The sequence below is a fragment of the Myotis daubentonii genome, chromosome 6 (genome assembly GCF_963259705.1).
Source record: "Myotis daubentonii chromosome 6, mMyoDau2.1, whole genome shotgun sequence".
Classification (NCBI taxonomy): Eukaryota; Metazoa; Chordata; class Mammalia; order Chiroptera; family Vespertilionidae; genus Myotis; species Myotis daubentonii.
In genome coordinates this window covers 24659669-25236384 of record NC_081845.1, presented here as the reverse complement: position 1 = coordinate 25236384, position 576716 = coordinate 24659669, and the positions used below count along the sequence as shown (strand labels likewise).

At 40.4% G+C, this 576716-nt stretch overlaps 5 protein-coding genes, 3 long non-coding RNA genes, 1 other non-coding gene and 1 pseudogene across 25 annotated transcripts; 5 read left to right on the top strand and 5 right to left on the bottom strand.

Moving 5' to 3' along the window:
• Positions 1-32895: 32895 nt before the first annotated feature.
• IL20RA (interleukin 20 receptor subunit alpha) lies at positions 32896-63251 on the top strand. The gene is made up of 7 exons (XM_059700444.1): positions 32896-33208; positions 50464-50599; positions 55127-55305; positions 56491-56666; positions 57217-57361; positions 60235-60374; positions 62366-63251. Exons 2-7 carry the CDS (start codon positions 50523-50525, stop codon positions 63155-63157), a joined length of 1509 nt encoding a protein of 502 aa, XP_059556427.1. The 5' UTR covers positions 32896-33208; positions 50464-50522; the 3' UTR covers positions 63158-63251.
• Positions 63252-74845: 11594 nt separating this feature from the next.
• Positions 74846-77733, bottom strand: LOC132236925 (uncharacterized). The gene is made up of 3 exons (XR_009453414.1): positions 77221-77733; positions 77078-77162; positions 74846-77002 (listed from the first exon to the last, which is right to left on the bottom strand). It is a non-coding gene; the product is annotated as an uncharacterized LOC132236925 (long non-coding RNA).
• Positions 77734-128342: 50609 nt separating this feature from the next.
• SLC35D3 (solute carrier family 35 member D3) lies at positions 128343-132525 on the bottom strand. Its single transcript, XM_059700442.1, has 2 exons — positions 131081-132525; positions 128343-130111 (listed from the first exon to the last, which is right to left on the bottom strand). Exons 1-2 carry the CDS (start codon positions 131517-131519, stop codon positions 129285-129287), a joined length of 1266 nt encoding a protein of 421 aa, XP_059556425.1. The 5' UTR covers positions 131520-132525; the 3' UTR covers positions 128343-129284.
• A 5145-nt stretch (positions 132526-137670) lies between these two features.
• On the bottom strand, positions 137671-203111 carry PEX7 (peroxisomal biogenesis factor 7). Of its 2 annotated transcripts, XM_059700440.1 has the most exons (10): positions 202883-203111; positions 201295-201352; positions 200288-200438; positions 187873-187950; positions 187386-187494; positions 179742-179848; positions 177993-178106; positions 176553-176608; positions 155612-155711; positions 138879-139338 (listed from the first exon to the last, which is right to left on the bottom strand). In XM_059700440.1, exons 1-10 carry the CDS (start codon positions 203010-203012, stop codon positions 139270-139272), a joined length of 972 nt encoding a protein of 323 aa, XP_059556423.1. In that variant the 5' UTR covers positions 203013-203111; the 3' UTR covers positions 138879-139269. The 2 variants fall into 2 exon arrangements, with proteins under 2 accessions (XP_059556424.1, XP_059556423.1); XM_059700441.1 differs by lacking the exon at positions 155612-155711 and having other exon boundaries at positions 137671-139338.
• LOC132237876 (U12 minor spliceosomal RNA) lies at positions 171389-171533 on the top strand. Its single transcript, XR_009453673.1, has one exon. It is a non-coding gene; the product is annotated as a U12 minor spliceosomal RNA (small nuclear RNA).
• A 22369-nt stretch (positions 203112-225480) lies between the features above and the next one.
• Positions 225481-403395, top strand: MAP3K5 (mitogen-activated protein kinase kinase kinase 5). Of its 5 annotated transcripts, none has more exons than XM_059700425.1 (30): positions 225481-226177; positions 281997-282136; positions 292935-292958; positions 298588-298781; positions 300657-300825; positions 302327-302433; positions 304225-304395; positions 318479-318591; positions 323452-323611; positions 325723-325876; positions 334761-334868; positions 342319-342368; positions 344959-345054; positions 347663-347744; positions 352828-352961; positions 359544-359671; positions 360095-360231; positions 366238-366343; positions 370940-371097; positions 374119-374296; positions 375081-375101; positions 376147-376327; positions 376419-376587; positions 381573-381758; positions 385012-385117; positions 392896-393139; positions 399257-399369; positions 400051-400160; positions 401662-401738; positions 402411-403395. In XM_059700425.1, exons 1-30 carry the CDS (start codon positions 225730-225732, stop codon positions 402481-402483), a joined length of 4137 nt encoding a protein of 1378 aa, XP_059556408.1. In that variant the 5' UTR covers positions 225481-225729; the 3' UTR covers positions 402484-403395. The 5 variants fall into 5 exon arrangements, with proteins under 5 accessions (XP_059556408.1, XP_059556409.1, XP_059556407.1 ...); XM_059700426.1 differs by having other exon boundaries at positions 225483-226177; positions 376150-376327; XM_059700424.1 differs by lacking the exon at positions 292935-292958 and having other exon boundaries at positions 225589-226177; positions 376150-376327.
• LOC132237805 (small nucleolar RNA SNORA1) lies at positions 356383-356487 on the top strand (annotated as a pseudogene).
• LOC132236922 (uncharacterized) lies at positions 369131-376507 on the bottom strand. The gene is made up of 3 exons (XR_009453413.1): positions 376376-376507; positions 376155-376282; positions 369131-369675 (listed from the first exon to the last, which is right to left on the bottom strand). It is a non-coding gene; the product is annotated as an uncharacterized LOC132236922 (long non-coding RNA).
• Positions 377227-409983, bottom strand: LOC132236921 (uncharacterized). 3 transcript variants are annotated; one of them, XR_009453411.1, is made up of 3 exons: positions 409846-409983; positions 406968-407090; positions 377227-377370 (listed from the first exon to the last, which is right to left on the bottom strand). It is a non-coding gene; the product is annotated as an uncharacterized LOC132236921 (long non-coding RNA). The 3 variants fall into 3 exon arrangements; XR_009453412.1 differs by lacking the exon at positions 377227-377370 and adding an exon at positions 403782-404506; XR_009453410.1 differs by lacking the exon at positions 377227-377370 and having other exon boundaries at positions 406966-407090.
• A 349-nt stretch (positions 409984-410332) lies between these two features.
• Positions 410333-552953, top strand: MAP7 (microtubule associated protein 7). Of its 10 annotated transcripts, none has more exons than XM_059700432.1 (18): positions 410333-410511; positions 496012-496113; positions 500501-500578; positions 513511-513674; positions 515450-515567; positions 519056-519166; positions 524370-524483; positions 529139-529290; positions 532899-533014; positions 533326-533609; positions 536120-536342; positions 537425-537596; positions 537844-537945; positions 538533-538583; positions 538691-538748; positions 541565-541667; positions 549499-549722; positions 551503-552953. In XM_059700432.1, the coding sequence occupies exons 1-18, from the start codon at positions 410439-410441 to the stop codon at positions 551511-551513; spliced, it is 2256 nt and encodes a 751-aa protein (XP_059556415.1). In that variant the 5' UTR covers positions 410333-410438; the 3' UTR covers positions 551514-552953. The 10 variants fall into 10 exon arrangements, with proteins under 10 accessions (XP_059556415.1, XP_059556421.1, XP_059556413.1 ...); XM_059700430.1 differs by lacking the exon at positions 410333-410511 and adding an exon at positions 425897-426171 and having other exon boundaries at positions 541568-541667; XM_059700428.1 differs by lacking the exon at positions 410333-410511 and adding an exon at positions 425901-426171.
• Positions 552954-576716: the final 23763 nt, after the last annotated feature.

The window sequence follows — 576716 nt, the reverse complement described above, 5'->3', positions numbered from 1 at the left end:
GGTTAAGACCCAAACATAGTGTGATGATTAAATTTAATGTGGTGTTTTGGATGGGATCCAGAAACAGAAAACAGGACATTAGGTAAAAACTAAAAAAATCTGAATAAAGTATAGACTTCAGTTAATAATAATGTATCAATATTGGTTCATTAATTGTGACAAGTATACCCTACTAATGTAAGATGTTAATAATAGGTGAAACTAGGTATGGGATATACAGGAAATCTCTGTACTATCTTCAAAAAATGTTTGGTAAATTTAACAATATTTTAATATATAGAGTATTTTTTAAGTTGAGTAAATGAAAAATATTGAATAAGTGATAGTACATGTTGTAGTTGAATATTGAAAACATTGGGAAAACTGTAGTCAATGACTGAAATTTGGGAACACTGGTTTTGAGTATAACGAGGAACATCTGAACTATCTGCTGAGCACGCATTCTTCCCCACCAGTGTGAGGGGAAGACGTGTGATCCAACCACAGCAATCTCACCCTGTAGGTTACAATTTCAGATGATCCTTATGCAGCACTAACTAGAAGAGTCTTTCATCACCACCCTGAGAATAAGCAGAGTCTGACCACCAAAAGCAGAGCTGAAACTTCTTTCTCTGGAGGAAACTGGGGTTTCTTGGTGTCTGGGTTCTCAGGGGATTTCTTTGGTGAGAAGTCACTATTAACACCCAGACTCTGGTTTACCACAGGGGTGTGGCTCTTCAGAAGCCTGTGTCTTTCAGCAGTCCCCTTAGCATACTTGAGCCCTTATCTACACAGACAAGACCCCTCACCGTAGAAGTAGGGAGACGGAATTGCGGACCGTGCCCACTGATGCCCCAACCTCAAAGGCCCCCTACCGTTTGTCTTCCAGCCTGTTCCCAATCATCTAGGGGTTGTAGCACTTGTCCCTTCCTAACTTCAAATCCAAGATTCCAAAGTGAGAGAAGAGAGTGCCAATACTCCTCATCTATGCATGAAGGACGACAAGAAAGAGTTGGTGTATATTAGTGGTCTGGGTCTTTATATGAGAATCATCTGGAGGGCTTGTTACAACACAGGCCACTGGACCCACCTCTTGAGTTCCGGTGCAATATAGGGACAATAATTTACATGTGCAATAAGTCCCCAAATACTGCTGATGCTGCTGGTTGGAGAGCCACACTTTGAGAACCACTGGTTTAAAAGACCTCGAGGGCATCTTTCTGTTTTCATATTTATTAAACCCATGTAACTAAGACTCATGTGATGATAAGAATTACCTAGGAATTTGGTTAAATATACAGATAAGCAGGCCCCACCCCAAGGATCAGGCTCCACTGACTCAGAATTAAAAGGAGAGCACTTCAGGTTATTCTCGTGATCAGAGGAGTTTGGGAAACTTTATTATATCAAAACTTAGTGTACAATCAGTACATATGGTCTCAGGTTGAAACAGGACATGGTGGGGAGATCATGGACATTGATGGGTAGCATGAAAGCCCCAGGAGAAATGGGTAAAGCTGGAGGGGGTGCGAAGGGATCATCAGGGTCACAGTCTTGTCTTGACCCTTGCCCACAATGTGCAAAGCACTGCAGAAATCATCTCAATCACTTAGCATGCTTATACATTATCAATACTATCGAGGGAGGGCAGAAGGTCAAAGGGAAATAATAGAAGGTCATCAAATGTTTCATTCATTTATTGTTTTGAATGTACTTGGTTTCCCCAAACACATGCCAACATATCAGCGGAAAGGCCTTCATTAATTTTTACATCCTATCTTACATGTATAGCATTCAGGGACAAAGCTGGTCTGATGAGTAACTAGAGCATATGGCTTCTAGAGCTTGTAATGGCCAAGGAGACCATATGTCCAGGTTTTCCAGATAATTCACTACTATCCCAGCTTCCTATGCAGTCCTCACCCCCATTCTCTCTCAGAAGTGTCCTAGTTTGGATGATAAATTGTATTATGTATGTAAAATAGATAAATTACGTACAACTCTAATATTTCACATGTCCATGGATATATAATCACAGTCACTTATTTTTGTTTAATATCTTATACATTAAAAGGTATTTCTATAAAGTAAGTTAGAGGTTACTATACCCAGTGTGCAGTTTTGGAAACATAGGCTCAGAGAGGCAAAATGACCTGACCAATATCACAAAGCTCTTAGAGGCAGAATAGGAACCTCTTCTAAACCATAGCCCAATGGGTTTCTTCCAAAATAGTATTATTTGAAGGTGAAGTGGTCCTTCTCTTTAAACTATATTATCCACATGTCCCAGAAAATAAAATTTTGTTATTAAGATGTTCATTCCTTTTAATCTTTTAATATCAGTGATATGAGTCCCTTTTAAAATAAAAATATTCTAAGCCTCTTTCAACTAATACATTAGTGGGGTTAAACAAAGGGGTAGTAGAAAGCTAGGCCTAGTCGAGTAGGTAACGAAGGGCATGCCATAAAATGGTAATGGAAGGAAAGACCAGTGAGTAGGGAGATGGGCCCTCTCAAAGGTTTTTGTTGAGGGGAGTTGTAGGGCAAGGAGGGCATCATAATTCCACCTCTCAGTTTTACCTGTGTGGTCCCCAGCTATGCTAGCTTGTTCAAAATAAACAGAAACTAATATTAATTCTGGCTGAAAGCAAACTGAAAAATTAAAATTAAAAAAAGGAAGCAAAGTGAGGCTTTAATTTTGGCCTACATTCTCCTCTTAGATAAATTAAGGGGCAAAAAGAAATCTCTCCTTATAGAGAAAGATCTTAGCCAGTGATGGCATCCCAAGATGCCCCATTTAGAAGAGCATTTTCAAAATGCTACCATCCAATAAAGAAGTTTATTTAGGCTCGGCCAGCAGAACTCAGTGGTTGAGCATCGACCAGCAGGTCACAGTTCAATTCCTGGTCAGGGCATATGCCCGGGTTGCAGGCTCGATCTCAAGTAGGGAGCATGCAGGAGGCGACTGATCAATGATTCTCTCTCATCATTGATGTTTTTATCTCTCTCTCCCTCTCTCCCTCCCTCTCTGAAATAAAATATATATTTTTTAAAAGAAATTTATTCAGAATGAGACTAATAATCTTCCTGGAGGTATTTCTCTCTTTCTTCTCTGAAAGGCAGGATTGTGGGCCATGTCATTGTCCCTCATGGTGACGCCCCTTCTTTTCCACAGCATGGGGTGGGGTTTGCTCCATTAAACAAGAAACTCAAGGAGAAGGCCGTTAGAAAATTGGAAAGAGTGGCAGCTAGAGAGCAGATGCTCCTGCCTTATAAATTAGTAGGAGATTATGCATGGACAGCTGTACCATATAAATGCCCAGTTTTTATACCACACCATGACCCACTGTGTTTATCATATGGTCCAGCATCTGGTCAATTCTGTCCCCAACTTCCATATATCTATTCAAATCAAGCATTGGCTGGGGATTTATTTATGTATACGACTCAATCTCAATCAGAATACCCTCCTGAGGTCTCGACTTGCAGTGTGGCAGAGAAAAACCCAGCAAGTCCTTTGTGTTGCAACTGTAAGTTCCTCATTCCCCTGGAAGATCCTTTTATTTTCACAAGGCATAGGAGGTAAGTAGTGGCCAAATGGGGAATACACACACACACACACACACACACACACACACACACACACATAAAGATATAGATATAGAATTCTCAAAGTCTTTATATACCAAGAGAACCATATACCTATACTCTAGAATAAGGTAGATGTAATGTCTTATATGCCTTGGTTAATTAAGATAAAAAGAAAAGAGATTTCCCTGTGTTTTAAAAATCTTGGCCTTAACCTGAGGATACATACAAGTTTTCTAAGTTTCTTTCCTTTGTAAAGGCATCTTTTCCAAGAAGAAAATCCATTCATTGATTTCTTGCCTTTGGATGTTTTGCTTTAGATGTCTTTATCCGTTTCTTTTCTATGGGACCCAAGTCATGTGGGCCCTTCTTTGTGGTACAGTCAAAAGGATACTCTGATCTTCCTCTCACGACACACATCAAAACAAATTTTAGATTAATCAAAGAATTAAATTGAAAAACTCAAACGAAAAAGAAACTTAGGAGAAAATCCTTTACCAATTTTTTTTTATCTCTGGGTGGTAAAAAGTTTTAGATCATAAAAACAATGGAAGTAGTTGTCATAGAAAAAGACAGATTTTACCCCATAACATTTTAAATCTTCAAATTTAGCATAAACTGAATTAAAAACCAAAAAGGCAAGGTGTGATTTTTTTTCTTTGCAACAGATAATGAACAGAGTTAATAACCTTAATAGATGAAAGAGCTCTTAGGGATCAACACAAGAAACACCAAAGCAACTGATAAATAGGAAAAAGACATAAATAAACAGTTCTCAAAAGAGGAAATACAAATCGTCAGTAAATTGTTTTATTGTTCAACTCATTAGTAAAGTTAAAATCTTAAATTAAAATAAAGTACCATTTTATATCATCCTATATAATAAAAGGCTAATATGAAAATTGTCCCCACGGGTGGGAGTTCGGCCAACCGGGAGTTAGATGTGCGCTGACCACCAAGGGCAGTGTGGAACATGGCAGGTGTCAGTGACATGGTGCTGGCAGCGGGCGGCAGTGGAGGTGCTGCTGGCCTCGGTGTGCCCTGATGAGAGTGAGACCACGGTGGGATGGTGGAGTAGGTGAGCGGGCGGTGCCAGGCCAAGGCCGGTTGCCCCACAGATCTGCCCTGATTGCTGGCCAGGCCTAGGGACCCTGCCTGTGCACAAATTTTGTGCACCGGGCCTCTAGTCAACTATAAAAAGATTAAATTGTAGTACCAACAATGGGATAAGGTTGATAAGTCAGGACAACCAATTTGGCTTTAAAGTATTTGTATCTTTTGAATCAGTAATTGATTTACTGGGTCTCTATACTAAGTGTGAAAATTTCAAAACACAAATATAAATTCAGGCACAATGAGATTTGCTGTAGTAATAGCAAAAGAAAGGGTGGAAACAATCTAAATGCTCAATTATAGAGAAATGGTAAAGTATATTAGGATGTGTTCATTAGGCTATTATATTTTCATTAAAGTCATTCTTACAAGAATTTGTAATGCATAAGAAGGTGGAATAAATTCACATTTCTCTTGCCTAATTAATGTGACACCTTTTCCATACACTAGATTTGCATAAAGTGTTTGGTCTATGTAATGTTATCAAACTGAAGGGATCAGGAAATGCTACCCCAAACCATGCCACTGTGGCAGGAAGATAATTTTGAGCTAACGGAAATTAAGAATCAACAGACAGCCTGGTCGGCATGGCTCAGTGGTTGAGCATCAACCTATGAACCAGGAGTTGCGGGCTCAATCCTCAGTGTGGGGTGGGGAGGAGGCAGCCAATCAATGATTCTCTCTCATCATTAATGTTTCTATCTCTCCCTCTCATCTTCCTCTCTGAAATCAATAAAAATCTATTTTTTTTTTAAAGAATCAACAGACTCAGGAAGAGTTCTCTGCCCTCCCTTTATCTGCCTACATGCAGGCATAAAAATGCCTTTGTGAAAGTGGTGTAAGTTTTCCTTGCTCTCCTGTACCAGGATGAAGAAAGGCACACTTATCACCACAAACAAGAGTCAGCACCAAGACAAGTGCGTAAACAAATGTTACTCAAATAAACTTCCTCTTCCATAAGTTCTCCCATATATTTCCTATTTACTTCCCCACAATTTATAGGCCTTGAAGCCCAAATTCTCTTTCCTTTGTTAAAATGTTATATAAGCTCCCAAATCTAACTATGCTTTGGAATTTCACTTCTCTGTGAACTCCTGTGCATGTAAAAATATTAATACATTTGTACTCCTTCACTCCTGTTAACCTGTCTTTTGTCAGATAAATTCACAGGCCCCAGACACTGAACGTTAGAGGGTAGAGGAAAATTTTTCCTGCTCAATAGTTTCTGGCACATAGAAATTCCTTCATGACTCTTATGTATTATCGTCATTCTCTTTTAATCCTTGAAACAACTCTGTGAAGTTGGCATTGTTTTACTCATCTCATCAAAAAAGGAAGCAAGGCTCAGTGAGGCCAAGCCCCGTGTCTAACTGAACTGCTGTTCAAACACAGATGGGTCAGGCTCCACAGACCACGTTCTTCCCAACACACTATGATCCCAAGACAAGAAGATTCACCAAGACTCATCATGAAATTAAACAATATTCCACATTAAAAAGTTGTTTTCAGTTGTATGGAGGGGGGCATTTTGGACTTCAGGGTAGGTATGGAAATTAAGTATGACACTGATTGGTACAAAGGGGGATTGTTTAAGATCTTCAGACTATTCAAAATAAAGCAACAAAAGAAAGTACTATCGTGCTACAGCAATACATGCAAAAAGAGAGTTTTTTTAAAGGGCCAAAATATTTGCAGTAGAATGATATGCCTTTCTCTCTATGACTTCATCCAACTAAAAAAACACTACTGATATCTGGAGGCAAACATGCCTATAAATTGCAAACCTGAAACTCTAAACCTGGACACTGAAGCATGTCATTGAGTGGAATGCTAAAAATGTGACCCAGCTGTTAACTCCACATGCTACGAACAGGGGTGTCTCAAAATCGCTCACCTAGTGACCTATAAACAGCAGTGATGCAAGAAAAAGTAACCATGATGATAAATGCATTCTCTCTATTAGATTTTGTTACCTCCCTTTTCCTTTATTTTTGAGACATCATCCCTTTGACCACACTGCAGACTTATGTTAGTATGCAGCTTATGTCAGTATGGGGCTGCTGCAAGGTGTGTCTCTGCTTGGTACAGAAAGCAGTCATTTAAGACTTTAAAGTGATGTGGAAAATATTTAAGAATTAGAGGGAAAGAACCACCATGCAGAGGCATTAAGTTCAAAGATTTGGTTTTTAAAAATGCAAAGGAGGTAAGGGAAATGAGCTGCCTCCTTTTTCCCATGATTTTATCTCATACTAACCTTATTTAGGTACTCTGTGTGCCAGCATGTCAGTAAACATGACACATTTGAAATTGCACACCTTGAATTTGAAGTACATTATTCAATGGCATACTATAAAGGTGATCACAGCTGTTTCTCCACATTCTTCAAAACATAGGTGTGCCAACACGGCCCACCTAGAGGCTTTTAAATATTGATGGTGCAAAAAAAAACACATTAACTTGGTTTTATGTAATTGGGCACTGTTGAGATTTGGCAAGGCTTCAGATTTTACTGCTAATCAAAGCTACAAATTGAGCCTTCCCTTAACATCAATTTCTCCACCTCACTCCTCCACCAAAACCCCACTTTTCCAACATAATAAACAGTTGAACCCCTGATAAATAATTAACCACTTGTATAAGATGGCTTTCTCATCAACCTAGAATACAGATGATACAAATGTCTTCCAGTATTATGGGGTGGCACACCCATTTTCATCAAACATGTATGAGATCATTCTCTCTGACCTCTTCTCATTCCCAGGCAAAGTAGTGTGGGGGAGGGGGGCAGGGCAGGGGGAGCATGTAAAACAAGGAGAAAAAAATTCACCTTTCCAAGTGCTGGGTGCTTTTAAACCCAACATTATACACTTGCCACACAGAAAAGAGAAAAGGAGGGAAGGGGAAAATGGAAGTTCTCTTGTCAAGAAAACTGTCCTGATGAGTGAGATGTCAGGCAGTAAGAGCAGTTGAAGACACCAAAAGCAGTGATTTGGGTTTTATTCTGTTTTGTTGGTTTTTAGTTACTGGCTTTAAATCACAATGAAATTTCAAATATAGATGACATTTGACTTTTAAAACTAAACAAATGATCTTTCTAATATCATCTGAAGAGAAAATACTACCTTCTGATACAAGGCTAGTGACTATATGCTATTGTTACGTGATTTACACATAGGAATCTGTGATTAATACTGAAACACATCTACCTACACATGCAGACACGATCACATGCACATGTACACATGTGTACAAACATATGCAATGTTTCTGCTGCTCTCTTACCAGGATTTCAGAGAGAGTTCCATTTTTTAAAAAAAATATATTTTATTGAGTTTTTACAGAGAGGAAGGGAGAGGGATAGAGAGTTAGAAACATCAATGAGAGAGAAACATTGATCAGCTGCCTCCTGCACACCCCCAGCTAGGGATGTGCCCACAATCAAGGTACATGCCCTTGATCGGAATCGAACCTGGGACCCTTCAGTCTGCAGGCCGACGCTCTATCCACTGAGCCAAACCAGTCAGGGCAGGGATTTCCATTTAATCTCATTTGAGGTCTGGTGGGGGTTAGGGAATGAGAGAGGAAGTCACTGGTCCCATGGGAAACTGAGCTTGGGTGCAACCTCTCACACTGGAAATAAGAAGCCACCCAGGACCCAGCTAACTCCTCTGAACTGAAGTGCCATCCTGAAGAGCTAAGAAATATGAAATTAAGCTTACTATCATTCTAATGATAGATGTGTTTGAGCGTATTTTCCTTGAAAAGTTGTGATCTCAATATGAGGTCTAAATATGGTAACACAAGGGTGTTGACCAAAACATGTTGAGTAAAAATAGCGTTTCTTCACACACAGTGGTGCCTATTCTATTTTGTAAGCTGCAGACGTACTTTCTTCAAGCTAACCTGTCAATTTATCTGAGTGTATGGAAGGAATACAGCACTCCTGGCTTAGAATAAGGAATTTATGGACTGAAGATAGCGAAGGGGGCTCAGCTTTTGCCTCTTTGTAGACACACAGCGCACTACTGACCTCCCGTGGCTGTATTTCAAGGTGCCATCTTCACTTAACACCAGCTTCCTTTGAGGGTCAAACAGCAACTGCCGGAGAGGTCCCTGAACAAGATGTTCCCTGTGCCCCTGTGTCATCTTCGGGAAGCTGGTGGTCACTGTTGTTGAATGTGGAAGTGCTGAGCTAATAAGCCCAGCTTTGCTCTGCTTGAAAGCCACAGTCCACATCTTTTGAGTTGCCCAAGCTTTCACCCACAGCACAACTTCTGTATTTTGTTTGTTTACATTCATTGAGCACCTATTATATTTGGGTGTTCTGACAGATGTTTAACCTAAATTGTCTCATTTAATCATTGCAGTAATTATTATCCCCATGTTATAAATGAGATAATTGAAGTTCAAAGAACATAAAAAGGGATTGTGAAAAAATAATTCACATCTTCTTCCCCATCTTCAAGGTCTGCTAACATCTCCACGAAGGTTTCATAACTGCCTGGCATACAGAAACCATACCCATTCAGAACGTTAGTGCTCAGCATATTCTGCTTCGTATTACTTTTAGGTGTTTGGTAAGAACTTTGGGTGGTGTCTGGATGGGAAGGGTGTGGGTCTGTAAATCCAGAACAGAACATCTTCCAGGGGCTGAATCTGCACATGTAGGAGAGGACAACAGTGATGGCTGAAAGTTGCCAGTTGCTCACTGAGTGTTGGGGATGGGACATCTCAAATGCTTTACATGTTCTATTGTTTGAATCTTTATACCAACCCCACAATGTAGGTATGTAGGTATTATTAATATCCCTGTTTCACAGGTGAAAATAAGGCACTGAGCAGTTAATTAAAAGTCATTATGGGTTGAATTGTGTCTCCAAAATATTCATATGTTGAAGTCTTAACCAATATATCAGAATGTGATCTTATTTGAAAATAGGGTCATTGCTGATGTAATTTGTTAAGATGGGGGTTATACTGCAGGAAGGCGGGCCATTCATCCATTATGAGTGTGTCCCTATAGAAAGAACACGTTGTGAAGACACACACACACACACACACACACACACACACGCATAGCATGTAAAGACTGGAGTTATATTGCTATCAAGGAACACCAAAGATTGACAGAAAACCACAAGAAGCTAGGAGAAAGTCATGAAACAGATCCTCTCTCACAGTCCTGTGAACAGATTATTTTAACTCTTCCTTTCCAACTGGATGTTTCTTATTGTTATTGCCTAGTTTCTATGATTAATAAAAGTGGCAAGAGTGGGCATCCTTGTTTTGTTCCTGATCTTAGAGGAAAAGCTTTCACTATTGAGTATATTTGCTATGGGTTTTTTCCTAAATGGCTTTTATTATGGTGAGGTAATTTCCTTCTATTCCTAGTTTGAGTGATTTTATCATTAAAGGCTGTTTTGAATTTTGTCAAATGCTTTTCTGCACCCATTGAGATGATCATGTGGGCTTTTTTCTTTATTCTGTTAATGTGGTGAACAGGCATACCTTGTTTTATTGCACTTTACTTCATTACACTTTACATATATTGCATTTTCTACAAATTGAAGGCAAGACCTTACACCAATAAAAAGATTACAACTCACTTTATTATTTTGATACTCACTGTAGTTCAGTGGTCTGGAACTGAACCCACAATATTTCCAAGGTATGCCTGTATTACATGGATAGAAATATCCTTGCACTATAGAAATAAAATGCATTTGTTCGTGGTGTTCAATTCTTTTTTAAAAAAAAAAATATTTTTATTGATTTCAGAGAGGAAGGGAGAGGGAGAGATAGAAAATCAATGATGAGAGAGAATCATTGATCAGCTGCCTCCTGCATGCCCCCTTCTAGGGATTGAACCACAACCCGGTATGTGCCCTGACAGGAAATCCAACAGTGACCTCCTGGATCAAGGGTTGATGCTCAACCACTGAGCCACACTGACTGGGCAGTGTTTAATCCTTTTACTATGCTGCTAAATTCAACTTGTTAGTATTTTGTTAAGGATTTTTGAATCAATGTTTGTAAGGGATATAAGTCTGTGGTTTTCTTTCTTAAAGTGTCTGTCTTTGGCATCAGAGCAATGCTGGACTTATAGAATAAATTAATAAGCATTCCCTCCTTTTCAATTTTTTTTTTAAATGTTTGAGAAGAACTGATACTCATTCTTTAAATGTTTGGTGGAATTCATCTGAGAATTTTGATTACTGATTCAATCTCTTTACTATTCAGATTTTCTATTTCTTTGTGACTCAGTCCTGATAGGTTTGTGTGGTGTTTTTTGTTTGTTTGTTTTTGGAATTTCTTCATTTCATCTAGGTTAGATGACAAAATAATGTTCTTCTTTGTCTCTTTGTACTGATGTAAAGTCTGATATTAGCTTAGCTACCCTGCTGGAGGCAAAGATCAAGAAGTAATTAACATATAAATGTGAGCAGTCTGTCAGAAGGCTGATGGACTTTGATATTCAGCAAGGGCTGAGAATCAGCATTGTATTACCCTGCTGCTGGCTGAATGGCTGAAGGAAATCCCCTAACCTGATAATCCTTTATTGTTTACCAAACATTACCATTGATGTCTGTTTGCTTTGCTAAAGGGCAAATGTATATTCTAGTAAATAAAAAGCTATGGGTCCGGAGATTCAGAGAGCCATTCCACTAGAGAAGTGTCCCCCAAAGCCTTCCAAATTTATATTTTTTATCTAGTATATCCATTTGTGTGTGGCCCCTTCTCCAGATTCTGAATCCTTGCTGCAAAAGGTTGCGGCACTACCACTGCTCTCTTTTGTTACTATTTGTATGGAACATCTTTTCCCATCCTTTCACTTTCAATTTATTTGTGTCTGGATTTAAAGTGAGTCTCTTATAAATAGCATAGTGTTGGATGGTGTGTTTTTATTCATTCTGCCAATCTCTGTATGAAGATTTTAATCTGTTTATTGGAGATTTTAATCCATTTGCATTGAAGTAGCTACTGATAAGAAGGAACTTACTTCTGTCACTTCCCTATTTGTGTACTATACACCCTATCATTTTTTTGTCCCTCATTTCTTATATAACTGTCTTATTTAGTCTTTAGTTTATTTTTGGCAGTGAAACACTTTTCTTTCTCATTTCTTCTTGTGTGTATTCTATAACTATTTTGTTTGTAGTTACCATGGAAATTACATTTAACATTTAAAGTTATTATAACATTCTAATTTAAATTTATACCAGTTTAACTTCAATAACATATAAAAACTGTTCCTTTACAGTTCTAGCCCCACCCCTTCTGATTGTTGATGCCACAAAATTACATCTTTATACACTGTGTGTCCAAATATATAAACTAATGTTTCTTCTAAATACATTAGTCTCCTAAATATCTTTTAATAGATACTGGATTGTTTCCAGTTTGGAGCTATGACAAATAAATCTGCTATGACCATATGTCTTTGTATGCACATATGTTTTCATTTCTCTTAGGAGTAGTAGAATGTCTGAGTTTATGGTAAGTATATGGTTAACTTTTAAAGGAACTGCCAAACTATTTTCCATAGTGATATAACTTTACACATTTCAACCAAGAGTGTGAGAGAGTTCTGGTTGTCCCATATCCTCCTCAGGAATAGCTGACATTGCCATTTTTTCTATTGTAGCCATTCTAATGGATGTGTAGTGGTACCTTGTGTCTTTAGATTGCATCTCCCTAATGATTAATGATGCTGAGTGTGTTCGTACATGCTTATTTGCCGCACCTTCTTTGGTATATCTCACTTTCAATCTCTGATCTATCAATTCCATTTAATTCTGGTGACTCTCTGAGCATCTCTTCTGGATTTTCCCCCCATAATTCTTTTCTTTCTAATGTGATTTAAATTCTACTTATTACCTGGATCAAGCCTTGATTCAAACTTTTGTGGGTCAGCAGTGATGGCGAACCTTTTGAGCTCGGCGTGTCAGCATTTTGAAAAACCCTAACTTAACTCTGGTGCCGTGTCACATATAGACATTTTTTGATATTTGCAACCATAGTAAAACAAAGACTTATATTTTTGATATTTATTTCATATATTTAAATGCCATTTAACAAAGAAAAATCAACCAAAAAAATGAGTTCGCGTGTCACCTCTGACACGCGTGTCATAGGTTCGCCATCACTGCTCTAGAGTAGAAGAAATTAGATGTTTGTAGTAAACTGGGCGGGAGGTGGGGAGGAGTAAATAACTCTTTTTTACAAAAAGAGTTGACGCAGTCTCTGATATTAATGGGAACTATTTCTTTACTTCCTGTGAAGCAGGCTGTTCTCTGTCCCTTTAACTGGTCAATCTAGGAAGAATAACTAGACATTCTCACTCGCACTCTGCCCTTCTTCCTCTTGGGAGTGAGTCAGTCTGAGAGCAGGAACTCAGCTCGGCTCCATGGAGTCTGCCACCGCCCAGCATTGCTCAGGCCATGGGGAAGATAGCCTGCCTGTGGCTTCATAGTGAGTCCATTTGGCTCCCAGATGATGCTACACCCTCCACTTTAGACTCATCGGTAATGAAGGTGTTACTTGTACTTCAATATTTGCCTTCTGGTTTCCTTTTTCAACTAATTTAGAACTTATACAAAAAGAGGGCATTATCTTTTGAGGACCTCACCAACTGGCAGCCTAAATAGAATCTGCAATCAGCAGAGGCTCAAAGAATTTTTTTCCCTCTTGCTGAATACTGCACAGCCTCTGCCGCTGCTCAGAATATGGTCTGCAGAATAGCAGCGTGCCTATTACCTGGGTGCTTGTGACATGTGCACTACATTGGGCTCCAACCACACTAACTGCAGTGGAATCTGCATTTCAATAGGACCCAGAGGTGATTCATACATACATTAAAGTTTGGGTAGCAAGGCTCTAGAGAGCTAGTAGCAAATATTAACAAGGGCAAGCATTGCTTTCTCCCAATTCAATGTTACATTATAAGTTTAATTTGCAGTTATTTCATTGTTTTTTTTAAATCATTTTAATTAACTTATGAATTATGTTTAGGATCGTACCTTACAACAAATTTCTTTGTGAACTTTTGCAATAGTAATAAAATGGTATAAATATAAAACAATTGTGGAAGTTCATAGGACAACTTGCATTTTAAAAGGACAGTAAAATACTTTACATAATAGAAAAATAGATGAATTATATTAAACAGATTTATGTTTGTTTTCTACAGTATCTTGGTTTCCAGTCCATAGTTTAGTTTTGCTGAACACAGAGGGCCATCAACGCTCCTCCAAGTGGAATAAACACTTTCTTATGAGTCTTTATGAGAGTCTCATTTATAGTTTTGGCCATGATTCACCACATTTGACAGAATAGGATGAGAAGCAAAGGGAAATGTGACTCATTTCTTCTTTTCAACAGAATGTCAGCCTTACCACATATATTTCAAGATCATCTTGTTGTAAGATAATAAGACCTTATGTTTGTGTGGTGTGCTACCATGAGCAAAGTGTCTTCCCATTTATTATCTTGTCTCATCCTCCCCCTAACTGGCAAGGTGGGTGACATTAAGCTTCTTCTACAATGGGGATGGTCAGGCACACTGAGGTTGACTTGCCTGAGATGCAAAGTGGTAAAGGGCAGAGCAAGAAAGGGTGGACAGTCCATTATTCTGACTCCAGGCCCCCAGTTATCTCCAGATGGGACCTAGGTTTGAATGTGCTCTGCTCCATAGAACTAGAATCTGGTTATGAGTATACAAAGACTAACAATGATAGAATAACTAGCATGTCCTGACACTGCTTTAAATGTTTTACCTTTGAAAATTTACTGACAGTTTACAAGTATTAACATTGAATTCTCACAACAACCCAATAATGTAGTTAATTTCATTATTCCCCTTATACAGATAATACGTATCCATATATGCCCTTGGCTTTGGGTTCTAAGAAAAACTATCAATACAATGTCAAAAATTATCTTCTATGAAATTACAAACTTTAATTATCTTTATTACTAGAATAAGTACATCAGTTTGGGTAATACATGACTTTAGACATGAAATGACATACATTCAATGGTGTACTGGTAAATATCTCAAAACCAGATTTCTGGGAGAAAAGGCCCAATTTGTAGATCTTTCCAATTTCTGTGGTGTAACTATTTCCATTATGGCCAGTTTCAAGCTACCAGATTGACATCACTCAACCTGGATCTGGGAAAATATATGCACAATCAACTCTTACAAACTGGTTCTGACATATTATTGGTCCAGGGTCATGTATAACCCATATTTAAGCTGGTATTCTACAGATTCTTGAGTAAGCCTAAATTGCTTTGATTTTAAAAATATGTTATAGGAATTCTGACAAGTTTTTTTTGTTTTGTTTTAAATTTTGTTTTATCTGACAAGTTTTTGAATTCCTAATAATTTTTTCAAATGTTTTTCAGAGTGAGTTATACTGATAGTTTTTTGACAGCATGAAGACTGGACATAAGCTACTAAGTCAAGGGTTGCCAAACATTTTTGTAATGGGCCAGTACTATATGGCCTAAATACGTATGTCCCCCCAAACAAATTTATATGCTGAAAATCTAATGCCCATGGTGATGGTATTAGGAAGTGGGGCCTTTGGGAGATGATCAGTCATGAAGGTGGTGCTGCCCTCATGAATGTGGTCAGTGACCTTACAAAAGAAACTGTGAAATCTAGCTCACCCCTTCCACCATGTAAGGACACCTGGATACATCTGCCACTGGGAAGAGCCCTCACTTGACTGTGTTAACCTCTGATCTTGGACTTTCAGCCTCCAAACCTATGAGAAATAAATTTCTGTTGTTTCTAAGACACCAAGTCTGTGGTGTTTTGTTATGGCAGCTCGAATGGACTAAGGCAGCAAGATAGGAAATGTTTTAGGCTCTGCAGGCCACATACTGCCTCTGGCACATAATCTTTGTTTTTACAATCCTTTAAAAATACAAATATTATCCTTAGCTCTTGGGCTAGACAAAAATAGCTTGATTGTACCCAGAGACTAGATTTGGTCCACAAGTTAGAGTCTGCTGATCCCTTCTCGAAACGTTGAGAAAGCACACAGGGGAAAGAAATGAGAATGGTCACATGGTCAGATATTCCTGCTCTATACTGCATCAGTAATTTTTGAAAGAAGGCAGGTCACAGCCTTCTACTTTACAGCATTATATGGGTTAAATGAATTAATTCCTGAGAGCTCTTCTTAAAGTATAATGTTTCAACAACCATAGGAAATAGGATTATCCTAAATTGCCCATGAAATACGGCAACTATAATCCCAGTTTAATAGAATGTGTACCCAGAGCACAAAGTACCAGCTCTTTAAATGGAAGTCCCAACAACAAAGGAAAACCAAAACAGTTAGATCATTATTATAAAAGCTCTGTTGTTCTAAGCCACCCTTGAGGCAACAGCCAGGCCTCCTGGCATTGAATAACAGTTGCAACCTCAGCGTGACTTAGCACTAGTTAGGGTGCTGACATTGTATGTAGTTGGTGCTCAGTTTATACTGAATGAATGAATGAATAATCATATCTGCCGGAAGCCAGTTCCAGCATGTCAGCAGGGATGAATCATCTGGAAATGGCTGAGGGCATTTCCCCAAATCTCAGGATGCATTAAAATAATTGCTTACTGCCACACAGCTAAGGGCATCTCAGTCTACATGTTATTGCCTCCTACTGGCCAAACACCTAAACAGCCGTAGGCAGTTTCCCCAACCTGACAATGGATTCTATATACCTAACCCTACCCTTTGATGTGTATATCTGCCTTGCCTTAGGACAATTTTATGTTAATAAAAAGCAAGGGGTCCTGAGACAAGGGAGAACTTAGTTTCTTTAGCCAAGCTCCTCTGGCCCCTCAAATGCCTTTCAAAATTATGTTTCATCTCTGGACTCTTGATTAATCTGTGCACAGCGCCTTCTCCAGATTCCTGAACCCTTCTAGATGCTGGATTAAGACCACTGGCATTAATATCCAATAGCTAAGCCCCCACCTTCTGTGAATCACAGCTCCCCCAAATCACAGTTCTAAACCATCTACTCAGTCAGCCACCTGCCTATCCCGACACCAACAGGATGTTTAGAGATGTTTCCCTGGGTCAGTGATGAGAAAAATGAAGAGAACACCATGTATAAGATATCCAACCATTCATATTTGTTAAATAAATATCTGATTTTCTTTACATTCTCAAAGTCAAAATATTATAATTATATTCCACTGATAGTTATTTTTTAAATAAATAAATAAATGGAAGAAATCTCACTTTTGAACTGACTGTGAAATCCAATCTGACAATAAGGAGGTGTGTCCCATGAGCTGGGTTGATATGAGAACATCCGAGGACAGAGGTGATATTAAGCTCCACTTCTCTTTCATTATTATTTAATGTTCAGACAATGTGTCGTTATTTGCAAATGCTTTATAACCAAGAAACACTTTATGACCAAGGTTTTAGAGTTTTAAATTTTGAGGTCTAAATCAAAACCCATTTATTTCAATTGTACTGTCTCAGAAACCCCCCACCTTCACTCTTTAGAGTGAGCTGGGACTCCCCTTTTTAACTTCAAATAGGAATAGTACTATGTACTTGAAATATGTTTCTACTTCTTTGTATTGAGTAAAGTTTCCTACTATATGGACAATGAGTGAAAAGATGATAGATTGAAGAATCTAGTTTCAGAGAAGGCAAACTTTCCCCCCAGATGTCAGAGAGAAAAACTGTGCTTTTTAGCTCTCAATAAAAACTAGGAAATGGAATTTGGCACTGAATTATAACATGTGCTAGAATCCAAAGAGACACCATACAGTCCCACTGAACATAGGAGCTAAAATAATTAGGGAAGCTTATATTGAAATAAATAGAAAGGGATCTTCATAGACCAATTCAAACTGGTCGGTATATTTTTACAGAGTTATGAAATCATGCAGCATTCAGTTATAGTTCACATTTATTCATCTCTAATGAAGCCATGTCATAACCAGGAAATTCACTTCCAGTAAAAGAAGGATGGAAATGCCACAAAATAGTGATATTTAAATGAAATGAATCTAGAATTTCTAAAAAATCAACTCTGATGGATTAAAAGAAATGAAATTAAGATGCTTCTAACCTTACATAATTGATTCTAAAATACGTAGCACTAGATTTATATTACCAAATTTCACAGTATATATAAAAACTATACTAGTGCCCATCTTTACCATTCCACTGTGAAATTAAATAATAGCAACTGTCAATGCTCAGTGATTTTGTCCATATAAATTAGCCATTTTCTGAATTATCTACAGCAACACTTTACTAACAGACTCATTTTATTCTCTGCTATTCTCTATATATGGAACATCTTCCTTGCCATCCCCTGGTAGCCCCAAGAAAATAAATTAATTTACAAATTAATCTAAGCCTGTGTTTCCCAAACTTTGTTCCAAGCAATACTATTGTTGTAAGATGTTCTATTAAAAAAGAGGTTCGTCATCAAGTAAATTTGAATACACACTGTCTGATTCCACTCGTGGTAATGCACAATGTGCCTTGGATTTTAAAATTTCTGAGAAGATTGTCAGTAAAGAAACCTATTTGACCATGGATAGTTTTGAGTTTTTCCCCTCATGTAACACCCCACGTTTACAGAATACTTTTGGGGGAAAACTTCTATAAATAAACTATGAGAGAGAAAAAAACAACAACTAATAATAAATTCCAAAGATACACCTCAAAGCCAAACTTTAGAGTACCAGAATCTCATACACCCAACCCTGGGCCCTGAGGCTTGTGCCAACTCATTCCATACTTTGACATGCCTTGCCCCAGCACCACAAGGCCTCTCCCCTTTAAACAATGCTGATAAGTAACTAGGGTGGGCTGTTGGAGAACTAGAGGGGAGAGGCCTGATGGGCATTTCCTGTCAGTTACCATTCAGTTACCAGGGTGCATTAAAAAATTAGATTATCAGGGAAAGAGGAAAATAAAGGGGAATCTGGTCATTCTGCCTCACACTTTCCCTTTCTGCCTTTAAAGATGACTAGGTGACCCAGTATAACTGCTGTATATTTTCTCCTGTGACTTAGCTAAGTCTGCAAACTGAAACTCAGTAGACAACTTGATAGGATACAAGGCAGCAAACATTTAAATATCATTACTTACAGACATGCTGCATGAGATCACAGATATATTCTCATAGAACAACAAGATCAATTTGAAGCAAGAAAAGTCACAAACATCCTTTTTATTATTATTATGCTAGGCAAGGTGTAAAAAGAAAGTGCTGATTCAATGAAACAGAAAAGGACTCAGATATTCTCATATTTCTTTTCTGAGTCTGGATTTGAGCGGGGCCATTCCATCTGATTGTAATTCCTGTAGATAAGCAGATGTTCAGGCAGCACAACAAGAATTATAATAATCGATGTGGGATGTTCCTAAGATGTGAGTTAATGCTTTCAAACCCATAAAGCTTGCGATTTTATTGAGATGAACCACATTACAGACCCACATGCAAGCATGTGCTCATCAAAATTACCTCAACTGAATCAAGAGCTCAGCTCATTTGTACCCCCTGACCTGTTGGAACTGACCTGTGAGATGCATCCTCAAATCAATTTCTTCCTCCTAAGGATTAAAATTGATATAGAAAAATATAGACAACCAGCAGTGATGCTTTTTCAGGTTCAGATTTCTTGAGCTAAAACAAATATGGGGGTTGGAGAGTTGGGGGTGGGTGGAGGGATTAAGCAAAAAAAGAAAAAAGAGAACTCATGGACTTGGACAATAGTGTGGTGATTGCAGGGGGTGGTGGATGGGGGCACAGAGGGATAAATGGTGAAAAATAAAATAAATTTTAAAGTAAAATAAAACATATATGGGAAACAAGGTAAAGTGCACTGCCAAAAGGAAGAGATGTTAAATTATAATTCGTTGCTTCCCTAATGTTTCAAAGGATACTTCCAGAGATGACTAGGTAAGAGAAAGGAGGGGAGACAAATGGAAAAATTTATAACAATAAACTGATATCCACCTATTGTACACAATTGATTGAGAATTGGCTTTGGTCCTAGCAAGCAGACTCTAAGCTGGGATTCTGGAGATAGACTGACCACTGACCAGTTTGCAATAAGGACACCACAAAGGGTGCTAAGTGGAGAAGTGATATGCTGGCATTTTCTAGGGGACAAGTGTCAAAACATTTAACCGTGGTGAAGTGGGGTAGGATAACATGAAGGCAATGCACAGGCTCAGGCGTTTGAGAGGTACAGTGGACATCATTGCTATCAGCGCTATGGAGTAGGGGAAACCTGATCAATCTAGGGGACTGGCTTCACTGCAGAAGTGACTGTAGTTCAAGCAGACAATGAAGGGTGAATGTGTATGTGAAGGGGACGAAGGGATGGTTACAGAAGCTTCCAGCCAAAGGAAGAAGCATCTGCAGAAGCTCTGATGAGGAAAAGTGCCTGGCAAGGACAGGAACTGAGAAATGGCCAATAGATCTCTAGGCAGTGGAGAAGAAACAAGGTGAAGGATGGTGCCAGGTGAGGCTGGAGAAACAGGTAGGGGCCAAATCACAGCCATGGTGGAGTCCACGGTTCTTATCATAAGAGTAATGAGACACAGTTCTTGTAGCAAGAAAGCTACAAGATAAATTTGCCTTAAAAAAAATTCTCTTTGGCTAGCTGCGAACCGACGGGAGAGAGCCAACATGGGCATGCAGCAAACAGCCTCTTCAAGGCGGCTGCAGGAGCTGGCATGGGGGTGCGGTGGCACTCACTAGAGGCTTATTTACTCACCGTGCTACCAAAACCATGTGGGAGATTTCCCTTTAGTTTAAAATCTTAATTTCTATTTAAACACTAGAATACGAGCTCCACAGTAAAGGGGACGTTATGTGGTGTGGCACTGCTGTGTCCCCAGCTCCTAACGCAGAGTTCAGTAATTAGAAGGTGGTACTCAGTAAATAATTGTTGAATCATTGAATTTTAAAGGAAGTACTCCTACTGGGAGTATAGAGAGTTCCTATGATCATTCATACCTTGATACGAATGGTGAATGTGAGCACATGCCCCAAGGGGGCAGGGAAGAAGTAATGGGGAAGCAGGCTGTGGCAACTTGCTTGCTTCATTACATTGACATTTATATTTTAAGTATGGGAGATGAACAGGTAATGCCTTAGGTTGAAAATCTTACAGGGACTGGCTAAAGATATAATTCTGAGTCAAACTGTAATCTTGTGTGGTTAAGAAGTTCTTTCAAAATGACAGCAACTTTTATGTTTTGGTCATTAAACCTTGTTTTTCATTTCTTGGTTTCTTTTTTTTTCCAGTGGAAGGATTTTGGTGTTATCTTTGAATGTAATCTAAACTACCTGTGAAACCCCAGTGATTTCCAGTCCTTGCTTACAGGTCTGGGCCTGCAGAAGAGTCAGTCACTCTTGACTGAAAGGTAAATGGCTCCGTGTTCCTTCTGAGCACTGTTCTAGGGTGGAGAGTAAAACTGAGATCACTCATCTCCTCTAAACCTTTCTGTGCTGCTCAGATCTGAAAATCAATTTTATGGAGGAAAAGTAAGTGATCCCCTATTGAGGAGGCCTGCACCCTGTGTCGGGGTTGTAAACTGGGACGCTGCATACTCATGTGTGGATAGGCCTGCAGGACACCCAGACTCAGAAGCATGAGAACAGTGACATCCAGTGGCTGGCTGGGCACACTTCTGAGGGGCCAGGCACACAGGAGTAGAAGGAACGGAGCTCACACCGCTCTGGATCCTGACTTTCTGCTTCTGTCCTTCGACGCCCGGGAACCCTTTGAAACTCCAGGAAGATTCTGAACTCAGACTAACCAGGCTCTACCAATATCCTTCCATATTCTCTCCTGGGCTTTTCCTTTCAGGACAATCATCTCTCTCTAGAGTTGCACTGTTTTAAATTGCATCATAAATGTTAATAAATGCTAATGTTCAACATCTGAGAAAATGCAAAATTACATTGTAATTTTAAAAATAAAGTTCAGAGGGAAGGCGGGGGTGGGGGTTGGTAAGAGAGCAACCAAAATACTTGTACGCATGCATATAAGCATAACCAGTGGACACAGACAATAGGGGGGTGAGGGCCTGTGCTGGGAGGCAGAAGTGGGCTGGGAGAGGTCAATGAGGGGAAAAGGAGACATATGTAATACTTTCAACAATAAAGAATTTAAAAATAAATGAATAAATAATCAAGTTCTTATTTCAAAAAATAAAAAAATAAAGTTTGTCATTCATCCAATACATGTTTATTGTGTACCTGCTAGGTGCCAGCAGTGAGCAAAGGAGGTATTCTGACCCTCTTGGAGGTTCCATTCTTATTGGAGAAGACAAACAGTAATGTATACAAACATGTATGCACGCACACCTATAGACATCCCTTAATGCCAAGTCATGGTAAATGCTAAAAAGAAAAGTGAAACAGGTAAGGGCATAGAATTTGACAAAGGGATTGGTGCTATTTTGAATGGTGATCTTAAAAGGTCTCTCTGAGGACATTTGAACAAAAACCTGAATTGAGGGGTCAGATCACGTATATATCGGGATGAACATTCCAAACACAGAGAAAAGCAAGTGATAAAGATAACTATTGTGTGAAATCAAGATTCCAGAGGAAATTAAAGATAAGATTGTATGGAGTTACATAAAAATAATCTATCTATAATAATAAAAGCATAATATGCAAATCAACCCAATGGCCAAACAGCGGAAGGACCATTCAGATGACCTTCCGGACAAAGCCCGGGCTGCGAAGGCCTACTCTTGCACAAATCTCATGCATTGGACCTCTAGTTATATAGAAAAGCAATTTAATTCTATTTCTAAAGATGAAAAGAAGTTATGAGCCTAAGCTCAACTTTCATATTTTAGACAGGAGAGTACATACATTAATTACGGTCAAGCTTTAGAAATTCAGACCCACAGTAAAAATAGTGTCATATAATTACAAAATGCCACTATTTACAAATAATTTATTTCAAGGCAAACGCAAAGAGTCAAGAATGTGGATAGTAGCATACTCTTCAGATCTAAATTCCTTAGATTACCCAGCAGGGGGAACTATGCTACAACACAGTAAAGCCAAACTACCTCCAGATTTGGACCGAAGTAGATTATTAGTGTTGTAGTATTGTCTTTCTTACCAGAAAACAGGACTCTTTAGTTTCTTTTCACATACTCTGGCTAATTAGCATGTCTGGCAGATGCAACCACCAGCTGAATTATTACAGCAACAGTTGTTGCATTGAGAACTATTTTGGTGATCATGCATGCCAAAGTCATTCAACATTTGCAAGGATTTTCATCTTCTTTATTACCACTATTCTTTATAGTACTGATTGGAGTAAATTCTGTGTCTATTTATAAACCCTTCCAGAAGTCATTGTTTTTATTAAGAGTACTGTTTCCATTTTCCATAGTAGTTCTCAGTCTCACAACAGAAAGAAGTGATCAAAACAACATCACAAATCCCTTACTTAAAAATGCTCTTGCCCTAGTGCAGGGGTCCTCAAACTACGGCCCGTGGGCCACATGCAAATACAAATATTGTATTTGTTCCTTTTTTTTTTTTTTACTTCAAAATAAGATATGTGCAGTGTGCATAGGAATTTGTTCATAGTTTTTTTTAAAACTATAGTCCGGCCCTCCAACAGTCTGAGGGACAGTGAACTGTCCCCCTGTTTAAAAAGTTTGAGGACCCCTGCCCTAGTGGTTTGGCTCAGTGGATAGAGTGCCAGTCTGCAGACTGAAGGGTCCCAGGTTCGATTCTGGTCAAGGGCACATTCCCGGGTTGCTGGCTTGATCCCCAGTGTGGGGCATGCAGAAGGCAGCTGATCAATGATTCTCTGTCATCATTGATGTTTCTATCTCTCTCTCCCTCTCCCTTCCTATCTGAAATCAATAAAAAAATATTTTTAAAAAATATTTTTCTTAAAAATTTGCCTAGTATCCAGAATATAGAGAGAATATTCTATACATATTCTTCTAAAATTGTTCCAGTTTTGCCTTCACATTTAGTGACTGATCGGTGTGTTAGGGCTGCCATAACGAAGTGGCTTAACTGACAGGGATTTATTGTCTCACAGTTCTGGACACCGGAGATCTGAAATCAGGGTGTTGGCAGGGCTGGTTCCCTTTGAGGGCTGTGAGGGGAACTCTGTTCCATGCCTCTCCCTAGCTTCTGGTGCTTATTGGCAATCTTTGTGTTCCTGGGCTTGTAGATGCATGACCCCAATCTCTGCCTTTCTGTTCACATGGCATTCTCCCCATGTGCATATTTGCATCCAAATTTTTCCCTTTTTTAAGGACACGAGTTATATGGATTACAGACCCACTCTACTCCAGTATAACCTCATCCTAACTTAACTAATTACATGGGCAACAACTCTATTTCCAAATAAGGTCACTTTCTGAGCAACTGGGAGTTAGGACCTCAGCATATGAACTTGAGGGAGAGGGGATATCGTTTAACCCATAACAACTCTTAAATGCACCTTATTTTTGTATGTGGTGTGAAATAAGGTAAATACCCAATTTTCCATAATTCACTGAAAATCCCATTCTTTGCCCACTAATCTAAAATACCCCCTTTGTCATTTACCCAACGTCCATAAATGTTGGACTCTATCTATTGTTTCATTAATCTTTTAGTCTATCACATTTTCTTACTGTAACTTTATAACAAGTCTTCCCCAGACTCCCTTGCTCCTCACATTTGCAAGGGAGTTAGACTTGGAGTCATATGTTCCCACTCAAAGGATAATAAAACTAACCTTCCCCAAAGCCAGATGTTTGCAATCCAGGGCAGGGACTTTCCCCTTTGCCTTCCTGCGATGAGAATTCATTGATTTTCCAAAGTACTTGTTGACATTAGGGAGACAGTTTCCCTCCCTTTCTCAGAAAGTGAGAGTGGCAGCTAAGCAGTGAGCGGCCTGTAAAAACTTCCACATTCCTGATTTGGGGCTTCCTTGGCTGTGGTGCATGCACAGCATCCATGTGGCTCTCATCACATCACTGAGAGAAAAGAATGGAGCCTGGAGGACTGATACAGTTACTGCTGCATGTCAGCAGTTCTCAACTGGTGTGCTGCACTGCTGTGCTGCACTGGTGTGCTGCACTGCTGTGCTGCGAGAATTTTTAAAACATGCAATACCTACTTTGTCAGCGTCAATCACCTCCTTTCCCTTCATTTGTGAAATACAAAATAAAAAAAAAATGACAGCATCCAACACAATAGTTGTCTGGTGTGACTGAATCATATTATACCTATTTTTTTGTCAGATTGGCAAAAAAAATTTTTGGTGTGCCACAGGATTCTAGTAATTAGTTTATGTGTGCCATGAGATGAAAAAGGTATAACTCTGATCTCTGTCCTAGAAACCTCATGTTTGCTTTCAGCATAAAAATGAACAAATGTCGGTACTGAAAACATATCACAGAACACTCCCAGCAATAAAAAAAAAAAAATGATAAAAACTACTGATACATGTAACAACATGAAGGAACCTCAATGACATTCTGTTAAACAGAAAAATGCAGACACAAAAGAATACATACTGTATGGTTCCATTAATTGGAGGGTAAAGAAGAGTCAAAATGAATCAAGTGGTAATGGAAGTCAAAATAGTGATCCCTATATTAGAGAGGTCTGAGAAGGAGAGTGAGGGAATCTTCTGGAAATCTATCCTATCTAATAAAAGAGAAACATGGTAATTAGCGTACGACAGCTACACTTCCCATTGGCTAATCAGGGTGATATGCAAATTAACTGCCAGCCAAGATGGCGGCCGGCAGCCAGGCAGCTTGAAACTAACATGAGGCTTGCTTGCTTCAGTGACGGTGGAAACCAATGTTCCCCACCGGCCTTGCCGGCCTCTGAGCCTGCAGTTTGAAACATTGTAACAAATATAGAAACTAAACAAAACCCCAGAAACCTGCTTTCAGCCAGCCGGGATCTCAGAGCTGGAGTTATACATTGTTTCAATTATAGAACCGAAACAAACCAGATACCTGCTTTCAGCAGTGGAGGCCTAAGAGCTGGAGCCTCAGAGCTAAAGCTGGCCCAGAATAAAAAAAAAAGAAAAGAAAAAAAGGAGCGGTTGGGAGCTTCAGTCATCCACCAGCCTGAAAACAGCCCTCAGCCCCTCACCCAGACTGGCCAGGCACCCCAGTAGGGACCCCCACCCTGATTCAGGACACCCTTCAGGGCAAACCAGCCAGCCCCCACACGTGCACCAGGCCTCTATCCTATATAGTAAAAGGGTAATATGCCTCCCGGCACCGGGATCAGCGTGACAGGGGGCAGCGCCCAAACCCCCTGATCGCCCTGCGGCTCTGTGTGTGACGGGGGTGGGGCCACAACCTATCGGCCCTGCTCTGTTCGTGACAGGGGAAAGCGCCCCAACCCCCTGATCAGCCCTGCTCTGTGCCTGATAGGGGGGAGCTCCCCAACCCCCTGATCGCCCTGCGGCTCTGTGTGTGACAGGGTGCGGCGCCCCAACCCCGATTGGCCCTGCTCTGTGTGTGACAGGGTGCGGTGCCCCAACCCCCCACCCCACAGGCCCTGCTCTGTGTGTGACGGGGTAGAGCCATAACCTCCCCATCGGCCCTGCCCTGAGTGTCACAGGGTGTGGCACCCCAACCCCCTGATCTGCCCTGCTCTGTGTGTGACAGGGTGAGGCACCCCAACTCCCTGATCTGCCCTGCTCTGTGTGTGACAGGGGGCGGTGCCCCAACTCCCCTATCGGCCCTACTCTGTGAGTGACAGGGGGGATCCCCCCAACCCCCTGATCGGCCCTGCTCTGTGCGTGACAGGGGGAGCTCCCCAACCCCCTGATAGGCCCTGCTCTGTGCGTGACAGGGTATGGAGCCCCAACCCCCCTGATGGGCCCTGCTCTGTGAGTGACAGGGGGCAGCACCCCAACCCCCTGATTGGCCCTGCTCTGTGCGTGACAGGGGGTGGCGCCACAACCTCCCCATCGACCCTGCCTTGAGTGTGAAAGGGGGCGGTGCCCCAACCCCCCAATCAGCCCTACCCTGATCGTGATTGAGGGTGGCATCACAACCTCCCGATCCACCCTGCTCTGTGCATGACAGGGGCGGCGCCCCAACTCCCCAATTGGCCCTGCTCTGAGCCCGACCAGGGGCTGCACCTAGGGATTGGGCCTGCCCTCTGCCACCCGGGAGCAGGCCTAAGCCAGCAGATCGTTATCTCCTGAGGGGTCCCAGACTGTGAGAGGGCACAGGCCAGGCTGAGGGACCCCCCCCTTCCCCCCGAGTGCACAAATTTTAGTGTACCGGGCCTCTAGTACTAATAATAAAGGAATATGCAAATTGTCTGGGACACTGTCACAGTAACAGTAATGACTGAACAGCAGGCTGCGTGGGGCGACAGGCTGGCAGGGGGGTTAGTGAGGGACAACCAAACAACTGAACATCAGGCTGCGTGGGGCGACAGGCTGGCAGGGGGGTTAGTGAGGGACAACCAAACGACTGAACAGCAGGCTGCGTGGGGCGACCAGGCTGGCAGGGGGAGCAGTTGCGGGTGACCAGGCTGGGGGTGACCAGGCAAGTAGGGAGGAGCAGCTGGGGGCGACCAGGCCAGCAAGGGTGGGCAGTTGGGGCGATCAGGCCAGCAGGCAGAGGTGGTTAGGGGTGATTAGGCTGGCAGGCAGGTGAGCAGTTAGGAGCCAGTGGTCCCAGATGGTCAGAGGGATATCCGACTGCCGGTTTAGGGCCTAAACCGGCAGTCGGATATCCGTCAAGGGGTCCTGGATTGGAGAGGGTGCAGGCTGGGCTGAGGGGACCCCCCACCCTGCACAAATTTCATGTACTGGGCCTCTAGTATTCTATATTCTGAAGTTGGTAACATGGCTGTGTATATATGAAAAGCTTAAGATGGGTGTGTTTTATGCATTTTGTTTTATGTATACTATGCTTTAATAAAAACAAAAATACTTAAAATAAAACCAAGCCTGTTGTTCTGTGGGAACTAGAAAGTGTATAAGCACAAAACATAGAAGATACTCACATAAGAGCAAAATAAGGGCACTTGCACTACTAGCAAAAAGACAAAGTAATTAAGATGGGGTGGTATTGGAATAATAATAGACAGGACAATGGAACATAGTATAGTCTATAAACAGACCTATTCCTGTGTGACATTTAGTTTATGAAGAAGATGGAACTAAAGAGCTTCAGAGAAAGGAAGGTTTTTCAGGAAGAAGTGCAGGTCAATAGGGTTTTAAAACTTAAACCCCTACTTTATATTATATATAAAAATAAATTCTAGGTACATCCTAATTTGAAATGTGAAAAATAAAACAGTAAAACTTTTAGGAGATAACTTAGAAGAATATCTTCATAACTTGAGGTTGAGATAAGATTTTTTTTTTTTAATGGGACAATAGATATAATGATCATAAAAGAAGTAATTGTTAAGTTAGAGTAATTACACTTAAGAACTTCGTTTATTACTCTAGTGAGTAGAAAAGCAAGCCATAACAAGAGGAAAAGTATCTGCAACATATATAACTGCCAAAAGCCTCATATGCAGCATGTGTAACAAATTCCTTCAAACAAATTAAAAATAAAAAGACAATCTAACAGAAAAAAATAGGCAAGAAACTTGATCAGATCACAACACAAATGGATAATAAAATTACAAAAAAGTTCTAAATGTCATTAATCATCAGAAAAATGAAAATTACAATGAGATACCACTACATACCCTCTAAAATGGTTAAAATCATGAAGCTTGAAAATACCAAGTGTTGGCAAGAATGTGGAAGACAAACACTCATTATAGCTGATGAGCAGGTATGTTGTTTCTACTACTTTGGCAAACAGGTTTGGCATTATTAAGGTAAAATTATGTCTCTCCTATGATCCAGCAATAAGACTTCTGGTATGTATCTGGCAGAAACTTGTGCACTTATGCAAGAGACACAATGAGCATTTCAAAACAGCACTATTGTTATTAGCTCCAAACCAGAAACAATCTAAAGTCATCCAAAATGGAATGAATAAATAAATTGTGGCATAGTCATACTTCACAGCAGTACACTACACACAACTATAAGCAACACCATAGATGACTCTCATAGCATAAAGTTGAGTGAGAGAAACCAGGTATAAGGGAATGCACACTGATTTGGCAAAGAAATGAAGGGTTCGGAGAGGGGCCTCTGGAGGGTTAGCGCCGTTCATTCTTAACTTGAGTGATGCTTATCAATGCTTTCTTTCACTTTGGGATAACTCATTGAGCTATATATAACATCTATCTTTGTGCATTTTTCTCTCTGTGTATTATACTTCACAATTACAAAATCTTTTAAAATGTATGAACCACTTCTCAAAAAATGGAAAAAAGTTGAGAAACATATGATGAGATAGCATTCCATAGGATTTTAAATATTAGATATTATTTGGACTTAAGCAGACAACATAATATAAAAAATTGCTTGTGGCCTCAAATATCCACAGGGGAGGGCAGAGTAGACTAAAAGGATTGAAGAAGTCTCAGTACTGGATGCTTATTATCTCTCAAAATTTCTCAAATTTGTCCCGACGCCCAATTCTTTTCAGAGAACTGTACCTTGCCAACTCTTCCCCTCTAACTGCCACCTGCCCCCTAACTTTCAGGTTTACTTTTGGAGCAGTCACCTTAGCACATTCTGAACCTGTCCTTGCAATATTTGAGTGCCCAGAAATGAGTATCTGTCACCATTCACCACGGAGTTTACGATATGGAAATCACACCAATGCTGCACTCTCTTAAATTAATAAATACGGTATATACATCTCAACATGTGTGCTATTTCACAGTTCACCCCTCAAAAGTATCTGCTTTATTCTCTTAAGTGCAAAAAGCATATAAGGAAGCCATTAAAAACACAGACTTTGGAATTAGATTAACCAGGATTCAGTTCCAGTTCTGTTACTTATTAAGTGAATGAACTGTCCAAGCATGTTTCCTCATTTTGTAACTCGGGGTAACATGTAATTCACAGAACTGTTTTAAGGATCTGAGAAGGCAGTAAATGTGAAATACCTGGCTCAAAGTAGGAAATCAGTAACTTCAGATGATGATGATGATGATGATGATGATGATGATGATGGAGGAGGAGGACGAGGAGGAAGAAAAGAGGATAATTTTGCATTATTAATATTATTCCTGGAAACCATTTAGAGTTAAACTGGAATAGGAAAAGTTTGTATTTTTTGTTTGTGGTATTAGTGTTGGGATTGGGGGTGGGAGGTATTGAAGAATGGCCTTTCTGATCAGAGAGCCCTAAAATCTATATATTGGGCTCCAAAAATTAAGATCTCAGCATGGTAAATCATGCTGAAGGATTATAATCTTTATGAGTAGAAGAAAATATCCATTTAAATGTGCTGAGTCATTTCAAGAATCCCCTGAAGGGTATAGCAGGATTTATACTAGGAAGTTCACAGGGTGGGTAAGAATTTAAAGGGACAAAGGAAAGTCCCTGAGGTGAGTTCTGGGTCACAGGTAAAGACAAAAGAAAAGTCACAACTGCATTCTTTAATTGAATGCATGGAAAACACCAATTGAACACCTAGCAGTTGCTCAAGTCACACTCAGCTTAGGAAAACCACAGGCATGCTGAGTGCAGAGTGGTGAGTTTAACAAGAATGAGACCCGTGAAATTCTGACTGCTGTCTGCCAAGTGAAAGGGGAACCTGAGGACCAAGGGACAGAGGGAAGGAGGAACACACAGAAGACTACTGGCTCGGAAGCAAGGGGGAAGCAAGGGGTAGCCCACTTATGGGGAAAGAACTCCAAGTCCCAGGTACCCTACCCACTTCCACTTCCTAGTGGGAGGGAACAACGAACTGTTACTACTCAAGTTAAGAAGCGTCAGGGAGAAGGGATGAAGGGCCATGCATATGTCTGCTTTAACCCCTTTAGGGCCATGAACTATTCATGTTTGAACAGAAATGCATACAGGTCCTAAAGCTTAGATACCAAATAATAATTGGCCCAAAATATATTTGTGGCAAATATGAATCATATTTAATCCACTAGACTTAAAATGATAATGATGGAGCTAAACTAATGTAATTTACAGTTAGTAAGAACAGAAACTCAAGAGAATGCTGAAACGTGAAAATTGAACTGGAACAACCTGAATTCCCGGGTTTTTGTCTCGATGGTTTCAAAGAATGAAGCCATGGACGAAAGGTGATAGGCGAAAAGTACAGAAACATTGCAAGCAGACACTACCTCTAAAACCTAATTCTAAACCTAAGACTCTGTCCCTCCTGGACAGACAGGGGGGCCCCTGAGAAGGGTGACCGCTGCTTTCTTTGTCTTGAGCCATTAAATAGGCTGCACTTCTTTGTCTAAACCTGACCTCTTCTTATTGGTCATTCTGCTAGACAGAATTCGTTTTAAAGCTCAAAGCCCACGTGGTGTCCACACCTTCTCTCCCCCTTATCTTGTTGGAGTCACTTTTGATTTATCTTATAGCTCTCCCAGTTGTGTTGGCAGAGAAAACCTTATCTTATGGCCCTCCCAGATACTCAGGTCAGGGCTACTTTTGGCCTAATTTATGGTCTCAGGCCCAAGATCCCCTTGGTTTATGGCTGTCTTAATAGCACGGGCCAGGTCTATTTCTATTTGCCTATGCCATTTCTCTATCCTCCGCGCAAGTCAGATAAACACCCTGGCATCTTCCAGTCTCTATTATGTATTCCTCTCCCATAGACCCCTTTCATTCCTAAAACGTTCTAAACCTGCCTAAACTACCTAGCTAACCCTTTCAATGCTGATGATGTACTAATAACCCCTAGAGTCTTTCCTAAGACGTTCAATCCTTCCTAAAGTCTTAGTGAACCAGTAAGAGTCCAGCCAGGAAAACAGACGAATTTACTTTAACAAAAGAATTTGCCATGAGGAATTGGTTAAACGGGTGTTGGAGAACTAAAAGAAAAAAGTAAAAAGGGGCTTCTGAAACTGAGACACAGAGTAACTACAGAAAGCAGTTCTAGGGCTGAAGGAACAAAGGGAAGACGAGGGGGTTACATCCTGGAAGAGGAGGCCAGGAAACTGGAACTCAGACCTCTGGGAATGGGGCCCGGCCAGCCATCGCTGGTATCTCTGAGGCAGTGCAACAAGGCTGATGTTGGCTACACAGGAAGAAACGGGAAACTGGCAGCTGCTCCCGCCAAAATACAGACCCTGTGGGATATTGCTGACAAGAACAGCAAATAGGAAGCTGTAAGTCTCTGCTCCTCCTCTCCCTTTCAGCGCCCCCTATTGGCTGAACCTAAAGGACCCGCTGACAAGAAATGTAGTTTGCAGTCTTAGGTTCTGCATCACAAAGCCAAGTCCCGGCCAAAGGGACAACCTGACCTGGATTCATCCTGTTCCCAATTCTTTCTGGGAAGAGGGCGGTAGCATATTTAGGGGACTCTGAAAATCTCGACCAACCTCTCACTCCCTCCCACCAAAAAAAATAAAATCTTTTTTTCAATCACTGAAGATTCTTTTTTTTTCTAAGATAAAAGTAGTTGATCTAATTTTAGGCTCATTTCTCTTTATTTGTACATCTGAAAACAGGTATTTGTGAGGGAAAGAGATGTAACACATCTGAAGTAAATCGTTTATTCTACTTTCAGGATGTGCCCAATCTTTACAACTCCTTTCAAAGACTGGAGCCGAGCCTGCTCTCAGGTTTTCCTCATGCTATTTCAACACGTTTCTTAATTGCAACCCCTGCCCTTGCCCTCCCACTATAAAGACCATGGGACCTAGAATCAGCCTGTTTGGAAGTCCCCACGACACTGCTCACGAACTTGGGAGACTTCATCCAGGCTGACACCTCACTTTCTGAGCCTCCCTCTCCTCATCTGTAAAATGGGACAATCCCTAATTGCAGTGGCGAGGATTAAATGAAATAAAAATACAATGCATGGCGGAGTGCCTGACAGTATAAATAATCCATTTCACTCTTCTTCCAGCACCCATCTTTAACATTTCAAAAGTTTTAGGGAGGTGACCATGAGGCATCCCAGAATCACTTTTCACGGTGCGGGCCTCCACTTTGCTGGAGTGAGGTGTTACCTGGCCTCCGTGGCTGGGAAGATAAACTCTCACACGCTCAGAACTTTAACAATGAGTGGCTGGGGACCAGGAACCGCCTGGACCCTCCCCTCTCCCTGGTATCCCGCTCGGGGCTGCGGCGGGACGCGGGTGGGGCGCGGACCTGGCACCGCCTCCCTGGGCGCTGGGCCTCCAGGAGCGCCGGCGCAGCCGGAGCCGCGGGTCCAAGGCGCAGAGGGGAAGCCGCGCGGACGCCAGCTGCGGCCCGAGGGGACGTACGACGCTGCTGGTCGCCCGCAGAGATGTGACCCGGCCACGCCGCCTCTGTCGGGCTCCCGAACCCCAGCGAACCTGGCGGCCAGAAGGGCCCCGGCGCCCGGCCGCGCGGCCCAGGCGCTGCTGCTGCCGCGGCTGCTGCTGCTGCTCACGGCCGCGCCGTGGGGACGCGCAGGTAGGTGCATGGCCCCCGGGCGCCGCCTGACTCCGGACCCGGTCGTGGCCCAGTCGAGTCCGTCCCGTCCGCGGGTTTTGCGCTCCCGCCCGCGGGGTTTTGCGCTCCCGCCCGCGGGGTTTGCTTTTCCGGGAGCCGAGCGGGAGGCGCGCGGTCTGCGCGGGGAGCCCCAGGGAGAAACTCACCGCCGTCACTCCCGGGCTTGGTTCTGGGTCAAGTTTGCCCGACGCCGCGTTTCACACTTTCTCTGGCGGGGGTTGCCGTCGGGTGGAGGAAGCTGGTGCGGTTACCACCGCTCATAACTTGCAGTCGGAGACGGTGACCCTGCGGAACGCCCTCGCCCGCCCCCCGCGCCCGCGCCGGTACCGGGCGGACTGCGCGCTTTGGCCCCCGGACCTGCGGGACCTGTGCGCTTAAACAGGGAACTCCCCGCAGCTAGAGGTGGTCTGCGCTTTATGTCACCCCAGTAAATACAATAAAAAAGAAAACGAAAAATAGAAAAACCTCCCAGAAAGGGTCTGATCCGAAGGAACGGGGTCTAGAAAAAAAGCAATGTTTTAAAAGTTAAGATCCACTCTCCTGGGCACGTCAATTTTTCCTTTTCCGGTACGACCATGAAAGGAGATATGCTGTGCATTTTGATTTTCTGGGAAGAGCTTACCTTGTGTTTTCGGTTTTGTTTTTAAGTTTAAACTCTACCAGCTGGACTCCAGTAACCAGATGATTCACTAACATTTCTGTTTTTCTTCTGTATTTCTGGTAGAGAGAAAAAAATTATTTTTCTGGGTGTCCCTTTTTATTAACATAGAATGTTACATTAGTTTTAGATGTACAACATGATGATTCCACATTTGTATACGTTGCTAAATAATCACCACGTAAGCCTATTACCGTCTATCACCACACAGCGTTATTGCAGTGTTATTGATGACAGTCCCATGATGGACATTTCATCCCCATGACTTGTTTTATAACTAGAAGTTCGTACCTCCATCCTCTTCATCCATTTCGCCCACCCCCCAACCCTCCTCCCTTTGGCAACCACCAGTCTGTTCTCTGTATCTATGAGTTCAGTTTTGTTTTGTTTGTTCATTTGTTTTGCTTTTAAAAATTCCATATGTAAGTGAAATCATACAATATTTTTATTTACTTAGCATAATATCCTCAAGGTCCATCCAGATTGTTACAAATAGTAAGATTTCGTTCTTTTTTATGGCCGAGTAGTATTCCATTACATACACCCTGCATCTTCTTTATCCATCAATGGACACAGGTTGTTACCATATCTTGGCTATCGTCAATAATTCTGCTATGAACATAGGGGCACTTATATCTTTTCGAATAAATACCCAGAAGTGGAGTTGCTAGATTATATGGTAGCTCTGTCTTTTATTTTTTGAAGAATTTTTGTGCTGTTTCCCATAGTGGCTGCACCAATTTACATTCCCACCAACAGTGCACGAGGGCTCCATTTTCTCCACATCCTCATTAACAATTGTTATTTCTTTTTTTTTTTCTTTTTGTTATGCTTACATGCATGCATACAAGTCCTTTGGTTGATCTCTTACCCCCCTCCCTCCTGCCCCCCCAACCCTCCCCGGCCTTCCCACTGCAGTTTGACAATCTGTTTGAGGCAGCTCTGCCTCTGTATTATTGTTCAAAAGTTTATAATGGTCTCTATTATCCATGAATGAGTGAGATCATGTGGTATTTTTCCTTCATTGACTGGCTTATTTCACTTAGCATAATGCTCTCCAGTTCCATCCATGCTGTTGCAAATGGTAAGAGTTCCTTCCTTTTTAGAGCAGCATAGTATTCCATCGTGTAGATGTACCACAGTTTTCTAATCCATTCATCTACTGATGGGCACTTAGGCTGTTTCCAGATCTTAGCTATGGTGAATTGTGCTGCTATGAACATAGGGGTGCATATATCCTTTCTGATTGGTGTTTCTGGTTTCTTGGGATATATTCCTAGAAGTGGGATCACAGAGTCAAATGGGAGTTCCAACAATTGTTATTTCTTGTCTTTTTTATAATGACCATTCTGACAGATAGGAGGTGTTATCGCATTGTGGTTTTGATTTGCATTTCCATGATGATTAGTGAGGTTGAGCATCTTTTCATGTGCCTGTTGGCCAATTGTATGTCTTCTTTGGAAAAATGTCTGTTCAGATCCTCTGCCCATTTTTTAATCAGATTGCTTGTTTTATTTTTTTTATTTTTTTATATTTTTTTCCCTTTATTGAATAAGGTATTACAAATGTGTCCTTATCCCCCCAATGTCCCCTCATCCCCCCAATCCTGTCCTCACCCTCACCCCCTGTTGGCCACATCCATCACTTATGCTTATCTGCATCCATACAAGTCCTTTGGTTGATCTTCCCCCCTCACCCCCACCCTCCCCTGCCTTCCCTCTGAGTTTTGAGCATCTGATCGATGCTTCTCTGTCTCTACATCTGTTTTTGTTCATCGGTTTATGTTGTTCATTATATTCCACAAATGAGTGAGAGTATGTGATATTTATCTTTCTCTGACTGACTTATTTCACTTAGCTTAGTGCTCTCCAGCTCCATCCATGCTGTTGCAAATGGCAGGAGTTCCTTCCTTTTTATAGCAGCGTAGTATTCCATTGTGTAGATGTGCCACAGTTTTTTAATCCATTCATCTGCTGATGGGCACTTAGGCTGATTCCAAATCTTAGCTATTGTAAATTGTGCTGCTATGAACATAGGGATGCATATATCCTTTCTGATTGGTGTTTCTGGTTTCTTGGGATATATTCCTAGAAGTGGGATCACTGGGTCAAATGGAAGTTCCATTTTTAGTTTTTTGAGGAAACTCCATACTGTTCTCCACAGTGGCTGCACCAGTCTGCATTCCCACCAGTAGTGAACGAGGGTTCCTTTTTCTCCGCATCCTCGCCAGCATTTGTCATTTGTTGATTTGTTGATGATAGCCATTCTGACAGGTGTGAGATGGTACCTCATTGTCGTTTTGATTTGCATCTCTCGGATGATTAGTGACTTTGAGCATGTTCTCACATGTCTCTTGGCTTTCTGAATGTCCTCTTTCAAAAAGTGTCTATTAGGTACGTTGCCCATTTTTTGATTGGGTTGTTTATCTTCCTTTTGTTAAATTGTATGAGTTCCCTATAAATGTTGGAGATTAAACCTTTATCGGAGATATCATTGGCAAATATGTTCTCCCATGCAGTGGGTTTTCTTGTTGTTTTGTTGATGGTTTCTTTTGCTGTGCAGAAGCTTTTTATTTTGATGTAGTCCCATTTGTTTATTTTCCATTTAGTTTCCATTGCCCGAGGAGCTGTGTCAGTGAAGAAATTCCTTCGGCATATATCTGAGATTTTGCTACCTGTGTGCTTGTTTTATTTTTTTGCATTTGTTTGTTTGTTATTGAATTGTGTGCGTTGTTTATTGTATATTTTTTATATTAATCCCTTATCGGGTATTTGATTTGCAAATATTTTCTCCCATTTAGGTTGCCTTTTCACTTTGTTAATAATTTCCTTTGTTGTGCAAAGTTTTTTTTAGTTTGATGTAGTCCCACTGGTTTAGTTTTACTTATGTTTCCCTTGTCTTTAGTGTCAGGTCCAAAAAAAACATCAAGATTGGTGTCAAAGAGCTCACGTTGTGTGTTTTTCTAGAAGTTACATTCAAGTCTTTAATCCATTTGAGTTAATTTTTGTGTGCAGCATAAGATAATGAACCAGTTTCATTCTTTTCCATGCGGCTATCTAGTTTTCTCAACAACATTTCTTGAAAAAAGCTATCCTTTCCCCATTGTATGTTCTTGACTCCTTTGTCATAAAACAATTGACCATATATGTGTGGGTTTATTTCTGGGCTCTCCATTCTGTTCCATCTATAATAATAAAAGTGTAATATGCAAATTGACTGAACGGCCGATGAACAGCCGAACAGTGGAACAACCGTCTGGACGACCACGTTATGACATCCACTAGCACCAGGCCAGCCAAGGCAGGTGCTATGCGATTGGTTGGGGGCCCCGCCATTACCCCATGATCGCCCTGCAGCGGGAGGTCCAGGCCACTGGCCGGCAGATCAATCAATCAGGGGCTCCTGGACTGCAAGAGCACGCTGGCTGGGCTGAGGGACCCCTCCTCCACAAGTGCATGAATTTCGTGCACCAGGCCTCTAGTTGATCTAGAGCAGTGGTTCTCAGCCTTCCTAATGCTGTGACCCTTTAATACAGTTCCTCATGTTGTGGTGACCCCCAACCATAAAATTATTTTCATTGCTACTTCATAACTGTAATTTTGCTACTGTTATGAATTGTAATGTAAATATCTGATATGCAGGATGTATTTTCATTGCTACAAATTGAACATAATTAAAGCATAGTGATTAATCACAAAAACAATATGTAATTATATATGTGTTTTCCAATGGTCTTAGGCGACCCCTGTGAAAGGGTCGTTCAACCCCCAAAGGGGTCGTGACCCACAGATTGAGAACCGCTGATCTAGAGTCTGTTTTTATGCCAAATGCCATACTATTTTGATTATTATAGCTTTGTAATATAGTTTGAAATCAGGAAGCATGATACCTTCAGCCTTGTTCTTCTTTTTCAAGATTGCTTTGGCTATTTGGGATCTTTTGTGGTTTCATACAAATTTTAGATTTGTTTATTCTATTTTTCTGAAAAATGCCATTATGATTTTGATAGGGATTGCATTGAATCTGTAGATTGCTTTGAGTAACATGACATTTAAACAATATTAATTCTTCTAGTCCATTAGCATGGAATAGCTTTCCATTTCTTTGTGTCCTCTTTAATTTCTTTCTTTGATTTCTTATAATTTTCAGTGTACAGCTCTTTTACTTCCTTGGCTAAATTTATTCCTAGGTTTGATCCAATTGGGAATGGATTGTTTCCCTAGTTTCTCTTCCTGCTAGTTCATTGTTAGTGTATACATTTTGAATATTAATTTTGTACCCTGCAACTTTGTTTTTTGGTTCTAACAGTTTTTTGTGTTTTTTTCTTTTTTGATGGATCCTTTAGGGTTTTCTATCTATAAAATCATGTCATCCACAAATAATAAATTTTACTTCTTCCTGTCCAATTTGGAAGCTTGTTATTTCTTTTTCTGTCCAATTGTTGTGGCTAGGCTTTCCAATGATATGTTGAATAAAAGTCTCAAGAACGATGCTTGAGATTATTTCAGTCTTCCTAAATTTATTGAGACTTGTTCTATGGCCTGATCTATATGATCTGTCCTGGAGGAGGTCCCATGTGCACTTGAGAAAAATGTGCATTCTGCTGCTTTTGGGTGGAATGCTCTGTACACAGCTGTTAAATGTATGTGTTCTAATGTATTGTTTAAGGCTCATGTTTCTTTATTGATTTTTCTGTCTGGATGATAAATCCATTGATGTGAGTGGGGTATTAAAGTCCCCTACTAATATTGTGTTGCTGTTAATTTCTCCCTTTATGTCTCCTAATATTTGCTTTATATATTTAAGTGCTCCTATGTTGGGTATGTAAATACAGTTGACTTTGAACAAAATTTCCAAATCTTTCCGAAATCCCCAAAGAGGGAAAAAATATAGAGTTTATTATGTCTATGAACAACTGAACCTACCTTTAGTTTTGGAGCTTTAGAATACAGTCTAAATATTACTACTACACTTATGCTTATTTAAACTAATATGCTATAATAAACACAGTGAGGGTATTTGTTGACCTGTCTCTTCTGATATTAAAAACAGCAGCATTGGATATTTTATTTTACTGAGACATTATTCTAGGACATACTTAATATACACATATGATTCCAGTTTAACTAATTAAACTTTTTTAAAATTATTTTTTAAACTTTGTATTTGAACTAATTTGAGTCTTACAGAAAAGTTGCAGAAATAGTATAAAGTTCCCATAAATCACTCACCTAGTTTCCTCCAATTTCCACATCTTATGTAACCATTGTACAATGTTCAGAACCAGCAAATTAACAGTGGTTTAGTATATTTACTAAACTGTGGACCTTGCATGAATTTCACCAATTTTCCAACCAATGCCCCTTTTCTGTTCCAGGATCCACTCCAGGATCCCACATTACATTAATTGTCATGCCTCCTTCGTCTCCTCCCATCTGTGACAGTTCCTCGGCCTTTCTTTGCTTCCAGGCCCTTGACACTTTTGAAGAAATCTAGTCACCTTTTCCTTAGAATGTCCCTCAATTTGGGTTTGACGTTTCCTCATGATCAGAGTGAGGTTATTTCTTTTGAACAAGAATGCCATCCATATTATGTTGTCTTTCCCAGTGCAGCATACCAAAGCATTTATGGTATCAATATGTGATTTTTACTGGTGATATTAACCTTGATCACTTGGTTAATTAAGGTGGTGTCTGGAGGGTTTCTCACTGTAGAGTTCATATTTTCCACTTTGTGATTAATAAATCCTTGTGAGAAAATACTTTGAGATCATACAGATATCTTGTTTCTCTTCCAACTTATTTATACCCACTAATTTTAGTATCCACCAGTGAACGTTGACTGCACTAACTATTATGAGTAATGGTGATTTTTTTTTATTTCCCTCTTTCCTTCTCCATATTAATTGGAATTCTGTTGCCAGGAAAAGCTGTTAACTTCTCCCCCACATATTTATCTATTTGATTGTTTAAATGTGTCAATAAGGACTCATTAACATTTACTTTATTCTTTGAGTTATAATCCAATACAATTATATCTGCTGCTCAAATTGTTCCAGCTTTAGCTATTAAAAGCTCTTTTAGTTTGGCTCCTCCTGCCTCTACTTCTCTGAGGGGTACCTTGCCTGCAAAATCCTCACTCTTGCTTCAACAAGGATTCTACTCATACTATGGCTACCTATCCATATAATTCCAAGCCAGCCCTCCTCCTCCATTTTAGATTAAAATATATAGGTTGTAAAAGATCCACTAAGCTACCTACTAAATGCTCTATCTTGTTATTTTAAAAATTGGCTCATAGCTTTTAAGCACAAAATAGAATATCACATGCAGTTCAGGAGCAAATAATATAGGGAAATGAGGTGTTTGAGGTGAATGATCAGATTTAATGGAAAAGAATTACCTTCATACCCCATGCATCAATTCTGAGTTTTTAAAAGTTAAAATATAACTTGATACAATATGATTTTAAAATAATCTTATTTTGAGCACTTTTTGTTTATTCATTCATACAATGCCATTCATTCATTTATACAATATCACTCATTCATATATTTCAGGAACTGTTCTAGGCATTCAGAAGAACAAGAAAACAAGGTCTCTTTCTTCATGGAGCCTTTAGTCTCAGACAGGTTAATACATCTATATATAGAAAAGCCTAAGTGACTGTTACAACAGGACAACTGGATGACCAAACAGCCGGCCAGTAGCCATGATGCACACTGACCACCAGAGGGCAGACGCTCAATGCAGGACCTGCCCCCTGGTGGTCAGTGCACTCCCACAGCCAACCTTCCATGGCCTCTCCCCCCGGCCAGCCCTGATTGGCCCCAATTGGGACTGGGTGAGATGGCCATTATCAGCCCCGATCACCACCTGTGCACAGATTCGTGCACTACACCTCTAGTTGAAGTATAAATACCAGAATTGAGTAAACCAAGTTTATTTAGAAGCACAGAACAAGGCAACTGATCTCATTTAAGGGTTAGGCAGGGCTTCCTATGAAAAGGGTCCCTTAAACTGAGACTTATAAAAAGTGCTGGTGTGTGTGTGTTGGGGAGGCGGGGGGGGGGGGGGGGGGCGGGAATGCCAATATATGTCACATCACATCACATCCACTTTACTTGAGGAGAAACTGTGCATTGAAAAGAAATGATATATCCAAGTAAATGTCTTACTATAAATAAATACTTCAAAGGCTTTTAGGAAAACACATAAATTCAATTAATAGTCATGGATAGGCTGCCATCTAGCCACATTATGCAAAATATTTATAATTCAGTGTAAATTTATATCTTTTCATTTAAAATATTTGCAAGAAAATAAAGCTAAATTCTGCTTTAATCATATTCTATCCATAAATTACTAGGTAGTTAGTATTCCTTTTTAACACATACATTTCTTTCCTATAAAACCACAGATCGGCAAACAAAACCTGACAAGGTGCAAAATGCCTTAAAAGGATGGTATTTCTGAGGGTGGTACCAAGTAGGTAGGAGTAAGAACCTTTGGCAGCCTCAAAGAATCATTGTGGTCTGCGGCTCCTTACAATACTGAGTCAAACCACAAATAATTATCAAAAAGCACATATGTTACAGCTGTGGTTTGCTAAGTTAGAGTTGGTGTCCTACGTGCTATTTCCCACTTCCTGAATAAATACAGTCCTTCGAAGGCTCTGTTTGCTTTAATGAGCATGAGCAAAGGGAATATCTTAATTGATTGATTCTCCTTTGTTGTCAGTCTTTGGCTCTTCTACACGGGTGGTCTATCCATTGTTGCTCTGCTTTTCTCTTGACCAATGTTTTTGTTGTATATTTTTTACATCTTTATGGCAAGAAAGTACCTCAAGAGCTGATCTTCAGCAAGGCCTATGTGGAAGTCCTGTTCATTTCATTACCTTTAGTAATACAACGTTATCAAGGTACTAGAGGCCCATTGCACGAAGAGATTCATGCAATAGGCCTTCCCTTCCCCTGGCTCTCGGCACCGGTTTTCCTCCAGCACCCGGGACCCAGGCCTTTGCTCTGGCCGGAGCCTTCCGTCTTCGCGGCTCTAGCCAGAGCCTTCAGTCTTCACGGCTCCAGATGGAGCCTTCAGTCTTCGCTCCGCTGCTTCGCCCCTACGTATGCAAATTAACCGCCATCTTTGTTGGGTTAATTTGCATACTCTCCTGATTGGCTGGTGAGCATAGTGGAGGGATGGTTAATTTACATGTTTGTCTATTATTAGGTAAGATAATTCAACCCTGAAGAGGTCTGATTCTACTCCCAGTCTCCTTCAAAACATCAAAGCATCTACTTGTCACTACAGAGAAAAGTTAGCCTATTAAAAACTATTTCACCTTTCTGACAGTGTTTTTGATGGCTACTGTATACTTCCATCCTCATCTTGTTGATTGGAAGTCTGAGATCACATGACCAACCTCATTTCTCTCAAAATCGCAATTAACAATGAACAGAAGGCAATACTGTTACTTATTTTCAAGTCGCCACTAGATAATTTCTTCCAAGTCTCTATGAAATAATTATTATTAAACATCTTACTTTTTCTATTAATTTTTTCTCACATTTTTACCTTGTTGATTTTTATCTTTGAAAATTTCAAATGATGAAGGTGTTATGGAATAATTAACATTACTTCTGTGAAGATAAAAAGTTGTGAAAATGATTTGAAAAATAAACTGGATGATGTATATCAATATTTAATAAACACCTACTGATTGAATTTGGAGTTCCCAACTGCTATTCTTTCCAGTACTTTAGTAGCTCCAATTAGTCTTTGACTCTGTTCATTCTTTTATGTTTTTCCTTCGGAAGCAAGTTATCAAGTTGTAGATACTCCAATCCACATTCCAATTTACTTTTCCACAGTTACTATGATATGCATTACAGTCAAGACACTTTGGAAATAGAAAAATGTGGAGAAAATCAAGTCCCTGCCCTCAAAAAGCTAATTTTCAAAAGGCAAGGGAAGGGAAGACATTCATAAAGAGATGACTAAGGTAGTAGGACTGGTTTTGTAACAAACAGTAGGTCTGACATATACAAATTAATGATGGTATCTTCAAAATAGGTATTTTAGGAGGCTATGCAAAAAAATCTCACAACAATGAATTTCTTAAACTCCTTTTTTCAGAGTTACAGGTAGACCCTGGTATACCTTGGCCAAAATAACCCTTTAAGTGGCAAATCTTCATCTTTGATATATGGATTTAATTTCAAAAGCATTCAGAGGCACTTCCAACGAACTTGGGCAATTAAACGGGGAAATGCTATGTTGGGCAAAAACGAGGTGTGACTATAAAGTAATGAAATGGAATTTTTTACATGTTTGTTAAATACCTCCAAAGATAATTGCAGCTGAAGGGAAGCATGCCTCAAATGCCATGAGCTGAGCAGTACCATGGGTGTAATCATGAACATTCCCAAGGGTACTCTTTGATGGGTAAACTCCAATACATTTATTTTAAAAAGTAGTCTCTCTTAAAGCCCTACATGCTATCAAGCATCATCTGCAATCTATATATATATATATATATATATATATATATATATATATATATATATATATATATATATATATAAAAAGCCAGCGTCTGGAACAACCAGAACAACCGATGACCAGTCGCTATGATGCCCACTGTGGCCAGCGAACTGGCCTGATCTGGGGTGGGGCCAGCCAGCCAACCTCCCCCCAATCAGCTCCACCCCCAATGGGCCCCCACCAACCTGATTGGCCCACAGCCCTTCCCCCTGGCCAGCTCCACCCCCAATCAGCCCCCCCACACCAATCGGGGGTGGGGCTGGCTGGCCAACCTCCCCCAGCCCCATTCGGGGGCGGGGCCAGCTGGCCCAAAACCCCTCCCCATGACCAGCCCCATCCCTAATCAGCCCCTCCACCCCAATCGAGGGTGGGGCCTGCCAGCAGGTCACCCACGGTCCCTCCCCCCCAGCTGGCCCAGCCCTGATCGGGCCCTGATCGGGGCAGGCCTGCTGGCCAACCTCCTGCCATCTCCTCCTCCTGACAGGCCCGCCCCGATCCGCCGATTGGGGCTGGGCCGGCCGGCCCCCACCCATGCACGAATTCATGCTCCGGGCCTCTAGCATTCAATAACAAGCTATAACAAAAGGAAAAATTAACACTGAGAGGGGACACTAAGCTAAATGATGGGACTTACAAGATATAACTAACAATTGTTACTTGGAAGTTCATTAAATGGACATCTCCTTGTGGACCCTTCACAGCTTTGTTATAACAGGCCATTGTAAGTACCCACAATTCAAGGGGACACACTCAAGTATCCCTCTATTGCTCAAGCCCATACTCTGGTCAGCGAGCTCAAAGGGAACCCAGAGGTCCTGACCCAAAGTGTGGCCAAGACCAGACTGTTACCTAGATGACTGTTGTCAGTAATGCCTACTTTCTTCAGTGGAGACTGTGTATACCAGTGATGGCGAACCTATGACACCTCTGACACGCGAACTCATTTTTTTGGTTGATTTTTCTTTGTTAAATGGCATTTAAATATTTAAAATAAATATCAAAAATATAAATCTTTTTTATACTATGGTTGCAAATATCAAAAAATTTCTATATGTGACATGGCACTAGAGTTAAGTTAGGGCTTTTCAAAATGCTGACACGCTGAGCTCAAAAGGTTCGCCATCACTGGTGTATACCCTACATAGCACCACAGTATCATCATATTTTAGTTGCTAAAATAGTACAAGCCAGTATTCATTAAATGGATGCACACCTGGAGGAACAAGGGGTCTTTAAAGTCCAAAAGATAGTATAGGAGGAGAACACCAAAATTGTAAAGGCACACAACAGCAGGGCAAGTTAAGATATTGCAAGTAATTTGGTGTGGCTGTGAACATGGCGCATTTGGCAGAATTGCAAAAGGAGTGTTCAGACAAGCCCATGAAGAATCTTGTGTTTCAAACCAAAGCTGTAATGGTACAGCATTCTCAGAAGAAACTACGTGTGTCAATCAAACAGCTTTATGATTTGGGATGTGAAATCAATGGATTATCAGAGAGAATCAAAGTTATACTTTCTGGCCCTGAACCTGTGTGTGTGTGTTGCGGGGCGGGGGGGGGGGGGGGGGGGAATGCTATTGTTACCCATACATTGGCCCTTGACTCCTGATATCAATGTGGTTGTAACATATTTTCACTCCTGTGTTCATTAAATTATCTTATCAGTACAGGCAGGTTGGAAAAATGACTTACCTCAATCGGAATGTTTATTCATTCCTTCTCTATGTTTTCCAAACTTGAAACAAACACTGTGCCTACAAACTGCAAAGATTTAAAAACCACAAGAAGGTACTAGTTGCCAATTCTTTTTCTTTCTCAAATGTTCTATTTTGCCCCTTTGAAAAAGTGCTAATTCTATTTTTTTATCACGGCTTTGCATCATCAAAACAGGTAAAACCTTGATAAATCCTCACCTGTTCATTGAGCTTTCACAGCATAGCAGCTCTGCTCCGTTAGGAGGTCCTGTTGTTTCTACTTTGTAAATAGAGCTCTGAGCTGCCCACCCATCCCCATGTCCACAGCCAGCATCTGGGGGCAAGCTCAGCCCGCCTCACTGGGGCAGCTGGAGTTATGGTGCTACTGGTCTCTCCAGTTCTAGTCTTGCCCCCATCCAGTCTTTTCTCCCTTCAGCAGTGAAGTAATTCATTGGAACTAAAAATAGGCCATGGCTTCTCCTGATGATAAGGCTTCAATACTCCCCCACTAAATTTCAGTACTCGCCACACCAAATTACCTGCAATATCCTAACTTGCCCTGCTGTTGTGTGCCTTTAAATCCTCCTATACTATCTTTTAGACAAAAGACCCCTTGTTCCTCCAGGTGTGCATCCATTTAATGAATACTGGCTTGAACTATTTTAGCAATAAATTTCAGGTGTAATCTAGCTTCCTTCCCAGGGCTCACAAAGAAGGGGATCTAGCCCATCTGTACTTCTTCCATTTCATCTTGGCCACTCTCCTCCTTTTTCATGGTGGGGCTGCCCCTGGATGATATTTCGATTGATTGACGGGATGATTCAAAACTGATAGCTCTTCTGCCTGTGCAATCGGAAAGATAATGTTGATCCACATAAAGAATGTGCAGGACTAAAAAGCTGGGATATTCTTTCCCTAGAAATAGTGTATAAAACAGTAATATCTATTAGGAAATATTTCTATGAAAGCTATTTACTACTCTCAGTGTATTTGCAATGACCTTAACTAAGAATTTACTGAAATCCTTATCAGTGTATTTACAATGACCTTAACTAAGAATTTGTCTTTTTTTTTAAAAATCCAAAACATTGTTGCTGTGATCTTTACTTGCTACTGAAAGTCTAATAAGTATCCAGTCTTCTCACTAGGTTTTTTATTTTCTTTATAAATAAAATGTTGACCTATTAAGAGGACACCTTTTCAAGATTGTTAAGGCAGGAGTCATTTATAACATGATTGGGAATGGAAGGGCCATATTTTTTTCTTCCAGTTTAATTTCATTTTTTTAATTTAATTTTTTTTATTTTAGTGACTAAACTATCTTAGTTTCTCTTATTTTTAGAATCTTTGTTTTATTAGCTATCTATTGCTGTGTAACAAGGTACCTCAAAACTTAGCAGCTGAATACAATAAGCATTATCTTGGAGAGTTTCCGAAGAGGAGTCTAGTGATGGCTTGGTTGGGTGGTTCTGGCTCAGGGTCTCTCATGAGAGTATTAGAGGCCCAGTGCACGAAATTCGTGCACTGGAGTGGGGTCTCTCAGCGCCCATCTTGGGGATGCCCAACTGATGGCTCCCTGTAGAAAGCGGGCCTAAGCCAACAGATGGACATCCTTAGCACTGCCGTGGATGCAGGAGAGGCTCCCGCTACCACCGCTGCACTCGCCAGCCATGAGCCCAGCTTCTGGCTGAGAGTGCTCCCCCTGTGTGAGCACATTGACCACCAGGGGCAGCTCCTGTGTTTAGCGTCTACCCCCTGGTGGTCATTGCGCATCTTAGTGACCAGTCCTTCCATCGTTAGGTCGACTTGCATATTAGCCTTTCATTAGATAGGATAGTCACGTGATAGGTTGGGGCTACAGTCATCTGAAGGACCCACTTCTAAGCTCACCATTATGCCTCTTGGAAGGAGGCCTCAGTGTCTTTTATAACCTAATCTTGGAAATGATATACCATCATCTCTGTCATATGCTATTGGTCATACAGACCAACCCAGAAACAGTGTGGGAGGGGACTAGACAGTCTGGGAATGCCAGCTGGTGGGAGTAACTGAGTGCCATCTTGGAGGCGGACTATCAAAATTGTGGTGATACATGTGATTTACCCACAATGTGGACTTGGCAGGGGAAATGTATACACATTTCACAATTTCTTTCCAAAATATAGAATGGCATGATGAAAATATTGCTTAATGTTTTAATAGTATGTTCACATTATTAATTCCCTTTATTTAACCTATTATTACCACAGTTTGCCAACATTTTAATAACTGGCATAGCATTTCTAGAGGATTATTTAAATAATTACAAAACATTAAACAAAATGTCTGTTGGATCAATGAATATTAATGATTGGCAGCACATTCTAGAATACAGTTCATTTCAGAAAAGCAATTTGCTTTGTTTCCTCATGACAGTGATCATGAAATTTGAATTAAATTAAAATGAGCAATCCTTGCCCTAACCGGTTTGGCTCAGTGGATAGGGCGTCCGCCTGCGGACTGAAAGTTCCCAGGTTCAATTCCGGTCAAGGACATGTACCTTGGTTGTGGGCACATCCCCAGTAGGGAGTGTGTGGGAGGCAGCTGGTCGATGTTTCTCTCTCATCGATGTTTCTAACTCTCTATCCCTCTCTCCTCCTCTCTCTGAAAAATTAATAAAATATATTTTTTTAAAAAAATGAGCAATCCTTTTTTAAAATTGTTAAGTTATTTCTTAAAACTTTTTGGTATGTTTTAGGCATCTTGAGAGTTCTGCTGATTGTTTACTTATTTTAAAAGATGAACAGAAACCAATGTTATAGAAGATAAAGATTTGTATAGATTAAACAGTGAGAAAATATGCCTAACTTATGTTTTATATTTCCAAACTCAAGTTGCCACAAACCAGACTACTCTAGTTCCTATCCGATAGTTCTGTGGAACCATGCGTTGGTAATACCTTATATCTGTGATATTATAATGCATAGCCTACTTTCATTTTAATTCTTACAATATGCTAACCACTCCTCACATGTTAGTATCAACTAAACATGTAGAACCACGTGTAGCATTTTATTTTAATATATTTATATATTATTTTTTAAATCTTCATCTGAGGATATTTTTTATTGATTTTTAGAGAGGGTGGAACAGAATGGAAAAGACAGAAATATCAATGTGCGAGAAACACATCGATTGGTTGCCTCCTGCACGTGCCCTGACCAGGATTCAGGCCAGGGAGGAGCCTGCAACCGAGATACATGCCCTTGACCAGAATCGAACCCAGAACCCTCTGGTCCACAGGCTGAAACTCTATACCCTAAGCCAAACCGGCTAGGGCACATGTAGCATTTTATATCTGGAAAGATCCTTAGGATTTTTATATTAAAAGTGTTTCTCACTTTTGAAAGGTTGGGAAATACTATACTCCATGCTGCTGCCATCCCATATCCTCTGTCTCATCCTCAAAAATATGATTAAAATTTCAAACCTTGCGATAGCACAGAGCAGTATTAAGTCATTGACCATTACTCACCGAATATAACCTCAAGAAAAAGCCAGTACCAGTTGATATAGTATTCGTTCCGAAGACTTAGAAGAATAAAAATCAAAGAAGGGCATCGGGCAGGTTGTGTCATTTTGAGATCTTCTTTACTCCTCCTACACATACCCACACAGTGATCCGTTGATAGTGCTTCTCTGGGCATTTAATTTTCTTCTTAAAAAAATGAAACGAAGTTATTAAAAAATGATCAAAGTTAAAAGTAGAAGTCATTACAAATATAACACATGCACACACAAACACACTCAACTGTCTGTATTTTGGTTACCCTGCCACATTAAAGAGATTATTTAGGTTTAGCATCAGGGTCATATAAAAAGTTTAAAGTAAAATTTTTTTCTTTCTTTCCATTTGGCTTGTGAAATTAAAATGCATTGTATAGAGTTAGTCTTAGCCAAGGATTAACACAAGCATAAAGCTAATTCCTTTCTCTGACATGAATTCCAATTTATGTATATAGGAATTATGGGACTTGAGCCAAGACTGGACTAGGCCGCAGTAACTTAGCTAAATTTTATTTCCTAATTTTGATTTTCAGTATTGAAATCTGATTCTTTCGAAGTTCATTGACTAGAATATGCATATTTGTGATGGGATAAGTTTTTCATAAAATTTGATTATTACTCAGTATACTTTATGATCTCTCCAATAGTTTAAATTAATATTTTTATTATTACATGTTACCACTGAATTTCTTCACTTATTTTAACTCACGGGTCTTCCTTGTTTTCTTTTATAAGAGATTATCCTTCACTTTCCTTTTGCCCTTTTCTAATTGTTTTGGAGTTTCTCAATTCTTTATCCTTTCTGTACAGAGGATTTCTACAAATTCATCCTCCAGATACAGTTTTTCTTAGATCACAGTTATGTGAGCTTATCAGTGTTTGATTAAATAAATTGTCTTCTTTTCCTGGTTTCTTTTCTAATCCTTGCTTTATACATACTTGTTAGTAAAGCTAATCAGTTCTAAAACTCTGGTCTTTCAGCAGCATCAATTCTAAATTTTCTTTCTATATCTAATAATGGGATTATTTAGTTATCTGCTGGTGCATAACCAACTACCCCCAAATAGTGGTTTGAAACCATTATTTCTCACAATTCTGAGTGTTAACAGGGGCAACAGCTGGATGGTTCTTTTTCTGGTCTTCTTCCAAGTCTCTCCTGCAGCTTCCGTGGAGCTGGAACGCCCACAGTGATTCTCCTGGCCCCGTGATTGGAAAGCTGGGCTCAGCCGGGACAACTGAACCTCTCCCTCATCACATGGCCTCTCCACATGGAGTTCCCAGCAGGGTAGCCCCACTTCTACATGGCAGCTCAGGGCTTCCCAAAGGCAAAAGTGGAGGCTCTGCCCTAACTGGTTTGGCTCAGTGAGTAGAGCGTCGGCCTGCAGACTGAAGGTCCTGGGTTCGATTCTGGGTCAGGGCACATGCCTAGGTTGCAGGCTCGATTCCCAGTAGGGTGCGTGCAAGAGGCAGCCAATCAATGATTCTTTCTCATCATTGATGTTTCTGTCTCTCTCTCCTTTCCTCTCTGAAATCAATAAAAATATATTTTATTTTTTTAAAAAAAAATAGTGGAAGCTGCCAGGCCTTAAGTCTTAGCCCCAGAGTCACTTCTGCCACAATCTGTGGGTTGAAGTGAGTCCGTGTCCGCTCAGGTTCAGTTTGGGAGGAAATACACAGGGCGCCAGTACCGGAAGGCCCTACTGAACGCCACTACCAGAGGGGTTATGTTTTCTTCTTTCTTCACTAAGACCTTGATTTCTCTCTACTCCTGTTTCAGTTCCCTGTGTCCCTGGTGGTGTGCCTAAGCCTGTAAATGTCACCTTCTTATCCATAAACATGAAGAATGTCCTCCGGTGGGGTCCACCCAAGGGGCTACAAGGAGTAGAAGTGACTTACACTGTGCAGTATTTCATGTAAGTTGGTACTTTTCCTTTTGACTGATTTATAAACACAAGACTCAGACTCCTATTAACTGTGTGAAGATTCGCCATCTTTTGTATTAAATAAGTATTTGAAAAGAAAAAAATTAGATGTTTCATGTTAAATTTTTCTTGCTATGCTTTGTTAGGTTAAATTAGAAAACAGTTTCTTCATGGAGACAGGAGCACTGGATGCTGGGGCAAGGGGGAATTATTTAAATGGAGAAAAGAAGTTGGTCAAAAGACTATTCTGTGGCTGAGCAAATAAAGAAATCCATAATCTTTGAAATATCTAAACTTACTGGAATTATGCACATTTTAAGTGAAACTGAGCATAGAATTATGTACAACTAGCTGTTCCTGTTGAAGATAGTAGTGAGTGGACATTTTTACTTTTCACCTCTCCCTCAAAACTCATTGAAAGCAAGAAAGAATGCAAATCAGACAGACAATGTCCAACTTCAAAACAACCAAGGAAATGGTCACAACCCCCAAGCCACAGACTATGAGGTGTATAAGCCAAATACTGTGAAATCTGAAAGAAAACCGCCCAGAAGCTGGAAGTAAACCTATACCTCCTCAAACTCCAACAGCAAAAAAATAATTTCATAAGAATAAATGTCACAGTACTCAGAGGCTTAAGTCTAAGGATGTGGAATCTAAGGATTTCCACCCCCAGAAATTAAGGAAATGTCCCCATGGAGCCCCAGGTTGGTGCCACAGGATGTCAGAGAAGGAGGGAGAGGGATAGAGAGTTAGAAACATCAATGAGAGAGAAACATCGATCAGCTGCCTCCTACACACCTCCTACTGGGGATATGCCCGCAACCAAGGTACATGCCCTTGACCGGAATCAAACCTGGGATCTTTCAGTCGACAAAAGGGAACTTTGGTCAACGCTCTATCCACTGAGCCAAACCAGTTAGGGCACATCATTGATGTTTCTATTGCTCTCTCTCTCTCTCTCTCTCTCTCTCTCTCTCTCTCTCTCTCTCTCCCTTCCTCTCTAAAACCAATAAAAAATATATTTTAAAAATAAATAAAAATAGTTGGCCCCATTCAAAGAGCAGTAGTCCCAAAGAAACCAGCACAGTACCTATCCATAATCATTGGAAGAGAGAAAGAGGAAAAAAGAACACAAGTGAAAAATTTCTGAAAAGTTTTCTCATGGAAGTAGGAAAAAAATTCATACAAATAATTGCCCATAATTTGAGCCCATAAGCAACATGTTTCTCATGGCAAAGCTTAAAGAAGAAGTTGCAATCTCTTCCAAAAGAAGAGATTCTGAGACCACAGGAAGAACTTTTTTTTTTAAAAGCAAGTGGGCAGAGCTTAGGGAAAAGATGTAAAATAAAAATATTAAATATACTTTAAAAACCTATTATAGCCCGGCTGGCGTGGCTCAGTGTTTAAGCGTCAACCTATGAACCAGGAGATCAAGATTCCATTCCCGGTCAGGGTATATTCCTGGGTTGCAGGCTCATTCCCCAGTGTGGGGCATACAGGAGGCAGTCGATCAATGGTTCTCTCTCATCACTGATGTTTCTATCTCCCTCTCCCTCTGCCTACCTCACTGAAATCAGTAAGAATTAAAAAAGAACAAAAAAACTATTATAGCTGTTAGGAATAGTTGACCAGGTAATAATGATAATAATCTGGCATTGCATATCATAAATGCATGCTATATCCAGCAAAATATAATAAAAATAATAGCAAGACATATCCTGGTGAACTTATTGAACTTTAAGAAAATGAAATGATTTCTGGCCATCCTAGCAAAAGCAGGACTCAAGTCGGGTGGGGGGATGAAGTGATTTCTCTCTGGCAGCACTCAGCACTCAGCAGAAAACAGTGCCATATCTTCTGAGGGGAAAATAGGTGAGGCCCAAGACTCTTACCAAGTTCAACAGATGTCTTTTCAAGTAGGTGGGAATTCAGGATATCATTCCCCTGAGACCTTCTTGGGGGGTGGGGAACCGCTAACTAAAGATAATAACCATCTGACATAGAAAAAAAAGATGAACCTAGACAAAGAAATTAGTAATGACAGGATAATGGCATAAAGACTAGTAGCATGCATTGCAACAATGTAAATTTAGAACTAAGACCACATAGTGATGGGAAATATGGTTCTTGAAATTTCTCATATATATTTGAACCTAAACAATAATAGAACAAATCAGAAGGTGGGCAGAAACTGTAAGTGAACTGATATTCATAGCAGAAAACCATTAAATATGATCTAAAATGAAGTGACTTCATTTTAATGACTAAGCTCTCAGTATTTTTCGAGAAACCATTTTCTTAATTTAAATGATATTTTAAGAACCAATATATCTTGTGGTAATGAGACATTTGAACTATAGCAATTCCTTTAATTTCTTATTTTATATTAAAGTTTAAGTCAAGTTAAATTTACTACTTTTATTAAAACTACACATGTGGTATAATCTAGTTTTTATCTATATATTCAGCTATCTAACTATCCTTCTGGTTATGTAATCATGATGAGATGTCCAGAATCATGTATACCAAATATTTCAGGGTAATGGGTTTCCAGCTGATTTATTTCTCTCTTGATTCTGTTTTTCTGATTAGTTGAGTTTTTTTTTTTTAATGTACCATAGTTACAAAATAGAATAAAGTCATTTTTTTGTCTTTGAAAAAAAATTCCGACCTCCAAAGGCAATGGAGGACTTCAACTGCTATTCCTGAGCAAATTGAACTAGACCTTCATTCTCATTTCCGAGGCGTTTCCCAGGAGCTGAGTTTAGGAAAAAGACATCACTGTGCAAAGGGAAAAGTTTCAGGAGCACGCCCTTGCCTCCTTTTCCATTAGGTGGAGCAAAGAGCTTGCTCTGTCCTTTGTATGTCTCCGTGATTCAGAAAAGGATTTTTTAAAACGGGCAGATTCATCACTGCTCTCTGACAGCAGATAAATTGGATTGTGCAACTTTTGAAAAAGAATATATATAGATATAAAAAAAAGGTGGACAGGAATACAGGGTGGTATATGCCACTGATAGAGCTCCAAGCTCAGCTGGAGTCAGACAGTCCTGGGTTCATAGCCAGGCTGTGAGCCTTGCTGGGTAACTTTGGGCAGATTACATATTATACTTTTTTTTAAATATATTTTATTGATTTTTTACAGAGAGGAAAGGAGAGGGATAGAGAGTTAGAAACATCGATGAGAGAGAAACATCGATTAGCTGCCTCCTGAACACTCCCTACTGGGTATGTGCCCGCAACCAAGGTACATTCCCTTGGGTCCGCAGGCCGACGCTCTATCCACTGAGCCAAACTGGTTAGGGCTACATATTATACTTTTGAGTGAAGTTTGTTTCCAAATAAAAGATGAAATTTGAACAAAAGTTTAAAATATATCTGCCAAAAGAATTTAATGCAAAAATATATAGGGAAGCACTGAAAGCTCAAGCTTTGCATCCCAGGAAAGTGGTTCAAATCCCAGGTATGCCCTTACTGGTGATATGAACTTGAGCATTTGGTTTCCTTATCTCTCTGGGCTTCAGTTTTCTCATCTGTGAAATGGGTTACCACTGTTACAACCTTTTGTCCCAGACAGAAAGAGGCATCATCCTTAATTCCTCCCTTATATGCCCTCAATCACCACGTCCTGTGTCCTGATATTTCTTCCTTTGTCCTATTGGTTCCATGGCCACCATCCTTGTCTGAGCCACCTGCATCTTCCACCTGGAGTATCCTCCCAGCTCCTCTCCAGGCTGCCTCTCCTAACCCTTTGCATTCTCCGTGCTACCACCAGAGTTATCTTTCTAAAACCCTAACATGCTGCTTTAATCTTTTCAGTATCCTCTCCTGCAAACCTGTCTCTTTTCCCGGCTCATCTCTTATCACTAAATATACCTTAGTCTCTCCCACCTAATAATATTCCCCCCTCCCTATTTACTATGGGTGTTATGCTTTTAATAAAGGAAAGGAAAAATCAGAGTGAACATCCTAGTTAATATCATCATCGCTATAATTGAAAATGCAGATTGAGGCATGCACTTCAGTCTAGTGACTTTTCCCCAAACCCTTGATGGCAAGTAGATTTTTTAATTTTATGAGAATGTCAAGGTAATTTTTCTTCCAAGAAAAAAGATGGCTAATTTTTCTTAAAACAACCCATCAAACTGACCTAAGTATGCATGGTGGACTACAAAACTTACATAGATATAATTTATTAGAAGAGTTGATCACACAATATGTAAAATTTTACTGTAGCCCAAGAATAATAATAAAATCTATGCTTTCAAAATATACTGTGAATTATAATTCACAGAAAAGAAAGGTGATTACAGAAACTCTGACTCATGTTCCTGACAGCTAATGAAAAAAATTGCCAGCAGCAAAAGCAGATTCCTTTTTATCTCAATGACAGGCACTTCTGTTGTTCTGAAGAGAAGGTCTTAAGTTCCATTCAGGTTTATATAATGACTGTTTTTTCCTATTGTAAAGCACAGAGGGCACTTCATTATTAATTCACAGTTTCCTTCTCTGCAGATATGGGCAAAAGAAATGGCTGAACAAATCCGAATGCAGAAATATCAATAGGACCCACTGTGATCTCTCTGCTGAAACTTCTGACTATGAACATCAATATTATGCCAAAGTTAAGGCCATTTGGGGATCTGATTGTTCCAAATGGGCAGAAACTGGACGGTTCTATCCTTTATTAGAAAGTAAGTAATACAATTGTCTGTTAAACACGAATTAATATCACACTCACCTGACCTCCTGGTGTTGCCAGGTTCAATCTCATAGACAGCTCTGCCCGAGGAGCCAGTGCTCAGCTTGGCTCTGTTCTGCACTCTGTCCGTCAGCTGGTGGAGTGACCCAAGGTGCTTCTCCCCACTGCATCCCAGAGTCTTGTCTTTAGAATGCAAGCTGTGGCGAAGTGACCTCCAAGATCTCTCCCAGATCCCAAATTGACGCTAAATGTCAATACTATCAAATTTTGATTTGATTTTAACATTTAGTGGAGACTATGTAATTTGTGGAACAACTGACAGATCTGTTTTTAATGTTGTGGGTTTCAAAACCGTCAAATATGTCCACAAGGATGATTACAGGTTATTCTGATCACCAAAGTAAGTCTTTTCTTTGTGGTGTGACTTGGTGGTGTGATGATGCAATTTCTAGCTGTAACTCAGAATCAAGACAACATCTTGCTGGTGTTTGCTTTTTCATTGTTCCGTGCCCTGATCTGTAGCTGACTCGGGTACAGGACTCACTCAGAGGTGCCATATGAAATTTACAAGTTCTCCTTAGGTCCTGAAACTGGAGCCTTTCTTCAGATTCCCTTCGAGCTCAGAAGTCAGCAAACTATGCCCTCAACCAAATGCAGCAGCACCACCCCCTTTCTGTTTTTCTACAGGCTGAGCGCTAAGAATGGGTTTTACATTGATATAAATAATAGTTGCAACAGAGATCCTATCTGGACCTTTATGGTTAAACTTTGCTAACCTCTGTTCTAGATCATTCCAATCACATCTCCAAAGGTTTTTAGCAGTGCTTCATTCCTTTGTGTCTGCTTTTTGCCATGTGTCCAATCATATTAATGTTATTTATCACCGATTTTTCAAGTCATGGCAGTGTTATAAATAGTTTTCATTGTATTTGCCATCATCAAGTACTATTTATCCATGTGACTGGGAACTCCTCAACTGACTGTTTTAACATTGTGTCCGCGTACAGGAAATTCTCATTTCAAGTTTCTGCATGCCTTGGGCCCACCTTGGAGCATTCTGAGGCATCTCAAATAAGAGAGTTGGACGGAGAGTTTTTGTCCCAGGAGGATTAGACTGTAGTTTTATCCAAGGTGATTTCTACATCTGAACATAATTCCCTCTCCTCTCCCCTTTAAGCACAAATTGGCCCACCAGGCGTTACTTTGACTCCTGGTGAGAAATCCATTTCTGTGGTTCTGACGGCTCCAGAGAAGTGGAAGAAAAATTCAGAAGAAAGTTCCATTTCCATGCAACAAATATACTCGAATCTGAAGTACAATGTGTCCATCCATAATACTAAATCAAACAGAACGGTAAGTCTGAAATGGAACAGGGCACATAATCTGGGTCCCTTTTTGCAGTTAATGCTAAAGCAAGCAGCCCTGCCGCTTTAATTCTCTGCATGTGAAAATGCGAAGATGTGGTATTCAAAAGAGATGCCATCCAAGGTACAATTGAAGCTATGTGGAAACTTAGGAAACTTCAGAATTCCTGTACAGAAACTTTCTATTAATGGACATGATATTGCTATCGGAGTAGTTATTGACGGAGAAGCTTTTACTTGCATAACATCTGTCAGTCACTCTCGAAGAAAGAAAAAGGTATTAGCAAGAACACAGGACAAAGCTGAATGAGAAATCCATCCTTACGTTATTATTTAGCATTGTACTGGGATTGTTTCAGTTCCTGGGTATTGCCGAGCTAGAGGAAAGGGGTATTTTGAAGCTGTTGCTGAAAAGAAAGCTTGTAGGTATAGTCAAGGATTTCATGGTATCTGGGTCTTTTATTTCCTTGTAGAGTTATTTGTCTGGGGTGGTACTAGAACTCTTTGCTGTAACTGATGTTTGCCATTCCCTAACCTAGTGGTCTCAGTGTGTGACCAACCACACGCTGGTGCTCAGCTGGCTAGAGCCGGACACTCTGTACTGCATCCACGTGGGGTCCTTCGTCCCAGGGCCTCCTCGCCTTGCTCAGCCTTCTGAGAAGCAGTGTGTCAGTACTTTGAAAGGTAAGCTTTTAAACACCTCAGCTGCTCTGAGGAAGGAAGTCTGATGAAACTAGAAGAAAGTGTGGCAGTGTAGACAAGGTATTGGCAAATCTGTTTCTACCAGAAACAGGTTGAGGCAAAGGCAGAAACAGCTGTCCCCAGAAATGCATTGAGCAACCCGGGACACTGCCATTGAACTTGGCCAACGTTAGGGAGTGTTTTCACCCCTCGGGGGACCTCAGCACCAGGCCTGGCACTTGCTGCCAGCAAGCCACTGCCTTGGGAAATAACAATGGGGAACTTTTACACACATCTTTTTTCTTTTTCAAAATGATAATCATTCCGGTCCGTAGAAGTTCTGTGGTCTTCAAGCACATCAGACAATTAATTGTATTGCTAGAAACAAAGCATTATCATAAAAACACTTTTTAAGACAGAATCCTTTGCTCCCCCTCAGAAATACAAATTACAGGCTCCATGTTTACATATCGCTGACTGGCTGGTCTGGGATCTACAAACCAGTACTTATGGCCTCTCTCTTAGAGTTGCTTCTCTCTCCTTTCTTTCTTTTCTTTTTTTCTTTTCTTTTTTTTTTTTTTTGTCTCCTTCTCATGTCTGAACGTGGCTGCCAAGGAACTGTGAGTGAAGAGTCTCCTTTCTGTTGGGAGACATGGAGTTAGGACCTTAGCATTTGTATAATCATTCTTCCTCCAGGGTGAGAGGACCTTGTATTCAAAACCTGAAAATTGAAAATAAATCCTAAAGTTGACCTTCACTTACTGGCTCTTCATCCATTATTCTTCTGTTTCTCTCTTCCAAACGTGCTGGCCTAAGACAAATGTCATAGCATTTCCCCCAAGCCTTGGTTCCATCCCCAGCTATGGGACAGGGATGGTGACAGACCCCTGCTCTCCTCCTCCTTCACGCCTCCCACATGTCATGATAAAAATGTCCCAAGGAATACAAAGGGAATTTTTTTAGTACAAATAAAAAGTGAAAAGCTTTCTTTTTAAATCTCTATCCTTGCCATAGCGTTCCCTTTAAAATAAAAGGTTCTCTACCACGTGTCAAATTAAACTAAAATGCTAAGCAAGCAAAAGGCAACACAAAGCAGATTGAAGAAATTATTTTGGTATTTGGATAAAGTGCTCTGTTTACTAATAGCTTGATCAGTGGCCAAATGCTAGGAATGCATTTCCAGTGGAAGTCATTTAAGCAGTTGGCAGAGTTAAGCAACTAGAGTAGAGATTAAATTAAATACTTCCCAGTAAACAGATGGAGCAACTTTCTAACCAGTTTAGGAAAGGTAACAAAAGAGCAAGGAGGCACCATTTCAGGTCCTGAGGTTTTCCAGGATCTCCCAGCTGTTAAATCACCCCAGCTACCTTTCCAAGATAACGCTTTGACAACCTCCTTTTAAAAGAATCGGGCCCTAGCTGTTTTGGCTCACTAAGTAGAGCATCCGCGTAAGGACTGAAGGGTCCCTGGTTCAATTCCAGTCAAGGGCACATGCCCAGGTTGCAAACTTGATTCCCAGTAGGGGGTGAGCAGGAGGCAGCTGATCAATGATTCTCTCTCATCATTGATGTTTCTATCTCTCCTTCTCCCTTCCGCTCTGAAATCAATAAAAAGATGTATTTTTAAAAATCAGTATTATCTCTTTTGGGACTATTCTTTGGAAAATATTTCTGTTCCCCATAGTCCCCCAATCCCTACAAATACAGATAGGGTTTCTTTGTTTATTGTAACCAACATGTGCTGATGTACACGAAGTGCCACCAGTCACTGTTGGCCTGGCTCCTTTTAATTAGTGCAAGTTCCGTCCTAGATCAGGGATTGTATCCAGAGGACTGGACTGAGTTGTAGCCTAAAGTAGGAGCAGATGATGCTCAGTCACCTGCAACATCTGCATTGTGGTGTTGGCATCTTTCTATGTGGAAGCTGATGACAGATGTGCTCTTCAGGAATTGGTCAGGGTAGAAGAACCTGCAGTTGGAGCCCTGTTTTACTGGGCTTTACTCAAGTTTAACTAATTTAAATGCTAATCTCATTTTAAAAATACCTTCACAGAAATATCTAGAATAATGTTTTACCAATACCTAGGTTCCAATTTGGTTTTGCCAAATTGACTCATAAAATTAACCATCCCAACTTCCAATTACCCCACAGGAGCTTAACAAATATAAGTTAGTCACAATAATCCCCGTTCTGATCAATGGTGGGCCAGGACTACTTTTCTTAAAACTATTCACCAGGTCTTTTCATTCCCTATGGACTTTTACTCATCATGAACCCATAACACATCAAAACCTGGAAAGGAGTTACTGCCATTCTCAGCACACACCAGCTCAGCCACCTTCCTACAAACATCCCCAAACTCCAGACGTACCCAGAAAAGTCTGAGCAACCAGCACGAGGGTAGTTCTGTTGGTCACGTAGGAGGTGATGCCATATATCCCTGTCGTCTACTGAATATATGAAAAAGACTGAGTCAAATGAGTGGCATAGAAAAGTGGGACTGCTTAGTGGGATCATTACAAGAGGGTTTTGTTGTTCGATTTGGAGTGCTGTGAGTTGCCTGAATTTTAGATACATTTACCTTCAAGTATAAAAACCAACATGAATATCATAGCCAGACATAAAATGTTGGAATATACACTGACCTGGGTTGCTAACGCATCCTTGCTGTAAAGATTTGAGACAGTCCTTAAGACTATCTATCGTCAGAGACAGTAGGAATTCTGAGACCCCTTATTACATTGTTATAAATGAGAAAACTGAATTCGTACATGTAAGTGATTATGCCCAAAGCTTCTTGACATTGCCCATGTTTTCCCACCACACCAAGTTACAACAATGTACTCTCCCCCGCCCCCCCTTTTTTTTTTTAACAGATCAAACATCAGCATTGAAAATTAAAATCATCTTCTGGTATGTTTTGCCCATATCTGTTACCCTGTTTATCTTTTCTGTGATGGGCTTCTCTGCGTACAGATATATCCATGTTGGCAAAGAGAAACACCCAGCAAATCTGGTGAGTGCTTAGTGTGGCCGGACTCATTATAGCAACACATCTCCAGGAAGCTGGAAAGGAGGCTCTGTAACTAATACCATTCCTTTTAGGGGCAGAGTGAGTTTAAAGGTAAAGAGCTAATAAATTTAAAAAAACACACACACACTTTTCTCTACTAGATTAACTCACTAACATAACCAAAGAGAAAGATTCTTTAGCATTAACAAAGATTTTAGGTTTCATGACCAGATTAGACTAGGTCTTGAGGTACGAGATAAATGAGGTCATGATCCATGCCCTTCAAGTCTAGTTGGGGACAAGAATTTCAGAATGATATGACTATGATGAAAGCAGGCACTGGGGATGGTGGGGTACAGGGGAGGCACTGAAACCCTGCATGGGGACCAGGAGAAGTTCATGCCTGGGCTTGGTTATAAAAGGTGAGTAAGAGTTAGGGACCTACTACTGGCAGAAGAAACAGCAGGGGAAAGGCGGATAGCTGTTTGGGAAACCACATGGTATTGTTAAATCATAAGGTTCCTGATGAGGAGCTATGAAAGCTGCTACCAGAGAGTAGGTGGTAAGGCCAGGTAATGAGAGAATTGGGCTGTTATTCCAAGAAGGTTGGGCTTTATTCTATTGGCAAAGAAATCTCTGTAGGGTTTTACCTTGGTGATGTCACGGTCGATATTGTGTTTTAGATCCAACTGGATAGTGGGTCTAAGACAACATTAGGGGGATTGAGACTAGAAGAAACAAGTAAAGTAACTAGGAGACTGGCAGTTTTCCAAAGGAGAGAAGATGAGAGTCTAAGAGAAGAGAGTGGGATGGAGGGCTGGGCTGGAGACCAGGACATGGGAGGGAAGCACATTTAGGGGGGAAATGGCCAGGATCTCATCACTCATAGTAAGGAGAAGCAAGGAGTAAAAGGAATTAACCTTATCCTCTGGACCATGCACTGAAGGGTTTTGAAATGCTGAGCATATTTTAACAATAAAAATTATTTCTTTGGGAATTATTAAAAATATGTTCACATGTACACAATACATACATGTATTCCTGTTAGTTCAGTTTAAAAATAGTTCTATGAATCTGCCTGCACTTAAGGTTCAGAATTAGCTTTTTAAAGGCATAGGGAGACCTTTCCTGGAAGGGAAATTCACAAAATTGACCACACATTACTTTTTACAAAAAAAAAAAATTGTAAAAGAATAAAATTAAAGGATTTATTTTATAATGTTAAATGAAATCACATCATAGATTAGACAATGAGGATTGTAACATAGCTCATCATTGGCAATCTAAACAGGCACCTCCCACATATCCCCAGCAACATTTTAACCTGAAACAAGTTTTCCTGGCATTAGGTAGAGTTTTTCTGTCTGCCATAAACTGGCAAATGGATTTCCCTTTTTGACTTTATTATAGCATGATTCCTTTGGTGTTTGGGGGAAGTAAGTAGAACCATCCCTGCTCATGTTCTTATCTGCTTTTTACAACCAGTTTTCATGCCCACCCATATTTCATGTCTGGACTGCATCCAAAAAGGGCTAGGAGCCCAGGTAACCACAGCTTATTAACAAATACATAATAAACTATAATTAACAAAGCAATTTCAAAACCTCCATCTCACTTAGTTCTCACCACCTTTTATGTGGCACAAAATCTCATTTTTCAGAATTAAAAATCAAGGCTCAAGAAATTAAATAACATCCTAAATTTCCTCAGCCAGTTAGAGGAGGGGGCAGTCACACCCTTATATTTGACCTGGACAGATACCCACCCAGTGAACCACTTTTCACTTCATATGCATTTTGTATGTCTTGGTCTCTTCCATACGCATTTTGTGTGAATGAGGTTTTCTCTATATTCCAAGCGTAACTTTCACTTCCATGAGTTGGTAAGAATAGATCTTTAAAACCATCTGATGACAGTATAAGTTCTACTTAACAGCTGTTTTTAATATCTGTCAAAAGTGAAAAGGTGAAAACCATTCTCTTCTTTCTTTATAGATTTTGATTTATAGAAACGAACTTGACAAAGGATTCTTTGTACCTGCTGAACAAATTGTGATTAACTTTATCACACTCAATATTTTGGAGGATTCTAAATTTTCTCATAAGGATATAAGTGTCGTGGAAAAAAGCAATGATGTATGGGATCTGGGTGAGCCCAGCAAGGACCAAGAGCCCCATCAGGAGGAAATGGAGGTGATGCACTTAGGGTATGCTTCCCATTCGGTGGACATTGTCGATGACACTGAGGAAAGCTCCAAAGGGACTTCCCTGACCCAGCAAGAGTCCCTCGGCAGAACAATACCCACAGATAAAATAGTCATCGAGTATGAATATAATGTGAGGACCACTGACCTTTCTGTGGGGCCTGGAGACCAAGAGCTCGGTTGGCAGGAGGAGATGTTCCTACAAGGAAAATTATTTGAGCCACAGGCAGCTTTGGCCAACTGGGGCCCACAAACACTACTGTATTCATATACCCCTCAACTCAGAGACTTGCACCACCGGCCAGAGGAGCACGTGGACACAGAAGAGGAGCCAGAAGAAGAGCCATCGACCACACTGGTGGATTGGGACCCTCGCACTGGCAGGCTGTGTATACCTTCCTTATTTGGCTTTGCACATGAGTCAGAAGGATATGAACATCCTGCGTACAAGGAGCTCACAGATGAGGGCCTTTTGTCTAGAATTTATGAGGACCAGGCTCCCGGCAAGCCACTTGAAGAAGATGAAACCTATCTGACGCAATTTTTGGAGGAGTGGGGATTGTATGTACAAATGGAAGACTAACGCCCACACCTCCCTCTCTGCCTAACCCCTACTGTTACAAGGCACATGAGTGCAAACATCTGAGTGCCCAAACAATAAAGTGTCTGGGATAAAAGAGGTTTGCCTATATTTTTGTTTGTCAGTGAGAACAACTTATTTCCTCTTTCCTCTTAGCACTTGTTTCATTCTGTCTCACATCGTGGTTGGTTCATGCCGGTGGGCCTCTTACGGTGATGGCGGGCACCTGGAGTACAGTGGCTGACCCACTGCTTTGTACCAGTAATATTTGCCGAATGTTTGTCAAATTAGATGCAGAATGTATTCAGGGGGGTGTACTCTGGCCCGTTGTTATTTTCAAATAAGCACATTTATACAATTATTTTTTGGACACTTAAATGTATAACACTGTAAAAATGTTTCATTATATAAATACTACTTTTTTAGAATTTGGTTTATTGTTAGAAAAATGATATATTTAAAATATACGAATATCACAAAGTGGGTGGTAAGTTGGTCACACTTAAGGACCCCAATGCATCATTAAATCATAATAATACATGTTCAAAATAAATGAGTAGGCACAGATCTGCTTGCTATCACAAGCTTTGGGCTACTTTAAGTAGTCATATTAATACTTTATTAATATGTTTTCACTTGAACATAGATGGACCTTGAGAATATTATGCTAAGTGAAATAAATCAGCCAGTAAAAGCAAGAATCATGTGATTTCAAATGTAAACATAAATTGTTATTATTTTGTAGTTAGGAAATATCCCCTCAATAACTTAGTAGGGGTTTCTAGGAGGGGGCTAGCCTGAAAGAAAATTTTATAATAGAACTAGAGGCCCGATGCATGAAAATTCATGCAAGAATAGGCCTTTCTTCCCCCGGCTGCCGGCACCAGCTTCCCTCCAGCACCCAGAACCCAGGCTGCTTCCCTCCTCCAGCCACCTGCAGGCACCCAGGACCCAGGCTGGATTTCCTCAGGCTGCCTGTAGGCATCCGGGACCCAGGCTGGCTTTCCTAGGACTGGGCTGGTTTTCCTCTGGCCCCAGCTTCATCAGGAAGGATGTCCAGAATGATGTCCGGTCTAATTAGCATATTACCCTTTTATTATTATAGACTAGAGCAGTGATGGCAAACCTTTTGAGCTCGGTGTGTCAGCATTTTGAAAAACCCTAACTTAACTCTGGTGCCATGTCACATATAGAAATTTTTTGATATTTGTAACCATAGTATAAAAAAGATTTATATTTTTGATATTTATTTTAAATATTTAAATGCCATTTAACAAAGAAAAATCAACCAAAAAAATGAGCTTGCGTGTCACTTCTGACACGCGTGTAATAGGTTCACCATCACTGGACTAGAGGCTCGGTGCATGAAATTCATGCACGGGGAGTGGAGCAGTCCCTCAGCCTGGCGTGCACCCTCTCGCAATCCGGATCCCGAGAGGGTATCTGACTGCTGGTGGATAAGGCCTAAACTGGCAGTCGGACATCCCTCTTGAAATTCGGACCACTGGCTCCTAACCGCTTACCTGCCTGCCTGCCTCATTGCCCCTAACCACTCTGCCTGCCTGCCTGATCACCCCTAACTGCTCAACTGCCTGCCTGATCACCCCTAACAGCCTCTGCCTCGGCTCCTGCCACCGTGGCTTCATCCAGAAGGACATCCAGAATGATGTCTGGAAGGTCATTCAGCTGTCTGGTCTAATTATCATATTATGCTTTTATTATTATTGATATTACATTTATTCCTAGAAATGTTTTCATTAAATTTACTAGAGGCCAGGTGCATGAATTTGTGCACCTGTGGGGTCCCTCAGACTGGCTTGCGCCCTCTCGCAATCTGGGACCCCTTGGGGGATGTAGCAGTGCATGAAGCAGCAGGCAGCCAGGGAGGAGCCCAAGCCCGGGCCAGGCGCCACACTGCTCCCGCTGTGGAAGTGCACTGACCACCAGGAGGCAGCTCCTGCTTTGAGCATCTGCCCCCTGGTGGTCAGTGCACATCATAGCGACCGGTCATTCAGTCGACGGGTTGCAATGGTCGCTTAGGCTTTTACATATATAGATTGGGGTGGCATTGGTTAATATGATAATACTAGAGGCCCGGTGCATGAAAATTCATGCACATGGGGGTCCCTCAGCCCAGCCTGCACCCGCTCACAGTCTGGGACCCTAGTGGGATGCCCACCTTCTGGCTTATGCCTGCTCCCCGAGAACAGATGATCTAAAAGATATAATCATATCCTTGGGTAAGAATTTTTTAAAAAGGTAATGGTTGCATGAAAATTCACTGCCAGAGGGGCTGAGGGGACTGGGGGACTCCGGTGGGGCTGAGGGGACTGGGCACTGCCATTTTGTGGCTGTGGGTGCTGCCATCTTGTGAGGGTGTGATGGTCAATTAGCATATTCCCTCTTTATTATATGGGATAGGTTTCAAGTGTACATTTCTATGATACACAATCTGTATACTGCATTGTGTTCCCATTACCCAAAGTCAAATCATCTTCTGTCACAATATATTTGGCCCTCTTTACCCTTTACTCCCCTCCACCCGCTTCCCTCTGGTAACCACCACACTGTTGTCTATGTCTATGAGTTTCAGTTTTATATCTCACATATGAATGAAATCATATGATTCTTAGCTTTTTCTGATTGACTTATGTCACTTAGCATAATATTCTCAAGGTCTATTCATGTTGTCACAAATGGCAGGATTTTATCCTTTCGTATAACTGAGTAGTATTCCACTGTATATATGTACCACATCTTCTTTACCCAATCTTCTATCGAAAGGCACTTTGCTGAAAGTTTTTTGATGACTGCTTCAATTTCCTCCATAGTTATCGGCCTATTTAGATTTTTTTATTCTTACTGATTGAGTTTTGGAAGGTCATATTTTTCTAGAAATATGTCCATTTCTTCTAGGTTGACCTGTTTGTTGGAATAGAGTTGCTCACAGTATTTTTTTTTTCAATTCTTTGTATTTCTGTGGGGTCTGTTGTTATTTCACCTCTTTCATTTCAGATTTTGTTTATTTGGGTCCCCTCTCTTTGCTTCTTGGTGAGCCTGGCTAGAGGTTCATCAATCTTGTTTAGCCTTTCAAAGAACCAGCTCTTGGTTTCATTGATCTTTTGTATTTTTTTTTTTTTTTGGTCTCTATGTCATTTATTTCCACTCTGATCTTTATTATTTCCTTCCTTCCGCTCACTCTGGGCTTTTCTTGTTGCTCTATTTCTAAATCTTTAAGTTGTAGAGTTAGATAATTTATTATCAGTTTTTCTTGTTTTTTGAGATAGACCTATAATGCTATGAACTTCCCTCTCAGAACTGCTTTCACTGTGTCCCATAGATTTTGGATTGTTGTGTTTACATTGTCATTTGTTTCCAAGATATTTTTTATTTTTTCTTTGATCTATTTGGTAACCTAATCATTGTTTGATAACATGCTATTTAGCCTCCAAGTGTTTGAATTTTTGTGATTGTTTTTATTGTAGTTTATTTCTAATATTATGCCATTGTGATCTGAGAAGATGCTTGATATGCTTTCAATCTTCTTGAACTTGAAGACTCTGCCTATGTCCCAATATGTGGTCTATCTTTGAAAATGTTCCATGTGCACTTGAAAAGAATGAATATTCTGTAGCTTTGGGGTGGAATGTTCTGAAGATGTCAATTAAGTTCATATGATCTAGTGAGTCATTTAGGATGGCTGTTTCTTTGCTGATTTTTTGTCTAGAGGATTTATCCAGTCAAGTCAATGGAATATTAAAGTCCCCTGCTATGTATGATTGTATTGCTGTCAATCTCCCCCTTCATCTATTCCAGAAGTTGTCTTATGTATTTGGGTGCTCCTGCATCGGATGCATCTATGTTTACCAGAGTTATATCCTCTTGTTGTATCGATCCCTTTAGTATTATGAAGTGGCCTTCCTTGTCTCTTGTTACAGCCTTCACTTTTAGGTCTATTTTGTCATATATAAGTACCACTACCCCAGCTTTTTTTTTTTCATTTCCATTTGCCTGAAAAATATTTTTTCATCCCTTCACTTTCAGTCTGTGTGAGTCCCTTGTTCTGAGCTGGGTCTCTTGTAGACAGCATATATATGTGTCATGTTTTCTTATCTATTCAGCCACTCTATGTCTTTTGATTGGAGTATTTAGTCCATTTATGTTTAAGGTTATTATTGATAAGTACTTGTTTGTAGCCATTTTTCTTCTTTATGCCTGTCTTCCTTCTCCCCTTTCTATTCTTTTTACAACAGTTCCTTTAGCATTTCTTGCATTGCTGGCTTGGTAGTGATAAACTCCCTTAGCCTTTTTTGTCTGCAAAGCTCCTGATTTCCCCTTCAATTTTGAATGATAGCCTTGCTGGATAGAGTATTCTTGGGTTCAGTCCCTTGCTTTGCATCACTTTGTATACTTCATTCCATTCCCTTCTGGCCTGGTGTGTTTCTGTTGAGAAATAATTTGATAATCTAATATGAGATGCTTGTAGGTAACTCTGTATTTCACTCTTGTAGCCTTTAAGATTCTCTCTTTGTCGTTAACGTTTGCCATTGTAATTATGACGTGTCTTGGTGTGGGTCTTTTGGGGTTCATCTTGTTTGGGACTCTTTGTACTTGTGTGACTTTTTCTTTCCCATATCAGGGAAGTTTTCTGTTATTTTTTTCTTCAAATAGGTTCTCTAATCCTTGCTGCTCTTCTTGTCCTTCTGGCACCCCTATTATACATATGTTACTTCATTTCATGTTGTCCCAAAGCTCCCTTAGGCTCTCCTCCTGATAATTTTTTTCTCCAATTGCTGTGCAGATTGGGCTTGTTTTTCTGCCCTATCTTCTAACTCACTAATTCAGTCCTCCACTTTTCCTAGTCTACTGTTGAAACCTTCCATCATGTTTTTTATTGTAGCTATATCACTTTTGATTTCCTCTTGCTTCTTACATAGGTTGTTGATTTTCTTGCCCATCTAGTTTATGAACTGTATGACCATTACTCTGAATTCTTTTTCTGACATATTGCATGCATCTGTTTCATTAATTCCTTTGGTGGGGGCAGTTTCCCCTTTTCTTTCCTTTGGGGGTTGTTTCTTTGTCTCCCCATTTTTGCTATCACTGAAGGGTCCAGGCACCGAGTTGCGCAGGGCCTAAGCCACAACAGTGGGCTTCACAGGAGCATTGCACATGCCAAAAGTCACAGGCGAGCTGGGAAGCCAGGGCACATGGCCGCTGAGGGTCAGCAGGAGCCACATGTGCACCAAGAGTCATGGGGGAGCCCAGACACGTGGGACCAGTGCTGCTGTGACAGGTCAGTGGGAGGGGAATGTGCTCCGGGACTTGGGAGCCTGCAGCCAGGAGGACTGTAGTCTTGGTGTCCTTGGGTCTGCAGCTGCAGTAGCAGGTCTTTGTCCAGAGTGGCTGTAGGTCCCCAGTTTGCATTTGATGCCAGTCTGGGTGGTGGTGAGGCTGGGCTTCTAATTACAGCAGTTCTGCCCTTCAATATGGTGCAGTTTCTGTGCCGGCACCACTGGCTGCCCAGGAGTGCTTGCAGCGGTAGCGGGGGCTTCTTGTCTAAGAGAGCCCAGTGCACCAGCCCCCAAAAGTCCTGCAGGATCTAACTGTCCTTCACTCACACACACACACTGCACATGTCCACACACTCCCCTTTCGGTCCCTCACTCTCTTACACTCTCTCCCTCACTGCCATCCTTCCAGCCGCCATCTTCTATCTCCCAAAAGGCACTTTGGTTGTCTCCATATTTTAGACACTGTGAATAATGCTGCAATGAACATAGGGGTACAATATATCTTTGTAAATAAATATTTTCAAGTTTTTTTGTTAGATACTCATCGGAGAGATTACTGGGTCATATAGTAACTTTATTCTTAATTTCTTTTAGGAATTGCCATACTGTTTTCCATAGTGACTGTACCAGCAGTGAGTGAGAGTTCCTTTTTCTCCACAACCTCTCCAACACTTGTTATTACCTGTCTTATTAATAATAGCCATTCTAACTGGTGTGAGGTGGTATCTCATTGTAGTTTTGATTTGATTTTCCCAATAGCTAGTGAAGTTTAACATCTTTTCATGTATCTATTGGTCATTTGTATGATTTCTTGGGAGAAGTGTCTGTTCAAGTCCTCTGCCCATTTTTTTAATTGGATTGTTTGTTTGGTATTGAATTATGATCATCAAAACAGCATGAATTGGCAGAAAAACAGACACAGACCACTGGAACAGAATTGAGAGGCCAGAAATAAATGCATATCTATAAGAGCAAATATTTTTGACAAAGGAGCCAAAAAACACATAATGGAGAAAAGAAAGCCTCTTCAATTAATGGTGCTAGGAAAATTTGAAAGCCACATGTGAAAGAATGAAACCAGATTACAGTTTGTCCCCACAAAACATTATTTCAAAATGGATCAAAGACCTAAATTTAAGATCTGAAACAATAAATTACTCAGAAAAAAAAAACATAGGTACTAAATGTATGGGCTTTGGTCTTAGAGAACATATTATGAATTTGACCCTGAAGGCAAGGGAAGTAAAGACAAAAATAAATAAATGGGACTATATCAAACTAAAAGTCTTCTGCACAGCAAAAGAAACTGCCAACAACACAAACATGCAACCAACCAAATGAGAGATGATATTTGCAAATAAAATTTCCAACAAGGGGTTAATATCCAAAATATATGGAAATGTGTTTTTTAAAGACATTTACATAGTCTATAAACTAGACCGTGTTTAGCAGTTGAACAATGTGTGACTATTATATTGTTCTATTAGAATGGACAATGTCTCAAAAACTAGTTGGAATATGTATGAATGGAAATTCTTCATCCACATAATCTTAAAATCATAAATAAACAAGGACATACAAAAGCAATAAATTAAATGAAAATCTAAGGTTAAGTGTATTAAAAACGTGACATAATTTGCTGCAGAAACTAAAATGTAGCATAAAACAATGCCTTCCTAGTTAAATTCTAGTAACTATTCCAAGGTCCTTCACCATTCGCTTAGAAAATTCAGTTCTACAATCACACTGCATTAAAATATGACAAAATCAATTAAGTTGAACCGTATGAAATTGTTGCTATTTGACTGTTTTTGACCTGCAAAAAAAAAGCAATTTCATTAGTTACTTTAATATATATTTGTTTTAATCATGAACTCATAGCCCATTGAGGCTCTTTCAGGAAAACAGATATCCATATTTCCTTAGTTATATTTTTGGCACAGGCAGACAACCCTGGTAGGAGAGATGGATTCTGGAGTCATGGTCTTTTGAGATTGTCCACAAATACAAACAGTTTCTGATCTAATGATTTCATTTGCAGCATAATTATATTAACTAGAGTGTTCTGTTCTTCTCAATCTTTGTAAAAATGATTCTGCTAGTTCTGAAGAACAGATTTGTAATACTAACTGTAAAAAATAGATCAGAGTGGGAAAGAATGAGGTACTGAGAGCAAAAAGAAAATAAAGTGATTGATGATGGTTTGGTTTATTCATTTCATTCACAAAATATTGATTGAGTGCCTACTATGTCTTATAGTGTCTTCATCTACGAAACAGGGATGACCACTCTCTCAGGGTTGTTTTGAGGATAAAAGAGTTAGAATATGGAAGGCACTTAGAACAGTGCCTGGCACATAGTGAGTGCTATGTAGTGTTTGCTGTCATCATTATCAATAGCCAGAGCATATGCTTAGCACCAGAAAGAGAAGCCATTTAGACATAGGACTGTTTAGATTCAAAAGCAGACTTTGCCTCACTTTGTTTTTCTTACCTGGAAATACAATAGTAATTTACTTGCCACTATATGCCTTCAGATTGAAATCTATCAGTGGTTGAGTAAAGAGACTCTAATTCTGAGTTGCTTTTACATCTCTTGTTCGCCTAAGCATGTCAGAAGTATTGAGCATTTTTAAACTGTTGTTGCTTCAGTACTTTGCAGTATACGCAAGCAAACACACATCTTGAAATGAATAGGTATTTCTTATAGGGGAAGGTAACACATTCTTAGATGTAGTATATCCTTACGGGTGGTAGCTGCCGGGCATTCTGTCACCTCTGTGGCCAGGGCCTCAGCAGCTCCAAGAAGTCGTCTTCTGGGACCTCATCGATTCCATCCCTAGGCCTGAGGTCCAAGAGAAGCTGGGAAGTTGAGTTTTCAGAATCTTTGACAAGTACTCTTCATCCTCTTACTGGCTTTTTGTCAGCTCTAGGGTGTTCATACCTCTTTCTCGTGAAAACTATTAGTGACTCTTTTCTTGCATTCCGTAAACTCTAAACAACTGGGTGAATGAAAATTACTGCCTCTGCAGAGTGGTCAGAGGACTATCAAGTGGTCATTTATCTCCCTCCAAGCTGTTGGACTCCGCTGTGCTTCATTCCTACTCCCTGTCCTCTTAGTCTTCAGGATCTGTAGTGACGGGTGCTTGAAGGCAACCTTGGCTTTCACTATAATTCCTGAAGGCTTCCCACCAAGTCAGAGGATGGACATAAGGCTCATAGTTATGTTTTCACTCACAGGTCACAGAGACTTCCCTTGGAAGTCAGAAGCAAGTATATTTATGGTTATATTCTATTTACAAAACTTCTTAATTTCCAAAGTTTTATGTCTAAAATTTCAAACAGGTAAGAACTGTTGGCAAATTGGTTCATTGAGTTTCCAGGGTGAGGGGCATGTGCTAAAAACCTTGGCCTTGCTGACAACTGCCAGTATTCAAAGAGGGAATACCGGAGGCCTGGCAGGAAATGAGAACATGTGATTCACACAGACCTCTGAAATGCAAGCACCATCTCCTGCTCACAGGTAAAGTGAGTGAATAAATAATAAGATCGTGCCCTAGCCAATTTGGCTTAGTGGATAGAGCGTCGGCCTGGGAATCGATGGGTCTCTTTCACATCAATATTTCTGTCTCTCTGTCTCTCCTCTCCCTTCCACTCTCTTTAAAAATCAATGGAAAAATATCCTCGGATGAGGATTAACAAAAAAATAAATAAATAATAGATCATAAGCAGGCAGGCAGTCCTACTGACAAAAATTACATAGTGTAAACAAGTCTCTTTCTTATGAAGCCACTGATAGTTGAGCTCTGCTAACTGATCCTATTGTTCAAGGATTGGGAGTTTTAAATGCTGGGCCTTTACACTTCAGCTATCTGTTCCTTTCTGTAATAAGCTCACCTTGGTTACAAATGGTTAGTGACCATTAGCAAATAGAACATGTTTGCTTTTCCTAAGTCCCATATTTCCTGCCAGCTTGTTGCCACCAGCTTCCAAAATGAAAAGTTTGTGAAATTGCAGATGAAAACACTTTCAGGTAGAAACACCTCTAATCTGGGCAGAATGAACTTTAAACATTTAACTTTACCAAAAGAAATATAACAGAAGTATAATTTAGACATTTGCTAACATTTCTTCTTAGCAACCCACATTATCTAAATCCTTAATCTCAAGAATCTGGAGTGGATGTTCCAGATGTTCATTGTAAGCATCACATTTTAACAAAGGCTTCAACCAACTGGAAAACATCTCAAAGAGGGTCTGTAGCCAGGACGAAGGGGAAGTGTGGAGGGAATCCAGGATTCAGTAAAGCCCTGAGAGTTGCCATACCCAAAGGAAGTTCCTATGAATGAGGACATGTGTTTGTTGCTTCGAAGAATGGAATTAGGACACTAATTAGGACACTATTTGGGAGTTGCTAGAGTTCAGTTCCAAGGGAGGAAGGCTTTCTATAATTAAGTGGTAGCTCAGTTCTTACCCATATGAGGTACTGAGTTCCCTGCCCCAAGAAGGGTTCAAACATAGGCTGGTTTCTGCTGCGGCTTTTACAGAGAGAATTCCTCCTCTGTGGAACAGATGGTCCTAAGGTCTCTTACACCACTAAATGTCAACCATGAAAAAAACAGTATTTGAAATCATCTTTATTTCCCCTTTTCCCTTTTTCTTTTTCTTTCAGGCTGTTCACTAGTTAATAACTCATGCTCTGTTGTTGTTGTTGTTTAAATAAATTGCCACTGACCTACCTCCGTGGATAGCTAAGAGGAGCCAAGTAGTGCTCTTTCTTGAATCTGATAAACAGGAACTTAGAAATTCTCACGTGGATTACTTAGCATGAGATAGACAGTTCTGAGCTCGCACCCTTACAAAAATCATTTGAAGTCTAGAAATGTCATCTTTTTTTTTTTTTTTTTAATTTCCCCTTTTCATGCTACCTTGCCTAAGCAAGTCCCTTTCATTATCCTTTTCCTTAATGAAGTTTTGGGTTGTCAGAAAAGGGAATACTGCAGACAAATAAGGCTCAAAGTCATCTTGTTTCCATAAATCTCTTCTGACTCAGAGCAGAACTAGACATTACTGGAACAACTGTGTATCAGAGGAGTGCAAATTAATAATAGATTAGGAGCAGTCTACATTGGAAAACATTGCCCATATCACCCTTCAATCTGAATAATATTGTTTGTTCTCATCCCAGTTACCCAGAAAACCCCAAGGCAGTTAACATTGGAATGGAGGTTTCTTTGCTGGCGGTATCAGAGTAAGCTGTTAAATATAACTTAGCCAGCACCTCATTTCTTACTGCACTCAAGGTCTCAGGTGTGCCTAAATCCAAAAATCATATCTTTGTGCTTTTCCAATGGGTAGAAAAAAGTGAAAATGGCATGCAAGGAGGTGGGAGGGAAGGGGGATATCTTCACATCCCCAGGACCTTGCACAGTGTGCAGCACGCAACTTGAATTTGTCATGAACAAACAAATGCATTGAAAAACAGGAGCAAAGACATAGGCATTTAGGTACACACTATACTTCATTGGGAAAGGAATGTGAATGACTAAAAATATTTCCATATGTAAGGATTTCTAGAATGTAAACTCCATGAAGCCAGGGATTTTTATCTTTTTTTCCCCACTGATATGTTCCCAGCACCTAAAACAGTGTCTATCATATAGTAGTTGCTCAATAAATATTTGCTGAGGATATGTAGGAATACATGAATCTTAAAAATTATATAAATTAGTGCCCAAAAATAAACCCACACAAATGTATTTAACGGATCTTTGATCAAGGCACAAAGGCAATTCAATGGACAAAGGATCATATATTCAACAAATGGTGTTGGAACAATTAAATATCCATATGCAAAAAAAAAAAAAAAAAGATTCTAGACAAAGACCTTCCTCCTTTTACAAACATTTACTTAAAATGGATTGTAGATCTAAATTTAAACTATAAAACATCCAGAAGAAAACAGAATAAGTGACCTTGGGTTTGGCAATGTTTTTTTTTTAGCTATACCACCAAAAGCACAATGCAGAAAGGGGTTCATGGCCAAGGATGGGTTAAATGCCAAATCTCTGAAATGTATGGGTACTTGCACTGGGAAGAGACGGCCAGAAAGAAGGTGGCTGGGCAGAGTCAACCAGGAGGAGCCTGGAAACAGAGGAGGGCAGAGGGCAGGTAAAGACCAGGAGCCTGTGGCAGTTATAAGGCCTTTGGGTTACACTTTCATGACAATGGGAAGCCATTAGTTTTATGCAGGTGACTGATAGGATTTGATGCAATCAATAAATGTCAGTTAACTCTGAATCTGAATGACATTTTGATGGTAGATAGTGGGCGCTTTCACTTTAAAAAAGAGAGCGCAGAAGGAGAAAATGAGTTGTTTGGTTTGGGGGAGGGGGTGCTTTTGTTTTTTATTTTTTTTCTTTTCTTGGGAGTTTGGAGTAAAGCATGAGTTTATTCTGAGGAAGACTAACTTTGAGTCCCTCCTCACGTGGAGATGCCAAGGCGATGGTTGGGAATATATGTCGAAGGATTGGGGGAAAGGCTAAAACTCAAGAATTCACCACTCTCATAAATTAGAATCGGAGGGAGAATTAGCCGAGGGATAGTACAGACTACAAAGAAGGGAAGCCAAAGACAGAGTCACGGGAAGTGCAGGCATTTAGGGAGAGCAAAGGAACAATGTGGAAAGATAGGAGGGAATGGGGAAATTACAACTTTGGTCAAGCCCCAGATAACCTCTAGCTAAGGAATAGAAAACCTAAAGTGAGAAATTTCTGGAGATACAGCAACAAAAATGAAGACTTGAGGTCAAAGGAATAATATAAAGAATTCAGTAGAAGCAATACTGTGTCTTCTGTGTTGCCAAAACCAGGTGCATGGAAGGAGCCAGTTAAGGCCATGGGAAGAGCTACGGTCAAAAAGAAATTGGGTTCCAGAAAATTTGTCTTACAAAAATACTTGAGGAAATGCCCAAGCATATAACTATAAGATGTCCATCAGTGTGCACTTACCATAGCAAAGATTTTTAAATCATTTGAATCTCCAACAATAAAAGCTTAATTAAATTAACTTGATTGTACCCGTACCAAGCAAAATTTGGCAGCCATTAGAATAAGGGAACATGTTCACGTTATGTTAAGCAGGAACATATTAAAAAGTGATCAAATGTATCCCATGTTTACAAATATACATGTACATGTTTATAAATTTATACATATAAATTCTTAATTTTTCTTTCGCGTTCATGTTTTCTCATTTTCATCATGGACATATATTACTTGTGACATTTTAAAAAGAAAAGTGTGGAAAATCTATTACGAGTACATTCACTCTCACTGTTATCAGCATCACCCTCAGGAACAGAGAGGCCTCTAGGCTATCACTTCTGTAGAGACCGAAGCCTCATAGAAAAGTAGTAGGATGGAATGGTGAGAATTAAATGAATATTATCTCTCCAATAATGTTATAAGGACAGGCACAGTGGATAAGCTCAGGCAGGAACTTTCAAAAATGTAGTTGAAATAAGGAAGCAAAACCAGATGAATACAGCTGAAGATGACTAGGCCCACGGGATGTCTATCAGGCTGAAATCAGGGAACGGTAGCGTCTGTGACCCTAGAATAATAATAGCTCTTCGACTCAGTCACAGAAAAAGGAACTCATCAACCTTGTGAACCTTTACACTGTAATTTTAAATGCTTAAAAGAACCAAATTAAATTATGTAGTTGTAAAGTGTGATGAATTTTCTGAATATTTTAATACTGCTAGGTATAGAACAGATGTTCCCTTATGGAAGCCACGTTCGGTTTGTATAGAATCTGAAATACAAAAATGTAATTGTCTGAGCAGGTGTCCTTCAATAAGTCTGCCTTTTAAATGCCATTCGAGATTAGGTGGAAGGTATGCTAGAAAATCATTATTAAAGTTTCCAAGTTACAAGGATTTAGTAAAGACCCAATATGTCTGGCCCGGGTAGCTGGTAAGCATAAATATCTCTGTGTCACAAGTGTATTTCCAGGGAAAGTATGGGGCAGTGCCTAAGGATTCAGTTCTGAGACCCCCAGCTGAGGTTCAGAAAAGCCCAGAACTGATCTCAGAATGCCTAAACTCAGCCTGCCTTTGACAGAGAAGGCTCCAGGTTTAGTTCATACCTTGCCCTCAGTTCTGGAGCTACATCTGTGGTAGATGGTCTTCCTCTGCCTGCTGGAGTCCCACTGAGCTCTCAGGGTCAGAATTCTGAAAAGTCAAAGACTCCACTGAGAGTGAGAAAGAATCCTGAGCAGGCGCAGCCCCTGCCGCCTCCTCCCACCCCAACTCTGTGGATCTGTTTCCAGGGAGGTGGGTGATTCAGTGCAGGGCAAGGAGTGGAGGGAGGCAGCACACAGTAATTATGTCTTCCTTGAACTGCTGCAGGCAAAGCCCCTGACATTTATATCCAAAAATGGCTCATTCTGATCCCACAGTCTTCCCAGAGGAAAGTCTGTCAGGTCTTCATCACTTTCCATTAAGGGCAAGGATCTGTTCTTCACAGCAGATGGCATCATCAGTGGCCTGCCTTGCATTCAGAAATAGAATAGGGTTAGTCACTGCGCCTGGCACTGCCCACCCCAATCCTACTGCCCCCACATACCTCCTGTGCTGCCTCTCTTCAGTGCACATCTGCCCCCAGGGTCTGCTTCAGGCGGACCAAGTCTTCTCACAGTCAGGGCACCTGGCTGGGGCCAACAAGTCACTGCCTCTCCCTGCCCTCATGAGCTAGATTAGCACCCTTACCCAGCTAAATGCTTCCAGAATGTTCTCCCTACAAAGAAGTGACTGAAGTAGGATCCATTAATCTCAGAGTAAGTCCTCTGGGCAACTAGCCAGCAATACTTCCTGACAACTTTCAGGTTTGCAGAAATTTCAGATGCTTCAGAAGGATTCAGAGGAAATTAAAAACGTGGCTACTCCAACCCCAAGACATATACCTGGACCGAGAACACCCAGGGTAATTTTAGTTCAAACACTCATACTCTTGCAGCATGATGCTCATCAAACCAGAGATTTTGTAATGACGAAGTCTGCTATTTGAACTCACAAATTTGGCCGTCTGACTTAATTAGTTATGTTCCATATGCAAGGACATTCTTAGGAGTGTTTTTGGAAGCTGTTTTTTCTTGTGCGATTTGATTCTTGTTTTATTTTGTCTTTGTTCCTGCTTCAAAGCCAACTGAGATTTTATAGCTGATGTTTTCAGATGCATCCATCATGACTCATAACAATTTGATAAAGGATAAAACGCTTCTATTTCTCAGGTTTGCTTTAAAAATTAAACATTCAAATGAAAAAATTATATTATTCCAGTAGAAGTCACTGATTAAATTAGTGAAAATCGTTATTTTTCAGAGAAGCTCCATAAGACATCTAGATGGTTTTTTCCCCTTCATCCAACTCTGACCCAATTCAGAGCTTTTCTTTTAAGTGTATCTTGATTTAATTAACTGTTTACAAGTTGCATCTCAAAGATGAGCTTCATTTCTGAGTAAAAACCCTAAGGAAACTTCTGAGGGTCAAGAAGGCTTCAGGAGACCTTTGACTCCTGAGTTTGAACCGATGAGGCCTCCTTCCCTTTAGGGAATGCCAGGCTGCTACAGGCATAGTCCCTGGATCTGAGAGCAAGCAGAGTGCCTGTGAGTACACAGGGCCACTCCCAGTGCCCTGAGGTGTCACTGCCCGCCTCCCACCACACCCTCGGATCAGGAGGAGATGGAAAGGCTGCTCATCAGGAACTTTAGAAGATCTGATCCAATAAGACAATGTGGACTTTCCAATTGCCTTAAGAAAAACCCTGTTTGAAAGAGGATATATCTGGAGGATATATAGCTATCTGCTCAAGCACAAAGGACATCCGTAGATTTCCTCAGTCTTATCTTACCCCCTGAAGGGAGATGACTGAAAAAGGTCAACGTGATTTTATTTGGTTTCTATAAGTCAAATAAATTAATTATTCTTAAAGATCCACCATATTTTGGCACTGGGGACACCAGGACAAATGATGTGTGCCCTGCCCTCAAGGAACTTCCAAGAATTTCTCTGTACGCCATTCATTTAGAATGAGGTGTTTTATTCCCCAACAGAGAAAATCACTACTAAGTGGGTTTCACAGTTTTCTGCCCTTTTGTCAGTAATTCCAAGTCTTCATTTAAAATGTCAGAGGGGAAAAGGCAATGCCCTCTGGAGAGACCGGAGCCTCTAACTCTTTCTTCACACCAGCCGGAAATCTGAAAGATGTCTGTGACTTTTCCTTCTCCCTCACCCTTCACATCCAATCGGTCACCTTGAACTAGTCTTCCACATTCCTCATTTCCACTGCCAAGGTCCTAATTAGGGCTTCATTGCATCTCACCTGGAAGATTTTGAGTGCATTCTGGCTCCACCCTCTGTCAGTCTTATCTAGCACTTAACCACTCTCCAGACTCTATCATAACTGCCTTTTTCTATGTCAACCTTTATGCTAGATCATAAGCCCTTGAAGGCAGGCACTGAGTTTTTAACCTCTGTATCCTGGGCACCTGGCACAGTGAAAGGCTAATAGCAGTCACTCAGCCATGTTTGTGAAATGTATGCGAGGAAGGTAGAAGGACATATGTGGGCACTGAATGTCTCCAGATCGCTGTGAGTTTGCAGTTCCTCCTCTTCAGTTTTCTCTCCAACGTCAACAATCACTTTAGATGCTTTAGCAGCAATACTGCTTCTTATTCATTTATTTTTACTACCCTAATACATTGTTAGTTTTCATCTACTACGGGCCAGCAAACCAGACAATCAGTTTTTAGAGAGTGTATATATAAGTAAGGATGACTGGCTCTATCTGGGTCCCTCTTCTACAATTAGAGCAGCTAAGCTTCGGGGCACGGCGTTTTCCAGAGCTGTTTCAGCACCTTGAGAACTGGGTTCCACTGCTGGGTTGCAGACTGCAGAATTGTCAATACGCCTGAATTAAATTTTTCAGTTATCGGTGATTTTAATTTTTAATTTCATTTCAACAGGAATCTTTCAAATTTGCTTCTGGAAATGTACACAGCAAGACTCTCTTTTACTACATTTTTAAAATAACAAATATGAATCTTTAAAATGTTATTAAAATTTACCTCACTGAAAAATATTAATGTTGTTATTTTTATTTATATCTTTGCTGTTTAACTGTTTCAATCACAGTGTAATATGAAATGAGACAGCATCTAAAAAAATCCTTGTTAGGCTGGCCAGTGTGGCTCAGTGGTTGAGCATCGACCTATAAATCAGGAGGTCACGGTTTAATTCCCAGTCAGGGCACAGACCTGGGTTGATCCCCAGTGGGGGGTGTGCAGGAGATAGCCCATCAGTGATTCTCATCATCGATGTTTCCATCTCTCTCTCCCCCTCCTTTTCTCTCTGAAATCTATATCTATATATCTATCTATATCTATATCTATATCTATATCTATATCTATATCTATATCTATATCTATATCTATATATCTATATCTATCTATATATACATATATAGATATATTTTAATGTTCAGGTTAAAATGAATATAGAGTATCCTCAATTGTAATGCATGGACATTGTATTATTCTGTTAAAAATCTCTACCTAATTCTATTTTTATTGGGTTCTTTGTCAATGGAGAGCTGAGCAACACAGCCCTGACATACTTCTCAGCATAGAGCACTGATTTCTGCTTTTCCTTTTAAAACTGTGGTTGGTTATATTTGCAAGTGAAAATGCTGAACACCCTTGAAAAAAGCAGTTGAGCTTGGAATTGTAGCCAACTTCTCCTCCATAAAAGCACAGCCTACACCACCTCCTTTGAAATGACCTTCCACCTGAGCTCCTGCAGATATAAGCCTGGACAGCCAGGAACACGTGTGAACACCTGACATTGGATCAACAAATCCACAGGCAGGACTAAGCCAATTGGATACTTTTTCCTGGAAATGTAGAGCCAGGGCTCTGAGACAGAATTAATGGGTTGATGTTGAGCACTTGACCTGAAGGGATGGAAGTGAACTTGCTGGACTATACGCAACCTGGAAAAGCTCATTTAGAGAGAAAGGAAGCAAAGAGAAGCATTTTGAGGCTCTAGGAGAGACACAGAGTGTGACCTCAATCTATATAATTTGCAGGGTCTAGTGCAAAAGGCAAATGTGAAGCCCCTTTTCATAAGCAGGAAAAATGCCATTAAAGGTGCTAAAATGCAAGGATTTTTCTTTTAAAAATATTTCATGATTTATAAAATGTATAGGCATATATTAGTCAGCTCAGGCTGCCATAACAAAATACCACGTTTCTGGAGAATAGAGGTCCAAGATCAAGGTGCTGTCAGGGTTTCTGGTAAGACCTCTCTTTCTGACTTGCAGATGGCTGTCTTCTTGCTGTATCTCACATAACATTACTCTGTACAGAGATAGAGAAAGAGAGAGAGAGAGAGAGAGAGAGAGAGAGAGAGAGAGAGAGAGAGAGAGAGAGAATATCTAAGGACTCTTCCTCTTCTTATAAGGACACTAGTCCTATGGGATCAGAGCTCAACCATTATGACCTTATTTAACTTCAATTACCTCTCTAATGGCCCTATCTCCAAACACAGTCACACAGGTTAGGATCTCAACATATGACTTTGGGGTGGGTGGACATAATTCAGTCTTTAACAAGGGGTAACAGTGATACATAAGTAACAACATAAACTTACAAATTGAAGGAAATGATATTTTGGGTGTTATAATCTGAAATATGATAAGTAATATTTTATTATTATTCTAGATTGGTTGATTATAATATACTAGGGGCCCAGTGCACGAAATTCGTGCACTGGGTGTTGGGGGGGGGTGTCCCTTAGCCCAGCCTGCCCCCTCTCACATACTGGGAGCCCTCAGGCGTTGACCCCCATCACCCTCCAATCGCAGGATCGGCCCCTTGCCCAGGCCTGACGCCTCTGACAGAGGTGTCAGGCCTGCGCAGGGGACCCCCATCTCCCCCCGATCACTGGCTCTGGCCCCCACCCAGGCCTGAGGCCTCTGGCCCAGGAATCATGCCTGGGCAGGGGACCCCCATCTCCCTCTGATCGCTTGCTCCACCCCCCGCCCAAGCCTGACACCTCTGACCCAGGCTTCAGGCCTGGGCAAGGGGACCATCATATCCCCCCAATCCCCGGCTCAGCGCCCCGCCCAGGCCTGATGCCTCAGCCAGAGGAGTTGACCCTCATCACCCTCCGATCACCAATCATCGGTTCGGCCCCTTGACCAGGCCTGAGGCCTCCGGCAGAGGTGTCAGGCCTGGGCAGGGGACCCCCAGCTCCCCGCAGTTGCAGGCTCTGCCCCTACCCAGGCCTAACGCCTCTGGCTGAGGCGTCCGGCCCGGGCAGCGGGGACCCGCAGCTGCAGCGGCCCCATGATTGTGGTCTTCGCTTTAGGCCCAGACAAGGGACCCCTAGCTCCCAGGACTGCCAGCTTCGACCGTGCCCAGCTCCCATCGCTGGCTCCACCCCTACTTCCTGCTATCACTGGCCAGGGCGGAAAAGGCACCTGATCCTCCGATCATGGCTGGGGGGCAGGGCAAAGGCGGCCCCAGGGCCGCCTTTGCCCTGCCCCCCAGCTCTTAGCTCCCCCCTGGGTTTCCGATCACTGTCAGTGGCAGGGGGCTTCTTCCTGCTGTCCCTTTCACCTCCCTGCATTGTGCCTACATATGCAAATTAACCACCATCTTGTTGGCAGTTAACTGCCAATCTTAGTTGGCAGTTAATTTGCATATAGCCCTGGTTAGCCAATGAAAAGGGTATCGTCGTACGCCAATTACCATTTTTCTCTTTTATTAGTGTTGATTTCTGGATCACTTCCGCAAACATATTAGATCATTGAAACATATACTGTTAACTTCATTTTCAATTGGTATTGTGGAAAGTAACATGAGTTGCTCTTAGAAAATTCAAAATTACAAATAATGTTTTATCATTTTTCATTTTGAGGAAGATCTATCTGCTAATGCCACTGTTGCTGGAGCTGAAAAGAGTATTTTATAGGCTGTGAAAACATTAGGACAAACTTCTGATTAACTATTTTGAAATACAAATATTAGCACAGTTAGAACTGATGATTCTGGAAAAACATTTTTCCTAAAAAATAATTAACTCTTTATACAAATCAGTTTCATGTGTCTAAATTTAATTTTAAATATAAATTTGTACAATGGTATTTTAATATTTCCTCTTACATTTCCTGCACCTTACGGAGGTTATACAAAAAACTGACTTCATAATTTATATATTATTCAAACACCTGTTTTTACATCCTATCTCTGTATGTTCAATTACAAGAGAAAATTAATTTAAAAGTTATCTTCATTAATAATTGGTCCATCTGATGCTTCATATGAAAATAGTGTTCTTTTCCATAAAATGTGATGGGCTTTAAATTTAATTTCTATTTGTAAGCTTGTGGATACTTGTTTTTCAATGTTGTGGCAGTTTTCAAAACCCAAGATTTTTAAACTATGAAGAATTCTACTAACTCCCTGGTAGGCTTTATTGCAATGTCCGTGTGTGTGGTTTAATTTTTTAATAATTTACTGATGAAGATTTACCACCCGAGTGCCAACAGTTCCTAGCCAAAGATTAAGATTTGTGTTGATACCCCAGAGATGGACTCCAGGGACAGACTAGCAAACTAGCCTCTCGCCATGCCTCACATGGGGCCCCTCCTTTCTCACCAGGGTTATGGCTGCTGCTGCTACCCCTGCCATCACCATCATCACCACCAATCTGGCCCAGGTCTGGCCTTGGCATGTGCAGCCAGGCTAACTGCTACATGCACGTTGGCCGCTGCTCACCGTGCCACAGGACTAAGTCAATGTGTGTGTCTATGCTGTAGCTTCACATATCTCCTCCTCCCATGCATGTTCCACCAGACTTAACAGACAAGCTCCTCATCGGCCAGTTAGGCACCGTCCCTCAGGAATCCAAGCTGTGCTTGTATCATGTTCTTGGATGCCCATAAGATAGCCCTTTGTATTTTTACCAAAAAAATCCCCCATTGGGTAGATACTGCTGGATGCCCAGTCATTGCCCATTTTCTCTTCTTTGTTAAAAGAAAGTTATTCTTTCCAGGGGAGCCAAGTGCCAACTTCCCAAAACTCCTTACATCTAAAGTAATTAGCTAACTCAGAGTCAGTGAAAAATAATCACAAGTGTTCTAGAGATTTCTGGGAAATGTTTGCTTTCCTGATTCACAGTCTTCTTCTTCCTGCCAGGAATGCAGACATAGGCTGAAGATAAAAGAGCTATCATGAAGCAACAAGCAAGACAGAGTGGGAACATTGTTCTCTGATAACATCAAAAAGCAGTTACACCATCCCTACTGCCATCCTCTAAACTCTTTATATTAGAAGCATAAACTCGCTTGGTTAGGCACTGAGTCTGGTTTCTCTTACATGCAGCCAAATGCAATCTTAATTGAGATACTCCTTTACTTAAGTTAGCTTGGGTAGATTTTTGTTTCTTGTAACTTGCTGTTTGTGCTCCAACCATTTCCTATGAGACCATTTTGTGCACAAAGGCCTTCCCTTAAGTTGTTTTCACTCCTACCAACCAGTATCTGCAACTCACTGTTAGAAGGCTGCTTCGTAAGAGTCATAAGTGCATGGGAATTTACATTGACTGGCAGCTGTCCGTAACCCTCCCCCTAATTGGGTTATGGATAGCTCCCAATTAGGGTTGAGTCAGAGTTATGTCCTGTGGGACTTAAATATAACCCTCTTGCATGTCTGCACTCCCCCACCAGTTTCTTCTGGGGACATTTCCTAATAAACTACTTTTACATTAATCTTACTCTCAGGGTTCACTTCTGGGAAACCCAACCTAAGATGCAGTCCAAAAATGCCTGACTAGAATAGGTATTACCATGTGGTGTGGACTGAATGTTTGTTTCCCCTCAAAACTCCTTTGTTGAAACCCTAATCTTCAATTTGACAGGATTTGAAGGTTGGAACCCTTGATAAGTAATTAGGTAATAGGTGGACTACCATGATGGGATTAGTGCCCTTATAAAAAGAGGAAGTGAAGCAAAAAAATCTTTTTCTTTTTTTAATATTATTTTTTTATTGATTTCAGAGAGGAAGGGAAAGGGAGAGAGAGATAGAAACATTAATGATGAGAGAGAATCATTGATTGGCTGCCTCCCGCAGGCCCCAAACGGGATTGAGCCTGCAACCCAGGCATGTGCTCTGACCAGGAATCAAACCATGACCTCTTGGTCCCCAGGTCGACGCTCAACCACTGAGCCATGCTAGTCAGGCAAAACCTCTCTCTTTTTGTGTGCATATGCCAAGAAAAATCGATGTGAGGGCTTGACCAGGAGGAAGAATCCTCATTAAGAACCTGAACATTCTGGCACCCCATTCTCAGACTTCTAGCCCCCAGACCATGAAAAATAAATGTTTGTTGTTTGAGACACCCAGTCATTGGTAATTTATTATAGCAGCCTAAACTGACTAAGATACTAGGGATTTAAAAGCAATTTAAAATCCAATCAGTTTTGACATTTTTTGTGTATTCAAGGCTTCAATAGAAAGAAAGGCATCCTTCTTTGCAAAATGCATAAGCTCAGAAAAAAAAATCCCATCCCTCTTCCTATATCCCATCTGATAGCAGCCCAGGAATTTTTTGATAGTTGAACTATAATATGATACTTCAAAAAAATATTTATTTATTTGTTTAAAAATAATACAAAGATAATCACCGAAAGAAGAGAATGCCACTATCTTGATACCAAAAAAGATGAACAAAATACAAATATATGTTGGCCAACATGTTGATTTGGGGCTGTCTTCCACACCTCAGGGCAACTTTAGTGGGAGGAGCACTGCAGTATGGCGCTGACTCCAGGGGGACCACAATTTGTCACTCCCAACCTCCCAGCACTGTACTTTCCTCACCCTAAAGTGCTAATTATCTTGATAGTTTTTTTTGTTGGCCACATAAGACATGCATTTCAGAGCTGTAGCAGCTTTATTCACAGTGTGAATATCTTTTATCTTGATGCTATGAGTCGCCACTTTGATGTTAGCAGGGCTAGGGATTATTTTTAAAGACCTAAATCAGTACTTTCATTGAGAAAATTGAATCGTGCTGTCTTGTAAGCTCCAGATGAAAAGCTGAAACCCTTTCCAACAGCTCACTTCTGAGGGCTAAGTTCAGGGCAGACGGCTCAGTGTTCCTGATATGATTTGATTACCTGTCACTGCCAGATGCCCAGTCTGAGGTACGTGAAGAGAAGCACAGACAGACAGCTGTAGCTACAGAGTTTAGGAAACAGAGGTGCCCTTTCAATTCAATGACTGAAAAGCAAAATGCTCCTGCAGATTTTAAGAAAATACAATTTTTGAAAATGGGAGATGTCTTCCTATCTTAAGAGGTCTGTCTAAACACATTCCCTTCTGGCTCTTAGTTTTCACTGACTCTGACATCATGCTAGAGTTCTACCAAGCTGGGTTTAGGAAATACCTTTCTGGGGTTGGCACGTACAAAAGCTAAGTTATGACAAGAAGACATTAGGCAGCACGGATGCAGAGAGAGGGCACAAGAACTACACATATACTGCGAGTGTATGATTGCCTTGCAGGTGCCTCATATGCAGTATCCAAGGCCATTTTCAGCCCATCCCCACTCGGAATGGGTGAGTGGGTGGTATTCTCTAAAGGCAGCAGAGGTCAGATGGGGCTAGAGGACATAACAGGGCAGAGGCAGAGGGTTCAGGAGACACGTCTAAATAGAAAGGGCTGGGAAGAGGGTAGGGTGGGGCCCTGGCTGACGGACCAAAGACTGAAAACCAAACCTCATTTAGGAGCTGGGAAATGAGCTGGACGATGTATAGGAGCCTCCCCTAACCACGACCTCCCATCTCTACCCCGACTTCCTCCTTGAGTTCTGAATTGATTGGAAGACAAACTCAAACCTAAAGTCAATAACTGTTTTGTGCCTGAACTAGCTCACATACCAAATAAAAAGCAATTCTAAAATAAAGAATAATTAATAAATTAATAGAAGAGTTTCTGAGTACCTATTCCCAGATGTATTTTACCTATCTAATACTCTCTCCTGCTTTCCCATCAACATCTAGTTCAAAACTTAATGCCCTCCGTACCTCCTTAGATATGTGTATGTCATAGTAAAAACCAAACTATTAGGTTCAAATGCCTGCTTCACCATTTGCCAGCTGTGCAATTTCCAATAGATTGCATAATCTCTTTGTGACTAATTTTCTTCATCTGAATAATAGAGAATAAAACACTTTATAGCATTGTCAGAAAGATTAGTATGATAAGGCAAGGAAATCACTTGGAAAGTGCTCAATACATAATGAATACATCATAAACAGTGTGTATGTGTATGTGTTTTTTTAATGTGTTGTTTTCAACATTATACTTTGAAAGTTCTATAATATCACCATTATAAATGGAATGAGATTTTTAAAAACACACACTTTTCTTCGCTTGCATTCCTGTAAGGAAGTGTTGTACATTTATTTGAAAGAAATATTTTAATAAACTGATTGGGATTGATGGTAAAACCTCAAAATCAGGCTTTAGATGACAAGAATACTGTTCAGATTCAAGAAGCAAGTTGAGAAATTTGTTTAGCTTCTGAGAAAGGGGGAAGAGGAGAAAAGCCAAATGGGAAGTAGAACGAGAGAATGAAAGGAGAGAGCAACTCCCAAATTTCATGCCCAGGTTAACTAACCAGGAAGACACACAGGAGAGGGTATTCACAGCTAGACTGTCTGGCCTAGGAGAAAATTGTTCCTTTGGGATTTTGGAAAGGATTTTCATATAGTTTTGTGAAGCTCATTCATTTTGCAGAGGGACAAATGCCAGGACTGGACGAGCCATTTCTTCTAATCTACAAGCTGGGCAATCAACAAGATCATGTCTCCAGAAATACTGACCGGGCACCAGGAGCTATGAAACTACAGTCATGGGAAGGGGTACTAACTTAAGATATCCACTTCCAAATAGGCATGGCCACACATTTTGACTCAGTACTTCCCTACCTTTATTGTTTTCAGCCTTCCAGAGACCTATCACTTCAGGGAAGTTAAGGCAATTTAATATGTGCACACACTCCATTAGTCTGGGGTACACCTGGACTGTTTCAGTTTTTTCACCCTATGATATTTACTTTATTTTGGAACACAGGCTTAGCTTTTGGCAGTTTAATTCTCTTGCCATATCAGGAAGGCCAACTGGGAAAAATTAGCCTCTGTTATCCATTTATATCTAAAGTTTATCCGAGGTCAACAAGCCTGGTGATGCCATTTGGCATTAATTATATTCCATCAAGGCAAGAACTATAAAACTCATGAGACAGATATTAAATAGACTGTTTGCAAATGAAATTAAGATCTGCCCCAACTCAGTCACAAATCAGAGACTACAGATAAGACATTGAAGCCCAGAGGATATTTTATTTTACATGGTAGAAAGTATGGTGGTAAAGTTAGTCCAAACTTGTTACCTGTAATGCACAGGCATAGATCACTCCCTAGCCTCGGTCATTCCCCAAGTGTTGGGCAATGGGAACTGAGGCAACTTCATTCAAAGAATTACTTTCCTTTTTTTTTTTTTTTTGAGGTGTAAAGAGAAATTAGAACAATGGTAATGAAGATTACCAGAAAACTTTTTAACATAAAAAAAAAAAATCTTCTCCCCACCCTCTACACACACACACAGATTCACACAGAAGATACAATCAGTGATCCTACCAGTGATTAGGTGACTAATTGCTTGGCTTTTGTACACCAGCCAGATGCGCTGGAAAGGCAAGCTCTGGAAATTGAAGAGAGGGAGAGAGGGTGCCTTAGCATGTAGAAAAGGTACCCGAGTTGGGGAAGTCATCTAAAGGAGAAGTGGAGGTCGGAAAGGCCTAGTTCACAATCTGCCTGGTGTCCCTGTCTGCATCTTCCTGACCCTCATGCCCATCAGCTGAGAATCTCAAAGGGAACCTCCCCAGGGAGCTGAGCCACATAAAGGGCCAGTTTAAGGCACGAAAACAAATGCTGGTATGTACTATTTGTTCAGGACATTCTGTTATGCAATGAAGTCAAAAAATGGTATCACACATGATCACCTGTGGGTAAACAGTCTCTGGAGCTAACTTTGTGCGTTTTTTGGATTTCTGTTGCATCAGTTTTGAAAACTGGTTTAGCATACTCGGGGTAAAAATCTACATTAAGCAAATTCAATCTTAGCCATCTACATTTGAACAAAAAGAAAGCGAAATGAGTTAGCGCTTTTTTTGCATTTATAAAAATAATACAAGTGCATTGGATAAATACAGAAAATATAAGGAAGAAAATTTAAAAATCAACATTAATTCTAGCACCAAGGGAAAAACCCTATTAATATTTAAGTATTTACCCTCAAGTTTTTTTCTATTCATATGTTTAGAAATACTTATCGTTGTCCTATATTATATGCAGGTTTTACATTTGAAAGTATTTTAAAAGATAAGACATATATCTGGCATTAAGTTCAAAAGGCCATACAATGAAAATAAGACTCCAGCTACCAAACTGCATTTTCCAGAGGCACCTAGTGAACAGTTTATTTTAGACTAGAGGCCCAGTGCATGAAATCCGTACACTGGCAGGGTCCCTAGCAGCTGCCGGCTGCCAGCTGGGTACTTCCTCCCTTCCCCTGTCAGGCCCCTCCCCTTGGTCGAACTCCGGGAAGAACTCCCAGTCAAGGGGACAATTTGCATACTATGCTTTTATTATATAGGATTCTTCAGAGAGAGAGAGCACTGCCCTGATGACACCTTGATTTTGAACTTGTTGCCTTCAGAACTGTGAGAGAGAGAAAAAATGTCTGTTGTTTTAAGTCACCGAGTTTGTGGTACTTCCTTACAATAGGCCTAGGACATGAAAGACTCTCTTTATAATATATAAAATACTCTTATGGACTATTTTCTGTTTCTTAGTTTTATTGATATATACCTATTATCTATTTTATTAAAGTTTTAAAAATTTATTTTAATACTCTTTACTTTTCCTTCATTACTTATCTTTTCTGAATTTTCTTAGTAATCTGACAAATTCTTCTTTACAATGTTTTAATTTTAGAATGAATATAAGTCCTATTTTCTGTAAAACACAAATCTAGTCGTTTCTATATATACCGTGATTTCTTACTTAACGACAACAAAAATTCACAATATGGTTACTTTAAATAACGAAAGCTCCATTCATTTAAGATATGATTTGGATTTTAAAAGTTGATTTGCATTTACGAATTTACATTTATTCCAGAAAATTGCACCAATGTGTGTTTTTAAAACAATTATAGATCTTAAAGAATTATAAAAAGTTTGTATTGAGGGAAACTATAGTTTGAAATAATAATATAGTGTTATTGGTAATAATGCATGTTTCTTTGATTTCTGCATTATTTAAAATGTTTAAAAACTCTTTCCCATCATTTATTTCAAGACATTCTACCTAAAGGATGTTTCCATTCACCATCCATCCAGCCCAGTGCCCCAGCTTCAATCATAAGTGTTTTTCCAAAATCCTTCCCCACCTATCTCAAAGTCTTCCTATTTCTACATCATGAGTGTTTGGACTCCACCAATCCTTCACAGCCCCTCAAGAGTTTCTGACACCTTGAAGCCTTCAAGCCACCCTAGTTAGAAGTAATTTCTTCCCCCCCTAAACTTGTTTAAAGTCCATCTTATACTTATTATTTAATTGTGTAATAATGTTATCTTTTATCTATGTTTGGAGTTTGAACTAAGATTTATTAAGTCACATTTACTTGAGCAATATATCATGTTACATTGCATACTAAGATGTTTTTTAAAATCAGATTGGCAAATTCCACTTACTCCTCCTAAATTTGTTCTTCCAAGTTACCTGTTCCTTACATGGACCTGGCCTCACCTAAGACATGTCTGGAAAGGGGAATGCCCAGCACAGAAAGTGCACCTTTATGTAGGTCAGGGTTGGTCCCTACAGCGATTCCTCTGCATACTAGTTACGGTCATGAGCACCACAGTGCTGTTTGCCAACATGCTGCAAACAGGACTTTGCCAGTGTGAGGAAATAAGCACTGGGCACAGGGTCAGAAAGGCTGGGTTCAAGTTCTGACTCTGTTCTAATCTGTCACTTCTCTGGGCCCATTTCTTCATCTGCATAATGATGTTATTGCACTAGAGCCCTGCGACGATTTTGTTGTTTTAGTTTGTATTTTCTTTGCTTTGTTTTGTTTTTGTTTTGCTTTTATTGCAGCAGCAGTAAAGACTTCTTTAAAAATTAAAGTGGAGGGAGGGGCAATAATACATAACAGAGAAGCTTCCCTGGTAGAAGCTGGGAGAAAGGGCTGGAAGCCTGCCTCTGGATCCCCCCACCCGCAACCCCCCACGCCCCCACTGCAGCTCAGAAAGCTCTTCTCTGTCTTGAATCCCAGGGTAGTTCCTGAGAACACACTTTGAAAGCATTAAACTAGGTCAGGGTTTTCTAAGCTTTAGGCATCCATATACCAACTTGTGATTTTTGCCAGAATCAGCATCTACTATGTGCTATGTATTCATTCATTCATCCCATCAGCAAAGATGTATTGAGGCCCTGTTCTTTACTGGGGACTCAGCAAAATCAGGGCTCCTTTCCTGGGGGAGGAGGGTACAGATTACATTCGACAGAGCTGTATCTCATGCTGTTAGGAGTCCATACTCTAAATTTAGACAGATCTGGTTTGTCTGGATTCAGACAGTTCTGTCCCTTATACTTGTGTGAATTGGAGCAAGTTACACAACTTTTCTTTGCTTCAATTTGGTTTCCCATAAAATGGAACTCAATTAAACTCATAGAGTGGTTTGTGAAGATTAAGTGAGGAACTACATACAAAGCAGTTAGTCTAATACTCGGCACACAGCACTTACTAGTAATAATGACAGCTGTTATTTTTCTAATCTATTTCCCTTTTAAATTAAGTATTTCTTTACCCTCATTCTAAGCAAATAAATTTAATATACTAACCATGCATTTCTAACACACTTAAAGATATAACACAATTCCATTTAAAAATGTTCTTCACACTAAGAGTCAGTTCAGTAGCCCTTGGTAGGTGTGACCCATTTGGGAGGCATAGCTGCCCTCCTTTCTTCCAACTTGAGCAGCCATGCCCTGGTTGAATGCCACAGAAGGACCTCATTTTCCTTTGTGTATGGCTCTCACTCCTATCCATATTGAGAAAACAGTCATTAGGTGCCTAATTATTGCCTGGTTTCTATCTAGGGAACAGCTGGCACCCCTTTCTTCACCATCCAGATAATAATCAAAGCCACACTAAGGTGTGATGAAACCATATGCCAGGTCAAGCAGGTACCTTGACAAAGATAATAAACCAATTCATGGAAAGGTGATCACTCATGTCTATCATATACTGCTTAGGAAGGATTTTTCAGAGATAGAGGCGAGAGTGTGGTACTGAGAGTGAGGTTGGCAATGGGAGCTCCATGGTCAGGTGACAAGTCCACCCGTCTTCCCAGTGACCACACTCCCTCCACAAGGGCCTGGCTGCTGCCTATGAGAAGCCTGCAGTGTTCCTCTCTCCTCTCTCCATTGCCCCCGAGACAGAGCCTGGACTCTGCAAGGGTCAGGTCACTAGGAAACCCCAGGCTAAGGAACTTGCTAGCCTCCTATTATGCCAACACAGAAGTGCAGCCTTTTCTAAAAAACAGATACTTCCTAGGGCCTGCCTTTCCAACTCCCACTGCATCCAACTATGCACGAACTTTCTGTTACCATGAATTACCTGCCATCTACTAGTATTGAAAGATTGCTATGGCAACCACACCAAGGTAGAGAATCTTAGAAGTGAATGCAGACGTTTCCGGGTGACGGGGCTGTGGACAGACCTCTGTGTAATTCGGGAACTCTCTCTCTAGACACCTAGTTTCTGCTTCAACCTTAAACAGAGGCCACCCCCCCCCGCCACACACACACACATCCTCCAGGTACAGCTTGCATCCTGATTGGTGGCCGTATCCATGTAGAGTCAAAGACCTGCATTCTAGTCCCTGCTCTGTCTATTACCAGGTCTGTGACATTGAGCAAGTGTAACACCTCTTGGCCTTATTTTCCCCTTTTGTAAACTGAGGAGTGTGTTTGATGGGATTTCTAAGATCCTTTCCATAATAACTAGCATTTAATCAATCTGATTTCAACCGTCTCTCTACTTCATGGCAGCTCTTCAAATATTTAACTGCAGTATTCATGTCATCTCTTCCTCAGCAATGTCCCCCCTTCTTTTGCACACGTCCCCGTCATGCCTGGCTTCCAGATCCCTCTCTGCCCTGGTCACCCTCCTCTGGAAGGGGGCCAGCTCATCAGCTCGGTTCAGATAAGGGGCACAGCAGAGCTCGCCTGGGATTTCTTCCAGAGCACCTGCTCATTGCCAGAACCGAGACTGTCTGCCTCAATTAGAACATCTGGTCACCTTCCCTTGTCCCCCTAATCCTATTGCAAAACCACTGGCTTCACAGATACACAGGGTTAGATGTATAGTAATGGCTATTAGGGAAAAGACCAAAAAGGTACCTGCCGATGCATAACCTCATCTTTTCCAAGATATTCATTTAAAAAAGAAAAACACCAATAAAAATCCTTGTAATAAGAACTGTGATGATTCTCCCCAGCTTCTCATACAGCAACTTATTTCTGAAAGTAGTAGCAGAGAGAAAAACCATTTCTTCTTCTGTAGTTATAGAAAAAGCGCTAAGCCACTGAACACAGCCAAGAAGATACTGCTGCCACCTTGTGGTGACAGTTGTTATATAGCACCTGTCCATCAACAGGACTTAATGTTGAATCACTGAGTAAAAAAAAAAGGTATATTGGCTGATTTTCATACTAGGAGTGCCTAGACAGAGAAAATTAATGGAAATAGCACAATTGTCCAAGACTTCGCCCAGATTCTTTTCCCTCCTGTTTATTTCTCTCACCTCTCAGACCAAATGTGCTTACCAAGCCCCAGCAGCATGGTGTCCACTCCTAGGGTAGAGGCGGCAGAGCTGTGACTGCCCACCTGAGTCCCAGAGTGTCAGACGATTCCTGAACCATAGCAGCTTTCTCTCTCTCTCTCTCTCTCTCTCTCTCTCTCTCTCTCTCTCTCATTTCCTTGACCCTACCCAAGCGACGTAAGCAGTGGCAGATTTCTCTGTGATTCTCCTCATTCCCTCAAGCTAGTTTAACCCCATGGTCCAGTACTTAAATAACACCACTGTAGAGTAAACATATTTGTCCACAGTCTGCTAGGTGCAGCATGGGACCCCCTGAGGTCTGATTTCCATCTCTGCAGGGAAGATGAGCCACCTCCCTGCTTAGCATTATGGACATGTGATCGGTGTCATGTATGGTCTCCACCCAGAACTCTACCTAGAGATCTGTGTGCTTGGTGGAGGCTCTGGGGTACATGGCCAGGGCTCCAGGGTGGATGGGATGCATGGTCACAGATTCTGACGGTTGGTCTCTCTGGATTCCAAGATCCAGGTGCCTGTCTTCATGAGGATCTACGATACCAGCTTTTCCCCCTCAAAAATGTGTCCCCTTTCCTCCCCAGTGTCCTAGTGCAGGACCATAGAAGTGGAGGAGAAGCAACATCCAGGAAGCAGGGGTGTCTATCTAGTCTAGTGATAATCCCAGGGGCTGATTTCAGGAAGTTTGTCAACCTTAAAATAACTTACTTTCCCCATCACTAGCTCACAAGTGCTATGAGCTGGGGGCGGGGGGGGGGGGGGGGTAGGGGGGAAAGGTGCAAAGAAGAAGGAGGTAGTCAATCAGTAATGGAAAAGTGCTAAAGTAAGCTTCTTTTGCAGCACAAACTGATATTTACCTAAGTACCTTTCCCCGGCAGCCACAGAAAGAACTGTTGCTATCTTAAAAGAGAGAAAGGGGCCCACGTGTTCTGGTTATAGGACAATAAGGAGAAATCATGTGGGGTCAGGGGAGGAGGGGGAGGAATGACGGAAACATAAACCAAATGGAACACACTGAGTACTCGCTTCATGGTCGGTATGGAGCAGAAGATAGAGCCACCTACGCATCATAAACCTGTAGTTCATGAGAGGAGGGATTTGCAGACCAACCAGTAACCAAGTAGAGCTGCTTGGCCAATGCAAGCAGCTGACCGCTGTGTGTTACAGAGTCATCCATGCAGTGGGGCCCATGCCCAAGAATGCTGTACTAGTCCCTCCAGGGCAGTGGGACACAAGTCCCATGAAATACCTGAAAGAGTACCTGGAAAGATCCATACTGACCTGTGACTGCAGTTACCTTCGGGAGTGTAGCTGGGAAGATAGGAATAGAGATGGGTGGTTAATGGGAACATTAACCTATAATACGTTTTTTTTTTGTTTTTTTTTGCAAAGAGAATGTATTCATTTGTCATGTGTAATTTTAAAAATACATTAAAATATGTTACCAAAAACCAGCAGGAGGAGCATGAGCATAAGTTGCACACCTAGGTTCAGGTGTCAGCTCTATCTCTCGTTTACTAGTGTTGAGCTTTGGGTAAGTCACCAAAATGCTTGAGTCCCAGTTTCCTTGTCTATAAAATGGAAGCATTAAAACCTAATAATGGGGTTGTTGTGTTGACTGAGACGGTAATAGGATGTACTTGAAATTCAGTTGGTCCTAAATAAATAATTGAGAAAATGGAGAGATTATTGCTGAGACCAGAGGTAATGCAGGCTTATGAGGATGGTGGCAAACAAGACAAAAAAGGGGAAAGATGGGAGAAACATTTCAAAGACATGACAGAAAATAAGATGATTTGCCAACAAAGCTGAGGCTTACCACCCGAAGCCTCCTTCCCTGCACCCCTCGCCGTTCCTGGCCATCCTTCTGTTATGCTTTTTTCCTTCCTGGTGGCCAGCATGTTGCCGTTGTTTGAGAATATCAAGGACAAGATAGAAAAGATTATGGCAGTCCTGCCATCTCTAAGAGTCTATATCTTGGAACATATTTCTACTTAATATTATAGGGTATAGAGGTTTGTGGAATTTTACATATAGTGTTGCCTTTGCTAAATATTTTGGATCCTATTTATAATTTATCTGATATTTTGAACAGATAGGAAATTATAATCCATTTAACCATACACCATGACACATCATAGTTTCCAAAGGGAATATTTATACCAACAGAAGAAGCCTGTTATATACATTTTTAAACAATCACACTCAATCTGTTGGATGGTTGGATGGATGGATGGGCAAATAGGTAACTAAATGAATAAATGTTCTTGCTATCTATTATTAGATATAATTCACAGGTGACACCTAGGAAATTAAGTGGCAGGTGTATGTCTTTCGGCAATTAAGGATGTTGGACATTGTCCCTATTCTAATAATAGGCCTATGGGTGGGTCTGCATTTTGTGTTCTAAGCACACTTCCCCAAGGGCTTATTGGCACTTTCATTAGACTCTCTGCTTTCTCTCTAGTGACACATTTGAACAACATGGTGCCTTTGCTGACAGCGGCCAACGACCACGCTGATGCCTGTAATAACGAGAAAAATCTCTCTGGTGATACATTTCCTTGGTCCCATTTCCCTTAGGGATTATGACATTTATAGGTTGCTACTCAAAAGTGAGAGTATAGCCCAGCCAGTGTGGCTCAGTGGTGGAGCATCAACCCATGAACCAAGAGGTCACCAGTTCCATTCCTGGTCAGGGCACATGCAGAAGGCCGCCAATTGATGTTTCTCTCTCATCAATGTTTCTATCCCTCTCCCTTCCTCCCTTTCTAAAATAAATAAAACATTTTTAAAAAATAGCTCTCTCTCCAGGGAGTAAGCCAGTGCCTTTCCCCCCTCCCCCACTCCTGCCCCCCTCCCCCTGCTCTTCCCCTCCCCGCTCCAGAAAAAGAGTCAAAGTGTGTTTTCTTCTTCCACAATATCCCATAAACAAACAAACAAACAAACAAACAAATCTAGAAGCGCAGACACCCTACACACTTTGCACCGCTTACAACGTCAGTAAAAATTTTAAGGTATTAAGAGCAGTGACAAATTGTCAGTATTTCTACGAGGAAATTTTCAATCTAGAAGGACTTTTTTAAAGCAGTTTTCTATTTTGCCCTAACAAATTAACATAATAAAATAGCTGTTGTTTTATTATTCAAGCATTCCCAACTGATATATAAAGCCCAATTGACAAAAGCGAATTCTAATATCCAGGCTGAGAAACTCCACGGCATATGCTTCCTCTGTTCCCCATTCAGCAGAAGATCTCCATTGTCAACACTACCCTGTGTTCCTTGCTTTAGTGGCCACTTCCTGCAGCTGCCATGGGGCTGATTAGAAGGGGTAACGGCCTGTGGTGACAAACCCCAAGGGCATTACTCCAAGGCTTTGGGAAACAGAAGGAAATGCTTGGGATTCTAACTAGAGACCCGGGACCCACTAGTAGATAGTTCCAGCAGCCTCCAAGAGAAGAGGGTATGTCTGGGAGCAGCTCATCCCTTCACGTGTCATATTCCACACTCTCCATTAGGGTCCTCCTTTCACTTTATTTTTTTTTTTTTTTTTTTTTTAATTAAATCTTTATTGTTCAGATTATTACATTTGTTCCTTTTTTTTTCCCCCCCATAACTCCCCTCCTCCCAGTTCCCGCCCCACCCTCCGCCCTCACTCCCCACCCACTGTCCTCATCCATAGGTGCACGATTTTTGTCCAGTCTCTTCCCACATCTCCCACACCCCTTTCCCCCCCAAGAATAGTCAGTCCATTCCCTTTCTATGTCCCTGATTCTATTATAATCAACAGTTCATTCTGTTCATCAGATTATTTATTCACTTGATTCTTAGATTCACTTGTTGATAGATGCATATTTGTTGTTCATAATTTGTATCTTTACCTTTTTCTTCCTCTTCCTCTTCTTAAAGGATACCTTTCAGCATTTCATATAATCCTGGTTTGGTGGTGATGAACTCCTTTAGCTTTTCCTTATCTGTGAAGCTCTTTATCTGACCTTCAATTCTGAATGATAGCTTTGCTGGATAAAGTAATCTTGGTTGTAGGTTCTTGGTATTCATCACTTTGAATATTTCTTGCCACTCCCTTCTGGCCTGCAGAGTTTCTGTTGAGAAATCAGCTGACAGTCGTATGGGTATTCCCTTGTAGGTAACTGAGTTTCTTTCTCTTGCTGTTTTTAAGATTCTCTCTTTATCTTTTGCTCTTGGCATTTTAATTATGATGTGTCTTGGTGTGGTCCTCTTTGGATTCCTTTTGTTTGGGGTTCTCCGAGCTTCTTGGACCTGTAAGTCCATTTCTTTCACCAGGTGGGGGAAGTTTTCTGTCATTATTTCTTCAAATAGGTTTTCAATATCTTGCTCTCTCTCATCTTCTGGCACCCCTATAATTCTGATGTTGGTACGCTTGAAGCTGTCCCAGAGGCTCCTTACACTATCCTCGCATTTTTGGATTCTTTTTTCATTTTGCTTTTCCAGTTGGATGTTTTTTGCTTCCTCGCATTTCAAATCATTGACTTGATTCTTGCGCTCCTCTGGTCTGCTGTCGGGTGTCTGTATAATATTCATTATTTCAGTCTGTGTGTGCTTAATTTCTAGTTGGTTCCCCAATATAAGATCGAGGGTCTTATTAGTTTTCGTGTAGACCTCATTAAGTTTATCGGCAGCTTCTAAACAGTTCTTGAGAGACCTTAAAAGTGTGGTTCTGAACTCTATTTCTTCCATTGACAATTTTGTCCTGTTTCTTTGTCTCCGCATTTTGTTATGCTTCCTTGGTGCACCCCCTAGTGGTCTTTGTTCGCAGTCTTATAGATAAATCTTGATTGTTGTAGCTAATTCCAGGGAGGGTTTGACCTCCAGGCCAAGTGGCTATGAGAATCAGCTGTGTCAGCAGTGAGAGAACTTCTGTCCTCTAGGGAGGTGCTAATCTAGCCTTTGCCTGAGGCTATCCGGCAAATGCCTCTGTGCAGGGCTTGGGCGGGGCGGGTCGCACAGGATCAACAGGGTGGGCCGGGGAGAGCAGTTATGGCGGCTCTCAGTCCTGTCCCAAGGGGCTCTGCCTCTCTGAGTCCCAGCACCCGCTGCAAAGCTCGGAGAGAAAGCTGCACTGGCTCTGACCGAAGCCAGACAGTCCCGCTTCTCCCGTTTGAGTCTGGGTCCCTAAAGACTCACCCGGATCTGGTGCTCAGAGTCTGCGACTCCCTCCCGATTGAAAACAACAACCGCGCCCTCCGCCGCCAGCCCGCTCCGCGCACTCCGCACCTCAGAATTGGACTTCAGCACTGCGCCTCCTCTGAGTGTCCGTGTGCGTTTCTCTTTCCTCCTAGTTGTAGGACTTCCACTCAGCCAGCGTTCCTGTGGTTCTGGGTGATGTCCCTTCCGTTTTTTGGTTTCACTTTTGAAGTAGTTGTTCCTCCTCCTTTCACTTTAGAATAGTCTCTGTGCTTTATTGTTTGTCTCAATTACAAATCTGAGTGTTCAACCAAGACCCCATTATTAACAGCTAAGAATTTCCCCTGTGCATTGGGCCTACAATCACACCAGGGTGGAGTTATATTCTGGGAACTCAAGGCAAATAAGGTAAACTCCTGTCCTAAAAGTATTTAAAACAGTCAATTTTATACTCCCCACTGCCTCATATTTTTCTTTATTTTTTTTCTTCCTTCCTTCCTTCTTTTTGAATTTTTCATCATATAGCCCAGGGGTTTAGAATGCAGTCTCTGAGTCCACACTAGATTGAAACCCCCACTCTACTTTTTTTAAAAAAAATATTTTATTGTTTTTTTGCAGAGAGGAAGGGAGAGGGATAGAGAGTTAGAAACATCGATGAGAGAGAAACATCGATCAGCTGCCTCCGGCATACCCCGCACTGGGGATGTGCCTGCAACCCAGGTACATGCCCTTGACTGGAATCGAACCCGGGACCCTTGAGTCCGCAGGCCGACGCTCTATCCACTGAGCCAAACCAGTCAGGGCCGCACTCCACTTTTTTTTAGTATGTGATTTAGACAAGTTATTTAACATCATGGGCCTCCATTTTCTTATCTGCAAAGAAGGAGAAATGATAGCTCTTGCTTTGTAGAGGTGCTTAGAAGATGTTAAACGAATAGGACATGTTAGCTATTATTAATGATACATCGTTTTCTCTTGTACTGTCAACAGTGGCATTATCTTGTCTTTCATCTCCATAAAAATTATAACTGAGATCAGAAAGGCAACACTGGAACTGTCAATCAATGTCAGCAGGTAGCTGAAACATATTAATTGGAGTTCTGATTATTGCTTTAATTACTAGAGAGGTTGAATGTTTCTTTACACATGTATCGCCCCTCTGGTAGGGGGGCATTCAGAGTCCCTGGACGTGGGTGTTTCATATCGTACATTAGGGGCATCCAGGCAACTTCATTTTGTCTTTTTTAGTGAAGAGGAAGTTTGCATTTTCTTTGAAAATGGAATTACCTTCATTGTTCCCTCTGACTATAAGGATTAGTCATGTTCAGTACAGAATTTTTGGAAAATACAGTAAAGGATAGCCAAGAAAAAAAATCACTGAAAATATCAACTGAAATAATAACTGGGAGGATTTTCATATATATATCCCTCATGCATTTTTATGCACATATATTTAATAAAATAGTAAAGATAAAAGTTAACAATGGTGAGAACTTACCTTAGGCCAGACACTATTCCATAAAGTGCTATACATGTATACCTTAATTTTCACAATAACCCTGTGAGATGGACTACCAATAGTATCTCATTTTACAACAAAAGAGACCAAGCCACAGAAGAAAATACTGTAGGTAAAATGCCAGATCAGAGTACTCACTTTTTAATACTTTTCATGTTTGGTGCCAAGTTGCCCTCCAGAGACCTCCATCCATTAGGGTTTGAGAGTGTTTCCCCCACACTTTTGCCAAAACTGATAAAATTTTCATCAGTCTGAGAAGTGAAAATATCATTGTTTTTTTCAAATTTCTATTTCTTGATTAGTAGCTGAATATTTCTTTATTACTTAATTATCTTTTATAATACTTTTAATAATAGCCTTGTCCTCCTTTTTTCGAATGGAGTTTTTAAATTTTTCTTATTGATTATAATTTTGATTTGTGTATTAAAGTTAACCTTTTTATGTCTGATATTAGATGTTGAATATTTTCCTTAGTACTTAATGAACTTGGCAAAGGAGGGTTCTTTTTCCTCCTTCTCAATGCCAAAATTATATATTTCCTTAAGAAAAAACCACTAAGATTTTCATGCAACCACTGTGATGGGGACCATAAGACATTTTGGGGTGCTAGCAATCTGAATTTGTGCCAGTAACCTGCCTTCTCCTGCACACTCTTGCTAGCCGATAATTAACTCCATTTGTAAAAGAATGTAGGAGACTAACAGCCGGACTCTGTACCTAGTTAATCAGTGTCCCTAATGCACATTCCTGATAGCCTATAATGAAGTCACTGCCCCTTCCTTAATTATCTGGTCTTGCAAGAGCTATTTACCTAAATACTCCCAATTTACAAGGGCCATAAACCAAGGACGTAACAGCTTAACTAGAGGGAGGTCACTGGCGCCATGCAGGATGGACATTAGATACGATCTAAATTAACTATTCTAACTGACTGGGAGGGGGGGGGCTGGGGGGGGGGTGGCTGTGAGAGTCCACTACAGAAGCTTGGTAGTTAGGAAACAAAGAAACTCAGAAATACATAAAGGGAAAATCTCATTGTCTGCGTTGTTCAGGATTGGATCTTAGAGTCCCCTGAACCAGCAGGGCGGCTTTGAATAAAAGCTTTTCCTGAACCTCCTGAGTGTTCAACTGTCTTCCTCCACCCCTATTCCATAACAACTGTTACGTCTGATCAAATAATTGAATGGATGCCCCCTCCCCTGGGAACTGACCTTTAGGCCACTTCACAATGGACATTCCACTTGCTTAGACCACATTCCACCTGCTAAGACCGTTATCTCTCCCCTTCGGAGTTTCCCAGAATCCACACCTGCACAGCAAATTATCCGCCCAGAAAAAGCCCACCTAGAGTCCTTTAAAAACCTCTGACTCCCCGTCTTTGGGTGCTGGCGCCATTTGGGGGCTCAGCCCACCTGGTATCCAGATGACCTAATAAATTTATAATCCCTTACCAGTTTGGCCTCGAGCGTTCCTCCTTTGGTGATCCTAAAAACCACCACTTTATGCATACCAATAAAGGAAAGAAGACATTCCCTAACCAAACCAGGACAAAAAACTACTAAGCTGAAAACTTGGGTTTATAATAGTTTTAAAGACAGGGAAAAGGCAAATACCAGGCTAATAGAGAAACAATTTCACAGATGAGGAGTGGGAGGTTGAGTTATTGCATGACTTGGCCAGACTCACAGTAGAGGCAGGGAGGTTACAGGAGTCTCCCGGCTCCATGTTCCATTGTCCCATCAGACTGCACTTAAAACACACAAATTTAAAGATAAATCAGAACTGCAAAAGGGTGACCAAAAATATTGGGATGTGGGGTCCCTTCTGGGTGTGGGCCTGGTGTGACAGCACTGGTCGCTCACCCAGGCAGCCAACCCTGGCCTGGCTCCTCTTTCTCAATCGGAGCCCCCCCCCCCCCCCCCCCCCCCCCCCCGCTCCGTCCTGAGGATTGGTCTGCGCACACTTCCTCCGCTCCTCACCACCCCAGCCCACTACCACTAAGCTGGCTGAGATAAGCACAAGCCAACACAAGGAAAGACAAGCTGCCCTTCCATGTGAGGTCTGCGGAGAGTGCACCAGAAGTGCATTCCACTTAATTACTGGGAGAAATTCTCCAGGATTGCTTTGATACTATTCCCAGAACCAATAAGCAGGAACCTTTCATTTGCATGCAACGTGAAGATGCAAAAACAAATAACTTTGGTATTGTATTTTAACAGCTTAAACAGTTCTGTTTGTTTAGTTTACACAGATGAATAGCTTTCCAGAAATACACAGAAGAGCACTTCAGGGCCTGACAAACACATAACAATGACAGCTGCGGAAGTCACAGAGGAAGTACCATTTAGGTGGCATTTGTTAATGAGTTGTATTTTGGGAGAGAGAGAAAAAAGTTGTAAAAATAATGAAAGGCAAAGCCAAAATAAAAACCACTGCAATTCCAGGGAATACAGTTAACATTGTTGTACTTGGTCCATCATCCTTGCTCTGCTCATGTCTAACTGCCTACCACAAAAGCAGTGCTGAAAACTATGAAACTAATTTCCAAATATTTTCTTCAATTTTAAAGTTATTCAAAACAAGTTAACAGAAGAGTTTCATGAACTTGGAATTCAAGCAAAGATTTTTTTGTTTTGTTTTGTTAATTCTCACCCACGGATATTTTTCCATTGATTTTTTTTAAAGAATAATTCTTTATTGTTGAAAGCATAAGTATGTCCCTCACACACACACCCCGCCCTCCCCCTGCCCCTCCCCACTCCTTCCAGCCAGCCCTAGGCCCTCAAGGCCCCATTGTCTGTGCCCATGGGGCTCATGCATATATGTATATAAGGTTCTTGGTTGGTTACTTCCCACCCCACCCCCACCCCCCACCCAGCATGGAACAGAGTCCACTGATTTTTAAAGAGAGTGGAAGGGAGCAGGAGAGAGAGAAAAGAAACATGGATGTGAAAGAGATACATCAATTGGTTTCCTCCAGCTCCTGCCCTGACCCAGGCCAAGAACTGAGCCTGCAACCCACGTACATGCCCTTGACCAGAATCAAACCCGGACCCTTCAGTCCAGGGGGCTGATGCTCTATCCACTGAACTAGACCAGCCAGGGCTTAAACAAAGATTTTTAAAATTAATTGTATTTCTTTCTTTTCATCTATTCATTCAAAGATGGTCTTTAAAAATTAGCTTAGCTGCTTTTCCACCTTAACAAGCTAATCTTAACATGGATAATTTTGAATTATGTTGATAACAGTGTAAGCCTGATAGCGAACATTCCCTGAATTTATTCAGACCTATCGATTTAATCTGTCTGATCAAATCAATAGACTGATCAGAGAAATGGCCTGTTTCTGAATGACACTCAAAATGTTCGTGTTTTATTACACACAAAATGCAGATCCTTTGTAGTTTTGAAAGAGCTGAGAGATAGTATACTCTGGTTGAAAGATAACTGAACTGTATTATCCCAGGTCTGTGGACATTTTTATTTAATTTGAGGAGAGTAAGCAACATCTGCTGCTAAAACCGTGCTAATGACAGAAACCAGTGACACAGAATCAACCTGCCCACTATTTATCCTAACTCCTCTCATTTCTCCCCAACTGTATCTTTCCTATCTTCTCATCTTGACCTGTTTTATAAACCTCACATTCTAATTTTATTTCATTTCTTAACTGAAATCCTGAATAAAAATCAGCTCATCCAATAGACACAAGACAATAACCCTGGGATCTAAAACCTTGTGCTCACGCTGATGAGTCAGTGTCTAATTTATAACACAGAGGGACAGCCCCAGCCAAACCTGAATTAACTCCTGTGTGTCCTTTCAGTGCTTCCCTAGTTTCCTTGACTGGTGCTGCCTTCTTCCTGCTCACTGCCCTCCCTACACCCCTCTCCCAACCTTGTCATCCCAAACCTTCAAAAAGAGTTTTGTTTTGGGGGAAGAGATCAACCGAAGGACTTGTATGCATGCATATAAGCATAACCAATGGACATAAGACACTGGGGGGTAGGGGAGGCCGGGGGAAATGTCAAGGGGCGGGGGGAAGTTTTGTTTTTTTTTGTTTTTTTTTTACCAACTTTTTCATTTTGAAGACCTATCCAAATGGTCCTCAAAATAGGCACAGGTAGTTTTATGGAAATCAATTCCAAGATCCTCAGCATCTATAGGGGTTTTCCCCCCAAAACCATTTTACCTGAGAAAGAGTCTGTGATCCAGGTGTTCTGTTGGTTTTCTGTTTCCATCTCCCCTTACACAGGCACTTCTCTGTCACCTAAAAAAGTGAACGCACATCAGGACTCATCACTTAGGACTTAAAACCCTCTGAGGCATCCAAGATAGAATCAATTTTAAATAGTGGGGTTGGTGTTGGTATTGAGACCATGAATGACTCTAATGAGTGGCTAACAAATCCTTCTGCAAGTCAAATGGCTTCTGGTTCTTTTTAAGAGCTGACATAACATTAAAAATAATTTTTCATCATAGATTACTATGTAACTTTGTTAGGATGTATCTTGGGGAAGTGAATGGCTTTCCTACACCATTAAAACTCTTTCCATTAATCACCATCTACTTATTTAGTGAATAAAATTTCTCAACACATCTATAAAAAGGACAAATATAATGAGAATTGGATCTGAAACTTGTCTTTTTTAACCATAATTAATATTCATCAATGAATACATGAAATAACTTTTAAATACCTCATCTATCTCATTAAGAAATGCAGTTCCGCCGAAACCGGTTTGGCTCAGTGGATAGAGCGTCGGCCTGCGGACTGAAGGGTCCCAGGTTCGATTCCGGTCAAGGGCATGTGCCTGGGTTGCGGGCATATCCCCAGTAGGAGATGTGCAGGAGGCAGCTGATCGATGTTTCTCTCTCATCGATGTTTCTAACTCTCTATCTCTCTCCCTTCCTCTCTGTAAAAAATCAATAAAATATATTTAAAAAAAAAAGAAAGAAATGCAGTTCCAATATAATATTATTTTTATATTTAGTAACTATTAACATTTGTAGCATAATGATGCTGAGGACCCACTGAGTACTAATAATAATTGTAATGATAATTCCATTCCAGAGAAATATCTTTAAACATTTAGGTCCTGTAATGAAAAAATTAATTTCAACTGGTATGCATATTCTGTTTCAGAAAAATAATTAAAACTTTCAAGCATAGAAAACACTGGGATAAAATTTCTATAGGGGAATGGAATGGAAATATTATTTCAAAGAGGTTATGGAAAAAGGAGGATGATATAAAATGCGCACGTCTTTCTTATTACTATGGGATTTAGGCTCTGTTGACTACATTAATAATTACATACCGATTTTGTTTTAAATAAAATAAAAGTGGAAATTACATCATTTGCAACTGCACAAACTCAAGTTGAAAGTTTTTAGATATCAACCTACACATGTGCAAAGAATCAAAGAATACATAGCTTTTGAAAATTCTCTTTGAGGAGATATAAGCAAAAACGTTTGAAGACTACTGGTCTACCACATTCTACTCTACACCTTTTAAGCACCCCCCCTTGGCTCCCCGCTCACCGCCCCCAGCATTACCATCCAGAATGTTCTGCTTTCAGCTATGGTGCAGTGGTCAAGAGCATATGCTTTGGAGTCAGGAGGACCTATGTATAATATTGGGGGCTAGAGTGAGGCAGGCAAGGAACCCAGGGGGCAAAACTTGAGACACTCCCAGGTTCATGCAAGCATCAACCTGCCCTTGCACAAACCTTAGAGTTTGCCTCCTTAAATTTTGCCCTCTAGGAGCCTCTCTTGCCTCACCCTGGTATTTTCCACTATTATTGGGTGATCTCAATAAATTATTTAGCTTCTCTGAGCCTCAGTGTCCCTAATAATAAGCAGGAAAAATAACACTGCTTTACAGGGTTGCACTAGGATTAAAGTAGAGAACAGACAGAGTATTTAGCAAAGTGCTGCCTGTTATCACCAATCAATAGTAAATGTCTCTGCTATATTCCAACACTGATAAACCAATTCATAACAAGGCGATAATCACTGAAAGACTTAAAGGATTATCATTCACAGATGGTCCGATTTTAGAAGGCCCTTGGAGAGGCAATATTTTCACACTCGTGCACACACACACACACACACACAGACACACACACACAGATACCCCGAATAGCCAGGTGGCTGACAGGTAGAGGCTTCCCCTTTTCCTCTCTTCTGTCCTCTCCCACCACCCTCTTGCTCTGCTGAGACTGACATGTGCTCTCTCTGGGCTCAGGACTGTCTCTGTTTTTCAAAACAAACCTGAAAAGGACTTGGACTTTGCCTTCCTCTGCGATAAGCATAGATATAAGCACTTAGTCTGCATAATGCTTTAAACATAATACAATATAACCTAACCACCTGGTCTCCAAAATGTCATTATTAGTGAAAATATTAAAGTGTGCAGGGAGGGTTGGTTTCCACATGGGTGCGATGAATAATTTTGTGAGAAGCCTAGTGAAGATTTGATAAGTCTCCTTTCATCCCCTGCCTGTCTTAGTCCATTTGGGCTGCCTGCATAAAAAATACCACAGACCAGGTGGCTTATAAACGGTAGACATTTATTTCTCACAGTTCTGGAGGCTGGGAAGTCCAAGGTCAAGGCACCAGCAGATTCTGTGTCCAGTGAAAGCCTGCTTCCTTGTTCGTAGACTGCCTCTTCTTGGTAGAAGGGGACAAGGGAGCTCTCTGGGGTCTCTTTAGTAAGGGCACTAATCTCATTCATGAGGGCTGCATCCTCATGACCTAAACACCTTCCAAAACCCCCACCTCCTAATACCATCACACAGGCATTAGGGTTCAACATATAAATTCTGGGGGAACACAACCTCTCAGACCCTAGCACTGCCCACTGTTAGGGTGTGCCTGCAGGACCTGGCTCCTCCCTCAACATCTGGTTACCAACACTGAGTGTGGATTATGCAGGACACAGTTCCGGGGCTGGATAGGATGCAGAGGTGAGTCTCTTTGCTGATTACTTTCTAGCCTCACAACACCAAAACTGATATTTTTGTTTGTTTGCAAACAAACAATAATATACAGAGTCATGCCCAGAGTCACAGAGCTACTAAATGTTCACTCAAATATTTATTCATCAATAAATTTGAACTGCCTGGTGTATGCCAGGCAGCTGTGTGGGTGCAGAGGCTGCAGCAGAAACAAAGTATATTAAAAAATCCTTGCTCTCAAGATATATATTTTTTGGAGAGAAGTGAGATAAAGGAGGTGTCTCTCTTAATAATTGAAAACATAAACCCATAAGGTTCAGGCAGCCAGGGAGAGCCCAGCCTCTCTCTGCAGCTAGCTGTACCTAATGCTCCATGTATATTATTGTTTACAGGTGGCTCTGTAGATATTCTCCTGGAGGATATATAAATTACCTGAGGAAACCACACCAACTGATTGGCAATAATCTGAGGACAACATGAGAAAAATCCATAAATAAGCATAGGTATGAACGTAGCTGCTGAGAGTGTGGGCCCAAAGTGTGGTCAGAGGAGCAGGAGGGAGAGGCAGGGAAGGCCTCTTTGAAGGAGTGGAACTTGGATCAACGTGGGATAAAAACTGACGGGAAAGAGGGTATTACTAAGAACCTCCACTGCTACCTTGCCCACTCCCAGTATCTCCCCTCTCCATTATCCTCTCCCCTGTAAATTATCTCAATCTCAGCAGCCACCACAGCAGGTGACTGGGGCCTGGCCACAGCCTCTGAGACATTGATGGTTGTGTTTAATGGAAAGAAACAAAAAGAATTTGAAGAGATCTTAACTCTGTAGAAAAAAATGAGGCTTTGGGTGATCACCCTTTCATTCCCATTTTATTGGTAAAACACCCACTGAAAATAAAGCAATAGTAAATGCCAACTCTAAGGGGCTTCCTTTCACCTGGGCAAAGTGAATTTTTGTAATTGTAAGGTAGCTGTTTCTTACAGATATTGATCTCCACAAAAGGTACAAAATTTCCTCAGTATTGCATATTCCCACCCACCCACCCTCAATGATTTTCCATCGTCACAAGGTCATGGGATAAATATTCTTTTCCTTTTAAGTTAAGTTGATCTAGACTTTGATGTAGAATAACAATGAAGAGGCTTATTAATAAAGATAATTTTCACCACTTGCCCCTGTATTTTTATCTTCTATGCTTACGTTTCTGAGGAAAAAGAGAAGAGGTCAAAAATATGACTCGCACTTACTTGACTTCAAAGGAACAAAATCTTTGTTTCTGTGGGATTGGTCTGCCCCTGCTCAGCAGTGATTTCATTCTAATGGACACTCTGTTCTGTTTTTGCAATTTACATATGAATTCTAAATATTTTTCTTTGATGCATTTCCAAAGAAAGGGGCAGGCAAACATCTTTTTTCTTTTTCTTTTAGGGGTAATATTAACATCTCATTCTATACCAGTTCTCTAGCTGCCTCATTAAGTTTTTAAAGTCATCACCTTTGTTCTACCTGTGGAGGTTTACTAGAAGGCGGGGGGGAGGGAGGTTAGAACAAGATGAAGATGTTTTCCTCAGAGGAGAATTGTTCCAGGGTGAAAAGCTCTCAGGAATATATAATGTGTTTCAGAGGAATTAAGGAGGATAAAGCAAAGGCAGGGAGGAATCTGATGCTGTGAGTGTCAGACTCACTAGAGAGACTGACTGCTCACACATGACATGTTTCAGATCATTTGACACGGTCATGCAAGCAACAGAAAGTTATATGGTTTTTAGTCTTCAGGTAGCAGTGAAATGACAATGTGGGCGGATCAGGAGAAAAATGAACTTCTCATTTTTTTTATTAAAATTACTTTTGAGCTAGTTCTAGACTGTGGGGGAGTTGATAAGCCACCAAGTTCAAACACACATATACCTCCTTCCACCTCCACAGCCACAGCAAAGTTTTCTGCAGACTTGCTCTGGCCAACTCATCACTCACTCAGATTGCACTCATGGAGGGACTGGTGCGTGTGTTATGCCCAGGAAAACAGATGAAAGAACACATTTCCTGCCTCTAATGTAAAATTCAGACAGGTAGACAAACAATCACAACACAGAGCGGGAAGTCTACTGGTATGAGCAGAATTCTATGAGCCAGGTACCCAACCCAACTGGGGATGGTGTATGGAGGGGGGAAGCCTTCCCAGAGGGTCTGACAGTTGGCTGTGTTTTGAAATATGGACAGAAATTGTTCAGGAAAGCGGAAGGACATTCCTGACGATCCCAGCTGCATAATTCCAGGGCAAAGAGATGGGATGGAGCCCTACCTGGTTTGGTTCAATGGATAGAGAGTTGGCCTGCGGACTGAAGGGTCCCCGGTTCAATCCTGGCAAACGCACATGCTCTCAGTAGGTGGGTGAGCAGAAGGCAGCCAATCAATGATTCTGGCTCATCATTGATGTTTCTATCTTTCCCTTCCTCTCTGAAATCAATAAAAATATACTTTTTTAAAAAGCAAAGCTAAATGGAAAAATATCCTCGGGTGAGGATTAAATTTTTTTTAAAAAAAGATATGGAATGGAAAAGTTAAGTTTGGAAAAGAAAGCCGGGGCAATCACAAAAGGTCTTTGAGGCTATACTAACAGTTTGAACTTCATTCTGAAGTAGATGGGATTACTAGGGTCTTTAAGAAGGGAATAATCAGATCTAAATTCACAGCATTAGTAGTGGGCTTAGGGTGTCACCTCCTCTCTAAATGACTCAGATCAGGAAAACCAACAGGATAAAAGCAGGGCTAGAGCAGTGAGCATGAAGACAAAGAAACATACGTGACTCAAGAGTATTTGTAAGAAAGAGGTGTACCAAGTGTGTTGATGGATTGAATGCCAGTATAGAGTGAGAGATGAGGCAACAGCATAGATGGTCCAATTCAGAGCTCAGGAATAAGGGACTTCATAAAGGAGGAGGAAATAGAGGGAGTGGCAGTAGTAGGCACAGTTGATTGAGATGAGTTTAATCAATGGAGGCATCCCATGGGCAGTTAATATAGAGATCTAATGCTCAGGAGCCAGGGCAGGGTAGAAAGATACACTAGGGTCCCATTCAAGGGGTAGAAGTCACAGCTGGGGATGAGATGGTCGAGGAGAGACAGGGAGCCCTGGGGGATACCTGCATTTAAGGGACCCTGAGAAAGAGACTGAGAAGGAAGGGGCAGCTGGGCAGAATTAAAACCATAAGAGCCACGTAAAAGTAAAGGAGAGGAATGTTTTTTAGAGGCAGAGTGATCAAATGCCACAGAAAAGTAATATGATTTAGCTAAAGAAGGGATTTGGGTTTTGAAACCATGACATCCTTGAAGATCTCAGTGAAGAGTTTTAATGAAAGTGGTCGGAGGATAACCCAGATCTCATGCCGGGAGCCGGTCCATCCTTGCTGTTTCAAGGGACCTGGCATATATGGCATATGGTTCTTAATATGTTTGCTCACCTTCTTGGCGCTGTGTTTTAACCAAAGTCACCTCTCCGAGAAAGGTTGAATCCCCAGGTAGGGATTTTCCCCTGAAGTTAGGGAGGGAATAAAACCCCTCAACTAAGTGCCAGGCGGGTAATTAATCCCTTTAACTACGAACAATCATGCTTAAACTACATAATCTTTTCTCCCTGGAATGGAGATAAGAAACGCCCTAACCTTTGTAATAGAGATTGATAGGATTGAATCAACTGGTATAAATACAGTTGTAACAAGACAGAAACACTCAGAACTTAGAACAGAATCAAGAAGACAGAACCTACACGGAGCCTAGAGACAGAAGAACTTCGCTGGAGAGAGCATGCCGGAGGATCCTGGAGAGGGACTGGCCTCGGAGCCTAGAGACAGAGCCTAGCGGGAGAACATGGCAAGGGATCCTGGACTGAACCTGACTGCAGAAATTGGCAAGAAAACCTGACTAGAACCTGGTGACTGAACCTGACTGGAGGACCTGTACAGAACCTGACTGGAGATCCTAAGCAGAACCTCTCTGGAGATCGAGACCAGAACTTCGCTGGAGATCCAGAACAGAACTTTGCTGGAGATCCTGGCTAGAGATCCTGGCTAGGCTGCTGATCAACTGAACGCTGTCTCCGTGTCATTCCTTCTTCGCTGACTCCGTCCACACCTTTGGGGAACCCCTGGACCTGCTGGGGTTGGACCCCGGCATCTGGCGCCCGAACAGGGACCCCTAGGTTAGTGCCCCCGCACTCGGGACGGATAGGACTCCACCGTAGGAAGAAGGTGGATAGTCTTCGCCGACTCCGTCCACACCTTTGGGAACCCCTGGAACAGGATTCCCCTAGGTAAGCCCCCCTCCCCCATTGAGAACCCCCACACTCGGGACGGATCAGACTCCACCGTAGGAAGAGGGTGGATAGTCTTCGCCGAATCCGTCCACACCTTTGGGAACCCCTGGAACAGGATTCCCTTAGGTAAGCCCCCCCCATTGAGAACCCCACACTCGGGACAGATAGGACTCCACCAGGGTGCTACAGACCCCCCTATAGAGGATAAGTAGGGTAAGAAGGTGGATAGTACAGAACTTAGATTGAGAAGATGTGCCATACTGAGTCCAAAGAAAGAAGACTCTGTATTGATTCTTAGATTGAGAAGATGTGCCATACTGAGTCCAAAGAAAGAAGACTCTGTATTGATCTTTAGATTAAGAAGATGTGCCATACTGAGTCTAAAGAAAAAAGACTCCGTATTGATCTTTTAACATATATGCTTGTTAGCAGAGGAATTAAGGTTACTCCCAGTCAGACAGAACGTTTTATACAAGAAGTATGTCCAAGCTTTTCTGAGGAAGGAAAGGTGCCAGAAAGGTAAATGTAGAGGCATGGGAGAAGGTAGGACCAAGGAGCCTTATCCTTAACCCCACTGCAGCCTTTCCACCCCGGGAAAGTGCAGGATTGGCAAGCTCTCCCTGGGGTGATAGATCAGGACTCAGGTAATAGCAGAAAGCGCCAATCCTACTCTTAAAATGGATACAAGAGAGCATTTCAGGTTTTTCTTTTTAATGCTTGCTTTTAAAAAATAAAAAAGGGGGAATTTGCCGGGAGCCGGTCCATCCTTGCTGTTTCAAGGGACCTGGCATATATGGCATATGGTTCTTAATATGTTTGCTCACCTTCTTGGCGCTGTGTTTTAACCAAAGTCACCTCTCCGAGAAAGGTTGAATCCCCAGGTAGGGATTTTCCCCTGAAGTTAGGGAGGGAATAAAACCCCTCAACTAAGTGCCAGGCGGGTAATTAATCCCTTTAACTACGAACAATCATGCTTAAACTACATAATCTTTTCTCCCTGGAATGGAGATAAGAAACGCCCTAACCTTTGTAATAGAGATTGATAGGATTGAATCAACTGGTATAAATACAGTTGTAACAAGACAGAAACACTCAGAACTTAGAACAGAATCAAGAAGACAGAACCTACACGGAGCCTAGAGACAGAAGAACTTCGCTGGAGAGAGCATGCCGGAGGATCCTGGAGAGGGACTGGCCTCGGAGCCTAGAGACAGAGCCTAGCGGGAGAACATGGCAAGGGATCCTGGACTGAACCTGACTACAGAGATTGGCAGGAGAACCTGACTGGAACCTGGACACTGAACCTGACTGGAGAGCCTGGACAGAACCTGGCTGGAGAACCTAGCGAGGGAACATGGCTACAGAACCTCGCTGGAGATCCGAAGCAGAGCCTCTCTGGAGATCAAGACCAGAACTTGGCTGGAGATCCTGGCTAGGCTGCTGATCAACTGAACGCTGTCTCCGAGTCTTTCCCTCTTCGCCGACTCCGTCCATGCCTTTGGGGACCCCTGGACCTGCTGGGGTTGGACCCCGGCAATCTCAGGGACTGAAGACTAGATGGGAGAAGGGAAAGCAGAAACAGCAGCACACACTCGAATTTCAGGAAGCTTGATATCGAAAGCAAGTAGAAGGGACAGAAAATATAAGGTCAAAGGAGTGTGTGTGTGTGTGTGTGTGTGTGTGTGTGTGAGAGAGAGAGAGAGAGAGAGAGAGAGAGAGAGAGAGAGAGTTGGGGGGATGTGAGCTTTGCTTTAAGAATATGCCATCTCCTTTAATTTCCTGCCTGGTGAGAACTCTGGGACTAATCTAATACAATTCTCAAGTTTGAAACAAAAAAATACTGGTGTAGGAATTCATAAAATGGTTACCACATGTCAGAAGCTTTATGTATTTTTTTTTCTCTTTTATCACCCCAGCAAGTAACTGAGTCAGAAAGGTTGCCAGCATGTGAACAATAGAGTTGGAATTTGGTTCCAGATCTATCTGAATGTAACGCCCGGAGGCCCTGGGAGTGAAAGGGTCAGCCACTCTCTAGTAGTTTCATTTCTAGGAGCCTGTAGTGGTCCCTGTGAAAAGAAAGCTTTGGACTGTGAGGTGACAATCACAACTTGCTTATTCTCTCTGGTGCACTGCGCAGTCCAAACCCAAGTGTTCCAATTAAGGAGCAAACCATGTGAAAATCCATCTATTTGTTTTCTTGCCACCTTAACTCCCATCAACACACCTGAGCACACAATTCTATTATTTTCAAACTCTATTTTAAGTGTAGGAGGAATCAGGTTAGTTTTAGCACCATAATGGCTGGCTCAGCATGATGAAGGCCCATTACACTAAACACAAATGCTCTTCCCAGCTAATTTCAGAAGAGCTAGTCTGGTAAGGAGATCTTTCTTCTTTATACCAGTTGCTTGATATGTATTTTTAAATTTTAACTGATATGTAATATGCATTCACAATGTGTACACCCCCTAAGTATTTAGCTTGCTGAATTTTTACCAGATGAACCCATCCATGTAACCAGCACCCAGATGGCTGACTCTTTTTGAAAATTATTTGCTCTTTGTTTTCACAGTTATAAAGCTTACTTGGTAATTCAACTCTACCTCACAGTGAATTGAGAAGGGCTAGCTAATTATAGCTTTAACTGTAAAACACTTTGAAAACTTGAAGTAGAGAGCTGCTTAAATTGATTATACTGTCACATGGTTCCTACTTGAAGTATTTCACCTGAGAGAATGTCAAACTGTCCTCATTAACAGATCATGAGAGAGATATGTTTGAAATTCAATTTAAGGGAGACTTGTGAATTCTTCTTTTTTCAGCTCTTATTTATTTTATTTTTTCAGTGATCATGATAAATGAGACTAGAGCAAGGCCAAACAGCTATAACTTTCAAATAAACATTTTTAAAAATATACTATACATTAGTTATAAAATACAATGTTTTAATGTCAGAATTTACCTTTCAAAAATAAATACATCAAAAATAAAGACAAGTTGAACTTTAAGAAACTATTAATGTCTTGCCAAATTAAACTTATCCTGTGGTCGGCAAACTGTGGCTCGCGAGCCACATGCGGCTCTTTGGTCCCTTGAGTATGGCTCTTCCTAAGCCTTAGGAGTACCCTAATTAAGTTAATAACAATGTACCTACCTATATAGTTTAAGTTTTAAAAACTTGGCTCTCAAAAGAAATTTCAATCGTTGTACAGTTGATATTTGGCTCTGTTGACTAATGAGTTTGCCGACCACTGGTATAGGCTATAATGTAAAATAGTAGCTAACATAATTAGTTATTATTCTCTACACTCCAATACATCAGTGCTCTGTGCTATTTTATTTTTCTTTATTGATTAAGGTATTACATGTGTGTCCTTATCCCCTCATAGCCCCCCACCCACCCCCCACTCATGCCCTTACACCCTTGGTGTCTGTGTAAATTGGTTAGGCTTATATGCATGCATACAAGTCCTTTGGTTGATCTCGCCCCCTTACCCACACCCTCCCCTACCTTCCCTCTGAGGTTTAAAGGTCTGATCAATGGATACTTGTGAATTCTTTAAACTATTGACAGATTGTAACCCGAAATTTCCCTATTTACATTCTCCGAGTCGGCCTCTTTCCCTTCCCATAACTCTTTCTACATTCCTTCTGTAGCAATGGGAAATTTTGTGTTTGAAAGTAATAGTGGTCCCCAAAACCTCCGTCTTACACGCCATATGATTGGCTATCCCTGCTTCTCAGCCTCAATCCCTAGTTTGCAAGCACTGTTAATGATGCTTTGTACAGAGCAACACTCAGATTCCAACCTTCTCCAGACATAGGCCATCTTTCAGAGTCTCATCTTACTCTAGGTCATTTCTAATCTGAAAGGCCATGGTTTAAAACGGTTCAAGTGCCCAGCCGGTATGGCTCAGAGGTTGAGCATCAACCTATGAACCAGGAGGTCACAGTTCAATTCCCTGTCAGGGCAATGTACAGGTTGCGGACTCGATCCCCAATGGGGGGTGTGTAGAAGGCAGCCGATCAATGAGTCTCTATCATCATTGATGTTTCTATCTCTCTCTCCCTCTCTCTTCCTCTCTGAAATCAATAAAAATCTATTTTAAAAAACTAAAACAGTTCAAGTGGACTCATCTCAATGTAGGAGGAGTGAGCAGAAAAGCTACTGCCTCTTTGAGGATTATGTTTCTACCTCGGCAAGGGGAAGTGGGGGGGGCGGGGGAGAAACTTCTATGTGACAAGGACTCCAATGGTAAAATCTAATGAAGAGCAAGAAAAAAAGTTGACTAAAATGTGCAAGATTTTGATCCCAGAAAGTCTGTATGTTACTCCACAATGACACGAACCAAAGAATAATAATGCCTCTTGTAGCACGTGAAAGATATCTCATTAATATGACTTGTATTTACTCATGCTTTGTGTCCAGTCATTCCAGCATGGCTGGGAATTGCTGGAATCATTCGTCTCCTTTCCAGTAATTATTTTAATAAATCTAGTCATTTTATAACATTTCTGGGAAATGAGTTTTTTTTCCTACTTAGAAAGATAGTTTTCATTCCCAAATTATATACTTCCAACCTTCCAGGCTTAAAGACTTACCAAGAGAGTAAAATTTAGCCCAGCTTTGGTGGTTACTAACTTTATTCTGCCTTGGAGCAAACATCTATAGTTTGCAAATTAAAGGTCTGTTTTTTGGTTTTGTTTGTTTATTTTTTTTTGTTTTTTGGCACTGGCTTTTGGTACTACCTAATTTTGATTTGCCATAAAAGTTGTATAAATTCAAAAAGTCTCTTTTGAAATTTAAACCAATGTTGAAGATAATAAACAAATCAGCCATTTGATAAGGTTGAGTATCACTCAGAGAGAGTAACACCTTTTCTTTGATAATTCTAATAATAGCTTCAGGTGAAGACCAATCATAATCCATCCTAGAAAAGGTAAGACTTTTCCCCCATGAGCAGCTAACAAAACCATCACAAATGCTTCCCTACACAATGTTTCAAATTATGTTCTTATTATTGGCTTTATCAATTTGTACAGTCTCTGGAAAACATCATTTTACATATCTGACAATGAAAATTATTCTCTCAGCAAAGTGCAGCACCTCTCTTAAGCAAATTCATAAGAATGACATTAATAGAAGGAAACGAAAAAGGTTCTTGGGGATGACTGTAAATGAACAATGTAGGGATTTCATTGACCTTCTCAGAGAAGACAGTCTTTATACTACTTAACTAGTGGTATTATTAAGTATTTCAAATGCAAAATGTGAATATGTCTATTTTGCTAATTAAGATGTCTTTTCAACTCAAGTATCAGACACCTCATTTAAATAATTATCTAGTAGGTATATTGCACTTCTGTGTTGTATATTAAAAGTGTTCTATCAGGAGCAATTTTAGCCTGCTTCAGAATGTTTGTTAATTAAAAAATTTGGAGATTTATTTATTTATTTTTTAAAAAGTCTATTTTATTGATTTTTTTTTTTTACAGAGAGGAAGGGAGAGGGATAGAGAGTTAGAAACATCGATGAGAGAGAAACACCAATCAGCTGCCTTCTGCACACTCTCCACTGCCCGCAACCAAGGTACATGCCCTTGACTGGAATCGAACCTGGGACCCTTGAGTCCCCAGGCCGACGCTCTATCCACTGAGCCAAACAGGTTAGGGCAGATTTGGAGATTTAAATGGAGTACCTCCAGCTTTGGGAAAATCCTCAAAGTTGAGCCAATAAAAACTACAGCTCTTATTGTTCATCCAGAACGAACAGCATGTTCGAGCAGGCATTTGAATGCACCCTCAGCCGCACAGAAGTAGCTCCACGGAAGAGACCACTTTACTGCCCTTCCAGGGCTGGACTCTTCCTACTTGTCCAGCTTTGCTAGTCTCCCCAAGGACCTTTTTTCTGAATCTGAAAACAAAACAAAGTTTTTGACTCTAACTGTCCAGCTTACCTAACAATGACTTGCCCAGATTTAAGGATAACATAATTTGCAAGTAACAGATTAATGGTCAACATAATAAAAAGAGAAGGAGAGTTAACTGAATATCCATTTTAATATTCTGACAATACAATAACAGGAAATTCAGGAAGGATTTTCAATACATCATCTTTTTCAAGGTCTGTTACTAAAGGGCCAGTGAATTTCTTTATTATGACTGTTTCTTTGATTTTCATGATGAGTTTTTGAAATTCTGTTTTAAAAAATAGTTTCAATAACCAAAACCCATTCCAAGTGCACCAGAACAGATTCATGCATTGAGCAAGCATTTACTAAATGCCTACTAGGTGCTAGAAATCAGTTATGAGGAGCATAAAGATGAACAAATATAAATAAAGCTACAACAAATACACAAATATAAACAAAGCTACAACACAGAACAACAGGTGTTGAAGTAGACCCTTCTAGGCTCGGCTTGAGAAAGTTGGAAAGGCTCCTCACATATGGTAACTTTCTACCTAAATGAACTGTATTTCAAATACTTCTGTAAACCAAAACATTTATTTCTTTTGTTAGCTTCATTGTCACATGTTAAGCTTTAAAAAATTACCTGAGGAATACTCATCATTGTTAAAATAAAACAAAAAACCTTATCCCTGAAGCTCTTTTTTTTTTTTAATATATTTTATTGATTTTTTACAGAGGAAGGGAGAGAGATAGAGAGTTAGAAACATCGATGAGAGAGAAACATCGATCAGCTGCCTCCTGCACATCCCCTACTGGGGATATGCCCGCAACCCAGGTACATGCCCTTGACCGGAATCGAACCCGGGACCCTTCAGTCCGCAGGCCGACGCTCTATCCACTGAGCCAAACCGGTTTCGGCTCCCTGAAGCTCTTTGATCATCCCAATTTTTAAAGAGAAAAACTGAGGCCACCCTGCATAATAATAGGGACCGGCTGCCAAGCACATATTCATGGTTTGCAGTTCTTTATACAAGTCTTTATCTTCCTGCTAACACAACTGGAGGCCTCGCTAATTAAATCTGGTTTCTATTTCAGCATTTAGTCAACTGTCTTCTAAAGGGGGAAAAACTGCCTTAATTTTTCTTATTGAAACATTAAACTTAAGAATGCTCCTAAAGCCGAAACCGGTTTGGCTCAGTGGATAGAGCGTCGGCCTGCGGACTGAAGGGTCCCGGGTTTGATTCCGGTCAAGGGCATGTACCTGGGTTTCGGGCACATCCCCAGTAGGGGGTGTGCAGGAGGCAGCTGATCGATGTTTCTCTCTCATCGATGTTTCTAGCTCTCTATCTCTCTCCCTTCCTCTCTGTAAAAAATCAATAAAATATATTAAAAAAAAAAAAAGAATGCTCCTAAAAAAAAAAAAATGCTCCTAAATCCAGAACTTCTATTGGAATCTCATATAATTCCTCTAATTATGTGCACTTTCCCCCCTTGCATTTGAGTCTGTGACGACATATTTTCTTTTTACCATTGTGCTTTAATCAGAGGTTTCCTTGATTTTGACTTAGATTGTGTTTGCACTGGATACATACCCACATCACTGGTGCCCCTACAATGTACCTTAGACTTCTTCAGGGTCACCGATTCACTCCCAACACCAGCAAACTCTTCTGTTGTCCTTAAAAAGGATTCCTTTCTCAACAATAAGAAAACAACCCCATTAAAAAATGGGCCAAATAGCTAATCGACATCTTACCAAAGAAGACATACAGATGGAAAATAAGCATATGAAAAGATGCTCCAGATCATATGTCAAAAGGGAAATACAAATTAAAACAACAATATGATACCACTACATACCTATTATATGGCCAAAATCTAGAACACTGACAACACCAAACGCTAGCAAGGATATGTGGCAACAGAACTCTCAAACATTGCTCGTCAAAATGCAATATAGACAATTCAGCAGTTCATTATCAAACTAAACATACTCTTACCACATAATCCAGCAATCACACTCCTTGGTAACAGAGAAGTTAAAACTTTTGGGTCCATACAAAAACCTGCAGGTAGATTATTATAACCTCTTTATTCATAATTGCCAAAACTTGGAAGCAACCACAATGTCCTTCAGTGGGTGAATGGATAAATTGTGGTACATGCGGGCAATGGAATACCATTCAAAACTAAAAAGAAATGAGTTACCAAGCCATGAAAAGGCCTGGAAACTTACATGTATATTACTAAGTGAAAGAAGGCAATCTAAAAATTACTTGCTGTATGATTTCAACTATATGACATTCTGGAAAAGACAAACTATGGAGACAGTAAAAAGATCACTAGTTGCCATGGGTGGAGGTAGGGAATGAGAGGGAAAGGGATGAATAATAAATAAGAGCACAGAGGATTTTGGGGGCAGTGAACATAATCTGTATGATACCATGATAATGGATAGATATTATTAGATATTTATTCAAACTCAGAATGTATAACACCAAAAGTAAACGCTAATGTAATCTATGTACTTTGGGTGATAATGATGTATCAATATACTAGTATGTTCAGCAATTGTAACAAATGTACCGTCTGGTGGGGGAGAGAGGGGGCAGCTATGACTGTGTGGGGGCAGGATGAATATAGAAAAATCTCTGTACCTTCCTCTCAATTTTGCCATGAACCTAAAACTGCCTTAAAAAATAGGATTTTGTTTTGTTTTGTTTTTTACAAAGAAGGGATACCTCCCTGTTTTCTGCTCATTCACCCTCTGCTATGGCTCCTTCTTCCCTCACTCACTTGGTTCACTTTCTTGCTATCTCTTTTGCTTCATGTTATCTTTGGCTATTGATCAGCTTCTCTAAGATAAGTCATTGCTAACCTAGTAGCTGCTAACTGTTCTGTTCAGACCAACGTTCCCCCAAGCTCTGCATGACTGGTAACCCAGGATGTCCTCTATGATGGGGCCCCATTAGGGAAACTGCTGGCCTCCACTGGGCTCAGTCTAGTCATTTCCTAATTATTAGTTATATTGATTACCACACCCAGAGGGAGGACAGAAATCCTGGCTCAGATATTAACTCCACAATACAGAACAAATCTGTTCATCTGCCAGGAGCGCTTTCAATTCTGTTCAAAAGATTAAAGAAAAGCCAGGACAACTTCACCTTTTATTTTTTGTCTGACCTATTTTCTCCCTTCCCTGTCTGAATTGTTAACAATGTTCTATATTATTTTTCAAGACAAGCATCCTAGCCAAAAAAAAAAAAATTCTTTATGAACATTTTTATTGGATTGAGCCACAGCAAGTCTCCTAAAATTTGACTGCATGGAGCCTTGGGGCGCCAAGTGTGCTTGGCCAAGCTCTCCTTACTGAGTAGACTTCCTAACAGCCTGCACCGAGCCATCCTGCCTCCCTGCCTTTGCAGAGACTACGCAGCTGATCCCTTATCCCGCAGATTCAATTTACAGCATTTTATTTTCCAAGAATGGCACTATAGGGAAATCAGGCTAACCTATCAGGCCATCTTAAAAGGAGCTTATAACCCAATGGAGTTTCCAATTGAATGAGAAAACTGAAGTTGTGCTTTGATTTCATGACTTGGATTTCTTTTGCCAATCAGCAAGTACTTATTGAGTAGTAAACAATGTTCAAGGCACAGCATTGGGCAGGGGGAAGTAGAAAAGCAGATAGACAGTGGAATGCCTGCCTCAGTGTGGTGAACTGTCCAGGCTACTATCTCCCTTTCTGCAATCATCTCTCCATATAGTTATGGAATTAGAGGGGATGATATTTGCTTACAAAGTCATTCATCAAATACAAAAGGTAGTACCATCCTGTGATTACAGCAGTGCTCTGGAAGGCTTAAGTAATACTAGGCAAAGTTAATTTCCTTTTATACTATTGCAATGACAGTAAGTGCCTACAGAAATGGCCGCTTACCAAGTCAGTAATAACATTTATAAAATATATTGCAGATTTTGGAAGGCAGCCACTAGGTGAATTGCAAATGTAAACCTCTTCCCTATTTGCCTACCCAATTCATTTGAAAACTGAACATCATTTCTTAAAAATGGGGACCTAACAATTTGAACTGGGTTGCTTATTATGGGGTATTTTAAGGGTAACTGGGCACAGAAATTATTGATGAGAAAGAATGGTAGCCCTCTAGAGAATTGGGCAATCAGTGTGAAAGCATTCCATGTACAGCCAGGGATTTTGAATTTCAGTCATGACCTATGTAACTCCTACTCAGCCAAGGTAAGGTTTCTCTCCAGCAGAGATTTATAACTGGTGGCATTTTATTAAATCGCACAATAGATTAACATCCTAGGCTCATCATAATTGCATGGAAAGCCGGCCCCAAGAGCAACAGCACCTCTCATTTATTAAGAGATCTTGATACAAGGAAACACACACACACACACACACACACACACACACACACACACACACACACACCACATATGAATGAAGCCAAATAGCCAAACATAAAGCAAGAAATTTAGGTCACTGACCAGATACTCTAAATTAGGTACTCTGCACCGGGGTACAAGAACATCAAGATGAATGGGGGTTTAAAATTTTTCAACCTGGTGTTTTGGCATGAAATGTTTAGAATCAAAGGTTCTCTCTTCCATCACATCAAAAGAAAAGGTTGATCTAGAGGCAGGAATGGATCAAACACATTTGGAATTACATCACGTGGAGGGACAATATCAAAGGCATGCCCTTTGCTAATAAGTAATGATTCTTTCTGTTGCATCTTTATTTCATGGATTATTTTCAAAATAATCATATGACTGAGGTCAATCTATTATTACATTCTTGCAAGCTTCAAAGATCTACCAAACCATTGTATGATAAAGAAGGGACTTGAGAAAAATGATGGTTTCTATCCTTTTCTTTCTTTCTTTTTATTTTTTTAATCCTCACCCGAGGATATTTTTCCATTGATTTTTAGAGAGAGTGGAAAGAGAGAGGGAAAAACAGAGAGAAATATCGATGTGCGGAACACATCAGTTGGGCCTGGGACGAGCCTGCAACCGAGGCACATGTGTGCCCTTGACCGGAATCGAACCCGGGACCCTTCACTTCGCAGACCAATGCTCTATCCACTGAGCCAAACTGGCTAGGGCTAGCCTTTTGTTTCTGTGTTCTAAAATATTTTCTGCAGTGAAATAAAAGAAACAAAGGACAAATAAATATTATTAAGACAGGTAGGGAATTTATTGATTTTGCTCTTTTTAATATAGTTTATATATTCAATTGACTCTCAGCATAAACCACAAACTAATTTTTTAGTTCTTCAATAGATTATTGTTATTCATTGAAACTCAATCAGTTGTTAATGAAATATGTGAAAAGGCTGAATAATCATAGCTTACTCTTATATAGAGTACTGTGCTTTTAACAGCTCTGTAAATTAAAGGTAAAATTATGTAGCTGTACAGGGAGTACAGAGCCTTGGGCATTACTGATCACTAGCTTGGTATAGGTCCGGATGAGGGAGGGAAAGAGTTGAAGAAAGAGGGCAGAAAGAAGCCCTCAAAATCACTCTTTCTCAGGCAAATGTTTTTATCTGAATACTAGCTAAGCTACCAAAGTACAAGAGCTCAATACAAAAAGCTCATTCTCTCTCACAAGAGTCTGAAAGTAGGGATGGGACTGGAATGGTAGAAAGCCTCACTCCCAGCTTTCTTCTGCATGTGCTCTGACATTCCCGAGTTTCATCCTAGCTGGTCAGTGCCACATCCACAGTGGAGCCTGGGGATTGGAAAGAGAGAAAGGAAAGGATAACAGGTTCCTTTTACTTTTTACAAACAGTTTTATTAAGATATTAGAGGCCCCGTGCACAGAATTTGTGCAGTGGGGGCGTGGGGAGGAGGTCCCTCAGCCCAGCCTGGACCTCTTGCAGTCCAGGACCCCTCAGGGGGATGTCTGCCTACCAGCTTAGGCTCTCTCTGCGGGGTTCGGGCCTAAGCTGGCAGTCAGACATCCCTCTCGCAGTCCAGGATCCCTTGCTCCTTACCGCTGCCTGCTTGCTGCTCCTTACCACTTGGCTCGCTGCTCCTTAGCACTGCCACAGAGGCGGGAGAGGCTCCCACCACTGCTGCTGCGCTTGCCAGCCATTAGCAGGGCTTCTGGCTGAGCGGGACTCCCCCTGTGGGAGCGCACTGACCATCAGGGGGCAGCTCCTGCATTGAATGTCTGCCTCCTGGTGGTCATTGCGCATCATAGCAACTGGTTGTTCTGCTCATTCCGCTGTAATGGTTGCTTAGGCTTTTATTATATAGATAATTTATATACCAGACAATCCATTCCTTTAAAGTGTATAATTCAGTGGACTGTGGTACATTATATTATCAGTTTTAAAAACTGGCATAAAATATATTGGTATGGATTGAATGTGTCCCCCTGAATTTTGTATGTTGAGGCCTAATTCCTAATGAGGTAGTGCTTGAAAGTGGGGCTTTTGGAAAGAGATTGGATTTGGATGAGGTCATGGTGGTGGAGGCCAATATAAGGGAAAGAAAGGACCAGAGCTCTCTCTTGGCCATGTAAGGGCATAGTGAGAAGGTAACTGTCTGTAAGACAGGAAGCAGGTCCTTAACCAGAACCCAACCTTGCGGGCACCCTGATCTTGGACTTCCAGCCTCCTGGCCTATGAGAAATAAATGTTTGTTGTTTAAGCCACCTCTACAGAATTTAGTTATGGCAGCCTGAGCAGACTAAGACATTTATGCAACATAAATTTTCCATTTTAACCATTCTAAGTGTATAATTCAATAGCACTAATTATATTCACAATGTTATGTAATAATAACTGCCATTTCCAAAACTTTTTCATCAACAAGCAAGTTTCTTTAAACAAGTGATATATGGGCCTTGTCTTTAGCTGTTCCATTCACCTTCCATTGGCTGCAGCCACCTACAAGGAGACTTGGGAGTGTAGCCTGAGCTCAGAAGCCAGGTGCCAGCTGCAGAACATACACCCTGGTGCTAAAAGGAGGAAGGGAGAAGGTATGCCTGGAGAAAACTGCAGTGCCCACCAAATATATGTTCCTAAAAATCTCTCTTACTCACTTTGGCTGCTGTAACAAAATACCACAGGCTGTGTGGCTTAAATATAACAGACATTTATTTCTCACAGACCTGGAGTCTGGAAATCCAAGATCAAGGTGACAGCAGATCCCAGGCCTGGTGAGGACCAGCTTCCTGGTTTTCAGATGATCATCTTCTTTTTGTATCCTCATGTGACAGGGAGCAGAGGGAAGAGGCAAGCTCACAGGTCTTGTCATATAAAGTGAACTAACTCCATTTATGGGGGCTTCCCCCTCATAGCCTAATTACCTCCCAAAGGTACCATCATCAAATAACTTCACATTGGGGGTTAGGATTTCAACATGTGAATTTTGGGGAGAATACATTCTATCTAGGAACTGGTGAAGACGACTGCTCTTTTGCTTTAGAGAACAGTGTGATCACCCCTCCAGTTACTTCTTGAGTAAAATATTGGAAAAAATAAGGACCTGGGGGGCTTAAATCTACAGGAAGGGTGACTTTGGGAAAGGGGACTATTCTGAGTAAGAGGGGGCCCACCACAGAATAGCAGCCAGGGTCCAAGGAGAGAGAGGACTTGATATGGACTTTCAAGAAAAAAAATATGCAACTCGAGTTTTACCAAAGTATCTTTGCACCTCATTGGCTATGACCAGGGCCCATGACTATGCTGAACTAATTGAGTTTCCAATGGGAGGGAACCCTTTGATTGGATTGGCAGGAGTGAAACACTGAGGGTGGAAGGATGGAGTCAATACCATCTGAACACATGAACTCAGAAATGGGGAGGGGATAGTTCCCATGGGGGGTCTGGGACTCCATTTTACTAGTTGTGCATCCTGCTATTCTATGTTCTACTCTATTCTGTTCACAGGCTCTTTTCTGAACCCTGTCGTTTTATCTCAGGAGCAGGACAAAGCCGATACAGAGAAGAATATATGCAGAATCAGACATGCTTGTTATGTATGTAAGGGGTGGGGCCCAGGGACAGAGAGTGGCCAGGGAGAGGGAACAGGTTCAGCAGATGCTGTGATGAAGTCCAGCCTGGCTGATCTAAAATGATATCTAGAGACGGAGGCAACAGGTGAGTCAGGTCAGCAGTCATCACTAGAGGTTCACATTAAACCTATGGTTATCATAGCAGGTAGTTGGAACATGGAAAAAAATCCAGAAGATATTTCTGATGTAGCCCCCCAAGACAGAGAAGGGGGGGTATACTAATGACAACCACCATGGCACACCAATCTCATTGTGCATTGGCTCCTGCTCACAATGCACTTGGACTCAAAAGTTGTCCACACTCACATGCATATGTCACCATGCTTGAGTGCAGGAGTGGCCACCACTGAGCATGAGATGTGAGAGGGCAGGAGTTACAAGAAGGGCCAGTAGCTTTGGGTGCTTGTATTTTCTTTTGGAAATTTCCTTAGCAATGTCTAACTTCCCTTCACAACTTCCGTGTTTACAGAAATCAAGCTGTCTTTTCAAAAGTGTTCAATCAGGACTTCTAGTTCCAACTTCAACATGTAAAGAGCTTAGAAGTTGTTACTCCCATTCTTATAAGAAGAAAAAGATAAATTAAGAGAAAATCAGCAACTTTCCTAGGACCCATCAGAGAAAGGGGCAACATTCCCTCCCCTTGCCCCCCACCACCTCTGCCAAATCTGGATAAACAGGTGAATCCAGAAAGTTACAGCGAGACCTCCTTACCTGGGGGAGAAGCCACCAAGCTATACATTGGTATAAACACTCAAATGGCAAATATGATCAATTTCTGGAGGCTGAATATGGACTATTATCCAAGTGAGAAACTCCTGGGAGAGCCCACATTTTCACAGATTGACTTCCAGGAAACCTTGGAACTCTGGGAAAGAGTCGTCATTATGAAATACTAGAGGCGCGGTACACAAATTTATGCACAGGCGGGGTCCTGCTGGCCTGCGCCAATTGGTGGCAATTTGCATATTAGCCTTTTATTATATAGGATACCGAGAGGGTTCTCCATAAGAAGAACTACACTCTAGGGGAAAAGACTTCCCAGGGCCTTATCCCATCCTGGGGAAAGGGCACTTCTCCCACTCTACACCCCTCTGGCCTTCCTGTCTCATCTAAGGGCAGAAAAAAAGAAAGGCTAAGAAACACTCGTGAAAGTCACAGAACCAGGGACACAGGCTAAAAGACTGAGAAATAATAATAAGATTGTAGAACCCTTCCCATCCCCTACTCCCAGCACACCAACAAAGCTCCAGTATCGGAAGAGCTGCCCACGGCTGAGGCCCTTCACATGGTCCCACCCCCTTGTTCACATGCCCACTCCTGGCAGTTCACCTGGCTCCATCAGCTTGTTCACTGCCCACTTCCGGGTGTCCACATGGCCCCACCCCCTTGTTCACATGCCCACTCCTGGCAGTTCACCTGGCTCCATCAGCTTGTTCACTGCCCACTTCCGGGTGTCCACGTGGCCCCACCCCCTTGATCAGATGCCTACAGCTGCCTGAGCGTGGGGCCCCGCCCCCTTGTTCAAGTGTCCTCTTACCACGTGGCTCCACCCCCTTGAGACCTCAGTTGGTCTGTTTCTGGGGTGCCATCTCCCTGGTTGGCTGTCTGGCCCTGCTCTCCCACCTGTCAACAGTCCCTTTGCCAAAGTTGTTTCCAGACAATGGTTTGTGTGTGCCCTCTCTTTCCTGCTGGGACTGTGACAGCTGGGATTGAGAAGGAGACAGGACAGCAAAGGCCTGTCCAGAGTCCATGCAAGTGGTCCAGAAGGGACTGTGCAGTCCCTGCAAGGCTGGGGGAGGGAAGGGTGGTGAGGCAGGAGTGTTGACTAGGAAGTAGAATGCCCTCCTGGGAGGAGCAGCTGTGGCCCATTGTCCAGGTGAGGGTACTGCAGCACAGAGAGGGCAAGTGACTTCCTCGAGGGCAAAGAGCAGTTAAAGGGCAGAGCTAATGATAGAACCGAGTGGATTACAGCTGAAGGAGATGGAGGGTAACAAACTAAGCAGGAGTTCTTAAAGAGGCCCGAACTTCTTGGTTCCATTTCTCTGGTAAACTCTAACTGATACAGTGCCGGGACACGTTTGTTTACAGGAAGGAGTTAATCTGTTCGCAATAAATACAAACCCCCAGTTTTAACCAAAAGAGATTTTTTTTTCAGTGAAAAATAATCATTCTATCCATTTGCCTGACAGTGGTATTAACAAAAATATATATACTTCATTCAACTTTGCTGCTTTTCACTAATTCTCATTAATTAATTTCATTAAATAACGTAAACACTTATTCTTAAGAAGTCATTATAACCCTAGCCAACCATTTGATAACTGCAGTCATATGAGAGCTCCTACATCTTAACTATCTTCTAGAGGTGCCTATGGAAATGATCAATTGCCCGTGAAAACCAGTAAACCAGAAGCAGTCACAGACCACCACAACTGCACTTGCTAACCTGCTTGTCGAGTCAAACTGATGGAGCTGAAACTCCATTTCTGGCTCTGCTTTTTGTTTTGTTTAGATTTTTGGGAAATAAAGAAAAATTTAGGATGCCACCACCTGAGAGTCTCAGGTACATACTGGCAAATAATGAGAGTGCTTTTAGTGCCCAAGTACCTCTCCGGGATGGGGCTGGCCAGAAGACTCTGCTATTCCACCTCAAACTCCACTTGAACTGACGTCAGCTGGGGATGGCTTTCATTCTGCAGCATGAGGCAGTATTTTATTTTACTTTATAATGGTTTTCTTGGCTGGAAAACGAGAGTGTATTATTTGTGTTAAACTAATCCACCATGCTAATTTTGGAAGCTCCCAAGGGGGTGACCCCTACATACCAGATGCTAGACACCACGCATTGAAGGCAAACACAAGCTACACAGCAACAACAGAACCTCAATGTGTCTCCAACAAGTGTCTAACAATATGCCTTTTAGCAGATAGACTCAGACTTTATTTCGACAAATGTAAGATAGAAAAATATCAAGTGAATATAGCAGTTGCTCTTTCTGTAACAAGGTTTGGAATGTGCAATGCGATTTGCAAGGACTAGCTTAATAGGAAGGTTTTACTTCTGTTTGGGCTTCTTAATGCTGAATTCTATTTCAGCCATTGCATTTGCTTGAAAGAATATTGGACACAGTAAAACTGGTATTTAAAAAGGTCATGGCATTCAATAATAAATATTACAAAGCAGTGAACCAAAACAACTTTTAAAATATTTTTATAGTAATTACTAAAAGCCAACATGAAACTTGATGATTAAAGCTAAGAACTCATATTTTCAAAATAGCTTTGACATTTCTTACCAATATATAATAGAATAGTAGAACACTTATTGTTTAAAAACAAGTGAAGAAAATTAGAATTAGCATGATATTTCAGAGACTATAAATAGTAAACATCAATTCAGTGTATTTATATATCTTTTCAATAATATACTCTTTGCCCAGCTGGCCATAAAAAACTGTAGTTCTAGCATCAAAAATGTGCCCTTGGATGTAATCTTTGAGCTTATTACCTGCTGCCATCATTTCTACACTCCATCTTTGAGGGTGGTTGAGGGACTCAGTACATGCAGATATTTGGTTATGGTTATAATGTCAAAAAAATGTGCCGAGAGTCTGCAGCTGAACCCACTGTCTTGTTAAGCACCTTCATATTCTTTTGTCTTTGTTATGCCTCAGGTGAACTGACGCTAAATAATTCACACCAGTGCTAATTTTGTTGCTGTCAGTCTGGTTCAGATTCTTTCTTTGCTTCCCTGCCCCACTCCTCAAAGAATAAAACTGGGCAGCCCCTCATTAAAATATGTTGTCTCTAACATATAAAATAAGTATCTATGTACACATATACATACATGCGTTTCCTTTTCAAGGACTGGGTGACTCCTCATTTTCTATCAAATAATCCTTCTTCATATACTTGGTTCCCCTGACTAACCTCCACACTACCAGGTAAGCATCCTTCAGTGACCTCCTGCTGGCTTCTTCAGCGCTGTCTGCCATCTGCCAGGTACTAGCCGCCAGCGGGACTCCTCTGGGGCTGCCCCTCACCCCTTGCCCCCTTTGCTGAGCGGAGCCACCTGCTACCTTTCCACCTCCTGCCCCGCCAGCTACCTCCTCCGGCAGCTCCTCTATGACAAAAGGCAGCTGGTCTCCACCTGGCTGCGCCGCCTCTCCCTGCGGCTGCGTCTCCAGGTCCTCGTAGTTGCTTTGCTTTCTGGTCTCCAAGAATTTGACCACACAGTAAATGATGGAACCCAGGGTGTTCACCACGACCCCGGCAATGAAGAGAGAGGTGGGCGCCACGTCGCTGAAGGCCACCATGCCCACCGTGATGGTGGCGATGCTCTTCACCACGCCCACGAAGCTGGTGGTCACGGCCGAGTTGATGTAGGTGCAGTGCAGCGTGGTGAAGTTCATGGCGCAGCCGATCAGGACGCAGGCCACGAAGATGCAGACCATCGTGGGGTCCTTCCAGCCGGGGAAGGCCCAGACTTGGATAGCGTCGGTGCTGGCGAAGGACAGGACGACCAGCAGCGGGGTGGCGGAGATGGCGATGGCGTACTGCGCGGTGAGCGGCCCGTGCTGGGTGTCCGCGCTCGCCTTCTGGATGAGCACCAGGTAGGCGGCGTGCACCAGCACCGCCAGCACGCCGGTCACGTAGCCCATGGGGTCGCCGGTCAGGTCGCCGGCGCCTGGGGCGCAGGAAGAGGGCCGCAGAGCCGGGAAAGAGAAACAGAAGACACCGGGTTGGCGCGGGTGGCTCTCCACGGGGGAGACGCGTCGTCGGGTGGGAAAGTAGACGGGTGCCTGCCCCACCTCTGCCCCTGGGTGTAAAATGGTCAGTGCCCAATGCGAGGCGGGAGGAGAGGCGCCGTCCCTGCCGCGTCCCCAGGGCATTCTGTCTATCTCTGTCCCCGACAGATGCCCCGGAGAGCGCAGGTGCCCTCGGGGAGGCGGTGGCTCTCAGAGCCGACGCGGAGGGGGCCAGGTGTTTGGTATCCTTGCCCCTCCCTGGGTGCCAGAGGGAAAAGGGATCCCCAACTAGTAGCTTCTAACTCCGGCGGGCTGGGCGCGGGCCGAAGAACGGCCCTCTCGCCCCCAAAGCTTTCCAGCTCCCACCGGCTCACGTCTCATCCAGTCGGCCAGACCCACGCGGTCTCAGTGCAGCCCCTTCTGCCCCGCGCCCGCAGCCCCCGCGCGGCGCCGCCGGAGCCCTCCCACCAGCCCGGCGCTGCCAGCGCCCCCACCCCCACTCCAGCCCCGCGTGACCCAAGGAAGTTCACGGCCCCCTCCTTCCGGCGTGGTCTGGGATTCCAGCTCCCGGCTCCGGCGGCTCTCCCACCCCTCCCGGAGGAAGGAAGGGGTGACGGGGGCCGGGGTGGCGGGAAGGACGATACGGGGTGAGGCAGGGGCGGGGGTCGAAAGCCGGGACGGGGGCTGGGCGCTCTGAAAGGCGGGCCGGAGCTCTGGGGAAGGCTCCTCTGGGTCTCACAAGTCGCGCTTTTGAGCCCAGCGACACGTTCCAACTCTCCGCCGGTCTGTCTCAGCCGCCCCATCTGGAAGTGAGGACGCTGCACTAGCCATCCCTGCGGTCTCTGCCCGTGGGATGGGGTGGGGTGGGGTACGATGGGGTGGGAGGGGGTCGGCGCGCGTCCGCTCACCTGCCAGAGCCGCGCCGCAGGTGGTGATGAGCACGGCGGCGAGCACCCCCGGCGAGGGCGCGCCGTTCTTGAGGACCAGCACGCCGATGAGCATGGTGACCAGGGGCAGGCAGCGCTTGAAGACCACGTACATGGGCAGGCTGAGGCCGCGCAGCGACCAGAGCGTGAGGCTGGACTGCAGCGTGGAGAGCACGGTGACCCCCGCGAAGGAGCGCGCCAGGCTCAGGCCGAAGGGGGGCACCGCGATGAGCCCGAGGCGCCGCAGCAGCTCCAGGCTCAGCGCCGCCGTGGAGCTGGTCAGGCACTGCACCAGGGTCAGGAAGGAGAACCGGTAGCGGCTGAGGAGGAACTTGAGGAGGATGTTGAGGGAGCCCGAGAAGACCCCGTGCGCGATGGCCACCGAGATGCCCAGCAGGCGGCCCCGGCACAGCTGCCGCATCGCGCCCGCTCCGCGGCACCCGGCGGTGGAGGACCTGCGGGAGGAGAGCGGGGAGGAGAGCCGGGAGGCGCGCGGCGAGGGCGGCGCGGGTGCCAGCCCAGCGCCGTGGGCGAAGGGCAGGGGGCCCCACGGCACGGCAGGGGGCGCCGGCTCCCCCGCGGAGGACAGCTCCAGCCAGGCGTCCTCGCGGCTCGGTGGCTCCGCGTCCGACTGCCCCGCACTAGGCAGTGACGGGGGCGGAGGACTCCGAAAAGTGGCGGGGTGGGGGGGCTGGTCTGAGAGGAGTGGCGGGAATCCTAGCGACAGCAGTTGGTAAGGAGGTGACGAGCTGCAGTGGGTTGTGTCCCGCGCGGGGTTCACCGTCAGGGAGAACACTGAGCCTGGAAGCGCGGGCAGCTGCCGCCACAAGCGGACCGGACCCGCGGACCGGACCCGCGCCCCTCCGGCACCCAGCGCCCACGCCAGCGGGCTCTCGGGTGCTGCCCCCTCTCCCCCAGCAGGGTCAGCTGCTCCTGTTTGCCCCTTCTTCCCTGCTCCGAGTCAAGGGGATCCGGACACAGCTAGAGATTTTAGAAACCACAGCGCCCCAGGGGCGAACACCCGTTATTCGCTGCAACAAGTGACAGCGCCCCAGCCTCCTGCCCCCCGCGCTGCATGGTTTTCCTCCCACGGTCCCTGCCGGCCCACCAGGGAGGTCTGTGCCAGCGGGCGGCGGAGTTCCCTGATGCTGTAGATTCGGGCGCTGACGCCCCAACATGGAAGGGGAAACCAAGGCCCAGGACCGCTGTGTTTTCGGACGGGAAGGCTGGCCCGGTCCGGTCCCCGGCACCCGCACTCTGCGCGCGCCTTCCAGGGAGGGACCTGCAATTACGCGCACGGCTCTGGGGGAGCTGCCAGGGGCGCAGTGGCCCCGCGCAGCTGTGGAGCCTGGGGCGGGGGCAGGGGCACGTGTTCCAAGTGGAGCAAAGACGTGAAATTAGCGAAAGAGCAGAAACTAAGACTCTGGAGAAAGTAGCCAGTAAGGGTTCCAGAGGCGCCTGGGCGCCGGTGCCCCAGGGGTGAGCTGGGAGCGACCGACCCCGGCGGGGAGTGGGGTGGGTGGGGGCCGGGGGTGGGAGGAGAGAGCGTGGCGGGCTGGCCCTGGGATCACCGCGGAGCTGAGACTAGGTGTGAGCTTCCCCTGGGTCCCGGGGACCCACTGCAGCCTGCGGGCCGTGGCGAGCCGCTTTGGGCGAGCAGGACAACCCCTATCTCCCGCGCCAGGGCACCTCCGTGTCCCGCAGGACTTCCCACTCGGCTAAGAGAAAAAGAAAACTCATGTTCTGAAGCGCCAGACTTTTGTGACCCTTTTATCTGAACTTCCGTCCCTGGAAAGCAACGCCCAGACCCCGTCATTCGCTCAGAGGAGGTCATGGTTAAGAGCCAGGCACAGTTTAGTTTTCGCGCTCCTTGGACCCGGTCAGGGTTTGGGTGCCAGAGAGAGCTCGAGATGCTCTCCACCTCTCCTTTCGCTCTTTTCTCTGAACCAGCCACACCGCCCGCCCCTCCCTGCCCCTGGCCCCACGCAGCCGCATCCCAAACTCCTAACGTTTAAATCCATTTCTCTGGTGGTTCTTTTTTGTCCTCCATATTCCCACCTTTGTGCCGAACCCGACTCTTCCATCCCAGATGGAAACCGCGATTACCACGGCAGCAGAAAAAAGAAGTTACATCTGGGACTGGCAGCATCCCTGGGCCAGCTTTGCATGTGCTGGGAGCTCACTTCGGTGAGAGAGAACTGGCTCTCAAACCATCCTCCAGCGCCCGTGCTGAGCGCCTAGTGGGGAACCTCCCCGCCTCGCACAGGTGGGCACTCAAAGTGTTTGCGGATGACCCACTACTCTGCCAACTTTCCAGGAATAACACTGGAAAGCATCATAGGGAACCCCGTGCTCCCGGTGCCTAGGGAACTCTTGGTTTTTGTTGTTAACAGCTCTGGTTACATGGCTATTTCAAGGACTCTGCTTCTTTTTTTTTAAAGTGATAACTGTTCCTTCTTTAGGAAATAATGAAGTCTGAAGCAACAGTTTAAATTATGTGTGTGTGTAAGCATATATCCAAAGTTCACTCAGAAAAGAAAAAAACTGAAAATTAACTTTTAAAGCCATCAGCAAATAACAGATCTCTGCTTTTGGGGACCATTGCAATTAAAGGATGGTTGCTTTAAGCCATCTTAAGTGAACACAATAAAGAATTGTCTGCACAGACCTAGTTTTGGAATGATTCATTTCTGCCAGCAATTATAACTGCTTCCATTTGTGATACGAACATTAGGTAAAAGATTTGGGGCTGATTCAGCTCTCTTACCCTTCTCATTTAGGCAAGAATATTTAGCTTAATATTTGAAACCTACACTGGCATGAAACAGAGCACATTTTCTCTATTGCATAGAATTCTTTTCCATTAGGGCTCTCATTTTAAAAAATTAACACCATCTTCCACACCAGTTACTAGATAGGATCCCAAAGAAAAAATGAAATAAGAATACTGTATGTAGCAAGATAATTGAACAAGAATGGGGATTTGAAGATCAAAAAGCTATCAAGGTAGCAAGGATCTAGATTGGAGCTCTATTATCTTTGGAGCTACTCAATAAATATTGGTGGCATGACATGCACTCATTCAACATACAGAGCAAGTATGTGGTGCTATGCAGTGTTAGCTACAGAGGATTCAAGGATGAGCACTCATCCTAGTCCTTAAGATTCACAGGTGGAGGTGAGGCAGCACAAAGAGGCTCATGCCACAGTGGGGTCTTGTGGCAGAAACAGGAGAGCACTGAGGAGGGCAATACAATCAGCTTCACGGGGGGTGTCAGTAAGGCTCCCTGCAGAGGGAAATAGGGTCTTATTTCATTCTTTTCAGTAAGAAAATAACACATGCTCTTTATAGCATATAAAAGAAAAACAAACTTTATAAATAAGTGAACATGCTCTTTTTTTTTATGAACATGCTATTTTCAATATTCCCCACCCCCAACCCCATACCAACCCCACTACACAGCGCTGGCTAATGTTATGAGTTTGGTATGAGCCATTCAATTTTTTCTTGTATATATACTTACACATACATAAATCCCCTTTAAAAAATAAAATTAAAGTACAATACACATTTGCGTATAATTTGCTATTTTTTAAAAGCAGAGTGTGGTAACTAGCCTCCAAGATAATCCCCAAAAGATCTGCTTCCTGTTATTCACATCCTTGGTTAACCCCTTGCACGCTGTACCAGGGTTGGTCTGTGTAACCAACAGAATACAGCAGAAGTGATGGTGTCACTCCTGAGATTAGGTTATAAAGAACTGAGGCATCCATCTTGAACTTTTTTTTTTTTCTTGTATCACTCATTCTGGGAGAAGCCAGATGCCATGTTGCAGGAACACTCAGCCAATGGAGGGTCCCACAGGGTAAGTTTTTGAGGCCTGCTGATGACCATGTGAGTGACTCTGGAAGCTGATGCTTTAGCCCCAGTTGAACTTCAGATGTCTGTAGACCCAGGTGACAGCTTATCTGCAATGTCATAAGAAAACCTTAGCCAGAACAACTCGGCTAAGCCACTACTGGATTCCCAACCAATAGAAACTGTAAGATAAAAGAAATGTTTAAGGGGCTAAATTTTGGAATGATTTGTTACACAGAAATAGGTAACTATATACATATCAATAGAAATGTATTTTTCCATGTCAGGCCACATTGTTCTACCTTATACTTTTAAATGACTGCTCTATAGTATAACCTTTCTTCTGTAGACAGGTATCTAGGTTTTGCCAAAGATGTAGTGAATATCTTTGGAAATTGGTACTTAAGTACTTCTGTAATTATTTGTAGGGGTAGAGTGGGGAATAAGAGGAGGAAGGGAGGGCAGCAGAGGCAGGGAATTCTAAAAATGGAACTGTTGGGTCAATTGGTAATTTATATATCACATTGCCTTGCAAACAAGTATATAACAGTGCTTTTACTTTAACCACTATTGAATATTATCAATATTTTACATTTGCCAAACTGGTAAAATGGGATTTTAATTTGCATTTCTTTGTCAGCAGTAAGAAAAAGTCTGAATATCTTTTTGAAGTGTATTAGACATTATCATTTCTACATCTGTGAATCGTTTGTTGATAAAAGTGGACAAACTTCTTCTTAGTGACTGTGAAGAGCGCTTTATCAATCCTACATAACCATTAGATATACTGCAACTATATTCTTCCAATATGTCTTCTGTCTTTAAGCTTTGCTAATGATGTATTGAATATTTTAATTTTTGTATGTTGTCAATCTTTTTCTTTAGTCATTTCATATGACTTTCAAATAATGGCTAAGAATTTGCCAAGCCAAGAACAAGACAGTCCAAGCACATGGACTGCCTTGAGCAAACAGAGAAATGAAAACCTGCATATTTACACGAGGAGTTTGTGAGCATGCTGGAGTTGCTGAAGCACAAAGTGGGTGACAATGTGGAGAGAAGCATGCTGCAGAGGGGCAGGGGCTGGCCCTGAAGGACCGTAACTGTCTGCTTAGCGAGCTTGAACTTTTTCTTGTAGGCAATCCGGTAAGCAGAGAACAGTTTGACACTGAAATTTGGGCAATCAGATTGCCTTTTAGATCCGTCTCTGGCAGCTCTGTTGAAGAGGATGGCTCTGAGGGGACAGACCGAGAAACAGATGCATCACTTAGGAAACTGCTTCGATCGCCTAGAGAAGAGCTAACGATGGCCTGGACTGGGGCAGTGGTGGTCGAATGGCGGAGAAGAGACAGAATGGAGAAGTATTTAGGGGGCTAAAGGACAGGACTTAGTGACCTATTTGATGTGTCTTGAAGTGGAGAAGTGGGAAAAAGGGAAGGTGGTATTTAGGTCTTTAGCTTGAGCACCCAGGTGGACAGTGTTGGCAAAAGCAAAAGCAGGAAATGTGCAGGAAAAGCTGGTTCAGAGAGCAAGATGAGTTTGGTTGGAAGAACATGAGTGCAAAGGTTGTGGGAGGCCCAGGTGGGGAAGGCAGGAGATAAGATTTGGAAGTACCCAGTAATATATGGAAGTAAAAAACATTTACGTAGATTATTTCATTCAAAAAGAGGCCTGTTAAGTAAGAAATGAATGCGTTCATTTTTGGAAGAGCCAAGTCATAGCTAAGTTATGCAGTTTAAAAATGCCGAAGCAGGTGACAGACCTTGGGAGAGTCATTCCAGACCCAGGGTCAGCTTCTTAGCTCTTTAGTCTTGGAAACTCAACTTTGTCAGCTCTCTCAGGAATGATCAGGATAGAGTCACCAGAGGTCCACATCTTTACTGCTTCTCAGTGGGCCGATTTCTGCTATTCTGGGGAAAAGGAGGCCATGTGGCAGAACCATAGGTTTGAATCCAGTTATAGCAGATTTCAAATTCCAGCTCCACACTTCCTGGGTATTATGACCCCCGAGAGCCATAATTTCCTTGTCTGGAAAACTGGCAGGGCTTCCTTGCAGGGATGTTATGAAGATGAAAAGGGGTAACATACAGAAGGCATCTCACGTAGTGCCCAGATCACAGAAATGCTCAGGGACCCGTGTTCCCTTTCCCTGCACTCACTGTGGTGCTGTGCTGTCACTGCAGGTGCAGGAGCAGCTTGGGGAGGCACACAGGGTGAAAACCAAGAGCTCAGTAGCCAGAAAACAAATGCCTTTTTCCAACCTGGAGGGAATGACTCTTGTCCTCTTAAAATTCAGAGGCTGCTTGGCTTGTGGACTACCAAGAATTCAAAAATCTTGCCCATTCCCTTTTCAGAGAGAATCCAAGCTCCTTTCCTTCTAGTTTTCCAATTTAGTTTTTCCAATCCCATCTCTAGGGAACCCACTGGGCAATGTTCACTCACACTCGTTTATATGGAGAGTCTCCAAGAACCTAAGTATTATGAAGTTAGTATTCTAAACATCTCTAACATCCCCAATATAGAGGGGAAAAATAAATATTTAGAAAGGTGTTAAGTTTCTAAATCACAAATATTTGTCTCAAAAGATACATGGTAGATTATTTTAATAAAAGTCTCTTGTATAAGGAAAATAAGTAATTTCAATTAATTATAAGTATGATCTGGGTTAGGCATTTGTACAGGTCTATTATAAATTCTGCTGACAGAGAACACCCACAGTGAACCTGCTTTTATTGAACTGCACTTGGTGTGATGCCATTAGTTCCTGTAGAGGGAAGCAACAAGAAACAGCTCTATGAATCTCATCGTCGTGACAGCTCTAAGGATGTTTGCGCTCCTTGTTCCTTACCATACATTCATGTTAAGCAGTGTCCTCTTTATGGGGCTTCTCGAAAACAATTAGTATTGATTTGTCTAAGCACGAAAAAGAGCTGTACTTTCCCTGAGTCCTTTCATTCCTTTAACGGATATTGAGCACCGTCTATGTGCTCGGCACGATGCTCGGCCTAGCCCAGGACTGGGACAAAGTTCTTGCCCTCGGGCCTTGGGTACTGGACTGTGTACTTGACCAGGCTTCCCATTTATGCTGCCAGTTGCAACTTTCTAGGACTCTGAGACATATATTTTCAAGCCCTACTCCTGGCTCTACTTTGTCTCCTTTTGTTCTATTTTTGATATTATCTAATTTTTTCCTTTACTTTGTAAGCTGTCTTAACATTTTTCTGGAATAAGTAAAGAAAGATATGTAAATTAGACAATATACATATATTTTAATTTATTCTGATTACTACAACTGTATTTTGCTCTTTAAAAATTCTAAAAGCTTGTTAAAAACTTAATCACAATTTTTGCCATTTATAACACATTTTTTAAATTTTATATAAAAATATAAGTGTTATGCAAAGTTGTTTGTTTTACTACTTTTCCCCTTTTAACCTACTTTTTTTTACAGGTCATCAACACTTAGAGATTTTTCAAGGACACTTAGGGAGGTAGTGAGGAAGGTTTATAGCATTATTTAGGGTTTGTTTCCAGGGTAATTGCTTGAAACCATAGTAGGATCTAAGACTTCTTGCCCAGTAACAAGTTTTTTTTTTTCTTTTTTAAACATTTGATAGTAGAGAAGTAGGAAGAGAAATATAGGATCATGGATACAATATCTAAAAAGATTTGCAGAACTGTAAAAAAAGAAAAGCTCAATTCACAGCATTCCATATTCTTAAAGCATGGAAACAGTCCTTGAGAGAACCATTTGGTCTATTTGTCAAGCACATGGTAGATGCACAATAAGTGCTAAAAAAATTAAATCTGTATTAGAGCCCTGCTGCTAAAGCAAAGATATAGCTACCTTATATACAGCATTGCATTCATATGTACACTATATTAGAAAAGGCAATCTTGTTGGGAATGTCATAAAATGATAAGAGATGCAATTTATTTTTATCAACAGCAGTGATTATATTTCACATCAAAAATGACAAATTAAAATAAAATATATCCCTACCAAATAATCTATATGAATCAAATTTTCATCCATTTTATAACACAGAGTTTACATTTTAACAGATACTGTAAGATATACCATAACATCTATTATTCCTTAGAATTTTAAGAAATATGGCTTATGTGTCAGGCTTAACGGGTGAGCCAAAGCCTGTATCAGCTGCCTCTAAACTGATTCAGGGTAAGTTTTTAACATTTGAAATCTGAATAGCATATAAAAGCATAATGACTATGTTATCAATAGTTAATTTATTTCCTGGTAAGTAGTTCTTCAGCCAATGTTCTTTGTTTCTGACCAGAGTAGTGTGTCTCAAGCAGGCACAGTAAGACAAATAGGATCGTATATCTTTATCGTTTCATCCCAAGCACAGTCAGCCACCTAGAAAACAAGAAAGTAAGAGGAAACATAATTTACAGAAATTCAAAACTGATAGCAAAAGCCTAAGTCATTTAGAGAATAGCAGATCATCCACAAGTAAACATTATCTTTAAATAGCAAGAACACGCAGTATCTTTTTGATCAAAGGTCTATTTTACCTTTCTAAGACACACACAGGGATTGTTTCCAATGGACTAAAGTTGCCTATAAGGATTTCCCCCTCCCCCACCCAGAGCTGCGTAATTACCTATACCTCCTGAGATAAATGTTGGAAAGATGTACTCTTCAACTGTGAACAAAGGCACTGTGCTAGGTATTGTGGGAATGGAATGGAGATAAAGCACAGCCCTGGACTTCAAAGAATAGCTCGTTCAAGACTGAAAGTGATAAATGCTCTAATGGAGATTTTCCTAGGAGGAACTATTTGAATCCAACTGTGAAGGCAGAAGACTTCACAAATGCCTGGGCATTCACACTGGCCCTCTTTTGGGGCAGACCTGAGACATAAGGACATTCAAGTCTAAAAAGCCATATTAAAACATGAAGGGAAGACAGTCCATGGTAGTCAGGAACTGTGTGTTAAAAACTTGGTGAATGTAATAATGTCTCAGGGTATAAGATTAATATATAAAATCAATTGTATTTCTATATACTAGCAGAAAAAAAGTTAAAAATAAATTTAAAAATCTATGTAAAATAGCACCAAATAACAAAATACTTTATAACACATTTAACAAAAGACATGCAAATTCTCCACACTAAAAACTAAAACATTGCCGAAATTTTAAAAGTCCTAAATAAATGGGGAAATTATATATATATATATATATATATATATATATATATATATGTATGTATATGTATATATATATGTATATGTATATATATGTATATGTATATATATTTATTTATTTATACACACACACATACACACACACACACACCATATTCATGGGTTCAATACTGTTAAGAACTTAATTCTCCCCCAAAGTAATTTATAATTCATAATCCTAGCAACCTTTTTAAGAAAAATGAACAAGGTGATTTTTAAAGTTATGTAGAAATGCAGAGGACTTAGAATAGCCTGAAGAATCTTGAAAAATAACAAGAAAGTTGTACTTATACTACCTATCTCAAGATTTACTACAGTAATCAAGACAGTGCAACATTGATATAAGGATATATAAGTAGATCAAAGGAATAGAACAGAATTCAGGAATAAACCCTACACTTGGCCAACTGCTTTTCAATAAATGTACCAAAATGTACCAATTAAACAAATGGTGCTAGAATTGGAGATCCATATGGAAAAAAAATGAACCTCAACTCCAACTTTACACCATAAATAAAAGTTAATTTGAGGTGGATGGACCATAGCCCTAAATATAGAAAATAAAGGTGCAAAGCTTATGGAAGAAAACATAGAAGAATATATTCTCAATCTGAAAGTATGTTAAGCTTTCTTAGACAGGATACAGAAAGCTATAACCAAAAATTTTGATAACTTAGATTCAATCAAAAGTAAATCTTTCACAGCAATGGAAACCATCAACAAAACAAGAAAGCCCACACTGCATGGGAGGACATATTTGCAAATGTTATCACCGATAAGGGTTTAATCTCCAACATTTACAGGGAACTCATACAACTTAACAAAAGATAAAACAACCCAATCAAAAAAGGGGCAACGGACCTAAATAGATACTTTTCGAAAGAAGACAGAAGAAAGGCCAAAAGACATATGAAAACATGTTCAAAGTCACTAATCATACGAGAGATGCAAATCAAAACAGCAATGAGGTACCATCTCACACCTGTCAGAATGACTATTATCAACAAATCAACAAATGACAAGTGCTGGCGGGGATGTGGAGAAAAAGGAAGCCTCGTGCACTGCTGGTGGGAATGCAGACTGGTGCAGCCACTGTGGAGAACAGTATGGAGTTTCCTCAAAAAACTAAAAATGGAACTCCCATTTGACCCAGTGATCCCACTTCTAGGAATATCCCAAGAAACTAGAAACACCAATTATAAAGGATATATGCATCCCTATGTTCATAGCAGCACAATTCACCATAGCTAAGATTTGGAAACAGCCTAAGTGCCCATCAATAGATGAGTGGATTAAAAAACTGTGGTACATCTACACAATGAAATATTACCTGGCAGTAAAAAAGGAGTTCTTACCATTTGCAACAGCATGGATGAAACTGGAGAGCATTATGCTAAGTGAAATAAGCCAGTCAGAGAAAGATAAATATCACATGATCTCACTCATTTGTGGAATATAATGAACAACATAAATTGATGAACAAAAACAGATCCAGAGACAGAGAAGCATCAATCAGACCGTCAAACCTCAGAGGGAAGGTAGGGGAGGGTGGGGGTAAGGGGGAGAGATCAACCAAAGGACTTATATGCTAGCATATAGGCCTAACCAACGGACACAGACAACAGGGGGGTGAGGGCATGTGTGGGGGGGATGGGGGGTAACGCGGGGATAAGGACACATATGTAATAACTTAATCAATAATAAAAAATGTAATTTTTTTACAGGAGTTTAACATTAAACTCCTGTAAAGACAATAAAAAAAAGTAAATCTTTCGCTCATCAAAAGATAATATTCAGAAAATGAATAGGTAAGCCACCGAGTGGTAGAAAATATTCACAAAATGCACATCTGACAAAGAAGTTATATCTAGACTATATGATGAACTACTATAACTCAATAACCCAAAGACAACCCTATTAGAAATGGGCAAAAGACTTCCTAGTAGTTATAATACTCAGCTGTACTTATTTACCGCACGCGTGTCTCAGCTCTAAGAAAAATGGCTTGTGTCTTCCTATAACATAACATGGACTATGTCTTCCTATAACATAACAATGTCTCAATAAATACTATCTCACAGAATGTATTTTATAGGTTAAGACCTCACAGATTAACTTTTTCTCATGGTCACACTAGAGTAACAGAGCTGGAACCAGAACCTACATTTGTTGAATCTGTCTTCTAAAATAGTGCCTCATTAAAGGCAAGCTAACATTCATTATTTGCCTAATCTTGCAGTTAGGATTATATCCTGAAGTTTTAAGTTTTTATGCCATGGACCACAAAGATCATTATATAATTTACCCTGACTTCATATATGTTTATCTTTTCAAGTACCAGGCCTCTCTATATATTAAGTGTCAACTATTAAGGAGAAGAGAACCAGAGAAGAAAGACTTAGGTTTCTAATATAAAATATTCATAAAATTATGTTTCTGAATCCTTATTTAGCACTCTTCAGTCCAGCTTCTTATTTACTCAGAACTTATAACTAACAAATATCAAGGCCACTGAGTCAGTAAATGTACATAACTCTACACTTATATTAACTGGTAATACAAGAAACACCTAAAACTGAACTGTGAATAGAGTCATTAAAATGAATGCAAATAATATTTCTCAATTAATTAATTTCTTAATTAATCTCCATCAAATTCTAAACGTTTTTAGAAGCTTACAATAAAAATAACAATAAGGTAAGAATAAAAGCACTTTACTAAACTAACAAAGAGTCTCCAGCTTCTCCAAGGTAGGCACTGTAGAAACCATATGGTAAGAAAAGATGACCTTGTGGTCCCCAGGAGTAGGAGGAGGGCTCTCATTAATTATCATCAACCAAATGGCCTCTGGAGGCACTGCTTCCCACTTCATTTTATGACTGAGACTAAACACAGGGCTTCTTCTTCATGTCCCGTTCTATTCATCTGAGACCAGCCTGAAAGGCATTTAAAAAAGACTTTGCTAACCTTTATTAAAGGTTAACATAAATGAATGAATGAATGAATGAATGAATGAATGAATGAAGTGATTAACATGGAAATAAATAATCTGCTTTGCAGGATGAGATCCACTCATTCATTAGCTTGTCAAACAAAGAAAGGAATCTTGCTTAGCTCCCATCCTGCTTCTTCAAGACAAAAGCCACCTTTCCTTCCCATCCCTGGCAATGCACTCCTGGCCATGAAGACTCCTTCAAGGCCAGACTCAGGACAGCGATAATGGGGTATCTCCTTTCTCATGTCCCGAAGATCCTCTTTCTCAGTTTCAGTCTCCTACAGGAGGACGCACTTCTTTGCCCATTACCTTGCTGTCAGGAAAAACTGTAAAAGATTGTAATCAATCAGCAGAAAAGATTGCGAGGTGTTCTTTCAGTGGAATGCTGGCATTGTGCTAGGGCCCCACAGGGTTACCTGATTCTATAGGGGTCTATGCCTTTCTCTGTCTTTGACTGGATTATTTTACAACTCTGAAAGCTATAGAAAACTGATAGTAATCAAATGATTCTCATCCATTAAAGTTGCAAAGGAATGTCCTATGAAGATGTAGTTGATGTCTTTCTTGCTCCCCAAGAGATGATTCCAAACATGACATTTTATTGCCCTATGGATATTGAATAGTTTTGTACCTCTACTACATTTATTTCAGCATTCAGTGACTACCTATATGTAGTCACTGAATGCTGAAATATCCTACCTATCTGTTCCTTGGAGCTAGCTGTAAAGTCTTTCATAAATTACATAAAATCTTTGATATGTGTTCACATTTATACTTGTATGAGTCAGGATTGCCATTTTGAAAATTATCCTTTAGCATGGCCACATGCAGGGATATTTTGCCTCAACAGGGTAACAATTATTTCCATGGAATACAATAACCCTTGTTTCTCATAGGAGATAGCACAGTAAAAGAAAAGCCATTTCATTAAAAGAACAAACATGAAATGTAGAGATGGGGCAGATAATTAAACTGGAAAAAGAGACTAAGAATAATGGCTAAAATTAGACATGAAATTGAGCTCTACACCTCCTGGCAGCAAAGGTAAAAACGTCAAACAATAATATAAGATATGCAAATATCCTAATTTACTGCTTCATCAGGGAAATGAAGTTTTTTCTAACACTTGACTATAAGAGAAATATATACTATTCTTCCATCACAAAAATCATTCATTGCCAAACGAGTGGTTTTACAAAATATACAAACTCATTCTTCATATGGCAGACTTTCTCCTTAAACACATGAGAAAATTATATTAATAATTTAAATTATGGTTAATAAAAATATTTTTATTTTATTTAAGATTTGAACCTTGTTCAGTTCTAAATGGACATGGTCTATAGATTAACCCACAGACCAAATAAAATAAATATAGATTTTTTTTAAAAATCTGTTCTAAAGAGAGCAAAAGCATATTACAGAGCTGAGCATATTATAATATTTGTATAATAAATTAGGCTCTATGCTGCATGAAAACAAAGGAGAAAATGAAAGCATGCTGGGTAATATAGTTTCTGTCTTCTAACAATATTCACATATGGATGTAAACACTTCTGTACAACTAAACCTGAATAGGATTTTTTTTAGAGTCAGTGATTATATATCTTCATCAAATCTCTATTTGTTATGATTGGTATATAGTACTTTTAGTAGATGCTTGTTGAATGAATGAATGAATGAATGAATGAATCAATGGAGCCATGTATGAACATTGGTTTCCCTCCTCCAAAGATTTTGTTGAGTAGAACCTCACACGTGCTAAAGAGCATCAAGCCAGGTGTGAGTTCCAATATCTGGGTAAAGGCAACATGGGATTGGAGGGAGATATGGAATATCTGAGTGTCATGACTATTTAGAGAGGTTTCACAGGGAGCTTATGTCTCAGGAGCTGTTTTTCAAGTATTTCTTTGCACTACAAAACTACTTAAAACATAATTCATATATATATACATACTTATATTCATCCATTTATTCAACAAATACTCATTGAGTACCTCCTCTATGTTAGAAGTATGCTGAGGATACTACAGTAAACAAGATCGGGAGTCCATCAGAGGATGGATAAGTAAACAGACACCTAGGATGTAGGGTGATATGGACAACGATTGGGGAATTATGGGGTCCAGTAGGTGTGTATCCAAATGTGAGGAAAGTACATGCTTTCAAGAGGAAATCTGACCTAAACTGTGGCTCAAAGGAGGATAGACCTTAGCCAGAGAGTGCTTATTGTTGTTACTGTGTGGGGTGTGGGGACATAAAGGAGAGAGGGAAAGTATTCTGGGAAGTGAAATAAGTAAGAATAAATGCAGAACTAAAAGTTCTAGCTTTAAGGCAACTAAACTGCATTACACCTCCTCTGATAAAATTTTTAATCTTTTGAGAGAGGCCTTTTTTCTGACTTCTGTCTGACTCCCTTCTAGGGTTTCTTGAAGGCTGGCTGCCAAAACCTATCCGGTTTGACCTACTTCCTTATGGTGAGTGTGCATGTGGGCACCACAGGGTGGGAGGCTCCAGGCTCTACCTCTTCTGCCCAAGGAGATGCCAGTGGAAAATGTATTTCTTAACCAGCAAGCCCCCACTCTAGTACATTTCATCCCTATGGTCTATGAATTTCCTTTCATCTGAGTTCAAAATGCAAATCTTTTCATTAAAACTCAGAATCAAAATTATTGACATTATAGGAAAAATTATTTGTCAAAATGTTATATTTCTTTACTGAATTAAAACCTTAAAGATATAATTCATCTTCATAATATTTTTTAAAGCTGCTATCTTTTAGGGTAGTGAAAAATAACTAAATGAACAGGGCCAGATTTCATATAAGTTCTATTTTTAGTTATTTCATTTTCACTTTTAATGGCAAAATAGATATTTCTAAATTTTCATAACATGCACACTAACTTTTTGCTACTATCCTAATATGTCAATTTCTTTAAAATATACAATGAAGCATTCTTGGAAAATTGAATAAATATTTGTTATCTATCAAAACAGCCTAGTAAGTTCTAAATAGAGTCATAGCATATATATCATGAAATTATCACATGGAATGCTTGAGAGCAACTGTATTAAACAAATATTTCAGTATTTCCTATTTACAAAGTAATAGACTAAATTCTACAGTTGACCCAAGAATATTTAAAAAATCCAGTCAATAAGTGGTTTATAACAAAAATTTATTATTGGTGGATCAGATAAGACTTGCTATAGAACATCCTCAAAACAATAGTCCTATAAATGCAAAATTTGGAAGAGGAAACATAATGAAAACACCAGAGTTTAAATACATGTGTAACTTACAAAATTTATATTAATTTTATCAATTCTATTTTATCAAAATGTTTACACATGCCTCTGATAACACATAATTTATTTCAAATGATTTAACATGGCTATTAATCTAACAAAGAATTCCTACTGACTCATTAAGAGATTTACTTTATTGACAAATTTTCCATTTCCTATCTATAATTCTATTCTATTCTCTCAATCTTGTGGACAACTGCTTTTGCCCTTGGGAAACTTGTTTAATTTACTATAATTATTTATATGACATATGGCCTCTTTAGCAAAAATGAACCAGAGAAATAGGCAGAAGGATATAGAGAGAATGAAAAACAAAACAAAATCATTAACAGTCAACTTTAAATTTTGTAAAAGCAGCCCAGTCATTATGCCGCATTGTACTACATCATAGGCTCAAGTAAGAACATGTTTTACTTACTCAATTAGCTTACAGTAGGAAGTAACCACAGAGAAGAACATGGTTTATTATGTCAATCTGTATGGCATTTAAGTAAAAATAAGGAAAGAGTTGACTAATTCTACTAAAATCCTTTTCATTTATTCATTCACTCATTCATTCAATACTTATTTTATTTATGTATAATATATATAACATATATAAGATATAATATATATATACACACTTTGAATAATTATAAAGGCAATGTTTATTAAAACACATTTCATTTTCAAAACTGAGCTATCAGATGTTAAAATGTGTATACATTTTGGGGGTATATTATATATATGTATATATCCATATATATATCAGGTAGCTTGCATTAATCTACTATGCATCTTCTGACACATAATGGACACTCAAATATTTACTGAAGCAAAAAGGAAAGGAGTGAAGGAAGAGAACTTATTCTGACTTTGAAAGGCAGAAACACTTTGTATAGGCAAAAGTTGGGGAGAGCAAGAAAAATTGGCAAAAACAACAAATAATAAAATATAATTGGTATGTAATAGAAGGATTACATATAATGATGATAAATATAATTAGAAAACAACACAGATTATATTGAACCTTGAAAGCAAGTTAAAAATTCAGACTCTACCCTGAAGGTAATGGGCTTTCTTTAAGGTTTCTGAGATGACACGAAGATGACAATTTAATTTTTTCTATTTGTAAATTAAAACTTTTATGTAACTAGTATAGTTAATGGTCACAGTAGGTAAAGAGCATCACAGGAGTGGCTTACCATGAGTTTGTAATATTTGTGTTAGATGAGAAAGACCTATAAAATGGTAGCAATAAGGAAATAAATGTATTTTATTGCAGGAACATAATATATCTGTTCTTTTATTCTGGTCTTTCTTAAAGGTCCCTTTGTAAAGTTATATAATTTTCTTTATCTGTGCCTGCACATTTTAAAATTTGTAGTCCTCTATGTATCTCTCTCTCTCTCTCTCTCTCTCTCTCTCTCTCTCTCACACACACACACACACACACACACACACACACAGTTGTTGCCATGTAAAGGTAATTTTTCCCATTTTATTTTCTAACTGATGATTATGAATATCTACACAGTATTCATTTTTATATATTTATTTTTACTAAGCTTATTGAACTTTTTACCTTTTTAATGTTTTTTTATTGATTTTTATAGAGAGAGGGAGAGAGAGATAGAAACATCGATGAGAGAGAAACATCATCGATTGACTGCCTCCTTCCTGCATACACCCTACTGGGGATAGAGCCTCACCCTGATCGGGAATTGAACCAGCAACCTCATGATTCATAGATGGACGCTCAACCACTGAACCACACCAGTGGGCTCTTTTTATTGATAATAGATTTAAAGTCACAATCATATGAAGTACAAATAATCATAAATTTTCCTACATTTAAAAATACTTATATTCTATTTTATTTTCTTCTGTTGCTAATTGGTTATAATTTTTAGAACCATATTGATTAACAGTGGTGATAGTAGTAATTCTCATTTTGTTCCTGATGTCTTTAATGGGGCCACTGATATATTTCAGGTCAATGACTAACAAAATCAAATTTGCATTACGAAAAGCTGTCCCCTAAAGCAGTGTTAAAAATCAATGGAATGATGAAAAGAACTTAGAGATCGATTAGGAGATTACTGCAGCACTCCATGGCAGAGGTACTAAAGAAATGCTTATCGAAGGTCCAGATTTCAGAGGTATTGGTAAGAGAGAATTTATAAACTTAACGTCCAATGAATTTGAGGGTACAGAAAGACAAAACTAGGATGACTTCCCAGGTCTCTGGTCAGGCCTCAGCATACAATCAACTAATCAAATTAGAAATACTTCAAGAAAAGCAAGACATCGCTTCAGATCATATAATAAAGACAATTTGATAAATGGACCAAGCATCACTAGCATATAATTAAATGACAGTTTCAAGGGGAAGTTGCAGTATCTAATAATGTAAGACAACAAAAATTCAAGAGGAAGTTCTAGATGTATAATAATAGGAGAGAAACAGAATTTACTGGTTGAGAGATAAGAGAGTAGCATCAAATGAACTTAAAAAAATACAGGAAAAAATTCACTGAAGACCTAAAAAACAGTGAATAATTGTGGAAACAAAGACCTGGATGAGGAAGCCATTGAGAAAATTAGGAACCCACTGGAAAGGGGGAAAATAGAGATAGAACATAAATATTTTGAGAGAATAGAAATAGAAGAACATATTCATCTTTGGTTATTTTTATAGTAAAGTAGGAGGTAAGTTAAATGTAATGTCCCTATAGAAGGTTGAGAAAAGATACTGTGGCGAATGGACTAGATACAGCGGTTCTCAACCTCTGGGTCGCAACCCCTTTGGGGGTCAAATGTTTCACAGGGGTCGACTAAGACCATCGGAAAACACATATATAATTACATATTGTTTTTGTGATTAATCACTATGCTTTAATTATGTTCAATTTGAACAATAAAATTGGGGGTCACCACAACATGAGGAACTGTATCAAAAGGTCGCGGCATTAGGAAGGTTGAGAACCACTAGACTAGAAAATAAAAAAGACTTTAAAGGTAAGTTGAGTAGGATCAAGAGCCCTAATATAGTGTTTTGGAAAAGTAGTTCATAGCGTGCCAACTCAACATTTTTGTTTGGTTTTTAGAAGCCATGCTCCATAGTCTAGAGAAGGAAATGAGTAGAGAGTGGATGATTCAGGAATGGGAGCTCAGAGGCAGTGGTACCAGAGGCTCAGATGTCAATCATTCTGGAAGCGCTCACTGCAGGGCTGTACATGGAGTGCGGAGGGCAGTAGACACAGGCTAGAGACGCACCCATCTTAGGAGCATGCCAAGATCCTACAGAGCTGGATCTGGGGAATGTTTCATGGCTGGCAGAAAACAAGCACTTGTTATGTAATTTTCAGCTAAATATTATACAATTATTAAGCATCAGGGAGGAAATAGCAGAGACTGCTGCCTGAGGACAGTGGATGCTTCTGGTACATGTTTTTCCAATGCTAAAGGTAGTCTGTGTGACACATGGAGAAAATACCACCTCAGATCAAAAGTGCAAGGACACAGATACACTAATTGCCAATAATGCCAGTCCTCTTCTAAAACCTCATTTCCAACCTTATACTGAGAAATTTAAAATATTTTACCCATTGTCAACCTCTAAACCTGGTATCTAAGATTGTCAGAATAGGGATTTGAATCAAAACATAAGGTGAATTTTAAACAATGAATACTTTCACTAAAACATCAACAAAGCCAAAGATACTTTTTAAACCACATCTAAAGAACTTGTATAAATCAAATCTAAGCACCTTCCACCAAACAAAATGAAAGTATACAAAATTTCTTCTACCCCATTTTAAGGGTACTATAAAGATACCTAGCATGGATGGACTAGGATATTCATTTATCAATGATTATGTTTACCAAGTATTTTGGGAGTCCCAGAAGAAAAATTCGTATGTGTAGTGTAACTACAACAATTAAAAATATGCACAAATACCTTTGGGGGGAAGGGAGAGGGTGAGACTTTGGAGGAATATTGAGAGGGCTCCTGGGATGCTGGCAGTGTCCTATATCTTAACCTGAGTGATGGATGCATGGGCATGGGCATTCTTGATAACTTACTGAGCTGCACACTAAAAATATGTGTATTTCCCAGTATGAGTGTTATACTTTAATTTAAAAATTTCTTTAAAAAGGACTGAAAAGAAATATTAATATGTTATCACTGATTTTTTACAGAGTGGTAGAAATCTTGTTTCTTTCTTTTATATGTAATTTCCCATTTTCATCATGGGAAAAGAGATACATTTTATTGAACATACATGTGATATCTTGGAATGAATTAATAATTTATACTTTAAAAGAGAAATAAGTATCTTCCAAAAGAAATGTGTAAAGATATGTAAACCTGTACCCAGTTATAAATACTAGACTAATATCAATGAGCATTTGAAAAAGCAGAGTTGATACTACAGATCACAAAGTCAAGAATTCTAAAAATATATTCATACAGGAAATCCCATTGATATAAATGGGTGTCTTAAAGGTCTAGAATCACAAAGCTAAAAAAATAGAAAAAGAGTATCCAATTTAGAAATAATAAGGACAAGAGAGAAAAGGGAAAATGCCAAGACTGTACAAATCATGATCAGAGGGGGCAAAAATCAAAGAAAACTTTTTTGAAGTGAAAGATAACTTCAGCCTGGTTAACAAGTGAAGGCACAAAGAATTTCTTAGCAATTATCCTTAAAGAATGACCCCAGACACTTATTTGTCAAGTTTTAAACATTTAAAGACAAGAGCTTACATTCTGTCAAGAAGAAAGGTGTAATATCCTTGGGTCTCATCTTTCAGATCTCTAAGAAGGGAGAAGCTAAAAAGAATTATAAATACAAGAACTCAGATAAATCTTCTTTTAAGACAGATAATATATTAAGACACAGAGATCCTAAGGTGACGTCAGCAGAGTCCTACAGATGTTAAGTTCACCCCAAGAGACAACACATTTTTGAAAGTATATTGAAAGGCACTTACTAAGAGGTGAGAGAAATATACTACACACACACACACACACACACACACACACACACACACACACACACACAGTGGGGTCTTGACTTACGAGTTTAATTCGTTCCGAGACTGAGCTCATTAAGGAGATCATTAACTCAAATTACTCTATCAACTCAATGCAAAAAATCGGCCGAGAGACAGCTGGTATGTCAAAAAACTCGTTTGTCGGGACACTCGTAAGGCAAGGCCCCACTGTGTGTGTGTGTGTGTGTATGTGTGTGTGTGTGTGTGTGTGTTATTGCTTTCAGAGAGGAAGGGGGAGAGAGAGATGGAAACATCAATGATGAGAGAAAATCATCGATCAGCTGTCTCCTGCATGCCCCCAACTGAGGATCAAGCAACCTGGGCTTGTGCCCTGACCAGGAATCAACCGTCACCTCTTGGTTCAAAGGTGTATACTCAACCACTGAGCCATGCCAGCCAGTGAGAAAGATACTTTTTAAGGAAATAAACTATGAAGAAATGGTGAAATAAATTAACATGCAATCAGCAAACTTGACCACATACTCTGAGAATAAAGGATAAATATGTCAAAAATAAATTAAACTACTAACTATACCAGCAAAAATTAATGTGGTATATTTTAAATGGCTACAATTTTTGTGTGGCTACTCCCATCAGGACATGGAGTCTCTTTCTCACTCCTTGAATCTGATTAGCCTGTGACTTGCTTTACAACAGGAGGGATGTTGTGTGATTTCGAAGCCTAGCCCTGAAGATACCTTGCGGCTTTTACTCTCACCCTCTGGGAAACCTCTTGGAAATCTACAACAGCTAAGACAAGAAGCCTGGGCTCCTCTGGAAGCACAGGGCCCAGAAGACCACCAGCATGTGCCTACATGTGACAGAGGCCCTCTCCCACTACCCAGCGGAGCTGGGCCCCAGATGACTGGGGCCACATGAGTGACCCCAGGTGAGAACAAGAGAACTGTTTGGCTTAGCCCATCCCAAATTACTGATTCACAGAGCTATGGGGAAAGGAAATTGTTGTTTAAGCTATTAACTTGTGGGGAGTTTATTATATAGCAAGAGATAATAAACTGAAATGAAATAAGTGAGAGAAAAATAGGGAGCTGCACCAAGAACTTGACTCTTATCTACCCTAAGAAGAAAGAATGTTAATGCTTCCTGGTAAAAATAAAAGTTATTAAAATAAACAATACAAATGTTTGTGTTAAAATGTTAGGTATGTGAAAAAATATTGGTTGAAATTTTAGTTAGAAAGGGAAGAAAGTTTAAGGTCCAAAACAGAATATAAATAAAATGGAGGGGGAAAAAATGAAACATTGAAACAAACATAACATTTAGTCAATAATCTAAACACTCCATTTTTTAAAACATGACAAGTCAACAAATATATTTCCTTAAATTCTAATGTTGAATAATCTACAATAAATAAGGAAGAAATACTTTCTTTCATTTTCAAATACTATCCATGCTCCCTGCCACTGCAGCATCTGTAACATACTGTTACCTTCGCCTGTTATGATCTTTCTTCCTTTTGTCTCTTCATACAGTTAATGCCTACTCATCTGATCTCAGGTGACCCTCACTTCCTTACAAATTTCTTAAGTAGGTCAAATGTCTATCCTGATTATGAACTCTTGAGGAACAATGTACTTCTTTCATAGGGTTGTTACAACTCTCATTTACATTCATTTCTTGAGATTATCTGATATAACAGTGGATTAAATGCTCTACGAAGGCAGGACCCACATTTATTTTCATTCTCTACTGAGTCCCCAGTGCCTGGCACAAGGTCTGGCATATGAAAATGTCTGTGGGAAGAATACATAAATGAGAGGGAGTGGTCTTGTTTCTTAAATCCCTTCTAATCCCAAAATTCTGTCCCACTATGAATGAACTCAGTGGAGATTTCTAGCACAGTTGAACTGTACATTATGCCAGTGAACCTGCAGGTTATGTACAGCCTGAAGACCCTGCTTTTCCACTCTTATTTCTCTCATAGCAACTATTTCCTTAATACAACTGAAATTTGGTTGTTGAACAGGAAGAGATGGGTGACAGTCACCAGATTTACACAAAATATAGGACCTTGTAATACATTCTCTTATTTAAGCACTAGGGGCCCGGTGCATGAAATTCGTGCATTGGGTGTGTGTGTGGGGGGGGGAGTGTCCCTCAGCCCAGCCTGCCCCCTCTCACATACTGGGAGCCCTCAGGCATTGACCCCATCACCCTCCAATCGCAGGATCGGCCCCTTGCCCAGGCCTGACGCCTCTGGCCTAGGCATCCGGCCCGGGCAGCGGGGACCTGCAGTGGCAGCAGGGGGCTCCGCGATCGCGCGGGCTCCGCCCCTGCCCCTGCAGGATGTCTCTGGCTGAGGCGTCCGGCCCGGGCAGCGGGGACCCACAGCTGCAGTGGCCCCACGATTGTGGGCTTCGCTTTAGGCCCAGGCAAGGGACGCCTAGCTCCTGGGACTGCCAGCTTCGACCGTGCCCAGCTCCCATCGCTGGCTCCACCCCTACTTCCTGCTATCACTGGCCAGGGCGGAAAAGGCACCTGATTCTCCGATCATGGCTGGAGATGATCCCCCAGCTCTTAGCTCCCCCCTGGGTTTCCGATCACTGTCAGTGGCAGGGGGCTTCTTCCTGCTTTCCCTTTCGCCTCCCTGCATTGTGCCTACATATGCAAATTAACCGCCATCTTGTTGGCAGTTAACTGCCAATCTTAGTTGGCAGTTAATTTGCATATAGCCCTGATTAGCCAATGAAAAGGGTATCGTCGTATGCCAATTACCATTTTTCTCTTTTATTAGTGTAGATACATAAAGTCTAATTAATAAATCCTCTGAAAAAAGTTGCTTTTAATAAGGCGGTCTATGTGGAGGATTTAGAAAACATTTGGCAACTCTCAGACAGGGGTGAGGAACTGCCAGGACCGAGGAAGTCGAGAAGGCATATGTGTTGCCTTGGGCCACAGTCTGGGACTCATGGAACATAGGTTAACAGAAATATATGAGAGAGGAAAATATTTATTTAGGGTCCTTTGTTTGGTATGGTCATTTTCAATATGTACAGCTTTTTTCTTAACTAGGAGAGCAAACAGGTATGAATATTTTATTAAAAATCATCTATAATAGATTTATGTCTCAGAAAAAAACTAGTTCATTGGAAGCACAATGTATTTACATTAAAGGTAATGCCATTTGACCCAGCACTCTTTCAGTCTCTTCTCTTCTTAGTTGCTATGAAGTCATTTTACAACAATTATTTTAATGTTAATGAGACTATTAATGTTAATGAGACTATTCTAATATGAGAATATTTTAAGCTCAGATTTATGTCATAAATTCCTAAAATAAATAAAAAACTGTATTCATTTAAATTTAAGAACACAGCAATGAGAAATGGGATTTGTTTTTGTCTAATTTCTAAAATTTGTCATAAAAACATAATTTCTTAGTCATACTCTAAAATTTCCACATATTATATTGTTTCATTGATATGTTAGTGTTTTCACACAGTCTGTTTTCAAGTGCCTTATCATTCAACATATTCTAGTGTTTCTGATCTGGGTTTCCAAAACTGAAACAGCTTTTTAAAAAGCCCTAAATATTTAAACTCTCAAGTCTTCAAGAAAATAAAACGTGGGAATTTTAAAGTTTATTGATTAAAACAGTAGCTATTCTCCCTTACTTTGCCCCCCATCGGAAGCCTCTCTTTTAACATAATTTCTGGTGACAGTCCCGAGAGGGAAGTGACTTGCCCATCATCTCACTTGCTTATGGGGCAGCTGAAATGAGGACCACACACTCTCGATTCCCAACAACCTCTGGGGACAATCTTTCCCCATTCCATTCTTCTCCTGTCACCCTTTCCACAGGGAGCCTGCAACATGTAAGGCACAGTACTTGTGGGGAAGGTTCCTTTCCTCTCAGAAAAGTCAGTCTTTCAAGAGGAGAGCGTCATGTCAAGTTCCTGGATACCTCTCTTTCCCCAGTGTTTCAAATGCTCCAGCTTTACAGCAAAAGATATCAGGATGATTAAGTAAATGTACTTTGCTCTTGCCTTAAGGCAGCAATTTTGTTCAGAAAAGCCACACATAGAGCTATTTGTGAACTGTATGGGAAGAAAAACCCCAGGAGATCTCATTACCTGAGTAGGGCTCTGAAGACTTAAATCTAAACCACAGGTAAACTCTGTATGATGGTCCACTATTTCAAGAAGAGGGTCAGGCTTTGAAAAGTTCCAGAATCTGTGAATATAAACAAAAAAAGTAATTTAAGTACTAAAACTACCAAAAAATTTACCTAAGAAAAATAGATATTTAACGTATCAAAGATTTTATCAGAATAGGCCCAACCAATTAATAAACGCAGAGCTCCATTGCTGACCCACATTAAAAAATCAAATAAAGAAAAAAATGCACTCCATTCTATTATATAACAAATGGGATTAGTAATCAATCTACCCTGTAAACAATGACTATATTCCCATTAGTATACCTTGTAGGGTGAAACTTCACAAGCGTTAGTTAATTTTTTTTATATTGCACATAGACTTTTGAGATGAGAAACATCAGGCTTTTTTTTTTTTTTTCTTAGCAATTTCTAAAAGCATTCACTGCTGTAAAATAAGAATATTGGAATAGATGCACTCTAACATTTTGCAATTTTAAATACTATTTCATTTCTGACATGAAAAGATCTTAGGTTTAATTAACATTTCAATAGCAATTCAAATTCTTAAAAAAGAATCTGTTCTCTTATAAAAATATCTCTGTAATTCTGAAACTATCTTTTTCTTTTTTCTGAAGCACAGCCCTTCTTATAGATTCCATGTCAATGTAATTTCTCAAGTCAAGAAAAACGGAAATGTGTTTTCCTGGGCCAATATTAAGTATTGTATTTATCCTCTATAGACGGGGAGTGGTAATATTTACCATGATATATCTGATTTCTACTGTTCAGAGAAGAGTTTGGCCCTAGTTTCAATACACAAAATAGCACTTTATTTGTTAAGCTTTATTTGCTCATCCTCTTTCTTATTTTAAACACACCATAAAAAATGGCACATTCTGAATCATAGAGTCATACTCCAGCTCAGCCTCTCTAATGATGCACAACATAGAGCATGTTGAAGGCTTAGCAGATCTCTTTGTAAGAGAGTAAATACACAAAACCAGCAGTCAGTTTGTTTAACCTGGCGGTATTATTTTCCTAATAAATACAGAGTTGGTCTTATTATGTCTGAAAAGGATTGTTGCTATGGATAATCTATTGTGTGGTACCAGAGAAACAATGAATAAATAGCTCATTTATCAGATTACTGAAATCTGCAAAATATTTAAGGAGAGTGACTTTACTTTTGAAAATCTGCCCATTCAAGCAAATGAGGGAGCAAGCTAAGCTGCAGTCCTTCTCAGAAATCATAATAATGGTCTCTACTGTCTTTGCATATTTGTTCCTTTGGGTCTAGAGACAGTGAATTTTACTGCAATCTAATTTTCCAGCTCTTGATAATGTTTATATAAGCAAAAGTAAATATGTAATTGTATAATTTCATTTCTAAAATATGGTTATATACTGATTTGCAATATCTGAAACAATAATCAAATAATTTTGTATATACCCACTATAATCCAAAAGTATTCAAAAGTTTTAAAAATATGTATTTAATATGGAAAAAAACTGAGTTAAAGGAAAAGTAAGGGTGGGAGAGTAAATTCAAATCTGTAATATTTATAAACAAAGTTATATTCCATAAAGTTGTGTATGATTGGCAGGGGAGGACCTCTCAAGATGCTAAGCTTGCCAGTAGCCAAAGGAAAAAGGGAGACACAAGAGATCCCTCAATTCATAATGTCTACAACTAAACTGCTCTTGGAACTCAGAAGGAAATTCACCCTTGGGAGTCCATGGAGTAGAAATGCAATGCTTATGTAATGAACTCCCTGAACATTTCTTAGGGAAACACAGAGATGCTGTTTCATGGGCTGCTACTCATGAGTCACCCCAAAGAGCAGTTTGGTGGAATCATTCTATGGGGAGGTCAATTAAATCCAGGTAATCAGCTCTCTGACTTCATTTGGGATTTAGATTTTATTTCAGTAAAATTGGTAGGATAAATGCTCTTTAGACAAATCATAAAAACTGGTTTCCTTCTGAACTATTTAAGGACTACAGGCCCGGTGCACACAATTCGTGCACGGGAAGGGGGCCCTCAGCCTGGGCTGCACTCTCTCGCAATCCGGGACCCCTCAAGGGATGTCCTACTGCCAGTTTAGGCCCGATCCAATAGGGGATCAGGCCTAAACCGGCAGTTGGGCATTCTTCTCGTAATACGGGACTGCTGGCTTCTAACCGCTGGCCTGCCTGCCTGTCTCATTGCCTCTAACCACTTTGCCTGCCTAACTCATCGCCCCAACCACTCGCCTGCCTGTCTCATCGCCCCTAACCACTCTGCCTGCCTGCCTCATCGCCCCTAACTGCTCACCTGCCTGCCTGCCTCATCGCCCCTAACCATTTTGCCTGCCTGCCTGATCACCCCTAACCACTCGCCTACCTGCCTCATCGCCCCTAACCACTCTGCCTGCATGCCTGATCATCCTTAACTGCCTCTGCCTCGGCCCCCGCTGCCGTGGCTTCTTCCGGAAGGACGTCCGAAAGGTTTTTCGGCTGTCCGGTCTAATGAGCATATTACGCTTTTATTATTATAGATAATAAAAAGTAATAAGGATTCATTTATTCCCTCCTGACCTGTTCCTGAAATGCAGTTTTGTTGTTATTTTCTTATTTAAACCTGTTAAGGATAAGGCTGCACTGAGGACAAGACAGGTGAGCCTTATGAAAATTAGGATGTTTAATAAGGGCACATGTGTGAAGCCATCCAATTTTAGCTTGAAAGTGTGGTAAGAGAAGTTGCACATGCAGGAGGGCAGAGAGTAGATTCAAAAACTCAATTTAAATTTGTCCAATATGTAGCTTCGTGGGCTGTCAAGGCTACAATTCCACACTATAGTCACACCCATCATAATTTTAACCTGGGAAAAACTATGAATACTTATTTATTTGCATTTTGCAAAGAACTCACCAAATAAAATACATGCTAAATATGAGCATAACCAATGGACACAGACTAGGGCAGGGGGAAGGAGGGCATGTGCTGGGTGGTAGGGACGGCTGGGGAAAGGTCAATGGGGGGAAAAAGAGACTTATGTAACACTTTTAACAATAAAGAATTAAAAAAAAAACACAAGAAAAAACAAGACCCATATGGGCTCTCTACAAGAGACCCACCTCAGGGGGAAAGACACACAGAGACTAAAAGTAAAGGAATAGAAAAAGATATTTCATGCAAATGGAAATGGAAAAAAAAAAGCTGGGGCAGCAATACTTACATCAGACAAAATAGACTTTAAGAAGTATAGAGTTTCAGGTTTAGAAAATGAGAAAAGTTCTAGAGATGAAGAGTGGTGATGGTTGCAAAAAATGTAAATGTTCTTAATGATAGTGAACGGTACACTTAAAAATTGGTTAAAATTGTAAAGTTCATGTTATGTATATTTTTCTACAACTAAAAAAAGTTAAATTAAAAAACAAAAAGAAAAATACTAAAACTCTAAGGATACTATTTGGTGAAGGGAAAGTTAATTTAGTGAATGACATACAAACACGACTGTTTATTACACCATTTCACAGCTGTGACAAATTATGTAATACACAAACTATAGGTATATATGTGGTGCAAACATTATGAGAGGTTCAATTCCAGCAGAATGGCTGACTAGGAACCTAGGCCAATATTCTTCCTGAAAACAATTAAATTTGCTAGATAAACTGTGAAAACAAACAACTACCACAAAACTTCATAAAAGCATCAGTGAGGAACACTCAAGTAAAAACTAGAATGATGTCTGAAACCCAGAGCAGGATATGGAACAATGAAGGCAGCTTTTGCCCTGAGAGAATTTGCTAAATATAGACAATCTAAGCTTCTATATTTTTAACCTCAAGGAGATCAGGAGCCAGTAAAATAAGAAAAATTCAATATTTATATTTATTTATAATTTTAATATATTTTTCAGTAAACTAATTTAAATGAAATATCTAATCAAAAGTATCAAGTCAAATACAGTAAATTGCACAAGTTAAATAGTTGAGAAAATCAAAAGTTAATGTCTATCTATAAACTTTATTTTTAAATCACAAAAGGAATAATAACAAAAGAAATAAAATAAATGTATTTATTTTACATTTATTCATTTCCACTCTTTAAATGGCAACAATGGTCAACAGTTTGATGTGTATAGTTCAAGATTTTTCTATGTGTCATCATTCAATTCCACCAGGAAGGGGTGAGTTGTAAGGAGGAAGTAGCAGGAAGAAAGTGAGCATTTCACCAGGTTTTCTCACGTTTGCAAATAGGGAATTGGCAAAGTCTCTCTTCGCAATCTTTTTCTGGACTCAAGGGTCCCATAAGTTCTACATATCTGAGGGCCTTTGTGTGCCTATCATACAAGTAAAATGAGCTCCTTTTTACCACTAAGAAGTCAGGCTACATATATCATTAAGAGGTCAAATAAGGCACATCATTTTTAAATGATGGTTTTTTGGTGCAGCATATACACTACTTGGTGCCTTTTTGTCTCTTTGCTGATGAAATCACTGACTATTTAAGCTCTATCATGGGAAGTAAATACACTGGACAGGCTTCCAATGATTAAAAATATTACAGAACTGTAGGAACATTTTTCATTTAAATTGGAGAGGTAGAGAGAAAAATTCATCATAGTACAATGTCTTGGTTAAATCCTTTTTTGCCTTCTGACTCACAATTCTTTAGCAAAGCAAGTATGTAGCACTGTGTTAAATAAAGCATCAAAACGATTTCAAAAATGAAGCTAAAATCACTTTTTTACTTTACCCAAATGCAATTTGAAATCTCTATACAAACACTTTTAAAATTTAGCCAGTACATGAATTCAGTAGGTTTAAAATATTTTTCAGTTTCCTTTCCTGTTCACAAACTACATGTTAGTAATTCTTCATGAGTCTTTCCTAACTATAAAAGTTGGGGAAAAGTTTTGGCTACTTTGCAATGCCTTACATGTACCTTAACTTTAGTTGTGTTTTTAAAATTTTTAAGCGAATTGCAATCTTATAATTATCTCTCTTTGCATTGCTTGGCTATGTAGCATTCTCTAGTGGTGAGCAAAAAATGTCACAACTGCTTGTTTTCTCCTCATTTAGTTACTCATTCATACAACAATTTGTGAGTGCTAAAATGTGCCTGGTGCTGTGCTAATAATAAGCACCAAAAGCAAGAGACATGTGGTCACAGCCCTCCTGCAGCTCCTAATTCCATGAGATAGATGGACATTAAAAAACAAAACACAACAAAAAACACAAATGGAACTGCAATTGATGGCTGCCCCCCAAAACAACGCAGGATGATGTAAGAATGTTGTCCTAAAGTGACACTGAACTGAAGGCTGAGTTCACCAGGTGGAGGGCAAAGATGGCAGCTTGTCCCTTGTCAGCAAGGAGCCTGATGGTTTGTGACTGAGAGGCCATTGGACTGGGGCAAGAGAAGAGGAGAGTGTTACACAAGGCAAACAGGACCAGATCACAGAGGTCTTGTAGGCCATGTGAAGAACTGGGAATTTTTCTCTTAAGTGTAAACACACACACACCAGTGAGAGTTTTAAGCAGAAGGTTTATATACTCCGTTCTGCCTTCTTAAAAATTTTTAAAAATAAACTACTTCTTTATTTTAGAACTAGAGGCCCGGTGCACAAAATTCATACACTGGGAGAGGGGGAGGGTCCTTCAGCCCAGCCTGCACCCTCTCACAGTCTGGGACCGCTGGCTCCTTACTGCCCGCCTGCTCACTGCTCCTTACTGCTCGGCTTGCTGATCCTTAGCGCTGCTGCGGAGGCGGGAGAGGCTCCCGCCACCACCGCTATGATTGCCAGCTGTGAGCCTGGCTTCTGGCTGAGCGACACTCCCCCTGTGGGAATGCACTGACCACCAGGGGGCAGCTCCTGCATTAAGTGTCTGTCCCCTGATGGTCAGTGCGCATCATATCAACCGGTCAATCTGATCATTCCACTGTAATGGTCGCTTAGTCTTTTATTATATAGATAGTTTCAAATTTGCGGAAGAACTGTGAAGATAGTATAGAGAGTTCCCTTACAGCAGTCGTTCTCAAGCTGTGGGTCGTGACGCCTTTGGCAGTCAAACGACCCTTTCACAGGGGTCGCCTAATACCATCCTGCATATCAGATATTTACATTACGATTCATAACAGTAGCAACATTACAGTTATGAAGTAGCAATGAAAATAATTTTATGGTTGGGTCACAACATGAGGAACTGTATTTAAAGGGCCAGAAGGTTGAGAACCACTGCCTTACAGTATAACCACATGTAGTATAGTCAGCTTTGACTTTTAAAAGTCTCTCTGGCCACTCAGAGAAGAACGGATTTGAGGGCTTAAGAGTGGATATGTGGCTACCAGTGGTCTAAAAAGGGATGATAGCAGCTTGGATGTTAGGTGGCACAGTGATGATAAGGAAAGGTTGTGGATGGATTAGAGATATATTTAAGCAGAAAAATTAATAGGACTAAAGAAATCAAAATGATTAATGGAACAGAAGATACCAAGAATGATGCATTTGTTTATTTACTATTTAAATTATTTATTCATCTATCTATTTTCCTCTAAAAGTCACTAAGTTCCTTACACTCAGGGACAGTATTCTATTCTTTGTATTTCTTGCATGTATAAAAGTATCTGACACATGGATAGTCCAAGAATGTTTCATGAATGATTAAAAAATAAAAAAGCATATTATGGATAAGATAAATAAATAATGAAGGCCAACCTCACAAGTAAGATAACTTTTAAATCACCTATAGACCTGGTTCCCAAATGATGGACCAAGGCTCATTATATCAGATATTCAGAAAAGACACATTCCTCAGGTTTGCTGAGAAATTTTTTCCTAAAAAATTCTGATTGCGTAGATCAGTATGAAATCCAGAAACCTCTTCCCAAGAAATGCTGATAGGCTTGGAAACACCATGGAAAGCAGTGGTTCTCACCCTTATATCAACACCAGAGGCCCGGTGCACAAAATTTGTGCACTTGGGAGGAGTCCCTCAGCCCAGCCTGTACCCTCTTGCAGTCCGGGAGCCCTCAGTGGATGTCCGACTGCCGGCTTAGGCCCATTCCCCGCCTCCCAGGGAGTGGGCCTAAGCTGGCAGTCAGACATCTTTAATGCTGCTGCTGGGTGGGAGAGGCTCCCACCACTGCTGCTGCGCTCACCAGCCTTGAGCCTGGCTTCTGGCTGAGTGGCGCTACCCCTGTGGGAACGCACTGACCACCAAGGGGCAGCTTCTGTGTTGAGCATCTGCCCCCTAGTGGTCAGTGCACATCACAGCAACTGGTTGTTCTGCTGTTTGGTCAACTTGCATATTAGCCTTTTATTATATAGGATACATACAGATTAGATAAATTCCCATTAGAAACAATAGTGATTTCAGGAAGAAGGGGAGGGGAGAGAAAAAGGCAGTGATTCTCAACCTTGACAGTATTTTTAAAAATACTGATGTTCCCCGAGAAATTTTAATTGGCCTGGAGTACATCATGGGAATTGAAAGGTGCAAACGTTCTCTGGGTGAAGGTAACACGCAGCCAAGGTTGGGAAGCTCTGACCTGGATAGGAGACATTACCCATTTGTTGAGAATCATTGATCTAAACAGCAGTTTTCAAACCTAAGTTTGCATCGGAATCACCTGAAGAGCTTGCTGAGCATGAATACAGATATACGCAGTGTGACTGGAGAACTTATTTTAGAAACAAGTTCCCAGGTGATGCTCACGTTGCTGGTCCTAGGGCCAAACTTTCAGAACCACTGATCCAGACAGTTGTTACTGGTTAGAATTATCACTTTATTGTGGCTCTAACCACTAATGAAGGCAAAACTTTGGGAAGGGACAAATACATTAGAAGCAAAAGACAGGCAAATAGTTTCACAGGAAAAGTAACACTATTATTTCATATAATTTAACTTAGCAGACTAGGATAAAAACCTGCTGAACAAATAAGTATTAGTGTTAGCTCCAGTTTCCCAATAATGAAGAACAAAGATGATCCAAAACTTGGTTCTCACATTACCCAATCCATCCTCAGCAAGAAAGACTTTGACAGTGTGCATAGTCTTCCCCATTATCTTATACTAGAGGCTCAATGCACAAAAATTCATGCAAGAGTAGGCCTTCCTTTCCCTGGCTGCTGGCACCAGCTTCCCTCTGGCATCCGGGACCCGGCTTCACTCCTCTAGCCGCCGGCAGGCAACCGGGACCCAGGATGCTTCCCTCTTCCAGCTGCCCACAGGCACCCGGGACCTGGGCTGGCTTCCCTCCGGCCCCAGCTTCGTCAGGAAGGCATCTAGTCTAATTAGCATAGTACCCTTTTATTATTATAGATTGCTTTGGAAAAGCATAAAAAATTTTCAAGGTAAGATAAAAAGGGTATACAGTAGTCCACACCTATCAGTAGTTAACCCACAGCCAATTATGATCATATAATATTAAATGGAAAATTCCAGAAATAAAAAATTCATGTTTTTAATTGTATATCCTTCTGAGTAGCGTGATGATATCTCATACTTTCTCCTGTCTGTCCCACTCAGGATGTGAATCATCCCTTTGTCCAGTGTATCCACACAGTTTATGCTCCCCATCCATTAGTCATTTAGTAGCCCTCTAGGTTATCAGATCCACTGTTGCTGTATGGCAGTTACTTGTATTCAAGTAACCTTCATTTTACTTAATAATGGCCCCAAAGTGCAAGAGTAGTGATGCTGGCAATTCGGATATGCCAAAAAAAAAAAGTCATAAAGTGCTTTATTTAAGTAAAAAGATATGTATGCATAAGAAACAATGTAAGTTATATATACTACAGGATTCAGTACTAGTCAAGGTTTCAGGCATCTACTAGAGGTCTTGGAATGTATCCCCAGTGGTTAAGGGGGGGACTACTGTAATCATTCTCATTTCAGAGATGAGGATAATTGCTCAAGGAAATTAAGCAATCCATGGTGACACAGCAAATAAATGACAGCCCTAAAGCACAGACTCTACTGGCATCATGTCCAGTACTTTTTCTACTGCAAGATGCTGCCATTCACTTTTTTCTCTAGATCTGGGCCATGATAGTGAATCTGGAATATAAACGGCAGGATCTGGGATTCTTTAGGAAGCTTTGATTAACAACCTGAAAGTTCAAATGGACCTGAACCAAGTTAGGCTTCCCCCTGACTCCTCAAATACATAGAAAATCCCATAAGCCGAAGTCCATGCCAAGACCCCATTAGTGTGCCAACTTACATTCAAAACCAATACCCTATGGAAATTATGAATAGAATAAATATGAACTCCTGTAGCAAGGACTTCAGAAATTATCCCTTCTCTGTTCTATTTTTTTTTTATATATATGCACTTACTATATCCTCTCATCTACTTTGCTGTCTCCTCCTAACTTAGGTATCACTCAAGTGACTGGCTCTTTTTGTAACCTCGGAGATTTCTATCCTTTAAAACTGAATTCCTTCTGAGTATATCATGGGCTTATTACTTTATCATCTGTATTGCTTTTGGAGAAGATTAAAAATAGAAATTGTAAACAAGCAAAATTTTGTAAAGGGCTAAACTTTCATTTATTAACTCAAAAATATTTAGTGAATGTTAATGCTCATTTATTTACATGATTGGGTTGGAAAGGAGCTTATATTTTTGTTTTGGAACTGGTAATAACAAAGTTTAAAATAGGAAAACACTAATTGCCTGAATATATGATTAATTTTGAAGAATTACTGAACAATTTTCAAAGATGACTTTTAGAACACTCAATAGCAAATATCCAGAAACCATACCATATTTATAAACTTTCAAGGTTAAAAATAATAAAATTCTAAACTTAAGCTTATCCAGCAAAATGAATTATTCATATTTCAATTAAAATTTTAATTAGATCAGTACTGTGGAGGGGCTGACTCCACTTCATCACAATAACCATTGAGTCCAGGAATCATGTACCACAAAGCCTAGAGTACCTTTGACAAATTAAAGAAAACCATTAGCTGATGGAAGGCTTGTTCTGGGGGCGTTTTTGGCTGTGATCCACAAGGATGCAGAATGGCTTTCTGAAGAATGACACATCTCAACAAATAGAGATGAAGGGAAAAAAAAAACTCCCATAGTTTGTTTACTGCTTAGTGGCACAAATGAAGAACCATGAACTTTTTTTCCAATAAATATGTGACAATAAACAATATGGTAAGAACTTCACTCATGCAATAGTATCATGATCTCAGGCACAAGAATAGTCTATGTACATCTGAACTGTAACTGGCACCAGAACGTGACTACCTAGAGCAAAAGATCATTTCACAAAGTTCAGAGGATAATGTGATCAGATGAGGTTTAAGTTCCACACCTAAATGTAGAAGAACGTTAAACTTACAGCAGCAACCTGCCTGTGCTTCTGTCTTGATTAGCAATGTTACCATGAAATACTTAATGTTCTCATCTCTGCAGCTGAGCATTTATGAATAAAACCACTCGGGGTATCAGGTTGTGAAATGTCAGCACAGCGCACAAGGACCTCTTATTTTACAACTCTCTCCTCATTGGAAGATGGATACAGTGTTGGGGAGAAGAAGACAGACATAAACTAAGGTGAAGAAAGAAAAACAGACACAGAGCAGAATACACAAGTCTGTTTACTTTCTGGTGATTGGACGTGAAAGCTTGGGGAGAAAAAAAGATCAGTCTGTAGAAAGAAGATGGAAGTTCCCGATGAAGCAGGAACTCAGGGTAAAGCAGTTCCAGTACCTTGCCTAGGTCCTGCTGCACCACTGCCCTGGGGCAAAGGGAGCCCAGAGCCTGAGAAACAGTTTCCATTTTTTATTTAAGCTAGCTTAAGATGGTTTGTTTCACACGGGAGTGTACACAGGTGTGCTCACACATGTCCTAAAATATATAATGAAGAAAGATAAGGGACTCTGCTGAATTTTATTTAAGATGAAAACAGATTAATAACCATGATTTTATTCTCTGTATGGTTTATTCCATTAGGTCAAATCCTGAAGAATTCAATATCAGAATATTTATTTAGTGCTGCCACTCTAGGTTGGAGTTTCAGGACAGGCCTACAGGATGAATTATTTATCCCTGAATTCTTAGGGGACAAAGTAAATTACTGACAACTGACAGGTAATACCCAGTTGATCGAAATAAATAGGCTCACTATGTTTGTAAATAACTAGGAGAGGGAAACACTGAGGTTCTACTCAAGTACCTTCTTAAAAACTACACTTGAACAGATCTGCGTCCATTAATTCTACAGGCTTGAAACAAAGAACAGCAGCTTCGAGCCATGTTCCCTCGATCTTTCATCTCAGAGGCAATCACTTTAAATTCTTTTAGCCGTTTCTTCTGATTTTTTACTCTGTATTTTGGAATAATATGCTCAGAGAATTCACTGATTATGTTCATTTTCAGATATTATCTTTTTACTTCCTACTATGGAAGATGAGGCAAAGCAATATCTACATTAGGAAATGTATACAACAAAACCCACAGTTGTCTTATTGAAACTGTACAGAGAATTTTTTAAAAATTATAATGCAAATTAACTGACAAACTCCATAAATTTTCTGTTGGGACTAATCAGCACAATTCAAAGTTCAAAGCAGTGACTTACATGGCATTAACCTCAGGCTTAACATTCCTCATGTGCTTGCATTAGGGTGTGAATTAGACACAGATTTGGTTTGATTCTTAAAGAACACTGTTAATACTAAATAATTCTGAAAACATTCTGCAATTATAAATCAAGGTACTTAAAATCAAATGTCTTACAAGAAGAAAATAAAAGTCGTACAAGTTTCTTTCTAATTAATGCATGTTGTTTCATTTTATAGGAAATTATTTTCATTTTTCACCTGGCATTTAACTTGCAAAATTACGTTTCACTTCATCAAAAGATCTTCCAGGATTGCAATAATCATCACAAGAATTTTCTAATTTAAACAAGTCAAATGGAAAAACTCTTTTGGAACATATTAAAAAAAACCCCAACGTAATAAACTCAGGAGTTACTGCTTCATACATACAAATATCTTAAACATTAGGTATATGAAGCTCATAGAGATTTATCAGTAAATCACATATTACAATTAGTTGTGGAAAAATAATATCTATCTGTAACTTTAGTTAACAATCAGGATATCAATACAATGGTTCCAAATTTATTAAATACTAAAATGTTGCAATCTAGTCAATACTGATTTAAACAATAGAACAGCAAGTTTTCTCCGTGAAAAATATCATTTTCTTATCCCAACAGGACTTTCCACTTTAATTCAGTTTTAGTGATGACTACTTTAAATACATAGTGAAAACCATATTAAAATATAATCATTTGCAGGCTTTTAAAAAATAAATATTATTATTCATTTCAGAGAGGAAGGGAGAGGGAGAGAGAGAAATACCAATGATGTGAGAGAATCATTGATCAGCTGCCTCCTGCATGCCCCACACTGAGGATTGAGCTTGCAACCCTGGCATGTGCTCTGAGGGGAATTGAACCATGACCTCCTGGTTCATAGGTCGGTGCTCAACCATTGAGCCATGTCGGCTGGGCCATTTGTAGGCTTTTACAGTCAGTGACCAAAGAGTATCAACATTTTTTATATAATTTAAATTCACTCACATTTATAAACAAATGTATGTGGTATATCCATGTCCCAGATGCTAGGGACAAAACAATGAAACAGACAAATCCTACCCTGTAATCAGGCAATGTGTTTTATTAAATATATTCAGTACAAAAATATCCTTATAAGAATTAAACAAATATATGAATGCATATATTCTCATTCTTAAAAAGAAAACTAAGACAACTACATTAAGATGCTTTCCTATTATCAGTGGTGAAGTCTAGTGAACCTCTGTCAAAAAGCAAAAACTGTGATGCGTTACAAAGACATTTATATCTAAGATATCGGAAAGATACGGAATATTAAATCACTCTTTGATCATTTAAAAATTCACAGTTCCTGCAAATAGTATCATATCATGAGCCACATAATTTCTGGTGATTTGATAAACAAATGTAAAGGAATTACAACAACTATCTTAAACATGAGGTAAAATGATCATTTGAAGCTGCATATGAGCTCACCTTCAGCCACATTTCTTATCTATTTACTTTGACTGACCTTTTTTTGTGGGTAAGGGGGACTAGGTAAAGTTGAAATGAAAGGTTTGAGACAGAGTACATATTCAGCTATACTATCTGTTTACTCTGCCTGACCTTTTTTTATGGGGAAGGGGAAGAAAGAGAATTATCTGCTTCTGAGAATCTCTATGCTAATAAACATAAGGATCAAAAAAGTCCATCAACCATACCAAAGTTAAGACACTTACTATATAAAGGCAAATCCCACGAGAGTAAATGTGACAAAGATAAAAGGTATTTCTGTATCTGCTGCTTTGTTAAGAGTCTATGTTTACTACAATCCAATTAAAGGCCACTTTCCTGTTAATGCAATATAATGAAGCTATTTATATTACAATTAAACAGTATATTAAATGTCACATTTATTAGAAGGTATTAGTAAGAAATGTTTTAAGTATCTTATTTTACAGCTGACTTTCTCAAATGTTTCTATTTTGAAAATGACTAACCAACAGAAAAATTCAAAGAATAATACGATGAACACCCATATACTCTTCATCTAGATTTACCAATTGTTAAAACTTTGGCATATTTCCTTTATTTTTCTCTCTCTACACATACACACATAAAATATATTTTATTATTCAAAATAAATTGCAAACACCATCAAGAGTATGTATGTATAATAATATGGTACTAAGTATAAAATTTGAGGAACATATATGTGAATGAAAAAAGGAAGGAAACTTGAGTGATTGAAATGGCCAGGCACTATGTGAACAGCCTTGCATATATTGATTTCTAAACCCCATAACAATATGTTTTATGAGTGAGGAAACAACAGCTCAGGGAGATTTAGTGACTTTATAAGAGATTAAATATAACAATAGCTAGTAATGGTATATCCAAGATCTTAAACTATACCTCTTTTTCTATTACATTGTGCTATCTTCCTCAGAAATAATTTCTAACAAATATGTAGATAAAATATAATAGTTTAGAAGAAAATATAGGTTGAATTGAAGTGGAAATGGTCACAGGGTTATAGATTTGAATAAAAAGATATATTCAACTTTGCATAGTACATCTGCTGTTCTGGTTCATGCTGCACTATATTCACAAGGTACGCTTCCCCCACCTCACCTTGACAGGGCAATAAGAACTCCCATTCACAAAGCTCCTTAGTAGCTTTAAGCACATAATTACATTCTTATAATTATGCCAGGTAGGCATAAATAATGGCTCTTAACTCTCCCTATGGAACTTACGTTTTAAATTAGGAAACATACTATTAATATTCTCATTTAAAATATCTGTTACTACAGGCCTGGTGCATGAATTCGTACACCAGTGGGGTCCCTCAGATCAGGCCAAAGCTGCCATCCCCGGAGGGGTCCCAGATTGCAAGAGGGTGCAGGCCAGGCTGAGGGACCCTACTGGTGCACAACTGGGGCCGGGGAGGGACGCAGGAGGTTGGCCAGCCGGGGAAAGACTGCAGGAGGGCTCCAGGGAGTGTCCAACCCATCTCGCTTAGTCCCGATTGGCTGGACTCCAGCAGCAACCTATGAGTCGGAGCGTCTGCCCCCTGGTGGTCAGTGCACATCACAGTGAGCGGTTCAGTGGCCTTAGCATATCATTAGCATATAAGGCTTTGATATGGTTGAATGGATGACTGGATACTTAGCATATTGGGCTTTTATTATATAGAATTTCTTTGAGCACTAATTATGTGCCAAGAGCATTTCCAGATACTTTCATTTAATCCTCTGAACATCTCCAAAAGATAGGTATCATTTCCTGTATTGCATGACTAGCAAATGGAGGAGCCAGCCTTTCACCTCAAATCTGACTGACTCAAAGATCCATATGCTCACCGCACCACACAGCGGATTTCTAACCCACAGAACTTCCCTGTATGCCTCCAGTAGCAAGGCATGGGGAGGGACAGGGCTAATTCTAGATAACCTCCTATCTCTGCTTTGTATTTCTCTCTCACCTCCTTGTTAATTTGGAATTTTATTAAATTATACTTTGAGTTAATGTTTAGAAAAAGCTATTCTATTGTAACTTGCACTTAAATATTTCTTTTGAATGAAATAGTTACCGAGTCTTGGTCCTAGATTATCTAACCTCCCTCCCAAAACCTTAAGGTTATATAATTTCAAGTTAAATTATATTGCTTTCTTTTTCAGGAATATATCCCATATATAACTTGGGAATCAAATATAATGTTTTAATAATTTAGTTATAGTTAAATAATTCAGTTAACAACAGATATGGTATGTATTTACTATGGTAATATTGTACGTACTTAGGAATCTGACTTTTGAGAGGAACAATAACCCAAACAGAGAGCCCAAAAATATAGGGAAGTGTGTATATGTGATAAGTAGCTATTTTTAAGTCTTAAATTTTATTAATTGAGATTAAGACTTGTACACAGAAAAGCATAATAACATGATAGCTAGAAGTGAAGAAGTATAGGAAAAAGATAAAAAGTGAAAGAGTTTGGCCAGTGTGGCTCAGTGGATTGAGTGTTGTCCTGTGCATTAAGAGTTCACTGGTTGATTCCTGGTCAGGGCACATGCCTAGGTTGCAGGCTTGATACCCAGTAGGAGGTGTGCAGGATTCAGCTGATTAATGTTTCTTTCTCATCAATATTTCTATCTCCCCCTCTCTCGGAAAAAGATGAATAAAAACATATATATATATATGATGCATGAATTCTCACTGCTAATGTGAGATGAGTTTTTGAGTGGGTAAAGGTTGCCCCTAAGGTGACCCACCTACTTTGCAAAACACCTGGGAGTTTCAATCTGCCCGAAAACAAAACAAAACAAACAAACAAAAATATATTTTTTTTAAGTGAAAGAAAAAAACTGTAAAGTAAACTTTCTGGGGACCACAGTTCATTAGGACAATCCTGTATTAAACAGAACATTTCAATAGCTGATAAAATGCCAGCTGTGGTCAGAGGAAGTTACAGTTCTGTTAAGGAAGATTTAAGGTGGTGTTGTTAAATTATAACTCAATTAAAGAAGATAAAAAAAGTATGTGTGAAATCCCACACATCAGTAATCTACTTAAAATTCTGGTTATACCTTTCCAAACATTTTTCAATAAATATTTATACATATGTGTATGTTTATACATGTGTACAAGTGTGTATTATCCTATCCTATATAATAAAAGCCTAATATGCTAAGTGTCCAGTCATCCATTCAACCAATCAAAACATAATATGCTAATGATATGCTAAGACCGCTCAACTGCTCACTATGACGTACATTGACCACCAGGGGGCAGAGAGTCAACTGGTCAACCAGTCGCTATGACGTGCACTGACCCCAAGGGGCAGATTTTCCGACCGGTAGGTTAGCTTGCTGCTGGGGTCTGGCTGATTGGGACTGAGCGAGATGGGCAGGACACGCCCTGGAGTCCTCCCGCAGTCCCTCCCCAGCTGGCCAACCTCCCGCATCCCTTCCCGGCCCTGATCATGCACCAGTGGGGTCCCTCAGCCTGGCTTGTGCCCTCTTGCAATCCAGGACCCTTCAGGGGATGTCGGAGAGCCAGTTTCGGCCTGAACCTGCAGGCCAGGCCAAGAGACCCCATTAGTGCATGAATTCGTGAACCAGGTCTCTAGTATAGATATAATATATATATATATATATATATATATATATATATATATATATATATATATATATATATATATATATATATATTATAATTCCAAAATGTTTTAAAACCCATCCTATATAATAAAAGGCTAATATGCAAATGGTCATCACACCCTCATGCCTAACGACCCATCAGCAAGAGGCTGCATGCGCAGCAGGCGCACGCGGGTGGGTGGAGCTGTGTGTGCGGTGAGGCATGTGCAGGTGGGTGGGGCTGCGTGTGCGACCAGTCACCAGGAGATGCCCGGAGCACCTCTCGGTCCCTCCTCCCCACCCCCTCCCCCTGGCTCCTGCAGGCGGCGGCAGCAGCTCCCTCCTGCCTCCCTCCCGCAGAAGTGGCACAGCTCCCTGCTGGTTCCCGCGGGTGTGCTGCGGCTCCCGCCGGCTCCCACGGAAGCAGTGGGCGGCCTACTGAGCACGATTTCGCATGCTGGGCCACTAGTATTAAGATAAAAATTATGGCACATAAACTTTTATGCATCCATCATTGTCAAGAATCACTTATGTGGAATACTACAATTCTGAAATGATTATAGAGATTAGAGGCAATATTTTGTTATTATTAACTTAGTCTCTATGGAGAACATCCTTACATAATAGTGAAAAACAGAAATACATACAGTCCCTAGGATTAAAGAAGTTTCTAAGTATCGAGTAACATAAAAAGACTTAGACATAGAAGATCTAAGTGCAGGTCTAGCTCTATTCCTTGCCAGCTATGTGACCTCGGCCAGCCCTCCTACCTCACTGAGTCAACTGTCTTCTAGATAAAGTAAGCACCCCACAACAGTGTGTGTGGATTAAAAGAAATATTTTATGTGAAAATACTTTGTAAACTAGGCACGGCTAATCAAAAATAAGAATTTAAATAACAGATATAATGTAGAAGAATTTTAAGTATAATAAAGACTTGTCTTCTCTTAAACCAGCAGTTCTCAATCTGTGGGTCGCGACCCCTTTGGCGGTCGAACGACCCTTTCACAGGGGTCGCCTAAGACCATCCTGCATATCAGATATTTACATTACAATTCATAACAGTAGCAACATTACAGTTATGAAGTAGCAACGAAAATCATTTTATGGTTGGGTCACAACATGAGGAACTATATTTAAAGGGCCAGAAGGTTGAGAACCACTGCTCTAAACTCATCTCCACCCTAACTGGTTTGGCTCAGTGGATAGAGCGTCGGCCTGCAGACTCAAGGGTCCCGGGTTCGATTCCGGTCAAGGGCATGTACCTTGGTTGCGGGCACGTCCCCAGTGGGGGGTGTGCACGAGGCAGCTGATCAATGTTTCTAACTTTCTGTCCCTCTCCCTTCCTCTCTATAAAAAATCAATAAAATATACTTTAAAAAATAAAAATAAAAATAAACACATCTCCTTTTAGTTTATTCACTCTTACAGACTGAATTATCAGTAAGTTAATGACTTTTGAATCCACATTTATAGCCCTTTCCTCCAGTCAATGATCTAGCTCCACAGTTTCAATCTGGAAACACTTGGGGTGGATGGAAAGCGACTGATAATTTTTCTTCTTTTTTGCCATGTTGCCGTTATTTAACTCCCATGCTAAAAATTCTATAATAACTCTTTACTATTTTATATATACTATTTTTAAAAAACAAAACCTGGTTATGGTATCATTTTAATTGAGAGCTGGAAGCCTCAGTGTGATTATGTTTCCTGGTTTATCTCCCTGCTTTTATTATATCAGTCCAAAAAAAAAAAAGTTAAAGCATGTAATTTCTCTCAAGGCATTGTAATTTATTCTATTAGAAGTACAATCTACACAAACAAAGTTATTTAGCTTCTCCCATATAAAATACTGACTCAGAAGGAGAGAGGAATTCTGGGTATTTGAGGCAATCAGGTTATGTAAGTCTAAAATTCTTAGTGTATCCTCACAAAAACCAATACAGAACAACAAAAAGAACAATTAATACTACACAAAACCCAGATCTTTAACACATCCAAACTTCCAATCACATGTAAAACGAAAAAGACAAAGAGAATACCAATGAGCTATCTCCCACGTTCCAGCCGCAAGCCTGTGCGCACAGTGAGGGCAGTTTAGGGAAAACAAAACTGAACAGGGAAGAGGGAAGCAGAGACATAAGGTCTTCATTTATTAAAAAATTTTAAAAATCCTATCAAAATAAAATGGATACAATAATTCAAACAATTCACCTGACAAACGATTCACTCCAAGAAAACAGACAGCAAAGTAGAAGAAAACTAGAATATAACATCCTAAACTGAAGTAAACATCTTTAAACAAGCATTTGGAGACATCAAAAAAAGAAAAAAGCCTTGATCAATGTAGTATAAGAGTAGATTTCATTTCTGTCCCTGCTTCAAAATACAGGGCTCCTAAAACCCTTGGAATTTCCTGAATGACAGAAGAGTATTTTGTTATTCATGAGGAGCCTCCTTTGAGCACACCAGAGTTTTTGCTAATGAGGTAATTTAGGATGGGGCCCCTATATAACCTCTGGAAGGGGCTGGTCACCAGAAAGACCAAGGGATTAGAGGGCTAGACTTTCAACCCCACCCACTAACCTCCAGGGAAGGAAGTAGGGGCTGAAAATTAAGCTCTATAAAAACTCTTGAACAATAAGATCTGATGAGCTCCAAGACTGAACACAACCACAAGCTGGGAGAGTGGTTCACCCCAGTTGCTGCACTTGGGACCTTCACGAACTCTCCCTATGTACCTCTTCATCTGCTTATCTTTATCCTTTATAATATTTTCAAAATAAACTGGGAAAAGCCATTCTAAAAAATTATCAAGTCTGAGGAGGGGGTCATGGGAACCTCCAATTTATAGCTGGTAGGTTAGAAGTACAACCTGAACTTTTGACTGACATCAAAAATGGGGCAGTCGTGTAGAACTGAGCCCTTAGTCTACAGGATCTGATGTTATCTCAGAACTAGGGTAAATTTATAGGATACCTAGTTGGTGTCTGCTGAGAACTGAAGAATTGCTTGGTGGGAGAAAACCCCACACACATTTGGTCTCAAGAATACTGACAGTAGAGGAGAAAAATAGTTTTTCCCTTATAATCAGGAATTGCAAAAAACAAAGAAAAGAAGTGGGCAAAACCAGAAAGAAGTGAAATAGAGCTGAATAAACACAAGAAAGAAATAGAGGGGGAAAGGCAAAATTATATCAGAAATGAAGACAAAAATTACATAGTCCCCAAAGAATACATTTACATAACATAATAACGGCTCTGAAAACAGCAGAAAAACAACCAAGAGAATGAAAATGAGATTTTTTTTTAAATTAAGAAGTAAAAAGCATCAGAGAGAAAGCATTTGATATAGAAGACTGCGAAAAGAGATTCAATTTATGTTGAGAGCCTCTGTAAACGATAAACCATTGTCCCAGAACTAATATTTCAAATTATAATCCAAAAAAATCTTTTGGAAAGAAGACCTGAAGCTACATTATTTAAAGAACCCACTGAACTCTTTAACCTGCAGCAAGCAAATGGAACTGAAAAAAGATCAAATAACTCACAAGGACAAGACCATTAACTGCCATCAAAATTCTCAAAAACAACATAAAACAAGGCCAAAATGAGGGAGCATTTTCAAAAAGCTGCAGGAAAGAAATGTAAATTTAGTTTATGTTCAGTTAAGCTATCCTTTAAGTATCGAGGACACAGAGAGACAGTTTTAAACATACACGGGCTCCTAGTCATCAGCCCTTCTTGAGGAATCTACTAGAAGAAAAATTCACCAAACCAAGAGATGATGGGGAAATTTCAGCAAAAAAATTGGTGATCAATACTTAATATATTTAGTTACATATCTAAAAGCAAAACAAAGGTAGAAATAAGAGTAGAAGAATAATATATAATATGACGGTGCTATATGTGATATATTGCCTGTTGTGACAAAGTATAAATAAAACAACTCAACATTTGATGGAGGAGAGAGAGTGGAAAATAAGGAAAGTAGAGTAAATGCCTTGGTTATATATGCAATCAATATAAGTTAAAGTAAATACCATTAAAAACTCACAAACCAGTGGCAAATTTTCAAATGCGCCCAGCTCACATTTTTTTATATTAGTACGATAAATACATTATCTTCCTAAAAATTGCAAAGATGCAATTAGGAATTTCACAATGAAACTTATCCAAAACTACTGTACCTTACAGTAAAGTCATAGGAACATGAAGCCAGCACAGAAGAATGAAATGGTGAAAACTATAAAACAAAATATTTTATTGGTTAGCTGTAATTATAACATGTTTAATAAGTTAAAATCTAGTCAGGGCTGTCACTAAAAATTATGCTTTTCTGAGCCTTATATGCTTTAATTCAAGGCAAAAATATTTTAGCCTTTTATGTACATTGTCATCTACAGGAAAAACACTTACATTTAAAATAGTATCTTTTACATAAGTAATAACATACTTTCATAAGCTGCCCTTTGCATGACATTTCTTTATTGTCTTTCTCACAAGTACTTTAATAGTTACATACACATAATAACCAGATTTGCCAACTTTCTAGTTTGCAAAATACTTTCACTACATTACCCTATTTCATTCTCAGAAGCACTGTGAACAAAAATTGAAAATATCTTCAACTGCTAAAACCTGTGTGCCAGGGCACTGTGTCTCATATGTTAAGTTGCAGTCAGTAAAATTTAAAATATTAATTTAATTGAAATTTTAGATTTTTGAAATAGGAATAGCATAATTATCTTATTGAAAAGATCAATAAGCCCAACTGGAGTGGCTCAGCAGTTGAGCATTGACCTATGAACCAGGAGGTCACAGTTTGATTCCCAGTCAGGGCATATGCCTGGGTTGCAGGCTCAATCCCCAATAGGGGGCATACAGGAGGCAGCTGATCAATGTTTCTATCTCATCACTGATGTTTCTTTCTATCTCTCTCCCCGTCTCCCTTCCTGTCTGAAATCAATAAAAATATACATTTTTTAATAAACAAAAGATCAGTAAGGTACTTTTTACCTTCAGTGTTCAAAACAAAGAATGAAATTCAAAGATGTGACTTAGTAAGATGTTTTCTACAGTGAATTAGCAAAGCCTACCTAAATAGAAGCTGGAAAACTAAATTATGGCTGTTATAAGCAGGCAAATTTCTTAGGAGCAGCAGAAAAAAGTTATCTCATGCTCTGCTGTTTACAGAGTGGAAAACTTTTTATACTTCAAATGTTTGTGAACATTCATATATACTATCATGGTAGAGAAAAGAAAAAATTAACCATTTTGCTATATGAGTTTCAACAAAGTACAGAGACCATCTCACTGAATGGAAAATTATGAAGCATATAATACTAAAAGTAATTAGTATATAGTTAAAAAATATTAAAAGAATAGTAGATTGGGGATGACAGAATAAAAAAATTATTTAACTCTAAGTATGAATTGGCTACATTGTCCCAATTCATTCAATAATTATTCAAATATTTTACCTAATATTAGCTTTCAATGTTCACTATAACTAGTTGGGTAACAAAAACGTGCATAAAAAATAATAAATAACTCCAACCCATAAGCACCTTTTATACTTCATTGTTTATATTTTATTCTATGTATAAAAAGAAAGGATAAAAACTTACTTTCACTCTCCTGATAGCATAGGTGTGACCAAGCAGTTCAAACACTGGTTGTCGAACATTCCTCAAGTCCCAGCCCCTCAAACTACAATCAACTGCCCCCGTCACCAGCAAATTCTGAAAGCAATGCAAAGAAAAGTAAACTGTGACAACTTTTCAATTAAGTAGTGTCCAGGCTTTTCTACTAGAAACAATATCTATTTTCAGATCATTATTTAATTAGAACACAGAAGTCATTCTTGAGAAGTTATATGAGAAGCATAGAAAGGAATCAAAATATACATCAGAAAAGCAAAAATTAGTCTGACTTGAGAGAAAAAGAACTACATATACTTTAAGCATGTGTGGAACACTACACACTACAGAAAAAGGCATAGTCCCAAATAGCATTGTAGATTTTCCAATCCACCTTTAGTAATATTAAGAAGTACGTAATGGATTAAAAATTACATCTGACAATGAATTACCTTTCTCTTCAGCATGCCCTGGGGGTTTACTGGGCATTAAAAGGCAAAAGTTCTGTTAATTTAGAAATATTTTAAAGCAAAGGTATAAATTAAATCTTTATATATTTTTCTAAATCTAAATCAATCATTGTTCCCGACTCCCACAGGCCATGTCTTAATATGATGTCTAAACATATCAGAAAAATCTATGCAAATAATGATAAGCCTCCTTATCTAGTGGGTTTTGAAACTTCTGCTTTTTACAAACCCAAGTGGATCCAGAGTTCCTGGCTGAATAGACCAAGTGCCGAGTTCACACTCAGCTCTATCCCACATCAACCAGAGCAATAATTCATTGTCTGAATGAGTTGGGCTTCAGTATAAGCTCATTTAAAGATAAGTTTCAATGTTTAAAAATAAAATTTAAAGCACTCTCAAGTGTCAATGGGCATCTTTTTTAGAATTCCCAAATATATAGTTCACAATTTCATTTTCCTATATGAAAAAATCATTATAATGAGAATAAACTATAGTTGTCAGCACTGAAATTTTTATTTTGATCAAGTATTACTATTGGACAGGTACTGTATTTTTAAAATCTATTTTATTTCTTTTTATTTAAAAAACTCTGCCAATATAATGTGCTCTTAATTTTTATTCATTAATTTAACACAGGGGAAAATAAGGCATATGTTTTACTTCTTTGTCACACCAGCAGACCACTTCAGGTATATAAATATATATATGTCAGCACATATTTGATTCATTGCTATTTCTAATTCATATGTTTCTGTGGTTAACTGAAGTGTTACAAGAAGTTACAACTGGACACTGCTATCTTAAGAAGCATGAAGCTTGGTTAGGCTTATAAGGGAAGATAAAACAGAAAATATTAAAAACTGATGGTATGTTAAATTAAAAATCAACCTACAAATAGTTCAGCAGCCTGAATAGCAAAATGAACAAGGATGGAAAGCAAAAGTTGACACTAATTGGCAGGGTTAAGAGCAATAAAGAAAAAAAAATATCACATAAATTGTAAAGCAGTTTCCGAAACAAACAAGTAAGGCTGCACTGTTGAACTTTGAGAATTTCTGTTTCTTATTCTGCCTGTTTTATGTGCACTTAAATCCAATTAATGCTAACACAGGTCACTCACTATCGTCAATTAGAAGTGAAAGGGACTAAATTTAACTTAATGATTCATAAACACTATCAAATCCACACAAACAAAGACAAAATAAAATCTAGAACATTTCACCATTAGGAAGAGCTGGGCAGATCAGGATAGAGCCAGACAGAGTACCTCATTGTATTTACACCAGTCGCAACTCAAAACTTCTGCCTGATGTGCTGGAACCACAATTCTGACTCCCGCTGCCTTCACATCCCAAATCCTCAGGGTCTGATCACCTGGTGAAAGAGGAAGGCTTGATCACTGTGCATCACACAGCCTGCATACTCAGTGACATGTATTCATGATGGTAACTCATGGGAAACACACTGCTTTCACTGACAGGATGCTGCCATGTGTTTATCACATAAATACACATATTATTTTCAACTATAATAATGCACTATAAGACCTACTAAAACTGATGAACTCAAACAAATAATACACCATGACAATGTTTTTTAGATGTATTCAAATTGGAAAAATCTGAATCTCACACTGAGAAAAGCACAGTGCTGACCAAACACACATCTGTGCTTTTTTTCTTCAGGAAAAGAGCCCTAAAATCCTTGTTTCTAATAAATAAAGTTAGTGCCCTGTATCAGCACATGCTATAGGAAACAAAACAGTAACAATTTTACAATTAAGTGTAGGCAAAGTCTACCAAGCGAAAATGGAGAATTTTTAAATATTAGTTTTTATGTTTGCCACATTTTAATCGGCCATCCAGAGAGATTTTTTCTCCTTGGAAAAAAACAAGTTGAAAAATTTTAAGAATTATACTTTGCATTATTACAAAACTGGTTTACATTGCTTAGCTACACAAAGTCACCCCTGATTAAATGTTTTATGTGCTGTTTACCTTGAATTTTTGTAAACTATGAGAAAACAACAAAATGCCCAGATGAATAAATCCCAGGATAAATAAATATATATAGCTACATCAAAAGTAAATTGCAATTCCTGATCATGAGAGAAAGCTCGTTCATATTGATGATAAGACTGTGGTCTATGGGATGGTGGCAGTCAAGGTCTTGAATTCCATTAGTGGTTGTGCGACCCTGCACAAGTTCTATGATATCTCTGAGAATGATTCCTCATTGCTAAAAAAGAAACAATGCTTACATGCAGGGTTGTACAAGAATTTAGTGTAATAAAAGTTTCTGCAAAGCACCTATCATGACTGCTAGCACAGAGTAGATATTTTAATAAATGGCATATAGAAGTGCTAAATCTTTAAATTATTCTTTACTTACCTACATATATGTTCCTATATTTCAGATTCTTAATCAGATCATTTAGCTAAATTTAGCTATTTTAGATAATTTTTTTCCTGATTTCCTTGGATGTTGCTTAAGAAAGATAAGTATTAATTTGTTGGTATTAATGAAATGTAGAGGTTGCAGGTCTGCAACTGATAGGAGAAGCTGACCAGACAGGTCCAAGTAAGGCCTGTAGGCAAAGGAGATCCCTAATCATCTTGGAGGGAGTGATGAAGTTCACTTGGAGCTTCAGTCGCTAAAAGCCTAGTCATAGACAAAAACATTGGAGTCTGCACAAGGCTTCCAATAAAACATAGAAAGTGCCTAAATGGTGTACACCAGCTTTCAAAAATTTATTTTATATTAGGGCTGAAACTATAAAGTCTGCTATAACTATTAAGCATTGTTTAAAGTTCAGAGAGCTTGTGTTCACCCTAAAAATTAACATTATATGGATATGAATGATTTAAGGTGACAAAATATTATAATGAATGTTGACTAGGAGATTAAGAAATAACTGTTATTCTAACAACAATATGGATGAATCCCACAAAGAATGTTGATCAAAAGAAACCAGACACAAAAGGCAATGTTAATCTATGCTATTAGAAGGCAGCACAGTGGTCACCCTGGGGTGCGGGGGCAGTAATGACTAGAAGATATGAGGAGGGCCTCTGGAAACATTCCGTTTCTTGATCTGGTTGCTGGTACACAGATGTGTTCATTGTAAAAATCCATTGCGTTGTACACTTAAGATTCTGCACTGTTCTATATGTGTATTATCCTATATGATAAAAAGGTAATATGCAAATTGACCCTCATGCCCTCGCATCACAAGATGGCAGCCCCACGTCGTCACAAAGATGGCCACCCCACGTTGTCACAAGATGGCCAGCAGGGGAAGGCAGTTGGGGATGACCAGGTCTGCAGGGGAGGGCAGTTGGGGGTGATCGGGCCAGAAGGGGAGCAGTTAGGTGTCAATCAGGCCGGCAGGGGAGCGGTTAGGGGGCAATCAGGCAGGCAGGCAGGTGAGTGGTTGGGAGCCAGCAGTACCGGATTGTGAGAGGGATGTCCGACTGCCAGTTTAGGCCAGATCCCATAGGAATCAGGCCTAAACTGGCAGTCAGTCATCCCCCAAGGGGTCCCAGATTGGAGAGGGTGCAGGCCAGGTTAAGGGACACTCCCCCATGCACGATTTTGTGCACCGGGCCTCTAGTCTATATTTATAAAGGCCTAAGTGACCATTACAGCAGAACAACCGAAACCCAGTCGCTATGACACGCACTGAGCAGGCAGGCAGGTGAGCAGTTAGGGGCGAGCAGTCCCAGATTGTGAGAGGGATGTCTAACTGCCAGTTTAGGCCCGATCCCCCTCAGACATCCCCCGAGGGGTCCCAGATTTCGAGAGGGTGCAGGCCGGGCTGAGGGACCCCACCGCCCCCATGCACGAATTTCATGCACCGGGACTCTAGTACTCCAATAAAGACCAAACAAAACAACAACAAAGGCTGGGTAGTTGGTTATTCTAAACTTCTCTAGGACAATATTTTAGTTCCTCACTATCATTCCCAAACAACATTTTTTTTTTTTAAGTGCCATGGCCTGTCCCCTCTTGCAGTTAATTTAAAGGGCACCAAAAAGTGAGAATTGCTCTGCAGGAGCTAAGAATTCACTTCCTTGACAGTCGCTCCTGCTGCACACATTTGGTACGTCATCCTCATCCGTTGGTTTGCCAGGTAGGATAGACTTTCTGGCCAAATGGCTCAACTCTCTGAGCCACCAGGACACCTGTATTTGCTGTTTTCAAATCATATTTTCAAAAAAACTGGCCTTTCGTCGTCAGCTGAACATTTATCAGGGCCCTGTAATGGTGCCATAGACCCACCTGAATTACCAGCTTCTCTTATCAGTTGCAGATCTGCCAATGGCAGCAGAACCAATGAATGAAAGTGCACGGTGCGGAACAGGAAGCATTGGCTGCTACTACGTCTAAATTTCAAATTGCAGCAGATAAAAGGAAGTTGGGTAGAAAGAATGAGTGTGAATGTTGAATTTGAAAGAGTGAAGTGAACTGTTTGGGCCCAAATAATTTAATTTAATTGAAATACCAGATGCCTATCAGATATCATATGACTTTTTCTTAGAGTAGAATGAGGTTTTCTTAACTACTAGACCCAACACATTCACACATGGCTATCATTTATGCAATTATATGGCGTCTGTAAGAGCAGTAACTTAGTTTTCATGGTTCACAAGAAAGTTTACTTCACATTAATCCTCTTTCCACAACAAGCTTAAATATTCTTCCCTTCTAGCTCATATAAGTTAGAAATATAAATTCTGTACTAATACAACTACCATGAACTAGACAAAATGCAACATCCTTAGAGAACTCTGCTATGGAAGGTAAATCTAGATCTAAATCTCTAACAAATCCCCCGTTTTAGCCTGTCTTAATTTAGCTAATGATAAATTTAGTTCTACTAGTAGATTTGCATACAACTTTTAAGGTTACTAAATCTTTGAGTAAATTTTTTCAAGAAACATATTTCATAGCACACAGGTCTAGTGCTTGATTTTCATCAAAACCCCTCAGATCTATTTCAAGCCTTGAATAAGTAGCATTTTAGTGACAGTTGGCCCCCTAGAATGTATCCATCTACTTCCACCTAATCAGGAATCAACTCTTTCCATTCTCAGTGTATGTAGTTTGGGCACCACTCTCTACCATTTCCCATTCCCAACTGCAGGAACTAAGCAGGGAAGAAGCAACTAACACATTACACTCCCCTCTCCAACCACAGAGACCCTTCAGAGCCAATGAGAGAAACGAAACTTTCCTAGATGTCTGAGAACCTCTCACTTTTTCCTACTGTGCAGAAACCAAAGAGGATGTGGGGGTTCAAACTACTGCCATTTTGCTATCACATGGTACCTGATACTGAAACCAACTGAGCAGATGACAGAACAAAAATGAGGACAAGAACATCCTTCGAATCCCATATCCAGTCATGTCTCTATAAAGCCAGTTCTAATTCTGGACTTTACAACTATGTGAGCAAATAAATTATCTTCTTCCTTTACTAGTTTGGGTCAGAATTTTTTTCAATTTCAACAAAATAAGTCCTGGTTAATATGACCACTATTTATATTCATTTCTAATTATAACACATGCAAATAATGTCATTAAACAGATGGTCTTTTTTTCTACTAAAGCTAATGAACACTGTTGATAAAAGACTTTTATACACTATTTACAACATACAGATAGTTTTAAATATTAAGTTTTATGATTATACTGCTAATATTCTACATATAATTAATCTTTTTCTGCTATTCAGTCTCACACTGAACACTCTATATGTAATATCCAGTGTCAATATTACGTATACCATGCTACACAAAAGGCCAATGAAACAAGTGGTGTGTGTGACTCAGTTCAAATAAAGGGCTAATATACACAATTCTACCTGACATTTAAATAAATGCAGCTGTGTTAGTTCATGATTTTGTCACTGTCAGATTTTGCATTTGGTCATGGGCATAAAAAGAAGAACGATTAAAATAAAATGGAGACAATTTTAGAACTTAAATAATAATATAAATTAACAAAATTATATACATTAATAAGATAAAGGAATTTTTTAAAAATATGTTAGGTCAGGGAGTTTTACTTACTAACACTTTTCCAAATATGTAAAATTGCACTCATTATTAATTCTAGTTTATTATGAATAATGACAATCAGAGCTCCCAGCGGACATGTCTTCATTGTTTTACCCTTGAAGCATGTTTCAGTTCACTGAAAGTGGATCTATTCCAGCGGTTCTCAACCTGAGGGTCGCGACCCCTTTGGGGGTCGAACGACCTTTTCACAGGGGTCGCCTAAGACCATCGGAAAACACATATATAATTACATATTGTTTTTGTGATTAATCACTATGCTTTAATTATGTTTAATTTGTAACAATGAAAATACATCCTGCATATCAGATATTTACATTATGATTCATAACAGTAGCAAAATTACAGTTATGAGATAGCAACGAAAATAATTTTATGGTTGGGGGTCACCACAACATGAGGAACTGCATTAGGAAGGTTGAGAACCACTGATCTATTCTATACCATTAATTCCATTCAGGGTTTGAAATGTCTCCTTTGGAACTATAGGATAAAAAGCTAAAGGGCATGCCTTTTCTAAGAAAATGATGCTAATGTAAATTTGATTCACATCTTCATTGAAATTTTAATGTAATTGTACTAATACTCTATGTTAGAGCTTTTTACTAATAGTAAAATTATAAAAATTATGTATAACCATTACACTGAACTGTGGTCATCTTACAGATGTGATTCACTATAATCATGAAACTCATTAGCATTTACAGTAAATTAAAGCACAAAAGATGATTAACTCAAGTTATATATGTAGGCTAAAGAGTTAATTCAAATTAAACGTATCAGTATTGCTATCATTTACTTAATACACAACTGGCCTTATGACTAACTGCACAACAGAAAGATAAAAGATGAAAGATGAAATTTAAGCTTGGAAAAGCAAATGTGACAAGAAAAAATATATTCTTCTTCCCATCCCAAAAGCCTTGATGTACCTCTTTCTCTACGTTAAAATTATTTTAATAAATTTAAGTATATAATATAAATGTATATATAATTCACAATATATAACTGATGGATATTCTTTTCCATCAAGTTTATCAAAACTATGGTCCAAAAACTCTTTCTGAATGGTGGTATGATTTATTCAATTCAGCTATTATACTGTATTAAGATTACTAAGAAATCTCCACAATCAAAAACTGTTTTCTAAAAACAATGTTTTCAATGGGAAAAAAGAATTTGGGAATCTGGGACAGGAGAATTCTGACTCATAGTCACAAAGTTATTTTTCTATGCAATTTCAACAACAACAAAGGTTTTAAGCATATAAAACGTAACATCACTAAGCAAATTCAGCCTTTGAAAGTATCTGACTTTTTCCTCAAAAATATTCCCCACAAATATTTTAAATCTTTTGTACCATATATTCTGGAGTGGGCAAAAGAATTTTTATGGAGAAACACAAGAAAATGTTAATAATGGTTAAATAAAGGGGAGGAGGAGGGGAGGCTCTTACTTTTTATTTGGCATGTTTCTGTGTTGTCTGAATTTCCTCACTGTAGGTACATGGTTGGAATAGGAATTATCTGGAATACCACTTTTTTCTTTATAAATTTATTTTTTGAAAGTTACAAAAGTGAAAAATAAAAAGTGATGATCTTACTTAGTCAATCACCACAATATTTATGATTAATTAGCACATGCTACATATTCTTATAACTGTTACTCCAACTTAGCAAGCTTTGTTCTGATAAACAAACCAAAGATAAAACCATTTATGCAAAGCCGCTCAGGGGCTAGGGAAAACAGCTAGACTGGTTCCTACTTTTGAAAGATTGATAACCAGTTGTAATCTGCCTAAGAGAAACTGTATTTGTTCATTAATAGTGCGTTCTATCTAATTCACACTAGTAAAAGTCTTGGTGCAGCAGATATCACAATATCACTAAGAACTGGTATTCCATATTCTTAACCACATGAACTCTAACTCCAAATGCCTTTCAATGCACTGCTTCCTCTCTGTGGAGAACAATTCTCTCTCTAACCACAGGCAGAAGGGGTTGCTCTTCCGTTTCAGCTTCTTCCCCTGTTGCCTCTGGAGGAGCCTGACACTGAACTTGTTCATGTAAAATCAGGAGAGCACAAGAGAGAGGCTAGACTGGTGGGAAGAAAGTACAAGAGCGGTGAGGGCAGATTGAAGGCGTGTGAGGAGAATGAGGCAAGTGGCCCGGGGAAAGGAGCTCCAGAGCAGCTAGAAATGAGTGAAGACCAGACAGCTGGCAGCTGGACTGCACTGCTGTAATGGCACTGCAGAGAACCTGGGCAATGTGTCTCTACAACTCATAAGTTAGACTGTTCAGATTTTACATGATTTATGATTGGCCCACAAATCACATTTGTAAATCTTTATGCAAACAGTACAAAGTGTAATTATTACGGTTGACAAAATAAATTTTCTCTATAAAAAATAGAGACATAAATATAAGTATCTACTTTACCTTAAAATTGCTAACATCAATCAAAAGCAAAGCAACTGTCAAAAAAAAGATCATACCAAAACCTATCCTTGCTATATGGCTTAGTGGCAATGAATTACAGAGAATACCCCTAAAAGGAGGGTAAACATCAAAGAGAGACTGATGCCCAAGTCCTCAACTGCTCTTTGTCCTACACCTCTTACCTCATCAAAAAGAAATATGTAAGTCAAATGGTTAGAATCATCAAAAAGTAATCCAGGTTGGGAAAGAATGAAACAGTCTAAAGAGCACAAAGAATTGGGTTTTTTGGTGTGTTATTTCCTGGGAATCTAAGGTACACAGCGCCACCTATTGGGGAAAGCAAGACCACCATTCACTACAAGTAAGACTTTTGGTAAATAGGGAATTATTTACCTGAGGCTGAAGCAAAGCAACCAGGGATGTGGGGAGACCAGATTGTGCTATAAATGACACTTTCATGGCCTCTAAAGGTGCATAAAGACTTGCCAACATTTGGATCCCACTACAAATAAATGAACAGATCAATTACTTAACAGGTAAATTCAAATGTATGCTTTCACATATATAATACATAAAATATATATATACATATACACATATGATATACATACGTGTCTCCAGGAATTTTTAAAATCTATTTTTACATAAATCAAGATGGCATTTAAGGGGCCAAAATAATCAATGCTGAGCTGATTATTAGTTTACAGCCAAAAGATTAGAAAATATTAAATTCTAATAAATGCTTTCATACATTTTTTTTGAAAATAAAATTAGCTGCCTAATTTAAAAGCTACATAAAATATATTCTAGAATAGAAAAAACACAGTGGAAGCTTTGGGAAAAGGAATATTTGTTTTTAAATACAGTAATGTCAACTTACCAATTTGACGGTTTGATCCCATGAACCAGATACCACAAGGTGTTCACCTCTGGTTTGGCTCCAATCAACACTATATACCTATAAACATTTAAAAGTGTTATTTAGAAAGCAAAAGAGCACCAAGTTCAATACTATATTTTATCTCCTTATAACAGTGATAGCCAGCTAGAACAACTAATTTACTTTGTTGAAACATCAAGTCTACAAATCTTAACATGGTGTCTGAGAAATGGAAAGTTACCTTGTCCACTCCTCCAGACTTATTCCTTACAGATTCTACTTTAATAAAATTCTACAGAGTATTTCCAAATCTCCTTCACTAAAACAAATTATACGTATTTTTAAACCTACCAACAAGTCACTGTTTGCAGCGCCCTGAGGAAATGTCAAAGTAGATCAGAAAGCCATCTAAAAAAGCTTGCTGGGTCAATGTTTATCAGGAAACATTAAAATTTAATTACTATCACTAGCTGGCCTTTCTTAGAAAAAACTTAAAGGAACCAGGTGATCCTTTCAGATCTCTTGGTAAAGAGCTTTAGTTATCCAATGCTGCTATTCTAATCTATGCTTCACTGCCCTCAGTGAACCATTTCAAATAAACTATTTGGAAAAATTTTCAATGTCATTTTATACAATAGACTAGAGGCCTGGTGCATGAATTCGTGCACCAGTAGGGTCCCTCGGCCTGGCCTGCGGGATCAGGCCAAAACTGGTTCTCCGACATCCCCCGAGGGGACCTAGATTTTGAGGGCGCAGGACAAGCTGAGGGACCCCACCTGTGCATGATCGGGGCCAGGGAGGGATGCAGGAGGTTGGCCAGATGGGTAGGGACTGTGGGAGAGCTCCACAGAGTGTCCGTCCTGTCTTGCTCAGTCCTGATCAGCCAGACCCCAGCAGCAAGCTAACCTACCGGTTGGAGCGTCTGCCCCCTGGTGGTCAGTGTATGTCACAGCGACTGGTTGACCGGTCAACTGTCTGCCCCCTGGTGGTCAATGCACATTATAGTGAGTGGCTGAGTGGCCTTAGCATATCATTAGCATATTATATTTGATTGGTTGAATGGAAGACTGGACAACCAGACACTTAGCATATTAGACTTTTATTATATAGGATTATGTACAGATCACTACTATAAGCTAAATTCAACAGAATACTCACATAATTATACTTTATAAAAGTAGTCCCGACATGGATCTGAGTGTATGTCATTAAATGTGATCAACAGGTTATTTTAAATCTAAAAACTCTAACTACCATATTTATGTAAGAAGTATGAGTGTCTGGGGTTTGTAGTGGTTTAAGTATGGGTTACCTGTGCTCAGCTGCCTAGTGCTAAACTGAGCCATGTTGGAGCCTGAGTAAAACCAAAAAATTAGTAATTCTGTTCTATTTTTATTTAGAACTGATGTTTTGCTAATCATAGATTTTTTGCATTAATTTTTATTTTTTTAATTACTGCACTAAGACATTATTTATTTTGACTACTAAGGTTTTTTTTGGCTCCCTTAAATTATGTACTCAAGGTGAGTGCCTCATCCAGCTTGCCCTAGTCCTGGCCCTGCTGCTTCCCAAATCTATGCAAAAGAGGAAAGAACAATTGTAACACTGCAGAAACCACAATCCAGTAACAGAGCAGCTCATAAAGCATACAGAAGGGGCAGAGGAAACCAAAGACTGCTACAGTCATCTGTTAATTATGGGTGGGAAAGGCAGGTTTGGAAGCAATCACCGAAGATTCTGAGAGCTGAAGAGTTTGATTTTATCTTCTAGTCCAGGGCTCAGCAAACATCTTCTGTCAAGGGCCAAATAAATATTATAGGCTTCGTGGACCATTTGCTCTCTGTCAAAACTACTAAACTCAGTCTAGTTGAGCACAAAAGTAGCCATAGATAATATTTAATGAACGGGCATGGCTGTGTTCCAATAAAACTTCCTTCTGTGCATTCCAACAGCACCTACTTCTGATTCAGCATTTACCATATTTTACTAATATCCATGTTAAATAACTGCCATACCTGCTAGATTTTGAATGACCCCTCTAAGTAAAATCTTAAGATGTACATCTTATACATCTATGCTCATTGCAATATAACTCAATAAATGTGAATGAAAATAATTAAACCAGCCAAATTATCTTCACAATCTGTAACTCTGCTTTAAGTAGATATAAAGAGCTATTGATTTCATTTTAAAAGATAACTGAATACAACTAAAGACTAACATCATGAGCTCACACTCCACTGCCTCTATCCATTTCCAGCCTGATACAGGATTTGAAACCCTATGACCCCTCACCTTTTAAAACTGCAAGAGCCTCCACAGGCTCAGAGAGAACCCAGCCCTAATGAGATCAAAAGCTGGAGGTAAGAAAACTATGCTAATGGCAGTGTCCTGCCAGCTGTCTTATCTGTCACACAACATGGCAAGCATTAGGGCTCTGGATAACACTAAGGATAGGCACACATGATGAGGTTAAAAATGGATTAATGAAGAAGGAAATAAAGGTGACTCAATCAGTAACCAGTCACCAATACTTTACTGTGTTTAAAGTATTAGGACATGGGGAAGTAAGTAACTAGCAGTATAAGTCAGGATACTGTGTTTTAAAAAAAAGAACTATAGACATAAGTATAAAAGTGCTGGGGTGGAAACTTCAGCTTGATGCCCAGAGAGGATTCAAGCAGGGCCTTGAGGGCTGGCTACAATGTTAATAGCAGGAAGCAGAGGTGCAAACACTGACCAGAAACTCCTCCGAAGATATATACGGGCACAGAAAGCACCAAGATATTAGGACTAGTGAACGCTGCATAATGCCAAGGTGTTGTGCCTGGGGACTGTCAGTGATGGTGGCTTTAACAAACTGAAAGACTGGAGGAAGGAAGATAAGGTGTAATTTTAGACACACTGAGTTTGAGGTGACAGCAAGAGTCAAGTTGAAATGTCTAGTAAGAACAGGGGTTTTGCATTAACCTCAAGCACTGGAAAAAGTTTATAGCCATAAGGATGTTTGGGATAAGTTCCATCATCCCAACCTTAAGTCAACTCACTAATCTATTCAGCAAGTATTTATTAAGCACCTACTATATACAAGGCACAAATTGAGGGGTGGGGGGTAAAATGTAAGACAAGAGAGATGAAGTCCCAGCCCTCATGGGTGTTATATTTTAGCGGGGAAAACAGGCTGTAAATTAAATAAATAAATAAATAAATAAATTTTTAAAAAATTACAAAGCCAAGTAAGGAGACTAGAAAACAATGACAAGGGCAGGAGGTCACTTCTCAATGGTGGTCAGGGAAGACCGCTCTGAGCAAAGAACTCTGTGCAGTAAAAGAGAAAACTCTGCAGATTTGAGAAGAAAGGCTTTCAGTAGAAGAACAGGGAAAGACCCTAAAGCATGAAACAAGTGTGTCATGTTTGAGGAAGAGCAAGGTCAAATAGGAGGGACAAGAACCCAAAGGGCCATGGTTACAGGTTTGTATATAATTTCTCTTAAGAGGCCACCCATCAACTACCAGCTAGATTATAGCATTCTTCTAACTGTTCTCCCCATTCATTTTTGCTCACCTCTAATCTGTTATCTACATTGAATAAAAAAATTACCTTTGTAAGACACTTAATGTCAACCCCCCTGCACAAAGCCCTTCAGTCATTTCATCCTATATAGTTCCTGCAATTTACAATCCTCACTCTACACTGAGATTTATCCATGCTGTTATTTACTACTGGAAGATAAAAGCATGCAAAACTACACATGACTAGGGATTCATACATATATAGTAAAACTAAAAGAAAAAATACATAAACAGAAAATTCAGGATAGTGGTTGCTCCTGGGAAGAAAGGAGGAAGGAAAAAGGGAGGGAAAAGAATAGGATTAAAAAAAAAAAAAGGAGATAGGACAATAACCAGGGGTTCCACGGTATCAGTAAGGTTTTATTTCTTCAGCTAGGAGATGACTATACAAGTGTTCATCATACCTTTTTTACATACTTTTATATGCATGAAATATTTCAGAGTAAATTATTTTAAATCTTCAATGTCTTTCCACTGATCTTAACATAAGGGCCAAAATGCTCACTGCTCTGGGCACATAGGCTCAATCCTTCCCCTTCCAGCACACTTTCCTTTGCTGCTAACCCTGTTCCTCTGACCTCTCCACCTAAATAGCCAATTCCTATTCTCCTGTCAGACTCAAGGACGTCCTCTGCCCCAGACAAGACATCCCATCCCCTCCTTGCAGCACGCTGCGCATTCACAGCACTGACTACATTGTAACTTAGATAACCAGCAGCTTAGGACTCTCTCCCCAGAGGGGCAAGGACTCCAGAAGGGTAAGGATCCTGCCTGACTAGTTCATCTTCCCCATAGGCCTCTGCAGACAGTGGAGTTAAAGTTTTTGGAATGAATGAAGGGGCAGAGAAACAAATCTGAATGGAAAACACATCTCCCAATAGTCCACTCTTCCATCTTTTTCCTATTCCCAATTCCCCCTCCTCTACCACTCAAGCAGTGTGCATGGCAAATGGTCAAAGTACAAAAAAGAAGAGAAATACGCAGCTATGCTTTAAAAGCAGGGTCCTCTAAAGGCCTACCTTATGAAATTGCTCTTGGCAGTGGTGAAGAAAATTAATTTAAAAATTGCAAAAAGAAAAAGACACTGAACAATATTTTGTGCTACTTTATGAAATCTAAACCTCATCAAAATCAGTTTGGGAGGACAAATTTTATTGCTGAAACTAAGTCCCAAAGAGCCCATTTTTAATCTACTGCACAATAGTGCCCTTTTTAAAGTTGGTTTATTTAATTAAAAATCATCACAGAAAAACTGTCTGGAATGTTCACACTTATCTGTATCAATACAAAGGAAAGGAACACTGACTTTTAATTACTGAGTAGAAAGGGCTACATGCTTCTTTTAACGTGAAATGAATTTTTTAATCTTTCATGACAGAACATTTTTAATGTGCATACAAGTAAAGAAAACAGAATAATAAATCCCTGGGTATCTGTCATTTACCTTCTATAGTTATTGACATTTTGCCTATCTTGTTTTATCCCATAATTGACTACTGGAGTATTTTAACATCAGACAATTTCACTCATAAATACTTCAGAAGATAAGGATGGTTTTCTTTTTTATATATGCACAAAACCATTTTCAAACCCAACAAGATGAACAAAAGTTCCTTAATATCACCTAATACTGTCCATTTTCATATTTCCCCAATTGTCTTAAAAATGTCTTTTTACAGTTCATTTGAATCAGGATCCAAATAAACCCATATTTTACATTTAGGTGCTATCTCTGAGGTCTCTTCTAATCTAGGAAAGTCCTCTTTCCCCACCTTGCTTTGCCTGCCCCCCTATTCCCATGACATTTATTTCTTGAAGAAACAAAGTTAATGGTCCTGTAGTATCTTTATATTCTGGACTTGGCTAATTGTTTCCTCATGGTGGTGTTTAACTTTTCTTCTACCTTTCCTATTTCCTTTAAATTGAAGTTAGATCTAGAGGCTTCATTAGATTCAGTTCAATCTTTTTTTTTCTTTTTTTTTTCTTCCTATTGTATTAGAAGGTATATAATTTCTGGTTGATCCACTTGTAGAGATTCTAAAATTGTTCATAAGATGTACCAGTCTTAAATTAACGGTTTCAGCATCCATGCATAACCCTTACTTAAAGTCATTTATTTAGGGGCTACTAAATGGTGATGTTATTCCTCCTGCATTTATTAGCTAGAATTCTGTTATAAGAAATTTTCCACATCAACTGTTTACTCCACAATTAAATTCATATAGGAAAGGCAGGATAAATGTCTTCATTCCTTACCTATATTTATCAATATTCAGAATGAGGCAGTTATCCTAGTAATCTTCAATGGTGACCAGTTGGGGTTTTTTTTTTATAAGTGAAAATATACATATAAGTGTGTCTATGTGTGTGTATAGTTTTTCAATCCATTGCTGTCATTCCTGTTGATGTTCAAATTGCCCCATCATAGTCAATAAGAGCCTCTTCAGGTCGTATCTTCTAACCTTTTGACAGGATCTCAGTGGCCTTTCATAACTTTCTGACCAACCATCTCTATGTGCCACAACAGTATTTCTTGTCTTTCTCACAATTATTAGTAAAAATCAAACTACACCAAGCAGGGTGATGAAGAGAGAGAGGGAGGAAGGGAAGAAGAAATGGAGGGAGGGAGGGAGGGAGGGAGGGAGGGAGGGAGGAGGGAGGAGGGATAGATATCTCTTTGGTTGACAAATCTGTTATTGGATCGTTTTAAATATAAATACATTTCTAAAGAGAACAAAATGGTGTTAAATGCATGAGTTGTCATTCTTCATTAATAGTTTTTTTTTGGGTACTTATCATTATAATCTTGTCAGCTACTATCATTATCAAAGAGGTAAATAATTGACTCTGTTTTAAAATAAGGCACATCTTTACTATGAAATGTATAGTTAAATACAGTTTCTCCACAATATACTACTTGTTGGATAGTTATTTAAAAAATACATTTTACTAGTATAAGCAATGATAAAAAAGACTTTAAATGGATCAAATATCTTTTAAGTTTTCAGCAAATTGATAAGCCTTGCCATTTGACAGTGAAGACAAATTTTAACTATTTTTAAAAAAGGTAATAAGCACACTGAAAAGTAGACATTGAAATAAACACTGTCTATGACATATTTAAAGTGAGTTTGAACTCGCTTCCCATAGCACAGTGCTGTAAGTCATGAAGTACAGAAACAAAGATAAAACTCCTAATTACCCTCTTTTTTCTCCTCGCTGAACCTTTAAAAATTTTCCTATTCTTCCACTCCTATTATACACTCAGCAGCAGTCTAAGCTAAAGGCATTTTATGGGGCCCAAAAGACATAACGGCTCTGCAGCTGCCAGTTAACATGGAGAACTTGATTTCTGCTCTGATGCTAAATTTAGAAGCCATGCAAAGGAATAACGTCCATGATTTTCTTTCATTTCACCAAGACCTTCATTCCTTAACGCCTAAAATATATCTAGGTCTTGGATTTCTCCTTTTTGCTTCAGTACCTACTTATCTGACTATCTGAAAATGGATTGTTGGACATTTTTCAGACAGTCACTGAGTGGTGAAATGAGCAACTGGAAGATTCCTAACTTGTTTCATGCCTTTACAACCCTTCTATAATAAGAGCAAATAATAATAGCTCATATTTATTTAGTGCTGGCTCTGTTCTGAGCACTCACAACAAACCTAAAACACCAACTATTATCCTCGTTTGCAAATGAAGAAACTAGGTTTAGGGAAAGTAACTTGCCCAAGGTCACACAACTGGAAAGTTATAGAACCAGGATTCAAACCATGCTGTTCATCATTCTAAACTCTCTCCCATGGGAGAAAAGGACCCATTGTGTGCTATTCTATTGTATAACAAAGTTTCTCTGGACACATTGGTGGGAAAAAATAGGAATCACCTGTGATCATTCACTTACTAATTTATTCAACAAATTTTTATTAGCTCCTCAAAACTCTCCTTTGACTTTAAAGCCTTTTAAGTGTCTCTGCATATTTGGTATAAGAGACAAACTTTGAATAAATGCTGTGCTTCTCTTTAATGAAAAAAAGCCAAATATTTGGTATTATAATACTGAGTTTTAAGTTGATCATCAGAAATTCTTTCTCGTAACAACCTCATGGAGGATGACTTTTATGAGATTCCTACAATTCTCTACTCATCACCCTTCTTGGTGTAATTTGAGTTTCATAAACAACTAGAGGCCCAGTGCATGAATTCGTGCACCAGTGGGGTCCCTAGGCCTGGCCTGCAGGAATTGGGCCGAAACCAGCTCTCCAACATCCCCTGAGGGGTCCCGGACTGCAAGAGGGTGCAGGCCAGGCCAAGGCACCCAACTGGTGGATGATCAGGGCTGGGGAGGGACATGGGAGTTTGGCCAGCTGGGGAAGGACCACGGGAGGGCTCCAGGGCATGTCCGGCCCTTCTCACTCAGTCCCGATTGGCCAGACCCCAGCAGTAAGCTAACCTACTGGTGGGAGCATCTGCCCCCATTGGTGATCAGTGCACATCATAGCGACTGGTCGGCAGGTTGACTGTCTGCCCCCTGGTGGTCAGTGCACGTCATAGCGAGAGGTTGAGCAGCCTTAGCATATCATTAGCATATTATGCTTTGATTGGTTGAATGGACAATTGGACAACGGGACACTTAGCATATTAGGCTTTTATTATATAGGAGGATTGTGAGAAAAACAAGAAGTAATGTTATGGCACATAGAGATGGTTGGCTTACAAAGGGTTCCTTCTTGTTCATACAACCCCAACTTTGTCCTTCAGGAAAAGCTCTGTCCCTTCCTCATCTGAAGGATGAATCTCATTTAGGTGAAAGCAGGAGTGGTACAGAGTTAGAACTGGGCATGTGATGCTCTTCTAGCCACTGAGAGATGAAGAGGTACTGCTATAAGGTTTTAGTAAATTCCCAAGATAGGGACATTCACTTTTTTTGCTCTTTGACCTCACAGGGTGATGAGATAATAGTTGGAACTATAAGGAGAATAAGAAGAAAAGAAACCCACTAAGGATAAGAGAGTGGAAAGACAGAAGGAACTTGAGTATTTGATGGCATTGTCTCAACCTTTGAATTAACCAAGCCTAGACCCATTCCACCTCCATATGCTTGGTTATGCAAAATAATAAACTCTGATTATTGCATGCATTTTTTTGTTCAGTTTTTTATTATACTAACAGCCAAGGCATCCTAATTTTGAAAAGAAAATGAGGAAGGACAATCTAGAATAATAGTCTGACAAAAAACAAACAAACAACAAAGTATGTCCTCAGTTAAAAAAAACAAGTTACATAATTAGAGGATGATGTAAACCTAGTTTAACAGCAGTTCAAATAACAAAGATTGAGGTACTTTAGTAATAGATTCAAAGTAACCCAACACTATGACATGGCTGAAGAAAATATACAGCCAGATTAGGTAACATTATTAGAATTAGAGGCTCAAGATTATGTTGGCAAAGTCTTATAAAGCCCAGCACTGATCAACACATTTATGGGATAAATTAGGTATAGAATATTAAAAGCAACATTAAAGAACAGTAGAGTATGCAAAGGAGTGCCGGGAGCCGGTCCATCCTTGCTGTTTCAAGGGACCTGGCATATATAGCATACGGTTCTTAATATGTTTGCTCACCTTCTTGGCGCTGTGTTTTAACCAAGGTCACCTCTCCGAGAAAGGTTGAATCCCCAGGTAGGGATTTTCCCCTGAAGTTAGGGAGGGAATAAAACCCCTCAACTAAGTGCCAGGCGGGTAATTAATCACTTTAACTACGCACAATCATGCTTAAACTACATAATCTTTTCTCCCTGTAATGGAGATAAGAAACGCCCTAACCTTTGTAATAGAGATTGATAGGATTGAATCAACTGGTATAAATACAGTTGTAACAAGACAGAAACACTCAGAACTCAGAACACAGAACTAAGGACACAGGGCTTGGAAGACAGGACCAAGAGAGACAGAGCCTAGGCACAGAACCTACACAGAACATTCTCTAGAGACAGAAGGACTTCACTGGAGAGGGCATGCCAGAGGATCTTGGACAGGGACTGGCCTCGGAGCCTAGAGACAGAGCCTAGCGGGAGAACATGGCAAGGGATCCTGGACTGAACCTGACTACAGAGATTGGCAGGAGAACCTGACTGGAACCTGGACACTGAACCTGACTGGAGAGCCTGGACAGAACCTGGCTGGAGAACCTAGCGAGGGAACATGGCTACAGAACCTCGCTGGAAATCCGAAGCAGAACCTCTCTGGAGATCCGGGCTAGAGATCCTGGCTAGGTTGCTGATCAACTGAACGCTGCCTCTGTGTCATTCCTTCTTCGCCGACTCCGTCCACACCTATGGGGACCCCTGGACCCGCTGGGGTTGGACCCCGGCAAAGGAGTTTACCAGGAGGGTGACAAATGTAGAGACCACGTAATCTGAGGACAGGTTAAAGGAATTACAAGTGCAGTCTGGAAGAGAGAAGACTGAAGGGGACATGATGACTATTTTCAAGGGTTCTTCTGGAAAAGGGAGATTGGACTTAATCTCACCACCTCACAGAAAGGCATTAGAAGCAACAGTTGGTTGCCTGGAGAATAGATTTGGGCTTAAGAGAGCTGTTTCTAACCATTACAGCAATCTAAAAGTCAGGCTAGTTATGGAAACAGTGAAATTCAATTTCACAGAAATGAAGCAAAGACTGAGAGACCATCATGAGGAACATTCTAGAATAGTATTTTCCAGAAGGTAGTATGTACAGGGTGGGGCAAAGCAGGTTTACAGTTGTGAGTACATGAAACACAGTTTATTCTTAAATTATTATTACTAGAGGCCTGATGCATGAAATTCGTGCAAGGGCTCGGCCCTCGCAGCTGCAGTCGTTTGCCTCGGCAGCTTGCCTCAGCCCTTGCAGCCCCAGCTTCGTCCAGAAGGTCGTCTGGAAGGTCGTTCGGCTGTCCAGTCCAATTAGCATATTACGCTTTTATTATTACTGATTAACTAAAAGCCCAGTGCACGGAATTCATGCACGGGGGCAGGAGGTCCCTCAGCCTGGCCTGCACCCTCTCCAATCCGGGACCCCTCGGGCAATCCCACAAACCGGCAGTTGGACATGCCTCTCACAATCCGGGACCGCTGGCTCCTAACCACTCGCCTGCCTGCCTAACTGATCACCCGTAACCCCTCTGCCTGCCTGCCTGACCGCCCCTAACCACCTCTGCCTCAGCCACGCACCCAGGACCCAGGCTTCCCTCCTCCTGCTGGCCGCAGGAACCCGGGACCTGGGCCGGCTTCACTGGCCGGCTACAGCTGCTGGCACCGGGACTGCAGGCGGGCAGCTTCTCCCGGGCCCAGCTTTGTCAGGAAGGACATCCAGAAGATGTCCGGTCTAACTAGCATATTACCCTTTTATTCATATAGATTACTGCATTATTTTCCATACAAACAACTGTAAACCTACTTTTGCTCCATTCTGCAGTACACACACCACTGGCTGTATGAGATGATTTTAACTGGTACATAGACTTTATTTTATTCATTATATGTTTATTTTAACATGTTACAATTTAATAAATATACATACTAAATTAGCTATCAATCCTATGGTTTCATGAATGTAACTATTTTAAAATGAAATAACATAAAGCTCATTTAAAGAAAAACATTAAGTGATATAGCCTACTTAACATAATTAGATATTTTATGACCCATTAGTTACAGCCCTAGAATTTATATAGATAAGCAATACACGGCACCAAAGATTTAATAAAAAGAAAAAAAAAACTTTTGAAAGAAAAAATATTTTTAAAAAAAATTTTTTAATTAATTATATGTAGTACAAGAATATGGCAAAAATCAGGAAGGTACCACAAAAATGTCTGCATTTTGGACATCCTGCTCTGTGGAAATTCTTGCATTGAATATCCTGAAACTAAAGTTCCTCTTTACCAAAGTTGTCTTAATTTTCAGTGATTCTATGAAAATATAATAATTTATAACTACCCTTATTCAAAGAGCCTTCACAATAAAATAGAAAAACTATAATTTTTCATAATTTTCACTCACAATTTTAGAAACACTGATTTTTAACAGCTATAGCTATAAAATGATGTCTGGAATCCTCATAATGAATCTTTTATCACAAAAGACTAATATTGCATCTGATAAGCATTTACTAAGTAAAGGCTTCTATGGGCCAGGCCCTGTGTAGACACAAATTTTAAAGTAAATTTGCAAGTTTTCATTTAAGGATTTATTGCTACCTCAAGAAAAATGTTTAGACATTTAAAGTAAAACATCAAAAGAGAATGTCTTTACCATCATGTTCATTAAAAACATAGATGTATTTTAATATAACTTAATAAGATCAAACTATTTTTTATGCTACACACTATCTAGAAATATGAACCAGATTTAGATTTAAAATCTCTTCAGTAATTGATGCTCTTGCTCCAATATATTCTGAAAATCCTCTGGAATCCTACTGAAGACCTAAAGGCAATCTTGCGATGTCTTGTGAAAAGTCCGCCTACCTCCATCTTGAGGCAGATTATGGCAGGCATATTCCCACAGCATGAGGACAGTGACGGGCCCCTCTGGAGGAACTGATGCCACGGTATGCTTACTAATGGAGGCATTTCTACTGACTAATGAGAAACCTGACCTCTTCTTTTTTCCTAGCTCTTTCCACCAAGAGGTAGTCTATGTCTGAATAATCAAATAATAAGTGACTTACAACCTGTAGGACAAACACCAAAGCTTAAACTTCTTATCCCCTGAAGACATTTCCCCAACTTTGCATCCCCAAATACATTTCACCCAAAGAAAAACCATAGGCCCAGGGAGACTCCCTTCCTACCTCCTGAGTGTGCTCCTTGTAGACTTGCAGTGGCCCTGTGGGTTTGGCGGTATCCCAGAGCTGCAGCGAGCCATCCCCACTACAAGTGACCAGGACATGTTCATTGTTCTCACTCCAGGTCACGTCAAACAAACCATCGTTCCAGTCAAAGCTATACCAGGAAAAATTACAACAAAAACATCTAGTTATATAGGCAGTTGAATATAAAATAAAATAACATTACAGTTTTTTTAAGTTTATCACATTTTAACACATACTATCTCACCTGATCTTCACAACAATGAGAAATAAATACAACTGGCACTTGTCACATGCAGAAACAAGTTTGGAGAGGTTAAAAGAATAGCCTAATTCATACAGCTAGAGAACTGTAAAGCTATATTAAAATTAGGTCTGCCCGCTAGCAATACAGCACTATTTACATGAGGGCATGCTGCCATACTTGGGTGCTCCCTGTTTTTTGTGGTTCAGAGGCGGGACTAGCAAGCACTTTAAAATACTAATTTAGAGCAATAATTTCAATGTCTCCCATAAATCTTTCACATGAGCCATGAGCAGGTAGCTATTTTCTGACAGCATTTCCTTTCCTTTCTCTCCTTGACTGCTCTGACGGAGGTGTTGAGTCCAACATACAGACAAGACATGCATGGAAAGACAGGAAAGAGATCTACAAAATGGGTAATTAGCTTCTGAATGAGTGAAGCTAAACAACATTAAGAAGAGAGCAAAGATACAAATGTCACACAGCAATATACTAATTAGTTCACTTATTTTTTAGTTTTATAATTCCTAAATGGACACTAAGAGACAAGAGCTGTAGAAGAAAAATATCAAACTTGATGGCAAAAATAAGTTCTACACTATGGAAATGCTGAAGTTTCTTTTATACTGCAGATTTTAAAATTTAAAAAAATTGTATGGATAAAGAAGATTCAAAACCAAATTCTATTAAGGCTTTAATAGCAAAAGAGAATGCATATAAGTTAATAATTAGAGAACCATCTTACCTTCTAAAAATCCTAAGCCCAGATTCATCTTGATCCAATATTAGCAGAGTTCCACAGCCTAAGGGGAAAAAAAAAGTTGAGGTCATGCTGTTGAACTCACCATCTAGGTCAAGGAGGGATCAAGCACCGAGTACCCAACTTTACTACCATGAATTTCTCCCTGAAGTTATTGAGACCTTATTTACAAAATAATGGGTTTGTGTTCTCCATTTGTCTTTCTATATTGTGTTTCAATCATTAAATATTAAACTTACCATCTCACCTATGCTTGGAATCCCAATAGCCCTAACAGAGGAGATATTTGAGTTCAGATTCTGTGGCCAGGCAGGTACCAAGCACATAAAAGTCCTAGATGGGTATTATCATCATCCCTATTTATAGGTGATAAACCTCTGGCTTACAGACCTGCAGGCCTCTGCTCCTGCTCCATCACACTGCCTTGCCAATAGATCTCAAACGCATTTAACATGGGGTTTTAAGACAAAATAGCCGGTGGAATTTACCACAAACTTGGTGGTAAAGGGCTGAACAGAATATATGTTAGATACCAAAGATGAATTATTTTTATTAAGGGACCAGCATATTTTAAAAGTTTATTTGTTATAGGAACTGGGGAGGGGACTCTTTTATTTATACCTGACTGGTTTGTTTGTTTTTAAATACTAACTCCTTTAAAGTTTTTGTAAAGGTTTTAATTTAAAATATCACAAACTCATGGGTCTACAACCTGACTGATGGGCAATTATTGTCAATCTAAATGTGCAAGCGCTAAGAGCTAATGGGGAAAATATAAGAAAGCAAATATTTCCTCCGAGCTTTGGAAATCACAGTATTTTTTTCAAGTGTAGGACCAAACAAAAACTACTGCAGGAAGCTGACAATATGTAGGGACTTGTTTCGTAGATTTTCAGTGTTTCAATAATAGCTAGGATATGAATTAAGAGAAGAAAAATTAAGACTGGAACCCTGCATTTCAATCTAGTCCATGACAATGAACTTAAACCCCAAATAAGTGCTTGCAAGTAAATGTCTGTATTCCTGCTGAGACAACAAGCAGTGAGGGCAGAACTTAATACATTTCATAATGGCAATTGCGAGGAGACTTCGAGCGCCGGCTCGGGGGCGCTCGGTTTACCGCCGACGGCCGAATGCTGGCTGCGGGGAACGGGACGAACCAACAGGCACTGGGGTGACCCCGCGGACGGTTGTCCAGGTGCTGTGGTGGGTCCGACCGGTCCGAGGGGCCCCGCGGGCTAAACACACTCTCTCCAGGGCAGCGTGTGCCTGGGGGGATGGGGTGTCAGACGGCTGCGGAATCGGTGCGCTCTCAAGGGATAAGGACAAGGACGCGGGCCACCGGGCATCTTCCATCAGCTACTTCCGCACCGTAACCGGAGGGGGGGGGGGACTGACACCAGCTCCCCACACTGGGCAAAGGGGCAAAGTGGGGCGCGGGGCCGACCGGCTCCTCCGCTCCCCCTGGCGTTCGGTTGCGGCGCCGTCCGCTGTCGGAAGTGCTTCCCGACGAGCGGGAGGAGCCGGCTCGGCTGGAACCCGCCCCCGCCCCGGCGGCGGGGCCCGGCCTCACCCGCGATTCCGTAGTGCTGCGCGGCGGCGCAGGCCAGGCGGCCGGGCAGGTACGGGGAGAACTCGGCGGCGTAGCCGTGGCGGCCCGGCACCCGCAGCGTCCGCACCGATCCGCCGTGCGCCGCGCTCATGGCGCCCGCGCCCCGGGGCCGCGCCTCCCGGCCGCTGGCGCCCAGGGGACTCCGAGGCGGACTGGCCCAGAAGTTGGAGACTCGGCGGATGAAGCGGAAGTAAGGGCACCTGGTGTCCTGAATGCTGGGTTTCTATTGGTCGCAAGTGAAAGGGCATAGACGCCAACGGAATTCATTTTTGTTTTGGGCAAAACAAACTAATTGGCGCCACCTGCAATGAACTGGATAAAACAGAGCAGTGTGGGCTAGGTAACAACTTTAATTTTGCATATCAGCCTCCATTGCGGGGCTCTCTGGGTTTTATTAATTCATTGAGCTTTTGAAATTCTGGCATCAGGAAATGTCCCTCATTAATACAAAATGAGACAAGCTACCGCAAACTCTGAAATCATGCAAGCTAGTCCAAAAAGCAATTGAGAGCTGTGTTACCCAAGATAACTTGAAGTAATATTAAGTCAAGTGGAGTGAAGCTAAGTAAAAAAGGCATTAACTTAAAAAGAAATCTCACTACATATATTGTATAGTAAGTGCTCAGATGCAGAGCTAATTAAGGAAAACTAAGGCTTATTCACTCATTCATTCAAACATTGACTAACCATGTATTATGTGGAGGGCAACCATATATAACTTATCTGGCGAACAAGACACTCTGAGAGTGAAAGAGGGTGCGGTTAATAAATAAGCGAGGTGAGCAGACAGTTTAACTATACACCAAGTACAGTGCTAGGCACTTGGGATTCAAAGCAGTAACATATACTCTATGTCCTCAAGAGATAAGTCTGGTAGACATGTCATCAGTTAAATGCAATCAAAATAATATAGGTGCTAGGAGAAATATACATGGGGTAGAGAAATATATATGGGGTATTTTTTATTTTATTTTATTTTATTTTATTTTTTATTTTTTTAAATATATTTTATTGATTTTTTTTTTTTTTTTTTACAGAGAGGAAGGGAGAGAGATAGAGAGTTAGAAACTTCGATGAGGGAGAAACATCAATCAGCTGCCTCCCGCACATATCCCACTGGGGATATGCCCACAACCCAGGCACATGCCCCTGACCGGAATCGAACCCGGGACCTTTCAGTCCGCAGGCCGACGCTCTATCCACTGAGCCAAACCAGTTTCGGCTTATTTTATTTTTTTAATATATATATTTTATTGATTTTTTTACAGAGAGGAAGGGAGAGGGATAGACAGTTAGAAACATCGATCAGCTGCCTCCTGCACATGTCCTACTGGGGATGTGCCCGCAACCCAGGTACATGCCCTTGACCGGAATTGAACCTGGGGCCTTTCAGTCCACAGGCTGACGCTCTATCCTCTGAGCCAAACCGGTGCTGGCTCGGGTATTCTTTAAAAAGTAAATTGTCAGTGCTGGAGGATAGGGGACAAGGGTCAGAAAGGAGGTAATGATTATGGTGAGTAAATGATAGTGATGTTTTCTTTAAGTAGACAAGGAGATGGAGGTCACCGCAGGAGCAGGTATAACATGAACAAACCGAGGAACCTAAAACAGTATGATTGTGACTGCCAGGACTCAGCCTAACCACATGGAAAGGGGATGGTGAGGAGTATTGGGTGGAGGGATTAGATTTTTGTTCCGGGACTGGATCATGAAGAATCTGTGTGCCATACCAAGTGAATTGGATTGCTACTGTAATTTAAACAATACAGGATCATAGGAGTTTTCTAACATGAGAAATTAAATTACTGAGTTTCCATTTTAAAAGATCTGGGCAACACTAATCTGGAGGACAGAGATTAGAAATGGGAGGTTGATTAAAAGGGTTGAGCAATAGTTCAAGCAAAAAATAAGATTTTAAACAAAGTTAATGGAAATGTTAAGTAAGAGATGAGATTTTAAGGCAATAACTCATAATATATGACATGTAAGTAAGAGGGAGGAATCAAAATGACTTCCATATTTTTTACTTACATGCCTGGATGGATGTAGGGCCTCCTCACTGAAATCGGGACTATGGGAGGAGGAATAGGTTTTTGGGGGAAATGAGCTCCAGTTTTAACATATTGAATGTGAATTTCATATTGGACACGCCAGTCAGGAGCTAAGGGAGTTCTTATTTGCATGTAAAATATATGTGAGCCATGAAAAGGATTGCCCTCACTCAGGAAGAGAGTGGTATGAAAAGTGAAAAGGGCCAAAGACAGAAAATACCAGATGTAAGATGCGACAGAGGAAGAGGAGCTAGGGAAGGATTGGGAATCCTATTAATTAATTACAATGGTCAAGAATACAGCTCTAGTTGGGAGAATTTGCATACAACCCTGTCATACATATTTAGATGGATAGATTGAGAGTGGGTCCTACATTGGGAAAATGACTCGGCAGAGTTCTTAAGAGTATCAGAGAAAATAAGATAAAACATCTATTACAGTGTAGGCATGCAAAAAAGATGACACCCATTGCTATTATAGCAGGAAAGAATTTTCTAGCACAGACCCAAGTATTCAAGAAGTAGAGGATTTCTTTATTGTCTTTCTTTTTTTTTAATATATTTTATTGATTTTTTACAGAGAGGAAGGGAGAGGGATAGAGAATTAGAAACATCGATGAGAGAGAAACATCGATCAGCTGCCTCCTGCACACCTCCTACTGGGTATGTGCCTGCAACCAAGGTACATGCCCTTGACCAGAATCGAACCTGGAACCCTTCAGTCCGCAGGCCGATGCTCTATTCACTGAGCCAAACTGGTTAGGGCATCTTTATTTTCTTGAACAAACTTAAATCTCCATCCCCCTGGGCCGTTAGAAAATTCAAGCTCATCAAATTTGGGGTTTCCTGGCATTCCCTAGGGTCACATCAGAATCTGACACTGGAATGTAAAGTTTAAACAGTAGGATCATCAGCACCTGAAACTGTCTGGCAAACAGTGAAGAAGAGTCTCTCAGCTTCTGTCTGTTAGGGTCACCATAGACATCTCCCTGTGCAAGTCTGAATTATTATGTGAATGAGCATTTCCATGACATGCTTGAAGCCAAGCAGGGCCCAGGTATCTTTACTGAGATGGGCTCCCACTAACCAGGAGGGGGGTGGAGACAGGGATGGGGAGGAGGTGAAGGCCATGAAACCATTCCCACCAAGGGAAGGGTGCTGGCCCTTCTCCAGGCTGGAGACACTCTCCCATTGATCTTTCACTGCCATCACATGGTTATCTCTTGCCTCCCTCTTCTCAAGGACACATCAAAACTCTGTTCAGCAAGTTTCAAGACTATAAGCAGCTTCTTCGCCATAACGTCAAGTGCCCTGAGGCCAGGAATCACACAGGAACCGGCTATCTAATTGGAATAGGGAAAGGAAAAAAACTCCAGTACAGCAAAATACAAATCAATACCAAACCAATTGTCCTGGCATACTGTCAATGAAGAAAAGGAAAACATCAATTAACCATTAATTAACAGTAAACACATAGATGTTTAAAAGCTAACAGAATGTTACATATGCTTCCTCTCACTCCTAATCCACACAAGCCCCAAACTCTTAGCATGCTCCCTGAGATGGGACATGGGTGCCTCATCACCCAGGCAGTACAGTATTCTTCATATTTCATATCCCTGCCTCTGAATCTCATTGGGTAATTTTTATAAGGCAGATTCTTAGGACACACCATGGACATAATCATTCAAAATCCCAGGGCCTGGAAATGTGCGTTTTAACAAGCTCTTCTGAGCAATTCTCATTCGCTGACTAAAGCATAGAGAAGAAAAGCACATTTGAGAAGTGCCCAGCACTGACAAGGACTTGAACAGTGGAAGCACACACTGGGAGCAAAAGGGAAAAGACACTGCAGGCAGAGCAAGCTGGCATTCATAAGATGTTCAGGAAGGGATATCATTCGTAAAATATTGACATCGTATGTGACCTAAGAATTACACAGCATCTCCTCCTGAACCTAGAGGAGACCACCAGAACTGAATGACTCCCATAGCAAAATGGAACCAAACTCATGTCTAATTCTTACCATGGACTTTATAGATTGCATCCGAGAATTGGAATTTAGCTATCTACTTTATTCATATTAAAACATAAATATACAAAATGTCATTTAATGCAACTCTCTCAGGAGTTTCTATTTGAGGGGAACACTTTGTATGTTTGTTTTCATGTCCTCTGCACTTGGGTAAACCTGAGATCCAATGCCACTTCCTTCGCAGCCCCAAGTGTTTTCAAAGGTGGCACAAGACTTGTGAGCTCCTGAATCAGTGTCAACATGAAGGCTGTAGTCACTTTGTTTTTCAGACATGAACAGCTTAAATTCCAATTTAAACTGCATTATCCTAATCGAATAAACACAGAGTGGGAGCCCTGACTTTCTTTAAATGCACAGTAACCAAGAAAGACCAAAGAGGCAACAGCTAGCTGGCCATGAGTTCCTGCACCTGCAAACAAAAAGGAAACATACATTAGTCCCCAAACTGTCCTTCTAGGAGTAGCTACTACATATGAAAAGGCGTGGGAAGGATGCAACAAATGTGACCATTTTATTTAGTGTTATAACACAGTGAAACCTTCAACATTAGTTTGGAATTAAATAAATACTCATAAGCTTAATAAATGTTTTAATTTATTTAACACACAACAGCAGGGCCTGGAATACCTTACTGTGCCAGAGAGTAAGGAAGTGCACACACAAAATTGCACAGATTGTATAAAGGACATAGGCCCCTGCTAGAGGGGAGCTTACCCTGGACACATCTGGACCAATTAAAATATTGGTAAGTGTAGATTATAACCTACTGAATAAAGCAAGTGTGGTAAAAATGTTTAAAAAGTTTGTTCCTAAATAAATTGAAAAGTTTTAGAATTTAGTTTTATTCTCCACTACCCTTCAGAGAAAACTTTCAAGAAGCTCAAAAAGAAAGTGAAATCTCCCCTCCTCCATCTCACTCGCATGGATTGCCTACAGATTTCTTCTGAAAGATTCTTTTGTTCCCTACACCCACTGACTTTTCTGGGTGTTCTTAATGCTGCCCCCTACGCAGGAAAAGTCCTTACCTTCTTATCCCACACGCCACCTCTGTCCTCTTTCAAATACTCCCTCAGGATGGAATACTTCCAGAAATTTCACCTCATCTCTAAAATTTAACTTCCAAATTTGAAAAGAACACGTGTCTAATAAAGTTTCTAAGAATTGTAATTGCTTTTCTTATTTTTTCCCTTTTCTGGGGGATTATAGCAGTCATATCCTTTTTATGACAAATTTAGTGAATGAAATACTTATAAAATAATTATGAGTAAGTATCTGCTTTGTGTTTTAGGGCACTTTGCTTTACCTTTTATTACTTTATATTCTCATGTGCACAATAAATATGATATAGTGTGATACTTTTTATCTCTTAATTAACATCATGACCCCAAAACTTGTTATAAAGACAAGTTATTATAACTGAAGGTTATTTTTGTTCAAACTAAGACCACCAGGTGGTAGCCACACTTTATCTCGAATTTTGGATTCTATATTTCATAGACAACAGAATAATGTTTCCTTTTAGTGGTGACTTGATTTTGGGGTAGCATCATAATCCAAAGCTTAATTCAGAAAGTAAATGTTGTTTCCAGTCAGGATAGCTCAGTGGTTGAGCATTGACTTATAAACCAGGAGATCACAGTTCGATACCTGGTCAGGGCACATGCCCAGATTGTGGGCTAAATCCCCAGTTTGGGACATGCAGGAGACAACCAATCAATGATTCTCTTTCATCAACTGTGTTTTCATTTCTCTTTCTCTTTCCCTTCCTCTCTAAAATAAATTTTAAAATATTTTTTAAAAAGAAAGTAAATGTTGCTAAAAAAATCATGCTCCTTGAGAAGTAAGAAGTTAATGATGCCACAAAATTAAAAGAGAAGTAAAAGGACCTTGAATTGGCTCTCTTTAAAATCTTACTACTTGTTTTTAAGATCTTCATCCAAATATTAAGAATATGCAGAAGCTACCTCATATGTATGTTTTATAATTTAAAAATTAATATGTGCACATGATTTAAAAATTATTCAGAATGTACAGTGAGCAGTATCTCTAAGAAGCTAAGTGTTCTTCTCACTCTAGATCCTTAATTTTTCTGTCCACCTCTTCAGAGAGAAGTATATTGTTTACTGAAAAAAAATCAAAGTGAAGAACAGTGCTTATAATATGCCACTAATTTTATTTTCAAATGTGTATACAGTAGTCCCCCTTAACTGCAGAGGGGATTTGTGTTCCAAGACCTCCAGTGGATGCCTGAAAGTGTGGATAGTACCAAACCCTATATATATTTTCTTATATACACCTAACTATGATAAAGGATAATTTATAAATTAGGCACAGTAAGAAATTAATAACAAATAATAATAAAATAGAACAAGTATAACAGTATCTATATATATAAAAGCCTAAGTGTTAAACTGTTTGACCATTCGACCAGTAGCTATGACATGCACTGACCACCAGGGGGCAGACGCTCAATGCACAGACATGGAAACATGGAACACACGGATGAATCTCAGAGGGAAGAAGAGAGAGGTGAGGGCAGGAAGAGATTAACCAAAGATCTTCGTGCACTGGTGGGGTCCCTCGGCCTGGCCTACAGGGATTACGCCAAAACTGGCTCTCCAACATCCCCTGAGGGGTCCAAGATTGCGAGAGGGCGCAGGCCAAGCCAAGGGACCCCGCGTGCACTGGGCCTCTGGTCCTATATAATATAAGACTAATATGCAAATTGACCAAACAGCAGAATGACCGGTTGCTATGATGCACACTGACCACCAGGGGTAGACGCTCAATGCAGGAGCTGCCCCCTGGTGGTCAGTGCGCTCCCACAGGGGGAGTGCTGCTCAGCTAGAAGCCGGGCAGTGACAGTGGTGAGAGCCTCTCCCACCTCCATGGCAGCACTAAGGATGTCCATGAGGAGCGGGCCTAAGCCATTAGTTGGACATCCCCCTAGGACTCCCAGACTGCAAGAGGGCACAGGCTGGGTTGAGTGAAACCCCTGAGGGCCTCTAGTACTATAATAAAAATTATGTGAATGTAGTCTCTCTCTCTCTTAGGACAACTGAAAAAAGGTGCTACTGCTTTTGTTGATATATAGGCCTATCTTCAATTAAAAATATTTCAAAGACAATTATTAATCTAGCAGTTAAATAAAAGGCTGTGGCAGTTGAAGTTAATCAGCTTCATTTTGCAAATTAGGAAACTCAGGCCTAATTTGAGCTTCTTCCATGACTGAGCCAGAACTGAGTTTAGTCCAGGTGCCCACTGCTTTAGAGGCATAGGTCTTTCCCTGGGGCCCAGGACATGGTATCTCTAAGAAGCTAAGGATTTAGAGACACACAGGATCTTTCCTGAACCGAAAGCAGGACCTCTCAGAGAAGGCTTTTTTCTCAATTATGTAAGAGTTCAGCAGAGATCTTTTTTTATTAATTATAAATACATTAAGAAACTTGCAGATTATTTTGAGAACCAAGAATAAGGGATTACACTAAATGAAATGAATGACAGCACATAACCCACACTCCTTAAACACTAACTGTCTAGAGGGGATAATCAGCACTCTAAAATTTTAAAGATGGGCAGAAGCCAAATACTTAAAGTTAAAATTTATACATGTGATTCTTTTTTTAAAGAGCACGTACAACAACCCCAGAAGTACTGCATGTATTTGACAATTCCTCCATTTGTTGCTCTAAAATTTTTTCTTATACAACTATCCATCCATCCATCCATCCATCCATCCATCCATCCATCCATCCATCTATAGATACACACACATGCACACAAACACATCGTGTTGAAGATTAAGATATCTGTGACACTGTTGCCTAACCAGTATCCATTCTCCTTTGCTTCTCTGGTAAGAAAGAAAATTCCTACATTTTGGTTGCATATATGTGCCTACATTTAAAGTTTGTTTCCAGCCTCCCTCGCAGATATCCTGGCTGGACTACAACAGCCATCTTCTGATCATGAGGTGACCCGGAGGATGGAAGCTATGAGACAAGGCTGAGAAAGAAGACATGGTGAAGGAGTCAAGATCCTTGGTGACAATAGAGCCCCCAGTGGAGCCCTGGACTGAATAAATCTGCACTTACTTTATATGAGAGAAAACATTGTATCTTTTCTGAACCTCAATTATTTTGGATTTTTATTATGTATAGGAGCTGGAATATATGTTCCATTGAGCCAGGAATCTCTACCTGTTATGCTCACTGTATATCCCAAGAATCTGACATAGGCATTCAGGAAATATTGTCATGGAGTGAATGCAGCATTATACAAGCCTAAACTCTCGCTTTATTTTTTTGTAGTGCCATAAAGGGTAAACTGAAAAAATTCTGAAGATTTTTTTTGCTATGCTAAAAAGAGGTTAATATAATATTGAAGTGAGCAAACACAAGGCAGCTGGAATGTTGGCAAAGAGTGATGCAGGAGGATTTACCCAATCTAAGCTAAAAATAGTGTGGTCTCTCTGGGAAGAACAGAGGCTGGTTCCAGCTGGGTAAACTGCTGATGGTGATCCTGACCACAGAAAAATATTCTGAGGGGCTCTGAGATAGTAGCCACTCCTTACCTAGCAATACATGACTCTAGCATTGTAAACTATTTCATTCTACCAGCAAGGTTTTCTAGAATTAAAAAAAATTAACATATAAATAAATCAACCACATTCCTATACTGGATTGGGGCAACTTGAAGTCCAAGTCTAATTTGTTTGTGTCTCCAGAATCTTAAAGAATTCTCAAAATACAGTAAACCTTCCATAAATGTTTAACAACTTCAGTTGAATTGGAAGATCAAAGAATAGGAGACATGAAATATTTCTTCTCTTCTCTTATCCCTCCCCGCCCTCCCTTCGCATCCTCCCCAGATCTTACTTTCCAAGTGGAGTCCAGGCTTGCTAGGGTTGTTGATGAAAGTAAAGTTAAGGACTGTGTGAAATTCCATTACTAGAAATTTATTCCCTGTGAGTTTTATAATTGATTACTTGAAGAGTCCTCTTTTAAATGCAATTAGGCTAGAGGACAAAGAATTCTGAGTTTTTATCTCAATTTGCTCTTTACTTCTGAATTCCAACTTACCTAGATTTTTGTTTCTCCTTATGTAAAATGGGCAAGTTTTAACTAGATCAATCATTTCTAGGCAAGAGGACTTGAAGACTGTAATAAATTTACATCAACTAATCTCAATATTGCAAAGCCAAATAGGAATTGTACATTTATAATTCTGCAGCAGAGGCCAGCCTAGAATTCTATTTTCTTTTTTTTTTAGACTGAAATTATATGAATGTAGTGTGGTTACACTCATTCTCTGATGTTGATATTAATTTCTGATTAACTGCTTATGAAATCATAACATTTCTGGGGCTCATGGAGGCAAAAAAAAATGAAAAGTTTTACAGGCATCAGGTTGATCTCTAAGACACTGAAGAGCCAAGAGGGCTAAGGCATAGAGTTGCTGTCATCATGCATTCCTTATTGTGACTCTTTTTTAAAGCTTTATTTGGGATATAACAGATAGATAGGAAATAGATATACAGGCTTTGTATATGTGTACATTGTGAAATAATCCCCACAATTAAACTAGTTAACACATCCATCAACTCACATAATTATCTTTTTACATGTGTGCAATGGGAACACTTAAGATCTATCCTCTTAGCAAATTTCTAGTATACAATGCAGTATTGTTAATATAGTCACCATGCTGTACATTACATCACTGGAACTTATTCATCTTGCATTACTAAAACTTTGTATACATTGACCAACATTCCTCTATTTTTTCTGCCCCCAACCCCTGGCAACTGCTTCTATGAGTTCAATAATTTCTACTCTGCTTCTATGAGTTCAATAATTTTAGATTCCACATATGAGCAAGATCATACAGTATTTGCCATTCTGTGTCTGTTTTTTATTTTTCCACTTAGCATAGTGTCTCAAATCATGGGATTTCCTTCTTTTTAAAAGCTAAACGATATCCCCTTATTGTGACTTTTGGAAATCTTGAAGAAGAGGGAAGCTACCAGGGCATTCAAAGCCCAGCAGAGAGATCATTTTTGTCACTTAGAACATTAGCAACACTTAGGAAGTGTTCCCTTATTGTTATAATAGGCTTGTTACTATCTGTCCTCCTCGTCATTTGCGGGTACTTGGCTTTTCTCAATGAGACAGAAACCGTTTTTCATCAAAACATTTATTAAACCTCAGCGTTGTGTAACTTATAAACTTGGCCACTGCTGTGGAACACCATTCAACTAAATTAATGTAAGTGGGCATGGCTAGATATCAGGCTTCTGTAAGAATCTACAATTATATTTAAAATGTTTTGTTTTTATAACTGCTATTGTGACACTCATACAGACTCTAATGGCAAATATTTACCAACCCAAATTGTTTTCGAAACTAGGTTATCTTTCTCACGGAGATGGACAGGAAGTAAAATGATTTAAATATATGGTCTTTCTGTCTAGGTGAGTCATTATCCTAGGTAAGTGGACAGGTAACTGTAAGTTTCTTTATGATAGTTATGGAAAAGAATTCCAGAAAAAGATAGGTAATTTTTTTTTCCTTTTAGTTCTGCATAGCATTGTGCTGGGCAGATAGTAAGTCTTTAATTAATGTTTGCTAGAGGGTAACATCACCATCATCCTAACACTTTAAGCATTATCTTCAAATATGTAATGGGTAGTTGGACAGATGTACTTTACAGCCCTTCAATTTCTAAGAGGCTGTAATTGTGGGCTAATTTTCTACAACAATCATTCCATATCACTTGTTTTTTTAGTTATACTTTCCTGTTAAAAGTTTTAGAATCTCATGGGAACGTAAAATGGTAGAGCCAATGTGGAAAACAGTATAGCAGTTCCTCAAAAAAATTAAAATAACATAAACATAGAATTACTATATAATACAGCAATTTTAATTCTGAGTATATTCCAAAAAGGATTGAAAACAGAAACTGAAACAGATGTTTCCACACCCATGTTCACAACAGCATTAGTCTCAATAGCCAAAAGGTAGAAACAAAACAAGTGTTCATTGACAGATGAATGGATCAAAATTGCGGTATATACATATAATGGAATGTACTTCAGCCTTAAATACGAAGGAAATGCTGACACATTCTACAACAAGAATGAACCTCAAGATATTATGTTAAGTGAAATAAGCCAACCGCAAAAGGACAAATATTGTATGATTCTACTTATGTGAGGTACTTAGAGTAGTCAACTTCATAGAGACAGAAAGTAGAATGGTGACTGTCAGGGGCTGGGTGGAGGACCAATGAGGAGCTATTGTTTAGTGGGTATGGAATTTCAGTTTGAGAAAGTGGAAAAGTTCTGGGGATGGATAACGGTGATGGTTGCACAGCAATGCAAATATACTTAATGCCACGGAACTGTACACTTAAAGACAGTTGAAATGGCAAATTTGATGGTCTGTATATTTTGCCACAATAAAAAAATAAGTTTTGAGTCTTAACTAGACTTACTGTGCTTCTATGTAGAGAGACAAAAATCTATTTGTGATTGATATAATCTGAGCATAGTAGAAAATGCAATTAATCATTCTCCTTCTCTTCCGAAAAGACACAATCCTCAGATCAGAGATGTAGCACTGAACCTAAGCCTCATGCTTTTTACTTGTGTGATGATATCTATTTGTCCACTTTAAGCTCTTAGGCAGGATTATAGCACATGCACTCATGGCCCCTTGATTATCCTTTAGATTAATGGGATAAATGGGTAGAATTGTCCCATAAATGGATATTGGCTCCAATGGATAAATGGCTGGATAAACAGGTGCTCTTCTGTAAGTTCAACTGAACAAAACAACATGGGGTATAATAAATTGGCCCCCTCAAATCTCCATAATGATAACATCTCCCTCCAAGGGTTGTTGTGATAACTAAATGAGGTGACATGTATCACTCACTGTAATCTCTCAGTTGGTATAGCTTATTATTTTAGTTATACTTTCTAGCTTGGCTTAAGTATTACATTTAGTTCTTTAAGGCAGGAAATTTAACCATCTAGTTCCCATTTCACTCTTAATTTTTTCCCTTAACATCTTTCACTATCCCATAGAAATGAGGGTTGCCCAATATTGCGAGGACATTGCTAATTTTTAACTCATGCACTCCCCAAAATAATATAGAAAAATTATGAAACCCACATACATTTTAAGTTGCCCTCTAAAAAGTTTTCTCATAAGCTCAAATAGCTGCAAATGATGTAATTTCGAGCTTATTGAAGATTTCATTTTAAAATTAAAAGTATTTTATCAATTTAAATGTTTCCAATAGATTCTAAAAATAATAAGGCATCTGACACTCACAATCATTGTATTACTTATCTAGTACTTTGTAATAAACTGTCCACTTAGCTGAAAACAAACATTTATTTTCTGAGTTTTTCTGGGTCCGATTACTCAAGATCTCTCACAAGACTGAAGTCAAGGAGTTGGTCTCATCTGAAGACTAAGAATAATCCACTTCCAAGTTCACTCACATACATGTTGGCAGGATTCCGTTCCTTTTGAGCTGTTAAACTGAGGGGCTGGCTCTGTGCTGGCCAACGGCCACATGGGGCTCTCCATAGGGCAGTTTACAACATGACACCTGGCCTCCCTCAGAAAGACAGAGCGTGAAAGAGAGAGAGAGAGAGAGAGAGAGAGAGAGAGAGAGAGAGAGAGAACAAAAGAGGATGAGCGAGACAGATTTCACCCTCTTTTTGTAACCTAGTCTCAGAAGTTGCGTCCCATCACTTTTGCTGTGTGTGTACTCTTTGTTAGCAGCAAGTCATCAGGTTGGGCCCACCCTCAAGGGGATGTGTTTACTCAGGGCATGAATACCAGGTGACAGAGATCATCGTGGTCCATCCTGTAGAGGCTGCCTATCACTATTTTCAATTTTTAAAAACACATTAGCAAGATCATCTTTAACTATTAGGAAATTTATCATTTCTTTTTCTCCTTGAAATCCATTCCACTATTCTTCTCTGAATCTTGTTCAAATGTAATATATACTTACACTTGGAATTATTTTACCAATTTCCTTATTATACATCACTTTAGGATAATTATGTATATACATAAAATTTTTAATTAAAAATTGTATAACTTTATGGCTTTAGGGATTTTTTTTCTAGGACAAGTTATCATACCTTTATTATTAATTCTAGTAGTGCTAGTATTATGATTAGTATTGACCACAACTCCATAAACATTTAATAATACTTGATAAATAAGTATTAAATACAAAAAGTAAAATGCCATTGGAAATACTTTACTTAATGTGGTAAAGCTGTTCATTTTTTTCAGTTAGCTCATTTATCTTTTCTTGAGTATGACTTATTCTGAGAATGACTCAGGGCCACTAGTAAATGAGAGACTAATTATGTCATTAGTGATAGTTATTAAATGACTCATTTTTTAAGGGATTCATATCATACTATTAAACCAATCTAAACATAATGGGCACATAGGTGGGATAATAAATGGGCAGAGAAATGGTTCATGAATGATAGAGTCCAAGTAAAAAATTAATATGGATTTAAAGTATATAAAAACTTTTGGGGAAAGCCAATGAAAATATTTTCTTGCAAGTCTGACTAAATGTTTATGTAAATATAAAACACCAATTTACCTCCTAAAAAGACCCAAAAATTCTGAAAAACTTTCCTCCACCCTAAAAGCACAGCAAAGATGCATTTGTGGAGGGCACAGCAGAGAAAATTTGTAATAGAAGAGTTTCTCCCCACTCCCCACCAGCCCCAAATTTGTGAGAGCCAGGAGGAATAGGAATGATCAACACTATAGAAGTACATTATTTTCGGGGCTCTTTACTGAAAGTGCATGCTTTGGCTCATTGTAAGAGGGATTCCATTCAGCAGAGCTACACTTGGATGTGGGGGTGATGCAGTCAGCATCTTGCTCATACATGTGGGACAAAACTACAGTTTCTGCATTTGGTTTTACATGACCATAATTGGTGTGATGAACATGTCTCCACTGATTTGGAAATAAGTGTGAATGCTTTTATTTTCCAACTAGAGGCCAGGTACATGAAATTCGTACCAGGGTAGGGTCCCTAGGCCTGGCTGGTGATCAGGGCCGATTGGGGCCTTCTGCTGCCAGCCAGGGCCTTCCTTCATTCCGTGCCACCCCCTGGTGGTCAGCGCACATCATAGCGAGCCATCGGTCTCCTGGTCAAACTCCCACAAGGACAATTTGCATATTAGGCTTTCCTATATATAGATTATTAGCACCAACTATTTCTTACCTAATCTCCTTCATGTAGGGTAGCAGGGCTATTGGTAAAAACAGTCTCTCTCATGTGACTATGTGTGACACTTTAGTACTTACAAAGTATTAGTTACAAAGATAAGATCCCAGGAAAAGTTGAGGGAATAATGCTATGGAATTTCATGAAAAAGTAGGTGATTCCTTTCCGTCTACAAGTGGTAACTTTAAAGCCCTGCAGTTGTTGATTTTATCTACACAACACGCCTTACTTCCCTTCTCATTGCAGACTTCTCTCTTTGCCCCTTACTACACAGGCCCAGGGTTAAGACCAAGACTGAGCCTCTAATTGTACCTTGAGCTAGATACAGGATGGGCTCCAGAACTAAGCCACACTAGTGAAAGTTATTCCCTAGCACTTTTTTTACTGCCTTCCACTTAGAGGAGAAGCTGGCCTGAATATCCTGGTGAATATCTATACTAATGAAAGGGTAATATGCTAATTAGATTGGACGTCTTCCGGACGTCCTTCCTGACAAAGTCGGGCTGGAGGGAAGCCAGCCTGGGTCCTGGGTGCCTGCCAGCAGCCGGAGAAGAGAAGTCCAGGTCCTGGGTGCTGGAGAAAAGCTGGTGCCAGCAGCTGGGGGAAGGAAGGCCTACTCTTGCATGAATTTTCATGCATCGGGCCACTAGTTTTCTAAATAATGGACTTAGAATTACCAGGATCTGTGACTTATAAAAGTGCTATGCTCCAATGGAACTTGTCTCACCTATTTAAAATGGACTAAAGACACCTCTCCAGGAGAGGTCAGATGTACTGAAATTCTGAAATTAACTTCCCCATATTCTAAACCTTAGTACTTTGGAAATTAGCAATTAGAATAAGCACAGACTATAATGGTAAGAAATTGTCTATCCACTGAGCAAAACTGACTAGGGCACTATTTTGCCTCTTTAAGAACAAACCTGAGAACCCAAAATAGGCAATGATTTTGCGTATGTCTTTTTGTATTAGAAAAAAGTACTCCCTTTTATTTATACAACTAGGGGCCCGGTGCACGAAATTCGTGCACTGGGTGTGGGGCGGGGGGGAGTGTCCCTCAGCCCAGCCTGCCCCCTCTCACATACTGGGAGACCTCAGGTGTTGACCCCCATCACCCTCCAATCGCAGGATGGGCCCCTTGCCCAGGCCTGATGCCTCGGCCAGAGGTGTAGACCCCCATCACCCTCCGATCGCCTGATCAGCCCCTTGCCCAGGCCTGACGCCTCTGCCAGAGGTGTCAGGCTTGGACAGGGGACCCCCATCTCCCCCTGATCACTGGCTCTGGCCCCCACCCAGGCCTGAGGCCTCTGGCCCAAAAATCAAGCCTGGGCAGGGGACCCCCATCTCCCTCTGATCGCTTGCTCCACCCCCTGCCCAAGCCTGACGCCTCTGACCCAGGCTTCAGGCCTGGGCAAGGGGACCATCATATCCCCCCAATCCCTGGCTCCGCCCCCCACCCAGGCCTGATGCCTCGGCCAGAGGAGTTGACCCTCATCACCCTCCGATCACCAATCACCGGATCGGCCCCTTGACCAGGCCTGAGGCCTCCGGCAGAGGTGTCAGGCCTGGGCAGGGGACCCCCAGCTCCCCGCGGTTGCAGGCTCTGCCCCTGCCCAGGCCTAACACCTCTGGCCTATGCGTCCGGCCCAGGCAGCGGGGACCTGCAGTGGCAGCGGGGGGCGCTGCGATCGCGCGGGCTCCGCCCCTGCCCCTGCAGGACCCCTCTGGCTGAGGCGTCCGGCACGGGCAGCGGGGACCCGCAGCTGCAGCGGCCCCGCGATCGTGGGCTCCACTTTAGGCCCAGGCAAGGGACCCCTAGCTCCTGGGACTGCCAGCTTCGACTGTGCCCAGCTCCCATTGCTGGCTCCACCTCTACTTCCTGCTATCACTGGCCAGGGCGGAAAAGGCACCTGATTCTCTGATCATGGCTGGGGGGCAGGGCAAAGGTGGCCCCAGGGCCACCTTTGCCCTGCCCCCCAGCTCTTAGCTCCCCCCTGGGTTTCTGATCACTGTCAGTGGCAGGGGGCTTCTTCCTGCTTTCCCTTTCGCCTCCCTGCATTGTGCCTACATATGCAAATTAACCGCCATCTTGTTGGCAGTTAACTGCCAATCTTAGTTGGCAGTTAATTTGCATATAGCCCTGATTAGCCAATGAAAAGGGTATCGTCGTACGCCAATTACCATTTTTCTCTTTTATTAGTGTAGATTGTGAAAATGCACATCTTCTGGGTGATTCAGTTAGGAAAAAATGCTTTCATTTTCTCTAGATGGACACACTGAGCCAACCTTGGAAGCACTTGTCCCCTCTGTCTGCTCACAGTCTTCATATTTTGGTTGTAAATTGAACCATCTGAATTTATGCATGTTTGTCTATTTATCAGCTATAAAAATGGAAATTTCAAATGGTTCAACTTAATAAATTCCATGTAAGTGCAATTAGCTAAATCATGCCATTAGTTAGTGAGAGACTTAGAACTAACTACAGTCTTTCAGTATTTCATTGGAGTTTGGGTGCCACTAATCAAGAACATCTTTAAAATTATTAAATCAATTCAAAGTGAAACAAAGTCAGCAAAATAAAAATTGTGTATGAAAAAATGGCTCTGAAAAGATCTGGAAGGGAAACAAAGGTGAAATGGTCTAAAAAGTTAAGATTTTTAGAAGAAGAAGAAAAACGAAATATATATATATAGCCAGAAACTGTAACACCGTCATGACCATAATGACCTAACGATTGGTCGCTATGACACCCACTGTGGCCAGCGAACTGGCCTGATCTGGGCTGGATCGCCCCCAACACCCCGATCAGGGCAGGGCAGGCCAGCCAACCACCTTGGCTGGCAGAAATTTGGGGTCCAGGGACCTTGGAATTGCTTGGTCTGAGTCTCGGGCAGCTGCATAGGCAAAGCTCTCCTTTGGCGGAAGTGGACCTGGGATCAGGGCGCTGGAGTCGGGGATGGGGTGGGGAGGCTTTCCTGGTGGCCACAGCAGTCCCCATGGGCCGTGCACAGCACCTGGGCGTCTGGCCCAGGTGAGAACAGCAGCAGGAATAGGGGCCGCGGGGCACAGAGGGCAGCGGCACACAGGAGCCAGGAGGGGCAAGGCCGGACATGGGCTCTTACCCCACCTGCTGGGCCCAGCAGCACCAGAAGGTAGGCCATGATGTGCAGTGAGGTGCTGGGCCACTGACGGGAGGGGAAGCGAGCCAGGAAGGCAAGGCCCTGCACCAGACAGAGCCCCAAGTGATGTGGGCAGGGCCAAAGCTGGAAACCCTGGTGGGGTGGGCAGGGCTACAGCCCCATGCCTTTTCGGCCTTGGCCTTGGAATTCAGAGGTCAGCCGCACTTCAAGAGAGAGGATGTGGAGGAAATCGGCAAGGCCACAGGAGGGATAGGAAATGTAGCCATCTCCGGGAAACATAGCTGTCACGGTCTTCAGTAACTATGAACAGATAATCTTTGGTCTCGGTTCTACAGAAGAGGAAGATAGGACTCAAAGAAGGGAGCCTTCTGCAACACCTCACCCACTTCTCAGACCTGACCCTGTGCAGCATTGTTTTTGTTGAAAGTAGAGGATCCAAAATGTTTTTAGATCTTTGCCATTTTAGGCAGGAAAGAATTTAGCACAGGGAATTGGTGCTTGGGAAATCATCGGAAAGCTGGAGGAGTGGGTACTAGGCTGGGCCCCCAGGAAAGACTCCCTGGCCAGCGGGAGGAGCTGCTCCCTCAGCCAGAACTGAATTTTAGGACACTGGCACAGCTGTGACCCAGGGATCAGGAAACTGCTGCTCCCGCAAGTGCCCTCCACCTCCCACAAAACAGGTCACTGGGCACTGCCTCTGCCACAACTGTCTGTGCACAGCCTGGATTCCGCTGCAGAAAACCTCCACATCTCTGCAAACATGATCACCAGCAGCAAACAGCCCACACTGCAGGAAGATGCCTTTGCCCCACTTCTGCCTTCAAAATATTGGACAAGCACATCCAATCAGCAGAAACGAATTCATATCCAGAAACCTAGCTGCAAAGGAGTTTGGGCAATTTCAGACTTTCGTCTAGGCGTGAGATCTTGCCAATGTACCTTATGTGCCTGGTATTAATAAAAATGGGGCCTGGCTGTTGGAGCTCAGTGGTTGAGCATCGATCTATGAACCAGGAGGTCATGATATGATTCCTGATCAAATTTCAGGCTTGATCCTCAGTAGGGGCATGTAGAAGGCAGTTGATCAGTGATTCTCATCATTGATGTTTCTATCTATCTCTCCTTCTCCCTTCCTCTGAAATCAATAAATATATATTTTTTTAAATGGGGTCATGCTGTATATATGTGTTATAATGAGTTTTTCACTTCATAGATCACTAATGTCTTTCCTGTTAAAACCATACTTAGAGAACATTATTTATTTATCATCTATACTAATAAAAGGGTAATATGCTAATTAGACCAGATAGACCGAACGTCTTCCAGATGTCCTTCCAGACAAAGCCGCGGCTGCAAGGGCCAAGGCAAGCCGCCATGGCTGGGAGGGCCCATCGCAGAGCCCGGCTGGGAGGGCAGGGCCTCCTGTGGGCAGGGATCAATGGCGGAGCACCGGCTGGATAGGAAGAGCCTCCCTCTGCTCTGTGATTGATCCCAGAGCCCCAGCAGGGTGGGCAGGGCCTCCCTGTGGGCAGCAATGAATGGCAGAGCCCCAGCCCAGTGGGAAGGGCCTCTCTCTGTTCTGTGATTGATCCCAGAGCCCCAGCAGGGTGGGCAGGGCCTCCCTATGGGCAGCAATGAATGGTAGAGCCCGGACCAGGTATGAAGGGCCTCCCTCTGTGCAGCATAAATCACAGAGCCTGGGCAGGGTGGGTAGGGACTCCCTCTTTGCTGGCTGCCATCAATCGCAGAGCCCCTGCTGGTGGGCAGGGCCTTCCTTAGTGGGGCATCAATCTGGGGGCTCCCAGACTGCGAGAGGGCGCAGGCCAGGCTGAAGGACTCCCCTGAGTGCACGAATTTCATGCACTGGACCTCTAGTTCATCATAATCGATCTCAGAGAGAAAAAAGGGAGAGAGAGAGAAACATTGTTCTGTTGTTTCCTGCACTCACTGGAATGGGTATTGAATCTGCAACCTGGGCATGTGCCCTGACTGGCAATCGATCCACCACTTTCTGGTGTATGGGACGATGCTATGCTGGTAGCCTGACCCAAAATTCCAGCCTCCAGAACTGTGATAAAAATATATTTCTGTTGTTTAAGCCACACAAATTTATGGTATTTTGTTATGGCTGTCTGAGCTGACTAATCAATCTATGCTAATAAAAGGGTAATATGCTAATTAGACCAGGTCAACTGGACATCTTCTGGTCTCCTTCTGGACAAAGCCACGGTGGCAGGGGCCAAGGCAGAGGTGGTTAGAGGCGATCAGGCTGGCAGGGAAGCAGTTAGGGGTGATCAGGCAGACAGGCAGAGCAGTTAAGGGCAATCAGGCAGTCAGGCAGGTGAGTGGTTAGGAGCCAGTGGACATCCCCCAAGAGGTCCCAGATTGGAGAGGGTGCAGGCCGGGCTGAGGGATCCTCCCCTTCATGCATGAATTTTGTGCACTGGGCCTCTAGTTATCTATACTAATAAAAGGGTAATATGCTAATTAGACCAAGAGACCTTCTGGATGTCCTTCTGGACAAAGCCATGGTGGCAGGGCCAAGGCAGAGGCAGTTAGGGGTGATCAGGCCAGGAGGGGAAGGCAGTTGGGGGTGAGCAGGCCGGCTTTGGGGGGGGCATTGGGGCAATCAGGCTGGTGGGGGGGGCAGTTGGGGGCAAGTAGGCTGGTGGGGGGGCAGTTGGGGGTATCAGGCCAGTGGGGCGGCAGTTGGGGGTGAGCAGGCTGGCGGGGGGGGGGAAGTTTGGGGCAACCAGGCTGGCAGGCAGAGTGGCTAGGCGTGATCAAGCAGGCAGGTGAGCAGTTAGGAGCCAGCAGTGGGATTGGGTCTAAACCGGCAGTCGGACATCCCCTGAGGGGTCCCAGATTGGAGAGGGTGCAGGCCGGGCTGAGGGACACCCCCCACTCCATGCACGAATTTCGTGCACTGGGCCACTAGTGTATAATAATCTTAGGTCGTCTTTATATGGTAAAATGCTATTTGAGAATTTAGGCATTTTAGTTTTCCAGATAAGATTCTAATGAATTTCCAGTGTTTATTATTTTAGGCCAGGATGGGGTAGAGGATTATCTTCTCCAACAGGAGTTTATAGGTTTAATTAGTTATTGGAAATACTAAAGGATATATATCTATTAGTAGCCTATCAACATTTTATCTCAGTATATCACTGATACACACTCTAATGATATCAAGCACAAAAGCAGAAATGAATCACATAGATTCCAGCTGACATGAAGAGTGTAAAGTTTCCTAACTTGTAAATGTCCTTTTATCATCTTACAAACCTTTAGAAAGAGCTAAGGCCATTTTGCTTCCTTAGAATACAATTGGGTAGCCTCTGGGCTTCTGTTTTTTTCATAAGAACTCAAGCAATTCCTGAATATGGGAAGTCCAAAACCTGTAACTTCCTTGCAAGTTGCACTGGTTTTCCTAAAGTTACAGCATTGTGGAGAAGTTTTCCGAGAATTTACACATCTGTTTTTACTCTTTAAATAAGTAGATTCTTTTTGTTTGAATGCTCTTAAGCAATCCAAGCATTCCCCTCGTGCCCCCCTCTCCACGGTGCAATTGAGTTGTTAATCCTAATCTGAGGATATTTTTTTCCATTGCTGTTTGAGAGAGACATGGATGTGAGAGACACATGGAGTGGGAGGGGGGAGAGAGAGAGAGAGAGAGAGAGAGAGAGAGAGAGAGAGAGAGAGAGATGAGAGAGGCACATCAACTGATTGCTTCCCTCAGGGGCAGGAGCGAATCCACAACCCAGGTTTGTGCCCTTGACCAGGAATTGAACACGTGACCCTTTGGTGCAGGAGCCCACGCTTTAACTACTGAGTCATGTAACCACTGAGTCACACCGGCCAGGGCCTGTGGTGCAATTTAAAGAACAGAGTAAGTCACCTAATTTCCTTCTTTTAACTGGCGGCTGATGATTTGCCTAATCGGGTATAGACCTCGTCTTCTATCCCAAGGATATGGATGTATGGCACAGGTATTTGTGTGTGTGTGTGTGTGTGTGTGTGTGTTGGGCGGGGGGGGGGGGGGAGTGGGGGGGGAGACTGTTAAGACCCTAAATAAGAATGCTAAATCGGTCAGGAGCTAACCAATTATTCATTGATGATAGCACAACTACTGGACATTTTTAAAGGAAATGTGCCAGGGGAAGACCTGATAATTGGCCTGCCACTTCCGGAGCGCACTGTCACGAACAAACCACCCTCCCCAGTTAGGCCCGAGCTCCCGGGAGCTCGTTGAAATCCTCCCGCCTTCCACAAAGCGGGCCTCCTGGGCGGCCCCAGTCCTTCTAGACGGCGCTGTGGAGCGAGCCCGGCAGGGGCCAGAGGGGGGCGCCGTGGCCACGGGAAATGCTGCAAATGCTGCTGGGGCTGTAGCTCCGGAGGCCCCAGCATTCGCTACACAGACTTTTTGCGCCCCCCTGTTGTCGCGTGCGCTTCGGGCTTTTGCCGACTCCGGGTCTTCTGCGGCGGGGGCCCGGTTGGTGGCGGAGAACCTTGGCTCGGCGCCGCGCTGGGGCTGAGATCCGGGAGCGGCGGCGCGGTCAGTTTCGTCCCGGCTCCGGCTTCCCAGCGGCGCCTCCTCTGGGGCGGGCCCGACTCTCGGTGCCGCGACGAGTGGGCGGCCAGAAGCCTGTGGCCGGCAGGGCGAGCGGCGAGCGCGGGCACTGCCGCGGCGAGGCTGGCGCGGGGGCTGAGCGGCCGCAGCACTCGGAAGTAAAAGGAGGCCGGGGAGTAGGAAGACGTAGGACAGATCCCAGGGAGCTGCTGCCGAGCAGGGAGGCCGATCTGTTCGGACACGCCGCCCAGCGCGCCTGCCTGCCTGCCCGTCAGGTGCGGGCCAGGTAGCTCCGCTCCCCACCCGAAGGACGCTCCGCCTGGCCCCTCCCCGAGCGCCCGCGCGGAAGAAGCCGGGGCCCCGGGTTGACACACCCGGGCACTCGCATCCCGAACGCGGCGCCCTTGAGCTGCACCGCCGCGCAGGTTTGCGAGCCGACTTGTCCGCCCGCCAAGAAAAGGCAGCGCCGTCCCACCCCTTGTACTCTACACCCTGCGGCGGGCGAGCAGCGCGGCCACGGAGGCGCCGAGGAGGGGCGAGGCGCCGCCGGGCAGCGGCGTCCCTTCGGGGGAAAGGGCGTCCGAGAGGAGGCGTCGGCGCGGCGCGGAAGGCACGACTCGCGATGGCAGCTGCTTAGCCCGGCGCGCGCGGAGCAGCCCCGAGCTGTGGCTGCCCAGACGGAGCGGCTGCGCGGGGGACGCCGCCGCTGCAGCCCGGCCGGGAAAGATGAGCGCGGAGACGGGCGAGGACATCACTTTCTCCGTGCCACCCTTAGCCCACTCGGGCCTCTGTGCCCTCGCCGAGGACGGTAGCCGCTGGAGGGGAGGAGCGGCGGCGGTGGCCGAGGGCGAGGAGAACCAGCTGCCCCCGCCGCCAGCGGGCAGCTTCTGGAACGTGGAGAGTGCCGCCGCCCCGGTCACTGGGTGTCCCGCCGCCGCCTCCGGGAGCAGCGCCGTCCGTTGCCGGGGCAACTCTGGTGGGGGCGGCGGCCGACGGACCACGGTGGCTTATGTGATCAACGAAGAGAGCCAGGGGCAGCAGGTGGTGTCCGAGACCGAGGCCCTGCAGAGCCTGCGGGAGGCGTGCGAGACGGTGGGCGCCACTCTGGAGACCCTTCATTTTGGAAAACTGGACTTTGGGGAGACCACGGTGCTGGACCGTTTTTACAATGCAGGTGCGTGTGTAACCCCTTCCCCATCCTCCGCGGTCAGGGGCCGCTACAGGGGAGAAAATACATTTTTCTGGGCAGCAGGCGTGCTTCCTACTTTACTTCTTGCCCCACCTTAGGGGCAGCGAGCGGCGCTGCGCGGCTGCTCCTGGCACTCGCCCTGCCTAGGAGCGAGTGGGTGCTGGCGCAGGAGCCCGTGTGTATCGGTGCGAGGGACCGACTCACCCACGGCCACGCTGGAGCCCGGGGTCCGCGTGGTCCTCATAAAGAACTTCTATTCATCAGCCCCAATCAGCCCTTCTTCACTCCGTGTCTTGGTTTCTCTTCTGTTAGGTTTGGCCCATATTGTCCTTCTATGTCTACCTGTGACTGTTTGATGACGTTCCCCCCCTTTTTTTCTGTGTAGTTTTGGGAGCACAGAAACCATGACCATGTCAAAGCCAGCCGCACGAGGAGTGTATCTATGCATTTGCCTGTCATGTCATGATCTCCCGAGTCATTTTACCTAAACAAGTTTAGTGGCTTGAATTTCCCATCTCGTATCAATTTGAACTTTCAAGTAATTACTTCCAAGAGTAATAACCTTGTCACTCATGCTAAACTTGTGTGGTATCTTTTTAGGATTTCAGTGAAAGAACTAGGGTCTGGTTTTATTACCCCGTACACCAGGAGGGGCTGGATAGTGTGTAATTTAACATTGTTTAAAATGCTGATAGGCTATCTTAATAACTAAGACTAAAGTGGCCATTAAGGTGATTGCTAGCATAAGCTATGAAAAAAATAAGTATATTTTCAGCCTATCACAGATTTCAGTGTTATTGCAGGTCTAGTGACTGAAGCAATTAGCTGTGTAAGCAAATATTAGAAATTAGAACATGTTACTGAAATTAACCTTTAGTAGCCTGTGCAACCAATGTTGAGAGAATATATACTTATTTATTTTTATAAGCATGGGCAGAAAATTTTATTTAATGGTGGTTTCAGACAATAAGGTTCTTGCATTTGTGATCACATAAAACATTTTATATTCCAATCTTGTTTTCAGCTCTGATTGTCTTCAATTTCTTCAAAACACCTGAATTAGGCTTATGTTAGTTTTGGAATTCATCCAAAGCTGACTATTTTATGAACAAGAAGAACTTCATGTTAAGGAAGTCAGACTAAATAAACTAGGATTTTCTGGTTCTGGGTGTTGTTTTTTTTTTACAATCTTGGTCTTCATAAGTGACCATGAGTATAATATAGTGTAGCTTGGTTTTTTGGGTAGCTTGCTATAAAAATTACATAAACATAACTTTTCTAAAAACTGCAGTATTCTTATTCTGGGATTATAATTTGGAAGAAGCTTCAAAGAACTGAAAGATGTGTGAGGGAAACACCCAACCAAATACCTTATTTTTACTGCACTGATATATTTTTTATGTGGCTCTATTAAAAAATTGTAAACTGTGAGCCTATTTGAAAGTTTTCTAACAAGGTTCACTTAACTGTTTATTGTCTGGAAAGGGGAGAAAGATTAGAGGGGACCTGACATTTGAACTGTATCTCATTTAATCCTCCAAACAAGCCTATGAAGGAAGTGCCTTCTTACTGTCCTTCTTAGCTGAGAAGACCAAGGGATCATAACTAGCTCCAAGATTCAGGTAGAAGCTAGTCAATGCCAGATTCCGGGCCGGTGGCTGACTAAAATGGTATGCTTTGCCCTCGCTGCCTCCATTTAGCTGTGCAGGTTTGCTCTCAAAGTCAAGGGTAGTTCTCTATCTTGGAATCATATGGTAGGGAGCTGGCAGGGAACTTATGAGCCATTTGGGTACAGTGTGGAATAGTGGGGAAGAGTCACTCTAGAACAGCGGTTCTCAACCTGTGGGTCGCGATCCCTTAGGGGGTCGAACGACCCTTTCACAGGGGTTGCCTAAGACCTTCAGAAAACACATATATAATTACATACTGTTTTTGTGATTAATCACTATGCTTTAATTATGTTCAATTTGTAACAATGAAATTGGGGGTCACCACAACATGAGGAACTGTATGTATTAGAGGGTCGCGGCATTAGGAAGGTTGAGAACCACTGCTCTAGGAAGACCAGTGTTTGCAGGCCATCTCTGACCCATTCCACTTCGAAGGTCCCAGCTTACCCTCTGCCTAGGTGAGTGAATGAAGTTTGAGCCCTCTCATTCAGCATGAAGATGTGACAGAGGTATCTGTTTTGTCCAAACCCTTTGTTTTTCTAAACTGAGGACTGCTGAGTCTGATGGTAGTCCGTCCAGCTTTTCTTCTGATTTCTCAGAGAGCAAATGCGCCTCCTCCACCAGGATTCGGCAGAGTTTTCTGTGAAGGGCCAGATAGTAAATATTTTAGACTTTGCAGCAGGTCTCTCTCACTTTTCAGTTGTGCAGTTGTTACACAAGAGCAGCCATAAACAATATCTAAACAAATGATCATGGCTGTAGTCCGGTGAACTTTATTAATGGACACTGAAATTGGTATTTTATATATTTCACAAAATATAACTCTTTTTTTCTTTTTTCTCCCCACCCATCAAAAAAATGTAAAAAGCATTCTTAGCTTGTAAGCTGTACAAAAACAGGCCTGGCAGGATTTTGGTCCCTGGGCCATGCTGACCTTTGTTCTACATCCACCCCTCCATTTGAAAGCTGAATCATTATGATATATACTAGGGGCCCGGTGCACGAAATTCGTGCACTGGGTGTGTGTGTGGGGGGAGTGTCCCTCAGCCCAGCCTGCCCCCTCTCACATACTGGGAGCCCTCAGGCGTTGACCCCCATCACCCTCCAATCACAGGATCGGCCCCTTGCCCAGGCCTGACGCCTCTGACAGAGGTGTCAGGCCTGGGCAGGGGACCCCCAGACCCCTCCGATTGCTGGCTCTGCCCCTTGCCCAGGCCTGATGCCTCAGCCAGAGGCGTAGACCCCCATCACCCTCCGATCGCCTGATCGGCCCCTTGCCCAGGCCTGACGGAGGGCCAGAGGTGTCAGGCTTGGACAGGGGACCCCCATCTCCCCCTGATCACTGGCTCTGACCCCCGCCCAGGCCTGAGGCCTCTGGCCCAGGAATCATGCCTGGGCAGGGGACCCCCATCTCCCTCTGATCGCTTGCTCCACCCCCCACCCAAGCCTGACGCCTCTGACCCAGGCTTTAGGCCTGGGCAAGGGGACCATCATATCCCCCCAATCCCCGGCTCCGCCCCCCCACCCAGGCCTGATGCCTCGGCCAGAGGAGTTGACCCTCATCACCCTCCGATCACCAATCACCGGATCGGCCCCTTGACCAGGCCTGAGGCCTCTGGCAGAGGTGTCAGGCCTGGGCAGGGGACCCCCAGCTCCCTGCGGTTGCAGGCTCCGCCCCTGCCCAGGCCTAACGCCTCTGGCTGAGGCGTCTGGCTCGGGCAGCGGGGACCCGCAGCTGCAGCGGCCCCGCGATCATGGGCTACGCTTTAGGCCCAGGCAAGGGACCCCTAGCTCCCGGGACTGCCAGCTTCGACCGTGCCCAGCTCCCATCGCTGGCTCCACCCCTACTTCCTGCTATCACTGGCCAGGGCGGCAAAGGCGCCTGATTCTCTGATCATGCCCCCCAGCTCTTAGCTCCCCCCTGGGTTTCCGATCACTGTCAGTGGCAGGGGGCTTCTTCCTGCTTTCCCTTTCGCCTCCCTGCATTGTGCCTACATATGCAAATTAACCACCATCTTGTTGGCAGTTAACTGCCAATCATAGTTGGCAGTTAATTTGCATATAGCCCTGATTAGCCAATGAAAAGGGTATCGCCGTACGCCAATTACCATTTTTCTCTTTTATTAGTGTAGATGGAAAGAGTACTGCTCCTCAGCTTAGATCTGAGTTTTTATCCTGGCTCTGTTCTGAACCATGCAATTCATCTCCTCCAAAAGGCTTATGAAATTGACCAGGGATTGAATTAAACTCTGATTTCCCTCATTTAATCCTATAAATTTGCAAAGGCATGGCAGCGTGGTGTGAGCATTGAAACAAGAGTTTCAAGATCTGGATTCTGGTCCTTGCTTCTTCTCTGATTGGGAGCTAGTCATTTAAAATCTCAAAAAGAGTGGAGGGTTGGAATAAAAGGTTTCCAAGATTCCCTCAGCTCTCAATTTCCATACTTTAAAATTATAACATTATTAATACGAAGTGAAGTGTTTTAGTTTGTGGACTCATATATATATACCATGTACCTGGCCCCAAGGAGTTGCGAGTTGGTGGGGAGGCATGATTGAAAGCCTGGCTCTAAGTGGGGCCTCTGAGAGGGTTCACAGAGAATGCCTTGGGCTCCCAGGAAACATTCTGGAATCAGACGGGTGATGTGGTGGGTTTGGGGGGTTTAGAAGTGACACCTGAACTGAGATGGAAGGTTAAGCAAGGACAGCTTAATGAGGGCCTTAACATTTAAAAGGCATGTTGGTGTTCACATAGCTCAACTTAATGGCATGAGGAAGAACTTAAAGTTTGGTTACATTTTCACAAGCTTCTTCTATCTATGTGTACTGGTTGGTGTGTTTTTTAAAGAATAGATAGCAGTTAAAGGTTTTCACCGAATTTCCCTGTTTGACCATTAAACTATAATCTGGTTTGTTTTTAACTACATTTGTCACTCTCTCATTCCTGTTCTGAGGGAAACTAATTTCTATCAAAGCTTTTTATGAAAATACGTCATGTTTATATATACAAGACTATCACTCAGATGGCAAATGCCAAGTTAATATTTCAAGTCCCCTGCAATGTAAATCTCTAGGAAAGCTAAGAGATGTCAGCGATACAGATGTTAGTTATAAAGAGCTACTCCACTCAGGTACACAGACCCCCCCAACTGGCAGGGTCTCAAAAAATTTTTTTAATGAACATTAGTTCTTTGAAATATAGCTAGAATAGGCTTTATTATTCAGCTATTTTACTTATAAGAAAAATGAAACATAAAGAAATTATATTCACTAATCCAGGTTAAGTTATTTAGGGCTGCTGCTTGGAACCAGGAGTACATTTTACGTTAGAAACAGCATTATCCATGGTAGTTAGAGTCTCTAGGACTATCCTAGAGGAAGCCGTGTTAGCTTAGTATCCTTGAAGTATGAAACCCATTCACTGTTAAACATTCAGGAAAATTATGTTACTGAAACCTAAAATTGGGACTTTAAATATGCCCATCCCTGTGTTAGAATCAGTAACTTTTGCTTTTATCTATCTTGCGGTAGCATATGGGCCAGGAATCTCTCTTTGGCTTGGTGGTGATGACAGCAGGGGCTGTGGTGAGGTCTGGAATAAAAGGAGGATTGGCATAAGCTTAGAATAAAGGCTAGCTTTTTGCATATAGTGAGTGTATGGAAAAACTCGTTATTTATTATTTTGGTCCCTATTTCACCACGGATGAGTGAAAACTATCATGCCAATCAACAGAGTAGTGTTTGATCTAAACTACCTTACAGCCTCTTCCCACCTTTCAGTCACTGTTTCTTCACGGAAGAAACAAGCCTTAGCAAAATTATCAAGAGGGCCAATGTAAAGGAAAACTATGGTTAAGAAGGGATTTAAAAAATATATCCCAGTGGTGCTCTGCACATGTGTTTTCTCAGGCCTTTCGACTTTTTTTTGCTGGCTTGCCATTACCCACCCTCTATGAACCCAAAGCACTGTGTTTCCGTTTGCTTTCTTGAAGGCAAAATTATAATTTGCCAAAAAGAGCTTTACTAGAAAATTGGAAAGAAAAGCAAAACTAAGAGGAAAACTCCAAAGGACAAAAGTAAATTTGTTTTTTAGAGCATCCATTTCTTACTCTAAATAGTCAACTGTAGATTGCTGTGACTGACCCTGCTTTCCAGGCTCCTGGGATTCTGGTTTCTTCCCTCAACTCCATCTCCTGTGGTCTGCTTAAGGCATTCATCAGTTGGTAGTTCAAGTTGGTTCCACTTGTAGGTGAGGCCTAATTATAAATGCACAGTGTGGCCTTGTCTCACCTGTGGCCTTGGCTGGTGCCAGCCTTCTGGGAGTTTTGTGCTGCAGGTCAGTTCCTCTCTCGCGCTATAGGGACTGTCCCCTGCTTCCTGTTTTGGAGGCCTGGTTAGAGGCACATTCAGTTCCTGTTTCTGGTTTGCAGGATAAAGTTGGTTCACAGCTTCTTTGTGGAGCAATGAGAGATTGGCAAGCACAAAGCCCAGTGAATGTGCAAGTCTCCACCAATAGGTCCCAGCTACTTACTTTCCAAGCAAGTTGCCCCAGGTAGTCCCTTCAAACACTACCCCAACTCACAGCGGGCAAGATGAAAGTTGAGAATGTGGTAAATGAAGGGAGTAGACAGTTGCAGGAACCCACAGCTATGTGGATATAAGGAAGAAAGCAGAAAACTACAGCCTTGGGAAGGTATACTCTTTTTGGTTTTGTTTTGATTTGTTTTGTTTAATTGCTGTAAGTGCCTTTATCTTTCTTTTTTAAATCCTCACCCTAGGATATTTTTCCCATTGTTTTTTTTTTTTTTTTTTTTTTTTTTTAGAGAGTAAGTGGAAGGGAGGGAGGAGGGGGAAGAGAGAGAAACATTGATTTGTTGCTGTCCATTCACACCCGACCAGGGCTGAGGATTAAGCCTGCAACTGAGGTACATGCCCTTGACTGGGAATCGAACTTGTGACCCTTTGGTCACCAGGCTGATGCTCTAACCACTAAGCAAACTGTCCAGGGCTCTTTTATTTTCTTAATGTAGATTCATGAAATTGCTCTGACATAAATTTAGCAAGTGACCTTAAATCAATGGGGTAAGTGGAACATTTGCGGAATCAAGTGGGGTAATTAAGATAGTTGTTCTCAAAATTTTGTTTTGAAAACAGCTTTGCCATCCCATAATTTGGATATAGGTAAGTGGGGAAACTGGCTGTATTTAAGAAAGACACCCTTATTTTCAGGGAGCAGAATTAATTTTGCAAATTTTATTATGGCATAAAAGAAAAAACAGGAAAGCAAAACAAATTACAAATTATTTAAAAATCCACTGGTGATTCTAATACCTTGTGGTTTTTAGTTGCTTTAATATATTGGCTTTTCTCTGTGGCTGGAGATATTGACTAAAATGTTGATCAAAATATGTATCAAATTATTGGAGAGAAAGGGGATGAGACAAAGCTGATTTTTATTTTTTTTTGTAATCCTCACCAGAGGATACGTTTTATTGATTTTTAGAGAGAGGGGAAGGGAGAGTGAGAGTGAAACATCTATCAGTTGCCTCCCGTACATGCCCTGACCAGGATCAAACTGCAACCTTTTTTTGGTGTACAGGACAGTACTCCAACCAACTGAGCCATCTGACCAGGGCAGAGCTGATTTTTAAAATTCTGTCTAATAATTCCAAAAAAAAAATGTTTAAAGTGAGTACTTCTATGCAGGTTTTATTTTGTAGTTTTTTTGTTGTTTTCCCCAAAGAAAACATAAAAGAACTAAAAGATGCATAGCCTAGGCTAATTGTGGTAATCTTCTTAAGGGAGCTAGAGGGAGGAGAGAATATATAAATGTTAACGCTGTCTTCTACTAAAAAGCATAACAAAGCAGATCTGTGTAACTCAAATGCCACAGAATTGTACAGGGTAATAGTAAACATTCCATTACAAGCAAACCTTTTCTGTGATAGTAGGTAATCAACAACGAGGAAAGCAGCTGCCTTTGGTTTATGATTCATACAGGAAGGAAGTTATAATCCTTTGTACAGCAAATCTCTAAAAATGGTTGTGACCAATTGTATTAGTATTTTGCAACACTTTTAGTCTCTTCTAAGAATTCTTAAGAGACAGAAACATGGGAAGAGCTGCCCTAGTGAATGTCAGGTCATCTATTCATGGGCTCCAAAACATATAAGACCAAGTATTTGCCTAAGCCAGAGAATTCATACTCCTTGAAAAATCTTGGTTACTCCTATTTCTTACTTAAAAATCATCCAATGAGAATAAGTAAACTCAGGGTTTTACATGTCAACTATTCCTTAATGTCACATTCAAGTTTTCTCATATGTTTATTGTGACAAATATTATCTTAAACCTGAGCCAGGAACAGGGATGGGATTCTTTTGCCCAGGGGCCATGGCTTTTACCTCCAGTTAGGTATTTCCCAATTTATAGTTTGGTCAAACTGGGGTGCATCTGATTTTATGTGGCTATATCAGAATAATAATATAAATGTATGTTGTCCTGTACAGTGTAGTACTCCTTTGATCATCTTATTACCTCCATACAGTAAATAAATATGGCCATACAGTTATCTATATTTGACAGTTGAGGAAACGTCTCCTTGGAAAGGGTATGTGACTTGGCCAGAATAAACCAAGTGGTTGAGTAGGAGTCCAACTCAGGTCTTCTGACTTCCAAATAATTCATGTGTTTTCTCCACTGTACCACACTTTCCCTCCCTGCAGGGAAAAATATTTTGAAGTATATATGCTGTTCAAGAGGATCAGTTCTAGCATCTTGGTCCATGTACCATTATTATGAGGAAGAGTCATGGTAGTGACACTTAAGTTCTAGTGCCCTTTTACTAAAGAATTTCACTGATTTCTTATTAAGAGTCTTGTAAAGTAATCCATCCGTAAACTGACCTTGTCATTTCTCTGTCAATACCAAAGAGGGTCTGCAGCCTAGACTGAGTCCTGGTTGCCAGTTTATTGCCTGGAGCTGTAAACTGGGCTTCCTCCAGGCAAGTCGTAGGCTGTTTTCTGGACATGGTATTAGGATGGGCTGCCAAGTGACAGACCAGGCCTTTCTCTGGAGTAAGTCAGAGAGCTGAGTTGACAACACAGCCTGGGAAGACTTCTTTTCCCTGGTTTCCTGAGAAATTCTGCCTCCTGAGTCTGATTCATTTTTCTCTAGTGTTAGAGTATATTCCCAGTAATTCAGTTCTATAAGCACTTATTCATTGCCTGTGATGTGCCTTTTACTATGATAGATGTATGGAAAAATGACAAAGGAAAAGCAGGCCTAAATCTACAGGATAATAGAGGCTTATGAGATATCTGTTTCCATGGGAAAAATTGATGCTAAGGAGGAAGGCAGGACGAACTACCTGTACTCCCATTTTCCCTACCCAACTGATTCTTTTTAAAAAATCATTAAAAAAAATTTTAAGTTACGAAACATTTCAGTCTTAAAGTACGTAAAATAGTATATAACACTCATGCATTCACTACAGAAACATAATAGCTGTTAAACATTTGGAGATTTGTTTTCCTTCTCCCCCTCTTTCTTTCAGAGAAATAAATAATTCTGGATAAAACTGAAAGCTCCTTTCTACCACATCAATTTTCCTTCCTATGAAAGTGCTCCTTCATCAGAAGTACTGAATTATAATTTTCAAAAATCTAAAATCACGGCTCTCTAAAATGTGAATAAATGGCAAAAATTTAATTTAATTAGCTATTATTAAATGAGAAAACCACTAAGATATTAAAATTATTTCAAAGGAGAATTTGAAGAGCTGATATCATATACACACACAATCGGGAATGCTGAAATAAATTTGCTAATAGATGCAAAACTGAATAATGCCTGTAAGGCAATTCTATAAGTATAGACATTGGAGTCATCTTTTCTTCACGGGGGAAATCAATTGTATCTACGAGGTAATTTTCATTTGTATTGCTGTGACAAGAGTTATTTGCATTGCTGTAAGTTTTGTGCAACTTAATGTTTATCCCAACAGCACTGTAAAATGGTCTTATCACCAGGACAATCAAAGGTGCACATCCTTTTAAAATCCGATATTTCCTAGAGGATGTGCTACACAAAGTTCAGCCCTCCACTGGAAGGATACCCGCTACTCTCTTTTGCCGACTTCTAAGTCTTTGACAACTTTCTTCACAGTTAGTCATTTTCAGCAGGCTCTGTGCCTGTGTTTTTCTCAAGTGCTCTTACCCAACCTGACTTAAAGGGCCTGTTTTCTTTTCTCAGCTGCTCTGCCATCTGAAGCTGGGATCACCCTGAGAAGGTCCCAGATTAACTTGTTCTAATCCTAATTGTTTCAGGTCAGAAACATGTACAAACTGGATATTAGGATGTCCAGCCCCTAGGTTTGGATGTGATAAGAGTTACAAGCCACATGCCAGAACCAAAGTACACATCTTTTTAAAATTAGATAGTTCCCAGAGGTGGATTGGCTAGAACCAAATCAGAAATATGCCAGTGGGATGGATGCCTGCAGTGTCTTCAGTTTTACACTGGGAAATCATTATCATCATTAATGGAAACTTTAGTAGTCTAGACTGCTTCAAATAGGCTTATGAAAAAAATCCTTATAATCCTATATAATAGAAGGCTAATATGCAAATTGACCGAACAGTGGAATGATCGGTCACTATGATGCACACTGGCCACCAGGGGGCAAACGCTCAATGCAGGTGCTGCCACCCCAGTGGTCAGTGCACTCCCACAGGGGGAGCGCTGCTCATCCAGAAGTCGGGCTCATGGCTGGTGAGTGCAGGGGCGGTGGTAGTCGGACATCCCCCGAGGGCTCCTGGACTGCGAGAGTGTGCAGGCCAGGCTGAGGGACCCCCCTGAGTGCACAAATTCCGTGCATTGGGCTTCTAGTATTATATAAAGGGCTGGCAAATTGCTGTGAAATTCTATATGCCAAATAGTATATTACTTTGGTCTTGTAATCTGATCTACCCACATGAACAATATACATTACGACATGCTGTACCAATCAGTGGACATACTTGATTTTATTCACTCTTTACAACAGCTCCATGAGGCTAATAGCATCAGAAGATCAATTTTACGTATGGGGGAACTGTGACCCTGCAAGAATTATTAACTTTCCCAGTCATATGGCTATAAGGGGCAGAGCCAATTTTTGATCCCAAACCTGATTGTTCCTTTATAGTTATGCTCTCCTGTCTCCCAGAAATAAAATTTCTATTTGAAAATACTTAATTGTCTTTAATACCAGGATTACAGTATTATCAGTAGACATTTATTGAATACTTAGAATATTTTTCCTAAGGTCTGTACAAAATTAAGTTAAAAGAGTGCAATTTCTGCATTTTATGATCTTATAGTCTATCCCATTGAGTTCAACAATTTAATAAATATTGGGAGCCTACCACATGCAAGGTGATGCTCTAAGTAGTGAATATGAAACAAATCCAAGGGATTCCCCGCCCCCCCCCAGTATCAGGTTTATTTAAAAATAAATAAAACCAGTTTAGCAAGGATATGTTTTTATAGTAGTAACCATATATATATATATATATATATATATATATATATATATATATATATTTCAGCTAACTGCATTTATTTTTTTTCCTTTATTGATTAAGATATTACAAATGTGTCCTTATTCCCCCAATGTCCCCTCATCCCCCCAATCCTGCCCTCACCCTCACCCCCTGTTGTCCACATCCATCGCTTATGCTTATATGCATGCATACAAGTCCTTTGGTTGATCTCTCCCCCTCACCCCCACCCTCCCCTACCATCCCTCTGAGTTTTGAGCATCTGATCGATGCTTCTCTGTCTCTACATCTGTTTTTGTTCATCAGTTTATGTTGTTCATTATAATCCACAAATGAGTGAGAGCATGTGGTATTTATCTTTCTCTGTCTGGCTTATTTCACTTAGCATAATGCTCTCCAGCTCCATCCATGCTGTTGCAAATGGTAGGAGTTCCTTCCTTTTTACAACAGCGTAGTATTCCATTGTGTAGATGTGCCAGAGTTTTTTAATCCATTCATCTGATGGGCACTTAGGCTGATTCCAAATCTTAGCTATCTGATTCCAAAACTTAGCTTGGCTTTAGTTCTTCTTTGAATGTTCGGTAAAACTCCCATGTGAAGCCATCTGGTCCAGGGCTTTTGTTTGCTGGAAGCTTTTTGATTACTGTTTCAATTTCATCAGTAGTTATTGGCCTATTCAGGTTTTTTAATTCTTCCTGGTTGAGTTTTGGAAGCTTGTATTTTTCTAGGAATGTGTCCATTTCATCGAGGTTGTCCAGTTTGTTGGAGTAGAGTTGTTCGTAGTGTTTTTTGACAATCCTTTGTATATCAGTAGGGTCAGTTGTTACTTCAACTCTTTCATTTGTGATTTTGTTTATTTGGGTCCTCTCTCTTTGTTTCTTGGTGAGCCTGGCTAGAGGTTCATCAATCTTGTTAATCCTTTCAAAGAACCAGCTCTTGGTTTCATTGATCTTTTGTATGGTTTTTCAAGGGATTTTTTTAAATATTACGGTTTTAATGACCACTCAAGAATGCCTACATTTTTTATATGTTTTTATTGATTTTAGAGAGGAAGGGAGAGGGATAGAGAGATAGAAATATCAGTGAAAAACATCAATTGGCTGCCTCTTGTATGCCCCTACTGGGAATCGAGCCTGCAACCCGGGCATGTGCCCAGATTGGGAATCGAACTGGAAACCTCTTGGTTCATGCGTCGAGGCTCAGCCACTGAGCCTCACCAGCTGGGCTTCAAGGGAAATTTTTAAGGACTCATAATGTAAGTGATTTCATTGAGTTGTACATTTGAGAACATTTATTGCTGCTGTAATGGAACATGCATTGGAAATAAAAATCTTACATACCTATAAATGCTTTAGGCTCATCACTTATTTTTATATGAAATTAGTAATGAGAAGTATTTAAATAAATTCCCAGATTTTATTAAAATTATTTAAAGTTTTTTAATAAATATTGATATGATATCATTAAATCAAATTCCAAGTGGGAATTATAATTCCTTAATGAAGAATTAAAAAAAATTTATTGATTTTTACAGAGAGGAAGAGAGAGGGATAGAGAGTTAGAAACATCTATCAGTTGCTTCCGGCACACCTCCTACTGGGGATGTGCCCGCAACCAAGATACATGCCCTTGACCGGAATCAAACCTGGGAATTGAACCTTGGACCTTTTAGTCCGCAGGACACTGCTCTATCCACTGAGCCAAACCGGTAGGGCATGAAGAATTTTTTTTTTTATACTGACTCTTATGGAAGCAAGTGGAGTTATGGCTTGAGACTTGAAACTTTTTTCTTATGTATTGGTTTTCTAGTAGTAGAATTTGATCTGTATTTAAATTCTCTTGTATTAATTTTTTCAGTTTTTGAAAAAAATCTAGGCTGTTTTAGATCATTGAATTATGCCAATGATGTCATTTCAATTTAGTATTCTTTAGGACTATAGTCCATAATTGTGTTGATTTCTTGTTGCTGATGTATGGAGTGTATGGTCCTTGGTTGACAGCCAAGTCAACCGAATGCCAAATTATTGAATATCTGGGTCAGAATGAGAATAGTAAACAAACAAAATTTCATTTAGATAATGGAATCTAGATGGCAGATATGCATTGGATACATTACAGATGCAGAACCATATGTGTATTATGATATGCATAGAGAATGACTTAAGGTTGAAATGTAGGCTACCTTTGAAGGTTCTAAGCAATATTTATGAGTTACACTTTCCATAATATGTCTAATTATTTTGATGTACATCAGCTCTACTAAAACAATTCCTCAATTTTTAGCACTTGGTCTTTGGAAGCTAGTTTTGGTTGACCCAGTAAAAATTTAGACATTAATACCTGGACAGTAAGCTTTTAGCTTTTCAAAATTAACTTCTGGTCATTTCCCCAGAGATGCATAATGGCAAGTGTTTACATATTATCAGAATAAGAAAAGGTTTGTAGGCAATCTAGAGGGGTAGGGAGTCTAGCTGACTTTTCTTGTCCAGCAACTTAGCGTTGCCTATATTTTATGTACTTACCCTGTGGTAGTTGGTAAATCTGAAGTAAAATTGGAAAGGAGATGCTAGCCTAGACTCTTCATAGAGTTCCAGACTCTTCTTTCCTTTATAAAATCAGTAGTGTAGAAAATTCATTTAATCATTAAATATAACCCATGACTGGGATATCCAAGGACTGAGCCTGCTGTGTTTATTAAAATGAATGTTGACCTGCAGGTCTGCATTCTTTGTTTCCAAAGTCTGAAATTAAGAGTTGTCAGCATTATGAAATCTTTGCACAGTCAGTTGTGCTTTTGACTTAACATGTAAGTTCTAGGAGTATTTTGTTAGTGTTTACTAGACCATTTCGAGTACATTCAAATGAGTGGCATACCTGTGTCATAGGGGTTACTTTTTTTTAATCCTCACCTGAGAACATGCTTAGAGAGAGGAAGAGAGAGAGAGAGAAACATCAATCAGCCGCCTTCTATATGCATCCCAACTGAGGACTGAAGCTGCAACCCAGGCATGTGCCTGACATGAAATTGAACCGGCAACCTTTTGGTGCATATGACAATGTGACAACGCTCAGCCAACTGACACTCAACCAACTGATACGCTCCAGCTGGGCCGTAGGGGTTACTTTTGATTAATTTATGTCACACCAAGGTACAGGTAACAGAAATTCATATTTATGAACATAGTATGTTTACAAAGTTCAGTTTTTAAGTTTAAATTCTTTATTGTTTAAAGTATTACATATGTCTCCCTTTACCCCCATTGACTTCTCCCCAGCTGCTCCCACCCACCAGCACATGCCCTCACCCCCCTACTGTCTGTGTCCATTGGTTATGTTCATATGCAGGCATACAAGTCCTTTGGTTGATCTCTTACCCACCCCCATGCCCTGCTTTCCCTCTTAGGTTGGACAGTCTGTTCAATGCTTCTATGACTCTGGCTCTATTTACAAAGTTCACTTTTTAAGGGTTTTTTTTTTTTTTTTTTAAGAAATAAGCTACATGCAAATATATGCGAATTAAAAAGGCAAGTTATAGGAGCATTTAAAAGCTGCTAATGTGTATAAATATTTATTAGTATTCATTAATGACAGGTGAGGGAATGGCTTACCTGTATTTATGGAAAGTTTAAATGTTCAGAAAGAATCCTGTGTTCCTGAGTCTTTGTTTAAGGCAACAGAAGTCAGAAAAAAGACAGTTCCTGGCAAGAATTTCTGTGTGACAGAGCTTAAGTAACCTTTATGGAGTTTTATGATTACATTTATAATTGTCATTACCTGTGGGTCATTTGATGCCCATTTATGAAATCTTTGAGCAGGTAAAACCTTGATATCCTAAGAATGACACTCTTCTACTTCAGCTAAATCTCTTACACTTGGAACCCAAACTAAGATATTTCCCTGGTTTGCCTCCCACAGGGACATATTTTTACTATTTGGTGAAATGTAGATAGGTCATGGAAAAGTGCTGCTCACAATATCCAAACTTCATGGAGCTCAGGACTCGGTATTTAATTAGCTTATATTTTAAAAGGTGTGTTTCATCTTGTTAAATATATAGCAAACACTCTTTATTTTTAAAATATATCTTTATTGATTTCAAAGAAGATGGGAGAGGGAGATAGAAACATGAATGATGAGAGAGAATCACTGATTGGCTGCCCCCTGCACACCTACTGGGGATGGAGCCCCCAACCAGGGTAGGTGCCCTGACAGGGAATTGAACCGTGACCTCCTGGTTCATAGGTCAATGCTCAACCACTGAGCCACACTGGCTGGGCTATAGCAAACATTCTTGATTATCAAGGTTTGTAGCTGCTTCTCATTACCTATTTTCATTCATTTTAAATCTAGAATAGCCCAAAAAGGGCCCGACTCTACCCTCAAGTGGTCCCAGAAGCAAGTGAGTTGTTCACACAAAAGCTGTTGTCATTGTATTGTGAGTTGGAAATTTTGAAGCAAAACTGCACTATGGCATTTATATGTTGCTGTTTCTTTTTTTTTTTTTAATTGTTGAAAGTGATTGCCTCTGAGCAGCAGGCTATGCCCCCCATTTAAAAAAAAAATATGTTTTTATTGATTTTAGAAAGAGAGGAAGGAAGAGGAAGAGAGAGATAAAAACATCCATGAGAGAGAAACATCAACATCAATAGGCTGCCTCCTGCATGTTCCCTGGTGGGGATCAAGTCTGCAACCAGGGCATGTGACCTGACCAGGAATCCAACCGGTGACCCTTCAGTGCATGGGTCGACATTCAACCACTGAGCCATACAGAGAAACACTTACCTATTGCTTCATATACGCTTCCCAACTGGGGATCAAACCCCCAACCTAGGTAATGTGCCCTGTCCGGGAATTGAACCCTCAACCTCTTGGTGTACAGGACAGTGCTCCCACCAACTGAGCCTCCTGCCAGGGCATGTTGCTGTTTCTTAATTTTCCTAGACCACTGCTGTTTGTTTCATAGGCTTCTGCTTTCCTCTGAAAATATCATTAGACATATTGGAATAATTTTGAAGAGGCAGATGTATGAAGCAACCGTGATTTTCCTGCTTTCAAATTCTGTTTTTATTTTATTTGTCAGTATAGTAAGAGCTTTTTACCTAAACAGAGTTCTGTGCCAGAACATAAGGCACACTTAATTTGAGAAGATTTTCTGTGAGCATTAAAGGAGAAATGGGCTATGATTGGAGACTCCTAATCTGCTTTCAGTTTCTGGTTATCTGATCTATATGCTGAATGCTTAGTTTATGGCTTGGATTAGGTTATAAACTTCTGATGATTTTATATTTAGTGTATGTGAATTACCTTTTTCAAGACTTGTAATTGTCTCCTTTAGCCATAGAACACAGTATTGTTCAACTTTTAAGCTATAATATGTGTTCACCAGGAATTCTTTTTACTGAATCCACTATATTGCATAGTTATTTATAGGTTGAAGGTTATCATTTTTATTTCAACTAAGAATAATTGTGCAAGTATTTGTCTATTTTTATTCTCTCTTTAAGATCTGCGTAATTTTTAATTGCATGTTTGTTATTTACCTCTTTTATCCACTAATTTTTAAAATAATCCTTTAAAAGCTATTAAATAAATCTCGATTTGTTTTAAGATTTAGTTTTTCAATGCATACTTTCTTTAGTGGATATAAAAAAAGCTGTTGCTCCATAAATCTTGCATCATATGTGAAATGACTAAGAAGGAACATCTGAAAAAGTGAAGTCCAGTGTGATAGGATATTGAGAAATCCTTTACTAGAAAAGTCTCAGATCCAAGGAGCAGTTATAGAAACTTTAAAGGATTGATAAAATATAATTTCATGTCTTCTCCTTGTCTGTCTTGTTTATCCTGTATCTCTAGCACCTAATTAGTGCTTGGCACATAATAGACACTTGGTACATGTTGATGGACTGAATATATGAGTATGGCACTTTCCACTCCTAGCATTTTTAAATTTTTTTAAATTTTTCAATTACAGTTGGAATTAAATACTACTTTATATTAGTTTCAGGCGTAGAGCATAGTGCGGTTAGACATTCATATACTTCACAAAGTGATCCCATTGATAATTCCAGTCCCCACCTGGCACCATGCATAGTTACTACAATATTATTGACTATATTCCAGTGCTGTACTTCACATCCATGTAACTACCAATTTCTATTTCTTAATCCCTTTATCCTTGTTACCCCCAACTCCTCTTCCATCTGGCAACCATCAGTCTATTTTCTATATCTATGAGTCTATTTTGTTTTGTTTGTTCATTTATTTTGTTCTTTAGATTCCCAAAACTATCTAATAAGTGAAATCATACAGTATTTGTCTTTCTCTGTCTGACTTATTTAACTTAGCATAATACCCTCTAGGTCCATCCATTTTGTTGCAAATGGTAAGATTTCATTCCTTTTTATGCCTGAGTAATACTCTATTGTATATATGTACCGTAGCTTTTTTAGCCGCTTGTCTCCTGATGAACATCTGGGTTGCTTCCATTTCTTGGTTATTGTAAATAAGGCTGCAATGAACACAGGGATGCTCTGTAAAATTTTTTAATGATCTCTGTCCCCAACCACAAATTTCTACCTGTACAGTTTTCTTGAGTCGGATATCCTACTACCCAGTACCCTAAAACCCAGTTGTTGGCAGCTATATCTGATAATGAAGGGAATGAGTCAACGCTCCAGATAATCAGCTGGTCTGTTCATTACCATGGGTGAATTGAAATAAAGTTTGGAACAGCAAGAACAAAGCTTTGACCCACTTGGCTATGAGATCAGTGGTGACCAGCTATTTTTTGTTTTTAGATTGTGAAGTGATCCCAGGGGTCATTGTATGGGCAGTTCTTCTCTGAGTTATTGATTGGCCTTGTTTTGAAGGGGAAACTAGAGCTTCAACTCGGAAACTTATTCTGTAGAACAGTTGGTGTGGCTTTGCAGGTGAGGTGCTTATGCAGTCTGTCTCTGACTGCAAGCTGGGTGGGGGTTGACTTGACTCCTGCCTTCACCTGTAGCTTCTGTGGTTTCCTGCTTTACCAGAATGATTCATCCCCCCTCAGGAGTATTTCTTGGATTGTGGATAATCTAAGCATGTTCTCATTGTGGACTTATATCTCCAGTGGTCATAGGACTAGGAAAAAAAAAATCATGTCTTAGCAATGGAAGGGCAACCATACATTGTAGTGATCAAAGTGGACCCTGTATCTGACAGACCTCTGTGCTTGAATCTTGGCCCTGTCACTTAAAGGTTTTGTATTCTTACTTTTCTAAGCCTCTGTTTTCTCATATGTAAGATGGGGTCAAGCAGTCATTGCCTTATAGGCCTATTGAGAAGGTTAGACAGGATCGTGCATGTGAGGAACTTTGTACAGTGCCTGACATGTCACAAACTGTTGGAATAAAAAGGACTTTTAAAAAGGTGAAGTGATTAAGCAGTACAAATTGGTAGTTACAGAACAGTCATGGGAATGTAAAGTAGCAGTGTAGGAGACATAGTTAATAATATTGTGATAACTATATATGTGGCCAGGTGCTACTTGTAGCAGCAGGGGTGCCACTCTATAGAGTACATAATTTTCTAACCATTTTGCTGTTTATCAAAACTAAGACAGAATAATATTGAATGTAAACTGTAATAGAAAAATTTTAAAGTGTAAAAAAACCCCAGGATTTTAGAGGCTAATTCAGTACCTTTTCTGATGCATGAATGTACCAAAAGGCTTTTAGATATACTTTTGATTTTTTTGTGTGAGGGTGGGGGAATCTAATGATGACTTCTGAATTTTTGTTAAGACTATTTAAGAAGTTCCCCTCTGCCTGGGTATTTCGTTGTGGGTTGGTAGAGGGAGGAGATCCTGGAAGCATGTGTGGCAAAGTGACAGATTTGCAGAGAGCTGCAATGTAACCAACCCTACAGCGTTCACATGTGCCAGCTTTAGAAATGTGGTGGGAAGAACACAAGCTTTAGGGTTATGAGGTTTGCTTTTAGTTTCAGTTCTGCCTTTTACATATCCCCTCTGCAATGAGAAAGCCCATATTTTCCCATGATTTTTGAGGATTAAGTGAGAATATATATATATACACTAATAAAAGAGAAAAATGGTAATTGGCGTACGATGATACCCTTTTCATTGGCTAATCAGGGCTATATGCAAATTAACTGCCAACTATGATTGGCAGTTAACTGCCAACTAAGATTGGCAGTTAACTGCCAACTAAGATTGGCAGTTAACTGCCAACAAGATGGCGGTTAATTTGCATATGTAGGCACAATGCAGGGAGGCGAAAGGGAAAGCAGGAAGAAGCCCCCTGCCACTGACAGTGATCGGAAACCCAGGGGGGAGCTAAGAGCTGGGGAGCAGGGCAAAGGCGGCCCTGGGGCCGCCTTTGCCCTGCCCCCCAGCCATGATCGGAGAATCAGGTGCCTTTTCTGCCCTGGCCAGTGATAGCAGGAAATAGGGGTGGAGCCAGCAATGGGAGCTGGACGCGGTCGAAGCTGGCAGTCCCGGGAGCTAGGGGTCCCTTGCCTGAGCCTAAAGCGGAGCCCACGATCGCGGGGCCGCTGCAGCTGCGGGTCCCCGCTGCCCGAGCCGGACACCTCGGCCAGAGGCGTTAGGCCTGGGCAGGGGCAGAGCCTGCAACCGCGGGGAGCTGGGGGTCCCCTGCCCAGGCCTGACACCTCTGCCGGAGGCCTCAGGCCTGGTCAAGGGGCCGATCCGGTGATTGGTGATCAGAGGGTGATGAGGGTCAACTCCTCTGGCTGAGGCATCAGGCCTGGGCGGGGGGCTGAGCCGGGGATTGGGGGGATATGATGGTCCCCTTGCCCAGGCCTGAAGCCTGGGTCAGAGGCGTCAGGCTTGGGCAGGGGGTGGAGCAAGCGATCAGAGGGAGATGGGAGTCCCCTGCCCAGGCTTGATTCCTGGGCCAGAGGCCTCAGGCCTGGGCGGGGGCCAGAGCCAGTGATCGGGGGGAGATGGGGGTCCCCTGTCCAAGCCTGACACCTCTGGCGGAGGCGTCAGGCCTGGGCAAGGGGCCGATCCTGCGATTGGAGGGTGATAGGGGTCAACGCCTGAGGGCTCCCAGTATGTGAGAGGGGGCAGGCTGGGCTGAGGGACACTCCCCCCCCCCCCCCCCCGCCCACACCCAGTGCACGAATTTCGTGCACCGGGCCCCTAGTATATATATATCTATCTATCTATGAATGAAAGGAGTAGGCACATGGAAGGTCCTTGGCCAACATTTATACATTTATATATTCACAGTGTTTATTATTGTGGGAGGTCTGAGTTTCAATTTCTTTGGACATATAATAAACCACACAAAATATAGTGAGTTTAAATAGCAACCTGTTATCTCTCATAGCTTAGTGAGTTGACTAGGTTCAGTTGTGTGGTTCCTCCATTTTACATAAAGTTGGTTGGGTCTGCAGTCACCTGGGGACTGGACTGGACTAGAATGTCCAAGAAGGCTCATTCTCATGACTGGATGTTGAGAATCTGCAGGGGCCTCAGTTCTCTTTCTTTGGCCTCTCTGTATGGCCAGGTTGTGCTGTTTGCATTCTGAGAGGAGGTGTCCTATGAATGAGAGTTTCAAGAAGGAAGTGGAAGCTATCAGCTTTCTTATGTTTTGATCTCAAATTCTCAGAACATGACTTTTGCTCCATTCTGTTGATCAAAGCAATCACAGTGCCAACCCGCACTCAAGAAGAGGGAGGATGCCTCAATGGTGAAGTGGGCACATGCATACAGGGGGTAACGGATTGGTGGTGGCCATCTTTGGAAACATCTGCCCCACAGTCTGAATGTTCTTGCATGCTTCTGTAGATCGTGTAGGTGAGCACATGTGGACACTGCTCATCAACAGGTCAGTAGCTCTCTGCGTGCACCCTTCCACCTGGTACCTGAGTCATGGAGGGAAACAGGCCTTGCCCTTGAGTAGTCATTAGATTTTCAGAAAGGAGCAACTAAAACTCAGAATGGAAGGTACTGGAATAGCTTCAGCAAGAATGTGCATTACATGGAAGAACTTTTTTCCTCTATAAATTTTTAGTGTCAACAAATAAGACTGGTAGAAAATTTAGTGTCATGAGACTTTGCTGTCCAACAGAAGAACATCTGCCTGAAAGCTGATCTGTTTCCCCAGATATTTGGGTTAAATAGGATTAGATGGTTGGATAGAGACAGAAAAGCTAAAGATTTGCAATGGCTGGTGCTTGAAGTGGAGAGGCAATGAATAATTTTGTGTAGATGCTGTTTATACATCAAAGACTTCATCGTTGCTGATTATGCAAAAAGGTGGAGAATTGTTTGTCCTTTTAAAGGATATGCAAATTAACCAGTATCCAAGACTCATTCCCCTATCTCAGCCTTGGGAATGGACAGAATTTGTCCTTTTTATTCTTTAGCTGTCAGGGGCGAGGCAGTAAAGGATTGGGGTCCCAAGGAGGACTAGGTGGTAGCAATGGTCGTTAACCCAGAGACTTCTGGAGGCTGGGTTGAGAGAAGGGGGAATGGCCTTCCCTGAGGGTCAAGTGCAAATATGAGTATGTGGTTCATGGACTGGTTTAATCTGCAGGCAACCTGCCTATCCATAGAGGGTTTTACAGCCAGCATGAAAGTTTCCAGAGAGATAAAGACTGAGTACAGGAGGTACTTTCTCTTGTTTAATTTTCCTTGGTGCTTCCCCCTTGTTTAATTCTAGGCTTTAGAAATTCAACCCGAAGTTTACTTTTCTTTTTGTGCTTTTCCTGACCTAAGCCCTACTCCTGCCTTACCCTCACACACCTTCTCTGTCTTATACCTGTGTTGTCCATGGACTGCTGAACCGTGAGAAGCACAAGCCAAAGTCTCTTCCTAATCTTTGCCCACAGGACACCTGAGAGTCATGTGCAAATATCGGCAGACAGTTCTTGGCTGGGCGTCCTATCAAATGTACTATTTATGCTTGGGAAAAGTATTGGTTCTGCTTGGTGAGCAAATGTTTCCAGCTTTTACATACAAAGTCAGGAGCACTTTCGTTCTGTTTGCTCAGCATCTATACCCATTCCCATCGCTTCCAACTTTTCCCTGCCTGGGCCATCGATATTGATTTTCTTTACTGGTTTTTCCCTGGCCCCAAACTGCCAGTGTTTTCCTCTGCTACAAGTAGAAACAAAAAGTATATGCATGACTTCCTTGAAGGTCACGGGTTTTCAATTGGAAGAGGCTGAAGAGTTAATTTTTAAATTGTTTGGTTTTCTTTCTCTAACATTTTGCTGGTGAACGAAGACATTGCAGTAATCTTTATTTTTTGACGGTATTGCTGGCTGAGCCAGGCTTCTCCAAATGCATTCCTTATGTATACAGATATACACCGCAGGAGGGCCATCTGGGGCTCACCCTGTTTTACCTTTCTTCTCCATCACTTCTCCTCGGGATGAGTGACTGCTAAGGAATGGCTTTCTAATCAGTGCAGTTTCTTGCTTAGAGCTCCTCACCAACTATGGGAGGAAACAACTTGTTTGCACAGCATGTAGTCTGCTTGGCGTCCATCCACCTCATTGGGAACTGCCTCTTACAAGCCCTGTGATGGGACTGCTTGCCTTTTCCCTAATAACTCAAGCTCAGGATCTCTCCTTGTTTGTGCACAAATGTCATTCTACATTTCTTTTTCCATTTCCCCCTTTCAAGTTCTATAGTTTTCTGTGATGATAGTTGCTGGCACAAAGATTTGGGAAATGGGATAGAGTCTTCTGTGCTCCCTCCTGCCTGGAATTAACTCCCCTCCCTTCCTGGGGAACTCTTTTGCCTCCTCCTGGACAGCTCTGTGAACCTTCTCCCCTCAAAGCATCCCTACCCAGGCCCTAGTAACTCCCTCCTCTGTCTGCCCCAAATGCCAATTGCTTGCTTCTTCTGCATTTGAATGACTGACCTCTCTGATGAGGCTGTTAGTTTTGTTGGTAAGGGTTAAGGTCAGTTTTCTTCATCTTTGTGCCCCCATTGTTTACATGTAACAGGTGCTCAATAAGTATTTTTTGAATCAATAAATTTTAATAAATAACGACATTAACTAAATTCCCTGAACCTATGTGAGTTAATGATATGCTCATTTTCATAAGCAATACCTCATGTAAGAGCTTCATTCAGAAACTCTTCTGCCTTTTGTTGCACTTGTTGCTGGTGGCCAAAAAGGAAAGCTAAGCAGTATATTAAAATGACATGTGCCTTGAAATTTAAGATTTACTAGTCTTCACTGTCTTTAAGTCCTTTATTGTTTTTGAAAGAAAAAAATTGGCTGGTGACAAATATATATATTTTTGACTGTTGACTATTTTTTGCTGTTTAGGCATGAGATTGCATGTTCATGTCATCTTGTGGAAATTGGAATATCCCAATCTGATAAGTTTTCTAAAATGCTATTATGACTCCTTCACAAAGTGACAGAGAACTAATTGAATAGTCCCTTGTGGATTCTACCTTGCTGTCCCTGGTGTCTGCCAGAGCGGAATTCAAAATTTAGTCAGTGATGGTAGTAACTCCTCTCCTGGTTTATTGCATTTGCTTGGCACTTTTAAATATATAAAAAATTACATAAGAGCTTAAAAACCTATTCCCTTCCTTAGTAACTCACAATATGTATAAAATGTTATTTTCATTTCCCCTTTATAGTTCTGTGGACTTTTCCTGTGATTTTAGTAGATAGAACCTGTTCTTTGAAAATAAGGGATAGTTTGTGCATCGGTGATTTTTTACTTGCCCAAACTTTATGTATAGTTTTATATAAAGACTATTTTAAGAAACTTTCTCCTTTAAATATCTTCTTAGGACTACATATTCTTTAGGTACAACATTGATTTTTGTTACTGATCCTTGCCTATTATCAACACATTCAGAATCAACTTCTTACTTATCTTTGCCCCTATAGATCAGCCTAGGGCTGTGATGGCGAACCTTTTGAGCTCGGCGTGTCAGCATTTTGAAAAACCCTAACTTAACTCTGGTGCCATGTCACATATAGAAATTTTTTGATATTTGCAACCATAGTAAAACAAAGACTTATATTTTTGACATTTATTTTATATATTTAAATGCTATTTAACAAAAAAATCAACCAAAAAAATGAGTTCGCGTGTCACCTCTGACACGCGTGTCATAGGTTCGCCATCACTGGCCTAGGGGTTGGTGTATACGACTTGTTCAATAAATATTTATTGGATGAAGGAGTAAATAGGCTGTATAAAGAAGTTTATTTTCAAAAGCCTATACTTAATAAATGTTTGGTATATAGAAACAGGCAAAAACAGGATTCCTGTTGTGAATGTAAGATATGCAAAAACTCAAAACATAATTCTCAATGGGACTAAGTTTTAATCAAGGCAGGATATATTTAATCCTGATTATTGACTATAAATTATTAAAGCATAAACAAAGTCTTAAGTTATGAATTTGCCAATTGCTTCCTGCTAGTCTCTATTTTATTGATTTTTCTAAAGCTCAGGTAAGGGAGGGGTATAAATGATTTGCTTCTAAAATCTGAAGATCTGGATTGACTCCCTAAACAACAAAAATTATTTGATATACCAATTGAAAATGGCTGACAGGGTGGGCAGACCCCATGATTTTTAAAAAAATGGGAAACAAAAAGGTATTATGGTTATTATTACTTTGGAATCTTGAAAGAATGTCTTAGCATAAATTCAGAAATAAATTTTGGTTCAGTTTTCATCATATATAAAATTAAAAGACTTGTTAAACATCATGGGAAATTATAAAGGATGAAAAGTATTCAAAATAATGAAAATGAACAATTGCAAGACTTTTGTTACATGATGATTTTTATAGTGCTTTAAAATATTATGTAAAAATAAACTAACTTTTAGGGGCAAAGAAACTTACTTTTAAAATGTATGAAGATTATTTAATTTTAAATTTTACTATGATGTGGTAACACTAATTTGCAGTGTATTTAATTAAAAGTAAAATGAAAATGGTATATACTCCTAAATTAATAAAGAACCTAATGTACTAAAATCTGTCTTCTATCTATCTATCTATCTATCTATCTATCTATCTATCTATCTAATATGCAAATTAGCCAGGATGCCATAACAGTCACAACCGTTCAGGAGGAGGCTGCACGCGCAGGTGGGCGTGAGGTGACTGCTGCGTGGTGAGGCAAGCCATGGATGGCGCAGGCCGCTGCCCAGAGAGAAAGGGTGGGTCTGCCCACAGCTGCCATGGCCGAGGGAAGGCCCGGAGAGGAGAAGGCCTGCCAGCCGCAGCACACCGGTATTCCCGCCTCTGTGCGTGAGCTGCAGAGGAAACACCTTTTCTGACCGCTCATTGGCTAAGCTCCCGGTATACCACTAGTAGTGTTCTTGGTAACTTGGGTAATAAGAATCCAAGAAGGTGATGTAGGGTTTTTCCACCTCACTCCTGGAGGAAAAAACGAAGGTCCACTGCTGAAGGGTCTAAGAAATGTCATATCCTGCCCTAGCCGATTTGGCTCAGTGAATAGAGCCTTGGCCTTTGGACCACAGGGTCCGGGTTCGATTCTGGTCAAGGGGATGTACCTAGATTGCAGGCTCCTCCCTGGCTGGGGCCCAGGTCAGGGCTCATGCAGGAGGCAACCAATAGAAGTGTCCCTCTCACATTGATGCTTCTCTCTGTCTTTCCCTCTCTCTTCCATGCTCTCTAAAAATCAATGGAAAAATATTCTCAGGTGAGGATGAAAGAAAGAAAGAAAGGAAGAAAGAAAGAAGAAAAGAAAGAAAGAAAGAAAGATCATATCCTATGAAAGAGATATCTTGAAAATGCCTAAAGAAAGTTCTCATTTTTTCATGGTGAAGGGACTAGAGTCCGTGTTGATGAAACCACCTTGGCAGTTGCGGCAGCTGGCAGTGGCAGCAACAGCGGGGTGATGGGTGTGGCGCCTTCCCATGATCAGCCTGGTCGCCTCCCACAGAAGGAGGCCAGACTGCGACTAAGCCATCAGTAGGACAAACCCTGAGGGCTCCTGGACTGTGAGAGGGGACAGGCTGGGCTGAGGGACCTCCCCCCCACCCCATGCACGAATTTTCATGCACTGGGCCTCTAGTATTTATATAAAACTCTTACATTGGGTGCCTGTATTAAATAAGCTTCAGCTATTTTCACAAACACTATTCTTTAGTTCTAATACTTTTATATAACACCACTTTACACATGAATGGTTTCATTTTTATGTTCTCTATTTTATATCTAAAATATATTCAGATATTTCAAGGATGAAAAGAAATCTCTATAAAATGAGTTCTCTGATTACTAGGCCTAATGCCAGATCCATGAAAATTACTTTCAAATGTGTATTTTCCAATAATACACTGAATGAACATCTCTTTTAACTTCAGAGTTTAAGGTCATCTTCCCTCTGTGTCCTTTTGCTTATCAGTGGTGGTATTTTCTTTTTAGTCACCCAGACTAGAGGCTGGTGAAGGAGGCAGGAGCAAAATGAAGCAGGACACGAGAGACTAAAGTTAAGGGTTTTTAGCCTCCTAAGCCATTAAGGTTTTTCAGGTAGGAGAATGCCATTATCAACCTAGCATTTTTTTAAAAGAGCAACATGAATATCATGTGGCAAATGGTGAAGGATGCGTTAGGAGGCCAGATTGGCAATATAGATGGAGAGAAGTAAATCGATTCAACAGGAAGTAGAATTGACTGGGCTTCATGATTGACAGGATTGAGGAGGAAAGGGAGATTTCAAGGATAGCCCTTAGATTTCTGGCATGAGCAGTTAAGGGAATAAAATAATGGTTTCCCTAACATCCAGAGAATTCTAGGACTTACAAATGGACCTCAGGAATGTCTCCACTCTCTCCCTTCCTTTACATTTCCCTGTCATCATTAATCCTTTTTTCCTATGCCATTTATGACCTTCCTTGAGTTTCTCCTTGTGGATTTGCTTTTTTCCAGTTCGACGCATGGGTATCCTGCCAAAGTATTACTGTGAGCATGTTACTCTGCTAATGAAATAATTTGATGGGTCCCCATTTTCTGCCAATTAAGCATGGATAATGGAGTGCTAAGATCCACTGTCAAACTAAACATTTTTAATATTCTATCTTTTCCAACAAATTGATCTCTTTGCCACTTCTGATAAGCACCCTCCTCTTCTCTGCATCTCTGCCCCTGCTGCCTTGATTTCATCAATCTGAAACTCCCTCCCTACCTCCCCTGGGCCACATTCTCCTTAACTGCAAAGCACACTCAAACACTTCTGATCGATACTGAAGGACCGTCTACCTGCAAATGGGGTTTCTTTGCCTCTCTTGTGGCATTTCAGACTATCAGATGAGCCTCAGCATTATTTATGATTGTAAGTTCCTGAGGTCTGATTTGTCTTTCTATTTCACTCAGACCTAGCACAGATGCCTGAACAAAATAAAAGAGAATATTTGTGGAAGAGTGAATAAGCATTTAGTGCATCCATTTTTATTTGTATGCACTAAATGCTTACTTGACCCAAGAATAATTAATGTTTATGTAATTTACTGTACATCATCATTTAATATAATGCCTTGCTTCTTATAGTAATTTTAAAAGATTATAAAAATGCTTTTTAATCTTTTTAGATCCTGGGGAAATAATATTTCTGTGGTAGTGTTTCCTTGTTGCCACAGAATTTATGTAATTTATAACCCAGGAAGGCCAAGAAAGATCCATGTCCTGTCCCATCTTGCATGCTGTAACAAGGTGTTTTCACCAACATGATGGTGACCCACATCCCCAGAGTAAGCACAGTTGCTATCTAACTCTAGGTTCATATAATTTTATGGGAAGAGAAGGTAGAGAATGCCAGTGTTCACAGGGGGAAAAAAAGCAATAAAGGCCTCTATTATTGTTTTAACAGGTTGATGACTCAGATTTATTTAAATACTAGAGGCCCGGTGCACAAAAATTTGTGCACTCGGGGGGCGTGGGGGGGGGGGTCCCTCAGCCCGGCCTGTGCCCTCTCGCAGTCTGGGACCCCTCGGGGGATGTCCACCTGCTGGCTTAGGCCAGCTCCCCGGGGGATTGGGCCTAAGATGGCAGTCAGACATCCCTCTGGCAGCCCGGGAGCCCTCGGGGGATGTTCACTTGCCAGCGGGGAGCAGGCCTAAGCTGCAGTCATACATCCTTAGCACTGCTGAGGAGGTGGGAGAGTCTCCCGCCACCACTGCTGTATTGGCAGCCATCTGCCTGTCTTGTGGTTGAGCAGAGCTCCCCCTGTGGGAGCGCACTGACCACCATGGGGCAGCTCCTGCATTGAGCGTCTGCCCCCTGGTGGTCAGTGTGTGTCATAGTGACCAGTCATTCCCAGTCGTTCTGCTGTTAGGGTCAATTTGCATATTACCCTTTTATTATATAGAATAGAGGCCTGGTGCATGGGTGGGGGCCGGCTGGTTTGCCTTGAAGGGTGTCCCGGATGAGGGTAGGGGTCCCACTGGGGTTCCTGGCCAGCCTGGGTGACGGGCTGATGGGTGTTTGCAGGCTGGTCAAGCCCCCCGCATCGGGGACCCTCACCCCATGAGGGTGTGGCCAGCCCGGGTGAGTGGCTGATGGCTGTTCACAGGCTGGCCAAGCCCCCCAGCGAAGACCCTCACCCCATTCTGGGTGAGGGGCTGATGGTTGTTTGTAGGCTGGCCACGGCCCCCAGCCAGCCAAGCTCCCAGTTGAGGCTGGCTGGAAGCAGGCATCTGGGATTTCTTTATCTTCTATAATTGAAACTTTGTTGCCTTGAGCGAAGGCCACAGCCGGCCAGGGCAGGGGGGAAGCTTGGCTTCCTCCATCGCGGGGCAACCAAGCCTCCTGCTTGCTCCAGCTCCTTGGCTGCTGGCTGCCATCTTGGTTGGGTTAATTTGCATATAGTCACTCTGATTGGCTGGTGGGTGTGGCTTGGGGCATAGGAGAGGTGCAATCAATTTGTATGTTTCCCTTTTATTAGATTAGATAGGCTTCCCACATAAAAAAAAAATTTAAAAAGTTGATGCTTTCATGTATAGCATTTGTGGGTCCTGCAGTGTGTCTTAGAAAAATGTCACTCAATAAACAAGTGGACAATAAGCAAATAATGACTCCCTGTTGGGATAAATGCCATGAAGGAAAATAAGATCCCAGGGCAGAGGTGGGCTAGAGCCAGGGACTGTAGATGGAGAGGCAAGAATTATGAGGAGGTGGTGCTGAAACAGGGCCTGCGTGATGTGAAGGAACCATGCAGAGATCTGGGAGGAGAGTGTTTTAGAGCCTGTCTTCTGAAACCCTGCATTGACACTTGAACCCTTGACCCCCAGCCTGACCTCTACCTCCCTCACCTCCAGCCACTGTCCCAGGCACACTGAACTTCTCCCATTTCACAACTCTGTGCCTTTGTGCTATTTCCTCTGTCTCTAGTGCCCTTCCTCTTCTTCCTCGGGTGAAATCACTATTTGGCACCCAGCTGAAATGTCATATGTACCACCCTTGTTTCTAGTACAGACCTTATCAATGTGAATTATAATTGATTTGTTTAAAATCCTCCTCCCTCTCTGGATAAACCTTTGAGATCAGAGACTATGGTTTAATCATCTCAGTAGCACCAGTGCCTAGACCAGTGATGGCGAACCTATGACACGCGTGTCAGAGGTGACACGCGAACTCATTTTTTTGGTTGATTTTTCTTTGTTAAATGGCATTTAAATATATAAAATAAATGTCAAAAATATAAATCTTTGTTTTACTATGGTTGCAAATATCAAAAATTTTCTATATGTGACACGGCACCAGAGTTAAGTTAGGGTTTTTCAAAATGCTGACACGCCGAGCTCAAAAGGTTTGCCATCACTGGCCTAGACCATGCCTAGAGCTTGATAGGTGCTAAATAATTGTGGAATGCTTGAATGAATGAGGGAGAGAGGGAAGGGGCACTGGCGGGATGGAAGGAGGGAGGGCTAGAGGAGAAATGAACAGAGGCAGGGCATGAATGTACAAATCTTTATTTGAAGGTATGAAGCTCACTGAGAAAAACATAAACTGACTGAAAATGACTTTAAAATAGTACCTGATTGAAAAAAATTATACCAAAACTTGATCATTGGGCTTCCACGGAAGCATAATCAAACTGAAAGTTCACCTATATTTCTAGGGTGGTAACCTTCTGAAAGTAGGAGTGGCTCTGCTTTATTCTTTCAAGTCAGAGTGTTTTTCATATGTTGCATGTTTAGTGGGTTAGATTACAAGAATGCAAGCCTAAAAATCTACTTTCTATATAACCACATCCCTTCTTTAGCAGCCTGGGTTGGGAAATAATACTTTGTGCCAGAAAACAAGAAACATAACAACACACTGTCTTCTTCCCGAGCAGTGTTCACAGTCTTTTTAAGCTGAGCTCACATTTTTAAATTTGGTAAAACATTGCTGTCTACTCGAGTGGAGTGGAAAAGGAGTTTTTAATTCAGCACGTGAGGCCTATAACTGCCAGTAGATTTCTATATTCAGGGGCATGTTGGTATTTTTATGTTTATTGGACAGAAAGAAGAAATAAGGAAGGTCTTTATCTACCAATATGCTTCTTTGTGAAAATCATTACTATATTTGGCCAAAGTTCTCACAACTATATTTAACATTCTGTTAGTTTCTGTTTGATGCTTCTTTAATGCTAGTAAATTCCACCCCTCACAAATTCCCATGGGGTATAGTAATACAATATGGAATTCAGTTCCTTTCACTAATCTGTACTTTAAATTCCAAAAAGATATTGTTGTAATCCCCAAATAAATGCTTGACATGTGTGGGAAGATTCAGCGGGTCAGGCCTTTGGGTGACCTGAATGAAAGTGATAAAATCGTAAGCCAAAGGAGCAGCCAGAGCTTTAGGAGAAGCACAGATTTCAGCAGATTTCTGCAGAGCACTTGATTTAGAGCTGTGGAATGCTGCTCTGGAAAGACTAAACAGGGAAGAAGAGGGAACCAAAACAGAAAAAGAATGAAATGCACTCACTGGGGTTAGAAGTCATGAGAAAATTTGACCCAACGAGGGTCCCCAAAGAAAGGAATAAATTCTTTGTTTAGTCATTTTGACAAGCAAAGTTGGAAAGTTACATAAAAAAATCTAGAACTTTTATCATCCTTAAAATAGTAAGATTAGTTGAATATTTTACACTTAGTAGTTGATCCCTAGAGGCAGGAGACAGTTGTGTAAACATACTGGGGAAATACTGTTACCGTTGTAATTAGCTAGTTACTAATAATAGGAAAGGAGCAAAAGGGAGGCCAGGCATTATAAGCCTGGCCATCTGGGCAGCTTCACCAAGGAAACTGCAACTTCACACTCCCCAGGGAACCACCAGTCCATTCCCTACAGACCACTGAGGGGAGGGGTCCAGCTGGGTGCATGCACAGTCAAGTTGGGGTGACGTAGGGAAGGTGCCTACCAGTCTAACCTGGAACAGAGATCATTGGCCACAGAGGGTGGGGCCCCTGCAAACATGCAAAATGTTAGAAGGTTAAAATCCCAAGAAAAAGTAATTCCCTTGCTCTTGTTCCTCTAGTTTTGCTCCTGCTTCCTTGCATTCACCCATGGTGCTAGGAGCTGTGTGGCCCACAGCCATGTAGACCACACATGTAATGGACTATTGGACTGGAGCTGGAAACACAAGCTAAACTAGCCCGATGCTGGGCTGGACTGTTTAAATAGGAAACAGAAACTCTAGGCAGTGGCTTCTATCCTCGCTATCCTGAGGACACAGCTGCACTTCTTCCATGTGGCACAGGGAGAGGAGACCTTGGAAACTCAGGATTTGTATTCCATGCAAATAAATGCCCTCATTCTCCCGTGTGAGTCTCAGAAAAGTCCTTTTCTCATGACATTGCAAGTCTCCCACTTTCCCCTTCAACAGTGGGGACATGGAGAGCTCCCCACCAATAACACTGGCACTTTAACTACTTTTTTGAGAAAGAGAAAGAAAAGGAAATGTGTGCGAATGATAGATATTAACAAGTTTTTAAGACCCCCCTTCCCCCATCAACTGAAACCAAAGATAAATCGGGGAGAGGGGGAAGGCCTAATTTTTTAGCATAAATTCAGAAATAGCTTTTAAGAGCAACAAATTCTAAATCTGTCTAAAGATGCCACATGATCTTGTTAAAGAGGTAACTTAACAAATTATTTTTCACAACAAAAATACTTGAGTGTATCGCGAACTCTGACGACTCACCCTTCCATCATTGAGGAGAACTATTGGTCCCCGGCAGTTCTTTGTAACACCTAACCAGCATGAGAAGAGGTGTCTCTCGTCTCTCTTAGGCCTGTGGGACATATTTTTGAACCATTCTGTGTTGGCTAATGAAAAACTGAAAGGATAGCAGGCTGTGACTTTCCTCAGACTCAATGGGGTATGAAGAGAAGGTCTTCATTTCTGCTTTGATGAATATGTTGGGGCAGGACATTTGTATAATGTTTATAGGTTGGGAGAAGATAAGTTTATAAGGAGCATCAGTAGGTGGTTTACTAATTCAGCTGCTCACTCTGAGCAGCATCGAACAGCTCCTTGAGTCCTGGATGGAAGAACGCTGCTCAGGACAGCCTCCAGCAGCCACCTTCATCCCTGGCCTCTGCCTTCCAGCATTGCTCACTGTCACTCAGTCAACATCCATGTAGGCTTAGAAGGTGCCAGATGAATTTGACTCATTCTCTGCCTGAAAGCTCACATCCCATTGGACAAGACTGATAAATGCCAGAGTCTAAGTTCACAGTAATTACAAACTAGACTTTGTGCTGTTGGTGACAGATGATCTAATAGGAGGTCATGTTTGAGCTCATTCTTTTGGAAGCTGAATGAGCATTCTGTAGGTGCCAAAGAGAGTCATCTAGATGTGGGTATGATAATGGTCCCGAGACATGAAAGTCTAGATCCATGTTAGACAGTAGCACCTGCCAACCAGGTGGAATGATTGTATTTTTACTGGTGACCTTAACATGTACTGCAGTGGGACTCCAGTAATCAGTAAGTCAGTTTTAATATTTTACAACTTTTTAACCATATAACATAATTTTCTTTATTTCACTGTTATTTCTTAACTAAGGTCAGTAATTTGCCTATAATTATATATGAAAGACATTGAGTAAAACCTCTTCTACTGGCTAAATTTTTCCACCTTAATTATAAACAAACAAATAAATAAATTCAGATAATATACAGTGTCCAAAAATGTATATGCACTTTGAATGAGTATAAAGTCAGTGTTTGTTGACATACAATTCATTTTGAAATTGTATTTATTTATATATTATTTTTATATTTATTAAATCGGAATGACAGAATTTACAGAAATGAAAACTCTTTTTTGTCAATGCCTGTTTTCAAACTGATGACCCTTCTGGTCCAGGCACTGCTAATAACATGAAGCAATGGAATTTCAAACATCAGTAATCATTTTTTGGGGTGTTTGTGTGCCCTCAATTTGTTGACTGTTGCCATAAACTTTATCTTTTATCCTTCCCCATAAGAAAAGTCTAGTGGCACTTTAGGATGAATTTTCTTTGTTCAAAGCTTATTCTGGCCCACCCGTTATTCATCTCAGTTACACCTGAAAAGGAGTAAAAATTAAATGAGTTATCAGCTGTTAAAGCATGGATACATTTTTGAGGACACCCTATAACTAGATCAGTGATGACGAACCTTTTGAGCTCGGCGTGTCAGCATTTTGAAAAACCCTAACTTAACTCTGGTGCCGTGTCACATATAGAAATTTTTTGATATTTGCAACCATAGTAAAACAAAGACTTATATTTTTGATATTTATTTTATATATTTAAATGCCATTTAACAAAGAAAAATCAACCAAAAAAATGAGTTCGCGTGTCATAGGTTCTCCATCACTGAACTAGATCAATACCAATTCAGACTCTTAAATACCTGCATGCATATAAACACCCAGAGAAACCAAGTGTAAGAAACTAGAAGCTAGTTTCTTGCCATATACACACACACACACACGCACACACACACTGAGTGGCCAGATTATTATGACCACCTGACACTTGTAGGCAAATTAGCTATAATTTCGTGCTGAAGTTGCTAGAGGGCCAGATCATTATAAACATCTGAATAGCACAACATACCTAAGTATCGTTGCTGATCATGTTCATCCTATGATGTTGATGGCGTATCCCAATGGAGATGGCTTCTTCCAACAAGACAATGCACCATGCCACGGTGCTCGTATTGTGCAGGAGTGGTTTCAAGAACATGAGGGAGACTTTACCTTGCTTAGGTGGCCCCCACAATCACCAGATCTCAATCCAATTGAGCATTTGTGGGACGAAGTTAAAAGAGCCATCAGGCAGCTGGTTCCACAACCATTAAATCTTACAGAACTGGACAGTGCTATTCATCAGGAATGGTGTCAGATTCCTCGCATCACCTTTCAACATCTCGTGGAGTCAATGCCAAGAAGAATCGCCGCAGTATTGAAGGCAAAAGGTGGCCCAACGAAGTACTGGTGGGGTGGTCATAATGATCTGGCCAGTCATAATAACCTGGCCACTCAGTGTGTGTGTGTGTGTGTGTGTGTGTGTGTGTGTGTGTGTGTGTGTATGCCTAAATTGGTATTGCTCTATTTAAAGTGGTTTTAAAATATTCTATACCTTTTTCTTGGGAATAGTTCTCTCATCTCTGATGAGAGATTCTACAAAATAACTGCTTCAACTTTTAACTTCCTTAAATTTGTCTTAATTTTTAAGTTCTTAATCTCAAAGATATTTTTTACTTTACTGTGCCAAGTGTTAAGTTCTGAAATTTAATTTCACCTTCATTCTTAAAAACAACACAACTTTATTTATATCATGTTGTCTCAGATTGTCTCTGCTCTATGTCTTTTCCGTTGCATATGTTTTATAAAGAACCCCTCCCATTTTTTTCAAAGAAAAAAATTCCTTCTGTTTTCTTCCTAAATAAATACATGTTTGTGTAAAAACATATAGGTGTGTTTGAGATTCGTTAAGATCCAGATGTGGGTAAATGTTAACACTTTTCCAAGTGCCTCCTTCACCTGAATACATTTCAGGGAGCTTATATGCTAAGGTACTCATTCTTGATGCAGAATGGTGGGATAAAAGCAATTGGGTAAAGATGTGAAAAGGATAACAATTGCATAACCCACATGTATTCATTCACAGCTCTGCAAATGACTCAAGGAATACCACTTTATTTAGGACTTCTCAATGGAAATGTGCTTTTTTTCAGAGACTTCACATTTTGTAATCTATCTCTTGGATTGTGGTAATAGATGATATCCTCCCCCAGAGAGCCACCATATATCTGATAGACCTGGGTGTTTTTTTTATCTAGCAATACTTGTCATGTTGGATAAAATTCATTTCATTATATGCTTAAAACACTATCTTTATCCTGTATGGATTTACATGATGGTTGTTGCCATCTTGTAAACCCTAACCCTAACCCTGGGTATCACATGGGTGCTCATGAGAAAGGCAGAGTCTCATCACTTCCTTCTCCCACAGCTGGATCAGAATTCGTGTCTTAACAAGATCCAGTGATTCATGTACACATTAAATTTCAGAACACTGTTCTGCACTATTTTTACTTCATAACCTCCCACTTACTCTTCAGTTCATTGTTTTTAATCTACCAGTCTTATGAAAGACACTAATGACCTATGAATAGCTAACCACACACACTGCTTCGTAGCCTTTGCCATACATTTTCAGCATGTACCATCTTGATGGTTAGTCAGTTCTGTAAGGTCCATCAAGACTTACACTATGGAAAGTAGTTTTACCTCATTTCACCCCAGAAAGCCCTTTCCTTGGTCCTTGGCTCTCCCTACATTCCTTGGCCAGAGCAGTCATGCTAACAGACCTAGAAATCCTATTGCCATAAGAAGGGACTAGGGACGTGTAACCTGGGAGGAATGTCAGGGATGCAAAGATTGTTGTTCTTAAATGTCTAAAGGCTTTTGGAGACAAAGGAATTTTTTTTTCAGTGTAGCTTTAGGAAAGCAAAAGTAGAAACAATGAATGAGCAGACATTAAAGAGAGAGATTTTGCATGTATATAAAGATTTTTTTAAAAGAATTTGAATATTTCAACAATGGAGTGTAGTTTTTCCAACTACTTGTATCAAGCTGACTATCCTTGAACATCATCCAAGGCCTCAGGGAATACTGGTGGGTTCACTGGGGAGAGAAACAACTGGGTGGTTTCTGCACATTCTTCTAATCCTTATTTTGTTGTTGCAGAAAAGAGAAAGAATACTATTGTGCATACCCTATTTATTTATTTTTCCCCCTCTTAAACCAGTAATTATACATAGATTTTTTTTCTCCCTTTCTTGGGAATTAGAACTCTGTATGGTTGTCTCTGTATGGGCCACAGCTTTCTATGAGGATAGTGATTAGGATGCATACCGCTTTCAATTTTATATCAGTACTTTTTCTGTGATGTTCAGTACTTTGCTGGTCATTTTATTCAAAGGAGACAGTTGGGCCAAATCTATAGTGAATAGTATTTGGAAACTCCTAGATCTCTAAGTTCTAATTATGTGTTGCAACTAATAGCTCATAGTCAGATATAGTATCATAATTTTGATTATCCTCTGTGTTTATCATTTTCACAGACCGACAAACGAACATATTTGTATTTTTGTGCCCATTCAAAGTTTTATATTTTTGCATTGGTTCCCTTTTCCCTAGTTTTTAAAATATAGACATAGGGAAACCTTTTTAATGCTGGGGTCCAACCCCAGCAGGTCCAGAGGTCCCCAAAGGTGTGGACGGAGTCGGCGAAGAAGGAAGGACACGGAGACAGTGTTCAGTTGATCAGCAGCCTAGCCAGGATCTCCAGCCAAGTTCTGGTCTCAATCTCCAGAGAGGTTCTGTCCAGGTCCAGCCAGGTTCAGTCACCAGGTTCTAGTCAGGTTCTCTTGCCATGTTCTATAGTCAGGTTCAGTTCAGGATCCCCCGCCATGTTCTCTCCAGCGAAGTTCCTCTGTCTGCAGGTTCTGTGTAGGTTCTGTCCTCCTGGCTCTCTTCTGAGTTCTGTCTCTCGAGTTCTGTGTTCTAAGTTCTGAGTTCTGTCTCTCTCTGTCTGGTTACATCTGTATTTATACCAGTTGATTCAATCCTATCAATCTCTATTACAAAGGTTAGGGCGTTTCTTATCTCCATTCCAGGGAGTAAAGATTATGTAGTTTAAGCATGATTGTTCGTAGTTAAAGTGATTAATTACCCACCTGGCACTTAATTGAGGGGTTTTATTCCCTCCCTAACTTCAGGGGAAAATCCCTACCTGGGGATTCAACCTTTCTCGGAGAGGTGACCTTGGTTAAAACACAGCACCAAGAAGGTGAGAAAACATATTAAGAACCGTATGCCATATATGCCAGGTCCCTTGAAACAGCAAGGATGGACCGGCTCCCGGCATTTTAAGTTAAATGGTAGGCCATTAAACTACTGTTTTCGTTTTGTTTTTTACCATGGAAGATATGTGTTCTATTGGGGAAGTCAAGAATTTAGATACTAATCATTTTAAGCATATAATGATCCTCCAAAATGTTCTGGAGCCTGTTTCTATCTTTCCATCATTACTGCTACCTCCCCAGTTCAAATATCCTCATCTCACACCTGGAATTACACAGGGGCCTCCCAACTTATTTCTCTGCTTCTACCTACCTCAGGATATGCTCAGCACAGTAGCTGGCTGATCCTTTACAAACTTAAGTTTCTTAAGCAGACATCCCAGAATCAATCAGGGTTTAAGCCAGAAGAAACTTTAGAGATCAACCTGATTTTAAGTTATTAATTTGGAATTCGACTGAGGAATCTCTGGGTTATATCTACCGGTCTTGATATTATCTGGATTAAATTACCTGCTACAGGAAAGGACAGAGAATACATGCCTTTATAGAAAATATCATTTCAAAATAGCACACACAGATATGAAGTCTTTCTCATGTGTGTCTGCCCTTTTTTTCTGTGTGCAGCTGGAAAGCAGTGAGCAAAAAAAGCAATGGAAATATGCAGAATACCTGCAGAAAAGCAGAGGCAGAAGCAGTGGCAAGAGCCAAGCTCATAATTAAAGGGATTCTGTTTTCAAAGTCCACCTTGTAAATAGGGCTTTGTGATTGTCATGGTCAAGATTGTAGGTGTGCTTGGATCATGGCCTCCCTGTTCCCCCAGCTCAGAGAAATGGGGGAGAAAGAACCATTCAGTGGGAATGTTACCGGCATCCTCCCTCCCCACAGCAGCCAGAAGCAGAGAGCTGGCTAGCCTTTCATTTAACTCTGTGTGCCCGGATTAAAAACCCTTTTCTGGGCCACAGCAGTGTTACTTTATTACTGAAAAGCGTGTTCATGTATTGAGGGTGAGAAACTGAAAATGAAGGGAAACCAGTTATTTTCCTCCAACTTTATACATTAATGACATACATGATTATATTTACATTTATTCCATTTTTATTTTATTTTTTAAAATATATTTCTATTTCAGAGAGGAAGGGAGAGAGAGAGAGAGAGATAGAAACATTAGCGATGATAGAGAATCATTGATTGGCTGCTTCCTGCATGCCCCCACTGGGGATTGAGCCCACAACTTGGGCATGTACCCTGACAGAATGGAACAGTGATCTCATGGTTTGTAGATTGACACTCAACCACTCAGCCATATTGGTTGGGCTACTCCATTTTTAATAATCTGATATCGGAAAAGAGAAAAGTATTTATTTAGTCAATTTAAAGAAACTTTTCTAAACAGGATATATAACATGCAAGAGCTCCAATTAAATTGCTCAAAAAATAAAAATATTTAACTGCCCAGTGTATGCCAGCAACTGCCCTGTTAGCATTCTGAACAGGAAAAATGGAGTTCCATCCAAACAGGCTTACACTGGTTTTCATTAAAAGAGCCATTTATTTCCATTAGTATGCAAAAGAATATTTGCTGCCAGCATTTCTAAGGAGCACAATAATGGGTCACAGGGCTGATATAAGCAGCCTGTGCTTTGCTTCAAAACAAATTGCATGGTTGATGGATGAGTGAGCACCCTTAAATCAGCTTCCTTCCTGACAATTAGTCACCTGATTCTGAAGGCCCTGATGCATACGCCACACCCCTGCCCAAGTAATCAGGAGTTCTGGAGTGAGTCCTTAGGCTCCGTGTTTTGGAAAGCTCCTAGGTGATTACAGCATGCAGCCAAGGCTGTGACTCTGTAAATGACTAGACCTTGTAGCTGCGCTTCCTGTAACCAGGACTCCTAGGTGTGCGCTTGGTGAGGGCTGTGCAGAGAGGGTGTGGATGCCACTGCACACTGAGGCATTGCTGTCGGAGGGGAGCTGCCGGGTTCCAAATTGTGGTGACAGGGACTAGCTCCTCCTTCCAGCACAATCTTAGGATGTCTGTGGGGGCCCTGTAGCTTCTGCCAAAGGAGCTCTCCTTATAAACCCTGGGACCATCAACACAGCCCTTTTTTGGGAGAGGGCTGTCCAGAAGTGTTTTTGTTAATAAACTTCATTTTTTAGAGCAGTGTTCCATAAAAAGGCGTATATGCAAAATAGCCCCCAGACGTCAAAGGAGCTGAGGCACCAATGGATGAGGGAGACAAGTCCAGCCTGTCTGTTAGTGAGTTAAATGCAGTCATAGGTGGCAGCAGGATGGTCAGATGTCTGCATCTCTCACCCCCTGGGCCACCTGCGTATAGCCCCATAGAAATGAACCTACTTGAGAAAAGAATGTGTGGTTGACCAGAGGGAATAAAGGAACTAGATGCCAGGAGGCTCTAGCACCAAGGTGTGCTAAGAGATAGAAAACATTGAGGGTGCCTCACCCCAGAGGAAGGGTTAATGGAAATTACGTGATGAGCACATTCTAGAATCCAACCCAGGGGCAGAGGAGGGAGTCGGGGGTCCCTGTTCAATTAAGATGATGAATTAACTTTGAGCTTAAATCTGCTTTTGAAGCTGGAATCAGCTCTGTCCGCACAAGCATTTTGGGTTCACAGAAAAATACAGAAGGTACAGAGATTTCCCATGCGCCCACCCAAGCACAGCCTCCCCCACAAACAAAATTCCTGATTAGAATTTTACATTTTTGACATTTGTTACAATAAAAAAACCTACATCATCATCACTCAAAATCCACAGATTACATGAATGCTCACTCTTTCTATGGGTTTTAAAAAATGTATAATGATGTACTGAGCATTTTAGTATGTTACAGCGTGGTTTCAAGTGCATTAAACATCCTCTCTGCTCTGCCTATTCACCTCTCTCTCCTCCCTAACTCCTGTTGTCTGCATATTTGGCAATTATGAATAAAGCTTCTATAAGTGTCTATAGGTTTTTTTTTTGGGTAAATGCCAAGGAGTATGATTTCACTGGATCACATGGTTAGAGTTTCTTTAGTTTTTAATGAAACTGCCAAACTTCTTCCAAACTGGCTGTGTCAGTTTACCTTCCCATCATCAGGAATGAGAGTTTCTGTTGCTCTGCATCCTCATCAGCATTTGGTGTCAGTGTTTTTTATTTAGCCATTCTTATGAGTGTGTAATGGTATCTATTTGTTTTAATTGCAATTCCCTAATGACATGATATTAAGGATCTTTTCAGATGCTTACTTGCCATCTGTATATCTTCTTGGTGACATGTTTGTTCCCATCTTTTGCCATTTTTTAGTCTGGCTGTTGGTTTTTGACTTTACTGGTAAGTGTATATATGTTTTAGGTGACAGTATATATGTTTTGGGTAAGTGTATATATATTTTTGACTTTACTGGTAAATGTATATATGTTTTGGGTGACAGTTCTTTTTCAGATATGTCTTTTGAAAATTGTTTATTCCAGTCTGTGTCTTGTATTCTAACTATTTTGAAAGTGTCTTTCACAGACCAGAAGTTTCTAATTTTAATGAAGCCCAACTTATCAATTATTTCTTTTATGGATCATGCCCTTGGTGTTGTATCTAAAAGTCATTGCCATACCCAAGGTCATCTAGATATTCTCCTACGTTATCTTCTATAAGTTTGATATTTTTGCTTTTTACATTTAGGTCTATGATCCATTTTGAGTTAATTTTTGTGAGGGGTTTAAGGTCTGTGTCTAGACTTTTTTTTTCTTTACATGTGGATGTTCACTTAACTATATTTATGTGATTCTATTTCTTTTTTTCATTATCTCTATTCTGGTCCATTGACCTATTTGTCCTCTCACCATTACCACATTGTCTTTTTTTAATATATATTTTATTGATTTTTTACAGAGAGGAAGGGAAGGGGATAGAGAGTTAGAAACATGGATGAGAGAGAAACATCCATCAGCTGCCTCCTGCACACCCCCTACTGGGGATGTGCCAGCAACCAAGGTACATGCCCTTGGCAGGAATCGAACCTGGGACCTTTCAGTCCACAGGCCGACTCTCTATCCACTGAGCCAAACAGGTTATGGCCTACATTGTCTTAATTATGGTAGCTTTGTGGTAAGTCTTGAAATCAAGTAGTGTCAGTCCTCTAACTTTGTTGTTCTCCAATATTGTGTTGCCTATCCTGGGTCTTTGCCCCTCTATATAATTTTAGAAGCCGTTTGTCAGTGTCCAAAAAATACCTTGCCGGGATTTTGATTGGTTGGGATTGCATTGAATCTATAGATCAATTTGGAAAGAACTGACATCTTAACAATATTGAGTCTGTAATTTTCACCAGAGTTTTATAGCTTTCCTCATACAAATTTGTATATATTTTGATGGATTTATATCTAAGTACTTCATTTTGGGGGTCCTAATGTAAGTAGTATTGTATTTTTAATTTCAAATTTCATTTGTTCATTGCTGGAATATAGGAAAGTAATTGATTTATTAAAAATTTTTTTTAATGATTTCAGAGAGGAAGGGAGAGGGAGAAAGAGATAGAAACATCAACGAGGAGAGAGAATCATTGATCAGCTGCCTCTGCACGCCTCACACTGGAGATTGAGCCCGCAACCCCGGGCATGTGCCCCGACTGGGAATTGAACCATGACCTCCTGGTTCATAGGTTGATGTTCAACCACTGAGGCATGCTGGCCATGCAGAAAGTAATTGATTTTTGTATATTAACTTTGAACCCTATAACCTTGCTATAATCCTTCATAAATTCTGAGTTCTTGGTCAATTCTTTCAGATTTTCTTTATAAACAGTTGTGTCATCTGTGAACAAAGACAGTTTTATTTCCTCCTTCCCTATCGATATACCCTTTATTTCCTTTTATTATCTATTGCATTAGCTAGTACAATGTTGAAAAGGAGCAATGAGAGGGGACATTCTTGCCCTGTTCCTAATCTTCTTGGGAAAGCTAGTTTCTCACTATTAAGTATGATGTTAGCTATAGGGTTTTTTTTTTAGACATTTGAAAACAGACTTTTAGTCTTTTGATTCAATAGCAAATTGTGGACATTGTATTCAGGCTTTCCCAGATGTAAAATTCTCAATATAAGTGATTATGATTGGAATGTTATGTGTAGAGTAATTGCAGTTTTGTGCCAATATCATATGTGTGTGTTTGTATGGTAATTATATAGGGAAAAGCTTACAAGGAGGTACACCAAAAGATTTAGTATCTCAGGTTGTAAATTTTAATAATAGATCATTTTAATATGTATAATAATTATATCTTTGATACTGAGGACTACATATGTATTTTAGAGTTGACAACGTTTAAAGTTTTATCATTTTTCTGGATATATTATTTCACAAATTTAGTAAAGGGGTTCACATTGCTGGAGTCATATTGATAGTCCATTGTGCTTTAGCCACAGAAACCTTATTGATAGAAAAGCAATTGCATTATGATAATGGGATTTGGTAAGAGTTACTGGAAATTTAACATGGGAAAGTAAATAGTGGCTTACCATTTTCATTTAACTCTCATTTCTAAAAAGAAGTTAAAAATGTAGCACTTCAGAGTGATAGGATACGAATAAGTGGCAGAAAATTGCTCCTTTGTTGTTGAGCACTCAAGCTCCTTTCCACAAGTCTGCTTTATTTGTGACAATAGGCACAAAAGGAAGATTTGGATAGTTTAAGAGAATATTTTTTAATGCTTTTTCTAAAAGCAAGCTAATATGAAACCTATTTCAGGAATTATAGTAAAAATGTAGATGACTAGTGGTGGGATTATGGATGGTGGAATTTGAGGTCTTTTTTTCTGTTACTTTTTTTCATTGTCTTAATCTTGGTCTTCAAGAAATCACATGGGAGTGGAAATGGCCACGGAGAATACAGTCTTTCAAATTTGGCTGCCTGGTTTAAACCAGTTCCCAAACAGCATTTGGAACTTTTAGTCCAAACTGAGGGGCACATGGTCTGCTGTAAAATCAGCTCTGGCTTGTTGATGTCAAAAAGAAACTTGACCTTGGATGGGTATTTTCAGTAAGAAACAGCAGAAACATGAGAAGACAAAGATAAGCTCTGGGAAGAAGATATAGATTCCAAAAAAGGAAAACCAAAATTAAAGGTGAAAGAGGGGCATGGTAAAAAGAGGGACACACACACACACACACACACACACACACACACACACACACACACAAACAGTGACCAAAGAAAAGGTAACAAATCCTAGCAAAATGTAATGCATTTCACTGGGAGGAACAAGGGGCTAGAGTTCAGAGGCTGTCATATTCTTGTCCATGCCATTCATACAGTTTCCCCCATTACCTTGGCCTGGGAGATTTGGAACATACAGTTCATGTCTGAAAATAATTTGAAGAACATCCAGTGCCAAGCTTAATGGAGTGGCAGCAGGATAGGGAGGTTCTTACTGAGCTTTTGGCAGCTGCAGGCCCCCTGCTGCTGCCCAGGAAGGTGACAGCACAGTGGAACAAGAACTGCCCCATTGCTCAGGGTGACAGTGAAGGGGGCATGACCAGAAATTACAGTAAGACTGTAGACATAATCTGGGATTGTTTGAAGCGAACCGGGATATGTATTGAGCTGGCTGCAGTTGTTTGCCCTGGTCTGCCCGCTGCAAATCCTAAAATAGCAACTACAAATATTGGTTGTTTCCATTTGGTCCAGGGCTTCTCTTGAAGATCTTCTTTAGCGATTTTGTCAAGGCAGCAAAAGTGTCTGTTGAGAAGAATGAAACTCATTTTATGGATTTCGTCTCTTGTTTATTAAATAGGAAAAGTACAGGAACCTATCTATCAATTATTGACCATTCCTTTTTAAAAATATACATACTTTTATTGATTTCAAAGAGGAAGGGAGAGGGAGAGATAGAAACATCAATGATGGGAATCATTGATTGGCTGTCCCCTGCATGCCCCCACCCCCAATGGGGATTGAGCCCAAAACTCGGGCTTATGCCCGTGACTGGAATCGAACCTGGGACCCTTCAGTGCGCAGGCTGATGCTCTATCCACTGAGCCAAACCTGCTAGGGCTTGACCATTTTTGATGGTGGGAATAAGGTATGAAGGCACCTTCCAATTCTTGGCCCACTCACTAATAATAATGGCTAACATTCATTGAGGGCTCACTGTTGTTCAGCCCTTTCTGTGACAGACTGTTGTTATTCTCAATAGTTAGAGAAAGAACCTGGCTGGGCTTATGCCAAGGATGGGGTGGGGACTCAGGCCCAGGGATCCCCACAATGTTCCCTGCACAGCTGGAGTGCAGCCTCAGGCAGCTCCACTCTAGGCAGCTACCCCCCACCTGGTGGGAGGAACACCTGGCCATTTGTAATGCCTGGGCAGTACTGACCATAGTAGGCCATGCTTATTTCCATCTCCCTTCCTTTCTGCACCTCCTTCAGATCACAGCACTTTGTTAGGGAAGCCCCACTAACCAATCACTTCTCTGTGTTGCACTTTTTCAAATGCCCAGTATTTTGCATTTGTCACACTTAGTATGGTTTGGATTTGTTTTTGTATGATTGTTTGAATGTCTGTTCTCCCACTAGATCATAAGCTTTCTGAGAGAAGGGAGTCTGTGCGTGCATGTGTGTGTGTGTTTGTATTTAACTCTGTATTCCCTGGGCCTGGCATGTAATAGGGGTCTAGTCAACATGGGTTATCCTGGCCACCTTCTGGGTTGGAGCTGATGGAGCTACGGGTCACTCTCAGTCCCATTGCAGTTGCTCCAAGTACAGGTATTCGTGCTACCTGAAATCGACTCACTGTAATTTTAGTTCTTTCTCTCATTCTGTTTGATGTTTAATGTACATGTAGAAACAAATGCTGAGAATTCAGGAGATATATAGCTCTCCTTGAAGTGAATTAATTTTGTTAATTTCATTTGGCAAATATACTTTTGTGCTCCTCCCTCTCTGTGAATACTTGGTGGCAGGAGTGATGTTTTGTTGACTGACTTTGTGGGCCAAGGACTACCTGGGAGGCTCTCCTGTTATGCAGCAACCTTACCTGTAAGTGGTTTTTGCTTGTCTCTTCCTGCTTTAGCAATGTGAATTAGAAGTTGTCCCCTTGCTATCAAATGCCTCTTCTCCAGGGCTTTCTATTCAACTGTTAGGTACCCCCTGCCTTCTAGTACAAATGACCAGGTACAGCTATGGGATTTCGAGTGAAGGGAGCTATGAAATGGGAAGAGACGTAAAACTCCCAAGGAGTAGGGGGAAGGAGATGTATTTAGTAATGCAACTTAGAATGTGTAAAGGCACAAGCAAATTGAAATGTCTCTCTTCCTAGCAAGAAGAAAGTTTTTACTGAAAAGCATTCCCCCAGAAGCATTGTGCAGTTTATTGCATTGCCTGTAAACTTTCTGCAAAAAGACCAGATAGAGCGATAGACCTTCCCTCAGTCAGTGGGTGGTTGTGCACATGTCCATCAGGTGGTGGAGCAGTAATCCTGGCAGAGACAAACTCCTATGTTATGCAAGCACAGAGCAGCCGGAAATGCCAGTCCTTCCCAGTCCCTGTGTACTGGAATATCACCATTTCCCAAGGCTTACTTGAAGCTATTGCCTCTGCAGTGCCTCCCGAGACCTCCATCAGAATTAATCACTCCTTGTTCTGTGCTCCCATGGAACATTTATCATTTAATTTGACCTTGGACTTGTGCAGCTCACATGCATTCGAAGATTATAAGCTCATGGAAGAGCTGGTGCTGATTTCTTTGGCCCTTTCACAGGTACCTTGCACAGAATAGACAATTAAACTAAACAAGTGTGGGAGCAGAGGAAAGGGAACATTTCCAGAGTGCTGGGATTGAAGTAAACTTAAGACACCCGAGTCTCCTCTATCGCGTGATAAAAAGCCATTAGAAGGCTCTAAGCATAACTTAGTAGGTAATGCAAGGAAGGGGGCTGCCATGTCATTTCCTCCCCTGCCTATAGGTGTGTCTATGCAACTGACTTACCCCATTTTCCCCACTGGAGGGCTGGTGAAGGGGTCTTTTCTTTCTTGTCTTCATCCTAGTGTGGTTGGCCTTTAAGAAGTACTGTCAGTTCCCTTTTAAAGTGACATTTGTATAATCACATTAAGGTGTCACATTAAAACGAAGAAAACTTAACTAGAGAGGATGTGAACTCCTTAAGACTGACAGATTTAATTTTAGTTGGAAGGAAAAAAAAAAAAGGACCCAGACTATTTCATTACAGTCAGTTAAGGTCAGCCGCCTAAGTCTGTCAGCAGCAAAAGGATTATTTAACAATGAAGAATTTTAATTCTATGTACCCTTTCTAATAAGTCTTCCTCAAGAAGGAAGTTTTAACTCCCCCCACCAAGAATGGATCATTGCACTCAAATGGAATGTCAACACGTAAGCTGTGGAGTGAAGTCATTACTGGCAGAATCATATTTGCACATCTGTTGTGTTAACAGAATTACAGACACTCCTAGAAGAAGATGAATAAATTAAAACAAAAGTGTGCACATTTTGACTAGATGCCGATTATTTATTAGGTATTGAAAGTGACTTTGACAGACAAAGGAAGGAGAAGCATGGCATGTTTTGGAGATGTTGAAGAATCCTGACTTGGAGAGATTTCCGCTTGCTGACACCTTAGGCAGCCTGGAGCACTGTGGATCTCCCGGGCACTTGCCTATACTGCTCTAGGGTCCAATTGGGCTTATGAGTGCAACAGATGACGGCCATAAGGGCAAGACAAAAAAAAAGCTTTTTCAAACTGACCTGCTCACCAGGGTAACTATTTCTGCCAAACAAGTAGTGTGCAAGCTGGGTTTCTTTCATTTTACTACCTATATTCTTTCTATAGCAGGAACTGCCTGGTGTTTATTACTTGCAGTTAAACTTCTTATGGCATGAGGAATAACACTGATAAGGACTACATACACTAACTGTTCATTATTTTCTTGTTTTAATATGGGAATTAAATTCCCATACTGCATTTTTAATCTCTAAAAGATAAGGGCTCCTCCCACAGTCTCTTATCACACTTAAAATAATTTCATCAAACATCCTGCCAGTTGTCAAATTTCCTTATAAATGTAATGATTTTTACACGTTTGTTTTAGTAGATTCCAAATAAGGTCCATAATGTTGCAATAGATAATGTCTCTCAGTTTCTCTTAGTATCTACTTCTCTACCATCTTTCTCCCACATTCCTCGCTAAGGTCAGTTTTCTTGTAGAATTTTCCAGTCTGCTTTTGTTTATTGTATCCCTGCTTTTAATAACTAGTATTGTTTATGTAAATACAGCACACATACTCTACAGCAATTTCCCTAGACAGAATGAGAAAAATATCTTCTTAATCAGAACAACCTCAAACATGAAAAAGGGCCACCACCAGTTTTGCTACAGCACGCCATCAGGTAACATTCAAGTGTTCCCTGGCCTCTTTCTGCTGTTTCTGTGTGAATAATTATCCTATATAATAAGAGGGTAATATGCAAATCAACCAAACAGTGGAATGACAAGTCACTATGACGTGCACTGACCACCAGAGGGCAGACCCCCAGCCCGCAGGCCCTGATCACCTGATGGGGAATGGGGAACTGGGAGTGGGTGATGGTGGATGCTGGCGGTGCCAGGCCAAGGCCCTCACCCCTGGTCGCCCCACACACAGAGGGCGACCCGCAGTGGGGGGCGGGGCCGGTGAGCGGGTGGATCGGCCAACCTCTTGGTCCCTCTCCTTGGCCGGCAGGCTCTGATCGCCCAGTGGGGGGGTGGGGCCAGCTGCCAACATCTGGGAAAGATGGCCCTGATCGCAGGCCAGGCCTTGGGACCGTACCTGTGCACAAATTTCATGTGCCGGACCTCTAGTAAAGGTATAAAACAATTAGGGGAGAATGTCACTTGGGATGCACGAGGAACAATCAGATTTTCTTCAAAAATTATCATAAATCAACTCTTGTAACCTTACATAATGCAAGTACCAATTGAAGCACATGACTGGTTCTGATTGGCAGGGAGGACTCTTGTGTAAGGGTCTTACAGTTGCAAAGAGCTATTCTGTGTGTTTGGAAACTTCACTGAGGCATAAATGCAGGCAGCTTGGATGATTTAATTAAAACTACATATGAGAAAATGAAAAATAGCATGCACCATAACCACAATAGAAACTACAGTGAAATCTAAAAAGAACCTTCAAAATTCTTATGAGTGCCTCTCTTGGTATCTAATGAAAACGTATTGATTACTTAAAGACTGAAATGTATTATATAAAATGAGTTTATAGAGATCAAAATTGATTATTGTAGACTCTTAAACCCAGCATACCTTTGGGAAATATTATTATTTCAAAAAGAAAAATAGTTTTCTGTGGTGCTATAGAAATGTGCACCAGCAAAGCAGCCTCATAAATCTTAGAGTTTATTTTCACTTATACTTTTCTTACATTACACACTCTATAGATCACTTGACCAGGTCTATTGTTATTGCCATAACATTAAAAAATAAATTCTTAAGGTATAAACTAGACCCTATATTAACTTAGAAAGAGAATAACGCTTTGATATAGGACCTATTTGTATTTCTTTAATAAGCAAAATTTTGTAGGGGATGGCTGTGCCTTTGGCCAGGGAAATAACACTTTATAAAGTACTTGGGACACATTAAAGATACAAATTGTGGTTTATTTACTTTCCTGTGTACTGATATGAAGGATTCACTGAAATACTGAATCTAGTTAGAGTATTTACAGGGCTCCCCTAATGACACTAAACCACCATCAAAATCCTGTGTGTTTGAAATTCTTCTCTAATTGGTGGAAAGATTATTTTATTTGCTCAGTCTTCCTGTGACCTAAAATATTCACTGGTAAGATTGAGATTTTAATGTCTGGTGAGGCTTTTGTCTATGTCCCATAAGCAGAATAAAGTTGAAATTTATTCCCTTTTTATGATAGGCTCCTTACTTTCATTTTAGGCAGATAGAAGTAAGGAAAAAGATAGAGCTTTTGGTTCCTATAAAGCTTGGATCCGCATCTTGCTTCTATTACTTCTATTAGTATTCTTACTATGGTAAGTGATGGAAGCATTAACCTTCTCTGAATGTGTGCTCTCTTTCCCCCTCACATTCTCTAAAGCTGGAGCGTTATGACCTGAATTCTGGCAGCTATTGCCTGGGCAAGGGGACTGTAGTTCTTATATCACCAGTCTTGTTTGGCTCCATGCTCTCCTTTTCTCCCTGGTTCTTCCCCTCTTCTCCCCCCTGTCTCTTCCTCTTTGATCTCTTTCTTCCCTCAAAGCTTTTCCCTTTTCTTCTACCCCCTCCTTTTTGTATGACTCTCTTTTTAAAAGCTAGTCTCTGGAGGTGAAAAATGTCCGTCTGATTACCTACCTTCCAGGCTTCACTTTCCAGGTCAGAAAAGCCCACCTCAGTGTAATAATGAAACAAGCTAACTAGGGCTGGGGCAGGGACATGGTTTACATTTGCTTTAGCAATATAAGATGATTCATGTTTGAATCACTGTGCATGCATTTATTGGAGATTAGTGATGAGGTAATTATGGGCCAAAATATACTGTTGACACGAATATGCATAGTATGCTTAACCAAATAACGTATAAGAAAATGAAGTGATACTTGTGAAATTAAATGAGTAGTAATTTATAGCAGGAATTGCCAAACTATGACCAATTCCGGGCAACAATAATTCTTATTCTATCCTTCCTAAAAATTTCAGCAATACTAGCTGCACAATAGTTTTGCAATTTCCCAACATTGTATGCTTACCAGACTTCAGAAAACTGACTAGTTAATGTTTTTTTTTAACTTTCAGAACAGAGAGCAGATAACAGAAAACCTTTTATATAATAGGTGCTCAGGCTATTTGTTGAACTAAATTGGGTCTTCTTGAGGATTAATCCATCATGACTGGGTGGGATAGTGCTATGAAAACTTGGGCAATTTCTTTGGAATTTTGGAGCACTTTGTAGACTAATACAAACTAAATCACTACTGGGCTCTTGCTTTGTCATCAGTGATCTGATGTCTAAGACAAACATTTCCATAGATAAAAAGGAACTAAAGATTAATGTCTTCCTCCTGTTGTGTTTTTCATAAGCAGTAGCAGGTCATGTGAGATATTTAAATAACACATATGATATTATGAAGGAAAAATTAAATAAATAAGAAAAAGAAACACAGACCATGAACCACTGTTATTTGATGAGCCAAAATGCAATTAGGCACAATAGTTGTATATCATTGCCTTAAAAAGTTATTATACTTTAACAAACACCTGGTAAACCTAATTTATCTCCATTTTACATTAACTCTATTTGAGAAACTATACCTTAGGTAAAAATGTAAGATTTTTGTGTCTTTGCTTATACTTTTAAATGATTGACTTAGTCTTAAATTTTTAAATGTGGCAGTTATACTCACACTATTACCACAAAACCCAGTTAGATAGTTATTTAAATGCATTTACTCATGAAATAAATTACAAGAGTAGATGTTTTGGTCACCAAATATATTTTTGCACCTCATTTGTGTTCTGACCTTTGGAACCTCCATATCCAATAATTGTAGGGTGTGGCTTCATTAAGAATTAAGAGCATAGACTCTCCAACCAGACTGCCTGAGTTCAAATCCTGGTGCCATCCCTTTTAGCTGATTTTGGACAGATTACTTAGACCTTCTCTGCCTCAGGGTTCTGAAATCATATTACCTACCACAAAGGGATATTATAAAGATTGAGTTAATATTTGAAAAGCATATAGTAGCCCTAGCTGGTTTGGCTCACTGGATAGAGTGTCGGCCTTTGGACTGAAGGGTCCCAGGTTCGATTCCGGTCAAGGGCATGTACCTTGGTTGCAGGCACACCCCCAGTAGAGGGTGTGCAGGAGGCAGCTGATCGATGCTTCTCTCTCACCGATGTTTCTCTCTCATCGATGTTTCTAACTCTATCTCTCGCCCTTCCTCTCTGTAAAAAATCAATAAAATATAATTTAAAAAAAGAAAAAGAAAAGCATATAGTACCTGACACATAGTAATATCTGAATATGTGCTTGATACATTCAGTGGATTTCAATAATTGTGGAGTATTTTGTTCAATTTTTTATAATTATATCATACTTTGCATTTTTAGCATGTCGTAGGATTATTTCACAAGGAAGATGACTTTTGCCATTTTATTTTACTACTTTTGAGAAGATATCCATCAGAGTCAGAAGGTAGCCATAATAGGATATTTTCTTTAGTTTGATAATCAAATATCACTGTTTAAAAAATGCTGTTACTGGAAGTCCTAGCCAGTATAACATGGCAAAACAAAACAGAGAACAATAAAAGAACACAAAAGACATTCACATTAGAGAGGAAACAATAAAATAATTTCTGGTTGCAGATGACATGGTTGTCTTTGTAGAAAATCCCAAAGCATGTCCCCACCCCTCCAAGCCCCTGGAACTAATAATGAGTTTAAGTGAAGTCTCAGGATACAAGGTCAATATACAAAAGTCAACTGTGTTTTCATATACTAGCAATGAACAATTGGGATTTAAAATTTTAAAAAGAGAAACATCTAGAATAGCACAAACCCCCCCCCCCCCACACACACACACAAAACCCACTTAGGCACAATTTTAACAAAATATGTGCAAGAACTGTACATTAAACTTAAAAAATATATGGATGAAAGAAAGGAGGCCTGAATAAATGGAGAGATATGCCATATTCATGGTTTGAAAGACTCAATATTGTTAAGATGTCAGTTTTTCTCAAAATGATCTAAGGATTCAACACAATCTCAGTCAGGATCCCAGGAGGATTTTTTTGTAGCTATTAACTGATAACTCTCAGCTACCAACTGACTGTAAAATGTACACAGGAAAGCAAATATAGCTGGTTTGGTTTTGAAAACAGAAGAATAGAGTTCAAGGACTCATAGTGCATCATTTCAATACTTACCATCTATATCTATAATAATAAAAGTGTAATATGCTAATTAGAACAGATGACCTTCTGGACGAAGCCAGGGCTGTGAGGGCCGAGGCAGCCGCCACGGCTGCAAGGGCCAAGCCCCTTCCACAAATTCCATGCATCGGGCCTCTAGTATATATATAAAAGGCTAAGTGATCGACCGTCCGACCAATCAACTGACTGTCTGGTACATATGATGCACACTGGCAATTTAAAAATAAACGTTGAATCGAGCATGCACAATATGTATAAAGCTCTCGCTAGTACCAATCACAAGTGTGTTTTAATTTTATAATACTATATTATATATATTATTTTGACATGTAATTTTATGCAGTAATGTAATTACCGCACGAATCTTTCTTCTAATTAATTTCCTTTCAATGTGCACGAATCTGTGCAACGGGCCACTAGTAAAGCTATAATAATCAAAGCAGTTTAGTATTATCAAAGGTAGACACATAGATCCATGGAACAGAATAGAAAATCCAAAAATAGAACCACACAAACATAGCCATTGAATTAGAGAGAATCTTTACAACAAATATGAAACTTGACCTGTACCTCCCACCATTTACAAAAATTGACTCAAAATGGATCATCGTTTTATGTTTTATTTTAGTATCAAATTCCATGAGTCAGATTTCTGCAAATAACACACCTCCCTCCCTCCCCCCATCCCCCTCCCCACACACACCTCGTCACTATTTTAACTTAGCTGGTATTTTTCTTTGCATGGCTCTCATTTGTTTTTCATCAGCTCCTGTTTTATTTGGTTTCTTTCTACCCCATTTTATATTGCCTCTTGTTTTTAAAATGCTGTGACTGACTGTGAGTGGCTGGCATCTGTGGGAGGAGGAAGCCAGTGTGGTTGTGGGAGGCAGTTGAGGGATGGATGGGTTAAAGTGACTAATTTTTTTAATGTGTTGATTTTTGAAGTAGAAATGTTGAGGACCCCTAAAGAAAATTCTTTATTTGTATTAAAGAGCCCTTAAGTCATTTTGAACTTTGGAAAAATTTTTTGAAGCTCCTTTGACCTGTCTTCCTTTTTCATAACCTCACTAAATCTTCTATGTCTTTAGCTTCCATTTCATCTGATTTATTTCTCTTTCACAGAATGTGAATTCAGATTTCACATTCATTAGGTAACACTGATTCTGCACCAAAGAGTCTGCATTATTTTTATGCTGTACTTTGGTTTTACATTCAGTTGTTCTCTTTATATTTGGTGGGTTCCTAGATTTTAAAAGTAATGCTCAAAATAGAAACTATAAAAAATATCAAAGGAATAAAGAAGAAAAAATAATTCATAATCCCATTACACAGCTATTATTACAGTTTATATTTTGATGTATAACTTTCTAGACATTGTTTACTCCAAATGTCTATGTACACATGTACACATAGAATGTATATTAAAATGTATATTTTATACTTTAATGAATATTCTACACATTATAATGTATATATTATATTTTAATATTTTTACTTAATATAGCTTGAATTTACCCCCATTGCTAAATATTCTTTTGCAATATAGTTTTCAATGGTTATATAATATGACATCTGAATCTATCTAACCATTTTCTTATTAGTTGATATTTTTAAGAATTTCTCATTTATTTGTAAAAAATATGTCATTGGATATACTTACAAATAAATCTGCCACATTTATAGGAATTTTCTCAGGGTAAATTTTTAGGAATGGAAATATTGGGTCAAAAGTGTGCATAATCTGAAGGACTTAAGCCTCCTAGAAAGTTTACATTTCCCCTGGACATGTAAGAAAGAGTGTCATTTCTCTGCCTCCTTATTGGGCATCTTGAAATATCTTTGGTCACTTGTTAATAAAAAATTTGGCACTTTATTGTGGCATAATGTGCATTTATTTATTTTCCACTTTAATTATACTTTTGTAAACTTTCCTGCCTATGTCTTTGCCTAATTTTCTATTGTAGTGTTTTTATGGTTGCCTGTTTTAAATTGACCAATAATAGATGGCTTATAAAGACATTAGTAATCTATTACATATTGCACATATTTTCTAACAGTATCATCTGTTAAATTTGTTACAAGGTATAGTAACATTTTCATTTTCATTGTGAATGGGATCTGTTTTACTGTTATATTTTCCAAATGCTTATTGTGATTATAAAGGAAACTTATGGTTTTCATAATATATTTGTATTTGATATCTTATTAAATTATATTATTACTTACAATAGTTATTTGGTTGATTCTTTTGAGGTTGTTTGGTTGACAGCCATAACATCTGCAAATAATGACAATTGTGTATTTTACTTTATGGAATTATACCTCCTTTACTTTGTTAAATCTTATTACATTAATAAGGATTTTTAGAAAGTCAACTAGTAGTGGGAATAGTTGATAATCTTGTCCTTTTCCTGATTTTCATGAGAATGCCTATATGTACAAAGTTGGCAGGTTTATGAAACACGTTAAAGATGTGACCTAATTTTTTAGTTTGTAATTATTTTTAATGATAAATAGATTTTGAATTTTAATCAAAGCACTTGGGGCATCTGTGGAGATGCTGATGATTGAACCACCCTTGCATTCTCAAAGTAAATTTTAAACTAATGATTTAGTGTTCTTATAGTATAATACTTGGTGAATTCTGTTCATTTTTCTTTCATACCTTTGTGTATAAATGAATTTAAGGCTAATCTGAATTTCATATTTGTGACATTAATATCAATTTTTGGTATCAGGTTAATACTATCTTGGTGTTAGGCATTTCTGAGCTTTGGAAGAATTTGTATATGGGGTTATATTTTCTTTCTTAGTCATAATTTTCTGTACCTTTGCTTTCCATTTTTCTTGATTTATACTTGCTATGGGCATGCTAGATATTAAAACACATCTCTGGATTAATTCCCAATCTTACCTATTTGCTTTTTAAAATCTCATTTTATAGTTATTACTTATTGCTGCTTCCTATGGATCTGCTTCTGCAACCTTAGTTAACCTGTTTTAATGTTGAAATTTAACAGAGAACAGCCCCACTTCTGACCATTGCAAACTCTCCTTAATTTTCAGTAATTATATCATCCATTTCTTGTTGTTGTTTTTTTTTTGTTTGTTTTCTTTTAAAAAAGCAGTTTGGCTACTTTTTATAAAACCACTTCCGGGTAGAATTGCAAATTCAAAATTTAGTGGTAAATGCAGAGGGGAAAATCCCTATCATTTCTTCATTTACTAAGTTACTGAAACCAAAATGTGCTTCTTGGGCATTACTTCGGTGTCATCTTTGGGGGGACTTTGTTTTCTGTTTGCAGATATTGCTGTGGTGGAGATGAGTGATGCCTTCCGGCAGCCGTCCTTGTTCTACCACCTTGGAGTGAGAGAAAGTTTCAGCATGGCCAACAACATCATCCTCTACTGTGATGCAAACTCAAACTCTCTGCAGTCACTGAAGGTACCTCGCTTGTTTGCTAAATAGTTACTTTAGGCACCAGAGTTTTAAGGGTACCTCTCTATCATCCAAAAAAATTTAAGTAGCTTATTTTGTGAAAGGATGTTTTCGTCAGTTAGCTAGGTTGTGAAGTTTATATAGAATTCAGTGTAGAAATTTGATGGTACACAGGTAGGAAAAACCTTAATGTTGAGGTCTGAGCTCCAGTTAGAGTCACACCTGAGTAGACTGTGTTAATAGGAAGTCAGTACATGCACTGGAGGAAGACAAAGAGTTTGCATAAGGTATGGTAAAGCCTCATGCTTGTCACCATTGGGGGTTTTGTGGGGCACACCTGCCTCCAACTAGAAATACTGTGCTACCTACTGAAAGTACTCTAGAAATTCTGTATCACTAGAAAATTGACACCCTCTTTCACAGGGATATGACTTCAATTAAAATTAAAAAGGGGGAATAACAACTCACTGTACTTGTCTAAGAATTCAATGTATCCCGTCATTCTCTCCATTATAGGAATTTAATGATATGAGGGTATATCCTCCATCCAGAAAGATTGCCTGAAATGCTTTTGCAAGGCCAAATAATTATACACTGTGTGATTGGTTGAAAAGCATCTAACAGTTCAGTGACACTTGTGCTGAGCCTCATATTATCATTTCCTTTGTGAAACTTCTGGCTTGCTTTATGTGCGTTTTTTCATCTATATCTTTCAGTTCCCAAATCAAAGCCAGCCTTGGCATGTGGAGCCCTAAAACCCAGAGCCATATTCCTAATGGCCTAGTAATTGTTATATAAGATCTCTATCCCCAGATCCATGCAAAAAAAGTAATAGTATTTTGCTTTTATGTGAGTATCTAACGCTTGTATGCCTTTCTCTGAAAAATCTTCAGTTTCTTTTAGTAAATACATCGACTAGACGCCAAGCATTTGTGCTGGGCATTGGTTGACTACCCCCTTTCAGAATACTCCGAATACTCCTGTGAGATTTATCCCTGCTCTGCCTAACTCTCTTTTTTACCTGGAACAATTCTTTAAGAACCCTGACTTAATTTTACCCCAGTTTTACTACTTTAATTAATACATTATAAAGTTTTGTGACGGTGTATTTTGCATTATACATAAATTGACTTGCTACTATTTACAACATATATTGCAGTTGATGAAGTAAGATTATCTTATGTAATTTTTTATTCAATGTTTTTGCAATATTTTAAGCAGGCAGTATTGTATTAGACATTTTCACTCTATACTATTTTTATTCTTGCCCTACTGATATCTGGTGATTATTTTATGACCACTCTTTACTTAGGGAAATTTTTTAAGTGAATTAAAATGAAATTTGAGAGAAAGAGATAAAGCTAATCTTATCGGAAATTTGTATGGGACAACTAAACTGACTTATTGCATTGCTTTCAGCTAGACTTTGTACAGAGGTGTTAGTGCCATTTTAATAAAATAATTCTGTAAAAGGCTAAGCTATCTAAAACATACTTATGTGGTTTATACATAATAGCTGCTTGTTATTAAGCACTTACTATGGGCTAAGTACCAAGTGCTTTATCTGCATACATTTTCACAGTAAATTCTTAAAATATGCCTGTGAGGTATATATTCTGTCACCATTTTATGAAATTGCAAATTGAGGCTCAAACAAACTCCATCATTTGCCCAAGATGATATAGCTAGCAAAATTAGGGACCTGGTCAGTGTGGCTGCAAATCCCATTCTCCTTAACCACTCAACTTTACTGCAGTTACTTCTAGTTAGAAGGATATCAGACATTCCTGCTAAGTGTGTTTATTTCAAAAAGCCCAACTATGTCCCCTGCATTCCATGCAAAACCTTCTTTCTTTCCTCATCTTCCTTCTATTAATTTAAGCTTCTGTTTTTTGGTTTTTTTTTTTTTTTATTTAGCTTGTTCCTAGCTCAAATGGGTGTCTGATGGCAGAGGACAAATGGGTGTCTGATTCCAGAGTGTTCTTAAACCCATAAAAATTTTTATTTTGCTCTTACATTATGACTTCCTTTTCTTAAAGTTTTATCTCCTTTACCAAGGTAAATAGCTAAGATGAATCTATTTTTAGGTTGAATTTAGTATATGAAATTAAAATTTGTATTTTTTCTAAGGATTTGATTCTTTTACTTTAACGATTACTTTTTACTACATTCTTTTCAATACTTGAAAATAACACCTAACTTGGTCAGTGGTACAAAGTATATGGTAAATGTTAGGAGAGACAGTAATTTGAAAATATGATCCTATGAAGTAGTGTAACAATTTGTGCACCAGAAGCATTGGCCCTGCCCCTTGTAACAGTGCCTCTGGACATTCCCGCAAGTGTCTGCTCACTTGATGACCCACCATTGACTTGTAAACCGTGGACCTCTGTACTCTCTCAACCCTGTTCAGCATCGTCATCACATACATTTCCTCTTACTGTTTCATGGAAAGTTTTTTCCATTCCATTGAGAGAAAAAACAAACAGTCTTGTTCTTTTATTTTACTTATTTCAGAAATGATTCAACTTTCTTCTGAACTACTTGACATTCATGTCCATTTGGGGAAAGAGGTAATTTGGGGGAGGAGCTGGTAGGTTATACATGTGAGCACGGCTGTATCAAGATTTTCTCTGACCATCTTGAATTGACAAACCAGATGATTTATTTAGAGGAAGTGACTTCCCAGTTGTAGAATCCATCCCTGAGGTTTTGGAAAGGGCTTGGGACTGGAGAATCCAGTTTTCGTTCATGTCAATGAGTAATACTACATCTTCTAAGCAATTGTTACTGGATAAGGTATGCCCTTGTTGTCCTGATTGCTCTTTTACCTCCCTATCCCCCCACCCCAGCTCACTGTTTGTAGCATCTTATTACCATTTGTCAAAGGGAGAGGGAGCTCTGTGCTACCCTGTAAATGGAAGAGGTCATCCGATCACTGGGTTAACACCAGAAATTTTTTTCATATGTAGAGTCTTTCATCACAGGCCCACGCGTTTGAATGCCTTAAAAAGCAGGAAGGAATACCTCTGCACACAGAAAATGAGAGTCAGAACGCCTCCTGACTCCCACCCAAATGGAGCAGCAGTTGCTGAATTCTATCCCCTTTCATTTATTGTAAATTAATGATTCTTTCATTGGAAGTTGATTTTTGTGGCACTCCAACCCATCATCCTATTTGAGTTTTTTTAGAATGCACCCTTGAAATTATTATTGAAATTTATGTGTAAAATGTAATTTATTATACAGAAATTCATTATACCTATAACTTTTCAACAATTCAGTTGTTTTTTTTTTTTAAAAAAGAAATACCTGTACTTGAATTAGATGGTCCAATTAGGCATTGCTGAAAGAAACAGCTGGTGTCAAAGAAGAGGAAGTTAATTACAATTATTGCAACACATTATAAGGAGAAGTTCTTGTTAAGGAGCTATTTCTAATGCTGTGTGTATAAAAATGTCACTCATCAGCATCCCAACCCAGTTTAAAGACATGTTTCTACTTACAGTAGAGTTCTCCCACCAAGATATATTTATTAAACAAGAAACAGAATTAAGAGGAAGGCCAGCCAGCATGGTTCAGTGGTTGAGCTTCAACCTATGAACCAGTAGGTCACGGTTCGATTCCTGGTCAGGGCATATGCCCAGGTTGTGGGCTTGATCCCCAGTGTGGGGCATACAGGAGGCAGCCAATCACTAATTCTCTCTTATCATTGATGTTTTTATCTCTCTCCTTCTCCCTTCCTCTCTGAAATCAATCAAAATATATTTTTTTAAAAAATTGAGGGAAGAAGACTAGAATTTCTTTTAGGATTACTTTCCAGCTTTGGTGCAATTTAACTTGACTTTTGGTATAGGTTGTTTTAATTGACAGTTGCGTATATCAAGAGAAGGATGTGTTCTTACCCCTGATCACAAAACAACACAGGTACAAATTGTCTCTAGATCTGGAAATACAGGAGTTGAGTTGTAGTTGTTTGCTTTGATAATATTAATACTCATATTGTATACGGCTTTAAAATGCTTGAAATACTTTCATAAACTTACTTCATTTGGTCTTTAAAAACAACCCAATGAAATAGACAAAGTTAAATACTTACCATATAGATGGGACAGATAGAAGATATTTTCTTAACAGATGAGAAATAAACTTAGAGAGATAGAGAGCCTTAGGGGCACACACAGCTACTAAATGTCAGAGCAGGGCAAACCCCATGTTCTTGGAGTTGTCCTCAGGGACATTTTCATCTAAGTCTGTCTATAAATTTCATATGTCCTACAGAAATATGATTTTCTAGCTTTTTGTTAGATTATTGAATTGTGTTTTTAACCTTGAGCTTTTATATATGCATAACATGTAAGCACAAATGTAATTAGTTTTTCTTACATAAAAGATGGGCCAGTTCTGTGACACCTGTGTGGGAGTATTCTTTCTAAGCCTTCTCAGCTTTACTTTAGCAGCATGGGGAATGGTAAGGTGAGTCCCATCTTCTCCGTGAACCTGAGGGTGTGCACAACAGCCAGTCTGGTATTTCCCTGTCCTCCTTGGAAGTGCTGAAATTAGGAAGAGGATGGAACTGGAGAGGATAAGAAACCTCTCTTTTCCCCCCAACTTTAGTGGAAAAACTGTTATGCTCCTCTGGGATAGAAAGAGGGGTCAGAAGGGAAGACCCAGAAGGTCACCAGCTGGGGGCGATGCTCTTCCCTGGCCAAGAACTCCCTGCTCCTTTCCTTTCTTGCTGAAACCGAGATCCTGGTTGCTCATTCTGCTTCTCCCACCCTGAGTGGATTTGACTTAGCAACCCCACACCAGCTGTTCCCACTTCCTTCCCTTGGCTGCAATTACCCAAATTTTAGGCACAAACACTTTCCAATTTTGGAGATATTCCACTTATTTATCCTTAAAATGACCTCTTCAAAGTTAAATTGTCCCAAATAGCTATTAAAAGTTGTCTTCATCTCCTCTTGGAATGAGACCTAAACTAGATTTTTTATTTGTCTTGCTTCCTTATTTGGTTATCAAAGGATACTGGAAAATTGGAAAAATACAAACACACACACTTTTTTGTTTATTTTTGGTACCGCAAAGGACTATACTGAGCAGAAGTCCCCTAAAGATTTCATACAATTATGAAGTTGTAATGGAGCAATGCATCTCCAGAAACGTTCTCTGATAAGGAACTGAAGTTTATATTCATTTTATCTTTATGTTTCTAGACACCTAGATGAGACACTTACATGAAGTGATGTGAAATATGGCAGTTGTGTCTGAAATTTATTCCCCTTTCTCCTTTTATTTAGTACAAATTAAGCTTTCACTATTCCGCTTCAGTAAGTAGATAGCTTTTGAGGTCTTGTTTGCTATTTATTTGTACTGAGTTAAAATGCACAAATAGTATTGTTTTTGTCTTTTCAGTTGTTACCTCATTTGAAGTTATATCATAAACTGAGTGTCTCCTTTAAGAGAACAATTTGTATCTAATTAGCTTCTATAAGACATAAGCAATAGTTCATAAGAATTCAATAGATTCCTATAGGGATGGCTTCATACAGTTTTATAATTGTTATAATGCAGGCATTACCTAAAATTACGGTTAAGAAGTCATGTAAGAGGATTGTTACTCCAATGAGTAATTCTTTAGGAAAACATATCATATTGGCTCTAAGCCAAAGAGGCTGTGATTATATTCTGTAGGGAGCAGAGTCTTTAGCTCACTCAGTTCTCACCCCCAAGTGACAAGTCACCTCCTGTGACTACCACTGCCATTCCTGTGCCTGGTGCTCCAAAAGAGAGATGGTGGTAGAGTAGCTCCCTTGCAGGGCATGGGGGCATCTCTCCTTCCGGTGACACAAGGATAGTGTTGACTGTGATGGGCCTTTAGCCAAAAGCAAATGATAGAGCACAGAGTTTTAAGAGACCAGCGATCACTCAACCCACTCTCAGTGTGTTACTTTAGAGAGAGGTGAAATGACACCTGGCTCATCAGAGCTAGAACTTACACATATCTACCCAGGCCATAGTCCAGTATCTTATCCATTCATTAACTCATTTATTCATGTTTTTATTGAGTGCCTACTCTGTGCCATTCAATTTGCTTGGCTGTTAGTGGGGTACAAATATGAATAAAACATGGCCCTGGCATCCAAGGTGACTCACGCTGTGGGAAGGGGGAATCATATGAAGAAACATTTGCAGTTAGTACATGCAGTGTTGTCATAGAGGTGTGTATGCAGGTTAGTGCAGCCAAAATATGGCATCATCTACTTCTTTGGGGAAGATAGGTATCACAGAAGATGGTGAAGGCCAGCTTTACAGAAAACAGGTATTTTATGCTATGCACAGGGGATGCTACTTAGCAGAGCATGAGGAGAAGGGCTTTTCCTTGTTATTTGGAGGAGAGAGGATCTTCCTATCAAGAGAACAGTGTATGAAAGGCTGTCATGTACTGCTCTGGAGAGATGTATCATAAATCAGATTTCGAAAATTCTCCATACTGTGTTCCTGACTTTGTTGATTATCCAACATTTTTCTGTTTATCTACACTAATAAAAGACAAACATTCAAATTGACCGTACCTTCGCTACGCCTTAAGCCATGCCCACCAGCCAATCAGAGTGACTGCATGCAAATTAGCCCAACCAAGATGGCGGCCAGCAGCCACAGAGCTGGAGCAAGCAGGAGGCTTGGTTGCCCCAATGATGTAGGAAGCCAAGCTTCCCGCCTGCCGTGGCGGCTCTGAGCTCCACTCAATGCAACAAAGTTTCAATTATAGAAGATAAATAACCCCCAGATACCTGCTTTCAGCCAGCCATGGCCATGGAGCTAGAGTGAGCAGGAGGCTTCCCTCCCGCCCACCCTGGCCGGCTCTGAGCTCCTCTCAAGGCTATAAAGTTTCAATTATAGAAGGTAAATAAATCCCAGAAAAAAAGAAAAAAAGGAGAGGCTGGGAGCTTCCGTTGCCGGGGTGCTTGGCCAGCCTGAAAACGGCCCTTAGCCCCTCACCCAGACTGGCCAAGCACCCCAGTGAACCTCCCACCCTAAAAGGGGTGAGGCCAGCCTGGAAACAGCCATCAGCCCCTCACCCAGGCTGGTCAAACCTCCATGGGGTGAGGGTCCCCACTGGGGGCGGCTTGACCAGCCTGCAAACACCCATCAGCCCGTCACCCAGGCTGGCCAGGAACCCCAGTGGGAGCCCTACCCTCATCCAGGACACCCTTCAGGGTAAACCAGCTAGCCCCCACCCATGCACCAGACCTCTATCCTATATAATAAAAGAGTAATATGCAAACTGACCCTAACAGCAGAACGACTGGGAATGACTGGTCACTATAACACACATTGACCACCAGGGCGCAGACGCTCAATGCAGGAGCTGCCCCCTGGTGGTCTGTGCGCTCCCACAGGGGGAGCTCTGCTCAGCCACAAGCCAGGCTAAAGGCTTCCAGTACAGCAGTGGTGGTGGGAGCCTCTCCCACCTCCTCAGCAGCGCTAAGGATGTCCGACTGCAGCTTAGGCCTGCTTCCCGCTGGCAAGTGGACATCCCCCAAGGACTGCCGGGCTGCCAGAGGGATGTCTGCCAGCTTGGGCTCGATCCCCCAGGGAGTGGGCCTAAGCCAGCAGGTGGATATACTCTGAGGGGTCCCAGACTGCAAGAGGGCCTAGGCTGGGCTGACGGACCCTCCCCCCCCCCCCCGAATGCAGAAATTTTTGTGCACCGGGCCTCTAGTTTTATAATAATAGTTTGTTCAGAGACCTGTGCATGTACGTGTGTGTGCATGTGGGCTTGATTGTGTGCACACAATAGCTGCTTGTGAAGCATCTGTGAAAAAAAACCTCTTTCAACCTTCCCCCACAATGTCTCTCATCTGTGTCTTGATTTCCACTCCCCTGGCACCACCATTGCCCAAAGCCTTATTGTGAGGCCCCTGGACTTTTGCAATTGTTTCCTAAATACATTTCCCCTCCAATACTAATACAACCACCTAGTTAATATTTTTAAAACTTTAAACAATGTTTACCTTTTATTTGTCTTTCTTGGGTAATACATTCACCTGGATAATACATTTAAAAATTTTAAAGTGCAAAAGAATATGTGGTATAGGGGAAAGTCACTCTCCTTCCTTGTCCTTCAGCCAGCCAGCTCCCCTCTTCAATGGAAACATCTGTTTGTTATTAGTTTCTTGACTTCCTTCCATAGATATTTTATGATTGTACACCTTAGAATTTTTTCTCTCCCTTTTATTCATAAATAGGAGCATAGAGTAAAAATCATTCTAGCCCTGGCCATTGTGCTCAGTGGTTAGAGCATGGACCCGTGCACCAAAAGGTTGTGGGTGTGATTCCCTGTCAAGGACACCTACCTAGGTTGTAAGCTTGTGTGAGAGGCAACCAATTAATGTATCTCTCTCACATCAATGTTTCTCCCTCCTTTCCTCCCGACTCCCCCCTCTCCCCCCTCCTTCCCTTTCACTCTCTCTAAAAATCAGTGAAAGAAATATCCTTGGGTGAGGATTAAAAGAAACCACCATTCTGTACTTTGCGCTTTCTTCACTTAGCAGTATATCTTGGAGATCTTTCCATATCACTACATAAAGAACTTCCTCATTCTTTGTTTGGCTGCATTGAAGTTCATTGTATGGCGATATCATAGTTGATTCAACCAGTTTCTAGTTGATAGACATTTATTTTGTTCCCAACCTTTGCAGTTAGAGAAGTATTCCCTGTGTGTTGAAACTTCATTATGTATATGGCTCAGCTTAAAAAACACTTTGATTGCCCAATGCCCACAGAACAGAGTAGTATATTTTGGCATTCAAAATCCTCTTCAATGACTTTCTAATCTTATTATTTGTACTTTCCACAATGAACTGTCTGCTTTAGCCTAATAATTACATTTAAAACCTTTTTCAAATACTTCTTTAATTTTCTCTTCTGTACTTCCCCAAATGAGCTGTCTTCTTTAGTCAGTGATAATATTTGTTCTTCCCTACATGGGCCTTTGCTGTTCTTAGTCCTCTAGCTTGGATCCTCACCTCCCAGCCTTGCCTTGGGAAGTTGTGTCTGTTCTTGTTGGCTCATCTTGAGTTCCACCCTCTCTGCTGATCTTCTCAATTCTTAGTAACATCTTCTTTCTCTTAGAAACCCCAGTCCTTGATGTATATGCTCTTTTGACTTAGCACAGTGATGGCGAACCTATGACACGCATGTCAGAGGTGACACGCGAACTCATTTTTTTGGTTGATTTTTCTTTGTTAAATGGCATTTAAATATATAAAATAAATATCAAAAATATAAATCTTTGTTTTACTATGGTTGCAAATATCAAAAAATTCTGTATGTGACACGTCACCAGAGTTAAGTTAGGGTTTTTCAAAATGCTGACACGCCGAGCTCAAAAGGTTCGCCGTCACTGAGCATGTGTGTGCACACATGCATGTGCATCTAGGCTTATGACATTTCTTTTTAAATGTGTACATGTCCTTTTTATTAGCAAGATTGTGAAGTATTGAAGGTATTTTAGTTATATGTATTTTATGGCTCTCAAAATTACCCAGCACAATTCCTTTCTCTATAGATTTTTGTTTACTTATCTGTTATCCTTAAACATTCAAAAGTCTTACATCCTGCTGTAAGCCAAAGTCCTCATTGGTTTCCCTTGCCGTGTTGATCCTGGGATTAAGAATGATGGCTAGTCCCCTGAGTTTTGTATGGCTCTTCTCTCACCTGCTACAGCTGGCTTCTCTTCTTCTTTTTTTTTTTTTTTTTAAAAAAAAAATATATATTTTTATTAATTTCAAAGAGGAAGGGAGAGGGAGAGAGAGATAGAAACATCAATGATAAGATAGAATCATTGACCGGCTGCCTCCTGCATGTCCCCTACTGGGGATTGAGCCCACAACCCGGGCACGTGCCCTTGACCAGAATCGAACCTGGGACCCTTCAGTCCACAGGCTGATGCTCTATCCACTGAGCCAAACCAGCTAGAGCCTGGCGCCTCTTCTTAGCCACCCTTGAGGCTTCACAAATGTCTTACATTTCCTGATTCCATGACAACATGCATACCTCCTTTTCCAATAAACTGTTCTATTTCTTTTTTCTAAATTATGATTCTTCACCCTCAGTGAAGCCTTTATACCATAGGGTTTTCTAGATTCTCCTCCATGTTTCCAGTCACTTTAACATCTAGGAATAATAATAATGATAGTTAGCTTTATCAAGAGCTTTCTATGCACCAGGCACGTTATTTGCCTGATCTCATTCCTCACAACCTAAAAGACAGGGATACTGCCCGTAACATGTTTATTGCCTTCTGTTTCTTGTTGAATAACACATGATCATATTTATGACTCTTTATTGACAGATGGCCTTATTATCTATGTGTGGATTGGCCCATTTTGATAAGTGGCCAATGCCCTTTATTTCCAGCTGACCTGGAGGCAGCATGCTGCTTGGTCTCCTCCCAGGGCATGAGTGAGGTTGTACTTATTTAGGGAAAACAAACTCATTTTAACAGTTTCCAAAAAGATCATGACTGGAAAAATAATTCTACATGCACATATTCTGCCAAAATGATTTTTAGATTATTCAGTTTTGGGATTTTACATATTTGTGCTGTTTTTTGTGCCCTCCCGACTCCGCTCTGTCAGATTGTAAACTTCTCAGATGCAAAGACTTATTCTACACTCCCTGAAATCTCTAATTGCTAATAAAATTATTAATACAAAATTTCCCATAAAGTATGGTTCAGTTAATTAATTGAATTAATTAGTTTTGTATTGACTTCTTTACTTTTTTTTCCCCCCAGGAAATCATTTGCCAGAAGAATACTGTGAGTATTTTACTTAACTCTTCTAGAAACTTTATCTTTTCTTTTCCATCAGCTAATTTATTGTTTTCATCTCCACAAAATTTTAACTTCCATCTCTTTAGAGTTTCTGATATATCCATATAAATATGATTATTTTATCTAAATATTCCTTTATATTAAGATTTCATTTATAATATTGGGAGGTGATACTGATACCTGCTTTTTTTAAGTACATAATTACATTTTTGAAAATATTTGCAAAGTATATCAAATTTTGTGGAATTATAAATGACACTAAAGCAGCATATATATACATACAGATACACGCATGTGTATGCATGTATGTATATCTACACATATATAATATAAGCTATATATACAAATTATAGATATACATATACACATAAATACATACACATATATAGATATATTTATATATGCATAATTCTATCTAATGTATCATCTATCAATAGAGATTGATTTAAGTTCTTAAGTCTTGTATCTGTTTTTGAGATAACACTACAAAATTTAATTCTCCACACAGAATTAAATAAAATTAAACAGTGATAGAAATAAATTTAAAAAATGTTTAAATGCCTGAAGAAAAAGAACATACAGGTGAGTCACCTGTTATACCAATGGTTGTATTTTTCATTTTTGGAAAGTAAGTCAGTGTTTGAAAACTTTAAAGAATATATCTCTGCAACTTAGAGTAGAAATAATATACTACAAATATCTGCATGATTCAGTTTAAGATGATCACATTAAAAGTACAATTGATAGCTTTTCCTTAGATCAGAAATGTAAAAGCTTATGTTTAAGATTTTACCAGGTCAGAGACTCATTGCAGCATAAATAATGTCGCCTCTGCATTCAACAGGAAATGAACAATTATTGCTTCATGCATCAATTCAGTGTAACAGATTTCATTAAACAAATATTGATTGAGCATGTACCATGTGCAAAGCTTCGGGCTGGTGCCACAGGGATTCACAAAGGAGGTTGAAAGTGACAACCACCATATTTCATAGCTGTTCTGTGAGACAACAAATGAGAAGTGCCAGAGTCTACTTAGGGGATAAAGCCAGTAAACAAATAAGCAAGCGAACCAATTAGAAAATTAACATAAGGCAACATGCCAAAGAGTGGGTGACCATTACATCAAGTAGTCATGGGAGGTCTTTCAGAGGAGGTAGCAAGTGCTACCTGAGACCTGCATGGTAGGCTTGGATGTGTGGAGAAGCAGGTTTATAAGAAGACCAAAGACTGCACATGATGACCAAGTTGCCATTGATTTGAGTAAGCTGCTGTTTAGGTGCTGGCTGTCCTTATCCAAAGTGGAGTATTTTGAGCATATATTTCAATATGTTTGAATGCTGAGAGCATTTCTTCCCAGAAACTTAATTCATTTGCCACACATGCTTATGTTCATTTTTATGTGTTTTTTTAAATTAAATACAGAATTGGCGTTGTTTTAATTAAAACAGTGAAGATAATTAAAATAAGACTAGATTTTGAGCTGTGGGTTTTTATAGCCATGGAAACAAGCATGGGCCCAGGGGATTGGCATTGCTATTTTATGACCATGCCTTAGTGTTTTGAAATTTAAGGAAATATGGTCTTTCTCCTTTTAAAAGCAGTTTAAATATTGTAGAATTAGTATCTTCTTAATAAAAGGCATTTTTTTGCACCTGAGATATCTGTTCTTGATCACACAGTGGTTGGTTTGTGTATTTTTTTAATCCTCACCTGAGGATATGCTTTTATTGATTTGAGAGAGAGAGAGAGAGAGAGAGAGACAGAGAGAGAGACAGAGAGACAGAGAGACATTGATTGGTTGGGTTACCTCCCGTATGTGCCCTGATCGAGGATCGTAGCTGCAACCTAGGTATGTACCCTGACTGGGAATCGAACCTATAATCCTTTGTTGTACGGGACAAAACCAACTGAGCCACCTGGCCAGGGCACACAGTAATTGTTGTTATTTTGTTTTAGATTATTAGTGACTTCAGACTCTGGGGTTGGTAACAATCTTGTAAACAGAAATTGCAGTAATAATATTTCTAAGTTGTATGTGAGCCCACTTGGGAAATAAATGTTTCCATATTATTTTGAAAAAGTGCTTTCCTTAGCAGTTTATATATTTTTTAAAAAAACACAACATCCCACAACCAACCCCCACACTTTTTCCCCACTGCACCCTTAGTAATATGCCTGTGCCTCCTGAGCCTCCTCAGCCTCTCCTGTTTTTAACATCAACAATGGGAAATTGAAAAAAAAATTATTGCTTCAGAAACATAGGCAATAAAGTGCAGTGAGGCCAAGAACTTAGAAAAACCTTAGCATGCAGGGTACTGTGAACACGAATTCTGAAGCCTTATTTTTTGGGTTTTGAAGAAGACCATTTCAGGAATCGATTTTTCTCTGCTGTTTGCATGGCTCTCATTTGTCTTTCATTGCCCCTACACTGCTCAACACACACCCGGACATCTGATAGTCATTCTCTCCCAGAATTCGTTTTGCACAGATGTATTATTCCCCAATGCCCAGTATTGCAACAACAGTGTGTTTGATTTCATGTCTTATACACAAGTGCACGTGGTATTAAGGCTCCTGAGGATACAGAACTTGATCCATCAGCAGAAGAATAATATTCTGAAACTCTAATATCACTTTTCTAGTTCATTGTCTTCCCATCTTTTTCCCCCTACTTTTGTGACTTAGAAGATTCAGAGCATTTTCTGTGGTGATTTTGGTATAGTGCTTATCTAACACAGAAACATCTGATTCTGTTGCTCTTTTATAACCTATTCATAGTTTAAGCTTTGGAAGCTTTGGAAAGCAGCCTCTTACTGTACGTGCCTTTCCTTTCTGCCTTGGCAGTGGCTTGGCTAAAAGGATTACATTGGTGGGCATGCTATGGAATCTTGGCAACATTTTAAAGCAGGATATGTGGATTTCCTCTCTTTCTGACCAGTCTTCCAATTATTGTTCCACGAAGGAGAGCTTGAGCAAGGAACACCTTTGTGTTCTTGATTTAAAAATCAAACGTCAACCTCTGGAAGTTCTTCTCATACTTTAAATGGAAGCCAGGTTTCTGCTTCATCACCTTACATACACGCAGTGCCTCAAAGAATAAAATGTTCATAAATAATTAAGCCTGGCCACTAGGGCATTTGGCACTTCTTGTCTGTTTGCTATGTGACAGTAACTTGGCTCATGCAGGGTTCACGGAAGGTGACCTGAGGCAAAGGGTTGGTGTGCCAGCATGTAAAGGACACTGGGGAGGGTGCCCAGCCCTCTAGTGATAATGGCAAGCCCTCTGGAGAAAGAGTCCCTGGCTGGCGTCCCAAACACAGCACAGACCAGCTGTGCCCTCTCAAAGCCTTACCTGTTTCCTCACCTGGAAAACGGAGACAGTAGCAGCTTCTTCAGTGGTGTTGTGAACTATGACCGTTCATTCCCTGGCACATGCAAGTGGGAAATAAATGTTTGTTCTCATTAGTTTACTCCTGAGGGTCAGAGCAGTGATGTTTTGTTCTCTGTAATGCTGATGTGGCTGGGAACTCCCTGTGCTCCCTGGAATAGCGTTAGAGTTTTCCACATACTCATTCTATATTCAGTCCTTTCCTTTTAGAGGTCTCTCCCGAGTTTGTATTTTTGCTTGAAACTCTTTTATGTTCCAATCATGTATTTCTAACTTTCTTTTGGATATTTTCTCTTTGGGTATCCTGCTCCCCTGAAATCCTAACCTCTCTAAAAGTGAACATTTCACCCTTCCAAATCAAACCTCAGCTTCTTTGAAATATATATAGAGAGACTTCAGAGAGGAATGGAGAGGGAAAGAGAGATAGAAGCATCAATGATGAGAGATAATTATTGATCAGCTGCCTCCTCCATGTCCCACACTGGGGATTGAGCCTGCAACCTGGGCATGTGCCCTGACTGGGAATCAAACCGCGACCTCCTGGTTCACAGGTTGATGTTCAACCGCTGAGCCACGCCGGCTGGGCCAAACCTCAGTTTCTTGACCTTCTTCCCATATACTAACTGGAAGTCAGGTTCTGTTTGATTAATTGCCTAATATATAACAAGTACTCATAAATACTTAAGTCTGGTTCTGCTTTCTGAGTTCTTACTTACTGTGGAGTCACCTTTGACTCCTTCTTCCCCTCTCTCAATCTCTGTAACCAGTTGGCAGGTCTAGACGATTCTTTCTTTTTGACATTGAGGGCATGTGTCCATTGCTATTGCTGCCAGTCTGGTCATGCTTTGTAGCTTCCTACATAATTTTCTGCCTAGACCAGCCATGGGCAAACTACGGCCCGTGGGCCGGATCCGGCCCGTTTGAAATGAATAAAACTATTGAAAAAAAAAGACCGTACCCTTTATGTAATGATGTTTACTTTGAATTTATATTAGTTCACACAAACACTCCATCCATGCTTTTGTTCCGGCCCTCCGGTCCAGTTTAAGAACCCATTGTGGCTCTCGAGTCAAAAAGTTTGCCCACCCCTGGCCTAGACTGTCAGAATGCACTGCCTTGATGGTGTTTTCTTTCCTGCTCTGAATCCTCCATGATTCTCCCTGCCCAGAATATGTAATTTAAAATCCTCAGCTTTGCCTTCACTCCCCTCCCCTGAGCCCTAAGCTCTGGCCAGACTTGCTTATCACCCAGGGGTGCCCAGTGTGACTTTGCCTTCCCTCTTCCCAGCTCCGCTTTTGTTTGCACTAGTGTTCCCTCACTTGGCACCATCGGGAACCGACAGGAGATTAGGATGAGTGAGTGGAGGAGAGCGGCATGGGCTGGGGTTAGAGAGAGGCAGAATTTGGATAGTCAGGCCTTTGTACTACAGTGATATGTTTTCTCTTCACCTCAGGAGCACGGGAGAGGACTTTAAACAGCCGAGGGAAGTGATCTGATATGGGCTGTAAAAGGATCACTTTGACGGCTGGGTAGGCAATAGATTGAGGGCAGGAGTGGAAGCAGGGAGACTGGTTCAGGCCGGTATGTTAGTGGCACTGATGGTCTGTAGTGCTGGTGAGAAGCTGGAGGGGAATGGACAAATGTGAGATATATTTTAGAGGTAGAATAGATAGGCTTTTGATAGGATGTGGGAGTTAAAGGATGGAAGCATCAAGGATAACTTTTACATCTCTAGTTTTAGAAACTGGGAGACTAATGGAGCCATGACAGAGACACAGCGACCTGGAGGGGAGTAGCTTAGTTCTGTCACATTAGCAGCCCTTAAATATTAGTTCTTATTATTTCCCTGTATTTGCGTTGTATCTCTCTGATTACATTTTAAGTTCCCTGAAGGCAGAAGGCCGTGTTTTAAATTACACTGTTTTTCCTACAACATATATCATATGCCTCAGCCCTGAGAGATGGTGAATATTTAAATTGATGGATAGAAACTGTGCCATACTGTTTTTTGAATCATCTGTAAGTCCTCATTACTTGAAGTAAGCAATTAAAGAAATTGGAGGAAATTTCCATTTTCATAGGTCATAAATAAAAACTGAGGCTTTTCTCTTTCCTGTCACATTCAGAATTATTATTTAAAATGCTCACTTAAGTAAGGCTTGGGGTTACGCTAGTGTGGAGTCTACAGGCGGGCTCACCACCTCCTGGTGCCTCCCTCCACAGATGTGCACTGGGAATTACACGTTCGTCCCGTACATGGTGACTCCACACAACAAGGTCTACTGCTGTGACTGTAGCTTCATGAAGGGGTTGTCAGAACTCATGCAGTCCAACTTCGAGCTGCTTCTGGGACCCATCTGCTTACCTCTTGTGGATCGTTTCATTCAACTTCTGAACGTGGCACAAGCTGGCTCCAGGTAAGTTTAATAAATGAAGTGTTAGTCTACTTATTTGTGCATGTGATGAGATGTTTCTTAGATATAGTACACAGCAGCCAGGAAGCAGGAAACCTGTATAATATCCTCTAATGTTAAAATAGATGCCCCGTAGTCGACATGTTGCTTTTTATTCACTTATTCACAGACGAACTTGAAATCAGAAATATAAAGGACTGCTGTGTTATACTGATAATAGAGCTAAAAATAAATTGAAAGTACAGAAACATTATCCTAGTAAATGTCCAGGGACTTTTATTTTAAGAGCAAGAACTCTGCAAAAATTGCTGAGAGCATTATTATATTTTATTTAAATACTAGGGGCCTGGTGCACGAAATTCGTGCACTGGGTGTGTGGGGGGGGGAGTGTCCCTCAGCCCAGCCTGCCACCTCTCACATACTGGGAGCCCTCAGGCGTTGACCCCCATCACCCTCCAATCGCAGGATCAGCCCCTTGCCCAGCCTGACGCCTGGGCCAGAGGCGTCAGGCCTGGGCAGGGGACCCTCATTTCCCCCCATCACTGGTTCTGCCCCCAGCCCAGGCCTGATGCCTCTGGCCCAGGTGTCAGGCCTGGGCAGGGGACCCCCAGACCCCTCTGATTGCTGGCTCTGCCCCTTGCCCAGGCCTGACGCCTCCGCCAGAGGCGTAGACCCCCATCACCCTCTGATCGCCTGATCGGCCCCTTGCCCAGGCCTGACGCCTCCGCCAGAGGTGTCAGGCTTGGACAGGGGACCCCCATCTCCCCCCGATCACTGGCTCTGGCCCCCGCCCAGGCCTGATGCCTCGGCCAGAGGAGTTGACCCTCATCACCCTCCGATCACCAATCACCGGATCGGTCCCTTGACCAGGCCTGAGGCCTCCGGCAGAGGTGTCAGGCCTGGGCAGGGGACCCCCAGCTCCCCACGGTTGCAGGCTTCACCCCTGCCCAGGCCTAACACCTCTGGCCTAGGCGTCCGGCCCGGGCAGTGGGGACCCGCAGCTGCAGCGGCCCCGAGATCGCGGGCTCTGCTTTAGGCCCAGGCAAGGGACCCCTAGCTCCTGGGACTGCCAGCTTCGACTGTGCCCAGCTCCCATCGCTGGCTCTACCCCTACTTCCTGCTATCACTGGCCAGGGCGGAAAAGGCACCTGATTCTCCGATCATGGCTGGGGGGCAGGGCAAAGGCAGCCCCAGGGCCGCCTTTGCCCTGCCCCCCAGCTCTTAGCTCCCCCCTGGGTTTCCGATCACTGTCAGTGGCAGGGGGTTCTTCCTGCTTTCCCTTTCGCCTCCCTGCATTGTGCCTACATATGCAAATTAACCGCCATCTTGTTGGCAGTTAACTGCCAATCTTAGTTGGCAGTTAATTTGCCTTTAGCCCTGATTAGCCAATGAAAAGGGTATCGCCGTACGCCAATTACCATTTCTCTCTTTCATTAGTGTAGATAATATTATATGGTTTCTTATTTATTTTTATTTAAGGGTCATTTATATTGTTAAATGATTATGCTGAGTCAGAAAGTAAAGGTAATATTATGTTCAAATCATAGGCACACCTTAATTTATTTAGAATATTTATACTCAAAACCATAAAATTAAAAATAAAGTTTGGGCATTTTAAATGGTTCATTACAAGTTCTTGGAAATTCATTAACATCGGATATCTACCTTTAATTCTTCCTGAAGCAAGGCAGAGTGTCAATAGAAATATAGGACTTCCAGATTTCTTAATAATGCTACTTATATGAGGTGCTCATTCTGTGCATCTTAATGAATTGAAAGCTACCAATGATGCAAACGCCATTCTTTTCCATATGAAATTATTACTTTTCATTGAAATTCTTTCTAGTATAAACTCTTTGAAATGTGTTTTCCCATTAGCCAGTATTTCCGGGAATCTATACTCAATGATATCAGGAAAGCTCGTAATTTATACACTGGCAAAGAACTGGCAGCTGAATTGGCAAGAATTCGGCAGCGATTAGATAATATTGAAGTCTTGACAGCAGATATTGTCATAAATCTGTTACTTTCCTACAGAGATATACAGGTAAGAGGATGCTTAAAATCTTTTTCATGTAGTACTAGTATATTGGAAATATATGGGAGTATCAACATCAAATTTCAGTTAACTATGTCATTCATGTTAGTACATGTAATTTTTTATTGACTCTTGTATGCTTTCTGTCCCAAGATTTTATGATGAACGAGATAGATTCATATGAGTAACAGTTAGTGATTGTGAAAGACTTGTATTATAAAGGTCTTTTTCCTCCAGAGGGACTTAAAAACAAATCTGCAAGCATAGCTAACCCAGGGACAATCTGTTCTATTACGTTAGCCTCAGGTACACCTGCCAGTCAATAAGTAAAAGCTTTGTTTTGGCAAATAGCCAAAATTTTGAGAGTTTTTTTTAGACATATCTTCATTGAAATTATGTTGCTTGAAATTGATAGCCAGAAGGAAGAAATATGAAATTGATGAATTATAAAAATAACTTAAAAATATTTTTAATTTTTTAATTACTGTTGACATATAATATGTTTTAGCTATACAACATAATGATCAGACATTTTGATAACTTACAATGTGATCACCCCACATAGTTATCACAATATTGTTCACTGTGTTCCCTATGCTGTACTTTTACATCCCTGTAAAAAGAACTTTTAAAATATATCATATAAGACACACCCACAGTCCCTACTATTTCATTGACATGTCTTGGAATTGTAAAAATATGGTAAATAGAATGAAACTTTCTGAGTTGGGGATTTGCAATTAGATTTTTACAGTAAAATTTAAGTGAATTCTGGTTTCTTATTTCAAGCTGAGTTAAGAACAGCAGAGATTCGTCCATGTGGAGAAGTATGGCACTTAGGATCCTATGACGAGAGTAGCTTATTCATGTTGAAATGAAGTTGTTTTGCCCTAACCAGTTTGGCTCAGTGGATAGAGCATCGGCCTGCGGACTGAAGGGTCCCAGGTTCGATTCCAGTCAAGGGCATGTACCTTGGTTGCGGGCACATCCCCAGGAGGAGGTGTGCAGGAGGCAGCTGATCGATGTTTCTAACTCTCTATCCCTCTCCCTTCCTCTCTGTAAAAATCAGTAAAATATATTTTTTAAAAAAAGAAAGAAATGAAGTTGTTTTATTGATGATAACAGAAGTTCAATCAGTTGCTCCATGTTCTTGATATTTTGGAAATTATTTTTTTTTTTAAGTAATTGATAGGACACTGCATGCCAGGAATCTGGCCCCATGGAGAGGTACAACCGTATTAAGTCAGTATAGCATTATCATGCTAGATGGTTTATTGTTTTGCTGGTTAGATGTGGTAACTGTATTTCTAAAGTTTTAATCTATATAATCAAAACCCTTATTTTTTTAAAAAGTTTCTTCTTGATTGTAACTTTTTCAAAGTATTCCTTGGATTTTAGTTCTGTTTTTAATGTCCTACTCAGATTAAGATATCTGGTTGTCAAAGATCATATCATTGTCAGAACTTTCTCCTACTGGTTTAATTCTATGCTGTTCTTCTCCTGTTTAAAGGAATATGATTCTATTGTGAAGCTGGTAGAGACTTTAGAAAAGCTGCCAACCTTTGATTTGGCCTCCCATCATCATGTGAAGTTTCATTATGCATTTGCACTGAATAGGTAAGAAGAAAAAGTTCCTGTTCACAATGTGCTAACATATTATTTTTTAACCTGTATATTCTTTCTAGGGTATATTTTTTTGCTTTAGCCCTGCAACCACTCCCTATAAGAATGCAATATTAATATTTCCACTTCAACCATGTAAAATATAGGAAGCATGAATTTTTATTATTTTATGATTTTTTGTTAGTAATAAAAAATTTGCAATCTTTTAATAATAAAATCCTTAAAATTCTTCTCTGTCAAAGGTTATATCTGCTATTTACATGTTTTTAGAATTTTTTAAATTACATGAATATGATATTACCTTAAGCAAACATACTCAATACCAAGTGGTTATTCACGCAAAAATTGACTAAAATAGGCCTGGCTGGCATGGCTCAGTGGCTGAGTGGCGACCTATGAACCAGGAGGTCATGGTTCAATTCTCGCTCAGGGCATGTGCTTGAGTTGCAGGCTTGATCCCCAATGTAGGGCATGCACACGGCAACCGATCAATGATTCTCTTTCATCTTTGATGTTTCTGTCTCTCTTTCTCTCCCTTCCTCTCTGAAATCAATAAAAAAATATATATTTTTAAATTGACTAAAATAGGTTTAAGGGTAGTTATGTCTAGGTGAACATATTCTGAACCAGATAATATTTTCACTAGGACTGTTCTGAACACAACTAATTATAATCATAGATCATGTATCCATTAATCTTCTAGGTCCAGGACTAATACTGCTGCTTCTAGTCCTGCCTCTCTCCCTTCTGTCCCCATCATGGCACACAACATACATACTTGCTGTTTTAGAATGAGCTACACAAAGCAGCTTTTTAAATAATTGATTGGTCACACATAGAAATCAGGCAATCCTTGGGTTAAAGTTGACTTGTTGGTATTGTCTGTGAATTACTTTGCTCAGTGTTTTGGAGCAAAAGCCATTAAAACCTAAAGTCGGGGTTTTGTCCCTGTTTGGATTAGTTGACTCTGCTCCATTTGGGGCCACAAACTGCATTCCTAATCTCACTTCACCAGCTTGAACTTGCATATAGACTGCAGGGAAATTGGAAGGACTATGGATAGGTAAGAACAAACCATCACTGTTATCAGAAAAGCAATTCAAGAGAGATCCTTGCCAAAACCGGTTTGGCTCAGTGGGTAGAGCGTCGGCCTGTGGACTGAAAGGTCCCAGGTTCGATTTCGATCAGGGGCATTACCTGGGTTGCGGGCACATCCCTGGTGGGAGATGTGCAGGAGGCAGCTGATCGATGTTTCTCTCTCATCGATGTTTCTAACTCTCTATCTCTCTCCCTTCCTCTCTGTAAAAAATCAATAAAATATATATATATATATATATATATATATATATATATATATATATAGAGAGAGAGAGAGAGAGAGAGAGAGAGAGAGATCCTTGTTAGAACCAGGAGACACAGAAAGGGTTGGGACAGAGGCTTACAGAGGACTTTCAAAGTCTAATTGTTTTTATTCTGCCTAGTGTGAATCAATATATTAGAATTTTAAAAAGATAATTGCCCTACCTGGTTTGACTCAGTGGATAGAGTGTCGGCCTGTGGACTGAAGGGTCTCAGGTTCGATTCTGGTCAAGGGCACATGCCTGGGCTGTGGGCTCAATCCCCAGTGTGATGCGTGCAAGAGGCAGCCAATCAATGATTCTCTCTCATCATCAATGTTTCTATCTCTCCCTCTCCCTTCCTCTCTGGAATCAATAAAAATATTTTTTTAAAAAGATAATTGACTTAATCTGTATTGAAACTGATGTTTTTCTCCCCCTACCTTAGGAGAAATCTCCCTGGAGATAGAGCAAAAGCTCTTGATATTATGATTCCCCTGGTGCAAAGTGAAGGGCAAGTTGCTTCAGATATGTATTGCCTAGTTGGTCGAATCTACAAAGACATATTTTTGGACTCTAATTTCATGGACACTGAAAGTAGAGACAATGGAGCTTTTTGGTGAGTACGGAGGATAAGATGCTTGACAAATGTATGACATAAAAAAATGTTTGCAAATTGAAGAGTTACATTACTATTATTATCATTTAGATTATGTGTTATGAAATGAACCTTAGAATTTATAGCTTTAGTAAACAAGTTTGATGAAATTCATTGAATATGGCAGAGTAAATTGGGGTACATTAGATGAAAAGATATTTTTAATATAATTTTTAAAAGATATTTTCTATGTAATATGACAAAAATATAAGTTTGTGGAAAATTTATAAAGGTTTATTAAAGACATGAAAGAAGAGCTGAATGAATGGGAAAATATACCATGTTTGTGGATGAGAAGACTTGATACTTTAAAGATGTAATTATCCTCAGCAGGCTTTTTATGTAATTTGACAAATTTATTCTAAAATTTATTTGAAAAATAAAGGACCAAAAATAGGCAAAGCAATTTTGGAGAACAACATGGAGGGACTTACTCTGCCAGATAACAAAACTTACTATATAGATGTAATAGTAAAGACTACTGGAAAAGATGGATATTGTGGGTGAAAATATGAAGAATTATCAAAGATATATGTAAACTAGAAAAGAACCAAAGGAAAATTTTAGAACTAAAGTCAAAATTTCATCAGATGGGATCAATAGCAGGTAGGACACAATATAAAAGGATAAATAAATTTGAAAATGAATTATTAGAAAGCATTCAGATTCAAGCAGAGGAAAGAAAATAATTGAGAAGGAAATTAAATATCAGTGCTCTGTGGAATAGCATTGAGCAGTGTAACATACTGTTGATTGGAGTCTGAAGAGAGAAGAGAAGTGATATAGCAGAAAAATTTTTTCAGAAATTAATGGCTAAATATTATCCAAATCTGACAAAAACAAACAAAACAGCCTACAGATTTAGGAAGCTGGGCAAATCCAAGCAGGATAAATTCAAGGAAAAGCATCCTTCATCACATCATAGTAGAATTGCTGAGAAAATCAAAGAAAATATCATAAGTACAACTTAGGTAAAAAGATACATTGTATACAGGGGAAAGAGTGCCTCCTGACTACTCATTAGAGTGAAACCAAAAGACAATGGAATAGCATCTTTAAAGTGCTTAAAGAAAAAAACAGTCAACCAATAATTCTATATCCAGTGATAATGCTTTCAAAAATGAGGTGAAATAAAGACTTTTCTAAATTAAAAAACAACCACTGAGATAATTTGTTGCCAGCAGACCTTTACTACGAGAAATGTTTAAAGGAAAATCTTTAGATTGAACAGAAGTGATACCAGATGGAAAGTTGGATATATAGGTAGAGCACTGGAAATGGTAAATATATGAATAAAAATAGAAATATCAACAAAGTGAAAAAATAAACCCCAGATAGGGAGCAATGCATGTTACCAATATAGAATCTATATAAATAACTCCTAAAATATTTAATAAAAAATGTTATAAATGGGCATAGGCTATGAGCAGGCCATACACAAAAGCAGAATCACAAATGGCCAATAAACATTTTTAAAACATATAAAAAAGATGCTTTACCTGCAATCTAAAACAATGATATACCATTTTATACTGTTTATCCTATATAATAAAGAGCTAATATGCAAATGGTTGTCATACCCTCAAGCCGTCATGCCATCGAGGCTCAGACACAACACTCGGGAGAGAGGAATGGGGACCAGCCAGGCAGCGGCTCAGCAGAGGGATACGCTGCCCTCCCTACAGTCCCGGGCACCAGCTGCTAGGGCTGTGGTCTGGGAGAGCTACTCCTAGTTATATACCCTAAGGCAGTGGTTTTCAACCTGTGGGTCAGGACTCCTTTGGCGGTTGAATGACCCTTTCACAGGGGTCGCCTAAGACCATCCTGCATATCAGATATTTAAATTACGATTCATTACAGTAGCAACATTGCAGTTATGAAGTAGCAACGAAAATAATTTTATGGTTGGGTCACAACATGAGGGACTGTATTTAAAGGGCCAGAAGGTTGAGAACCACTTCCCTAAGGGAACTCTAAGTTTCTCTCCATAAAAGTGTTATATCTCACACACACACACACACACACACACACACACACACACATACATATATAAAATATGTTGAGCAAAATAAGCAAATGGAAGGATACATAGAGTACAATATCATTTATACAAACTTTAAAAGCAATCATACACATCTAAGAAAAGTGTATATGCTTGAATTTACATCCTAAATTCCCAGTTCAGTATATTAGTTACCAGTGGGGAAGGAGTAGAAAAGGATCATGGAGTGATTTACATGCAGCTGCAAGAATATTTAAGACATTTTACTTTTTAGGCTGAGTGATGGGTATGTGAGGGTGTTTCTTATATTATTCTTTTGTACTTCTTAATATTCCTAAAGCATTCCTAAAATATCCCCTGATTAAAGAGTATATTAAAGGAGGTTGACATACTTCAGGAGTTCCTCCATTATAGCCATAAATTTTTAAAGTTATGAAACAGAAATCTTAACTTTTAAAGTCTTTTATCATTTCAGCAGTTTAAAGGGGAGTTGAAATTAGGATAGTGGATTATAATCAGGGAGGACAATTTAGGGACAGGATTTTCTTAGATCCTTGTAGAAAGCTTTTGTTTGGACATTTACATTCGTATAATAAATTTTTACTACAACCCAGAGAATTTTACATTTTCTCTTAACAAATTTTCTTCTTACAAAAAGGGAATGTTACTATGCAGTCCATTGCTGGAAGATTTACACTTTAAGAAAATTCTTAATTGTAGGAAAATTAGAACCTTACATTTGAAGCATTGTGCCAATCTAAATGCTTTGATATGGTAGTGATAATGAAATGCAGGGGTAATCTTTAAAGGCCTGATCTTCATGGTCAGTGAATTTAAATAGAAAACATCTCTGTCTACGGCCATACCACCCTGAACGCGCGCGATCTCGTCTGATCTCGGAAGCTAAGCAGGGTCGGGCCTGGTTAGTACTTGGATGGGAGAAAACATCTGTTATGAAGTTAGTGAGCATCATGCACAGGAATAAAATAGAAGTGTTTCCCCATTTGAAAACCAAACAATTTATACTACAGAGAGCTTTCCAGGTCACATAAAGTTTAGGTAAGGGACAATTTTTTCTGGTTGTACTTTTGTTTTAGCTTTCTATACTTGCAGATTCTGGCTCCTTTTTTATGGTTCCCATTTAGCTTAGGAACATTAGCGGTCTCTCAAAGGAGCTCTGTGTTGAAGGTTTTCAGGTCAAATTGAAGATGTCAGATTTCTATTTCATTTTAAGGTATCCACTAATTTTCTAGGAAGAACAGGGAAGACTGTTAGAACTTAAAGCCTTTTAATGGGAGGGTCCTTAGGAGTTGCTCTTTATTGACCTTGTGTGTGTCACTCACTGATTTATTAAGTAACATAAGAATGTCACTTTTACTGTAGATTACTTATCTATCACCTGCCACTATTGTCATTATATGCTTTCCCCCTAATGGTTGCTAAGAAGGTTTCCCTCCGTTTTAGCATGGGTGTTTTTTTCCATGCCCTCTCACTGTACAGCTACTTCGGTGTTCCTTAGTGTTTTGATCCAACTCCCGCAGTGCTGCAGACCCTCTCGTGCGTGTTGGCGTGTTGGCCTTGTCCCCAAGCTCCATTTCTTTTAGGGCTGAGAAGTAAAAGCACCTTGTCAGGGTGCTGACACGAAGCGCATCATTGAGGTTATTAGGCTTCCTGGCCTTACTCTACCCTGGATACCACATTTCCTGAGTCATGGGTCCCGATGGGGTGTTTCAACTGACCTTTTTTGAGCCTCTGGGTTTCCACTTGTCAAACCCTGATGCTGGGATAAGGAGTGGGATGTCATGGCGGGCTCTTCCCACTGACACTCTCCATGGCCTGACTCATTTTCTGTTGGCTTGAACAGACAGCAGTCTACTGATCACAGAAAGTTTAAGGATAAGATCTTCAACATAGTAGAAAAACAGTCCCAAGCAGTTGTGATTTCAATGACTCATAGAGTCTTTCTGGCAGTTCCCCTTTCTAACATCATTACAGAGTTCAATGTCCCTCCTACATTGGAGGGAGAATATCTTACACGCTGAGCGTTGCATTTGGTACAAGTACTGTGCCAAGGCGCCCTTTTACTTCTAGGTGACCCTCTAATGCAGGTCTGGGGCTCAGAATGCAAAAATAGAAAATTAAGAAAAATGTTTATAGCTTAGATATTTAAAGTTTGCAGACTTGTAATATATTAGAACAAACTTTCATTGTTGAGTCTTATCTAGAAGAGAGGGTGAGTTGTGCAAAAATAGAAAATACGAAAAAAGTTTATGGTTTACATTTTCTGAAGTTTGCCTGGATGGAGGCGAATGGTTTGAATGAACACATCCTGCTGATATAAGTCTAAAAAAATAGTGCTCTAACATTTGATGTTTCTCATTGTCACTTCCTTAGTTAATTTTGTTCACTGAAGCTCTCTTGTGGGTGTCTAAAATAAGTTAAGGTCTGAAAAATGCCTTTTTGATCTCTGGATAAACTGAGGTTAACTTTCAGTTACTAAAAGATTGTAGCTTTTTATCATGGCTGTTCACTATACAGTTAAATATATAAGCTAAAGAAAGCAGCAGTGGTGCTTCTCATAAGTCTTACTAGAGAATATTGTGGGCTGGTATGGAATAAAGAGCAAGAGAAGAGAGTGAACCTGGGAGGATATTCAACTTTGGAAGTATGAAATATTGTGACCCAAGAGCCTAGATTTACACCCTAAAAAAAAGGCCACGGAGTTTCTGAAGTGGCAGATTTAACCGGAATGACCCAAGGAAATATTATGGACCATGATTTGGAGGGTCATGGAGAGTTCACTGCCAAGATTATGTCCACAATTTTTTAACCTAATTTAAAAACGAAATAACTATGAAATAGTTATGCTGAGTTTCCATGCAGCGGGACTCACTCAGAACATTCTGTTATATTGAAGGCTTAGGCAAAGCAGACATTTTTCTTCCCATTTTACATCTGAGGGATTTGAAACGCAAAGAACTTAAGTGAATTTCTTGATGTCCTGTGACTAATAAAATTTCAAATCTAGCCCAGCCTATGTGACTCAGTGATTAAATGTTGTTCCATTCCTAGTCAGGGCACATACCTGAGTTTTGGGCTCAACCCCCAGTAGGGGGTGTGCAGAAGGCAACCAATCAGTGATTCTCTCTTATCATTGATATTTCTATCTCTCCCTTCCTCTCTGAAATCAATTTAAAAAACATATATTTTTTTAATTTAAAATCTAGGTGTGTGTTTTTTTCAAATCCAGTGTTGTTTTCATTACATTTCAGAAACAGGCATTTCCAGGAATGCCTATACCATTTTATTGAAGAGGCATGAACTTTCGGGAAACTGACAGGAGATAAAAATTCACTCAGTATAAACTAAAGCAAATTACTTAATCTTTAGGAAATTCTGATTAAACAACAACAACAACAACAACAAATATATATATTTTATTGATTTTTGATTGAGAGGAAGGGAGAGGGAGAGAGAGAGAAACATCTATGTGAGAGAGGAACATTGAATTGAGCCCAAAACCTGGGCATGTGCCCTGACTGGGAACTGAATTGGTGACCTTTTTGATGCATGGGACAATGCTCAACCAACTGAGCCACACTGCCAGGGCGGAAATTCTGTTGTTGTTTTTTTTTTAATTTAAAAAATAAGGCCATAACCGGTTTGGCTCAGTGGATAGAGCGTCGGCCTGCGGACTGAAGGGTCCCAGGTTCGATTCTGGTCAAGGGCATGTACCTGGGTTTCGGGCACATCCCCAGTAGGAGATGTGCAGGAGGCAGCTGATCGATGTTTCTCTCTCATCAATGTTTCTAACTCTCTATCTCTCTCCCTTCCTCTCTGTGGAAAATCAATAAAATATATTTTAAAAAAATAAAAATAAAAATAAATAAAAAATAAGAATAATACTTACCTAGATGAGTTAGAATGTACTTAGCATCCTATAAGTAGCAGAATACTTACTCCAATGAATTTAAATAAAAAGGAAATAGATCTTTCAAAACATGAAGTTCCGAAATAGGGCTTGGTCTGGCGTAGGTTGAGTCAGCAGCTTAAAAAGCTAGGCCAGGTCTTTTCCATCATTAGTGCTGTAGGTGCCTACAGCCATTTCAGGCATAAACCCAATTCAGCTACAGCAACGTCTGGAGATGCAAGGAAGACACCCTTTTCTGTATTTTTTGTCTTAGGGCTGAGGAAACACGTTCATAAAAACCCATGCCATACTAGAAATATCAGGGGGAGCACTTTGTAAAGTATATTATTGTCTAACCACTATACTGTACACCTAAAACTAATATAATTTTGAATATAAATTGTAATTGAAAAATAAAATTAAGAAATAGGGGAAAGGAACCCTACACCAGACTGTCTTTACATTTCTTCATGCTTCTAGTATTTCATCATCAGCCCAATACTACACAGATCATGGGCAAAGTTATTACAACTGGTTTAGCTGATCACTTTAGGAGGAATGAATGGTCTGCTGTGAGGATTAAATAAAGCAATATATGTTAACGTCCTAGAATAGTAGGCACTTGGTGTTATATCCTTAGTTATATAATATGTGAAAATGTTTTGCATTTTTTATATATTGTTATATTTATCCCTGTTCAAAATGGACATTTATGAGATTAAAATTCCCTTTTCCTAAAACATTCCTAAGAGTTTTCTTTCTCTCTGGAGAAAGTTATAGAGCTGATGGAAAAGTTATAGAGTCTCTGTATACTTTTTATATAGGCTTTGTTTGAATTTCATATGCCAGGGCTGTCGTGGGGTCATGAGGAATAGGCAGAGATTGGACTCAGACTTGGTTTTAGAGATGATGATAGTCTCATTCTTAAGGGGGTGATATTCTCATTCTTAAGTCATTTTCAGAAGTTTGAAAACAAAATAAGTGTCCGTACTATATTAGCATAACCATGTCTCTCCTGTTGTAATGCCAAAAATAGATCTATAGGCAGGAAATTAAATGCATTAAGGATTTTTGGTGGTTTTTTTTTTTTAGCATTAATGTGTTCATTTTTCCATAATAACTTGAGACAGCTTTGCCTTATCAACTAATTTTCTCTTACGTCAGTGACAGTGCTGTTCAAACAGTAGTGTGTGCCAGTAACACTTCAGTTTTTATATTATTAGTGGGGGTGGCTTTACTTTGGAAGAGTTATGTAACAAACCAATCAACCTACAAATAAAGATCTATGTCTAGTTTCCATTTGCCAGATTAGTCATTTATTCTTTTTATTGGCTTTAAGATATCTTTCTCCGTGTTATCTCTATTTTTACTACCCTCTATACCCCCCAGAGTTTTATCTCATCCTTTTTCCATTGACATCATTTTTTGTTTAGTTTTTTATTGTGTCTATGAGCTGAGTTTCCCGTTTTTTTGGTGATTTTTATTTTTAGAACACAAAGCCTGAAGAGTTCTTAGTGACTCAGCATGACTCCCAGCTCATTGGTGTGCAGGCGTAGATGGCTCCTAAAGGGCCAGCAATTCTAGGATGACCTGGAGACTTGGGTAAAACACATGGTTGCTTTGTAAACAAGGACCCTGCTACATCGATACCTTAACCTTGATTTAATACTGCATTCAGCGGATAATAGATTGGATGAAGCTCTGTTACAGCATGACCAAGTTGAAATGCAAGAATGATAATATTTAATATGTCGTTGTGGAGGTTTCCTAATTGTAGCTAACAAGTATTGAGCACCTAGAGAGAGCAGCTAAAGCTTGATTTATGTAACATAGTTGTCAGAGGGATGACTAAGAGAATTGGAAGTTGTCCAGGATTATGCTGAAAAAGGAGAATATGGGAGAATGTGGAAACCTGGCTAAACATCATATCAGTTGGGAGCTTTTCACAATACTATGTTCATTATCCCTAGAGATTCTGCTTAGTGAGTCCATTTTATTGAACAGTTAACCATAATTGATAATATGACTATTCCTTTTTATTAAGTGTTTAGATTGCCCCCATAGTTTTGTTGTTAAACAAACAACAAAACTCCCTAAATCTTTACTGTTCTTTATATCCTTAAAGCTTTGATTAAGTTTAAGCCCTTGGCCCCACCTCTATCTCCTCTTCAGAGCATTCCCAGAAGTGTCTCCATCCATCTCCCCAATCTTCTTAAAACGTGGGTTTTGCATTTTAAGCTGAGAAAATTGGCAGTTATTGCAAGGATAAGTTTAGATTGATCATAAACATACAAAAACTGTTCATTCTCAGGAGCAGTCAAGTGTACGTTAAAACCCTGAACTGTGCTTTCTTGTTGTGATCAGTTGGCAAAGATGAAAAGAGATGAGAATACTTTATTTTGGCATGGGTGCAATGGGAAAGTGGCTCTCTTATACTTCTCTGGGGAATATTAATTCGTAAAACCTTTCTCTAAAGCAATTTGGCATTGTGCATCAAGCGCTTTGAAATAATTCAGGTTCTTTAGTCCACTTAATATCCTTTGGAAACCATCCTAAAGAAATAGCACATACAGAAACAAAGATAGGTATACAACAGTGAATTTTATGATAACAAAAAATTAGAAGAAACCTAAATGTCCAAATGAAGGATAACATCCCCATGTGATGGAATGTCATTCATTCAGATTTGGAGGGGTTTGGTGATAAAAGTACAGGGTGAGACAAAAGTAGGTTTTTAGTTGTGGAGAATATGAAACAGTTTATTCTTGTATTATTACTTAGTAACTAGGGACCCAGTGCATGAACTCGTGCACCTTAAAAGGAACTGTGGGCCACGAGGCTGTGGTGGGCACAGGGGCGGGTCTTGGTCCATCCTCGTGCCCCCGCCAGGCCCCTCCCACTGCAGCCCCTCATTCCCCGTCTGCTGGCATCCCCGCTTCCGCCACCACCCACACGCTGATGGCACTGGCCACACTCGCACCCACTGATGGCACAGAGCTATTGGGGCCAGTGCCAAGTGCAAGCTGCAGCTGCTGCCCCGATTGCCCCTCAGGAGCAGGGGGAGGTGGAGAAGCCCTCAGGGGCGATTGGGACCGACGCTGGGCGCCGGCAGCGGGTGTGAGTGGGTGGCTCCAGCGCTGGCAGCGGGTACAAGTGGGGCTGGTGCCAGAAGCAGGTGTGGGCGCTTGGTGGGACTGTTGCGCACAGGAGCAAAGAATTTTCAGTAACCGCCAGAGGCTCACCCTGATGACAGTGACCGGCACCCCGCCTTGGTCTGGTGCTTCCGCTCACCTGCTCCACCATCCCACTGTGGCCAATGCCCGCCATGTTCCACACGTGCCCCCTGGTGGTCAGTGCATGTCACAACAGCCGATTGTTCGGTTGTTCTGCCATTTGGGCTATTTGCATATTAGGGTTATATAGAGAGAGATTATTGTATTACTTTCCATATGAACAACTGTAAACCTGCTTTCACCTTTACCCTGTATACATGGCATAAAACTTACCATTTTAGCCATTTTTAATCATGCAATTAATTCAGTGACATTAAGTACGTTTGCATTGCTGTGCTACCATAATCACTTTCCATATAAAACTTTCCTCCTCTTGCATAACTCAAACTCTATACCTGTTTAACAATTTCCTATTCTTTCTCCCCTTACCCCAACCCCTGGCAACCACCATTCTATTTTCTGTCTTTATGAATTTGACTACCCTAGTAATATAAGTGGAATCTTATGGTATTTGTCTTTTGGGTATGTGACTGGCTTATTTTACTTATAATGATGTTCTCTTGAGTTCATCCATGCTGTAGCATGTGTCAAAATTTTCTTTTTAAGGCTGAATAATTGTATGTATACACCACATTTTGTTTATCTATTCATCTATCGATGGACATTTGGGTTGTTTCCACATTTTGGCTATTGTGAATAATGCTGCTATTGAACACTGGTGCAAAAATATCTGTTTGAGTTCTCTGCTTTCAATTCTTTTGGATATATACCCAGAAGGAAATTGTGGTTTTAAAAATCTTTAATATATCAAAGTTTAAAAGATTATAAAGAGCATGATTCTCTTTTTTGGGGGGGAGGGAAGTATGCACATAATAAAAGGACTGGAAAAACATAGTTAAAAACAATTTGGGGCTCTTTATTTTCTTTCTGACTTTTCTATTGTAAGGAATATATACAAATACATAGTTTGAATTAAATAGAGGGCCCCACCACTTTCAGATGAATGAACAAAGTAATCTGGCAATAGCTTTTTTCTAATGCTGTACTGCTTTACCTCTGGGTTATAAAAATGATAATTTCAGAAATATCCCTAGAGATGTAAGGCACCATGAAATTCAGTTTAATTACTTGTATGTCCCTCAGAAAGAATCACAGCTGTTATATCACAGACAGGGAAAATGACAGCTAAATAGGAAGAACTTGACTTGAGCTTAGCTTCTTCTTTGATAGCAAGTACATGTTCTTTATGTAGAAATAACCAGCTCAGGAATATTTCCTTTATTCTTGACTTTGTTGAACGTCTCAGTGCAGATGCCAGAAGTGAACTAAGGCTTTCTTCTAAAGACATCACTCCATAATCAAGTACTTAGAGCTAGCTTGCAATCCGCTGACAGATGCAGTGCTCATGCAGCAACCCTTGAACACAATCTATTGCTTTGAAAGCTTAACGAGAAGTTCTCATCTTTCTAATCTAATAATGAATTGAAGAATACAGATTACTTATCTTCTTTCTACAAGTATTTAGTACCAGAATAGAAAAAAAATCAACAGTAGTGGAAATGCCTGTGTGCAGGTACTCAAAGCCACTGGACTTCTCTTAAGATGTGAACGTCTGGTTCCATCCTTAAGATTTGCTTTCTTCATGAAGTCTTCTTTCATTTAGCTTCACTCACATGTAAGCATTTTATTTATCTTTATAGATAGGTTTAAAATATTAACCATTTTTAGAGATTTCTTTATGTAAGGACTAACTAACATATTGTTCATGTTCATTTATCCTCTTGCTAGTTAAAAACCTTCACGTTTTCGACGACATGAAATTTCTTATTTGGTGCATTTTTATGGGCACATTCAGCCGTCTTGCCGTATCATTCTTTTGCAAATGCTAGTCTTCAGTCTAATAAGATCGATCGAATATATTTTGTGACAAACACCATTCTTTGCAAGAATTCATTGATATCTATTTCTGTTGTAGAGTACAAACTTTATCCTTAATATGAAAACATTTCTCTACTTTTATTTTTTATTATCTTTCCTTTTTCACCCAACTCACTTTTACCAAAAAAAAAAAAAATTTTAAATATATTTTATTGATTTTTTTTACAGAGAGGAAGGGAGAGGGATAGAGAGTTAGAAACATCGATGAGAGAGAAACATCCATCAAGCTGCCTCCTGCACACCCCCTACTGGGGATGTGCCCACAACCAAGGTACATGCCCTTGACCAGAATCGAACCTGGGACTCTTCAGTCCACAGGCCAACACTCTAGCCACTGAGCCAAACTGGTCAGGGCCAAAAAAATTTTTTTTAACACATACCAATGGGTAAGCAAAATGATACAGAGAAGAGGGCTCATGCTTGGAATCCAGCAGAGCTAGGTAAAGTTCCTGCCTGACCACTTATAAATTACATGGCTTAATATTTCCATGCTTCAGTTTCCTGATCAGTAAACCTGAGAAAATCCTCCTTATCTTAAAGAGTTGTCAGATTTAGAAATATTAAGCCTGATGGGTCAAATATAATGCCTTATACCTAGGAAGTGCTTAGTAAACTGAGCCAGCTAAAATTGTTTCTTTTTACCATTTGGTGTTCATCCCAGCTTTTTGAATGTTATCTGTGCCATATTGTATTCTTTGTTAGAGAGACACTGTTCCCCTTTGTAGGACATATATATTGCCACCCCCTGGCACCAGGTTTTGGTACGTGTCTTGATTGATTATCAGCAGAAGTTTAAGAGCCCTGTTGTGGTTGTGCTATGTGTACTTTTCCTTGGTTATTTCCCAGAGAAAACTGCTCCTTCAAGCTAGATCCCAGAGGGAAACCAGTGTGGAGTGGAGCGAAACCAATAATGCAGGAACATGGCGTGAATAGCATTTCAAGCCACAGGGTTTGCTGTCATATAATACTGTGGCACACTTACCCAAAAACGCATCATCTTCAGCCAAAATGGATGGTTTCAGTATTTTAACAGCTATATGTATTTTTTTTTATCAAGTTTGAATCTTTAAAAAAAGTAATGGAATGATAAAATATATATGGAAAATCAGCACCAAGGAACCAGAGAATACAAATATGCCAATAATAAGGATCAGCATGCTTGGTATAATTGAGCTTCAAGCTTTTTAGTAGTTGCATGAAAAAAAGATCATATGCCAGTTCTTCAAAGGAAACGGAACTCTCCCTAGCAAGAAATGAAAGGACCCTACGTAGGCACAAGGAAATACACTGTCAATATTTTATAAAGTGGTGAATTCCAAAAATGTTAAAATGTAATGCACTGAAGGTGATATGCAATTCACTCATTTAATTCAGTCTATAGCTTTTTGATCATATGGTTTTTATCAAGGTCAGGATTTAGACTACTGAAAGAATTGAATAGATTACTTTTATCTTTTACATACTGCTGTGTTTACCACTTGTCTCAGCCCAGTTCTTGGTGAGAAGTAGGTACATCTTCTCTTCATTCAGCAAGTATTTTGTAATCACCTGCAATGTGTCAGGCAGTCTGAAGATTCAGGTACTAGAGATTCAATGCTCAATATTACTGACAAGTTCCTTGCTCTCATGGGGCTTACATTCTATTGGGGAAGATAGATAACAAAAATCTCAGGTTGTTATAAATCTGTAATAAATAAGAACTGTTTAGAGTGTCCATTTCCCCCGTGTGTTATGCTAATATCTGATTGTCAAGAATTTTTTTTATTTCACTTAAATTGCCACATTTATTGTCATAAAGTTGTTTTGAATATCCATTTACTTCTTTTTAAATGCCAGTAGGACCTTCAATTTGTATTTTTCTCTCTTTTCCTCTCCTCTCACTCCTCTCTCTCAGTCTGCTGCCTATGAGTTTATTAATTTTACTAATTTTCTTGTAGAACTAACTTTTTCCAGTGCTGATAACCTTTGGTGCACATCTGTTTTCTATTTCATTGATTTCTGCTCCGTATTATGTCCTTCTTTCCATTCTGTTTGAAGCTAATATATATATGAACACCTTTATCTTGAAACTATAAGGTATTTTTTTCTACATAACCTTTTCTTGTGTCATCAAATAGTCATTCATGAGGTATTTAATCCTTATATTGTCCTCCTTCTGACTCTTTTAAAATAAAGATTTCATTTTATGTTTGTCTTAAGTAGTTTCTATTAGTCACCAGGGCATTTATTTTACTTTTCTTCTTCTCCATGCACCCAAATGAAATTATATGGAGTATTGTTGCCTGTTGAATGATGTATGTGAAAAAAAAACAACCCTAGAATGGAAGTGTTACCTTGAAAATACAGTGGATATGCAAGCACTGAAGTCTTTAACAATGCTGACGTGTTTTCCAAGGTTGATATTTAGTGTCATGCAGATTCAGAAAAGGCTTCTTATTCTTTTTGAGCTAAAATTAGTATGCACAGGCACAATCTCTGTTTTTCTTAATTTCTTAGTGTAATTAACGTTCTTTATTTCATTTCTATACCACCCTTATGGAACTGATTGTTTTAGTATGTTACCCAGATGATCCTCCTCATTGCTCTGTGTATTTTCAAGGCTTTTTATAAAACCACTTTTAAAAATATGTGCACAGTTCTCATTTTAAAATTTCTACTGCATATACATGCGCACATACAAACTATCTCACATTTCTGGTAAACTATTGAAGAGAGGACATTTTCCAAAGACTGGGCTGCTATGGTGAGAGTAGGTTAACTGGTGGAATACAATGGAGCAGAGGGTGAGAATACGCAGTCACTTAAGCATTAAATCCTAATAGCACACTTGATTCTGGGTGAAGGCCAGTAGAATAGTTTTACTTACTCAGGCGTTGGAGTTATGCAAACAGAAGCTATTGCACACCAAGAGTTTCATGACTGAGAAAGTAAACTTGTACATTTGTTGTTGTTTTTTTGTAGGTTCAAAAAGGCATTTGAAAGTGAGCCTACACTACAGTCGGGAATTAATTATGCAGTTCTTCTTCTGGCAGCTGGGCAACAGTTTGAATCTTCCTTTGAGCTCCGGAAAGTTGGTAATTACAGCTTGATATTTTACATGGGAATCCAACTTTATACAAAGAAAAAGAATCATTGGTAGATAGACTTTTGCTTTCTATCTCATCTGACTTCCTGAAAATTTTTTTATTGTATTTCCTTGTTTAGTGTTTCCAACTATGGTGCAGAATCCTGATATCGGGACTTAAATCAGTTTTTAGTTTATTTTACCTGTTTCGAAAAACACCCTGGTTAATATTTATTGTTCCAGTGCAAACTAACATAGAAAAATATAGGCTCCTGCCCTAACCAGTTTGGCTCAGTGGATAGAGCGTCAGCCTGCAGACTGAAGGGTCCCAGGTTCGATTCTGGTCAAGGGCATGTACCTTGGTTGTGGACACATCCCCAGTAGGGATGTGCAGGAGGCAGCTGATTGAGGTTTCTCTCTCATCGATGTTTCTAACTCTCTATCCCTCTCCCTTTCTCTCTGTAAAAAATAAATAAAATATATTTAAAAAAAAAAAAAAGAAATTATAGGCTCCATTTTCGGTGGAATTGTTGAACTCTATGACACGTTATGGGAGAGAATCAGAATTATAGGTTTGGGTCTCCATCAGTAATGATGATGTAATAAAAGAACAATGTAATTAGAATTGAGACAAATCACTATTTGAATCTCATTTTCAAGGAGTAATAAAAATAAAATTTGTATCACTGAGTATTACAATCTGTGAATCTATAAAGATAATTAAGACAAAGAAATCAAAACAAAATTCATCACCAAGCACAAATCAACTCATTTGTTATCTGTGGAGGTGACCAACTTCTCAGAAAATTGGGTATTATAGGGGAAAAATTAAGTACTTTCCATTTCTTTTAAAGACATTTTATAGTTCATCCAGTTGGTGAGATAAAGCTCGTCTTAAAGCATGCTACATACCAACTGTATTTTGTTCAGAAGAATGTATTCTTCAAAAGAGTGCTAGCTAATAGAGTAGAACACATGATAAAACTGATAGTGATGTTGAAATAATGATTCTGGCCCGGATCAATGAAAATGTTTACTTGTAAAAAAAAAAAAATTATTTGCCATATTTACACAGTACCAAAGCTCACTCACAGATTGCTTGTTAGTCACAAAGCAACAAACGTACCTGTACATCCCCTCCAGGAACCAGGCTGTCAGTGATCCAACTGGCATCCTTAGTGGATGACTCCACACGGGCCCCCTGACGTGGTGAATATGGAGCAAACAGCATCTGCTGTGAAATAGCCTCACCAAAAATGTGTAGCCTGAATTTAAGATCTAACATCTAGTTAATAGGAATCACAGTGTCTAGAAAAATAAATCAGACATCACCATGAAGCGCCATCAGACATAGCCATAATGTGAGGACGTTCTACAGTACCGTCCTCCTTGTCTCTTTAAAAACTCAGTGTCATGGGGGAAAAGTGTGGGTGGAGTGGTTACTGAGATTTAGCAACACAATAAACAAATGCCATGAATGATTCTTGATTGGATTCTGGTTTGGAAAAAAAAGCTATAGGAGATATTTGGGAAACAATTAGAGAATTGTGCAATAATTGAATAGAATTTTTTAGGTGTATGCTGCAACACTTAAGGGTGAAATGTCATGATTTCTGTAATTTAATTTGAAATGTTGCAACAAAAATATTCAGGAAGATGAAGCAAGAGCAAAATGTTAGCAATAATTGAAAGTATGGCCATTCATTGTTACATTTTTTTCTCTTTTCATGTATGTTTGAAATTCTCCGTAATGGAAAATTGAAATGGAAAGAATTTAATCTCCTTTATTTATGGAGGCTGTATGACCTTAGACAAGTTGTTAAAGGTCTCTGAGCTCTTTTTTCCTTACTGAAGAAAAGAGAAAAGCTCTAATTCATTGTATGGTTGTATGAATTGAGAGTTATATTTCCAACATGCTTTGCACAGTGCTGAGCATCTAATGAGTGTTCAATAAAGGCTCTGTTTCCTAAATTCCTCCATTAAAGCAGCCTTGAATCTAATAGTGGCTCCAAGTTGTAAATCTGTCATGAAACTAAACTATTAAAAATATCTTCAGTTCTTAGAAGCCAAACACTTCTAATTAGAGCATTGTCTATTTAAATTACCAAAACAGACAACTGAATCAAAGAATTGATATTTGAAACAGGAGTGACATACTGTTTGTTCTGTATACATTTAGCTAGAATTTTTTAAAAGAAAAATAGCCAGCTGATAAGGAGTGGTAAAAAGGTATAAGAAGGTACATCAGTAATAGTGTTTTAGCTATTGGCCCTAGGGATCAAGACCCTTAAAAATATTGTAGTCTAGCACTAAGTACGACGTTACTTCTGGGACTTGTTCCTATGGAAATGGTCTCTAAATGTGGGGGAGGGGGGCATGTGATGTTTATTCCTGTATTCCTTGAGGGGGGGAGCTTCTAAATATAAAAATTAAAGCCATGTTCATAACTTCATACCTAAAAGATTAATATCTTCATGTAGAAACAGGGTTCATGCAGCATGTGGAAAGAACATAAAAGCTAATACACAAAAGAAATACAAACATGAAAAGAAAATCAATCTCAATGGTAAAAAAAAAAGGCAATTTTCTTTCTCTATCAGATTGGTAAAGATGAAAGGACAAGATAGTATCCATAATTGGGGAAGGTGTGGGCAAGAGATTATTGTCAGGTGCCACCAGTGCCAATATAAATTGGTACAGCATTTCTAAGGACAACTTGGCAAATGTATCAAAACTTAAAATCAGTGCATCTGCATGAAGCAAGACCAGGGTTAGGACTTTATTATAAAGAAACAATTGAATAAGTGCACAAAACTATGTGTATAGGAATGTTTGTAGTAATAAAATGTCATCTGCTGCATTTGGGTAAATAAATTGTGACATATCCATATGCTAAAATACTATTTGCCATAAAAACAACATTTTGTCCAAATGCTGAATGGTTTGGTGTCATAATCATAGATTTATGCCAAGGCCAAAGCTAAATATCACCCTCACAGAGTGAACTTCTGGCATGGAAGAATAAATCTGAAATGTTATTTAAAACTATTATTGAACTCCCTTTACTATTAAACATTTTCTTAGTCCCTACTTAAATGTTTGACATGGCCCAGCCGGTGTGGCTCAGTGTTTGAGCATCGACCTATGAACCAGGAATTCATGGTTCAATTCCCGGTCAAGGTATATGCCTGGGTTGTCAGCTTGATCCCCGGTGGGGGGCATGCAGGAGGCACTGATCAATGATTCTCTCTCATCATTGATGTTTCTTTCTCTCTCTAAAATCAATAATATTTATATATATGTTGACATGGTATAATGATAGATCAGTCCTGGGTTCATTGTTCTGCACATAACACACAATAAAGAGATGCTCATTTTCAACTGAGGTTGGTAGAGACATGTTTTTCCCATCTCATTTTTCTCACACACTTTCTTCTTTCATTTGTATTCATTATATTTTTTATTATGTTCAGAAAGGAGACCATGGATGTTGTTGCATATACATGTGTAATTTTTTTATCTCATAAAATTTTAAAGTGACAAAGCTATTTTCTTTTTAACTTATCACAAAATGTGAAGAGTGGACTTCTTCCTGAAATAGTCATGGCTTAAGTGGAATTATATAATAAAAAGTAGCATAAAGTTTTTTAAAGATTATTTTGTTTTGTTAAAGTATAATTTTCAAAAAATATACATTTATAACTCAGAAACTATAAAATGGACACATGTAAGACATTTTAGTTAACTCATTTGATACCGAAGCTAGTAGGAGAATATGTCCAGTTCAAAGAGCATTTAAGAAGTAGGGTATTTACAGATAATTTAACAAAGAAATGTTAGGATAAGATTTCTGAGTTTGATTTTTAAAAAACTGGTTTATGTTCAAGAGGTCATAATCTTAGGGATTATCTGTTTTACTAGATAGAAATTATTTGCGTCTCTATTGAACAAAACCCCACAAGTTAACAAGTAAACTTCTCTAAGTCTGCAATCTTTAATAAATACAAAATAGTGAGATGAACTAACTACACTTTTCCTAGACACTCCTTGAGTGGATATACCCCTATGTAATATTGAAATGATGCCTTCCCCCCCCCCCTTTTTTTTTAATCTTACTCCCAAATCTCAGATAATTTTCTTGACAATTATGGATGTTAGTGGCACTAAACAATTCTGCAAGGATATATTCTCTTTAAGCAAAATAAGTACAAATGCAAAAATAATATAAGACAGAGTAGAGATGAAAATTTTAATGAAATGCAAAGAATCTAGAAGGACCAAAACATTGTAAAAAAGAACAAAGTTGGAGGATTTAGATTACTTGATTTCAAATGTTACATTAATCAAGAGAGCATTTTTCTGTCAGCTTCCTTATTTTGAATGCTGTAGTATATAATTCTTTTTGCATATAATATTGTAGCATTTTACTCTTACAAAAGATATATACTGTACACATTTATATTTCAACTAACTGATAGAATGTTAGTATATTTCCCTTTCAAGTAATTAAAGATCCCATGATATAATAAGGGAATGAGGGAGGTTATACAACAAGACACTTGGTGTTAGCACCTTTTAATTTTTGCATATACAGACATACATACAAACTCTGGAATGATGTACATCAAAGTGACAGTGGCAGGTACCTTTGAGTTTTTAAGTTAATGGTAAGTTTCACTTTCTTCTGTGTGCCTTTAGGATTAACCTGACATTTTTACAATGAACTCAACCCCCTTTTATAATCCGAAACAGAACAAGGCTATTTTAATCTGAAAGGAAGAATGAAAGCTTCATTTTGTTTTTTAATAAAAAGTCATCCCTGCCTACATGCTGTGTGTTTGTAATGTTGTACTTCCTGTCCGTCTTCTAGGGGTGAAGCTAAGTAGCCTTCTTGGTAAAAAGGGAAACTTGGAAAAGCTCCAGAGCTACTGGGAAGTTGGATTTTTTCTGGGGGCCAGTGTTCTGGCCAATGACCACTTGAGAGTCATTCAAGCATCTGAAAAGCTTTTTAAACTGAAGACACCGGCATGGTAATAAACTGTTACGTGTTTATACAATGGCTTTTCATAAACAGCTCCTATCACTTCTTCCCAAATTGTTATATTTGTTGAACTTACAATTAGATTATTTTATTTGCTTACAGAATAAAATGCAGAATATAGAGAAAAAAACATGATGTCTATAAGTAACATGTGTTGAATATAGGTTCTGATGATTTTGGACATGGGTGATGTCTGCCGGCTACTGGCTTAGCCTTTCTCTCACATTGACCAACCCACTCACCCAGTGTTACCCACATAAATCATGCAGAAGCCTCAAACTTTATACCTACAAATCTAATCAGCAGGTTTACAGTTTCCACCTCAGCCTCCCAGGCCTCGGCTCCAAATACATGCCCTTTGTTTCCTTTATGATCTAATCTCAGTTTTGGAATTACCATTCTTTTTACTTAGGGTTTACTGACACATTTTGGTGTTTTCTCTCTCTCTCTTTATGTGTATGTGTGTGTGTTTTTCTAATTTCAAATTGTTCTTGGCATGCACCCAAGTCTCATCATTATGTATGTGATGATTGGAGAGATGAAAACAAAATTCCATCTGCATTTAGGACTGTTTTTGAAAACAGTGCTAATTTTATTATGCATCCCATGTCATGATTGACCATTATCCACAAAGACTTTTAAAGGTTGACAGTAATACTGAGAAAGGCTTAGAACAGCTCTGAGCCCAGGCCACCGACTTGTTTTCCTCAGAGGAAACATTTGAGGAGATGACCACCCTGTTATGTCCTCATACCTTCCTAAGGGATTTTCTCATTTTCTGCAAATCCTCCCCAGCATCACTCCCATTGTGATCTTTCTGACCTTCCCCCTCCACTGGAACCCTTAAATCAATATAGTTCAATGGTGCCTCAGCCTAAGGGATAAAGTCCATCTCCTTGGCTTGGCAAACAAGGTTTGCGCTTAGTCATTCCAGCCTCGGTTTTTGTCACGCTGCTGTCCGTTCACACCGAACATGCCATACTGCTTGGGAATGCCTCCTGCAGCACCCTTCTCCACCTGGAGACACTCATAAATCACATCTGCTCAAAATCAGACCCTGACCTTTAACCCTTTCCTGCTTCCAGATACAAGTTCATGGATATCATTGCATACACGTGTGATTATTTCATCTCATGAAATTTTCTTCTTTTGTTTTTCTGCATTCAGATATTGTTAGTCATGTCTGTTTAGTATTAGCTTTGTTGATATTGATCACATGGTGCTATAATACCTTTTACCTTCTGTCTCCTCAGCACTGTGCACAACTTGAGAACAGAGTTGTACTGTCAGTAGTATGTTTACAGAGGGCAGTCAGCAAGTGACATGAAATACATGAACTAATAAATGCATGCGTTAAATGTAGCCAAATTTGTTATTTCTTCATGATAACCATTCTGATGGTAGAGGAGGTTGAGACTGAAGCACAGGTACAAAGAGATTTGGTTTTAGGTATCCTGGTTTCTATGGACAAGAAAACAAACATTGTTTTATTCAATAGTAATAACAATGAAACAGTGCCTTAAATTTCCATTAACTTAATGTTAGCTTTCATGCTAATAGTTTACAGTATGCTTGCATACCCAATGTCTCATTATAATTACCTTGCTTCTCATTTTTGCTAACTCTTTTCTTGGAGGTACCAGCTATCTTATCAGATTTGGGGATTTTTGTATAATGTATAAGCTGAGTTGCTTCAGGTAAAATAATGATCTCTTATGAAGGGTCTATTTAGAAAAGCTTTCTTAAGGAAGTATATTTAAAAATAAATGTGTTCACCACTTCCTTGAATAGGATATAGGCGTTATTTTAAAAGTCATGTTTTAAGTAGATGTATCACCCAGTCCGAGTTACTTAAACTCTCTAAGCCTCAGTTTCCTCATCTTTAAAATGGGTATAAACCAGCCTGTTTATTGCATTTTTGTGAGATTTAAATGAGATAATGTGTGTAAGTCCATGACATATAAGAAATAATGGATAATGTTTGGTGAATCTGAATTCATAATTTTTAATGCCATATTTACACTTATCGAGTAAAACTGGGATACATGGGAACAGGTGGTTCTAAATTTGCCTCATGTGTTTTATATCTTTAATGTTTAGGTACCTCAAGTCTATTGTAGAGACAATTTTGATATATAAACATTTTGTGAAATTGACTACAGAACAGCCTGTGGCTATACAGGAACTCGTGGACTTCTGGATGGACTTCCTGGTCGAGGCCACAAAGACAGATGTTACTGTAGTTAGGTTTCCAGTGAGTACTCTTTGTTTAACTTAACTCTGATTATAGTTCTATTTTGTTTCTTTCATTTAAACTTTATCTTGCATTGTGGTTGTAATAGTTCTATATGCTGATTTTCATGCCCTAAAACAACAGTCATGTGGTTAATACATTTATTTTCTGCACATTGGTTTGCATTAGCTTACTTTTTAAAATAACTTCTCAAACTCAGAGAAATGAGATACATTTTTATGTTTTGCCATGAAATTTGGAGGTTTCTTTTCATAAGTTGTAAAGTGCACTTTCCCAAGAAAATATTGTCTCTTAGTTCAGTAAGTCAAGACATCTCTTCAGACCAGACAGATGGGTACTTCAGACTCCAGCTTTGTTGACATCATCATCAATATCAATTGCCATTATTGTGGTGAAAAGTGTCAGGCTCACCTGCATTGTTATTCCGTTTCCAGCACTCATTATCCTCACGACTCAGAGTTAGATGTAGTATCCACAATCACTCTTCACAATGCTGTAGATCATGGGAAATGATGACTTGTAGGTTTTGGTCTGCAACCAATTTTGGCTAGTCTCTGTCAAACTTCATATATATAATGGACACACACACAAACACTTAAAAAATATATTGCTCATCTTCTCAGCTAGTGCCATCCCCACCCTGATAGCTCTCAGCATCCCATCTAAAGCAGTATACAGCTTTAGCATCCAATGCAAGGATTATTGGCTACTCACTGTGTGCATAAATCTCTCCTCACATCAAAGTGCTGCCATACCTCTCTCTGTTTGAGCTCCTAGTCTCAGTCTTCCACACCCAGAGGTGGTGACAACTCAGTTCTTTTCACAAAATCTTGTTCTGTAGTTCTTGTTGACAGCATCATCTGTTTGATTTAATTAAATCAATTGCTGGCATTAACAGGCTTTCTTTATTCTTGTTTTCAGATGAAGCTTGAAACGCAGCAGGAGCTTTAGTTGAAAAGCCTTTCATACTGAAACACTTAACTTTATTTTCTAGCCTAGATTATGCGTAGCTAGGAAAACACTTCTCTCAGAGTGAGCTGGCAGCTTGCCTTGAGCTGGTGCGCTGATGCTAGTAAACGTGGTGATGAGAGAAGACAGCACAGATCTAAGTATTTAATTATTGACTATTGACTTGATCGACTAGAAAATTAGCTGTGAGAGGAAAGCACTCATATTAGCTATTCCGATCTGATTTAAATTAGCTTAATATGAATCACTCTGTCATAATGTGAATGTAAAAAATAAAACCAGAAAATATGAAGAGAGAAGTTAGTAGAATATAGGTATATAGTCCAAGTGAGAGAGGCCTTCTTAAGCAAGAAAGGGACCTGTAAGCCTGAAAGGCAAATATTGACCAATTCGATTTCATTAAAAATTCAAAATTTTTTTTAAAATACATTTTTTATTGATTAAGATATTACATATGTGTCCTTATCCCCACGTTACCCTCTACCCCCCCGCCCCCCGCTCATGCCCTCACCGCCCCCCCCCCCCCCCGTTGTCCATGTCCATTGTTTAGGCCTATATGCTTGCATATAAGTCCTTTGGTTGATCTTTCCCCCTTACCCCCACCCTCCCCTACCTTCCTTCCAAGGCCCGACAGTCCAATCAATGCCTCTCCGTCTCTGGATCAGTCCTTGTTCATCAGTTTATGTTGTTCATTATATTCCACAAATGAGTGAGATCATGTGGTATTTATCCGCTCTCCAGTTCCATCCATGCTGTGACAAATGGTAAGAGTTCCTTTTTCTTTTTCTTCTTCTTAAAGAATACCTTTCAGCATTTCATATAATGCTGGTTTGGTGGTGATGAACTCCTTTAGCGTTTTCTTATCTGTGAAGCTCTTTATCTGACCTTCTATTCTGAATGATAGCTTTGCTGGGTAAAGTAATCTTGGTTGTAGGTTCTTGCTCTTCATCACTTTGAATATTTCTTGCCACTCCCTTCTGGCCTGCAAAGTTTCTGTTGAGAAATCAGCTGACAGTCGTATGGGTACTCCCTTGTAGGTAACTGACTGTCTTTCTCTTGCTGTTTTTAAGATTCTCTCTTTGTCTTTTGCTCTTGGCATTTTAATTATGATGTGTCTTGGTGTGGTCCTCTTTGGGTTCCTTTTGTTTGGGGTTCTCTGCGCTTCCTGGAGTTGTAAGTCTATTTCTTTGACCAGGTAGGGGAAGTTTTCTGTCATTATTTCTTCAAATAGGTTTTCAATATCTTGCCCTCTCTCTTCTTCTGGTACCCCTATAATTCTGATGTTGGTACATTTGAAGTTGTCCCAGAGACTCCTTACACTATCTTCATATTTTTGGAATCTTTTTTCTTTTTTCTTTTTCGGTTGGGTCTTTTTTGTTTCTTCGTATTTCCAGTCTTTGACTTGATTCTTGGGATCCTCTTGTTTGCTGTTGGATCTCTGTATATTATTCTTTATTTCAGTCAGTGTATGCTTAATTTCTAGTTGGTCCTTTTTCATATCCTCGAGAGTCTCACTAGATTTATCGGCGGTTTCCATAAAATTCTTGAAAAACCTTATAAACGTGGCCTTGAACTCTATATCCAGTCATTTGCTTTCCTCCATTTCTGTCATTTGTGACCTGTTTCTTTGTCTCCGCATTTTTTATGCTTCCCTGTGTTGGTAGAGTGGTTTTGTGTGCTAGGTGTCCTGTAGGGCCCAGTGGCTTAGCCTCCCGTTACCTGAGGTGGACACTCTTGGTGTACCCCCTTGTGGGCTTTTTGCACAGTCTTATTGTAGTTATGCCTTGATTGTTGTAGGATCACTGGGAGGAATTGACCTCCAGGCCAATTGGCAGTGAGAATCAGCTGTGTCTGCAGTGGGAGAACTTCTGTGCTGAAGACACCCTTCTGGGGAAGACTTGCTTCAGTGGGGATTTCGTGCTCACTGAGTCTGCACCCTGAGTGTGTCCCTTATGGATCTGAGGAATTGTAATCTGGATGGTCCCCCTCTGACCACTGGGTACACTGGCTCTTGGATCTAAGGAGGTGCTAATTTAGCCTCTGCCTGAGGTTACACAGCAGGAGCTATGAAGAGAACTGCAGATTCCCCTTCCTTTTTTGGAGTTTGGAGGTACCCTTATGAGGCCCAGCTGTGAAGCAATGCAAGCTGCTGTGGGGCCTTGGGCCTTATCTTGGAAGTTCTGGGTCTGTGGCCCAGCTGCAGTTTGTTAGGTAATTTTCAGGTTGCAAAGGGCCGGGGCATTCATATGCAAAAGCCTCTGCCACAGCCTGGGTGGGGTAGGGTCTCAGGGAATCAATGGGGCAGAGCAAGCAGCTATGGCTGGTCCTCAGCCCTGCCCTAAGGGGCCGTGCGTCTCAGTGTCCCGGTAATTGCTGCAAGCACCTCTGAGGGAAAGCCGACCTCAAGTTCCGAGTTCTGCCCGCTGCCAGACAGTCCAGTTTCTCCCCGTATGAGTCCTGGGTCCCCAGAGACTTCCCGGAACCGGAGTTCAGAGCAGTTGGGAGCTTGTGACTCCCTCTCGATTTAAAAAGACAGCTGCGTCCTCAGGTGCCAGCCCCTTTCCGCGCGCGCGTGAGCCTCCGTACCTCTGCACTTTACTTCCGCAGCTCCTCTGGCTCTCAGTGTGGTTTTCTTTCCTTCTAGTTGTGGAATTTCCACTCAGCCAGCTTTCCTGTAGTTCTGGAGGCTGTTCGTTTTGTCTTTATGTTGTTTTTTTTGAAGTTGTTGTGGGAGGCAGCGATTTCCCGGTGTTTATCTATGCCGCCATCTTAGTTTCTCTCAAATTTTTGTTCAGTATGAAACACCACAAACATGGCAAATGCGAGACAGGGAAACAATACTTAATACCAATGTTGCAGAATGATTAATTTGCCTAATATGTAAAAAACCTCAACCAACTACTAATTTATACACAAAAGAAATATGGGCAAATCATGTGAAGAGAAAATTAATATCACCGAGTAGTCAAATAAAGAAAATAAAAATGAGACACCATTATACCTATGCTGTTTTACATATGTGCAAATATATCTGGAGGATAGATTCCCACAAGTGAAATAGATTAATATTGCCATGCTGCCCTCCAACGGGATTATATCATTTGACGTACCTACCATCAACATACGAAGCTGACTGCTTTCCCAAAGTCTCTCCAAAAAGTGTATTGTCAGAGTTAAATTTCTGCTAAATTCATAGATGAAAAATGGTATATTGGGGTAGCTTTAATGGTGTTTCTCTTATTACGTGTGAGGATGTGCATATGTGTAAGTTCATGTGTTTAAAAGACCACTCAGTGATTTTTTTAAAAAAGAAGGATTTGTTGCCACCATTTAAAAATAAAGAGTTGGACCTTCAGTGCTTCCTATGATGGAGTAAATGGTATTGATATTGCTAAAAAATACCTATGAAATCCGGACAAAATGCACAAAACAACTATTTGGAGGCATGAAACAGCTATTATCACAGTACTACAGTCCTTGGAGGTGAGGTACTTGAATTGAGTCCCACCTTCACCCATTAGTTTTTCCCCAAGGTCATTTTTCTGGCTGCACCCAAGGAGGTGGAGCCCTGATTGGGAATGGCTTTCTCACTGGGCGGAGCAGACACATACCAGTGTTTGGGGCTCTAAGGCATCTGAATATGAGGGGCAGGCAAAGTTGGAAAAGGGGGATCCTTGAAGAATGAAACCCAGGATTCTGCCTGGCTATTTCAGATAGTGTGAAAAAGGGGTAATCATGTTGTGAATAAACACAACTATATATCCCAGTCTTTGACTAAAATTGGGTTTTGGATGAGACCTATATGGTTTAAATAAACCTTATAAAGGTAAGTTCCCTTGATATTTAAGACATCCTGACCTGAATTGGCAGAGAACATCCTTTGGAAGGCTGAAAGCTGAAGAGACACTCCAGAGCTTAAACCATGCAGGGATAAGCAGTTGGACTTTGGGCCAAGATAGAGTGATGAGACCTTGGTGAACACCCCAAGTCCTTAGTTGATACATAGAAACCCAAGCCCCAGGAGTAACTGCAAAACTAAAACAGACCACCCTAACAAAACCTTAATAAAAAATAAGGCCTGATAGGACCAAGATGATACAATGATAACTGCTAACTAGGAAAAAAAATCTCTGGAAAGATATAATTCAAAGCATCTGCAATGTCATTCAGATTTAATCAAAGATTACTAAAGATGTTAAGAAGCAGGAAAGGTGACTGATAATGAAGAGCTAAGACAGCCAATAGAGGCAGATCTGGAGGTGATTCACATATTGGAGACACCAGATAAGGACTTCAAATAACATAATGACCATGTTAATTAAAGAAGAGGAAAAGATAGACAAAATGGGTGAAAAGTGGAATATTTCAACTGAAAAATAAAGTTTATTAAAAATTCAAGTGAAAAATCAGGAGAATTCACATAAAACTCCAGACTTTCAACTGCTCTTAAAAAATGAAAGGGGTCTGGCCACTATTGCTCAGTGGTTGAGTGCCAACCCATGAACCAAGAGGTCACCAGTTCAGTTCCCAGTCAAGGCATATGCCTGGGTTGCATGCTCAATCCCCAATACAGCATGCAGGACACAATCAATGTTTTTTGCTCATCAATGCTTCTATCTTTCTATCCCTCTCCTTTCCTTTCTCTCTAAAATCAATAAAAACATTTTATTAAATAAAAGGGAATTTAATTAATTAATTAAAAAATGAAAGGGACTGGCAGTTTGTGACTGCATACTTCAAAAGCAACAATCTACAGAGCCAACTAGCTGCTCCCATTTAAGATGTTGAGTATAGTCCCATTCATCCTGCTTTATTCATTTACCTGTCCCACCAGGCCTACTCTCTGCAATCATAGTTTCCTTCCCAGGTTCCACTGAATAGAAAAAGGCAAGCTTCTGGTTCCTGTGGGACCATATCAGTCATTGTGACTTGTCATGTCCTTAGAGTAGCATTTTCTGTGGTTCACACTGATTAAAGCGGCAGTAAGACTTGATTGAGGTGATAACATTATCCTTCTTTTGAAGTGGGTCTTTCTAAGACGAAGATGACTTATATTAGAAAATAATTTAATTTGTCTCCGTTTATCTCACTTCTATATTCAGTCTCATTCCTCCAAGAAAAACCATGACCCTGAGCAACAGAAAGCAGGTGAAAGTTCTTTTGGGAAATGATTTTAATGGTTCCATCATTTATTATTATTTAGGTTCAGTTCAACTTATTTTTTTTCTCTCACCTCTCTTCTGTGTATATTTTCTTTCCTTCCTACAATAAAAAGTTAGGTGACCATCAACCCATCAACTAATGTCAGGAGAGAGGAAGTGGAGCGTGACAATGCAGTTAAATGTCTACTTTTTATAGTTTATAGGCCTTGCTGTCTTTCTTCCCACTTCAGATACATAAAGTTAGCAGTTGGCTGTAGTGTTAACCAGTATAAAAGACTAGAAACTAAAAGCGAAAATGTGTATACTATGGAGTAGGTTGAATCATGATGGTTTTATCAAATTGCCTCTTTTTTTGGGGGGGGGGGAGGGGGAGTGTCTTTTCTCAACTTTTCAGTGGCCTCCAAAATGCTACAAATTCCCCATGTTTTGTCATTTCCAGGGCAGATCAAAGGGCTTAACAAATGTTAGATGACAATAATTGCAACCAGTGTTTATTCCCTATCTCAAGGCAGGAACACATAATTCAGATTTTATTTGTTAGAAATATGTGAGACAATAAACACAATTTAAGAAGACAGAAGAGAACCTGGTGCTGTGCTTTTCTAAATGTTAAATAATGTGCCCATGTAATTAGGGAGTGAGGTATGTTCTCATTTGTCAATGCAGTGACTTGGATGCTATTTTGGGATGGGAGCCCACCTCTTATTCCATATTATTCCTTTTTATTTCACAAGCCCTAGGGTACTCAGATTGGAGAGCACTATTTCTGTAAAGCTTAAATTGAACATTTATTTTCATTATTAACCAGTACCACTTAACTCTGTTGATTGGAATTTGGACCTTGATTTACCTGGTATGTTCCTGAGTCAGAATATATTCCCCTCTGGGCTCTTACTCTCTGTTTATTTATGGTATATTCTATCTTATTTTCATAACTAGAGCCTGACCAAGAATTCTTTATGCCCTTACAGTTTTATAGTAAAGCGTAAAGAAATTTTGTTTTTCTAATCCCCTTTCTCTAGTTCCCTGTACTTTAACTTAAATACTGTTATAAGTTTATTGTAAAATAAATACAATGGGTTTGCAGTGTATGGCTGAGTTAATTTCTAACCCAGATTTCTGTCTAAGCTGCACTTTAGGTTATAATGTATTGTGAATTCCTTCTTGACAGAGCCTTCTGAAGGATTTTTCCTTCACTTTTATTTGGGAAACCTTGCTTGATACAAGATCATTTCTAAAAAGGCAATTATCGTGAGTTTTAAGCAGTGGAGCAGAAAGAACTATTCCAGTTTCTCTGCTAGTTAAGCATTTAGCTTTATTTTTTACTAGAGGCCCAGTGCATGAAAATTCATGCACTGGAGGGGGGCTCCCTCAGCCTGGCCTGCCCCCTCTCAGAGTCTGGGAGCCCCCAGGGGCAGGAGGAGACCCGGCGATCAGGGGAAGGCAACGCCCCCATCACACCTCTGCTGCTGCCACTGCCGGCAGCGCAAGCCTCGCCAGCCCTGGTTACCTAAGCCTCGGGCAACCCTGGGTGTCTGGACAGCCACCATTTGAGGCTTTCCTGTGCCGCAGGCCAGCCCTGGGTGACTGGGGGGCTTAGGGGACTGGGAGACTCCGGAGGCAGGCACGCGGAGCGGCTGGACCTGCCTGGGGGTGGGCCTGGCTGTGCTGCACACCTGCTGCCCTGGCGGGGCTGAGGGGACTGGACACCGCCATCTTGTGGCTGTGGGCGCCACCATCTTTGAGGGTGTGGCAGGCAATTAGCATATTCCTCTTTATTGGCTGTGGGTGCCACCATTTGTGAGGGTGTGACAGTCGGTTAGCATATTCCCTCTTTATAAGATAGGATTATTTTTAACATTCCTACTTAAGTCTGCATAGGAAAATTGAGCTAGGTGGGGGTGCCTTTAAACATCTGTGAGAAATAGATAATAATTGTAGCACCTTTGAAATAAGTGCATGTGTAGTATTTTAATGTTATTTGCTCCTAAAATGAAATATTAGTAATAGTATAATATATCATGCATTCCTTCGATGGAGATTTTCAACTCACTTATCACATACCCCTCATATAGCTCCAAAACAAGAGCAAGTTTTTTTTCTTTTTTTATCACAAGGTTATAAATACATCATTATTAAAGATATCAGTTGTATCATGAAGTCAGTGTAAAAACATGTTTATTTCATACAGCTATATCCATTTCTTTGATTTATATGTAAATTCTTTCAATAATAACCAAAGTAATTTCTCAATTCATTTACATGGGTATGAAAACCATACATCTTGATCATCGGTGTGGCAGCAGGAAACCTTAAGTATGTGACATTCTATATATGGAGTCTTTTCCTTTCCTTGTACAGAATTATTTGTTTTTACCATATCGCTGCCTTTCTTTGACACATTTACATTTATAGAAATAGAGTATGTATTGCCTGATAAGATAAAAGCTTTTAAAAAGTACTATCAGTAGATTGATTTGGGATAGCCAAACAAATATATGGTCTTCTGAAATTTATTTCCAAGTTTTTTAGCAATATAAGGTGATGTATTATTTTGGAACTTACGATAGTTGTGTAATACCATAAAATACTCAAAAGACCCATAGAATGGCAATAGTCAGACCTTTAAATGGTTTATTCTAGCGGTGGACCCAGAACTTCATTCGATAATCAGTGCCTTGTTGTTATGTCAGCTCTACATGATTTGAATCCTAAGTCACTAATATTAATTTATTTTGTTTTATGTTTTCAAGGTATTAATATTAGAACCAACCAAAATCTATCAACCTTCGTATTTGTCTATCAACAATGAAGTTGAGGAAAAGACAATATCTATTTGGCACGTGCTTCCTGATGACGAGGTAAATTGTGCAATTATTAAGACGAGTATTAATAGTGAAGGACTATGCCTTTGCAGCATTCATATGTTCCAGCAAAATTTGCATTAGTTAAGAAGAAATATCTTGATTTTATTATAAAATGTATTTATGCTAGGGGAGAGGCTGCTGGTTGAATCAACCACCATTGGCCAGTGATTTAATCCATCATGACTGCAATGAAGCCTCTGTAAAAACCCATAAGGACATGGTTCAGAGAGCTTCCGGATTGGGGAACACATGGAGATGTGCGCAAGATGGCCGCTTAGAGAGGGCACGGCAGCTCCATAACCCTTCCCACATGCCTTACCCTAGTCATCTCTTCCATCTGGCTGTTCCTGAGTTATATCCTTTTATAATAACCCAATAATCTAGTAAATAAAATGTTTTTCTGAGTTCTATAGTCTGCTCTAGCAAATTAATCAAACCCAGGGAAGGAGTTATTGAAAGTTCAGATCTATAGCTCCATGATGGCATTATTCCAAGTGTAACTGACCAGAAACAAAATTAGTAATACGTTGATAACATTGTTTTAAAGTGCCCATTGTTTTATTTACATTTTTAAAAAGTATATGGATTTATATCACATGGCAGAAGTAGAGTAGTCACCCAGTTGAAACCACAAAAACTAAAAGAGGTTAGGAGAGCATTATCTGGAAGAGGAGATTTTTCAAAGGCTTGATTGGAAAGAGCAAGGTTGTCCAAGGACACTTGGAAACAGAATGGGGCTAAAGGAGTTAGCAATTAGCAAGGCCCCAGAAAATGAGTGGCGAGCCAGAAGTATTTGGAAGACAGAAAAAGAGCAGAAAGTAAACCAAAGATTTTGGAAAAGGACTACTATTTCTAGCTTGTGGTCATTATTTTTCCTTTCTGGAGGTTCTTCATTCAGTAGAGTTAGCCTTGTATTGATTCTCTTACGTTTTGCAACAATTGTAGAGACAGTTTTTATGTTATGCTAAGAAATAAACATATTAGGATAGAAGTGAATGCATGAAGGATTAAAGGTATTATTGTCAATTGTCTTTTCTTATCTTTTGATCAAGAAGAATTTCTGCATTTACATATTGCTCATTTCCTGTTACCTTTAGTGCTAAAAATTCTTCTTGTTCAAAATGTAAGCTTTCTTAAATCATTTAGTTTCTGTTTGAATCAGCCAATTTCTGTGCAAACCCTAGTTTTATTCATTCATTAGCACTGCCATTTTCTCTGTTTTTAAAACAGAAGTGCTACAATTGGAATGAGGACAAGAAATAAAAATAAGATCACTTTGTTATTATTGTTAGTTTAAAGCAACTGTAATAACTATAATTAAATAACAGATAAGCAACAGGTTTAATACATCTTATGTTAAGCAGGAAGTGGATTGTTTTTGTCATGGAATGTTTAAATTTTTTTTCTAGAAGTAGAATAACAGAGAATGTTGCTTTTCATCTATCATATTTATTTCGTTACTTCCTCTCCCAATGTTTTCATTCTAACTCTGGAATGAACAGTTATGTGAGCTAGTATTTAACCTCATTTTGCAACTTTAAAAACTTGAGGATCATTACCCCAATTCCCAAGAGTTCAGGGACTCTCCGAGAGTTACTTTACATTCAGGGGCAAAATTAATTGAAATTCCAGTCTTTTAACTGTTCTCCCTTTGTTCAATAGATGGTTACTGCTTAAAGTAAGTAAGTTAGTACTTGAAGAAAGAAAGTCTGCATGAAAGAAAAACCTAGATTGAGGAACAGAGAAGTTATTTGCAAGATACTTTAAATGCTTGTTATTTAGAATTCCCCTCCGTTTAGGTTTGGGGATTAAGCTCTCCCATCCTCTCTGAAGGCTTCTCAGACAGCAGGGACTCGATGGAGTAGGATGTGCTGACCTTACTCCAGCTCCATCCAGCCCATGGCCACTCTGAGACGACCTAGGAATTTATGAGGGGAATATGTTTGCCTAGGACTATAGATTTTGATGATATGATGTTCTCATCCCTCAAAGATACTTTTAGCTACAAACCCCCCAACTAAAAGTGGCTTAAATAATAAGGAAATGTTATCTTATATTACAAGAACTTCTGAGGTGGGTTCATTCTGGGGCTGATTTCAGTGGCTTGACAGTGTCAGAATTCTGAGTTGGCTTTTCTTGGCTTTTCACTCATGGTCTTAAATAGCAGCTCTAGCATCACTTGACACAGACCAAATCCAAAGGAGGAGGTCAGGCTCTTTCCTTACACAAAAAGTTGCATAAGGTGACCTTGCCCAAACCAACCACCAGCAAGGGAAATGGACTTACCATGGCTGATGTAGACTAATCAGTTTCACTGTCCCCTAAGCATTGTCACCTGAGCCTGAACAAAATTCATATTTTGTTAGCAAAGAAGAGAGGGAAGGGCCATTGCCTAGGGCACCAGTAATGTCTCACAGAATATAATTCCTGCCACCTTACCTCAATATTAATTCCTAGCTCCTGTTCTTGCCCTGGCTGGGGCACGGGATCTGAGGCCAAGCAGTTCCTAGAAAACAGTGCTTGTGCTGATTAAATAAGGTTGAATGTTGGTTTGGGGCTTGTTGGTGTTAAATATCTCTCCAGCTCTGCCTCTGGTGTCCCTTTCCCCCTGATTCCCAGAGGGACCCTGGAGCCTTTTACCTCACCTGTTGGCATTGTGGCTCACCAGCGCCTCCATGTGGAGAGTCCACTAGCAAGGGAGGTGGGGAGAGGCCTTATTCCCTGTCCATCTCGCTCAGGCTCTGGGCTTTACTCCGCTGAAAGGAAAAGTTCCCTGGCAGCACTAGAACCTTTTAGGAACCTAACATTCTGAAAATGCTGTGCTCCTTTCCTATAAAACCAGCCCAATCAACCTGGGAAATCTCTCCTTGGCTGCTCCCAGACCAGGGCTGATGGAAGATAGGTTTTACCAGTGCCATCTTGTTGGAGTCTGTCAGTTGCTGTGTTCAATTGCAGGTTTGCACGCTGCCCTATCAGCTCTGCACTCAACCCCGCCTCCTTCTCCTGGGGTGGCCTTAGGACGAAACTGAGGTGCAGGCTGTACGTCTAAGGCTGCCTTGTGTGCAAGTGGTGTGCAGGTTAACAGCTGCAGCTCCTGGGGCGCATATACTTAGGCCACCTGAGGCCAACGGGATTTAGAAGCAGTTTCCAAATTACCAGCTGAAGCTGCAGGCTGCTATTTTATTTTAACTCCCCGCGCACTCTGGTTCAGAGAACCACATTTCCAGGAGTCCCTTTCTATGGTCTCCGTCTTTTCTGGGCGTTGTGCACTGCAACATTTGCTCTGTGGTAATTCAGGTCACATACCCATGACCTGATTAATGTGCATTGAAACGAGTTTTTTAGTAAATCTACTTTAGGCTTGACAGAGTCTATTTTTATTATAAGTTACATGATCCTAGCAAATAACTAGTTGCTATGAATATAAATTGTGGCTTTTTGAGTTGCTTTGGCCAGAAGGAGAATTCTGGGCCACATCGGAGCCACAGCTTCTTACCCATTTCATTGGCTCAGCCAAGACCTCAATCCTCTGGCAGCATTTTAAGTAGGTGGGTAAGAGCTTGTTTTCTTGGTTGTTTTACATTTAAAGAAATGACTTGCAGTCTAAATTGGCTACTCTACAGTACTTGCTAAACTTGGACACATGTAGCAACTACTTTATTTCTACAAAAATATCTGTGGTTAATTCTGTATTTTTGTCAGACATATTTTTATAGGGAATGTGACCCATCTTGTAATTTAGTTAACTTTGAGAGATATGCATTTAATATTAATTTTAACTTAGCTTCAGTAATAACTCAAGAAATTAAATCCCCGCAGTTTTTTTCATCTGGACCCTGTAAATCACCTGTGTTTATCATATGATAATCAAATGTTTTATGTTCAAACTTTATTAGTTTATTGAATCTTACATAAATTAGGTGACAACACACCCTAGCTATGATGGACATTATATACATGTGTGTATACACATGCGTATTTGCTGTACCATTTTCTGAAGAAATAGAACCACCTATTTAGTTTAAAATATTAACTAAAGATAGAGAGAGAACCAAGATGGCGGCATAGGTTAACACTGGAGTTTGCTGCTTTGAACAACTACTTCAAAAGTGAAACCAAAAAACGGAAGGGACATCACCCAGAACCACAGGAACGCTGGCTGAGTGGAAGTCCTACAACTAGGAGGAAAGAGAAACGCTTACGGACACTCAGAGGAGGCGCAGTGCTGAAGTCAAATTCTGAGGTGCGGAGTGCGCGGAGCGGGCTGGCGGCGTAGGGCGCGGTTGGCGTTTTCAATCGGGAGGGAGTCGCAGACTCTGAGCTCCAGATCCGGGCGAGTCTTTAGGGACCCAGACTCAAACGGGAGAAGCGGGTCTGTCTGGCTTCGGTCAGAGCGAGTGCAGCTTTCTCTCCGAGGTTTGCAGCCATTGCTGGGACTCAGAGAGGCAGAGCCCCTGGGGACAGGACTGAGAGCCGCCATAACTGCTCTCTCCGACCCACCCTATTGATCCTGTGCGACCCGCCCCGCCCAAGCCCTGCACAGAGGCATTTGCTGGATAGCCTCAGGCAAAGGCTAGATTAGCACCTCCCTAGAGGACAGAAACTCTCTCACTGCTGACACAGCTGATTCTCATAGCCACTTGGCCTGGAGGTCAAACCCTCCCTGGAATTAGCTACAACAATCAAGATTTAACTATAAGACTGCGAACAAAGACCACTAGGGGGTGCACCAAGGAAGCATAACAAAATGCGGAGACAAAGAAACAGGACAAAATTGTCAATGGAAGAAATAGAGTTCAGAACCACACTTTTAAGGTCTCTCAAGAACTGTTTAGAAGCTGCCGATAAACTTAATGAGATCTACACGAAAACTAGTAAGACCCTCGATCTTATATTGGGGAACCAACTAGAAATTAAGCACACACAGACTGAAATAACGAGTATTATACAGACGCCCGACAGCAGACCAGAGGAGCGCAAGAATCAAGTCAATGATTTGAAATGCGAGGAAGCAAAAAACATCCAACCGGAAAAGCAAAATGAAAAAAGAATCCAAAAATGCGAGGATAGTGTAAGGAGCCTCTGGGACAGCTTCAAGCGTACCAACATCAGAATTATAGGGGTGCCAGAAGATGAGAGAGAGCAAGATATTGAAAACCTATTTGAAGAAATAATGACAGAAAACTTCCCCCACCTGGTGAAAGAAATGGACTTACAGGTCCAAGAAGCTCGGAGAACCCCAAACAAAAGGAATCCAAAGAGGACCACACCAAGACACATCATAATTAAAATGCCAAGAGCAAAAGATAAAGAGAGAATCTTGAAAACAGCAAGAGAAAGAAACTCAGTTACCTACAAGGGAATACCCATACGACTGTCAGCTGATTTCTCAACAGAAACTTTGCAGGCCAGAAGGGAGTGGCAAGAAATATTCGAAGTGATGAATGCCAAGAACCTACAACCAAGATTACTTTATCCAGCAAAGCTATCATTCAGAAGTGAAGGCCAGATAAAGAGCTTCACAGATAAGAAAACGCTAAAGGAGTTCATCACCACCAAACCAGGATTATATGAAATGCTGAGAGGTATCCTTTAAGAAGAGGAAGAGGAAGAAAAAGGTAAAGATACAAATTATGAACAACAAATATGCATCTATCAACAAGTGAATCTAAGAATCAAGTGAATAAATAATCTGATGAACAGAATGAACTGTTGATTATAATAGAATCAGGGACATAGAAAGGGAATGGACTGACTATTCTTGCGGGGGGAAAGGGGTGTGGGAGATGCGGGAAGAGACTGGACAAAAATCGTGCACCTATGGATGAGGACAGTGGGTGGGGAGTGAGGGCGGAGGGTGGGGCAGGAACTGGGAGGAGGGGAGTTATGGGGGGGGAAAAAAGAGGAACAAATGTAATAATCTGAACAATACAGATTTAATTAAAAAAATAATAATAAAATAAAGATAATTCAGAAATAGTTATCTTCAAACCCTTGTAGAGATTTTATTTATTTTATTTATTTTTTTAAAATATATTTTATTGATTTTTTACAGAGAGGAAGAGAGAGGGACAGAGAGTTAGAAACATCAATGAGAGAGAAACATTGATCAGCTGCCTCCTGCACACCCCCTACTGGGGATGTGCCCGCAACCAAAGTACATGCCCTTGACCGGAATCGAACCCGAGACCCTTCAGTCCGCAGGCCGACGCTCTATCTACTAAGCCAAATTGGTTAGGGCGAGATTTTATTTATTAATGTTTTTTCTTTTTCAAAAAAGAAATACTAGTTGACTATAATAATTTTAAATTAACCTTGATCACTGATTTTTATCTTTAAAAATTAATGCACAACATTTGTTAGGTTTATCTGCTAAAAATAAAATTTTAGAAATTAATAAGACTAATCCTCCTAGACCCTACTGGAGGTGTTTTATTGAAATAAATAAATTATTAAGTAAACATCACCCTTGTGGCTTGAGGATGAATTGTAGTTTCCACCCAGATACAAACCTCAGTTCTTGAATGACTCCCATCTCAAACAATTCAGTTCTCGACCAAGTTGTCCGCAGAAAAATGTCTCAGTTGTTGAACAAAACTGGTTCTTGACCCAACAACCCTTTCATGCTGACACCTCAGCATGACAACAGAAAGCATCTCTCAGGCAACAACATGACAGAAAGCGTCTCCCAGGCGACAAAAGAAGAAAATGCCCAAATATGAGTCAGTCTATCGCTAAACCTTTGCATTGTTAACATCTCAGGAAATTGTGCTGTGAATATTTTCCTGATTTTTTGCTTTTATTGCTGGAAAAATAGACAATTAGCACAATTTTAAAACATAAAGATTCTTGGCCATCAAGAGTGCTGATGTTGCTAAGGGTGTGAAAGTGCTCACAAAACAGCAATCACAGGCAATTGAAGTGGTAGAAAAATTGTTGTTGATTTGGATAAACGAAAAGCAGTTAGCCGGTGATCGCATGTCAGAAGCAATGATATGTGAAAAAGCGAAGATTCTGCATGCTGACCTCCTGAAAGACACCTGGAACAAGTGCCAAAAGTGATTCATGTGAGGCTAGTAGGGCGTGGTCCAATAAATTTAAGAAAAAAGTGTTTTATTTACAGATAAAACAGTACATTCGACATGCACTGCATATAAGTAAAGGTTAAAATGGAATAATTTGGAGTCTGGAATGGATTAATTCAATTTACATTATTTCTAATGGGAAAAATGATTTGGTTTTCAAATAAGTCATTTCAAGAAAAGGCTTCCAGACTGAATTAAGTTCGAGAACCAAGGTTCCACTGTAATTTGTTTGTGAAGAATTGTACGTGAGGGAAAATTACTCTGTGTATCTTATTTTAAAAGAATTTAAAAAAATCACTGTTGTTGTGTTATTTTAATTTGGATTACTGAACATCTTTTGTTCTTTCCTTATATTCTAGAATGGTATTCATGAGTGGAACTTTAGTGCTTCTTCCATCAGGGGAGTGAGGTAAGTCTCCTTGGTGTATTTCATTTTCTTGGAAGACATTTTTCTAGAATATGACTGTCTTGAATACTACTTCTAGTCATGATTTAAAAATGCAAAGAACCTCAGCAATCCTTCTATTAATGAAATGCTCAACCTTCTTTAAACTCACTATCTCCATGACTGAAAGATTTGCAAAAATTTTCAAAGTTACGTGAACTGACTCTGTGCTTGTCACTAACTTAAAATATGATGACCGATGGGTAAATGTGATCTGTGGGTCAGAATCAAGGTATAAATAAAAGTGAGCTAAGTGAGTTCTCCCTAGATGGATCCCAAACATCTTCTACCAGATTGTGTCCCATAGCTCACATTAATGGGGTGTGGTTATAGGGAATTCATTTTTTTAAAAACTTTTTCTGAAGTTACCATCAATGAAGTGTTCTGAGATTAGAGTGACTCACTTCACTTTGGCTCAGTTCTGACATTGCATCATAATGCCATTGGCTCAGGAAATGCCATTTCCTGGGATTTAGAAATGAGGTGGTTTTGGTTTTGGTTTGTTTTTTTCATAATGAAGAGCCACCAATTAGATGTTTAAATGCTTGTTCTATAGAAACTCATGCTAGACCAACTCTTAAGAATTTTATACCAAATTAGTTGTGATTACTGATTTTTCTCCCCACATAATAGCAACGTGGGGAAAAAAGTATCTGAAGGCCACATATGCAATACCCTGTTGCTGTTGGCATAATAGTAATTGGTTTTGTTGGAACATGAACTGGTAATTGGTGTTTGCCTGGTAATACCACCTGTTACTTTATGAATGGTCTGAAGAGAAACATGCAAGATTGTGGGTTGACTCATTATATATCTTTCCAATACATGCCTTCTCAACTAAAGCTTTATACTCTTAATATTTGATTTTTAAAACAGATCATTATTAAAACACTCATTATTTATAGCTGCATTTTTAAGCAATCCACTTAGTATGGTAAACATTCATTTCACTTTATCGTATCTATTTTCCAATGAATTAGTTTTCTTAAACTAGGCATGGCATCCCTACATACCCTTTGTTGTGATTTATGCATATACAAAGAATGCTTACATGAGGCTACTGCTGGCTTATATATTGGGAAATGCGAGTTCCAGTGTGTGACTTCAAAGAAAGCTAACTCTCCTGGGTTTTCTCCTCTATAAAGAGATGAGAAGTTATAGAAGAAAGTCCAACGACTTCAGCAGTTTGTCTTACATCACCTCAGAACTTTCTCAGCTCAGTCAATGGGCATTTATTGAGCACCAACTGTGTGTCAAATGTTGAGTTCTATTTCATAAGAATACAAAACACTAAGACCTCAGCTCTGCTCTCTAAGAGCTCTAGGTGCAGCTGGGGAACAGACACTTCACAATTAGTGATAATGCGGAGTGAGATGAGCAGTGATAGAACTATGTGCAAAGAAAAGAGGTGCAAAAGGAAGTCTTTCTATATAAGACAGAAGTAGGGAAGGGAGTAAGGTCTAAGCTTGGTCTTAAATGATGAGTAGAATTTATTTTAAAAGTGAAAAATAATGTGCATTCTGAACTGAAGGAACAGCAGATGCAAAGGCATAAAATAGGGATTAGCAAACTACACCCCCAGGCCAAACATGGCCCACCACCTGTTTTTGTAAATAAAGTTTTATTGGAACTCAGCCTTGTTCATTGTGTATTGTCTAAGTCTGCTCCAACAGCAAAATTGAGTAATTTGGCCCACAAAACCTGAAATATTTACTCTCTGGCCCATTACGGAATATATTTGCCAACCCTTGGTGTAAAACAGCATGTAATCTCAGAACTGTTCTAATTGCTGTGAAGTCAGCCACTTGCTTAGTCCAAACCAAGTGATGTTCCACGGCTGCTTCCTCTCTGTAAAATCTCTACAACTAAGGGGGTGCTGTTCCTGCCTCCACACACTGCCCTTCTAGCTTAGGGAGCATTTTGTTGTTCTGCAGACCTCAGAGGAGCAGAGCACCAAGGTCAGCCAGCCAGTGGACACTTAGGCTGGTCCTCCTGGCGCGGGGCCAGCGCTGCAGAGGACAGGACACCTTCCTCCGGCTGGGGGGGCGGGGGGGATCACAGCTTCTGTGTGCGCACCAAACCCTAGAGCAGTGATGGCGAGCCTATGACACGCGTGTCAGAGGTGACACGCGAACTTGTTATTTTGGTTGATTTTTCTTTGTGAAATGGCATTTAAATATATAAAATGAATATCAAAAATATAAGTCTTTGTTTTACTACGGTTGCAAATATCAAGAAATTTCTATATGTGACACGGCACCAGAGTTAAGTTAGGGTTTTTCAAAATGCTGACACGCCGAGCTCAAAAGGTTCGCCATCACTGCCCTAGAGCAACTCTGTCTTACAGACATAAGGAGGAAGACAATTCTCAGAAAATTCAGTAATTTTAGTCTTGTGGTACAGGAAATACTACTTTTTAAAGTACTATTTTTAACTTTTTGTCATAAACAACATTGATTTTATAATTGGGACCAGATAAAAAAAAGTATTTATTTTTCATGACAGTTCCTGAAGTATTGGGATTTCCCTGAATAATTCTCTCTGTTTATTTCAGTATTTCTAAGTTTGAAGAACGATGCTGTTTTCTTTATGTGCTTCACAATTCTGATGATTTCCAAATCTATTTCTGTACCGAACTTCATTGTAAAAAGTACGTATTAGTCATGGTTTGTGTAAAAAAGATGGTTCTTGCGTGATCATTATTTTTAATTAATGAGTGAACATATAGCATCTGAAAAGAATTCAAGGCTATGTAAATATTTTATTTGGGCTAATATTTTATAATTATGTGGTATGTTTATCAGAATTTTGGGGGCTCCCTTTAACAAATCACTTTATTTCTGACATTTCTGATCAACCATAAGCTATTCTCTGTGACACCAGCTGAGTATCCTGCAATTTAATTCATTTCTAACAATATGTGTCTGGAGAAAGTGTCTAATCCCACAGGTTAAAGGCTCAGTCCCATGAGACTTTCTGCCCCCACTGTAGATGCCAGTTGCAAGCTCAGGGAATCTCACCTGTGCTTCTGACCAACTGGCTATAGATCAGAGGTTCCAATGGCTCCTGCTTGGGTTTGATTGGTTTGCTAGAGCAGAACACAGAACTCAGGGAAATACTTACGTTTACCAGGTTAGTGGAAGGATGTGATACCGGGTACAGATGAACAAATAGGCAGATGAAAAGATATGTAGGGCAAGGTCCAGAAGGGTCCCAAAGCACAGGAACATCTGTCCCCATGGAGTTCCAGTGTGTTACCTTCCTGGCAGCCACGTATTTGCTAGTCTGGAAGCTCCTTGAACCCTGTACTATTGGAGTTTCATGGAGGCTTTATCACATAGACATGACCAATCATTATTTTTAGCCCCTTTCCCCCTCTGTGGAGGGTGGAGGGTGAAGCTGAGAAGTCCAAGTTCCTAATTATGGCTTGTTCTTTCTTGTGACCAGCCCCCATCCAGGTGCCCATGCAAAGTCTCGCTAGAACAGCGGTTCTCAACCTGTGGGTCGCGGCCCCTTTGGGGGTCGAATGACCCCTTTCACAGGGGTCGCCTAAGACCATCGGAAAACATACAGTTACATATTGTTTTTGTGATTTATCACTATGCTTTAATTATGTTCAATTTGTAACAATGAAAATGCATCCTGCATATCAGATATTTACATGACGATTCATAACAGTAGCAAAATTACAGTTATGAAGTAGCAACGAAAATAATTTTGTGGTTGGAGGTCACCACAAAATGAGGAGCTGCATTAAAGGGTCGCGGCGTTAGGAAGGCGGAGAACCGCTGCGCTAGAAGATGCTGCCATTTTTCTTATCACTTAGGGATTGTTCAAGGGTTTTAGGAGCCCTGAGCCAGGGATGGGGGCCAAAGACCAGATATTAGAACAAGAGATGCCTGCAGTGTTCTTATCATTTAGCAAACTGCAAGGGTTTTAGGAGCCCTGAGCCAGGGATGGGGGCCAAAGACCAGATATTAGAACAAGAGATGCCTGCAGTGTTCTTATCATTTAGCAAACTGCAAGGGTTTTAGGAGCCCTGAGCCAGGGATGGGGCCAAAGACCAGATATTAGAACAAGAGATGCCTGCAGTGTTCTTATCATTTAGCAAACTGCAAGGGTTTTAGGAGCCCTGAGCCAGGGATGGGGCCAAAGACCAGATATTAGAACAAGAGATGCCTGCAGTGTTCTTATCACTTAGCAAACTATAAGGGTTTTAGGAGCTCTGTGCCAGGAGCTGGGGGCAGACCAATATATATTTTCTATCATCTCATTGGTACAGAGATAGAAGGAAGGTTCTATCTGGTAGGTAACCTGTTCTTCCCTTGGGCTGGCAATGCGCAGCACGACCTGCCTGTGAGAGAATCAGCTCTTACAGTTCCTGATCATAGTGCCTCCCTTACTGTATGTCTGGAGACCATTGGCATCCCCTTGGAACGGATAGCACGGCTAGTGTTCCACGGGGCAAATCTGTTTCTCGCTTGTAATTATTTTTCTTGGCTCTGAGTTGGCCTCCAGAAAAAAGAAAACTTTATAAGAAGAACTCCTGAAGGAAATGTCACCAACAGCAAGGTGGCTTCTGTCACAAACATATAAGCTCGCCTGCTCCTGGTTCACATTAGTGTTTTGCAGACTATATGATATTGAGGTGCTCAGGCAGAAGATTTGAGTCACTGAGATCAAGTGTTGTAGTGGCCAACACTGTATCAAATAGTCGCCTCAGAATTTAGAGACACTATTCTAGAATATGGGTATTACTTTAGGTCCCATTTAAATAAAATATCAACAGCAGCAAAACAATAATAGCTCATTTTAATGAGTGCACTATGCTAAGTAGCACTTTACAGGTATACCTCAAGTCATCTTCACAACCACCTAAGAGACTGATAAGTATATCCCCCATTTTATAATTAAGGGATGAGTCTGAGTTGGAGGAGCTTAATCATACAAATACTAGCAGTCTTGGTCTGATATCCAAGTCCATTTTCCTAACCTTGTCATTTCTATGACCTTGTCTAGCCTCACTGTTCTAATTCTATACCATGTATATAGTACTGTCTACATGCAGTGGGGCATGAGGTTGGAAATTTCTGGAAGAGCCTGTTTTCTTTTTGAAAAATCATATTTTCACTCTGATACTGATGATTGTTTTTATTGCCTGACATTCTTAGCTCCTAATTTTTTTTTTGCTCTGAAATCACTTTGGAACATACTTGTTTTATGTATTACGAGTGACCACATTCCAACTTCCATCGTAGGTTTTTTGAAATGGTGAACAACATTACCGAAGAGAAGGGGAGAGGTGTGGAGGAAGGAGACTGTGAAGGTGACTCCCTGGAGGTAATGACTTAGGTTTCCATTGTTAATTTTACCTAAGTAAATTTTACCTAAGTTTCTCCATGACTGGTTTTAAAAAGTGAACTATGTTAAGCTTTACTGAGGAAGAGAGAGTGTTGTGGGGGAGGGGCATATGACTTCTATCCTTTGCATTCCATCAGAAAAATTTCAAATCTGTGACGTAGAATGGCTTCTGCAGTATTCCCGACGATCTGGATAGTCTGTACAGTAAATTCACACATACTTGTTTTAAGTATTTTGGCTTAGTTGGCCATGATGCCACAACTCTTGATATCGCTGGCATTCTTTTCGTGGGTGTTCTATCAGCATCACGTTAATGAAAGGACCCAGTGATGTTCTGGGCTGTGAAGACGATGAGCCCTGCCTTGGCCCTCCCTCCCATTCAGTACCCCTCCTGGCCAGAGCACTTTACCATATGAGTTATTAAACAGCCTTAATTTATATTTTTGCATAATTTATGATAATTCCATTATATCTTTTATTACATTTCTTAGATGCTTTCAACCTTCTTAATTAAAATTATTTTTTCAGAATTCTGAATATTTTGTTAAAATGAGCTAATTTCATTACTGTAAACTAAACTCGAACTTCAGCCTGTAAATGACATACCAAAAATAATTCCTCCACTTCCCATTCCTTTCAGTGTAAACAGGAAAGATTACTTTGCTGATTAAGATTTTTTTGCTGAATAATTATTATCTGATCTTTACTTCAATTTGAGATAGAATTTAAATTGTTTCAATATAATTCCTGAAGCTTTTTTGGTCCCTGGGCCCAAAACAAAATTAAAATGTTGGAAAAGTCAGACATTTTTTAATGTTTTTAACTTCACTTAGAGTGGTGTCAACATTCAGCGGATATTAGCTATTAATGTGGTCCTGTAAGCCACAAATTTGAAGCTAATCCTTCAAATTTTTGATGTTTGAAAACTTTTCATTCAAAGCCCAAGTTAATATTTGCTTTTATTTCTGATTTGAATAATCAGCTTTCTTTGAAGTAATCCAATTGTGGGAGAGATTTAGCCTCTTTGGGTCATGGTCAGAACCCCTTCTGATCATACCTGGCTCTTGTGAGATCCCTGTGCTGGGACAGGAACCTTGAGTTCTGTCTGGTAACTTTGGACAAAATTTATACTCCCACTGGGCTGAGATGATCTCATTCCTTACATGAGAGTTGAACAGGAAGATCTTAAATATCCTTTCTTAGCTCAAGTATTTTATAATTTTCAAGATTAGTACAGACTGTACAAGGTTTTCAAATATAGCTCAATATCACTTTGGGAGGACTTTTCTATTTTTAAACAGAAAGAGAAACAACTTCTTTTGACTCCAAGCCATGTTTTTTGACTCAAGCCTGTATTTTGACATGAAAGGGTTATGAACCCATATTGTAAATATTTTAATGTATTAATAAGTTTATATTGAAATCACTGAACAATTGAATACAGTTCATCATTGATTAGATTACAATTAATCGTAAGGGTTCTAACACTTATCAACTGTGGTCCCCATTTTTGTTCTCCCAGCCATCCATAGCTTCACTAAGAGCAGGACATCTGCCCAGTAACCCAAAGCAGACATCTCAGAGAAACTGCCACTCCAGCCTGTCTTACCCCCACACCCAGTCTTTCCTCCAGCCCCTTCATTTCATTCTATCACTCCCCCATCTCGGGGCCTAATCTCTCTCCTCTGTTAATAAACGTCTCTCTCATCAGCAGACAGATCTCTCATGTGGATTTAACCCTGTGACTCCCCTAATTATAACGATGTTCTTAACTGTCTGGCTATACCTTACCCTTTCCTTTGCACCCTACGGTATGGCAGTGCCAAGTCCTTTTCTGTTTCCCAGACAGCCTGTCTTTGGGCTTGACATGCAGATGCCCAACTCCACATGCTTTTTCTGCTCTGTCCCACTTGATTGGCTGCATCCTAATTTTTTGAGATCCAATTCGTATCATTTTTTTCTTTGAATCAGTTTTCAACACCTCTTCTCACGTTGCTCTACTCTCAAAACATTTTTACCCACTCCTCTGCCCTAGCTCTTCTTATTGCATTGTAATTCGGTAGTCTGTACTGAACTCTTAACATCCCAAGGCTAGATCATGGCTCTATCCCATTTTTTAAAATAATTCTCACCTGAGGATGTGTGTGTGTGTGTGTGTGTGTGTGTGTGTGTGTGTGTGTGTGTGAAAGAGAGAGAGAGAGAGAGAGAGAGAGAGAGAGAGAGAGAGAGAGAGAGCTAGATATCGGCTATCTCCTGTACATAACCTAACTGGGGATCAAACCTGCAATCTAGGTAGGTGTCCTGACTCGGAATCAAACTCACAATCCTTTGGTACACAAACGACACTCCAACCAACTGAGCCACCTGGCCAAGGTTCTACCTTTTTTAATCACATAGTCTCACATGGTGCCGGGTATCCAAGCAGAAGTACAGTCAGAAGGCTTTGAAAAGTTTGAAGCTGGGTGTGGGTATGACAAAACCAGAATTGTTTAAACAGTATCTCAAACTGAGGAGAGGCTATGGATTGAAGGGGGAAGAATAAATGCTGGTAAATTGGCTTGAAGGTTGTTTAATCAATATTAAATCAATGAAAGAATGAATACCATAATCAAGCTGAATACCATAATCCGGCCATTATCAACCCATTCTCTTTTCATTTCCTTTTCTTATTTCCTTGAAAAAAAAATGACTGAGGTACTTCTGGTGCTCAATACGAAATACATTGTGTCTCCCTCTTCACTCCTCTCCCAAACACATAGACATAGTCTCCCTTCACCTGTCCCTCCTCTCTCTCTGCCCCCCCCTCCTTTCTTCCGTCTCTTTCCCCCCAACATCCTTCTTTTTCTGCATTTTCACCTCACTGTTTTATCAACGTGAGCTTATGATTGAAACAAACCTGAGACAGTCATGGCAGCTGGCCCTGTGCACCTGTTTTTACATAGTTGCCAGTGTGCATAAAGGGAAAGGTGACCCCTTTTGGGATGGAGTGGGGACAAGCAAGATAAAAGAAAGGTTTTCCTTTGACTCAAACATCTGCAGGACGATGAAATACCTTACCATCTCCTTTCCTGATGATTTGCCTCACAAACAGTGAATTACAGTTTAGAATTCATTTAAATCAATTCGGAATCATCAAGTTTCTTCAGCATCCTTTTTCTATTTTGGTTCATATCTAAAGCGCAATACCCAGTTTCCACTCTGTCTGAGCAAATATGTCACTTAGAGTGTTGTATGAGATGAGTGTCAATTTGTCACCCAATCATTCATTCTGTTGGCAGAAGGAAAGTTTTTCCTCTACCAACTTAGGTTCACTGATGGGGACCTGCAGATTAACTGGCAAAGACACATTAACAGGAGAAAAGATAAAGTTTATTCATGTACATGGGAACATACAAAGAACTGGCTCCTGAACAGCTAGAGTTAAGAGTTTATTTATTTTACCAAGAAAAATCCTTAATAGGACTTCAAGGGAAAGAAAGCACGTGGCGGGAAACTAAGTAGAAGCAAGTGGAAGGTACAGAAGCTTTTGGAAAGGTTTTTGTCTTTGTAATTTCTCATCTAGGTATGAGTGGTCCTAAACCTCCCAGAGAGAGGTTATGGCCGCTGTATTTTCAAGAGACTTTGCTTAAGTCAGCACAAGAAGTTTAGATAAGGGTTTTACTTAGATGTTTTCATTCAGCTTAAAATAATGGTCATACCGCATTTGTGTGTCCAAGTGTATCTCATCAATTCACTCAAATATTTATTGGACACCTACTATGTGGTAGGCACTGTTCTAGGTGCTGGGGACACAGCAGAGATCAACAGAGGAACATCCCTCATTGAGCTTACATTCTAGTGAACAATAAACAACATGTAAAACTTGTAGTATGTGTGGAGAAAAAGCAAGGAAGGCATTAGGAAGTTAGTTTAATGGGGTGTGCAGTTTTAGACAAGGCAGCCAGGGAAGATTCCCTGACAAGGTGATAGTTGAGTAAAGATTTGAGGGAGGAGAGATCAATCAAGCCTGATATGTGCACCTGCAGCATTTTTAGCATTCTATTGATATTATTAATAGTGATTTCTGTTTTTCACATTTCTTTATTAAGAAGGCGATACTGACAATTAGCAAAGGTACTATTAGGGTCGTTGAGGTGACCACTCCGTTGATGTGATGAAGTACAGAGGGAAATGCATGGCTTTTTTGAAGGTTGCTTTACTGTCGGTCCCTTGACCATGCAAGGACTACGTGCATCACCACTTTGTCATTTGCCGTCCTAGGCTGATTCTCTTTCCAGCACCAGTTTAGATTGCTCTGGGCAGGCAACAATAGAGGGATGATTCCAGAAGTATTCCCATTGTTGCTTCAAAATGCAGCCGTTTCCCTTAGCAACAACCCGATTTGCTTGCCTATTGCCATAGAAATAAAATGCAAAATACATAAGCAGTGTAATTCTACCTTTTTTTTTTTTTAAACATTCCTTTCCCTGCTGCTCCTCTTTTTCTCCATTTTTGTCATTTAACATGCCCTGCCTTCCCTTGGCTCTTGGCCCAGCTCTGTTCTACTTTTCCTGACCACCATGTAGATAATTCTCTGTCCTTTATGGACCAGGCAAACTAGTAAGACCTCAAATTTTTCTTCTTACCCAAAGCCTTTCAGTGGTTTTAATCTCCTGGTAGAGTGTGAAATACTTTAATAGCACCAGAAGCTGTAAAACAAAAGAAAGATTAATTAGATGTGATAGGTATTGATACTAATCATACTTATCTCTAGAGTCAGTGAAAAACAGGATTTAGTGGGTAAAAGAATCCAAGTGGGCTTTTGAAGAAAACTCTTACAGATTTAAATACATAGTCCCCATTGTATTTGTATCAGCTGTGAAAACATGAGCACACAATCTGGTTTATATTGCGAATGTCTATTTTTTGGTTCTTAAAGCTGCTTTTTTTGAGTTTCATCTTATTGTTTCCCTTGTATAGCCATCTGCTAAAATAAGGAAAAATGCTCTTGGGAAAAGTTGATGTTAAAAATGTAGAATGCAACTAACGTTTCAATATTCTCTCTCCATTTTTCCTTTTGTAGTATGACTATGAATATGACGAAAATGGTGACAGAGTCGTTTTAGGAAAAGGCACTTACGGGATAGTCTATGCAGGTCGAGACCTGAGCAACCAAGTCAGAATCGCTATTAAGGAAATCCCAGAGAGAGATAGCAGGTATAGTAATTGTGGCTAATGAAGAGCTGTTTTCTAAGGTATTTGGGGTTGTTTGTAGCCTTTTAGAGAATATTTTGGTGAAGCTCTGTCTGAGAACTCTGTGGTTTTAATGAGCTCCCTGTGAGGTTAAGCTGCTGCATCATTCAATGATTCAGTTACAAGGCTGGTGGGAAAGGACAGCATCTCTGAGGAAACAGAACTCTTAAAGAGTGGAAAAAAGAACGGCCCTGTGTGTGTTGGGCCCAGGTTATGTCAGAGAGCAGTGGTTTATTATAGGGCACATGGGGAACCAGCACTATCTGAAGCTGTTCTAAACAGAGGTTCCAGTTTCCAGCCCAGCAGTTAAAGGAGGTTGGAAGTCGTCACTCCATCTTAAAAACAAATAGAAAGCTAAACACACTGAGAACTCAGCAGCTCTACTTAAGGGTTATTGGTCAGTATTAATGTTAAATTTGCTGGCTTATAAATGTTAGAAATCAGTTTTTTTTAATGACTAACTCAAACCATTCTGTGTGTTGAGTCATCAGAGAAGTAAGGTCACAGGACAAGCCGCTGCCCCCCCCCCCCCCCGCCCCAATGCCCCAAATTGGAGAGGCAGTCACACTGTTGGGAGTTTTGCTTTCAGGAGCACAGCTAGATCCTCACAGAAGAAAATCCCCTCATACTTCTGAGAGGGGTTTGGGGGGAAGGAATCATTTTGAAATACACCAGAGCATTCTGTTTTTAGCAAGGCCTGCCCTCAAGAGAAAGCATTTTACCAGGGCCTCGCCTTTTGGGGTGTTATCAGAGCCTAACCAACCTGGGAGAAGGGAAATAACCAACTCCAGCCCCTTCTAGCCATCCTGGCCCACCTCAAGGGTTTGGGGTGGACTGAGAAGCACTGGTGCAGTTCACAGCCCAGTGGCCCAGGCTCACTAAAAGACTAGAATGTTTCCCCTCTGAGAGTTCCTTTACCTGTTATACCATGCCTGGTTTTCAACAAGAGTTACAAAGCATACTAAAAGGCAAAAGGCACAGTTTGAAGAGACAGAGCCAGGATCAGAACAGTCTCAGATATGGCCATGATGTTGGAATAATCAGACCGGGAATGTAAAACAGTTATGATGAATATGCTAAGGGCTCTCCTGGATAAAGTAGGCAGCCTGAAGAACAGGTGGCAATGTCCGCAGAGAGGTGGAAATCCTAAGAGAGAACCAAATAGACATACTAGCGGTAAACCAGTAACAGAAACGAAGAGTGCATTTAATGGGGTGGATGCCTAACTCAGTCTCTATGCTTGAGGCTATGTCAGTGGAATATTCCAAAACTGAAAAGCTCGGAGAATAGACTGAAAAAGAGAGGACAGAATATCCAAGACTGTGGGACAACTACAAGGGGTGTAACACACGCCTGCCTAGGGGGAATAACAGAAGGAAGAGAGAGAAAAGAACAGGAGAAATATTTGAAGAAATGGTATGAACCACACATGGTGGGGACTTTTTTGGAAATAAGAAAGTTGTTCAGGGGAGAAACAGCTCTGGTAACAGGATTTTCTGTTGCTCCTGGCTCTCGTGTTCTGTTCTACCATTGGCTTCTCCAACCATTAATTATCTCTTCTCCCAATCTTGTGATTTCTGCTGCCCTCGTGGCTTTTGTTGTGTCTTCTCTCCATAAGATCCTGCTCCTACAAAAACTGTATACGTTTTCCATGTGTGGTGCATTCACACTCTGAAAGAGAAAGGATTGGATTGAGTCAGTGTTACTGAAGTCCTTATTTGGCCAGACTTCAATGCCGGGCTGCATCATGGACTTACCTAGGATTCCTTGAATCCACTTTTCTATATCCATGGTACCAGGGTCACATGTCCAGTTTTCTTTATAAAGGACACTCTCCTAAGCTTCCTGGGTCATCTGTCTTTCCAACCTCTCCACCTGTAAGTCTAAAAGGCACTTCCAGGTTAAGATGGTCAAAACTGAACCACGGGTTTTTACCAAACTCAAATGGACTCTACTTGAAGTGTTCCATGTCTCAGTTAAGGTTATCCCATCTATCCAGCTGTTCAGGCTAAAACCTAGGATTAGTTTGGATTCCTCTCTGTCTCTCACTTTGCATCAACTCCATCAGCGACTTGTACTATTGTCTCAACCTCTGCAGTCTCTCCTGAATTTTTCCACTCCCATCACAACTCTAGGCCTCCAGGTCCCTCACCCAGACTCCCTTCTGCAAATACCTTGTAACTAGACTCTGCTTCCACTGTTTCCTCCACCCCAACTCCATCCCTCCTCAGAGAAGCCAAAGATCTTTCTGAAGTTGAAATCACATCTTGTCACTACCATTTAAAACCCTTCAATTGTGCCCTAGCTGATTGGGCCGAGTGGATAGGGTGTCGGCCTGCAGACTAAAAGGTGTCGGGTTGGGTTCCAGTCAAGGGCATATGCCTGGGTTGCGGGCTCCATCCCCAGTAGGGGGCGTTCAGAAGACAGCTGATCAATGTTTCTCTCTCATCATTGATATTTCTGTCTCTCTTTCCCTCTCCCTTTCTCTCTGAAACCAATAAAAATATATTTAAAAAAGAAAAGAAAAAGAAACCATTTCCAAGCTCTTTAAAAACTAACACCCTTCAGTTGTAACCAGCGTAAAAACAGAACCCTCCGCATAGACATCTGCCTCCCTCTGTGGCCTCACCTCCTCCACTACAGCCACACTGCCCTCTCCCTGTCCATCAAGTGCACCAAGGTTCACTCCCCAAAACCCAGCAGGATTGCCTCATTTTATCATTTAGTTCTCAGTTCAAATTTTAAGCCATCAGAGAAGCCTTCTCACACTACCCCAGGCTGAAAAAGACACATGAAACCTGCGTCCCAGCTCCCAGATCTCTTTCTGCCTCTCCATCTTCAGGGTGTGACTTTCACAGGTGACCTCTCTGCCTCCAGATCCACATTCCAGGCAGGAAGAAGAAAAAAGAAGATAAACTTTTCCAGAAATATCCAGCATACTTTTACCAAATGCATCCACCTCTTACTACCAGGGAGGCTTAGAAACTCAATAGCTTTTTAGCCGGCCATTTGTTTCTCCAAACAAAATAATAGAAAGAGGAAGAGCAGATGCTCGGTAGGCACACAGCTGCTACTGTCTGCCACACATGGTTTCATGTTCTCTATGCTATTGTTGCAGTTTCCTCTTTGCAATATATTTATGAATTCTTAAAACAGTGATAGAACGTACTCATTAAATACCTAGAATAATATGTGTCAATTTGTCATATTAAATTTTTTGTTAAATATTCCTAATAGTTCTTAAGTAATATGTGCATAGCATATATTTTGAAATAATAAAGGGGTTGTCACTATCAAATTGCTGCAGCACACTCACTAATCTTTAGCAACTTCCCCTCCCCTTACCCCCTCCCCCCAGATGCATATAAGTTAGTACTTGGAAGAAAGCCACTTTTAAAATCATCTTTGTAATGTGGCTATATTGAGACACAGGTTATGCTTCCATCACAGTAATCTTATTACAGTGGTGACAATGAGACCTGTAACGTTTAAAAAAAATAAAAATAAAATAAAATCATCTTTGTAACTTAAGTTTATTCAGCCGCCACTGTGCACACAAAGCACTCCAGCAGCAGCAAGGCCCTGTTTTGTAACAGTGCATTTGGCGTAACTTGTGGGTTGTTCAAAACGTGCATGATAGGCCCTTCTCTTGAGCACCTGGTGCAGGGCATCTTCTTGTTATCAAGAAAAGAAGATTACAATAACGTCTATCATATTATTGTGAGGTGCAGCACACAAGGGTGTTTCCCTCTATGTGCCCTGGAGAGGTTTTGGTGTTGCATTTTAAAAGATAGCAGTTAGAAAGGATAATTACTGAAGTAGTAGGATGGACGTGAATAATGCATGATCCAGCATACGCTAAACATTGCCATCTGTAATGAAGGGTCATAGCAACAAAAAGTGCCTTGTGTGTTTCCTTCCCACTCTGTGAACACTTTGTTAGAGAATCAGGGTGTAGTAAGAGTGAGGCAGAGGAAGCACACCGTCAGAGTCCCAGCTAGTTGTTCCTCTCAGGTTGGCTTCTTCCTCTAACAGTCAAGACCAGGGGTGGGCAAACTTTTTGACTCGAGGGCCACAATGGGTTCTTAAACTGGACCGGAGGGCCGGAACAAAAGCATGGATGGAGTGTTTGTGTGAACTAATATAAATTCAAAGTAAACATCATTACATAAAAGGGTACGGTCTTTTTTTTCAATAGTTTTATTCATTTCAAACAGGCCGGATCCGGCCCGCAGGCCGTAGTTTGCCCACAGCTGGTCTAGACACCCTGAGCTATTTATTTATATCAGTTATTCTCTCCCCCGCTGTATACTGGAGCTAATTGGGGAACTTGTAAAAATACTGAATGCCGGCCCTACCCAAAAATTCTGGGTTGGGCCTGTGGTATTTTTTAAAGGCCTTCCAAGGGATGCAAATGTCCATCCAGTGTGGGAACCACTGGTTTAGATGGTTGTAGTGGGGATTTGACTCAGAGTAGGTGCTCTGGAGACAATATAGATTAATAACTTTTCAAAGCAGAATATACACAAGCATCTCTGATCTATATCATTTCTTCTTTCCATTGTTACAGCTAATTGAAAAGAAATAGGATTTCCTTATAATCTCCATAGATAAGCATAGTTTATTGACCTGAACAAATTTTAATTTTGTGCTCATGCAGCGCTTGGCACTTTCACTTACACTTAGTGAGAATTACTGGGTGTTAGTAGCCATTTCCATATTGGAGAAGCGTTCTTATTCTTAACTAGGATGAATCCTGATTATTATTGTAATTTTTGAGCTATCCTTTGGTTACCTAATGAGGGGGTAAGGGGTTGGCATATGTTTGTTTCTCCAGGATCTTACATTTAAACAATCATAATTGATTTTCAATAGAGGGTCAGGAGGTGGGAAACCTTAGGTTCATCATAAACTGAGTTAGTCACTTGATCAAGGTCATTTAGTCATCATGATAAACCTGTACAATAAGGCCAATATTTGCCACTAATTTATCTCATGCATATCAAGAGCAATCTTATCAACTAGTGTTATTAAAGTGATTTACAGCCCAGGGAAAAAATAACTTGCAAATATCTTCATAGTTTAGAGTCATTACCTAAGTATCTTATTGGTAACGTTTTTTACTGGTATTTTTCGTGTTAGCTCATTCAAGCAATTATCAAAATGGTGGTGGTCTTCACTGATATCCTGTTAAAGGGCTCAGGTTAATAGCTGTCTTCATAGTTCCTAGAGCTATTCTAAAGGAAGATAAAAGGAGTAAAAGTCAGTTTTTTGTTATTGGCAGTTTTCTGAATATTAGTTCACAGTTTATAAAAGTTTGTTTAAATTAAACAAATTTGGATTTTTGTAATCTAATGTTGCTTTAGTTTACTACTCAGGAAAATAGTATTATTCAGCACTAACCAATTCTAATATTTCTTACTGACATTCAAAAAAATCCATCCTGCCTATATAGATTTACCATACTAAGATCTGAGCTTTGCTTACATGTAGGACTGAAGCAGGTTATGAGACATCACATTTGTACTTAATATGTTTTAGTAGTTAGTGCTTTTCACACCTGTAGCCTTCATTGTAGAGCAGGGAAAAAAATTCGTGAATAGTTTTGATACTCTGTTTATCATTGCTGACATCTTGCCATTGTTAGTTGTATAATAATTATATTAGAGCTACAGTGGATTCAAGATTAAGAGTCTGCAAGTTTTATAGTTCCTCAAGTAATCATCAAAAGTGTTGTTCTGTCTGTTCTAGAAATATGAAATACTTTCATTTTATAATTTGATAAAACAACATATACCAAGTATATGATGTCGAAGTCTGGTTTAAAGCTGTATAGTGTATAGTCTTGGTTGGGATTTAATTTTTTTAAAGCCTGATAGAATAGAATTGGTGAACACAGTAATGTGAGGATTTCAAAGCAAGGGGTTCACGGAAACTTGGCATATAAATGGAATAGTAAAGTTACGTTATGTTATGAGACCAATGAACTTACGGCCAGTGAGGCCATAATAAATTATGAGACAGCAAGCTATGTGGATTATTTCTATTGTCCTGGGTTCAAATCTTAATTCTGTCACTAGCTTTGCAATCTTGGGCAGGTTAGTCATCCTCTTTATGAATCAATTTCCTCATCTGTAAAATGGTCATCTTAGTAGCCTTCTCATGGGGTGGTTGTGAGAAATAAGTTAATACAGTGGGGCCTTGACTTATGAGTTTAATTCGTTCTGAGACTGAGCTCGTTAACTCAAATTACTCTGTCAACTCAATGCAAAAAATCGGCTGAGAGACAGCTGGTATCTCAAAAAACTCGTTAGTCGGAACACTTGTAAGTCAAGGTCCCACTGTATCTTAGAAAAGTGCCTGACATATTTCCCCTCAGGCCTTCAACTTCACAGAATTTATGTTATTAGAAATAAAAGCCTCAGATGGTCATATTTGATTTTATATATGGGTATAATAGCTGACAGTTTCATTTTACATTTTGTAAACTTATATGCTAAAATCTGGCTAACACAATTAGCTCATCGACATTTGCATGTCTTTTAGATACTCCCAGCCCCTCCATGAAGAAATAGCATTGCATAAGCATCTGAAGCACAAGAATATTGTCCAGTATCTGGGTTCGTTCAGTGAGAATGGTTTCATTAAAATCTTCATGGAGCAGGTTCCAGGAGGTAAGAGATGTTTTTTTCCTTTAAAAACTACAAATTTCTAGGGCCTTGAAGAGAAGTAACGCTGAATGGGATTTGTAGGTTTATAGGTCTTAATTGGTCTAAGTTAAAAGAAAAGTTAGCCACATTGCATTACCTTCCATTTTATTAGAAAACAGTAAGTATCTGAAATCATTTTAATGTCAATCATTGTGACTTGGATTAAGGTTAGCGAATGAGTGGCTTTTTACTACTTACTATTTTATAATGAACATCTTCAGAGCAGGGACACTTGCCTATTCATATTTGAGCCCTTGTATCCAGTACAGTTCCTGGGCCACTGTAAATAACCAATAAATGTTAGATTAAATTAGTATTACTTTATTAATGTACTTTAAGAACTCATTTGGATTAAGATTTTATCCGTTGTTTTTCCCTACTTTACAGGAAGTCTTTCGGCTCTCCTTCGTTCAAAATGGGGCCCATTGAAAGACAATGAGCAGACAATTGGATTTTATACAAAGCAAATACTCGAAGGATTAAAATACCTCCATGACAATCAGATAGTTCACCGGGACATAAAGGTAGGATGAACTAGGATTCATTTTCATATGTTCCTTGTTGGGTAATTGTTTTATTTTCATGTTATGTTATGGGTATTAACTTAGAATGGTGAATAAATAAATCTTAGGAATAGAAATAGAAGATATTGCTCTGTCCTGAATCAGTCATTGATATTCATATCTTATCTATGAAAGGAATAAACTCCTTATCCATATTCAACCAACAAAGATTGAGCTTCCACTACGTGCCTGGCACTGTCCTGTGTGAGTTCTGGCACAGCAGGACAAAACTGAACGGGAGGATGATCCCTGCTTCTGGGAATTTAGAGGCTGGTTAATCTTTATATCCTTGCCCATACTATCTACTCAGTAAATATTTATTGAATCAATGAATAAATGATTAGAAGGGAAAAAGAGCCCTGACTGTTTTGGCTCAGTGGATAGACCGTTGGCCCTCGGATTAGAGAAGTGTTCTCCGTTTGACTCTGGTCAAGGGCATGCACCTTGGTTGTGGGCTCGATCCCCAATAGGGGGTGTGCAGGAGGCAGCTAATTGATGTTTCTCTCTCATCCATGTTTCTAACGCTCTATCCCTCTCCCTTCCTCTCTGTAAAAATCAATAAAATATATTAAAAGAAAAAAGAAATCTCTTCTCACAACCATCCCATATTCATGGATTAAACGAATATTAGATAACTTAGTAGATTCTCTTTAAAAAGAGAATATTCAGAACTAAATTTCTGACAAAGGCTGGACTCTGGAAAGTAAATTAATATTACTACCCTAAAATCAACTCAAATATCTATTTATTTGTGATATACTAGTATCTTATTATTCTAGAAAAATAAGTGAAACAACCCAAATGCCTATTTATTTGTGATATATCTTATTATTCTAGGAAAATAAGTAAAACAACATAGAAAAGAAAGTAAAGTGACTGGGGAATTATGACTATCACTAATAACCCAGTGCACAGATTCGTGCACATTGAAAGGAAATTAATTTGAAGAAATATTTTAATATAGCTATTCACCCTGTCTCTATAATAGAAGTTTCAACCAAATTCATGATTGACAATGACAGACTGAAAGACAGGCGTTTGGCGCCAGCGAGAGCTTTATATCTATTGTGCATGCACAAGTCAACTTAGCCTTTTATGGATATAGAATGAACTTGCTTAGTTAGAACTGCTTTCTGATTTATTTTTTTTAATTAAATATTTATTGTTGAGATTATTACATTAGTTACTCTTTTTTCCCACCATAACTCTCCTCCACCCAGTTCCCACCCCACCCTCCACCCTCACTCCCCACTCACTGTCCTCATCCATAGGTGCACAATTATTGTCCAATCTCTTCCCTCACCCCCACACCCCTTTCCCCCGCCCCCCGACCCAAGAATAGTCAGTCCATTCCCTTCCTATGTCCCTGATTCTATTACAGTCACCAGTTCATACTGTTCATCAGATTATTTATTCACTTGATTTTTAGATTCACTTGTTGATAGATGTGTATTTGTTGTTCATAGTTTGTATCTTTACCTTTTTCTTCTTCTTCCTCTTCTTAAAGGATACCTTTCAGCATTTCATATAATACTGGTTTGGTGGTGATGAACTCCTTTAGCTTTTTCTTATCTGTGAAGCTCTTTATCTGGCCTTCACTTCTGAATGATAGCTTTGCTGGATAAAGTAGTCTTGGTTGTAGGCTCTTGGTATTCATCACTTTGAATATTTCTTGCCACTCCCTTCTGGCCTGCAAAGTTTCTGTTGAGAAATCAGCTGACAGTCGTATGGGTACTCCCTTGTAGGTAACTGATTTTCTTTCTCTTGCTGCTTTTAGGATTCTCTCTTTGTCTTTTGCTCTTGGCATTTTAATTATGATGTGTCTTGGTGTGGTCCTCTTTGGATTCCTTTTGTTTGGGGTTCTCTGCGCTTCTGGGACTTGGAAGTCTATTTCTTTCACCAGGTAGGGCAAGTTTTCTGTCATTATTTCTTCAAATAGGTTTTCAATATCTTGCTCTCTCTCATCTTCAGGCACCCCTATAATTCGGATGTTGGTATGCTTGAAGCTGTCCCAGAGGCTCCTTACACTATCTTCATATTTTTGGATTCTTTTTTCTTTTTGCTTTTCCGGTTGGGTGTTTTTTGCTTCTTCGTATTTCAAATCTTTGACTTGATTCTTGTGACCCTGTGGTCTGCTGTTGGGAGTCTGTATAATATTCTTTATTTCAGTCAGTGTATGCTTAATTTCTAGTTGGTTCTTTATCACAACATTGAGGGTCTCATTAGATTTCTTGAGGATCTCACTACATTTATTGGCGGTCTCACCAGTCTTCTTGAAGATCTCACTACATTTATCGGCGGTCTCACCAGTCTTTTCGAGGGCCTTATTAAGTTTATCGGCGGCTTCTAGACAGTTCTTTAAAGACCTTAAAAGTGTGGTTTTGAACTCTATATCCAACAGTTTGCTTTCCTACCATTCTGTCGTTTGTGTCCTGTTTCTTTGTCTTGGCATTTTTTATGCTTCGCTGTGTCGATAGAGTGCCTTTCTGTGCTAAGTGTCCCAATTACCTGAGGTAGACACTCTTGGTGTACCCCCTTGTGGGCTTTGTGCACAGTCTTGTTGTAGTTAAGCCTTGATTGTTGTAGTTATCACTGTGAGGAATTGACCTCCAGGCCAATTGGCTGTGAGAATCAGCTGTGTCTGCAGTGGGAGAGCTTCTGTGCTGGAGACACCCCTCTGGGGCTAGACTTGCTTCGATGGGGCTTTGGTGTTCACTGAGTCTGCCCCCTGAGTGTGTCTTTTATGGTTCCACGGAGCTGCAAACTGGATGGTCCCACTCTGACCTCTGGGCTTCCTGGCTCCTGGATCTCTAGGGAGGTGCTAATCTAGCCTTTGCCTGAGGCTATCCAGCAAAAGTCTCCCTGCAGGGCTTGGGCGGGGCGGATCCCACGGGATCAACAGGGCAGGGTTAGCAATTATGGCTGCTCTCAGTCTTGCCCTCAGAGGCTCTGCTTCTCAGTGTCCCAGTAATCGCTGCAAGCCCCACGGAGAGAAAGCTGCCCTAGGGTTCTGAGCTATGCCAGACAGTCCCGCTTCTCCCATATGAGTCTGGGTCCCTAGAGACTCGCCCGGAACTGGAGCTCAGAGCCTGAGACTCCCTCCCGATTGAAAACGACAACCGTGCCCTCAGCCGCCAGCCCGCTCCACATGCACTCCGCACCTTAGTATTTTACTTCAACACTGCGCCTCCTCTGAGCCTCGGTATGCTTTCTCTTTCCTCCTAGTTGTAGAACTTCCACTCAGTCTTTCTGTGGTTCTGGATGATGTCTGTTCCGTCTTTTAGTTGTATTTTTGAAGTGGTTGTTCGAGGCAGCAAACTCCTGTGTTTACCTATGCTGCCATCTTGGTTTTCCTCTGCTTTCTGATTTAGCTAAACTTTTTCCAGCCCAGTGACGCACCCCAACTTCTCTTTCAGGTAATTGTCAGCAACACAACAGTAAATATCAACACAAAGCAGATTATTATTGTAGATCACGCAGGGAGAACAAAGGGTAAAATATTTAACAATTTTGAGCAGTGAGAAAACCTGAAGTCATTTTCAAGGTCCACCATTTCTTACTTCTTTTCAGTCGGGTCAAGTTTCTAAGCTTTCTAAATCTCTGTTTTCCGGCTAATGAAAAGAAAATAGGATTCCACCGAGTCTCCTATCTACCTAACTGCAGGACTTCTGTGAGGATCAAATGAGATGAGGCACATGAAAACACTTCACAGACATTTGGTTACAGTGTGAAATGTTTCCACCTGGCTGTAAAGCAAGTCATGTTTCTGGGATGAAGAAACTGCAAGAAGGCTAGTCGCTAGGGAGAGGAAGCCAGGCATTGCTACATGACGTCATTACCCGGTGCCCACAGCCACCATTTCGGGGCTGGGCTGGGCTATGGGTTGCATTTTGTGCCTTGGCAGCATTGGCTGCGATTTGGTAGGCTGTCACTCCGGGATGGTGGCGGGGGCCTGTGTCCCACTTGGAGGAAGCCAAGTGTTGCTTTGTCGGCACCAGGTCCGCACTGTCATTTCTCTGTAAATGGCCAGTGTGCGTCATGGCAACTCCTGCGTTGAGTGTCTGCCCCCTGGTGGTCAGTGCATGTCATAGTGACTGGTTGGATGGGATGAGGGATACTTAGCATATTAGCCTTTTATATCCTATCTAATAATAGACAAACATGGTAATTAACCATACCTACGACACACTTCCCATTGGCTAATCAGCGAGATATGCAAATTAATCGCTAGCCAAGATGGCGGCTAATTTGCATATGTCAGCACCAAGCGATGGAGTAAAGCCCATTGGCCCTGGGTAGGAGCAACCCTCTGCTGCCGCTGCCATCAGGCTCCACCCCTGGGAGCCAAGCCCGGCGGCGGGAGCGGAGAACGAAGCCCGCCGCGAGGGTCCCTACCGGCGAAGAGCAAAGGCCTGGGTTTCTGCCGCCGGAGGAAAATTGGTGCCAGCAAACAGGGGAAGGGGCCCCCAACTGCAAGAAGGCACAAGTTGGGCTGAGGCGGCCGCTTCCCTGACCCACACCCAGCTTCTGAGATGGGTGGCACCTATGTTTGCATGACACATAACTGACTGCCCTCCCTGAAAGCACAGAAGAAGAAGCCCCCAGAAGAAGAAGCCGCCCACCTTTGGTCTAGGCACCAGCGCCAACAAGCCACCCGCCCGAGGTCCCAGGCTGCAGCCACCCGGAGAAGCTGCCAGCCCTGTGGTCCAGGGTGCCAGCGCCCGTGGCCAGGGGTGGAGCCAGCACGCTGTCTTCACTCTCTGCGCTCCCCATGCCGGCCTCCGCTCGCTGCTCCTGCCCCGGGCCAGCAGTCGCTCTGCGCCGGTAGGGACCCTCGCGGCGGGCTTCGTTCTCCGCTCCTGCCGCCGGGCTCGGCTCCCAAGGGCAGAGCCTGGCGGTGGTGGCTGCAGAGGGCTGCTCCTACCCGGAGCCAATGGGCTTTGCTCCATTGCTTGGTGCCGACATATGCAAATTAGCCGCCATCTTGGCTGGCGATTAATTTGCATATCTCGCTGATTAGCCAATGGGAAGCGTGTCGGAGGTATGGTTAATTACCATGTTTGTCTATTATTAGATAGGATATAAAAGGCTAATATGCTAAGTTCCCTCATCCCATCCAACCAGTTGCTATGACATGCACTGACCACCAGGGGGAAGACGCTCCAACTACAGTCATTACTTCAATATTCCCCTTCTGAATTTCTCTCCTGTGCTGCAACCCAACTCCACTTTTCTTCGGAAGGATACAGAATAGAGAGAGCAGTGTTAAAAGCTTACATTTTTAAGCCAGTAAGGTTGGTACTTAAACATATAAATGGAAAACTAGAGTTCTCCTTAAGGTAACAAAGGCTACAAAGGACAGGGACAGTGCATGACCTATTATATCCAGCAATCCATATGGGGACTGAAAACTTTGCAGTGATGACAATTACTGAAGATATGAATCAACTAAAATAGTTGACAGGGACAATTCTTCCATCTTTGAAAATATCTACATCAAATCTGTTTAAATAGATTTTAATCTGCATAATATAACACATTCTGACAAGACCACCACCACCACCACCAATGTGGTCAGTCAGTGTTGTGCGGATAAATGTTTAATAACTGAGGGACCGCCCCCCCCCCCCCGAGTGCACAAATTTTGTGCACCAGGCTACTAGTATGTAGATAATTGAAGTTGTTATACATGTACCATGCATAGGCAACCCCTGCCATCTGTAAGCTGTAGCAAGCTCTAACTAACCATGTTTGACCTTGTGACCCAAGTGGCAATTGTGGACAACTGATAACATATAAACAAAAATGGTGTCAAGCATTCCTTGTTGAGATTAACTATTAACGAAGAATATAGAATTAGTGTCCTTGTTTGCTCTAAGGACACCTTTTCTTATTGGATTTGCTACCCAACAATACACAGGATTGGAAGAAATGTAATGTTTTTTATTAAAGTCCTCTCTTTTCTAGGGTGACAATGTGTTGATTAATACCTATAGTGGTGTCCTCAAGATCTCTGACTTCGGCACATCAAAGAGGCTTGCTGGCATAAACCCAAGCACTGAAACTTTTACTGGTATGTTTTTGCAATGATGATACCGATCTTATGTAATTAAAGAAATAATTGCTGCGTTTGAACATAATGTAAGAGATAAATTTAGTTGTTCTCACAAATATTAATGTTGATATCTTTCGATGATTACTGAAAAATGATATACAGAAGTTGATCTGACCCTTTTCTCGTCTTATATTTATATGACCTATTCAATCTCCTTGCTTAATGCTACTGAAGATTTTTTTTTTAACTCTTCATTTGTTTGTTTTTCTTTTCATGTCATTACTTCTCTCCTGTTTGGCCTACAATCAATATAATCCTGACAAGATTTTTTTAAAACATTTTTCAGCCTAACCTCTCTGTGATTCTTACTCATACCTTAATCACTTCCCACGTGGGCTATGAATTCCCTCTTTTCTAATCTGTTTACTCTCTGTGATGCATTCCCCTGCTCACAACATAAATAACTGCAGGATTTCAGTCCCTTTCAATCCTGAAAGAGGAAGTGACTCACCAACTCAGAAGTGGGGTGGAGAGAGAGCTTTCCTCAGAGGTTAGGCAATGCAACCACTGAGCTGCCTCTAGAGCAAAGTCCTGGGAGGGAGGAGACACAGGGCTCTAAAAAGGCAACAAGAGGAAACCGAGGCTCAGAGAGATTCATGACTGCCCAGCAGTCACCGGGAGGGCATCTGAAACTTCAGCCCTGCTCTCCATTCCAAGCTCTTAGCACTTCATTCTGCTATTTCTCAGGAAGTATTATTATTAGAGAAAGATGTAGGAGGGAAAAGAGATAATGAATTAAGCAAAATGGCCAGATGTCCCCATTTCTTAGTTCTGTGAGGTAGGTGGTAGTAACTCCATTTTGCAGATGAGGAAATTGAGAGAAAAGGGACATCGAAGTCACAACAGTTTATAAATGATAAGGTCAGATTTTTTTTTTTTTTTATCTACCCTTTGCTCTCTGCTTTGGCTTTCTTGCGTCAGTCAGTATTTCTCTCCACCTTGCTGAAGTATCTATTCTGGAAGCCTGGAAGGGGGAAAAGAGAGAAATTCCATATGCTTTCTCCTCAGAACACCCCATCAGCGACACCTCTGGCCTAGTTCCTACTCTCACAGCAATGGGAATTTCAGGGTAAAGAGTTAAACACATTTAGAATGCATTTTCTTTTTTTCAAAATAGGTTCTAATTTATTAGTAATTTCAGATGTCTTTATGTTTCTTTTCTCATTCTGTATCAGTTTGGCAAGAGACATTTTAAATGCTTCTAAGACACAGTAACTTCTAAGAGGAAAATCCCTACTTTCAGACCCTTTATTTGGGCGAGATGTTACTTGAATATCTCCTGATAATCCTGAAAACATTTTTTGTTAGTTCTCGAAGGAGTTCTAGTAAAGTGGTCGTCCAGGGCCCTGTGCTTGTACTTCTCTCAGTGGCCTCACGTGGAGACACGTATGATTAACGTGCTGAGTCTGTCTGCAGCGCTGGTCAGGAGGGCCTGGGTGTGCGGACCTGGGTTCTCGGCTGTAGGCCTTGGAACTAGCCACGTCCCCAGCGCTTAGTCAGCCTCTGATGAGCTGCGCTGAAAGACCTCGGTCCATTTCACTGCCTGGTCATGCGATGAGAGGGAAGGCAGCAGCGACCACCATCTATAGAGTGTATACCCAACTGTGCTAAGTGCTTTATGTATGTTATTTCACTGAAATTCATATATCAGCCCTAATCCTTAGGTATCATTATCCCAGTTTAGGGTGAGAAAATGAAGTTTCAAGGAGGTTAAGTAGCTTGCCCAAGGTCACAATGCTAGCCGGTCATAGAGCTATGCTTCAAACCAGACGTAACATGCCGAATGGAATTAACTTCTCCCCAGACCTGTTCCACCCACACTTTTCCCCATTGCAGTTAATGGCCACTCCAAACAGAGAATTATCCGTGGCGCTTCTCTTTTCTCACACTCCCACCCAATCCATCAGGGAAACCTATTGGCTCTACCTTCAGAGTGTGTCCAAAATTGGAACAGTTCCTCACTGCCTCCACTGCTACCACCCGTGTTTCTCACCTGCGTTACCTCAATAACCTCTTCTCCCTGCCTCCTCTCTTGCCCCCTATGTCCATTCTCAACTTCAGCCCTATCACTCAGAGACAGCAGTGGCTTGCTACTTCTTTCACAGCAAACAAACACCAAAGCCCTTACAATGGTGGACAGTTTGGAATTCGTCACCTTTTAGACCTCATTTCCTCCTCTTTCCCCCTTGCTCACCCTGTCCCAGAAACTTAGGCCTTCCTGCCTTTCCTTCATCGCGCTGCAGGGCCTTTGCACAAGCTTTTCCTGCTGCTACAGCACTCTTCTCCCAGCCATCTGCTCCTTCAGGTCTTACCTCAGGTGTCATCTCGGTGAGGCCCTCCCTATTTGCTTGGCAGCTCTCCCTGGGCACATCTGCTACCCTTTTCTTACTCTTGTTTTTTTTGGGGGGGTTGTCATAAATCATAACTTTCTAACATACTATACAACTTACTTGTTTATTATGCTGTAGTTTATTGTCTGTCTCCCACGGCAAAAATGTCAGCTCCACAAGCACAGAGATCTCTGTCTGTTTACTCTGCAGCTATATTCTAAATGCCTGGAACAGTGCCCGGCCCACGGCAGGCCCTTAATCTGGAACTGCTGGACATATGGTTGAATGGACACAGTGTGATGTCAGAATTGAAGCTTGTAGCTACTAAGCTGTAGTAGCTTCCCAGACTGGCTTGCAGCTTCGTTACCCAGCTCTGTAAATCTCTTTATATAAAATATTAGGTGTCATGTGCTTGTGGAGTGAAGGGAACTGATATGAACACATGGCCAAACCTGTTTTTATTGCCACTTGCTCAATGAGGGATAATTAAACACAATTGGCAGGTAGCGCTCTTTGAAATATCTGATGAATAAAAACATTGCATAATTTATTATTAAGATATTACTTGAATTGTCCAGTTCTTTTCAATTCATATACTGTTGATCAGTTGTGATGCCTACTACTATATTAAAACAACTCAAATTCTCTCAGTAATTCTATTTTAGACCCGGAGACAACAGAAAGGAGCAGTAGGCTTCAACACATATTTTTTAAAGACCACTTGATTTAACTTACATCATAAAACACCACCACTTTGGGGAAAGCTATAAACGAAGATAAATCACAGTACTGTTCTCCTAAGCATAGGTGACTTGAGGAGTGTGGTTGCCTGATCCTTGGCCAGGTGAAATGCTTCCGTCCAGGAATTTTGCTGATTTAAGCTGAGAGCAGACATGTGCAGGTGTATGTGGACATGAACTTGAGCTACTGCTATGTAATGATGAGGTCTGGGGGATAAACCTGCCAAGATAACAATACTAAATTAATTGACAAAATTAATGGACTTTATTTATTTTTATGACAACAGCCAGCTTCCAGCTCATGACAGTAGCTTTCATAGGAACAACTTAGAGGAATTTTGCATAGCAGTTTTCACCTACAAATCATGCACAGGCATTTGTAAAAGGTGGTGTCTGTATTTATCAAAATGTCTATCATTGGTTATGAATCAGAAAAGACTGAAGTAGCACTTTTGGCAAATGCCTCAAGATTTGAAATAATTCAAGATGGCATCGTGGAGGAGTTCCTATTTGCTGATTACGCCATTTGTATGAATATATCAGAAGCAGGGGATGTGGCAATAATCTGTTTCTCTTCCCACTCTGTCCTCATTGCTCGACTTCAGGGAATCACTGCAGCAGGCGTTAGAAACACAAATCCAGTCTCTCACTTGAGCCAATGATACAACTGCAGTTGAGTGTTTATCAGAGACATACCAGACCACAACTAGAACCACGGGATCTTGGCTCCCCCACTTAATTCTCTTTCCATCATATTGCATTCTTCAACTCTCTGATTCTTTATATAAAATACCCTCTCTTTTTTTCCATTTTATTCTTCACTCTGTACCTGGTGATTTGTCTGTACTGATGGCTCATGGCCTGTCTTTGACCTGTTAAACCCGTTATTCCATGGACCACAGGCACATAGCAGAAGTCGTAAATATTTGATTTATAGATTTACATTATTTTTGACAATACCTTTTAGAATCTGCATGTTTGCATGATTTAGAAATAAGAATAAAAACAGAAGAACTAAGCATTCAAATCAGAAATTGAGAAATATAAATCTAAGGAAATTGATGAATGACCTAGACTTTTCTTGGAAAAGATTGGAAGTATTCATAATGAGAGTTTTCATGTCCTTCAAAAACTGATTTTAGAAAACGTGTGTTGGTGTATTCTCTGTTGTTCTCAAATGACCAGTTGTTAGAAGTTTCTAAGAGGTCCTGATAAAATAATGCCTTAATTATACTATTTAAGAAATGAGAACGTATCTGTTCATATCCAGGTAATATTGGTAAACTATTTTCACCTCGCTAATAAAATCCATTATAAAAACTGCTATTTTCTCTTATATTCATAGCAGAGAAAAACTGGAATTCAAAAAGGATGCAGTATTAAGACCTGAATCATACTTTTAAAGTGTCTTATTTATGTAGAGGAATTGAAACTGTCATTAGATGTTCTCTTTTGAAGTAGGATTGTGTTTGTACTCTTCCCAGGTACCCTTCAGTACATGGCACCAGAAATAATAGACAAAGGACCCAGAGGCTATGGGAAAGCAGCAGACATTTGGTCTTTGGGTTGCACCATCATCGAAATGGCCACAGGGAAACCGCCCTTTTATGAACTGGGAGAACCACAAGCAGCAATGTTCAAGGTCACATTTTGTATACCTTAATATCTTAAAAACCAATGGGTAAAACTGCTGGCTGTTCCGTGTGTGCATGCCATCTGCTTTTAGCCAGAAGGCAAGGAGCGTAAGTGAGCACCATATGAGAGCATATTATAGTTCAAGATGATTCACTCCCCTCAGTCGGTGCCTCATAAGAGGCTCTCCCCACCTTAGTTTTCTCAGCTATAAAGTGACACGCAGTGTAACTTCCATTGACCACATTTTCACAGTGCAGTGTAAAGAACACACCACTCCATGGAAGATGGTGTAAGCTCTTTGGGAAACACAGGTTAAAAAGCTTCCATGGAGGAAGATATAAGAACATTTTTTATCTATTTAAGTATTAAACCAAATAAATATTTTCCTTTACTTTATTATAAGAGTTTAACATCTCCATTTAAAAAAGGCATGGTTTTGCTATTTTAAGTACACATCTTATTCTCATACTAGAGGCCCGGTGCATGAAATTTGTGCATGGGAGTGGGGGTTCCCTCAGCCAAGCCTGCACTCTCTCGTAATCCAGAACCCCTCAGGGGATGTACGACTGCCGGTTTAGGCCCACTGGATCAGGCCTAAACAGTCAGTCAGACATCCCTCTCGCAATACAGGACTGATGGCTCCTAACCACTCGCCTGCCTGCCTGATCGCCCCTAACCACTCTGCCTGCCTGCCTGATCACCCCTAATCACTCTGCCTGCCTGCCTGCCTGATCACCCATAACTGCCTTTGCCTCGGCCCTGCTGCCACAGCTTCGTCTGGAAGGTCATTCAGCTGTCCAGTCTAATTAGCATATTATGCTTTTATTATTATAGACTAGAGGCCTGATGCATGAAATTCGTGCAAGAGTAGGACTTCCTTCCCCTGGCTGCCAGCACCGGCTTCCCTCTGGCACCTGGGACCTGGGCTTCCCTCCAGCTGCCAGGACCCAGGCTTCTCTCACAGAGGGAGGCTCCACCCACCCACCACAGCCTGCTGTCCCAGTGGCCTGGGCCTCCCGCTGTGAGGCGATCTTGGGGCGATGGCCGGGCCCCTGACTAATTGCATCACACCCACCTTGGCTGGCCTGGCGCCAATGGGTGTCATAACGTGGTCCTGGATGGTCATTTTGCTCTTTGGCCATTTGGTCGATTTGCATATCATGCTTTTATTATATAGGATATTACTCTTCTAGCCTCTTAATTCGCCCATTAGTAACTCTTTTGGGAGTGGGAAGCAGCCCAAATAGGGAGCATCTGATATCAAAATAGAGCTGAGAGAGCCCTGGGCCACAGCTTCCAAATCTGGAGACTGGGCAACGCAGTGACCTATGGCTGCGTCCCTGAAGTTCTCACCTGCTACACCACCACGCCAGAGTGAAGTTTAAACTGAGAACTTGGCCTGGCCGGCATGGCTCAGTGGTTGAGTGTTGACCTATGAACCAGGAGGTCAGGGTTCGATTCCCTGTCAGGGTACATGCCTGGGTTTTGGGCTCTATCCCCAGTAGGGGGTATGCAGCAGGCAGCTGATCAATGATTCTCTCTCATCATTGATGTTTCTCTCTCTCTCCCTCTTCCTTCTTCTCTAAAATCAATAAAAATATATTTTAAAAAACAAAAATTAAAAATAAAATAAACTGAGAACTTGTTTCCTGAGATGGAAAGCTCACATTCTTCTGTTCTCTAAGGCAGAAGACTTTTGATAACTTATTTTTTCCCCTGCCTCTGACCATGTCTCTAGCACTTTTTCCATTGGTGAAGAGCCTCTCAGGAGAGGCCCTGTGTTACATACCTTTGCTTCTGTACAAAGCTTGGTGTACTTTGAGCTTGAAGATGATGTGATGGGATACTGCTGACACAGAAATGAGTAGTGTAACCAAGCCTGAAGAGTGATGAGAGCTACTACCTTTTTTGACATGAATGAATGTCTTTCTCTTCTTGGCCAATCTCTGAAGTTGTTACCAATGTTTAGGACTTCACTCTGAAATGCTGCTGTTACCGTCAGTGCAGCGATCATAATACAATGTGCTTTAGACGAGATAGCGTAGACTCTGGCACTGATTTACAGTGTTTGAATCCAGGCTCCAACACAGTCAAGCTAGTTGATGACTTTGAGAAAATTACTTAACCTTCTTGTACCTCAGTTTCCGCATCTCTAAACTGGGAATAAATTTAGTATCTATCTAGTAGAGGTTTTTTGAGGCGTATATGAGATAATATGTGCAAAGCACTTAGAATAGTAAAGGCTATATAAGTATAACAAACAATTACATATTACCTATGTAATAATACACTTATATAAACTATATAACATAAAAGCTTTCCTTAGAAAATTTTCTCTACTAAATACATGAAAACATTAAAAAACATTTTTTAGAATGGCAGCAACGAAAAGAAAGTTGAATTGCTATAAAAATTCTATTTTATTTAAAGTGTTTTTAAATGTCTTTTAATGTAGGCAGTTTGAGACGGGGGAAATATTCATAAATTATGGAGTAGAGGAAAGAACACAAATTTTAAGCATTAAAGGTTCAAATCCCAGATTTGCCTTTTTATAACCATATAACCTGACCCCTCTGAGCCTCGTTTTCCTCATTGGTGCAACAAGTATAATAATATTCAATCCACTGGGTTGTTGGGAGGATTCATGAGATTCATTGAATGAAAATGGAAAAAGCCAAGCACAGTGCCTGGCACATCACTATCATGACCAGCACAAGGGTCCAATTAAAAACATCCTTTCTTCTTGCTGGTGTGCGAATGTGTCCTCAAGCCTTGAGGACTGAATTGCTACTTTATAGTGCTGTTTAGTCTCTTATGCTAATCACTCTGCCTATGTCATTGATAAAGTTGCAAAAGCACTCTGGAAACTTTCTACAGCCTACAGAAAAAGTATCCTACCTCCCTTTGAGAAAATCCATGAGTTGGTAGTATATGATAAAGGATTTTGTTACAGTAGGAGACCAAGTTATGATGCCAGGAGCTCATGGGATGAGATGTCACTCAGAAGCCCCATTGTGCTGTTTCTTAGGTGGGAATGTTTAAAGTCCACCCGGAGATCCCGGAGTCCATGTCGGCGGAGGCCAAGGCATTCATACTGAAGTGTTTTGAACCAGACCCTGACAAGAGAGCCTGTGCTAACGACTTGCTTATGGATGAGTTCTTAAAAGTTTCAAGCAAAAAGAAAAAGACACAGCCTAAGCTTTCAGGTATGTGGTTGCATTGAAGGAGATACAGTTCAGAGTCCCTAAATCCTAAGCTTTTAAGATGGACGATTTTTCCAGAAGCAAGCTAATCTGTCTGTAGATGTCACTGGAAATTGCTGTGAACACTGGCAGTGTTCTCAGGCATCCAGTTTCAGTATCGGGAAGCTGTGTTACCATCACCCTCACAAACGCCAGGACCTCGTGCATAATAGTGTTTCATCATTCGGTTAGTAGGTATTTTTACTGTGTCAGTATCTACAGCATTCTAGCATTGCTGATCCAAAGGTTAAAGTGGAAAACGGGTGAAATACAGCCTTTTAGAGCTGAAACTCCAAATTACAACTAATGGGTTACAGGGCTATTATAGAGCTGAACTGTTGAATTTTCAATCTTTCTAGATAATATGTTATTTTCATTTTAGACAGTAGAAAATACTTATTGCTTCTTAGAGAATATCTTTCTGAGTAATTAACTCCTCCCCGCCCACCCCCCCCACCCCCCCCCCTCCCCCACCAAAAGAAGCATTGCCAGTTGTAAGTAAAACAGCAGTGTAAAAATGTTAATTGCATTTTTGCAAGGATTTCCATAACTCATTTCTGAGAGAAAAAAACAAGTAAATGATCTGTTTGTTGTTGGTGTTTTGGTGTTTCTATGGGATGAGGGTGGGCAGCTTGAAAGCTTGGAACGGGCATTGCTTCCCACATCAAGTCCTCACTTTTTGTTGGCTCCTCAGTTTAACAGCAACCCCAATGTGCGTTTATGTTGTTCTTTGCTTTTCTTCCCACAGCTCTTTCACCTGGATCAAATGGTGAGTCTATTGTTCTATTTTCCATTGAGCTGAAGCTGGGTGGGTCATGTGATCAGCTCCTCAAATAGACTCCTCCTCCTCCCCCTGCTTCCGGGGGCAGCTGCTGGTACGAGGGATGTGTGCAGTTGCCCTCACCTTTCTCTTCATGAAGGAAGCTTCAGTTGTTCCTCCCTAAATGCATGAGGGTGTTTATATTTTTGAAATCTTCAATTTGAGTGGAGTCCACACTTTCTTAGCTTGGAGCAAGTTGGCCATAGAATCATAGTATCTGAGAATTGGGAAAGAGATCATCTAGTCCCGTGGTCGGCAAACTGCGGCTTGCGAGCCACACGTGGCTCTTTGGCCCCTTGAGTGTGGCTCTCCCTAAGCCTTAGGAGTACCCTAATTAAGTTAATAACAATGCACCTACCTATATAGTTTAAGTTTAAAAAATTCGGCTCTCAAAAGAAATTTCAATCGTTGTACTGTTGATATTTGGCTCTGTTGACTAATGAGTTTGCCGACCACTGATCTAGTCCATTGGTTTTTGAAATTTGTGTTTAGCAGTGAACCCTTTTTTACGTGAATCCTCAGGCAGAGCCCTGATGTATAAGGCTCACAGAGCATATTTGTTTTAGGTAAAACAGGGTTGGAACCTGTGTTCTAGAATCACAGAATCCTACTTACTCACCCCATCCGAGGCAGCCCCAAGGTGCTAAGGTGGACCCTTACACCTCTGCGGAACATGGTTTAAAACTTAGAGATAGAGTTAACAGACCTAAAAATGACCTTCCTGAAATCTGACAAGTGGACAATAAAAACAGGGATTGGAACCCAAGGCGTGCTGGGTCTGATGCTTCCTCCAGTTTCATGCTCCTGAGATCTTCCTGACAGGGCCCATGAGGCCGCTTCCTCACCGACCCCTCCTGCGGGGGTCATCTATTGAGCCTGGGAGCAATCCGAATATCATGACCAGACTCTTCACAGCTAAGACTGCTCTCTTTCAGTAGGCATTGCAGCATGCGTACGTTTTTCCCAGCATTAATTCTCTTTCCCCTCCCACAAGCAGAATACCTTAGGAGCATATCCTTGCCAGTCCCCGTCCTGGTGGAGGACACGAGCAGCAGCAGTGAGTACGGCTCAGTTTCTCCGGACACGGAGCTCAAGGTGGACCCCTTCTCTTTCAAAACAAGAGCCAAATCCTGCGGAGAAAAGGATGTGAAAGGAATGCGGACCCTCTTTTTGGGGTAAAGGCCTGACGTACTTCGGGGGGAAGGAAGTGTGTGGTGTATCACCTTATAAAGGAAAGTGTGATTTGTGCTGTGTGGATTATTGCAGCATTCCAGATGAGAATTTTGAAGATCACAGTGCTCCCCCTTCTCCCGACGAAAAGGACTCCGGGTTCTTTATGCTGCGGAAGGACAGCGAGAGGCGGGCCACCCTTTACCGGATCCTGAAGGAAGACCAAGACAAAGTTGTGAGAAACTTAATGGAATCGTTGGCTCAGGTAAAACCTTTCATGGATGCTTCATGTTTTCAGAGTTTACATATTTTAACTGTCAAAACCAGTGGGCCAACTGGTGTGGCTCAGTGGTTGAGCGTCGACCTATGAACCAGGAGGTCACAGTTCGATTCCTGGTCAGGGCACATGTCCAGGTTGTGGTCTTGATCCTTAGTAGGGGGCATGTAGGAGGCAGCCAATCAATTATTCTCTCTCACCATTGATGTTTCTATTTCTCTTACTCACTCTAAGTCAAATGCAAAGTTTTCCTGTTGGTGAAGCTCCCCCTAGTCCCTACCAGCCTCTTTTACGCTTCATTTATTCATATATTCAACCAATCAATACACTCACATTGAGCAACGTGAATTGCTCACTCTGACTGTAGCTCACAACTGCCTCTCAGTCACTCCTCTGAGCATGTAGGAAACATTGCAGATGCAGCAGAGGCCCGTGGTGGAGGGGCTGCGTTTAGGTGGCAGGTGATGGGCAATAACGAGCAAATTACATAGTGGGCGAGGGGCCATTGTGCTATGAAAAAACAAATCTGGCCAGTCCAACTCTGGTTCCCTCATGTATTTCTTCGCTGGAGTTGCCATAACAGATACCATAGACTGCGCAGCTTAAACGCCAGGAAATTATTTCTCACGGTTCTCGAGGCTGAACGTCTCAGAACAAGGTGTCTCCAGGTTTGGTTTCTCCCGAGGCCGCTCTCCTTGGCCTGCGGGTGGCGCCTTCTTGCTGTGTCCTCATTGGCCTTTTCTCTGTGCACTCCTGGTGTGTCTTCCTCTCCTTATAAAAACATCAATCCAATTGGGGTAGGGTCCCACCCTTGTGATCTCATTTAACCTTAATTACCTCCTAAACCCCATCTCCAAACACAAAGGCTAGGGCTTCAGCATACGAATTCGGCAGGGAAGGACACAGTTCAGTCCATGACACCTGGGACTTTGTTCCTTGGGATTCTGCGTACAGATACGAGTAGGAACCCCAGGCCTGCTCTGTCTCCTGTGGCTACAACCTGTCCTGCCCGATCTGTGTGGACTGCATGTACCTTCTTCCCTCCCATCTGTCCTGGGAAAACAGCTGCAAAAAGCATGGAGGAGGAAGAGTTGGTCAAGTGTTTAGTTTCTCAGTCTAACAATTTACATTGTTCTCAGTTTGGATTGGGGTGTATGTGGAGCCAGGTGCCCACAAATGCTCTTCCTTCCTCTCTCTCTCTCTCTCTCTCTCTCTCTCTCTCTCTCTCTCTCTCTCTTGATACCAATAAAAACATATCCTCAAGTAAGGATTAAATAAAAAAGAGTAAATATGTATTTAAATATATTGGGTGGGCAAAAGTAGGTTTACAGTTGCTCATATGGAAAATAGAGTAATACAATAATTAATAAATAATACAAGAATAAACTGTTTAGAATACTCACAACTGTAAACCTATTTTTGCCTCACCCTGTATAGTAGCATATGTAATTAAATATATAGTTATAATGTGTAATAATAATAAATATTGTAAATACAAGAAATTTTAAACATATAGTAATAGTAAGCAATTTCTATGAGCCAGCTATTGTTCTTGGTATTTCATAGGTATTTGCTCAGTTAATCCCCATGAGAATAGTGCTATATAAATAGTTCTGTTAGCATCCTCACTTTGCACAGAGGAGGTGAGTACACTTGCCTAGGCCATGAAGGCCTAAGTGACAGAGCCAGGCAGTCTGGCTCCCAGGTCTGTGCTCTTAACCACCACACTGCTCTCCTTCCTGGGATGACAGATGGTGACAAGTGATGGAAGAAACATAAAGCAGGGGAGGGGGTGGCATTTTGGGGTGAGGGGACAGGAAAATCATTGTGGAGTGAAGGTTCTCCTATGGCCATTAGTGAAGATACCTGTTTTAGGCCATAAACACAGAACTCAGGGATTGTTTAAATCTCATGTTCTTCCCCAAAGGGTGTGCTGTTCCAGTACAGAAAATGTCTGGTTTTTTGGTGTTTTTCTTTGTCTCTCCACTGGATCATGGGTCCATCGGGGCAGAGACAACCTTGATCACTGTCATTGTCCCACCTCTCAGCACAGAGCCTAGAAAGAAACTCCATTTCCATGACTTTGCTGAAATTCTTAAATTTTTATGTTGGTTAATCCTCTCCAATGTTTTGTGATTTCCTAGTTTTTTAAGCCCACTTGAATGTTCTCTATAAAAAGATACATGAAAGTAAATCTTATTAAAAGAAGCCATCAGCGGGCATGCCTTATGCACCAATAGGAGAGACCAGTGAGGACCAGAAACTGCTGGTCAGAATCACATGCTAAATCCAGAATCAAGTAATAGTGAGGGTCCTGCTGATTGTACTGCTGAGGCGACTGTGAATCCTTTCCTGTGATTCCACCTGATGGTCTAGTGGCAGAGCAGGTCCTGACCCAGCTAATTGGGCAGAAGAATGTAACGATTGAGAGCTTGGGCTCAGCCACAACTTACCTCAGAACTAGTTCCACCATTTAAAGGCTGTGTGATTTAGGCAAGTTATTTAACTTCTCTGAGGCTGAATTTCCTCACCTATAAAAGAGGAAATGCTATAAAGAATAACTAAGCCCTGGCCGGTTTTGCTCAGTGGATAGAGCGTCGGCCTATGGACTGAAGGGTCCCGGGTTCGATTTTGGTCAGGGGCATATGCCTGGGGTGCAGGAGGCAGCCAATTCTCTCTCATCATTGATGTTTCTATCTCTCTCCCTCTCCCTTCCTCTCTGAAATCTATAAAAATGTATTAACAACAACAACAAAAATGAATAACTAAGATCATGAGCAATTGAGATAATAGGAAATGTTCCATGGATGTTAACTATTATTATTGTTATCATCAAACAGGCTAATAACAATATTTAATATCTTTCAATGTTTTTCTACAACCAGATAGAAACAATTCTTTCCATTGTATTACATATTTCTAGGTACATCTTTACATTTAAGCCTACCCTTTATAACAAGACTGAAATGTAGATGGCGGTCAGGTCCTCAAATCAGCCCATGAAAGGCCTTTCAATCTGTAGCATCTTCTGAAATCCACTCATCGTTTTTAAGGCAGTTTAAAGGATAAAGAATAGAGAGCATCTTTGCAAAAGATTCTGTAATGATACCAGGAATGCTTAGAAAAAGGCACCCTGTCAGATGCTACCTTCTGATGGCGAATCAGGTGTTACCCGATAACTAAGATGCTCATTCGTGAAGGCACAGTAGTGACTGCACACAGAGACAGGAGTTAAAACAGAAACAACGATTGTGTACGTGGCTGAAATACACTAGAGAGACTACATTTCCTGAAGTAGACGGCGTTCCTTTGTAGGACAGTGGCACTCACATCCAAAACCCAGAAGCAACATGTTTTTCTGTTGTGAAAACAATGCTAATGTCAAAAAAAATGTTTGCTATTTAAACTGGTGCCAAACATTAACTGATTTTTCACTAAGCTCAGCTTCCAACTCCTGAATAAGTCACATTTTTCTTCTTGAACATGTTTTCGTGTTATGATATTTCCTGTGAATGTTTACTTTGGGTGTAATTTAGTTCGTGGTAAGAAAATAAACAGTTTATAATTGTTCCCAGTCTCATTTTAAAATATTACCTTAATGACAGCCTTCAGGATTTTCAATATAATCTTTTCTCATGCAAACATCAATATGAGAGAGAGCTTCCAGATGAGAATGTATTGAGAGGAAGAGCTTCCATTTTCATAGAACCCTAGATATTGTGATTTTTCACAATCCAGTTGAGGCATTTAATTTTGATAATTTAGTAACAAAATGTATAATGTGAGATAGACATGAGCATTATAAAAATCCTGTTTATTTTTTTAAAAAAACATTTTTATTGATTTTAGAGAGGAAGGGACAGGGAGAGAGAGAGAGAGAGAGAGAGAGAGAGAGAGAGAGAGAGAGAGAGAGAAACATCAATGATGAGAGAGAATCATTGATTGGCTGCCTCCTGCACACACCCCACTGGGGATCAAGCCCACAACCTAGGCATGTGCCTCTGACTGGAATCAAACCCAGGAACCTTCAGTCCACAGGCTGACACTCCATCCACTGAGCCATATTGGCCAGGGCAATCCTGTTGTTTCTTAAAGTTAAAAAGAGAATAAATAACATCCTACTATATTACCTTTAAGAAAGCAATGTTGCTTGAGCAAGTAAAAAAGAAATTCAGCTTGAGAGAGGGAATTTTTAGAATTGTATTTTGTTTTTAACATATGAAATATTCCGTTGGTCAATTCCTATAAGTAATTGCTTTGTTGATGGGTAGGAATTGTTTCAAGGACAGAGTGTGAAGCCAGCCCCTTTCAGTGGCAAGGAACTGCCATGGTTCAAGGGCAGTTGAAGTACTGGGGACATGTAGATAGACACATAGCAATAAGAGAAGGGGACTCTGAAGGAGTCCAACCAGAGTGCCCAGCCAAGCCTAGAGTGTGAGTCCAAGGGACTTCAAGTTCCAGGAGTTTGTACATCTTTTCCTGGCTCGGTGGCTATGGGCCCTTTGATGTGCCATTTCTGTTTGTGTCCACTTCTCTCCTTATCCATTGCTCCGGCTTCCTTCCTTATGACTAGATGTACTCTTGCCCCTGTTTTATGACTTCTCTCTCTGGACAGACTTGGAGCTTGGGGTCCTATGGCTTATTGCTTGAATCTCTCTTTAGTTCCTGATTAAAATTTCTGAGAGTAAGAGTCTTACTGCCTCTGCCTGTCCCTGTTTGGGCAAAGCTTTGTGTATCTGACTGTATCACGGCTATTGGCTAACGTATGGAGTAGTTACCCTTCTTCCCAAAGCCTGATTATTTCTTGGAAAGGACAGGAGGAGGGGAAGGAGCCATATTGTTCAAATATGGTCTTTTTCCCTTAGACGGACCATTTGGCAGTCCAGTCCTTCCCAGCAGGGGCTGTGAGCATGGCAGGCCCACGTTCCTAAGCCCACTGACCGACTGACAAGTTAACTGGCTTTTATTCACAGGGGCCCGAAGAACCTAAACTAAAGTGGGAGCACATCACAACCCTCATCACAAGCCTCAGAGAATTTGTGAGATCCACCGACCGAAAAATCATAGCCACCACCCTGTCAAAGCTGAAGTTAGAGCTGGACTTCGACAGCCACGGCATCAGTCAGGTCCAGGTGGTGCTCTTCAGCTTTCAAGATGCTGTAAGTATGAAATCCTGCCAATGTTTTTCCACAAACTCTGGCTAAAATTAGTCAGAAAAATAGGATGGAACTTAAGTTCTCTTGCCTTTCTTTCTTTAATGATTTCAATGAATTCTCTTCTCTTTGGATAAGTGTGAGATGGTTGCCCTTTTGCGTGCTGTGTGAGATTTGTGTTTTCTATGTTTGCATCCCCAGAGTTAAATATACATTAAATTGTACACCATGTAAAATAGCAAAACTCATAAACATCTTCATGGCTGAACTTTGTTCTTATGAAATCATGTGGTAGGTCACTATTTCAGTGACTTGAGCAACAGAACACACTTGAGTCATGCATGCTCTCATTCCGTAGGAGAGGTGCCATCTAGTGGACATTGAGAAAATGACCGTACAGATTGGAATGACCATTACTGAATAAAACCAATAATCCTCCACCCCACCCTCCACCTCAGTTACTAGTAAACATGTTTGTTTAATAAATATTCACTTTTTTTTCTAGCCAGCAATATACTTCAGAGCCCAGGGCATCACTGAAGGAAAATTAATACACATGATCTAATGAGACATTGCTGAGGATTCCTCGCTCTCAAACAGTTGCTATGCAACACAAGCTGGTCCATCTTCCAAAAGCCTGATTCAAAACCATATGCTATTCTTGAATGGGACTTATCTGTGGAGCTCTGTACCAAAAAAGCTTGAAGCTATTCCTAGAAGGCCCTTACAGGGTACAGATTTAAATAAGAGAGTTCTTGACACTGTCTGTGGTATGAATATAGAAGCACTTTGCATAATTTTATTTAAGTTCAAAAAATTAATTCACCCCTAATGTATTTATTGCTCTTATGTAGAAACTAAAGGCCCAATGCACAAAATTCATGCAAGAGTAGGCCTTCCTTCCCCTGGCTGCTGGCACTGGCTTCCCTCTGGCACCCGGGACCCAGGCTTCCCTCGCAGCCCCAGCTTCGTCTGGAAGGTTGTCCAGAAGGATGTCCGGAAGGATGTCTGGTCTAATTAGCATATTATGCTTTTATTATTATAGATTATCTTGACAATTATAATTGGAGCATCAAATGATTCCTGATTTTAAACCAAATTATAATCCTTCAGCATCCACTGATATTCTCTGAGACTGTGTAAACCACCTCATCTTTGGGCTATATTGTGGGTGGGGACAAGACTCCTGACATGATTGAGGTCATGAAAGCAATTGGCAAAGCCTAACATTAACATTCAGTGTTAAAGGCACACTTACACATGCAAGTAGGGAAACCCAACCATCTGGGAATAGAATAAAATAATTCAGTGAGTTTGCACTTGCCCACGTGGACATTTGTCTTTCAGCCTGGAGGATGAAAAGCAAATTGGCTTGTAGAATTCAGATTGAGAGTGCTTTAGTTATCATACACACACACACACACACACACACACACACACACACACACACACCACCCTGTTCACTCATTGTCCAGAATGGGAATAACCTGGAGAATGGGCCCTGTGTAATGTACTGTTTAATGAAAAACTAGGAGGAGCAAGTCATGGTCATAGGGGCTCTCTCTTCCATCTTCTGTGTGAGACTCTTGGGAGAAATATTCTAGTTTACCAGGTGTTGTGCCCAGTGCTAAATCAAAAAAGCAGGAAACTCCTTTAAGAAATGAAGGTGGTGGGACAGACTCATTTTGATAGGATTTGCTAGAGCAAGTGTGAACCACGCCCTGACTCATTTTCTTGGGAGTAACTACTGTGAGAAACTCCTCCGAACCACTCCCCTCTAACTGAGAGATTTTGATGATGATGGAGCAAGGGAAAGAGTAAGCAACTGGAACTCCAGCTTTTATAAAGGGCAGGATTGCAGCGAGGTCACCTCCGCAGCTGCCTCTAAGATCTCTAGTTAGAGTCTTGTTAGAAAAGTAGCCTCTTTTCTTAGAGGACACTGTCAACCAATAATTAGTAGAGTTAATCCACATTTTAAATAAGCGATAGAGGTTATTTTAAAAAGGTAATGCATATGGTTTAAGCATACAGTGGAATATTGTTTACCCTTAAAAAGGAAGTTCTCACATATTACACTAAGTGAAATAAGCCAGTCACAAAAATACTGTATGATTCCACTTACATGAGTTACCTAGAGTAGTCATATTCATGGAGACAGGAAGTACAGTGGCGGCTGCCAGGGGCTGTGAGGAGAGGGCAATGTGGAGTCATCGTTAATAGGTACAGAGTTTCCATTTTGCAAGATGAAAAGAGTTCTGGAGATGAACAGTAGTGATGGTAACACAACAGTGTCAGTATCCTTAATGCCATTGAACCAAACACTTAGAAATGGTTAAGATGGTAAATTTTATGTTATGTTTATCTGACATAATTTTTTAAAAGAAAGGTAATGTGTATATCTATTTCAGTGTCTGTTTAAATGTGTGAGCCCGGCCGGCGTGGCTCGGTGGTTGAGCATCGACCTATGCACGAGGAGGTCAAGGTTCGATTCTCGCTCAGGGCATGTGCTTGAGCAGCGGGCTCGACTCCCAGTAGGAGGCGTGCAGGAGGCAGCCAATCAATGATTCTCTCTCGTCATTGATGTTTCTATCTCTCTCTCCTGCTCCCTGTCTCTCTGAAATCAATAAAAATGTATTTAAAAAAAAATAAAGAAATGTGTGAAATGTTACTTACTCGGTTTAAAAAGGTGCCCTCACAACAGAGAGCTTTAATGTGAACAGCTTTTCTGGAGTGCTGGAACAGGTTGTTCCCATTTGCAGCGATGTAAAGAACTGTGGGAAGGGAACCAAGGCGCGCACTGTGGCAAATAGGCAGGTAGCACATACACGCTCCTGTTTCCCCTTCACCTGCTTTTTCAGGGCACCAGAGCGTGGCGAAGCACTTGGGTGGATTAAACAACAGGATCATAACATTCAAGAAAAGTGCTCATTTTTAAAAAGCCCCTCAGCCTCTTTTCCCCCCAAATCTCCTCCAACATCCATTTGCAGACGTCATGAAAGGCGGAAACTGCACGTTCTCTGTTCTAACAGAGCACCCTTCTCGTTTAACCAGACTGCCTTTCATTTAAATAATGTATCTCATTTGCTTACATGGGGTTCACTGAACTTTAAATGGAAGTGGCAGTTTTTCATGTGACATAAATTATTCACAACTCAAGGTGAAGAGTCCTTTTTGTTATTTCGTTGATAAATCCAGATGCTTGCATCAGCTAGGTTATTTGCAATTAAAAGTTCATCAAAGTGTCACTCTCTTTCTCCAGGTGAATAAAGTTCTTCGGAATCATAACATCAAGCCACACTGGATGTTTGCCCTGGATAGTATCATCCGGAAGGCAGTGCAGACAGCCATTACCATTCTGGTTCCAGGTCAGAAACACTTAATTACTCTGTAAATATTTGGTGTTTGATGTTTTATATTGCTGTTCATTTATCATTTATGGCGTCTCCTTCCTGCGTTTAAGACCAGGCTAACCAGGTTAGCCTTCTTTTTTATTAATCTTCTCAGTCAGCAAATGTCATTTATGTAGGGCATACAGTCTGAGCCATGGTCCAGCAGGCAGAATGTTTACGGCGAGTGAGGAAGACTTGCTGCCTTGTCTTTAAAGAGCATGTTTGGATAGGAAGAGAAAGAAAACTATACAAGTGACCCAAATACATGTGCATTTCAATATGCAGGTATCTGTGCTCAGAAAACACATAAACACATTCCTGCGTCATCTTTACCAGGTTCCCAAACCTGCCGTTGCCTTGAGTGATACAAAGAGTCCTTTGGGATTACAGCTTTCAGGGCTCCTCCCAGGCTGAGCTGAGACTCTCCTGGAGAGAAAGCCCAGCAATCTGATTGTAACCCAATTCCCAGGTCATTTGGGCACGCAGCCAGGTTTGGAAAGTGCTGGTCTGTTTGCAGTGAGATACGAAAGGGCCAATGTTGAGTGAGGTGTGTGTTCACACTCTAAGGCAAACTTCCAAAGGGTTTTGATAGTCTACGCAATAATAAAAGATTTCAAGCAAAGCTCTTTCCCTGTGTGAGTGAGTGAGTGAGTGTGTGTGTGTGTGTATGTGCGTGCATAGATAGATTTTAGATACATAAATTGGAAGCATGTTCTATTGTACAATTTGTACATTTATTTTAAAACATTCTAAAGTAGAAATTTTAAAAGGTAAATATAAACTGTTTTAAAGTTTAGGTTATTTGTAAATGGTTCTGTGAAGTTTCAAGTCACCATTCATACTTCCAAGTTGTGGAAGTTCCTCTCTTCTCTCAGAATGCCTGTTTGACTTGAGAGTAAGGGCACCAGTGTCGATCTTTATATTAAACATTAATAAACATTAATTTCTTTCTTTCTTACGTAAGAAATGTCCCTCATACCTTGGCATCCTTGCAACTTTGCATTCTCCAGGTCTCAGACTCCTGACCTACCACAAAGTCTAGATTAGGCTCTTTGTTATTCTCTCTCCTTGGAAATGTTTTTTCCCCATTTGTGACATTTGCCACAATCAGAAGCTACTTTTATTTTCTTGTCTATTGGGTGATTCCCTCACCAGAGAGCAACAGTATCTATTTTATTCTATTCTGTGCTGAGCATATTGTCTAGCACAGTGCCTGGAAAGCAGGAGACCCCTGAAAAACATTGCTTGAAACATTGCTTGTAAATGAGTTTCACATGATTATAACAAACTAGAGGCCTGGTGCACAAAAATTCATGCAAGAGTAGACCTTCCTTCCCCTGGCTGCCGGGACCCGGGCTGGCTTCCCTCCGGCCTCGGCTTCGTCAGGAAGGACATCCGGAATGATGTCCAGAAGGATGTCTGATCTAATTAGCATATTACCCTTTTATTATTATAGCATAAAAATGTTACATAAAGAAAAAATCCAGCAAGTTTTTGAAACACATGACTAGTAGTTGGATGTGAACCTAAGGAATGTAAACCTAATGTAATGCTTTAAGGAAGTTAACATATATTTATATTTAAATGATTGAATTGGAATAAACTTGGATGTGGGGGATGTACTAGAAAGGAATTACATACTCAAAAGTACAAGGGGTGAAAGGGAATAGGCATGTATCAGTAAAAGGGGTACATATAGGCCACGAGTGAAATGCACTAGTAACCTAAATTAAGAATGCCATGCCCTAACTGGTTTAGCTCAGTGGATAGAACATTGGCCTGCGGGCTGAAGGGTCCCAGGTTCAATTCCAGTCAAGGGCATGTACCTTGGTTGCGGGCACATCCCCAGTGGCGGGTGTGCAGGAGGCAGCTGATCGATGTTTCTCTCTCATTGATGTTTCTGACTCTGTATCCCTCTCCCTTCCTCTCTGTAAAAAATCAATAAAATATATATTAAAAAAAAAGAATGCCCTGCCCGGCCAGGTGTGACTCAGCGGTCAAACCAGGAACCAAGAGGTTCCAGGTTCAATTCCCAGTCAGGGTACATGCCCGGGTTGTAAACTCAATCCCCAGAAGGGGCATGTAGGAGGCAACCCACCAATGATTCTCATCATTGATGTTTCTATCCCTCTCTCCCTCTCCCTTCCTCTCTCTGAAATATATCTATATCTATATCTATATCTATATCTATCTACCTATCTATCTATATTATTTTTTTAAAAAAAACAAAACACAAAACCAACAATGCCCAAATGAGGACAGGACAGATAGATTATACTTGGGAATAATTTAAATATCATATAAAGGATCTGTTCATCTGGTTTTAACAAAAAAACACTTTCTTTTAAAATGGATTGCCTAAATTTAATGGACTGTATCCTGGAACTGAAAAAGAACGTCAGTGTAAAGCCAGCGGAATCTCAATGAGGTCCGTAGTTTGGCTAATAGAATTGTGCCAATGTTAGTTTCCTCCTTTTGACAAATATAGCGATATAAGATGTATGAGCAGGGTGGAAGGTATATGGGAATTCTTTGACTTATCTTTGCAACTGTTCTGTAAGTCAAACAGGAAGTTTATAAAGCACACTGATTGCCACACTAAAGGTGAAATGCAGTTACGTTTAGGGAAGGGATAGGGTGAGTGCAGAGAGGCCTGTCTCCTTCCATGGGTGTCCCAGTGATGGGCTCTGCTTTAACCAACCCATGTGTGGAACAAGGCACTTCCTTTGTGGAAAGCGTTTGCTAAGGAAAGCGTTTTGTCTTTCCACTGTGAAATTGGTGTCTTTGAGGCCCCTGGGAGTCTCAGATGACAATTGAAATTACTGCTTGAAAGGACTTTTTTAAAGTGGAAATTTTAGAGGAGAATTCCATAGAGAAAGTATTTTTTATATTCCTCGCAGGATAGGTGAAGACAATGTGTACTGTATACTACCTACCATTATGCAATTGATGGGTCTATATGACAAGATGAACTAGTTTTAAACATTGACAGTTCCATCAAATTTCTAAATGTCCCTATTTTGTTATACAGTTAAAATTCAAAGGAGCTACATTAAAAATACCTATCTTCATATTCTCCTGATAAAAATTCCTTTTAGGTGACAAATTACTATAATTAACCTACCAAAATTTGAAAGGCATGCTAAACAAAACAACAGATTTAAAAGTATGCCATCATGAGCACATACATGTGGAGAGGACCCAGATCTTGGTTTCAAAACACCATTTCTTTAATAAAAGGAATCAGAGCTTCTTGGAGAAATGTTTGATTCTAGGCCTGGAGTGAGGGAAATACAAGATGAATCTGGAACATCTTATGATGCCACAAAGTAAGGAAGTGCCCCCAAAAGGAAGGATGGAGGCTTATTGAAAGGACACCAGAAACAGCTTGAGGTGTTCCCAGAAGTCTAAGCCAGAGCAATTTGAGCAATAAAATAAAATGCATTGTATTATAGCCCATAGAATAAACTAAATATCCATGAGTCCATACTGCTATAAGTAACTGAATCAATCTATAAATATATGGTGAAGGGCCAAGTCTTTGTTTTAGTAGAAATTTCAATTATAAGAATAGAAGGCATTGAGGGAAATAGAAAATTAGGCAAACACCACAGTAATAATGATTGGAGGCAAGAGCCATTCATGGCTGCTAAGATCAGGAGGCAAAAGAGTGATGAGAAACAGGATATTTGAATGATCTCAGAGTATATCTCCCCACAAGATGTTTACTAACTACAAAGGGAAAACAGTGACTTTACAGTGGAGGAACCTGGCAGACACCTTCTTTACCAAACGGTCCAGGTAAACATCATAATAGTAAGATACATCAGCATCGTGTACCTCCTGGTGTGGTGCGCTTGGCACAGCTTTGCCCTTGTGCTGTTCTTGCCAAAAATGCACAGCCTCAACCTAATCATGACAAGACATTGGTGAACTGAAAATGACATAGTGCAAAATAACTGGCCATACTCCTGGTGAGTGTGGAGGTCATGGGAGATATAGAAATAGGAGGTATCTGTCACAGATTGGAAGAGACTGAGGGAACGTGAGCACTAAATGCAGTGTGGGATCTCGGATCAGAAAAAGGACATCAGTGGGAAAACTGGTGAAGTTCAAATAAGGTCTGTAGATTAATTCATAGTATTGTATCAACATTAATTTCCTGGTTTTGGTGATAGCGTCAAAGCTATGTAAGATGTCAGGTTAGGGCAAGCTGCTGAAGGGGATATGGGAGGTTTCTGTACTATTTTTGCAACTTTTTGATATTCCTGACTACTTCAAAATCAAAAGTAAAAAAAATAAAAAAGTGCTCAATCTCCTTTCCTCCACAAAGAGCACACGGAACAGAGAGTACGGTGCAAGCTCCTTAAGAGGTTTTTCTCAGGCTGTTTTCTCACGTGCCCTCAAGAATCAGCCATTAGATGACAGGCAACATCAAGTACTGGCTGCTGGTAGTGACCAGATGGAGAAATGCTGGTATGGAGACCATGGTGGCATTGCTTAGGCAGAGAGAACTGATAATGTAGGCATACTTCCTATATTAACAATAATTTTTAAACCTGCTGAAACACTTGATGTTACTACCAGTTGTTAAACTGAATCAGTCATGTGACCCATGTCCACATGAATGTAAACCGACCAGCATTCTATACCATATGAGGACCTTAATGTAGGTATCATACCCTATGCACTGACAAGTATTATGATTTTATTTGGCATCAAAAATACCCTGTGTTAAAGCAGGTTGGTCTAATTATTTTCCTCTGGGAAAACATCAGTTGTGGTGGGGTGGGGTGGGGTGGGGTAGGGAGGTGGGGATAGTATTGTTGCTTAATCCCCTCTTGCTGTTCTGAAATGCACTGGCTCTAGTTTCCCACACGTGAATTAATGATCCTCTACTTGTTACAGGCGCCCCCCCCCCCCCCCCCCCCCGTCCCACACCCCCGCCCCGGAGTCCCTGCCTTTCTCCTGGCATTTGACTCTCTCCTGACAGTCCACTCTGCTCTCCTTTCTTCTCGGCCTCTGGGCTACCATTTGAGCTTCCTTCTCTCTAAAGCCTCTCCCTCTCTCTCCACCAGCCAAGACTTCCCCTTCTCCAGACCCTGCTTAGGCCCTCTTCCTCCAGGAGCCCATCATAGAGTAAGCCACCACTAGCTTTAATTATTGCAAAAGTGCTTTATCTACCCCTTGGCACTCTTAATACGTGCACACATGAGTTATATTTGTAACTAGGTCTATGCCTGAGACCACCTAAGATATTTTTGGCTGTATTAATTAGTACTTGTAATTTCATGTTATCGTTGTACATGCTCGTATGGCTCTCTTGTGTCTTCACCCTAGTTTTCCTTTAGCTTGTTATCTCTGGGGACAAGGACCAGATGCTGCATCTCATTTGGATATTTTACAATGTGTTGAAAGACCAAAATAACAAAGTATTGTATTTGTTTATAATTTTCTACTTTCTTCAAATTGACATAATTTTTTAGTCATACATAAAATGATAATTTATGATAATTTAAAGTATATAGCATTAAGGAAATATAAGGGATACTTAAATATAATAATAAATACCAGAAATTTTCCCTCCCGAAAGGTTATAGTCAACAGGATTATAAAACTTTAATTGTTTTAAAATTTTCAGTTAGAGACCATAAAAGGAATTTAAGAATAATTTTAGAAAAATATAAAAGGCCTAATCTTATATTCTAATTTAATCTAGAATTCTACTTTTTAAAATTATTTTAAAGTAAAATATTTTTTCAGTATTTTGTTTCCTTCTTAAATACAGATAATCCTAGTAGAATAACTCTTCCATTCTGCCAACGTTTTTTGATAGGCTAATATGCCTTGGCCTCCAGACTAGATGCTGGGTTTACAAAGTAAAACACTTGATTTCGAGTCACTCCTACTATAGATGAATTAAGGAAATGGAATTTTGGAAAGAGAATTTGGAAATTGATAATGCAGAAAGCAGAGTAGAGGTGGATTTTGGTAAACCTTAAAAGATAAAGGGCATGGATGTGGAGAAATTGGAACCTTTATTTGGGGTTGTAAGATGGTGCAGCCATTATGGAAAACAGTAGTGGCTCCTCAAAAAAATTAAAAATAGAAATACCATGTGATCCAGCAATTACTTTTCTGAGTATATATCCAAAAGAATTGAAAGCAGGATCTCAGAATTATTTGCTCATAGCAGCATTATTCACAGTAGTCAAGAGGTGGAAGTGTCCATTGACAGATGAATGGATAAAGAAGACGTGGTACATACATACAGTGGAATATTATTCAGCCTTAAAAGGAAGGAAATTCCAATATACACTACAACATGGATGAACCTTAAGGACATTATGCTAAGTGAAATAAGCCCATGTCAAAAGACAAATATTGTATGATTCTAATTATATGAGGGATCTATAGTAATCAAATTCATAGAAACAGAAAGTAGAATGGTGGTTGCCAAGGGTATAGGGGAAGGGGAAATTGGAAAGTTGTTTAATGGGCATAGCGTTTCAATTTTTAAGATAAAAAAGTTCTGGAGAATGGTTGAACAACAATATGCATGTACCTGACGCTACAATTTGTACACTTAGAAATGGTGAAAATGGTCAATTTTGTGTAATGTACTTTTTAACCTTCAAAAAAGTTAAAAAAAATAAACAGAGAGAGATAAAAGAAGTCAGGGCTACATAAACTTGACCCTAAGAAGGGCACTCTGGTTTTTGTTATGAAAAATAGTGAGTTCCTGTTTTGATTGTTGAATTTAAGTGCCTGCCCAACAGGAATATCTAGGATGTAACAGGATCAGGGCCAGAAATATACTCTGTTATCCCCACATTACAAGTATTTAACCTTCATAGATTTTAATGAGCTCATCCATATAGAGTAAATAGAAACATGAAAAAGTGAAGGATAGATTTCCAAGTTCCAGCTTTTAAAGGCAGGTCGTAGGCAAAAAGGCTCTGAAGACACGAAGCAGCAGCCAAAGATTTCTAGGAAGGTACGATACACAGGTCGGGCAAGGTAAGGAAAGAGAGAGTTACCTAGAAGATTTGGCAACTACTGAGCCTCTGGTTGTCTTGCCAGAGTGGCTGTATTGGAGTGGTGGGATGGGGTCTTCATCACTCCCTCCGGAGCCCTCTCCCCCACACATCTGTGGTTCATGGACTCTTGGGACAGGCTTCAGGGTGTCTGTGAGCCCTCAGGAAATCTAGGCAAAATGTTGTATGAATGTGCTTTTCTTTTGGGGAGAACCTCTGTGGCTTTCAGATAGTCTTGCTAAAGTGAATATAAGCATGTGGCGTTTTCAGTAGCCCCCTCCTATCCCCTTACATTTTGACTGCTACAGGCAAAAAGCATTCTGTGTACTTACTTTTGTTTAGATCATCTCTCTATATCTGTTTCCTCATTTCTTAGTAATTGCCAGATCTCATATAATCTAAAAAATGAATTCTACTTGTATAAATAAATTTTTCTGTTTTTATATAAGTGCCTTTCTGATTTTAGCATCTATCTTATGTGTGGTGTGAATTTTTCTTCTGTTTGAATTAAATCATTAAGTTTATATATCTTGTGAATTGTGCAAATTCACTGGCAGAACAGACCTGAATTACTACACAGAAATCCATCCTCATTTTTGGAAAATCAGTTTGGAATGTAAATCTTATTGACCGCAGGGGAGATGACATTCATGTCTTAAGAAATTAAGGCAATTGGTCATGTTTTAATAACACTGTTGTTGATATTATGCTTGACAGAACTGAGGCCACATTTTAGCCTTGCGTCTGAGAGTGATACAGCAGATCAAGAAGACTTGGATGCAGAAGATGACCATGAGGAACAGCCTCCAAATCGAATTGTCCGAAGACCTCATGCCATCCTTGAAGATGCTGTGGCTACCTCAGGGGTGAGCACACTCAGTTCTACTGTATCCCACAATTCCCAGAATGCTCACCGATCACTGAATGTACAGCTTGGAAGAATGAAAATAGAAACTAATAGGTAAGTCCTATTCTGACTTGGGTAGGTTTCTTTTTTCTGACTTTAAGTGCATGTGTTTTGGGTCTCCTTTACAGTGTGATCCACAGAAAATACAAAATATGATTCCTTTATCCCATTAATGTAAACTTGATTTAAAGCCTTTCTTTGTTAAAAAGAAAGAGAGAGAGAGAGAGAGAGAGAGAGAGAGAGAGAGAGAGAGAGAGATTTTAGTCTCTTTAGTCAAATATATTTTCTGTTTCTACCAGTTCAAGCCCCCAGCACCTTTTCCTTAACCACTGCTTTATCACCCACTGCACTGAGGCTTTTGGAGTCACTTTGGTGTAACCTCATGGACTGCCTTGGACACAGACTAGGAGCAGCATGTACCGTCCAACAGATAGCTGAAAGACAGACAGAAAGCCCGTGTTCTTCAAAGCCCAGGATTTGGAATATCAAGTTCTTTCAGGAGAGGAAGTCTCTGCTCTTGAGGAGATAAAACTAATGGTGCAAAAGCTTTGCATTTTAGAACCTTAAAAGGATGATCCGTTGACTACATGTGTGATTCTATTTTATGTTTAATATGGTGTGTCATATCTGGAGTTTAATTTTTCTTTGGAATTTGATAACATAGAACCTACATGACAGGTTATTAAGTGAACAGTAAATATTTCCTGTTCTTCACAGATGTTGGCCAGTTCAAGGTCTGACTCTTGATGATTTGTAGCTTCCTGTGATGGCTACAGTTGACATGTGGGCAACTGAGATTACAGTGGAAAAAAAAAATTTTTTTTTTTTAGTAAATCAATAAAAGTTCTTCAAATATTTAGAAACCTTAGTTGAAAATTCTAATTGTTCACCAGGGAGGTAAAACATTTATTTCTGCTCATAAGTTTTTGTTCCTAAGGTTAAGTTTGAATACCAAGCTTAATACAAGTAATACACAGAGGCCGAAAACCAGGACCACAGGCTTTATTAGAGGAGAAGCACCTGCTGGGCTGTCTTCCAATGGGAGGACAGCAGCACGTGCAGGGGTGGGCACGCCTTTTGAGGGGCGGAATGGGGAGGGGTGGGGGCTTAGTGTACTCGGCGCACACTGACTGGTGGCTTACTGTATGGTCCATATAGGACAGTGATGGCGAACCTTTTGAGCTCAGCGTGTCAGCATTTTGAAAAACCCTAACTTAAGTCTGGTGCCGTGTCACATATAGAAATTTTTTGATATTTGCAACCATAGTAAAACAAAGATTTATATTTTTGATATTTATTTTATATATTTAAATGCCACTTAACAAAGAAAAATCAACCAAAAAAATGAGTTCGCGTGTCACCTCTGACACGCATGTCATAGGTACGCCATCACTGATATAGGACAAGGGCTTAGGGTATTTGGCAGGTGTGGATTGATGGTCCAATGTATAGTCCATATAAGGTACATGGTTAGTCACTGAGGTATTTCCAGGCTGCAGGTTACCTCATACTCCGCCTACCATTTGGGGGAAGGGAGGATCTATCACAAAACTCATCCTATATTTAGAAACATGAATTGCGGTTGCATGATTAAAGTAACTCCATACACATCTTCCATGATGTGCATATAGAAATCTTTCTGAATAAAAGGAAAGTGGCTTTCAGACTTCCATACCCCAATCTTGTCCTTTGAGGTTTTCCCCAGATCTTTACTTGCCGTCTCTACTGCTTAATAGAAAAGAGTTTGAGTCTTTTTGGCCTTTGACATGTCTGGCTCAATCATTGTGTTCCTTATTTCCTCCTTTTCTCAAGTAATAAATAATCCAATTAGGATACTGTATCCATTACAGCAGGTAGTAACTTTAGTCACTTCTCTTTAGTTGACCCTCTGTCCTCCGATCCTCTATGGAGTTGGTTTTTATGCCCCTTACTGATCTCTGGAGGGGAAAGTTCACTCATTAATGTTTTGGTCCAACCACCCACCCCACTCTGCCCTTGGCTTCCAGTCAGAATTTTACAGACAATAAAGCTACTTTATTTACCAATGAGCTGGTATATTTGTTTCTCTGGCCCTAAAACCTTCTGTCTACATACCCTGGCTTATGTCAATAGAACCTGCCTCTCCTAAATTAAATGAAGCCATTTCCGTCTCTCCTTCGCCCATCTGCGTTTCCTGTCTTACCACCCTGTCCCCGCCCTCTGTCCACCATGCTTGTGCCATCTGCAGTCCCCAAGGGCTGCTCCTCGCCAGCTGCCCTCTTCAAGGCCTCACACCCATTTTCTGAGGGTATCAGCTAGCTGAAGGCCTGCTGCCCACATCTGCCCGTCTCTGTAAAAAGACTAGGCTTTGCCGCATTTCTTTATTGCGTTAGGAGGAATTGCATTTTTCACAAAAGCCCACACAGTTATGCTTTTTCTCTACATATTTACACTTAAATATGTGAAATCTACAGGATTATCAGCCTCCTTTATCTTTTTCTAGGAATATCTCCCACAGCTTCTCCATCACACCCGGAAAAGTGAGCTGAGGCCCAACATTCACTTCACATGATTAAAGAGAGGGCAGCTGGTGTGGCACAAGTCCTAAGCCACGGCAGTCAGGGACTGGTCATGCCTATGCTGGCCCTTTGTTTTTTAGTTGAATATTACCTGATATATTGGGGTACATTTATTGCAAAACATGCTTAGAAAAAGTGTTAGTGTGTTTTTAGGAAAGGTTGTAGCCCTCATGTTAGAAATCTTATATTTAGGACAGCGATTTTCAACCTTTTCCATCTCATGGCACACATAAACTAATTACTAAAATTCTGCGGCACACCAAAAAATAGGTAAGTTTTGAATCATTCACACCAGACAGCTGTTGTTGTGTTGGCTCTTGTTATTTAATTTGACAATCTAAGGGAAAACAGATCAGTGCCCCTGACTAAAGAGTCAGGTATTGCATGTGTTAAAATTTTCACAGCTCTCCAGTTGAGTCACTGCGTTAGGATAATTACCGATGAAAGTAAATCAGGTTTATCCAGCTCTTGATTACTAGATCAATAATACTAAATGGGAAAAGTAACAAAATGGCTTTAGAATTTATGTTTTATGTTAACATAAAAACATTCAAACCTGTAAAGAATTTCTGTGAGTTTATTTGAGCCAAACTGTCGACAATTACTTGGAAAATAGAATCTCAGTGTATTGGGATAATGCTCCAGGGAATGGCAGTTTTTCATCTACTTTTATACATTGCAATAAAAGAAGATGTAGATGGGTTACTTGAAATCCATTGGTGATAGATTAGAGAGGCAGGAGAAAGCAAAAGCGGGGGGAGGGGGGACCTCTGGGATTGGATAAAAAGTAAAATGATAGAAACATACTTAGGTGGGTGCAGGATAGTTAAAAGTCAACAATTAACATGATAACAATAACAATGAAGGAATTTATGGCCTCCTGTCCTGGCCCAGTGTATTTGGTTGTGGCCTGAGGGGTCTGGAAAAAAAGGGAAGTTCAAGTTACCCTGACATTTCAAGGATATGTTATCATAGGTGCAAAAAGACAGATAGGCTCTCTTAAGGTAAAGGTTGACCTTGTCAGGGAAGATACCGACCTAGGAGGTCACTGCTTTTAGTTAAAGTTTAATTTCAGACCATCTTTTGTGGTTACTTTAGGTCTTTGAGTTTGCAAGACTGCCATGCAGGCCTTCCCTGAGCTTGTCAGGTTAGCAAATGGCCCCTTTCGTCCACATTTACTTACATTTAAACATTTGCTTACATAAAATGTCCTGACGATAATTAATTTCACACAGAGAGGGGGGACAGTAATGCATGTAGTTCAAATCTAACTCAGGAGGAGCTGAATGGTTATCTAATTTTCCTAGTCTAAAATTCTGGAATTACCTGTCCCCACCCATCCGAGTTAAAAAGTTCACAGATCCTTGCCAAACTTCTGGAATGGAGGCAGCAAATGCCTTGGTTTTCTAAGGATTCTCCTACTAATGGAACTGAAGACAAAGTAAAAATAAAACTGATGGACTGGATATAGCTGAAAATAAATAATTTTGAGAGATGGATTTGGGACCAATGAGGTCGCCTATCAATACTTTGCTTCCAATGTTAGGTTCTGGTTTTAAAGATGAAAAGGAAATAATAGAATCTGGATAACCGTAGGTTAAATTCTAGAAAATTTCACTGTGCTCTTTGAGAAAACAACAAGACGATACTCTCACTATTCCATACACGTAGATGAACAAGGAAGACAAAAATATATACCAGACCAAAAAATTGCCAAGTTAAAAATTCATACTGAGCTTGCTATCCATGTCTTTGAATATCATTCCTGTTGGAGTAGATAAAAATCTCCCTTCAGCCCTAATCGTTTTGGCTCAGTGGATAGAGCGTCAGCCTGCGGACTCAAGGGTCCCAGGTTCGATTCCGGTCAAGGTCATGTGCCTTGGTTGCGGGCACGTCCCCAGTGGGGAGTGTGCAGGAGGCAGCTGATCGATGTTTCTCTTTCATCGATATTTCTAACTTTCTATCCCTCTCCCTTCCTCTCTGTAAAAAAATCAATAAAATATATATTTTTATGGAGGGGGGAAAAGAGAGGGACATCTGTAATAATATCAACAATAAAGATTTAAAATATATATATATATATATATATATATATATATATATATATTTTTTTTTTTTTTTAAATCTCCCTTCATCCTTCCCTCCCTCTGCTTTCAGTTCTTAATTCCTCCTAATTGTGCACCGCTTACTGTAAATAACCTGTCTTCCTCAAATGCCTTCTCTGACTGCCCCCCCCCCCCCGCATTTGTTTTTATTTTATTTTGCCTCCCCTGCCTACTCTACAAGGTTCCTTTCTCCTGCCCGAGGGCCACAGTTCTCTGTGTCCTGTTGAGGGTAGAGGAAGGGAAGCCCGGGGGTCAGGAAAGAACCCTTCCTGAGCCCTGGGAGGGCTCTTTTTCAGGGCCTGAGACAGCAGCAGGCAACAGAATAGCCATTATTAAAGGCCAAGCATTTTAGCTACGTTGTCTCATTAAATGCTCACAGTAATTCTTCCAGGAAATTTTCCTTTTACCTTTTAACAAATGACAAAACTGAAGCCCAGCAGGGTGGAGTATTTTGTCCAAGTTTGCACAGGAAGTACAGGGTGAACCTGGACGTTCCCAGAGCTGTCTTTCAGCTGCCCTAGGTGCTGTGCTGCCTTTCAGAACGTGCTAGCTGATGCAGAAGCACACGAATCTGATCCTGAGTTAAATCTATCAATGCTCAGAAAAGGAAATGCAGATTTCTAAGAGCTGTAGAGTATGCAACAATTTATCCTGATAATCTTATGAATAATTATATTTCTTAAATTATAATTCCTAATCTAAATTCCTAACCTAGTCACTTGGAACGTTTTGACAGAGAACAGTGTTAGAAAAGGCAAGTAGGTTATCAGTTGGCTCTCAGTTGCATGGCAAACCTTCCATGGGTGAGGGCCATGGTATAAATGATACCTTAGTTTCTCCTTGTTTCTTTGGAAAATGCGTTAAATGCCAACTAGGAACTGAATGTACCAGGAACACAGCTATCCTTTTACCTTCGCCACTCCTTTAGAAGGGAGAGGAATAATAGTAACAACCACAATGACCAGTAACATTTATTGAATCAGGTGCCAGATACTACAGGTGACCTCACCTATAGTTACTTCTCAAATATTCATAGTTTTAAAAAATGACCACCTTTCTCCTTTGCATTGATTATTGTATTACCCATATTGACCAACATTTTTTTGATAAGGGGCTATACATGTAAAATAAAGGTCTGTTAAACTAAACAGATACAGTATAATTTTTTTTTTTTTTTGGCCATTTATGGTCATAAAAGAAACGTTAGAGCAACATCTCTGAAGATTGGGCGGACAGTTGGGGATGGCGGTTTTGAATTCTGGTCTGGAAGCACATTCTCCTAGAGCTTTGCTGCTCAACATGGAATCTGTGGACCAGCAACAGGAGTACCACCTGGGAGCTCCTTGGAAATGCAGAATTCCAGACCTCCCAGAGCTACTGGATCAGAATCTGCATTTCAATGAAATGCCAGGGGTGTCTGCTCACTGTAGCTTGAGAAGCCCTCCAATTGGTCACTCTGGCTGCTCCAGCTTTATCACCTTGTCAGTCACTATCATTTTCTTCTGCAGATTACTGGAAGCATTGGTTCAGAAAGAGAAAGAATTACAAGCACTCCTTCATTACGCTATTGAAGAAAAGGACCAAGAAATCAAACACCTGAAGCTTAAGTCCCAACCAATAGGTGAATAAGCAGAAAATTTTAAAGTGAAACTGTTCAGCCAGGCTGCCACAGGAAACAAAGCCAGCAGGCAGTTTCATTTCATGGCTTCGTCAGCATCTGTTACTTGTACCACAACTACAAATAGAGATTGCTTTTAATTCTTGATTGTAGCAAATTATCATTTCTTATAAGTGCAGTAAAAATAAGATGATTCATAGCCATCTTTTCCTGAAATTATAAATTATTGAGTAAATAGGGCTCTCCACTTTTTTCTTTATTCTTTTTAAAGATTTCACAATGAGATGATTAGAAGAAAATAATACTGTTGTCATTTTTGCATTTGTATTCTGTGTATTCTAGTTTTTTTCATATTATTGCAAATAATGGGAAAAGATTATTATAATTATCTGGTTAATTATACTCATCTTAGTTGCATGAAAAACAGTACAATTTTGGTACACCAAGTTTATTCTAAGAAACTATAACATTGATATGAAAGTTAAAGGTGGGAATATCATTACATTCTTGCTGCTGACTCTCCATTTCTTAGTAGATTAAATACTCTTTAAGCATTTTATTTATAGTTCATACTGCCAATCTTGATTGTTTCTATTAATTATTTAAAGCAAAATCTTTTAAAGTATTAATGACCTCTCTTAGATGAAGCTAAGAATGCTCCCTTTCCCCCCAATTCTCTCCTAGATATTCCTAGATCACCTGCACATCGCTCAACCGCTGGCAGAACTACTGAAGATTCTAAACTTACTGACTGGCTGAGAGAAAATGGAGCTGATGACGACACTATCAGTCAGGTAGAGAAAACTGTGGGACAAGCATTATGTTACTTCATTTCATAATGTTAAGTGTCCACTATATGCTAGGCACAGGGGATACACTGGTGAGCAACTCAGACCCTGCGCTGCCCTCCTAAGGTTTATAGACTAGGGTAGGCAGACAATAATCAAATAACTCCACAGATAAAAGTATAATGATGCTCTGCTAAGTTCTGTGAAAGAAAGGTTATCAGATGTTATGAGACAGAGGGAGGGAGAGGTTGGGGAAGGTGCTTTGAGAAGGTGGTGAGTATGTAGGAATAAACTGGACCATCTATATGTATGTATTGGGTGGACAGACAAGAAGGGGAAATCATTCAAGTATAGAATATACAAACAATCATCTTTGTGGTCCAGGACCCCTAAGGAATTTTATATTTTTTAATTGAAAATAATGAAAAGTGTAGAAATTAGAACTAAAATAATTCTCTCTTTTATGTATTAACTTTTTAATTCTCTTGTGACATTATTAAACTCCACTGGGCATTGGCTCTTTATGTAATAAAATAGATCTATTTAGTGAACTTACATCAGGAACACTGTCTCTATAAGCCATATTATACCTGTAATAACCTAATTCTTCTCTGCTCCTTCTGGACTTTGTAATCAGCATGAATAGCATTTGTTTATGTTTAAGACTACATATATGTATACACATATTCACACAATAAGAGGTTATATTTTTATTTTCTAGAAAGGGTCTCTTAATACAGTATTACATGGATTTCAGTTTTATATTTAAATCTTAAAAATAACTATGAATAAAGATGTCTTTTCTTTTGACTTGATAATTTATTGCACCACTAAAATGTAGGGTCTCCTTAGAAATCTGCATTTAACAACTTACGCTACATACATTTAAACAACTCTCTTGCCTATGGGAAGTATGCATAGGCAAGAGAGTTGTTTGCATAGGCAAGAACTTGAATGCATGCAATCAAGTTCTCCAAAATATCCCTCTTACTGAGGCTCAAATCTCAATTAAGGATAGCAACTGATAATCCTCTAAATCATTGCCCCCCTTTTTTTAGAATTAAAATTAAAAGCTTCAGTTTAAACTCAGGACTCTGATTTTCTAGTAATTATTTGAAAGTACCTTTTATGAGACATGAAAAGTATTAAGTGTAAGCACTACTTTTTCTGGAACACTTCTTATCTATTTGAGAAAAATAAAGCTACCCAGCAGCAAACCTCTTAAAGACAACCATTATCTTACGAGCAGCAGATGTAATTAGACGTCCCTTTAGACATTCTGTGTTGCTTATACTCTTCCTGCATTTGGAAGTCATGGATGTATCTCTTCGTAATTATTTTGTCATAGGGGGGAACTTTCTACTAATAATTCCAGAAGGTTTTATTTTTAGTGGATTTGCTTTTAAATTCATTTTTAATTATTGCCAATGTTTATATTATGGATAGAGTTTGCTATTAAAGGTGTATAAAACATCTAATGTTTATGCATATATTACTTTATCCACAGTTTTTGGCTGAGGATTATTCACTAGTGGATGTTCTCTACTATGTTACACGTGATGACTTAAAATGCCTGAGACTAAGGTATCACTTTTCTTTCTGTTCAGTTGTCATGAAGGCAAGAGTCCTGGGCTGAGATCAGGAAGTCTGGGTCCCTGCAGTCCTGGGCCGACCTCTCTGGTTCTCAGTTGCCCTGAGTAAACTGAGTTGGTTGGACCAGACTATTATTGAGAAGCTTAATAACCAATATTTCCATATTAGTAAATGCAAATCAACTGGAAGAATATTTTTTGATAATATATCAGACCAAGACCATGCAGTTATTCTAAAGCTGCCTTAAACAAATCCCTCAATGTTGTTCATGATTGTACCGTATTGGAAATATTAGGATGGGGTGCTGATTTGCCATCTAAATACCTGGTATAATCTGATACAGTTTCCTGTAATAATTTTTTTTTAATCTGGCCAAGCATATGCATAATTTTCTCACACTGGCCCATCTTTGTCTAACAAAGACATTTTAAAAATGCTGAAAACTTTTTTGCTTTGGGACCTGGTAGATTGTGGGAGTGGAGAGGAAAGGCATGGAGGGATGATGAGAAAATATATACAAAAAGAACACATAATGACTAATAAGACTTTGGGATCTTCAAGTTCTGATCAGAGCAGTTTGAAAGCTAAGCAGCCACTTTTCTTTTACAAGGGCAGTGTTTGAATGAACTGTTCCTTTCCCAATGTTCTTGTGTCTTTAAACAGGGGAGGGATGCTCTGCACACTGTGGAAGGCCATCACTGACTTTCGGGACAAGCAGAGAGACAAACAGACTTGACTGTCACTCCTTTGTTTCCAACCTCCCTGGAGATTCTAACAACACAGAACTGATCTTCGAAGGAGGGGGAATCCCAGGGAGAGGAGAAAGAAGCCGCACTTTAAACCCAGTATTTGTTTACTCGTGTTAAAAAAAAAAAAATAGACAGAGTACACTGAAATTTCCCAAATGCTTCTATTTCTATAATTCATAGGGACTTTTTGTAAGGACTCTCACTAGGATGTTTAGGATTATTTTACTCTAAACATTTTAATGGAAATATTTTGAACTCAGCAGCTACTGACTAGACTTCGGCCAAATGTTTATTTCACACAAAACGGATGTAACATTTCATGTGATTGTGCATCACTGGAACAAAACCAAAATGTGACCACAACTTTTTAGGTTTATGTGTGTTTGTAATATGCTCTAATAATCTGAGTAGAAATGCATAATTTCAATTGTTGCATAAAGTTTATGGTGTGTTTTTTTAATATGCAGAATCTGAGCAATGGTTTATACTTATCTGTGTTAATTGTAATATTGATATATTTTGTAACTTAAGTTTCTGGCCTATAGTACATTGGTTTGAGTCATTTTTGTTACTACTGAACTGTACCAGTTGCACATGCCGGAATCATAGTAAAGTTAGCTTGTTCTAAAGCTATCCATTGTCTCATATTTACTTTAAAAAGTAAAAAAGACTATCAATGTACTGTTTTGATAAATTCTAAATAGTTCTCATTTTGTTTAGCCAAACTACTGTGTTAAATTTCTAGTTGTTTCTTCAGCTATAACATTAAATAGAATCTGTCTTCTACTCAAGTAATTGAAGAAAACTGATCTCTAAGTTCTTCCTCATGGCAACAGAGTGGTTCAGAAAGACGTAAAAGAAAAAAGAAAATAAAAGAAAGTCACTGTATTTTTCTCAAAGTCCTGAGTTACCTTGAATGACTATTGTGTATCTCAAGGGGCCTACAAACAGCATCTCAGTGGAGAACACTGCCTTTTCTATCTCTTTAATTTCTCATATTGAGGAAAATATTTTATTGTAAGCTGAATATTATATTTTATAAGCCTGCCTGTATTAAAAGGATGAAGTCTGAAGTTCTTCGATGGATCAATGAGATAAACAAATTTCTTGAATACAGAGGAAACTGTTTAGTATGCAAGATAAAAATAATACAGAGCTGTTCACTTGGCCCATATGTAACAGTCTTTGATAAAACAGGAGTCATTTTTCTTTCTTTTTTTTTCTTTCTTTTTTTTTTTTTTTGGCTGCATAAAGCTTTATTGTTTCATTTGGTGCAATGCATGGTGGTTAAAAGAATGACTAGTAGTTTCAGGTAGAAGCTCAGGCAAAAGGCAGACACTAGGGGAACGCAGAGGGGCTCCTCAAAGGCCTCGGCTCCAAAGTCATGCTTGAGGGTAAGCCCAGCCCAGCCTGGGGGCTGGCCAGGTGTCGCCCATTTTCTTGATAAGTTTCACCTCCTCACCCAGGAAGTGGTTCTCAAGGAAGTCACAGAGGTGAGAGCCTGCGGGCAGAACCCAGGGCCGGCAGCTCCACAAGGGCCTGGTTCAGGTTCCTCTCTAAGCCAGGGCAGCTCCCATGGCGCCCTGAGTTTTGCCCACTCACCTTGGGGAGGCTTCAGCAGGTCCTGGAGGAGAATGCGGACACCACGCTGGTTTTGCAACTTTAAGGGACGCTCAGCACCCTTGGCTTCTCCGCCAACTCCCGGAAGAAGTGGCCCACGCCCCGAGAGCCACATCGTTGGTGGAAACAGAAGCCCAGAGAGAGGTAGGTGTGCGAGGCCCGCAGATGCAGGCTGGCCCCGCGGTTGAACGCAGCCTCCACCTGGGTGGAATAATTCTGATGAATTTGGGAGCTCATGGTTGTTCGGCAGTAAGGAGTTAAGGTAGAAAAACAAACAAACAGTGTGTTGCTGGTCCCGGAGGTGGTTCTGAAGGTGGTGACTAGATAAGATGCAGGAGAGTGGCCAGAGGCTGGGAGAAGGGGTGTCCCTGCGTCTGTTCTGGCCAAACACTGTTGAAGCAAGAGACAGATCTGGGACTGCAGAGGGCACTGCCAACTCATCTTTATTTCTATGTGAAAATCCAGGTACTATATATATATTATTGATTTTTTACAAAGAGGAAGGGAGAGGGATAGAGAGTTAGAAACATCGATAAGAGAGAAGCATCGATCAGCTGCCTCCTGCACACCCCCTACCGGGGATGTGCCTGCAACCAAGGTACATGCCCTTGACCGGAATCAAACCTGGGACCCTTCAGTCCCCAGGCCAACACTTTATTCAGTGAGCCAAACCAGCTAGGGCATATCTATTTTTTAAAGTTTATTTTTATTGTTGACACTATTATAGATGTCCCCATTTAGGTATTCGATTATTCAGAAAGTTCTCACCAGTATTTTTGTCATTTGATATTTGCAACAATATAGCTGCATCTTTGTTTGACTTCCCAATCCTGAGGACAGATCGCTGCCCTGTCCCCTTGCACCCTGTGGGAAATTTTGAGGGAGATGAAGTGTAAATTAAGTGGCAAGTCATTTCATTCATACTGAAATACAGGGTAACTTTTTTTTTATTATTGATTTTTTTACAGAGAGGAAGGGAGAGGGATAGAGAGTTAGAAACATCAATGAGAGAGAAACATTGATCAGCTGCCTCCTGCACACCCCCAACTGGGGATGTGCCCACAACCAGGGTACATGCTCTTGGCTGGAATCGAACCCAGGACCCTTCAGTCCTCAGGCCAATGCTCTATCCACTGAGCCAAACAGGTTAGGGCAGAGGTAACTTCTTTATGAAGCCACAGTTCATCTGCCCGATAATAATGCTTCTTTTAGACCATAAATAAAGTGCTTCTTTTAGACCGTAAATAGGATCAAGCTACCCATGTTCAACCAACTATTTTATTTTTTCATCCTCACCCAAGGAGTGAGGATATTTTTTAAAATATGTTTTTATTGACTTCAGAGAGGAAGGGAGAAAGAGAGATAAAAACATCAATAATGAGAAGAATCATTGATCTGCTGCCTCCTGCATGCCCCACACTGGGAATCGAGCCAGCAACCTGGGCATATGCCCTGACCGGGAATCAAACTGTGACTTCCTCTTTCATAGGTTGACGCTTAACCACTGAGCCATGCCAGCCAGACTCAACCAACTCTTTAATGATAGTCTTCTGTGGGGGCCCTCACTGTAACCAATCTTTGTGATCAAATGTTCCTCTATCCCTTCATGGTTCATAATACATTCACGGACATCATTTTTGGGTCTTAGTCACACAAGAAGGCAGTTCCATTATGGCCCAAGTTTCATGAAAGTTTTCACTTGAAAGGCCTTTGGCATCACTCTACGGCAGATCGTACACCCAGCTTCACATTAAAGTGACCTGGTTGCTTTTTAAAAATATCGATGCCACCATCTTAGAGAAACTTTTTATTGGTCTGGGAAAGGGCCCAGAGATCTTTTTAAAAGCTCTCCAGATGACACCATCAGGCCCCACCTCCTCATTCAAAGTGGTACCCGGAGAGAGAAATGGAAAGCCCCTTTCTGTAGTGATGATAGTAAGATGGTTACCATTCGTTGTTCATTCAGTGTAGCAAGAGTCTAAGCACATAGGCCTGGAGCAAAACTACCACTTGCCTTTTCCCGTTGGGCCGATGAACCTCACCAAGTCTGTTGTTTCCTCATCTGAAGCGGAGAAAACAGTCTGCCTTCCTCATGGGGTTGTTGTAAGATTTAAAGAAAACAATGCAGATGAGGTGCTTACTGCAATGCTTAGCAGATACTAAGCACTCAGCTCCTGCCTACTGTTGTTATCTATTATCATTCACTCAGAGCAGTCATTAAGAACTCACCGGGTGAGTACATTATGGTGCACAAACGACACAGTTCTCCCCCCCATGGATGTTCACTGTCAGAGGTGAAAGCAAGACAAAGCAGAAACTACAATACATGCGGTAAGTGCTGTAGTGATCTGACTGCTGGAGGGGACCAAGAAAAGCTGCCTGGAGAAGTGAAGTCCAGAGCTGAGCCTGGAAAGACGGTTGGTGACAGCAGTTACACACCTGGGCGGTGCACAGTCTTACAAGAAACAAAACCGGAACTTGCCGGGGAAAGTAGATCCAGTGTTTCTTTTTAAGCACATTTTGATCTCTTTCTCCAAATCCTATCATTGCATATTTTGTTTCATTCATTCTTAAACCATTACAAAAAACGCGTGGCAATGAGGAATTGTTGCTAACCCACTGGAATGCCTGCTATGTGTGAGGCACTGTAGCAGCAGGAGAGATATACATGATACCCCTTAAAATTAGAATACAGGCAACACATATGTCATCGAGAGCACCAGCTATTTGTAAAAATATCATTGATAACTTCAGACTCTATAGACACCCTAGGGAGAAATAGAAGACAAAGCCTCTGCCACCAATAATTCATATCAGATTGAAGAGACAAATTCGCAGTAACAACTCACACCTCGTCTATGTTAAAGGCTAGATGAGGGGTAAATCCAGAAGCCCCTGGAGAGGCTCAGAGAACAAGCTGGGAGCCTGGGCAGGTGGGACAGGCTTCATTGAGGAGGCAGACCTCACCCTGGGCCTTAGAAGGAAAGAATTATTAAGTCAGAAACAGGGAAGTCAATCAGGGCATAGTACCAAGAACAAAGGCAGAAAGCAGGGATTTGCAAAGTGTTCTGGAGAAAGTGAGCAATTTTTATATTACATTACCCCCCCCCCCCAGAATTGACTCATTTAACTCATATTTGGCTGGAAACATGAATTATAAAGATGAAAGGTGGAAAATGAGATAGAGCTCAGTGTGATTGGAGTTGGCCAGGGAGGAAAGTGGAGTATATTTAATTATGTAGAAATGGGGGATCTATTAAGGTTTTTGAGCAAGAGGTGTATGTGTAAAGCAGTAGTGTGTGAGATTAATCTGGTGAAATTGTTTTGGGTAAATTGGAATAGAAATTGGACAGAACAGCTCAGAGAGTGTTACAGATGTGAAGGAGGGTCCAGTAGGAGTTTGAGCAATAGGAATTGAGAGGGTGAGATTAAAATAAATTGACAAGATTTGGGAACTATGATTTGAGCAGTGACAATGGGAGGAAAGGCTAGATGTTGAGTTTATATAACAGAAGAATTCAAACACAGGCAACTTTGCAGGGGAAGCTGGTTTGGACATGATGAATTAATGGCAGGATGATTCAATGATAGAAATGGCAGAGACCATTGAGAATTTGTAGGTAGAAGTCAGGACTGAGGTCAGGGGTATATATTCTGGATCTAGGGCTCAACCTGGGTGGAGATAACATTAAGTGATAGTTATGAGAGAGAAAGGTTGTGGCCGACAATTTTGGGAGGAGGATGGTTTTGGGGTGGTTTGAGAAGGAGGAGGAATTTTAACTCAGTAGAGAAGAAAAATGACTAACCACAGAGAAATTAGAAAAAGCAGGACAGCCCTAAGTGGTTTGGCTCAGTAGATAGAACTTCATCCTGCAGACTGAAGAGTCCCAGGTTTGATTCCGGTCAAGGGAATGTACCTTGGTTGCGGGCACATCCCCAGTGGGGGGTGGGGGGGGTGGGGGGGGTGCAGGAGGCACTCTCTCATCGATGTTTCTAACTCTCTATCCCTCTCCCTTCCTCTCTGTAAAAAATCAATTAAATATATTTTTTAAAAAAAGAAAAGAAAAAGGAAAAACCAGGACAGTGGTGTAAGCCAAGAGGAAGATGATCAGTTGACAGAGTGAAGAAAATCTAGGGGGATGACAGATTAAAAATTTGATTTCATGCCCTGGAAAGTTTTCCTAGACATGAAAGACTACACTTGGTTAAACAAAGATAATAAGACAATAATGGCACCAGAGTCCACACGTTTATTAACTTTGGTGAACAAAATTACGACAATAGATTTGGGAGAGTTGGAAGTTGAGGGAAGAAATTTTTCAGAATCAGAGAGTCCTGAATGTATTTGTTGGGGTAGAATCCCTAAATGGAGAGGCCGTTGGGGAGTAGGGAGAAGAAAGGATGAGCTTTCAAAGGAGGCAGGAGGGGAGCAGATGGTTTTAGGAGTTGCAGCTCCTCCCCCTGGAAAGGGGAACTGTGATGAATGGGAGAGATTTTGAGATGGAGGTGGGAGCTCAAGACAGATGGCTTCCGTGTTCTAAGTAAAGTACAACACACAGTACAACGTGATGGTGTATGACATTTAACAGATGTCACCCATTCCTGCATTTTCATGTAACAGTCCTTGTTACAGACGCCACATTAAATTTGGAACAGTCTATACAGGGCCTAAGGGCAGGATTTAGGTGTGTTTGTGTGTAACTGGTGACAGATGAAAACAAATTAGCAAAAGAATGGGAGAAGGGTGAAGCACACACCAAAGACAGAAACACAAACAGAAAAATAAACACTAAGTCTTAATTTGGGGTGGGGGTCAGGGAGAGTACTCCTTGTTTACTTCAGTAGGTAGTAAATCAGAAGGTTGAAAATCAATCACTTTCCTTTCCCAAGGTTCTTCCAGAGTTCACCTCTCTAAATTCAGCTAAGAGACTCTTTCTGATGTTCGCAGCATTTTACACTCTGATGACTTAATGTAGTAAAAAATAACCTTTGCTTGGGCCCAAGTTGAGCTTTAAAACTACCTTAACCTCCCCCCCCCCCGCCCCCCTAAATCTGGTGCTTTATTTTTATTAGAAGTCTGATAAGAGTGATTTGAATGTGATCAGTTTGCCTAATCCACTGTAGAAATGGCACTATGGGAAAATCCCTAAGTAATCCCTTCACCACGGTGAAGTGTCTCTTAATCAAATCCTCTACTTAGCCAGTGAACCAGTAAACCAAATAAAAGCAGTCCACTCCTAGGCTCAGAGTGGCAGGTTTTTCATTAAAGAACGGTGGGGATTGTCACTTTAGCAAGAAATCCAACACTTCTCAGGCACTCTTGGGCGTCCAATAGATTCTGCTGAAATCCTTGAGCAGGTTTTAAGCTGCTGGGAGCTTTCTGGTTATGTTCAACCAGCCCAGGCTGTGGGAGTGCATTTCTGTGTAGCTAGACGGAACTGGTCGCTGCTCAATTTTGTTCCTTATGTTTCCATTTTTTGCAGGTCATATTTTTCTCCTCAGCATTTTGTTGCTATCCTGTACTTGTCTGTTGGAGCAGAAATTGGTATCTCCTCACTTAATAATCTGTGTCTTTAAAAGAGAGAGGGAGAGAGAGAGAGAGAAGGAAACTGTTGCATGTTGCCTTTTTCCTGGTCTTCCTGAGCAAGCTGGACGGAAGTCACAAGGTAGTTACTAATGAGAAACCAAGAATAAGAAAAGCCACATCATTGGGCACAAGTTTCACTAACTTGTATGCCCTGGGGCTCGCCAGACACATAGGCCTGGTGAGAAGACTGGTCAGCAGCAATGGCGTCCTGAAAAGCAGATCCAGGCCGGATCCCAGCTTGGAATCCCGCCTGTGTACTTCGGCTTTCCACGTGGCATCGTACTCTTTTTGCCCTGGCACCATGAACTTCAAAACTGACCTGGCTGCTTCAAAGTTCATGGTGGAACTGGGCGTTCCGATGTCCTCCTCTCACCTGGGCTGATCTGCTTTCTTCAGTCCCAGATCCTAGAGCCACTCAGAGTCGCCGACCCCGCTCCAGACCTCCCGGGAGTGGGCTGCGGTCCGCGGTGGGGGCCAGTTGCTCGGGGCCAGGTGCCTGGCTCCGCCCGAAGCTCTCGCAGCCCAGACCCTGTGGCGTCCACGTGAGAGCCGCTGCCACGCCACACCTGCCCGCGAGGGGGCGCGCCGGGCCCCAGGCCTCTCCTGCTAGCCTGCTTGCGCCTCCTCCGCAACAGCGCTCACCTGTCTGGACTGCGGGCCCCAGAGGCGGGGGCCGGCGGGAGCAAAGCCGAGGAAGAGGGCGGAGCGGCTCTCGGGACGCGTCATCCGAGCACCATGGCGGAGCTAGGAGCTGGCGGCGACAGCCACAGGGGCAGCGATGGCGATGGCGCTGGGCAGAGCGAAACAGGTGACTGCGCAGCGCGGGCAGGCGGGGGGCCAGCGGGCGCGGCAGGGGCCCCAAACCGGTGGGTGGGCTCGCGCGGGGCGCCGGCGATCCCCTCTTCTGCCCGCGGCGGGGAACGGCCGCCCCGATCTCTGCGCACCCGGGATCGGAGCGCACAGTCCCTCGGCCCTCCGCCACCGCCCAGCCCGGAGGTGCCCGAGTGCCGCGGGCCCGGTTCCGGTCGCCCCGGTTCCGGTCGCCCCTTGGCTCTTCACCGCGACTTTCCCACAACAGGTGGAAACGCGCCAGGGAGCGCGGGCGGGAGGAGGAAATGGAGAAACGGTGGCTGCTCCCCTCCCACCTGCCGAGTTGAATGGGGAAATCGTATACCCCAAACCAAACAACCAGCCGGAAAGCCCGGGGCCAGGTGCGAGGGGCAGGATTCTCCGTTCCTGGGCACCCCCCCCCCCCCGCCCCCCAGTGCCGGGGTCACACTCAGCTCCTCGGGGCTGTGTGCGTTGAGGTCGATGGTGGTCCTGAAGGGCGCGGGGGACGTGCGGTGAGCCGTGCCCGTCCCCCCGCAGTTCCGACCCACGTCCCAGAAAGACTGAGGTCGCGGGCGCGGGAGGGCAGGGGCTGGTGGCTGGATGGTGGGGACCAGCGAGTGGGGGCTCGACGTGCTCAGACGCGACTTGAAAGGGTCCTCTGAGCTCGTGTTCCAAGTCCTTACATCGACCCTGGGTGAGAAGGGTGGTTCAGCCCCGAGGGCTCTGTGTTGGGGACCGCCCCCAAACCCCACAGCACACTCGGGGACGACGCTCGGGTCTCCCCCGTACCCCACATCCTATAGGTGGACGATTTTTGCGCTCCTGATAGGTTGTTTTGGAGACACCTCCTTGCAAACGCGCCCCTCTTTCCTAGTCCCCTCTTCTTTTATTCTGTTCTTGGCCGCTAAACTCTGGTACCTTCCTACACTTGAAATGGGGGCGGTGAGGCAGTTTCTTATTTTTAAAAGAAATTCCGATTGCAACGCATTTGCTGCTTTACATACATACATAATCGGAAACAACTGTTTCCTAAATGTAAGACTCACCCCCCACCCCACCCTACCAAAAGGTATTATTGATTTAGATGGCGTGCTTATTTTAATGTGAAAGGTCCAGAAAAGCTATAATAGTATCTGCTCTGTTTGGAAGGGTTGGGACAACTAACGTCTAATGACTTCATCCTGCCAGCCAAAATACCCGCGGTTTAGTCCGACAAGGTGTCTTGAACTTGTTTACGTTGAGGTCATGCTATTTCCAGGAGAGTGGTTTGAAAGATTTGTAGATCATTATTTTGGCTTGGGGTGGGGAAAGGGTGGCTAAGGGAGATGCTTTTGTAATTGCTTTAGAGAACTTGATGAACTGGGTGCCCTGGGTTAGCCTCACCCAAGTGAGGGCAACAGGAGGGCAGCGTCCTCACTGTGAATGTAAATGGTGCTTCTGAAGCAAAATTGTTCAAGGTAGTGAATACACGCCAATTTGTGCTAAACAAACAAAAAAACAAAATACTTTTTTAGAACCTGCCCATGAACAACTTGTTCATATTTGAGTGAATTGCAAACTAGCCCATTCAGTGCCTGGGCAGGTTAACTAATGAACCAAGGTTTCTAACAATTGACATACAGATCAACCATGTGGCTGTCAGTGAAATATTTTCTTTTATGAAAATGGGAATTTAATTGGCTGCCATCTTCTTCACAGGAATCAGTTGTTTCGTATTTTTGCCTAGACACTTCAAGTTCCAAGGGACAGTTTTTACATGGCCTTTTGAATAACTGTTCTTTATAATTTACCTAAAACTTATTTTGGGCCCACATCTTTTTGTGGCGTTTTTTCCCCCCTAGCCCTTGATTACTATTAATGTTTTTAGTGTTCAGAAGCACCTGTATGAGCAGGGGCCAAAGAAAGAGCAAAGGAGAAAATATATATTTTTTAAATCCGATAGCAATATTTTGATCCAATAAGTGCAGGCTGTCTGGATTTTAACAACTTAAGTTTTCCATATATTTAAAACATGTGACCTGTACACATAGGATTTCAATGTAGTACTTTATTCTTATGGACATATTTCACATACACATCCAAATGCTGCAAGTCTTTTTTATTTTTTTAAACAATCACAGGTTTGTAGAGAGGTGGTTTTTTTCCAGGGAGGCAACATTTGTTGAGGGATCTATTTTATTCCCTTTTTAGATCTAGTTCTTATCAAGTAGAGTCCATTCCTTAGTTTTAGTGTCCCTGTGCAAAGACTGTGGTTTAATTGCAGAGCAATTTATATTAGAATCTCGGATAATTATTAAAATAACACCCATAATGTGTTCATAATTACGTACATATGTATGTGTGTGTATCAAAGATGGGTTGAACATTAGCGTTATACTGCCTGTAAGACAAGATATTTGTTAAGAATATTGAAAGGTACTATATAAAATCTAACATTTTAAAAACCATATGTCCTTCAGCATATATTTATCTCCTCCTCAAAGGTAGTCAAATAACTTGCCTTGTGGTGAATTGTTTTTTCTTGAGGATGAACAGTTCTTTCACATATATTTTTCAATAGCCAGAGGTAATAAGTGAGAACTGAAAAAAATAATTGTCTTGGAAATCAGTTTCCATTTCACCACTAGAGGACGTCAAGTCCTTTTCAGGTTATTATTTTGAATAGTTCCATTGATTGATATTCACTAAACTGCCTCTGCCCAAGCTTTGTATATTTAATTTTATGTTTGTGCCCAGTAACAGTGGAAAGGGAGTGTGCAGAGCTAATTCGATAATGTAATTTTTATAAAGGCTGCTGATTGAGACCAAATTCAAAGCTGCTTTTGACTAATTCATGAGACTAAAAATATTCATGCACAGGTAATAGTTAATACCTGTAATCAGTGCATTTTGTTGCTTTTCCTTTGGAGAAATGACTTAGTACCTGGAATTGGGCTTTTTCTCATTTTAGCGAGCTGTGTGGTAGAAAAACATGGGTTTTCTTTATGATCTTGTTAATGACATTTCACTGCATTTTTCCAAATGAAAACATTTTCCAAATTTAAGGTCTCACTTAGCTCTAAGGGTCTACGAATATCTGCAAATAAAAATTGTAAGAGGTTCAGGCTACAAGTTAGCGTTAAACTTGTCCCTTTTGAAATTCAGGGCCCATAGCTAGGAATGCTTCGTTGAGGTGCCCAGATGACTTTTTCCCATTGTTTTGTGGCTAGCTCTTACCGTTACATCTTGCTTTTCACCTGTCAAAATGCACTGGTGTTCCAGCAGAAGGTTGTTACATGCTCCCTGGGAAGGGCTTAGATTGTGTTGTGACTGAGTTGGACACCCATGCCAAACCGTGTTGACTTATTTTTCTTGGATTTCTATGGTGCTCACATGTTTTTTGTTTTGTACTACTCTATCATACTTCCAAATTTTAAGTTGCGTCCTAAAATATTATTGCTATGGAATTATCACACTTTAAATCATTAGGGTATACTTTCATTCCCTTTAAACCACAAAGATGGACGTCCCAGACCTATTTCGACTTTAAACCAGTCACTATCACTTCATTCAATATGTTTCTGTACAAGGAAAATAGAGGAAGTGTATACAGCTTGCGTCTGCACGACTTTCATGAGAAGCAAGCAGTTGGGGCTTCTTCAAAGTACATAAACGAAAAAGAAAATATCAGTAAGCGATCTTATTTGTTAGTCACCAATTTTAGAAGATATTTCTCAAATTGCAGGGGCTCATTTACAAGGCCTATCATGTGTGTGGGCATGTGGTGGGTGAGAGACTTTTCTCCCTAAGAAAATAATGTCCAGTTCAATTTTTAATTTAGATTTTTAAATTTTTAAAAGTTCAATAACATTAAATCTTAAAATATATCACTTCCTTGGGTGGGTTGTGGATTTAGATGCTCTGAGTAATGCCCTCTGATTTTCCTTATATAGTAGACACTGTGTTAATTGATTAATCCAATGTACCTTAAGCCGTCCTTAAAATATTAAAATTATATAATTCTTTAATAAAGTTTTATTTTTAAGAACAAAGTAATATTATTATTTATTGACATGAGAAGAAACCCAGAAATTTATTTTGCAACAGTGGCTTTCTACCTCTTACCTTCTCTGTGAAAATGCTCTTATATATGTAGAAAGGTATGTCTACTAGTATATACTTTGTAAAGTGATTTTGCATAACTCCCAGTGTCAGGAGCTAAAATAGAAGTAGAAGAGATGGCTCTACAGTAGAAAAAAAGCATTGAAATAAATTGAGAAATGGGGAGTGGAACTATTTTTAGTCTAGGAGAGCTATGGGAGGGCCTATTGCTTTTGAATAGAAAAATCACATGGTCTTATAATCCAGTGAAACCTCACAGGGAACAACTCTAGTTTGGCATTTCTGATTGAGTCTTTGGTGGTCCCGCTGTAACTAAAGTAGTCAAATTTGAGAGTGTCATTCCATTTATTTACAAACTGATCAGGTCCAACATTGGCATTGGCCTGCTACTCACTGAAAAAAAATCATGGAGAAAATGGTCCCAATCATCAACCAACTTGTGCAACAGAAATTTAAACCACTTCTATGATTAGAGCCACACTTCATTGTGACAGCATTGGAGGATTCAGGGAGGCACCCTCGAGAGAGTGTAAGCCTTCAGGGTTTTGGAAGAGAGAAGGTAGGAGCCCAGGATGTCAGGAGGAGCAAAAGGCTATTCTGAATCTGGTGACTGGTTCACAAATAAGCCTTCAGACACCCTTGAAACATTTAAATTTATATAATTTTTCAGTAAAAATAATGTATTATTAAAAATAAGATAGTATTATTATATATTGTACACTTAACACTAGAAGAAACCAGGTGGATGGAGTTCAGACACCTGAACTGGGCATTCCCAACCGTTGTGAAGTGTACAATGACTTTTTGCTTTACGAAGTATATTGTTATTTTCTATTATGGATGAACCTGTCGGGAAACATGTTCATAAAATAATTTTCAGTTTATTTAAAACACATCTTTTGGTTATGTAAACCTCCCTCTTTTTGTTGGTAAACCGAGAACAAGAACAAGGTCTTTTTCCAGTGAGCTGGATGAAGCCTGTACCTGGGCTCCAGAGGGACATGGGCGCTGCTTGTTTTAGGCCAAGCCACTTCCCGCGTGCCAATGTGGATATAGCAACCAGGTAGTACTGTCTCCAGCAAAAAAACAACAAAATAAAAAATTGAGAGGGAGAAATTTTTATTATGATTTTGATTTTTTTAAAGAAATATTTTAAAAATATATATATTGTTATGGATTTCAGAGAGGAAGGGAGAGGGAGAGAGAGATAGAAACATCAATGATGAGAGAGAATCATTGATTGGCTGCCTCCTGCATGCCCCCTACTGGGGATCGAGCCGGCATCCTGGGCATGTGCCCTTAACCGGAATTGAACTTGGGACCCTCCAGTCTGCAGGCTGATGCTCTATCAACTCATCCAAACCGGCTAGGGCATAAATTTGATTTCTTCACTGCAGTATTGCATGTGTCTGGAACAGTCCCTTTTTAATACATCAAAGATTTTATTGCCATTAACAATGGGAGTGTAGCATTATGATAAAAGGTAAAATGGTCCACTTGTGGTGTTTTGGAAAGTTTGGGAAAAGATGCTTTTGTGATTATAATGCTTCCTCAATTGCTTGTCTAAAATTCACATGAATTTTAAGGCAGGGGCTTAAAACTTGGATGTGAAAGGTGAAAGGGTTTTAGAGATGGGGTTTGGGTAGTTCTAAGTGTGCTTATCAACCTGTTCATCCTTCTGAGATGTTATCCTATCTAATAATAGACAAACATAGTAATTGACTGTACCTTCGCTATGCCTTCCATTGGCTAATCAGCTCGATATGCAAATTAACCACCAACAAAGATGGTAGCTAATTTGCATACTGCAGGTGGGGCTGGCAGCATGTGAGGCTGCCTGCAGGACCCGGGCCCCAGATCCGTGACCTGGCGAGGGAGCAAAGCTGCGGAGAAGGGAGAAAGCCCAGGTGGCAGAGAAGGGAGAGAGCCGAGGGCTAAGCAGGGAAGGGAGGGAGCCCTGCTTCGCTCTGTTCTCAGGAAGCCCTATTCTTGCAGGAATAGACCGGAGGAAGCCTTATTCTTGCAGGAATCTTCCTGCAACGGGCATCTAGTTTCCATATAAAGCCCCCTAAAATCTCAATGGCTTGAGGTTAGGCAAGACTAAAACAAGATAAACATATTGTATATCTAGTTCTTGGAAATTAATGCTTCATATCTTATTTAAAAGCAATTATTGATGCATTAGGAATCTTTTTGGCTTAGCAGTTGAAAATTTCGAAAGCTTCTGGGCTTGCTATTTAATCCTAAGTATATTTGTCTCTTATCTGTATAATTTAGCTTAAGGCTTTGGGTGTTCTGGTTGGTTGATGACAATTACAGTGGATATGCTAATCCTTTTCAGTGTGGGCCTTTAACCGAATGAAAATGACCAAGCCTCAAATTTACCCACTATGGTTATATAATTTGGCATTTCAATTAGATATTTCTTTCCTCTATGTTGATTTCAGAACTATTTTGGAGAACTGTATATAATTTTTTTTGTCAGCATTGACTTTAGTTATCAAATGAATCAATAACTACCATATATAAAGTTTTGTACCTCAAACCTTCATACACACTTTATTTTCTTATGAAAAACATGTTATTTCACCCTCATCCACATGTCTACATATTTTAGTTTTCTTCTATGACAACAAGGAAGGTTTTTTTTTATTTTTTTAAGTCCTCATACTCTACTTTCTAAATCATTTAATGTTGAGACAACCAGACTGCTTGGTTTATATAGTGATAAAAGGACTTATTTGGTAATGCTTTGAAGCTGACCTGTATTGGAGTCTCAGTAAGATGTCATTAATGAAAACAGAGAGAGGTGTTAATGGGTCCATTCTGCGATGCCCTGACCCCAGTTTATGAATATTATTTTAATAGAGCATTGCAATATTGGGCAATGATTTGAGAAAATAGTTTTTAGTAAAGAATATGATCATTGACACGTAGACCTTAGATTTTGGAATGGCATGCTTTTATTTGCAGCACGTTGATTTTAGTATGGGAATAGAGCATCTTAATCTCTCTTGGGTCACTGACCGTATGGTCAATTTGATGTCAACTTGACTAGGCCACAGTGTCTGGTTCTTTACTCAAACACTAATCTAGATGTTGCTGTGAAGGCATTTTGCAGATAAGATTAACATTTATAGTCAGTTGGCCTTACGTAAAGGCGATTATCCTTAATAATATTGAGGTTCCATCCAATCAGCTGAAGCTTTCAGAGAAAAAAAAAACAAAAAAAGTCCCAGAAAAGGTCTTTTGCCTCAAGGCTGTAACATAGAAATCCTACCTGAGTCTTCAGCCTGCTGGCCTGTCCTTCAAATTCTGCGCTTGCCAGCCTCCACAGTTGTAATAACCATTATTTCTTAATATAAATCTATATCTATATCTATATCTATATCTATATCTATATCTATCTATATATTATACTTTTCTCCAGAGAAACAGAACCAAAAAAAACTGTAGGAGAACTGTGACTGAAATATTGACCCTCAGAAAATCAAGGATTTACCCCCAAAATTATGCAAAGACATCCTAGTTATTTTTAAGAGAAAATTTTAAAATAATTTAATCTAATTTTAAGGTCAAAACAAAGGATATTAAACCTTCCTAAATTGAAAAAAATTTTTTATTGATGTCAGTTTTAATTTCAGAGAGTTTTAGGAGAAAGAATTGGGAAGAGCAGCAAAGTATCTAAGGACAGGATTAGGGAAATGTCTCAATACATTCTAAGCCATATTGTTCTTCACCTGTCCAATTCTTTACTGGCCTAAAGACCCCTGGCTGTCACTCTCCTTAATGTGACCATAAAGTAATAAACTGAATTGGTTTGCCATTCTTCAGTATTGCTTTTCTCACACAGACCTTTAGATGTCATCTCTCAAGTCACATAGCCTTAGTGATCCATCCATTCAAAGTTGTGTCATTGAGGGAAAACCTGTATATCTTACTCATCTTTACCTCCCTTCCTAGAGTTTTCCACATAGTTGGTTTTCCTTAAGTGGCAGGAAGGTGAGAGAGTGAGGAAGTCTGCAAGCTGCAGGTGCAGGAATCATAGCGTGGCCCCCCTCTAACCGGAACACCCAGTGAGGCTTCCGTTGTTGTTTAGCTTTAAGTCTGAAACCTCTGGGGGGCATCAGTTGAATGAGTAAAACAATGCAATGGAACTGCTTTCAAATGTAGCCAGGGGAGGTCTAAGTGCAGAGGGACAGTGACAGCAAGAGGGAGGGCTGTCTGATCTCTTGTGGGCTTTTCCTCTCTGCCTGGCTGTTTTCCCCTGGACATATAGCTCCAGTTCCCATTTTCATCATGTCATGGAATCACAGGATCAGAAGAGACTCTGGAGATTTAAAAATCCAGTCTGTCGACAATGCATGAACGCAACACTTCATCCCAGATGGGTGTATGTGCACAGCTGTCTTCAGTGATGGAAAGCGCAGCTTGTTATGTGCTAACTTCCAATTATCAGTCCCAGAACTACACAAAAAGTGGAAATCATTCCACACATTAACCTTTAATTCGGTTATTTCATACCTTCAGAGTCTTGTCTTATTTCTCCAGAGGAAAATGTCTCTTCTTTCAAATGATCCTGTGATCAGTCCTAGCTTGCTCTCTTCTGGATGTGTTCTAATTCATCATTCCATTTGAAGTCTCTAGCTCAGACCATGTGATCTGAGGACCAGAAACTACAGAAGGCTGTTCCCTTCATTCAGCATTCTGGATGTCTGCTGATAGCACCCATGATACTGTTAGGATTTTTACTGCCTCATCACGGTGGCCAAGTGTGGTGAGCTTGCTGTCCAAAGACCCTCCTTCCTGTACCTGCTGAAGGTTGGGGAGGTCTTCATGCTGTACCTGTGCAGTTGTACTTTTTAATATAAAAAATGGTATAAAAAATGGTGTTTGGCCCAGTCAGCCTGGCTCAGTGGTCGAGCGTTGATCTATGAACCGGGAGGTCACTGTCAGGGCACCTACCTGGGTTGCAGGCTCGATCCCCAGTAGGGGGCGGACAGGAAGCAACTGATCAATGATCCTTTCTCATTACTGATGTTTCTGTCCCTCTCTCTCCCTCTCCACTCCTCTCTGAAATCAATAAAAAAATATTTTATAAAAGAGATGTTCGTATGTATCACTAAATTAATCTTTTTAGCTATAGCCCATTATTTTGATCTGTTGAGATCATTTTGGACCTGATGCTAGGCATCTCTCAGCTTTGTTTAATCTACAAACATAAGGCCTTGTTCTCCTCTAAATCTGTAATAAATGTTCTTATTCATCATCTTTCCTTTCCCTTGCCCCTTTCTCCAGCTTTCACCTGAACTGTTGCAGGAACTTGGTATCCATGATCACCCCCGAAATAAGCCTTCCACGCTGCCTGGGGTGCCTGTTAAAAAATGTGAGGGATTCTTGTCCTCTTGTCTTTGCCATCTAGTCCCTTGGCCATCACTTGAGATCCCTTTTCCCCACCTGGACAACTTAGTTACGTAACTGGTTTTTCACTCACGTCTCACTCCTTCTTCCTCCAGCCCATCCTTTCCAGCTGCCAGACTGGCCTGCTTGGGCCATGCTTTCAGTCATCAACACCCCTGAGTGGCTCCCCTTGCTTTGTTTAGTGGGTAAACATTATATCATTTGGCCGCTGCCTCCCCTCTCATGTCATCCCCAAAGCCCCTCATTTTGCATCCTTAACGTGATTTTGCGACTCCTAAAGCAAGACAAGGAACCACTGTTTCTTAGGTTTTTTGTGGTGTTTTTTTTTAAATCTTTCTGATAGGATAGCTCAAAAATAAAACAGCATGGGACTGCCTACAGACCAATGTGAACTAGATCACTTTTAGAACACAGTCCTGGGATATCTGTTTGATGATTCTGTTGAACCCAGCAATTGATTTCTTTGCCTCATTTTGAATCTGTAGAACTGGATTTCTAACCTAATAAGGGTGTCACTATTAGAGGAGAGGACGTATGGGGCACATTGTGACTTTTGTCAAGTTCAAGAGTTCATGTAATGTACATGAATAAACTATTATCAGTGAGAATAACGAACAGGAGGACCTACAGGCATTCTAACGTCTGTTCCTGGGTTAAACTTGAATGTGGCACTTTATAGTATATGCATCTTAGCTAGTGATGCCTAACATTTAGGAAAGGGTTTCAAAGAAAGCTTAGTATCCACACCTGACGCTGAGATAAATGAACCCTTGGGGTTAACATTTGTTGGTGGTGGAGCAGACATGGGAAAACGGATTCTGCCGCAGAGCACATTGTTCACCATGCAGCAACGACTTATAGAAACGGAACAAAAGGCACGGCAGGGACTAGCACCTCTTCATTGATGGCATGTCACTGCTACAGTAGTATTTACTGTTTTCCTTATGTGGCTGTTAACGCAAGGTGGTAAAATGAAGACCAAAGCAAACCTGCCTTTTTCTTTTCCTTTCAAAGGGCCAGTCTTTCTTGGGGCAGGATTTCTTTGTCCAGCAGCCTGCTGGCAGCTCTGCATGTGCTTGAAGATGGCACAGAAGCCATCGGGAAGTAGTACTGTTCTAGGAAACCCTTTAACTTCAAGAATTGGGCCCCAGGGGTTGTTTGGTTCCACGTCAACCTGCACTGGCTTTGTCATTTGCAAACCATAACAGGGTGTGTGTTTTTAAGTTGCTTTAAAATGTGGATTTAAAAAACTCTTGCTAGAAGTAAATTGCAGTTTAGAGAGATGCATTAGTATTTAAAAGATTCCTGAAATCCAGTAGATTTGAAGACTTATTAATCACCTCCTCTAATGTAGAAACGTGCAGATACATTTTGGCATTTCTGAGTTCCGCTGACAAGGCATTAACTTACATGTATCTAGAAATTTAATTTACCAGTGCCTGGCCATTGGATGCAGCAGTAATAATTTCTGTTTTCAACTATGGTCCTCAATGAGTACAAATCAGGCTCTTTCCCATTTCAGTTATGTTTCTGTACAGCTCACTAGGCATTTAGAAGGGAAAACCTGGGTATGCTTCTCACTGGTTAAGCAGATTTCTCTTTGCAAGAGGATATTTTTGGATTCACTCATGAGCTATGCTGTTTTCCAATTTTATCGTCAGAACATAAGTGCTTAGGAAGCATAAATGTGAGCAGAGCCTGAAGGTATGTGTGTGCACGCATGCATGTGACTACATGCATTTAGTCATTTATATAACATTGTGACAGCCAGGCCCCAGTCATGAGCTGATGTCCCCTGCACATCAGCGAGTTTGACTCTGCTCCATATTCACCCACCTCAGGGGTTGGAGCTAGGCCAGAGGTATCAGGTAGCCAGGGTGGATGGACAGACACAAATCATTGTGTATAAGGGAGTGGGGCTGGGGCTCGGGATGGGGTGGGGTGAGGTGGGAACAGCAGTTGTTCAAGGCCTGCCGGCCTGTTTCATTCATAGTGGTGAAAAGTAGTACCATTTCACCTGTGATTGTGAGTACATTTCATGATGACACGGCAAACACTTTTTTCCCTGCATGAAGCCAATCTAGTTGTAAAATCTACCCTTCTGCACTACGCAGTGTCTCATTTCTCTCAAGTTTGTACAAAGTCTTCATTAATACATCATTTCTTATTTTAACAATGTAAACAAAACAATTGCAAAACCCAGTTGACTCTTGGGAGTCTGCAGACACCAGTTCCTACGGGAACTGAGTTAAGGTTCTGTATCTGCAGGTGACACGCAAGGCCGGTTGTACCACATCAAACTGAAAACGCTTATTAGTGTTGGGGAGAGGGAAAGAATTTAGAGGAGTATAGCTTTTACTTGTGGGGACACTTAAATGTAACTTACTGTCCCCCTTTCCATATATGCTTTTGTTTTGGGTCAGAGTATAAAAGGGAGAAGACTGTAGCTCCATGCCCCCACCAGGTCAAACCCACAGTGTTCCTGCAATTAACTACGAGTTAACTCCTATATCCATTAAAGACTGGGTTTGAGTATTTATGAAACTAATCTCAAATGTATTTGTTTGTGTTTAATGAGGTGAAAAATGTGTACTTCATGGGTAAGGGGGAAAATCCTTCCTTTATTATGGTTATTTGATCTTGGACTGTTTGCTTCCCAGTGACTGGTCACAGCTGTGACTGGGACTCTGCCAGCCGGCGCCGGAGTCGGAATTCACAGGGCTGCGGGATGAAAGCACCTCCGCTTCAGAGAAGATGGGCCTGGGTTTAATCCTGACTCAGTGACGTAACTGTGGCTTTAACCCCTTTAAGCCTCAGTTTCCTGATCTGCAGGGCTACTGTAACTGACAAAGATGACATATCCAATGCACCTAGCACAGCATCTGACATGAAGTTGAACACATTCGCAGATGATGGGCTATTATTACATTCCTTTATTTGGCCCCAGTCTACCTCATGGCTTGTATGATGGTGGCTACTTTTTAAAAATATATTTTTAACGATTTCAGAGAGGAAGGGAGAGGGGGGAAAGAGAAACATCAGTGATGAGAGAGTCATTGATTGGCTGCCTCTTGCAAGTCCCACACCAGGAATCGAACTGTGACCTCGTGGTTCATAGGTCGACACTCAAACACTGAGCTACGCCGGCTGGGCAATGGTGGCTACTTTTGAGTCTAGGTTAAACCTAGGCCTATCTGCTAAAAGACAGTTTAGCTTCTACATACATACGTGTGTGTGTGTGTGTGTGTGTGTGTGTGTGTTTTGCTAGTGTAAATCCTCACCTGATTCTCTGGAATTAGAAGAAAGAAACCAAAGTGGATATGAAAATAATATTGGCCTATGTTTATTGATCATCTGATTAAAAAAATAGTAACCTTTAAAATATCATGTTTAATTCCAATAAAAGGATGAGTATCAAACAGAGAATTATGGAATTATTTAACCAATTTGTAACCACTTCATTTCTTTAACAACAAGACCTGGAACACTGAGGCGTAGGTCCTCCCTCTCCCTCCCTGCCCACATCTTGCCCTCGGATCTAGGAATCTAAACTATGTAGGCCACATGTCTGTGCTAAGGAGAAGCCCTGGACTAAGAAGACGGAGACCTACATTTTCATTCCAGACCTCCTGCCAGCTGACATGGATCTGGGAAGGGAATTTGCTCCATGGGCCTCGGTTTTCTCACACGTAAAATGACACTGATTCAGGAGCTTTCTCACACCCATTCAGCTCTAAAACTCCATTTATTCTATCGCAAATCTCTACCTCATGCATTAACGTGATTTTAAATAAACTCCATGTCTGAAATGTCCTGCATTTCTCCAAGCCCCAGAGTTAAACACGCGTTAACTTAATTAAACGCCCGTCTTTGAAGGGAAATAATTTTTTTTCCAAGCATGGATTGGCTAACCATCTAGTACCGTGGTTGGCAAACTGCGGCTTGCGAGCCACATGCGGCTCTTTGGCCCCTTGAATGTGGCTCTTCCTAAGCTTCAGGAGTACCCTAATTAAGTTAATAACAATGTGCCTACCTATATAGTTTAAGTTTAAGAAATTTGGCTCTCAAAAGAAATTTCAATCGTTGTACTGTTGATATTTGGCTCTGTTGACTAATGAGTTTGCCGACCACTGATCTAGTACTTTTGTAGCACTGAGGCTGTCAATATGAGTAGATAAAAAATAGAGGTATTCCTAGAAGGAGTTGATAGCTGAACTGGAAACACCTTGAAAATAATTGCACCCAAAGTGGACTAGTTTACAACAAATTTATTATAAAATATCATAAAAGCAGGTGATATTTATTAAGTACTTCTTATTGCTAGTACTACGCTAATTTAGTCCTGGCTCTTAATCCGATAAGGTAAATGATATCATCACCCCGACATCACAGAGAAAACCAAGGGACACAACAGGAAAGTGAGTTGTTCACAAAGGATTTAGAGAGGATATTTCACTTGCCCTAGAGCCCTGAGGTCCCCTTCTGGACCTGGAGGTTTAACTATTGAGAAAAAGTATAAGAGTGGTGTAGGGCGAGAGGATTTGGACTTTCTAAGCAGACTTGAATTTTAGTGAAAGGCAAAAGAAAAGAAAAAAAGGTATTTTCTGAGTTTGGCCGTTGGCATCTTCTATTGTCATTTATTGTAAATTTAACCTCTTTCATACACAGCATAAATTTTAAGCAGCCTAGAACCGAAGAGTTTTAAAATCAGAAAGCTTTTATTTCAGAAGAAAGCAATAATCACATGATTGTGTGCTTTGGAGAAAACAGTCCAAAATGGGACTGGAATTGGGTCAAGTGTTGCGAATGGCTCTGCTGGTAGTGACTTTCCCGAAGCCTGTGTGTGTGTGTGGGGGGGGGGGGGGAGGGGGGACGCGGGGGGGGGGCGCGGGGGGAGTTTGCTGGATAGAATCCAGGCAGTTGTTTCTCCCTTTTGACAGTAGTCTCATTTGTATCTACTCGCCTTGTAGAAAGGGTATTCTAAATTGTGATTTGAGAATAGGTACGGTTCTCCTCCTTCCTGTCTTCACTAGAGGGTCTCAGGTGTGGCCAGGCTTGTGTTTATGCAGACACTGGGGTTGTAAGAATGTCCGGAAAGTTGGGATGTGTTACCCAGTGTGAAGTGAGCTGTGGGGGTACCAGCGTGCCTTCCTTCCTCCAGGGACTGGCAAACATTGTTGCCAGAGAAGAATCTGGCCCCCAGAAGAAGAAAAGGCCTTCCTGCCTTGAGCCCTTTTCTCTCTGCTGCTGATTGTGCAAGCAGAACTGCATTCCTCCTCCCAGCCCGCCGCTGCTCAGGGAAGAGGGAGCTGCCCTGCAGACTGGCTGCCTCGCCTCACTCTAACCCTCTGCTGGTGAGTTCCCAGGACCCGCATCCTGGAGGCTGCGGCTTCTCTTCTCTCCGAGGACATGGAGCCGCTCCCAGCCCTCCTTGATTAGGACATGTCAGGGTTGTCAGGGCAACTGCTAATGGCAGTGGATCCTGTTTTCCCCTCCGTGCTGTGTGCTGGATATTTTCTCGTGCGGTGTCAGGAAGAAGATTGGGCAAGGGTGCTGCCGCAGGAAGGAGAACCAGGGATCTGAGTGAACAGGTTCGGCAGTGGACGGAGGCATCTGAACCTGCGTGCCTTTTCTAGGGCTTTTCTGGAAGGTGTGTGTGTGTGTGTGTGTGTGTGTGTGTGTGTGTGTGTGTGTGTGTGTGTGTGTGTAAGAGAGAGCCAGAGCTAGCACATGTGCCTATGGGGAGTCAGTGGGAGGGGGCTCTTAGGGGGGGTCGCTGCTAGGTGAGGGGGAACTGCAGGGCCTCAGTTGCCAACTGGCTGGTAGTATCTGTCAGCTGTCTGCACACTGTTTACCCATAGGGGATCTATTACAAGTGCTCAAATGATCGGGCAGCTTAGAAACTAGCAGCTTCCTGGGAGCTGCAATTACATAAGCATATATTTTTAATACAATAATAATTAAAAAACAAGTAGCAGCGGTATGCCTGGATCAGCTACAGCTCTCCGGCAAGAGAGGCTGAAGAAGACCAATGCAAGGCCAATTCCCCTTGGTTTATTCACCATTAATGAGGAAGATGAACAGCAAAAGAATGGAAATTCCAGAAGACCGAAAGGTATGCATTAGCTCTGCCCTTTGGTGGGAGCCAGCCCATTTCCCACGCTGCCGATAGCACATTTTACAAACTGTGTTGGTGGTGCATGCTGTGTGGAGTGTGTGCTTGTGACCTCCTAGCACACTTTGATGGTGTTATTGTACATAGCCTTCCTCTGAAGGCTATGTCCGCTTGAAATGGGGAAGAGATTTTAGCAGATTTGGTAGGTTTCAGATCAGCTGCCTTTTGACAGGAGCTACTTTCCTGGCGGAGAGCTTTAATTTGCACATGATCACTTAAACAGTTACCAGGGACTCTGTCCTCCTCAGGGGGAGGAGATAGGAGTTATCAAGTTTGAAATGAACCTCTCCCCACCTTCCTTGGGTACATCAGGTGACTTTTGTTAAATGAGCTGAGTTTTCCCTTGAAAGGGATGAGTTAGATCAAGTGACCTAGGACTGCAGCCTTTCCATGGACAGAAGGTCACGCTGTTATTTCCTTTTCTAGTCTGAAATGCCAAGAGCTCGAAGAGAAGGAAAACAAACAAGGAGTGCTACTGTAGGGGGCAAAGCCAGGGGACAGGGCGGGGACCATGAGGTTTGATCACTTCTGATGGTAACGTTGCTCCTGAACAGGAAGGAGAGGCCTGCTTCTTGTGCTATTTTTTGTGTGTTTGTTTCCATAATGATGAATGCAGCAGCAGCTTGCCTGCTTCTCAAGGCTTGGGCACTGCCTCATCTTTGGCTTCGTCTCAGACCCATCCAGGCTATGCACCACCAGGGCCGTAAATGTCACAGGTGGCAACATCATGCATTTCTGAAGAAGGGCTCTAAGTCTTGCATGTTAAGTTTTCCAGTATCCTTGCAGTCCCCTTCCCTGAAAAGATATAAGCTGTTCTCTTAAGTGAATACATATGCTTTGTTGTTTCTATGTGCTGATTAAATTTTAGCTTGCATTCAAATTGTCCTGTCACACAGAGATATCAAATTTTCCTCTGTGTGGTACATGGCAGCAAGTAAATATTTAAGCAATGATAGAATGAGTGTTTAAATAGAATGCATTGTCTGAAGACTACTGGCTTTCTTTTTCCTGGCTCTTGACAGAATCCTAGCTTGCTTTTATTAAATATAATTGAAACTGTCTACTTTAAATCCAAGAGTATATTTTTTCTTCATTTTAAAAAATGTATATACAGGAAAGTTTTAATCAGTAGAAATCTTAGTACCGTAGTTGATTTTTGCTTTACTGTCAGGCATAGCTTCTATCCAAGGACCAAATGACCCCAGGAATCTAATGATACTATTATGAATGGAAGGTGATTTAACTGATTCTTTTATTTGCACAGGAATTAGACAGTTGAGCCAGAGTGTGCTCTGGATGAAAACACAATACTTTACAGTGTGAGTAGCAAATCATTTGGCCTTTTGGCAATAGCAGTGTTCACTTTCAAGTCCAGCTCTGTCCATCTGTAGAACAGTGATGGAAATATTCTGTGTAGGTACTGTTCATAATGAAAACCACTAGCACATGTGGCTAGGAACACTTGAAATAAAGCTACTACAACTGAAAGAAAGTGGTTTTTAAATTTTAATTAATTTTAGTTGATTTCAACTTAAATAGTCACATGTGGCTATTGGACAACATAGCTCTAGTCTGTAGAGCTGTGGCCCTCTGAATTTGCATACTCTGCTATGTCCATCCTTAATAGTTTCCTGGTGTCAGATACAGAGTCCTGAGGTGAAGGTGCTTAAGGGCGTCACCGACCAGATAGTCTGTTTCCTGCAAGGGACCACGGTTACCTGGATTTAGAGACAATTTCTTTCCCTTCTTTAAAGAGACACTTTCCTTGATCCTTTTCCACTTAAATGTTATTGCCTTCTCTGAAGAGTGTTCTTACCAGTCACCAGTTAGCTGCCTATACCATCTTTTACAACTTTTAATGTACTCCTGTTTTCTTAATTATTATTTCCAAAGCATCACAGCAAGATGATACACAGGTTATCTCCCGTGCGTGACTGTTACACCTTCAGAAGCTTTGTTTTCTGCCCACTCCCTGGTCTAATCAGCCAACCCTGTCCAAACCAGGTTTTTGTGCTTGGTATGTTTGTTCTGTCATTACTAGGAATAACGATGCCTGCTCTCTCAATTCAGTAAGCTAAATGCTCTGTCCAGGGTTGCCTGGGGTAAGGACAAGTAGCATCTTTCTCGGTACTCTCCTGTCGGTAGGAATGAACATGCCGATGACCATCTGGATTTCCATTAATGGCTTTAAAATGACCTGATGGGGTGAGACAGGAGTTTGGTGAGCTGGTAGACTGGATCGATTCTTGAAGGAGAGATTTCTCTCCCATGTAATCGATAGAAATGTAAATGTTTTACCTGCCTTGCTATTACCGACTACGACATTTAGAGAGCAATAGAGAGTGAGTTGGGCTTATGCTGTGGTTCTTATGCCTCAGAACCCAAGCCTCCGAGTAATGCTGACCTTCGGACCGGCTTAGGAGAGACTAGGTCCTGCAGTGCCTAAATACCCTTGGATGCATTTGGAGACACACCTGTCTTATGGTGAATTTTGCTGGTTACAGTGTGATGATTAAGTAAGAAGACGTTTTTCCTCCCTAACCCACATCTGTTAAATGCTCACTCTGTGCTGATGACTCTGCCGGGGCATGTGGCAGCGATGCAGAGATAATTGGCATGGTTTCTGCTCTCAGAATGTTCAACTGCCTAGTGGAGGAGAACAAGTATGTACAAAGAATGCGAGAATAGAAATGAAGTCAGGGAAGGGCTGATAGTGTAATGAACTTGTCTATGCACACATTCGCTCCTTCTCTAGACTAAGTCTCTTATAGGCCAGGACTATTCGAGTACTCTTTCTAAGTACCTGGTAGAGTGCATGGGACATTATTGAATATAGGTAAATTTAACATTCGAACGTAATTTTCACAGACTCTGAAGGTCTTTCTCACATAGAAATTATAAGAAATGTTGATAATAATAGATTGGTCCTCCCAAGGTAGCTACTCTGAAGGAGACAGTACTATGTTTGGATGTGTCTGATACTTTAATCGTATTACTCTCTGCCGCACTGCACTTATCTAATAGTATACCAGGGATTCTGCTGTGTTCTGTGTCTTCCATCATACTATTTATCCTTTCCTTTGGGGGGGAAATGAAGGTGTATGTTTACAACGTGTTATTAATTGACTATTAATATCTAAGTTAATGCCTTCTGTCCCTTTTGGCTGGCTAACTGCAGGTTGGATTGTAAAGGAATAAAATTTCTCCTTGAAATCAGGACACAGTACTCCTGAGAAACTGTTCTCCTCCCCCACCCCTCCCTTTTTGTTAAATTGTGTATTTATGGAGCCTGCAGTGGCTTCTCTTATTTTGGCGTGTCCGCTGCAAAGGTAGAATTTCTGCCAGTTAAGGTTTCCGAATGAAATATAATCTACCATTTACCATTTATGTTCCTATTGGATAGGTGATGATCTAGCAACTGAAATGTCCTCTTTGTAAATCATGAATCTTTTGCTTTTCAAAGAGGAGTGTTGTGTCAAGAAGTGTGAATGCCACTCTAGAATTATTATCACACACTTCCTTGTTTCTTTTCCTCTTTTGTCCTGTAAGACTTGGGCTGTTGTCTGTTCCCACTGTCCTTGTTTGTGCCATTTTAGTCCCAGGCAAAAGGTTTTAGCACTAGAACTTTACAGCTAATGAGGCAAAAGTATAGTTTAGAAAAACAGTAATATCCAAGATCCCTATTATGAGAAGGAAATCTTAAGGTCAAATTGATTGATATAACTTGTATTTGCTAAAGAGACTCTATATATAATGTTTTGTTCAAAGCATTTATATGAAAATAGGGGATGTCAAGAACATGGATCATAATATCTAATTTATGGCTGGTACTCAGTGGATTCTCTATAAATATCTGTTGAGTGAGTATAACTGTCTCCCAGGCATTCTGTATTAAGAAGTGGAAATTACCATACATATCACCGTGTCCAAGAGGAAGAGGATTTAACCTGTACATAACCAATGTCCCTTCCCGACAGGGCCTATGTGACTGGATTCTGAGGTACCATATATAATGGAATTTGCTTGCTAGGTAAAACTAAAAGGCTTAAAAATTGTGTGCTATTTTAAGAGCTGTAATTGATGGGGCTAGCACAGCTGATTGTTCCAACCATAGGAACTAAACACAAGTATTTGGTGAGAATCTCCCAGCCGATAAATCTTAGGCATTATTTTTTGGAAGGTTAAATGGAGTATCCATTTCCACTAATATCAGCTTGTCTCCAGGAGCAACTTCAAATTTAATTCATTGTTACCTAAGATTGTACAGGTGATTTTTCAGTACCTCGATATTGTCTTTGGCAGAAACTAATACCTTTATAGCAACAAAGGTAATTTTATTGAGAGAGTCCATCTTAATTCTCAGATCTTCAAGGCATTTAAAAAGAGCCCAGGTTGTGTTGGACACTCTCTGTGTCAGGTTTATGTTCTAGACTTGCCAAATTCAAAAGGCAAGACACACCCCATTATAGCTCAGCTCCAGATGCAAAGGCCCAGAGCATATCACAGATGGACATGGACACTGTTTGAAATACTTAGCAGAACACCACTGAATATTTTTGCTGACTGTATAATGAAAGTTCTATTTTTAGGCTGTCTTCCCAGCAATGATTTTGTTAGTGAGAGAATTCTAATAGATTCTGTCTAGATTCCAAAGAATTTACCATGCCAGGTCCATTGTGGAGGTGGAGTGTGAAATGAGAATGGAGCCTAGAAGTATAAACCAAGGAAAATTCTTTTCACAGTTTTGATCTTGAATATATATGGCTCTCAGGGCTAGATTCATCCTTAATTAAGGTGCTGGCCTAATAAAATAGTAGCAAGGTAGTCAGTGGAACCTGTCATCCTAAAATCATCAATGGGAGTAACAGTATGGAGGCTGCCACATCTATACTCATAGGATTACTTTCAAGGTCAGGAATCAAGTGCATTTGTCAAGGGGTGACTTGGAAGAGGGGTGAAGTGTTAGAATCTCTGCAGGCCCCTTTTAAAACAAGGTAAGCACACAATTTAAGTACAGTGGGGCCTTGACTTATGAGTTTAATTCGTTTCATGATGGAGCTCGTAACTCAAATGACTCGTATGTCAAATCAAAAAGTGAACAAGTGAGACACATGATGCTGGGCTGATGTTGTGGCGCTCACTGTGACGTTCGCTGCGCCAACTAGCGGTGGGGTATCTGAAGCTGGCTCGTAACCCGAATTTTAGCTCGCAACTCAAAGCAAAAAATCGGCCAAGAGATGGCTCATATCTCGAAAACTCGTTAGTCGGGACACTCGTAAGTCAAGGCCCCACTGTGAAAGAGCAGCTTCAAGAGATGTTTCCTCCTTACAAACTGTTGCCTCTGATCCCCTTTACTATAGACTTATAGAAATTCAGGACCTGCCACTGTCAGGGATGCCAGTTCATATGATGGGGAAAGTTTAATGAGGTTAACTAGTAGTGAGTGACCACAGTTGAGATTTGCCAATGTTTATTAGAAATTCAGACTGAGGTCGGGGTGAGAGACTGTTCGATGTGACAGAAAAAGCACTGCCTATGGAAATAGGCATGTTCCTGTTGTTAACCTTTCTGAGCCTCAGGTTCTCAGCTGTCAAATGAGATGGATAAAATCACACTCACAGGTGGTGGTGAGGATTAAAGATAATATATAATAGCACATTCTGGAAAATAATGGGGGCTCATTCAATGATAGTTTTTAAAATGGTAATTTGTAATCCAATGTCCCGCATTTTCTGATCACTTCTGCCTACATATTCTTTTTGTCTGTTCCAGCCTCTTAATCAGTCTCTTTTCTGTGGAGATACCTTCTATGGTCTGAGCTCCTACCTTTTACCTTAACTTGCTTGTGAGTGAAAATTTCCAGGAAGGCTTCCTGATCTCTCAGGCCTGTGCAGTCCCTTCCCGACAGGGAGCCTATGTGACTGGATCCTTGTCCTGTGTTCATTCATGCGGGTCAGCTGTACTAGATGACAGGTAGATACTCATTGCTATGCACTGTAGTTTAGTCGTGTGAAGTGAAGGAAATAAATTACACTATGTCAGATACCTCACTTTTTATTTTAAATGCGATTAAAGGAGTGGGCCTTGTATTTCTTGAGATTAATGTTGGCTGCCTGGTCTGACGTAAGGAAAATAGCCATGGTTCTCAGCTGTCGGAAACCAAGCAAAAGGAATATTTTTTACTTTTTAAAAAATATATATTTTTATTGATTTCAGAGAGGAAAGGAGAGGGAGAGATAGAAACATCAGTGAGAATTATTGGTCAGCTGCTTCCTGCATACCCTGCCAGGGGATCAAGGTTGCAACTCAGGCATGTTGCCCTTGGGCGGAATTGAACCTGGGACCCTTCAGTCTGCAGGCTGATGCTCTATCCACTGATCCAAACTGGCTAGGGCAATATTTTTTACTTTAAGTTTTGTACTTTTTGTGTTGTTTTTTGCCTGTGTGTGTGTGTGTGTGTGTGTGTGTGTGTGTGTGTGTTTGAACTGCTTGATGGAAATGACCTAGGTTTGTGGGCAGGTTTCACCAGTGACTCAGGTTGTAGGCGCTCACATTTGGGGCTGCCAGCTATTTTTAGCACCAGGACTTCCTGTTCTACTTTTTCCCTGTTTTGTTTCTGTAGTCTCTTTTCTTTCACCAGTCAGGGCACAATTGGTGGAAGCGCCTCAGTGGATGACACACGCTGCTGCTGTAAAGCACAGGTGCAGGTGCGAGTGCACCTTTGTATCTGAGGCAGGGCTCCTCATTCTACCTAGTGAGCACTCAGCTTCTCCCTGTGCATCACCGTGCCTGGTCAGCTTTACTTGTCCTTCCCTTTAAGTGTCATTTCCTGACCTGACTGTCCCAGGTCAGGCTAGGTCCCATCTTCTAGGCTCTCCTAGGATCATGAACTTGTCCTTTCTTGCTCCAACCAAACTGTAGGTTAAGCATTTGTTTGAGTAGTTGTATGTCTGTCTTCCCAACTAGACTAAGTTCTGAGAGGGCAGTGTGACTATTTCCTTCTCACCGTGTCCCTAGCCCATAATACATAGTGGAGGCTTCCTAAATATTGTTACTTGACTGACAAGAGATAACTCACTGGCACTGCCAGCCCAAGAAAATGAGAGAACAAAGCTGTTCAGGCCTTAGAACATTCTAGGGTCCAGGACTTTGGTCTAAATCTGGGAAAGACCTGAAGATACCAGATCAATCATCATCCTGCCTGGTGATGGGACAACGACTTTTGTATCAAAGACTTTGCCCACAGTGTTCATGCAGAGATGGCACGTTGATAGTTTTCTGCTAGGACGTTATGTCTGGAATTCTTCAGTGGCTTACTTTGACCAAATTCCAGGCCAGACCATTGCAGAAGCACTTTCTACCATCTTTCTTTGAACTGCTGGAGTTCATTATGAAATGTTTATTTTGTGTTCTTGGTATATACTCATTATGGCCATGTATTATAAGCATTTACCTCCCTTTTGAACAACTGAAATTCACTATCATGACTATAAAGCATAAGTTGTAAGGCAGTGGGAATTTTTATGAGAGACAAATCCTCGCTGACTAAAACTCTGGGTCCCAGAGCTCTTTGACGAGTGTCTCCCACTCCACCCGGTCCTTTGTGGACTAGGAAACATCTGGGAGCAAGAACGGAGCTGCTGTGAACTTGGCAGTCCCATGTATTCCTAGTCAGGTTCCCTCGGTTCCCCACCCATTCCCGTGCATCTCATTAAGCCACCTGCAGAACTTTCCTTTCATGCCTCTCTTTTATAATACTGTCTCTGCATCAGCCTTTTTTCAAGGCCCAGAAAAACAGGTTCTTTTTAGATAGACAGTTCCTGGTGCAGACCTTTCAGCCGGCAGTGTGGAAAGATGCAGAGACTCCAGGATTCCAAACCTCAGCATTCTGGGCCCCTTTCGGCTTCTTTCAGGAGTCACATTTCCTTCTTAAGTTTGTTACCTGATTCTTCTGACACTGCAGTTGTGAGTCCTTTTCCTAATTCTTACTTGGTGGTGTTCATTATAGCACCCCTTTGTCCATCTTGTAGTTTAAAATACTATTACATTAGCATTAGCATTCCTTATGAATGGAGCTCCAAATTGGCCACTTGGGTCAAGACTTCCGATCATCAGTCAACTTTACAACATTTTCTCACAATCCATGTGACTTCAAAATCATCTTTACTCCACTGCCACAAGTTGCAGTGACATTGACATTTGCTTTGGTGCTACATGGCCTCATTTCAACTTCATTTAGCCAGCCAGCCAGCAGTGTAGGTCTCTGTTGGGACTTGTTACCACCACTCCACCTACATTATCATGAACTCCGAAATCCCCCGAGGCACCTACAAACTTCAGATGAAGCCAACACTGATTTTTGTGTCCACCTCATGTTGACAATGTGCTAGGTATTACCAGATATGTGAACTCAGCCTCCTACCTGCACCATGGTCTCACAGCTCCCGAACCCTTCATGCTCTACATGAACCCTAGGCTAGTGAACCCTCTGTTGTTCTCACTGGTATTAGTATCCTTCCAACTCACTTGTCCTTTCTTTTCAAGCCTGGAACTCATGGATGGCCATTTCAACAATGCACTTGGAATGATGCCTGGGCCTTCCTTGCAGGCTCTGAGTATTCCCACATGACCTCTTCTTTCTTCTTTAGGGCTGCAACGTGTTATTGTGAGCGTACTTGCATCTGTTCCACTGTCTTGTTCTCCGGCCCCCAGACAAACCCTTACTTGCTGCTGCTGGCCAGTTGTTTTAGTCAGACCACATTGCAGCTGGTGTTCGCCCCATGTCTCATTCACTCTACCTCACTCTTCTAGCATTTTCTGACACTTTGCTATAAATATTGAGGATGTATTAATTTAGCTTATAGGTCAGTGATGGCGAACCAGTGACATGCAAACTCATTTTTTTGGTTGATTTTTCTTTGTTAAATGGCATTTAAATATATAAAATAAATATCAAAAATATAAGTCTTTGTTTTACTATTGTTGCAAATATCAAAAAATTTCTATATGTGACACGGCACCAGAGTTAAGTTAGGGTTTTTCAAAATGCTGACACGCCGATCTCAAAAGGTTCGCCATCACTGTTCTAGGTCATAGTTTACTTGCTTGAATAGAGGGAGAAAATAAGTAGAAAGATATATTGCCTGTATTATTCTAAGTAAAACTCAATGATAGAAAAGAGAAGAACTGTTTTCATTTATTGTCATTTTGGAGAAGGAAGAGGGTAAGACTTTAAGTGACTATTGGCACCAACATTGGATTTACCTAAATCCCAGTGCCAAAGGGTGATTACAGTTAGTGGATAGTGACATGATTTGTGGTGAAGCATTATAGGTAAGAGAAACGTAAATTGAATGCTCCAGGCCACATCTGAGAATGTCTTGATCATTTCTTGCGGATCATTACTACTGTAGATGCTTCATGAGTGAGTTAATATCATTACTGGTCTATATCTTACTACTTTGAAAGAATAAGGTTAAAGAATGAGGCCATACTACATTCAGGTGATGCATTAAAAAGCAAAGTTGTAATTCAGGACTCTGGTGTTTCTTGAATTCCTTTCTTCTGAATTCCTTTCTTAGTCATTACAGTGGAGGCCCACTTAGTCATTCCCTTTGTCCTAGATTTGTTTCTTCCAAGATTAAGGTCTCTTTAATGATTCTAGGTAATAGGAATTTTTTTTTTCTTGAATATGTGGCTATTTCCATTTTCTTCTAGCATATTTTATCTTAAAACTTTACTGTGTTGTTTTAGCGGGAAAGTTAAAACAGAAAGGAAAAAAAGAAGCCATCTTGGTTTATGATTGATGGTTCATCCCCAACAAGCCTGTAGCATTTAGCATTATTTGCTTCCTCCCTTGTGGCCCTGACACTTAGAGTTCATTCTTCTAAGATGGTGATTGACAAAGAGCCTGCATCCCTGTGTGAAGCCATAGTAAATATACTGGATCAATATATAGCTTAGAACAATTAGGATGGCAGAATGTATTGGTGCCAAAATTCAGAATGCTTGATCTCTGATACATTAACAGATTGAGAAAAATCAATTTCCTTTTCCTGGTGCTTATGAAGATCTCCTACATAGAATCACAGTAATACTTCAGGATGTCTAATGATGTGACAGGTCTTTGATAGTGTAGTCCAACTCGTGAAAACCAAGTTTTCTGACTGGTAAAATGAGCAAGTCAGGTTTTAATGTAATAGAAGTATCTCTGAAATTTAAAATCTAGGATTATATGTCAAAGTAAATGTTGCATTGAGACCACTTGCATCTGAGCAGCATTGTCATGGTCTCCTGGAGGCAATGTGGTGGAGGAATTAATAACTTGGATTCTGGAGCCCGTTTTACCACCTCCCAACTGTATGCTTCAGGCAAGGCACTAAATAATTCTGTGTCTACTGCTTCATTTGTAAGCCAGGGATAATAGCAACACCTATTAACAACAGGGTTGTGAAGCATTAGGTGGAACTATGTGAAATGTGCTGTAACTGTACTTGGCACTAACAAGCTAACATGTAAATGTAGTGAAGGTTATTTGGAAAATTTTCTTATTTCGATGGCTTTATTGTAAGAGTTCTTAAAAAACCAGCATTTCTGCTGAGACTTCTAAATTTTAGAGCACTTGAAACAAGTTAAAAGAAAGTTGTACCTGCTCAATAAGGATCAATTAAATAAAGGTTATGTTTCTTCTACACTTACTTTTTATAACATGAAAATAATCTCAGATGCCTAGTGATTGTATGGCTATAGTAAATATTTTTATTGAAACTCATTATCCTTGGCAATTACTTTCATAATAGCATTGGGAGCCAAACAGCACTTTTATATCAGCCACACAAAAATGAAGACACTCAAGTGTGTTTGAAATTATAATGTATTATTGTGTTCTTAAGGCAATATTCAGACAGATACTACGTTATGGCTTGATAACCCAACTCATTTTCACCTTAAACATTATTGTAAGGTTATATAATTTTTTTAGTCTGCTGTTTTATCCTTCATTTTGTCCTTTATTTTTTATTATTAAATTTATTGTGGTATCATTGGTTAATAAAATTATGTAGGTTTTGGGTGTACAATTCTACGATACATTATCTGTGTATTGCACTGTGTGCCTACCACCCAAAATCAAATCTTCTTCCATCACCATATATTTGACCTTTTTCCTTTTTCATCCTTCCTCTCCCCTTTCCTCTGGTAACTATTATACTGTTGTCTGTGTTTATGAGTTTTTGTTTGTTTGTTTTTCTTGTTTGTTCATTTGTTCTTTCAGTTTTATATCCCACATATAAGTGAAATCACATGGTTCTTGACGTTTTTTGTCTGACATATTTCACGTAGTTATGATGTTCTCAAGATCGATCCAGTTGTCGCAAATGGTTGTATTTCATCTTTTCTTATGGATGAGTAGTACTCTATTGTATATCTATCACCACATCTTCTTTATCCAATCACCTATTGAAGGACACTTCAGTTGTTTCCATGTGTTGGCTACTGTGAATAATGTTGAATAAATATAGGGGTGCATGTATCTTTGTGAATAAATGTTTTCAAATTACTTTTGGGTAGATGTACCCCCCAAATTTGGAAACATATGCACAGAATAAATATGCACCCCTATGTTAGAAAAACAGACACAGATCAATGAAACAAAATTGAGAGCCCAGAATTAAACTCACATGTATATGGGCAAGTAATTTTCAACAAAGGAGCCAAAAACATACATTGGAGAAAAGAAAGCCTCTTTAATAAATGTGCTTGGAAAATTGGAAAGCCACATGCAAAAGAATGAAACTAGACTACAGTTTGTCTCCATATACAAAAATTAACATTTTGACCTTTAAATGGGAGTTGTAATTTATAATATTTTGAAAATCATTATCTTAAGAAAAACCATAAAAAAGCAGAGAAGCTAATATAATAAATATCCATATACCTGGGACCTAGACCATTTAAAATATTTAAATACTTGATATTAAATATATATATAATATTTATGGGAAATGTAAATAAAATATTATAGCTGACGTCATAGTTTACTATGTATCCTTCCATAGTCTTGTCTCCTTCCGTTCCTGCCTCCCTTTTTTCTTCTCAGGGAGATTAACATGCACTCTTCCTGTCTGTTCCTGAACTTTTGCTATATATATATATATATATATATATATCCCTATAAATAATATCATTTGTGTGTTTAAATTGATATAAATTATATGATATTAATATATCAATTTACTATTTTGTACTTTTCTCCTCACTTAAGTTTTGAAATAAATGAAATAAATACCTATCAAAAGTGATCAATATAGTTTGTTTTAACTGATGTCCAGAATTCTGCAATGTGAGTTTACCATAGTTTAATTCTTTAATATGACTTTATTGCGGTTGACTTACTATTCCCCAACTGATGGACAGAGACGTTGATTAGTGTCGTTTTGTTTTGCCTTGTTGCTGCTACAAATTGTGCTGCATTAACCATTTATAGATTTCTCCTTGGGCATTTGTGCAGGTTTCTCTGTATATTTCTAGAAGTGGTATGTGCACTTTCACAGGCCAAATTGCTTTCCGAAATAGTTTATCAGCATAGTCCCCCTTATATTATACGAGGGTCCACCTTTCCCCATATCCTAGACCGGATTTAGTAAGACTTCGATTTTTGCCAGTTAGGTTGGTGTGAAATGACATTTGGCTTTAATGAGTAAAATTGGACACTGGCTAAAGTAGATTTTTTAAAAATAATGGGAACACCAGCATTGTTTATGTGTTTTTCCCTTGGAAGAGGGCAGGGAAACTACTGCATCAGCAATCTGGTTTAAAGCTCATTGTTCTTGGCAGGGATGTTGAGTCACTGGGAAGAGAAACAGATGGTACCTCCACTGTGAAGAACCGAAGGGAGGGCAGGGATCATCTCCACTGACAGGGCGCCGGGGCATTCGAGCGGGTTCACATTCCCCTTCTTGAGCAGTGCATCTAGTTTACTAGCATGGGCCTGAGCATTTGGGGTTTTCTCTTCTTATTGCTTCTTCCTTTTGGTCATTTAGCACCACTACTATTGGGTTTCCAGAGAAAAAGCAAAGGATATAAAAGTTAGGTGGGCCTTCTTGATAAAACTAATTATACTAAGGTTTCTCTTAGAATGAAGACTACAAGTGGAGGGGAGAGGAGAGGCAGTGTTTGGGAAGATTTCTGGGGAGAGCATGCGTTGAAAACATTGTTAAAATCCGATCTGGTCATTATCTGTGGCTTTCCATTATTCATGTAATCTTTGGGCCTGATTAGCATTTGTGAAGTATAAAGTCTACCCATGCAAAGCATTAGCATGAATAATTAAAAGGCAGGGAGTTCGCTATACCTGACTGTGGGTTTTCCTTTATTATTGTGGGTGCTGTTTTAGTAACCAGAGGAAGCATAGACTTGCAGTCTGCGCGTCTGGAGGCTGCAGTTGTGCTCTCAGCTCAACAACATGTCGCGACACATGTACGGGTGCCTTATTTTCCTGGAAAAAGAAAGTTTCTTTGCTGGAAATGCAAAAGTATCTGTGTTCTCTATATAAATTATAAGGGTACAATCTGAATTCCTGGGAGGAGAGCTGTCCTTAGCATAATCGTACTAAATTAAGTCTAATTATTATTATACTTATCATTTAAAGCCACCTTGGTCATTGCTCTAACTTACTGATTCAGGACCTCTATCCCTGACAGAGTATCCCTCCCAAATTTTGGAGCATTTCCCAGGGAGTGTCTGATGTACTCACAAACAAGGCCACCTGCATCCATAAGGCACCTTCCCTGCTGGTGCTCTGCCATGCACTGCTTCACCAGGCATGCTGTAAAGTTGGGTTTCCCAAACTGGTGTTCCAGGGGTCACCTTTTGCAGTATGTTAATGGGTGTTTCAACAAAAGAGGGATTCTAATTCAGATCACTTTAGGATATGTGTTTCTTGTCTGCAGGACTTGTAGGGGCATTTAATATGTTATTCTGACTCACCAAAAAAAGAATTTTCTGGATTTATTTGACCAGGGAATAATTTTGTGTGGGGCATATGTGTCAGCTGCACATGGAGCACCACTTTAGGAAATTTTGTAGTGTTTGTGTTTGCACGTGTGCAAAGCACCATTTAGGAAATTCTTCATTTGCCACTGCATGGTACCATAGCTGTGAGCTGTCTGTTGCAAATGGATGCTAGATTTTTTAAAAAACGTTTTTATTTATTTTCAGAGAGAGGAAGGGAGAAAGAGAGAAATGTGGATGAGAACTATCAATTGGCTGCCTCCTGCATGTCCCTACTGGGGATCAAGCCACCACCCGGGCATGTGCCCTGACCTGGAATCAAACCATTGACCTCTGGTTGCACGGGATGACACTCTACCAACTGAGCCACTTTTTAAATGGCCTCTGGTAGATTCTCTGACAAGTCCTGATACTTCTGAATTTTTCTGAGTGTCACACTTGAACCCCTGCTATATAACAAAGTCTACAAACCTAACTTGACTGCTGGTGAAAAATGCACCAAGAAAACACTTTAGCCTTCTCTGGTTCTTGCTGTGGAAGCTGGAAGCAGATACTACCTCCGTGAGTGCCCAGCCCTGGTCCATGAAGCCTTGGCTGCCCCGGCCCTCTGGATTCGTGGGGCGGGCCTTCCTTTATTCTGCAGCCTCGTGCACAGACTCTGATTCCCCTTTCATGTGGATGTTCCGATGAGTGTAGAAAAGAAACGTGATGGGGACTTAGGTGTTTCTCCTGGGGCCTTATCTGAGAGCTGCATGTGAGCCCGCCATGGTGGGCCTGTTTGTTTTCTGTATTCTGGAGGAATAAGTGCAGTGAAAGTGAAGTCATGCTATGGTTTAATCATTCTGTTAATTAGTTGTTTGGCATGTATATAATAAAAGACATTGGGACTGAGAATTTAAATGAATAATGGGGGTAAAATAAATGATGTGTAAGATTAAAGAGAAAGGAATGGAAAGAAAGGTCTGAAAATGTTTCCATTTCCAGCTTTATAGCACTCAGTTAGTAGGAGAAATGAGGGCCAGCACTATGAATGGAGCGTTTACCACGTGAGAGGCCCCGAGGGACACTTTTCCATGTGTTCTCTCTCATTTAATTCACACAAAATTCTCTTAAGGAAGATTTTTAGCTCTCTTTTACACAGTTAGAATACTGAAGCTCCAGGGTGAAACAATGAACCAAACACAACACACCAGTAAGTGGTGGACCAGTGTTCAGACACCTCTGTCAGACTCCAAGCCACCTTGTTCTACTCCAGTGATATGGTAAGATCTGGAAAGGAAGCCAACTCTTCTAACCTACGTCCTTCAGAATTTACAGTGAGGAGATCACCTTAGGGGGTCCATGGCCCAAAGCCTCGCAGTGACTGTCACTGTCCTTCTCCTATTTCAACACGCAAATGAATAAGGACAAATTTGTACTTTGTCACTTCTGCTTTGGAAATTATATTCTCTATTTTTCTTCACTCAGTGGAAAAGTAGTGTGTGATTATTTTTTAGCAAATCTGTAAAATGCAAAATTTTTATTAAAAAGAGACTTAAAAAATCACAATGATTATATCATTGAGAGAAAGTACTGTTGACATTTGGGTGTATTTTCTTCCAGTCTTTTTTTCTGTGCATCTTTCCAATGATTTGGAAAGATATTCTGCTTTAAAACCTACTAGTGATTATGCTACCTAACATTTTCCTCCAAATTATTTTTAAGCTTATGTTCCCTGACAGTGCTAGGAAATGTTTTGATTATGGTTTATAAAAGATGATCTTATACTCTTCGTAAAACAAAAATGTAGAGAAACGTTTAAGATTGGAGCATGTGATTCCTTATAAATCATAGCAGATTTGGGAACACCTGCTTTGTGAGAATCTGCTTAATCAGAAGTCTCCTTCTAGCCATGCAAATCCCTTGGGGAGCCAGCTAGAAACCCTTAGTAGTGTAACCACCAGTACAACACTTGACTACTTTAGCACTCCTGTTCCTAGAGGATGATAATATCTCCCACACTAATATAAAACCTGGAGAGAATTTAATTTATTTAGAGTTAGTTCCAAAATGATTCAAGATTAGTGAAAGGCCTTTTACTATACTTGAGGCAACTCTAGGCTACAGCTCAACAAATCCTCCCTCTGTATACAAGTGCACTTACATGTAAGGATTAACTGGGAAGCATGTCAAATATTATCAGTATGTAGGGACACATATGTAATTAATAAAGAAATTTGTAATATGTAATTAATAAAGAAATTAAAAAATATATTATCAGTATGTTCCATAAAGAAGGAATTGAGGAGGGAAATTCCATTTGAAGAAACAATTTGGAGATTATGTGCAACAGTTTTTCCAGCCTGGGATGCCAGTGAAACCTGTGGAATTTAGAACTTTTATCAGGATAATCAACACTAATAAAAGAGAAAAATGGTAATTGGCGTACGACGATACCCTTTTCATTGGCTAATCAGGGCTATATGCAAATTAACTGCCAACTAAGATTGGCAGTTAACTGTCAACAAGATGGCGGTTAATTTGCATATGTAGGCACAATGCAGGGAGGCGAAAGGGAAAGCAGGAAGAAGCCCCCTGCCACTGACAGTGATCAGAAACCCAGGAGGGAGCTAAGAGCTGGGGGGCAGGGCAAAGGTGGCCCTGGGGCCGCCTTTGCCATGCCCCCCAGCCATGATCGGAGAATCAGGTGCCTTTTCCGCCCTGGCCAGTGATAGCAGGAAGTAGGGGTGGAGCCAGCGATGGGAGCTGGGCACGGTCGAAGCTGGCAGTCCCAGGAGCTAGGTAGGGGTCCCTTGCCTGGGCCTAAAGCGAAGCCCACAATCGCGGGGCCGCTGCAGCTGTGGGTCCCCGCTGCCCGGGCCGGACGCCTCAGCCAGAGGCATCCTGCAGGGGCAGGGGCGGAGCCCGCGCTATCGCGGCGCCCCCCGCTGCCACTGCAGGTCCCCGCTGCCTGGGCCCGACGCCTAGGCCAGAGGCGTCAGGCCTGGGCAAGGGGCCGATCCTGCGATTGGAGGGTGATGGGGGTCAATGCCTGAGGGCTCCCAGTATGTGAGAGGGGGCAGGCTGGGCTGAGGGACACTCCCCCCCACACACACCCAGTGCACGAATTTCGTGCACCAGGCCCCTAGTTGTTTAATAATTGACCATATTTTTTGAGCACTTTGTACCAGGTGCTTTATATAGATAATTTTATTTTAATCTTCACAGTAATCCTATGACTAGAGATAACTATTAAAATCCTCTTTTCAGATGATTGAATTGAGACTCAGGTTAAATTACTTGTTCAGGATCACACAGCTTAGGAAGTGCTAGAGTCTAAATTAGAATCCAAGTCTGTGACTCTAAAGTTCACACTCTTAAATATTACTCTTAATATTTTGCAACATTGTCCTATATTATAGGTGTTGGGGTTTTATTTTTTTCTCCTTTCTTTGGATTCTTTTGGTTACATGTCTTTCAGCTGCATCTCATGCACTTCCTCCTAAGTTCTAGGCAAGATCCTGGTTGTGGTTCTTTAGGTAAGATAGTGGCTTATGTAGTCAGTACAGTAAGTTCTCACTTAATATCATTGATAGATTCTTGGAAATTACGAGTTTAAGTGAAATGATATATAATGAAACCAATTTTACCATAGGCTAATGGTGATAAACAACAGTTCCTACAGCATGTTTCTGGTCATAAAAATATCACCTAATTTCTAAATAAAGGCCTACAACACTTCTAATATTAAATATTGACATAAATGTGTGCTGTACATAAATTTAGGAGAGATTAATAAACACAAGTAAGATAATTAGTTTTCAACCTGTTTATTGCAAGTCCAGGGAGACTCTCAAAAGGCCATCTGTGTATTTCTGAGCCTCCAGGAGGTATGACATTTAACCAGCCCAGGGGGTTACATCCCACACCTGGAAGTCTCCGGTACCTCCTAGTGCATCACTGCAGAAGAGTCAGGCTGACATTTCATGTCCAGGGGAAAGAGCTGAAGGGCTGAAAACATTAGGTCAGACCTAAGGGAAATAGAGCTTCACAACATAACACAGTGTTCAAATTCTATTAAATATTACTGAGTCAGCCATTGCTGTGCAACATACCAACCCAAAACTGTGGTTTAAACCAACATCAGTTTACTATTTCTAACGATTCTGTGGTCTAAGTTTGTGATTATTCTTCCAGTTTGGCCTGGACTCACTCCTGGGCTACATCGATCTAGAGCAGTGATAGCGAACCAATGACACGCGTCAGAGGTGACACGCGAACTCATTTTTTTGGTTGATTTTTCTTTGTTAAATGGCATTTAAATATATAAAATAAATATCAAAAATATAAGTCTTTGTTTTACTAGGGTTGCAAATATCAAAAAAATTCTATATGTGACACGGCACCAGAGTTAAGTTAGGGTTTTTCAAAATGCTGACACACCAAGTTCAAAAGGTTCGCCATCACTGAACTAGAGTGTCGGCTGGGCACAATGGTCCATGATGCCCTCACTCATTGCCGGACAGTTCGTGGTGACTGCCTACTAGGGACCTGGGTTCTCCTCCCTGTGGCTTCTTGTTAGACTTATTAGGACAGGTGATCTCGGGGAAGCATTCCGAGAGAGTGAAAACAGAAGCAAGGCCTCTTCTGGTCTAGCTTTGAAGGTCATACAAGGTCATGCTATTATGTACAGAACATGGTCAGAGCATGTCCCAAGCCCAGTGTAGATTCAGGGAGTAGGAAAAGAGACCCCAGCTCCTGGTGGGAGGAGTGGATTGCAGGGGAGCCTAGACATGGCTCACCAGGCGCTGTGTTGTCAGTCAGCCGCAGCTGCTGGAGTTCTCTGACCTCAGAGCATCTGTGATTGGATGTGTGTGGAATACTGGTGGGAAAATATGTCAGGCTTATATGCAAATGCACAGTCTATTTTTCCTCCCAATATATTCCTAAGTGTACCTATGTGCATGTTACATTTTAAAGCAAGTACTAAATGCCAGGTTTGTATTTTATATTTGGCACCTAGGAGGATATAATTCAGAAATTCCTCCGTACATCATTATAGCCAACTTAGCGAGGTTCTTCAACTGGACTGTGCAAATAAATTGCTGAAAAGATTGGTATATACATTTGCCAGAAGTTGCAAAATAAATCTTTCCTAAGCCGATTAACATATTACCTTTGATAATCTAGATGATTTCAAACATCTCTTTATTAGAATGCATTTTCATTAACAAGTAATAAATGCGGTTCTTGGATCAAAGTAGAGGTCACATTCTAGCACATTCATATATTCATATTCAATGTATACTCAAGCATAGTTGTATATAAACAGCATTTAAAGCATTCTTTTTTAAAAATATATATTTTTTTATTTTTATTGAGAGAGGAATGGACAGGGATAGAGAGATAGAAACATTGATGAGAGAGGAACATCGTAGATCAGCTGCCTTCTGCACACACCCCTACCAGGGATTGAGCCCACAACCTGGGCATGTGCCCTGACTGGGAATCGAACCAGTGACCCCCTGTTTCCTGGGTTGATGCTCAACCACTGAGCTATACACCGGCTGTTCTAAAGCATTTATTCTTTTTTTTTTATGCCATTTTTGTCTTTTTTTTTTTTTTGTATAGCAAAGGTGGAAATTTATTTAAGAACAAGTACAGACTCCCACATGGGGAGGGAGAAAGAGTCCCCTAAAGCATTTATTCTTTATAAATACATACTTTGTAGGTACAGCCACCCAAGCCAAGTGACCCATCGGTTTGTGGGATCTCTCTGCTTACACAATTTTCCATCTCCTCCATCACTAGTCTGTTCCCTCTTAACTGATGTCTGGGTCTATACCTTTCTTCTCCTCCGACCTCCAAGCCTTCTCCATCCATTTCCTTTGCACAGACAAGCACTCTCATATAGATGCAGACACTGTGAGCACCAAGACACACACGGCCTTTTGGGTTTCATTTCATGCTAGAGTCAATGGAGGTGCTATCTGGATCAAAATCAATGGGAAAGAAAAGTGCATAAATGCTGTAACTGTTTCTCCTTCCCATCTCCCTGTCCCTGCAGCGGGCAGGTCCCTGAATTCCCAGTGTCCTCAGTTGCATCCATTGCCCCACATACAGGTCCTGTTTACTCTGTCCTTTCCACCACCAAGCTGATGGTGAACTCTACAGTTCTTGGGTGTTCCTCTAAAAGGCAGATAGATGTAACTTTAGAGTATAAGAATCTAAATATAGAATTCTTTCTTTGTGGTTGAGTTTCTTAAGAGGGATTCCCTAAAACTGCTGGGGTCCATAAGACTTGTGGATTTGTGAGTTTCAATACAAAGTATGTGTGTATATCCTCATGCATTTTTCCCAAAAAAGTCTGTAGCTTTTATTAGATTCTCAAGAAGACATATGACCTAAGAAAAGGACAAAACCCCTCACCCTGTGCGATCTCAGTGAATATAAAGAAGAGGAGAAAGGATATAGGAGGAAAAAAAATTATATCTACTTTGCTATATTACCTAGCTGGGTCCTTCTGCCAAGTACTTAGTACAGAGCATGAAGGTAGGGAAGAAGCCAGGAGGAGAAATCACTGGTACAATGGAGAGGAATCACTCCAGCCAATTCCCAGGAAAAGGAAAAAGGGGACACATTTAGTATCTTCCACGTGTCAGGATTTGGACTGCATTCTCTAATATTTTCATTTAATCCAACTTAACAATGACTGATTTGATGGAATCTCTCAGGCTTCAGAACTAGAGAGAAGAACGGCGAGATCCGGATTTAAATTTTGGCTCCAAGCTTAACTGAGTGTCATCTGGCACGCTCTATGACCTCTTAACTGTAAAATGAGGTGGAGAGCAGCACTTACTAAATTTGCTTGAAGATAGTATTATTAATGGAAATTTTAGGCACTAAGTAAATAGTAGCTATTATTATTATATTTTAGAGGTGATGAGGCTGCTGTTCAGGGATTGGTTGTAAGACCAGAAAGGAGCTGGCCCTTGGAGATGACCCAGGGGCTATTTGGCCAAGAAGTATAGCCTTTATGGTCCCACTATTCCTTCCTTCCAGAAACCAGGCCCTTTCCATTTTACCCCGAGGTTCTGACAGCCATCAGTGTGGCTTTGGAATTAGGGGACGCTCTGTCCTCATACCACAGGGCATGTGTTCCTGGCAGTTCACGTTGAAACTCTGGTCCATGGAAATATTGCCATGTGGCATCACTGAAGGCATAGTCCTCAGCTTTAGATTATGGATTGGATTGTGGCTCAAATGGGCTTAGGAGCTGAGGGGGAACTAGTTTCTATGGGGAAACTATTTCCTAAATTCCAGTTAAGTGCCGTGTTCATATGTTGGAGACTACTAATGTATATGAAAATTGATAAGGTCTTGACGAACTGCAGTCTCGGGCAAAAAGAAAAGGAAACCCAGAGAAACATGACATGGACAAATATTTACACTTTTCCCCATTGTTTGTTTGATTTCCTCGTCATATAGTTTGGACATAAAGCCTGTCCTACCCTTTCATTAATTGCATGACATAATGGAATGAAGGACACATAAGAGGACACTTATTGAGTCTCCTTTTGCAACAACTCAGCTTCCCTTCCAGTCATAGGTAATTAAGAGCTGCTACTAGGAGTGAGCTGCAGCAGTGCCCCACCCTGCCAAGGCCTGGGTCATGAAACCCATCGTGGACATCTCTTCTTCTTTAAAGGAGGAAAAAAGCCAACTTTTTCATGAATTTCCTATTGGCCTTACCTCTTGGATCGAGAAAGATGGGTCTAGTATGTTCATGTGACAAAAGTAGTAGTTTGGGGATGTAAGGTATGCCCTTTATAATTTGTAGCATAAGAAGCATTTAAACTTTAAAACTCATTCTCACTGGCCATGAAAATAAGCCTATGTATTTAAATCAGGGGTGGGTAACATCTGGATAAGGCCTGAGAAATCATTTGGTCTGGCCCTGCCAAGGCATTAGGGGTGAGTTAATTAAATGTTTGACCAAATATAGCAGGGTAATTTTTAAGTTGATAATTTGTATGGTCCTTGAATGATGTTATAAATATCCAAATGGCCTTTGGCACGAAAAGGTTCCCCACCCCTGATTTAAACCAAGGATCTGGAGGACAGGAGCCCATGAATGAGTTTAGATGGGCTCTGACCGAATTGGAACAGTCCCACCCAATTGTTGGGGTACATTTTTCTGAGAGGTTCAGAGTTCATCAGCTCCTCTTAGAGACAGCTGTCGGCAAACAGTTTGGAAACTACTTTTCTGTAGGAAGTTAGATAGTGGACCTACATAATGTCTTTCTCCAATCTTTGGATGAATCTTAAATTTAATTTTCTACGTGTTCAGAGGATAAGCAACAGTGTTAAATAAAAAGAGAGTCAATGCAATTTAGAGAGTCAAGCAGAACTCTTCTTAGGCCAGTAGCTTTGTTTTTATCAGGTTGAAGCTGCTGTATGTGAAGCTTCAGAGATGATCTTAGCTTTATACAATGAGCTGTTATACTTTCTCTCTGCTAGTGTCTGTGTGTGTGTGTGTGGGCAGGGGGGTGACCATGCGTGTGTATGCATGAGGTCACCAGGTATGTGTATGAGGTGATCTTGCATCATGGTCTCAGTGTACACCAGTGCGATCCTGGTCTGGAACTACTTATATTCCGTGTTACTGAATCCAGAAGCTCACGAGAAAATATTCTGTCACAGATTCAGCAGTGTGAAACTGCCAATCATCTCATGTTTTGTTTCATAGGACTGCTCTTAAAGCTAGAAACAATTTATTTCTTGATTCACCCATTTTTTGTATTTTCTCTGTCTCCTGTTGATATAACTTTTATCTCATTAACCGTAACTCAATAAAAAAGGGACTCTTTAAATTAGTTGTAGCCCCTTGGTATCCATGAAACTATCGGAGAGAGGATTGTGACTCTTGAAGAATTTTTTTAAATTGTGGTAAAATACACATAACAAAATTTCCCATCTTAACCATTTCAAGTGCATGTAGTTCAGTGGCATTAAGTACAGTCATTCTGTTGTGCAACCATAGGATACTTTTAGCAATGGGATTTTCTGTGCAAATATTTCTACCATGCTTAGTCAGAGATTTCTCCCCAGAAAATCATTTGCCTTACCCCAAGGACAATATAAGTAAACTGTGTCAACTTTTACAATAAAAAATATTACAGCTGCCACCAAATCTGTTACTAAATCTGTCAGAATTCTAATTCGAGACTGCATATCACCCCCAGTGAATGCAGATCCCCATGTCTCCCTCTCCTGTTGCCTGAGTAACAGTCTGTTTGGAGGTAGGCTGCAAGACAGAGGCACCACCTCAGCACGCTCCCTTCTACCAGCTCAGCCCCGCATAGAGGCTGATTGCCTGGTGTGCACAGATAGGCTCTCTCCAAGCTATCCACATGTCAAGAGAAGTGGTTTTATATCTTACAAATTAAAAATAGTAAGGTGTTAAAAACTGGAAAGATTTTCATTAGTTATAACCTGAGAGGTAAGTAGGTTGTACCATCCCCATCCCCCTGTTATAGATGTGGAAGCTGAGGCTCAAAGGCTAAATAACAGCCTTGCAGTAGTAGAGCTGGGTTTCAACTTAATGCCGCCTCCCTGTAAAATACTGTGGAATGCTAGCTGGGTGGAGTCTGATGCCATTCTTAGACTTAAAGTGAGGATGGGGACCAGCACGCTTTGCAGAGAAGCACTCATCTCATAGATTTCAGAGTCTTGAAAGTAATTGAATCCTGAGGAGAAAGGTATGCTCTCAGTATAGATTTGGAATATGTTGCATAGAAATAACTTTGCAAAACTTTATTGAGATACTTATTGTAAAATTTTGACTTTTAAGGGTGATGGTTTTACTGACAGAAAGTTCCTTGGTCTCCCTTATTCAAATATTTTTAAAAATTGAAGACAGCCCACCTGGTGAAGCTCAGTGGTTGAGCATCAATCAACCTATGAACCAGGAAGTCACGGGTTGCAGGCTCACCCCAGTGTGGGGTGTGCAGGAGGTAGCCGATCACGGATTCTCTCTCATCATTGATGTTTCTATTTCTCTCTCCCTCTCCCTTCCTCTCTCTGAAATCAATAAAAATATACAATAAATAAATAAATAAATAAATAAATAAATAAATAAATAAATAAACAATCTTCAACAGATATCGCATTCAGGATACTTCTTAGCACTAAATCTAATAGTGTTACACTTTGTATGAGTTTATTCAAAAGGCTTTTTTCAATCTTTAACAGAATTTTTGATTCTAGAACATAAGATCCATGAATTTTACATAACAAAATGTGAAAATGTATGCACACAATTTTTGTTCAGTGGCATTTCTTCCTTTCAAGTAAACAGATGTGAAGTAATTTTTTTGCTACTGTAATCTATTGCCTTTGCTCTTATCTGAGAATATTTTAAATGAAAACATCATTTGACATTTTCTCTTTAAAATTTTTGATTTTCAGAAAAATTTCTTGGGTTTATGTAACCAGATTAAGATATATAATTTTATTTTCATTAAATTTTGCTATATTATATTATATACTTCTTGTATGGAGATAGTACCTATTATAATTTGGAAATGAGTTGAATACACTATTCACCTTATATCTTTACCATCCTACTGATATAACTGAGTAATCAGAATGAATACTCTATTTTTCACATTAAAAAACTCAGAAAACAGAGAAGTGTAAATGCCTTTTCCCAAACTCTCAAAGAAAGGGAACTAGTAGAGCAAAGGTTGTACATATTTTAAAGTCTTATGTACTAATTTGCTGCAACAAACCATGCTTATTTGAAAGAAACTTTCACATTTTTCTTTATTCATTAGAAGATTGGATGGAGCCAGTAAGAATGCTTAAAAGGCCGAAACCGGTTTGGCTCAGTGGATAGAGCGTCAGCCTGCGGACTGAAAGGTCCCAGGTTCGATTCCGGTCAAGGGCATGTACCTGGGTTGCAGGCACATCGCCAGTGGGAGATGTGCAGGAGGCAGCTGATCGATGTTTCCCTCCCATCGATGTTTCTAACTCTCTATCTCTCTCCCTTTCTCTCTGTAAAAAATCAATAAAGTATATTTTAAAAAAAAAAAAGAATGCTTAAAAGTTATGTAAAGACACTAGGTGCAATACTGTTTCATATTACTGAATCCAAAGACTAAAATGAATTATTGCATATGTGTTATACTTACTGCCAGTACAGTGGGGCCTTGAATTACGAGTTTAATTCGTTCTGTGGCGGAGCTCATAACTCAAATTACTCGTATGTCAAATCAAAAAGTGAACGAGTGAGACACGTGATGCTGGGTTGATATTGTGGCGTTCACTGTGACGTTTGCTGCGCCAACTAGCGGTGGGGTATCTGAAGCTGGCTCGTAACCCGAATTTTAGCTGGCAACTCAAAGCAAAAAATTAGCCGAGAGATGGCTCGTATCTCGAAAAACTCGTTAGTCGGAACACTCGTAAGTCAAGGCCCCACTGTAGTTTATAAATTCACAATGTCTTGCGTTACAGCTCTTTGTTTATATATCCTAATCATCTTCTATGGACTAGAAGTTCATGGATAAGGAAGCAGGACAGAGAAGATGTTTTTTTGTTATTGTTGTTATTTTCCAATTTCCCTAGCAACTTAGTTAAATGTTGAGAATATACATGGTAAATTATAATATACAAAATGTATGCACTTATAACATGAGTATTCTGCTATTTTCCCATTGAAGCCATTCTTTCAGATCAGATGTGAAGCCAAACGCAGTCAGCCATTCTTGTGGGGAAGATTACAAGAGTATCACTTTAATGCATTTGCTTTTTGGTTCATTTCAGTATTTAAATCTAGGATTTCCATTTACTCTAACTCACTAAAAGGATGGGCTATAAAATTGATTTTGAAAATAAAATTAAGAGAGGAGAGAGATATTAAATCTCGACTTCTATTATTTGTTTTATTCTCAGCTTTGGTCCTTGCTTATTGGTGATGCAACCTTATGCAAGGATATATAGTTTGCTCATCAGCTTGTGTTTCTTCATCTGTGTTGTTGTGTGATTAATGGCTGTGCATAGTCTGAAGTGGTTGTCATGATAAACTGAGTGATGCCATTTAATAGACTGGGTTTGGGCCTCACTGGGTGTGAAATCTAGGTCACTAGTCATAAAAGCCATGTCCCAGGAACAAGAGGCTCACTGGTTGTCATCTGTCTTGCACAAACGGCTCATCTTGGCACTTGAAATTATTGGCATAAATTGAGTCAGGTATCAAGTTAAACTATGTGAAATTGCCATATTTGGCCATTCTTTACCTAAAATGGCAATTTTGTGTTGCTCAGCATAACACAGAGTACAAAAAAAAGAAATCTGTTGAAATGTTAGGCTTTTGCAATTTTAAAACCTTTTTATTAAAACATCCTTTCTGGCCCTGACCGGTTTGGCTCAGTGGATAGAGCGTCGGCCTGCGGACTGAAGGGTCCCAGGTTCGATTCCACTCAAGGGCATGTACCTTGGTTTCAGGCACATCCCTGGTGGGGAGTGTGTAGGAGGAAGCTGATCGATGGTTCTCTCTCATCGATGTTTCTAGCTCTCTATCCCTCTCCCTTCCTCTCTGTAAAAAATCAATAAAATATATTGAGAAAAAAAATTCTTTATGTAAAAACACAGTCAGTAGTCTGAGAATTTATAGTCAATACCTTTCACTTACAGAAGCATCATTATTAATGGCAAAAATGACATAGGAAGGTAGAGTCGGATTCTAGGACTTCAGAAATTTATTGAAGTACAAAAACATCACAAAGTCCTATAGTAATGCCAGAAGTCTGTGCAGTATTAAATATGCATCCGCTTGTTTTTCTTCATCAGAAGGAGGAGTGGTTATGGGAAGAAAGAAGGAAGGACACCTAGGGGTAGGGTGAGATGAATGCCCACGGCGGGGGGTGGCCGGGGGCGGGGGGGGGGGGGGGGGGGGCGGGAGGAGAGTCTGCAGGCACTGGCCTGTCGGGGATGATGGAACTCCAGCCCCTTAAAAGCAGTGATGACAGGAATATGCCTTGGCACCAGCTCACCTTCCAAGCAGCATGGGTAGGTGTCTGGGGAGACGTGGGGCATGTCAGTAGTCTCTGCTCCCATTTATCCTGAAAGGATAAATTCAGACTTGAACCCCAGAGGATCATGTTGTTTTCTGATGCTGCAAATTGCATATCAGAAGGGATGCGTTTTGTGTGTGTGTAGCTATTAAAAAGGCAAAATACAAATGTCCAAAAGAAAAACCAATTCAGGCCATGTGTGATAACACTGAAATACAGTCAACTCCATAATGGTTTAAAAAAATCCCTCATCAGATCCTTTGGTGGGTTGGATGTGGGGGGAATTATTGAGAAGTGAGGGTACTGAAGATCTATACACATGGTGATGAGGTGTGGAAATAATGAGAGAGCACTATCGTGGACTTTTCTTTTTTTGGAACTGGCAGTTTTTGCTACTTACAACATACAAAGGTAAAGTTTAATTAATTGAGGGCATAGGGTATCTGAATGTCATCATTTTAGCATACTTGGAGTATTAAAACAAACGTAAGAATAACCAAAGCTTTCCCATGGATGTGTTATTACACATGCCTGAATTACATTATCAGAATTTTATCTAGCTGCTTCAGAAAATCTTCCTGATGGCTTTTAAGTGGGATTTTTTAAAAGCTTCTTGGTTATTTTCTTTTCTTGGTTCTTCACGTTGCTTGTGCCACTTCTGTTTTGAAGGCAGAGCTTAATAACTACAGGATTAATAATTACAGCATGAGGCTGCTGAAGGCTTAGTGACTAATGCACTTTACCGTTTGTGACTTTGCACGTAGATATAGAAGGACTTTTCACTCTTCACCAGCTCCTGGTGCCAGCTCATGAGGACAGTTATCTGTGGAAGTGGAATTAGATGCCTGTCGGCTGTCTCCAGTTCAGAAGTGCCTGTGGACTCTGTGGCATAGCCAACGCTTCCACAAGCTTGGTGTCCTGAGCTCACTGTTCTCATTTTTTGTAAAGAGCTGCATTGTTGCCTTGGCAACTCTGACTAGCTTTTCACAACCGGAATATGGAAAACAGATTTTAAATCTTCAGATTAGAAAACCATATTGGCAGAGGGAACTATGCTCTCGGTTAAGAACATGCCCTTTTATGCTAAGTGAAATAAGCCAGTCAGAGAAAGACAAGTATCACATGATCTCACTCATATGTGGAATCTAATGAACAAAATAAAATGATGAACAAAATAGATCCAGAGACACAGAAGCATGGAACAGACTGATGAAACTCAGAGAGATGGGGGAGGTGGGTGCAGGAAGAGATTAACCAAAAACAAACAAACAAACAAAATATATATATAAATATATATATATTTATTTATTTATTTATTTAACCCATGGACACAATTGTGTAGTGAAGGCCTGGGGGAAGGGAGGAGGCAGGGGGCGGGGAGGTCAGTAGGGGAGAAAGGGGGACAGCTGTAATACTTTCAACAATAGAGATTTTAAAAAGGAAAAAATACCCATTAGTTGAGGGTAGCATTTATTTAGTTTTAAATCATGTTATTCTGAAATAAATGTGTAACTCCTGAGATTTCAGGTTTGACTAAATCTTACCGTATTACTTTAATCACAAATCATCTCCTTCTCTTGATATCCATAGCTCTCTTAGCAATCATTTAAATTCTTCACGGTCTTCTATTTCAGTGTTTTTAATTTTTCCTGCCTCTGAAGATGATGCTTCTTCCCCAGGTGCACTGCTACCCATTGCTTATTCTTTTCCTCATTCTCAACACAATAGATAAGGTGCTCAAAAAGTTGTGCGGGATGCCGTCAGCCCTCCTAGTCTGCCTTTGCGTACCAGTGTGCTGGCAACTTTTTAAAGTTGGTCATCCTACTCTGTGTACATCCATCGTGGTAGAAAACAGGAGACTGCCATGGGGCTGGGGCTGCAGGATCATCGAGGTCCTCAGTGTAATAAATCTAATGTTACATAATTATCCAGGAATTCTAGAGTACTAAATAAGAGGAATTAGCATAAAGAGGTAAAATGAGGTTATACGCTTAGTCAGGATTGGAAAAGAAAAGAACAGAATTATTAGTGTTGGGGATAAAGGGCGGATGTTAATCAGGCATTCCCCTGGTTAGTAGCAACTTAAAAAGAGACCTTTTTCTAGTTGAAGGTGCCTGAGTTGCTTTTCAAAACTTAAGTAAATTTATGCATTGATTTTTCCCCCCCCACAAGTGGGGAGATATATTCTGAAGTGTCATGAAAAGATACAAAGTTTACTCTTGGAAAGTATAGAAATGGCCTTAATTTGGAAACTTTTCGATGTTACCAGGGGCATTAGAATCTACTAGAGACATGTTCCTATTAAAATCAGAAATCTGAAGAAAATTGCAAAAAGAGAGCAGCGGTGAAGGAAAAAGCATGGCCTTTGTAGGGACTGACACAGGTCATGCGAAAATGTGAAAATTACTACCTGTATATCGCACGTGTCTTCTTCATGTTTCATCGCTATTTTTCATAGCACATGAGAACCTAGCAAGAATGGCACACAGCAAGAATCAATACAGATTTGTTGCTTGACAGGAAGAGACACTATTTTCTATTGTATAAGCAAAGTAGAATTTTATATTAGTGATAATTTGGGTGGGGGAGCACATACTATTTATAAAATAAATGTAGAATTATATTTGCTTTCACTATATCTGATGATACAAAAAAGGCAGGGTTGGGGGGCGGGGGGAATCTTTCTTCAAAGACAGCCAAAGTAGTGTCACCACCATCTTCAGAGGTGAAAAAAATGAATAAAAATGTGAGAGAAGCTAATACTTAGCATATGTCTTTTTTTCAAAAGTGAAAAAGCTTGTACAGGAATATTATCTAAAAGCTACCTGAAACTTTTAAAAAGGGATTTTGAAAATGATCTAAATATGAACACAATGTGAAAGTATGTAAAGTATGCCCCTTTATCTTAAGGCTTGCCTGTTTTGAGAGGTTGTTTTGTTTGTTTGTTTGTTTTGTTTTTCTGAGAAACCTTTTTCCCAGAATAAGTATGCCTCTTACCAGGACTTCCAGCTCCACATTAGCCCAAGAAGTGAGTGCCCGTATTAGTGGTACAACCTCAAGCATCTTTTCTACCATCACTAACAACAGAAGCACAGAAAATGAACAGAAATAGTCTCCAGGCATCTCTTACAAGTGACTGCTGAAGTATTTTAAATGTAATGTGGATTTTTCTAATAAGAGAACTAATAAATATTGAGACATTTAGAAAATGCAAGAAAGGATTAAAGTTTCTTTAAATCAGACATGATCCCACCATCTACTTATAGCTATGTTAACATTTTGATATATATTCTAGCCTTTGTAAACTCTACAAAGTGTGTGTATTTACAAACTTGTATTATTGCACATCATGGTTTTACAACCTGTTTTCTTTCCACTTAGTGTCAGAAGCATTTTTGAAACATTCTTCTAAAATAGTTAAGATTGATATCCTGTTATTTGAGTTTTCTGTGGATTTTATGGGCAAATAAATGATGGTTTATTGTTTCAAGTGGCATTTCTGTGACTGCTGGTGATGATAAATATTTTTACATGCTTGTTAGCATTTTCCTTTCTTTTGTGAATTGCATGTCTATTTTTCTGCTGTTTCCTATTGGGATGTTTAATTTTTTCTTTTTGTAAATACAAGATACCGACCTTTTTATGGCCACATGTGTTACAGATACTTTCCCCTTTTTAGCATTTGCAATTTAACATTGTTAGGAATTTTTGTTGTTTGTTCGTTTAAATCTTTGTTGTTTTGAGAATGGTGATTTCAGAAATCTCCCTGTTTCACAATTGAATTGGAGATGGTGGTAGGGAGTTTAGTCCGATCCATGCTAGAATAGTTTCAAAGGCCCAAGTGTGACCCCTCAACTATAACCGCATACATTGTGAAGACCCTGCAAGCTCTGCTCTGGGACCCTGGGTCACCGCAGCCTCCAAGCTGGGCAGGATTAACCAGCTCAGAGGCGCTCAGCCTGCTGCGCCCAACTAGGTCAGTCTGTAGTGGCTCTGACAGGCTGCGGGCTATTTTTGTCCATGTTTCTCCTGCTTATGAAAATTAGAATTGAGAAAAGCTACAGATGCTTCCCATATGGTTGCTATTAGAGAAATGATGTGCAGAGATTTTAATCTGAAAAAAAAAGAGTAGGTACAACCACATGATCTATTATTAGAGATGTAAAGGGCGGCAGGCAGACCACCAGCTACGACACCTGCACTGCGTCTGTTTCCAGGAGGCCGCTTCGTCTTCTGGTGACCTCTGACCTGTCCTGGTGATCGCCGAGGGTGGAGACTCCTGGCTGGTTAATGGTTTTGCCTGCCTCCTGATATATTACTTTATGAAGGATTTGAATGTAGTGTTTTCCCTTTTCTCCCCCCTCTCAATAGATTGTCCCCCCAAATACACCTCTTAGCCTTTTGCATACTTTTGTGATTTTCCACTGACTTCGGTGCACTGAGCAAGATAGCTGCTCAGTTTTTCCTACGTCCAGGATTTAGAGAGAGAATTTTCATTCACAGTCAGTTATCCTTGTTCTAAGAGCGGTTTGTTTAGCTATAGCAGTGAACAGGCTGTGATGGGTTATCACTCTAATTGGTCCATTAGATGTACTTGGTGTTTCACAGGGTTATAGGAAGAGGAGAAAAATGCTCATCCGCAACAGACTTGTGGAGCCCACTAATGGAGTTTAATATCTATTTTTGTCATCTGTAAAAATGCATTATGGATTCATATTTTAAAGAATTAAAAAGTCAGTGGGATTGAGCATTAACTCATCAAATTTAGTTACCATCTATTAAGGCAATCAGGTGACTTCTAAATTTGATTTCCCCTAAATTTCCGATCAGTGTGCTTATCCCAGTACATTTGATCTACAAAGAGAATTTACTGCGACATTTGTGTCCATTTTATGAGCAATGTCCTGTTGAGCACTTAACTTGTGCCTAGTGCAACTGAGGAACAGAATTTTAATTTAATTTAAATAGTCATGTGTGACTGGTGGATACTATAGTGGACACTACAATTCTAGAGAGCAAATGACTTGCTCCATGTCAGCTACGTACTAGGGACAGAAACCAAATGGGATCCCTTTTGATAGAGCATTCCAGAGTAAATTAACTCAGTCAACTTTATTCCTTTCATAGTAGCTATGTAGAGCAACTAGGTCTTCATCTGTGTGTGTGTGTGTGTGTGTGTGTGTGTGTGTTCATTCATATATTTGTTATTACACATACACACAAGCCTCCTGTTTTCTGAGGAGTGCAAAACAATGCTGGATCACACAATTTTCTGTGGAATAAAGCTTTGTTAAAAACAAAAACACTACTGGATATCTCACAATCTCAGAATTCTTGCTGAAGCTTAAAAGTTCCTGTTTTATATAACCGGTTTCTCTATTAGTACCCAAAGTTAAGAGGGAATAGTAGGAAAGGGGGGAAAAAGGAAGCAGGTGACAAATGAGCAGATTTGATGAGAGAGAAAATGCTGAAGGGTAGGAGCCTCTGTCACGTGTTCCCCTGTTAAGGGTGCTCTGCAGACTTAAGGATAACAGTGGGGACTCAGGTTGGAGCAAAGAGCTGACGAATCATCGCCTCTACCACAGAGCAGTTGGAGGAGGCCTCTCAGACAAGCAGCTGGTCATTGAGATGAATAAGCTTAAAAAAATGGAAGAAGGTAGACTCCTCAGTTTTCCTGGAACTATTCTGTAGTCTAGCTTATAATTCAAGTCCCCTTACGAAATATGTGCCGTGTTTTATATTAATTACAGATTATTATGTAAGATCTACTTTAAAAATTTTTATTTACCCTTAATTTCTTAGGATTTGTGTACTTATTATCTTAAAAAAACTTATAATATTTGAAGAGTGATTTCCATTTCCTTAATTCAGAATTATAAACTATTCTTTCTGCCTTCATCCATCTGCCAGTATTCCACATTGAAATAGTTTTGCTGTGTATTGAAGATGAAACCAAAATTGGACTGACACACCGAGGCCTTGAACTTGAGAAAGAACAATGCGGGGTGGTGTTGGAAATGTGCCTCTTTCTGCGATGGTTACAATGTCATGTGATGCGTCATTGATGGTACCCACTGCTCCATGCACCAAACATAGACATCTCCTTGGCCGCTTGTCATATACAAGACCCTTTATTCTCGTTCCTCTCTCGTTAGCATTCAGCTGTTTTTCCGGATGAATACAGCCCCAGTTAGTTACAAACTGTCGTTCCCAAGGGAAGAATGGTGCCCTGTCTCCACACAATGTCACCTCCTGCCTTTCCCTGCCTGTCTTCTCTGCTTGCCGTACCAGTCATTTCTCATCAGCAGGCGACTCTGGCCTGATGCTTCCTGGGCACTCGGAAGTGGGAAGCCACCCAGGCAGAGGGCAGATAGAGTCTGCCACTCACTAGCTTCCACAGGTTATTCTACATGGTATATCTGAGTTTTCACATCTTAAAATTGGCATGAAAATCGGGTTTGTGAGATAAGACCAGTTCATATGTGTAAAGGCCCTGAGAAGCATGCCTGACCTATGACAGGCGATCAGTAAGTTTAAGTATGTCATTTGTGGGAGGAAGAATCCATAGTTCAGAAGGCAGAGTCTTCTTCCGTTGGCCCCTCTCTTTCCCATCCCTAAATCCCAGCTATGCCCACTGCTGATCGCAGTGCCCTGGATGGGCGCCACCCCAGGGGAGGTGCTGTGGAGGCTTCCCGAGGAGCTGATGGAAAGTGGAGATAATACGGCTCATGGAACCCAGCCAGCCGAAGGGAGATGCTTCTTCAAGTGGCAGCATGTTCACAACTGATGGTGAGAGGAAAACTGAGTTCAGGGGAATGCAACCGAATGCTGTGTTTCAAGGCTAGGCAAGCAGCGGTGGTGCCGCTAACATGGTGAGAAAAGCCACAGTGAGACCATGAAGACCAGGTATCTTGTGCTAAGGGGCCTGGAATGGATCCCAAGGAAAATTGAGGCATCCAAAGAAATTATGTGATCAGATTTGCATTCTAGAAACATTAATCTCATAGCTGTGTTGGGTGATTGTTTTTGGAGGTCAAGCTTTGGAAGGTATAGACTACCTAGGAGCCTCTCATAACAACTTTTTGTCCCCCCAATACTGGGTGTTTCTAATTTTCAGTGAACTGGAAAGTCCAAAGCTGAGCGAGGTACATTTGAGTCTGAAGAATATATAGATTTTGAAGGAGGGAATGAAAAGTTTTTTTGTGTTTTTTTTTGCTAATCGGAGTTACTTTTTGTTTGTTTGATAAATTCATGGTTCCTGTCTTTGTTACAGTTAAATGAGCTACCAGGTAATTTAAGGTATCAGTCCTAACATGGTGCCCAACTGAATCTATGGGTGTGGATTTATGGAAATAAGTTAATATCTTGATAACATGCCTCAAAAATTCCTGAAACTGGTAGCCAACATGTTTCTTATGTTAGTGCTTATGCTGTTTCATGGATTTGGTTGCTTTGATTGGACAGAAGTAGAGGATTCTTCCACTTCTTCAGACATTTAGGCAGTATTTGAGTACCTCCCAGCTATTGTACCAAACATGAGCCCGGGGGGCACGTTGGGCATGGTTATGACCTCCAGTCACAGCTTGGAGAACATTGACCAGCCTTTCCAGCAGAGTCAATCCCACATCCCTCTTAGCAACATTAAGGTCTACTCAGAACAACAACCACCCCCACCATTGAGCAGTGCAGCCGTTGAAAGCACTTATATTCTAAGTGTCTGTGTTTACATCCCCCAGTCTAGCCCTGCTTGGGGAACAAGGTCACCATAAATGTGGAGACACTAGGGCTGTGATTTTTTTTGTTTCTTGACCAGAAATAATTTTGTCTCCCAGGGGATATTTGGCAATGTCTGAACACATTTTTTTGATGGGCTCAGTTCTGGAGAGGAGTGTGTGGCCATGGTGCCATTAGATATGGCAGGTGAGGACAGGGATGCTGCTAAACTTCCTAGAACACACAGGACTGCGTCCTCTCACTCCCTTGCCACCCCCAGTAAGCAGTCATCCCATCTAAAATGCCAGTAGTACCATGTTGGAAACCCCGCACTGGAGATACTGTCTATATTTTATTTATACAGGCTGTTTTTGAAAATAAAAGCAACTGGTTAAGGGGAGTGATGATACTTAGGCAGCTGTGATGCTGGAACCCTGGAAGTGTTGGGATGGTGCTGGACTACACCTGGCATTACACTGGCTCCTACTAAGTAGTCTGTGGTTCCGAGGGTATTAAAAAGGTTCATTGCCACGTCTGGTGGGCGCTTGATCCTCCTACATCTTCGATATCCTGTGTCCAGTTTCTTTACTGGTTCAAGTCCTACCACTCAGAGAGGCTTGAAAGCAGTTATTTTTTCTAAACATTGAATTTCCTTTTCCAAAGCAGGCCCATTGCTCACCCAAACTAATTTAAGTTAATTGGTTTTAATCAAAGTACTCTGGCCCCCATGTCACATGTTTTTAAATCTGATAAGGGCACAGTGAGGACTTAACATTATCCTTTTTTCATTCCCTCTCTATGTCTGCTCCTAGACAAAAAGTCCTTTTAAAGACAAGCCTAAGGTAAAGTCGTGATAGAAATGTCGAATTCAGTTTATAATGCAATTTATCATGGGCTGGAAAAAGATAAATTCTGAGGCTCTATACTTCATTTATCTAGAAATAATTTCTAAAACATTTACATTTATATTTTATTTATTCTTCCTCTACTCTTTGAAGACCTTCAGAATTTTCAACCCTTGCTAAAGCAAGTCAATCTTCTGGACCTTTTGAAGGGCAGTGAAACTTCATTTCATGCATTTTTTTCTACAGCTCTCTGTCCGTTCTCAGTGAAGGGAGAAAAAGAACAGAGGTCTCTCTGCTTGACTAATTCTTAATGATCACCCTTTTCAGTTGCTTTTGGTGTGGGAACAAAATCGGCCATAATCTTCAGGGTTTTAAATGTCATTTTTAGTACATCAGGAAACCAAAAGGCAGAAGAGTCCGGGAACAGAGCAAATAACATTTAGATGATTTTGGTAAGGAATTAAGTTTTTTAATATAGGTTTAATGCACATCCTGTGTGGGGCCCCAGCTGAGTTTGAATCCCTGAGATCAAGCTGATGTTTAGCAACCATTTCTTAACCAGGAACGGCCTCCCCTGCTCCCAGCCCACACCCATTTGAGCTTCACTGGCTCTTTTGAACAGAAGCCTTTCTCCGTTTTTGCCTGGTTCAGTGAACAAGGTTACTGTTTAAAAAACAGTGGCTGTAGAGTTGCATGTCTCGCCACCCTTTGCCTGTCTCCTGAGTGTACCTCGAGCTGTGTGAGAGATAATACTTAGGACTATTAAATGGCCTCGTCCCTGATTCTTTGGTCTTTGCCTGGCTGAGGAGCCCAAAGCAAGAGGAAGACATGCAGATATGTTGCAGAATAATCAAGAAAGAAGGATTTTAGGATGGAAGACACTAAGCTGGACTGTAAGTTCTTGGGCTTAAGATGTGTTTTGAAACTCTTAATAAGGGAGTACAGGAATTGGGCACTCTTTAAACCAGTTTTGACAAATTAACACTTTCAACAGGTGCAAAGTAAGAAATCTTTTAATAGATCCTTTTGTTTTGGGGGGAAAACCTTGTTGGTTTTAATGTTCATAGAAAAGGCAGTGGAAATTTTAATGAAGTTAATTACTCTATTATGTTCTAGAGATAATGGATTTATATTTTGTCTTCATTGTCCTGGAGCCTCTATAAAAACTAAAGACAAACCACTGTTATTCTCCATGTTCCCACCTTTTTTTCTTTTGGCAAAAAGAGAAAATTCTTAAAAACTCTTAGGATCTTCTTAAAGAAAGGACTGGATTGAGGCAGTAGCACGCTACATGCATAATTACGCTGCTATCCAAAGAAAAGTTTTGGACATAATTTATTGATGATTTCATAAGGTTCCTAATATTGGTATTTGGATCAGATCAGGAAGATTTTGAAAGATGATTGCTTTCCTGTTTAGAGGGATGTTTGTGGGGAGCTCTGTTTTAACTTTGCTCACCAGAATGCTTCCACTTTCATAGCATGTAAGAACTGAATCACGTGTGGCTTTACCGAGAAAACTATGGTCATCGGAATCCTATGTGCTTCATTTTGGAGGGGTATTTTTAATCACCTTTTAAGCATAATAAAGCTGTTTTATTTACTAAATAACTTGCCCTTTTAAAATATTATATATCTTCATTTTCATAGGTAATATTTTCAAATTTTAGAATAAAAACACATCTGATCTAGGAAAGAAATATATCATATATAATGTCAGTATCCAATAACCATTAGGAGATGGCTTTTGGTGTCAATAAGTGGTTTGCTTTTGGTATGATTATAAAACATAAAGTCAGAGTGACATGTTAGAAACATCCCTGGAACTGGATCTGAGTCTGCCTTTTAACTCTAACCCTGGTTCTGTGACTTTAGACAAGTTATTTTTACTGTATAAGTGTGTCAGTGTCCTCACTGTGCAATGGGAATAATCTCTAATTTGTAGCGCTGTGTATACATTAGAGAAGAGGTGAAGTGCCTCACCTAATGCCTGGTTTTCCAGGTGTTATTATGTGTATTTGTTCAGTTAAGTCACTCTCAAATTCATTTTGTACTTAATGAGTCTGTTTTATGGAGACATATCTTTCTATACAGAAAGCATATTTACATATGGCATTCAAGTATTAGCAGAAGACCGTTGATGCATAAGAAGCTCTGGGTTCATAATGACTTATAGAAATGTGCGAAAATAAGATTGCTTGAGTTGATTAAAATACGGGTTACGCCCTGACTGGTTTGGCTCAGTGGATGGAGCGTCGGCCTATGGACTGAAGGGTCCCGGGTTCGATTCTGGTCAAGGGCATGTACCTTGGTTGCGGGCACATCCCCAGTAGGGGGTGTGCAGGAGGCAGCTGATCGATGTTTCTCTCTCATCGATGTTTCTAATTCTCTATACCTCTCCCTTCCTCTCTGTAAAAAATCAATAAAATATATTATAAATAAATAAATAAAATAAAATAAAATACGGGTTACTCAGTAAGAAAATTGGGTAAATGTCCAATAGATAAATTTTAAATAGAGGGGAAATATTTTTATAAATCCAGATAATTAATAAAAAAAATCTTAGATAAGTGGTTTAAAAATAATACATTTTTCTAAGATGCTGGATTATGGCTTACTTGTCCAGTGTCCATCTTTTAGTTTGATATATAGTAGACCTTGGAAAAGTAGGAAACATAGAGGCTTATTGTTTCCATAAATTAAAATTCCATTGTGAAGACATGACTTTTGGGGGTGGAGAGGAAGGGGGAGCTGTGCTCTATACACTTCACATGGCACCCCTTGATCATTCAGGAAAGTCCATACAGCTGCAGGGCAGACCCTGTTTTCATCATCAAGCTGCTCTGGAGTAATTGTAATAAGATTTAAGTGTAACCTCTCCCCCTGCCAACCCTCCTATCTCCAACACCCCAGAAGAACTGCTTTCTATCCTTATTTGGCCTATTCTCACCTTTGCAGTTATCACTAGCTGAAGCAATAGTGTTCATCGTCTGTCCCCTCACACTAGAATGTCCACTTGATGCGGCCAAGGAATCTTGGCTGTTTTGTTCACTGCTGCGTCCCAAGCGCCTACTATAGTGCCTGGCAACCAATAGGCACCTCATCGATCTGTCACATTAATGAATCAATATCTAGTCTTCCGTAGGGCAACAAAGCCACACCTACTCTCTTTATAAAACACACGAAATAACAGAAACAAGAATATGGTTTTATGTAAAAACCAAGGGTCTTACTGCAGTAGAACATGATGATTTTTTTTTTAATGGTTGACAAAGCACTAATGATTTGTTTCAACTTTTGGAAAAAATAAAAGAAAAAGTCAGCAGGAAATGTTTCTATTTCCTGTGACAGATGATTAACTGTGTGTCTAGCAGAACAGAAAACCAAAAAGTGGATTTCCTTGGTGAGAAGGAATTACATGAAGGACTCTAGAAAACATAATCTGTGGTAAAATGCCTGGTCCCAGGCTACAAGAGACCCCTCCTCCTCTGAGCCCCAGACGAGGTCAGAACTCTGCTCAGAAGGGGCAGCCCTTTCCACACCCTCAGTGAAAACCACACAGCCAGGCAAACCCAAGCTTCTTCACCGGGAATTTTATGTTGGCATATTTTTCTAGAAGCTAAACGTTTTGTTAAATCACCCACAAAACACCTGTGCTTCTCAAACTTACGTAGAATCTATGCCTTTATCAAGAATGTTTTAGAGTCAAAAAGCAGATTTCCACACGCAGCTCAAATACTGTGTGACCGCAAGCAAATCCTTTGACCTCTCTGAACTCCATCCCTCCCCTATAAAATGACAATAGTCATACCTGCCAACTCAAGTGAAGATGCTCAAATGATTAAACAAAAACCAAACCAAAACAAAACAAAACAAAAAGACGGTCAAGTGAGTTTATAACCAAGAAAGTGACTTTTAACCCATACAGCAAATTATAGTCTTACTCGAAACTAAAAAAATAATGCAAGTTCTTTCCTTAAATGATCATTTAAAAGCTCTATGACTTTAAATACATTTTATATTTGTCAAAATACCATTAACGGAGGGTGGGGTAGGGGCAGAAACCAAAACAGTAAAAAGACTACAGACATTTGTAATGCCATGTTTAGAAAAAAATTTTTTAGAAAATACTGTAGCATGGTGGTTAAGATGCTAGGTTTTAACGTCAAATCGATGTGGATTTTATTCATGATTTAGACATTAACCTTAGACAAATTGCTTAACTTTTTCGAGCCTTGGCTTTCATCTCCATGCAGTGGGGAGGATATTGCTTACCATGCAGGCTCACTGTGAAGACTACATGAATGAGACAGTGTTTAGCACATCTGGTACAGTCTGAAACATAATAGATGCTCAGTAAATGACCATCATGGTTGTGGTTATTAATTCTCTATACATATCATTCGGTATATGATTTGCCTTTTAAATGATATAGGATCAAACTTCTAAAAATATATTAATTGGCCACTTTACTCGGTATAAAAACCTGGTAGAAATTTATCCAGAGAAAATGCTTCTCTGATGCTCCATAACTTTTACTTTTCTGAGCCTGATGATATTTAGATTGAAATAAGCATCAATGCAATTGAACTTTTCAGTACCATCATTCACTTGCCTAAACCCCCTGAGAGCTCAAAGTATCTTAGTTAAATGGAGTAACTTCCTCCTTTATAACAAAACTAGAGGCCCGGTGCACAAAAGTTTGTGCACTGGGGGGAGGAGGGGGTCCCTCAGCCCGGCCTGTGCCCTCTCTCAGTCTGGGACCCCTCGGGAGATAATGACCTGCTGGCTTAGGCCTGCTCCCGGGTGGCAGAGGGCAGGCCCAATCCCTAGGTGTAGCCCCTGGTCGGACTCAGAGCAGGGCCAATTGGGGAGTTGGGGTGCCGCCCCCTGTCATGCACAGAGCAGGGCGGATTGGGAGGTTGCGATGCCACGCTCAGTCACTCTCAGGGTAGGGCCGATTGGGGGGTTGGGGCACCGCCCCCTGTCACACTCAAGGCAGGGTCGATGGGGAGGTTGCGGCACCACCCCCTGTCACGCACGGAGCAGGGCCAATCAGGGGGTTGGGGCGCCGCCCTCTATCACCCATAGAGCAGGGCCGATCAGGGGGTTGGGGCACCGCCACTATCACACTCAGGGCAGGGCCGATGGGGAGGTTATGGCTCTACCCCATCACACACAGAGCAGGGCCTGTGTGTGTGTGTGTGGGGGGGGGGGGTTGGGGCGCCGCACCCTGTCACACACACAGCCGCAGGGTGATCAGGGGGTTGGGGAGCTCCCCCCTATCAGGCACAGAGCAGGGCTGATCAGGGGGTTGTGGCGCCTTCCCCTGTCACGAACAGAGCAGGGTGGATAGGGAGGTTGTGGCCCCGCCCCCTGTCACACACAGAGCCGCAGGGCAATCAGGGGGTTTGGGCCCTGCCCCCTGTCACACTGATCCCGGTGCCAGGAGGCCTCTCGGCTCCGCTGATCCCGGTGCTAGGAGACATACTACCCTTTTACTAATTAGGATAGAGGCCTGGTGCATGGGTGGGGGCCGGCTGGTTTGCCCTGAAGGGTGTCCTGGATCAGGGTGGGAGTCCCCACTGGGGTGCCTGGCCAGCCTGGGTGAGGGGATGATGGCTGTTTGCAGCTGGTCACACACCCTTCAGGGTGGGGGTCCCCACTGGGGTGCCTGGCCAGTCTGGGTGAGGGGCTGAGGGCTGTTTTCAGGCTGGCAGGTGACTGAAGCTCCCAACTGCTCCTTTTTTTCTTTTTCTCTTTTTTTTATTCTGGGCCAGCTTTAGCTCTCTGGCTCCAGCTCTTAGGCCTCGGCTGCTGAAAGCAGGTATCTGGTTTGTTTGAGTTCTATAATCAAAACACTGTATCAACTCCAGCTCTGAGATCTCTGCTGGCTGAAAGCAGGTTTCTGGGGTTTTGTTTAGCTTCTATATTTGTAACAATGTTTCAAACTGCAAGCTCAGAGGCCAGCAAGGCAGACGGGGAACGTTGGTTTCCTCCGTCACTGGAGCAAGCAAGCCTCATGTTAGCTTCAAGCTGCCTGGCTCTCGGCCGCCATCTTGGCTGGCAGTTAATTTTCATATCGCCCTGATTAGCCAATGAGAAGGGTAGCGGATGTACGGCTAATTACCATGTTTCTCTTTTATTAGATAGGATACACATATTCATAAGGAAAGAGCACTGGCAGGGACGTATCAAGGACAGAAGTGAAAAATTCTCTTTCTAGGAAATGTGTGTTGCAAGTAAATCTTCTATGCTGTCCAGCCAGAGTTGCTCAAGTTCAGAGATAAAAATCTGCTGGATACATTCTAGAAATAAAATGAAAGAACAGAGGCAAACTTCAATCAATAAGAAGGGTATTAAGGTAGTAACACATTGTCACAAATCTAAAGATGTTAATTTCAATTTCTAAGATTTACCACTTATCACTTAAGATGCAAATCACACATTGAAAGCACCAATCTTCTTTCGTAGCATTTCACTGAGTCATTCACAATGTCTGCTGAAAATAGTCTCAACCAAAATTTTCAAGCGTTGGTATACTATCTTGATATTATACTTTGTTTTTCTTATCAGAACCTCAAGGTGACATGAATAAATAACTTGCAGTTGACCTATAGGCCAGTTTCAAAACACAGGTTAAGTTTTTAATACATGAGAATCATTCTTATTTAGAAGGCACTATTCTACAATACCTATTCTATTTAAAAAGATAGTGCCATAATCCATTTCTGGATCATAATCTGATATATTATACAAATTTTTCTTAGTTTCTTATCGCAGACAGAATGAAATAATACTGCCTAAACAGCAAGTATCATGTGATGGAGAACCAAGAAGGTAAAAGTTAATATTTAAGCTTTCCACTTGCTTGATCTAAGATTAACAATGCCGAGTTTTCATGGTTTTTTGTAACACAGAGTTACAAAAGAACTGAGTCAAAGTTTAACATTTTTAAAGACTTCTTGCTTTGAATATTTGAATTTTGTATTTCTGATAATCAAAATACATAATTTAAATATGGAAGCATTTAAGTATGATGCTTTTATAATTCAGGGCTATTAATACTAGTCAGTAATCATGGTCACAGTGTGTCATTCAGGAATTTTAGTTGGATTCAGATTAGGTGAAAACATCAAGAACTAAGCGAAAGCTGTTTACATACATGAGTATATCTATACAAATGTGAGAGTTCTCTTAGTTATCAAATATATGGAGTTTGGCATATTTGTAAAACATTCTTAAGTATATTCTTAAATATTTATGTATTTTCTTAAATACCCTTAAAGGTGTACAGTTTGTGTTAGGAATAAGATGGGGTCTTTAAATTAAGGTAACTCTCTGTTGTGTCAGGGTTTTTTTCTGTTGTTTTCTTAAAATATATTTTTATTGATTTCAGAGAGGAAGAGAGAGGGAGAGACAGATAAAAACATCACTGATGAGAGAGAATCATTGATCATCTGCTCAGGCATGCCCCCCACTGGGAATCTAGCTCACAACCCAGGCATGTGCCCAGACCAGGAATTGAACCATGACTTTCTGGTTCATAGGTCGATGCTCAACCACTGAGCAACACCGGCCAGGCAGTTGTGTCAATTTTGTATGGTGTTTTAGACTTTTCGTAGACTTCATACCGGCTGTAACCAATAGCAACTAAGTTGATTGAAGAAACCTTGTGCCCTGACCTATGTGCTCAGTGGTTAGAGCGTTGGCCTGCACATCGAAGGGTCCTGGGTTTGATTCCCAGTCAAGGGCATGTACCTGGATTACAGGTTGGATCCCTGGCCCCTGTCAGGGCACATGGGGGAGGCAACCAGTCAATATGTCTCTCTCACATCAGTGTTTCTCTCTGCCTCTCCCTTTCCCCCTTCCTCCCTCCTTTCCATTCTCTCTAAAAATCAATGGAAAAAATATCTTCGGGTGAGGATTAACAAAAAAACATAAAGAAAGAATTTCTGTCATGGGAACCTAAGAGGTGCACACACCTTAGAATGCGTGAAATGGAAATGAGGTCTGGGGAAGAGCTGTGTTCTTCAGGAGCTATTAATTGTGCTGTACGTTTAGAGCAGTTAATATATATATATTTTTTTAATTCTGTGATAAATCTTGGACTTTGCTTTGCTGTGGTGTGTGTTAAGTCAGCTCCCTCACAGCAAGGGATGAGCTCTGTGGTTCATGATGCTGGATGAGGCCAGGTTCTACAAGTCACCACCCAGGAAATGGTAAATTTGCTTGTAATAAGAGGTGGGGATGAGACGGAGGACCCTTTCCACCTCAAAGAACTCAGACAATCTTTGAAATGAAAAACAGCAGGACAGACTTGTTTCCTTTCGTTTTCTGTGATATGTAAATGTTTTTTGGTGAAGAATTAGGGAGATAAACCCATTTCTAGTGACAAAAATAACTTTATTTTTCAATCATCTTTTTGTAAGCATGCTTCTTAAATTTTATTTTTTAATATCTGAAATTCTCAATGTGTAACAAAGCATTCCAGAAAGTTTGGCAAATACAGGAAAGGAAAATCACCATAATCTTGTCATCCTAATGTACCTTTAGCAATTTTTGTGTATTTCCTTTCAGTATCAATTCGTATATTTAAAATCTAATAATTTTTATTGTTATATTACGAGCAGTTATTCATGGTACAGCCTACTTTTATTTTAGTACCTTTATTTTTACTAATTAGGTAATAATCCATGGAAGAATTTCCCCTCATTGACTACTGTTGCTCTTTTACAGTTCTAAGTAGTCGTTGGGGAGAAAATACTTTTCCTTCACTCTCTTTGGTTAAGTGCCTGGCAGCCTGTGAAGTAAGTTAACAAAGGACAGATGAACAAGAGAAAAGGCACACATTTTATTCATTTCTATGTGCCCAGGAGTTCACAGAAAAGAAGTGAATTTTAACAAAGGAAACAGGGATTAGGGCTTCAGGAAACAACAAATTGTGGGGAGGTACTAGGAACTACAGAGAGACAACTAGTGGAAGCTAAGGGTTAATGTAATAAGGTTTCTCTTTGTCACTAGTTACAGTTAAAATTACATGGTCTGTCTTTGTTGGCATAAGTAGCAATAATAAATTATTTAGGTTGAATGTTCTGAAGCTGTTTTTTCACTCAGTTGCCTTATTTTATTTTAAAGTTCATTATTTTACCAAATGCAGTCAAAATTTTTGACCAGCCCTGGCCAGTTGCTCAGTGGTGAGAGCATTGGCCCAAAGACTGAAGAGTCTTGGATTCGATTCCCTGTTAAGGGCACATACCTCGGTTGCAGGCTCCATCCTTGGCCCTGGTCAGGGCGTGTGCAGGAGGCAAACAATTGATGTGTCTCTTTTACATCCATGTCTCTCTCTCTCTCTCTCTCTCTCTCTCTCTCTCTCTCTCTCTCTCTCTTTCTCTCTCTCCCCCTCCTCCCTCCCCTCAACTCTCTCTTTTAAAAAATCAATGCAAAAAATATCCTTGGGTGAGGATTAAAAAAATTTTTTTTTGCATCAAATGCTCCATATGTGCATAAAGCAGCAGTTCTCAGCCTGTGGGTCGCGACACCTTTGGCAGTCGAACGACCCTTTCACAGGGGTCGCCTAAGACCATCCTGCATATCAGATATTTACATTACGATTCATAACAGTAGCAACATTACAGTTATGAAGTAGCAACAAAAATAATTTTATGGTTGGGTCACAACATGAGGAACTGTATTTAAAGGGCCAGAAGGTTGAGAACCATTGACATAAAGAATAAAAAACACACACAAATTAATTCACCAGAATTTATCTCGTAGGAAAGAGGTGAGAATCCTGATGGCTAAAATAATCATAATAATAAAATAACTTTTCTCCCGTTTTGGGAAGGAAGTCTCTTTATTTCCACATCTATCTAGTTGCAGGAAGAGCTCTCACTAATTCCGGAAAGTAATTCGGTAGCCTGCCCGCTTCCAGAACCCTTAGCTCCCTCCTTGAACACTGGCTGGATTTTCAGAAGGTGTATTATGACACATTCAAATCAAGGAATTTTAGGGCTGTCACCATCAGCTAGTTTACATTTGGGAAGAATCTTAAGCAGTGCATTTGAAAACTCTAAAGTAGCTTTGATTTATTATAAATTAATGACATAGGATGTTCATTAATTATTAAGCTTGGTTGAAATTTGCTGAATGTTGTACACAGGTCTTGCAGCCAATAGCTGTCATCAGAATGATTTGAAATTATACCCAGGAGAAAAATAGAAAGGTTTTTGCCTCCATGCATTTGCAGTTGCTTGCTGGTTTTGTAGTAATCTTCAAAAAATGGGATATCGATTTGTGCTACTTAGCTTTCCTCTTCCGAGAAAATTTAGCCACTTTGGGGGGGAAATGTCGTATATCCCAAAAAAGCCTCTCTTGAAAATAAGAATTTAATTAAGATACTGATTTTACACTGAAGTATTAAAATCTTAATATTTTAGTAGGATAGGTACAGTATCCCATGGTGGGAATTACATTCCATTAAAAAATCTGCATTTATGATGTGGTAGGGGTAAAATTGTTATTTAAAAACACATTAAATGAAGAAATCTCCTTGGAAATAAATATTGGATTCTAGGTTGTTTTAGTTGTACTGTTTTTCTTCCTAGAGTTGTGTCCTGAATTGTGTTGGTGGGAAGAACCAAAGGCTTAACGGAAGCCCCACTGATTTTAAATAGCATTTATTCAGGCTCCTTTGTTACATATTCACCATAGAACTGTTCTTTCCTTTCAGAGTTCTTATCCCAGTTTATGATGTAACCTTCATCAGTGTGGTCATTTGGTGGATGCCTATGACCTAAGTCCCATGTGGGCAGGCTGATGCCTGCTCCCAACCACCATTATATCCCCAGGGCCTAGCACGTTGGGCATAAGCACTCAGTACAGTGGGCAGTTGGAAAGGATGGATGGAGAAGGATTGTTTCATTAATTTTTTTTAATCCTCACCCAAGAATATGTTTTTTTTATTGATTTTGAGAGAGAGCCAGAGAAGGGGAGAGAGAGAAAAGCATAAAGTGAGAGAGAAACATGTATCGGTTAACTCCCGTATGGATATTAGACCCACAACTTAGGTATGTGCTCTGACCTGGAATCGAACCCACAACCTTTTGGTTAATGAGAGGGTGCTTTAACTGAGCCACCTGGCTAAGGCGAGAAGGATTCTTTTAGTCATGAAGCCTCTTTCAAGGTAATAAAATATGAATAGTTGTGTCTTTCTTTCGCAACAACTGATTGAAAGGATCATTTTATTACTTTTCTGTATCTGTATCTTGGATCTCTCAGACATTGCTATAATTCCGTTTTGTAGAATGGGAATGCTTGATGAGAATTCATTGTTCTTTAACCATCACAGCCTTGTAAAAGGATTGACTCTCATCACACATACAAAGATTTAAATAACAGTGTTGTCAAGTGGACCTTATTGCAGCGAAGCTCATGTGTGTTTCTCAGTGTAGGGGAGGAAAACTTTTCCTTTTTCCCTCCTAGATTTTTGTAGCTGGTCTAATAATTGAATTGACACAAGACAGATGAACAGGAGAAAAAAAGACAAATTTAATTTTGTGCCTACAGAGGTCTGGGATCGAAGGAATTGCTGGAGCAGGCTGTTTGTATACCTTTTAGACAAAGAAACAAATTTATAAAGAACTGACAAGACAAAGAAACGTAGGCTCCCGTACTAATTGTGAAGAAACTAAACAGAGTTTGTTTGCACGGCCTTCTCAGCCTTGAATTTTCTCTCTCTGGTGATAAGGGCACCTCTCCACTCCCTGGAGCAGGGAGGGTACCTTTCACATGAGATTTATTTCCTGCTTCAGGCAGATGAAGCCTCAGAGTGTCCTTGCACCCACTGTTTCATGAGTAACTACTTCAAAATAATCAATACACCAAAGTGGAACATTTTGGGGTGGCCTGCCTTGAACCCCATCACCACAGATCCCAGAGCATGGTTATATAAGTCCCAGAATCTGCACATTCTTTCAGAAGTCTTGAAATAGCTTATTTCTAATTGCTCGGACTTCCTTGCTTTTTCCCCCCTCCCTTTTATATTGTATTTTAGCACAGCAACATATGAAGGTTATTGCTTTAAAACGTTTTGAGTGATAACTTTCAGGATAAATTGAATGAAAAGAACAGTATTTTTTCTCAATTTTCTTAAAGCACCAAGTATATACGTATTTTTTTAAAACAAGGATGCTTATTCAGCCAATCTTTGAGGCTTCATTTTGTCTTAAGTATTACAGTTTAAAAACATAAAGTATAAGCCTTAGTTGAAATAATATTAAAACAAATCTCTTTATATACTATTTCTGCTGTATTGAAAAAAGGAAAGAGACGTTCTAAGAAAAGAAACAGAAATATTTAGTTTAATTTTTTTTAATTTGTGGGGTATACATGTGAGAGTATGCATTTTAGTTTAAAATATGCTGATTTGGGCATAAGTGCTTAAGGTTTTGTGTGTTCTTTTTTAGCCATGGCTATTATTTAGTGTAGAAATAAGTACTAAAATATTAAAAACAGGTTGAGCATCCAGTGCATACAATACAGAGTAATTTTCTAGAGTGTGTGTATCTAACTTGCAAAAGTTGGGACTGACCTTAAAAGGAGGTTTTACAGAAGACAATGTGGCTCATTACATAGCTGTTAGTTTGACTTAATGCAGCGTTAGATTTTAGAATACACACCCACAAGAATTAGTCAACTGTATATTCTCCATAAATATAGTTTCTTGAAACTGAGCATGCGCTATGCGCTAACTATTGAATAATAGTGAGTACAAGATGTTGTACTCCGTGGTTCATTTCTGGCATATACTCTATGTTGACAGTTAATAGTGGAATCGCATGAAAACTGAGAAACCTAACAAAGATGTATGCTTAATCAGTCAGCACATCTTGCCTCTAGAGAGTAACAGAGGGCAGGGCCAAACTTCTTCAAGAATAATTTTTAAATACAGTGTGGCCTTGACTTACGAGTTTAATTCGTTCTGTGACGGAGCTTGTAACTCAAATTACTCGTATGTCAAATCATAAAGTGAACGAGTGAGACACGTGATGCTGGGCTGATGTGGTGTTCATTGTGACGTTCGCTGCGCCAACTAGCGGTGGGGTATTTGAAGCTGGCTGGCTCGTAACCCAAATTTTAGCTCGCAACTCAAAGCAAAAAATCGGCTGAGAGATGGCTCGTATCTCGAAAAGCTCGTTAGTCGGGACACTCGTAAGTCAAGGCCCCACTGTAGGTCATTTGCTGAATGTTTATTCATTAAAGTCTAAAAATTGAAGCTCCAAGTAGCATGATTAATATTATTTTGGCCGAGGAAATTTTTAGAAATCTTAAAAATCACCCATAGAATGCCAAACACCTTGAGCTTTAATCCACCTTTCTGACAATAATAAATAGCACATTTGTTAAGTCTATTTTTAAGACATATGGTATTAGTCATACCTGTATAAATTGGAATGCCTACTTTCCTTTTTTTTTTGTTGGACCTAATTACAGCTTACCCAAAAATGGCATCAAATTTTTAAAGGACATATTAAAGCCCAGCCGGTGTGGCTCAGTGGGTGAGCATCAGCCTATGAATCAGGAGGTCACAGTTTGATTCCTGGTCAGGGCACATGCCCGGTTGTGGGCTTGGTCCCGAGAGTAAGGCGTGCAGGAGGCAGCTGATCAATGATTCTCTCTCATCATCGATGTTTCCACCTCTCTCTCCCTCTTCCTCTCTAAAATCAATACATATATATTTTTAAAAATAAAATGAAGAACATACTAAAGAAAATATCACTGTTCTATATTGCTGAAAATTATTAAGTGATGCATAGAGATGGTTCCCACTGACACTGACTCTGCCATATAAATTTTGAATAGGTATCAGTAGCCTGTGTTGAGTTGGTATAATTTAGCTTATAACAAATGCCTGTCCAGAAAGTCAAAGGATAAACAAGTCCAAAAAATGATTCAAACTTTATTATAATGTTTCTGGAAGATTTCACCACAAGGCAATAATGAGTATAAAGTAACATTAAGTACAGTGGCTCTCAACTTTGGTGTACATCTGATCCAACCATGATGCTTGCTAAAGGTGAAGATTCCCAGGCCCTACCCTACAGATTCAAATACTATGGGTCTGAGGTGGGGCATACAAATTTGCATTCTTAACCCAGGTGTTTCTGATGAAGGAGGCTTGTGGGCCATACTCTAAGAAACATTGGTCAGCCTTCAAATATTTTTAATTGCATGAGTACTAGAAGAAATTTGAAAACCATGTACCCCTTTACACTTAGAAATTGAAATACAAATTTTTTAGTTTAAAATAGTTTGTCATTTTGAAGGATATAATTTTAGAAGAAAATTGTATAGTATATGTATGCTTTAAATACGTTTTTTATCAAAACCTTGAAGCTACAGATTTAACTCATTTATTTCATTTACCCCCAAAAGCTAATCAATCATTTAACAGACAGCCGTATCATATTTGTGACTTTGTGAACAAAAAAAGACTGATTTTATTTTTAATGAAAACAAGTATGTTAATCTGTGTTCTATGGCAATGATGCATTAATATAGACAGACAAGCAAAGTAAACCTTTTTATTTGTGTAAGGGTAGAAAAACTTTTCCTGTATCCTCTTAGATATATTAAGTGGGTCCTGCAAGTAAACTTTCAAAAGACAGAGTTGCAGGAGAAAAGGCATATTTTTTATTGATATTAATATTTTACATGCATGGGTGTCCTCAGAGAAAAGAAGTAAAAACCCAAAGAGGCTGTTAAACCCAGGGTCTTATATACCACTAGTGGCCCGGTGCATGAAATTCATGCAGTGGTGGGGGGGTGGGGGGGTGTCTCTCAGCCCAGCCTGCACCCTCTCCAATCTGGGACCCCCTCGAGGGATGTCCAACTGCCGGCAGTCAGACATCCCTCTCGCAATCCGGGACCGCTGGCTCCTAACCACTCACCTGCCTGCCGGCCTGATCAACCCTATCTGCCCCTTCCTTCCGGCCTTATCACTCCTAACTGCCCACCCCTGTAAGACTGATTGCCCCCAACTGCCCCCCCCGCAACTGCCCCACACCTCCCACCGGCCTACTCGCCTCAACTGCCCCCCCCCACCCCGCCGCCGGCCTGCTTGCCCCCAACTGCCCTCCCCTGCCAGCCTGATCGCCCCTAACCGCCTCTGCCTCGGCCCCACCACCATGGCTTTGTCCGAAAGGACGTCCAGAAGGTCTCCGGAAGGTCTCCTGGTCTAATTAGCATATTACTCTTTTATTAGTGTAGATTTTAAGGAAGGGTGATAAATTGTGGAGAAGTGACTAGACAAAAGAAAAGGTGTTTGGGCACCTGAGATAGGTAAATTGTGGGAAGGCAAATATATGAGAGAAACTAATGGTGGGTAAGTGTTATTTAATAAGGTTTACATTGCAGACTCGGGTTGTCTCTGGTGATGAGTCATTCTCCTCTTCCTGCTATGGGAAAGAACACCTTTACAAATGGAAATGTGTCTCTTTCACAAAGGGAAATTTATGCCCTGCGCATTTGCCTTCGGCTCAAAATAATCATTGTGCCAAAGTGTGGCATTCGGGGGAGGCAGAGCCTGATCCCCTTCGCCTGCACAAAGCAAGGCTCTGCTCCCGTAGTATTTCTTGCCTGCTCTCCGCAGGAGCAGAGCATTTTCCCACCACTCAGGGCACTTCAGAGGTTTTACACCCTGAACCACCAACCTCATAGCACTCAGGATGCGTAAGTGGTGTGCTGTTCTCATCATAGTAGGAGAAAGGGAATGTGAAAAGCGAGGTAGAAAGGGTTTTAGGAAAGTATCTGGAAATTGATTCCCTTAAAACCCTCCATGTACATGTACTCCTTTCACAAGGGTTCTTAACTCAGAGTTTGTGAATGTGGAAAACAATTGCACCTTTATTTCCAGTAACCTCTCCTGGAAATTGAACATTTCCTTTCATATGAATGTGAACAACAAATCTAGAGTAGCATTTGCATCAGTAGAAGTCAGATATTTTCCTGTCACACTGCCATTGTTTCACGTCTCTCAGAAGGCAGTTTAAACTGATCACTGCTTTGAAACCATGGCAGTTATTGGGCATGTCCCTAGATTTTGTTATTTAATGGGTTAATAAATAAGCACATCTATTTTCATAGTATACACCTCTTAACATCTTGATAACCTTGTAAATATAATTTAAATATGGCTGTATTTTTTAAATGCTGTGTATTTTAATTTATGCCCTTTTATGTAATTTAATACATTATGCAATTTTAATACATTAGCTAGCCCCTGACTCTCAAACTTGCCGTTGTATTACTTGTCTTATCAAGATTTCTATTTTTCCAGGCCTACACTGTTTAAAAATACTATCCTGACAGGGGACCCAGCCTGACCTTTGTCAAGGGAGTCCAAAGCAGAAGCAACGTTAAAATCCTTGTATGGGAAGAGGACAAGGTACCCTTAGAAGCATGCTTACCTCAGTTTGAAGGCTGCTGCGCTAGGGGAAGGCTGAAGCCCACCAACCCTTAAACTATTATCCCAAGAAATCCAGACTTGCCTTTTTTGCCAGGGAATGAAAATCACTTAAGCCTGGGGTAGACAAATCCCATTTTAAACGCTGTAATCCATTGGTTCTAAACCAGGAACGTACATCATACTCCTCTAGGGAGCTATTTAAAAATACACAGTTAAGCTTTATGCCTCAGGATTGCAGTTCAGCAGGTAGGGGTGGGACCCGGCCATCTGTTTTAAAGGCCCATAGGTACTTTTCATACAGATCCTCATATGAGAACTACTTACTGCTTTAAACAAAAGTGCTTTGAAAGCTTGTTCTACAAGAACTGTTGTAAGTGTCACATTTTAAAAGATTTATTTTGATTGAAAAATTCCAATGAGGAAGATTCACTCCATAGTTTGGAGCTTGTAACTACTTAAAACAGCAGTAACCTATTTGTTGTTTCCTCCTTGCAACAAATGAGAGAAAAATTGTATCTTTTCGCAAAGTATTTTTAAGGATATAAAGAGAACGTGCAATCTTTCACTTATAAAAAGCAGTTGAGAGGTTTTCTAATTGGCATGATGGAAGGTTGATGCATATCTCTGCCCTTTTTCCTGTGATGATAAATTCCTTTCTGTTTTTGGTTATCATGCCTTCTCCTTGTCCAGAGTGCCACACACAGTCCTCTCCCCGCCCATGTCTACTCACTCTTCAAGGTCAGCTCAGGTGTCTCCTGCTCCAGGAAGTCTCCCTTACCTTTCTCTATGCTTCCTTAGAACCTTGTACATACCTCCATCACAGTAGTTACCACATTATCTTTTACCTATTTCTGTGTCTGCCTCCCTTGGGCGACTTTAACCTCAGCACAGTATCTTTGTGGTGCTATGCCCGGAATCGTGCCTGCTCATTAAATATTTTGCTGAGTAATTATATATATATATAACCACCCAGTTCACACCTCTCACCCATTCTTCATTGTACTTGTCCGTGACCACGCACTGCCAAGGCAGCAAAGAGATCATGCTTTGGCCTTCAGGCTCCTGCTCTAACCAGCCAAGCTAACCTGCTCAGCCAGACCAACAGCTCATTATCATAAACTAAGTCCAAACTGAATCGGACAATATTAGACTGGCCATCGGTCCAAGATGACCCTTCCTAGCCAGAGCAAGGCCAAGTGTGAAGCTGACTGCTAAGCCAGCTACTCCCTATTTATGTCTGTACATTGGCCCCTGACTCACACTTGCCATTGTATTACTTGTCTTGCCAAGATTTCTATTTTTCCAGGCCTACACTGTTTAAAAAAAAAAAAAAAAGTCACTTACGTCCACTCAGCTATTAATATAACCCTAGCTTAATTCTGTGCTAGAAAAAAAAATCAACTTCTTATGGCAGTGCCGTAAACTTAGAGGGAAGTGAAATATAGAGCCTGAAAGAGTTGTATTTTATTTTGAAAGGAGATTAAAAGGAGGTGTGGTCATGGACTCATGTTACTTTTATTTCTAGAATATAAGAGCACAGGCCTGAGGCTTCCAGGTGCATGGTGAAGATTTCATGCATCCTGCACATTAAGACCTCAATTACATCATCAATAGGTTCTGCAACTGACATATAAGGAAACAAATTTTACCATATTTTAATTGGTATAAATGAGACTTAGTTCCTAGGGCATTTTATCAGTGTTATAACAAAGGAATGGTATTTGAAGAACTGCTGTACAATTTTAGGTATTAACTTATCAACAGTGCCATTGAACATAAAATTAATGTCTGGCTTTGATGAAATACAATTTAGTACAGTTTAAGACTGAGCTGCATTTATCAACTGTGCTCTATTGCCTGGATTTTGGCAGAGAAAGTGCTTGAAACATTTATCTTGTATTTACTATCAGATTACTATGAGAATTGCTTATTGTTCTCTCCATTTTATACCTTTTAATTAAGCTGGGAGGGGGAGATGTAATAAAAAGAGAAAGACACAGTTTCCATCCCAAGTGGATTTTCTCCAATTTCACTGAAGGTCCTGCTTCTATTTCGGTAGTCTTGGAGACCTCTCAATTTCTCTTTAAAACTACCAGTGGCTCTAGTATGTATTTACTAGTATTACAAAATACTGTGAAACAGTACAACTGCTGTGACTTTAGGTGTGTTTGGACATGCATGGTTGACCTTTCACAGGGCAGACACAGATGTTCTCAAGGGTCAAAAGAGGTCATCAGAAGCCCAAGACCTATAGTTGCTTTCTTTCATCAGATAAAAAACAAACAAACAAAATAAAAAAAGCCACTGGTCTGCCCTTTGGCCCCTGGACCAGGTCTCAGTTATTCTCCAGGTAGTCCAGCAGGTGAGTTTGTCTAACCGTTTTTTTCCAAGATCAGCACCGTGAATGGAAATCACACATTCTGGAATCAAACCAGATACCCTGTTCTGATCACTTCTTATTCTCTGTCTCTGTGTTTTCAGTGAACATGGTGGTGCTAATTGCCTATTTTGCAAGGTGACCATAGAAATTAGATGTGATGTATATAAAGTCTCTAGCATAGTGCTTGTTATATATATTAGATGGGGCTTGGTAAATGGCTCTCACAATTTAAATGCTTTTGTTACTAATATTATATGTTTTCCTATACAGTGGCTCTGCTGTCTCATTTCCTTTCTCAAGCTTGGATTTTATAATGAGCAGTCTGTGTTTCTCCCATTTTACAGTGTTGGTTCTGAGTGTTCTTTTGGTGTTGTAGAGTTATGTCTTTTCCTTTGTTATTGAGTTAATCTGATACTAGAGAGAGGAGACTCAAAGCCTGCTGAGCAGGAGTTGAATGAGTAGAAGTAGTATAAACTAAATTAGACTTAACAATTTAGAATTTGAAGCATGGTTTTAAATAATCTAAGAAAGTTTATAATAATCTAAAACCAAAATATAACGATTTATAATTTTTTTCCGCTGTGTCCCACCCCCTCGCCCCTCTCCTCTGAACCCTGCACCTCCTGCCTGCCTAAAGATTTACAATTAACATTTTAAACATTTTATAGTATTAGGATTGTTTTTCTAGCTTTTATAATTCAGCCTGAACTGCTGTTAAAGTTGGGTTTTATAAAAGGGCTTAGATTTTTTTCACTGTGAAATAAGAACGAACAAGCGTTTAAAGCTGGTTTAGAATAATTACCAGATCAAAGGAAACTAACATGTATTGTCAGCGGATGTTTTGTAGACCTCTCTGAAGGCGCTATGAATTCTGTCTGTATCTATAAAAATTTAGATGAAGCTGTCCTTCTTTTATGCAGTCTTAGCTAATGACCTCAAACTTCTGTCAGTCAGATCAATATTGGTATTTTTATAGCTCAGCACGTTTGATTGCTGTAAGAAGCAGCGAGTTTTAGGGACGTGCTCACAGAGATGGTGCTGGCAGGACTCCAGGGGAAGAATTGCGCCACATGGTGATATATCAGCTAACTAAATTCTTAGGAACACAGCGGCTGGCCTCTGGGCACCTCTGTGAAGTGGACCAAGGGCTCTGGATGGAGGTTGGAAGGAACTTCCCCCTCTGTCTGCGCTGGGTGAGTGCTGAGATGCGCAGCCATTTATAAATGGGCTGTTTGAAAGCTGAAACACATACAGGCCTCTTGAGAGTGACTCCAGACCTTATCCAGTTCAATTACCAAAGAGTCCAAGGGGGCTAATTATGTTCTCATCCTGCAAGTCTCACTCTGATCGGAAGCAGCAGCACCTCCAACACGGACCCGACAGCTTTGCAGTCAGTCAGTGGAGGGAGGAAGGAGAGGGGCAACAAGGCAGTTCTTTGCTGAAGCTGAAGACAATAGAATGTACCTTCTGTATTCTACCGTAAGCAAGTGTTTCTGACAACAATCTATGTCATTGCAAAATATTTTTCTTTCATATAGAGCTATTACTCTGCCAGATAGCAAGTAAACTGTCAGGATCCAGGGGGTCTCAGATGTTCACCTGTTTAATCTGCTTAACCCACCTGGTACTATAGCCCAGCATAGTACAAGTGCAGGTGCAGGATTTAAAAATCAGCCTTGCCCTGGCCAGCATGGCTCAGTGATTAGATGTTGGCCTGTACATCCAAGGGTCATTGGGTTTGATTCCCAGTCGAGGGCAAGCATCTGGGTTGCAGATTTGATCTCCAGCCCCAGTTGGCGGGAGGCAACCAATCCATGTAAGTCTCTTATATCCATGTTTCTTTCTCTCTCCCTCTTCCCCCTCCATCCTAAAAATCAGTGGAAAAAATATCCTCAGGTGAGGATTAACAGCAACAACAAAAGAAAAGAAAAGCAACCTTGATGATGAAGATGAAACATAATGATATCATTTGCATTTAGTTCTATCTCTCTATATAGTGGATGGAGTTATACTTTCATGCCACTAATGCTCATATAGTTGAGGCTCGTGTATTATAGGACATAGATGTTAATACAGCAAAAATTATATATAACTGGTTATTCAATGCAAAGACCACAGTTTTTACGTGGTCACACATTAATTTTATCATTCTGAAGAGCAGTGTCCATGTACTGCTTTAATGTGATTTTCTTTACGACTTAAGATGTTCTAAAATCAATTTGGTATGAGTTATAGAAAGAGAAGGTCAATGTTTCCTTGTGAAATACAACTCTCACTAATGAGATAAGTGTCAGCCATCCCTTTCAACTTCCCCATTTCTGCTTTGAGGTGTAGTAAATGCTTGTCCAGTGTTTTTAGATATGAAAAAGGTCATCTTTTAGACATAAGAAAAATCAAGTTTTGTCATGCATCAGTGGTTACCATACTTTCGTTACTGAATATTTGTTTGCAAAGTTAAGATCAGCTTGCCTGCCAGAAAATCTTGCCTAAAGAAAATTAAATTGCATATCCAGAGGTACTAACTTGGGGAACATATGAATAACTGTTTCTAAGACAAGATATTTTTAAGTCTAAATGTCTAATTATACTTATTTATTAAATGAACTTCCATTCTCAACTATCTCTAATGTCTACCTGTGACCCTCACCTTATACATATTTACCAGACTTTGTAGTGTTTTAAAGAAATGGAAATTTTCAATGATATATGGGTTGTGTTCCAGAAGATCACTTATAAGTTGCATGTTTGAAAGATGAAACACATATTCACATCATAAGAATATTCCATGTGCAACTGATAACCCACAAAAGCCCATTTAACCTGTTATGTAGTAACTAGAGGCCCGATGCATGAAATTCATGCAAGAGTAGGCCTTTCTTCCCCCTGCTGCCAGCACCAGCTTCCCTCTGGCACCTGGGACCTGGGCTTCCCTCTAGCTCAGTGGTTCTCAACCTTCCTAATGCCGCGACCCTTTGATACAGTTCCTCATGTTGTGGTGACCCCTAATTTCATTGTTACAAATTGAACATAATTAAAGCATAGTGATTAATCACAAAAACAACATGTAATTATATATGTGTTTTCCGATGGTCTTAGGCGACCCCTGGGAAAGGGTCGTTCGACCCCCAAAGGGGTCGCGACCCCACAGGTTGAGAACCGCTGCTGTAGCTGCTGGCAGGCACCTGGGACCCAGGGTCTCTTGCACCCCAGCTTTGTTTAGAAGGTCGTCCAGAAGGACATCCAGTCTAATTAACATATTAACATATTGTTATTATAGATGTTATTATGGAATCTCTTTAAAAGAAAATGTTCAGAATTATTCATTCAACAGTTTTTAAACACCTATTCTAATAATACTGTTCTGTAACCTCAAATTGATCATATTCCATTTCGAAAGCTGATTCTCTCTCTCCTAATTCCTTCTTCCTACCTCGTCCTCACCGAACTATAATTTTTCTCCTTCATCCATGTACATGGAGATCAAGCTCAGTATCACAGCCTCGCCCTGCCTCACTATTTACAGAGAGTACACTCTCTTGTGAAAACTTTCTTAGGTTTTTCACTGCTATAAAACCAAGGAGGTAGAAGCCCTGGCAGGTAGCTCAGTTGGTTAGAGCATCGTCCCAATACATCAAGGTTGTGGGTTTGATTTCCAGTCAAAGGAAGTAGAATAACAAAAAAGTTTGGAGAAGTCATGGGCTTGGGTTTCATTTGTCAACTAAAAGAAACCATATTGCAATAATAAAGAATCAAAAAGAAGAAAAAAGAAAACATACTGCTATGTCATTCAAATACTTCTCTGGTGTGTCCAGGAAAGGTGGCAGGTTTGAGGGGACCCTCGAAGATTACAGTGAGATCCATGTACATTTCATTAGAAAACCCAGACAGTTCTTTAAATATTGTTCTGTCTGACAATGACTTTAAGGGGGTTTTGAAAATAGAGCTGGTTGTCTAGGAGCAGGTTCTTGGATAAAGAACAGGGTGGGGAGACAGGACAGGCCAGGGATCAGTCCAGTGCTCCCTGGGATGGAAGGGCAGCAGCCTGACTAACATCTGTGTTCCTCCCACCTCCTCTTGGTAATTGTTGACTTTCCCCCCTTCTTCTGGGAGGAGCTGTCTATACAAGTTTGCCTTCTCAGTCTCCCTCACCCTCTTTCTGGCTTTTCTAACTACAATAACTACCAACTCTCAAGTGGAGGTTGTCAAGTGAGAAATGGTCATGTTAAATGCATTCCAGAAGCACTTAGAAGAAAGGAGTCAGATTATCAGCTCAGGTGTGGCTTCGCTCTATGTGGACCCTGAAGGAGCTATGGTTTAGGCAGACTTAGATTTCGTAGTTGTATTCTCCTGTTTGAAATGGATGTAGCCTACTTCAAGTAAGTATACGTATTGGAAAATGAGCATCTAAGTTGCAGTCTGCAAACTGAATAGCCATTAGTGCTCTGTCCTCTTGCAGAGAGCCTTTCCGTCTGGCCCGATACTGTGTGCCAGGGTGTGACGCCTGCCACACTGTCGTCTTTGTGCTTTTGAGAGTTGGCAGGGCCCTGTAAACCCGCTCTCTGGTTTTCAGACTGGGATCCTTTCCTTTTGTTTGTTTTGTTTTCGCTTGTTACTACATTTAGATATTTGACAGGTTCCAAAATTTGAGATCCTCTATTTGGGGACATTTGGAGTGTGGCAAATGGAAGAAACTGAATAAATAAAATGCCATGTCTAGTAGAAAGTAATAAAAAAGAGAGAACAGAACATGTTTTAAATCGCACTTTTACTTATCCCGTAGAAGATTGGAGGAATGCGTTGTGACTTAAATCCCTTTTCCTGGCCCGATACTGAGTCGCTGGTTGCCACTCTGAGCATAGCAAAATCCAGGCTTAGTCACATTTCTTGGCATCCCAGGATGATAGTCTTAATTATTTAATAGCTCCGACAGGATTCTCAGACCACAAACTGCATACCCGTCAAAGTCACTAGCAGTGAGAGGCCCAAAACAGCCTCTGCAGAGAGCTGCTCAGTGGGAGTCAGCACTGTCCGTCCGTGTGGGTGGCACCAGCCTTCTTCTCCAGGTGGTCAGAGTTCTGCTCTTCTGCTCACCCCCAGACTCAGCAGCCTATGATTCTGGCTTTGAAGGGTCACAGAGGTGCCCGGGAAGTGTTCCACCCTTGTGCTGTGCTGCTCCATTTCCTAAGCAGAGAAGATGCCAGAGAAGCAATTCATCCTCAGCCCAGCCCACAGCGTCTCCCATCAGTTGGCAGAAGCCACAGCTTGAACCGATCCAGGTTTGGCTTGCAAAACGGAGAGAGGAAGAAGTGGGAAATGTATCCACGTGGAACAAACCTAGTTTTTAAGCTTCTGATTCAGTTCTAACGTTGCGGCTCCTTGCGGATCCCACTCCTGCCTTTGTTCACATTACCCATCCCCCAGGAAGGTAAAGCCTCTTGGAGTTTCTTTGTAGTCCTTTCCCTTAGAAGAGGTTGCCTTCTCAGTGGAGCCCAGACTGGCAGCAGCAGAGCGGCCCCAACTGCAAGAGATTCATACACAGGGATGAGGTGCTGGCGTGGGGACAGGGAGGTGAGCCACCCTCAGTCCAGGCCGGGGTCCCCTCACACACATCGATGAAGACTCAGAGGACTTAAAGTTACAGAGAAGGCGAGACAGGGATATCTGGTTACTGCGGACATGTATTGGAAATGATGAAATGCAGTGTAATTAAAGAAGGAACTTGAAAAGTAGGCCAAGTAGGATTAACGAGTGAGAAAAGAAAGGAACAGGAGAGTAAGTAGCATGATGTTTTGAATAAACAGAAAGCAAATGTATATGTACATCGAAACTGTTTTTTTTTTCTTCCAGGAATAAAGGAGGGAGGGAAGAAACTTTTTCTTTTTATCTTACAACTTTATGTACTATTTGAATTTCCTAACCACATAAAAGGCATTTCTTTTTTAAGATAAAAAGAATAAGCAGGTTATCTGGGTGATGGAATTCTGGGTTTTTCCAAATTTTTATCTTCATAGTCTCTCTATAGTATAAAAAAAGTCTAATGTTATTTTTAAATTAAAATTAAGCAAAATTGAAAGTTTTATTTTTATCTCTTTTTATACGCAAGTGTGCATTATTGCCTTCTATGTTGATACTTATAGATTAGCTGATGGAGACGTTAATTTAGTCCTTCTGTAGCCAACCCCTGAGTCCTTCTGTGCAGTTGATAGGCAGTCATATATGGGGCCTTAGGGTCCTAGCTGTTAGAAGGAAGGACTGTGGCTCGGGACTTATCAAGAGCTCTTCTAGACTAGGTTTGCGCTGGGAACTCCGCACATTCTTTACAGAAACCCACTGGCTTTGAAGTCGTTTGAAACACTATGGAACTGATTTCTATCACAAATGATGTTATTCAAACCGTGATCTGGTATGTTTTATTCACTTTTTTCCTTCTGACTGCTCCTCCTGTTATTAAATGCTGACTTGCTTAAATGTGATGAACCAGCACCTGTTTTGCTTTCTGACTTCTGGAAACAATTAGAATGTGTAAGATTCATGATGTGCCAAATGAAGGAGGTGCTGAAATTGGAAACCTGGCCTGACCAGTGTGGCTCAGTGGTTGAGTGTCGACCCATGAACCAAGAGGTCATCAGTTCCATTCCCAGTTATGGGCTCGATCTCCAGTAGGGGGCATGTAGGAGGCAGCCGGTTGATGTTTCTGTCTCTCTAAAAATCAATAAAAGCATTTTTTTAAAAAATTGGAAACATGTAGAGAATCCCTCTGTGTGTCCAGCCTTCATATGAACACCCTGAATGAAAAGCCATCATTATCTAAGACACAACATCAGATATTTTTATTATCTAACCACAATCTAGTTTTATGGGCACTGTTCTTTTCCTTTCTAGTTCATGCACTGTCCTCTGTAGCCTTTTACTATCCCCATCCTCCCACTTAATATCATGCATAGCAATGTGTGTCAGACCTGGAGTGGAGTAAAAGTCAGAAGTGTGCTGGAGAAATGGAGTGGCTTCTGTTTGATCCTGCAATGATGGGTGCCTGACATTATGCACTTGTCAAAACCTAGAACACCAAGAGTGAACTCTGACAACATGTCAGTGTAGGTTCATTGATTGAAACAAAGGTGCCACTCTGTGCAGAATGTTTATAGTTGGGGGGAGGGGACTGTGCCCAAATGGAGACAGGGGATACATGGGAACCCTATGCTTTCTGCTCAGTTTTTCTGTAAACCTAAAACTGCTCTAAAAATTTAAGGCTGCTTTTTACTTTTCAATTCCACTTTTCATTCAGTCTTATTTTGTTTTGGTTTCAGGTATAAGCATAATGGTTAGACAATCATATACTTTGCAAAGTGTTCCCCCTGATATTTAAAGTATCCATCTGGCACTGTACATAGTCAATATAATATTATTGACTATATTCCCTATGCTGTACGTCACATCCCCGTGACTATTTTGTGACGACCAATTCAAGGTGTTTTGTTTCATTTTTTTAAGAAAAAAAGACAGATTGTATTTAAATAGTTGGAGTGAGGGTGAGGCTGGTGTTCCAGTGAGAGAGGAGAAATGTAGAAATGACTGCAGCATAGAGCAGCATGTGAGACTGGGTTGGCCCATAATTTTAAACCACCTGTAAGTTAAATGTTCAGTGGTAACGTGAAGTGAATTGGAATAAATGTGCCCTTTCATTATTTATCACTCATTCCTATTTAGTGTTTCAGAGTTTACATAAGAAAGTTTAAAGCTAAGTATTTACTATATTTTCTGCCGAGGAGGAATGATTAATTATTGATATTCTGCAGTTGTGTATATGTGTCTTTATTTCACAGATTAAACTCATTCAGGCAACTAATACGGAATTAAAGTTACAGTCACTTTTCTTTGCAAAACTGATATTTAAAATGGACTCTACTGCTTATTCGGACTCTTTAAGAACTGTCCATTTTCTACCTTGATCATTTTATTTTGCACTTGCTACCTTTTCTGTTTTGTGGCCTATGATAGTCATTTTGTAAAACACTGGCATTAGCCATTTTATCTTTCTTTTTTAAAAATATTTTTTTATTGATTTCAGAGAGGAAGGAAGAGGGAGAGAGAGAGATAGAAACATCAATGATGAGAGAGAATCACCGATTGGCTGCCTCCTGCATGTCCCCAACTGGGGATCAAGCCCACGGGCATGTGCCTGTGACCAGAATCGAACCCAGGACCCTTCAGTCCACAGGCAGACGCTCCATCCATCCACTGAGCCAAACCGGCTAAGTCTTAGCTTTCTTTAAAGTAAAATATTATCCTGTTAAAAGTAAAAACAACTTCTTTTAGTTGGTTAGTTTAAGCTGATTACAATAAAATTGAATTCTAATTATTTTTCTTTCCCAAGTTATTTAAATAGTTGCTTTTAATTACAGATTGTATTTAATTGAATTGGGTCTAATTTGATAAACTCCCTATCCAGCTGTTGAAATTTGGACAATTAACTACATCTCTGTAATTTACCATTTCTCAGTGTAACTGGAAAACTTTTAATATGGTTAGGCTTTCCCCCTCTTTTCTGTACTTTGCTCTGTGCTTTGCTTAGTCATAAACCTTACTCATATTATGGGGCAGAGATAATTTGTGGAGCAGCTGGCATTGTGACTGGTGATAAGTCTCCAGGAAAGTGCGTCACCCGTGGGGCAGGACGGCTTGCCTTTTAATCTGGTTTATATTAATGCAGGTGGAAAATACAGCATTTTCTATTCTATTTATAGTGTTGCCATCTGGCCGAAGGAAGGTTTTTGTTTGTTGTATTTATTTTTTGTTTGTTTTTAGATAAAAGCCTTTGTGGTTGAATTTAAAGTGTGTGTATTTACTCCTGTCGGCTAAACATATCAGCTTAAGAAGTGATTCCCAATAGTTCCCAATAAATATATGGAACATGTGTTTTTCTGAAATATGCTTTCTTTTATTTCAGTAAAGATGGATATTTCTTTGCCTTTTGAACAAACAGATTATCAAAACAAATCTATGAAATTGCTTTGGGAACAGATTGGGGTTTCCACATCTCTCAAAGCTGGCATGCCTGCTGTGTAGCCTGTCTGACGTTTCCAGGAGAGGCATGATGCTCGCATGCTTTTCCCCAAGCAGCGTCAGTCGGATACTGTTGTCTGTGGAGTATATCACTCAAATCCCCGAGGCACTACAAGTCATACTGGGCAGACCTTTCTATTATGTACTGCAAAAACAGGCATTTGATTTTAAGTCTTGCCTGATACAATGTCAAAACCACTTTAGAATTTCATTAAACATTTTCTTTCTTTTCTGATGCTAACCTCCAGGAGCTCTGATCATTACTAGGCAACTTCACATGTAACAATGAAGAATTTAAACCAAGGGCAAGCTCTCCATCATGTGGAATAATCGGAAAAGTCATTAGGAATTACGAGAGTGCATTATGTCCTCCTTGTTCTAATGCAACTTTCACAAGTAACAGTGGATAAAATATTTACTATCTATGATTCAAATATTACAACACTCCTGGCAGCTATATCAGAAGAAAAATGAAATGTCAAGCAAACAAGCAAAAGGATTATGAAGTAGAAACTTTTAGGTGAAGCACCCTGAATTATATTATGATTTTAAACTGCAACATTCTTCAATTGCCATCACAGTATTCTGCAGCCAAATTCTCGAGTCAGCTATCTGTTAGGTGTTGGAGATTCCCCCAAGACCACACCAGGTCCTGTGATCACTAGGAAGCCTCGGAACTCAGCAGATGGTCACACTTGTGGCTAAGATTCACGGTAGTAAAATCAAGCATATCTAAGGATAGCCCTCTCAGTCCTGCCCTGATAACTCTTTTCTTCATAGACAGATCAAAATTATGAGATTGAAACTTGAAGTTGCAATAGTCAGCCTTTCTTACTGCAAAAGATGGCAGTCACATGTGGCTGAAAGCCTAGGTCTGTCTTCTCATTTATTCTCCCAGAGCTGTGTGTGCCGCCTGGGGGTCGTGTGTCCACAAAGTCCAAGAAGAACCCATGCAGAGCTGGGGGTGAATCTTTCTCTATTTCCCCACCTACATTCCACATTTTGTTTAAGATAGTGACAGAGATACATTATCCTTGTGGGTGTGAAAACCACACATCAGTGAGGTTTGAACTTAAGATGGCCTCTGAAGTCTTATTACTCTAATAAGACTTTTCACTAGCCCTAGCCGGTTTGGCTCAGTGGATAGAGTGTCAGCCTGCGGACTGAAAGGTCCCAGGTTTGAATTCGGCCAAGGGCACATGCCAGGGTTGTGGGCTTGATCCCCAGTAGGGGGTGTGCAGGAGGCAGCCAACCAACAATTCTCTCTGCCATCATGTTTCTCTCTCCCTCTCCTTTGCTCTCTGAAATCAATAAAGATATATATTTTAAAAAAAGACTTTTCACTAAATGAAGCATTTGTTGGACTAGTTATTTTGATCAGTTGAGAGAAGACTCTTTAAGCAGACAATAGGAACTAAGCAGTGAGAAGCCCATGACTTTCATAGGAGGACGTTGCACGGAATGCAGTGAGTTATGGAGGACGTGGAGCATGGCGGCACGTTGGGGCACCCACTGGAGCTGCAGAAGTTTTGCTAGATGAGAGGCCTGTATGCCTGCTGCCCCTGTGTTTTGCTCAGAATGATTTAGAGACAGTCCCAGACCACCAGGGTGCTTCTCTGTATCCTTCCTCTTGTCTTTTCTCCAACATGCACACATGACGCTAATGGGATAAAGCTTTCAAGCTAGCCGGAAGATCAATACAGATTTTATGCAGCAGCCGAAGACTTATTGAGTATCATAGTATGTGGCTAAGTTCTCTGTTTTTAAAAAATGAAGGAAAGTGATTCAACTATTGGGCAGTCACCTGAGTCATTTATATTTTAATGGCAAATTTAAAAATGGTATATGTGATCCTATCTGCTTCTTACCTAGCATTTCCAGGTATTTAAATGTTGGAGATCTTACATGAATTAATTCTTGTTCTCATTGTGTTCCTAAGCCATGAAAGTCCCTGCACTTCGTTTAAAAAAAAAAAAAAAAAGAAGAGGAGAAAGAAAAAGGAAAAGAAAAAAAAGGAAGTCTCTCATAAGTTTTATTTTCTCATTATGATGAAGGGTTTGTTTTTTTTTAAGGCTTATATTTACTTAATGTGATGATAACTTGAAGGGCATTAAATCTCAGAAAACTGTCATCTTGCTAAGTCTCAGAAAGTCTGGTGATTACCTCCTTCCAAACTAGAGTATCCGAAAAACCTCCCAGTAAGTATAGCCTACCTGAGGGCTGTGGCTGAGCTGAAAACCCCTGAACCCAGCAGCCGGGCCAGACCTTCCTGCCTCACTGGTGCCTTGCTCCCAGGACCAGTGTCACCAAGTTACATAAACCTGCTCTCCCTGTTTGTGCTGGGTGAGCAAAGCCCTGCGGAAATAGGAACCCACCACCCCACAGTTGCACAGGAAATAAATAGAGAGCAAGAAGCACATTTTACCATGTATTGAGCCTACCATGGGTCTGGCAGTCTCACTTAATTTTCATCACTCTGGGAGTAAGCCTGTTTTCCTGCTCTCCAGGTGGGGATTAGGACTGAGGCTGAGTGGTGCACTGAGGCTTCACAGTTTCAAATGGCAGAGCCAGGTCGGCTGACGTGAAAGCGCGTAGACCCCACTGACCTCCAGACACCTACACCGCACAGCAGCTGTGGGTGTGTGAGGCCCGGCGCCTCGATGGAAGAACATAAAAGATGAAGTGGGACTGAATGGCTGTTAACCCCTGCTGTGTGCCAAGCCCTACGATAGACTGTTAGCATACATCTTCTCAATGAACCTTCCCAACAACCCTGTGAGTTACACAGTCTCACCCCTTTACTACCTACTCAGAGAAGTCAAGAAACTTTCTGAAGGTCGTTCAGTTAGTAAGTAACAGGGCTCATATTTGAACGCAGGTCTCTTTGAGTCTGTATCTTCCCTCTTACCAAAATAGAGTGTTAACCAGAGAGGTTTTTGCGGGAATAAGGAATCTTACAGTAATAAAAGAGGGAAAAAAAAACCCTATAAAATGTGGAAAGATAGCTTGAAAACTAAATATCCAACTGAATGGTAAGAAATTAGCAGTATATAATCTTGGACTAAACAGCTGACAATTTTTAAATTCCCTTTATTTTACTAAATTTAATCTGTTTTACATGAACATAAAAAAATCTTAAAATAGAGTTCAAAAATTGTCTTGAGTAGGCCCCAGAAGGTGTTCTGGGATAGAAATGAATTTCTGAGATTTAGATGATAATAAGTGATTAGATAGATGTTCGATTAGTGTGGATCCAATAAAAGACAGATATAAATAAATTGGAATCCAAGTAGCCAGACCTCTCGTTTAATTGCAATTTATTTTTTAAACTTGAGGTTCAAAACAGATAAGCAAATTTCAACCAAAAATTATCAGGGATTATTCAGAAAAGTCACTTGTACAGAATGTGCTATGATCTTTAAAAAAATGTTTTTATTGATTTCAGAGAGGAAAGGAGAGTGAGAGAAATAGAAACATCAATGAGAGAGAATTATCGATCAACTGCCTTCTGCACGCCCCCTACTGGGAATCGAGCCCAAAACCCAGGCATGTGCCCTTGACTGGAATCGAACCCGGGACCCTTCAGTCCGCAGGCTTACGCGCTATCCACTGAGCCAAACCAGCCAGGGCATGTTGTGATCTTTTTAATCTCCTTTGTGTCCCACTGTGATATAATCTTCGGTTAGGGTGATATTTGTTGTCAGGACCTGAGGCAGTGCAGATACTCAATTACCAGAGAAAGTTTAAATTATGTCAAATATAATAAGGCAAGAAAGAAATGAATACATTTGAAATATAGTTTAAACAAGTGGTCCTAATTATCTTTCAGTTAATTAAAAATAAGTAGAAGATGCCAAAACTGGTTTTGCTCAGTGGATAGAGCGTCGGCCTGCGGACTGAAGGGTCCCGGGTACGATTCCGGTCAGGGGCATGTACCTGGGTTGTGGGCACTTCCCCAGTGGGGGATGTGCAGGAGGCAGCTGATCGATGTTTCTCTCTCATCGATGTTTCTAACTCTCTGTCTCTCTCCCTTCCTCTCTGTAAAAAATCAATAAAATATATTTAAAAAAAATAAGTAGAAGATCCCTAAACAGCTTACTAATTATAATGAAAGCACTCCAAATCTGGGTGGCACTCCTTTCTGTTTATCTTTCTTAATTATTAACTTCTTTATGAGCAATTTTAAAAGATTAACTTTTGCAGAATAAGGGCAAAGTTTCCAAGTACAGTCAATTTTTGATCTTTCGGGGCTGCCTCTAAAGTTGTGAGACCATAAGCAGGACTAGCTAGGATGGGCTTCACCTGCTCCGTGGTGACAGCTGGCAATTCATTATTGGCATCCCAGAAGCCATCGCACTTTCTGATGTCCATTCTGGGTCAGAGTCAGAGCCTATCCTGGTTTCACTCATGCTCTGCTTGGTGTGTCCCCATCCCCCAGCGTTAAGTGTGTCCACACAGAACACAGCCTTTTTCCAGTGGTGAATCTCCTGGAAAAATTTCCTCAAGTGGCAAAATCCTACCAGAAACCACTAATTTGAGACCGTTTGCTGTTTATTAGCAGCCTGTCTATTCTCTTACTGTGTCTTTATAGATCTTTCCCTGAAAATAAGAGAAAGAAAGCTCAATTGGATAAAAGTTAAACCAATCAATGTTTGCTTGAGCATTTAATGCCAATAAATAGAAACCGAGCAATATTTAAGTTGCATGAGATATTTTTTACTATGTAGTCTGATTTTCCGTGCTAGTATATGTAATTGTGAGAGAGCAATAAAAATTCAATATATTCCCCATTCAGAGATCAAAGGTAAACTTTGTAAATGTAGCAAATTTTTTTTTAGTACATCTTGGGTAACATTTTTAAATTTAGTCTTCTTGAAGCACAATAATTATCACATCCTTTCAGGCTTAAAAACCTTGAGCAAATGATTTCCGTTTTGTAGACAATATCAGCCTAGTGGAAAGGAAGTAGTCAGGAGGCAAGGGCTATAAACAGCAGGATAAGGAGAAGAGGGGAGTGATGAGTGATGGGGTGCTAGTTCAGACAGGTCAAGGGGAGTCTTTCATGTCACCTTTGAGCAGTGACCCCAAGAAAATGAACGAGAGATCCATGTTGGTAACTGGGAAAACACTTCAGGTAATTGCAAAGGCTCTGAGATGGACTGAGTTGGTCAGTGTGCATAGGGCAGATAAAGGGAAAGTGGCACCAGGTAAAGGCTGTACCCTATAGTACCCTCTAGGCCCGTGGTCGGCAAACCGCGGCTCGCGAGCCACAGGCAGCTCTTTGGCCCCTTGGGTGTGGCTCTTCCACAAAATACCACATGCGGGCGCCCACGTACAGTGCAATTGAAACTTCGTGTCCCATGCGCAAAAGTCGGTATTTTGTGGAAGAGCCGGTATTTTGTGGAAGAGCCACACTCAAGGGGCCAAAGAGCCGCATGTGGCTCGCAAGCCACGGTTTGCCAAGCCGCAGTTTGCCGACCACTGCGTCTAGGCCATGATAGAGACCTTGTGTTTTACTCTGAGTGGGATGAGAGCTGTGTAGGCTGACGCTCTAACCGCTGAGCCACAGTGAGGGCTTGGTTGTTGACATGAGTTCTGTCTATAAGTGTAGCCAACATCTTTAAATACCCTCTGGACATATGTTAAATAAAGTAATACAGGTAAAGAAAAATTGTTGGTCCTGGAGAACCCTATACTTTATATAACCAGAGAACTGCCTGGTATCGCTGCCCTTCATTCCTTTCCTAGAATACACTTCCCGTAGTCTCTTTAACAGTCTTTGCTGTTGAACTCCTGTCTGAAGCTTTTTCAAAACCATAGTACATTCTGCATCCTGGTTCCCTTTTGGTGACCTACGTGGTTGTGTTCTTGGAATTCTTTGCTGCCCAGCACACGAACTTTGTAAGAACTAAGATCAGAGGTTTTAGATTCCAATCATGTTTCCACACGGTTGTTGTATGTGGAAGCTGGGACCGCAGGGTAAACGGCTTCACAGACCCATGGACGTGCCACAGCTAAGGACTGGCTCCTTACACGCAGGCTGTGGCTTGTTGGATGTGTCCTTCCCCACGAACAGCATGTGCCTCGAGGGCAAGGATTGTAACCGCGCCATCTGTTTTTTTTTCTTTCCTAAATCTAGCCTAGTAGCCGATGCAAAGGTTAACAGGAAAATACTGAATAGGTGAAAGTTTCTGAATAAATTTTAAGCAAGTAAATATGTGTTTTCTCTTTTGTCTCATCTGTGTAGCGCCTGACAGCTACAAAGTACATGAGAAGAAAACTGCTGCCTCCAACCGGCCGCCCTCTGCTATTTCAGGACAAAATAGCAACCACACAGGAAATAAGCCAGGTATGATGCATTGCATTTGCTGTGGGAACGGGAGGTTATCCCAAAACCTTGAAGACATGCTAGAATGTAGGGGAGCATGGTTCCAGTTCTGCCACCAGAACACACGCTCATACTGACTTGTACGAGTTTGTTAGAGAACCTCTCAAAGCCTTGATTTTCTCTTTTTAAAATGGAGATTCAAAGGCATTCCCTTTTTACCTCTTAGAATCATTTTGACAGTCAATGAGATGGTGTATGTGGGTGCACTGTTTACTGCCAAGCAGTGTATAAGAGGTAATAATTTTACTATCCCGTTTGAAGTGAGAGATATGACACATTTCAGTATGCCCAACATTATTGCATATCACTTTTCTGACTTTTTCAAAAACCATTTAAGAAAATCTTTACACATAACAAAGCTGGTATAGAATTAGGTTTTTGTTCACCAATCCCTACAATGATTGTACAGCTACACAGTAATTTCATTTAATAACCTATGATTCATAGTCTGTTCCATTCGGTGATCCAAAGAAGCGGTCTGTAAACATAATACAAACAGTTGGATAGACAATGCATTTGCTTCCAGGTATCCAACAACCATTGTGTGGTCCTTGGGAGAGACTAATGTACAGTATGATGATGACAGATAATCAAAGGAAGGTAAAGGCAAAATGAATACTCTACAAGAGTCTTGGAAGTCTACTTCATGCTGCTTCCAAGGCCAAAGTTACTCAAGACCAGGGAATCAGTGAGATAATATCAATAAACATAAATAAATTAAAATAATAATAATAAACATAGAGATAATTGCATATAGCCTCATAGGAAACATCCTCCATTATATCTACATTTGTGGAACTTTTGCCCATATGGAAAAGGTCTTACATAAGACACTTTTAAATAAGACGTAAATCGGCTGGTCACTTAGAAGAAAGAAGAAGAAGTAATACTATTACAAATATTGCATGAGTAGCCTTCAGTGGCATTTCAATTAGCAAGCTGAGATTTCCCCATTTAGCTGTTTTGTCTTTCCATTCATTCATTTATCCATCCATCTATCCACCCACCATCTAATTATAATTATATGTATTGTTCTATGCCTGGGACTGTGAGAGATAGTGTATGAACAAAACAATGAGACCCCTAGCCTCACCGGGATTATTCTGGAGGGCTTTTGTTCCTTATATTCAAGTGAGCATCCTTGTGGAAGTAAAAGTTCTTTAGTATGAAAACCCACTGGTTTTGCCATGAGACTTGAATATAACTAAATGGTTTATACTATTTCCCCCTTGTTCTCCCTATCAACAATCACTTATGATTTTTTTCTACCATTCAATCAATTCTAATCAATTTTTATACCATTCTGAAATTTTCAATGAAAATTTCTTCCATTCTTGACTGTGCAATTGATACTTCTATATCCCGAGGACTCATTTATTCACCTGGTGTTAGCATTGTGTAGGTACTAAGGGTATATTATTAAAAGACACAATCCCTACCCTCTAGTTGGCATTGTGGTGGAGTAAACTAATATATGAATAGATACTTTCTAACACAGCATTTCCAGTGTGACAAGACACATCTGCATAGAGTGCAGAAATAGCATAGAGGCCAAAAACTCTCCACCCCAATTGGCCATCTCTTTATAGAGCCATTTCATTGAAGTTGCTAAAGTCAGGTTAAAAGAGGAGACATTTCATTTCAGGTTAGTTGTATATTTTAAGCATTCGTATGTCTGCTTTCTTGTATATAGAGATAAGCAAAGGTACAAAAAAGGCGTTATTTTTAAAACCATCATGTTATTTTCCTGCATACCTCCAAACGATAATGTAAGAGGTTCCATGTTGGAGGATTAGACTTGAGTAAAACCCTTTCATTTTAGCGAATATGAGTCATGGGAATGTCTGTGTAGAATAAGTTGTTCATTTTCATTCTCTAGAACTTGAAAAGAAAAAAAAAATACTTGCTCAATTTGGGGATATTTTGAATATTGCCCTAACCAGACATGGGCATCCTGACCAAATAAATGATTTCTTAGGGGCCCTTTTAACCCAGTAAATTTTCATTTCCTTCCCTTCTGTGCTTTGTGAGAATTTAAACCCATTAGAAAACTCTAGAACATGTCTGTGATTTAGAAAGCATCTGTTCACATTCAGGTTGTTCATCTTTTATCTTTGAGGCATGAATGGAAAGCCCTGTGGTGTTTTTATAAGTATGGGCACATGGTGTCTCGGGTTATCCAGAAGGGCCAGTGTTCTCAGCGGTGAATGCTTGAACCCAGACCAAAAGAGACAATTTGCTAAGTCACAGAACTGTCCACGTCTACAGAAGTGGGAGATGGTTCTTTATAACTCCATCAGCTGCTTCCAAATGATTAAGAGTTTGACCCAATTGGAAGAGAAAATTGCATTTTCTTCATGAACTATATGTACCTGAGAAAAGCGGAAATTCAAGTTCATTAAACATCCCTCTTAATCCCTATTCTTTCCCAACCCTCCACCACAGGTCTTTAAAAGAGTCACTGAAACTTAATTCTACTTAATTATTTCTAAATAATTTTTCCTCACAAAGGAATGCCTGACTTGGATCTTGCAGTTCCTCTCTCACTGCTTTATCAGGCCATTCGCACAGAATTGAGTTAGAGATCTGGTTTTAAGTGTCCTAGCTTGGACACTTAACTGTGCCATCTCCCTTAGTCCTATATATTTTCCTCAGTTTCCTCTTTGGAAAATAGGTAGAATAACTCTTCATTGAATGAATAAATGCTTGGCTAATTCAAAGGATTTGTGTGAAGAGTAAAATAATATATGTGAAAGTGCTGTGTAAAATGCAAAGCCCTAAGAGAAGTTATTTATCGTACGAATAGTAGTTGTTCAGATAGAAGTCTTGCAGATGTGGGTTGGCTTGCTTGATCTTCGAGAATTGTTCTTCAGTTCCAGTTTGTGCCGGACAGTCCAGGTGTATGCATGTCATCGAAGACAGCCTATTGCTAGCACTCCCTTTCACTCGTAAAAGTGCCCCAGTTTGGGTGGTCACCGTACTTTTTAATCATCATAGATTGGAGATTGAATGCAGAGTACAGTTGCAGTTTATTTATACCAAAGTTCTATTTTCTCTTAAAAAGTTTGCTTCTGAGAATCAGTAACTTAATTTTATTCTGACAATGTTAGGTCTATTGGGAAACAATGTGGGATGGTCATAATGTTAAATTATTTTCATATGTTCAGTGAATGAATGAACTTACAGAGACTTATCATGTGCTAGGCACTATACTAATATTGGTACAGAATTATTTTATTTAATCCTTACAATGATGTGAGATAGGTTCTATTGTGTCTTTATTTTATAGGTAAAAAGTAAAGACCCATGAAACCCATGTCATAGCTTGAGAGAGAAGTGGATAAGTAGCTCTGTGAGTGAGTGACAGTTCAGGAACTAAACTCAACCTATCTGACTGCAAGCCGGGTTCTCACATCCAATTGGTGAATGTCTATTCAGAATAACTGTACTGGGGATTCTGTTTGTTATTAAGGAATAGACATTTAAAGCATAAAAAATAATAGAAGTTCAGTAGCTTAGGAACACAAAACATCATACATATTGTTTGATGAAAAGAGCCAAAAGGCTACAGTTGTGTTATGTTTCTACATATTTGTTTGCCCTGTGTCTTTTGATTTTATTTTTATTATTTCCCATTTTTATTGAGATATAATTGATATGTAGCACTGTGTAAGTTTAAAGTGTACAACATAATGACTTACATATATTAGGAAATGATTACCACAATACATTTAGTTAACATTCATCATCTTATGTACTGGCCATCCAAAAAAAATGTATACACAATTTTGAAAATGAAATGTATTTTAATAAGCACTGGCTTTATAATTATTCAAAGTGTATGTATATGTTTTTTGGGACACCCTATAGATACAAAAAACAGGATCTTTTTCCTTGTGATGAGAACTCTTAGGATTTACTCTCCTTTGTAATGTTTTTATAATGATTGATTTATTTGAGGGAGAGAGAGGAAGGAAGAGAGAGAAAGCAAGAGAAACATTACTTTGTTGTTCCACTTATTTATGCATTTATTGGTTGATGCTTGTATGTGCCCTGACCAGGTATCCAGCATGTAATCCTGGAATATCGGGATGACTCTCTAACCAACTGAGCCACCCAGCCAGGGCTATAATGTTTTTAAATAGAAGAAAGATGCTAGGAAACTCTCAAAAAATTCTAGCAAAGTCTATCCCTGGAAGTATAGTTGTACGTACAAATTGTAAGATGTAGCATTATATTATTTTTCGAGTTTACTGGATAAAAAGATACTTATCTGTGTATTTAATTAGTTTATTTTTAAAAATATGTTCTTCCTCCCATGAGATAATGTTTTTTATCTCATTTTCAGACCCTCCACCTGTGCTGCGGGTTGATGACCGGCAGCGACTGGCCCGGGAGCGGCGTGAGGAACGGGAAAAGCAGCTAGGTACTCTATTTCTAACCCTAGCTTGGTCTTTAAGGAACACTGTTGTTGAAATGGTACTTTCTCCCCTCTAGAGTAATGGACACTTAACATTAAGCAAATGGACACCACTATAATAACCATGCTCTCTAGCATGCCTTTATGAGTTTTGCAAATTAATTGTGAAACAGAATTTAGTATGTGATATAAACACAGGACCAAGTTTTAAGCGACCGTCAAGTCTGGCCCAGGATTAAGGTCATTTGCACGTCTTCTTATATGGTAATCACAGTTTAAGGTGACACTGGAGGAAATGTATATATGAGAGCCATGATGGCTCAGCTTAGATTTTACAACTTAAAAAATGCAAGGGCAGTAAGCATATGGTTCTTTTTTATGGGAACAGTTATGAGACTAGAGACACTGCTAGGGGGCACTTGCTGCTTTCCATGTTAAAATAATGCTGCTGTTGAATTTATAGACAGATGCTGCCACTTTGCTGCCAGGAAAAGCACAAGACCTCATGCTGAGGGTTCTGACTTTCCTTTGGTTATCTGAGGCCCTTGTGAAAGGTTAGCAACTACAGTATTTGCCATATAATCACCTGGAGAGCTGGGTCACAGCACTAGCTTACCAGGAAGCCAAGATCAGAGCACTCAGCAATCATTCTCATTGTCTTCCAGAACATAGAGCAAGCATGCCGGTGCCAACTCCTCCTTTACTTTGCAGTCCATTATGCAAAGTTGCTAAAACAGGATCCTCTCTTTATGTATGTTGAAAAGATGAATTGTCTGGTCAGTATGTCTGTGTTTCTGAAGTGTCTGGGTATTTTAAGACTAGGGCTGACTTAGGTTGCCAAAATCGTTCTATTTTGTAAGAGTTCACGTTTCAATTGGGAAACCCAGCCCCTGTATTCCATCTTTTTTAAAATTCTTATTCAAGAACCCAAGTTAGTGAAACTCCCTAAAATATGGTTTTCAAAGTCTATTCCGGGAGCCGGTCCATCCTTGCTGTTTCAAGGGACCTGGCATATATGGCATACTTTTCTTAATATGTTTGCTCACCTTCTTGGCGCTGTGTTTTAACCAAAGTCACCTCTCCGAGAAAGGTTGAATCCCCAGGTAGGGATTTTCCCCTGAAGTTAGGGAGGGAATAAAACCCCTCAACTAAGTGCCAGGCGGGTAATTAATCACTTTAACTACAAACAATCATGCTTAAGCTGCATAATCTTTTCTCCCTGGAATGGAGATAAGAAACGCCCTAACCTTTGTAATAGAGATTGATAGGATTGAATCAACTGGTATAAATACAGGTGTAACAAGACAGAAACACTCAGAACTTAGAACACAGAATTCAGAAGACAGAAGAAGACAGAACTCAGAACACAGAACTCAGGAGACAGAACTTAGAAGAGAGCCAAGAAGACAGAACCTACAGACAGAAGAACTTCGCTGGAGAGAACATGGCAAAAGATCCTGGACTGAACCTGACTACAGAAATTGGCAAGAGAACCTGACTAGAACCTAGTACTGAACCTGCCTGGAGAACCTGAGCAGAACCTCTCTGGAGATCGAGACCAGAACTTGGCTGGAGATCCTGGCTAGGCTGCTGATCAACGGAATGCTGTCTCCATGTCATTCCCTCTTCGCCGACTCCGTCTACGCCTTTGGGAACCCCTGGACCCGCTGGGGTTGGACCCCGGCAAGTCTATTGGCATTATTTATGTTCTCTGAACACAGGCCTCTTTCTCTGCCTTGCCATAATGATCATATGAAGTCATTCCTTTTGCTGCCATTTTTTCGACACAAGTTTCAACAACTTGCTGTGCCTAGAGTTTTGGCCCAGTCTTGAAGTCCCCTGTCTCTTGTGGATTTCTGCAGGTTGGTTGGTTCCTGGAGAGTAGGACTGTCTGTGGACTGTGCCCACTGCCCTTGGTCAAGTTTGGTTTGACAGATGGACCAGAACTGAGAAAGAGGGAAAAGGTAGAGTTACTGAAGCAGGAAGAGCAAAAAGAACAAACTGACCACTGCCCTGGGTGGCTGGTTTTGGATCCATCCGAGTATCAGCACTGTGTCCTTCATCTCCACTTTCCACCCTATCCCAGTGCGACCAGATCCTACACTGTTAGATGTCTCCTTAGAATTGCAACGTGGATTCATGTCTACTTGAGTGGAAGTAGCTCAACAGCATCTGCCTACTCCTTTATGGCTTAAGTCCCATCGTGAATTAGCTTTTACACATTAAGTCATACCTTTCCCTTTGGTTTCTGTGCCTTTCAAAGCCATGCACTATTAATTATTTTGTAGGAAGCATGACTCATTAATTTATATATTCAGAACTTTTATTTGTCAGGTATTGTGTTGAAAAGGTGAGTTAAGGTGGAGACCCAGCCCTCAAGGGTTAGTTGTGGTCCAGTGAGGAAGCAGATGAACACAAAGCAATTGTAATACCGGCTGGTATTGAAGGGGTGTGCAAAGGGGTGTTGAGAACCACAGAAGCACCTAACCCAGCCTGGGGATGTCAGGTGCCACCTAAGCTTCCAACTAGAGGGCGAAGCAGAGTCATCCAGGGAGGCGAAAGAGGCAGGGACGGGAGGGCAGTGATGCAAAGACAGGTGGGAATCCAACATGCTCCTCAGATTATTATATGGGTCAAAGTAATTTTCAGATTACTGTATTATCCTAATCTCACAATTTTACTTCTTTGGTGAACCAATATATACTATCGAGCGTTTCTCTTTCTTCTTAACCCTGCCAAGTTAAATACAGTTTTCCTTAATTCTGATCTCATCTCTTTTGTTATTAAGAATCATACTTTTAATGAAATAGATCAATTCTAATTTTTTATTTGCATTAGTTGCATTGTATTTTTAAATTTTATGAGTGTCCTTTTGCTTATTCTTTTCCATTTAAGCCATCATAGTAGAAACTAAGTCTTGAGAGGCTCCCTGGAATCTTCTAAATATACAAATAAACATTCTGCAAATGCACCTACTTACATTTGTAAGGAGTCATCTAAAGTCTAGCCTCTAATTTAAGCTGTGCTTTTGAATACATAAGGGTGATTTCTAATCTTTAGCACTAGAAGAAAATCAAAGGACACACCTGACGAACTACCCATAAACCGTGCTTTGCAGAAGCTATGGGAGCAGTTGAATTTTTTTTTTTAAGGGGGTGAGAGACTGCCTGTCACTGAATAGCAGATCTTTGGATTGTGCTTTTTTGAAAACAAAAAATAGTTGGTAACATCAGTATTACATAGCTTTCAAATTTTAAGCTTTTCAAGTTAAAAAAAAGGGGGGGAGGGTCCATTCTAGAAATTCCAACAAAGCAAAATTTAAAGTGATTGGCCAGTGAAACTGATTATTCACTGTTGGATGTAGGTTGAAATTAACATTGAAAGATTCTTTTTAATCCACGTTTTTTTAAAAAGCAAGGTAGAGAGAATAAAGGGCTTTTCATTCTGTTTGTTTTTTTGGTGACATATCATGTTTGTACTGATTTCATATGGGAGGCCTTATTAATGACTTTCTGTGGGTTAAACCTCTGAGTCATGCTTCAATGCTTTTATTGTAGGATTATGTCATGTGGCCTGCTCTTTCTACATTGTCTTTCCATTTATCACATAAAATCAGGCATACATCTTCATGTTTGGGATTGTTCTCTCTCTTTGGTTGAACATTTGGACTCTGAAAGCATTAATTTTCTGCCTTAAAAGCTTTATACATGAAGGAATCGCCTCACCCATTCTACTCCATCTGACTCTATTCAGGCCATTTCTTCAAACTTCTTCTTGACTTCAGCATCTTTTTTGGCGTCCCTCTTCTAAACTTTAATTCCGTTTTTTCCTGGGGGGGTGGGGGGGTGGCAATCTTATTTGTTCTCATGGTTTCAACATCTCCAGCTACTCATAAAGCTGTCGATGTATTCCTACTATCTGAAACTCACCTTCTATACAACTAAATGGTTCATCAACTTTCACTCCAAAATTTACTCCTTGGGTCATTTCTCTGTATCAATCAATTGCACCAGTATTTTGGGGGCCCTAAGAAATTATTCCTTTTAGCTATTTTAGATACTTCTGGTGCTGCTAGAGAAACTGGTATCTTTCTACCTGTGTTAGCAGTGGGGATTTTTGAAGAATAAAACCTTCTCTCTTCCTTGGTGGCTCAATGCTGTGCACTGACCGGTCTCCACACTGGCCTGTTGAGCCACTTGTAGCTACCAGTGGTCAATCTGGACTCAGCCTAGTCCTCTAGCTCAGGCTGCAGCTCTCTCTAGCCCAGTATGTAAGTGCAAGTTGCCACACTTCCTTTATCCTCAATCCATTTATTCATAAGACTGGCTTCCTCTGTCTTCAGCATAAGTCTCAGATCCATGACTTTAAATTTGCTGCCTATGCTATCATCCTAGTCCAGGCCTTCATGCATTTATAGAATCTCAGTCACCAAATCTATCGGGTTGATGTACTTCATCAGTCGAGCTCTGTCACAGTTAATACCAGTCTTTCTTTTTGACACCTTCTTAGTCTTCATTATCTTTCACCTTTTTATACTCTACTGAACTTTTTCTAGTTGGATTTTATAGACCTCCATGGTTGTTTATATTTTAAGCTTTTCAAGGGCATAACCATTGCTTCCCAATTCTTTGTATGCCAATATGTGGCACAGTGCTAAGTATAAGCAGATGTGTAATAAATATTTACTGATTTTCTTGATTTTTATCTATTTTACCCTAGTTTTTAATTAAGTACTAATATTAACAATACCTTAACATTATTTCATAAACAGTAATATCAATGTTTATTAAGCAGTTTCTAAACACTTCGCTATGTATTATCACATTTAGTAGCAAATTAATACAGTAGTTATACTTTTTATTGTGTGGGCCTATCAAATAATAGAATGTCACTTAATAGAATGTCACTTATTTTATTTTTAGCTTAAGGAAGGAACCGAAAGAATCTAGAAAAATGGAATAGTTAATAGACCCTCTTTTCTTTCTGCCATATCAGCTGGTAAGCATGTTTTTAATTTGTACAGGGTCACCAAGATCCCTGTTAAAATTCCTCAGCAAGTAGTGACATTGGACTGTCTAGGGCGGGGGGATAAAATGGATACATATGTAATACCCTTTGTAATACTTTAAGCAATAAAAAAAAAAAAATTAAAAAAAAAAAAAAGTAGTGACATTGTCATGTTAAAAGTCCTCAACAAATGGTGACGGTGTTAAGTGAAACCGATCCCTATGCCCTCCATGCTGGCAGTGGACTTCCTGAGATTTCAGAGCTGGGCACGTATGCAACCCTCATGTGAAGGAAGGGTTAGACTACTTCCCCATTCAAGTGCGATGCAGCAGTGCCAAGTGCCCGCTCCATTTGACACAGCAAGAGGGCAAAATGCAAACAGTTTTTGACAACTTTTTGAGAAAATTTCATGTCATTGATCATTTTTCAGCCTTGGAGTCCACTGAGTACATAATCTGTCTGTATGAACTAGGAATAGATCCTGGTTACCAATTTTTCTTCAAAAACATTTACAAGGATCAGAGCATGTACAATTTGTGTAACAGTATAATTTTTTATTCTACGTAGCTTAAAGGAATACTAACCATCACCACTCTTATTTTTTTTTAGCAATTTCATGCTATTTTAGTTTACTTACTTATTCAATTAATATTCAATGTGTGGTTACAATTGAGCCAGGATCAGGAATATTGAAGTGAAAATATCAACCTTCTGGAACTTACATTGCTGTGTCCCAGCTGGAATGCTTCCCTGAGATACCTGCATAGCTCATTCCCTCTTCTCCTTCAGGTGTGGTTTAAATGCCATCTCTTCAGTGAGGCCTTCCCTCACCCACACTTCACACTAGCATTCTCTATTTTTCAACAGTGTCAGCATCTAAGCATGTACATGTTCCATATATGTCTGTCAGCCCCCACTGGAATATAAGCTCCATAAAAGAAGGGACTGTCATTATTTTATTTCTATAGCCTAGTACCGAGAACACATAGTCAGTGTCTAAAAACTGTTTGTTGAATGCTAAATGCATCGTAAGTCTATGCACTTCAATATAAGTAGAGATGAATGCAGCAGGTGTACTGCAAATTAGTTAAGACATTGCCAAATTATCAGGTAATACCTGTCTTTATAATTGTTAAGTCAAACAGGTCTTGAATTCTTATTCTTAAGCAAGTCTTAAAGTCTTATTCTTAGAGGAGCAAATATACAAAGGTAATCTATCAAATAGTTGTGTCTTCAAACTGCTTGTTCTTCATATATGTTATAAAAGCAATAGTCCTATAGTATGCTGACAAAACTCAAGAGAATATTTAAGGAATGTTTACCAGACAAATAGTCTTCTGTGTTTAGGAAGATTCAGGGTTTCCTTTTTGGAAGATGATGCAAATTATTGATGTCATTAGAGTCACATTCCCTACAGGACTTTCAGGGATTCTATAAAATTATGGAAGATTCTCAAAGGATTGTGTGATTGACTCCTATAGCTCATGATGAAAATTTTGAGCTAATAAATTCTGTCATTTAGTTCATTTATATTGGATTTTATCGCTAAGTTCAGAGCTATAAAAGATGTATTATGTTAGAAACAACAATAAGATAAAAGACAAAGGATTTTGACCTTCAAACATATGTCAATTAAACCATATTTGAGTTTTGTTCTTCTTTTCTCAGGTAACTTCGCCAGAGTTCCTTGCCCTTCCAGTCACAGCTTTTTTATTTTGCCTTTTTTTTTCCCCTTTCTAATGTCAATGGGTTGTCAACTCAGGGACAGCAGTATACTAATAATAAGAGCGTAGACAAGCAATAAGTGATCATTTCAATCTGACTTAGAATGTTTATCTCAAAAATGTTGATAGGGAAGTTAGGGCTAATTAATAAGTAACCAGGAATGCTGTACCTCTGATTACAGTCATAAGTGGCACTGCCCCTGATTTCATACTTCATATTATTTGATTAGGATAGTCATTGCTTTTGACAGAACACACACCAAAAATAAAAACAAACAAACAAACAAACAAACAAATAAATAAATAAATAAATATGGGTGGGCTTTGGGAAAGCAGTTTTTCTAATCTAAATTCCTACTGGATAAAACTTGGGCAGATCTATGGTCAATCTTGGCATCTGGTGGTCTCCTGAAGTTATCACTGAATGAATGTATGGCACAAACGCTCCTAAGGCTGTCAGGCAGGGTGTGAGCATCTATGGGATCTGGATACACGATAGTGGGAGGGATATGGACATGAGCACATACCAAAGGAGCTATATCATGAGTCAGGCTCAGGACTGAAAAGAATAAATGCTTGTTATGGGATGAGTTAGGTCACTCAGAGGCTGAAGCTTTAACATAAAATGAATCATCATGACCAAGCAGACATTATTTGTTTCTTTCAAATTTACTTTGCCTTGAAGGCTGAAAGATCTAAAATCTGAAAAGTAAAGGGTCTTATAAACAGATGATGATAAAGACTAAAAGTGACATTAGGAGATCGGGATCTTCCCAATGGATGACCAACTTGTCCCAATTTAGAGGAGGAACTTTAGTCCTAGGGAGGTGTTCCAAATCATGTCTTTTAGTATAATGGCTCATTGTGTGCTTCCAGAGTCAGACAGTCCAGAGTTTGAATTCCAGTTCCACCACTGGCTTATTGTGAGATGTCAGGCAGGTTACCTCACCTCTCTGTGTCCCAGAATTCTCATAATAAAATGTTTAATAGCAGTGTCTACCTCACAGAGTGACTGTGAAGATAATACCTGCAAATCATGTGGGTGTCGGAACAAAGTAAGAGGTGAAGACATCTCACCAGGATGATGGTAGCCCTGAAGATAAGAAGGTTTGGCACTGTGTGGCTCTCTTATCTGCAGGTCCCTCAGCCCTTTGTATCAGGAAGGTCTTCCATGGGTGTACTCATCTGCCCCAGCACCTCAGTCCCATTAGCCTCCAGGGCAGAAGATTGAGAGAAGATACAAAGTATTAGAGATAGTTCTGATGTAAAATGATAGGGTCATTTGTTTAGATGTGTTGAGTTAGGTTGAAGCATCCAGTAGGTATGCTTTATTGAGATATAATTGATTTTATGAGGGAGAAATTGAGGAGGACCCTTTGTAGAGCATTTGGAGGTTAAGTGAATCTGTTAGCAATACAGAAAACAGCAGGTTCTGGTTTGAGGTAGGGATGAATATGCAGATAATCAGTACAGGTATGTGATGGATCTGACTGTGGAAATTTTAGGCAGACAGATGTGACCCTGGAGGAAGTATTGTATGGTACATGAGAATACAGGCTTTGGAATCAGAGCTGAAGTAAAATTGCAATTCTTTTAGATTATGTGATCTTGGGAGAGCTATTTAACTTGTTTGAGGGGTCCCCCCCCCCATTTGATATTCAATTACATTTTGTCTGGTAGTATTATTCCTACATTTATTTCATTGTTTTTACCTGCCTGGTAGCTATTTGCTCATTATTTTTATGCTTTATTTGACAACTTGTTGTAAGTTTAAAACAACAACAACAACAACAAAACAACAATAAATAACTTCATGGTTTTGTTTTGGCCTGGTCTAAAAGTCTCAATCATAAGTAACAGGCTTGATTTTATTCCTTTTAGCTTATTTTTTAACTTTACTTTTTTCCCTTTTTATTGGAGAGGTAGCTTTAGTGGTAGGGGTTGGTTTGATACAAGCATTGAATTTCCATGATTCCCCTTATTAATGTAAAAGTGGTGCTGTAATTTTCTATACTACTGGTGATTACCTTTCATTCTCATTTCTTGACTATTAAATGAAGTTAATCAGTATTTCTTGCACAGATGCTCTTCTTATTTTTCCATTCCACAGCCCCCTCCCTAGGGTTAATGATCTAGATTTAGCCATTAGATTCCTTTCTTTCCCTTAGAGTTATTATTTAACACATGTAGTCAGTGTTTTCAAAGCAACATTAAAATGAAATTTACTCAAATGTAATCAATCATTATTAACATACAGAACAAAGATTTAAAATTTTAACATAAAAAGCAAGAAAGAGAAACCTAATTATAATCCCACACATATCCTCAAAGGTAAAAACAAAAAGTTGAGTCATGGGAATTAATTGAAAAGAGCTTGGAGATCTCTTTGTACACACTCTCTAATTTAGAGTCAGATGGGTTAGGTAATTTCCCCAAGGTCACACAGGATCATTGACAGAATCTGTACCTAAACTCAGATATTATCAGTTTCTGGCTCTTCAGGATATTACTGGCTATTCTGGTACCCAGTGTTACCTGTAACCTATTTATATCCTTGTGTATCTCAGTATGAAACTAGGACAGCAGCTGTATGTGTGTCAGAGATATAGTGATAACATTACTCTTTTCTCTGAGTGTCATGGTTTTCTTTCCTTCATTTGATAGTGAATTATAGTGAATTTGTACTCCACCTACACAGAGGTAAGCCTGTGCAGAAGGACCAGAGCGGGCAGTGGATTGTGAATGCGACTGATGGGGAGTCCCCCCAGCCCATGAGTGCAGCGTGCGCCATTTGAGTTCTCTGTCCCACCTGTGTTTTTCCCGTTGGCTGAATTTTCTCTCCAGCAATAGAACAGGAATTAATATGATTGTCAAAAAGATTCACTCACAATAATTACCTACATGTATTGAGTCCCTACTACATACATGGCACTGTGCTAAGTGCTCTATATGTAACCGTGGACCCACCTGGCCACTCTGTCAGGAAGATGGTCCCATAGCAATCTGAGGGGACAGACAGGACCACAGAAGTCACTTCTTGTTCAGAAGCAGGACGGGGGTTGGACTCAGGTTCTCATGCTCTATCCACTACAATACCCTGCTTTTCATTTTTTATTCTTTTCAGTACTAGAGTCGCTGTGTGTTTCTAAATGGAGTCCAGATTGATAGTGGAGCTCCCCTTTGTGTGGCACTGACACACTGTCACAGTGTCATTAAAATATAATCCTGGTAGCAGCAGCTCAAGGGTGGGGCTGACGTGTTAATGTCCAGTATTTTGGGGGCTACAGTGGGTTTTCATTTCTTTTTATATTATGAGCCCAGAATTGGCGGGGGGGGTGGGTATTAACTTCACATCAGTAAAGGTTAATAATATTCATCACAGTTCCTTTTTGGACATGCTATTATACTTTTTAGAGCTGCCTCTAAGAAATTAGTGATTGTTGATTTAAATACTGAATGAGTTGTCTGCTCAGGTTGCCATAACAAAATACCATAGACTGGGTGGTTAAAACAACAGAAATTTATTTTCTCACAGTTCTGGAGGTTGGAAAGTATGAGATCAAGATTCCAGCAGGGTTCAGTTTCTGATGAGCACTCTCTTCCTGGCTTGCAGAAGGCTGCTTTGTTCTCAAATGAGCATCTGAGCATGTAGAATCAGGTGCAGAGAGCACTTGGGGTCTCTTCTCTTAAGGCCTCTAATCCTATTGGATTAGGGCCCTACCCTTATGACCTCATTTTACCTCCTAAAGGCCCTGTCACCAAATGCAGTCATACTTTGGGTAGTTAGGGTTTCAACATATGAATGGGGTAGGTGGGCTGGGCACACTTCAGTTCACAGCAGTTATTGATTTTTTTTTCGTGTGTTCAAAAATACCATTTCTTAATGATTTAAGACTTTCACATTATCTGGCATCCTTAGGAGATATTTTAAATAGCTAAACCTCTTAGGATAAATTAATTTTTAAATTCTTATTAAAATATTGAAATATTTTATATGTTATCCTTCAATTTTAAAAAGTTGCATGATCTGTACTTGGTAATAATTCTAGCACTCACCAGCATACTCTGCAATAATATGAAAGTGTTGTTTGCTTATTTCACCATTGTTTGCCTATTCTCTGTATGACTGTTTTAAAAAAAAGACAATTGTTTAAAGAAGGCTCTGCAATAGGATCTTGATTTCCTGGTAGAAAAAAGGGAAGTGGCACTTGATAAGAGGAATAAAGATATGTTCTTCCTTTAAAAGATTATTTGGGGTAAAAGTAATTATAATTGTAGTAATGTCTATTCCTATTGAGATAACACAACCTTAAGAACTGAATTTAGCCGAAACCGGTTTGGCTCAGTGGATAGAGCGTCGGCTTGCGGACTGAAAGGTCCCAGGTTCGATTCCGGTCAAGGGCATGTACCTGGGTTGCGGGCACATTTCCAGTAGGAGATGTGCAGGAGGCAGCTGATCGATGTTTCTCTCTCATTGATGTTTCTGACTCTCTATCTCTCTCCCTTCCTCTCTGTAAAATATCAATAAAATATATTTTAAAAAAAAAAGAACTGAATTTAATTTTCTGAATTGAAATCATGATGATGATAATTACAAAGATGACAGTCATAACTAATATTTCTTGAAAGTTTACTAAGTGCAGACAACTACTCTGTGTTAAGTAAAATTATTCTTTTAATCCTCGTAGTAAATCTATGAGGAAGGGCCTGTATTTATCCACAATTTATCCTAACGGTAGTGAGGCATAGAAAGGTTAAGTAACTTACAACAACAGCTACAACGATATGGGAAAAACATGGTTTGTTTGAAAGGTGTAGTAAGGAGATAGGTCTACTTTAAGAATGAAAAGGCTACTATGGAGAGCACTGCAGAGTAAGGCCAAATAACAATATTAAGGCCAAGTGTAGGTAGGACTTGAGAAATCAGGGGACTTGACATTTAATGAGCAAATAGTAAAATAAATATTCATGAGCAAGAAAGTAATCTGATGAAAAACATTATTTAAGGAAAATTAACCTGTGAATTGATTAACTCTTATTTTACCTTACCATTTTTTAAAGATATTTAATATTTCATAAAAATGTTTATCTCTTATCTTGTTGGCTTTTGGATTTCTTACAGAAAAGGAATATATTACATTTATAAATGTCCCAAAGAATCTGAAATTTTCCTCAAAACAGGATATAAAAGTCAAAGACTATGTAGTTGGCAAGCTAAGTGTTAAGAAATAGATGTATTATATTGCATATCCACAGGTTTCAGGGTTTATGCTTTAAATTTTGTTTGGATACTTTTGCCTACAATATTAGTAACTCATATTAAAGATGTGTTTAGTTACCATGGTTTAAGAAAGCATCTTATTAAAAAATTAGTTTTGTATATTTTCCCCTAACAGGAGGAAGGAACATGTATATATATGTAAGGAAGAAAAGAAGCATTTTGTCACTGAACACTATTTTTTTGAATTCTGTGTTTCTATTCATTTCGTGATGTTTTCTTATCTAACTAGGTTATGAGCCCTTCAGACACAAGATCAGTTGCTGATTTGGTCCCTCACATTGCTTAGTGTGATATGTCTGTGAGGCATTTAATAAACCTTTTATTAACTATCAATCTTTGGGATTTTTCTCCCAAGTCCTTTTAATTCTGTTAGAGAACCAGTGCTATGTTGAAACAAATGTAGTCACATTTTCAATCTGAAGAATATCTCATTTTTTAAAAAGAAAGAGACAGATAGTACTATTGGTTTTTAGGGCATGTTATTACTAGCAGAATTGAGAGCAGAGCATGTGATATATATATTATTCTATAGTAATAATACAGGTTGTCTCCCAAAAATGTATACATACTTTATCAGCTGATAGCTCAATTGATGTTTCTTTCTTTTCAGGCTTAACCTATGGGAATTAATAATTATTCAAAGTGTATATAGATTTTAGGGACTCCTTGTATATCAAACTGGAAGACTGTAGGGATTCTCAAAGAGCAGAATTCCGTTCATCTTCTTCAACCTCATTGTTAGCATATGAAATAATGCTAAAAATTAACCACAGTACTTTTTCCTGAAAATTTGAAGAAAGCACAGGCCCGCTTGGTTACTACAAAACCGAAGAACCCATATGTGTTAAGTGCACGCCACTAATACAGCCCTAACTGTTCAAGTTTTGAAGCGGCCTGTGTTTGATTCGCCTTGTCTTTCTTCCTAGCTGCAAGAGAAATACTCTGGTTAGAAAAAGAAGAGCGAGCCAGGCAGCACTACGAAAAGCACCTGGAAGAGAGGAAGAAGAAGTTGGAAGAGCAGAGGCTGAAGGAAGAGCGGAGGAGGGCTGCTGTGGAGGAAAAGCGAAGGCAGAGACTAGAGGAGGACAAAGTAAGGTGCCGCTCTCGCTCAGAAATGGTGGGAGGCGCATCTATTGCAGAAATGCAGCGGATTTGCTATGGAACTTCCCATTAAGGTGCTGAGACGCGTGGCAAAATTGTCTCAGAGTAAGCTGGACAGACAGACACAGTGTGGAAGGAGGTTGGGGTGTGGAAGTCTTGTAGAGAATAGTGTGCTTGTTCCTATTACCACAGAAACTTTAAAAGCCCATTTTCCTTGCTCTAGACCTATAAGTTCATTATATTCAGTTAATCTATACTGAAATACCAAGACCATTCCAAGTCGTTGGATTTCTTCTTTTGTTTGTGGGGAGTTTTTTGTTGTTGTTCATTCTTACCTGAGGATGTTTTCTCCATTGATTTTCAGAGAGAGTAGAAGGGAGGGGAAGAGACAGAGAGAGAGAAACATCAATGTGAGAGAGCCACATCGATTGGTTGCCTCCCACATGCGCACTGACTGGTGCCGGGGATCAAGCCTGCAACCCTTCAGGGGATCAAGTATGTGTGTGCCCTTGACCAGAATCAAACCCGAGACCCTTCAGTCCACAGGCCGACACTCTACCCACTAAGCCAAACCAGTCAGGCCAAGTCATTGAATTTCTATAGGGCTTTACCATCGACAAACTTTTTCCACATATTAGATTGTCTCATTTATCCCTATTCAACCCTTGAATTTGGCAAAAATGGAAATATAGAATTAGAATGGGTAAAATACAAGGTTATACAATTCAGTAAGTTGTGGAGTTAGATTCTAAATTCCATTTTTTAGGTATGGTACCACATGTGTTTAATATCTGTGTAAGGTAAGACGTGCACTACCATGAAAACATCATATTCCCAGTAGTAATAATAAAGATCATTTATTAGGTACCTACTATATGCAATGGGCTTTTTCAACTGGCTCCTAATGATTTCAATAACCATCCCAGGTTGGAAATATTCTCACTTTAAGATAATGTATAACCCTGGCCAGTGTGGCTCAGTTGGCTGAATGTCATCCCATGCATCTAAAGGTTACCATTTGGCTCCTCGGCCAGGGCATATACTCAGGTTTCAGGTTCAATTCTTGGTCAGGTGTATGCAGGAAGCAACCAATCAATATTTCTCTCTCTCTCTCTCTCTCTCTCTCTCTCTCTCTCTCTCTCTCCCTTTTCTTCCTTTCTCTCTCTCTCTCAAATCAACAAAAACATTTTTTTAAAAAAAGATCAATAAAAACATTTTTAAAAAATCTATTTCCTAAATGTTAAGAAATAGATTAGGAGTATCCCCTCTCACTCTACTCTTGTCTTAAGTTAAAGAAGCCTTGCTCTGGCTAAGTAGCTCAATTGGTTAGAGCAGTGGTCGGCAAACTGCGGCTCATGAGCCACATGCGGCTCTTTGGCCCCTTGAGTGTGGCTCTTCCACAAAATACCGACTTCTGCGCATGGGCCACGAAGTTTCAATTGCACCGTACGTGCGCACCCACATGTGGTATTTTGTGGAAGAGCCATACTTAAGGGGCCAAAGAGCCGCATGTGGCTCGCGAGCTGCAGTTTGCTGACCACTGGGTTAGAGCATTGTCCCTATATGTCAAGGTTTCGGGTTTGATAAGAGGTCAGGGCACATACAAGAAGCAACCAATGAATGCATCAGTAGGTGGGGCAATAGATCGATGTTTCTCTCTCTCTCATTCTCTTTTTCTCTCAAATCAATTTTTTATAAAAAATTTTAAAGAAGTCTCAAATAACTAGGTTGAATCCAATCATCAGCTGCTCTATTCCATTTAAGGAGCGCCATGAAGCTGTTGTACGACGTACGATGGAAAGGAGCCAGAAACCAAAACAGAAGCATAACCGATGGTCATGGGGAGGCCCTCTCCATGCCAGCCACAGCGTTCACAGTACAGGTAAACAGGCGGTGACCACTTCCACAGTCCCTTTTTTGTTTTTCCTGAGCAGTAAAAGTGCAGTTGCTTCTTTTTCCTAAGTCTGTGTTTGCAAAACAAAAATCCTGCTGAAACAATGACACTACAATTAAATGATGTTTCTGTTTGAGGATAAGAGGGTGATGGAGGTAAGAAGATAAGATTCTCCCCCTTAACATAGACTGCTTTTCTCATTTGTTACAAAGTCCTTGAGGAGAGAGAAATCTATGCAATGCTTCTAAATAAACATGCTAGTTTCAACTCTACATTAGTCTAATTAAATTACATAGGGTTTCAGGATTATGAAATTGGTTCACCAGTTTTATCTTTTACTCTAGAAGAATCATAGGCTTATTGACTAATTAAAATCAATACTATGAGCTTATGTATTCTGACCCTAACGTGTATGCAACACTAGCTTTGTAAGAGAAAGTGCAGGTTTTGAGGCTACAAATAGTAGATGCCTTTGCTATTCCTTTGTTCTTAAGTAGACATGAGAATACTGAAATTTGGAATTAGTGAAAGGCCTTATTTTTGTACTGTAAATTCAATACACCTTGAATTTTATATGGTGTGTCGGTTCTTTTTCATTTGTGTGAGTCTAATAGCCTCTTTTTTTAATTTACTTTGAAAGGTCATTGTCTTACATGCTGTCCCCAGGTGGTTTTGTTGAATCATCATTCACCTTTCTCGATTTAGCAGGCCTGGACCACCACTTCACAACTTTGGGTGGTACTAGAAAGTCTGGTACAGACCTCCCTTGATTGCTGATTGCCTGACCTGTAGCTGGCACCTCAGACCTAGGGCCAGAGTTCATCAATAGCTGGACCATCACCACCGTAGTCATGATGCTTGCTTAATATCCCATTGCATAGACCTAGATCTGGCATATAGCACAGTGTTTCTTAAGTGTGATAATATAACTCAGGTGACTTGAAACTGTTGAAATAATTACATGTCATATGTTTAGTTTCTCCTTAAATGATCATTTTTAAGATAAAACTTTAAAAAAAATTTTTTTTAGCGAATAAATTACCTGGGATCAAAGCACATCCAGTTTGGTTTTCCCCTCCCCACCCCCATTCCATCCTTGTGCAGCCACTTGTAGTTGTAATCTACTAGTAAATGTTAATGGATTTTTGTTTGTTTGCTCTATTCTCTTTCATTCCTAACATTCAGTGTATTTTCTATAACCCCTTCATGTTAAAAAAAAAAAGTCTAAAATCATATTACCACAATTTACTTTCCTGTCAGAGTGAACCACAATTGAAAGCAGTTTTCTTGGCTCTTTTTTGGTGGGGCACCTATCAAATCTGTGATCATTAGGATCATTTACGGGTGATGTTTAACTCTAGGGATAGTTTTACACACGTGTTCCATGTAGAAAAGCTGTCATGGTACATGTTTTTATAACCTTACTGTTTTTTCTTTTACTTGGCTTTGTTTTTCATGTGTAGGCGGAAGTATGCTCTGTTACAGATTTTTTTGAAGGGAAATAAAGTTCCCTCGCACTCAGAGTTCAATAAATGACCGTTAGTACTGTCACTCAGAGCAAGAGAATGTAAACTGTTGGATAAAGTTCGTTTTTATAAGGGCTGTGGATGAGAGAACATCGCTGCTACATAGACGAGAGAAGTTTGGAAATAATGGGAATATACCAAAATTCTCAAAGGTCAAAATGATCTGCTGTGACCTCGAGAGCAACAACCAGACCTCCCTCATTTTGAATACCCCTTACTACACAGCAATGCCTGACTCCTAGTGGTACTCATTCACTGTTCACTGACCAACAAACAGGTCCTAGAAATTAAATTTAATCGGATTAAATCAGTGTGTTGTCTGACTGCTCCAGCATCAACTAGCACTAGCTTGTAAACTTTGTACTGTTTAAGCCAGTTCGTTAAAAATCCTTTCGTGAATTTGTGTTTGGTTCAATGAGAAAAAGAAATTATTAAAACTTACCTTATTATGTATAAAATAATGTAATAAATACATATTATACCCCCATAATTTTAACCATGCAGGCTAGACCTACATGTAGACACAATTTTCCTCTAATTAGAGCTTAACATATAAAGCAATATCAGAAAATGTATTGCTATAAAATCACTGGGAATATCTTTCATTATCCTTCCTTGTACGCTTGAACCTCATAATTAAGGTGTTCCTTTTGACATTTTATCCTGAATCTTTATGTTAGGAACACCCGAAGGGCCCTTCAGTTAAGTATAAATAAATTTGAGTCACAGAAATGATGTTTGGATTTTTTTAATAAGCAAATGCTTCAACCATAAAATGAGCCCCAGTAGGAGATAGAAATGTCTGATGCTGGTGGAAGACTTGCTGTAACTAATGGCCAAAAATGGTTATTCTGTGGGGAAAAGTTTACTGTAAAATTTGTACTACAAGGTTAGTTAGACCAATAGCAACTAGGTTTTGAAAGCCTTTTTCCCACAAGGAATATTTTGGTTTGTTTTGGTTTTAGAAGATGTGAACAATAGAAAAATAAAACAAAATATGGCAAAACCCCCATTACCTTTGGCTATTACAGAACATCTACCTGCCTCCTAAATAAATATAATGAGATTTTTTAAACTTTTAATGTGCACAATTTTATTCAGGGAATATGATTTATGCTACCGAGTATTGTTACAACTTGGTTCCACTATACAGACAGCAAACTAATAGAGTTGATTTTTGCCTTTTAAATGACTGCTATTTCTCTTCTGGCTTGAACTTTAAGAATTGCTCTAAAATTACTCGACAGCAGGATGAACAATATTGTTAATATACTTAAAGGAAGGAATTCTGATTTTCTTTTTATGACCGTCTGTTTTGTCAGGCAAGTTTGTGGGCTGTTTCTACCTTTGCAAACCATATCAAACTCTATGTTCTAGGCTTAGAGACATGATTATTAGTAGACTTTTTGAATAGAAATGCTATAGTGTTTCCTCTTCTTTCTTGTTAATGTGTTTTCCTATAATGAACTTTCATGCCCTGGTTGCAAATGACCCTGGGAGCCAAGCTATCAGCAGATCCGCAGAACCTGGTGTTCTTTGCCTTCTAGTGTTTGCTTTCTATTTTACCAGCACTGTGTCTACCCCATTGCTCCTTCTTCGAGAAATTATAAAGGCTGTCACATGTGTGGCCCTCTCTTTGCTTCACAGTCTGCCTCCATTGTTTTAGCTGCCCTCCACTGGCTTTCATTCCTCATATTATAACATTACGCTTGAATTTCCCTGGCTGACAAACTGGTGAGCTGAATATTTATTTTATCCCATAAGAAAAATGAATTTTATTTCTACCCTTTAAGTTACCTTGCAAATGTCCACTTGGAAAACTGTGCTATCACGAAAGATCTAGGGATAGAGCTGAAAGCATCCAGTCCTAGTTTTCCCTTCCTTCAGCGAACTAGGAAATTGCAATCCTGCATGCTGGCTGTCAATTAGCATTATCTCCATTTGTTTTAGATCCAGACAGGCGGTCAGTTTCCACCATGAATCTTTCGAAACATGTTGATCCCGTCATTAGCAAGCGGCTCTCCTCTTCATCTGCAACTTTACTAAATTCTCCAGATAGAGGTACAGTCAAAAGGAAAACAAAAAAAGTGTTCTGTTATTTACTTAATGCTTTTTTTTCTGGATGTTTACAGATAAAAATAAGCATCTGAAGTTGCTTTCCCTACGTTTCTTAAATAGGAAGAAAAAAACTTCAGAATAAAAAAGCAATAAACGGCTGAGCAGCATTTTCCTTGCGACAAGAACATTTCTCATTTTAGAACTTGGCTGAATGATTGCATTTAGCAGTGATGAAAGCGGTGCTTCTCTCAACTCTTTAGTAACTGAGTTTACAGCTCCAGAAATCACCCACTTATCCACTAACATGCAACTAATCTTTGTTATGAACATTTATTTTACTTCAATCATACTGTCTTTGACTTTTCATCTGTACTTTGGAAATTCCAGTCTTTGATTTTCTTTAAAAAAAAAAAAAAACTTAATTGATTCATGTTAGTAGATTTCATTTTGCTAACTTCTCATTTAACCAAACCTTTCTTGCCGCATTTCTTGTGTGTGTGTGACTGGTTTTTTGGTTTCCATTCATTTACTCTTAAGGGATTTGGCCTAACTTCAAGAATATCATCAGTGAAGCCTCCTAAAAATTTTAATAATCATAGTCCTCCAATTAACATTTTATTTTAATTTTGAGTTTTCTTCATCTTATGGATTTACAGTACATGAATGTTATTTATTAAATGAAAGTTTTATTTTACATATTTTATATATCATGGTAGGAAAAACCAAACTTTTAAGATAAGCTACTTGTTTTACATAATTAAAATGATTTTAAATTAAAAAACAAAACAAAAAAATTATTGTGCAATATAAAAATACATATTCTTTAAAAGTAACAAGTTGTGGTTACTTTAAGTGCTTTATTAAGAAACTGATGGGGAAAGGTTCAGTGTTTATACTAGTAGTATTGAAAAAGAATGTAATGTGTGCATGTTCTGTATGTGTGTATGTGTATTTGTGTATTTTATATTGTATAAAAATTATGGTGTTATAATGTACAATATTCTATGTGCTGATGTTGTTTTATAACTAATCTCTTAATACAGTAAATGTTTGAACAACTTCCTGTTCTTGCCTTTTAACTTAAACCATTCCTTTTTTTTTCTCTTTAACCTAATTTGCCTAAATCAGTATTAGACATGTAGTCAAATTAGAAGCCTTTTATAAAGTATTATGAATCAACATTCCTTTTGTAAATAGCCTTTCTTTTCAAACTCATTTCCCCTAATATAACCTAAAATATAGCATGTGAATGCTATTCTTACAGTTGTCTATTCTTCTTTTCTTTGGAGCTGGTCACTTACTCTAATTTCATACTTTTGGGGAACTTGGATATCAGACAAGCTACAGTTGAGATTTTACACTACTTTTAAGTTAAACCTTGCATACTGCTTCCTACAGTACACAGCTAAATTGGGGAAAGGTTGAGAGTGGGAGGTGGGCAGTAAGCCAGACAACATCCTGTCCACACTTCCTCGGAAGGACAGTGCTGAGTCAACTAGAAATAAGATGTTTTATAGGTTCTGCATGATAATATCTGAATGGATATTCTTAAAAAAAAAAAAAAAGGATCTTAGAACTTGGGGGAATTTGTTGGATGACTACTCTACTCTAGTTTGGGTAAGAGTCCCGAAGAGGTGCAGGGCCTGAACCAGTATCCTAGAGGCTGACTGTTAGAGAAGAGGGACTAGAATAGTGATCACCAGCTCCTAACCCATGTTGCTACACTGCATCTTCAGGTTTTACCTTCATGGATGCCCTTCCTAAGATCAACCCTGACTCTGTGCATTCTTCCTTTGGGAAAGGTTAAGGGTCAAGGGAAGTTTAATAAACAAGTCATAGCTGGGGCCAGGAAACTGCCCCTTGAATCATGGCACAGGCTTATAAAACTGAATACTAAGCTGACCAATAGGATAAGAGGGAGACGCTAAATTGGGGAGTTCTGTTTTTTTTCCCCATTTATCAAAAAGTTTCTGGATCTAACAGATAAGGTTGGCCCTAAAGGAAGATTTGGGTCGTCCAGGGGTTCGTTTAGGTCCAGGAAGCAGTTTTTTTAAGTTAAGCAAAACTCTCAAGAGGACAGTGAAAAATCTGGGTCTTTTAAAAAGAATAGAAATTCTGATTTTGACTTTCCTAATTTAAAAATTTAAGTAATTTACTTAGCTTATTTTATGCAACTTTTAAAAGTTGGTTATGCTTTATCATCAAATTAAAAAGCATTTTTATTAAATTACTGAAGTAGAGGTTTTTACAGACTAATTTGTTAGAGGTTATATCTATATACCATTACTAGGGGTGGTTTGAGCTTTCTCAACCTCACAGCACAAGCCTGGGAGCTGGTATTAAACTGAGGCTCTGATATTCTCAAGGTTGATATTCAGCTGGAATGCTGTACTGGTTATTAAAAATACTCAAATATTTTCATACCAGTTGATAAGTACTCACCTCCCCAAGCTGTGCTTCCCCAGGTCCTCCAGAGCTAATGAGTGGCATCCATGTCCTACCAGTTTTTAAATATTTTGATTATCACACCTGAATATAGCATCATAGACTGATAAAATGACCCGAGTTAAAAGGAAACCCCTGACTACCAAAGATTTCTATAATTGCTGCAATAGAGTGAATATTGCCACTGGAAATTTTTACATTAAAAATGTGTATTTCTTATTAACTTAAGTTACCTGCTTAGCCAGCTTTTTTCTCAAGGGCAAATAGTAAGGAGGTTTTTTATAAAAAAAGTAAAAATGAAGTCACCTACTCTTTGCTTAAAATTAGTCTATACGTTTTTTTTCCCTAGAGTCTAGGATAGAGGACATGGTGTGGTAGACCTCAAACTGAATTCTGCCCACAGGCATGTTCTGCCTGACTTGAGCAAAAGATTTGTTGTTGTTTTTTTCATTTGAATTAATTGGCATCATTTTAAAAATGGAATATATCATTTAGGTTTTCTATTTTTAATGAAAAATCAGGACCTGGCAACACTTGCCTGGTTTCTCCATCATTTAGAACCGAATAATGGTTTCCTGCTCATGGGGAATATGCAGGTGCAAATATCTAGCATGTTTGTTTGCCTCCCTGGTCCGGGTGATCTATTATAAGGGTTGTCAGAATCTCATTTTTAAGTGCTTAAACAGTATCGATACTTTATTTCATGAGAATTAATATCTCTTCATTCCAGAGTTTATCACCTTAAAATCAGGCCCCTCTAAGTGAAAAAATAAAACAAAAAAACATAAACTCACTCTCCTGTCCATACCTTTACTAAAAAGTTACCTTATGGAAGAGATCTGTCTCTCTTTTGCTCAGGACATAGTTGTGAAGGTGGCAGAAGAGGAAACATGTGTCTCTTAGCAAATCATTCATTCATAGGTCAGAGCTTTAATCTCTTTGGGTGTGCTTTAAATACAAGTCAAAGAGAGTTTTTAATCTTCATTTAAGGCAAATTTTGGTTGATGCCTTAAAGATGCACAGAAATTAAGTAATTGAACTTAATGAAGGGGTAGGGTAGAGGGACATGTCTTTTCAATGATAAACCATCTCAGCAGTTCTATTTTATCTAAAAAAGGAAGCATTCATTTCTTCTTCCCTTTCTCATCTACTAAAAATAGAGTTCTGGTGAAGATTTTAATTTAATCCTAATCTTTTCCCCCATTGACCTTCTGTGGATGTATTGTAATTCTAGATTACAATATTTTTGTTGTTGATACACAAAGGACACATACACTACCATACTACAATTTGTAATTAGCACATTTCTCAATGTACATTATACTACCTTTGTACCTATTACATTGGTTTTTGTAACAGATCTTTTTGTTAATGTCTTGCTGTTAGATAAGATTTCACTTAACCATGAAAGCTCTCCAAATAACTAGAAAAATCTAATGAACAATTCACTGATTATTAAATTCACCAGAGCCTTGATCAAAATAGTCATTCTTTTTTTAAGTCAGATAATTAAGGTTCTTATTGGAAGTTGATACCTCTCCGAGATAGAAGCAAATATTTTCTGTAATACATGTAACACTGCATGGCTTCTAATAACTAAAACTACTTTCCTAGAATATAAATGCCATTCATTTCAAACATGTCATATAAAAGATTGTTATAAGAACGACTGCTCCCGAGGCAAAGAGACTTACTTGTACCTGCTGTTTACCGTGAGGAACAGAATGGCCTTGCCAGGTTTAGACAGTTTTAAAGTCTTTTTTAAGTCACTTGGAAATGTGTTCTAAAATAAAGATATATTATCGCTTGAGTGGTTTTTGTAGACTTCTTTCCTGGAATTTTAGAAAGTAGCCTCTGTATTTTCATGGGCCATCAATGGAAGCTAACGTAAGCAAAGTAATGTATGATTGGCGTGCATTTCCTAACCGTGGGCTTGCCAAGCCCCAATATAATTTGGGGCCATACTTCATTACATTATTTTAAGTTGACCTTCCAGATTCTTCACACCAACTAGCAATCTCCAATTTATGTTTCTATTGGATTTTGGCTTTTCTATTTAATTTTATCTTGCTTCAACTTTACCCTTATGCTCCCCCAAAATTTTATGTTGTTGTCAAACAGGGACCTGAAAGAACCTGACTTTGCTGAATGGAAAGGTCAAAAGGAAATTCTATCCAGAACTGTGCATGAGTCCTCTTCCGTTTTATTATCTTTAATTTCCCCCCAATTACCCGAGTCACAATTCATGGAGATCTATCAACATGTAATGGAGACCTTTCTATCTTTATTTACTTATAAATCCAGTCTTGCATTAAGCTGGCATGGCCGCTGGTGGCGCTGATTATTCAGGGTACTTAGGAATTCCTTTGGCTGAAGTCTTCCAGCAGTCCACTGCCCATCCCGATAAGGGCAGACGGCAGATAGATATGACTGGAGTCGGTGACACATGCCAAACCTGTTGTGGAAATAACATTTCTGTTGTGTTATCAGTTGACTGCTATAGGAGGGTGGTTAGCGAAAACTGCATCCATAAAACTAATATAGAGCCTGCCACAAAATGAACCTTTGCAGAATGGCAATGCCATAGAATAACGGCTCCTATGGGTAGGGCTCCTGTTGCCCTGCCTCTTCACCCACTGTCCTCGCCAGAGAGCCCGTCTCTCTCGAAGGCCAGCATGTGGAAGCGATAGGTGTGATGCTCTGCACCCTCTTGCCCCTGGAAGGAATGCTTCTAACATCTTGCTTATGTGGTGACGTTTAGCTCGCCGCCTGCAGCTCAGCCCATGGGAGAGCAGCGTTGTTAACAGACTGCTGACGCCCACGCACTCGTTCCTGGCCAGGAGTAAAAGCACAGCTGCCTTGTCTGGAGATGCAGGTAAAACTGTCAAGGTGCACCTTTCCTGGGGCCGTCAAGTCCTCCTTTTGAAGCATATCTGAGCCTCCATCTGATCACATCTTCTTTTTTCCCAATGTGTGCTTCTCTCTCCTCCGGGTGGAACAGCTTTGGAAATGTGTCTATTGGTGCTGGTTTCATGGCCCTGGCATTGTTTCCTCTTCGCATCCATCTTAGCATCTTACCTGGACACCAGATGTCAGGCAGACAAAGGGTCCCCTCCCTGTGATGAGATACTTCTGTCCGTTCAGAACATTCCCAGAAAGACCTGTCCCTTCCCTAACTTTCTTTCTGCCCTTGCATCTAAGCCAATGATCAGAGGCAGAAATAATTTAATATACTAACATGTGGACTTGGGGATAAAATCAAAGCATGAGCCGATTTAAGCACACAGTTTCCTAATGTGGCTGTAGGCTGGCTACTTACCCTCCTGTGCCAGTCTTTTATATGTCAACTTGGAAGAGTACCCTTCCAAAACTCTTAAGATTTGTGGAGAAGGCTAATTATAGTGTTCTTAATTGTTACATACTTCGAAAATATAGTATGTAAAATGCACCAAGTACTGGTTATTATAATTAATTATAACTCCTTTACTTTTTTGAAATGCAAAACATGCCTGAATGGGCCAATTAATTCCATGTATCTAGCTGGAAGATACATATTAGGCTTTTGGCAACATCACATGGTGAGTTGATTTAGATATTCCCAGCTATCTTTGGGCACAGCTGGTGTATCAATATAACCAGTCTACTAGCCCTCATCGTTGGCACTTAAGAAATTGCATAGGCTCTTCACAAAATTCCCTTTAAAAGACACTTTGCCTCTGCGAACCTCTTCACTTACAAATACTAATTCTTGGTTTTATGATGTCTTTCATTTCTGGTTTCCAATGAGCTAATATCAACACTAATTCTCACAGTACCCCTGGGAAATAGTCAAGAAAGCACGTTCAGGCATTCCCACCACCTGCCTGTGGAACCCAGTAACGAAAGTGATTTACCAGAGCCACTTAGGAAATCAGTAAACTGGACCTTAAACTAGCTTACCCTCCATCCTTGGCACCCCGTGTGATGCTCTGTGTACCTTGTGCATTCAACTAGCTGGACCACAGTGTTCTGTGTTTTCTGTAAAGTAACTTGTCAGCTGTCATGTTACATCTGAGATTTTTCTGAAGGAAAAAGTATACCTTATTTCAAGATAGTTTTCTTTTTTGATGCCTGTGAATGGAATACTTTTATATAAGTTTTTCTTTAGGTCCAGCTAATTGAAGAACCTCTAACACTGCTTTTCAGTTTTCTTTCATAGGATCTAAATAATAGTTTATGGCTATCATGCTTATGAATCTCCATATAGTACGTTTTCATACTAAAAGACTGCCTCGCAGCTAGAAAATTGTCTTTGTTTGCTATTTCTGTCATCACTAACTTTTGTTAATTCTTTCACTCTTCCTCTAGTCTTTTTCAACACCATTTCCTCATTTTCCACCCATTCTACCCACCCATCTTCCCACCTTCCTTCTTCATTGTTATGTTCAGCCAGGTGCTTTTTACCTCCTAACTGGTTCTTCTTTACTTTGCAACTTTTCCATTCTCCTTGTCACAGATTGACTCATTTCTTTAATTTACTTTAGTGTGAAGCAATGTATAGCCTTTCCTTGAGTTGCCTGTTTCATTAATATATTCCTTAGATCGTTGTTACCTGTTATTGCATCAGTACAGCTTATGTTTAATGAACCAAAACTGTTGATTTCTAAAATTTTCCATATGAAATTACATATGTAAACATCTCTTACATATATCTTGTCAAAAACTCTTTTTCTGTCTACTCTCGTTGATTTTTCTTTCTTGTCTTCCCATTTTAGTGTTGCCCCTTGAGTTCATCTTATATCCAATTGCCATTGGCAAGAGGATGGCCTACATCCAGAGCCAGGGTTACCATAGTAGATCAAAATAGTCACCCCTAAGATGTTCAGTGACTGCAAACTTCCAGAACAAGCCATGAGAGCTGTTGAGAACTGAAAATCAGAGTCTCATTTGTACCTACTGCTTTGGGTTGACTTTTCCATGCCCATTTTAAAAAATACATTTAAAATAATTGTGATTATTAGAGCTCAGGATTAAAAGAGTTAATACATTTAAAATGCTTAGAATAGTGCCTGCACATAGTAGGCACTCAATAAATTTAATATTATTATTATTATTCTATTATGTAATTTTTCTATTCTCCATGCTACACTCCAACCACTTGAACTGCATTGTCTTTTTTCTTCACCCGTCTTTTCATATAGAAAATCTTGAATGACTTAAATTAAGGCACACTTGCTACCAAGGATAGAGAAAATACAGATATTGTGGAAGACTTTCTATAGAAGAATTTTCACGTGTAACAAATTAACTTTGAGATAAGGAGAGCATTCTGGGAGAGTGGGGAAGACAACAATAGATTGCTCTTACTATTTCTTCAGAAGAGCAAGGAGTATTAGAATAATTGACTTAAAGTTTCAGGTTTTTCAGTAGTTGCTATTGAGAACAACAATAAAACTCATGAAATGTAATATCCTTAGAAGGAATTTATAGTGTTTATTTTAGCCAGGCAATGTTCCTTGAACAATTAAATTTGAAGATTTTAGTGTAAACTACACTGATAGGTTTAAGACATTTTCATCCTTTGATTAATGTTACCTTGGCACCATAATAAAGAATAAACTGGAGGCATGATGAGATTGGTTTACATCCAGGATGGTCTCAAAATTGCTCCATAAATACCCCCCCAAAATAACTGTTTTTCACTAGAGAAAAAAGAAATCATATTTCTGTGCTTTATTCCTTTTTCAGTGTCAGACCTATGGCCTCAGAGCAAGGCTGTTGTCTAGTCTAGAGTTTCTTGATCCCCCACATGGTTAGTGGCCCTCTGGTCATGCCCTAGGCAATGTGTGCCTCTCCTGGTCATGAATCCTACAGAAGTGCCTTGTGCCAGGATGTTATTTTCTAAATATATTTGATTGGCTTGGAAGAGTTTTACATTAATGAACTCTTCCCTTGTCTGGGAAATGCAAATGCTTTGCCGTGGCATTGAGAAAGGTTATTTTCAAATTATTTCCCCTGTGATCACAATAAACCAAATGAGAGAAGGTCCTCCTTCCTCACAATACAGAGAAATCTTCTTTTGCCATTAAGATCTGAAACAAAGCTCTGTGTCAACTTACTTGGGTAAGACACACATATTCTTTTCAGGAGAGCTGAGAGAATGCAAAATGTTTCTGTTTACCCGAAAGAAATAGAGCTCTGTGTTCAGACGATGGGAAAAGAGAATGCAATTTCCAGTCTGTTCACTGCCTTGGCCACTGATAACCAGGAGATCCTGCCAGGCATTTGGTGTAAGGTGCAGTCTGATCCACGTTCTGTTTATAGGTTAAACTAAAATAAACATACTTTTAAACCCTAACTCTGAAATTAAGATGACCCCAAATTTGTCTTGTAAACTTTTGAGTTTTTAATTTATTAATACTGGTATATTCAACTGGCATGAATGGTCTCTTTAAAGAGTTGTACCATGGCTAGAATTGGGTAAAACCATGTTTAAAGCAGTTCACTTACATACAATTCTCCTCAGTGGTCATGTTTAATTGTCTTATTTTTTCTGCTGGAGAACAAGGTTTCTGGATGAGATCTGAAAATGAACCTTGGAACCTTAGTACCCACACTTTAGATACCTCTGCAGTATTTATTGTCTGAATCAATGTCTTTAAACCATCATTGCTCAGAATCCCTTGATTAATGACGGTGTTCCTTTGAAGGTGAATGGTCAGAAACTTTGTGATTTTTCAAAAAAATGTTCCATTTTGGGTACAACTTTAAAGCTATGCATGATTCAACTTTATTTTTGGCAACTCTAACATATTTGTGTTTTATTCACCATTTTAAATGATGACATCCTGTTTCCCCATACAGTCTGCTGCTGCTTGTTATGAACCTTCAATGCTTTGGATTCTGGGAAAATCCACAAGCATGCATTTGATTTTGCCTTTAAATAGATAAAACATTCACAGAATTTTTTTCTAGAAATTATTAGTTATCCTTCAAACGGGTCTTAACACCTGGTAAGACTTGGTCATTTAACATTTTTAAAATTCAGTTGCTTTTTTTTTGTTTAACCACTGCCTATTGAACTTTACTCCTGAAATAGTCGCTTGCTTGCTTGCTTGCTTGCTTCCTGTCTTTCCACCTTTTGTTCACTCTTAAAGCTAATTAGGAAAAATGTGATTATAAAGCAGGCCTTATATAAAAATTACCTTTCATTAATGTAGCATTTTACAAAACCTTGAGTTTATAGGACTATAAGGCTGTTGCATTCCATAATTATTGGATTACATCTATTTCTATAATCAGTATTTAAATAGCCAAAGAGCTTATATATTCCAGATTTTTCATTTGGACATGCCTTCCTCTTGGACACACCACAAACTGACAGGACTGTGAGGAGAGTTGAGTATGAGGGCCTGGATACCTGTAGGTAATAATATCTTCTCCCTGCTTTTCTCTCTATCTCGCTTTGCTCCTTTTCCTGAACCTGCTTTTGGCTTTCCTTCAACTGCTCCTCTGGCACTCTTGTGTGTAAAACAATCACCTGCACCCTAGTTATCCCCATTTGTCCTCGTTCAGCATCTTGCAGCCCCATCAACATCATGCCCTACAAAGCTACACACTCTAGAAATCCGATGGATCGAACAAAATTCTTAGTAACACCGCCCGATGGCTCTGCGCGAAGGAGGACTATTCACGGCACAGCGGTGAGTAGCCTTTGGGGGTGACCAGGCAAATCGGTGCTATTTCTTGTGCAGAGTGGACACACACACACACCACCCCCGGTTCTCCCAGGTGCAGTGTGGGTGTGATATTGAGAGATGCTGGCATGCACCATCTCATCTGTCCCACCAGACCTGAATCTGGTTGGCTGAGTGGTAGTGTCCCTATACTTCCTCTCCACTTGGAGATTTTACTCCCCCTAAAAATTTGAATTTGAACGTGAAAAAAACTCTTCTTTGTTCACTCGTGTCTGAGTGACTGAACTATCCATTCTGTAGGTTGCCTTCTTACCCTGTTGATTGTGTCCTTCGTTACACAGGACGTTTTAAGTTTGGTGTAGTCCCATTTGTCTATTTTTGCTTTTGCTACTTATGCTTTGGTGTCATACCCAAACCATTACCAAATCCAATATTATGGAGCTTCCCCTATGTTTTCCTGTAGGAATTTTATAGGTTTAAGTCTTACATTTAGGTCTTTTATCTAACTTGATATAATTTTTGTATATGGAATAAGGTAACGGCGCAGCTACATTCATTTGCATGTGGATATTCACTATAACAAGTACCAGTTGTTGAAGAGACCGTCTTTTCCCCATTGATTGGTCTTGGCAGTCTTTTCAAGGATTATTTGATTATTCTCACAAGGGTTTATTTCTGGGCTTTCTGTCTATTCCATTGGCCTATATATTTGTCTTGATGCCAGCACCACACTAAATTTTTAAAATTTAGTTTATTGGGGTATACCACACTTTTAATTACTGTAGCTTTGTAATATGTTTTGATATTAGAAGTGTAAGATCCTCAACTTTGTTCTTTTCAAGATTGTTTTGGCTATTCAGGGTCCCTTGAGGTTCCATAGGAACTTAAGATGAATTTTTCTATTTCTAAAAAATAAATAACATTGGGTTTTGATAGGGATTGCTTTGAACCTGTAGATTGCTTTTCATAAAAGTGATACCTTGATATTAATAAGTCTTCCAGTCTATGAATACAGGATGTTGTCTCATTTATTTGTGTCTTCCTTAATTTCTGACAGCAATGTCTTCTAGTTTTCAGTATATAGGTCTTCCGCCTCCTTGGTTACGTTTATTCCTAAGTATTTTGTTCTTTTTGATGCAATCATAAATGGAATTGTTTTCTTAATTTCCTTTCAATTTTAATTTTAATTCATTTAGAGCTAAATTCAAATGGCTACAATTGAGCACTTGAAATATGTTTTGTGAGACTGAATTTCATTTTTAGCTTTATTTAATTTTAATTAATTTAGACCAAATTCAAATGGCCAAATGTGGCCAGTGGCTACCATATTGGACATCATAGACTTAGAACATTTCTGTCATCACAAAAGATTCTACTGGACAGTGCTGCCTTGAGTGTCTGTTTGTTTTGTCTCTCTTAGAGGTTATTTGTATTTTAAACCTAACTCTAATTGTCTTGCTGGGAAGTTGTCCAGATCATTGACATGAGCAGGAGTTCCACTTTAGCCTTATGGAAAGTGTTAACAAGAAATATTATTGTACAGACCACTGGCTATTTACTCAGATCAGGATAAGAATCAAGAGCACCTTTATATGTGTGGTACACAAACAAGTGATTCATTGGGTACAAGATCAATGAAAGGATAAAAACATCTATCTGCCTGGGTGGGTATTATATCAAGTATTGAGCCTTTTTCCAAACTGGTTTCCCACTGCTCCCTTACCCCTTTAAGTTGATTTAAAAGGAGGTCAGTTTTAGGAAAGAAAAAATTGGTTCAGTGCTACTTTTTTAAAAAGACTGAGTATTGTACACTTGTATATGTAGTTTCATTCTCTGATAGCTGTCTTATCAAGGTACAGATGATGAAATTCATCCCCAAATCCTCTACATCACAAATCGCCCTTCCCTGTTTTCCTATTCAGATCTCTCCTTGATCTGACTTCAGCCAAAAAAAATGTTTTAAATAAAAGGGAAAAAAGCTACTTGAAGTGCTTAACTCCAGCCTCCCTTGTGAAGAGCCCTGAGCCTTCCACTCCAGGGACTGACCCACAAGAGGCATAATTACCACCCTGTACACCTGTCAGGAGGGTCCTGTGTGGTGGCTGCTGCTTCTGCTACATAAGGACTGTGTAGCAGAGACCAGAGATGGGGGCAAAAAGTGGTGATGGAAGCCTCCAGTGATATAGAGCTGTCACACATCTTATGAAGGTCTTTGCTTTCCCACTCTTTATGTGTTGTATTCTGGAAGACAATGAGTATTATTTGATACTAGATTTGCCCCCACTCCCATGGCCCCGTCCATCAACTAAGATGCTACTAAGGAAAGGAGAGAAGCAATTAGAAAGGACAGTGAAGGGAACTAAAAAGGTAGAAAGACAGGAGCTGATGCACGAACCAGGCTAGAAAAAGAAAGAAGAGAAGGTACACTACGAACTTATTGGCCCTGAGACTAGATAATAGTGTGCCCCTTTCCTTGTATACCTCAGTCTGCTTTCCTGAAAGGGTCCCGCAGAGTGAAGAGCTGTCAGGTGCTCACACAGGTGCTTCTAGCAAGCACCCATTTCCATCCCAGTACATGGTTGGCGAGTTTCAAATACATGAAATGAGCTTTTTGTACCCTGTGCAGTTTTTTTGTCGTGGTTAATGTTAGAAGATTAGAACAACACTTGTCTGGGTTTCCCTTCGCCCATTTCAACTTAGGAAAGGTGTCATCTCTCTGGCTGGATTCCTGGTTGTCAGTCAGAGGAGGGCTGATGTCTTGGCCCACCCTCAGATTACAATTTCGTCCCTAGTGAAGACAACTAAAAATAGCTAAAATTCCTCACCTTGAACCTGACTCTTTCTTCAAGAGCAGAAAGGCACTAAGTGAGTAAGAACTTGTTACTATAACATCAATATGAAAATATTAATTAAAGTCTGATATAGCTGACGTGTAAATTAAAAAAAAAAAGATTGAGCTATGGTATGTTCCAGAAAAGTGTTAAAGAATTTAAAGATATTGCCGAAACCGGTTTGGCTCAGTGGATAGAGCGTCAGCCTGCAGACTGAAAGGTCCCAGGTTCGATTCCGGTCAAGGGCATGTACCTGCGTTGCGGGCACATCCCCAGTAGGAGATGTGCAGGAGGCAGCTAATCGATGTTTCTAACTTTCTATCTCTCTCCCTTCCTCTCTGTAAAAAATCAATAAAATATATTTTTAAAAAAAAGAATTTAAAGATATAAAGTGTATTTTAATTAAAAATTGGGGTGGGGAGACTGGAAGTGACTTCTATTTTGACATTTGTGTGGGTTAAACCAGATTATTTGCTCCCAGAATTTTAAACACATAGTACAGGTGCTTTCTAAAAATATAAGTGTATGTTTTTTTCCTACAAATGTAAATACAAATCACATCAAGAACCTCCTTATTAGTGTCACATTATGTGGCTTTAGTGTAATGTTTGCTTTAAAGCTAACACAGGCCTTTTGTTTGGGGTGGAATGGAGATATATAAGGAAGGTTAGAAAATATCTAAAATGTGACTCAATGGATTGCAGCTCCATTGCTGAATACCCTGAGTTGGGTTGTCTGACGCATGGGGAAAAAAATCTAATCATTGTGTTTCTCTGAACTTAGGGCCATAAAAGAGAGAGGGAGAGAGAAAACGTACCCTCCCACCGCACGTCCGGCATCCGAAGGGCTTTGTCTCCATCTCATCCCAAAGCCAGATCACCAGCTTCCCCCCGACTGTGGTAAGTGGCATGGAAGGGGCTGGCGGGGTTGCTCCATGCTGGAGAAGGGGTAGCCTCTGTCCCCTGAAAGGAAGCTGTTCCCCCTACACGGTTCGACCTTAACTTAGGGAATAACGTTTGTTTCTTAAAGAAAACTGGTATGGGCCTTTAACGTGAATATTTCTGCATTTGTCACATAAAAGACAAATATGCAAGGCTAAATACCTTCATTTCTTTTCCATATTCTATGATGAGGGGCTCGGGGAATGGAGATTCTGGCAAGCCTGTTCTGGCATGTTCCCTCCTCTTCATGCTGTGTGTTTGTTTCCCAGGCTCCCATCCAAGTCCCTTCCTCATTTGCCTGGCACGCCCAGACCTACATCTTCCTTGCCTCCCGGACCAGTCAAAGCTACCCCTGCTCAGGTCCGGCCCCCATCCCCTGGCAACATCCGCCCTGTCAAGAGGGAAGTCAGAGTGGAACCTGAGAGAAAAGACCCCGAGAAGGAACCTCAGAAAGTTGCCAATGAGCCCCCACTAAAGGGTCGAATACCTCTAGTGAAGGTGGAAGAAGCCACAGCTGAAGAGGGGACGGCTGGGGAAGCAGAGGATGCCTCTGGTAAGAATCAACCCACTCGTGGTGGAATATAGGTTGCTTGCTCCTTCCCCTTTTCTCCTGCCTTTTTTATCCCCCTTTTGGGGACTTAGAAATTTTATTCTGAGGCTAATTGTGGGACCTTTTCTTAAGTATAGTTTTCTTACCTATAAAGAAAGTAGAATTGTACATCCAAAGCCCTACTGTTGGACAAGCCATAGCATATTAATTCAGTTATGGTTTTTAATTCCTTTATTATTTTCACAAAATGTGGTCTTCAGAGCACCAGCATCAGAATTACTTGTGTTATCTGTTGCTGTGTTACAAATTATCTTAACACTGTGCAGCTTAAATCAACAATTTTTATATCACACAGAGTCTCGGTCAGAAATTTGGAAGCAGCTTAGCCTGATTATTGGAGGATGGCTCAGACACATGGCTATTGGCAGGTGGCCTCGGCTGCATGACATGTGAACCTCCCCATAGGGTTGCTTGATGTCCTCACAATTTGTCTGCTTGCTCTCCTGGCTTTTCCATAAACTGAGTGATCTAAGAGAGAGAATCAGGAGGAATCCACAGTATCTTTTATGCCTAGTTTTAGAAGACACAAAAATCACTATTTCTGTCATGTTCTGGTCATTGAAAGCAAGTCCCTAGGTTCAACTCACACTCAAGTGGAGAGGATTAGTCTCCACCATTTAAAGGGAGGATTGTCGCCAAAACCGGTTTGGTTCAGTGGATAGAGCGTCGGCCTGTGGACTCAAGGGTCCCAGGTTCGATTCCGGTCAGGGGCATGTACCTGGGTTGTGGGCACATCCCCAGAAGGAGATGTGCAGGAGGCAGCTGATCGATGTTTCTCTCTCATCAATGTTTCTAACTCGCTATTCCCCCTCCCTTCCTCTCTGTAAAAAAAATCAATAAAATATATTTTAAAAAATAAATAAATAAATAAATAAAGGGAGGATTGTCGCTGAAACCGGTTTGGCTCAGTGGATAGAGCGTCAGCCTGCGGACTGAAAGGTCCTAGGTTCGATTCCGGTCAAGGGCATGTATCTGGGTTGCAGAGATGTGCAGGAGGCGGCTGATCGATGTTTCTCTCTCATTGATGTTTCTAACTCTCTATCTCTCTCCCTTCCTCTCTGTAAAAAATCAATAAAATATATTTTAAATAAATAAATAAATAAATAAAATAAAGGGAGGATTGTCAAAGAATTTGTGCAGATATTTTTAAAACACCATATCTCTGACGTTCCAAACTTCAGAAGCCTGGCTCTACATCAAACCTACTGAATCAGAATATGTGGGGGATCCAAGGACTCAAAAAGATACTAAGTTCTCCAGGTGACTCCTGTGCAGGATTGCCCGGTAAAATACAGAGTGGCCAGTTATCCTATTCCTGTGCTTCTGGGGTTTAAGGACCACTGGCTTAGCCCGTGTGTTTGACAGAAGTTAGAATTTGTTTTTTCCCGAAGATCCAGTGGATCTCATCTCTTCCCAGCTAACCAGATGTTATTTAGAAGTTTGAAATCACCTGGACCTAGGAATTCAGTATTTCTTGTTGAAAATTGTCTTTATTCAAAAGTTTTCTCCTTAACACTTAATTTGAAGATAATTTGAAGATTGAGGGTAGGAGCAAAGAAAGAATTGATGGCTCAAGATGAATAGGGTTGTTAGAGAATGGAGGAGTCCAGGGTTTGTTTGCATGCAAAGGAGAAGAGAAAGGCCAAAGAGAGTCTTGAGCTTAAGAAAAACCTGTGAGTGTGGAAGGAGAAATATAAATCTTGACAGGAGCGTCTGGAATGGTCAGTGCCAAGAGCGCACTCCCCGCGGTGCCTCTGTGTGGGACTGCCTGCTGTGCTAGCTCTCTAGGTCATTTTCCTGAATCTGAATAAGGTCAGAGGACTTCTGCTCCCATCCTGCATCTTGGCATCAGGATTGACAGTGAGGACCGGGATGTGTAAGGTATAGGAGTGCCAGCTCCTCAAGTGGCCCTTGGCTCCTCCTGCCTCCCACCTGGACACAGCTCTGAGTAGACAAAAGGGACATCTTCATTGGGTCTTATCTTCCCGGCCTGAGTCTGGCTCGTGGCATGGATGCTGAGGATGGTCAGCTTTAGTCTTCTAGTAAAGAATAGTCACTAAAGAGAAGGATTTTTACATTTTAATCAAAGGCAAATGGAAGAGCCCACCTTCTTTTTGCTCAGGGTATAACTTCCCACAAAACCTAATGTGAGGCTCTATGCTCAGTACACATTCGACATGACACATGTTCTTAACTGATTTAACTTGTATAAAAATTAGACTTGTTGAAAAGTGTCAGCTTTGTTGGATGTCTCACATACACATGCAGCTTTTTGTTATCTGTTGCTTGGTTACAGATAGAATACAGTGAAACCGTGAGAACACACAGCAATAAACATTCCCTTTTCTTTTATAATGATGAATGCTAGGTCTGGGGTGTAGGGAATGCTAGTTTTTGTTTTGTTTTTGGGGTTTTGTTTCCAATTGGTTTTCTCCTTGTATCTTTTTCTACAGTTGTTCCAGCCCCAGCTCCAGCCCCAGCCCCCACTCCAGCCTCCGTCCCAGCGACAGTCCCACTACCATCGTCAACTGTGACTGCCAGTGCTTCTCCTAAGACCTCGGCAGGCACCACCGACCCAGAAGAGGCCACAAGGCTGCTAGCGGAGAAGAGGCGGCTGGCCCGAGAGCAGAGAGAGAAGGAGGAAAGGGAAAAGAGGGAGAGGGAAGAGCTTGAAAGGTAAAGCAGTGGCATTGCTAAGTGATACAGGGACACCTTGATAACTTGGATTCAGTCTTCAGTTTGTGAGAGAAGAGGTGGTAGCAGTGAGAAAGGTGAACGGGACTATTTCCGACTTACTCTTACCTGGTGTTCCTGTAACTATTGATTTTTTAAAATCGCATTTTCTTATTATACTGACAATACAACAGCATTAATGAAGAAAGATTTAAAGGGAAAAAATCCACAGCCTTCACCGGTTTTCAATAATTGTGTCGATTCTGAATAATCCTTTCTAGTCTCTGTGAATAGTGTGCAGTTAGTTATATTTTTTCATACATAAGTATATACACACATATATATTTACATACTTATAGCTACAGTAGAGATACAATTGTACAAGGCTGGGTTTGTTTGTTTACTTAACATATATCTAATCTCCATATTTCTTCATTACCTTTCTAATTATCATTTTAAAGCTGAATAGTAAAAGTTCATGTTTTCTTTTTTCCAGATAGCAGTCCTCTTAGAGGGTGGCTGGGAGAGAGAGTTAGTGCCGGGTGATTGCCTGCCAGATAGTATTGCCAGGGACAGTTTGCTTAGTTGCTCTCCTTCTGGGGCTAGTAAGGCTAATGTCAGCATAATTGTTCTTCAGATAAGCAGAACTGCACCCTGGGAGGATGGGCTGTTTTGGAGCTTGGTCCCGACAGGATGTGCATAGGCCGTCTTCCTCCTGTCCTGTGACGGAACACCCTGACCTTTGTCTATTGACGGAGATTTGGGGGGGGGGGGGGGAGGGGGGGACAAAGGAGCCTCAAATAAGTTTCAGCCTTTAGAGGTAGTTAAATTGCAGATTCTTTTACAAAGCCAGCTCCTTCCCACATATACACGGTTGCATTTTGCCACAAGGCAACAGGAGACTGGGAAGATGAGGAAGAAGAGTAAGGTGGCTTCAGTTTGTCTCTGAACAGCAGGGAATGCATCCCGTGGGGACTTTGCTGCCCGACTCTGAACCAAATGTCCAGGCAGTAGCCATGCTCCGGAGCCCCTCTCTCCAAGGATTTCCCCTCACATCTCTTTGTTCTGTTCTTCTCTTTCTCCAGACAAAAGAGAGAGGAATTGGCCCAAAGGGTGGCCGAAGAGAGAAGTCGCCGGGAGGAAGAAGCCCGCCGGCTGGAAGCGGAGCAGGCCCGGGAGAGGGCCGAGCAGCTGCGGCGGCAGGCGGAGGAGCGAGAGCAGCGCGAGCGGGAGGAGGCGGAGCGTCTGCAGAAGCAGGTGGGATCCCTGGGCGCTGGGCACGCAGCTCGGGGCTGCCCCTTGCCCGGATGAGCAGGGGTCATCCCCGATGAGCAGGGGAACACGGGCAGTGGATCGTTAGAATTGCTCTGAGTCTTGTGCGTGCTCTCATTTTCTGCACTTTGTCCACCTGCTCTCTTGCCTCCACCCTGGGCGCCCCGAGAGATTGGGCAGCAGACCGAGCCAGCCTGTTTGTAAGATGCACCTGCCCTCTTCTTGTTTCTAGAAAGAAGAAGAAGCTCGTGTTCGTGAGGAAGCAGAGAAGGCCCGGCAGGAACGGGAGAAGCATTTCCAGAGGGAAGAGCAGGAGCGCCTGGAGAGAAAGAAGGTAGCGGAAGCCCGGGACTCTAAGGGCCCTGATTCCTTCTAGACTGGAAGCCATCTACAGATCTGGAGACTAGCTTGTTGCCATCAGAAAACAAACGTGTTCTGCCCATTCCGGATAAACTAAAGTAGCTCTCAATATTAAAAACCTCCTCCAGCCCGCCGGCGCGACTCAGGGGTTGAGCGTCAACCTATGAACCAGGAGTCATGGTTCCAGGTTGTAGCTTGATCCCGAGTGGGGGGCATGCAGGAGGCAGCCGATCAATGCTTCTCTCTCATCATTGATGTTTCTCTCTCTCTCCCTTCCTCTCTGAAATCAATAAAAATATAATAAATCTTTTTTTAAAAAAAATTTCCTCCAAAGAAATCACCATTTATAGTTCATCCTTCAAAAAGTTAGGTCCGATTCATATGGTTTAAGGCAGTTCTAACATTTTGGAATAACTCCAATTAAGACAAAGCAGGGAGCATTATATTTTTCAAAATAACAGGTGTGTTTTAATGACCTGCTATTTGCTTAGTAAGGGAAATGTGCCAGGCCAGCTTTCTTCCTATATCTGATCTGTTCCTTCAATTCTTCCTTTCTTATAGCGACTTGAGGAGATTATGAAAAGAACCAGGAGAACAGAAGCTACAGATAAGGTATTGAGATGGCCATTTTTAGCTCTTCTTAATGGCTTATTTTATTTTTCTTTACTTCACTTGTAACTTTAACATTAAAAAGTCTTTTTCCTTGTTTTCTTTGGTAGAAAACTGTTGATCAGAGAAATGGAGATATAGCCAAGGGAGCTCTCACTGGAGGAACAGGTATTTATTTCAAAAAACTCAATTCAAATATAGAATTTTTGAATTGACTTTCTAGAGGTCAAGATGGTCATTGGTTGATTAAAAAAAAACAAAAAGATAAAAAGATATAATTGATCCACAGAAGCTCAGGTGTATGTCATCTAGGCTACACATTTTTCCCTGTGTAAAACTCTCTCTAGCATTTCTGGATGATGTTTTTTCACATTTGTTTATACACAAATGAAGTACTTAATATCTTAAATCATTTTAGTCTTCTATGTATCTGTGTGTGTGTGTGTATGTATAGATTTGTATATATCTATCTATATATATATATATACCTATATATGGCTATATAGATAGATATATTATGTATATATGCGTACACACAAACTTTTTTCTTTGCATTTACAAAATTAAATTTCATTTAAATATACATATTTTTGACAAATTGTACATATGGCAATTCTCAAAAAGGAATTTAAATAGTATTTCTTTTAGTTCTGACTTCAGGATAGAGTTAAAATTTTAAAAATCTGTTAAAGTTTCATTAGAAAGTTATTCATATGGTATAGACAGACAGATTAATTTCTTGGTGATTCTAGACCAGATTTGGTTTAAGTAAAAATAACCTTAGTGTTTTAGTACTCAGATTCAGTTAGTATTTACTAAATGCCCTTCCTGTGTCAGGTACATCCTGTATGCATTTGCTCATTGAATTTCCACTGCAGCCTTGTGAGGGAGGGGTGCTTTATCTTGGCGTCAACAGCATTGTCAGAGACCTGCTATGCGCCAGGCCCTGTAGTAGGTGCTAGGTCTCAGTGTGACCAAGACAGGCAGGTCCCTACCTCCCAGGGGCACGCACATTGCATGACAAGCCAGGTTGCACAGCTGGAATCCAAGTCACCAGCTGCTAATTCTGTTCCCTCCACGACCCCACGTGATTTTCATGATTGTACATATGGGTAGTTGTAGGTAGCTCTTCATTCAAGTCTCCCTCCTTACTCATCTGTAATATCAATATGAAAAGAAAGGGCCAGAGATACCTCAGTTTCTTTTTCTGTTTATTTGTCAAGATCAGAGTAAAGATCAAATGAAATTATTTATGTGAAAAAACATTCTCTGTCAGTTCTGGGGGTTTCCAAATGTAAAATATTTGTATTGTGGAATTAGGTTTTATTTCAATAGAAACTACCCAGTTACTCTGGTCATAATTGCTTTATAGTGGGGTTTTCATGCTCTGTTAAAGATGCCCTAATTGTATTTGTTTGGAGAGTAACCCTAGTGCAGTGATGTCAGAGGTGACATGTGAACTCATTTTTTTTGGTTGATTTTTCTTTGTTAAATGGCATTTAAATATATAAAATAAATATCAAAAATATAAATCTTTGTTTTACTATGGTTGCAAATATCAAAAAATTTCTATATGTGACACGGCACCAGAGTTAACTTAAGGTTTTTCAAAATGCTGACATGCCGAGCTCAAAAGGTTCGCCATCACTGCCCTAGTGGTTACATATTTATACTATTGCGTTTTTAGCAGGTGTCTTCGAGAATGTTGTACTAGATAGGCTGTAAGTAGGCATAGCACCCAGTGAGCTATCAGAATGAGGGTACCAGGATGTAAATTGCACCAGCTCAGGATTATTTGAGGGCTGATGCTATAGTGTGTGCATGGCCTGGCTCTCTATTGTTAATTGTTGATCTTTCCCCTCCCTGCTGTTCCTTTATCAATTCTTTCAGTATTCTTTATACCTCAATCCGAGAATGAACAAAAGGCAAGAAGGAAAGTTAAATTTGTCAGTTGTTATATCTTTCTTCATCAATACTCATAAAAAATTGGTTTGAGTTAATACCACTAAAAAGAGGCCTAGATTATCTGGCTAACTAGTATTTCTCCTCTCTTGGTCCCACATCTGGTTGAGGGCTGAGTGGTGTTACCAGTGCTCCAAAGAGAATTCTAGGGTGGGCGGGCAGGCAGGTGAGTTTACAGACCCATCCGAAGTCTTCTCCGAAGCTGCCTATTTATTACCAGCTTTGCAAATGTTGGCAGCTTTTAAAGTTAGCAATCACTTCTTTACTTCAGTATTCAGACTCTTTGTACCTCTGACAGTGTTACTGAATGTGTGCCAGGCTGTTGAAATAACACTTCTTTAGAATTATCTCAGCTATTCTCTCACATCAAACTAAAACCATCAACTGCCACAAATTTCCCTGCAACCCTGACCTCTATGAAGGTTTATCAGATGTTCAGTAACCCTGTCCCCAATTTTAGAGTCAGTCGTCAATATTGCTGGCTTACGCTGGACTCTGACATTGAGCATTGAATAACAAGGTGGCACAGTCAGGTGATGTTCGTGAACTCCCTAACATTCTAAGTGTGACTAGAACCAAACTGAGTTTTAAAACATATTTTTTATCACTGAAGGTATTTCACGGTCCTTTGTTACAAATCCTTCAGTAAAGATGTTCAGCGACAGTCTAATCAAGTCAGCTTACTGCAATCCTCATCAATTGCTTTGCTTTCAGTATTACATACCTTTTGTCCAGAGTCAATTTAGTGCAAGCAAAAGTAATAACACTGGTTTTCACACTTACAATGTGCCGGAAACCATTCTGAGTACTTTGCATGTGTTAATACATTTACTTCTCACAGTAGCCTGTGAGGTAGGCACTATCCGTGAGGAAACTGAGGCAGAGAGTTTGTCACTGGCCCACCGTCACACAGCTGATAACTAGCAGAGCCAGTACCAAAGTCAGGCACTCTAGCTCCTGGGGTGTGGGTTTGACAGTAGGGTACGAATAACCCTTCGTTCCATCTTCTTTGCCACGTCCAGCAGTCTCTGCACTTCCCGGTATGATGAACTCTCCAGGAAATGGAGACCCAGCAGCCAGCCCACATATGGTTACCTCACACCAATCAAAAGTGACTGTGGAAAGGTGAGTCAAGCAATTGGAGCCTTTTTTACTGATATGCATTAGGACAGACACTACTATTTTTAACCCCCACCCACCCCCACCAGAATTTCCTGGGCCTGATGGGATTTCAGAGTTTTAACATTAGGATTTATTTTTATCTAGGTTCATTAATTTTTGGTTGAGTTAGTAATTCTGTGAGAAAGGGAAAATATTTAATAAAATTTTTTTTTGCATCTTTAAATATGATAGTGAGGGTTTTGTGTGACTATTAAAGAAAATTACAAGGAATAATTTACTTTTCTCTGTTTATATTTAACATGATCTAGACCATATGCACGCTCTGTAATGGTATATAACAACTGTATTTTTACTATAATATTTAATGAGGCAGTGTTTGTTCCATAGTAAAATTAATTTCTGTACCAGTAATTCTTATGCTATGTTAGTAGTAGTGGGGTTTATTGAAGATTTAAACAGTTGCTAACAGTCAAGAAAGGAGCATGTGTTGAAAGATTGCCTTTCTCTTTCCTTGCATTTATATCGACAACATCGTAAGAGCAAACTCAAAAATGAAAAATGGGAGTAGTCATAGCTGTAGCTAATAACATAATCATGGAGAACTTGAGAAATAGCTGTAATAATGTTCAAATGTTCAGCTATGACTTATTTTCGTTTTCAGAATTTAATTATTTAATGAGTCTACCAGTTTCTAATGCCAGAATCTCTGCTACCATCAGAAAATTGACAGTCCTCAAGTTAATTTTTTAAAATCTAAAAATGCACACTACACATTTTATGGCATGATTGACAGCAATGAAAAGATGTCATCCGAAGATGTCCACAAATCATATCTATTAACATCTTTCTGTGACAGTGAAATATTTGTTATTTTGCCCACTATAACACCAAAGATAATGATTTTCCTGAGAGAGATCTTAATGATAAGCTTTCAATTATGTTGAGTAAATTTATTGTCATAATTACCTAACATGGAGGTTAAATGGTATTTTATTCTTTTAGTTACAGATCATTCTTCAAATAAAATATTTGTTCCCAACTGTTGTAATTTATGTTCATTGATTTCAGAGATTCTTAGAAAGGAATAAAAAGCATCACAGAGTGAACACCATCATTGTGATAAAGAATAGGCTCATTTAACCTAAGTTAGTTGATACATTAACTGACTCTCTTCAAAGGTAAAATCACCAAGTTACTAATCATTATATAAGAACCTGAAACATAAATTTACTATGTAAAATGATCCTATCTAATAAAGAGGGAATATGCTAATTGACTTCCCCACCCTCAAAGATGGCTGTGCCCACAGACACAAGATGGCAGAGCCCAGTCCCCTTAGCCCAGCCAGGCTGCTCCGCACACCTGCCTCTGGAGCCCCCCAGTCCCCTCAGCCCCCCAGCCACCCAGGGCCAGCCGAGGCTTGCGCTGCCGGCAGTGGCAGCAGCAGAGGTGTGATGGGGCATTGCCTTCCCCTGATCGCCAGGTCGCCTCCCATCCCTGAGGGCTCCCGGACTGTGAGAGGGAGCAGGCCAGGCTAAGGGAACCCCCCTCCAGTGCATGAATTTTCATGCGCCAGGCCTCTAGTATAGATAATAAAATTCTTTTCTTTTAGCCTCCTCCACACACAATTTATAATTTAAGCACACAGCACTGTGCACTTACTGGTGTCATGCATCTTTACCCAAGTAATAAATTGTCCTTTGTCATGCATGTAAGATGATCCCTATCAAACAACCAGGAGAAATACAAGCGTATACTTTTTCTATTCTTTTACCTAACAATACAGGCAGATCCAGATTAGTATCCAAATATAAACATTAGGATATAATACAAGAATCACCTTAACAAATTTAATCCTTTGGTTCCAGTGTGTCTCCCCTTTAAAGAAAAAAAGAAACTATCTAAGAGTTACTTTATTTTTACAAATATAAATTTAGGCTTAAAATTTTGATAGCTATTATTTATCTGGAAAGCCAGAACAACAAATCACAAATTGAAGTTAAAAATAACACTGCTTAGCCCTGGCCAGTGTGGTTCAGCTGGTTGAAGCATTGTCCCATGCACTGAAATGTTGCTGGTTCAATTCCTGGTAAGGGCACATGTCTAGGTTGTGCGTTCGATCCCCAGTGGGGGAACATGGGAGAGACAACCGATAGATGTTTCTCTCATACATCGATCTTTCTCTTTTCTTTTCTCCCTTTTCCTCTCTACAAAAAGTAAAACATTTTCTAGGGTGAGGATTAAAAATAAAATAACACTGCTTAGACCAAGAACATTCAAATTCAACAAGTCATTTATTGTAAAGAATGCTATTTTTCTGGAATTAAGTCAATCTTATACATGTGGTACTGATCAAACCCTTTTGCTTTAGTGATGCTTATGCTACCGAGACTTGCTGATGATTCATTTTACCCATTGCGTTTCTCTATTTAATCTGCTCTAAAACCTCAGATCTCCTCAGATAGTGTGCCATGATGGCACTTGACTTTTTTACCTGGCACTAACACAATGTTTGTTTATCCAGTGAACCTAGTTCATTGGTCCTTAGCCCTTGTCACATAAGCTGATACCACCTCTTATCAGTATACTCTGAGTACACATGCAAAATGGAGCACTATGCTCTAGCACTCAGCTTTGTGTCAGTCAGCCCTATTTATCATCATACTATTCTTCTATTGATTTAAAAAATTATCAGTAAAAACAAATTTGTAAAAATTCATAGAGATTTGGATGTCACTTAGAAAAACATCACCCATTACTGAATGACCCTGGCCTGTAGGGAATTCTTACTGTGCTCTCTAACTTTATTCTCCATTGCTTGGGACCCAAACTTTGTGATATGTAGCCTAAGAAACTCTGCTTCCCTTCATTATTTTTAAATTTATCTTCCTTAAATTTATCCATATCAATCTTGAAAAAGCTATATTTTCACTTTGCATCACCTCTTGTATTAACAAATACATCAAAAGAAGTGCACAAACACGTGCTTCTAAGGTGCGGTGTCCAGAAGACACACAGTACACTGACTGGGTGTAGCTGCACTGTGACATTGTAGAAAAATGCTCTTGTGTTGTATCTGGTATCCCATCTTTCTATGCCTCACATTTGATGCTTTCACCATCAAAACAAGGACTCAGTGTCACTAGGAAACAGTTTGCAGTGATTCCAAGATCTGTTACTTTCATTGTGACTGACAGCCCATCATCTTTTAAGGATGGTTCATCGCAGAGTTCGTTAAACTCACTGCTTTTACCTTGCCTGTGTTGAATGATTTTCCCTCCTATCCTCAAGGGGTTATTCTTATGACTAGCATTTCCCAGAATAAACTTTATTTGCATACTTACATTTTTCAGCCTGCACACCTTCTAGATCAGGGGTGGGCAAACTTTTTGACTCGAGGGCCACAATGTGTTCTTAAACTGGACTGGAGGGCCGGAACAAAAGCATGGATGGAGTGTTTGTGTGAACTAATATAAATTCAAAGTAAACATCATTACATAAAAGGGTACGGTCTATTTTTTTTTTAGTTTTATTCATTTCAAACGGGCCGGACCCGGCCCACGGGCCCGTAGTTTGCCCACGGCTGTTCTAGATTATTATTAAACCAGTCTTAGCACCGATCCTCAGGCTCTCTGCCACTCATACTCTTCCATCTAGAGAAGGACCTGCTTATACCTCTCTCTAATACCCTTTCCTAAGGCAGTTTCCTATTCATGGGCACACATTCGCTTTGTTTCAGTGGGGACCCTCATTTTTAAACAGTTTTGCATCTGAAAACCCGTTAAACACTTTAAAATTACAAGTAAGTCACATCTATTATGTTCTTTTTTTATTCCCAATTTCAAGGTGACCTTGAAATCACTCATCAGAGTCATAGTTTTTCACTTCAGTGCATTATGTTTAATGAAGCATTCCATAATCCTGATAATGATTCAACATATGCATGAAATACCCTACTGTACACCCAATGTAGAGTTGTAGATGCCTCCAGCTGGTCCGCCATGAATTAAATCACAAATTGGAGATTCCCAGGGCCCCTTCCAAACACCTTGATGTCAATACTCTGGGGAATCCACCATGACAAATGCTGTCAGCATTGTGGTCCGGTTTGTTTTCACTAGAAAATTCCACTCCTTACAATGAATACCTTTAGTTCAGACTGGGAGAAGTTTTGCTTTTCCTAATGTCTCCTGTACCTAATACATTGCTTTGCTTTCTCTCTAAGAAAAAGTAAACGAATGCTGTAAACTAGGTTACACTCGCCATACCCACCCCCAGAGATGTGGTAATGTCCTCCTAAGGTTGCGCTTGTAGCTGGGAGGAGCAGCAGTTCCTGGAGCAGAGAAACTCCCTGAACCTTACTCCTGACCTTGAGGGTCCTGAGTCACATGGCTAGCCTCTGAGGTTTCTTTGGCTCTCAGCTTTTGGTGTGCAAGCCTTTTAAAGCCTGAAGACCATTATCCTTGCCTGACAGGCTCCCCATTAATAATAGGTAGAATTGAAGAAGATCGGTGTTATCGAAATTCTGGCCAGCTTTCAAAGAAATACGTAAACCTGAGCAAGGATGATTCTTCTCCAGAAGCCCTTTTTGGTTCTTGAGAGAGTGTTTGTAGAGGGAAGTGCCCATTGAGGGAGGAGTGTTTTCTTGTGAATAGGAAACTTGCTTTAGAACAAGAAACAAAGGATAAATGTGAAAACACAAGGGGTGAGGCAGGAAATTTAAATTTCTCAGATCATTCTGATAGATTCTTCCACGCCCAGCTGAGAATCTCTGTTCTAGAAGCCAAAAACTCATGGCTGTAACAGCCTACTGTCTTACCGTCCTAATACCCAGAAGACATTTTATGCTGTTCTTAGCCCTAGGGGCTATATCTTCAATCGAATGTTTCTTCTCTCAAGTAAGGGATTTGTAGTAATTTTGGTGTTTGACCTAATGGTTTTCCTCCAAATCTTAGGAGTTTATCTTTGTATTTAGGGTTTTGGTTTTTTTGTGGGTTTTTTGTCTAATTAAAAAGTAACATAGCCCTGACCGGTTTGTCTCAGTGGATAGAGCGTCGGCCTTCAGACTAAAAGGTCCCAGGTTCGATTCCGGTCAAGGGCATGTACCTTGGTTGTTGGCACATCCCCAGTGGGAGGTGTGCAGGAGGCAGGTGATCGATGTTTCTAACTCTCTATCCCTCTCCCTTCCTCTCTGTAAAAAAATCAATAAAATATACTTAAAAAAAAAAAAGTAACATACCCAAGCCCCTATCATTCAAACAGAAAGAGATTTATCACTTTTTAAATTATTTATTATAACATGATAATAAGCATTAAGAAAAAATAAGGCCCTAGCTACAATAAGCCTTATGGACTATCAGATTGCTGCCATGGTCCCAGCCCTCTTTTCTGGATTTTGGACTGAACAAGCGAAGTACACAGGCTTCAAGAGTCTTGCATTCAGCTCCAACCTCCAGAGTGGACAAAGAAGGGGAATTCAAAAGCTGGTGCTCTTATTCTGAGAGTACACCCAGATTCATAACCCCAGTGATTTCCGTTTCAATGTTACAGTTTCTGCAGGTCAGTGTCCTCTGAACATTTAATAATTGCTTACCCAAAACATATGGTGTAATTATTCCTCTAATTGTGGACAAGTAAGCATGGGTGGGGTGGCCAGGTAGCAGTGGGAGGGGGAAATGAAATCAGCTGTTGACACAAGTCTGGGGTTGGCGTTGCCATTGCAGCTTGTTAGCACATGCCGCCTACAAGGGCAAGGCAGTTGAGATGGCCAAGGAATGAGGGCTTTGCAGATGCATTTCTCTGCTTTATCTTGTGCCAAAACTTCTTAAAATTTCTTTGGGATGAGAATCAGGACTGTTTCCCTGGTTACAGAAAGCCCATTGGTACTGGGAAAAAGTAGGAGGATGGGTGTGACAGCCCAAGCACTTGGAAGGGCAGGTGTTAAGCATGTGTGCGAGTGTGTGCATGCATGTGCGTGCTCATGCAGACTACTATGATGCCAAACCTCCTCTCCCCTCCTTGGTGAAATGCCAGAAAAGCACCATCATGCTCTGAGTCTGTGTAACATTTTTATGTTTTTCTTTCATAGCTCGTTTAGAAATAATTTTTCCAAGTACCTTGCAGTGCCTTGTGACATACTTAGGACAGGCATCTTAATTGTTTTTCTAGAAGAAAAGGTTTGATACTTAAAAATGCACCAAAATACAGGGTGGGACAAAGGTAGGTTTGTGAGTATGCAAAACAAAGTTTATTCCTGTGTTATTATTTATTAATTATTGTATTCTTTTTCATATGAACAATTGTAAACCTACTTTTGCCCCATCCTGTATTCAAATCAGAAATGCTTTAGAATGTGTTCCACAAAAATCAGTTTTTCTCATTGATTAAGGAAAGCAAATATTTCCCTAATGGGGTGGGGGGGCGGGGAAGCAAAGACTCCTCAAAAACAGCAATGTAAAGATTGAATGTACATTAGCTTTCTTTTATCATTTGGGAAGGAGATGGAAAAAGACGAAATGACTTGCTAAAGTTAAAGCATTTGGCATTGCCGACACTAGAGACTGATTTTCTGGTCTCTGGACTGTCTCTTCCCATAGACCTCTTTCTATAACTAAATATTTCACTTATCAGTATGTATGAGAAGTTAAACCTTTACGATTTTTGCTTTATATTTTTAAGTTTTTCATTTTCCATTTGGAAATTCAAAGTCTAGAATATTGTCTGTCAGATATGGTCACTTTTGACACATGAGTTGAGCCCTGAGCAAATACGAAGCTTGAAAATATATGTCTATTGCTGCAGTCAGATAAAGTGAACTATGAAATTAACCTAGCATCCATTTGCTACACAGGCATGGTTTAACTGCATTGTAAAGCTTAACGATGAGCATATAATATAATGAACTGCCCATTTGTTTAGGGAGCTTGTGAAGAGGGTAAAAAATCTAAGAGAAATTGTAGGTAGAAAATTAAGTATTTGATGGCCAGTTAAGGCACCTCAAAAAATAAATCCAAAAATGTAACCATGAATTAATCAATAAGAATCAAGGTGGAGTCAGAGAAAGATTTAAGTGACAAAGATGAGAAGGTTGGTCTTAAACAATTTACCTATAAAATTATACATCTGTTTTAGGAAGTTGGAATAGCCAGGAAGAGCTAGAATTTGAATAGTCAGGGAGTGTAAAGAATGCATAATGAGCCCTAGGGTTTGGCTCAATGGATAGAGCGTTGCCTGCAGACTGAAGGGTCCAGGGTTCAATTCTGGTCAAGGGCACATTCCTGGGTTGCAGACTTGATCCCCAGTAGAGGGCATGCAGGAGGCAGCCAATCAATGATTGTCTCTCATCATCGATGTTTCTATCTCTCCCTCTCCCTTCCTCTCTAAAATCAGAAAAATTATATATTTTTTAAAAAGAATGCATAATGAGAAACGCATAGGACCAGAGATCAAGAGGTCATGCATACAGTCTGGACTGTCTATCTGTAGTTGTGTGACTTTGTGCAGATCATCCCTCTGACCCCCAAACTCTAATCCTCTTGTCTTTGAAGTGAAGATCCTAATAAGGGCTATTCTTTATCAGACAGAGTAATGTGGAAATGCAAACATTGATTTGTTCCACTTATTGATTCATTCATTGGTTGATTCAGAACAGATTTTTTAAAAAATAAGAATTTAATATACAAATATGTAAGAATTCACCATTTTTGTTAGTAATGATGCAGTCTAACATTTTGACTGTAAAATTATTTGTTATAAAACAATATTTGGTTGTCCTAAAAATGTGTTTTTGTTTTAACATGAGTCCAATTTAATTTTGATTTTTTAAATTTCCCAGTACTCCCAATTTGGAAAAACAGCCAAATGAAAATGGAGTCTCTCTTGAGAATGAAAATTTTGAAGAAATCATAAACTTACCTATTGGATCTAAGCCATCCAGATTAGATGTCGCCAACAGTGAGAACCCAGAGATTCCTTTGAATCCAATTTTGGCCTTTGAAGATGAAGGGACGCTTGGGTCCCTGCCTCAGGTGGATGGCGTTCAAACACAACAGACTGCAGGTAAGCTTGCCTCGGATTCCCTCAGTAATCATCAAATCTATGTGACAGCCAAGAGGGCATGGACCTTCTTCAGTGTGATTGTGGCACGCTTTGTCCTTTAATGGACCAAATAAGCCACATGGACAAGATTGTGCAGGGATCACAGAAATTGAATTTTGAGTTGCATTGGGCAATTTCTAGGGCCCCTTCTAGTCTCCCATTCCGTGTGGAAATTCAGTATGCAACACCCTTTGCTCAGCAAGGTTCAGATAAAGGCAAACACTTAATGCTGACCGTAACTTGAGGACCATTGGGCTTGTTCTGTCCACTAGAGAAACTAGTTGGTTTTTATTCCATCTTTCTCAGATTTTCAGATATTTGAAGATTGCCATCATGTTCTCCCATCATTTTTCTCTTGTTTGGGTTAAGCAACCTGGATCATACACTATTGTCCTTTTCACTTGTAAGAAGATAGTTACGATTTAGGTAATGGGACCATATTCTGAACTGGGAGCACAAGAATCTTCCATTCCTTGTTAAGTGACTGTAGCTGTAGTTAAAACTGCCAGTGACTCTCTTATACTCTGTCTCTGGGACTCACATTTGATCTGAAGTCTTTGTACAAGAACAATAGCTTTACAGGACCCAAAGAAATAAGAAGTACCTCAAAAGTTACCAATTTAGTGGTCATAGCAACTCAACAGCATGGCCCCATAAATCTTAAAGACAAGGATAAATCCAGCTCCATCTTTTATCAAATCTCTTTGAATTCTATCAACTTCTCTTCCCAGCAGATCACTTTCATCTATTGACCAGCATCTCTTTATTATACTACTAGAGGCCCAATGCATGAAATTCGTGCAAAGGGCTTGGCCCTTGCAGCCCCTCACAGCCCCTCACAGCCCCGGCTTCAATCAGAAGGTCATCCAGAAGGACGTCCAGAAAGTCATTCAGCTATTAGGTCTAATTAGCATATTAGCTCTTTATTATATAGGATTATGAACTGAGTTGGCCAAATTCAGCATGTTTAGATGGAGTCACTAAGGAATTATATGTGGTCAAATTGTTTTTCTTTTACATTCCATCAGTGAACTTATAACAAATTTTCCACTTTAAATTATTGAAAAAGCCAATGTTGAACCAAGTCTTTTTTGCTTCTCTGTTGTACTGACCTTGGGAGTATAACTTAACTTTAGTGATCCACTTTTCTAGACTATAAAAGGGAACTGTAAGGTCCATCCCAGGTTTGACTTTCTGATTGTTAAGCCTCTGGGAACCGTCTGGTTACTTGCATGTTGGTGGAAACACTGCCGGTGCAGCTTCATAGAGAAGGCAGGAACATCTAAGATGACTTTCTGCTTCACTGGCCAGGCCTTAAATCCCCTTTTGATTTATCTGTCATTCGTTCTCACTGTGCCCACCCTTCCAGACCTTCTCTAGGAAAGTAATCCAATGTCTGTGATCTTACGTGATGTAAGGTCTTTTGGGGTCATGACTATTTATTGACAGACATTGATTTAATCTCCAACATATGTTTGTAGATGGAAGCATCAGGTACCAAGGATACAAAGACATTTGTAAATCCTTAACCTCAAAGAAAGCCTAATTTGATGTAAAGGACATGTGTTTTCCTATTAGTGGTAGAATTTACTTAAATATGTGATTGTGGACCCTGATGAAATTGCCTATTCTTAAAGCATGGTAAAGTTTTAGAAATGTAAGATATAATTACTAGAGTATTCTTTAAATGAGATTTTAAATAAGTATATTAACCTGTTCTTTTTTCTGTCTCCTAATATAGAAGTTATTTGAGTGTTTCTTCTGAAGAACCAAAGCTGAAATTTAATAAGAATTTCTACAATTAAAGAAATTCCTTCTATGCTGTAAAGGAGCATCCCCCATCCTCCAGTGTTCTAAAGATTTCTGACCATCATTTTGCAAAGACTTTATTAAAACCAGCTAAAGACAACAAACTGGATAGCTTTTCTAATAATTTACGCAAATAGAAAAAAAGAAATGCTCCTTGTTCTTCCGTACTTTAAAATGGCTTTTTCCAGTGAGCTCCTTTTGGCAAATCAAGTTGTTGTTTTTTTTATTCTGTATAAAAGAAATGGGCTGACTTGGCATGACTTTCCACATAGATATTTTGATGTTTAAAAGCTATCAGGTAAAATTGGCACAAAAAATTTACCTTTTACAATACAATACTTGAAAAACAAGTACCTCTTTGCTCTACAAGTAGAGGGAGTAGGAGAGGTGTTTAAATTAAGCCTGTTTGTTTAAATAATATTGCAAAGAGCTCTATCTGTAGACACAAATTATAGGCAGATTACCAGGTTCTTGTAAATGCAACTTGTACATGGACGTTCTGCAAACCCAGCAGTCACATTTTTGCATCTCTTTTTCCAAAGGCATACTAAACATTTTTTAAATGTGAAGGGGGGAAAAAAACCATTATTTTTTCAGAGCAAGAAAATAATTTACTGTCCTCTTAAATACTGTATTTATAAAGTTTTTCCAGAAAAACTAATCAAATAAATTAGAGTAATCTGACAACAGTGCAGATTTGATTATTAGATTCATTCCTTATGTTACCATGAGAGAATGTTACTGATGATTCAGGGTTATTTCCAAAGTCTGTGTATTGCTGCTGTCCCCAGTGATAGTGGGACTTGTCTTTGCCTTACCTGATGACAAATTATGTTGAGGGGGTGGGGGGATAAAGGCTTACTATTTCTTTAAATAAAAAAAGAATTTGGTTTTGCTCGTTTAAGAGCAATGAAAAAATGATGGGATGTTGACTGTGTTTGGCACACAGGACACTGCAGGACACCGTTATGAATGTCCTTCTGCGTGGCATCCATCAGCTTTCACTTTTCATTCTTCACTTTTGCTGCTGAGCTTAGCTGTACAAACTTGCACTTTCACTTACTAATATAAATTCCATTTTATTTTACCATTTGAGAGGCTACGAATAACTAAATATTGAAGAAGAGTGAACACGTGTTTATGTGGAATGTATAAAAAAGTAAACTTCTACCACTGTAGTGTATTGGTTTTTATTCAAAGAGAGGTTGGTTAATCTAGATTGAATGAGAGACTATTCATATATTGGACTATTTCCTTAAAATCCAAGCATATCGTCTTTAGTAATACAGTAGCTGTAATTTGTTAAAACGTTAATTTTGGGGTTTTCCCTATAACCAATTGTCCATGTACACATAATCACATTAAAAAGATCTGTTCAACAAAGTGGTTTTATTTGTTTAAATTGACCCAGCATGAAACACCAAATGTGTTTGACATAGTTTTACTTTTAGGTTTCTCATATAATTTCACTCATGTTGATTCTTGAGTTTTCAAATTGCCCTTCATTTGTCCTCAATGACATTTTCTCAGCTTCTTATGAACAGGTGTATAGAATAGATTTATTTAAAATTAGAGCAATAGTTCTATTTGGTTCTTTTTTTAAATTTATATTTTTAAATTTGAGCAATCATTAGCAAACTGAAAGCTTTCTAAGTAATCAAGTTTTAATTAGAAGTGGTATAAAATTGCTAACTCTGTCTTAAGAATGACACTGCCAAAGGATGACCTTGACCTGAATGGCTGAATTGCTTTCTGTCCAGCTCTTGAAGGTCAGTTAAGAGTTCTCACAGAGGTCTGTGGTAGGCACTACATTAAGGCTAGTGCTCAAGGATCAAATATGGCCTTCTCCATGGGATAGGCTGGATGGACTTTTAGTTCCCCTCCACCTCATTGCAGACTAGGCCAATTTAATAACCGATCACAGATTCATTTGATAGATTAATTGCCAGATTTTACTGGATGGTAAGGCTATATGTCCCTTGCATAATCTGGTTATGCAATAAAAGCAAAACAGTTCCTTCACATGAACAACTATTAGCAAGAAGGCCACAAAGCTTGGTGAAGATTCTCTTCTCATAATCACACAGTCACCTTGACTGCAGGATTTACAGTGAAGCAGAAGCAGTGATATTCTGAAGGCTGGATTAAGAAACCTAAATGGATCAGCAATAATCTTAAATGTGTGGGGTTCAGGGGAAGGTGGCAGAGGGGCAAACAGCTCTAGACTCAAGGAACTAATCAAAAGTCATGAGCTTGCAGGATCTGTCACATTCTTATACCCCATTTCATGCATTTTTGTCTCTAAAAGTCTAGGCAATCACTTATCTTTCAAGTTCCTCTCATTAATGAAAAATTATTAACATCCTTTATGCTTTTATTAACACTGGTGTAGATTTAGGTGACCGTATTTAAAGCATCCACCTAACCACCAGATTGGGGTCCTTCAAATGCTATCTGGCCTGCTCCCAGGGTGAGATTAAAGTTCAATTATACGTGCACACAAAGTTTATATTAAAGCATCTTAAAATAAATTGTATATTAAAAGAAATTTAAAAGGCACCAATAAGTCTACCTTTTGCAATAAAAAAAAAATGATGAAAAGTATTTGATTATTGGCCTTCATCTATACCAGTGATGGCGAACCTTTTGAGCTTGGCGTGTCAGCATTTCGAAAAACCCTAACTTAACTCTGGTGCCGTGTCACATATAGAAATTTTTTTATATTTGCAACCATAGTAAAACAAAGATTTATATTTTTGATATTTATTTTATATATTTAAATGCCATTTAACAAAAATCAACCAAAAAAAATGAGTTCGCGTGTCAGAGGTTCGCCATCACTGATCTATACTGTGCATAGAACATTGAAAATCAACATTTTATATTGTTTTCCTCCACAAGGATTTTTTTAAATATGTTTTTATTTCAGGGAGAGGAAGGAAGAGGAAGAGAGAGATAGAAACATCAATGATAAGAGAGAATCATTGATCAGCTACCTCCTGCACGCCCCACACTAGGGATTGAGCCCACAACCCAGACATGTGCCCTGACCGAGAATCGAACCATGACCACCTGGTTCATAGGTTGATGCTCAACCACTGAGCCATACCGGCCAGGGAAAAAAGCAACTTTTAAAAATGTCCTCACTGCCAAGAAACATCATGCCCACCCCTCATGCTGTTGTTACTCATCAACACCTAAAACCTCTCAGAAATGCTCTGGGTTGTCATTTCCTCACAGTGGCACTTCATTGGTTTGGAGGAGGAGCTCTAAAGGCCATGAAGAGGATGAGAAAGGGGCCTGCCTGTGAACAGAGGGGCAATTTAAAATCTGCTGCCAGTAAAATACTGTGTTCATAACTATTTCCTCGATGACTTGTTATGTTGGTAGGTTTTATTACAATTTTAGAAGTTAAAAGTAATTTTAGTAGTTAGTGCCAAGATTGGTTATGCTCAAAAGAAAAAAAATGGTTAAATGCTGTTTTAAAACGTACACATAAAATATTAGGACTGACAATCACTTTTGAGCTACTGGATCTCAAATGCCTTGCGGAAGACTAAAGGAGAGTGTTAGAAGACAGAGCAAATGATGGAAGCAATAGAAGAATGGTGAAGGGCCAGCGTCTGGTGTTAGACTTAGGTTTGGATTCCAGGTCTGACACCTGTGAGCTGTCTGAGCCCTGGTAAGTTACCTGTGTTCTCCAGGTCTCGATTTCTTCATCTGTACGTGGGAGAATATTGCCTATCTCATTGGGTTGTCATAGTCATTATAAAAGTTGAATTAAATGAGAAGTGTACGTTTCTAACACATAGTAGTTATTCAATAAGTGTTAAATATTTTTCTTCCATTTGAGGGCCTCTGGCAAGGCCAGCGGGACACTGTTGCAGAGGTGGGAATTCACCATTGTTTTTCAATAGTGGCCTTAAGTTCCTCTTAAAAATAAATATGTTATCCATTCTAGGTATTTTACAGAGCAAGCTAAACAGATGTGATCTCATTTCTCTAGAACAGTATTACAATTTTAGAGTTTCTAATCATTTTTTAGTGTTACCATATTACGGTTTAAATTCATAATCATTCCTTCCTCCATTACTCCCAAAATGTTCTCTCCAAAAATAATTATAGTTACTTTATATTTTTATGTGTTGGGAGGCACTTCTTGACATCCACTGACAGAATGAGAATTATCTTGGCCGCAGGGATAAGTATAAATGTTTCTGCAGAAGTCACAATGGCCAGCCCTCAGGAAGTGCTGTAGGAAGGCTGGATGGCACGGCAAGCAGCTTCTGAAGCAGTTGCTGAGAGGAGAGTTAAGCAAATCATGCTCAGACTGTATCTAACGACTCCTCCTTTCTAAAGGATATCTGAGTTGTCTGACCAACAGATATCAGAGAAAGGGGGGATTAGGAAGGCAAGAGTTTGGAGTTCCTTATTGGCTTTGAGGATAAGGAAGGACATCCTTTGGTAGGTTCTATTGCTCACACTGGAGTCATCCTCCCCCCCTCAGAATGGCTAGCAGAACCTGCCTCTTTGCTCACAGTGGCACCTGCCCAAGGCTGTTGATGATGTTGCCAACTGGTACAACCTCTGGCTGGAAAGTCAGTGTCCCAGACTTTCGGATGTTTGCATTTAATTGGGGGAGGGTTGGAAAAAGTAAATGGGGAACCAACATCGATTGACATCATCTTGCAAGGTAAGAACAGCAAAAATAAATAAAATTACTCTCAAGGCCACTCTCAGTGGCCCATTCCCCAGGCCATACATCTATGTTGACATGTCAGGAACTGGGTAAGGGCACAGTGTACTGGTACATCTTTCCCTCGCTGGAGTAAGCTCCTGTCACTGTGGTGGCTGGCTTGATAACACTCCATTTGGGTTGCCTTTCTCCTTACCTGACCTCCATTCCCTGAGAGGCATTCCCTTTACTAGCCAGATCAACTACTTGTTCTCAAATCCTTGCTATAGTGTTGGCTTCCTGGGAAACTGGAACTAAGGTTATTATGCTAAGGTCTATTAGCATAACTTTATAAACAAGTAACATTTTATCCCCTAAAAAGTAAGAATACAGCTCTTGTTCTTGAATAAATGAATAAATTCAACTTGGAAAACTCAATCGAGTGTTCTCATTCTCATTTCATCACACATATACACCAGTCAGTGACAAATATTTGCAGCATAAAATTCAGTGCTTACCAGATATAAATTAACAATAGTGAACATGTTTTAAGTTCTGGTTGAATGTAGGCCTGTGATCATCTGTGATCACCCAAGTGTTTCCATCATTATTTTAGTCTTTATCTTCAGGCCAGTGGTTCCCAGTGTTGAATTCTGTTTTCTCACCTGTGTACTGATGTCCCAGATCCTTTGTACTGAGATCACTACATTTTTTAAAAAGCCTACTCCTCTTCACAGTCCTTAAAATCTCTCATGGTGTGATCATTCCTAATCCCCAAGGCATCGTTTCTGTGCTGCTTCTGCTGAGTTCTGAGAGAGCTGGATGGAGTATTGAGTTTGTAGCATTTTCTGAAAGAAAGAATCAAAAGGGGAAAAAAATTAGACAACCTTTCTAATAACATGTTAAACTCAGAAAATTATTAGCATTTAAAAAAAATAAATTGCTACTGCTACTTATATAAAATGCTAGTCAGGGAGGGATATACTAGTATTTTTTTTCAGATGTTTTTATAGGGATCAAGTAGAACTGGTATGGAAATATGAATGGCTAATGAAATAAATGCTGTATTTTGTAAAGAAATATAAAGGCAAAAAAAAAGTCAGACACTAAGTAAAGTGGTAAGGACAGGTATTAATCAATAATACACTATTACAATAAGGAAAAGAGGTGATTTGGTATCTTTAAAGGGAATTAGTAAGGAAGGGGCTGAGCAGGGACTCAGTAGAGTCAGGGATGTGAAAATTAGACAATGTTGGAAAAGTATGATCCATGTGAGCCCCATCAGGGTTTGTTAACTGGCTCATCAAAGTTAGGCTTCTGCCCTTCCACAGAGCTTTATTTCTGTGGAATTAAACTCTTAGTTTCCAACTTCCTATTTCCCTTCATCCCACCAAGGAAGAAGTCCAGCTGTGCCTTTAGTAGGGCTAAGATCAAAGCCATTGACCAGTTTTTGTTCCATGTGGGAGCATAGTCCAATCCAGCATCAGGCTAGCTTAGCTTGTGTTCCCAGCTGCAGTCCATCAGTCCACTGCATGTGGTGTCTGCATGGCCATGTGCCATGCAGCTATTAGGAACACCAGAAAATGCAAGGAAGCAGGAGGAAAACCAGAGGGAAGGAGAGCCACAAGAGCCAAAAGTGCCAAGAGAGACCAAACTCCTTTGTCTGAGGAATTATGTATTCCCAAATTTTCACAGGCTTTCATTGGCTCTAACCCCTCTAGTCAGTGATCTCTGTTCCCAGGTTTGACTGGCAGCAAGCAATTTCCCTATGTCACCCCAACTCACTGCACATGTGCCCTTTTCCCCTTTGTTGGACCCCTTCCCCCAGTGGTCTGCAGGGAATGGACCAGTGGTTCCCTGGGGAATGGTTCCTGGTGAAGCTACCCAGGTAGCCATATGCACAATGTCTGGCCTTCCTTTTCCTCCTTTCCTATTTTTAATAACTAACTAAGGGTAATATATATATATATATATATATATATATATATATATTAGGGGCCCGGTGCACGAAATTCGTGCACTGGGTGTGTGTGTGTGTGGGGGGGAGTGTCCCTCAGCCCAGCCTGCCCCCTCTCACATGCTGGGAGCCCTCAGGCGTTGACCCCCATCACCCTCCGATCGCCTGATCGGCCCCTTGCCCAGGCCTGACGCCTCCGCCAGAGGTGTCAGGCTTGGACAGGGGACCCCCATCTCCCCCTGATCACTGGCTCTGCCCCCCCCCCCAGGCCTGAGGCCTCTGGCCCAGGAATCATGCCTGGGCAGGCGACCCCCATCTCCCTCTGATCGCTTGCTCCACCCCCCGCCCAAGCCTGACGCCTCTGACCCAGGCTTCAGGCCTGGGCAAGGGGACCATCATATCCCCCCAATCCCCGGCTCCACCCCCCACCCAGGCCTGATGCCTCAGCCAGAGGAGTTGACTCTCATCACCCTCCGATCACCAATCACCGGATTGGCCCCTTGACCAGGCCTGAGGCCTCCAGCAGAGGTGTCAGGCCTGGGCAGGGGACCCCCAGCTCCCCGCGGTTGCAGGCTCCGCCCCTGCCCAGGCCTAAAGCCTCTGGCCTAGGCGTCCCGCCCGGGCAGCGGGGACCCGCAGCTGCAGTGGGCTTCGCTTTAGGCCCAGGCAAGGGACTCCTAGCTCCCGGGACTGCCAGCTTCGACCATGACCAGCTCCCATCGCTGGCTCCACCCCTACTTCCTGCTATCACTGGCCAGGGCGGCAAAGGCACCTGATTCTCTGCCCTGCCCCCCAGCTCTTAGCTCCCCCCTGGGTTTCTGATCACTGTCCGAGGCAGGGGGCTTCTTCCTGCTTTCCCTTTCGCCTCCCTGCATTGTGCCTACATATGCAAATTAGCCGCCATCTTGTTGGCAGTTAACTGCCAATCTTAGTTGGCAGTTAACTGCCAATCTTAGTTGGCAGTTAATTTGCATATAGCCCTGATTAGCCAATGAAAAGGGTATCATCGTACGCCAATTACCATTTTTCTCTTTTATTAGATAGGATATATATATATATATATATATATATATATATATATATATATATTATACACACACACACACACACACACACTCACACTCTAGAGGCCTGGTGCACGAAATTCGTGCACTGGGGAGGGGAGTCCCTCAACCCAGCCTGTGCCCTCTCACAGTCCAGGAGCCCCGCAATCAATCATCCCAAAGAGGTAGGCCCTGCCCACCCAGCCGGGGCTCCACGATGGATTGCCCCCGCAGAGGGAGGCCTTACCCACCCACTGCAGCCCGCCAGTCAGTGGCCTGGGCCTCCCTCTTTGGGGCAATCGTGGAGCCCCCTGATTGATTGATCACCTGCTGGCCAGTGGCCTGGCCTCCCTCTGCAGGGCAATCATGGGGTGATGGCTGGGCCCCCAACCAATTGCATCACATCCCCCTTGGCTAGCCTGGCACCAGTGGGTGTCATAGCATGGTCATCTGGAAGGTTGTTTCGAAGGACATCTGGAAGGTCGTTTGGCTGTCCAGTCTAATTAACATATTATGCTTTTATTACTATAGATAATAATAAAAGCATAATATGCAGAACGACTGTTCGGACAACTGTTCAGACGACCTTCCGGACGACCATGCACTGGCGCCAGGCCAGCCAAGGCGGGTGTGATGTGATTGGTTAGGGGGCCCCGCCATCGCCCCATGATCGCTCCACAGAGGGAGGCCCAGGCCACCAATCAGCGGGGCTATTGATGGTGGGGGGAAGCTCTGCGATTCCCCCAAAGGGGAAGGCTCAAGCTACCCGGTGGTGCTGTGGTGGATGGGCGGGGCCTCCCTCTGTGGAGAGATCCATCTGGGGGCCCTGTGATCAATTGCTCCACAGAGGGAGGCCCAGGCCAGCCAAGTTATTGCACCCCACGCCTGTCACCTGCAGAGGGAGGCAACTGGTGGCGGGTGGGGTGGGGCAGCACCGCACTTATGGTAAGCAATGGCAGTGGCGAAGGTGGTGCCAGCTGCCGGCAGCCCAGGGAAGGAAAGCCCCAATAGGCCCTAATCGCAGGCCAGGCCTAGGGACCCTACCTGAGGGGTCCCAGATTTCGAGAGGGCACAGGCTGGGCTGAGGGACAGCCCCTCCTTCTCCCCCCCAACCCCCCGCATGAATTTCGTGCACCGGCCTCTAATATATATACAGTATGCGCATTTATTTCTTAGCTCTGCCTACTGAGCGGGCCAAAAACACATAACCTGAATTTAATGATGATGAAACATCAAGCAATCCCAAAATAAAGAGCATTTTACAAAATAGCAGGCCTGTACTCTTCAAAAACGTTAAGGCCATGAAAGATAAGGAAAGACAAAAACATCTCCTTATCAAAGAAAACAGGAACTAAATGCAACCTATACTCCTAAATTCGAATATTGGAACAATAGACAAAACAAATGGGGTCTTGCATTAATTGGTGGTAATGCATCAATGTTAGTTTTCTGACTTTCATAGTTCTACTTTCACAGGTGAGAGAGTACTCTTACTAGGAGCTACACACTGACGTATTAAAGGATACGAGGGCATATGTCTGTAATCCTCAAATAACTTAGAGGGGAAATATATGTAATATACATATAAGAGATAAGTGTGTGTGTGTGTGTGTGTGTGTGTGTTTGTGTGTGTGTGTGTGCAGCCCAAGAGAGAGAGGGAGAAAAAGAGGGAGAAAAAAAGGGAGAGAGAGAACCAATGATGAGGCAAATGTAACAAGTTAACAACTGGTAATCTGTGTGAAGAGTAGATGGGAGTTCTTTATGCTGTTCCTGTAATTTTTTCTAGAATATGAAATTATTCCAAAATAAAAGATAAAAAATACATGTACACAAGTTTAGAATACTCTCTGTTTCTTCTGCCTGTCATTAGCACATAAAATATAATGACAATTTTGACCTGTTGAAAGATTCCTGCCACAGCTGTGCCATAAACGAACGCCATAATCTCAAGCAAGTCATTCAGTAGCAATGGCTTCCATCTATTGAGGTTTTACTCTGTGTGAAGACAGTGCCAAACCACTCTATATACATTATACCATCCTCCCAGCAAAGCCATGAGCTCAGGGGGCTACGCATCTGGCCCAGGAAGACACAGCTATTAAGGGACTGGAGCAGGCTGTGAACTCAGGCCTGCCTCATGCACGGCTCAGGCTAACTGCAGTGCGGCTGCATGAGTTTGTAAAAAGACACAATTGCACTGGGTGACTGCTAAACCTCCTCTTAGCACTATGATTCTATTAGACACATTTCCAGGTTTCTTTGCCGAGGATTATCATTCATTTGGTATGATTGTGAGAGTGTTCCAGGAGACTCTTACTGCCCAAACCCCTTTGTCAATTCTTCAAGCAAGTAATTGTTTCTTTGTTTGAAAGGTATAAAAGCTGCTTGCCTCGGTCACTTCTTTGAGCCTCATATTTCTATTAGTTCCAATATAACCGGAAAAATTAAATTTATCTTTCTCCTGTTAATCTGTCTTATGTCAATTTAATTAGTAGGCCAGCCAAAGACACTAGAAGGGAATAATGGAAAAACTCCCTTTTCTCTCCGGTATTTTCTACTGACCTGCATGTAGGTGGCCAGCACCTCCCTCCCAGGTGTCTTGCTGTGCAGCAGCACTTCTAATGCTAAAACATCAGAGCTGCTCTCTTAGGAGGAAACCAGGTTGTGGCCATGATGTATGTGCCATGACCACACGATCTGGTGTGCAGGGACAGTACCCATTTATGTCGCTGTCCAGGGTGAATGCTAATAGCATCCCCTTTCACTCTTCAAAGGGTCCCTGTTTGGTCATAGAGTCTATTGTCAGGAGGCCAGAGCCCTTCTTCCTGGTTGCAGCTGTCAGACTCCCCTGTGGGTCCTCTGGTTCCTGTGCATCCCTCTCCCCCGGCCCCCGCCCCAGTTTGTCCCTATCTCTAGGCAGCAGATCTCTGACCAGACCACATCACACTTTGTCTCCAAAACTTAAAAGAATCAACACACGGTGACAATCATTTATAGTTTCACTGAACACCAGCAGAGATCTACCTGCCAACTGAAGGAGCCTTATACATTCGATTTTAAAATCGCATACACACAGGTATCATTCTTAATGTCAAACCCAATTCCTTCCTTGTCAAAGCATGAGTTTGTTTATATAAACCCTAAGTGCCTTATGCTGATGGCTTCCCTTTGTATCATAATCATATAATTCTCTCTAATGCTACAGCTCAGACTGGGTTCTCAGCCTGCACCCTGGTCCTCTTGATAATGACATCATCATTCATGCTCCAGCTCGAAGTGACAAGGGTTGCCATGACAAAACAAATAGGCTCTGCTGGCAGAGGCTTTTGTAGGTGGGGTGTGTATCCTGTGTCTTGGGCTTTCAGGGCTGATGAAATCAGACTGTCTGGCAGCCTGGAAATAACAGTGAAATAGAGAAATCATGGGCAACTGACAAGATATTTTAAAGACATATATCAAGGCAATAAGACCTTGAAACCAAAGTCATTATTTATGCTTCTCAGGCATGAAGAATCTCGATGTTTAATTAGAAAATGTTTTCTTCCTATTCTAGATACAAGCTGTAATGGGACAAGAACCATTTGAGCAAGCGGAGGGTCAACAATAACATGGACAATAGCAGCCATTTGTTAAGGGCCCGCTTTGCACCAGACTCAGGGACTTTGCAGCATTTTGAATCCTCCCAGCAGCCAGTGGAGGTAAGTATCATTATTCCCATAATAGAGATAAAGAAAGCGGGCTCCATAGCTGGGATTTGAACCCAGGTTACATTGGCTCCAAAGCCTGTGACCTGTTCACCAAACACAGCCCAAGGAGAGGCCCAAAGGTAAACTCCACAGCTAGTACGTATTCACTATCTGTGCTTAACAGTTTAGGGATGGGCTAGAAAGGGAATGAAAAAATAGATCTGAGAACTAAGGCACCCATGAGACATACCTTCCTGTACTCAACACAACCCTGAGATAACTTAATGAATAAAGCCAGCACATAAAATCAACAGCGATGGGCTATAAATATTAACTTTATTCCCCATTTTGTTCTCTCCATGCTGTTTCCATGGAGACATAGCTCCTCAATTTGTCTGGAATTCACCTTGCCCAGGGGATAGGAGTGCAAGAGCTTTGAGAGAGGCCTGCAGACACCGTGCAAAGCTTCAGTCCCTCTAAGCAGATTCATTCCTTTTCCTTCTCCCTCCCTCTTTTTCCTCTTCCCATTTTCATTAGAAACTGATGATGAAATGGATTTTGTAATGAGATATGAACTCAATAGAATACTTCTCCATTTGCAAACATTCTCAGGGAGAAAAAGAAACCTCTATGGTGACCGGCCACTTGCAGTCTGGTGGAAGCAACCACTGCTTTCGGAGAAGCTATTCTCTCAGGGCCAGGAGCCACCCCTAGATCGGGGAGACATCACTCATACCCAGCTGGCCTAATTAAGCATTCCTCACCCATTCTGAGCACTAGTTTAATTAAAGCATGTATGCTGCCATTTTAACATTGAGATACATTCCATTCCCTGCAAACAACAGGGACTCTTGAAAACAGAAATCACCTTTAGATAAAATGTTGTGATCTAATGTGGAACCAAATGCTGCCTCATGTTTTATATCAAATAGGTTTGTAATTGGACCATTCTGGCACTATTTTCTTTCTATTTTTTTTTAAATATATTTTATTGCTTTTTTTACAGAGAGGAAGGGAGAGGGATAGAGAGCTAGAAACATCGATGAGAGAGAAACATCGATCAGCTGCGTCCTGCACACCCCCCACTGGGGATATGCCCACAACCAAGGTACATGCCCTTGACCAGAATCGAACCTGGGACCCTTCAGTCCCCAGGCCAATGCTCTATCCACTGAGCCAAACCAGTCAGGGCATTTTCTTTCTATTTTTTCAAGACAGGTAAGGTGGGGGAGGGGGAGAAACTTAGGTCAAACAATCAACTCTGAAGATGGCGGCATAGGTAAACATCGGAGTTAGCTGCATCGAACAACCACTTCACAAATACAACTAAAAGACAGAACGGACATCACCCAGAACCACAGGAAAGCTGGCTGAGGGGAAATTCTTCAACTAGAAGGAAAGAGAACAGCATATGAGACTCAGAGGAGGCACAGTGCGGAAAATACAAAGGTGCGGAGGTATGCGCGGAGCGGGCTGGTAGCTGAGGGCGTGGTTGTCGTTTTCAATCGGGAAAGAGTCTCAGATTCTGAGCTCCAGTTCTGGGCGAGTCTCTAGGGACCCAGACTCAAACGGGAGAAGCGGGACTGTCTAGCATCGGTCGGAACGCGAGGGCAGCTTTCTCTCTGAGGTTTGCAGCAGTTTCTGGGACTCTGAGAGGCAGAACCTCTGGGGACGGGACTGAGAGCAGCCATAACTGCTCCCTCCACCCGCCCTGTTTGATCCCGTGCGACCTGCCCCGCCCAAGCCCTGTGCAGAGCCATTTGCCAGATAGCCTCAGGCAAAGGCTAGATTAGCACCTCCCTAGAGGACAGAAGTTTTCCCACTGCAGATACAGCTGATTCTCACAGCCAGTTGGCCTGGAGGTCAAATCCCCCTAGTATTAACTACAACAATCAAGGCTTAACTACAACAAGACTGCACACAAAGACCACTAAGGGGTGCACCAAGAAAGCATAAAAAATGCGGAGACAAAGAAACAGGACAAAATTGTCAATGGAGGATATTGAGTTCAGAACCACACTTTTAAGGTCTCTCAAGAACTGTCTAGAAGCTGCCGATAAAGTTACTGAGATCCTCAAGAAATCTAATGAGACCCTTGATGTTATGATAAAGAACCAACTAGAAATTAAGCATACACGGACTGAAATAAAGAATATTATACAGACTCCCAACAGCAGACCAGAGGAGCGCAAGAATCAAGGCAAAGATTTGAAATGCGAGGAAGCAAAAAACACCCAACGGAAAAGCAAAATGAAAAATGAATCCGAAAATACGAAGATAGTGTAAGGAGCCTCTGGGACAGCTTCAAGCGCACCAACATCAGAATTATAGGGGTGCCAGAAGATGAGAGAGAGCAAGATATTGAAAACCTATTTGAAGAAATAATGACAGAAAACTTCCCCCACCTGGTGAAAGAAATAGACTTACAGGTCCAAGAAGTGCAGAGAACCCCAAACAAAAGGAATCCAAAGAGGACCACACCAAGACACATCATAATTAAAATGCCAAGAGCAAAAGACAAAGAGAGAATCTTGAAAGCAGCAAGAGAAAGAAACTCAGTTACCTACAAGGGAATACCCATACGACTGTCAGCTGATTTCTCAACAGAAACTTTGCAGGCCAGAAGGGAGTGGCAAGAAATATTCAAAGTGATGAATGCCAAGAACCTACAACCAAGATTACTTTATCCAGCAAAGCTATCATTCAGAATTGAAGGTCAGATAAAGAGCTTCACAGATAAGGAAAAGCTAAAGGAATTCATCACCACCAAACCAGTATTATATGAAATGCTGAATGGTATCCTTTAAGAAGAGGAAGAAGAAGAAAAAGGTAAAGATACTAATTATGAACAACAAATATGCATCTATCAACAAGTGAATCTAAGAATCAAGTGAATAAATAATCTGATGAACAGAATGAACTGGTGATTATAATAGAATCAGGGACATAGAAAGGGAATGGACTCACTATTCTTGATGGGGAAAGGGGTGTGGGAGATGCGGGAAGAGACTGGACAAAAATTGTGCACCTAGGGATGAGGACAGTGGAGGGGGGGGGTAAGGGCAGAGGGTGGGGTGGGAACTGGGTGGAGGGGAGCTATGGGGGGAAAAAAAGAGGAACAAATGTAATAATCTGAACAATAAAGATTTACTAAAATAAAAAAAGAAAAAATCAACTCTACTGTCCCTTAAAGGGTCAGTACTTAGTATATGAACAAAATCTTGATACAGAAGTTAATGGCTAAAAACATTATTATTCAAAGGCAAAACCTAATGACAATGATAAATAAAAGTCAAATTGAATTATCTTAAAAAAAGAAATAGAACAATAATAAAACTAAGTGAATTCCTTCCTGTCTTTATTTTTCTTTCTAATTTCTCTCTCTTTCTTCCTTGTTATCCTAAGCCTACAAAGAAGACTTTTATGAATCGTTGAGCTTCCTACCCCTTCTTTGCCTTACCAATAGGAAAGAGAATGGGAATCAAAGTTCCTGACCTGTATATAAACATCTCATTGAGTAGGAAAATGAAAACAAACATGGCTTCTACAGGATGAATGCTGTGCCTACCACAAGCCAGGCTCTTGAGCTCTTCATTTGCATTTCTCATTCCATTCTCACAACATTTTTGCAAATCTTGCAGTTATAAAACCATTTAACATCTTGCAGATGAACACACAGGCTCAGAAAAAGTTAAGGAGCCTACACATGTCTCACATTTGGTAAAAGCCAGAGGCAGGATTGGAACCTAGGTGTGTCTCACTCTAAATGTTACTCTTTTTCTACTGCTTCGTGCTCTCACTCAACTACTTAAACATCAGAAGTATAAGACCCGTGATGATTACAGTGTGAAAATGTTTCTTCTGTACCAGCCGTGGGCAAACTATGGCCCGCGGGCCAGATCCTGCCCGTTTAAAATGAATAAAACTAAAAAAAAAAAAAAAAAAGACCGTACCCTTTTATGTAATGATGTTTACTTTGAATTTATATTAGTTCACACAAACACTCCATCCATGCTTTTGTTCCGGCCCTCCGGTCCAGTTTAATAACCCATTGTGGCCCTCGAGTCAAAAAGTTTGTCCACCCCTGTCCCTGATACTAGGTATGTTATGCTAAAAGGAAACTGATTGAGAAGATCTTTTTCTAATATAATTAAGTGCTTGGCACAGAATAGGAGTGAAACAAATCTTAGCCCCCCTTCCATCAGGGAGAGTGACTTAACTTGTACTAGAAAGTTCCACCGGCATAGTGATATTTTAACGCTGCAGCTCACAAGCTTGAAAGTGACCTCACTGAAGGCTGACAGAGTAATTCTGGAAAGTATTGGCACACACTGTCCACTGCCCTGCTTCCCCCCTCTATCTCATACCTCCTTCTATCCTTCCCCGAGCCCTAGAGCCCTAATCCTATTCAAGGCCACAGAAAATGGGATTAAAGGAAACACAGCCAGCAAAGAAATCCTTTCTAACCTTCGTTTTGACACTGGGCACTTTCTGAACACAGCCTATATATAATCTTTATTAAGTATACTGTATGCCCTTGTCATGGCTCCTTCTACCCTAGGGTTTATCCTCTCAGGAAATGAATAACAAAAGGCAGAATGAGAAAGAAATAATATAAATGGGCTAACTGTGTTACACAAGCTTTCAGCCTAAATGAAAAACAACCAAGCCTCCACAATAATTTCAGGTAAAACTGGCTTTCTAAGATCACATGCTGTGTAAATGTGTGTGTTTTTCAAAACCAGATCTGTACTATTCAGAGGACCCACAAGCCTTGTAAATAAGCACACTTTTGTTGTAGTCATTAATAGAACCCCAGAGTACCAAAAGCCAGTCTAATATGGGCTCTAGTATTTCTCAGCAGTTCTGTGAGGTGGCTTGTCGTTTGAAATACGTGCTGCTTTCCGAGCGTTATTTCAAATGAAGAGTCTGTGTCCATCATCCTCTTTTATTTTTATTCGCTTTCTTCCCATCCTCCTCCTTCTTCTCCATCTCTTTTTCCGTTATTCTCTTCTACCTCTACTTTTATAAAACTCTTTTATATCATACTAGGGGCCTGGTGCATGAAATTCGTGCACTGGGTGTGTGTCGGGGGGAGTGTCCCTCAGCCCAGCCTGCCCCCTCTCACATACTGGGAGCCCTCAGGCGTTGACCCCCAGACCCCTCCGATTGCTGGCTCTGCCCCTTGCCCAGGCCTGATGCCTCGGCCAGAGGCGTAGACCCCCATCACCCTCTGATCGCCTAATCGGCCCCTTGCCCAGACCTGACGCCTCCACCAGAGGTGTCAGGCTTGGACAGGGGACCCCCATCTCCCCCCGATCACTGGCTCTGACCCCTACCCAGGCCTGAGGCCTCTGGCCCAGGAATCATGCCTGGGCAGGGGACTCCCATCTCCCTCTGATCGCTTGCTCCACCCCCCGCCCAAGCCTGACGCCTCTGACCCAGGCATCAGGCCTGGGCAAGGGGACCATCATATCCCCCCAATCCCCGGCTCCGCCCCCCCGCCCAGGCCTGATGCCTCAGCCAGAGGAGTTGACCCTCAGCACCCTCCGATCACCAATCACCGGATCGGCCCCTTGGCCAGGCCTGAGGCCTCCGGCAGAGGTGTCAGGCCTGGGCAGGGGACCCCCAGCTCCCGCGGTTGCAGGCTCCACCCCTGCCCAGGCCTAAAGCCTCTGGCCTAGGCGTCCGGCCCGGGCAGCGGGGACCCGCAGCTGCAGCGGCCCCGCGATCGTGGGCTTCGCTTTAGGCCCAGGCAAGGGACCCCTAGCTCCTGGGACTGCCAGCTTCGACCATGACCAGCTCCCATCGCTGGCTCCACCCCTACTTCCTGCTATCACTGGCCAGGGCGGAAAAGGCACCTGATTCTCCGCCTTTGCCCTGCCCCCCAGCTCTTAGCTCCCCCCTGGGTTTCCGACCATGTCAGTGGCAGGGGGCTTCTTCCTGCTTTCCCTTTCGGCTCCCTACATTGTGCCTACATATGCAAATTAACCGCCATCTTGTTGGCAGTTAACTGCCAATCTTAGTTGGCAGTTAACTGCCAATCTTAGTTGGCAGTTAATTTGCATATAGCCCTGATTAGCCAATGAAAAGGGTATCGTCGTACGCCAATTACCATTTTTCTCTTTTATTAGTGTAGATAGTAGTCAATATTTATGGATTATATATAGTCTGTGGCATTGTACCATTTACCCGCTATTTATCCCTCCATTTTTATACATTTGCACAAATGAATATCATGTTAAGACTTTCTTCAGAATAACTAAAAACATTATTTTTAATTAAGGTAAATATTAAATCTCATTTCAGAGAGAAAAAGTTCTGCTTCATGGCATCTAGCAAGAAAGAGAAAAAAAATATGCTAAATATTTTCAGAATACACTGCAAAGGCAATTTTTTAAAATCCACATAGAAAATGAGCCTCACTATGGAGTGATTAAGAAACAGCACATTTCACCTCAAGAGGAAATCCAAGCTGTTGCTCACTAAAGATTTATATTTCTTACAAATTTGAAACGGTTTGTTATGTGCTGCCCAGAGAATGATTTTATTAGGACATGAAAAGCCTCTTGCTTTTAATTCTCACTGGCAGCTATCACTCCATCTGGGACCAGAAACTCAGATCTAGATGAGGCCAAAGCGGCTCAGCTGCCTGACCTCAGAGCCTTCTTAGCCTGACGCTGCAAATCTGAAAGATCTCTAAAGCTACAATCAAACTGGAAGGGATACGCATCCTGTTGAAATTTGGAGCAATGGGAGTTCTAACCCTTGTTTCACTTCTGACTGTGGCATTTATGAGCTGCCTGGTAACTTCTCTGTTCCTGTATTCCCACTGGTAAAATGGGTATAATAATAGTACCCACCTCCTATGGTAAATAGTGACTAAATGAAATAAGATGAAGAAAGCATTTACAATAGTGCTTGACATAAATATTAGCTACTATAATTATTGCTGCTACTAATGCTATTATTATGACTACAGAAGGAAGCCTGAAGCTGGAGATACACTGTCTGAATTTGTAGGAATATTTTGCAAAGATCATTAGCTTGGACAAAGTGCACTTATCTGATTGTCTTCACTAGGATTTAAAAAGAAAATATAGTTTTAACCTTTTTTGTGTTGTGTGACATGCAGAAACCCAGGTAACATGCAAATTACAGTTTAAGGAATTATTTTAAATCTAACACCCATGTAAGTATCTCCCATGTCATCAAGAACATTATCAGAACTCCTGAAAGCCTTGGCAAGCCCTTCCAAAACACAAATCCTCCCTTCTCAAAAGGAACCATTTATCTTACTTAAATATAATCATTTTTTTTTTTTTGCTCTCCTTGTGCTTGTAACCTAAGCACACTTAAACACTGTATAGTGGTTTTACTGTCTTTTTATAGCCCACTAGAGGCCCGGTGCATGAGATTCATGCACTGGAAGGGGGTCCCTCTTGCAGTCTGGGACCCCTCGGGGGATGTTCACCTGCCAGCTTAGGCCCAATTGCCCCAGGATAGGACCTAAGCAGCTAGTCAGACATCCTTCTCGCACTCTGGGGCTCTCACAGTCCGGGACTCCTCTGTCCTTACTGCCTGCCTGCAGCGGAGGCGGGAGAGGCTCCCATCACTGCCGCTGTGCTTGCCAGCTGTGAGCCTAGCTTCTGGCTGAGCGGCGATCCCCCTGTGGGAATGCACTGACCACCAGAGGGCAGCTCCTGTGTTGAGCATCTGCCCCCCGGTGGTCAGTGTGCATCATAGCAACCAGTTGTTCCACTGTTTGGTCAATTTGCATATTAGCCTTTTATTATATAGAGAATAAGCTTTCAACATTTCACACTTATGAATGGTGTTTGCTGTAGGTGTTTTGAAAATAGACTTTATCATCTAGGAAGTTCTCTCCTACTACTGGCCTACTACAGTTTTTATCATGAATGGATGGTACATTATTTTAAAAGTATTTGGACAACACAAGCCTTGTTCTCCAAAAGATCTATGAAATTAAAAGAGTCTTCTGTACACATGTGAAAGAAGGTAACTTTTGACTTGGTGTTTGGTTAAAAATGGAATCGAGTATTGATCACAAAATAGCTATTGTAATCTGGACAAAGAGTATGAGCAGGAAGAGACTCTAAGTGCAAGTTATCACTAGATGTAAACAAAAATAACATTAAAATAAATGTGAAATTTTTTAAGCCTTCAAGTTACAAGACTTTGAAATGGTAGGATTTTGGTTCAGTTCCCTCCCCCACCTCCACCCCCAATATTACTTTTTAGTAATAAGAGTAGTGATAAAGGAATTATAAAGCAAAAACAAACAACAAACAAAAAACCCTAATAGTCCTGTTATGTCTCCAAATGACCAGGAGATGGAGGCATCTAGCCACTAAGATTTCAGCCTAACAGGTTTCCAGCCTTCCAATGCCTATTACCAACTTGAATAGTGCAGAAAAGTTGGTCTATCTAGCCTATTTTATCCTCACTCTTCTGTTTAATTTGTAGCACTCCCAGGAAGAAATCATCCTCACTATGGCAGAATTATGTAAGGGGTGCTGCTTCCCTGGTTTGATCTCACTCCATGTAAATATAAAAATACCTGGAGGGTCTCTTTAGCTATGGACTGATGACAATAGGATTCATTTGAAATGACTGAACTCACACCTTAAAATGAGTAAACAGATGTAAGTATATTGCTACACACTGTCTTAGTTTACCTGGGCTGCCACAGACAGAAAAAGCAAGTCCTGTGGTACTAAATACATGCTCTTGGAAATTCCCTTTCAGTCCTGTGAAATATGCAAGTGTTTTTCTCAGATATCTGAGTCAACAGATTATCCTTCTATGTAAGCTAGTTTCAGATGTTTTCCTGTCGCCTGCAATAAAAGGTGTCCTGATAGACTCTACAGAAAACCCTTTGCATGGTGGCTAGGAATATAGATACTTAAGAATTACTATATAATTTAGACTAGAAAGAATAGAACTGCTTATAAAACTCTGTTTGTAAAACAGCCCTTACAATTTAGTTTGAAAAATCTTGATAGAAGCATAGCCAGTTTGGCTCAGTGGATAGATCGCCGGCCTGTGGACTGAAGGGTCTTGGGTTCAATTTTGGGTCAGGGGCCCATACTTCAGCTGCAGGCTCCTCCTAGCCCTCAGCCCTGGTCGGGGCTCGTGCAGGAGGCAACCAATCGATGCGTTTCTCTCACATCAATATTTCTGTCTTTCCCTCTCTCTTCCACACTCCCTAAAATTCAATGGAAAAATATTCTCAGGTGAGGATTAAAAAAAAAATCTTGATCGATTCCTTTTGTTTTGGGAGGGGGAATTAATCATTTGTATAGCAGCTATAGTGTTATTGTTTTCTTTAACTCTTGAAATAAGTTCTAAGTTACAGTAAAGTTGAAAGAATTGTACAAAGGACTTTTATATGTCTGTGTCCCAGATTCAGCCACTCAACATTTTACAATCTTTATATTTAGTTACCATTTTCTTCCTCTCTAATCTTGTGCTAAGCCTCTTAATGCTCCTGAGCACTTAAAATATGACCAGTGTGATTGAAGGACTGAATTTCTAATTTAATTTAATTTAAATATAAACTTAAAAAATGACAATCAATTCAGTTGTTGGAAAAAAAATTTAAGTATGCTTGTAACAACTTCTTTATGTAAATCTACTTTTTCAAGATGTTAATTTTGTGACATCTAAATACAGACCAAGTATTTCTAGTAAAAAATTAGCATCCTAATTGAGATGTGCTATAAGTATAAAATACACGTTGGGTTTCAAAGATCTAGTATAAAAAAAAGAAATGTAAAATATTTCAATGCTAATTTTTCAATATCAATTACATACTGTAATTAAAATATTTTTAGTATCCTGAATTAAATAAGAATATTATTTAAATTAATTTTACCTGTTTGCTTTTTCTTTGAAAATGTAGCTTCTAGTGTACTTAAAATCACATGCTTGCCTTGCATTATATAGTGCTGCTCTGTCCACTTGAGAGTGAGCTGCAAATATCCTACTCCTTTGCTCCTAAATCTTTTTAGCATGCATTAATAAACAAAGGACATATTCTTATATAAACAGCATGATATAGCTTTTCTTTTTGCCCTATAGATCTTGATGTAGAAAAGATGAATGAATCTGCCATTTCATAATGACTTTTTTTCATCAAGAATTTGACTAGAGGCAAAAATGGCCTCTGAAGAATCTATTTCATTAAATTTTAGCAAAGTTTAATGTATTTTCACAGATTCAGTGGAGGGCTGTAGGCTTATTGCAAAAAGCAAAGAAAGTGAAGAAATAGTTTTCCTGGATCCTAAATCCCCTCAGGAGATAATGATCTGGAATTTCCCACATGAATGTTGTCAATATAAGAAATGTTCAGACCTGCAGAGGATATTTATGAGTTTATTTGAGCCAAATTGATAATTGCTGGGAAGCAACATTTCAACGGATTGAGAAAATGCTATGGAAAATGGCAGTTTAACCACTTATTTTATACATCAGAATAAAAGGGGGTTATATGAAATTCATTGGTGATAGATTAGGGAGGTAGGAGTAAGTAAAGCAGGGAAATTTCTGGGAGTGGTTAAAGAGTAAAACAAATAGACACATACTTCTTTTGCCTAAGTGGGTATAGGAGAGTTAGCAGTCAACAGTTAGTCCCATATAATAAAGCCCTAATATGCAAATCAACCAAACTGCAGAATGACCATCGGAATGACCAGTCGCTATGACACGCACTGACCATCAGGGGGCAGACACTCAACGTAGGAGCTGCCCCCTGGTGGTCAGTGCACTGCCATAGCTGGAGCAACTCTCAGCCAGAAGCCAGGTTCACAGCTGGCCAAGTGCAGCAGCAGTGGCAGGAGCCTCTCCCGCCTCCACAGCAGCACTAAGGAGTGGCGTGTCAAGCTGTAAGGAGCAAGCAGTTGGGCGGTTAGGAGTGAGGGGTCCCGGATTGCAAGAGGGGTGTCTGACTGCCGGACATCCCCTGAGGGGTCCCAGATTGCAAGAGGGTGCAGGCCAGGCTGAGGGACCTCCCCCCACTCCCCCTGCACGAATTCTGTGTATCAGGCCTCTAGTATGATAATAACAATGAGGGGATGTGTGGCCTCTGGTGCAGAGGTTGTACTCTGAGGGATCTGGGAAGGGGGAGGAGGAAATTACTTTGACATTCCAAAGGTATGTTAAGACAAAAGACAACAGACAGGGTTGGTGGCAGTAAAGTCTGACTTTTGCCATGGAAAATACCGGCCTAGGACATGTCTACCCTCCATGAATTGCTTTTAGCTAGAAAGTTTTAATTTCGGACCATCCTATTTGGTTGGTTACTTTTGGTCTCTGAATTTGTGAGGCCCCCATGCAGGCTCTCCTGAGCTTGCCAGGTTTAGTATGTGCCCCCCCCTTTTTTGCCCACAACATCTTTCCATACTGCCTATAAAACTAGTCATTCTAAAAAGGCATGCATTCTTAAACATTACTTATCAAATATTTTGAATATCTAATACATACTTTGAACATCAAAATGTATGTGAAAAACACAGTATTATTTAACTGTACCCTGCTGGGTCACACATCCGTAATAAAGGAAACAAATGGCTACAATACAGTATTTTCAGAATACACTGAGTTTTTAGAGCCTCTAGCATTTTCCAGCTAGGATGAATTCAAGTCCTAAAAATGTGGAATAATGTTATCGGTGGGGTGCGCTCTGTCCCCACCTGTTACTGATGGAGGAGGAGTTCTTCGGGTACTGTGGGGAAAGAATTTTCTGAGGTCACCATGGGAGGATGAGGTATCGTGGAAAGGTTCCCTTCCAAGGTCCCATCTCCCTCCGTCTGCCATGGAAGTTCAGCCTTGTCTTCAGCAGAGCTGGACTTAAGGCCACTGCCCAGTCTCTGCTCCATATTAAAGTGCAGTCCAGTCCAGCATCTGGCTAGCTCAGTTTGTGTTCCCAGCTGCAGTCCATTGTGTGTGGGCTCCACATGGCCCTGGGTCAGGGGGCTGCTTAAGGCCACATGGCAGGCTAGCATATGGGTGAGTGAGGGTCATGGAGCAAGAGAGTGCAAGGGAGCAGGAGAACAAGAGAGCAAGAGAGAGAATTGTTTGTCTGGGGATTACAACTGGGAGCTTAACCAATCAACCCTTCGGGATTTCGTGTGTTTGCAGTGGCTCTGCCCTCCTATCCAATGATCTTTGTTCCCCAAACTAGATTGACAGGTAAGCACCTTCCCCATGTCACTCCAACTTCACTGTGCATCTGCCCATCTCCCCTTTTGCTTTCTTCCTGTTATGAATATTAAGAACTAGCTAACTATGACGATGACAGTGTTATAGACTCATACTGACTGAAAAAACTTGTTCTCAAAGGAAAAAGAAAGCAGACTATGTGCGAATGTGTGTTTGTACAGGCATACCTGTATGAAGTTCTGTGTATTGGTATGTGGAGAAGGCTGATCCATAAGACGATTTCAAAGGGGGGGATGGTGGACAGTTGCGGATCTATACAGTGCTTAGTTGGCATCACAAACCACTATTTTTTAAACTGTTGTGATTGTCAGTGGCTGGTGATGAGGAAAATGGGTGAGAACCTGGAGATGGACACCACACTCTATTCACCTGCTCATCAAGCCATGTACTGGAACATGGGGCCGCCACAGTCCAAGGAAAAAGTAAGTTTGCCTAATCTTCTCAAAGACATCTGGTGAGTTATTGGCAGCCCAGCTTCCCTGTGTCCTGATTTTTCAACAGAAGTCATCAATCATCGGTCAGCTTGGAAACATAGGATAACTAATTTTTTTTTCACATGACACCACATGTATGGGGCCACATGGTGGACTTCTAAGAATTCTTTCTTGTCATTTTCCCATCAGCAGAGGACTGGAATCTTTCTGAAAACTTTCTGTGAACACTGAGGCACAGCTTTATTTTGTGCATTAAGGGATCCTAGGGAAGGCCTGATAAATTATCCCCAGAGGAATCTTACCCTATTTAACAACTGGAGCCTGACATTCCAATTTAACTTCATCATTTTAGCCCAAGGCACATTGAAATGAAAAAAAAAGTAATTGTGATTTAAAATGTTGCTTTAGCACCCCGTGATTATGTATGTCACGGTGCTTAGCAGAGAACACTGCATAGCTTTACTTGGCCGAGCTGTTTCCCTCAACATAAGCTCTTTGAGAACAGAGGTCTTGTCTTATTTTTGGCAATCTCATCTTCCCAATAGTTAGCATAGACTCCATTACACGGTAGGCATGCGGCAAATGCTTATTGAATGAATAAATAACTAAACACCAATGATCCCATTCTATTCTTTGTTCAGTTACTCTAAAAAAATTAAAATTCTGTGTTCATGATATCACAAAATTCACAGAGACCCCAAATTAGTTTTCCACATCTTCAGATCTACAGATGTCTTATCACTTGGAATAAAAATCACATCACAGAAAATGTTTTATGTCATCACCATCTGCTTCTTTCATTTGACTCTGTGTTTATTTTCCAAATGAACTTTAAGGTTCTATTCTAGCAGATATTTTCATTGCATTTCTTAATACTTTGAACATTTGCTCTGGCACTGGCCATTAAAATATATCCTCCCCTTATATGGAGCAATGGCTAGCAAAAGGCTGTTCACCAAGGAACTACATTTCCCAGCTCCCATTGCACTGAGATGTGGCCATGTAACTACTTCACACAAATAAAATGTGATCAGAAATAATGTTTGCTTTTTCTGGGCCAAAGATATGACAGGTATGCCTCTTACCTGTTATTTTCTCCTTTTACCAG

Bases quoted from the DNA above. Each gene is read 5' to 3' on its own strand.
- IL20RA (XM_059700444.1), top strand. From the start codon at position 50,523: ATGAAGAATGTCCTCCGGTGGGGTCCACCCAAGGGGCTACAAGGAGTA. The intron at 50,600-55,126 runs GTAAGTTGGTAC...CCTTCTCTGCAG, and splicing joins TACACTGTGCAGTATTTCAT to ATATGGGCAAAAGAAATGGC. The intron at 56,667-57,216 runs GTAAGTCTGAAA...TCCCTAACCTAG, and splicing joins ATACTAAATCAAACAGAACG to TGGTCTCAGTGTGTGACCAA.
- SLC35D3 (XM_059700442.1), bottom strand. From the start codon at position 131,519: ATGCGGCAGCTGTGCCGGGGCCGCCTGCTGGGCATCTCGGTGGCCATC. The intron at 130,112-131,080 runs GTGAGCGGACGC...CCTGCGCCCCAG, and splicing joins CTGCGGCGCGGCTCTGGCAG to GCGCCGGCGACCTGACCGGC.
- PEX7 (XM_059700440.1), bottom strand. From the start codon at position 203,012: ATGAGCGCGGCGCACGGCGGATCGGTGCGGACGCTGCGGGTGCCGGGC. The intron at 155,712-176,552 runs GTACAGTAGTTT...TTATATTCACAG, and splicing joins TCCTATGACTTTACTGTAAG to ATTCTGGAACTTTTCAAAGC. The intron at 139,339-155,611 runs GTAATGAGATCT...CTTGTTTTCTAG, and splicing joins GTCTTCAGAGCCCTACTCAG to GTGGCTGACTGTGCTTGGGA.
- MAP3K5 (XM_059700425.1), top strand. From the start codon at position 225,730: ATGAGCGCGGAGACGGGCGAGGACATCACTTTCTCCGTGCCACCCTTA. The intron at 300,826-302,326 runs GTAAGAGGATGC...TCCTGTTTAAAG, and splicing joins TTTCCTACAGAGATATACAG to GAATATGATTCTATTGTGAA. The intron at 325,877-334,760 runs GTGAGTACTCTT...TATGTTTTCAAG, and splicing joins TTACTGTAGTTAGGTTTCCA to GTATTAATATTAGAACCAAC.
- MAP7 (XM_059700428.1), top strand. From the start codon at position 426,039: ATGCCTGGATCAGCTACAGCTCTCCGGCAAGAGAGGCTGAAGAAGACC. The intron at 524,484-529,138 runs GTAAAACTGTCA...CCTGCACCCTAG, and splicing joins TGCCTTGTCTGGAGATGCAG to TTATCCCCATTTGTCCTCGT. The intron at 536,343-537,424 runs GTAAAGCAGTGG...CTCTTTCTCCAG, and splicing joins GAGAGGGAAGAGCTTGAAAG to ACAAAAGAGAGAGGAATTGG.